The 480,465-nt window shown below is 40.6% G+C and overlaps 9 protein-coding genes and 1 pseudogene across 16 annotated transcripts; 5 read left to right on the forward strand and 5 right to left on the reverse strand.

Annotated features, from left to right (window-relative positions):
- Positions 1-70,276: 70,276 nt before the first annotated feature.
- Positions 70,277-83,702, reverse strand: enc1 (ectodermal-neural cortex 1). The gene is made up of 3 exons (XM_044012674.1): positions 83,479-83,702; positions 75,692-77,507; positions 70,277-71,085 (listed from the first exon to the last, which is right to left on the reverse strand). The coding sequence occupies exon 2, from the start codon at positions 77,499-77,501 to the stop codon at positions 75,726-75,728; it is 1,776 nt and encodes a 591-aa protein (XP_043868609.1). The 5' UTR covers positions 77,502-77,507; positions 83,479-83,702; the 3' UTR covers positions 70,277-71,085; positions 75,692-75,725.
- A 4,211-nt stretch (positions 83,703-87,913) lies between these two features.
- On the forward strand, positions 87,914-95,708 carry hexb (hexosaminidase B (beta polypeptide)). Of its 2 annotated transcripts, none has more exons than XM_044012169.1 (14): positions 87,914-88,173; positions 89,661-89,812; positions 90,559-90,624; positions 91,212-91,258; positions 91,381-91,491; positions 91,588-91,689; positions 91,781-91,913; positions 92,123-92,303; positions 92,402-92,488; positions 92,574-92,646; positions 94,496-94,676; positions 94,923-95,013; positions 95,140-95,244; positions 95,391-95,708. In XM_044012169.1, exons 1-14 carry the CDS (start codon positions 87,965-87,967, stop codon positions 95,452-95,454), a joined length of 1,602 nt encoding a protein of 533 aa, XP_043868104.1. In that variant the 5' UTR covers positions 87,914-87,964; the 3' UTR covers positions 95,455-95,708. The 2 variants fall into 2 exon arrangements, with proteins under 2 accessions (XP_043868104.1, XP_043868105.1); XM_044012170.1 differs by lacking the exon at positions 94,496-94,676 and adding an exon at positions 93,746-93,920 and having other exon boundaries at positions 87,915-88,173.
- Positions 95,709-95,716: 8 nt separating this feature from the next.
- gfm2 (GTP dependent ribosome recycling factor mitochondrial 2) lies at positions 95,717-102,477 on the reverse strand. Of its 3 annotated transcripts, none has more exons than XM_044012166.1 (20): positions 102,133-102,477; positions 101,956-102,043; positions 101,173-101,218; positions 100,991-101,088; positions 100,758-100,883; positions 100,576-100,664; positions 100,372-100,460; positions 100,218-100,278; positions 99,908-100,093; positions 99,744-99,824; positions 99,527-99,675; positions 98,343-98,483; positions 98,133-98,232; positions 97,866-98,052; positions 97,709-97,785; positions 96,915-97,053; positions 96,638-96,817; positions 96,393-96,508; positions 96,120-96,302; positions 95,717-96,042 (listed from the first exon to the last, which is right to left on the reverse strand). In XM_044012166.1, the coding sequence occupies exons 1-20, from the start codon at positions 102,172-102,174 to the stop codon at positions 95,914-95,916; spliced, it is 2,307 nt and encodes a 768-aa protein (XP_043868101.1). In that variant the 5' UTR covers positions 102,175-102,477; the 3' UTR covers positions 95,717-95,913. The 3 variants fall into 3 exon arrangements, with proteins under 3 accessions (XP_043868101.1, XP_043868102.1, XP_043868100.1); XM_044012167.1 differs by having other exon boundaries at positions 100,758-100,909; positions 102,133-102,475; XM_044012165.1 differs by lacking the exons at positions 101,956-102,043; positions 102,133-102,477 and having other exon boundaries at positions 101,173-101,928.
- Positions 102,478-102,705: 228 nt separating this feature from the next.
- nsa2 (NSA2 ribosome biogenesis homolog (S. cerevisiae)) lies at positions 102,706-105,520 on the forward strand. Its single transcript, XM_044053557.1, has 6 exons — positions 102,706-102,850; positions 103,614-103,801; positions 103,920-104,070; positions 104,195-104,374; positions 104,491-104,683; positions 105,260-105,520. The coding sequence occupies exons 1-6, from the start codon at positions 102,848-102,850 to the stop codon at positions 105,325-105,327; spliced, it is 783 nt and encodes a 260-aa protein (XP_043909492.1). The 5' UTR covers positions 102,706-102,847; the 3' UTR covers positions 105,328-105,520.
- Positions 105,521-107,350: 1,830 nt separating this feature from the next.
- On the forward strand, positions 107,351-127,146 carry LOC122758082 (rhotekin-like). 2 transcript variants are annotated; one of them, XM_044011953.1, is made up of 13 exons: positions 107,351-107,487; positions 108,639-108,838; positions 109,118-109,164; positions 109,719-109,772; positions 109,975-110,092; positions 110,169-110,405; positions 110,505-110,599; positions 110,682-110,788; positions 110,869-110,997; positions 112,052-112,208; positions 117,499-117,597; positions 120,052-120,136; positions 126,750-126,818. In XM_044011953.1, exons 1-13 carry the CDS (start codon positions 107,470-107,472, stop codon positions 126,754-126,756), a joined length of 1,353 nt encoding a protein of 450 aa, XP_043867888.1. In that variant the 5' UTR covers positions 107,351-107,469; the 3' UTR covers positions 126,757-126,818. The 2 variants fall into 2 exon arrangements, with proteins under 2 accessions (XP_043867888.1, XP_043867887.1); XM_044011952.1 differs by lacking the exon at positions 120,052-120,136 and having other exon boundaries at positions 107,352-107,487; positions 126,750-127,146.
- A 3,272-nt stretch (positions 127,147-130,418) lies between these two features.
- arid6 (AT-rich interaction domain 6) lies at positions 130,419-134,661 on the reverse strand. Its single transcript, XM_044012900.1, has 6 exons — positions 134,471-134,661; positions 133,415-133,565; positions 132,729-132,781; positions 132,369-132,466; positions 132,127-132,283; positions 130,419-132,011 (listed from the first exon to the last, which is right to left on the reverse strand). The coding sequence occupies exons 1-6, from the start codon at positions 134,495-134,497 to the stop codon at positions 130,626-130,628; spliced, it is 1,872 nt and encodes a 623-aa protein (XP_043868835.1). The 5' UTR covers positions 134,498-134,661; the 3' UTR covers positions 130,419-130,625.
- An 11,451-nt stretch (positions 134,662-146,112) lies between these two features.
- LOC122758083 (aquaporin-3-like) lies at positions 146,113-157,254 on the reverse strand. Its single transcript, XM_044011954.1, has 6 exons — positions 157,147-157,254; positions 155,388-155,514; positions 152,905-153,042; positions 151,215-151,333; positions 148,762-148,979; positions 146,113-147,276 (listed from the first exon to the last, which is right to left on the reverse strand). The coding sequence occupies exons 1-6, from the start codon at positions 157,252-157,254 to the stop codon at positions 147,099-147,101; spliced, it is 888 nt and encodes a 295-aa protein (XP_043867889.1). The 3' UTR covers positions 146,113-147,098.
- Positions 157,255-236,337: 79,083 nt separating this feature from the next.
- Positions 236,338-424,295, forward strand: unc5da (unc-5 netrin receptor Da). 4 transcript variants are annotated; one of them, XM_044012553.1, is made up of 19 exons: positions 236,343-236,677; positions 343,184-343,390; positions 364,085-364,228; positions 364,474-364,577; positions 378,428-378,602; positions 379,632-379,799; positions 385,257-385,421; positions 385,764-385,796; positions 387,998-388,183; positions 392,260-392,409; positions 394,197-394,415; positions 397,222-397,306; positions 402,843-403,014; positions 410,686-410,916; positions 416,038-416,187; positions 418,929-419,093; positions 420,569-420,747; positions 421,628-421,687; positions 423,016-424,295. In XM_044012553.1, the coding sequence occupies exons 1-19, from the start codon at positions 236,566-236,568 to the stop codon at positions 423,215-423,217; spliced, it is 2,907 nt and encodes a 968-aa protein (XP_043868488.1). In that variant the 5' UTR covers positions 236,343-236,565; the 3' UTR covers positions 423,218-424,295. The 4 variants fall into 4 exon arrangements, with proteins under 4 accessions (XP_043868492.1, XP_043868488.1, XP_043868489.1 ...); XM_044012554.1 differs by lacking the exon at positions 385,764-385,796; XM_044012555.1 differs by lacking the exon at positions 421,628-421,687 and having other exon boundaries at positions 236,345-236,677.
- Positions 424,296-437,144: 12,849 nt separating this feature from the next.
- On the reverse strand, positions 437,145-437,536 carry LOC122758691 (annotated as a pseudogene).
- Positions 437,537-441,785: 4,249 nt separating this feature from the next.
- On the forward strand, positions 441,786-470,266 carry tnfrsfa (tumor necrosis factor receptor superfamily, member a). Its single transcript, XM_044012638.1, has 10 exons — positions 441,786-442,077; positions 455,879-456,047; positions 457,291-457,422; positions 464,760-464,871; positions 465,744-465,877; positions 465,969-466,067; positions 466,151-466,197; positions 466,295-466,573; positions 467,310-467,346; positions 468,024-470,266. The coding sequence occupies exons 1-10, from the start codon at positions 442,045-442,047 to the stop codon at positions 468,323-468,325; spliced, it is 1,344 nt and encodes a 447-aa protein (XP_043868573.1). The 5' UTR covers positions 441,786-442,044; the 3' UTR covers positions 468,326-470,266.
- Positions 470,267-480,465: the final 10,199 nt, after the last annotated feature.

The following is a 480,465-nucleotide window of genomic DNA, read 5'->3' on the forward strand; positions in this document are numbered from 1 at the left end:
AGCGATTACAGCGCTCTGCCTGCATACGCAGATTGAACTGCGGGGCTCATTTAGTCTCAAATGAACAACCGTTGCAGGGAATGTCTAGTGGACATCAATTGAGGCCCTAATGGTCTCTCTGGGTTCTTCTGCAGTGACAGCTCTGACCGCTCTGACAGCAGTATTCTCTGAAGGCCTAATTAGCCTGGCCATTGAACACAATGGATGATTGAAGGAGCGGAAGAAACTACAGCGCAACAAATATTTTGTGCACAGCCAAAACGACAGCCGACTGTTTTCCCCCGCACTGCATCGCATTGTTCACATTTTATTTTTCAACTTTAATGACTCATCTCGCTGTTGTTTTGCCGCGTTTCCCGCTGTTTTTATGATGCCAAACTACAATTATTGGTACGCATGAATGTGTCATAATAACCCTTCATAATTCTTGCCATAGTTACCCTAACAAGTAAATGTGTGCGTGTCAGAAGGTTAGGAGGGAGGGGGCGGGCTCTGCTGCAGAATTCCTCTGAGGCAAACAAGGAAAGGCAAAAAGAAAAGATGTAATCCCTAAAACACGCGAGTACTTGACACAAACAAACACGCCGGGAGGATTTCAAAGGGACGACCGCTCGCTGGGAATTCATGTGCCGATAGGAGATAAAGGAGAGGTATGAACGCGGTACTGTCTGCCCACACACACTGTGCCACTGCAAGGGCCGTCTCTTTCTCTTGCGTTATCAGGCAAATACGTGGTTGTTTATTTACTAACAATTTCCTCCTGCCACCAAGCCCCACTCTCTGTAAACTATATCCATAGCTTACCACGCCAGGAATGCGGTGTGGGGAATTACTGATAAGACTGATGAATCACGCCTTGTCTTGCATTTGGAAAAAACATCTGAATTGAATTCTTTGGCCATAACGCACATTGAATAATACTTCAGTATGCATGAGCGAACACAACTCGGGTGCAAGTATGCTGTAAGCACCTGTGTACACGTGTCAGAACAGAAATACAGCAGCAGCTGATGCAATGTATTATCCAGACCATGCAACACCATAATAACATATGAGAAATTTACAAATGCACACAGTTTAAAGCAAAGTAAATCACTAGGTTCGAGACTAAAAGCCAGATTTATTATGTCACAGCACTTTTGTGGGGCCAAACTGAAGAGAAAAATGTTTTTCTTTCCGAGAATAAAATTGTAATGTTATGATGATAAAGTCATCTTTTTTTATCATTATCTAATGTATTATTATTATTAAATATCAGCGTTATTTAATGCCCCACAAAAGAGATGATTTCCTCCAAGTGTGTGGGATTCTTTCTTCCAAACAGACTCCGTTTCTTTCCCAATCAAAGTCCATGATAGTGTGGTGCTGATGGTGCTGCCACAAGCCCACACCAAAATATAACTTCACAAAATGCTCCGCGTTTCTCATCCTGTCGTAGGCTGCAGCTGATCGCCTTCGCTGGATGAATAATGACTTTGTTCTCATATTATGACTTTATTCTTGAAAGATTAAAGTACTTTTGAATATGTCAGAGAATGAAAACAAAGTGGGCTCCTCTCATCCTCGCACAGCTGTAACATTTCCTTGAGTCACAAACTGTCAAAGACCAAAACATAACCTCTCTGATTGTTTCGGCTGATGCTCTGATCCCGTCAGTAACAATAAATTCAATATCTCTTCCCCCTTAATTATATCAATAACTTCACTCAATGGACATTAACGGCACATCTAATGACAACAACAGCAACTTTCACAGACATACGCACATTCGGCTCCATAATAAATCAATTCAAACTGATGCAGCTGTTGTAGACTTGGTTATCTTTTCTCTATTGTACTTGTTATTTAAATGAATGCCAGTATCATTGTGTGTATTCTTCTCTCCTTCTTTTCTTTCTCACTCCCAGAAAATAAATACATAATTAACAATAAAAATAACAATAATTACATGAATAAATAACGGGTGAGTATAACACACTCTTCCTGTGCATAGCAAATCTGTTGCGGCAGCCACACTGCATATGCCTGAGGTACTGGACAGGACAGGTTAAAAATAAGTAAGTAAGTAAGTAAGTAAATAAATAAATAAATATATGAAAATAATTCAAAAAATACACGCTGGGCCTAATAAATGTAGTACGTAAGTCGCTTCCACTGCGTATGTTGCCTCGTCTTCCTGCAACAACCCTCAAGTCTCATCAAAATTCAGACTTTTCAGACTCTCACTGTGCAATTTGAACCATTTATCGTATATAAGTTTTACTAAAATATTAACAAAAAAGGTTTGAAGAGAATTTAGTTTGTTGCCACGCTTGGCAATCACTTTATGATACATTACGTCGCTTCAGGCTGTGATACGACGACAACCCGCCACAGCCGGTCTTGACCTTTGCAGTGCGATGAAATGTCAAACAACCTGTTTTTGCAGAAATGAGAACCATGTGAGTGTTGACCTATTGCAGTATTTATTTATTTTTTGACAGTATTTGTGATCTGAATTAAATGGCTTGTTCACTTTGAGATGGCTACAGATGCCACTTTTTCTTCCAGACAACTTTATTTATTGTTTTCTGTCAGTGAAGTGAAGATGATTTCAACAAATAAGATAATTTCTTTTGTGTTCTACTATAAACTGGGCAATTCTTAGATTAATAATCCCTGCACATCAGCTATTTGTGACATACTTATGAGAATGTTTTCTCCATTTTATAGAATATATAAAATGTAGTATTAGAATCTCAAAATCACCATATGAGTAACCTTTATTATAAAGGCAGAACTGGTATTAACAACTCAAGGCTGCTGTTGTCATAGTAACAGATATGATTCACTGGTTATAGAAGCTCAATGAAAGGATGATTATCACTGTCAGATACACAGTAAAGGTTCATCCATTCATCGTCTGCCACGTTATCCCCGATATGAGTCACGGGGGCCGATGGTGGTTATTGTAGTTATTGAAAACTAACAAATAACGAAAACTAAAATTGAAAAAAAATAAACTAAAATAAGAATTATAACGAGAGTTACTATTAATAAAACTAACTAAAACTAACCCAAATTGTAGCTTTGTAAATTTCATATTTTATGCACACTTTGCACTTCAGGTTCTTGTAGACTGTAATATTTGTTTAAGAGATGATTGTTCATCTGTCCTAATAAACTTTCAATAATTGCATCTTTTGCTGGGTTTTTATGACACAATACTTATTAGCACCTCATTTAGAATCCAGCACCTGGCAAATGCAAAAACAAACACTAAAACTAAGCATTTACAAAAGATAAAAACTAATTAAAAAAACCTACTTAAAACGAACTCATTTTAAAATCAAAAAGTCAAAAGTAAATAAAAACGAAAACTATTATAACCTTGGTGCCAATCCCATCTGTTTTGATTTACACTATTTTTGACATTATATTATTGTATGAGGGAGATGAGTTCAAGTTCATGCAGTTCTGTTACCCTCCTACATGTCACGTCTGTAACACCTGACGCTGGTGGTGAAGCACCGTCAACAACAACGATGAAAACCACTCTATTATTAGGCAAAGCTGCGGACGTATGCTGCCACAGTCACATCAGCATTTCAGATGTAGATGGATAATGTCGTGCGTACCGCACATTGGCATGTGATGAGAGCTTCGGTACATGGTGTTCTCCTCAAATAAGGAAAACTATTCACATCGGTGGAGTTGTCACTTGTTCTCTGCACCTTTATGGCTGCTGCTGTCGGTCTGACTGGAAGCAGATTAAGCAGCACACTGTGGTTAGAGTAAACAGTGAGTGAAGTCTGATTTAGTCTGCAAGCCTGAGGCCTCCCAGTGTTGGAATTCAGTCCTGACTCTTCCAGTTGTTCATTATTTACAGCATCAATGTGAGAGGTGGATGTGTAGAGTCAAGTGTACACATCAGAGACCTTAGGAACCAAACTACCAACCGTGTGGGTCAAAGGGTCAGGTTGCAAGCTCCTCTCAAACTTTTTGGTTGTGTGGTTTTGAAACAACAACAAATATAAATACTGCAGCTGGCTTCCAAGGCTGATTGGTGCACAGTGTGTGTAACTGTTCTAATAAGACTCCTGACACGAGTATAAACACATGTCTATGCTGCTATATAAGATTTGCAAACCTTGTCACTCGTGAGACTTGATTAATTTTGGCGCTTACAGTAACATGAATCGTTGTAAACAGGTTTTGATTTTGTCCACCAAGTTGATCGATTTGGAATCATTTTTGTCTTTCTTTAACTTGTCATCCTTTTCAAGGTTTTCATTAGCTTGGGTCAACATGTTTAAACAAGTTTGTGTTTTGTTTCAGGTATAATATTTCCTGTCTGTGTCCAGTTATTCACCGTGCTTTTTTAACTTCTCTACTGCAAGAGCGTCTCTGTTTTCAAATCTTTTGCTGTGTACCGTCGTATGTTTCACTCCCGCACCGAAGAGCAATCTTTTTTTCCCACACATCATCAAACAGCACCGCTCCTTTTCTCTTTTCTTTCTTTTTACATATCTATACTGTCCAGCTGGAGTCTTCAGCTGGAAAATTCATACTCAGTGTTTTTTTTCCTCTTTCACTTTCTCCCTTTTGGATCCACACTAATGGCGTTTTTCCACTATATAGAACCGCCTCTCCTCTACGTGGTTTGGTTGGAGTCATCACAGCACGGATGACACAAACTAGTGACTTGTAAAACAGTTTTTTTTCTTTTTTTTCTGTGTAACTGAATCATTAGAATCAGTTAATTAAAAAGATTTGTTCAGTTCGTCCTCCATGACCGGAGCACAGACTCCGTCTGACACAGTCACTGAACACAACGGCAGGGTTTGTGTTGCGGCTCGCTGTTGTCGCTAAATACACCGGACTGCTGTTAAATGATGAGATTTTAGACATTTCCTTGCTAAATGTTGGAGATCAACCCACGTTTTCAGTGTTGTGAAGTCTTTTTAACTGATCTACACTAGATTCTTGTGCCTTGGAACCTCACCTGAGCAGGTATTCAAAAATGTACTCGGGACCAGGTGCTACAGCTAATGGAAAAGCAAATGAAGAGTGGCGTGCCTTGCCGAGTCGAGTAGCGCTCGTGGAAACACGCCATAAGGTTTCAATGAAGACTTTGATATTCCGGTGATTTACTTGCTCCGTTTCCACATGTTCTTTCAGCGCTCGTATTAAATGTGATCCCTCTGAATTGCCCGCTGTCTTTTCTATCTGTGGTGTCACATTGATGTTCCGAAGATTAACAGATTATTTTGCAACGCCGTCTCAATTTCTAGGAGACAAGGCTGTAATTTAGAGGCACCTTCAATAGTTGCTATGTATAACAGCTATTTAGTCTGAGCCTTTAATGGTGTACCAACAATTAGTGTGAGCTGACTAGACTATGATGTGTTTTGTATATACCTAAGTATATATATATATATATATATATATATATATATATAAATAACTTCTAAAAATATATCACTTTAATTGATTGAAGGATTATGAGCATAAAAGATGGTGACTCTGTATTTACCACAAGTCAGAGGAAGACAATTGGGAGCTTTCAGATGTGGATATTCTGCCATTTGTCATTATCCTTGGACTCAAAGCTGTAGTGTGTAACTTTTGGGGATTTTTGTTGTTGATGTTATTCAGACTCTGTTTGGTCTTCATGGATATCTTCCAACAGCATCTTCCTTCTACACTTAGATCCACCTCAGCACTCTCACCCTCTGTCAGTCCAATGTTCCTATGTCGTGGATTTCTTTCCAAGACGTCTTCTGTGTACGTAGCTTATTCCTCTTTGGCAAGTCGCTTTGGATACAAGTGTCTGCTCAATGCTTACATGTAAATGGACTTCTCAAAGAAGGGTTTGTCAAGCAATACTATCAGCTCTGACTGAGGGAGTGTTTGTGAGTAAACAGCAGCAGTGCACAGGCCAGTGTGAGCAAGAAGCATTGGTGCAATCAAACTGCTTCATAATTGTAGAATTCTCGTACTCCAACGTGTTTGCAGCTGTCTTACTTCAGCAGGATGTTGCTGTTGCCGTCATAAATCACTTCACATTCTTGCATTACTTAGTGTCTTATACTGTAGTGTTCTTTACTTTACTCCCTGTTTTATTTTATATCAGTGTTGGTGTCTTTTTTCAGTTATTCTTACTTTCTGGTGTGTCTGTGTTCTGTTAGTCTCTTGTTATCACCTCAGCTCACTCCCTGTCTAATAGTCGGGTCATGCTTTATTCATCCCTCTGCTCATGGTTTTGGATACTTTTACTTGTGTCACTGACTTTTTGTTTAACTAACCCATGCTTATTTGGATTTTTAATAAGCGATGCTGGTCACCATTATATTGTCATTTCAAAATAAAAGCTTTAAAAGACGATAAATACACCTCAAAGGTTGAAATAAAGCTTAGGTCAAATATAAAAGCATTTTTTTATATAAAAACTTTATAAAAACTTTTTTATTAGTATCATTACTATTATTATTCAAGCCTGCACCTAATGTGTCTGACACTTTCCCGTCTTTAATTACGATTCGAACATGGTAGGTGGCCGGAAAAGAAACTGACACTCACATTTTGTGTGTGAGTTGAATCCGCAGCAGATCAGAAGCGAGGCCGCCTCTCTTTTTCAACTGCTCCCAATCTGATACCTTCTCACCGCCTCCTGTTAAACCCTCGTGAGATCATTTGCAGAAACCAGTCTTTCCTGCTGTTTTTCGTCTTCAGTTGTCGGACATTCCCAACTTTATTCTCTGAACTTTTCTTCTCTACAGGCTCAGATGTTGCAGTCCACTTCGTGACTCCTTCTTGGCTCTCTGGTATTTAAGATCTGAAGGAAAATTCCTTTTCTTTCATCCCAAACCCACAGTCGTCTATCTTTCTGTTCCCACCAGCTGATTTCTTCCTTCCATGGTCGCCTGACCTCTCCTTTACCTCTGTGCTGTACATTTCCTCCACAGGATATACTGTGAGCTGCATACTGCCACCTATGCCGATATCTCTCATCCTCCACCATGTTTTCTCATCAGTTATGATCTCGTCTTATTCCATCTGTGGTCCGTGCGTAAAAAAAACCTCATGCTATAACTTATTTAAACTCCCAACACACCCAAGGTATCTTCTCAGCAAATCAATGTTTACTTAAGATCAGTCTAATTTATTTTTTATCACCTTTTTAATAGTTGCCCACGGCTATCCAATCAAGTGGTATAGCTCTAATAAGATTTTCTATAGTAGAAACAACTAATAACGATAGCTGGAATAAGAATCATTACACAATCATGGCCAGGACATTAATCTTCATATCTGCAATCAGTGGGTAAACTGGTTGTACAATTGATAAAATTGTGAAACGGAGGCTAAAGAATTTCCTCGCTCTCCTGGAAATCAATAGATAAAGATGGAATTAACGTGTCACTTTAATTGAAACAGAGCAAGACAAATAGTTACTGGGGCAAAAAGTCCATCATCTTGCAAAAAGTAATTAACAAAAGAGCGATTAGAAGGTGAATGTGTGTGGGGTCGTTTAAGGGATTTGAGAAATTAAACAAAATTAATAAAAGATTAGATCGATGGATTAATAACAAATCTTATAGGCATTTACGTTTGAACCTGCCTTTTTTTTTTACAGAGGCCTTCCAAATGAGATCTGGCATTTTTTTGTCTGCACATCCTCCTGTTTGTCTCTCTGTCTGTTTCTGCTTCCTACAAACTCACCTGCACCAAACTCACCTCTAATCAGGGACTGACTGTTTCCTTTGCAGAGCACATGTCAGCTCCACCATCACATCCAGTTCCTCCTCTGACAAATATTATACTGATGACACTCGGCTCTACACTTCTTTTTTCAAAACATCACTTGGCTGTTTGCCCTCATCTCCAGCTGAATGTCTTCCCTCCATGTCTAGTTTGGTCTTGACAAGACTGAATAGCAATTCCTGTGTCCTTTGCTCCCCCCCCCCTTCCCTCTCTCTCCACATTACTATTTACTACCACAAAGCCTCCTGTCAAGATGAAGAAGTGTCAAGTCTCGACTGCTGTCAAGGACAAAGAAATTCAACTTGAGTCGTGTCTGGCAGAAAATAAAAGGCAGGTGTTGAGTTTTTTCGCTGTATACGTTTATTTCCACAGTCACTTTTTTGTTGTTGTTTCTGCCGTTTTAATGGCAGTTGGCATCCAACTCAAATAGTGCATACATACCAATGACAAGGCAACCTCAACCAATGGAAACAATGTCACTCGCTGGATGGAGGAGGAGACCCTGATATGAACTGCGCTGCATCGATGTCACAACCCAAAGAACTGCTGATCCAACAACCGCAACATCAAACGGAGAACAGACCACACACATGATCATGATGTGTGTGTGCGTCATCGTCTGCGCCGCCCGCATTCAGCAAGTGATGACAATTAATATACCCAGCAGGGAACTTATTGGGCCCTGAGCTGGGAGGAGCCCCCGAGATCTTCTGATTAAGCTTTCTTCCTTATTTAAGTGGTAAGCTTCCACTTCAAAACATGGAAACCATGCTCATACTGGTTTACTGACTTGGGCTTCTGTAGATACATGGCAGTCTTAGATTACAACCTCCATAATGCAAGGCCCTTGCCTAATATATATATATATATATATATATATATATATATATATATATATATATATATACATATATATATATATATATATATATATATATATATATACATATACATATATACATATATATACATATATATATGGCTCTTACTACAGATGCATGGACCTCCAGGGCCCCTGAAAGTTTTCTAACTGTGACTGCTCGTTACATTAATTCAGACCCGCCCACTTTATGAAAGCCACACAAGTGAGCGTCTTTCTGAAGCACTGACAACAAGCAGTGACAGAATGCAATGGAATCTAGAATAGCAATATAAACGTGTAAATGTAGCAATCTCTGGATTGTTACAATTATGTGCTTGAACCCTAATCAAGCCGCCTCATTATTTCATTTCTTTGCACGATTGCATGACATGTCCTTAAGAATATCTGATAAAATAATCTAATTATTAGGCTATAGATCTGATACATACATGGTATTTTTGTAAAAAAAGTGTAAAAAAATAGAAAAAAAAGCAACCAAACCGAAAACCGTGACCCCAAAACCGCGTTATGAACCGAACCGTGGATTTTGTGAACCGTTCCACACCTATACATATATTCAAAGTGTTTATTGTCATATGCACAGTAAAGAAACACGTTTCCCTGTACAATGAAATTCTTACTTTGCTGTCCACTCAAAAAACACCAGCATAAAGTAAAAAGAGATGCTTTTGTAAAAAAAGTATAAATATACATAAGAAAAATATAAATATTACAAAGAGACTAAAATAACATATATGCATAAAATAAGTGTAATAATAAGAACTGTATATATACATACATATACGTACATATACATGTCTATATATAAATATATATATAAATATACATATACATAAATAAGGCTGTGAAAACTGAATGATGTTAATGATATTTGAATGTTACACACTGAACCTTTAATTTTTCTGGCTATGTGGAGCAGACTGCATCGGCACTATGGTTGGACTCCATGCTGCCACTTTGCTGCCAAAGCTTTGAAATATTAATATTTTTATTCCAAACAAGAAATGTGTGACGTTAAATAAATCATTTGTAGAGGCAGGTTGTGGAGTAGAGTCTCTCTTGCCCCAGGGCCCACCAAAGCCACTTGAACCGCCTTTGAATTTGCCTCAGCAGGCAATTTCAACCGCTCTTATCTATGACAATGCCTGAAGTATGTTGAGCCACATTTGCATTTGAAGCCGAATGAAAGTCTGTGACCATGATCCAAAAAGGTATGAAATTATTGGAATACTCTCAGCTGATGAGTTATGAATATGAAGCAGGTAAATATTTGTCAGACATTCATTTTTTTGTTGTTGAATTTTGTATAAGGCACATGATAAGCTTGACAATCACAACTCATTTCCTAAAATGAACACAGAGATCACACATTGCTTGTTGTTTTTCAAGCACTCACATACATTTGTGCACAAACGTTCTTCTGTGCGCGCGTCGCTTTCATGCAATGGCGTCAGAAAAACACAACTTCCTGTATGTGCGGCGCAGGTTTCGATGTCCCATCAGTCCTTGAACACTGACCCAATGTCCTGTATGTGAATTGACCATTTCTCCAGGCTCTGACAGCTGAAGGGGCTATCGCAGTCAGCTGCTCCTTTTCCCCTCGTCCTGCCCTTAACAGTAGAGCCTTGTGCTGCATCCGCCTTCCCTGAATATCGCCACGCAGTATGTATACGTATACATACATTGCACTCACTCTCCCTCTCTCTGCCCACTCACTCGCTTTCTCCCAGTGGACCAGTCTGTTTATTTGTCACACATTTTCACCTTTTACAACCCTTGTTTATGTCTTTCATTCCGTCTTCCTGCGATAAAAAAAGACTGGCTCGTTGCAAAACTCCGCCACCGCAGTAAAGAGAATGTTGCTACAGTATATAGTAAATAAATTGCAGGGATTCCCACGTCTACAGACGTGAGTCATTATTAACCAACTTTGCACTAAATACTAAAATATAGCACCTTAAAAACAAATATAGTTCTTTTTATAAAACAAGTCCACTGAAGCTTGTATCATCGTGTATAGGTGCACACACTGCACACAGCATTTGTCTTCAAAGGAGCGCTTGTGGCATTGGGTGGGTGTGACATTCTAACCTCATATTTAGGAATGTAGCCTGCGTGTATTTTTGTTATGAAGGAAAATTATCTTGTGGGGTGAAAATAAGCACCTTGGACATGGTTGAACTTGCACTCAGAGGCATGACACCATGTCAAGTCCAGTCGCGGAATGCTGAGGAATGTTAACACAGACACACTTGAGCTAAAGTGAGGTTCCCACATCGAGACGCGAGGGATGGGCTGATCCTGTGAGCTCGTCTTCAGAGGGCGAGGCTGCACGAGGATCAGTCACACTCTGCTCACAAAAATGACTGATCTCAGAGGTCAAAGGGCAGCGCTGTAAAGACGCTGAGAGGAATAAAGAAGCATCAAAGCAGCAGCGTGCGGTGGGTGGGGGGATGTGGTTATTTATCCATCAGCACAAATACATGGAGAAAGGAATATCAATCAAGCATAATGGGAGCACATTCATCCTTTCACATTTAAGGTGTTTTTTTTAAGAATGGCAAATGATCAATTAATCTATAATAGGGTCACTGATGAATACATATAAATATAAAATATCATTTTCTTAATGGAAGAAATTAACAATTATTCAAGGGCTGCCTCTGGAATGATGCATTAGATAATTCAGAGGCAAATAAACACAAACATGTATGTATGTATGATCATCATGGCTCTAACGATGGATTGCAAATTAATTTGTGAACAGATAACTGTGCCTCGCTGTTGCTGCATCTTTAGTTGATCCCTTAATGTTCCCATGACATCAAAATCACTTAAATTTTAGTACTTTAATCACATATTTATTAATTAAGCTGTCACGTACATGCATTTTCCAGTATGCCTAATGGATTTTTAGAGGTTGCTATGCCCTTGAATCTGCTTTGAGATTATTTGATGACTTAACTTGTACTCATCATCAAACTCGTCATCAAACAGATTTTTCAAGCCCAGATTTTGGGTGTCTGGACAGCATGTGAGCGCACTAAATTGCTGCACCTCCAGTAGGTGGAGTACAAGCCGAAAAACATTTCAGAAGAAGTAGTCGCCAAGGATAGTCATCCAAGCCTCGACCCTTGAACCGGCTGACATCCCGACTCCCCTGCCCGACGGGCTTTTCAGCCGATGATCCGCTTGAACCAGACGTGTCCGAGGGAGCTGTCTCTTCTTCTTTGGTAGCAATGCGTCCTATTCTCTGCGCCCAGACTTGTACCGCCACCCGATGGTGAAGCCAGATACTACAGGACCGCAAGTATACCAGGGGCGATGCACAATGCGACGCGCATTGAGGGATGAACCTGATTTTCTCCTGTCTCTCCCTCTTCAGAGGAGGGATCAAGTTCAGCAATTACAAGCAAAACATCACATTTACAAAGAGTGGAAACATAAAATACAGAAATGCAAAGTGTAGAAAATAGCGGGAAATGTAACAGTCGCTATTAGAAGAGAGGCAGAAAGTAACAACAACTGGTAGACTAATAATATTAATCTCATAATTAGTATTAATGAAGATGAAATGAACACAAGGCTGTGGGTGTTTCACAGTTACAGGCCCTTCTTAGGATAACGGAGAACAATGCTGCAGGTTTTGCCAGATTTTGGTCACGTCTAAAAGATTTGGCATCCTAAGACGCTGCCAAACAGAATAAAGCCCTCGACCACTGAGAGAGAGAGAGAGAGAGAGGGAGGGGGAGGGGGGTAGGATCTCTCGAAAAATAGTTGGTTCAAGTCCATGTTCATTAATATACTCTAGGACAAGGCTGTCAAACTCAGTAACAGAGGCTGACATTATTGTGGCCAAGTTGAGAGCCAGAGGAGGTCAAATCATATCAAATTCAGAAGAAACCAAACTTGTACAGTAGTTTAAATAATAGATTTACAATATTAATTATACATCCTTCCTTGTGGCCGAGGGATATTTTTGTTGCAAAATCACAAAAATCAATTGGAGTGTGAACATTTTTAAAACTTGATAGCCCCCTCAGCCCATGTCACATGTTGAAATAGCTATAAAGGGCTAGTGCAAACAGTATGTATTTGGATTTCTATACCTTGTGAATGATGGGGTTATTTTTGTCTTCAGTATATTCTACTTTCATTGCAGGGAATATATGTTAAAGATTATAGCTCTCTCAGCTGATTTTACCTGTGTAAATACCTGTAAATGGCAAGTGCAAACAGTAACATTCAGTATTTTAGTTGCCAGAAAATGATTTGTGCTCCTACCTTTCAGTTAAAACCACTAAGTCTCATTGTGGTATGATATGTTTTAAACATTATAGGCCTCTCATCCACTTTTACCTGTTGGAATACCTATAAAGGGTTACTGCAAACATTAACACGCAGTATTTCTGTTGCCCAAAAGTGATGAGAGCTCCTACCTTGTGGCTGAGGGGATATTTTTGTCTTCCAAATCATCTCGTTTCATTGCGGGGAATATATTTTATACATTATAGCCCTCTCAGCTGCCCATTTTACCTGTGGGAATACCTATACAGGGCTAGTGTAAACAATAACATGCATGCATGCAGTATTCCAGTTGCCAAAATTTTTATTAGTTATTTGGGCTCCTACCTTGTAGCTGAGGGGATATTTTGTGTCAAAATCACTTGGTTTCATTATGAATTCCGTGATACAACTTGAACAGGTTGTGCGTGGACCCAAATCTGTTTACTTGGCACGAAACTGGGGCCGCAGCCCCCTTCTCTGCATAGAGGTGCACAGACACATGGGCACATGCCGCTACTGTAGTTCTGTCTCTTCCTCTCCTCATGAGTAAACTGTTATACTGCTGATTCAGCTGAGAATCTAAATACGAGCAAGCATTACCATTCATTACCATCGACCTCTGGCACCTGTTCTTATCTTCAAACCTCAAACCTTTCTTGATAAACACTGATTTTCATCTCTGACCTTTATTTTTATTTTGCATTTATTCTGCCTGTCACAGGTACACCTAGCTTTTAAAGGGAACAACGAGCTCTGGTCGCTTTGACAGATGTTACGCCCAGAACACGCGTACGGATAATTCACTAAATAAAACCCATTTACTTTGTGCGGAGATTACGCGCCCTGTGAATAGCGAAATTGCAGAAGGACACGCCCTAATGCGTCTATTATCTCGTGGATCGAATACAATTATAGTGCGGGCCTTGGGTTAGTCACAGCTGTTCTTGGATGTGAGCTCTTTGTGCTTCACTGGATGAGTGTGGACGGATGTACAACTGAACTGAGACCATTTGTTTGATCTGACTCTTTTAAGAGGTGGTTCTCTCATTTCAATCATAGTATGCCTAAAGTTTATTTGTTTAAATGATTCCACAATAGCACCAAAAATTGACACATAGTGATGCAGTGGCTAGCATTGTTGCCTCATAGCTGGAAGGTCACCAGTTCAGATTCCAGTTCATCCAAAGGCCTCTCTGGGTATGTTGTCCCTGTGTGCATGTGGGTTCTCTCACCAGTTTCCTCCCACAGTCCATAAATATGCAGATTTGTTTAAAGTGATTGTAGGTGTGAGTGTGAGAGTGGACGTTTGTTTGTCTCTGTGTGTTGTCCCTGTGATGGACTGGTATCCTGTCCAGGTTGTACCTCACCTTTGCCCTATGTCAGCTGAGATTGGCTCTGTGACCCTCATGGAGGATAAGGAGGTTGAAAAATAATTGATGATTGAACACCAAATATATGTTGCCTACCCAAGTTTTAATGCTTCTTGAAATCTCATTTGTCTTTTTGTGTGTTATCACTTTTGAAAAATGCCTTCTTGTCTTCCCTCCCTCAAGCTCTCTGCATCTTCATGAAGCCAAATAGAAACCACGTCTGCCGTACCTCACGTTGCCTCCGCCCACACAAACATCAAACTGTGAAAGACGCGATTAAGAAACGAAGGAATTCTTGCATGAGAGAGAAAATGTCAGGCCGCCTCTTTAAACCTTGATCTCCCCGAAATGTAAATCCTCGCCAGAGGTCATATGTCTTCATGCATGTGAGAGCAGGTTACCTCAGTATCGTCCGCACTGAATGCTTCATAATGGAGGTCCGTCATGTATGTGAGTGGTTGTGTGTGAGCGTGGTTATCGTGTTTGTTCTTCGTGTGTTTGTGAACGTTGTGTGATCTGTTCTGTGCCAGCGCCAAACTGGTTGATCCGGCTTTCTCATGTAGAGGAAGTGTCTTTATATGTGAATGCAATTTCCCACACGCCATTTGCTGTCATGTTGTCTTTGGTAAAGCAGCAAGTGTTCTTTCTTTTCAAATACAGGAAATACTGGCTCTGACCTTTCAATGGTGCAATAAAAACTCCTTGTATAAATCTCTAAATCGGTGTGCAAAAGCACATGTCATCGTAATTGTGCATGTGATTTATTGATGTATCAGTGTTGCCATTCTTTAAATTTTACTCTGGTTCTCTCTTTCTCTCTCTTAACCCTACATGGTCCTTCCTCCCACATCTGAATTTGGAATGTAAACGATCTGCCTGAGGGTCAAAAGGAAAAGGTCGCTCATTTTCATGCAATGCTCAACATGCAAATTTCGAGGGGATGTATCAGCATTTTGCAGCCAGCAGGCACACAATTAACTATCTGGTTTTCTTCAGTGGGAGTGTTGGTGGAGAACGATGATAAATTACTTGAATTTCTCAGAAATTAAAATGTTTATAAAGTGGGGGGAAAGAATTGCTTGTAGTCTCCACGGATCCGATTTCACGCATTTGTAAGACTGGAGGAGGAAAAAAAAAAGACTGTTTGCTCAGTGTTTGCTGTCACTCGTGCTGGTTTGAGGAATTTCTCTGTTTTCCCTCTGCTCAGTGTAATTTTCAGGTGCGAGGTATGTAGTGGTGTGTTTAAGGGGCTTCCTGCGGAGTAGATTGGGGGTAATTACACATCTAAAGCCCCCCCCCATATAACAACACACTCTTTGTCCCACCGACAGGGAGCCATTGCAGGGGGATGGGGTCATGGAGTGAGATCAGGCAAAAACAGGCCGTGGGTCGAATGTCTGTCTCTGGGATCATGGAGCACAAACAGAAACATGGATGAGCATGCAAACACACACATGCAGAATCATGAGAACACACACACGGTGGTGCCAGTAAACCCTATTCATTGTTTGTAATCAATAAAACAACATAACTAGAGTTCCTTCTTCATTTTAGTATCGATTTATTGTTCACATACTTCACTGTACTCCCATGCTTGTGAAACGTCATCAGCCTCAGTCCAAATACTCTTTCCAATTCACAAGTACGTGAGCAGTGAGTGCGAGCATACTTGGGAAAGCCATGTATCCCAGAATGCATTTCGCCGGAACACATCGGCAGAGAAAACAAATGTAAACCTGAAAGAAATCTTTTTTCTGTGTATTAAGATATTAAGACAAATTCATAGTTTGACATATATATACATACAGTATATACATACACAGTATATGCACACATATACAGCACTTGGCGCCACCTGCCATTCAAACAACAAGGAAGTACATCCTAGGTCTTGCTGGCGTTTTGAGACTTACCGGTGTTTTGGGACTTGCTGGCGTTTTGGGGCTTGCCAGTGTTCTGGGACTTGCTGGCGTTTTGGGACTTGCTGGCTTTTGGGACTTGCTGGCGTTTTGGGATTTGTTGGCGCTTTGGGGCTTGCCAGTGTTCTGGGACTTGCTGGCATTTTGGGACTTGCTGGCTTTTGGGGCTTGCCAGTGTTCTGGGACTTGCTGGCATTTTGGGACTTGCCAAGTGTTCTCGGACTTGGATTTGGGACTTGCTGGCTTTGGGGCTTGCTGGCTGGGACTTGCTGGCGTTTTGGAACTTGCCAGTGTTTTGGGACTTGCTGGTGTTTTGGGGCTTGCCAGTGTTCTGGGACTTGCTTGTGTTTTGGAACTTGCCAGTGTTTTGGGACTTGCTGGTATTTTTGGGGCTTGCCAGTGTTTTGGGACTTGCTGGTGTTTTGGGGCTTGCCAGTGTTTTGGGACTTGCTGGCGTTTTGGGGTTTGCCAGTGTTCTGGGACTTGCTGGCATTCTGGGACTTGCCAGTGTTTTGGTACTTGCTGGCATTTTGGGAGTTGCCGGGGTTTTAGGAATCTGCAGCTTTTGTGATTATGCAGCTTGTTTCTCTTCCTGCATGTGTTTCTGGTCGTTGCGTTAGCCCCTGTCGGCCACCGTACAAATCACAATTTTTGTATTTTTCACATTTTCATCTATAACACCTGATTTAATTTGGAATATGTAAACAAATCATTTACAACATATACAAATGATTATACTAATTAGATGGGCGATGAGACTGTGATTTTAACAGTTAAAGCAGTTTGAAATTCACTGGGAAAAAGAGCAATTCTTGTTTGATCAGGAATTACTCGCTGATTTGTTCCAGATTTTACCGGATAATGTGCTGATGAGACTGAGGGATGAAGAATCGATCGATCAGCTGAGACTGCAAGTACGTGGTGGCAGTGGGGAGGTGGAAGATGTGCACGACAGCAGCAAAGCAGCAAGAGAAATCTCTAAAAAAGACAGCAACGATATGATTGGCCAACGAGTTGCTGCCATAGTCTGTATGTAAAAATTGACATGGTATTCTGGTTGCATGGTGAACTCCCGCTGTAAAGCCTCGAGATTTATGATTTACCCGGTGCCATGTCAGTTTTTGAAATGGGAAGTTCACAGATGTCGCCTGCAACCAGGCACCTGAAGGACAGCAGCAGCTGTCAATCCAGCAGGCGTGAGTGTCAGCTTAATCGTCTCGTTATAGGGACGATTTACTCCTCAGAAAAATGTTTACTCTCCTCTGTCCTTCTTCTTGGGCCTCACTTTTCAAACAGGAAGACTATGTTTATTTTTGTATACAGCCTGTGGTGGGAGCGCTATTGGGACAGAGCAGACCAGCTGACGGTATGCTGTGCATGTTAAAACGGAGTTGAAAGCAGGAAGTATGAGAATGAAACCATGATCAAAGCATGCAGGAGGGTCCTCCTGACTGAACCTGAGCTGGAGCTTCATTTAATGCTCCTCAAAAAATGTTCTGCCAAGCAGTACATGAATTCTTTCCTCAGTTAACAAACTCCAGTGTCAGTATACAGTTGCCTAAGCTCACATCCTGACCTCTGCAGACTCACGCCATCAACAAGTCGAGGCACAAACCTCCAGGGAATCACGACATTGCTTCCACTCCGATGATAATTACCAGCGGAAATGCGGAGCTGTACAGAAACTTTTCCATTCAGGACAAACAGGGTGTGTCACGAACTAAACATTTAATCCATTTATATGAGTTCACTTTAACTTTGCATGATTATAATGATTTGTTTCTTGTGCTTTGTTGTGTCGTACACCGTCGTTCTTGGGTGCCTGTTTGACACCCTGACACAATATTAAAATGTACATCACCAAAGATGCAAAAAATGCAAGCAGAAATCATAAAAACATACATAAAAAACTGCATGCTATGTATCATAACATTACATACACATGCCCTGTACTATCTCTAGCCACTTATGCACTTAAGTGCATAAGTGCATTCGGAAAGGTTTCACCGGTACTATACCATTCACATATATGCACTATCACTGTAACTATTGAAAAGCAAAGGTGTTGTGTGTCCTGCGAGCACGGATGGAATATTAGAGGAAGTGAGTCACTCCTCAGTGTCATAAGTGCAGTCTTGTAAGTACTGTACATGGGTGTAAACACAACAGACTGGACTGATTACACACTGGACACTGTGTGTCACAGGACAAGAGTGGACACAGCTGTGTTCAGTGTGAGCAGTCTGAGGTAGAGCCTCTTTCATGCTGGATTTTTCAACCAAAACAGTTCATTAACACCATTATACTATTTTGAATAGTATATTTTTTTATTTCGGTCTATCATTGTATCTCAAAGGCAAGTTAATGATGTTTTAAGTCACTAAGAAAGTAAATCAAGAGTATTGAACACTGTCCAGTGTTGTTAAAAGTAAGGTTCACTTAAAACATTGATGGCGACGAGATGCACGATGAATGCACATCTTAGCGTTGCTCCAGGCACGGCGACAGAATTGGCATCGCTGTTAAAAACCAAGCATGTGGAGAGGAGATTAGCGTCTCCACTAATGCACAGCAAAAGCTTGTAAACACCTACGTGCATTGCTGAGTTTTCAACCACCATTGATTCCACACATTCACACATGGTAGCAGACTTCCTCTTTTTTTTATTGATTTTTAGTAGTAAAAGGGAAAAAAGATTGTACATTTCTTTGCAGCATATATTATCAAAAAAAGGAGTAGCTGCATCATACAAACATCGTTAAGTACTAAGACCACCCCCTGCTCCCCACCCGTCTAAATCTTTATAAGGGTGTCCAACCCAGGATTACAGAGAAGAGAGCGAGAATAAAGTTAATACAAATAATAATAGATAAATATAAATATAGGGGTGGGGGTCTCACTCCAGTACTGGTATCATAATCCTTATTTAATGGTATCTTTTTTGCAGGGACCCTTTGAGGGTGTATCTGATCTTTTCTTGTTTTTAAAAAAATGCATCCTGTCTCGTATCCATCTTGGAAAGTTGGGGTTCTTTAAACACAGGATTACAATGTTTTCTGACAGTGGGAATGATGGTGACCAGCAGTGTTACCCAGGCAGGTAAAATGTGCCGTCCAGTCGCCCAGTGACAGTGAGTGGGATGAAGCCAACGTGTACAAAGCATTTTGATATAAATAAAACTAGTGATAAAAGCTCTTCTTTTAAGAGACACAATGATTGCAATGTTTTTATGTTAGTCAAAGTTGCGCATGCTCTTCTGCAGAGAAACCTCCACCGCATGTGGTCATATGAAACCATGTGTAATCCCACTGGATAAACGGAAAAATATGCTCGTGGTCATGTTTTCAAACAAGACATGTTTTCTGATTCCTGAATATTGGAAGCTCTTCACTCAACAGTGGAAAAAAAAATGCTCTGTTCCAGATTTATGTTCCAAAAGTGACACACAGAGAAATGAAACAGAAGATATTTGTATTGTATTTATTTACATTTACAGGAAATGAATGTCAGTTAGATCCAAGTCAAATGTGTTAAAAAAAAGATTAAAAAAAAAAAGACAATACCATATATATAAAAGGGGATGTACCTATATGCTCTGGACATTTACACCTGTTTTTCTCTTCCTGTAGGTTACTCCTTGTTTTACTTTGTAGGGTCATGCTTAGTTTCACTTCCTGCCCTGTGCTTCCCACCTCCCTGATTACCCACACCTGTCCCTAATTGCTTTCACCTGTGTCTTGTCATCTCCTCTGCCTTTAGCATTGAGTCTCTTTGTTTCCCTTTGTTTGTTGCCAGTGTGTCGTGTCTGTTCCCAGTCAGTGTGCCAGCGTTTGCCTTTGTATTTATCTCCTTGTATTTATCTGGTTTATCTTTGTTCTGTGTTTTTTTGTTCGTTTTTTGGATACTGTTGTCTTGCCTCTTTGCTTACCCATGTAAATTGGGTTTCTGTCATCGGGGCCATGCTGGATATGTGACTGTGGTGACACATTGTCTTTTTTTGCAGCGTTTTGCTTGCTTGCTTAGGGTTAGGGTAACCCGAACCCTTACCTATGTGATATTTAAGGTAAGGTTTAAGCGTTTCCAATATGGATAACTAGGCTACACTGAGAAAACAATGCCATACACTGTATTTGATTAGAAGAAGCACTGTTGCTGCATCCAGACACCTCCGATTAAAAGACATGTTCTGGAGGCGTATAATGACACCTGACAGTTTGTATTCCAAATCATCAGGTAAGCTGCTTGGTTATATAGTTTGTATATAGTGTGTTGTTGTAGTGGTTAGTGCTGTTATCATATAGCCCAGTTATAAGCCGAGACTCTTTTCAAAGTGTAGCTCAAACTCTGTTTACCAAAGTTCTTTATGGCAGTGGTCGCTGTAACGGTTCATGGGTAAATGCAAACTTGTACACTGTGTACACACTGCAAACAAACTGCTCCGTGGAGTGATTGCAACGGTTGATTTTGATTGCCGTGTTCACACAAGCCCATTAGAACCGAACAGAGAAAACAGTATAAAAGCACCCTTGTATATGATGTATTAAAAGTGCACCTACTGTATGGAAAAATAAGTATAGGCACATATTCAAATAAAATAACAGGACTGTAAGGTGAATTTAACAATAAAAACCTTTAAAAATAAATTCAAGCAACTGTGCCTTTATTTTGAAATGCACAGAGCATTGGTTACAAGTAATTGATACAGGCTATCAAGATTTATTTATTTATTTCTTTATTTCTTTATTTAAACTGTTGGCCAAAGATGCAGAGAATGTTCCACAGTCTCAGTCTCTGCAGAAGTTACCAAGAGTAATTTTCAGCTATATATTATTGCAGGCTCTGTACTCAGATGCAGCAGTGCTCTCACAGCGCTAACATTTAAATCTTTTTCATTTTAGTGGAAGTTTTAAGTGACTCTCTGTGAATATAGTCCATTGACAGTAAAACTGGGATGAAATATAATTTGCACTGTCTACTTTGCAGGTTATCATTGGATAGATATAATACAATGTAATTGCATTGTCTTTGGGAATGGTTGTTTGTCTCTCTGTGGCCCTGTGATGGACTGGCGATCAGTCCAAGGTGCACGAGATTGGCACAGCACCCCCTGCCACCCTCATGATAATTGTCTTGGAACTGTGGCAATTTCTCCGTATTTAAGTGTAGTACCTCATAGGAAAAAGTTAACTTCAGCAAAAGTAGAAAGAACATCAAGAAAATTTAGGTGGGGGCATGGGGTTGTTGCGCACAGTTTGTTTAATGATTGCCAACATTCAGTTCTGCCACCCCACCAGCTGCCTGAGGCACAGGTTGTTGTGACACACAACGCTGCCGAGGTACGTCTGCTCTCCAAACTCACCACACCATCACTCTGCCTGGAAAAAGGATCAATGTCGTTATGATCTACGGCCGCCAAACCGTTCTGAAGTTTCAGGGTCAGTGGGTGAAAGTGGTCGTGACTGGTTTTACAGGAATGTAAGCGAGGACGGAAATTATAAGAAGACAAAAGAAAGATGGAAAGGAACGGTCGCTGATGTGAAAGGAGCAATCTTAGTATTCATTACCCCCCACTTCAGGACAGGTGGCTCTAACAATAAGGCCTGCTGAGTGAAGTACTTGTGAGAGATTAATAGTTGCGATAAGAATGTAATGAGAGACTGAAGGTGGGGCGGTTAAAAAAAAAAAAAAATGTGGGGATGAGAGATAAAATACAGGAGAAAAAGAAGAAATGTACTGAAAGAGAGAAAAAGAGGAGAAAAGGGGTGGACTTTGAAAAGGAAACTCACCTGGCCTCCTGCCAGTGGGATGTCAGCAGTCTCTAGATTAGTGGCTATACATTACCCCAGCCTATTAAAATATTACGCACACTGATTGATGCTGACAGACTGACCAGAGGGTAGTGACTGTGTGGGCAAATGTGTCTGTCTTCATTTAGGACTAACTGCCTCCAAATCCCAATCCACTATGTTTATGAGAAGGACACTTGAAGTCAACAAGGAAGAAAACAAATCCGCTTGTGCGCTTCCTCGGTTTCACGAAAGACAAAGTTCCTTTGTGGGAATCCGTTTGCCAGCCCCCGTCATGCTGCACTGCAGTTCCTGTGAGCCTGAAGTCACGGGGGGTGGACGCTGGCACAGCAGCACCGTGAACTCCAATGACACATGACCGTCCTCTCTTATAATGAGCTGCAGGGATGCCCCCCCCCCTCCCCCCCCAATCCACCTCTACCATCAACACCCCTCCCCCTCTCACGCACCCATTTGAACTTGAAAGCTCTGTCAGCCAGATCAGTAAATAATTGCAGGCGTCCAGGCAGGCAAGGCAGCGCGGTAATTGAATGTACAGCAAAGCTGAGATATGGTGATGGACAGATTCCCATTAACCAAATCCACTTTATTGCAGTTCTCCCGAGGGCAAGTTTTACACCATGTTCAAACAAGAGTCTAATCCACCTATAGTGTCAACCGACGCCCATGCCGACAAAGTAAACTGAAAGACTGACAGTATCATTGAGAGCAGGTTCACAGTGTGAGCTGCCTGCAGGCTGCAGGATCACACACTGTCCTTGATTTTTTATGCCTCATCCTTGACCAGGCAGATGGCACCTGCATCAGGAGCTGGAGCTTTTCTGCTTTGTGTGTGTGTGTGTGTGTGTGTGTGTGTTGCACCAGCAGTCCTCCCCATTAAGCACAGACCCCGTCTTTACTGCAGCCGTTTTCTCTGAACACTGTAAGTCGCAGCCGTTTAATGAGATGCGCTCGTTTGAGCTTTTCGACCTTGTCCTGGCTTACCCATTCCACCTGAGTGACCCTGCCCAAGGCTCGGTGGTTCAAGGGAAGGAGTGCAACACATACAGTAGATGGTCCTGTCACATCAGCTGTGAAGGGCGTCTCATTTACTAGATTAAATTCTGCAGCCTATCATGTACAATGGCCGTATTATAAGCCAGAAAGAAAGTTGATGAATGTTAGACGTGACCAACGGAGAAGAAAGACTTCATTAAAAAGCAAGGGGGGGGAGGGAGGGGGTAACTAAGATGTGTAAAAAAAAAAGATGAATCGTTAAATTAAAAGTCACAGCATCGAAGCAATTACAAGAATGCTCAACACTATGAATTGTTTGAATGATGCAGTTTGTGTGTTTTCTGCAGCACCGATCGGCATTTTGTGGGAATACATGCTAGTTTCAGTAATTAATATTATTGATGTAATCTTCCTTCATTTATTGTTTTATTGTACACAGTAGTAACCACGGTAACATTGTCTCTGAGCTCCATTGTTTTCTTCTTCTTCCTCCGCCTAATTTTCTTTCCGGTGCTTATGACATCATGATTCATGCCTGGTGATGCAGGGGTGAAAGAACCCACCACCAGTGATGTGTAATTTTCAGCGGATTCACCCAGGTTTTAAAATCTCGGGCAATTTTAAGTGTAAATAAGAGGGTTTATATGAGATATTCTTCTTTTATTTTGATCCTAATGCTGTCGTTCAGCAGTTTGATATACACTTCCAGTCTCCATCTAACCCTTATATACATGTCCCCTCAGTCAGGCCTGATAATACTGATGTAGTCCAAGTATTGTCCGATTGTTTCTGTTTACCAAGTCCAAACAGAAGCAGAATCATATCAACAGGAAGATGCTCTTCAGCTTTAAGGTCAGGGTCTAGGAAATGTACTGTTGTCCTCACAACAACAGTAAAGCATGTGTGAGCTTGCTTGTGTGTGTGTGTGTGTGTGTGTGTGAACAGATGTTGTTGCCTCGGTCTCCCGTTCGTGTCCTGTGGGATTCCTTCATGTTTATTTCACCAGCTCCGCAGAAGCATCAGCCCACCTTGTTCTGAGGACACTGCGCCGAGGTCGTACACTCACTTCACTCTGTGTTTCCTTGACTGAACAGAAAATGTACTAAATGCATTTATGCGGACGTAATCTACTCATGTATGCGAGTGCAGTCTCAGCATTACTTTGTGCTGTTTAATGGATTGGTTGAACCCAGTTTGGGCCACATTTCCTTTGCAGCAAAAAGACCCAGGTTCTCAACCTGGTTGGATGGGCCTTTCTGCATCTTCTCCCCATGTGTGCATGGATTTTCTCTGAGTTCTCGCAACTACACACTGATTGGTTAGAGTGCCGTCACTGGAAGAGGCATGAGCGCGACGTCCAACACAAGAATCAAACCAAACAATGCCGAACTGTAGGACTTGAAAATCCTGAAAACATGCGTTAATCTCCAACATTTAGCAAGAACATTTCTAAAAGAGGAGTCTGGGATACGAGGGGAAAATGGTGCAAGCTGCACCCCAACCCCTTTTCCGCCGCATTTCAGTCCAGTGACCGTGTCAGACGGAGACCGTGCTCCTGTCATGCAGGAAGTACTGAAATAATCTTTATAATTAACTGATTATAATTAACGGAGGTATTATAATAATGGAAATCCAACCAAATGGTTGTTTGTCTCTGTGTGGCCCGGTGATGGACTGGCAAACTGTCCAGGGTGTACTCTGCCTTTCACTTGAAGTCAGCTGGGATTGGTACCAGCAGCCCCATGACCCTCATGTGGAGGACGAAGCACTAGACGATGAATGAATCAATCAAATTCATATTTCCTTGATCCATTTGGCAACTTGTCTTTCCGTCTGCTTACTGCCTGTACTCACTATAACAACACAACAAAAAAGTAATCTGGCTTTCTGCAGCTGTGTGAATAAAAACATTTGTCTGAAATGATCCATTAATCAACTGTGGTGAGCAGAGGTCTCCAACTCGTGGCTTAATATCAAGTTCTAATGAGAGATGACCCATGACCTCTTCCAACTGTAGCCAGATTAATGTGATTGTTAGCTGTTATGAAATAATAACAATAATAATGATAATAGTAATAATAAGAAGAATACTTAAGTTTATATGAATCACACTTTTGAATGTATGTATGAGCATTTTTAGTTGTCCATATGTTATTATTTATTTATTTATTTATTTATCTAATTCAATTTGCATCATAGCTGTTTTTTTTTTTTTTATTGTGAACTGTGTATTTTTGCACATTCTAGCAAACACTTTTACTCTTTTTTTAATGGAATATTGTGATATGATTTTTAAACCTTTAACACTTAAGCTAATAAGCACCCTTTTGCATTTTTTAACCATAAAAGTAGCGGAAAATGTCATTTTGCCCATTTTTCTAGAATAACTTTCAATATCTGGCAGTTATTTAGAATTTACTGCATGTTAAAATAGTGTATTAATAATTTAAAATGAAGAAAAACAAAAGGGTTTATTTAGAAATACACTGTAGTTGTACATGAACATCATATTTTGCAAAAAAAAAAAATGGAAACAATGTACTGGCTTTTTCCAACGCTCTTGTCAAACGTGTCATCTGTGATGCGTTTGGTGTTAAACAGTTAAGTTCATTTCCTGCAACATTTCTTGGCACCACACTGGACACTCATTAGCCCCCAGGTCGTTTGAGTTTGAGACCCCTAGTGTGCAGGACGTGAAGTTATATTTAATCAGAAGGGGCCACTGCTGAACGTAAGATATTCTTGGCTGCAGTATATTGTCAAACGTCCTGCTGTGTGTCTGTGATGAGTGGATTTTACTGAATGGTGAGACGCTTTTCAATCTGCGTATCGGGTGGATCTGCGGAGAAAGGCCTCGAAACAAAACCGTAAAAAGAAACCAAAATACCAAGCATAGCTCGGCTATGTGAGCATGACTCACCACAAAGGGTGCGCAGACATTAAAGGCTCCAGTTTAATCCCCGCACACATTCTAATCATCTGAGCTCCTTGCACGACTTGCAGACAAAAGGGCCACGCTGCAGAAATATCAGCTTTTAAGCTGCAGTGTAACAAGTGTGTTAATGCAGAATATTGCACTGTGTGTCTCACGGAGCCTGAAGAACTGCTATGATTGACACACTCATTATGGTTGCTTGCAAACGTATATGCCCTGTATTATTCTGTGTATGACAACACTGGGAATCTGACACCAGTCGTGTAAACAGTTTATTTCAAATATGGCCTTATCATGAATTCAACTTTAAAAACAATTCAGATGTGGGATTATGTCCACGTTATTTTGGGTTTTCAGGAGCATTCTTTTCTGAACATGTTAAAACGGTCACTTTTTTATGGTCCTTGTACACAGGCCAGCTGGACAAAAGTTTGCAGGGCTGATCTTGAGATGTCAAAAGGTTACATTTCCAGACAGAGGAAAAGCAAAAGCTGTTTCTTAAGATTATGAAAGACTTGGAAATCAACTTGCTTTCGGGAATGTGCAAATATTGCAACCGCAAACGTTTTAACAAGACGGAAAACTAAGTGACACACGTGGTAAGAAACTGGTTCAGTCAGAGTCTAAGTAAATAAGAATACTATTGGAATATTCAACTACGTTCATAATGGTTTGTGCTATGTTAATGTAGTGTTTGTTTTAGCACAGTGCTCCGGTTATTCTGTTAGTGACAGTTTAACAGGAGCACAGATGTTTTTAATGCACAAAATCAAAACTCTAAAAGATGCCAAAGGATTTAAAGTTAAAATGAAATGTTCCCATTTTATTAAGGAAATAAAAAAGTGTTGAAATTCTATGTTTCCTTGTATATGTATATGTTGTTTTTATTTTATTTGTTCTTATTTATTAAGTGCCTGGAACCACACTGCTGTAACACAATCATCCCTCTGTTATCGTATAGACTTTTTCAGAGTCATCACTTTTAGACAATACAAGTACACAAAGCATGTTTGCTGAATTCTCAGCAATAATACATTTTATTCAGCGTTCACCTTTTGAGATGACTGAATAAATGTTTCATTATCTTCTCCACTCAACCATGGACTACTTCTCTGCAGTACGCTTTGCAAGTCTCAGATGTCACCATGTCCTTGAACGCACCAACAAGGAGAATTTCCTTTTCTTTATTTTTTTTAAAAAAAAAGACTACCTGCTCATAACTGCTTTAAAAATAGGACAAAGTGTTGACTATGATGGATTATATATCACTGGCAGAGTTTGAGGAAGGTCACCCTGAATTTTATGTTGAACAAAATTCAGAATTCCGTGATGTGGAAAGAGTACTTTTTAAAACATAGGACACGATGGTGACTTTCACATCCTGCCATTATATCTATAATTATCCTACATTAGAATAAGTTTATACTGTAAATAAATGACATACATTGAAACAAAAAGTCCTGTAGTTGTACCTACTGCTAGTTTCAGACGACGCATCAGCCAGGATTGACTTCAGTTAAACTTTATGTCTGAGTTGTTCCTCTGAGACCCGTGTGCATCTGCCCTGTCTGTGTTTACCCCGTTAGAGACGAGAGGTGCTGTCAACCATCTGGAGACATCTGCTCCATTTCCAGCCAACACAACCAGGTCAGGATGAGGCTGCACTCCACTTTAACTGACCCAAAAAAAGAGGGGAACATGGGTGAGAAAGACACTTAAAGAGAAGCAGAGACAGGAAATGAAGGAGGGCCTAAACGTGACAAAGATGAATGTGTGCAGCCTCTGTTTATCCTTTATCCTCTTACTTACATGTCGAGTGGACATGTCTCTGTGGAGACATAGTTTGCAAACCAGAGAAAGAGGCGAAATAACACATGATTTTAAACATTTGTTGTTGAAATAAAACGTCTTTATTTGACACGTGCGATAAATTGCTGTTGTCTGAAGTGCTGAAAGTGGCAAAGCAGAAGACTAAATGTCTGATTGATGTCTGAAATGCATACATATAACAAAGCAGATTCAGTTCAGTGTTTGCCAGCCAGGGGCGACGGTCGCTCAGTGGTAGAGCGAATCGTCTTTTGACTGGAGGGTTGTGGGTTTGGTTGCCAACTCCTCCTAGTCTACATGCCGATGCGTCCTTGGGAAGGACACTTAATCCCACGTTGCTCCTGACATTCTGTAAAGAGGTGTGAAGGATGTGTGATAGAAAAGTATGCTGCACAGTATGAACGTGTGAGTGAATGGGTGTGAGTGGGTGAATGGCAAAACTGAGCAGCTTCGAGTGGTCAAGACAACGAAAGTACTATATAATTCAGACCTTTTACCATTTCCTGTGTAAGCTTTGTTTGTACAAGTCACAACCAGAGGAGACAACACCCACAAGAATCTGAATTCCCAATTTAAATCCCTTTTCACCTGCAAACCAGACTCCTATTGGACGATGACAGCTGTCAATCACATGCTGTGCTTTATTGTTTTCTTTCCTCTAAATGGGAAAATAATTGAAAAAGAAAAGAAAACAAATTTGCCCCAAATAGACAGGGGTCCTTGAAAGTACTTGACTGTTGTGCAAGAAATAAGTTGATATTTAGGTAAATGTCTCTTTTACTATATTATGCCTGGGAAATGCAATTTTTTAGGGTTAGGGTTTTTCCATATTTAATTTTTTTTGACTCCAATTTTTCTGAATTTCAAATAGAGCCTTTTCATATTTGAATGAAATACACTTCTGTCGGTGTCCACCTGCTTCTGAGTAAATACCAGATTCTCTCGTTGTTATGTTCTCCACTGTGTTCTGCAGCTTGTCTGTTATTTACTGTAGTTGCATAACAGATAGTGCAGAGTGGGTGTTTACACTTATTTGTTAAAAACAGCTGCAGGCTTCAGCCAAAGATGAGGCTATGAGTAGTCGCAGTGAGCCACAACTAAAAATAACTAATGTTAAAAAACGGTGGCGAGCTGCAGAATTAGGGTGCAGATGACAGGAGGTTCATCAATATAGCAGTCTGTTTCACATCATAATGTGATTAATTTTTATTTCAAAAAGTGGTGAATTAGTGGTTTACACTGTCATAGTTGCTTTAAGACAAACTTGAATAAATATTATTCAATAATTGAGCAATAACTGAATTGGTATAATTATAATTAAACATAATTTCAACACACACAGCCAGGCACTGGCTAAAGGATGGATGGATGGGTGTGTACTCCAAAACTGTAGGGGGAGCTCTGTAGAGAAATATGCCAAAAAGTGATCATGCAGCATAGTTTTAATGTGAATAGGGACAGCAGAGACAATGTTTTGTGGCCCTATAAAAAAAAAATCTATACATTCGCCGCTGAAAAAAAAGTGCTTGACAAACCTAAAAGTATGACTTGAATTGGTTACATCTAAAATGAAGTTTATTCACTAAATAACTAACGATGAAGACAACTTGCTTACTTTAGTTTGGATGAATTAGGTGTTAGGTGTTACCAATTGAAAAAATAATAAAAGTGTCAACCATTTTCAATAGTTTCCAAACAAAAAGAATGTCTTAAGTTACTCACACACCCCCATTCCAAATAATAATAATCACAAAAAATATAGTCTACAGGAATCTTTCCCTCTTTTACACTCACCTTACCCCCTTTAATGATCGTGTGGCATTGAGAGAATGTGACTATGTCTCCTTTACCTCTGTGCTTTATTAGTATTCAGCCGACACTTAACTTTGGCTGGACCAAAGTAGACAGATTATGTTGAAACTTATGAGACTGAGTCAGACTTACGAGGTCATGTTTTGCCAAAGTCTTTGAGAACAAACTTCCTCAAAGACTCACTTGCACACACTTGTGTGTGAACCTAAAACTTCAGCAACCTTTCATCTTATCTCTTCCTAAAACTTTTGTGTTCCTCTCAGCACAGCTTTGTTCTCTGACCTCACTCTACATTTCACACACTTTTTTTAACACTCTTCCTACCTACGGCCTAGCACAGCCATCAATAAGACAGTATTTTTGCTCTGTGGGTGTGCGTGAATCTCGAGTGGTGATGGTTTATAGGTTCTGCTCTCCTCTATTAAACGATATGGGAGCCGCCTTTACCAGGAGAGACAGATAAGGGTTTAATGCATTAATCTGCAGAGTGGCGTCCAGAGCCGGCCTCATAAATCACATCACGGTTGCACTTGAGTGCTAACTATGTGTTTGTGTGTACTGGTGGCAGTGTTGGTGATGTATGTGTGCAGGCGGGGCGGAGGTTTCATGCAATCACAACACACGTGCGTACATGTGCTCGATGATGTATCAGAAACACGTGTGAGTTGTTTCTTCTTTTTTTTTTTTTAGGTTAAACTAAAACCATACTGAAAAAAAAACATATGATCGCACCATGTAACATTACAGATTCACACTGAGGACATTATTTATGTGGTCACCCGAGATCAGAATCAATATGAAACAGGACAGGACTGAAAGCGCGGGCTGAATAAAGATGAGCGGACTGACACTGAGGAGGAAGTCGGTCGGAAAACATCATTTCTGGCCTTGCCAAAAAGATTTGTGGAGTAAAATTTCACTCCAAGTGCTGACAACACGATCGCAATTTACACTGAGGCCAAGGTTAGACAGGCTTTAACTCTGCATGAATGACACAAGTCCGGCGTGGTCTACGGGAAAAATGTTGCTCTTGCTCCTTCTGTGCAGAAGAAAATAATTTCATCTTGGCAAATACTTTGATATTAACGTTTCTTTTTTTTCTCACTTTGATTTAATTGATTTTTCACAACAGAGAAAACACATACAGGGTGAGAAAAAATACTTAAACGATGACATTTTTCAGAAACAAATGTGAACGTAAAAGCCCCCGAAAGTTGACAAATTAATGTAAAGAAAAAAATCTGTACATACTGTAGCTTAGAGAGATGGGGAGGCAGGGAACAGAGCAGTCACAGAAACAGTTCAGGACAACACAACAGCTTATTACAAGTCTGGGATGTTATATTTATCTCTGGACTCTGGGGACGAAAGGTATATTGTGAAGACTGTTGTTGTTCCTCGTCATAAACCGGCGAGATTAACTGCAGCTCCTTCCATCGCAGTCATTTCCAAAAATAGTGAAAGCCACATTTCTTTGTTGAGCTGATCTGCATCCCTCCAGCTCCTTCTCCTGGCGTTTTTTGTTCTAGAATAATTCAAAAAGGGACATAAATGGATCACAAGACGAATATTACCAATAGTTTTACCTAAATATCCTGTAACATTTGCCAATACCATATGATATACAGTTCCCTTTCGTTCTGTAACATTTCTTAAATGAAATATTGGAGTCATTTAAGAGGCGAGTATTTCCTATTCCTCCTAGGAATGTGTTTTTATTTATTGATTAATTACTGACTTTTAAAGTGCATGGTCTGCACTTTTACTTGTGTGTACTGTACGTGGAGCTACACGAGGGCATCAGCTCACCATTAACCATGATTTATTTCGACTGTTGTTGTCTGACATTGCCAACTCCCTGTCCTCTCTGGTGTGTGTTTGTTTCAAATAGAGGTGTTTTTTGTGTCTAAACTTAACCAGATTTATATCCAGAAAAGGTTCATTGTCACCTGTGTTTCCTCAAAATGCTGACATGAACAATGGTATAGATCTTTGCCATAATAAATTGGGCTTCACTGTTGCATGCATACAGTCCTGGTAGATCACTTTATGCAAAATGTTTCTATTTTCCTGAAAGTTATTGCTTTCATGATCATTTTCCAGACGTACACTGGCCTCTGGTCTCTGATGTGCTTTCAAACATATGGCTCCATTACCTGAATTGTATTTCAAGTTTCACCTTCACCTGAGGCAACATCTCCCAACCAACCCGGCCCCTTCTCAATGACGAATTACTACACAGTGAAAGTGGGCACGTGCCCAGGGCCCCCGGAGCCAAGTGAGGCCCCTGAGAGTAATTATTGGGCGATAATAATTTCTCTACATGCACATTAATGCTGACGCCCCCTGTCATCAACGATGAAGGAGAGCGGTCTTTCGCATAAATGTGCTGGTTTAAAAATAAACTACAGACCAGGATGATGCACTGGTGACTTTCACTCATGGTCGGGAATCAGAATTTTTGCCTCAGTTGGATTTTGATCGCTTGATCAATGACGTTTTGAAGAAGCGTTCCTTTTATATGTGGCATAAAATAGCAATACGTTAACAAGTCAAAATAGAGATAATGATTTAGGTGATATTTTATGTGGTTACATTGTACCACATGTGTAGACATTCTATCCGTGTGCATGTGTGTGTACTGCCGGGCTGCGAGCCCACACGGAGGTGAACTCTGCTCGTTTGTTATCAGTGCGGCAGCATCTGTATCCGCACGCAGCCCAAAGCGTTTCACAGCGTGAGATAAAAAACGGGAAAAGTTCAAAACAAACCGGACAAAGTCAGCAAAGCGGAGCGGGATCAAATGAGCACATGAGGTATAAAACATAAATCAATGAAGGATGTGTTGGGTTGGTTTATCTGCTGTGCATGTGGTTTGTCTTTTCAGCTGGCTGTTAGCGGTGACGACTCCTCCCTTGGACTGTTGAACCGCACTCCACCTAGAAAAACACTTCAGAGCTTCCAGACAACAAACACTTGTTACCTCAAGTATTTAGACCTGCAAACCAGATACTGTAGACTGCAAGGGTCTAGGTTCATGCATTAAGCGGGTAGAGATAACTTACTTTATTCCGTTTCACTATATTTAAATGAGGATAATGTTAAAGTTACACTTTGTTCTGCAAACATATATTTTTTTTTAAGAAGATGATTCTCGTCAAACCTGAAACCTTAACTCAGTTCTGCCCTGAAGTCTTCAGGGAAGCTGTTTCACTGTCATGGGTCCTGTCTCATCAATAATGCATCACTGTTGTGGCTCTCTATGTCTCACTCTCTGTAAATGTTGTGATTCTTTCTTATGCAGCTGTCTGACAATCCAGCCCAACGCTGCCTTTTTTGACTTTTGTCACCATGACGACTTTTGGACAGAAAAGCGCTGTAGCAGCTAGTGTGTAGTTTGAAGTACGCTGGTACGAGTGCATCTCTTTGTTTTCACTCGCGCTGTTGCTATGTAGGGCACTCCTTCTCAGACGTGTCCTCCTCCACCCGAGTCCATCCCTTAAGAATCGCCGACCCCGATCCGCCGAGGCAGACATCATCGCTCATGATTGTTTTAGTTCCGTCATCTCTGTCGAACCACCCAGTGTTGGACTGGATGGTCTCACTACTTCCATCACGTTGGATTAAGTCAAGTGTCTCCACCCTGGCTGAGAGCCAGGGGAGGTCAGCCTGGGCAGAGAGCCTGAAACAACACCACACAGTCTTTCCTCCTCCCCTCACTGACTCTTACAAGGGGAAGGAGAGAGTGTTTAACTAGTGTGCTGCGTTTTCACAGATAAGTATCTCTGAGAGAGGCCCTGATCCTCTCAAGCAGGATTTGCTAACCACTTCCATGCTTGTGAGTGTGTGTGTGTGTGTGTGGGTGTGCGAGTGGGTGTGTGCGTGCGCTTGGTTTCACATGTTTGTGTATGAAATAATGACCTCCGAGACTTTGTCAGTCTGGTTTAAATCCCTATCGCTAGCTCCACCCTGTCTTGTTCGGAGTGATCTCACCTTCCAGACGACTCATTGTTCTCACCAACGCAGTCCACGGTCGACACGCACTCAGAAGTCTTTTCTCTTCTTTATAAATATTTATAAAATAGCAGTCGGTGTGTGTGTGTGTGTGTGTACTGCATATTTTTGCATCGTCGCTTACTGCATATTTTTGCATCGTCGCTTACTCATTTAGTCAGCATGTACAGTATATGCATAAGCAGGGAGGCGGTGTATTCACCGGAGAGCTGTCTGTACCAACAGAATGGAAAGTTGCACTCGCATAAACAACAGGGAGGAACTGAAAGCAGGAGTTTTGAACGATGAAACAACTTCATCTCTTATCCAAATCAAAGGTGTTATCACAGAAAGGAAAATAAATGAAGCAGGCGATATGGACAAGCACGGAGATAAATGTCAGAGTCGGTGTGCTTATCGGTCCACATTTCCATTACAGGCAAATGGACACCTTCAGTTTTGAGGACAAATTCATCCTTTGACAAATATACACAGTTATTCTTTCTTTGTCCCTGGATAATTCTCCACACTATCACGTTGTTGTATTTTATCTTTCATGAACAAAGGCAAGACCAAACAAATCAAAACACGTTGCATCTTCTTCATTGATAGGTGTCTGCCACATCTTCATTTGATGTTGTGTTATTTTGCCAAACCCTTCAATCAGTGTGAGGAAAAACATGCTTTTTTTTTATTGTTTATTGATTATTTTCATTGTGGAAGTTGTTTTTATGCCTTTGCCAGAAAGACAAGCTGAATGCGACCAGCTCTTACAATAATAAAGTGTTATTGAGAATTATTTCTATAGGGAATTCTGTTTTATATCATGTCGGTCCTACAGCAATGATTTTGTTACCATGTGACTTTGTGTGTTAAGTGTGGTCCTTTTAATAATGGTAGTAAATCATGTGGTGGGCATTTTAGTGGCTACAGTGTTGAAGTCCAGTGTGTATCATTTGGGGGGTTTATTGGCCAAAATTGAATATACAAACCATGAGTATGGTTGAGTAAGTGTATAATCACTTAGAATAGGCCTTTTATGCAAGGATCTTGTTTTATAGAGGCCCAAGTGGCAACCAGAAGTGATGTCACCCATAAAAATCTCATTCTGAAGCCTCGAGATTTACAATTTTGCCGGTGCCATGTTGAAGTTTTGCAACTGGACGTTCACAGACCGCACTTGCAACCTGGCTCCAATTGGACAATCACCCTGGTGTCCACTCAAAGCGCAATAAAGCACTGTGTCAAATTCAGGCTGACAATATGGGTCCCAAGCGTGTTTGTCCGTGGTTTTTTGTGGTGGCGCCACCAGTGTTTGCGCACTTCAAGCCCATGCTTACTTAGTAAGCTTTCCAGGCGACCTGGGTACTAAGTGAGTACTAAGTGGGCATGGGCTGGAAGTAGGCAAATTGCGTAGGTCCCATATGGTTTCAGTAACATGGGAAACCCATGTGGGCAAACACGAGTGAGACCACCAATGAAACCACAGACGAACCCGCTTGGGACCCATATTGTCAGCCCGAATATGACCATTATGGGGCCCACATGCTGGCTGGGTTACTATAAGAAGGAAGAAACATTTCTGGGATGCGAAAGCCACCGTAGTTCCCTGACACACGACCTGCAGTCTCACCATTAGTCACTAATTATTTCAAGCTGGACCTTTAATGTGCAGATTACCCATGAAAAAGCGAATCCACACTCTCCCTCACAAGCAAGAAATAAAATACTTCTTTGTTTTGTTTTTCTACGTTGAAGAATCTGCGTTCGGAGCCTAACGACTACAGTTACAGCCACATGGAAATGAGGTGTGTCGATGTGTAGGAAAATCTGCGCTAATCACACTAATCACAGCTTGACAGAAAAGTCAAGAGTAGTTGGACGCGGACACTTCCCCAAATGTCTCATTCACACACACGAAGAGCAATGTCTATTATCCGCCGCATCCATTAAGTGGCGGAAGCTTTGCACACTTGTCACGCGGTCAATTTCTAATGAATCCTCTGTGTGAGAAATGGAGGCAATAAAGTGGGAGTAGATGAGAAGAGGACATTGTGCTGTGTGGAGTCAGAGTGGTAATGAAAGCAGAGATATGTACATCCCCCTGGCCATGGCCAAAGACCCCACTGTGTGTCATTTTTATGGCATGATCTTTCTTAGATGTCACTGCCCAGCCAAAGGGGAATTCAACTTTCCACAGCCCAAGTTGAGGGATTAAACTTTTGGAAGGGATTTCGTCCTTTCTCACCTCACAGATTTCCATCTCCACTCCCTCTGTCAGCATGAACCGCTCCCCTCTTTCCACGCCATCACTCCTCTCTCACCTTGTCATCCTTCTCTCTGTCTCTACTTTGATTCAGCTCATGTTCTTACATCCATTCCCTTTTCACTCTCCCAGGGCTTAAATAGAAAAGGGCACACACAGTGTGGCAAGAATACACAAACACAGTCTTTTTTTTTTTTATCCCTTTAGCCCCTGCCACATAACCTGAAGTCTAACCGAATTCAAACAGCATTTCCATATTTGCACTTCTTCAGTTTTTTTACTCCTTTGATGAAATACCCTTTAGGCCCCGTCAAGTCAATTGAATGGATCCAATTCATGTTTTAAAATTCGTGCTTTGACTCATTCTACAAACGTATGTACAGTCCAACTGAAACGGGAGCTTTAGGAACGGCTGATTACTTGAGATAATCTTGCGAGGACCCCCTTAAATTGTAGGATCAGCTGCACAGGAGACTTCAATGACAACGTGGTCACAAGACCCAAGGCCACATACCACTATAGTGCAGACAAATCATTTTAGAATTTCAGAAAGATGGTTGTCAATTCAGTGCTTACAACATTAAGCATATTTCACCAGTGGATCAGCTTCTCTTGGAGGGTGGGTTAGTCTATGTCGAGCCCATGGGTCACTTTTGCTCGGGGCCTCCAATGTCCCTTGAAATGCCTCTGCCGTTGTTTAGACTTTTGTGTTTTTGGTTTTTGGAAATGCTTAAGACAGAGACCCACCATGCTTGTGGGGTTGCGCTTCTGTGATGCCCGTTGTTACTTAGCAACCGAAACATGGGAGCTGCAGAGACGACAGAAGTTGCTGCAGCCTGAAGTAAATAACATATCAAACAAAGAAAAATAATCAGAACAAAGAAATTACCAGCATACAGTTTAAATATAATAATGTTCATGATTCATGAATAACGTTCTTCATCGTGCAAGGTCGACCAAATGCCTTTCTGTGGAGTTTGCATGTTCTCCCACGTGGGTGTAGGTTTTCTCTGGGTGCGCCGGTTTCCTCCCTCAGTCCAAAAACATGCAGATTGGGGATTTGGGTAATTGGACACTCAGAGGTGTGACTGTGGGAGTGAATTGTTGTTCGTCTCTATATGTTTGCCCTGCGATGGGCTGGTGACATGTCCAGGGTGTATTGGCTCCCCTTGACCCTCGTGTGGAGGATGAAGTGGTAGAACATGGATGGAGTTTGTAAAATCCATGAATGGCTAAAGCAAAGACTTGGGGGTTCTGCTTGTTCCTACATCATTTTCCCCATGTCCTCTTATGGTGAAATGAACATTCCTTGTCCCTCTCCTTCATTTATCTATTCCTTTGTCAGTTTGCCTGCTCACAATGTTCTCTCTGGATGCTCTTTCATCATTACATTCATGTCACTGTGTCCTGAGCCTAGTGACAGGAGCAGTGATGTATTCCTGCTTAGTTTGTGAATTAGATGCGCTTTTCGCACAATCTTTTCTTCATTCACAGTCTGGGGACGTGTTAACCCAGAGAGATAACACCTTCCATAAGAGCTGAGAGCTATTGTCTGCAATGAACAGGTTCTTATTGATAATGTCTTTGTGAGACGTGCGCCATTGTGATTTATTGAAGCACATATTTTACAAGTTGTGCCACGTTTGCTGTTCTGTGTAGAATTGTCTTATTGATATTTCAATTGAAGGTAAAAAAGCATCATTTGAAAGGAGTTGATGATAGACATATCTGATTTTCTGTCAGGAGGTTGTGGGTGATATATTAAGTGTCACCAGTGGGCCTTGACCCTGCCAATCAATTTCTTAAAGCCCCAAACATTCTGGAGGGCTATTTGATCACTAGGCCAGCCTGGTTAGAGAGAGAGGTGTTGAGAGTGTCGTTCTGTGCATATGATCACTAAAATAAATAGTAAATAGACACAAGACTATACAACCACAACAGTTTCTGTGGACCCACCTGGGAGCTGGACACTCACTCTTTCTAGTAACATGGCTGCCTGCAGGGACAGGAGGGAAAAATAGATTTTTATCCACTTAACAAAAGGCTCACCTAATTAAAGTTATCTGTTTTTCCTTCCGTCTCTTAACGGCAGTCATTTTATCAGTCACAGCGACTGTCCCGCCTTCAGACAGGTCCACAGAAACGTCAATGTTGATATTATGCCAAGACCTCATGCAACCACACTTCAAAAATCCAAACTATCCCTTTAAGGATTGACTCCTCTTAACTTCATGAGCTTGTTGCTGCAACAGCAAGAAGAAACATCATTAGGGGAAAACCCCTCGGGTTACTGTGGGGGGGTTGCGATAGAGAGAGTGCTGCTCTCATTACGTCAAACTGTAAAGCTGCAGCGCTGCTGTTTTTAGTCACTCTGGGCCAAATGTGGAAAAAAAAGCTGATGCTCATATAGCCTTGAAGGCCGATGAATCTCACAGGTTGATCACACAAAAAAGAGAAGCATCTGCACTCATCATCCCTGCGAGCATTTTGTGAGTGGGAGGCTTTCAGACATTTAAATAAGTCCTGTAACACAAGCACAGGGTGACTCTTAACATGGTCGCTTTACAGTTTTATGAAGCACAAGAGCAAACACAGCAAACACAGCAAAATCAAGTTTTCATTCCAAACCTCTTCTAAAAATTACATTTTAATAGTAGTCATTTGTTTTGCCAAGTATACTTTGAAAGAATTGCAACTACAGAGTTGGTTTCAGTAACTGTGGCACAGAAAGCACTTAGATTAGAGTTAGACATCTAGAGTAGATTAGATTAGAATAGACTATTGAGATACAAATCCTGACTTCCATGTGTGGTAACTAAAGTAACATGGCTACAGTGAATTACAGTTGATAATGGCAGTTGATATGGTTGATTGAGGATGTAACTATTTGGTAGGTTTGTTGGTTGGTTATTGGGTTAATTGTTTTTTTGGTTGGTAAATTGATTGGTTGGTAGGTTGATTGGTTGGTTATTGGGTTAGTTCACTGGTTTGTTGGTTGGTTGGATTGTGGGTTGGATCGTTGCTTTGTTGGTTATTGGGTTATTTGGTAGGTAAATTGGTTGGTCGGTTGGTTGGTTAAACAGATTAGTTGGTTGGTAAATTGGTTGGAAGGTTGATTGGTTGGTTATTGGGTTGGTTGGTTGGTTGGATTGTGGGTTGATTGTTGCATGGTTGGTTATTGGATTATTTGGTAGGTAGGTTGGTTATCGGGTTAGTTGGTTGCTAAATTCGTTGGAAGGTTGATTGGTTGGTTATTGAGTTGATTGTTGCGTGGTTGGTTATTGGGTTATTTGATAGGTTGTCTGGTTGGTTGGTTGGTTGTTTGGACTATTTGATAGGTAGGTTGGTTAACTATGTATAGTTGAGCAAATATTACATGTAGCCATGCTTTCATGTTAGTGGAGGTCAACATATTCTTATAATTTGGATTTGTATGTCAACACTGGTTACAGTAATGACAATTTATTCAGATGTGTTTCCATACAAGTAGATGATCAATGAGACACACACTTTGAGCAGTAGTTTATTGTCCTCACTTCCTTGCAAAGATGCCTCGCTTGCACTGGGTGATATTATAACCAGAGTCACTGACATTCACAGTTAAACTTACTTTTATGTCTGAAAGTAAAACAAACATTTTTTTCCTGGATCTGTATCCAGGAATGAGGCCAAAACAAACAAAGCAAAACAAAGTGTAACTTCCATGAAATGTTATTGAAGTAATCAAAGTGTTTGTGCAAGGGAAGTTTTTGGCTTAATGGATGAATTAGCAAAGCTTTAATTAGTTATCTCAGTGGGGCTTCATGAAATGACTACACATAAGTTAAAACGCAGTGGAGAGCCAAGAAACAAGGCATCTCCCTCCCTATCTATCTCTTTCACAACACCGACATGCTTAAAAAAACACTAAACAGTAATCTTTGAAGGGTCATGGGTTTTGCTTAGTTTTGCAGTTTTCCCCTGTCTAAGACATTGTGAAACACTCTTATTAGAACGGGCCCTTTGGATGAGTGTCAGGAATCTTTAAATCTGCTGAGTGCAGCTTTGTTTTCCTGACATAATTAAATACAAGCCACTTTTGTTGTTGTTTAACGGGCGTAGAGGCTTCAGTTGCACTGATGCAAATAACCATGTACATGCACATTTTTACACACATTACTCTGATCCAACGGTAAAGGACACACACTTGTTTCTGTAGAGTTTTGTGTAGGAATGTTAAAGGTGTGTGTGTAATTTCACTTCATTCACTTATTGTAAATGACCAGTATCAGTCAGTGCTGTTTACTTCATCAATGTTGTGGTAATCAAAGCCAGGATTAACATCACTCATTTGAATCTAAAGTTTTTTGGCCTCATGACTCGACTCAGACTTGGACCAGGACACGAGCACTGACAAGATTTGGACAAGAAAGATGACGATACTGACTTTATTAAGATTATTATATGTTGTTAGATTATTGCTATATATAATATACACTTTATTAGGTACACAGGACACAATCAATGCAGTCTTTTGCTGCTGTAGCTCATCTGCTTCAAGGTCTGATGTGTTCAGAGATGCCACAGTTGTAAAAAATGGTTATTTGAGTTAAGTTATCATTTTGGACCAGTCTAGTCATTCTCAACTCTGCCATCAATAAGGCACTTCTCCCAGAATATTGCTCTTCACTGGATAGTTTCTCTTTTTCTCATCAGTCTGTAAAAACGATGGTTGAGTGTAAAAATCCCAGGAGATCAGCAGTTTCTGAAATACTCCGTCAGCAAAACACACCATGTCAAAGTCACATAAATAACTTTGTTTTCCAATTCTGACACTTCTGGCTGATTAGATATAATTAGATATATATAATAACGTGCAATTAAACATGTACTTGGAAGCTTGGGTACATGTGTTCACAGCTCCCCTATGCTTTGAATAAAGTCATGTTACATTGCACTTAAACAGTAAACTAAATCGCTAATGGTGGCAATTATGTCATGTTTATTGTCATGCTTTCTTTTGTACATCAGCTCTGAGTTGAGCGCTGAGAAGCCTCGACCTTGGTGACTCAGACTCTGACTCAAACATTAGGGACACGACTCGATTCTGACTCAAGTTTTAATGATTCAGCTGCACCGCGGACACTAGCTGTTGTTGTTCGACACATTCCACATTCCAAATATTACTATATTACTATTACTACTATATTATGCAATGTGTATACTACTATATTAAACAAATAAAAACATTTAAAAACCAAGGTATACCATGAAGTGGGAGACTCGTCATAAATGTCGTGGTCTCATTTGTATTGACAGATTGCATTTGCCAGTGAAGCACTAAGTCTCTGTGAGCAGTTGTGAAGTGTTTTTGAAAACCATATGAGACATGAGGCTTCCAGCAGTGATTCAGCGAGGATAAGACTTTTCTGAAAATTGGGTTTTTGTTTTGTGTTGACAGTTTGGTCCTGATTGTTGCTATTGTCTTGTTTTTGATAAGATTTGTGGATATGAGTGGTCTTTTCAAATAGAATTCTGTGTGTGCCCAAGGAGACCGGAAAAGAAGGTCCCTGCATCGGTTTGTTTTGTATTCGGGCAACTTTCATATCCTATCATGTGAAATGATATCACTCGGAGAAAATAGGACACAAAGACACACGTGAGACTTTGATTTCAGTATAGTTTCACACATTGCTCACATTTATCATTTCTTGGCTTTGAGTGCATCCGTTTCTGTCGCTAGACTGCACACTTTAATACATGAAATACATACAGTACATGTGTGATATTACTAGAATCCACTGATCTGCCACGTGTCGTGTGGGCGACAGCGGAGGAGTGAACAGGCACAGAGGAGAGGACGACTCTGGACACCAGCAGGAAAGATGTTTCTCCTGCAGGAAGCCCCGACAGCCACTTGCCTCAGCCCTTCAAAACGACTACAGTCTCACCTCTCTGCTTCAGATGTGGTCAGGAGGAGGGACCTTCCTCCCGTCGACCTGGCATTGCAATAAACAATATGGTTTCTGGCAGGAAATCTGAGAGGCTTTTCGCAAAATTCATGTTGTTGACCTTTTCAGTGGCTCCCGTGATTTGCCTTTTGGGCAACCTCTTAAAGTGTGACCTCAAAGTCATCAATCCATGAAACCCAGAATCCCCAGACACACACACACACACACACACACACAACCAAACCATGATTTAAAGGTTATTTCAGCTCGTTTTATTATAACTGTATATGAAAAAGCATAAATTAAAGCGTTCAAAAGAAGAAGATGCATTGCAGCCACTTCAGAGCAGGAAACCAGTGACTCTATTACTCACAATGGTGCTAGGCCATGATTGCACACCTACTTTAAGCTTTTAGAAAACAGGCTATTTTTCATGTCCCACACACTTGCAGAGGCATGCGACCTCATTCCTGTGCTGCCCTCATTAGCATCTTCAAAGGTGGGAAATGAAGGAATTCCATGAATGAGCGTACATTTGTAGAAACAGTCACCTACACGTTTGTTCACACCCGGAGGGTACAGAAAAAACATGTGTCGTTCACAACTCCAGCGGATCACGGGTTCATGTGTGAACGTTTCACCATTTTCACTGCGACAAATTGCAGTGTTTGTGCAATTTCAGCGGTGCCATGTAAATCTTCCACTACAAAGAAACTACAAAGATGTACTTTTCCTTTGCACATAGGCCATGTTTATGTATTTGTTTTGAGGTTAACGGATGATCGACTCCGCCTGGCACTCGAATAGCCGTCAGCCTAAGTTGTTTTGGTGTGTGACATTAATAAGTCAACTGGAAATGGCTAAATACCAACAAGCTAAAAGGGGGTATATTGCTACTCAGCAGAGTGGAGGTGGTTAATGTAATAAATCAGCTCCCCGCTAGTGCTTGCATAGTGAGACAGTAGTCAAATTAAATGTTGTGCATGAAAACAGTCTCTGTGTGTTTTCGACCTGGTGTTTTTTGTTGTTTTTTTTAACTGAGAATGCAGAATGTGTGGTTGTCATTTTTAGGAGACTGGGTTGCCTCATATCTGCCTACCTCTTGCCTGGAGACAATGTACTTTGGAACAAGGCTTCATCATGTAATATCATCTAAAATTAAAAGGGAAAGGCATATAGGGCTGCAGTGTGCAACACTTACCTCATAACACACATCAAATCTGACATTTGCTCTCGACATGGTCTTGCAATGTGGTCTGCTGTGGAAGTCTAGTGTCTCACTGTCACTTGTTATTTCCACCATCCACTACGGTCAAACTTTATGTTTAATAAAAAGTTACAGAAAGGTTCTTGCACCATTTCCGGCACAGAACAGAACTCAAACACACATTCATTTATTTATTCATTGATTTAGTGGACCATAGCTTTCACAAATTGATTTCATTTATTAGCATCTTAAAATCGTTCACTTGTCATTGTTTAAAAGACTCAAAATAGTAACAACATTGTCATTGTGTTGTTGATGCATGGGTAAAAAAAAAAAGTGTGCTCAAAACACTGCACTAAAAGACAATATGACACATTATGAAACTATTCACATTTCTTGCAAACATTTTATTCTGTGCAAGACATATACTATATTCCAATGGTTTGCAGAAAAGTAAAATAACAACATTTCTGTATCTGTAGTCCAGATTGTTCCTTCACAAGTTCAGGAAAGGGTATTCCTTTTGTTTCAACTAATTCTGTGTGGAAACCTAAACTGGGTTAGCAGACGCGAGCTGCCTCGGGTCAAACCAGAGCACATCAGGAGTTCATGGCTGTCAGAGTGAAATACGACCCTCATATCATCTGATACTGCAGACTGTGCAGGCCTGTAGCTGTTGATCACAGGACTTAACACCTCTGATAATGTTACATCGTCTTAATGCTGCAAAAAACATACAAAACGTGTCCCGGACCTAAACGTAAAGGTTCTGTTTTCGCCCTGTCCGTGTGCTCAGTTTCACCGCAGGAGCATTCAAATTTAATGCTGTGTATTATTTGTTGTTTTGTTCTCACTGTTTCCATTAACTCGGCCTGAGTGACAGCCAAACCTTTGCAGGTGAAGGGAAAGGTTTTTTCCATAAATAATTCATCGTTTATCTGCAGGACGGCTCCGTTAAGAATAGATTACTTTGGCAGAGCGCGAACGCACAAGAAAATGCAAGAAAAACCGTGTCTGACCCGACACGGCCTGGATGAGTCTCTGTGTCTTACTTCCTGTCTCCCACATTAGTTTGATGAACAACACTGACACACACAAACAGCAAGGGTCATCCATCAGCTCCGTACCAGCTCACAGATAGAAAGGAGGGCATCAAATATTTACGCCCACAACTCCTCCCTGCGCATAATAGAACTCTGACACGCTGATACGCTCTGGTGAATTATTGAAACTCGTCAGCAACTATACATTTAAAGCCACAGATGCACACCCACGGTGGTGGAAGGGCAGGTGAGGTAATCAGAGCTGCAGGAGCAGGAGTCAGGGACACGTGAATCGTTCCACTAAAACAAATGGTTGTTTCAATGGCACGTCTGGTTCAAAACAGTGTTTAAGGAAATACCGTAAGTAAACGTCAAGTTAATACTGACACCTATTTATTCATTTCATTTATTTATTTGTTCCTACAAAGACAAAAGTACAATAACCCTCCATTTGCACCCTCTTTGGTCAGAAAGGAGCAGGAAGAAGAAAACACAGGAACATAAGTCTTAAGACCATTCTGACCTGGTGCAAATCTGTAATCAAGACTAGAAAAATGCTATATAAATATAGACCATTTACATTCCATACCATACCATTAAAAAACCTGTCTGACCCGACATGGCCTGGATGAGTCTCCGTGTCTTACTTCCTGTTTCCCACATTAGTTTGATGAACAACACACAAACAGCAAGGGTCATCCTAAATGGTTTAGGTCCAGAATACATTAATGACATTATAGCAAAATAATATACACCTCCAGTGGAACAGACATCAGCTCCAAATATGAATATTTTTAATCCAGGTTAAAAACACTACTTTTCTCACGATTGAACTCTTTGGAAGCGTTTTCAAATACAATCTTCTGCACTTTACATTATTTTAATAAGTAAATTATTGTTTTATGCTGCACTACTTGTAAATTTTGCCATCTTATCATCTTTAATGCTCTATTTAGTTTTAAGTTTGTGTGTTATTTGTGTCCAAATTGTACATTGTAGGACAGTTTCCCAAATTTTAAACATCATTTTGGGTTTTTTATATAAAGCACATTGAGTTGTCCATGTGTGTGAACTGTTCTCTACAAATAAAGCTGCCTTGCCTTCCCTTGTGACAGAGGTCCAAACAATGGAGAATTTAACCTTTTTGTTGCATCAACGAACCGACAAGCTTTAAAATTCTGGGAAAAGTGGATTGTGTATATGTGAAAGATCCACTTCATTTCAAATGTCATCACTGTGACATCATCTTTTCCAATTCTGTTCCATCCTTCTCTCTATTTTTCATTGTCATTTTTTCTTTTTCTTTTTCTTTTCTTCTTTTGCACATCTCTACATTTGTTGTACATACAGTTGCTATTTCAGGTGGTCCCACAGGTCACATGGCTCCTCCTGGCTCAAAAGCACATTTTCTTTATCAGTAATATTAAGTAAATGTAGTCCTCTGAAATCACAACGTGATATGTTTATATGAAAACAATTATGTTTTTGCTTTTAATGAGTCCTGGGAGCTACTGCAGCAGAAAGCCAGAGGCACTCTGCCAGGGAGAGACGTGAACAAATAAGCCTGAGGTAACCTTAAAAAAAAAAAAAAAAGCTTTCAAAGTTTATTGAAAATTCTTTGGCCCAAACTTCAAACACAGTATGCAGTCCCCTTAAAGCTGCAGCACACAGCTCTGTGATATCTGTTAGTTGAAATATGATGACATAAATACATCTTAATGTGGAGAGGTGCCGTCAAAGGCTTCAATGACTCAGTGAACCATGTAGCAGCGCAGAGTTTCCCCTCTGAAGTTTTTCATCAAGGCAGCTAGACCCACCTATAAATCTCAAAAGAAGAAGCGGAGACAGCGTAAGTTATTTGATGAAGATGAATACAAAGAGCTGGATGAAGGTTACTTCTAACATTCGGCTTTAGATAATTATGAACATCGCTGATTGTTATAATCTCAGTTTCCCCACATCTGACATTCTGCTCATGTGGTGTCACACTATTTGCATATACTTAAGAAGTTATTTTAGTGAGTAACATAACAATTATGGTGATCATGTTTTAATCAAGTGAAACTGCTGACCCTGTTGACATAATATTATTCATATTAACTTCAGATGTAGTTTGTCTCCAGTGCTCATTAGAAAACACCAGCGAACATGATAAACTCAGATTATATTATCGCCTCATTGTAAAGTGTCGCTCGGGCTCTTAAATCAAAATAGCGCATCTAAAATAAACCACTGGTTCAATATGTCATCAAAGTTTTCAAAGTTTTCAGACAATCTTTTATTTTAGATCGCTGTATTAGAAGTAGACATATGAAATGATCCACTTTTTTATCATCATTCAAAATGATACACCAGTCAGATGCACAGCTGAGTGAAAATAAGTACAGACATAAATAATACATGTAACTATACAATTATATCCAGAGACAAAAGGGAATGATAAAGCTGGGTAATAAAGCCGAAAATGCTAGCACAATAAAAAAAAAATTGTATTGGTTGATATCAATAATTATTGCAATTGATTTTTTTTTTTTCCTCGAGTGAAAGTTAATTGCGGTTTTTTAGACATTTTTATGGTCAGAAAACAACAAATGCAATAACAATAACAACAGAAGCAGAGATATATTTCACAAACTTGTGGTTTGCATTCCCCCAAAGTGTGTTATCACTGCAGTCGTATATTATATTGCTCTACCTTTGTTATGTTGCTCTTAAAGAACATTATATTGCAATAATTATTGTTATTGGATTATTTCCCAGCCCGAGGTGGTAATTAACAGGGTTATGTTTACTGGCGCATGTGTGGAGCGCATCCCACCCCACTCCAGGCACAGAGATAAAAGGGAAAAAAAAATGCAAAAACACAAGAAAGAATGTGCAATTCACACCTTAAATGATACTTGTCCACCTCCTTCCTGGCTTTTCGAAATTGCATGAGCTACACTGGCACAGTGTTGTTCCCTCCTGCCTCCCAAATAGGCGCCCGGTGGCGAGCTAACAAGTAGGTGACACTCAGTCCCAGCGGGGTGACGCTCGCAGCATCAAAGCCCAAAGGGGGGGTGAAGAGGTTAGCAGGAGGGGTGTGATAGTGAGAGAGGGGTTGGGAGAAGTCACGGGTCTGAGCAGCCGGTAAGAAAAACACTCAACCTCTTCAAATTAACCGGCAGCAGACGGTGAAGCAGGTTGAATCAAAAGCTTTGTATTCACCTCTCAGTGCAGACACACAAAACCCTCCCGCGGTGAGACCGCCAACATGTTTAAGTGTCTGCATGATTACAGCGTATTTTCTCACTTTCATTTTGATGAATAAGCCGTGTGACGGCGAGCGGGGGGGGGGTGGGCCAATCAAAAGTGTCATGGCAGAGTGTGTGTGTCCTGCATCACGCAAGTGTGTCTGCCCCATGTGGGATTAATCAGGGGAGGCCTGGTGTGTTTGGGTGCCTTCACAGGACGGCCCCAGGCCCTCTCCCAGAACACATGTGAGTGATTATGACAGATGGGGCCCTCAGCTGGGACTGGAGGAGGAAGGTGATGTGGGACTGTAACGTCAGGTTTTGGAGGACTTAACTAATGTTTTGTAACTGATGTATTGGTGTGACTAATTCAGCTCCAGGAGACAGTTCTTCTGACAGTAAGTCAGAAGAACTGTCTCCGTCTACTCCCAGACGACCCTTTTCAGTCTGACTCACCGCTTCAAGCTCTTATACACTACATCTGGGCATGTATGCAAAGAGACTGGGAGTGGTGTTTTTACAATGATATCACTTCTGGGCAACTGTAATCCCTCTGAAACACTATTCTGTTATCTAATCTTTACTCACCATCTTTACTCGTCATATCTTATCTTAGTTCCATAAAGCAAATACAGAAATTGTCTCATTACTAAATGGTGCGCGCGTGATATCAGCCGTCTGCTTCTAACAGTCAGCCAGTAAATTGACAAGACATGAGATCGGAATTATTGTGTTAGTCTAATTCACGCGGATAATGCGATTGGGAGTTGAATTAATATTGCATGTATGACTCGAGCTGCTCTGGGCGCTCGGTGCATCCTACACAGCTCCCACCTCCAGCTTTGACCTGGAAATAATACAAGAAGTAAGTACACAGATGGATAAGACAACATTGAGGAAAACATAGCAAAATGTTGTTATTGTTATTGTCATGATACAACTGAAATTGTCAGATGGAGGGTTGATCAGAGCCGCTGCGACAATGGACAAACTCCACAGGTCCCATTCTGGAAATTGAACCTTCTTGACGTGAGGCAACGGCGCTCACCACTACCAGTGGTAACCACTAAGCCACCGTGCTGCAAGCTGAACCAGAAACTTATCGCCTGACAAGAACAGTACATATTAATATTCAATATAAATATATGGGCAGCCCATAGCCAAGTAGAACGGGCTTGTGATCGAAGGGTTGCCAGTTCAAATCCCCACCAAGTCAAAGACTGGATAAATGTTGCATCAGAAAGGGCATCTGGCATAAAATCTCAAATATGCACATCATCCACTCTGGCGAGTACTAGAGAAGGAGATTGTTGTTGTTTTTTTTTATTTAATTTAATTATACTAGTATACAAGTATACCATTAAACAGCATGTAACTGTGTTGCTCAGTCAGGGGCAGATACTTACACATTAGCCCCCATTTACTGTACATGTTATTCTTCAACAACAAGCATCTAACCTGGGACAGAGATTGCAATTAGCCTTGGCTAGAAGCTGGATATGCAGTTCCTTTTAACTTTGTTTTTTTTTGTATTGTCCCTGACAAATAAACTAATAAATAAGTCAAATAAAAGCAAGTGTTGTGCTCAAAACATGGGAGATGTATAAGGAGTATGTTGTCCCTCATATAGAAGGAAACATCTGTTATGCAGCGACGCTTCATGTGTAATCCAGGTAGTATGCTTGATTGCAGATGGGAATCCCGTGGAGAGAATGGCAGCAATGATCACAGACCGATGGTGACAGATTTTCCTGATGAGTGAATTTGTGCTGCTTCCTGAAGCCCCACTCAATTGTGCTTTTTAACCACACCAGCCACAGATTACAATTAGAGGGAGGCGACATGAGCTGATTGCGCTGATTAGCTGTGAGCTTAATTCATCCAAGGTAAATAGAAGAGGCTCAGCAAGAGGTGTCTGTGACCCGGCACCACTGTTGTTATGATACATAGAAAAGATCCAGTGTGTATTGGCAGAAATTGAATATACTACACATAAATAAGCCTTGTATGTACCGTAATGTATAGATAGATAGATAGATATTATGCTTTCATCCTTTGCACATTTACAATTTTGTTATCATTGACTAAAGCAGCCCGTTTCCCCTTTTTTCCCCCCAAATAAATTCTGCATTCAAACTTTTTAAAAGTGAAAACACACACTGACAAAGACAAATGTTATTTCTTACGCAGGAGAAAAACAATTTTACCTTAATCTTGGATTTGTTGTTCCAGCTGTATAACTGTCAGTGCTCGTGAAATTGTGTTTAATTACGTCTCATATTTTTGCTGCAGTATTGTTTGTGTGTCTTATCACGCCAAGCTTCAACCCCATCAACAGCTATTCATTTCACGCAGTGATGATTGATTTGTTCTATTCTTATTTAACAGCACTTTAAACTGCGAGCACAAAATTGAATGTGAAATAGTTTTCAGACCCAACAAGGCCAGTAAACAACAAATGAAAAGAAGCTGCCCTGCCCACACTGCTGCAGCATGAGTCATTTCATCCCATTATTTCTCCTCACCAGAAGACTACCGGTAATGAGTATACAAGGCATTATGTCCTTTTCTCAAAGGCATCAGATCCAGGCACAGCGCGGTGACGTAAAACCCACAGACAACCAACAATATTCGCTGTAAAGTTTTATTTCTGAGGACATGCAGCAGGTTCGCTCTATTCAAATGTGCTGAGAATGGTTTTAAAGCTTGTGGAAACGCAGTGGAAATCTCATTACAGTGTACACATGCCGGGGAAAAATGTTGGCTCCAGGGCAAATTCAACGCCCTCTCCTGAATCGCAATAGGCTTGTTAGGATTTTAGTGTGGAAATGTACTACAGAGGCAGACCGGCTGACAGCTCTGCCACTATACCTGACTGCTTTAACAAGCAGGGTTAAACTGTAACCTGTGGACTGCCGTGACCCTCGCAGCAGCAGCTGCCGCACCAGCTGATTTACATGAGATGTGATGGCTGGAATTTCCATCTATGGATGAGGCAGCAGCCTGAGGCACACGCTCAGGTCTGTGTGTGTGTGTGTGTGTGTAAATGTTCTGCTTCACAGATAACCCATTGATATTTAGGTCAATTCACATTCCAGCATTCCTGTGACTCGCCCACCGTCTTCAAACATATAAGGTGATTTTTCATGTACTTCCTTAGTGGGGAAGTAAAAACACGAGAGTCTTTACCGTGATATGGTGGTCTTATTAATACTAATAAAATATGTTTATGGGTTTTGGAAGCAAACGCGGCGACAAGCTTGTGGCATATACTGTATGTGAAGCATGTCAGTTAGACAAAGTGTATTTCTTGCACTTATTATGACGCTAACATTGATTTCATGGTGTAAATGCGATGGAAAAACAACACCGTGCATGCATACATCGATGCTTTTTGACCAGTGGGATGCAGTTTATGCAGGAAATTGATTTACAACACAAAGGAAGTGTGTTACTACCCATTCAATGACCAAAACAATAGCAAGAACACAGTGAATTCAAACAGGTGATGGAGAATGACAGAAAAAAAGGTTCCAGTTACTTGTATTTGTACCAGTGCAAGACAGAACATGCGCAGTTGTTACTATCATAAGCAGTCAAGTCGTCAAATATGGACAATAATATACTGTAGCATGCGAGCACTGTATGTCTGCGACAGAAAAACACACAGTGACTTCTAAGGTCAATTAAAATTCCAGTGTCATTTCACAGAGCGTCACCGCGGAGCCCTGAGGGCATTCTGGGATTACAGATGCTCACAGGATAGATCCATACCATATCAAACAGGTTTCACAACCTGAAGAGATAAAAAAAAAACACACACACAAGAATATCAGTCTTCGGGACATTTAATGACACTGAATAAAACTGGGTTGATTCAGTGGTCAGACACAAATGCAGCACATGACCTGCCTCTGGAAAAAACTGAAATATGAGTATTGAACGGTGACCTTGAGTGATTAATAGACCAAGTCCAGAACAGAGCCCTCGAGCTGGACTGAGGGCCAAAGTGGGCTCTCTGGACTGGACCGGTGCCCATGTGACAAGCTTTATCAGCATTACTCATAAATGGATAAATGGTAAAACTGCAGTGTAAATCAGCTTTGAGTGGTGAGTCTCGCTTTAAACCAGATCTCATGGCATTCATCTGCTGCCTCATCGTCATGGAAACTCCATCCACTGCTTGAAATATGTGATGCTGAGTCTTCTTTTTTTTCCCTCCTGTTTTGTGATTAAATACGAATAATAGTATTTCATGGTTTAAATGAAATGTTCAACCACATGTTGCACTGTGGCATCTGGTTTGTTTTTAGCTCACCTTTATCACCTTTTTTATTTATTTAATTAAGAAGTTATTTATATTGTTTGATCGACTGCCTGTCGTCTGTGTCATGCTGTGCATTGCTCTGAAAACAGGAAGTGCGTTTGATTTGATTTGATTTTCAGATACAAAAAAATGCACGCAACAGGCAAAAAACGACGGGATAAACTGTGAATAAACACAAGCACAGGTTACAGTTACGATGATGATTGAATATATAAGTAATATAGACATCATTAAAGGTGACATCGAATGCTTGTATCACACATATATGTTAGTTATGGAGGTCTACTTACATATATTAACTTGTTTTCATGGTTAAAAACCTCCTAATCGCTGCAAACGAGCCGATCAAAATATCAGCCGCGCTGTTTCAGACCAAAACCACACCCCCAGAACGTGGCCTGTGTTGTGATTGGCCAGCCAACGAGAGCTTTCCCACTGTCCTGTGATTGGCCAGGTACCTGGAAGTGACGTAACAGATAGGCCAGCTCTCAGATACACAGCTCCCCCTCTGGCACGGTGGATGCTCTGCATCTCAGCAGCTTCAACAAGAGTAGTTCTTCTTCTTCTTCTGCAGTTGAATGTACGCAACCGGATGTGCCCGGACGAGTGCCCGCACCAGGAGGCGCTACGGTGGTGAGGATTTCTGATGACGACATCAAATTAAGGAAGTGCCGATCCGCTTCGCAGAGCCCAGGAAAACAATACAACACTATTTTCTCAGCAGTGGCTGAACTGTTTGTTCTGAAACTTTAGGGTTTCATAAACGAGGTAATGACGCAGATACACACACACAAACGCAGCGTTAATTGGAGCTTCTGGTCTATGTGGCCTTTAAAGAAAACACAAGCTGTGTTGGTCCTGTGAAATGCCGGTTGAACCCTGCGTCTGTGTCCCAGTGCTCCTCCCGTGGCCCTCACAGGACAGAGCAGTGTAGATAATGTATGGACGGAAGTTTAACGCTGTTTGACCCCTGATGCCAGTTTGTGTTGGCTCGTCCCAGATGTGTGAGGTAAGGTCAACAGGTCACGGTCTGTGGGGCACAGACATTTGCAACAGTTTGGGAAGAAAAACAGTTCCAGCTGATTAGTCATGAATGAGGAGGAGTGGAGTTGCATGTGCTCTCTGCATGTGATCTGATAGATGTGAGGGTCTGCTGATGATGCTGCTGCTGCTGCTGCTGCTGATGCCGCCGCTGCTGCTCTCCCACTGAAGTCGGGGAGAGTTGAAAGTTGAACACCAGGTCAGCTTCTGTTTGGATGTAAATGCAGGAATTAAAGGGCGACAGAGGCACCGTGTCAGAGTTTTAGAAACACTGATAGTGAGAGGAAAAAGAATGTTTTTGCTTAATTCATAGTTTCCTTCCACTGCAGCCAGACCTTTAAAATATAATAAGGTTAAAAACAGCGAGAGCCAGGAAATGTGGCAAAATAAAGGGCAAAATCAAATATAAAACAAACTGTAGAGGAGATTATTTGCAAAAGTACAACTGCCTTTCTTTTCCACGAAGAGATGTTCACTTGTGCCTCCCAGGCTCCCATCACTTGATATGAGGTGCTGTATTTCCAACTGCGGAGGATTAAATGGTGTGAAGTTTTATGACGGTGGGAACTGCAGGGTAAGGTGTTACAAAGGGGAAGTCATCATTTCTAGACTGCAGCCACGGAGATGAAAAATATATTTTCAAAGACTTAGTCAGAGTCTTGACTCACTGTCCATTCTTACCAGAGGGGAGGCACGTAAGGCTGGTTACTCACTCGAGCACTTTTGCCCCACTTCTAAAAGTGTTAGCTGTGTAAGGCTGTTTGAAGTGAGGTTTGGGTGTTTTAAAGACAAAGGGCTCTCTATTTAAGCATTCTACAATATTTGGGTCCAAACCAGTTTCTCAATCCTGGTCCTGGGACCCACTGCCCTGCATGTTTTAGATGTTTCCCTGCTCCAGCACACGGGTTTCGCAGAACTTGCCGATGAACTGACCACAAACTGTGTGGTGCAAGTGTATCAGAGCGTGTCTAACTCCACTTTTTGTTGATTGCACAGCGTGTAATCTCGCCGCAGAGTGAGGCTCTGAGGTTTAATTTAGAATTCTGAATTATTCATCAGTGTGTTTTGGGCATAACATAATTTAAGCCAATCAGAGTTTTGCTTGTCAATGCCTTTAAAAGCCAAATAAATGGCAAATGCGGGAAACTGGGGGAGTGAGATGCATCTGCCTGTGCATGAGGTGAAGGCGTGTGAGCATGTACTAAAGCTGCAAATAATGACTGTTTCAATAGTCGAATACTGTATAGTCGGATTATGAACGCCACAAAGAAACATTAGCTAATTACCTTATCGATCGAGGTGCGTCTGAATCATCCAAAACAGGTCTGTCAACTTGATTGCGACTGAGTGTGGCACTTTTTATTTACATTCTTAACTGTGATAAGAAAACACTGTGTGTTTTCACACGGGTATTTATGACACATCTCACCGAGAGATGGTTACGTAAGGATAAGGATATTTGGATATTTGCACATAACCTTCAACCTGCATACTGATGAGGAGAAAGGCGTGAAATGAACAACTGTGTCCAGTGGAAACGTGTACTGCCACTCGCACTGTGCTGTGCACCACTCTGCGTGGACTGTAAGATAGATTTCAAATCAGGAATTGTAGTGGGGGGGAAAAAAACCTATAGAAGTACATGTGGAGCTCATCACAAACTCATGCCACTGCAGAATAATCTCCTGCCTACAAACAAATAACACCTCAAGATAATCCATGTGCACAGATTTACAGCAATGTAAACATTTACTGTGGATAAACTTTCCACTTTGAAGCTCTCATTTTACACATTGTTGGATGTAGCATTTGAATAGTTAATAGATGTTAATGTATCTAATGACAGGACGTGTCAGAAACTAGATTACAGATACATTAAAAACTAGATACATTTTCCAGTAGATGTATCCTTAAAAATAAAAAGTTGCTCACATTTACAATTAGAAGATACTAAGTGTGGACATCACATATAGTTGCACGGCTTGTTTATTTAGTGAACATCACAGGTAACATGGAATCATTTTAAAGCAATAGTTTTGAGACATTTCGGGTTCACAAATGTTCTCGTTGTTGCATAGAGTTATACTCCACATGAAAATGCAGCCAACCTGCTGCTGCCCACAAAGTGCAGTGTATAACTCACTCTGAAACCATAATTGGGCATTTTTTACAATTCACTGTGTCTGCAGAATCCGTATAAACAAGGTATAATGTGACATGTTCATTTTCAAGTTGATTGTCCGGAGATTATATTTACGTCTGGAAAGAGCCGTGAGAGCAGCTTTTCTATTTCCTGTCTTCATGCAAAGCTCATCATAAACAGACTCATCTCTATGTGGTTGTTCCTTATTTAGAAAAATATTGTCTTGTTGTCTTCTTTGTTGATGGTTTACAGGAGTTGGCATCTATAATGATGCATCACTGCTCTTTTCTTATTAGATTAGATTAGATTAGATTCGATCAGATTAGAAAATAATAAGATTGAATTTTTCCTGGTGTGCAACAGAGGTCATTACACCAATTCACACAATAAAATGAGTACAATAAACAGAAGCATAAACATATATATAAGTAAAATATGAAACATCACATATTCTTTTAGATAGATTTTTTTTTAATAATTTGACAATAACCTTTGTAAACTACAACATTAGATCAACATCTGTCCCTTATTTGTTCAAAGATAGGCTGATTGATCTTCTCATGTTATTCTGTATCCCCATAACAAATGTACATTTGGACAAAACATTACATAATTAAGATAAATGAAACAGAGTATGGAATAATAGAAAGAGAGAAAGTAAACAAAACGCTAAATATGATTAAAAATTGGAATGCTTTGAAAGAATCATATGAGAAAGTATTTTTTCTAACCTGGATTTGAAAAGGTCATGTGTAATTTACTTTGATCTTTTTGTTCTGGCTACAAATGAAACTGTCCATTATCTTACAATAGAAATATGTAACACTAAACTATTCCAAAAAAAAATATCTACATTACTGTTGTCAGAAACCTTACATATGATTTATTGAAATAACATCTTTAATCATGTAATAACAACATATAAGTATTGTATTACGTGGTTGGGAGGACAGTGAAATATGAAGAGAGCTCAGAAGAGAGCAGAGTTGTGGGAAAAGGAGCAAAATAAGATAGAGATAAAATGACATTTTATTTCCAAGCACATTAACCCGGTTAAGCTACAGTATATCACGCTAAACCCTCCTCTGCTCTCCTGTCCATAAACCCTCAGCACTAAGACCCGCGTGTGTTATCAGACGCCAGCACACTGTGGCCAAGGTTATGTCCCTGTACGTTTATGACAGTGCACTTTACAGCGATTTAAACACGCAAGATTAAACAAAGTCCACTTTTCAGCTTTGAACTATATGACATTGGTGACAAGTTAAGAGCTGAAGGTGTTGCCCGTGAGATAACAGAAGAAAAAAAGGGCTCATATCACCTGAGCACCTGTACCGCAGCTACTGACTCAGCCATAATATCAATAATGTTATTATCCGTCATCATCGTAGATTTATTTTTAAGGAACATTAATTATGTAATAACCTTTGTATTTGAATTATCTGTGAATGAAGATTAAGAAACTACTGTTTTAGGTTTTCAAAAATTCTATTTATTCATTTATTTATTTATTTATTTATTACACAGCCTGAACCTGAGAAACAGATTGTATACTCTCTCTCTCTCTCTCTCTCTCTGTGTTAACATGTGTTCAAAATGACAAGAATGAAACCCTTTAACCCTCTTTAGAAATAAAAGATTTAAAAAAAAAAAAAATGATAACACATTTTTACAAAAAAGATCTAGGAGATTTTTGCCTTGTGACGCCACAGAGGGAGTGACCTTGATGTGTGACTATATCAAACTTTCTTTTTAGGCTGAGCAAAGGCAAGTAACATGAACATGTAGAGATAAGTAGCATGAAGATAACTAAATAAAGTCATCTGGCAGACAGTTTTACCCCTTAGTGCTCACACACCCATGGTCATTTGCTGTGGGAATAACACGCAACTCCTTATATGGACATCCTGGGTGTTTGTGTGTTTATAGGTCACACATTCAGGCTTTAAAAATGCATTTTGTTTTTCCCTCTTTTTATGTGTTGTTGAGTTATGAAAGCTATGATTCATTTTATATAACATTTTTAGTCATGACAATATTAGACCATTTTTCTTTTATTTTTGTTCATAAAAAATGAGCCATAAAAAAGTGAACTTTGAACTGTGACGTGTCACATTTCACAAATTCAATCCAATGTTAAACATTCTGAGTCCTTTTGCTCTGGTGTCTTTATATAGTTGGTGAATTTTTTTATCAATACTACTAATGATAACTATGAATGTCGTCTCCAGGATCGGACAGTGAAGCCGACTCAGAAGTGGTTGAGACCTGTGTTCTCTTGAATGGCCATCAGGTCAAGTCCTTGTCCATGAGAACATGAGCTTACGGCACCAGTTAACATTGTCCTGAGGAGAACACGGTCTCAGTCACTCGTGTCAGGTACAGCGTGATGTCAGTTTTGTAAATTATAGTCCCATTTAGAAATGAAATGGACGATGAAGCAAGGTAGGCTTTATGGCTTTAGTTATGCTTGAGAGGAAGTGACAGTGGACAATCTGCTGGTCCTTATGCTCACAGAGCCATCGCTCACTTCTTCCCCAGCTCCACCCTCTTATTCAATATATAACGCTAAGATGGTGCTTCACGGCCCAATTCCAAAATTAGAGGCTTCAAAATGGCAGTTCTTGTTCTCTCTGTGATACCCAGGCTTAATATGAGCTTCAGTTTATATGCAGATGACACTCAGTTTTATCACCTATTAAAGTGACTCCAAATGAGGAGTTGACGTCACTGTGCTTTGCCGCTTGAAGGAACCACAGGCTGCAGCTTTATTAGCATAGCGTCTATGCATCAATATTGGGAATGGGTTTATTCTGGCAGGACAACGCTGTGGTTTTAGTTGGTGTTTTGGGGGAATTGGGGGTAGGGCCAATTCCCTTTGCAGTCTGTTTTGGGAGATGGAGACAGAAGATCCCTCTCAGCTTTCCCTAAATAGAATATCGTCATATTTATTTATTTTTTGATTTCTCTACATTGAGTATAAACAGATTTGCAGGCTTATAAATTGCACCCACTGCCGCGCACCCATCGCTGTCTGCCTCTCCGCAGTCTCTGCAGCTAAAACCCTCCCACTAATCTCCAATTAAAATGGTGATAATAGGTGTTTGCCCATCTCAGTGCCCGCCACCGCTCCCCTGCGCCATCCACCCTTCTCGCAACCTCCCATCAAAACTGTCACGTCAAACCCACACACACAAAACAGACACTCGCGCATACACAAACCCTGTCACACTCTTTCCAAAGGGGCCCAACGGATTGACCTAGATTGAGCCCACTTCACAAACTAACTTCTGCAAACACAAAGGAGGATTAGGAAAGATTAAGATGACAGGGTCTGAAGGATTGAGAAGTAGCTGGCATAGGCCAATTATAATTACTGCCCTAACAAAAAGCGGACCATGGCAAATCCATGTCACTAGAGGGTTTGTGTTTGAATGTGTTATTCAGCTCAAACTATTACCACTGGCTGTACATGCATGGTTATACATAATACAATACTGTGCAGATCAGCTGACCGGCAAAGTCATGTCGCTGCATATATAATTTTTTAGCACACTGAATGAACTGAGAGTTCTATTTTAATTATATATCCTGTGCATGTCTCCTACACATTTTGGTTAACTCAGTTTGCTTTGCTCTCTGTGTGAGACTGTATAGCATATATGCAGGTTGCTTGTGCTTAAGCAGTAATTCTCCCCTAACATATTCCATGTGTGCATCTGCTTTGTTGAAATATACATCTGCTCTGCCAGTATGATTCGTTCAATAATTCATGAGTGCATTTTAAGGATATTCCCACTAGTTGTGCTGAAAACTGAGATCAGGAAATTCTAATGAAAATGGAAAATCCTCTAAGGATCAATTGAGAGGCTTAAATTTTGACTATATGCACAGTACATCTTCAGAGAGACTTGGCAGCTTCTTATTGCCACCACTGGTGTGTTGTGAAAATAAGACTCTTTTTTTTTCATGTAGATCCTCTTTTTCCCCCGGTGATAACAGCACAAATATATAATCCTATTCTTCATCTCCGTTTATGCAACCCAGATGAAGCAAGATGCTTGAGAGGGACGCATCTGCAAAGAGAGAACACCAGAGGCGAAGCTTGACGTGGTCACTAAACCCATCAGGTGATAAAGCGCCTCTGAAAGCTTAGCCACTTTTCACCATTTCAAACTCAGAGCTTTGGGTGTTTTTGAAATGTTTTCACAGCACTTTGGGGGACGGAGTGTCTGACTGAGAGTCTGTGGGTGTTTGGAAGAGTGTGTGGTTTGCAGTGTTTATGTACGTGTGTGTGTGTGTGTGTGTGGTCCAGCACAAGAACAAAAAGCGGACACTCATCAGCAGCAGAGGTGGCGTGTGCGGCACATTCAGAGCAGGAAAGAGAGGCAGGCTTTCATCTTCACTCATGCTTGCTCAGACCCCAATGGAGGCCACATGCCTGAGTCACGCAAGGAATCCTTTTGTGTGATTAATACTGAAAGTTAAGGTGTCTCCCGCAGTCGGGGGCTGAGATATCACCTCAAAGCCCCCATCAGGGGGTCAGAGGAAGCCAATGAAATCAGTAGATAACAACCTGCCACGAGGGGGGAAGGCGGCCAAGGAATAAAACAGTCAAAATCCTAACCAGCTGTCAGTGGGTCTGCATTACTCTGCTAATTACAAACTCTGTGGGCCTCCTTATCCCCACCTCCCCACCCGGGAGAAATGAAAGACGGGGAGAAATGCAACTTCAAACCGCAGTCTGCCTTCGCACGCTTATAAAAATGCCAGAGAAATTGGCTTTTTGCACACCCGTCGCGCTCGTTCATTAGCTGCGGCTAGGCTAACCTCGCAATCGGCACACGTTTGTTTATCAGTCTCATTGTGAGCATGCGTCACTAAACACAGGCTTGTCTTTCCTTCAGTTGTTTTCAACTTCAGGTACATTCCCAGCAAAGTTGTTGTGGTTTGCAGATAACGATCTCTTAAGCCTGGGGTTGTTTGTGCAGACGTGATGTCAGAGTGAAAACAGAGCTGACCTTTATCTGACGGCCAGTTTGAGGGGATCACACGGGGTCACGATGAGTAATACAGAGTTAGGATCTTGTCTTCCATCTGAATGATTACAGCAGCCCACTCATTTGTCTCTTAGTGGGTAAAATAACACATTTGACTTAGTGGAGTGGATTCATTTGTTCAGTTATATTTCAATTGGAGATTTTTACTTTCAGTTTATGTGAAACTACTCTATATTATATATATCTGTATATGTACTATATATGTATACATATACATATATATATACATATTTGACATCTTATTATCCACAATTTTTAAAACATTACATCTTTACAATAAGACTACATTTTAAAAAGAAGCATAATTAGATTATTGCTAAGTTTTTTTAACCCTTTATAGATTATAAATAACTTGTAATAGCGTGGCAAAAAGGGGGAACAGTGATCTGTTGCTTATGCGTAGTGTGAAAATTCAAATACTTCATCTTTCCCCCCAGCCACGACTTCCTTCCTGTCTGCTTCATCAGATACTGCACTTAATTATTTACCAGCTCTTAATCACCAGCAGCATAAGTTAACAGTCAAAGTTAAATTTGCCATAACAAATGAACAAAATCCTACTTTAAGGCTTTGCAATGTGCCACCAGGAGAGTTCCTCATTATTTTTACAGGAGCTCCTGATGTGCTTTGAATGTAGAGGCTCGCTCCTCAACTGGTGAGGTGAACACCAGTATTTTTATCAATGCACACAGCTATAAATAGCAGTTACTCACACTCGAAGATGAATGTGTAGTAGGCAGTAACAGGATCTTCCCGAATAGTGAGACTGTATCAACTTGTGAAAACTATCTATAACGTGTCTATAATTGTTTATTTATTATTCAAGTATTAACAGTCTGAGTACAGACTTTTGGAGCACAGCATGTAATAGTAGCCACACAAAGCAATTTTATTTTGTTTCTTTTACATAACGATTATCTGAATAAAAACTACTAACACCACAGATTATAATCTGACACATTTCTAAAAGAACTGCATTTACATAGCTCCATTCTAGTCTTGATGGCCACTCACCCACTTTATCCTTGGCATGGGGGACGCTGGTGCCAATCCTGGCTGACATAGGAAGGCAGGGTACACCGTGGACAGGTCGCCACTACAACCATTCACTCTCACACCTACAGTCAATTTAGTGTGTCTAATTTGTCTAATCCCTAATCTGCATGGTCTGTGGGAGGAAACCAGAGAACCCACAGAAAAGCCACGCTCACACGGGGGAGAACATGTAAACTCCATGCAGAAAGACCCTTGACCCTCGAATGCGGGTCTTCTTGCTGAAAAGGCAAGATTGTTAACCACCTACACCCCCGCGTGGTCTTGATAGTCACTCAAAGCTGCTTTACACTACACTTTTTGGAGAGCACAACATTACACAATCCGTGAGTATTGTGTATTCCATGTTTTGTTTGTCTGAAAACGAGGACACGAGGAAGATAACAGTGCACACGCACAGCCGCCACCTCTCTGGTGAAATACCTTCCTTAATTAGAAGGCTGACGTTAATTGATTGTTTTGTCTTCCCGTCCACGTCGAGAAAGAGAACATTTTTACTGTTTAACATACTTCACCTGAGCTACATGCCACTTTGAAGTGAAGTGAGTTCACCCCATCAGCCGAGCGCTCCCCAACCCACCGCCACCCGACCTCAAACCACACCCGGGTGAAAATCCATATAACAGCAGAAATTGCAGGGCAAATACCTTTGAGCCACGCTCATTAAAAGACCCGGCAACCCCCATTTCAAAGAGAACGTAAACAATGTTATGAGCACGCCGCCTGCAGTGACTCACCCCAAACGGTTATTACATCTACCACGAAGCCATGCGGCGTTTCATCTTCCTGCGGTTTTCAGCAGTGAGATAAGAAGCCTCGAGATCGCTGAGGTAAGCTAAGTGATCTTAAAAGCATCCCTAAGCGGTTAATAAGTATGTACTAATGACCCCCAAACACAGCTTATCAACGTGAAGAAGACTGATAACGCCGTGGCGTATCCAAAGGGTGAAGTGGTGTTTGGATTCACAGGCTCATAAATCTGTAGCTGCCACCGAAAAATGAGAGTAGGTCACTGCACACGCAGGTATTGTTGGCCGCCTGTTAAAGCTGCAGTATGTAACCTTTGGTGTTGATGAATCAATGTAATATTATTTGTATGCTGGGTCCTTCATCTGGGTGCTTCTTTGTGTTTTCAGTAGGTAAAAGATTCAAGATTCAAGATTCAAAGTGTTTATTGTCATATGCACAGTAAAGAAACACGTTTCCCTGTACAATGAAACTCTTACTTTGCTGTCCACTCAAAAACACCAGCATAAAGTAAAAAGTAAAAAAGAGATGCTTTTGTAAAAAAAGTATAAATATACATAAGAAAAATATAAATATTACAAAGAGACTAAAATAACATATATGCATAAAATAAGTGTAAAAATAGAACTGTACATAAAGTGAACACAGATTTAAAGTGACATGTTTGATCAAAAATCACTCATTTTGCATTTTGAGTGCATTACACTCTAGATTAATCTCGATAAAAAGTTTGCTTTTCTTCTAATGACTAAATTAATGACTACTCAGGCAGTTTCAGACGTTTCCGTTCTTTAATTTTATCTTTCTATTTTTAAACACAGAACTACACATAGAACTGTGTGATTTCAAAGAGACTAACGCCGTTAACATGTGCTAACATCACAACAACAAAAAAATCCACCTGAGGATGACCATAGAAACTCAGACATTCACATTTGTCATGATAAAGAGAGAGGGAGCACAGGGTCGGTGTCCAAATGGAAGTCTCCGGGCAGCTGCCAGCATGTTCACTATCAGTGCCTGGAGTGTTTAGTTTGCCACTTACTTTCCACTCACTGGCGATGTTGAGGAATTCCTCTGCGCAGGTCTCAGCAATTAATCGTGCCTTGTTTTTTTGACAGTCAAGGCAAAGGATCGCAACTTCCAGTCATTGTCGATAAACTGTGCCGTGACACCCAGGTCGTTGTCATATTGCATGAAGCGCTATGTTTGTTTTATCCGTCGCTCATCTTCTTAAAATGAAACCTTCCGCTCCAACAATCATCTCACTTCTCTCCATCTTCAGCCACTAGTCAGAGGTCAGCGCACACCAGAAGTAAACCAACTTTTCTTTTTTCAGTCCTACTTTTTCAGTCCTTTAGTAATAACAAATACATTGGTGTCGTGAACTAAATCATTCCATGTCCACACAGATGCTTCTATTTTGAAATTCTTTCATTGGGTTGTCATGATGGAATCTCATGATATCATTTTAAACCTTTTTTTTTCCCCCATAATGTTTTTCACTTGGTTCGCCCCCTAGTGGCCAAACTAAATGCTCGGTGGTGAGTTTGTGACCCCTGAAACTGTTTGCAGACTTTATCCACTTTCCGAGCACAATATTGCTGTTCACTCCCTCTGCCTTGACATATAAGGAATCGCTTCCTGTGTGCGGCGTGTGGAGCTGAAAAGCTTCACCGGCTTCACCGGCATTGTGTGAACTCATTCGATAATGATTTGAATGTAATTGACATTTGTTTATATTTAAAAAGTTATTTATGATACAGCTTTAAACTAAACACATCCGCTTTCTTGTCTGAACCAGGGCATGAATGTATTTGTTAAATGTTAAACTGCTTTTGTTTCATTCAGGTTTGATGGCGTCGGAGAAGATTACACATTCTCCAGATGCTTCTTTCTACAGATAAGGTGTCTCATCTCTCTGTCTCTGATAAGAAGAAGAAAGGTAGAAGCAGTTCCTTCCTGTTTCCCTCCATCATGCTTCCTTCCTATTGCGCTGCATCTCGTCATTTTATCCAAACTGACTGAATAAACAAGTTACGTGGGCTCTGCAGTGCATCATTCTGACAGCGTAAAGGAATAGTTTGACATCCTGAGTAATGCGTGTGCACTTTCTCGCCGACCCTGTCTCTTGCAAATTCCATTTGTTTGGCGCATTTTTGTAATATGTCATTTTTAGTTGGATTATGGTCACAGCCAGTGTTTTTTTTTGTTTGTTTGTTTTTTTCCATTCTTTCAAGTCTGAGAAGTGTTTCGTCTGTAACTTCAACTATCACTTCCAGTTAATGATTATCCCAAAGGGAATTTGCCCCGCAAGACACGTGAAAAACATTAAAAGAAGACAACAAAGCTACTCCTATCACAAGAGACCTAGAACTAAATGAATACGTTGTTAATTCAAGTCATTGTAGTGCTTTACAGAGGTAAGTGCTAAAGCTGAAGAAATGGTAACAAGTGATGGCAACAAAAAAGAAATAAATAGAATAAACAAATTAACTGTGGATTTTCTTTATTATAGTGGACATTATAAGGGGAGGGGACACCTTTGTCTGGCTTCATCTGATCCAAATTCTATTTCCTCCAATGCTTTATAGGTTTTTTTTTTGTTTTTTTTTTTAATTGTGACAATCTGAGTGACACCTGACCTGTACTTCCTGTAACTGACCAGGCAACGCAGACAAGGTCTGCGGGTGTCCATCCCATCCACTTTCCTAAGAGTCCCAGCAATCTCTCCAGAGGTACAGATACCCCTACTTTAAAACCCAGCAGACCAATGAGCCACATGTATTTGTCACCATGGCAACAATCCAAATGAGGGTTCACACTCGCTTACTTCCACATCTCACATTATATTTTGGTAGCAGCAATTTTTCTCACCAGGAAATCACCCTGATTTGTGTGTCCTTGTATTCCTTGAGCACTCAGTTGTGCATGAGTGGGTCCAAGCGGACTTCTGACCACCAGCTGGACTGGAAGGATTCAGGTCATCACCATCAGCACGGTATCAAACTGAAGGTGTGTACAGCTTTGTCCACATGGACCCATGCATAAATGGGTGATTGACATATGTATAGAAACTTAGCCATCATGGTTTCAGAGTGGTTTTATTCCTCCCTCCTTTCTATCAGGAAAAAATTCAAACTTTACAAACAGAATTTCAAACTTTCCCCTTTAAACTTGAGTTTGTTGCTTTTGAAACTCTGTGGGTTTCTCCCAAAATTGCTCAAAAGCCGGTCGTCAAGGTCAGTCACGTACATGTTTCTCCCCAGTGCACCATTAATTGCAGCACTTCTCTGAATGTCCTCATCTGATGGAAAATCTCTTCAGGTGATGTTCAAGCAGTAAATTGGTTTGTGGCCACGGAGGAGTCTCCCCAGCATGGGATGGCTTAAAGATGGAGGTCAGTGGGATTATGCAGGGAAGAGGCCAATGTGATGACACAAGTGAGAAACAAAAGGCACAGGCCAAAATGCAAAGAGCGGGACCATTGTTGATCTGAGCAGCCCTCCTCAGACTTAATTACCTCTCATTCATTTTCATTCAGCCTTCTCGTGATAATGCAGGGGGACCTGATGTGGAGGATAAAGAGAGGGCTAATGAAGTTATGTTAGTCAGGGTAGAGGAATAAAAGAAAGCAGTTTAAAAATGTCAACAGAAATCCAAGCTGCTGGAGAAAAAGACACCTTCCAAAACGTCATTATCATAAACATCACTGTGATCAGGCGTCACGCTGCAGGGTAAAGGAGGCATTTATACGAGGAACGCTTAGAAATCTCACATCAGATGAGCAGAGTTATATGTTTTTTTTAAGTTAGTGTGTAACAATCTAATAAATGCATGGTCTGGAATACAGAAGTTGTGATGCTTTTTTTTGGCTTTTCCATTAGCGGTAGTACTTTTTTGTGCAGTGATGACTCTGCTGCCTACTTTGAGAACGAACTATTGTGATGGAAAATCAACCAAACCGTGTAGAGTTGAGCCGTGCCGCGCTGTGCCGGTACCATGTATTGGAAAATGTTACTATTCTGCCTGTGATCGGTCTTTGTGAACAGAAACAATGTTACCATCACACAGACACACACAGAGAATTAGACGTGACTTCTGAAACTTTTTGTGGGCACTTCTTTTGGGAGTTTTTTTTTCAGTTATATTCCAACCTGTTTGCAACTATCTCGCTTTACAAGCGCAACAATGCTGTTGTCGGAATGTTGCCAGGCAACACGGCACTGCTATACAGAGAAACGCAAGAGAGAGTCGTGTGGAGCTGACAGGCTTAATCAGCATTGTGTGACCTCATTTGACAATGGTTTGAATGTTACGCACATCAGTTTTAAGGTGCAAGATTTGAACTCAATGAATGTGAACTTATTCTTATTCGATGATCGTTGCTTTAAATTCCATTTCAGGGCATCTGACACAGAGCCACTGGCCCCTGACACGTCCACTTGCCTGAGGGAGATTGGTCTTCAACTGCCTCTGCTTGAATACTGATGTGGCGCAGGGGTCAGAGGGAGCACAGCCCACTGGACGGTGTGACATGCTCACAGTATTCATTGTCACCACCTTCACCCCCAATCCTTGGGAAAATGGTTTGACCTTTGCTCTTATTTTGTGCTGTATGTGATTCCAACAATATTGCATATAACAATTCAATTTTTTTCTAGATATGATAAATAACTGACATGGAATACTGGTGTATGTGGAACTAATGTGTAGTTATGTCGTTTTTTCTGGAAAACATCTGTATCGTGTTTGCGTTTGTGTGTGTGTGTGTGTGTGTAACAGTCTTAGTCGCTTGACTGCTAATGCCTGCTGTTGCCAGGCGACGATGACATGTAGGTGCACTGCTTTGCTTTTTTTTTTCTTTAATCACACTCGGCCACACATCGAGGCTGCCCACACAAAAATGTGAGACTTTTCGTCTGTTGAGCCAAGCTCTGCATAAGCTAAAAGCACCCAAAGGATTCACAGTGTTGAAGGGTTGAGCCATCAGAGACAGGGGTGCGGGGGTGGAGGATAAGACCTACTTCCTGGCGGACAGGAAATTCTACTTCCTGCCTTGATTAATGAGGGGGAGAGAACCGCAGGATCACAAAGGGGCACTGAGGGGCCTCCTCGCACACACAGCTCCCACGTTTCACCTTGAGTGTCCAATTTTTCGCCCCCTTTCTGGTTCTCGTTCATCAACGTTCAAAGATAATCGTCTTGTGACTGAATTATGTTGACATCTTGTAGATAAGATTACTTCAGCATACACGCACTGACGGCCAGATGGATTTCATGTTTGTTTCCCAGGCTCCCAGCTCCCCCAGTGTGTGGGTGTGTTTTTTTTTTGTTTTGTTTTGTTTGTGAGTGCATGAGGGTCAGGATCCAGAAAAACTGGTGTTTCTCAACCTCATGTCACCGGTCAGGAGTTGTGTCAGGGCAAGGAATGTAAACAGAGCAGAGGAGTAGAGCGAGCATCAGTGTGAACTGCAGTCGCTCACTATAGCCGCTCTCACACTAGAATGTGTGGTTATACCTGGGATTGTGTTTTTCTTACTGGGGTGAATCTCTTAAAAATGATGATTATCACTATTCACTTTGCCAGATGTTGGTCTTCCTGTGTGTTTTGTTTCACCCCTGCATCACGTGTGTGAAAGGTGATACAACAGTGCACAATGTTACTATTCTATATTCTCTTTACTCTTCTACTATCTCTATGTATCTCTTACTTTAGTGTTTTAGTGTTGCACCGGGAATTATAATGGAATTTGCACTGGTGCCAAATTGAAGCAGCGTGTTGCCGATAACGCTGACTGGAGCAAAAGCCGATAACAAGCCACGTGCACTGCAGTGTCATTTGACCCGAGAGTTAATCCCCATTAAACACATTCCCGCAGGTCTAAACCCCATTTAAACCTGGGATTTTGATTTTTTGACTGGTGGGAATGGGGCATAATCGGGTGATGTTATAATTGTTACAAACCGCTGGTGAGCCGCATACATCACTGGAGAAAGGTGTGAGATGGGGGCGTAGGAAGTGAGAGGGGAGGCAGGCCGACGAGGGAGGGAGGGAGGGAGGAGGAGAAGAGCGAGAGGTGCTTTTTAAGATTTCATGTTCTCCTCCAGCCCCCACAGTTTGCAGATAAAGGTTGCCGTTGCCAAGGTGACTTGACAGAGAAAGGGAAAGTATCTGGCTGTGTTTCTCCTGTTCTTGTGCAGGAAGCTTATAGGAGCCAGAGGCATAGATAAGATGATTTCAGTCCCTCCTCCACAGAACAAAAGCTGTACGCATGATATACTGCCTTAAATACCTCAGGACTCTCTGGCTCCTGCATTCACTCCAAAGCTGCCTAAATATGTGAAACATGCAGTAATGAGAAAGCGCCCTGTGCTGCGTTTCTCGGCCAAATCTGCACCCATAAATTACCTCCACACTGATGACACAGAGGCAGCACTTTGTACAGTCAAGAGGAAAAAACTCTTATGTTTATTAGCCATGAATTTCACATTGTGAAAAAAATCACATGTACAAAATAATGCCATTAAAAATAGAAATTAAACTCTTACATGACAAATAAAAAAAAAAAAAAAAGGAAAACGAGGAGAGATGCACACAGACAGTGGCGTTGTCTCATTTACATCATTACATGAAGTACGATACTGTGCTCCAGCGCGAGCCAGCTGGATTTCCAGATAAAAACAGAGAATAAGACGAGGGCAAGAGTAGAAATGGGAAATGCCACTCGGCAATTAGAAGGGAATTGAAGGGGCATTCATTACTCACTGTTGTCAGGGTAACTCAATGCTCAATGGGAAAGAAATGCTCTTATCCGATTGGAGGAGCCCGAGGCTCTGCGTTCAATGGTTGGAGGAGGTCAACAATATGGAGGCACAAAGGTCTCCGCAGAAGTCCACCAACTGCTATTTAACAGGATGGACTCTTGGGTGGCTTTAAAGGGGCTGAGCAGGAATTTCCAAGGATCAGATTTGATTCGACGCCACAAGGAAGGACATAAAAGAAGACACACATTGCACTGAAGCATTACCGCTTACATTGAAATTCAATGAATCCATTAATATTCAATTGCAAAATGTTCAACGTTCAGGTCACATGAAGTCACACATCGAGACAAAAACACTGATTAGAGTTACCAAGAGTTTTTTATGGATCTTCTTGATTTTTGTTCTTTAAGAACTTGCAGGTTTTTTTATTTTTTCATGTGCATCTCGAACACTATGATGAAAAGCACTGCGGTGTCTGCCCTTATCAATGCACAGTTTGCTGGGTTCGAGTCCTTCTTCGCTTAACGGCGAAAACAACTGAGGCTTAACACCCTAAGGAGTCAAATTAGCATGTGACAGTCTCCTCCAGCTGTCCCCAAAGGACAGCTGCACAGACCGCCGCTGCATTCCTAACCGTGTCAGGGTCACTCTCTGATGTTCCTGATAGTTACTGAGTCACATGCCGCACTGTTCGTGCTGCGTGATCAGTTACACAGCAACTTCCTGTTCGGACGGAACCGTTTGGGCCCCAACAGGCCAGTCAGGCTACATCCATACAACTAAGTTTTCATTTCACAGTGTTCATAAGGATACGCCTCACATCACTGGGCATGTGCATGCTGACGTCAAAAGGATAGGCAAGTCGGGGGGCAATAAGAAGCGTTCAGGAAGTGAATGTGGATAACTTTGTTGTTACCCTTGTACGCTCTATGTAAGAAATCGTCGTGAAATGAAATCTGTGATAAAATGAGCCGACTTCAAACTTGATTTAATGGTCCGAGCCACTAGATTCAGGTCTTCTTCAACATTTGCAGCTAGTATCTGTCGATGGGAGCCTGGTAGCCTGGTGTCCACATCCAGAATAAAACCTTCTTCAGAGTCGGCAGTGTTTTTCATTTTGGGGGGGCTCTGAAACACCAGATTAATGTGGACAGCAAGTGTATCCAGAGGGTAAGAGATGCATTTTCAAAAGTCAACAGAGTAGTATGGATGTAGCCATAGGTTCTGACCCGGGTCACATTAAAGAAAAGAAGAGGAAAAGGACTCATTTCTTTTAACCCAGTACTTCTTTGGGCAGTGACCATGTGGCCTCTACTGTTTTACATCATCAGAGCATTTCGTCCTCTTCCATCTATTCTCTGACAAGGTGCACTTGTTGTTGTTTCTCCTGGGAAAGACTGAACTGTGCAAAATGTAGCACAACTGAGGTCAAAAAAAATGTCCATGCATGACAAAACCCATACATATAGTACATTCACGTATGAATGCAGGCAGAGAGGAAATAAATAGGATTAAACATACACAAGAGCGTAATCTTCATATAAATTAAGACTACATTGCAGCGAGTTTAAAAAGTAAATGTTTAGTCCTCAGTTAAAGATTAAGGTGACAAGATTTCTGTGAGTTCATGCCAGAATCACAATGAGTGGACATGCTCGAAATAAAGGCTTTACCTATGACTCAGCAAGCGAGCCGCTGCTTCGATGTGAAGAACAGACGCACTCTTGTGCAGCGTTAAATATACAGCTGAATTTAACGGTGAGTGAATCCAAACACGGGAAACTGCCCCCTGTGTACAGTAGCGTCATTGGCCAAACACTCAGTAGAGGTGTAAGGTCACGACCCAACCCTTGAGGCACATTGGCCCCTCTACCACCCCCACCTTCATCTCACACCAATCCCAACCCGGGCCGTGCGACAGTTTCCCTCCGTCCTCCTCAACTTCAGCTGGTGTTGGTCGTCAACACCTCGCGGCTTGCAGTGACAGCAAACGGCCAAAGCCTTCATGAGAGGAACGCTCAAGAGCTTTTTGCTTCTGTGCATGAGCTGTAAACAAGCACGCGTTTGCAGGAAAAGAAGAAAAAAAAAGAAAAAGAAAGAAAATCAGAAAAGACAGACGGGGATATTTGCTCCTTCATTGTGCCTTTGTGGATCAGCTGTGTTCAGTAAAAACTGAGTTTTCGTCCTGTTCTTTGGCACACCAATCACTGCGTTCTCCCTCTCTCAATCAAAATGGGACATTCATCATGCTCTACATCGCAGTCACCATAAAAAAAAGCTTTTTTTTTCTATTATTATTATAGAGGATAAAGGCATTAATACAGAGCCTCACAAGCCTGCCATGACTACAATGGGGAAAATGCAAGTTGCGTACAACGTTTGCAGTCCTCATATGGCAGCACGAAAGCCCGATATGCTGGAGATGTAGACAAGGTTTGCGCCTCACATAACAAGCAGCAGTTGGTTTGGTTTGTTTGCATGAGTTTCTGTACAGTATGTCCCATCTTCCCTCTCAGTAAAAAGACATGACATCATTCGGGTGAAGTGTCCAGCTCTGCTCCCTGCGTCGTCGCGGCATCAAAAATGAACGTAGGTGTGCCTGTACATCACTGCTCAAATGTCTCCTTCAGAGGAAGAGGATGTGTGCTTCTTCACAGTTGGAGTCCAGTGGATGATGCAAAAATGGGTACATCTGGGAAAGAGAAAAGAATGACACGTTACACACACGCCTTTTTTTTAATCCTTATGGGTATAAGAGGAAGCAGGAAGTAACAGCAAACTAACGCTGAACGACTTCAAAGCCCACTTATGGATTTCGCTCTTTAAAAGTGGTGAATTTACAGATGTTTGGTTGCGTACAATCGACTCATGTACCCGCGTTTGATTAATTAAGTGCTGCCTCAATAATCACCAAGAGAAATAAAAGAACTTCTCCCCAACACTATCTCCACAAGATGAAAGAAAGAACGTGGGCATCACACATTTATTTCAGAGCTGCTATATTCACATGTTTTGTTAAAGTGCCTGCTGTGCATCTGCTGCTGGACCCAAAGACTTGTTGAATCATTTAACTCCGTTTCCCCCGCTTCAGTCTGTCACTTTTTGCCAGCATCGTACTTCCCCTTCATCTCACGAAACATTTAACACCTCAGTGCATTTTACTCTCCATCTTTTCCTTTGACTTTTTCGATTTTTTGAAGAACTTACTTCAGTCTAATTTAACGCTCCAACGCTAACATTTCCACTCAATTTTCACTCTTTCGACGATTACCAGCTAATCCAATTCAAACTTGATTCACTATAGATTGGATTTGACATTGTGGGAGGACTTACAGCACGTGTAACAAGTGAACAAACAACCATGAAGGCCTCTTTCTACCTACTCTTAGTTTTTTTTTTATTTTTCAACATAAATTATGCTCTGGATCCACCTGCTGTTCCCTGTTGTTTTAAAGGTCTGAAGAAAAATAAATGAGAAAACCCCGCTATCTGTTTTTGTTTCGCTTTCGCGTGGAGAGGCACAAGTGGAAGACATGTGGAAACAGTGACGCTATTACCCACATTCATGATTCAGGTTCTTATCAGCCACAACTCAACGAACAGCTGTGGGCAAAAAAAAACACTGGTAAACACTGCGGTTTCACCTTGTCATCGACCTCATAACATAAATCTCTGCTCTGCCGTTTCACCGTTGTTGTACTTCCTGCTTCCACTGGCACACACATGCCAAGCGGAAAGAGAACTTGGCTTGTGATCGAAGGGTTGCTGGTTCGAATCCCAGCCAGGTTAAGGGTTGGGGTACCACTGAGCGAGGGCTTATTGCTAATTGGACAATCTAAATTGACCCCCAGACACATGGAGGCCACATCCAGTGCACCCAAGCCCAGATAAATGAGAGGGCATAAAAATCTCTGCCAAAAAAAAATGTGCAGATCATCCGCTGTGGGCTGATCAAGCCGAGAAACTGAAAAATCAATAAAATAATGTATGCAAATTTGCAAAAAATGCTGGATGTAGCCGAAAAACAAGCTCCATCTGTGCCCCCCACCCTTTAAATTTGCCGGGCCACTGTCGCTGTGTCCTTGGCTTAATGCCACTCGGTCACGGTTGTGATTGTTTTTGAGGAAATGCAAACACGCCTGATTGTTTTTCCCCTCCTCCAGCAGACTGATAATTGCAGCCAGATCATTTTCCATGTCTGACACAGCACTGAGCAGAGATACGAGACTAAAGCTTGGCTAACAAGCTGCTGACTGTGGTCTCATGTTCATTGGTAAGTTGGTTTTCCACTTATGCTCTTTTGGCATCAACGTGCATAGGCACATCGCTCAAAATATTGTTGTATTCCTTTTAACACTGAGCACATCGCATACACAGTTCATTCTTTTCACTGGAAACGCTTCAAACTGCCAAACTGCCATGGGGAGTGGAAACCAGATGAAGCCGATCAGGTTACTTGAGCTCAGTGTATGAAGAGACAGAGAATTATTTGTAGCGGTGCTACATTTATTTATTTAGTTCTTGTCCTTGGATTAGCAAGCAAATGTCAGACAATACATCAGTGAGGGGTTAGGAGGCAAGCTGTTGTGTCTGAGGCAATTATCGGAGTTTTAAAGTTACATTTCAAGCATAGTTTAGTTCATACTGCTGAACAAGGGTCTACTTATTGTGTAATTATCTTTTTTTTAAAATGGCTTTTCTTACCCTGATATGGGTACATTAACATCACTCAATATATATATTTTTGGGTTCCATCTGTATCACTGTGCCCTCACTATAAGCTTTCCAAAAGAAAAAAAAACTTTAAAAGAGGGACTCTTTTACTTGAGACAAGTAAGAATTGTTCCCCCGGGAGAAAGTTCTCTTTTTCTCACACAGCTACAGTCTCTGTCTGTGAGGTCTAACATACTTCCTTTCCCTTTTATTCCTTAACAGTCAGCCTTCTTTTCCATTCCTTCGCAGTTTGTCTTTTCGGCGAGTTCAGTGAGTAGACTGTCAGTTGCCATGACAGGCAGGCACACAAAAAACAAATTCTGTATTAAATTAGTGGTAGGATTATATCCTTCACTGAGCACTGTGTTGCACTGGCTTAGATTGAGTTCTCGTCTATCTCTTTAAGAAATAGGTCTGTGACAAGAAAGGGAATAATAAGTCCTCAGACATATTTCATGCAGTAGAGAAGAGGGACATCACAGTGTTGGAGCAGGGAAGCTGCTCTGAGCTGTTGCGTGACTTTGGTGGATGAGAGAACGTGTTGTTCTGGACAACTGAGGAGCACAATTATTATAACAAATACAGTAAAATCAACAAGAATGGTTGTATTTGTTGTGGGAAGTCACCTAAGGTGCAGGATTCTGTGATGTGATTGGAACCCTGGAGTCAGCAGGCAAACCTGATCTTTCTGCATCCTGCTGACTCCAGGGTTCCAATCCTACACGTGCTCCACATACGTCTGGACTGCTTATCATCAGAGCAGAGGAGCAGGGTTTGGATGAGCTACAGGAGACCAGTGAGTTCAACAGTAACATTTAGAGGGAGACCAAGGATTAACATATTCATTATTCAAATGCAATGCATCTGATACAGTTTCACACCTAAAATGAGACTGGAAATGTTGTTGGCTCCATTTTTAAAGCTGGAGTTTGTAATTGTTGGTGTTCCGCCTCTATTTTCGCCTTTGTAATAGTCAAAATGATCTGAAAATGGGCTCTGTCAAGCAATACTATCAGACCTGGCAGGGACTACAGCCATTTATCCTTTGAGCGCAGTAGAATTCAGTTGTGAAACTTTACGTGGGCTCGTTGTGTTTTCAGTAATAATTCAACATCTGTGCAACTGTCTCTCTTAACTTGTGCAATGTTGCCGTTGCCTCCATTTATCTTGATGTAAAACAATATACTTCCTTTATGCAGCACGGAATGTAGCCAGGGGACATGAGATTTAAAATCCACTATACTGAGAAACATAGATAGATTTGGCACATCCATATCCAATGTACGTAAATAATTGCAGTTTACATTTCCATGTGTGTCATTATGGATGCAGATTATTTCTGATAAATAGTTGAAACACATGTCTGGACACAGATTGTTTCCATTTACAAGGAAAACATAGTTGTGTGGATGCAGCCCATGACTGTAAAGGATGACGTATGTCTGACTGGGTTCTGGTGCGCATAGTTGGGGGAGGGGGGTGGGTTTCATTTCACACTTTGACACAACTCTCAGTCACCTCCACTCGCAACTGATGAAGAATGGCTTCCAACACTGCCTGAGTCAGCGGCTGCCTCCCACTCACCCAGTGTTAAGAACCATAACCTCAACAAAAGGAAGGCGAATGAGAGTGGATTAGCCTCGCCAGGGTGTCATAGCCTGCTGGTGTGTGGCTTGTATAATTGGCAGACCCCCTTTTGCCTCTTAGAGAGATTTCCCCCACAGGAGCCATAAAAGTATCCCATTCTCTTTCAATTACCTTCTCTGTCCTTCAGCCCATCCCCATAGCCACATAACTCAGTTAACTAATGCACACAAACCCCTATCAGTCCCACACAGGTCCATCCTCCCTCTCCCCTCTCTCTTCTGCAGAGAAGACTCTACCTTTTCTATCAGACAATCTGAAAATTTTAATGACTGAGTGGCATACGATGTCAAAGTCAGTGATATCCAAATGTGTATTTATTTATTTATTTATTTATGTTTTTTGTTGTATATGTGTAGTAATTTGTAGTTAATATTGATAACAATTTAACTTTAAAATTGTATATATGTTGCCAAAGTTAAATGTTGATTTTAAGGAAGATTTTGTTTAGGTGAAGTGTTTGTGTGGAAAAAATATAAAGACACCTAATATCACATACTAATACGTAATGGTACCAAATTGATCGGACTAAAATGTGACAAAGCAAATGTATTTCACAGGTAGTTTTGTTAAAATGAAAAAGTGAAAGCATCAAGGTCTTTGAGGAGTAGCACTCATGTTGGACAGTTGACAAAGTAGAACCAGCAGAACTGATTCTTATATTCCAGACATTTCCCCTCTGTGTTAAATCTGGCAGTGACATTATCCACATTTCAGAGATTTAGGTGTAGCCTCAAGCTAACAAGCATCAAATGCAGTTGAAGAGTGTGTTTGATTATCTCACTGCTTTCTAGCTCTGCTTCACAGTCCCAGATTTTTTCCACTTTTTTCCACATGCTGTGGTTCTTCCCATGACATATGAGCCGACTTTGATAATGTCAAAGTTGGTGGATTAAATTCTTTTCAGACAAATAAAGATAAACATGTGATGTCAAACAAACCTTATGAAAATGGTGTAGGTTGACAGTTTGTGGCTCAAGCAGGCAGATGTTTCCAGGTGCTGACGAAAGCAGTGGGAATGAGCGAGTACGGCACAGTAGTGATGCTGTTCCAGGCATCCAACGTTGGGTCATAGCAGTCCAGAGTTTTACACCGCTGTGTGCCAAAGTATCCACCCACCACATACAGTTTGTTCCCAGACGCTACAGCCTGGCAGCTCATCCGTTTGGCTGTCACGTCGCCCACTTTAGTCCACTGATAGCTCTCGCTGCTGAATTTATAAGCCGAGCATGCTGAGAACTCTGTATCCCCACCCATGACAAAGATCTGGTTTCCCAGCACGGCGGCAGCTGTGTAGCGCCATGGTTGTGGGCAGGACGCAGGCACAGTCCATCGGTTCTCCTGCGGATCGTAGCACTGCACCTTGGGCAGCTTGTCGTGGGTGACACTGGTTCCTCCAAAGGCGAACAGCTTGAGCTTGACGCTGACCACTGCTGCGTTGCTCACGCCTTCTCTCAAAGGAGCCACCATGGTCCACTTGTTTGCTACTGGGTCAAACTGCTCCACCTGTTTGAGTGACACCGATGGTGATGCTGGGAGGCAGCCAGTCGCTGCAGTGTGACCTCCGACCACGTAGAGGCAGTGTTTTAGCTCTGCAGAGCCATGGCCAAACCTGGCGATGAGCATTGGCGCTGCTTTGGACCATTCCTCATGGACAGTGTCGTAGACCCAAACATCTTTAGACACACCGTTCTCTGAGCCTCGTCCACCGGTGATGTAGACCTTACAGCCTATGGCGCATGCACTGAACTCCTTCCTCGGGCTGGGTATGTCAGCTTTGGGGATAATCTCTTTGGCCTTCTGGTCTACCAGGTACAACTTGTCACACATGAAAGTCTGCCCTCCTAGAAGAAACAGAGCATGGCTGGTTTTTCTTGGTCGAGCACATGGGCTGTTAACAACCCCATCATTCTGCAGGATCTTCAGCTTACAGCGGATAGCTTCGTCAACAAGCTCCTTGCTCTTGGCCTGGGCATTGATCAACTCTTCTGTTGAAACGTTCTCCATCAGAAAGATGGCAGGCAGCAGAGCAAGGCGGACCGTTCTCAGAAGCTCTGGAAGGTGGTTGTGCCTCCTTTCTAGGTCATAGTTGATCCAGTTAAGGGCAGCTTCATAAACCAGTCTCTCATCCTCGGTCTCCAGCTCCTCGTGTGACAAGAGCTGCACCACCATATCTTTGGGCAATTGGAGGAAGTCCTCTGTCTTGCAAATAGCAGGGAAGTTGCTGAGGCACATGCCCCAGGAGAGCTCTGACAGCTTGGTACACTGATGGGCATCAGACAGCAACAGCATGCCGAGACAGTTAGACGGGTGAAGGTTTCTCTCTAGGAATTCAGCACACGCATCACGGATGTCCTGAAACTCCAACATGTCCCCGGCTTCCAGCAGTGACTCTGCGTTCTCCTCGTTGATGACCACACGTGATGAGTACGCATAATCCAGCAGGAGCTCTAAAACCTCCGGGTGGATGGAGTCATGGAAGTTGACCTCGCTGGCCTGGCTCTCCCTCAGTCCACCACTGAACATGGCCTCAAAGTAGCGGCTGCAGGCGGCCAGCACGGCACGGTGGCAAGGGAAGGAGCGGCTGCCGGCATGAAGCAGGACATCCGTGAAAAGCCTTTGCTGCCTCAGTGAGTTGAGGTGCATGAGGACACTGTCGGCATAGGAGGACTTGTGGAACAGGTAGATGTTCATAGAGCCAGTGCTGGCTCTAGATTTCCGGTTCTCATGGACACACACGGACATTTTCATTGAATCCTGGGAGAGAAAAGACAGGAAGAATCTCTGTTTAAAATACAAATCAAAATACAGCAACAATAGCAGTAAAATGTCACTAGAATTTATCACCATCATTCTCCTGCACCACCATCAATCTGTTCATTTTTTCAAGTATGTGACATTTTATGATTTGTAAAGTATGTAAATGAAGTGGGAAAGATTTAAATCTCTCTTCATTATTTTCATTGTCCATACCAAGTGTAATATATGTTATGTCCTTTTATCATTGAACACATTTAAATATGACATTTTTGAGATGTCAAGTCATATGTATAAAAATATTATGTTGCTACGACAATTAAATTTATCATTATTTAAACTGCCGGTCCTCAGATGAATTAGTAAACGCAGATTTCGTTGTAGTGCGCCGTATATGCTTGCGTTACACCCTGTGACCATCATTTCATGACTCACTCAAAGGTGAAATATTACAATATTCAGCCCTAATATCCATAAAATGATTAATGAGTGCATTTTGAAGGGTCCTCCAGACCTTTCTAAGAAATACGAAGACATTTAGGGGTCAGTGAACGATTAAAAGGACTAGTAACATCTGGCGGTTATGAAGGTCAAATAGATAACAAGTCGCTTCTCTTCAGAGAGCAGAGTGCTTTTCCACTTTCATCTCTGAGCAGTAATAATCCCCCTTTTGTCTCAATGCCATGATTTATAGGAGAAGAGGAGAGAAACTGAAAGTGGGACTCTTTTTAAGCTTCTGAGAATTGCGCTGAATTTACTCCACTCTAACCCTTACAGAAAGTCACAGCTCCCAACCTCACTGTCCTTGCTCTGTCCTCGCTCTGGGCTCAATTTCATTCCACCCAATTTCAAGGCATGACAAGAGCCTCCAGCACTGAATTTCCAGAGATACTGAATCCCCCGTCTGTCCTGGTAAATCCACAGCTGACAGATTCTTTGAGCAGACCGCTCCAGAGGTGTTCATAATCTGAAAGTAAAGCTAACCTTAAAACACAGATAATACTCCACTCAAGCAGATGGAGGTTGTAGCTTTTCCAATTGTGTTACCTGCAATAATACAGGTGTTTCAAGGCAAAGTTGTTCTCAAAGTACAAAACCGTCCTTAAAAGGTCGGGTGGGAGTTTGTTTTCTAGAGTATTTTTTACTGTATTGCTTAAAATCCTCTTCACAACCCGATTGTAACCAATTAATTCATGCATTGTCACAAAAATGTCAGTCACCTGTGGAACAGACTCTGTTACAGGCCCGTAAAAACACTATCCATGTAGTCCTCTTCATGCACGAATCACACCTGCTCAGAAGACAACACCAGAGCTTATGCTAGCTTGCTAAAAGTTCAACGAGACACAAATCATTTGCTGCAATTTTATTGCAGAAAAGGTTCCAACAACAGGTGTTGGTCGCGAACAAAAGGCCGTTTTTGGCCACAAAGGGCCCTGTTTCTACCGGACAGGTGGGTTAACTTCATGTCGTTATGATCTTTTGGGAGTATTTGTTGTTGTTTTTTTGCATCACGTTGTCGTTTCAACCACAAATATCCAAAAAAAAGGTTGGCGTCACCGAAAAGTACAGAAAGTTACAGACGCTTGTGAATCCGTGTTCAGTGTGCGTCCCTGTGCTCTGAGGGCATAGCTTCAGAGGGAAGTCTGAAGAAAGGGGCTTGGACTTTAAAATTCAAAAATGTAGGCTGCTCAAACAGTTTTTCCAGGCTCTCCGACCCTTCCTTTAAATCCATATCCTCACACAAACATTGTGTGTTTTTCTCTTCATATTAAAGAAAGCTTCTACACGAAAGCTTGTCAAGATCACAATCCATCGTAGCTGAGTGAGGTTGAGTTGGCCACAGTGGGCACAGTTTCACTGTCAGTGAGTAAAAGTTCTTCAAACCTCCAGGTGGTGACGTTTTGATCATTCAAAAAAAAGGATTTTCACATCAACACTTTGAGACCTCAAAAGTTCCCAGGTGTCATAAATAATTTGTCTGCAACCCAGCCACTAAGGATGGTTTCTATTTTCCTCAGGTTGCATCATCTGCTCCAAAAATCCTCAGACTGCTGTCTCATGAACAGACAACAAGGCCTGAACGCTGCAGGTGCAGATGAAAGCAAACTCCTGTGTAGTTTTCTGTCACGAGGTCTCACTCACACCTTTAGCTTCAACACAGATGTATTTTTTTTATAGTCACAATTTCCAGGAACATGACAGACACCCAGGCTGGTGGTTGTGTTGCCAATGCAAGTGTGAGAAACACAAACATGCAGCAAGCATTACCATTATGTGTTTGATGCACAATATTCTTGACAGAATCGTAGCCCCTTTTATATACTTTACCTTGTGTCCTCGCCTTCTTCAACAGGAGAGTAAAGCAGAATACATGTATACTAAAACACTGTGTGTGAATCCAGGGGGTGTATAATTATTTGGCAAAATTTCGTGCCTATGCGTGTATCTATTCCAATGTGTCTAAATCGATATGGCAGCAAATGCTGTGATGGTAGTCTTGAGACAAGTACATTACCTAAAGTGCAGAGTGGACAAAAGTCAGTGGGTGGCAGCAGTTTTGCTGTTTAAGGTAAATAAAGTAGATTTTGTAGGAAATACCAAGCCCCATAACTGCCAGGCATTGTGTGTGTATTTGGCCAGATGGTGGAATGTGCTCTTAGTTTTCTTGCAAATGGATGATTGAAGAAGACAACGATGATGAACTTCATAGCTTGTTTTGAGAAGAAAAAGTGACAAAAAAGTCCTAATTTCAAAGCCAGTTGACAAAGAACCTTATTGTACCACCACTGCCACCTATAGGGGTGGAGTGGAATGGAATGTAGAATCAGTTAAGCAAGTATGGAATGCCAGACTGCTAAAAACCCTGATTTTATTATTATAAATTAACCTTTAATCGTCTTAATGGAGTTTGAAACAAGGAAAGAAAGACAAGACCTTAAAGGCAAACTCTCTAAATTAACCTTTTTTTAAATTGGAAAAATGTTGGGAATTCCACTAATTAATTTCAACAATAGAACACACTCCTGTTACTATGTCATAAAGATTGTGTCCATTTTCCACTTTGGTGATATAAGTTTGCAAGCCCATATAATGTCCTCAGCTTGACTCTCTGCGATCTGTGTTTACTCACTTTCTTGCCCTGGGATAGATGAGATGATTGATACCACACGTGCACGTCCTAAACATAAAGCTACAGCCAGCGGCCTGATGGCTTAACTTATGACTTAGAAAGCTATATGTATACAAACAGTATATAAAGCGTTCCAAGGCACAGAGTCGTATTTCACAATAATAATAAGAGGGAGAACATTATTCATCACAACTTAATTAAATGCGAAACCAACCGCAACTTTGGTTCAGCAGGATTTATTGCATTCCAGCACTGACGAAACCAGCAGCCCGTCATCTTCTGGCCTCTGGCTCAATTTTAATGAGACTGTCCTCGCCTTTCCTCTCACCTGCACAGCACATTCCACACACACACACACACACTCACATGCACTCAGACACTGTACAGTAAACGGAGGTTTTATGTGGCATGATCTTGATCCGAATAAATGAAAGCAGTAAACCTGTGAGATTTAGGATCTACCTGTACTATCCATTAGCATATTGATATATATGTAACCTTCAGTGGTCCGGGTCTGTGGCTCAGTCACTGACAGCTTGATGTACACCTTGATTAGTCCACCAGGAACATGCTCAAGAAAAGTGATTACTTACAGAATCTAAATCTGCAGTTTTCTTTTATTTTCTTTCAAAATCATTTAATAAGAGAGTTAATATTGATCCTAAAAAACCAAAGTCTTCTTTCCTGAATCACATGTCACTGTTGCTGCCCTTTGGCCACTCTGTTTCAGTGTTCTAACGTCTCCACTGAAAGCATTCTTCTCCGGAATGACTCAAAGAGACACCGTTTCAGCTCACCTTGATGAAAACAAAGGGATGACACAGCCTTTTCTCTCAGAAATGTCAATAGGTTGCCCACGAAAGAATGTCTTCATCTATTCAACCGTGCCGTACAATTGCATACCGCCCTGCAAACTTCTCTGCTCACTCGTACATGCAGCAAGTGCAGGAGAGGTGGAGGAAGAGGGAAGAGCAGCAAACCACATTCTCATACCATTTGCATTTTAAAGGATAAGGCCTGGATTACCAAGTCAGCCTGCAGCTCCTGAAACTCCTTTGTTCATACATTTGTGATTTAAATGGGACTTTGTCCTTTGTTTCACATTGAGCTGCACCCAACATTTGTGCAGCACAGATTTTATGACTGTGTCTCAAATCTCTATCAATGACAACTATCACACATTTCACATGTATAGATATGTATATTGTATATTTTTTATATCTATTTATGTCAGTTTGTTGCACTGTAAAAATCAGGGAAAATCAGATTACTTATCAGATTATTACACAGTATTACGTCGCTGCGGCTGTTGATGGGAAACAGGTTGCAGCGACACTGTAAACATCCTGAGTGCAACATGTTGCTGCTAAATCCCAGATGACACACATTCAAAAATCCGCTGTGGAGTTTCGATCCAGCATGAGCAGTAATAAATATAAAGTAACTATCCTCAAGTGAAAGTACATATTAAAAGAATACAATATACCTGTTGCCATGATTATTATGATAAAATGGCGTGTTCTGTTTTTGGCTTCAGTGACTTCTCTCCCTTTTTCTCTGGCGAGTGTACGCAGCATGTACATTGTTTGCCTTCCACCGGTAACAGTGTCAACACAGTGGCTTTACACGCTCCTCAATGAAAATATCAAATAAACACAGGAAAAATAAGTCTCCTTCAACTAAAATTCACAGGAATGTCTGTCTACGGGGAAAAAGTAAAAAGGGTGTGACCTCTTCCCTGTCTTTTTTTCCTCTTTGCTTTTATTAAGAGGCTGATTGATCACTTGTGAAATCGCCCCAAAGCAAAGCACTGGTGTCAATAATTATCAGCAACCGGTGTCCTTGGGATTGCAGTCTGTCCACGGCCTGTGATCAATTTCACAGCATAGTTTCTGTCACAGTAACAGTGTCAGTACATTCCAGTCCTCTGCGCTCCTGGAGCAAGACGAGATGCCATCAGTGAGTATGTGGATGACGGTGCGAGCTGTCATCCCCATGAACTCTCTCACAGAGAGCACACAAGCAGGAAGTGCACTCTATATGCCACAACAATAAAGAATAAAGGAGGGGAGGGGGGAAAAGAAGGAAGAAAGGGAAGAAAATGAGTCTCTGGACTGGCTGTGGGCCCGACTGGCTGCACTGACTGTTTAAAATCATTGCCAGGTGTCCACAGTCAACCATGGACTGCAGGAAGAAGGATGGGAGGGGAGAGACTTCAAAAGTAAACAACAGGCTCATTGGCCAAGTGAATAAATCTGCCATTTGCGTGTAGGGGGGGAGAAAAATAATTAAACAAGCTGCAAAACAAGAGAGCAGAATGGGCAACTATTGATCTACAAGTCTGCATCAATCTTCATCCAAATCAAACAAATTTATGGTCTCTCACACACACACCATCTGTCCTCTCTCTCTCACACACACACACATTTGAGCAGAGGATAACTGAGTTTACAACTAAAAGCCTCTAAAATGACACCGCTGATCTCATTATAGCGCACGAGGAGAGCATGTCGCACCTGATGTGCACCCTGCAAACATGTGAAGCATCTTGACAGCGGTGGCACAAAGCAGGAGGAGGGAGAGATGTGTGCGCGTGTGTGTGTGTGGATCTTGTTTTCCCAGAGAGAAATATTAAAAAGAAGCAAACAATAATAATAATAATAATAATAATAATAATAACAATAATAATAAAATCGTAGTTTACATCATCACTTAATGTCAACAAAAAACTGTTCTCCATCAGATCAGAGAGAGGATGCAGCAGATTGCATTATTATAATAATATAATAATAACATCATAGTAATAATAATGTTATGGATGTGGTCAGATAGATTTACCTCTTTGGGTGAAAGCAGGAGTTCAATATTGTCCGCAGTCTCCCTGGAACATGCCACTTCTGAGAGAGCCACGATGCAGGTCCTGCGCTCGGGGAGTGGACGGACTCCTCGGTTTGTTTCCGAAATGTCAAAAAATGACGGAAAGCCCGTGCTTTTTTCTTCCGCGCGCTGGTGGGTTGTTGTTGTTGTTGTTGTTTTTTTTTTACCTCTTACTTCCGATTCTATACATATATGTGTATGTATATGCTGACATAATACAAATGTATATAATCAAAGCTCCGGCGGAATGGTTAACTTAGGTGTGAGGAGGTCTCCTTGTCGCGCGCGCTCTGCTGCTCCGCTCCTGAGTGACTGACTGACTGACTGCTCCTCCTGCGCTCCCACTTCTCTCTCTTTCTCTCTCGCGAACAAACCAGTGGGTGTGTTCACAGTGGTGGGGGGGGCGTCACCTCCTCGTGCAGGAAATGAAGTGCTTGATGGAGGAGAGGAGGGGGTGGGAGTTGGATATAAACAAAAATAAGTGGAGGACACACACACACATTACATCTCGTTATTGATATTTAGATTCTTTAGGGTTAAAATTTTTCTTTTCTTATTGTTGTTCCAAAACACCACAGTGTAACTGTGACCTTATGTTTCCACACCAGCAAGTAAGTTTGGCAAAGGCATACACGCACAAACTAAGCGAACTTGCTTTTATTTTGAAGGTTGCCCATTTAGTGGCCATCTGTTCTAAGTTCTAAAAGCCAAACTTAGTGCTTCACTTTGAATACAGAGTGCAAATTAGTACGAGGCCACTTTTGTGATTTTACTGCCCTCTTCAGGTTGAAAAATTAAAACAAGAGTGACACTGGTTTGTTGTAAATTAGTACAACTTTAATTAATACAATTTAAAGTGCTACTCTGAGATGGGGGGAGGGCCCCATAAAGGCTTGGGCCGGCACTGGGCCCAGGGCCAATGTTTTCTTAGCAATTGAATATGAAGCCAAAACCAAAATCATGTCTTCATATTTATTTTAAATCATTTAAAGAAAAGACACAAATGTGTGTGAGATGTGGAGAATAACAAGTCTAAGAAAATGCTGAAAATGCTCAAACTATATCTATCTATCAAAATCTATTTGCAATAAGTAAATAAGTAAAAATGGTAGAAGAGTGAACACACAAAACATTTTTCCCAAAGTTATATTCACCGTGTCCTTGAGGTTCCACAAAGTTGTACAGGACTTAAATTAAAGTGAGTGAAGATTGCACATATAAAGCAACCATTATCAACCACTCATCCTTTTTTAAATGACTGTGCACATTTAGTACTTCAAGAAGCAGCTGAAATGAGCTCCACCTCGACCAATTACAACATCTGAGTTATGCTTTCATGTTAATCCGTCGGCGATAATGACCCCACACTAATAGTTGCCTTTCTACGTGATCAGCACCTTCAACTTTGATGTTGAATATTTCTTTAAGCTTCATAGGAACTGGGAAATCCCATCGGATATTGAGTGAGACACAGCATTAACATCTTTTATTAGGTCTAGTGTCCTCCACATTGCTCTCACGTGACTCTGCATGAAAGAGAATTAGGTTTAACATCTCCCAGCCCATGCATGAAGATGTTATGTCTAGATTTCACGGTGTGAATGGCTTGATGGGAATACACAGCTGCATGTGCAGTCTCCAATCTAAAATGGTGCCGTGTGAGAGCTGATTGTTGTTGTACACTGTTCTGAAATCAGTTCAATAAAATACACAAACCTGTGTCAGGCCGTGTTTAACAGTCGGCGCGTGATCTACGACTTTTGACTCACACATTGAAGGCTGAGTGATTGCCAGAGCTCAGGAGCTGATGGCAGATCACACACTGCCACCGTTCAGGGCGTCCAACCGACAGAACAAGTCAAACAAGATCCAGCTTTGCGATCAGGGCACAGGGAAAGTAAAGGCATTGTTTGTGCTTTACTTTAGAGCAGCCACCTCGTAAAGACACTATGGTACATATTTCAAAACAATAGGAAACCATAGGTTTGACTGAGTCACTGAAAACCCACAGAGGATGTCCTATATAGGATTATAAAGACATTGTGGTTCTTTGGTCGGGGGAGCTGGAAATGAAGGAGTCCAATTTTATCCATGGATATTTTGTGTGAGTCACATCTGTGCTCCTTGTTGACAGCATGTCTGGCTGTGACTAAACTCTTTAGCAGACCCTTGAGACAACACTGTTGTTATTCTGTTTGTCTTTATGTGCTGTGCACTTGTGTTGTGGTGATTACATACTTCTCTCTTCCCACCAACTGTTTTTATGAGGACAGCAATTACTGTAGCTTCAGATTAGGGATGATGCAGCACACACAGGGAGAACACATTTACAGCAGAGTGGGATTCATACACATGACAAGAGAGACACCTAGTGGACATATACTGAACTCTAAGGGCAAATAGTGCACATCTTCCCTGATACATTTCAGTTTTATACACAATTTAATGTCAACCCACAACTCTTGGAGGCAGTCTACATTTAATTTCTGACACTGTGACTTTGTTATACATAAGGAAGTTCCTTATAAATAAGGAAGTTACAGCACAAAACATAAGCAATGAAAAAGCCACATATTTCTTCACTGGTTTATCACAGCAGAAAGGTACACACCCACAACAACTGACAATAGGGAAACAGGGAAATGAATACAACTGAAAACAGAACATGCCAAAGCAATCGCCTCCACCACCCAGTGGCCTCCACGCCAATCAGGATTGGCGTAATGAGATCATTGCTTCTGAGGGCTGCAGCGGGGGCGTGCATTTCGAACGAAATTTGAATTATGAAAGAGAACTGTTTGCACATCACTTTAAGTTAATGAGTTTTGTGTTTCTGAATTGTTCCTGCTCACTGCATTTTGAGCCACAGTGCTGTGCAATTATAATTTAAAAAACAACAAAGCTGACAGGCTTAAGATCCACCTCAATCCTGACCCTGTCTTAATTTTGCTGAGAGCTTCAGATCCCATTTCCATATTAAGGAGAGCACCAATGCAATGTCTTTCCTATACTGTAAAAAATAACGAAGACCCTCCACCTTTAGAAGCTAAGGTTCAAGAAACAACTTTCCGATGACTGTCCTTGTGCAAATACCTGTCTATTATCACTTTTTATTTATTTATATTTTACATTGCAACTCTTACTGTCACATTATGTCCAGAGCAGTAGTAATTTTTCTATTTTTCTAATGAAAATGCAGACTGCATTATGTTCTGTCCCACATGATATCACTTTTTCTCAGGAAACATACCTGACAAAAAAGAACTTGTTTATCTTTATTGCTGACAGAAATATGTGCTTGTCAACATTAAGCTGAATCGTAAGCGCTAAGGCACACTGGAAACTCATCACTGTGAAATGTATTTTTATAATTAAAGACTGATTTATTATAAAACATGGTAAGCAGTCCCCCAGCGCAGACATAGCAAAGCATCTTTTCTTCCTCTGTACTTCCTGTTTAAAGAAATCTGAACCTGTTTTTGGAGATGGACTGAGCCACCACCCACACCATAACTGATCCTTAAATATTTACTTTAACATCTCCTTTGATTAACTTCATTACAGCAAAACTTCTTTGGGTGCAACTTGAGTGCTGATGGTTTCTGTCTCTCACCCATATGCTCCACATCCCTATACCTGTGTGTTTGGTACATTTTTGAATTTCTTGTTTTGTTTTTGTTTGTCTGTGTCTTTGTTGTGTGTGTGGGTTTTTTTTGTGTGAATTTACTCCTTCCACTCTCAGCAGTCAACTTGTTTTATTGTGATCTGTTTGACCTTTGTGCCTTTACCGTCATCTTCTATACTACTGTAAAGAAATCTGTACCGTAACTTGTCCTGTTGGACTTTCAGTGTGTCAGACTTCACCTGCAATGACTGTCAATCACATGCATGCTGGGAACATACTTTGCCAAATCCAATCCAATCTACTATTTATACAGCACAAGTTTAAACAAACACTAGGTTTCCAAAGTGCTGCACAAAAGGATAAAACAGAGATAAAAGAAATAAATAAATGCACTAAAATCACTCTACATGGTGTTAAAAGCCAAAGACAAGAGGTGAGTTTTAAGAAGAGTTTTAAAATGAGAAAGAGAAGAAGCCTGTCTAATGTGCAGCGGCAGACCATTCCAAATGAACATCACACGCTCCTGAAGAAGTGCTTTGATATATTCTAACTTCCTGGTTAGCTTCACGTGACTACATCCACTTTTTATACACGGTTTAAGTATAAAATAACGCAAACATAATCTAAATCTAATCTAAAAGTTCATGTGTTCATGTTGAGTGAGCTGAAAGAAGCTCTCAACAGCAGCCTGGGCTTCCCCTTTAAATGTTTGTAGAAAAGTGACTTCCGCGTGTGAAGCCCCGCCCTCCTCCTCGCGCCTGTTGATAAAACGCAGCCGTGTGTTTGTCAGAACTCGTGACTCTCCGGCTGTAAATCGGAGCGATGGCCGAGCTGATGTTTGCTGTGCCACTGCTGCTCCTGACCCTCGGCCTTAGTTCAGGACAACAGTCCAGCTCACTGTGGCCTCTCCCGCAGAAAGTGCAGAGCTCCGAGGTTTCATTCAAGATAATCGGTTCTAGCTTCAGCATCGTTGACGCGAGAGAGTCCTCTGCTGGGCCGAGCTGCAACGTCCTGCAGAACGCCTACAGGAGGTGAGTGACCGTGACTCACCCACTGTAGTTTATAGGAGGTGTACACACCTGGTACACTGATTTGAGCCTCATCACCGAGTGTTTCTACTGTATTTCCATTTTGTTTTTCTTTCACTCAGTCGTTTGAGTGTAATGTTAAGAGACTTGACGTTCAATAAAACTCATGGCGATTTACCATCGATACCTGGTCTCCGTCTGAAATGTGTAGTTCAAGAATAGCACGCCGCACGAATGGGCAAGGTGTTTGAAACTTGGTGGGGAGTTGTATAATGTCAACCCCCACGAAACACTTTTTTTTTGTGTGTTTTATAGTTTGTGGTTACACTCAACAGGAAGTCCGCCATTTTGGATTTTGGCCATATTTTTGCACAATTCTTTGTTGAAATGTTTAATTCAATTCAATTTTATTTGTATAGCGCCAAATCATAACATACATTATCTCAAGGCACTGTACATAGATAACATCAAAGAGAGCAGAGAACCCCAACAGTTCACACAATGAGCAAGCACTAGGCATCAGTGGAGAGAAAAAACTCCCTCTTAACAGGAAGAAATCTCTGACCGAACCAGGCTCAGAGATGTGCGGTCATCTGACTCGACCGGTTGGGGTGTAAGGAAAAATGGGGGACAGTGAATGGGGGGAGAGAAAGGACAAGAGGGAGATGAGGGAGAGACAGAAGAGAGAGAGGGAGACCAGCAGCAGATACACAACAACTGTATCAGGTTACAAGTTTATACAGTTACTGATATCGACTTTTTAATTACAAAATAATGACAACAAACAAAGAAACAAAATGCTCCCAAATAGATTATGGCTCAGGCTGTGTTAAACTTGGCTTCATGAACTTTGGTATACAGATTTATCATCCCAGACCTCTTGGACTGGCTTTGAGTATGGTTAAAAAATGAATTACTAATTAGTATGATGCCACTCAAAATGAAAATATCGAATAAAGTCCTAAGACATGGCAGATGATGACCTGTGAAACTTATTGCATTTGCTGTGAGCAGTGCCAAAATGGTGGCATGCATTTGCCAAAAAAAGGAAGTTATAACTTTGTTAAACTCTGACTCTGCTCAAAATTTCACAAGTTTACCTGTTTACGAGGAAACGCATGTTTCCCTGCTCACCTGACTCGACTCATAATCAAGCTCTGGAAAAGCCTGATAACAAGCTGTTCATTTGAGTCAGGTGTGTTTAGTCTATTCTCCAGCTGTAATCATTCCTCCTCCTGCCAAAATTTCACAATGTGCCATGTGTTTTCTCAGTTTCAGAGTAACCATGGTAACAAAATTGCAAAAAACTGCTTCATTTCATCCAAAAATAAATAGCCTTGAAGGCGAAAAGCTACATTTTTCAGTCTGCACCCTTTCACAATTTAAAATTTCTGACTTCTTTTAAAGCCTCCCGATGCTTAAGGTCTAAAAATATAATCTTTATCAACTGTTTGAGATATCATTTCTCTATAATTTGTCTCTCTCCACAGGTATTATGAATACATGTTTGGTGGCAATAGAAGACGGTGGCAGAACAAAAACAGGCAAACGGGGCCTTCTGAGCTGTCACAGCTGCAGGTGTGGATCACATCACCTGACTCGGAGTGTGACGGCTACCCCAGTATCACGGCGGATGAGTCATGTGAGTCTCTGCTCTATATGCTCAAACCTTCACCTCATCCTGTTCATCAGGATTGCCAACTATTGTTATGTAGTCTTTGCAAGTCACAGATTCTCAAGAATTGCTCAGCCAAAGACGTCCTTCAAGATATTCAATATAAATGTATTTCCCTTAGAATAACGGACCATTCTTGGAATAACACTATTTCAGATTTCAAAATCAATTCATCTACTTTAACTTTTTTAGGCCTGTTTAACAGATATAGGTGCATGTTTGAAATAATTCATGTTTTCATTCTTGTGTAAGTTGTTCAGCCTTAATTGAAGTAGTATACAAAGTAACTTGTAAATGATGAACTGCATGAGTTTCATAACCCCCAAATTGTTTTTATGCTTTTAATGGTGATAACGCTGTATCTAAAATGAGGGCGACATGTAGTCCCACTGTAGCCAATATCAAACACTATTTTCTAATATTCTGATTTTGAAGCTATTTTCCTAAAGTGATAAATGAATGACTCTTGCATGAATGTGTTGGCTCTTAAGTGACTTGGGCCATACAACCAGAGATGTTGGTCTATACCATAGACTGTGATTTGCCAGTGGATTTAGAAATTACCTGGACAGCAGATCACAGGATTAGCACGGTAAATCTAGCATAAAGGTTTAAAGCCTGCTTTAATGCCCCTGACTTTAGTACCACAATGACCACCTGCCAAGCTGTGATGACACTGAAAACCTGCATCCATTGTACCTGTCTGTCCACAGATGAACTGTCAGTGGATCAGCCATTTGCTGTCCTGAAAGCACCAAATGTTTGGGGGGCCCTGCATGGTAAGAATTTATTTAAATCTTCCCTAAAAGCAGCTGGTACTTAAGTTATGAACATTAACACCTTTTCATAACAAGGATCCTGTGCAGACTCGGCTGATGTGTGCTATGTAAATAAACTGTGGCCATAGGAAGAATAAACAAGATGCATCAGCAAGGTCTCTTTAAACGTGCTGTCACTCAACGTGAAGTGTCAATTTTTTCAGGTCGTAATGGTCAAAAAATGTGTGTTTTTAACACAGCAAAAACATTTTAATTAGTAGAATAGGCAGAAGTCTTCAGGGGAAACTTTTCATGGTGTTTCCCATTTTGGTTAATGTCATGAAGCAACAATATCAAAACAGAACATGGGTACAATTACCCTGCAGTAAATGTTGCAGGGTAATTGTGATAGTAATAAACTCTGACAAGTTTAACATTTGTCGTTCAGCTTTAGCACTTTGTCTTCAGATCTTGACACAAAAGCACACATACACTTGTAAAATGTCAACATTTACTTTGGCGGCTTTTGGCTTCGTTACGGTTGGACAGGCAGCCAACAAAATCTGGCCCATTAGAGATTTGATTGAATGTCTATTTTATTTTTTTAGGTTTGGAAACGTTCAGCCAGTTGGTCTATGAAGATGATTATGGCGCAGTAAGTGACAATATGACGGTTTCTCACTTCCTCTTTATATTTTTGCTGCATTTGAAATTCAACCGCACTTTGTGTGAGCCAGAACTTGACTCAATTTTATTTATGCTTCTTTTTTTTTCTAGAAAAGCATCAATTCCACGAAAATCAGCGACTTCCCCAGATTTGCACACAGAGGCATCTTATTGGACAGTTCCCGCCATTTCCTGCCCATCAAAGTCATCTTGACCACTCTGGTGCGTCAGTAAGAGTTTCATCTGAGATTTTCTTCTAAAGCTATTCATATGTACAAACATCAGAAGTACAATTTATCCTTTTGGTCAATTATACAGGAAACTATGGCAATGAACAAATTCAACGTTTTCCACTGGCACATTGTTGACGATCAATCCTTCCCTTACCTGAGCCGAACATTCCCACAGCTGAGCCAGAAGGTTGGTGAGATCTATTACTGGTGTTAAACTCTTGGCAAAAACTTTCTATTATGACCAATATTCACCGGGAGAGCTTTGTCATTGACTTCAGGGAGCTTACCACCCATACACACATGTGTACACGCCTGCTGATGTGAAGATGGTGGTGGAGTTTGCCCGTCTCCGAGGCATTCGTGTCATCTCAGAGTTCGACACTCCCGGACACACACAATCCTGGGGCAAAGGTGAGGTATTGTTTTTTTTTTCTTCCTTACTTTAGGACTGAATGATTTAGTTAAATCATCATTCAAACTGCAAAACTTGAGGCTTTAAAACTAGAAGACAATATCTACTTTTTATTCCTGGTTTATGATATTTACTCTAAATTGAATTTTTCTTCCAAATCCCCACGAGCATGCAACAATAATGACTCTGGTCCACATCTTCCCCTCAGGTCAGCCAAATCTGCTCACCCCCTGCTATACTGGCGCTGGACCTTCCGGTACCTTTGGACCAGTGAATCCCACGCTTAATAGCACGTATGACTTTATGAAGCAGTTCTTTCAGGAGATCAGTTCTGTGTTCCCTGACGCTTATATTCACCTGGGAGGTGATGAGGTGGACTTCAGCTGCTGGTGAGAATGTGAAAAGTACCAAGTCTTGGCAGTCAAGTTAAGATTATAAAGCAGTTAATTTTGCCTGTTTTTTCTTTTGTTTTTGCCTTCCTCTGCAGGAGGTCCAACCCAGACATTAAGACGTTCATGGTTCAGCAGGGCTTTGGAGATGACTACAAAAAATTAGAATCCTTCTACATTCAAAAGTCTGTTTCTCATTAACAGAAGTATACAGTTTAGGATTTAGTCCTTATTCACAAATCCTTTTTTTCACTTTGTTTGATCTGACAGACTCTTGGACATTGTCGCTGCCACTAATAAGGGCTACATGATCTGGCAGGAGGTTTTTGACAATGGTGTTAAGGTAAGAAATTGTGTGTGTAATGCTATTATTGTAAGAATTATGGGTGGAAGTCTTATAAATGAAATCAAGAGCTGCGTTCCAATTCAGGGGCTCTGTCTTTCAGCTGACTCAGTTTTTACAAATGTGTCTTCCTAGACTAAGTAGTCTGGAGGTGGAATTAAAAATAATCTATACCTAATTTATAAAAAACATGTGCACACATGTCCCATGCATGTTTCCTCTTATAAATTGCAACTTGCAGCTTTTGTGAACTTCAGGTAATGCCCGTTATTTGCCATAAAAGGTTAGAAAAAGAACCCAGATTAATATTAATTGATCAGGAGTGAATGAATCCATGACGACATGCATGCTCCTGCATCTAAAATGCTAAGTGCATAGATTCCACTGTCATCTACATAATTCTGGTGTCTTAAAACTGAATCAGCAATGTTTTTGGAGTTGTGTTTGAAACTCTAGGGCTGAGTTCTAGTATAGATGAGCAAGACCACTGAGACCTTTGGACAGATGACCACGTACACTTCCTGATTGCTTATCATCCATGCCTCCACAATCAGCTGTGAATGATAAGTGCTGAAGTAGTTTAACCAACAAACAATGTTGTAAAGGCCGACAACTGCAGACAACCCCAGCATCCTTGTGCCCAGTTCATCTGAATGATTCATTAGTGTGGACATGTGTTACTTAAAATGCCATTTTAAAATTAAAGCAGTTGAAATGACCTGTCTAATCTGAATTGGGATGCAGCTAAGGTGGAGGTTTTTTTGTTTTGTCCAAATCATTCAATAGTTTGACATTCTGGGGAACAGTTTGCTTCTTTCCAAAAGTGAAATGCAAAGCTCTATCACTCTGAACACTAGTTTAAATCAAATTAGCATGAAGTAACTAGTGCAAAAGTGCACTTTCTTTTTTTCAACTTAACTAGCTGGTAGGTCTATACATTATGCTAAGCTAACTGCTTGTACACGGTTTTGGAAAGTGAGTGAATGGATTTCCTACAATGTGGAACTATTAATATAATGCAACGCAACTAGCCTAACTGGACTATTCCTTGATACTAACAACATAACTAAGTGCGTAGCCTGGCCTGTAACAATTGCAGCTAAAGCCAGATACAGTAGTGCATGTGTGGATCGGCAGTGGGTCTAAGGAGGAGATGGGCAAGGTGACAGCTGCAGGATACAAGACCGTCCTCTCCGCCCCGTGGTACCTAGATTTAATTAGCTATGGACAGGACTGGGGCCGCTACTACAAGGCTGAACCACTCGACTTTAACGGTAACCCCCAGTTTTCATTGAAACAATCATTTGGTGGAGGATTTTTTTTTTTGTGGGTGTGGTTTAACAGGCTTACACTGAAATTTGCATAGTGTGTGACAAGGATCCAGAGTCGGATGCATGCTTCTGACACTGGACTTTGAGACATGATGATCAACATTTGTTATTTTCACTTAAAACTGACGTTCTGCAGCCTTTGCAATTTGTTATGTACTCTTGGGGACTATTTTCTGACACCTTGTGGGTACCAGTAGAGCCTGGTTTTGGAGGAACTGGTTAAGTTTAGGGCCAAGGTTTGAATTGTGGTTGGGCATTAACTGGTTATGGCTTTGTTTAGGCTGCAAATGGAAGTCGCTGCATATATAGGCTCAGCTGCACCTGTGTCGTTAACGTACACAAACTCAAAATTATGCATCACGTTTGGCAAATGACATTAGCAGAATTTGAAGACTAAGACGCCGTATCCTAGGTGAAAGCGGTAGGGGGCCCAGTCGCTGTCCGTCCCTGCGCCTGCTTTCCTGCCAATTTTCCTTCTCACTTTTCCAATACTGATAACTGTTGTATGTGCTGTGTAGCTGAAACCAGACACACTTATCCACGTTTGGAAAGGAACCCAGGAGAAATACCAGGATGAGATGGCAAATATAACATCAGCGGGGTACCGAACCCTGTTGTCGTCTCCCTGGTACCTGAACCGTATCTCCCTAGGCCAGGACTGGCGGAACTATTACAAGGCTGACCCACAGGATTTTAAGGGTTTGTCTCGACTTATGTCAGGCCACTTGTTTACAAAACGCTGCTTTTCCAGTATTTACAATAAGGGAGATGAGTCTTGTGATCGTTACTGCTCATGTCATGATGTTGTCACTTATGTGCAAATTTGTGTAAGCCTGTTGAATGAAAACTATTTAAAAAAATACATTTTGTTTTGGTTTAATTAAGCTTGTTTAGATGCCCTGAATGTTTGAGTTCACATTTTTAAATGTGAATGATTTTAAACAGGAACTGAGGAGCAGAAGAAACTAGTCATTGGTGGAGAAGCTTGCTTGTGGGGAGAATACGTGGATGCCACCAACCTGACACCTCGACTCTGGTATGACCAGTGTGCTCATAAGTTTACTTTTCATTTAAATGGTTAATGGAATCCTGGAGTTCAGACTTTGTAATTCTTCTGTGGTTCACAAATGTTTACATGTTTGTTTTTTTTCTTTAAACCCAGGCCTCGTGCCAGTGCTGTGGGCGAGCGGCTGTGGAGCGCCATGGATGTGAAGGATCTCAATGATGCCTTTAACAGACTGTCCATGCACCGCTGTCGCATGGTGGAGTAAGTATCTTTGAACACGAATTCAGATGTTCTAAACTTTCTGCATGGCCAAGAACAATCTAAAATTGCATCATTTCTTTGAAGCTCTGTATTGATGGATATTTGCACCCTGGATCTTAATATTCTGTGCCTTTTGTCTCTCTAAGGCGTGGAATCCCAGCAGAGCCGCTGATTTACAGCTACTGCCCTCGTGAGTACAACGGCATCTGAAGAGTTGAGAAGTTGACCACGGGGACAGAAAAGGATCCAAATCCATATGTTGTAAACACCATGCTTTCATTTTTAAACTGAGAAATCAAATGCTGAACATCCTTTTGTACAGAAACTGTACACTGACGATGCCTTGAAGCACTGAAATGAAGTTATCTTTTGATCTGCAGAATCCTTGAATGTCCTGAATTTTGCAGCAGTACACTTTGTTTTGTAAAATTGTAATTAAAACATGTATAATTGTGAAAATAAAATGCTGATGTTTGTAACGCTAGTCTTTTATTTGTATTTAAACGAAATACAGGGAATGAAGCAATCTGCATATTTTGTCCAGTTGTGGATATTATAGTGGAATTACACTTGCAGTCAGGTCTGCTATCCAAGTAAAGTCTGTTTGGGTAGAAGCAATGCCCCTTTGTCTCAAATGGCCGCCGGTGCCATTCCAGCACTGTCCATGAATCACAACAGGCCAGCCATTCTTTTAAGCAGGATGTTCTGGTCATGGACATTCATGGCCTCGTACATGTCCAGCTCCAGAGAGAAAGTGGCGTTTCCAGATGTCAGTGTTCGCAGGACGGTGGAGTAGCCCTTCACAAAGAAAATTTATAAAGTAACTGATCAAGGTCACAAACGCGATGGAAAACCATTTGAAATCGGATGCTTACCATCATTTCTGCCAAGGGCACAGTTGCTAACAGCACCTTGTCGTCATGGCGACTCTGAATGTCTCTGACGGTACCTCGTCTCTGGGCCAAGTCTCCCAGCACAGAGCCGAGGTATCCCTCCCCAACCGTTACCTCCAGTGACATCACTGGCTCCAGCACCTGCCCTCCTGCTAACCTCAGAGCCTGCAGCCAAACAAATGCACAAGTTAAGGTCATGCACTGATGAGTTTGTAGCTGTCGCTTGTGACATGGCGTTGCCTTTTAATGTTTTACCTTAAGCATGCAGCGGGACACGCAGGCAGACACCATGGCTGGAGATGTTCCTGGCTCCATGTGGACACTCTGGATCAGTGTAGTTACACCCTGTAAGGGATATCCAAGCAGTGGACCTGAGGGAGTAAGCAGATGGGTTCACAATCATTAAGGTATTGCTGAATTGACACTAACAGAAATGTTTACTTAAGAATTCTGAGATATTTTTCAATTTTCAGGGGATGTCAGAGTTTAGTCTGCATTACCCTGAAGGTATGAGCTGTGCATTCCATTCTCCACCGCCTCTTTCATTTCTTGCGATAGTTGTCCCCCAGCTTCTTCTGTGAAAGCGACGTCGCACAAACCAGCCGTCATGTCCACAGGTCTGACCTCCAGCTCCACTGTCACAACATGTCTCCTCTCCCCAAATGTCCGGTCCAGAGTATCTATATTATAATCAAGGACGAAAATCAACATATCAACACAATTTCAGAGAAGTATTTTCCCTGATTGAATGCATGGATTGAGAAACATCTGCTGCACCTGTAGCTGTGGCCTTGTGGAGAACAGTCTCCCTGTAAGCCACCTGCAGTGGTCCGAGGTGAGTCTCGATGCCGTACTCTCTTCTGATTCGATCATGAATGATCTCGATGTGCAGCTCTCCCATCCCACACAAAATGGTCTGAGAATGAAAAGTGAAGGACATTAAAACCCCATTCAAACCTGATATTAACATCAGTCCCCCAGTGATCCGATCACGTCCAGACTGTTCTGTGTACAGGTCTGAATTTTCTCTGTCTGACCTGAATGCATCCTCTGATCGCAAACAAGTGAGTAGGTGGTTGAAGGACGCACATGGGCACATTTCTGAGCATCCTCGGGACAAATGAGACAACCTCCTCATTTGATGTTCTCTGACATTCTGTTTTTTTTTTACACTAACCAGCACCCGTATACTAATTTATTTCTTATGGTTATAAAATAGTGCTTCAACAGCACAAACAGAGCTTTGTTTCAGTCAAGCTCTGCTCACTTCTTCTTTTCTTCTCCCTGTCACTCGTGACATCAGACAAATCTGTACAGTCAGTCTTTTTGAAAATGTCATTGTACACTTGCAACCAGACATGACAGTGTGTATTTGAAAGCCAAATCTGACCATATGTGGTCAGAGAAGACGCATCCAGAGCACATTTTAATGGCAGGTCTCACTTTTTAGCATTCAGCACTATCCATGTGTGATCGGATCACAGAGTGAGGATGTTAATATCAGGTCATTAGCTAATTGGTGCAGGTGCACTGATTAAAGAATGCCCTGTTTACTTCAGTGATGGTAATACCTGGCCAGAGTCGGGGTCAACCCTCACTTTAAGACTGGGATCTTCTCTCTGGAGGCAGTTAAGTGCGTTCTCAAGATCTTTCGAAAGAAAAAAAAAAAACATTTGCGTGAGAGTTCCCAGGCACAGCTAAGCTCTTGTGCATGTTACCATCACTGACCAGCCTGTTTGGCCATGGTGGGAGGTTCTATAGTGCAGAAGAAGACAGGATCAGGGACCTCCACTCCTGAAAGCACCACAGTTGCATGTTCCCCATGCTTCTTCCCCACGCCACTGTCAGTGTGAGCTCGGCGAGCCGCAGCTGCAGCTGAAGCCTTGGATGAGACAATGGTGTCCCCTGTGACTGTCTTAAGAGAAAGCAGGAAAATATGAATAACCAATTTTTTAGAATTTAGCATATAAGGAAGCACTGCTCCCAGCATTCTACCTGCTTCAGTCCTACAGTCAGTGCAATGTTTCCTGCAGCCATCGATGGGATTTCTACATGCTGATCAGCAAACGGCACCAGCAGCCTGCTCATTCTCTCTCTGCAGACATCACAACACCATCATTAAAACCAGTTTTAATAATAATTTGAGTCAAAACTGTGTTAAATTTCATTTGGGGTTGTGTCATGGTGATGGACACTGCTGCGTACATGCTGTTCCTGTTGATGTTGTGGACGGCAGTCTGTGGTTTCAGAGTACCAGAGTAAATCCTGAGAAACACCAGAGGACCACGCTGCTTGTCATGGAGAACCTTGAAGGCCAGAGCACATAAGTCATCCTTGTACCACCGCCTGTGGGATGATCAGTGTTAATCAATGGTTCAGCATCTAACAACAAGGACCAAATGTATGTAGAAGATGGATTGTATATAAAAATGGACGTAGTCTTCGTGTTGTGCAAAACAAACTCCCATTTTTGAGGCAATCACCAGGCAATCACTCTGATGTTAAGGAGATCCGAAACTGGTGACTGAGACCAATGTTTACTGACGTTATAAATCAAGTGAGAAGCAGAAGCTCATTTTCCAGTAGACTTCCATTTAAATTAGTTTTTTTTGCAATTAGTGGAGTCGCCCCCTTGTGGCTAACCACCATACATCCTGGGTTTCAATTTTCAAATCAGAAAACTGTCCATTTTTATATACAGACTGTGATGTAGAAAAACATTTGAGCATGAAACATGTCATTTTACTTAGGGAAAATTCCAGCATGATTTGAATGTGTTCTCCTCAAATGCCTCTGAACCTGGGGACAACCAGTAGTAGAAGCACTGACTACATTTTATTATTATATTAAGTCAATTCCCTCACAAAGCCAAATATGAAAGGGCTATTTTGAGGGGAGTTTAAGAAGAGGCCTTTCAAATTTGGCACTAATGTTCCCTTAGACTCACAGGTCAAGGGATAGGCCATTGAACTAAGTCTGTGAGTTTTGGTGATTTTTGTTGTTGTTTTCCATGGACAGCTATGATGTAACATTATTTGTATGCTATACCTGACTGAGGGAGTGTTTGTGTGTATACAGCTGCAGTGCAGGGGTCAAACAGCTAAATGATCGAGCCATAGAATTCATTTCAGACACTTTTTTTGGTTGCTTCTTTGTGTTCTCAGTCATATATCAACGTTTGACTCGAATAGAATAGTTTATAATTCAAATTCTCTGATTTGTGTATTTTCTTTTCTCTTTAAAATTAAACCAGACAATCAATGACATCCTCAGTCGTTTGAACCGAAATCTGACAACACAAAAAAAAAACAATTCAAAGACTCAAATAGAAACTTGTAGAAACCACCAGACAAACATTCTCATCATGCGACAGTGAAGTATTTACTCACACTAGATCGTGGTGTCGTTCATTAGGTGCAGGCAGGTAAGAGATGATAGCATCTAAAAGAGGCTGAACACCTTTGTTTTTCAAAGAACTCCCACAGAACACAGGGACACCTTTACGGGCAAGAGTCACCCGACGCACAGCCTCTTGTAGCTGGAGACAAACATTACAATAGCTTATTTATGGTCCAATCAACTGTAATTATACCGTACATTACTCACTTTGACAGAAGGAACTGCATCGAAATTGTCACTAAAATCAGTCAACAACAATTCCGCAAACTCGTCGTCCAAATCAGCAACCTGTGATCGGGAACAAAAGTAAACACTGAAGAAAAAACAAATCAAGGATATGTTTTATTTGCTCAAAATAATTAGACATGTACCTGTTCAATTAAAGCTGTCCTTGCCTCACTGACTTCCTGCAGGAGATCAGGCTCATCCGACTGGTTAAGAGGTGCACTTTCAAACAGCCGCCCATCACCTCCTGCAGAGCTTAGCTTCCATATTAGCTTCTGGCTGGTTATCAGGTCAACCACACCTGTGAAGTCCCTGCCACGGCCTACGGGAATCTACGGGAACATTCAGATGAGTGGTTTATTATCCATGTTGTACACATACTGTTTTAACTGTTTGTTCCTTTCAGTTGAGTCATTACAAAATTTATAGTAAAGAAAATAAATATTGACTGTCAACCTGCAGGAGGACTGGATTGGCTTTCAGCTTCTGTCGAATGCTCTCCATAGAAAAACTCAAGCTTGGGGGAGAAAGAGAGATCATTTCCAATAAAATTTTTGAAATAAAGAAAAATTAAGTTATATATGGCAAAACTGCCTGCTGAGTCACTCACCTGGCTGCAGGTTTATCCATCTTATTCAGGAAACAAAGACAGGGAATGTGGTGCTTCTCTGCCTGTCTCCACACGGTCAGAGTCTGAGCCTGTGAGCCGGTGTTTTTAGAGTAACAGAAGAAACCATGTTAAGTATGCACCCGATTTCAGGAGCCTTTCCTTCTTAACTGGAAAAAGGAAGATGTTTAAAAACAACAAGCTAACCTCAACACCAGCAGAGGCATCAAATACTGCAACGGCCCCATCTAGAACACGAAGCGCCCGCTCCACCTCGAGAGTGAAGTCGACATGACCTGCAATTGTGGGCACAGTGAGTTACATCTGAGGGGCTGCTTTCTCTCATCCCACTGGGGGGTTTTAGACCTGTTTGCTTCTGACATTTCTACCTGGCGTGTCTATAAGGTTTATTCTGTGGCTCTTCCAATCAAACGTGACCGCTGCCGACTGTATGGTGATGCCACGTTCCCTCTCTTGAGCCATAAAATCTGTGACAGTGTCTCCATCGTCTACGTCTACATGCAAAAGGGACAGAAATAAACTGACGGACAGAAACAAACAGGCAGTCTACAGGTTATTTAAAAAAAGATCAACAATGTTTCTATGTGATTCTCTTACACACCTCCTAGAGCCCGTGTATATCCAGAGTAATAAAGCATTCTCTCTGTGGTTGTTGTCTTCCCTGCATCGATGTGGGCCATAATGCCGATGTTCCGGATCCTGCACATACATGATGCACATGTTAAAATCAAGCAGATACTCTGAAGAGGATTTTTCAAACAATTGACTGAAGGATTGACTCACTTGGACACATCAGGGTTGACAACGGCTCGCAATGATTTGACATCATCTATGACAGGGAACATGAAGTACAGTAAAGATGTAATTGAACCAGTGACACTGATTGCACTATGTTTAGACAATGTAATGTCAAAAACAGTGCATAAGCATTTATGCTGGGCCAAACACAATCCAAAAGAGTTGATTGCAAACATTTAGTAGCACTTTTGGAACTATTACTCATAGCATCTTGATTTAGCAGATGTTCTTCTACTCACCAATATTGACCTATGGCTGGAGGATATGGCCAAAAACATTATTATGATTCAAAACATTTTATGATGATCATGATGAATGGCAGATAATTAAATGTTTGGCCCCAGGAGAAAGATAAACATTGAAACATTTTACACATTTATAAAGTAAAACATTCAAAGCAGTATGTTAAATATCTATTTATATTAAACCTCTGCTACATTGCTATTAATGAATGTCATGTCTCAATATATGTTGTTGTTAGATTATTGCCAAACCCTATATTGACCTCTTGTTTGTGGAAATGGAACTTCAGGAGCTGAGATTATTTTTATCAACAAAATTAATGATATACTGAATGTGAAACTGAAAAAAAATCAACATTTGTGCCAAATGTTAACCAGCAAATGCATGTCATCTTCAGCATATATATTGGGTAATTGGGTGAATGCAAGGAGTTGTTACTGAATGTGGAATGAATTAGTTTCCTGACTGATCAAAATGAATCAGCTAATTGGTAGGAATTGGTTATTGGTTATGAAAACAACATACCTGGTAGAAAGCTGTAATGTCTCCTCGTGTGATAACTCACTCTGCATCTGTAGTTCTGGAGCCTCGCAGTTAATAATAAATACCTTCCCTATGAATAACAATGATCCCATTATGAACACAACATAACAAAAGAAAGTACTGGTATTAGCAAAGAATTTCAAAAGAGTTATATCTTACCCAAATCATCCTGTTAAATGTGTAAAATGTCCCAACATGCATTTTTAATTGCTGGTTATCTTCCAAGATTCTTCCTGTGGATGAAACAAAGTTCCAGGTGAACCATTGTGGAGGAACATTGCTTGAAAGAAGCCTAGGTGAAGATATGCCAGTTTTTTGTTATGGCTGTGACAAAACAATGAAAAAGTGAAACACCGGAAGACTTGTTATATACAGGAGAATAATACTAAACGTATTCAACACCGAATATATTTTAAAAAAGACACTAAAATGTCCTTCAAAACACAGTGCTTTTTCAATCTATCAAGAAATGTCACGCTTTCAAAAGGTACAGCTACAACAAATGTGTGATGTCTATGGTTCCGGGCAAGAAAACAACCTGTTCACAATCACAAAACATCACAATAAGCTACCTAAAAAATGTTGTTATACATTCATAAAAATAAATAATAGAGTACAGACACCGTGGCAATAATGTATAATAACAAATAATTTATTTTCCCTAAATGTGTCCCAGTGTCGCGTTGATTCGGTCCTACTTTATCTACGGAAAAACGTTGTGACGTGATGACGTACTTCCTTCAAGTTTCGGCTCCGGGGAAAACAACACCTAAAGGACCCCAGCCTCTGGAAAGAAACATCAAATATTCCGAGTCTTTGCCGGCTGTTACTACCTGCGACATCTTCACTGTAACAAGTAACCCTTAAACACACAATGGTAAGAAAAATAACATCGTGAAACTGTATTATTTGACTTCCATGGCGCGGTTGAATACGTTAGCATCTTGTGGTAGCATTAGCTTTGGTTTACATGTGGCATGGCCGCTATGTTCTGCTGTATGTCAACAGTGTGTCTGTGTATTAAACATTTAAATTAAATGAGATTGGCATCCACTTTCAGGTGAAGATGTAGTACGTTATGTTTGAACACTAAAGCTCGAATGTCAATGATACGTTGTATACAGCTGGTTAGATCCCATGTGTGTCTTGTCATTTATGATGTGTGTTAAAATTATAAGTTAATTTTATAAATTTATATTAATATAATACTTTCATTATTGCAAGCTCTTAATATATGATCTGCCAGAAGTGAGACCTGAATTTATTTATTTTGCAGAAATAAAAAACAAGTAGTTTGTCAAAATTTTAAAATCATGCCTGTTATGTGTATTTCAAATTATTTCAGTTCATACACCTGAATGCACATTTTCTAAATGCTCAATCTTTTACCTGTGTGTATGTAGATCTACATGATATACAAATAATTATAACACCGAAAGGCCATTCATTGAGCCCTGTTAGATAGATAGAAAAGGTCTGTTCAATGCTCTATCTGGTTATTGGTACATGTAAACTTGTAGAAAGTTGATGTCAGTTTCATAAATGTCCACCATTAACAGACACATGGGTCATATTGGTCAACATCAAATTGTTCAGTTAATACAGTTTCTAAGGTCACATGTTTGTTTTTTCTTTTGTAGCCTCAGAACGAGCACATTGAGTTACACCGCAAGCGGCACGGCTACCGCCTGGACCACCATGAAAAGAAAAGGAAGAAGGAGAGCCGTGAGGCCCACGAGCGTTCCCACAAAGCCAGGAAGTTGATTGGTTTGAAGGCCAAACTGTACCACAAACAGAGACATGCAGAAAAGATCCAAATGAAGAAAACGTGAGTATGGGGGGAGGAAATTGGGTTTGCTTTCAAATGAGTTGGCTGCCCAAACTGGTTTGAAAACATATATAAAAAATGGATTCTGTCTGAATTCTGAATTGTATGTTCTTGGTAGCATCAAAATGCATGAACAGAGGAAGACCAAACAGAAGAATGACGATAAGACCCCAGAGGGAGCAGTGCCAGCATACCTTTTGGACAGAGAAGGACAGTCCCGTGCTAAGGTTCTTTCCAACATGATCAAACAGAAGAGGAAAGAGAAAGCTGTAAGTGACTGTTGACCTCCATTTACCGGCACCCTTGTTTTTTAGTTTTAGATATGTATAAGTGATACAGATGTGTAATTATGATATCAGTGTTTTCTAAACATAAAGTACTTGTTCTCTGCAGGGCAAATGGGAAGTGCCTCTGCCAAAGGTGCGCGCCCAGGGAGAGACCGAAGTGTTGAAAGTTATCAAAACTGGAAAGAGGCAAAAGAAAGCCTGGAAGCGAATGGTCACAAAAGTTTGCTTTGTCGGTGATGGCTTCACTCGCAAACCTCCAAAATATGAACGTTTCATCAGACCTATGGTAAGATGTTCACACTATAGTCAGATTGTTTTTGTTTTATATGTACTGAAATTCCATTGGGCATCTAGTTTTAAATGTGAAGCCTTAATCGCCTCTTTGTCCTTGTCGTGCTTCAGGGTTTGCGTTTTAAGAAGGCCCATGTCACACATCCAGAGCTGAAGGCCACATTCTGTCTTCCCATCCTCGGAGTTAAGAAGAACCCCTCCTCCCCGCTATACACTTCATTAGGAGTCATCACAAAAGGAACAGTCGTAGAGGTCAATGTCAGCGAGCTGGGTCTGGTCACACAAGGAGGAAAGGTTATCTGGGGTGAGAGCTGACGTCTGTGTGCAGTAACCAGTTGATTCACACGTTTTATCTGCATGAACAATACATCCAGATTCCATTTTGTTTTAGTTTTGGGCACTTTAAAAAAATAAGTAATTACTGCAAGGATGCGTTGTAAAATAATTTCACAAATGGTTTGAATTTATGAATCCGCTATATTAAGAGCAATGTACAGGAAATAATCTTTTCTGCGTTACATAAAGTTTTCTGCATTACATAAACTTAAAGTTATCTACGTCTATTAAACATCATTGGGAGCTTAATAAATAGATTTTGGGGTATTAGGAAAAAAACACTTTGTCCAAGCTTCACTGCTTTGGTTTTTTTAGTTTATGCAGACCAGATGGTTTGGTCTCTGTGGAGGTTGGTGCCTGCATCTTTAGAAGATAATTTATTCATATCTCCAATTTAATTGCAGGGTCATTGCTCAAAATCAAAGCAGGATAAATTATCTTTATTTGTCTGCAGAAGTTTTAAAGATGTGACGACTCATGTGGAAATATTGTATGTTAATTTGCATTTTGACAATGTTGTAACCAAATATCTTCTTCTTCTCAGGGAAATATGCCCAGGTGACAAATAACCCAGAGAATGATGGCTGCATTAATGCAGTGCTGCTGGTATAAGACTCTCCAACTACACTGTGCCTGGTCACCTTTTGACTTACACAAAAAACATCAAGATACATTAAGGAAGAAACTTCAAATCTCTAAGGACTTTCAGGAAGATCGTGGGTGCAACAAAACACTTTTCTATGCCCGAAGGAAAAGCGAATGATGTGTTTAATATGATAAATAAACTTAATATGACACCATATGATTTTTTTTTCACATTGTCCCCTTCTTTGGTCACTGGCATTTATATAGTGTTGTAATTTAACAGTTAAACAACATTTGTTTTCACAAAAACTAACTTTTGCTCAAACCTTATGGTTTCACGGATGTTATATCATTCAGAATTCTCTGCATTTCAATAGTGGGTAATATAAATTGTTGGGTACAGTGTATGTTTACTGATCAGCCATAATATTCAAACTAGTTATCTGCTATCATGTTACAATAGGGAAAAATCGTATGTTTTTACACTGATCTGTAAAAATATAGATATTAAATGTTATGAAATGACTGAGCAATAGATACATTTATTCATGTTTAGTCTGATGAAAAATGACTCAGCTTTTAAACACCTAATTTGTATAGAAGGTCAACGTGTAGTTCAGCTGACTGAAGAGCGAATACATCATCACAGAGTGCAGTTAATTTTCCGTTCCATGCAGTTGTTTACAAATGTTAAATGGAGCAAATTGCAGGTTGAATCATGATTCATGTGTAACGTCTTAAAAACCACAGATGGGACTAAGGTCAAGCTCTAATCTGTGCATTCAAGACCAAACATGCATCATATTTGATGCATAGAGTCAGATATTCTTATTCATGTGTGAAAATTCTCACACACTGGAATCCGAGATCTTTACTTTCTGCTATAAACTACTGTCATTTATCGAAACACAGTGAGGGAGTCACAAAAGAGTATGACATTGACTCTCTTTCAATCACATTTGTGGATGAGAATCAAACAGGCCCAGTTGTAGACTGTTTTGATTTGATTGTTCTTTAAATGACTTTGGTGATTTAATCCAGTAGGAAGTGAAGCAGCTTTGAAGAACATGAAAACCAAAGTTAAACCTGAAGTTACCTTAATGACCACAGGTTATCAGGACTGTCAGTGTTTGGTTCAATGAAGCCAAATAAAGAAAACAATACACAAATCACAAATAAAATGGATATAACACAAATAAACATCACTATATGTAGAACTATACAAATGAAGGCAGTTTAATATACTTGAGTCACAACTGTCACATGGAGACAGTGAGTAAACACACCATGGATTAACAGTGAGAGCATCAGGAACACTGGCCTTAAACATGTTTTGCACTACAGGCCACAAAACATGGAACCACAGGCCAGGTTATAATATAATAATATATAATAATATTCCTAATTTTTTAATTATTTGATAATAATATGATCGACACAAGCAAGGACACACTGAATAAATAAATAAAATTGTGCTTAGGAATTCTTAACTGGAAGTTAACCTGTAGTCACCCCTCCCTCTCTCATGCGTACCATAAATATAGTCTATAATATATCAAATATCTATATAATTTATATTTATTTATTTTTAAAGAGGTTATAAACATACAAAGTCAATTTCTGCCAATAAGCTCCTCGTTGTTGCACTTTGGACCTTGAATGAACACCTGAAACCACTTTTACTGCTTACATCACCACTTATACTCTGTAATCCTCTGTTTATGTCTTTGTGCACCACAAGGATTTCCATTGTATGTACAGTGAGGTACCATGCACCATGCCTTCATGAAATCCAATTCCACCGCAGAGAGTGTAATGACCTCCCTGTCCTGGTCACTGAAAGTGCAACACTGCTGTATCCTGTAATCAATATGTGCTTGCTATCAATGAAAATAAAAACCGTGTGATTCTCTGGGAATCATGTGTAATCATTCAGTGATGTCATTAGAGCTCCTGGAATGAAACACAGTAAGGATTGAGACTCGTCTAATCCCTCATGCAGCAACCTCTTATAGTGAGGCTTAAGATTGTTTTGATCTCTCGACGTTGAGTAACTGACTGCTCTATCTGCTGGTCCACTCTCAACACTTGTCGTCTGCTGTTGGATTAGTCAGTTCAATCACTGCACGGAGACGAGAGCAGAGCTCTGAGGAACAGTGGAGACAGAACATGGATGAAAACACACAGGTCAGTTCAAGAATTATTTATTTTTTTATTTTTTTATCATGTATGCAATCGGGATTGATGTGAAAATATGTGGTTCAGTATAGAACTTTATGATGGTTTTGTTCTGATTACTTGTACTGTTGTTTGCATACAGTATATGGTATAAATATTTACATATAACACGAATGATTTCAATAATGTTTTTCTCTTATATAATCTGATTACAAAGTTGAACATATTTCATGAGAAAACCACCTTATGTAATTATCCAGGAACGGAATAATCAACACATGAACAAGGCTTAGGCTCGGAGTACGTGACTGAATTACACAACAATCACGTGGTCCCTAAACCATGCACTGTATGTGGCTTCTTAATGCACACTACAGTATATCATAATGTCTATGGTAATTAACAAAAAATAATAATAATAATAAAAAAATACATTTGCTACATTTTTCTATCATGGAATTGACCTAAGTTGCCTTTGTTTCGATGATGTATATTGAGAAATGGGTTGTGAAAGATTGTAATCTTAAAAAAAGTGAATAAATGATCTTCTAAAGATGCAGGCACCAACCTCCACAGAGACCAAACCATCTGGCCATTTAAACAAAATGTGGGGAACACGGATTGCACTGGCCTTCAGTGTACTTCACTGAACATATAATAAAACAGTGTGGCCCAGTGAATGATGGCAAAGCTCAAGGCGCAACTTGTTACTGAACAAACTATCAAGAAAACGACTGAACATGTTGAACTTGATGCAGTTTCTTCGTCGCTCCATGTCTTTCTTGTTTGTTCTACATTGTACGTGTATTTGTGGTTTAGTGTCGCTGCTCGCAGAGCTTGGACTGTGTTCAAACATTAATGAGACACACATATTTAACTCAGCGTAACCTCCGCCAGTTCTGGCTTCTTTTTATACATGTCTGTGTCGCTGTGTTCAAACATGCCAGTCCATTCAAAGTCACTGAAATATGTGACTCTGGGCCAAAGTCGTAAACCCCAACACATCAGCTGATTCAATACTAGTGGCTCCAAGGCTTTACTACAAGCAAAGTAATTGTATTTATGCTTTGACACCACAACCACATCGTTCTCAGCAACAGTTTAGCGGAAGTATCTAACATATTTTGTTCTCCCCTCACACCCCAATTATTCCTGGGCAGGACAAAGAGGTGATGAAGCGGATTGAGAGGGAGGTGAGGATGCAGGAAGGGGCCAGTAAGCTCCTGGCAGCTTGTTCCCAAAGAGAGCAGGCTCTCGAGGCCTCAAAGAGCCTGCTGACCTGCAATGCCCGCATTCTGGCCTTGCTCAGCCAACTCCAGAAGATGAGGAAGGCTCAGATCCTGCAGAGAGTGGGACGCAGGTCAGATGCCATGTGATGTCGAATATAGCAGTAAGGGGATGATAGTGATACGAGTTAACTGGAGGAGGATATAAAGGGGGGCGGTTTGTGGGCCTTGTTATGCCCGCCATCAGCCACTAGAGGTCAGATGAGCTCCTTTTTTTTTATCCTGAGGTCCTTCATTGAACACAGATATCAAAATGTAATATAACATAAACACGTGTTTGTATGCAATCAGAGTATTACAGCTGTAACTCCATGTCACTGGCACTGATAAATGATTTCTGTCTGTTTCTGCAGCTCATCTGAAGATATGGTGCCATGTACGGGGAAAGTCGCCCTTTCAGGTAGACACAACTTCTAATCGTCGTTTAATGAAGACACATAATTAGTTCAATTACAATATAGTATATCAAAGAAGTATGCATTTTTGCAAACACCTAATTGCTATTAATGTTTTTGTTTCTGATACTGAAGTATCAATTGATTTTGCCTGATTTGAAACTCTTAAATCATGATAAAGTATTCGTATGGTGTATGGTGATAGTCATACTATGTAATAACTATTAGCAGTTTATTATCACTATTATTGGGATGGGGTGAGATTGAGGCAGATTACCCGCTGTGGCGCCCCCTAAAGGGTGAAGCTGAAAGATGTTATTATTGCTAACTGCAGTATACAGTATTATATGTTAACATTGTTGTCATAGTATACTATTTTTATACTTTACTTGCCATACTGTGTGGTATGTTAGTATGCATACTATATTTTATGGTTAACAGATTGTTAATCATTCCTTTTATATTTGTTGTGCATTATAAATATTATAACCCCAATAATATTAACATTAATTAAAATGTTACTATTTCTTCTCTCCTAAATACTATTTGCACTCTGTAGACCTACGAATCCCGCTCATGTGGAAGGACTCGGAGTATTTCAAAAACAAAGGCGGTAAGTTATGACCAGTGCAACTGATGTTTCACATGTCTTTGTAAAGCAGTCTACTAAAATACAACTGTATTTTTAATCTCACTATAACGTAAAGAATATTTTGCCAGATCACACGAATGCTCATGCAAAGTCGGTCATCTGCACCCTGACTTCCATAAATGACTTTAATTATGATGAGTGACTCTGTTATTGTTGCTTGCAGAGCTGCAGCGCTGTGCCGTGTTCTGCCTGCTTCACTGTGGCACAGAGATCTATGACACAGATCTGGTGATGGTGGACAGGACTTTAACCGACGTCTGCTTTGAAGACACGTTCATATTGTACGTCAAAGACACTGCGAGCAGTTCAGAGTTTCACCTTTGTCTTTTCTAATTCTGTTTGTGTGTCTGTGAGCAGCAGTGAGGTAGAGCCAGGCTTTGAGCTTCGTGTGGAGCTGTACAGCAGTTGTGTGGTGGAGGATTTCTCCCCGGTGACCGTGGGAACCAGGAGAGCGAGTCGTCTGGGAGGCTACCAGGGATGCTCCTCTGGGAAAAAGATCCGTGCTGCCTTTGAGTCTGCGGCTGTTTGTGGATCCGTGTCCAGTGGAGAAGACGCGGGTTCTGGAAGTGTGTCCCCACCTGTTGTGTCAACACTGTGAGGATGACAATTCGATCTGAGTCACACAATAAAGGCACCGACCTTCATTCAGAGGAAGGGAAAATTGATTTTGCCTTTATGATTTTCTGTCTGAAGGGGGTCAAAATATAACCTGCTGGCTCATACAACACTGAGAATTGAGCATGTACAGGAAAGTTTCAAGACACATGATTTATCATTGGCAACAGCGGGTGAGTAACAAATCCTCTCCTCTCCTCTCCTCTCCTCCTCTCCTCTCCTCTCCCTGAATCCCTGCTCTGTTTTCTTTTCCAGAGGACAATCCATTCTGGTTGCCTTTGTATGGAAATATATGTTGTCGCTTGGTTGCCCAGCCTCTGTGCCTGACTCACCCGGTCCTAAGTGGTCAACTCACGGTCCAGGTGACTAGTATACGTTTCTCCCTTCCGTGTGACGTTTCCCCTCACCCTAATGAGTCACTTCCATCCTTGCTCCCCTTCAGCTGGAGGAGAACCTTAATTGCTGGGAGAATGTCCACGGCGTCCTCAGGGGCCAAAGTCTTCTCTGCTATAAGAGTCAAGAGGACCTGGAGTCCGAGGACGCGCCTGTACTTGTAATCCCCATCAAAAAGGTCAGTCGTGAGCACACAGTGGCCTCATAGTTAATGAGATGGATGCATTTGTTGTTGTTTTGTCCATGTTGACTGCAATAACATACCATGGCCACAAGGGTGTGCTTGTGAGCTGGTGTAAATGTGTGCAGCTGAGGATTGGAATCGTGTTTGTGCACTTTGAATCTGATTCATCTCTAGACTTTGACTCGAAGTATGAGAGAGTGACGTCACCCCCAAACTGATTTTATTGTTGTTGTTTTGACTTCTCTTTCATTCTGTATTCTTAATTGATTTTATTTAAATTGTTTTATTATTATGTGTGGTCAAAATGTTTTTTGAAAATGTTTTATTGTTGTCTTTCTGTAATTATTATTATTTTTTGTAAGGTTACCTTGAGAGTCCTGAAATGCGCCTATAAATAAAATGCATTATTAGTATTATTATTGTCACTTAACGACACTTTCTGAAATATTTATTATATTATACAGTATTAAAATCAGGTATAATAAATAATGTCTTTCTGTATGAAGGCTTTGAAGCACACAGCACATACAATCACATTGTCACGGATGAAATTGAACTTTGTTTGTGTGGCACCTTTCATACACTTTTCATGCTTCACATAAAACAAGACATAGACACACACAAACGTGTTTTTTATGGCTTAAATATGTCCCCACCATGTTAAAAATGTCGCCACAAAGACAAAACCTAATCCCTCACCGCATCAGGCCTTCATGTGTACACAATATCACGTATTTGCGTGTTCAGCTTGTCATCATGACAGGCTTATGATACAAGTTTTTTTTCAAGCCTCATTTCAGTGGAGAACACAGCATTGGCAGCGACTTCCTCGAAGCATGCTTGGAACTTGTGACGCACTTAATCACATGACCTGACATGTACGTGTGCAGATTACCGATACAAACACGGCAACTTCCCTGTCAGTCTATAGGATGACCCTCTCACCTGTATTTATTACCACGATTATTATGATGATCATGACTTTATTATACAGTACATATTATTTCCTGCAACATTGATTTACTTATACTTTGTTGTTCTCCGTCAGGATACTGTCGTCTGTGCTTTGGAGGGTGATGCTGTCCAGAGAATACTCATCGCTGCACAGTGTCTGCGAGAGGATGCGTCGTACACACTGATCCCGCACCTACCTGAGGAGGCACAGCGCTGGATTGAGGCCCTCTGGCAGCACATCTATAACATAAGTGAGGCTGGAATGACTGGCTGTTCCTGTTGTTGTTGTTGTTGATGAAACACAGAGTATTATTTTTTCCTTTTCCTGTATCAACCTGATAAGACAAGTTATTGACAGGTTAGAAGTTTCCGTGTGATTTATTCAGAGCTTATTTTCCTTCTGTCAAACCATGGATGAGCTAAGGAGGTAGTTTTTTTTATTTTGGAGCCACCACTAATTAAAATAATTAGAATATTCTTTGATAAGTACAGGGTGTACACGGCAAACAACTACCACCTTTTTAATTCTCGAGTTAATACGTCGGTTTCACGTTACTCGGAACATGTAATTGTGATTCCCATTTAACTTTCATTTTGAATTGTTGTGGCTCTGTTTTGGAATATACGCTTAAAAAGGCCCACATTGACCCACTGTGCACCCAAAGCTATCCACGTGTCGATCCCAGATTACGATCAATTACATCATTTACCACTAGATGCCGATGGAATCATCTCCTTTTTGTTCTCTCTCGTCAACTGTTTCATCCTCTTCATCCACCGTGCATCCATTACCGCACACTTGTCTTATCTAATTAAACCACAGCCGTTTCCAGGTTGTGAATGTGGTACACAGAACACACACACAAATGTTTGCCATGCATAAAAACACACAGCTTGGCACGTAAAAAACGCACATACCAGGATTCCCTGCATACTCTTACTCTTACTCATCAAGTCGACTTGTCCAATGTCTCACAATGCCACCACTGTCTCTTGTACCTCAGTGTGACAGTTTTCCCTTAGATACTGTACGTGTCTCACTACTGGTGAGGTGTAAAAAACAGAACATGGCGCTGCGGCTTAATTGTGTGGGAACGTAACTTTTAGGAGATTAGGTTTGTCAGTCAGTTTGTCTTTCTGTTTGCCCGTCATGCACACACTGACACACAGTCGTGTGGTATTAACACGATAAACACCAGCAGTTTTCTCTTTGTGTCACAGCGTGTATTGTGTTGCAGTACCGCGTTGTGGAAACCCTGAAACCCTGAGCTGTCAAACTAAAGACACGCGGCGTTCGGTGATGCAGCAGAGTTATATCAGTTCCCAACAAAGTCAACAGGAGCTGTTCTTCAAACTGTGATGATAATAACACCGTAACGACAGCATAATCTCCGCTTTGTACGGACTCGTCCTATGATGGACTGACCGTTCAGTCACTGTAGCAGTTTTTAAAAAGTTAACTGGTGACGTTTGAGTCATCCAGCAGAGGATTTTGTAGTTGTCCTTTACACCCACACACATATACAAACATACAGGTACATACATTCATACCAGTAGGTCGTGTCCATGCATCATCATGAGGCGATGTGGCAGTTGTTCTTTTTTAAAGTCTACAACACTGTATTACTTTTTTGTATCCACCGGAAAATTACGACAAATCTTCTTTTTTTTTACCCAAGGGACACCAAAGGCCAAGTTCTATAGAATAATTACATTTAAAAAAGCATGTCACTTGGTGTAGTTATGGTTAACTCTCTTGCCTTTGCTGCAAGAAGACCCGGGTTCTTTCTGCATGAAGTTTGCATGTTCCCCCCGTGTGTGGTTAAATTGGACACTCTAAATCAGAGGTGTCAAACTGGCGGCCCATGGGCCACATGTGGCCTCCCCCCAATCGATTACATGTGGCCCCGCCTTTCATCTTACGATGAAAACATGGCCCACAATCTTCCTTTAAACACAGCGTGAGGTGATAGAATATAGACAGAATAAAATACTAAAGCTCAGCATGTAATTACATATATAAGCTTTTTTGGTGTTTTGTCCACATTTTTATTTGCTTGATTTTAGATTTAGATGTCGTGACTGTGAGATATACAGCATTCCATATCAAAACAAGCACTTTTACTTTGTAATTCTGTGAAATGTCATCACGAAAATCTTTATTGTGATATCATGATGGAATATTGTGTATTGCCCACACACTACTGAACAGTTGTTTTTCCCCATAAGTTTTTTCACCTAGACCGGCCCCCTCTTGACCAGACTAGATGCTCATTGGCCCCCAGGTATTTTGAGTTTGACACCTCTGATAAATTGACCGTAGGTTTGAGAGTGGATGGTTGTTGGGCTCTGTATGTGGCCCTGTGATAGTGTACGACCCCCCCGCGAACCTCATGTGGAGGATAAAGTGGTAGAAGATGGATGGACTTTACTCATGAATTATTTGTCATAATAATAGAATAAATTGAAACAGAAAAAAATCAGCACATTATTTTAAAGCACAGTACGCACATTTAAATCACAAAGGAATGGTTAGGTTGGACCTATTTAACTTTCTTTCAGATTTGAACTAGTAAAGCTCCCCGGGGCCAAAGATTTTTATTTTATTCTCATCTTTAATACTTTAATACTAGAAATTATGCCATTTAATCAAGGTATACAAGGTAAACAAGGTTGGAAAAATCCTCTATTGGATGTAAACCAATGTTTCCCATGTATCCCCCTAATCCCACATACTTTACTACAAAACAACAATCAGACCGAATCAGCGTGTATTAAAACTTGTTTTCATATGCCTCCTCACGGAATAGCCATCAACTGTTACCCAACCAGATTAAAAGGTTCTATTTATCTATCTAGCGAGTGTCTATGCAACATGTCATCATAAGTCATGACAAACGTCGTAGCATCCACACAAGCTACATTTTTTTCTGAGGAGTGGAGTCTGAATTGACACACACACACACAAAGATGAAGAAGAAGAAGAAGAAGAAGAAGAGAGACACAACCAAGTAAAGTCTCTGTTTGTTTGTGTCGAGTTGTTCAACCACTCTAATTTTTGAAAGTTTCTTTATTTGTCTTGAACTCATTGTCCGGCCTTTAAATAATTGTGTAGTCGTGTTCGAGTCTATGTTTGATTACGTACCCTTTTATAATTGTCCCACATTCCATCGCGCTGTATCACCTGACTGGCGCGCAGAAATGAGTCAAGTGTATTAACCACCGATGACAAGTGTGACTCTTAAGAATATATAAAGGTCCATTGTTTAAAATGTAGTTTCAATTAATTATTATAATTACACTTTATTTTAAAGGTGTACAATCGCCAGTTTGTATGGGTTGTTGTTTTTCATTACCCCAGATATGAGCTTTTAATATTTACACCATGTCAGCTCGACAATGGACCGAGTAAACATCTTTTGATATGTGATGCTGACTGAACGCACTTCAGTCAGCAGGGAGGGGTGAGGTGAGGTGAGGGACGTTCAGCTGCAACATGCAAACTCACCAATCGGTGTTTAGAAAAGGGTGAGGGACGTGCTGAGATGGAAGATTTTCTGTTATTATGGCAGAATTATGTGTTCATATTTGAATGCAGTCAACAATACCACATGTTTGGTTGTGTTGTGTCGTGCAGACGGTTTGTCGTAAGATCATAGAGTCCCTACAGTCTGGGGGTTATTTTGCCTTCATGGTGATAAAGCTAATTCGGTTTGACACAATGTCAGATGTTTTTGTGCTGTTACACACGTCATGAATGAATCGAAGCCTGTTTGGTAATTAGTTGTTATCGAACACACCTAAAACCATAAATAATAACAGCTCATACCAAGCCTTTGTCTCGGATTTACGAGAGGAAATGTTGACTTTCTTTCTTTCTTCTTTCACAGAAATGATTAAGGCAACCTTAAAGTTTGTCACAAACCTTCCCGATTGAGTGAGTGAGAGAAAGAAAGAGACGCCCCTTTTTGTCCCTGCACTGGGAGTGTGTCTCTATATCTAAAAATATCTTATTAATCACATAATAGTTGAGAGCTGGGGCATACTTATATATCTATGAACTTGTTATCAATACTGAGAATCGTGTCTGGGCCTGTGTACTTTTATTTTAGAGACAAAACAATGAGTAGAAACGATGTTACTAACATTTCTCTGGCATTCACGAATACACATTGACATTTGAAAATGTGCGTCTTATGTTATTCTACATACCTCAGTCCTAGTCCTTAAGTTGCAGCAGTTTTATTTTTATTTTAATTCCTGCAGTGCATGGGACTTCAGCCCTGATAGGTTATAGATGGATTTTACAGGCAACGTCAGGCAAGGGCAGGGCAAACATCTAAAAACCAAAATACAAACCAGGTTGTGCATCAACAGGCAAATGCTGGCTGACACACACCTGAGAGAACAATACACACAAAGGTAACAAAGATAATCTGGACTCGGGGCTATATTTACACAGGGAGTGGGGAACAGGAGAGGAACCACGACCACACATAATTAAAAAAGATAGTTCTGGCACTGAAAGAACACAACACAAGTAAATAATTAAGCCAATAATGAGCATGTAAAAACATTCAGACAGGCATGTGGTGACAGGTGTGACACCATCAGTATCAGTTTAGACACAGAATTGCAGGCTTGCCAATTTTGAGATACTATTAACTTTCAAAATTCTGGCACAGAATGTGTTATGTCAGCAATGTTCAGCTGTAGTGTGTAACTTTTGGTGATGTTTGTATTATTTTGCTCATGTCTAAACTTAATGAACAAAGGGGAGGTAATATTACGCTGCATAATATTAAGAATGAATTCCTGTATAGAGTTTGCATGTTCTCCCTGTGTGTAAGAGGCTTTTCTCTGGGTAATCCAGTTTCCTCCCACAGTCCAAAAATATACAATAAGAGGGCAACTCTTGTATGACAGTAGATGGTTTGTCTCTGTGATGGACCAGCGACCTGTCCAGGTTGTACCCCACTTTCGTCCTAAATCCGCTAGAAATGAATGACAGGATTGTGTTCTATTGGAAATAACCTAAAAACTAACAATAGAAAAATGTTTACTGACATAAATCCAGTGAGAAATAATTGCCCCCTGGTGACTATTCAATACCGAAGAAGCAGAAGACAACCTACAGTCGCAACTTTAGGGAGCATTTGTGTGTATACAGCAGCAGCACAGAAGTGGGGAGTGGCAAAAAGCATTTATCCCCTCAACGTTAAATCACTGGGGTTTTTGGAGCAGTAGATATCACTTCTAAAACCTCTCCTTTGTGTTTTAGTCAATCCGATTTCACCTGTCTCACTTTCTTTACGCCCTGTTTGTTGGTAGCAGACCAGAACAATGTCTTAAAGCACAACAAATCTCTTTGTTATAACAGTGTGCAAGTGTGGGGAATGTCGCTGGGTGACATGGGATCTGATCACCATTATACTGGGAAACACTGGGCTTAGTCGGCGTTTTGTAAACTGAAACAAAGCTTTATTTTCTGTATAAAAGTTTTGAAATCTTTGAAATCACCTCTCATACTGTTTGTTGCAGGCCAGTGGAAGCAGTGTTGTCACCACCTGATGAAGATTGAAATGCCGAGCCCCAGGAAATGCACAGCAGTGAAGCAGGGATCGCTATACCATGAAATAGGTAAAAGTGTAACACCATGCAGCAGAGTTGACGCCTGAATCACATCCTCACAGGGAAACCACTTGTCCCAGTGATGGGAACATCACCGGGGGTTTTGCTGGGCTACATTTAGTAGTGTCTTCATGGTAGTTCATGGGCCGGTTCTGCTGATGGACCAACGAAGGAGGGTCCAAGGCTGAATCGAAATGTGCTGGGGATTTGCCTGTTTGCCTGCTGTCACCTAGCAACAGAGCCAAACTGAACATGGTACAGATCATTGCGATAAGATCATCATTTATCAGTCACAGTCATGGGGAAATATGCAGCAGCACAATAGTATATGTAATACATAATATTACTAAACATAATAAACAAAAAATGTAATATGAGAACTAATAGAAACACAATACTGCATCCAGTGTCAACAGTGTTTTAACCTGAAATATGTACAATATGGCGTTTATAATTAATATGTCTAGGATATTGCACTAATATACAACTTTGCTTAGCTCTGCTGGCTACCCAACTGAGGTGAAGTCTTGTATTTATACTTAAAATTTGATTTTGTTGACATGTCCTTCTTTCTTTACAAGAGAGACATGATGCAACCTTCTCAAATGATCCCATATATATGTTCAGTGGTGTGATTAAGTGTCTCGCTCAACATCAACATGTGGATTAGAGGGGACAGGGATTGAACTTCTGGTTGCCTGGTGAGGAGGCGTTGACCCACAGCTGTACACTAAATAATTAATTACATAAATAAATATGGGGCCACACGGTGTTGTAGTGGTTAGCACTCTCGCCTTGCAGCGAGAAGACCCGGGTTCGAGCCCCGGTTGGAACAAGGGCCTTTCTGCATGGAGTTTGCATGTTCTCCCCGTGTGTGCGTGGGTTCTCTCCGGGTTCTCCGGCTTCCTCCCACAGTCCAAAAACATGCAATGTGGGGATTAGGTGAATTGGACACTCTAAATTGACCGTAGGAGTGAGTGTGAGAGTGAATGGTTGTTTGTCTCTAGCTGTGTGTGGCCCTGCGATGGACTGGCGAACTGTCCAGGGTGTACCCCGCCTATCGCCCGATGTGGCTGAGATTGGCACAGCACCCCCCGCGACCCTCTGGTGGAGGATAAAGCGGTAGATGATGACTGACTGATAAATAAATATGAGATTGAGCAGATTAGTCTGCTTTTTGGGCTCTTAAATTAAAATGAATGGCTACCGTGGATACAAATTATGCAGTCCCCCATAACAACTTGTTCAAGTTGTTATGGGGGATTACAGATTTGATTGCTTTTCTGTGGATGTGCCACTATGAGTGACCCTGTTGTAATAAAATAAAACTTTATAGACAGTGAACCTTTCCCTGAAACAAACAAATATATATTTAAAGCTATTTCAAAGAGACAAATGAGAGACGAATGATGAATGTATCAAAAAAACCTGATCAACTGCCATTTTAATATCTGTCAATCTGACAATGCAATGGAGCATGAAATGTGATGCCTCATTTGTGCCGGCTTTGTCTGCATCTGCATGAAGCTGCAGTGATGCCTGGCACGCCAGTAGACAGACGGGTTTGAGCAAATCACAAGATCTAGTGGAGATAAATAAAACTTCCCAACAATGACCTACTGACGACACTATTGACGTGAACGCGTCTTTGCAATAACACGTCAATCATTCTGTGCACAGACTGATGCAGATTTATGAAGAATAAACAACTTGTGGGGGTGTTCAAAAAGCGTATTCCAAAATAAAAACAAACAAAACACAAGAAACAAAGAAACCATACCAGGAAGTAAGTAGGGATCCTTACTGGAAATCCCTAATTGTGAATGCTCAGATTAAAATAACTAAGGGATTTTTTTAAACAAATATTTGATCGGCATGAGGAAGTATTAGGACCACATTGAGAACATATAGTCCTAAATTATGAGATTATAGTCGTTAAAATAAAATCTTAATTATGAATTATTATTAATTAGAATAAAGTGGTAATATTCTAACCGGTTGTTTTAGAAGAGGAGAGCAAGAAAATGCATCTTTTCTCACAGAAAGAACCACAGGGGCTTTGTGGTTTCTCTAGTTCATCATATGAATCCATGTGCCATACAGAATTGGGTCTCTGCAGTTGTACTGCCGGCGTCGGAGACCTGGACTCCCTCTGGATCCAAAATCTCATTATATCTTATTTCTTGAGAAACCACAAAACCCCTCAGAATGGCCCGCTGATGCATCCTTCGATAACCCTGCAGTGGACCAGTTCCAGCTATTTCCCCCTCCACAAAAGCCAGTCTACCTGGTTCTTTCTGTGGAAAATGCATACTTTTTAAAGTCCTGATACTTATATCTCTTTGGTTGAGAAACCAAGGAGATCCTCCAGCGTAGATCCGTAATGTGATATTGAAAGAATTAGATTGTTGTGTTTAAAGTCTTGTTTCCATTTGTCTATTTTCTATCCCTACTTTTTTGAAGTTACTCCTTCGACCAGAGACGGTCTTGTGGTTCCTGATTTATCTGTAGAGATCCGCACTTTACTCTCTTCCTACTACAAAGAAAGGTAGGCGTTCTTCTTTTACCTTTTGTATTTTTTACCTTTGCATACATTTGGCAGAATAATGCTTATCATAACGTACATCCAGTCTATTCAAACGGAGGCCAGCGTGCCACATGCGGCCCATAGCCAACTTCATAGTGGCCCAGCCTGTGGTTCTACCAGAAACACTGAGAAATAACTCGAGAAACACTTTTCACTGTCTCTCAAAGATTCCTACATACATAGTCTGATAGGTTTGATAGCAGTGTTAGTTCTTTTGTATTCTCATAAAGACACTTTGAGATGTCCGTGGGTCGTATATGAACTTCTTTCAAAGATAAACAAAGGCTAATATTGTGCACCATTTTGATTTCATGCCCTTTACGTTTCACGTGAGATGACAAAACACATTTTTTTTGGACAGGTATGACCAAAATCATTTTATTGCTAGTTCTATTATATTTTTAATACACTTTTTGATGTACTTTTTAAATTTGTCGTCACCCACTGCTTACTGGCTGCGTAAAATGTCGAGCCCAGCTCGATTTCTTGGTTAGAAAATGTGGTCCAATTGAATAGTCCTGACATTCATGATGTCAGGGATGGCTACTTACTCTCCCTCTTTGTCTTGCATCTGTGAAAGTAAACGGCGTAAACGGAGGAGGAGATATTAGAGGGAAGAGGGAGTGACACACAATCTGTGACGTTCTAAATGAGCTGAATATTTGCTGTCACCATGTGTGTGTGTGTGTGTGTGTTCACCTGTGTCTAATCAGATGATTTGAACCAGCTGCGTAGCACCTGCACTTAGTGGTTGCTTTACCTTGTGAGACCCAGAGCCGGTCCATTAAAAGTACACCGAGGGCACCACCTGTTGAAGCTCCTCATTGTAAAGCCAAGGCTGTGGTTCTCATTGCTGAGACTGGTTTTATGAAGATAAAGTCAGAAATGGCTGAGAAATGATGATTTTTTTAAATTTAATATTCCAAAATTCTGAATGAATGACTTAAGCTGTACAATTTGAAGTTTCTATGTTTATGTATGTGGAACTAATAACAAGTGCGTGCCTTTGAAAATGTGCAAAACAAAATTCCTAATCGTCCTAATTGAGATGAACCTTTTGACGTCCAAAGTGTGAAGAATTCATTAATGCACAATTACCGCCCTAACAATTACCCCGGGAGGTTTTGTCAGCATGTTCATCTTTAGGGTCAGTCTGGTTCCATAATGAAACTGTAATTATATATTTAGTCGGAAGTTCCTGTTCTGCCAGTTTATTCATGATCATGGAAAGAGCGATAACGAACAGTGACATCAGTCACAGACTGTTCTTATACACCTATTGAGGTCATCAACGACATAATCTAAATGGATGAGGTCAAAGCTAGGTAAGGTAAATACTGCATGATTCACTCATAATAGTCCATTTATATAACGCGGGCCATGTCATCAAACACCAACGGATAATTTGACTTCTTAGAATGGCAAACACTGAAGTTATACAAGTTTAAGTCAGTGCTTTATATAACGTGTTGTCAAATGCCACAGATATTTGTCAGGATTGCGGTGGTTTGTGTACAAAGAAAGGCCAGAGGTTGGTCGAAAGATGTCCTGGAGAACAGGTTAGGTTGATAGTTGATATATGTGAAGTAACAAACTGAAGAAGTCTGTCTCCAGCTTTTACAATGGTGACTTTGTACAACTTTAGATGCTTTGTTGTGTGTGTGCATTGCTGGCAGTCACAAATGTCTTCATGCATACATCATAGTGGCAGTAGGTTGGTAGTGATTTTCCTTGTATTTATTATTAATATTAATTGATTTACTTATTGTATACCAATAAGTGTGGAATTTGCATCCCCCTATATAAATGGAAAATGTTCTTTCCATGACTCTTTTAACCACGTATCTTGGTGTGGTCCTACAATTACTTTTATATTTTCTATAGCCAGTTCAAATGCTGCTCTTTCAGGCCTGTATATGTTGCTGATTTATTAGTTTAGGTATGTTAGGTCGATTTTCTTTTTTCCTTAATTAGATAAACGAATTGTTTAATAATGACAACCAGTGATAATGATGATGCTTATTAAAAAATATTATAGAAATTAGCCTTTTAATTAGCTAACTGATTAATATTAGTATACTTTCTGTATAATAGGAGTGGTTCAGGTCCCACTTGTCAGATTGAACTTTCTGTCTCAGCCTTGGCCACCCTGTATCCTCGTCTGCTCTTCTCTCGTGTGGGGTCCCTCAGGGCTCAGTTTTAGGCCCAATTCTTTTCTCTCTCTATCTGCTCCCACTTGGCCCTATATCAGGACTCTGACCTTAATTTTCTGTCGTAAGATCAAATTTCTTTCACTTGAGGAAGCTGGCCAAAATAAAGCCACACTTTGAAACAGTAAGCCACACCTTGCAGTAGGTGACTTTTAACTGGCACGCATAAATATGTGCACATTTCCCCCATTTTACCTTCACTCCACTAGCTGCCCATTCATTTTAGGATTTGTTTTTAAATTTAAATCCCATAATGGCCTTGTCCTGCCCCATCTCTCTGAGCTGCTATACCTCCACAAACCTTCCTGCTCACTCAGGTCAGCTGAATAGCTGCTTCTGAGTTTGCCGTTGTGGCCCCTAAACAGTGGAATGATCTGTCTTTGCACATTAGACAGGCCTCTTTCCTTTTGTTTTTAAATCTCTTCCATAAAACTCATCTCTTTTTTTATTGGTTGGCTTTTGTTGTTGATTTTTTTTTTTTTTTAATTGTGCATTATTAATGCATAATAATTGGCTATTACTTTTACCCATGTTTTACGTCTTTAGTTGTTATTTTTTAGATGTATTTTATTGCCTTGTGTGAGCTTTTATGTTTTTTATATGTATATAAACATAAAATGTTGTTGTTCCTGGAATCTGGTGGAGCCACTCTCCCAGTTTAGAAGTTCAGCTCCTATTGTTCCTATCACCACTGGGACCACAGTTGCCTTTACTCCCCCACTCCCCCACATGTTCTCCTCTCTCAGCCCTTGATATTTCTCAATCTTCTCGTTTCCCTTCTTCTTAAGGTTGCTGTCACTTGGGATTGTCACATCTATCACTTTGCCCTCTTCTGCTGCTAATCAACAACCATTATGTCTTATTATTTATTATTACTTACTAGTACTGTCTGGATCTGGAAGTCCCATAGGATCTTAGCCCAAAACCCACCTTTGCAGACCTCTTTTATCTTGATCCTGGGACCTCTTATCCATACTTGGCGCATGTGTTCCTGTACACTTTTCCAGCCACTTGGTCATAGCCAGCATCTTGCACCCTGTTGTGATGTGCAGAAATGTCTCAGAGGCATATTTACACAGTCTACACTTTGGGTCCTGCCTGGTGTGACAGACAGAAGTTCTATTGATCTAGAGCTGAGCATCTGTACAGTCATATTCAGTGCCACTGTGCTGTATTTCAGTCCAGCTTTCTCCAGTCATTGGCGTGTTTTTCCTGATATCAGCCACTTCTTCAATTTGATGGTGGAACATGCAATGTAGGGGCTTGTCCTTCCATGTTTGCCTGTCTGGCTCCTCCTCTCTGCTGGGTTTCAGTTACATGAGGCATGCATTAGCATTTTGTCATTGAGGGCCATCTTCCTGATTTTTTCTTCGATGTCAGTTGTTTCATCCTGGATAGTGGCGTTGACACTCGCTAGTCTTCGGCCTCCTTCCTTCCGCTTGCACAACCTCAGTGTGCTGGACATACTGTTGGGTGAAACCCTCCATGCATGGTGAGGAGCTTCCTTGTCTTGATATCAGTGGCCTCTATCTCTTCCTTTGGCAGGCAGTTTTGCCTGCAGGGTATCTTATTACTGGCAGGGCATAGGTATTGATGGGTTGGATATTGTTCTGACCATTCAGCTGACTCTTGAGGACTTGTCTTACTCTTTGTAGGTACTCGGTTGTGGCAGCTCTCCTTGCAGCCTCTTCATGGTTCCCTGTCATGAATATCTGCTATGTTGCAGATGTTGCCTTCCAGTAGTTCCACTTCCTCAGTTCTGATCATCTTCCTTCTTTCTTTAGAGTCCGAATGACATTACAATATCTTCACTGTAGACCCTGGTAAAGTGCATCAGTGAGCCACTGACTCACTTGAAATCATCCATATAGAGAAGGTGACTGATTGTTGTCCCACTTTGGATGTATATGTGTACATATATATATGTATATGTATATGTATATGTATATATATCAATAAATAGCATTTATGAACATTATTGTGATGTGCAAACTAATGTAATGTGTTGCTTCCTCTTTTAACCACTGCATTTTGTGTAGGTGTTTCTCTGGTTACACCTCATTAATGAATGCATTTTCTGCACATCAGTAAAGTATCAGTAAACACTGGTACAAATAACCTGAACAGACAGACAGATCAGAGGTTTCATTGAGCCTGATTTGAAAATAATCCAAGTATCATCCACCTAACACTGAAACTACCACACCAGTACATCATGTGATTAAATGCGTTGTCAAAACAAACCGTGGCTAAAAATGTATCTCTCTGGCACAAAATGTTATGATCTGACAGGTACAGTGTAAGTCACACCATAAAACTGTATCATGTAAACCAAGCCTGTGTGTCAGGTCGCCATAATCCTCCATATCAAAAGCTGCACAGCATCTGCATTCATTAAGAGATTATTCTTATTCTGAGAAGAGTAGTTTGTCTGTCGTGATCTTTCTCTGCACGGAAGCTTAAAGGTAAGGTTGGAGATCCTGGAAAAACACTTCCACCAGGCTACATTTTGAATTCAAATTCCTACGCCTCCAGAGCACAGGAACGTGCAATGCTTGTTCACGAATGACAAAGTGATGTCTAAAACCAACAGATACTCTCAAAAGACATAAAGTTAACCCACCTGTCCAGTAGAAACAGGGCCGGCATGACTTTGCAGCCCTTTCTGGGCTTTCAGTTGTCTTCACTCTGGTCTTGGAATCGCTCTTCATCAGCCTTTTTCTTGGCAGTAGCTTTCCCAAAAAACGTCTTTCAATTGCGACCAACACCTGTTGTTGGCACCTTTTCTGTCGCAACGTCACTGCGACTGTCTCTTTGAATTTTTAGCAAGCTCGGCATGGGCTCTGGCGTTGTCTTCTACTAAACATGCTTGAGTGCACAGAGGGGGGTAAACTGTAGACGATGCATTCATTAATTGGTTACAGTCGTGGTGTGAAGAGGATTTTAAGCACTGTACATAATTCAAGGCCAGGATTTCAGAGAAGATGCTGCACAAACAGCGTTGGCTCTGATACAATAAACGAGCCTGACCAATGTTTTTGTTGTGATCTCAACAATCTCATTGTATGATGTCAACAGTCTCTTTATCTGCTGGTATTGTACATTGGGTTTAGTGTTTTTCCACTGATGCTCCACCCTCCTCCATTGTCCCGTGACTGAACCGAAAAGCAGATGAGTCACCGCTAATTTTCAAACTCAAGAATTCAAGAATTAGACACAACATCAGTGCTTTTTCGCGTCATGGCATGCAGAGAGATGATATATGTACTGACAGCATTTTTTTTATAATTGGGTATTTAATTGTTGATGAGAATGTTTTAAATGTTTAAGCAGCCCTGTGATGCCACATAACTACTTTTATCAATGAATAATTGAGGACCATTGATAACTCCTTGATAATATCATCGATAATAAAGTCTTATCAGGGTGGTTTATTGTCTTTGTCACCTCGCAAACTAAATGTGCAAAACTTTCCCCAGGGGTAGGTGAAAAAAAGTGTCATGTCGTACACGATCAGGGAAATGGTGTGAACATGTTCAGGTTGTTTTGGGCCCATATCCTCATACCAAGAAAGGCTTTGATAAGAAATTGGCAATGTGTCAGTGTGAGCTGTTTTTCTGACGGACACATAAAGTGTTGCTGTTGTTATGGCCTGGAATGGTGTGTGTCACACGGCTGATTACGTTGTCCCTGTCTATAGCTGTCTGTACATTAGCATCCATACATTTACATTTTCTGCCATATGCAGTCACTTTAAGAGAGAGCATTTTTGATGTCTGTAAGTTTAGCAAGGGTCTGCTTTTACAGAGGCTGAACGGACTTGTATTTTGCATTTTAAAGTGGAAGCTAGTGATGTAAACAACAGGGACATCAAATCGATGTATGAACTAAAAAAGAAGAATGAGGAAATAGCAGAGAGAGGGATAGAATGTGCAGAGAGTTATGAACGAGTTTTGTTGCACATCACCAACTCTTACATAGGTGGAAATCAAGTGGTTATGATAAAGGTTAGGGATACTGTTTTGGTTAGGCTGTGCTAATGACCAGAAATGAATGCATTGTCCTAACAAGAAAAACTGAGCACAATAAAACTCTCCAACTCTGGTCTGCTGCTTCTTCACAGAGGTCTCTCTTACTATGTCACATGCTACCATGAACCATCCAGGATTTTGACTCAAATGTCCCGCAAATGCGTCACAAGATATTGTTTACATAAGACATTTTATTTGAAACATAACTTTCAAACGTTTAGACACGCAAAAATATATGCACAGAATGTATGAATGTTAATATTTTCTGTGGTTTGCATAAATAGGATGCATTAAAACCTTGTACGGCAAATTTCTCTGGTTTTATTTCCACAGTTATTGATGACCCTTCCACGGTTGCACTGGAGTGTGAGAACCTTTTCCATGTGGTTACGATGCCTGGGTTAGGAAACGAGCACGGGCACGATAAATGGTGCCGTTTCAAAAATCTGCAGAGGAAACGTTCTGTAACATCAGTTATTTTTCACTGTTAACTGTTCATAGCCATGCATCCCCTAGTATGTGTTTAAAAGACGAATGAAATGAAGATGAATATCTAACAAAAACCCATAGCATGTACACTGTAATATCCAAATGATTCAGCTCTACTACCTTTATAGAGATGTGATTTTCACCATGATGTGATTGTGTGCCCGACACACAAGAACCCAAAGTTTCACGCGACTGATTAAATTACCAAAATAAACAACATGATTTGAAATTTGCCAACAGAGAGAAAGGTGTTTGGTGCTTTTTTTTCATTATGAAACCGGCCATTAAGCACTGGTAAAGTGGGCATCAGTCCATGTCATATCAACCGTGATAGGTCTCAGTGATGCATCAGTGTGTATGATGAAATCACGTTGGGGCGAGCCCTCCCGGAGCCCATTGAAATGAATTGTAAGGTCCAAAATTTGGAAAAAAGTATCTCAACATGTAAATCTATGAGAGTGCCTGGAGCATTTTTCAAGTCAACACTCAGGCTGATTGAACAATAATATTAAGACTTAGACCAGCTAAATAAACAATTTTTTCTCTCTTTTTTCGTGTGGCTTAAGGAGGGCCACTATGGGCCAGCCGCCCTTGATCAGTTCTGTTATGATGTCCACAGTATATTGTGTGATAGAAATGTTACCTAGCAAGTCAAGTTACCACTCGTGTTCTTGTATACATGTTTTTTATTGGCGATCACTCACTGGCTCTGGCGTGGACTTGAGGCATCAAACTATATGACAATGAAGCATCCCTCTTTGGCAGAAGCAAACAGTACATTTGCATATAAAGCATGACAGCACCCCTGATTTGCCTTTATTTCTACAGTATCAAGTTAGATAAGCCTAACGAATAGATCATCTGACACCCAGCAATTATCTTGTCTGTAGTGAAACCACAGATGCAGTTTGGCCTGCTTGCATCTCTATCTCCATCCATAGATTGTGTAAAGAGGCCAAACAGCAGTCAAACCTGCTGTAAAATATTTCAACCTGACAAAGTACATTTAATTGTATGAATTCACTCCCTCACTCGTCTTCTACCGGGCCACACGGTGTTGTAGTGGTTAGCACTCTCGCCTTGCAGCGAGAAGACCCGGGTTCGAGCCCCGGTTGGAACAAGGGCCTTTCTGCATGGAGTTTGCATGTTCTCCCCGTGTGTGCGTGGGTTCTCTCCGGGTTCTCCGGCTTCCTCCCACAGTCCAAAAACATGCAATGTGGGGAATAGGTGAATTGGACACTCTAAATTGACCGTAGGAGTGAGTGTGAGAGTGAATGGTTGTTTGTCTCTATCTGTGTGTGGCCCTGCGATGGACTGGCAAACTGTCCAGGGAGTACCCCGCCTATCGCCCGATGTAGCTGAGATTGGCACAGCACCCCCCGCGACCCTCTGGTGGAGGATAAAGCGGTTAGATGATGACTGATGACTCGTCTTCTACCGCTTTATCCTCCACATGATTGTTGCAGCGGGCGCTGGTGCCAATCTCAGCTGACATAAGGCAAAAGGCGGGGTACACACTGGACAGGTGGCCAGTCCATCACAGGGACACATAAAGACTATTCACTCGCACACTCACAGTCAATTTAAAGTGTTCAATTGACCTAATCCCCAAATCTGCATGTTTTTGGGAGGAAACCAGAGATCCCGGAGAAAACCCACGCACACACGGGGAGAACATACAAACTCCTGAGTAAATTAAAATATAAAACAAGGGAACGTATTTTTTAAAAAACAAAAGAGCACGGCATGTCAGAGTGAGAGGGAGTGGTTTGAACTAGGCCCTCTATATTCTTTGTTAAAGATCCGGTGTGTAAGAATTTGTGACGTCTGATTGCGAGATCGCAGAATGCAACAAGCGCATCGCTCCCTTTCAAAAGGGCATCAGGGGACAATAGTGACATTGACATTACCAGAAAGGATGTAAACACTTTCTATTTATCTGCTAAGATAGCCACGTACCTCTGTACCAAGCACATATAAAAGACGTATTATGAGGCTACAAACCCAAATATTTATTTATTTATTTATATTTATTTTTTATTGTTGTACTCATACTCGTGTACTTTTATTAGATTAATGAAACATGATATCAACAAAACCACTGTTTCCAGATGGGAGTGGCAGTGTTATTACATTGTTGTTGTCACACCCTAGAAATTCCACACATCACACATGGAAGCTGAGAAAACTAATTATAGCATTTACTAGAACAAAATGGCAGTCGGTGTGCGTAAGCTTCAGACACGCAGTTATGACAAACAAACAGATGCTATGCTCAATAGAGCACACGCCTCCTCCTCCTAATTGTTTTCTAATTGTTAGTACTGAGATGTTGTTTAAGATCTGGATCAAATCAGAGCGTCAGGCCACAAAATGACAGTGCTGCGATGGCAGAAGTTACCACACTTCTTACTGAATGTTACTTGGGGCCATGAGCTCAAACAAAGAGAGCAGTGGAGAGCTCAGTGAAATGTTCACAAACACATGCAAAAAAAGTGGGGTGCTCAGTATTACGTTATAACGAGAAACTATCTCGCTATTTTGAGATAAGATTGTTTTCTCGTTATAACGAGAAACTATCATGTTATAATGAGATACGATTTCATTTCCCCTCAAAGAACACGAGACATGAGTGAACAAATGAGTTCTGAAGCATTTTATTTTATGAATGCACATTTATTTTTACAGTTACATGAATTTGGATCTGAAATGTACATTTTATTATAAAGTTGACAAATAAGTAAATACGGTTTGTACAAAAATAATAAAATAATAATAAAAAATGGTATTAGTGCACATTTACAGTTAATTATTAGTTTATTGCTTGAATTATGCACCAAACAGAAAACAGTGATATATGGAAAAACAACAAACCAGTGACGTGTGGTCAGGGGAGGCAGAGTCTCATCATGACAAGTAAAATACTAACAATTATCAAAGAAAATCAATTTGTTCACTTGACTGCTCTACAAATGAGTTTTCTGTATGATTTCAACGTTTCTATGGTCAGAATCGCTGAATTTACGCATTTCCTGTTCTGTCCTGCATGCCCATTGCTGCCTCTCTTTATAACCCCAACATACATGTTTGATTATACATGTACTACACATGCTGATGTTCCACAGTCTGTCTAATATATTTAATGAATTTGTGTGACCTATTTAGTCTTTCTGATCGGACATAAATGTGCAGTGAAAATGCACAGGGTGAGGCAGAAAGTACCGTGCTGCACAATGGGTAATGGGTGCATGTCGCTGCGGGCGGTTTTTACAACAGAGATATTCTTGGAGAATGGACTATATACATATAAAGGTAAGACCTTATGCGATTTTCAATTTTAATAATATATAATATAATAATAATATAATTTAAAAAAAAGAGAGATCAGCCAAAAAAAACAACCATTTAAAAAAATTTAAAAATCGAATTTGACTTTATATTAAAAAATATTAATTTGTTTTTTCTTGCTATCATATTGTTGAACAGTATGGAATTGATTAAAGCATCATTTTAATAAACTAAATGTTTCAATTAAAATTGTCAAAAGTCAAAATTGAAATATAAGCTTCTATTTTGGGTTCATATTATTTGTACATCCGACTCCAGAGCAGTCAGTGCCTCCCCAGTCATGAACCTCACCGCACGTCACTGCACCATACTGTATGAAGAGTTAGCTTAAATGTGATATTGGAGTGTCAGAGTCATTATCCATACGGATCTTCATGATGAGCTGGAGATGATCTTCTTCAGCTTCATGACCTCTTCAGTGGTGAGATGAAAGAGTGCAGAGCTGGGATTCATCATGAACACAGATGAAGGCGCGACCTCTGACCTGCCTCTCCCTGCCTTGTGTGCGTCTTCATAGTGGGACCGTGCGGCTGGAGAGTCTTGCTGGACTCTGCGGGGACTGGTGTCAGTTTTCACTTTGACGTGGGCAACTTGGGTTTCCTTGTCATAGGCATCCCAGGAATTTGACGATTTGGAGCCGTGGGACTGGACGATGTCTCGCTGGTCAAATGGAAAGACTTCTCGGCCCGCTGGGTTTTTTAGGAGGCCAGCTGAAGGTAAAGACTTGAAGCTGGTGAAATGATTTAGGTTTGTACTGGGATGAGTTGGCACTGTCTGTGGGGTTGGTGTGGGGCTTTGCATATTCCTCTGCCTCATCCGTAGATCAGCAGCAGCTGGGCGCCAGTGTTGGGGAGCCGTGCGAAGTGACAGGTTGGTCGGTTGGATGTCTGCCTCCGAGCAAGCCCTTTCTCTGGGCTGTTCTTCCGGAGGTGGACCAGCATGAAACTGCTTCGCTGCATGCACCATGGCTGAGGACCCACACAGCCTGAGCCAGGTGTGAAGCATAGACAGTGGAATCTCAATTTCCATTTTACCGCCATTGTTTTGAGGGACATTTGGCACCATATAGTTGAGATTCATCGCTGCTGCCTCCGGGTTGCTCTTCGCCTCTTCCTTTGGCTGATTTGGAAAGTTGCCTTGTGGAGAGCTGGGATTTTGTGCTGCTGCTGCTGCTGCTGCTGCTGTGGCGCCTCCATCTGCCCTCAGCGTGGGAGTAAAGTCATGCATGGGGCTGCTCGTGGCTTTTACAGCTGTGTCGTCGACAACATATGCTCCTCCCTCTTTCACTGAGTGTGGTGCAACTTCCGCCTCAGCGTCTTGTGTTTCGCCGCCTTCATTTCTCACCACCGGTGGGTGACGGTGAGCGTACAGAGGAGATGGTTTATTTAAAAACTTCGGGCTCTTGCTCGATGAAGGTGGGGTGAAAGATGAGGTGGGGTTTGTGATGGTCTCATGGCTCGATGCTTTGATGCTGAGGTTCAGGGGTTCCATGAGTCCAGACGAGCTCTTGTACTGCTCTGCCAGGTGGCGCAGGTGCTCCAGCGGCTCCTTGACCCTGTCTGTCGGGTTGAGACGAGACGGATGTAGAGTGAACGGGGGCTCGGGGGAAGGGGGGCTAAGTTGTGTCATCACCGGAGCGGAGGAGGAGATAGGGGTGTACACGGGCAGGGCTGGGTGACTGGGGTGATGGTACTGAGGGTAGTGGAGTGTTAGAGGGAAGATGTTGCCACGTGGATCTGAATGCAGTTTAGGAGTGCTCTTTGGAAAAGACAAGCGTGAGGAAATAGTGTGAAATTTTAGGAAACACAATCACTTATTTTGTCACACTGGACCTTTTTAATTTCCCTTTCTCCCCATGTAACATAAGACCCACCTGGTGCAGTGGCACAGAAATGAGTTTGCGTTTGGCAGGTCTCTGGCCGTCATTCTCGTCTTTGCTGTAGCTGGACTCAATCAGGAGCTTCGACTGATGCTGAGGCAGCATGTTCATCAAGATGCCTTTCTTGTGGCACTCGTAAGGCAGGAGCAACCTGCACATGGATCAGATGAAACTGTGAGCAGGACGATACACCCACTCTCGTCCTGATATGCGTGAACACACATTGTTGCACTCACTTTTCATAGTGTCTGCGAGTGCACGTGGCTGCGCTGGTGCTTCTGGGATTTCCTCCAAGTCTGTTGTAAACTTGTTTCCACAGCTGCTGTGCAGTTACCTAGCATAGCACATTTTATAATTAATTATAATTGGATGTAAAGAAATGATATGTGTCCTACCCACTAAGCAAAGCTAGCAATATTTGCGTGTTTGCTGTCTGTAAATAACATTAACCATATTAATAAATACCAAATATATGTGTATATGTATATACAGTATAGAGCTTTTTTAACTTATTAATATTGGGAATTGATGTCTACCAATAAATAAAAAATAAAAATATAATTATTTGATATGGTAAAACAGAAATGGTTGATTACCTGGTGGTATCCGCCCAAGTCTCTGACAGTGTTGAACATCACAAATAGGTCAACTGAAAAATAATGAAATTATACACAAACACAATTAATTAACAAAATCTGCTGTTAATAATAATAATAATAATAATAATAATAATGATAATAATAATAATAATAATAATAATTTCCTTAATAATAAAACACCTATTACAGAGTCCATTTGACATTTTAAAGTTTTAAAGGCAAAACCCCTTAAATATTCACTTTAAATGACATAAAACAAAACATGGAAATGTGCAGAAGACGTTCACACTGAAAGACTGAAGGTGGGGAAAGTTAGGCATCTACATTTCAGAATTGCTTTTGTAGGAGACAAAGGACTTGGACGACTGTAAAAACACGGCAGACTCGCTCATGAAAACATACGCATTTTTAGTTTTAGAGATTTTTCACCTTATTGAAATTTTGCTCCTAAAAGGCCCAAAATTTCACACATTAAAATTAGTTTAATGTCATTTGTGTGTGCTTTGTTCTGCTTCATTGATCTATAAACTTGGTTTATTATTAAATTACTTTTGGTTTTTCATGTTTTGGACAATGCAGTTTCATAATACACTATTTACATGTATGAATTTGTGTGTTTAAAGCTGATGAAGCTAAAAAAAAAAAAAGAAAGAAAGAAGAAAGAAAAGTAAATTAATAAATACTTTGTTTGAAGCCCAGATGTGGGATCCTCTCTATTGGTGTGTCTCTCTTCCTCATGAAAAGGTAGAGCTCTTTCAGGAATTGTTCCTCCTTGTCCACCAGCTCCTTGCTTTTCTCCTCTTGCATCTCTTCGTGCGCCATTTCCATGTGTGCCTAAGAACACAATTAGAATTTAATGTTTAGGATATCATCAAAGATTTCCCTATCAGTGAAAACTGTGCCGTGGAGTTAGGTACACCCTGACTCAAAGATACTCTGGTAACAATGGCTCAGTGTTTTTAGGCCCCATCATGTTGACGAATGATTGTCAAACATGTCCATGTTTTGTCCATGTATCAAACTTTGCATTTGTTTGGACTTGCTTCACCGAACTCAAACCTGTCCCTTAACAACATACCACAGATATGAGTCTCAAATATGACGTCAATGCGTCATTTCTTTTGTGCCACGGTATCATGGTTTGACCCTACATGTCAATATATACGTAGTCTCCCTTACTATAGAAAACATACTTGTAATTGTTGCAGTTTTTTTTTATTACTCATTCTTTTAGACTTTTATTTCATTAATCATGTAGTTCATTATTTACTAGTGCTCAGACACTTGTATCATGCTTTGTAAACACATTAATATACTGGAGGGAATAGGATTTATCTATGAAAGTAAAGCCAACTCTTTGATTTTTACTTTTGCATGCTTTGCAGTGTAAGATGTGGTATTTGATGTGAATATACTGTATTTGTAATATTTCTCTTGACTCGATGACAACTCAACGCCACTTTACCACAATCACCCATTCACGCATACAGCACATTTATACGCAGCCCTTTTCACCCATTCACACACAATTTAAGACAAAGTGTCTTGATCAGGGACACATCAACATATAGAGGAGCCAAGGATCAAGCCCATTCCACTACTTTTGACCCGTAAATGACCACTAACAGCAGCACACGCATTGAATATCAAAACTTGACAGATATAACATGGATAATTGATAATGCAGAATCTGTTTTAATCAAATATATTCTGAATTGTGTCTGAAAATAGATCCTCACCTGTGTTTCCATTGTCGAATAGATCATATTATCTCTATTGTGCCGGTGATGAGAGTAAGAGCTACTGCATTGCACAGGTTGATATTCCCTCCAGCAAAGTTACACAAGCACAGTGGGATTCCTTTGCTGCCAGCGACCAATGTCGTGCCAGTCGCACACCTGTCCTCAGTGTCTGTGTGGCGGTATGTGAAGCGCAAAAGTAGATAAGCGTGCTCTAACCGGTGTTTATTCTAACGTCTTCCTGCTGAGATTTTGATCGTCCGACCAGTCCGACTGGCTCTTGAGCATGTGCCCAAAATAATGCACTGCAGCAGTGCACACATTTGTGTCACTTTCCATGTAATAACAGCAGTATTAAGAAACACTACATTTCATAAGAGCCTGGGATTTGTTTCCAGGCTTTTCTTAACCAATGTCAAAAGCTGTATTCTATAGAGAGACATTTCACCTAATTAAATAGCCAATGACTTGGCTATAAAATCAATCGCAGGTCTTATTTTCTCTTACATATATTGGGTAAAGACAATTAAAAATGACAATTTTGTGTTGAATTGTTGCTGAGTAATGGCTGTTTTCACGATTGCATCTTAAAAGATCACTGAACGAGTGTTTTTATAGGAGTACCGCGATGAAGTCTGAAACCTGTCAACTGGCAGACAGCATTGTTCGAGGTTCATGTCAGTGCAGTTCTCTGGGTGTGAAACATGTTCTTATCCAAACACAATATGATGTAACTGAGCAAATACAGAAACCTGACATGGCTATTGGGAGACAAATGACTGAGAGAAAGTTGCCGCTTTTCTGCTTCGGGTGACTGAAATTCAATGTTGTGAAATCGGTGACACCCTCGAGATTAGTCTCACATAATTCCAGTTTATTCTGAACAATATAACTTCCGTGGTGCTGATAAATGATATCATTATGTACAGTAGAAGTAGGGTTCGGGTGTGCATGTGGACTCTCTGAATTGACTGTAGCTGTGAGAGTGAATGGATGTTCGTTTCTGTTGCCTCTATGATCGACTGGCAACCTGTCCAGGGTGTACCCCGCCTTTGTCAGCTGGGATTGACTCCACCCCTTATATGGGGTGACTGGATGAACGGTAGTTAACTAAAGAGGCAGGGATAAGACCATTGGTTTGAGTCTCTTGGTCACTGCTGTCAAGGTCCATAGGTCAACCAGATTAACAGAGAAAGTATTCCAAAAGAGAACAAGAAGACTATATACACACTTGTGAAGATATCCGCCATACCAGAGTTTCATATTATCCTTACATGACTGCTTTACACATTTTACATATCACCTCTTCAAGGCTTGTATAGACGATAATAAGCCACTTACAGTTGGTTAAACCTGTTTCACTGCCATATACTTACTGTATGTACCTTTTCATTAGATGCAACGTTAAGTGCTCAGCCCTTTAATGGATCATTATGCTTTATCACACAATAGAAATGTTGTTTCCCGACGCACCTCTTTACATTGTGGTGAACGCCACACATCACAAAGTCAACAATAGTCTCCTCATTGTCTTATTTGGGAATAACAAGGCCTTCCACACATACATATGTAACACACTAAGAAAACACAAAAGAAAACCTCCTCTTCTTTACACATCTTACTGCGTGATAAAAATGCTGCTTCATTTCAATACCAACCAAACTTGTGAAGGAAGAACCAGAGGACAGTGATGTTGAGAAAATAGATTAGGATTAGGCGCACATCGGAATTATGAGTCACAATCTGTTTAATACTGTACAAGGAACTTGCCTTGGTGTTTTGGTGCCAAATAAACACATGACCAAGAAATTATGACTAAAGAGTAAAGAACATTCAGGATCATTTGAGATTAAAGCAGATTAAATGAAGATTAACAAGAAATCGAGAAAGCAAGAGACAATACAATATATAAGATCTGCTGCCTTGCGGCAACAATACCCGCGTTTGTGACCCGGTCAACCTGTGAACACGTTCTTCAATTTCCTACAATTATTTTACTTTTACATTGACTGGAGATATGATGAATGAAAACGCTCTATCTTTTCCACAATGTAAGCGTTTTCTCCTGCAGTTTGGCTGACTCTTCAGCTTCAGATCCATGGACAGACCACTGGGTCCAAGTGCGCATGCGCGACGTTCCGCTTTACGGTACGCAGCATGTAAACATGAATGCCGTGGCGGTGATCGGCGCAGAGCAGAGAAATGAAAAAGAGAGTCTACACTTGTGGAAGAGCTTCACCATACCGGAGTTTCATAATATCCTCAGATGAACTTCACCTTCTTCACCTTCTTCAAGGCTTGTATGTACACACCTTGTGCACCATTCCATTAGATGCAATGTTTATTTTCCATCCCTTAATGCATCATTATGTTGTATGCTGTCCTACATTGACCTTGTACGTATGTATTTACGTAGCTGCAGTTATTTCCCACATTCTATTCAAGGATTCTTTATTTTTTCACATGTGATACACACTGTGGTACACTGGCGCCTTTAGGTATAGGTGGAGGGATATTCTGATGCTAAGATTTGCTGGTATAACACTGGCTTGCTATGTCTTTAGTTGTTGCACTCACTTGAGTCTTAAATTGTATTATAGTGCAACACTGGGACTGGAGCCACTTTATTTCAATGTTATAAGATAGTTAAGTATAATTAAGTATAGTAAAATAGGTTTTATAATATATAAACTTTGGCGAATAAAGGCTGTTGATATAACACACTTATTCATATCAGTATTGCTGTAACTATGTGAATTGTAAAATGTATCCACACAATATTTCTTTATGTGTATGAAAAGTGGGGTAGTATGTTTAGTCAGCATTCACAATGTGGTTAAGTAAATGCATTTAAATTTTTGTTTCATGAACAAAGTTTAGGGTTAATCTCAGGCTGCTTGTAGCTGTTGAATGGAATGTGTGTGTGGAAAATAATTGTCAACAGCATTGCATGTGTGTATGCAGACACCCTCTGTGTCTGTTGCCCCACCCTGGAAAAAAAAAAAAAAATTGAATCAGCCATCACCAAATACCACAGCATGTGTGAAATAACAGGTGCAAGTCAATCCTGGCAGTGCTACAAATACATGTTCCCAACCTGCAACCAGGTACAGAAGCAGAGTGCAACATTCTCATTCTAATGCTGTGATATGTGTTAAATCAAATAACATAAATATCATCCAATCCAATCCAACTTTATTTGTTAAGCACTTTAAACAAACCACAATGGACCAAAGTGCTGTACAGAATAAATAAAAGGCAAAATAAATAAAAGGTTCAAAATGAGATAAAACAGCTTAAAATAAATTAGAATCATAAAATACAATAAGAATTAGCAGCCAAACAATAAATTCTATTCAAATTAAAATATGTAAAATAAATAAAAACCATGAAGTGTCAAAGGCCAAAGAGAAAAGGTGGGTTTTAAGAAGGGATTTAAAAACAGGACGAGGTCTGTCTTATGTGCAGTGGCAGAGCGAATCCAAAGTTTTGGAGCTGCGACAGCGAAGGCACGATTCCCTCTGAGCTTCCGCTTAGTTTTAGGCACACTCAGGAGCAGCTGATCAGCTGACCTGAGAGAGCGAGCGGGTGAGTATGGATGTAGAAGCTCAGAGAGGTAGGGCGGGGCAAGACCATTCAGGGATTTAAAAACAAATAAAATCATTTTAAAAATCGATCCTGAAGTGTATGGGCTGCCAGTGGAGTGCAGCTCATAAAACGGATGACTTTTTCTCTGTTCTGGGTCCTTTATTAAAGTCAGTTTATTATGTCTGAAAACAATTGTTATTTGCATATGTTATTCACAAAGGCAAGTCAGTTCAACAGTGAGTCAGTAAGAGAAAATAAAACCCATACATTTTTTTAGCAATTGCTTTTTGAGCTGGCAGGACTGTAAGTCAATGTAATCACCTCACCTCACCTCACCTCATGAGTAAACCATTGATTTCTATACAAACTCAATTATTATGCATATTTGTGTTTCATTTTTGGTACAATATCATATCAATTCAGCTTTTGCTCAATGTCACTTTTCACCAGTGTGACACGGCTTCAAAAGCTTATGGTGGATGAACTTCCTGTCTGATCTCAACAAGTCCGGGAAAATGAAAGTAGACTCCAAGGCTCTGTGCAGTCCAATCTGCTGCAGCACCTCACATCTTTTATTCTGATGTCATTTTCATCATCTCAATAAAATTCAAATTACAAAATAATATTTTGTATTAACCATGATGACCGTATCATGATGACATGTAACAGCCCTCGCGTTTGTTTCGAAATCGTATTATATCAGAGTTTTCAGACTGGCACGTTTACATGACACATTGTTATTGCGATTACTTGTTTCCATGTAAAGATATCAAGTAGTGAGTAGAAATTGTAGTATAATTAATCAAAAAATGTACATCATTTCAAGATTTGCAGTGGTTTAGTCCCAGTAAAAAGCTTTGGTAACACTAGTTTCGCATATTATCCCCATACCAGAGCATTATCTATTGATTAATGTAGTTAAGAACAAAATAGCTGCCCTTCAGATCTGTCAGTTAACCATGAACGTTGCTTTAAAACTTTAATTGAGCTATTGTGACAGCTGAAGGGAAAGGTATAACAATTGAGATTACCAGTGGCCTCCCTGGTACACCCAAGTATAATGTATCACCTAATTAAATATATTAGTCACGCCTGTCTTTATGACACATTCTTCTCATGTCAGACAAGTATCTGTAGTGACAATTACACGGTTGTTTTTCATACATGGCCTCTTGTATCTCACATATCTAATTGTCAATTAGAATGTTCTCTGTCGTTCAGGGACCACAAACCTCTACAAAACGAACACATCAAATCGAAGGCAATCGGCCATTCCACGACTCGCACCTCAAGCGCTGTTTTTTTAATTATTTATTTGTTTATTAACAAGTTATTTGTGTGTCTTAAGGATTGTCAAAAAAGCTTTGTAATTAAGCAGTATATGCACCTGTGGCCTCAAATAAACACATTCGTGTCAGTTGGACTGATGGAAAGATCATTCTAATTCAAATAACATTTCTTTTTTTGTTGTCAATGCAACTCTCTCAAAAAATGGACCTTGTCAAAAAAAGAAAACAGGTGCATAAAAGAGATCAAACACTGATTAGCCCCAAACAGATAAAATACCTGTGCACGAACCATGGGTAAATATTTGAGTCAGCCACAACAGTAAAAGATTTAACTTCAACCTGAACACGCACCTTTAAACTTTATTTTTTCATCACTGATGAGGTTTCAACTGAATTTGATCCTTTTTGTATAATAGAAATACACCATTGTTCAATTCACACATTATCATATAGAACAATAGAATACTGTGACAGATAAATTCCATACAAATCAGTGAGCATAGCACAGTCATGACGGTTTAGAGAGGGCAGGTGGTTACCGTCTCTAAGACAATATTCCAGAGGAATGTTTGTGTGCAGCTTATAAGGGACTGGATGAAACTTGTCTACTGATGAGAAGGCAATGACAGGTCATTTATCAGAAGTCACTGTTGATCCTGGCATATCACAGTCACACACTGCTATAGACACACCGTCATGTCAGTAATCAGAGAGGGTGTGGACATTCTTGCTGGGGAATTTGAACTATGGACCAATTTGGCAAAATGACGAGTCTTTGGGACACGTGTGTAGAAATGATTGATCATAAAATCAAATTAAAATATAAAAGCCTTACAATTATTATACATTTGTATCATACATTTGAACTCATGCAACATGTTGCTTTTTTCTTTTTACTTGAACTTGAAATTTTTATTTATTCATTCATTAAATTGTATTTTATTATTGTTTTTATCTATTTGTTTATTTTTATATTTAATAATAGATATACACATACCTGTGCTTATTTGTCTGTGTATGGGCAGATATGTATATTTATCTTTTTTTGTGTTTATATTACAGATTTATTTAGATTTATGTATAAATGGGGTGGCATGGTCTTCTCTCTCAGTCACATCATTCGCCTCAGCTCAACAGCCCCTCCTTTCCTCACCTGCCTTCCTAGCCACTCCCTACTCTCCCCACCTGTTGCACTCAGCTGCCTCTGATCACCAATCAACCCAGTATATAGGCTATTCTGGGGTGGCTCAGTGGTTAAGACCGGTACTTTGTGTACGAAAGACATCATGGTCGCAAGTTCGAATTGTACGCAATTACATTGTAAGTCGCTTTGGATAAAAGCGTCTGCTACCTCCCATGCTTATCTCACCACAGCTCTCGCTCAGTCCATCCCAGGGTCCTCCCCAGGGTTCCCAGACCCTAGCCGTCATAGACTCTGGTTCGAACATCATCGACGATGATCTAGCACGTCAGCTATGTGTTGGTTGAGTTAAACTCTCCTCGTCATCCTCTTCCTCTGGGCTTCCCCTGGCTCCGACGTCACAATCCTCACCTTGATGGGTATAGGGGCTATACTCATCATGCCACTGGGTCTGCCTGAAGCAAGCCTCCACTCCCGAATCGAATTGGGTGGAAAGGTGGAAAGGGCAGCCCGTGGCCAATGGAAAGGGAACTTGTAACCAGAAGGTCACCGGTTCAAGTCCCCACCAGGTCGAAAGGGCTGGGGTGCCCCTGAGCAAGGTACCCAAACCCCCATTGCTCCCTGGGCGCTACTCAGTGTGGCAGCCCACTGCTCCAAATTCTAGGATGGGTCAAATGCAGAGAAATAATCCCCCTAAGGTGATTAATAAAGTATATATTCTATGCACCTAGCATAGAATATATACTAGCCCAGCACCAGATGTCATGGGGGTCCCTCCTGAGTACCTGGACTTTCAGGCGGTCTTCACCAAGGCCAAAGCAACCTCCATTTTCCCTATGACTGCGCCATCGACCTCAAGCCCGGCGCCACTCCGCCCAGAGGTTGCCTGTACTCTCTGTCCGCCCATGAGAGAGAAGCTATGGACACTTATATAAATAACTCTCTGGCGGAGGGTCCCTCGTCCTCCGAAGACGGCGAGTTCTCTGCAGCCGAAGATGAGGGGACGGAGGTGGACGAGTATTACCCCGTTACATGGGGATCAAAAAAGATTAGCATAGTGTTGCTTTTAGGGAGTTTGAGGATTGATGTTGCAATGTTGACTTCAGAAGGACTTGTTTGGTGAGGATAGATAGATAGATAGATAGACAGACAGAGAGATGGAGATTATTATTACTATTACCGAAAGTGATGTCATAAAAATAAACAACAGGCACAGCATGTGTGGAACGCAGCATCTTGGTGAGCTAACTTAATTTGTTCTTCCTTGACCGAACTCATCCAATCAGTTCATATAAGACATACCTGTCTCAGGCGTGAGGCATGAGACATGTGACGTCCTCTCCTCCAGTTGCACATATCTTCTTCACATAGTGTCTTCATCTTTTCACCATGTGAAATAAGGACAATGCACTTGCAATTGCATGCATGTCTGCGTGGCGGCTGATAGATAAAACGTATAATGTGCTAGAATCGCACAAAAGCGCCCGGTATGCCGGTCATTGGTATGAGGGATATAAGAGAGATCACAGAACTGGAAAAACAGTGGTGTGTGAAAACAATGTGTGGACTACTGTTGTTGACAGAAAGGGCTGTGACGGTTGTGTGTTTGTAACAGGGGATTTCTGAAGACATAATCTCAACACTGGTGACATATGTATGTTCCAAGAGTTTAACTGCACTTCCTCTCTCTCTATCATACAGGTGCGTAAAAATAAATTAGAATATTGCGGGAAAGTTCATTTATTGTAGTAAATCAAATGAAAAAGTGAGACTCATGAACTGGTTACGGTTAAGGTTAGGGATGGGGCTTTGTCAATGTGAATGCAAACCTGTATGTGTGTGTGCTTGGTTTTGTCTCTGTGTTGCCATAGTGAAAACGATAAGAATATAATTATTTTGAACTATCCCACGCCTGATTATGCCTGTTAATTGAAAGTTTCTTTGTGTCTATATAAGTCACTGACATGGGAAATTAATCCGGGTGTAATGCTTTAAAATAGTTTCCTTTGTCTCGGAACAATGTGATAAATAACTCTCTTGTCACGTATGCACAAGATTGTCACTCCCTGCTTGCAACGACTGCACACATTTGCATACAGTAGCATCATAATTGTGCATATGGACGGACAGCAGGACAAACTAGATTGGGACCCTTGCTCATTAACATTGCTCCAGTGGTGGTCGAACGCGACATGAAAATAATCTGAACCAAACAATCAGAACAGCCGATTCACAGGCAAAACAAACAAAGTACCTGTTCATTCTGAGTTCATCAAAAACAATCTTTAGAAGCAAAACGCAGTTAATGAATAATTGATTTAATCTGAACAATGTGACGCAGCTACAGGACAGCAGGTGATAATCTGAGTCACCAACTGGAGTACACAGAGTTTGGTGTGTATAATGCAGTTTTATTACATCACAGGATCTTATTGTAGCAGATGAGGGTACAAAAGTGTCTGCCCTGTTGCGGAGTCAGACAGTGGAGGGTTTATCGAAAGCATTATGGAATTTAAATGAGGACACGAAGACAAAAGTCCCTTATTCATGTGTTGTTTTTTATAATACTATCATTGAACCTGTGTATCCACTTTTGCATACAGTTGCTGGAATAACCTGTCGCCCAGGATGATTGCGATATGGTCTGTTCCAAAGATAAACAGCACCTCAGAGCATTTATTCCTGTAATAACTTTAGGAGCTGCAAAACTGACTATCGGCGACAGAATTCACAAACTCGAGCCTCAACTTGCAGCCATTTATCTTCAAAACACAAGAAACATTAAAGTAAAAACCTGACAGACGTACTGTATATTTAGACTACTTCTCACACCGATGTTCACCAGGTAACATGAATGACTTTTTTTCAACTGTCAGACCTTTTTTGTTAAATCCCGTCCTGACTAAAGTCAACGATTCTATAAATGCAATGAGCAGTCTTTTATGTTTCATAATTCTTTAACGTAGTTACAATCAGAACTTTTCTGAAAAACCTCAGTTTTGATCTGATTTTTTAAAGCTGACAACAGGCCTCTCTTCTAGTTCCTTTTTTTCCCCCCGTGTTGTAAATGAGTTATTTGAGGATTTTCTCACAGGATTTTTAGCACAGGCGACGAATGCTACTACTTTGCTACTACTTTACCACAAGTCCTGCGTTTATGTACTCGCGTTGTTAGATGTTTGTGCTGACACTACACACTGCGATATCTGACAGACTTTTTGAGTGTCCCATTGGCTTTAAGTACTAGTTATTAGATCTAGTTCACTTTGCAATTTACTGTACAACACTGTACGGTCATCAGTGTTGTTTTAAATAAGCTTTATAAATGAATTCGATTCTATATATGTTCTTTGTTTCTGTCTTCCTTGTGTCTTGTGTGTTTCCTGTTTTATTTAGTAGTTCATCTTGGTCTGTGCACCTGTGTTTAGTTTCACTTCCTGTCCTGATTGTCTGCCTGATGTGTCACCTGTTAGCCCTGCCTCCCCAGTGTTTGTGTTGGTTCATGCCACTTGTTCCTGTTCCCTGTGTTTCAGCTCTTTGTGTTGTAAGGTATTCTTCTCCTCGTGTCGAATCTCCTCCTGCTTCAGATAGTTTTATTGCCTTTTTTGTGTTTTTTTGTTTTATAAAAGACTCTTTAGTTCACTTTTGCTACCTTGCATTTTTGCAGACTTGACTTGATTATAGGTAGTAGTAGTAGTATATTATCATGCATGTACAGTATATGTAAATGTTGCATTATGTATTTTCTTCTTCCTGCTCTCTCCCTCTGGTTCAGCTCCAGGACAGTAAAAACAAGTATTCCCGCTCACAGCTCATTCATTCAAGGCATTTTGGGGCTTTACTTCCTTTTGATATGATTTATTTGTTGAGTAAATAAGTGACTTGACTTGGCTGGAAAAACCAATATTAGTTTGGCCAGCAACTGATTTGAAGGCGTGTTCATAACAGTCTTCACTCATCACGTTTAAATATACTGAGCTGGTGCACTAAACTATTTGAGAGAGAGATGAAAAATGTCTTGTGTGTGTGTGTGTGTGTGTTTGTTTTGTTTTAAATCTATTGTGTGTTGCTGGGTTTACTTTCTGAAAGTGCTGGGAAGTTCAACATGTTCATGAAGTTCATCTTTCTGACCACACAGTGGAGCTGTGGCTCAAGCTTTCAAGTCGCTTTCCCCTGCAGTGAGACGCCTGCATGTGGCATGACGTTCAGATTAGGCTGGATATGACATACAGCACTCGGTGTATTGAATCTCAAATCAGTGCGTGTGCACATTTTTTATATTTCATAGCGAGCCCTGTACATGTTGGTAGTGATCTGAGGCACGAGACAAACAAATGTCAACCGTGGAGAAGGTTCTTATTACTCTCGGTGTTCACACTGCTGATTGTATTTTCTGGTCTCGGATAACATTTGCATTTCTGTCATGATTTTCTGCTCCGGCGCCTATAGAAACCTGACTCCAGTGCATAGAAAATAAAGAGCATATTTAAATGTATGCTTTTTCAAATCTACAAACCCATTTGTTATGGAACGGTCTCCGTTGAAAGGATGACGCAAGCTCGCCTTTGGTTTGCTGTGACATCTTTTAAAAGCAAACTCCTAACTCTGCTCTGCTTTCTGCAAATCAGTGTGATGGTATATTTGAATTTTGGAGGTGTTGGATTGACGCTAGGTATGTTTGAACTGCTGCAAAGGTCACGCCAAAGAGAGACTCCAAATGTCAAACAGCCGCCTCTGAAGTTTAGCCCTTTGTAAGATTTGACTGATTCATTTCCAGACTTGGGGAAAAAATGTCACTCCTGTTATTTTGATGCAGAATATACTTCTTCTTCTGCTCCGATAGTGTTAATTAAGCCTTGGTTGTCGTGGAAGACACAGTTTCTGTGATGTCAACCTCTGATGTGTGTTTGTGTCTTGTTGTGTAATGGTACTGGGAGTGTTATTTTGAGCAAATACCCCTGACCTTTCTTCCCCTTGGTGCCCTTTCAAGCCAAGATCGAATTTTCTAAAAGTGATAACCACCTGAGGCACTATAAACCAAAAGGGACGTATGAACGGCAACATTTGGAGGTTATTTGTAATGTCGCAAATGTCACTATTTGCATGCCAGTGAATCTCTAATGCAAGCTACTTTTGCACAACCAAGCTGATAAACAACGTTCTTAAAGTTTTCGTGCTCTTTAAAGTGGTTTGAACATGTCTAATTAAAAACCTGAGGGTTATTACAAGATGGCACACACTTAAGGTGGTGCTAGTCATTTTATCAAAAACCTGTTTAACAACCTGTCGTGATGATATAAGATGGTATGTAGCAGCCAGATGACTCTGTTCTGATATAAAGTCAATAGTGGAAAGAGTACTGAAATATTCTACTCAAGTAAAAGTACTACTATTTTGATAACATTGTAAAGGTACTGTTCTAAAAATGTACTCAAGTTAAAGTAAAAGAAGTAGCATGTTTAAAATGTATTATTACTTTTTTAACAAGGTTGGGGTTCTTTCATGTGTCGGGGGACAGGGACAGGACAAGGGGACACAAATCTCACATTAATTGTTTTTAATTAAAAGCAAATCTTTACAAATTAAAATGTAAACACATAATGTGTCAGTCAACATGGGTCAAAGGTCACTCACTCACTTAATTAACACCAATTGCACCTGACTGCATCAAATATTAATGATAAGCTAATCCCGCTGTCCTCCATTTCATGTTTAATGTGGACATTTGAGTCTTTGAGATAATACATTTGTGTATTTCACTTGTTCTCTCTGCACTCATACTGATGACGTATTAAAAAGACATCTAGAGCAACTGATTTTACTTAACTTTCTTTTATTTGTTAAATAATAACAATGTTATGCCATTATGTGATGAATATATAGATCGTCTCCCCACACTGCTTGAAGAAAGGCACACAATTAAATCTCATTGTAAATCACAGCAATAGACACGGTCGTACTTATTGGAAGACAAGGAGTGAGACAACACGATTTTAAAAACGTGACACAACTATGCTACCGCAATGCCGTGATTGACAGTGCTTTTATTGATTTATAGCACCTGCCTGTAAATGGGTGTGTGTGTGCAAGAAGAACATGTGCCTCCAGCCCAGGAAGTCTACGGCTCCATGCAAATGTCGTACAAGCGGAAGTAATCGGAGTAGAAAAAAAAGTCTTTGTGAATGCTTTTATGACGGTGAAAACAGAAACGAACAAGGCACGTGTCCAAAACCTCCTCAACTTAGACCGTGTTTTGTTTAGCTTTTTTCTTCCCTCTCACTTCACACATTTGTTTGTTAGACACGTAGCGTGAAGGAAAACAGTCCATGTGCTCCAAGCAGAAATAAAAGACTTGACTGCATGAGTGGAAATGAATTGAAGAACAAGCGCCACACTCAGAAACCGTCCCTGCCTTTGATTCATGATCATCGATGGGGCGATAATGACTAGACAATACATGTTATGCAAAAAGTGGTGTTAGTTAAAGTACGTAAAAAAAACAAAACAAACTTGTTTTCCTCAACATCAAAAGATATACTGTACGTGCCGGGTCAGAATATTATCATCCACTAAGTCATGCAGTATTTGGAAACAAAAAAAAAAGATGAGCTCATGCGTCTTCACTGGCTGAAACGGTGGAAAGTTTCAACCTTTCCTCCTCCTCCTTTTGCTTCTCTTGCACCTCACCTTCTAAATGGTGACCAATCATGAGCTGGTACATCAGCACACCCACCATCGCACCCAAGAATGGGACACAGGTTGGCACAAAGAACCAGTAGGTGTTTGCACTGTAACAGAAAAAAAATGAGTGCAAAAACACAACAGGCTAAGATTAGAATTGTGATTCCACATGCACATAGAGACAGACTGCAAAGCAGTTAAAGAAATCAGAATATAATGTATGTGAGCCATGTCAATTTTGATGTTTGTGTTTTATTTACGGTTATCCACATTATTAATTACTTCATTTGAGATTTATTTCTGTCTGGATTTGATATTTATAGATTTATTTTGCATCATATACAGTTTTTTATTATAAAGACAAACACTTTCACTTGTAAATTCTATAAAAATATCATCATAATTGTAGTTATTTGCAATAACATGATGTAATATTGTTCTTCCTTTCCCTTTGTCCAGACCGGCCCCTTTTTGACCAGACTAGGTGTTCATGGGCCCCCGGGTTATTTGAGTCTAACACCCCCGGCTCTACTGCTTCAATTTTGGCAGTTGTTCTTTAAAATCAGTCTCCTTTTATTTCCCAGGGAACATGCAGTGTCTATTGTGCACACAAATATGTTACAGTACTGTATATATCCAGTGGAGATGTGTTTCAGACACGTATACAAGCAAGAGCAAACACGGTCACAGTGCAACATGCCTGTTTTTATGGCCACATCCAAATTGCACCAAAAACTTTTTTTTTTGAATGGAGCAAGTGCTTTTTGCATGTCTTCTGATACTAAGGCCAAAAAAGTACATCAAAACTGGCTTTATCATTTCTGAAATGAACCTCCATCATCCACATTTAGCACCTGAATGAGTTGATATATACTTGTAATGAATGTCAAGATATTTCTGATTCAGATTTTGAGAATTGTATTATTGTTTTCTCCACACACACATATCAAACAGCAAAGGAAAAGTGAGGGAGTAAAAGTGCAGTAATCTCTTGTCTTTGCTTAGATTTTCTTCTCAGTTGAATGCAATCATTAAGTCAGTGAGGCTGCAGCAACTTCAGTCCCTTCTGCAGCTTCTAGGTTTTGTTTCTAGTCACGATTTAAAAACACCTCTGGCTTATGTTTTTAAACTACTAAACTAGAGCTGAAACAATTACAATTACTAAATTAATCGTCAACTAGTTTGATTATCGATTAATCGGTTTGAAGCTTATTAAAACAAGATTACTGATTGTCTTAGCTTCTGAACTTCTGAATATTTTCTTAATTTCTTTGCTCCATATAACAAAGAAATCATTAAAACAGAATCATTTTGAATTATGGACAAAACATGACATTCAATAACATCATCATTTCTAGGTTTGACCAACACCGATTAACGTTTTTTAACGGTTTTCAGACATTTTATAGACCAAGTGATTAATTGAGAAAATAATCCACAGATTAATCCATTATGAAAATAATCGTCAGTTTGCAGCTCTACACACAACAGACACTTATTGAATTCAGTCACTGGCAGGTGGAGAGAGTCTTAACTCACATCCTGTCCCGATTGCAAGTCTTCATTGTGAAAAAAATAGCTTCAATACTCACCAGAAAACGTCTCCACCCCAGCCTGCCAGAGCTGTGAAGAGACGTGGTCCCAGGTCCCTGGCCGGGTTAATAGCATACCCAGAGTTGAAGCCCATTGAGAGGCCGATGACTAACACCACAAAGCCTACAGTGAAGGCCTCCAGGCCTCTAGGGACTGGATTGTTGTGTGGATCAACTATGGCCAGGATGCAGACAATCAAAGCAGCTGTTCCAATGAGCTGAGATATGGAACAGGGGCAGAAATCTATTAGTTTCATCAGAGAGACAGCATTTAAAAAAAAGTCAAAAGACAATTTTATTTCCATTATTTCTCCTTAATGTATAATCTGTCAGCTGTGTTAACTTTTCTGGTCAGAAGATTCGGCGCACAGTTGAACTTCCACGGTCCACTTCGGCATTCTGACATCAATAGACAGCGCAGGCACCTCCGAGACTTTGACTGACGATAGATCGTTTCCGAGAGAGAACTTTCTCGAGTTTGCATGTTGCATCACCACAGGTATGGATTTGAGAACAAACACATTCACAGCATTTAGATTGTGAGCACAGTGGATAGGATATGGATTACTTCACATGCTGTGACATCTCGGGAGCGATCTGAGTGTACAGCAGCACCACGGTAGTCATTCTTAGCCAGAAGGGGCAGCATAGCAGAGCTGCAAAACTCAAAAGCTGAGTCAGGTGTATTGCAGTTTTTGATACTTTTGATACAGAGGAAGCGTTTTGTAGAGTAGACAGAGTGTGCGAGTGTCTCCTCTCTGCGTGGAGTTTGCTTGTTTTTCCACAGTGGGCCGACCTCAGGGCATTTATCCCGGGACGGTCCTCTGTGTGATGTTGTTGTGACCTGTGTATCTTTTCAGGTTGCCTGTCGGTACAATCGTAACCACTGCCTCAGAGCGCCTTAAAACCTGCCTTCCACATGCAGACAGGACGGTAGCTGTGTCCTAATAGTGAAGGCTGCATCCTCCAAGTGTGCACCTGGATGATGTCGAAATGCAACTGTCACACACATGCAAATCGTCGGCTCCTTCAAATGCGACCGACAAAATCTGTGCACTTTTAAAAAAAAACACTGAAGAAATTGAAACTGTACAGTAAAGTGTGTGATTTCCTGTATGCTCGTCGTCATTAACGTTCTAAACACAACCTAGTCAGTATTGTCCGGAACTTATGGAAAACTTTTTTATTGCATCTCAAATTTGAGAATGTTTTAAATGCAAATGTGGGACTTTTAATTTGACATTTTTCAGTAAAAATAGAAAACTCTCTTGATACAGTTGCTCAAAGTCCAGGTATTAGGTCTCTTAGAGGATTTTCATTATTTCTCCCATTCAAAGGTGCACTTTTATACGTGCACTGAGACGCATTATACGTTTCATTTTTAAATAAAACACATATCCTTATAAATCAGATTGATTCATTGGTTCAAAGGATTTTTACCGTAAAGGCCATAGTAAGGAGGGTGTTAAAATTCAGCGTTAGATAGTTCTGACTTCCATGGTCCATGGTTGTCTCTCAGCCTGAGATACATCACACATCACACATACCTCGCTGCCTTCTTGACACCATCATGGCAACAGTTAGACATCTGAATTGCCGTTTATTTATTTACTTTTTTTTAGTTTATTTGTTTAATACATTCTTCTAAATTACCCACAGGTGTGAGTGTGTGAATGAATCACTTTGTGTGAGAAGAATGAATGAATGAATGAACAATACATTCCGAATAAATGAGTGTGCGTAACAGCAGTTCACAGGCACACAGTGCCACGCGGTGACTCCACGGTGTCCATAGATGTGAACGTGAACATGGACAGTTGTTTGTCTTTGTGTCAGACCTGTGATAGGCTGGTGACCTGTCCGGGTTAATGAATGCCTGGAGTGTACAGTCCATACCTGTCAATGTAAATCTAGCTGCTGCTGCTGCTGCTGCTGCTGCTGCTGCACACAACCAAAGTCCTATAGATCTATCCATCCATCTATCTTACAATATCTGCTTCTTTGAACAGTTTCAATATGAAGAGGAGCCGAAGTGAAGTAAAGTATTTGGCTGTGAGGTCATTGCCAGACTTCCATATTCAGTCTTATTTGTTTCAGGGCAATAAAAATATTGGGCTCCAGCAGTGAGTCGGTCACACTGATATGGCTGAGGACGTGACTCACCCAGCCCTGTTTCTCAGAAGGGAAACATGTTTTGAGTCAGTGCTGCAGTCTTTTTAGCTGAATGTGATCACTGTGACTTTAGACTGTAAGAGCCTTCTTATTTTTAATTCATTTTTGTCTTGTTTACCAGCTAATAAGATAATTATTTGATTTGTGTGACACCTTTGTTGGACACTTGAGATGTTGCAGCTGGAGGGTCTGGCGTGTCAGAGATGCTCCTTGACACTTTCCCAGAATCAAATGAGGAACATAATCAAATACAGATGATTCAATTATAAAGTCATTGTTACCTGATCAAAGAATCCATTAACCAGGGTGAGATGTTTGGATGGATATGTGGCAAAAATTCCTGCAGTGGCATTCTCCCCAACTACAATCAGCTCCCCGTGGCCAAAGTCCCAGAATGCATCTGGTGAAACATAGCACAAATCACTATTATTTCTTTTAGAAAATGTTTTCTTTCTTTTCTTTTTTTTTTATTACATTTGTTTTTAAAGCACAGGAGAGCTGTCAGGGTAAAAGTCCCATTTACCCTGTTGCTGTTTAATTACACCTACAATGTTGTTTTTCCTCTTTCCAACAGTTATGAGAATAAAAGGTTGGATTTGTTACCACACTGCTTATCCACTTAGGTCATTTAAACTTAAGGTGGCAAAATTATGTAAGTAAATTGGGGAAAAGATGTCCCGTATGTTTCAGAAACAAGGCGAACAGCTATCGCAAACGCTGTTTGCGACAATGTTTGAGACATTATAGAGATTGAAACTGTGACACGCAGGGGATCAGTGGCGGGATTGCATATTGCAATTGTAGTTTCTATGCAAAACCATGGATATGTGTGAGCACATGTTTCTGAATCAAATGTTACTTAGTAAGAGGTCTACTTTTGTGCATATTTGCTTTCTTTTAGTGACTTTTGGATAAAACATAAGGGACTGGAGATGGAGATGATGATAACTATTGCCTAGTTATGAATGTGGTTAGTGAGGCCGGACGATAATGGGCCATACATTATAATATGCAAATTTCAAATCAATCAACAAGGTCATTTTTGAAATAACTGACGTATAGCTGAAGGTTTGGTTTTCAATTGTAGTTTTTAACCCTTAGTGCTCACATGGCACGGATCTATGCCGCAGGTGCACCCATGGTAATTTGCTGTGGGTTTAATACACAACGCCTTATATGGACATCCTGGGGTGTGTGTTTAAGGTCACATATTCAGGCTTTAAATTATTTTTATTAATTTTTTTGTCTTCTTATGTTTTGTAGAGTCAGAGTTATGATTTATTTTCATATTGCATTTTTATTAGCGCTATAAAGTAGCAATAATTGTTCAGAAGTCACAAAATTAGACCGTTTTTCTTTACTTTTTGAGCCAAGTGAACTTTCAACTGGGGCATCATTTTCACATTTCACAAATTCAATCTGATTTTTCAAACAGTTTGAATACTTTTTGCTCAGGTGTGTTGAACATGGATTTAGTTTTTCATCAGATTGCCCAGGTTGTGCTGAAAAAAAGGATACAAGACACTCTATATTGCACACTCCTACTATACCCTCTGTATACAGTACGTTTAAACATAGAAATGGAAAAAAGAGTTAAACATTTATGTGGACAGAAAACATTTCACACATCTATGTGAAGACATTCACAGCAACTACATACTGTGTCTTAAATGTATTTGCTACATTCTGAACCATTGTTATACTGATTTTAAGGGAAGAAAATCATACTGGTTACTATAAATCATACATATGTCCTTGTGAACTCACAACCATCCAAACAAATTTGTTCTGCGACAGTGTGGCTACAGCCGCACATACTCGAGAACAGTGTCACAGTGTCTTTGTCGTACCTGTCAGACAGGTGACTACACGATGTGGTCGATATTTAAATGTCATCAATTAATGTCATTAACTTGTGCAAACATTTGAATTAATTCGATTTTTTTTTTTCTCTCCTGCAGGTTCACATACCAGAATACATGCCAAATACGACGGCTGCGCCCAGGAAGGCGCCGAGAGTCTGGAAGAAGAAAAACAACAGGAACTTCCTCCATGGCTCTCTCTTGAGTAAGCACAGTGTGAAAGTCACTGCTGGGTTCAGGTGACCACCTGAAGATGAGACAAATATACAAACAACGTGGTATATAGTACATAAAAATATGTCAGGCTACGTTCAGATCACCAGGCTGAGTGTTGAGAGTTTTGTGCGTGCAAAGTAAGAGAACGCAAACACATGCATGTTTTCTATTTAGCCTCCTTTTTTTCCGTCATGCAGCTGGAGGAGAGCTCTTCTGAGCAAACCCTATATTCAGTAATTGTGGTCTTAGTAAAGTCCTGTTAGGATGGAAGGTCCCCGTGACACAAATTAAATTGGAAGGATGAAAAGATTCAAGAACGTATCCATTTTCTTCCCTCACCTTTCGGGGGAAGGAGGGGACTGCACTGATGGCACACTCATGTGGGCGCCTCGCATGTATCCGTACTTTAATCGCGTCAGGGTTGGAGATACCTAATTAAACAAGCGTCTTTTCTCTGTATTAGAGGAGGACAGCCTCATTATAAAGGCATAGAAGACGTGAGCATGAGTGAACTGCAGAACCCTTTGTAGTTTTGTTGCTTTTGACAGAAGATTCCGGGATTGAGCACGGACTCGCTCACTTTTCTTTCAATTACAGAGCGTCGTTTTCAAGTTAAGGGGTAAGTGTCCCCTCTCTTCACCTGTGTGTGTCTTTCTCTCTTAACTAAACTAAGCCTTCTTCCGTCCACTGCTTTCTTGTTCTGTTTCCCCTGCTGACTCGAGCTGTCAGTCGACCTGGAAAACACGTCAGTGTGGAAGGTACTGCACTCCACACACAACTGCAAGTTTACCTTTAGTGATATTAAGTGTCTGTCAAGCCGTCAGTAATAATGACTTCCTGTTTTGCTGATGGAAGTTGGGGAGAGCTTGTCTTGTGGACACAGTCTTTGAATGACAGGTACATTATGACAGTGATGCAAATGACTGCAGCCCAATTTAACGAGATTTTAAACTTCATATTTCCAGAAGTTTTGTTAATAATGGGCCCCACCTATTCCAAATGTATGTTATTCAACAACAATACGAATTCATATAACATTCTACACTTCATTAAAGGCGACATAGACCGGAAGCTCCAATTAACGCTGCGTTTGTGCGTGTATCTGCGTCATTACCTCGTTTATGAAACCCTAAAGTTTCAGAACAAACAGTTCAGCCACTGCTGAGAAAATAGGGTTTTATTGTTTTCCTGGGCTCTGCGAAGCGGATCGGCACTTCCGGTTGCGTACATTCAACCGCAGAAGAAGAAGAACTACTCTCGTTGTAGCTGCTGAGATGCAGAGCATCCACCGTGCCAGAGGGGGAGCTGTGTATCTGAGAGCTGGCCTATCTATTACGTCACTTCCAGGTACCTGGCCAATCACAGGACAGTGGGAAAGCTCTCGTTGGCTGGCCAATCACAACACAGTCCACGTTCTGGGGGTGTGATTTTGGTCTGAAACGGCGCGGCTGCATTCGATGTCACCTTTAATATTATTTATTAATAATATAATGTTCATAATGTTTTTATTAGTCATTAAAAAGGGGAATAGTACGGAGCCCCAGACATGATATGTCAAAATAGGTAAAAGGTACACACAAAATACTAATTTGTTCCCACAAAATACTAATTCCTTCCCACGATATATGTATAATGTGCGCGCAAAATACAAATTACTTCCTACAAAATACCTATAATGTGCTCACAAAATACTTATTTGTGGCCGGGAAATACTAATTAGTTCCCACGACATATGTACAACGTGTGCACGAAATACTAATTCATTCCCACAAAATATGTAAAATGTGCACACAAAATACTAAATTCATTCGCACAAAATATGTAAAACATGTACATGAAAATACTAATTTGTTCCCATGAAATATGAAAAACATGCACATGAAATACTAAATTAATTCCCATGTAATATGTAAAACGTGCACACAAAATACTAATTCATTCCCACGAAATATGTAAAATGTGCACACAAAATACTAAATTCATTCGCACAAAATATGTAAAACATGTACATGAAAATACTAATTTGTTCCCATGAAATATGAAAAACATGCACATGAAATACTAAATTAATTCCCATTATAAATTTTTTTTTCCGCATGTCTGGGGCTCTGTAGAATCGAATTAATGTACTTTATTAATCCCAAACAGGGCAATTAGAGTGTAGCAGCAGCAAGACACACAATATGCATAGAATAAAAAATATAAAAATAGAATTAAATTGTATGTAAATAATGTAAAGATGAGGAGTGTAATAAATACTAAACATGTCATTAAGTGTGAACTGTAAAACTCTGAGCTGTAAAGTGTATGAGAAGGTGTAAAAGAGACTATTGTCAATGACTGTGAAGTACTTACTAACATACAGTATATCCTCACCTGAGATCTGTCCACTTACAAGGATACCCAAGGTTACAGCGAATCCAAAAGCAAGGTTAACACTGAGGAATGTGCCGTGGGTTCCTTTACTCAGCACCATCTGTGCCACTGCACCACATCCAAACATCTGGATAAAGGAAAGTAACAATTCACTGACCACATATATGCGCCCTTGCCTTTGTGTGTCTGCCTATTCAACATTTCCCAAATGAGTCCATGAAGCAAGCAACCGCGAGCTGGAGTCATTTTTTTATTTTATTTATTTTTTTGTGTGGGCACACAGGGGTAGAAAAAGTTCAAAGAGAATAATAAAGAAAGCCCTGCAGGGACCAGACCTGGTGTCAGGTCCAGCTGTGCTCTGTTTTTTATTTTATCCAGGGTGTGTCTCACGTGACCTTGTAGGTCTTGTGTATGTTATGGGTGGGCTTCGTGTCGGAATATTGATCCTGAACACTTACTCCACCTGCAGAGCCATCCACCACAGAGAGCCCGCACTGACCACCAAAGGGACTGGATTACCAAGAGAGCAAAAAGTTATTGTGGAATTAACAGATCAGTCACCGCTGGGGAGCAGAATAACAAACGGCCTGGTGCTTCGCCACCGGTGCCCTGTCCTGATATTTGTGTGGTCTACAGGACACCACAGGAAATGGATGGATTCCAGATTGTTATGCACGGGCCAAAAATATTTTGTTTGGATTTAAAAGAATCTTGTGGCTTCCTAGTGTGGTGAAGAGTCAGGAAGTAAGAATAATACATATATATATATATATATATATATATATATATACATATATATATATATATATATATATATATATACATATATATATATATATGTATATATATATATATACATATTATATATATATGTATATATATATATATATATATATATATACATATATATATATATATACATATATATATATACATATAAATATACATATATATACATATTTATATTTATATATATATACATATGTATATATATATATGTATATATACATACATATAAATGAATATTCATCTAAGGGAGCAGGGATTTAATGAGAAAAGTGGTAACGTTCCATTACCTATACAGTAAAAGCAACCTCTGAACATTGAACATCTAAAAAGATTTTGTCCTCAAACTTCACCTCTGTCTCAAAGTAAACATGTCAAACACTGAAAATGCAGACTCCTTTTTCAATTTTCAAAATACCTTCCCTCGCGTTAAACTTTGTAAAGCTAGTGTGAGGCTTTGGGATGCGCTCTGAGTTAAACTTTGAATGCTTGCAACGTGTTCGCCTTTCATCTGTGCGTGCTTACCTGTGTTTTATGTGCATCCATCGGAGACAGTAATCATCAGTCGCGCATCTCTCGGTCATTCATTATTCAGCAGTGACACTTAATATTTAATTACCATGCATTTGTGGATGTTTTTGTGTTTTTGTTGTGATAGTGACTGTCGATTCAAGTTGCCGCACAGACAAATATGAAAATGACACAACATTACGCGTCGAACACAAAACACAATGTTTTCATGAAGTTTAACTGAAGCTTTTTCAAAAAGCAAATCCATATATATCTTGAATGCACAAGTACACTTTAAATTCACATGTAACTGTTGATGATGTTGATGAAAGGAAACGGACAGCAAGCCTCTACCTTATACAGAACATTGTAACACTTTCTCATATTATATCAACACAGTGATACAACACACTCAGCATGATTAATGCAAATAACAAAAAAACAAAAAAAAAACTCTACTCACCACCAGAATCAGGGTTCCCAGACACTCGGCCAAGGCCTGTCGGAGGAGCATGTGTCGGACCTGAAAGATCCCTGCCATATTCTTCAAAATGTCTTTATGTTTCCCCATGATTCAGTTCAGTATATGATTATCTTGAGGTGGGCTCTGTGGTCTGATAATGAATATCTGTCAGGGGCTGTGCATCGGCTTTTAAAGGTCTCCTGTGAATACCTCCCTTACTTAAAGAGAAAAAAAGGAAAAAGGACTGCCTGCAAATATGAAAATAAACCTCTACGCTAGAAGAATAAACAGGCCAATTATTATTGAAAATAAACAGCTGATTATTACTTATTTATTTTGTTTTCTCTCAGACATTCCACAAGTGTTCAGAACCCATATTTTGGTGAAGGTTTATTGGGCAGTTTAGTTTTTTGTGTATATTTAACATTTAGTTCATGCATTTTTTTTAATCATTTAGTGCACTGCAGTGAAGACACACGATGCAGATTGTTTTATCAATATTAAAGCAATGTCGAGCATCATTTGTTGTTGTTGAACTTATATCACATGAATCGAGGGAAACCAGGCAAACACATAAAAGTGAAGTGGCACCACACATTGGCTGCACTGATGTCTAAAGATTGACATTGGTCTCTTCTATAAACCTGGATATATTTGAACCAACAATTATTACAGTAGGGCCTTCACTGAACTGATCTCTCTTCAGCAGCACTTCACTCTCACAGCTGCGTGGAGGGCTCTCCATATTAAAGGTCCATGTATGAAAGATAAACAGGTAAACAGTGGGACGCACACAATGCTCTCCACTGGAGAAGGAAGAATCCGTCGCCATGGATACTGAACGACACTGTGCTCTTCATCTCGTTACAGCTGTCGCGTGGCATTACACTGTCAGTGCCTAATGATGGTCACACTTAGTTGTTCTGTTGTAGTCGCTCTATTGTTTCTGACATGATTTAAAAGTTCCATTTCAAAGGACAATTTCCGCATGTTGTGTGTCTTCATGTCCTTGAGGTTTTGGACCAGACAATAACAATAATAATAATAATAATAGGGTGATTTGCATAATGATTGCGTAACCGTAAATACAAAACACCCGAAAGCCAATTTTAGATAAATGAAAGCTTTGATGTTTAAAGCTGCAGTGTGTAACTTTCGGTGTTTTTTGTTGTTGTTGTTGTTGTCGTCATTATTCTGCCTCTGTTTGGTCTTTGAAAAACAGGAATGATGTAACATTTTTGTCTACAGTACATCCTATATCTGAACACAGGCTCTGTCGAGCAAATCTTCAGTAGCAGACGTGACTGAGGGAGCGTTTTTGTGTGTACAGCAGCAGCACAGTGGCAGACGGGGACAACAAAACCTTTATCCCCATCAAAACAGTGCAGTGTTATTCACTTTTAGAGCTTGCTGTTGGTGCTTCTTTGTGTTTTTAGTCTGTCCATGTGCCCTTTCACACCAGCATAATCAGGGGGAACTTTTCACACCTTCATTTTTTTTTTTGGTTTACTTTCACACTGGGGGCCACACGGTGGTGTAGTGGTTAGCACTCTCGCCTTGCAGCGAGAAGACCCGGGTTCGAGCCCCGGTTGGAACAAGGGCCTTTCTGCATGGAGTTTGCATGTTCTCCCCGTGTGTGCGTGGGTTCTCTCCGGGTACTCCGGCTTCCTCCCACAGTCCAAAAACATGCAGTGTGGGGATTAGGTAAATTGGACACTCTAAATTGACCATAGGAGTGAGTGTGAGAGTGAATGGTTGTTTGTCTCTAGTTGTGTGTGGCCCTGCGATGGACTGGCGAACTGTCCAGGGTGTACCCGCCTATCGCCCGTTGTAGCTGAGACAGCACTCCCCTCTGGTGGAGGATAAAGCGGTTAGATGATGACTGACTGACTTTCACACTGCACCTTTGTAAGCGGACCAAACCGCCTGGACAGCGCCGTGCGGTGACCACCCTGACATCAGCACAAGAACCCGCCCAGAAAAAGTTTGACATGTCCTACATCATCTCAATCACACCCTTCACTTCCTGTCTTCTGTTCGCTGGATAGAATCTTACTGGGCAATGAGAGATCTAAAAACTGCTGTACTGAGAAAAACAGAGATCGCTTAACCAGCATTATGTGAACTTAACAGATTTGTAACCAGATTTAAAAGCTATATACATATGAACTAAACAATCTGATGACTTCCTGTTTTATTATAAAATCACATGTATTTTCCCGTCCATAATGGATGGATGGATGGATGGATTTTCCCACCAACCCTGGTTCACACTCCAACCCAGTGGGTGGCAATATACTCGCCATAAAACAGGGCAGAAGTTGCACCTGTGTCTCATGAGTAATTAGCTCTCAGAATTCTTCTGTTCACTTTCTATCGTGTTGTGTTTCCTTCCATTTGCTTTAGTTCTGTTTTTTATTAATTTGCCTTTTTTTTTGCTATTTTCACCTTGGTTTGGCCTCATGGATGGAGTTCCTGCACCTTTGGTTTTCAGCTAACAGCTTTGTGGATTTGTTTGAACAGCACTCTCCTGCCTGCCTCAGCCCATTGTAAGCCTTAATGTTTTTTTTTGTTTTGTTTCTTTGATCACTGAATTCTGAACTCTGGTATGCGTTTGTGTCTTGAACTTTGTTAAATCTCCAAAACCAGCAGCTGATACGATCACATCTTCAGTGCCACAAAGTGACATATGAGTGTATGGGCACAGACTGTGTGTAGAATATGAATACAGCTTTTCTGTTTCTGCCAGATATGATTACTGGGGACCATTAGAGATAATTAGAGAAACACTAATGTAGGCGCCACAGTTTGACAAGGAGGAATGTGAGGAATAAAAATGACAATATCTCTGCTGCTGCCGCTGCCGCACTAATTTTGATGGACTTTTCCTTTAAACTGCTAATTGCAAATCTATTATGATTTATATAAGTCCATCAGTGTCTCCTTTTTAATTGTTCTAGTTTACAGATCCTACAGTACACATAATTTATTGTCACTTAAAGTATTGTTATTTTTATATTGTGTGAGAGTTGATCGCATGGATCGCGGGTATTTAAGATGGCAACTCAATATTCTGTTATGCTCGAACGCACTGGAAATGAAGTTTTACTTAAATCTCTATCCTGGGCTTGCATGTACTTTTCATATTTAGTTTAATGGTCACACGGCACTAGGGCTGCAACTAACGATTGTTTTCCATAATCGATTAATCTTTTGATTATTCAAGTAATCGTTTGGTCCATAAAATGTTGATCAGTGTTTCTCAAACCTGGAAAGGATGATGTTAAAAAAACAAAAATGATTCAGTTTGAATGATTTCTTTGTTAAATGGAGCAAAGAAACCAGAAAAAATTCACATTTAAGAAGCTGAAAAATCGGAAAAACTTGCTTTAATTCCTTAAGAATCAAAATAGTTGACGATTCATTCAGTAATCGATTTAATACTCGACTAATCCAGTAATTGTTTCAGCCCTACGCAGCACATACTCTTGAAACTGCATTCAAACAATAACAAGTACAGAAAGTAGCCAAGTACTGTAATGTGTGTCGAGGAGAATTATCGTGCATGGGCCGGACTTTGCTACCGATTTGTCTCAAAAAAACAACTTCCACACAATAAACACGTTTACCCTTCACTCCATAAAGCCCCTTGTCAGCGCTGATTGCAGAAAGCGGGATGAAAACACAGGCGTTTACACAGTTTTTCACCTTGCTGTAACATTCAAGTACTGTACGTGTGTGCGTGTGCAAGCTAACATGTGCAACTCATTTCAGGCAACGCAGAGTGTTATCACCATCCTCAGAACGCACTTTTAATTAAGACGTTCCCCCGGCTTTGTTCAGCGTATTAGAAGAGTGGGAGTAGACACAGGGAACAAGCGTTGATGGTTTATCTGAGATGTTTGTTAAAATCGACTTGCTCGACTTGCACTTTTTTTGCACAACATAACCAAAACGCACACACACGCACACACAAACACCCTCTCCTTGATAATCCTAATTAACACATAAAGTATTTATCTATTTTCCCTGACTGCTTCGCCTTATATTGTCTCTCATGAGGATGCAGCCTTTATTTTCGCTTTTTGCGTATTCTGTGTTGTCGACGCGCCTTGTTGAGGAAGCGAGACGCAAGGGTATGACATCCAAAGGAAAGTCAAATCTGCCTGTAGAATTATAACACTAACACCAAGCACCTTTTTATGTGTTAGGGCTGAGTGATAATTCAAAACATAACAAAGGCTAAATATATAGAATATAAATAAATGTGAAGATAAAGTTTTTAGTTGTTTATTTGCACATATCTTTACTGTGTGTAAACCGACAGTCAACTGGTTTCTTAAACTCTCACTGCAGCAAAAATCGATCTTTATTTATCTGACTCTTGGAATAATTATTATTGAGTGATTTGATATCATTGTAATGACCTTTTCGACCACATCACCCTGCCCTATGTGTTGTAGGCAATAAATAAATAAAACACTTCATCAATAAATGAATAAAACCATACACATGTGATAGGATTAAAAATAACAACATTACATCTAATATGAATCAAGCTGTTGGTCTTACGCACACACACTGTTCTCCCAGGAGTCAGGTCAAACATGTCCTGAACCAACAAGCTGTCACTTCTGCTAATGCGGTTTGTTTAGGCAAAGCCAGTTGTGCATCTATTCATTTTTTTTATCAGAATCACAATAATTGTGACTTTGGTCACACCCGGCGAGGCTTTTGTCACGCCAAATAAGATTGTTTGTCTCTCCGATATTGACGTAACCGCTATACCGACCACAGTGAGGGCCGGGGTTAATCTTTTGTTTGCACTTTAAAAATTAAACAAGCACTCTCGTGGTTCATAGTTTATGTCCCTGAGCTGGATTCATAATGCATTATGTTGTGTTCTGTGTGCTTAATCAAAGGTCATATTGTTCTTCATAAAACAAGGTGTAATGTGTTTCAGGGGGACTGCTGCATGTTTATATGGTTGAGTGAGGGAAGAGACAAAGATCAATTGTATAAGCTAATTATTTATACAGCTATGATTATGCTCGGTGTCTCCACGGCTTCCTCTGAATAAAATGAGTTGCCATTATCTGAGGATCTTATGAAAATTCACGTGTAGGTGCTGTGAGTGTGTCTGTGTGGACACAGTCGAGAGAGTGGCATTGCATTAGCATAACATCAATGTCAAGCTTACAACCCTGAGTCGAGCTAATCACTATTCCTCCTGTCATATTAGCATGGCACTCTGAATCTCAAACGGACAGGTATCTGGTAATGTCGCCAATCAGCCGTGTCTATATACAGTGCAGTATGCACCCGTCACACTCTAATGACATTACACAGAAATATGAAAAATGTTGCTCCCCACGTGAATTATGAGCGACTATAGCGGTTGGATTTCGCCTTTTTAGATCGTGGTAAACATTTGGTTTTGAGAGGTTAGCACTCTTGCAACAATGGCCTTTCTGCCCCAGGCAGTTTCCTCCCAAAGTCCAAAAACATGCAATATGGTAGGGTGACCATATTTTCATTTGGGATGTGGAGGATGCTGCTGCTTTAATAGTATTTTATTATTATTCAATTATACCGGTATATTATATTATATAGATAGAACAAGATATTTAGTTGGTTTATTAATAATGCTTTTCAGTAAAAGTCAATAACAATAACTCCAATAACAAATGATAATTTATTCAAAATGTATTTATTCAAAATGCTTGAGTCAACAATTCCTGTAATGAATGAACAGCACAATGAAAGAAAGCACTAAAAGACATCCCTTATTGAATAAGGGATGTCTTTTAGTGCTTCGTGCGCCACTTCTACAGAATGCGGTGCCAGTACACTATCAACAATAGCCTCGGTCTTAGTTCGGGCACAACTTAACTTTTTAGCAGTGTCTGAATCGGGGAGGGTCTTTTTGAGCAATGCACTAGTGCAGTCCATGGATCTGTAACTGTTGTGGTGTTTCACTGTGTGAAATGACCATGCAGCCTCCGCTGCATTCACTGCATCCTCGTTCCCTGGTCTGAGAAAGTACTGTGTGATCGAGCTAGCACTACCCTCGCCTCGGACAGCTGTTTTGTGCTTCTCTGTGTCCAGGTGGATTTTCAGATCTCTTGCACCTCCATTGGCCACCGAGACATATGTGCCTGCTTTGCACACTGTGCACAAGGCTTCCCATTTGTCTCGACCCGATCTGAAAGCCGGGAAACTCTTTAGCAATTCGTCGGTAAACGAGCACTTGCGCTTCGGCATGTTGCTTGCGTATGACTGACAGTCACGTTGTCTACGTTCTGATTAATAGGGCTGACAGCATAGGGGCGGGGATTAGGCTATGTCGCACGCAGCGCCGTGGGCAGTGCCCTAGTGCATGTAAATGTAATGGTCCAAAGAAGGTAATTTTAAAAACCAGGACATTGCCTCACTTTCTAAAAATAACCCGGGACACCCGGGACAGGACGTGAAATACGGACATGTCCCGGGAAATACGGACGTATGGTCACCCTACAATATGGGGATTAGGTAAATTGGACACTCTAAATTGACCATAGGTGTGAGAGTGGGTTGTTTGTCTGGCGAACTGTCCAGGGTGTGTACCCCGCCTATGTCACCTGAGATTGGCACAGCACCCCACGTGACCCTCACGTGAAGGGTAAGGCGGTAGAAGACGGATGGATTCAATAACTACGATGTGCCGCAGCGTACTGCCATTACACTCACCTCACACCTCACAGGTTTCCTTTGAATTACATGCATACGACACCACACAGTGTTATTTTTCCCTGTGAATCTATATTTTTTGTTATAGTATTTTATATAAATATATCTCGCATGTGTATCAACAATGTTTCATTTAAATGTTATTGATCACAGAAGTTCAAGTGGCCGCAATTTAGAGGGTGTTTTTCCCGATGGCATATCTGGAAAAGAAGTTTTTTATCAAATAAACTTTAGAATTTATAGTTCGCTTATAGTTAATTTATTAGTCAAGAAACTTTTTTTTTCTTGTTCATTTTGTTCATTCATTTGTCCAGAGTGAAAAATGGCTTATTGGCAGAAATAATAGGCAAGTTCTTTGTTTCTTAGCCTTTAGAATAAGCCTTTTTATATGATCTATAGTCCAGCACCACGATTTAATGTAGTCATATTTCTACAGCATCCTGAATGAACAAACTAAAGTTTTAAAGTCTACCTAAAGTATTATAAACTAAACAAGCCAATCAGAGATGGCAGAATTCACCCCATTCCTCTGTCGGCCTCTATTGGTCAGATTGTCAGAAACACAAACAGACCGGTGAAGTAATGAAGAATACTTTTAATTGTCTGTATCTATGAGAACCTCCATAGCTGATTTTTGATTTGGTTTGATTTTGGTTCTTGAGTCTTGAATACTGTCATTTTATGAGCACACAATGAGCTTTTGCTGTGCAATACCTGAAGAGGCACTTTACATGCATTCCACCAGTAGATGTCAGTAATTCCTTCATACAGGTCTTTTTAAGGACTCATGCATATGAAAAGTTGGATCTCACAAGAACAGTGATGAAGTAGAGAAACTTGCATCCTCCTGTCTTAGTTCTGTATGCAGAGACATGCATGTTCAGATATATATACTGAATACATGTATGTATGCATGCACAGGAGAGTGAAATCTGCTGGAGCTTTCAGCGTCGACTAATAAAACCACAAAGAGAGGCAAGTTTCCCTGTAAATCACTCAGCATGTCGTCCATGCACTTTCCTGGCCTCAGCTCAATGCTCATAATGAAGCTGAACCATGATATTTCACTGCACTGTTTTATGTAAAGGAAAAAGGAGAATAAGCGCCACATTCTCCAAACATCATCGCTCCTTCTCGCATATTATACATACTCTTTTATTTAAATAATAAGAGCAACGGTAGAAACATTGCGAGTTAATGATGTTTAGAATATGACGATTCGTGTTGGTGGTGTGACTCATTGTGGAGTGTATACCATAGCAATACTGTGTGTGCTGTAGAAACATATTACGTCCTACAGCTATAATACATAGAACAAAAATATGATTTTAGCATACAAATGTAAAGTTTGTTAGAATCATAGCCGAATAATGTGGGGAAAATATTTTGAGAGATATTGCCATTTAATTTGCACTCATTTTTGAAGTTGAGCTTCACTTTCTAACACATTGTCATTGTGTCAGAACTAGTTTTAATGTATTTCCAATAATGTTTGTAATAGTATACTGCAAGAGAATCAGTGTACTGGTGACAGAAAATGATTTTTAACATTTGTTTTTTCTTTGGTTTTTCAAATATTCCTCCTCAGTTGTATTAACTCTCCCTCATTTTAAATAAACACTTGATATTTTATGATACTTATCCATGTTTGTCTTTGTACATAATTAGTATTGTATTGTAATCAAGTGAATTCCAGCACAATTAGTTGCATAAATGGTGGCTTTCATTTGCTTAAAATTCATATGGCTTTTTGTTTTGGTTGTGGTGATTTGTGCTATTTGTGTTTTCCCACACCCCTACACATTTAAATGTGATGGACCGTTAGTACAAACGATACCATAAATAGAAATACTCTATTCTAATGCAAGGACGTAAATGTACGAGAATAATGTGCTCATGTGAAAGAAACAGTTTAGCAATAAACTGAGAGGGAAACAATTACCACGGTCCTGAACTCGTGGTGGGTGATGGATTTAAAGCAGACGTCTTCTACCGGGCTTAAACAACACCAGCTAATGGCCACATCATCTTCAGGCTGCAAAGCATGTTGGGGCAGGACAGTGGTCAACAAAATGACATGTCAAGCCACTTTGTTGCCTAAAGGGATCAAGAAGCACTTGTCCAACTGCCACTTGCACAGCAGCTTTGCCCCCCTGGCAGACAATGCTTATTGCTCAGCATTCTTTAAGCTGTCTAGAAGCCACTGTGTATAATAATGTTTGGCTGTTTGCAAGGCTCAGTGTCACTGTAGTGCTTAACAATGTCCTGCCGTATTGTTTTGCTCCTTGGCAGGCATCTCAAATTATCTACAGAATTTGTTTCAGTCTGCCTTGAAGCTTTTTGTTATTATATTCTCTGTGGGAGACTGTGGTTTTTGGTGCCCAGTAGGCTGCACTACTGAGGACACTGCCAACTCTTGAGTTAAAAGGCACGGTTCAAGGTTTGTGAAGAGTGTTTTTTTTTGCGAGGAACTAACACACAGTTGGCGCTGACCGTGCTGCAAGGGCCCACTGTGTTGAGAAGCAGCCTGAGGCATAGGGGCCCGTAGTCAGAGAAAACATGGCCTCCAGTGGGGACGCCAGGAAAAACTTTAGCCACTTCACAAAAGACTCGCCCAATACAATCTGTATAAGCTTAAGCATACACTGTATTCTTTCTGTATCTTGCTGTTGAACAGTCTTTTCCAACAGGAAACTAGTTTGTAAACAGCTCACAATCCCACAATAAAGTCCACAGAGAAAATAGAGCTGCTGGTCTCCTGCTGCCACATTGGATCCCTTTGTGTGATCCTTGTAAAACCAAACAAAGGATTCCAAACACCAAAGTCACAAAATAACACAACTCCTGTGTGCCGTGATGTGAAATCATTGACTTTCCCCGGTCGAGTTTTGTGTGGCTTTACAAAGTGACACAAACTGAAGTTTCCTGTTGGGAAAGGCTGCATCATATTCCATACTCTTAAGATAATGTTGACATAAGTTGATTTAGATTTTATTTCGAGAGCCTGTTGCCAAGAGCATCACATCTGTTTTTTGCTGGTGTCCCTGCTGGCAGATTTTTCACTGAGCGTTCACAACATTGTTAAAAGGGATGGTCTGGACTGCGTGGGCGCATAGAAATGAAGACAAACACACTTTTAAATGGAAGTTCCATCAAAGGACCACGGTCAAAGCAACATAAACAACATATTCAATGTGTATGAATGCGCGTGTACCTTTGTTGCGTTGAGATGAAGCCAGGACTAATTGCTTCCACTGGTTTCCAGTCCTAATAATAACTGACTGTGGCTTCATATTCAACCCGCTGAGTCCAATCAATCATTTCTTCTTTCTCGCTGCAAGAAAGCAAATAGCTATTTTCCCTTAATGTCCAACTACGTCTTTAAAACACATCCAGGGAAAGTCACTGATTATTTGGCCTTCATTTACATTGTAAAAAAAACAATGCCTGTATGAGAACAGTAAAATATCTAATGCAGACAATATACTACACAAACATCAAGGGTCACACAACAAATGTAAAGTCTAGTTTCCTTTGACAACACATGTACAATAATGTCAAGAAACACACACCTTTGACTAATAGTAAAGAAAAGAAGATACAGAGATGATTAAAGAGTCATCAAAACACAACTAATTGTCGCAATTTTCATATTAGCTTATCTGCCATTAGTAGTATCATCACCTATACTAATCATTACAACAACAGCCATGATATAACAGTCGTAACACAGATAATTCAAACAGCGGTGAGGTGAGGTTGCAAGGCTGCTACAGGAAGGTTCCACCGGGGGGTTCCCAGCCCTCTAAAAGTCCACCAACACTGCAGCTTTCCACAGAGCATTCACTGTGTTGAGATGTCACTGACTGCACCGCAATATCATGATTTTATTGTGTGTGTGTGTGTGTGTTTTTTTGCGTTACTGTAATTTAGTAGTTTTTTTTTTGTGTTACTGAGTAAAAAAATGTTGGCCTGAATAAAAAAATAAAATCCACACAGCGGAAACTTTGGCAGTGAACGATGAGGACAGGTGAATTGTCGATAATTAAGGTCATATTTAACATACTTTAATTTCTAAAGGTTTGCCTTTCATTGAAAACAATTCATGTGAGATTTGTGTCCCCTTGTCCTTTTTACACAAATAACTCCCAACCTTGTTAAAAAAGGAACTTTTACTCCGCGTACATTTTTATATAAGCTACTTTTTTTAGACCAGTACTTTTAGTTGTACTTCAATTTTTATCAAAATAGTCGTACTTTTACTTGATGTAGAATAGTTCAGTACTCTTTCCACCTCTGGTGTATATGTACAGTATACTTTTGACTTTCAGAAACTGCTCACTCAAATACTAATGTTACTTCCCTAATTTGTTCCCATCCTTCTCCAAGGCACAATTATCCTCATCCATTCAGAAATGTCAAGCTTTCGAGCCACTTTTAAGATGGTAAGGAAAATTCAGCCAGACTGCATGCCTTTGCATGCTGGATCTATACACTGTGCTATTCCTGGACATTCACTCTGTACTTTTTTTTTTTTTACATATGAAACCTTTCAGAGGTAAATTGAACACATGACTCTCTGAATGTAACCGGAGGGTGACCCCTTGATGACCCACGCCCCAATCATTTCCCTCCATGTCAGAGCTCTGTTTTGTTTTCTAATGATCAGAGTCTCAGCATGTGCGTGCGCTAAGTGAATCCAGTTAGCGGTTTGATTCTTTCTAACCTGTGGAATCGACTGAGAAAGAAAAGGTAGAGGAAAGAGACCGTCTGACAGCCATGGTTAAATATGTCCGTGTCAGTCAGTCACTGGTTGACACACAGGGCAGGTTGAGAGAAAACAGTTGGGAGCCCCAGTTCAAATATCCTGTATTTGGAGGGTAACTTTTATTGTTAATACCAGGAGCATTGGTCATTTGCTTGTATTTTTAATTTGCTTAAGACAGCTTTCCATATTGTTTCATACAATTAAATCATCATTTGTTGAATGATGACAGGGAACTTTAAAAGTCCGTGTTCATGATGACCTAAACCGAAAAAATCAAAGAGACCAAAGGCTTAGAAGACATTACCAGCATTAAATGAGGTTTGCGTTCAATTAATACTGCAAAAGGTGGTTAAACCAGTTTAGTGAACATTTAACAGTAAGATAAAACATTTACATTTTGCCTTCAAGTCTTAGATTAAGTGGAAAAAGAAAACATCAAAACCAATTTATGCCAGTTGTCTCCGTTAAAGTAGTTGAATGTTCTCAAAACTCCAAAGATTCATGTATATTTAAAATGGAGGGAACCTATGAGTCATCCTTCATAACATTAGACAGTGTTTGAAATAAAAACAGTGATCCCAATGTCGGCGCTTGTGCATTAAAAAACTATTCACAGAGGCTCCATTATGTGCCGTTTCAGAGGCTATTACTGTGACTAAACAGAGAGGGGTGCAAATGAAAAACCTCTGCCATGTGAAACTGACCTCAGCAAACAGGAGGATACATTACAAGCGTTTGCCTCATGTGAATTTACGCTGCATTACAAGGCCCAGCAGGACGTGATTGAGTCACTTTTCACCTGCAACATCTTTCCAACAAGATGAAGACGTTAATGTCTCCTGTGGTGTTTTTTTTTTAGCTCCTTTTGATTTAAAAGGATCCATCATAGTAAATAGGGTGATAAAATTCCATCCAGACCAGCGCTTGCATTAATATATCATCGGGGTAACTTTACAACTGTTGTTCATACACAAGAGCCACAACATTGTTAACAATTGTCCTACGTTGGCAAAACACAGGATTAAATGTGATTGCCTTCTTTTATTCCAAGGTGATTGCAGTTAAAGAAAACAATTTAAGAGATTCTTTGATACCGCAGAGCTCTTATAATTTTATTATTATAGTCTGGATGACTCGATCTCTGCTCAAATTTGAGTGAAGTTTTAAGCAATATGTACATGCACAGTTCTAAAAAAGCACAAGGTATTTCTTCTCTGTATTTGTAATTTGTTCTGTTATTATCGTTTGTAAATGTCTGTGCAATTTTTCTTGTGTAGAGATATTTTACCAGTGCAATCTGTTTTTCTTTTACCTGTTTGTATGTATATTTGCACTATTTATTGTTCTTAAATTTGTATACCTCATTTGCGTCGACAGCAATTTCGTTGCGACGAAAGACAACCTTATTTTATCTTATCTTAAAGGGATCTTGGGTTTTGTGAAAGGCGCTATATAAATCAAACTTGTAATTATATCAAAACTCATGCTGGTTATTGTGGCTTGTTGCATGTAAATATCTAGCTGAACTGTTTGCTTAATTTTAACATCCAAATATAGCTGCTTGACATGTTTCAGATAAGTCAAGTGGTTAAAAAGTCAGGGTCACACATTTAGAGAGTCTGCACATTAATCTCCTGGTTTTTAATTAGCTGCTTTCCTTTTTTATAAAAAAAATAACCACTTACAATTAACACTGTCCACTGCCCAAAGTTAATAATAAAATACTGTGTATTACGACACAAGACTGCAGACAATGCACCCAAGTATACAAGTCTTTCTCACTGTTGCTGTGTCGTGCTGAAATATCAGCCAGAATGATGCCATGTCATTAATTAAGGGATGTTTAGTGAAGTATTTTTCAAATTATGACAAGTTTAAGCAGCTTTAGACCTAATTGTATATGTATAGAGCTCCAAACGTCACGTTTGTTTGCACCGCAATGTTGTCAGGAAAAGCTTCTGCAGAACGGCACCAGTTCCGGGTTCAAGTCATCAGAGTTTAATGTGCACTTTAAATCCACGGAGATCGAGCAATATATTGCAGAACCTGACAGACTGAATATAACTGACCCTCAAAATGACCCCGCGGTGCTTTTCACGAGTAAGGAAACGACCAGAGGGGACGTTATTCCAGACCAGCGGCATTCCACCATCTTCAACTTCCTGCTAAACTTCACGTCAGCAACCGGAGCTCTTTAAGACAACGAAGCTTTAAAGATCCATGTGTGTAAGATCTGATGGTGAGACTTCAGACTCCTCCACTCACCCTTTCTTTCCCAGGAGCCAGGGAATGATGGCGGCCTTCACATACCAGAAAGGATGCCATTCTTCTTTGTTTGTGTCGTCAGCTTCACACACACACACACACACACACACACAGACACATGGCAACACAAGACGCTCTGTAAAGCAAGGTCCTTGCCAAAGGTACAAAGAAAAGGCTTCTTATAAAGCTATGAAACGCAAATGCATTTTTAGATCCATGTAAAAAGCGTATTCAATTTCTACCTTAAAATTAGAGCAATTTTTGAAACAGTTCTAAGTGCCACAGTAATGCACATGCACATGCGCCGCAACCTTGAATTTCTCTAGATGTCAAAAGTCGCGTGCGCGAGCACAAATCTGTTGAATCTCACAATAAACGTATTGTAGTCATTTTGCAAGAAATTTACAGCGAGTGAGCGGTAACATTTTCCCCAGAAGGCGAGAACACGTCTCACACTGACATTCCCTGGTTGTATGTGCTGCATGTGTGAAAGGGCAGCGCCAGACACAATGGAGCATTAATGTGCCACATTTCAGACACTATTTCACACTCTCTCCACTGCTTGACAACAGAAACGGAAAAAAGAAAACAAAAAACATATGGAGAAGAACAGCTTACTCTGAATTTGATAATCCCATTTTGTGTGTGTAAGAGGTGGGAGAATTGGTGGTGGTATATCCTTAAGGGCATGGCATGGCCAAGAGGATAGTGATGTGTCGTTCGTGAACGATTCGTTCAAAATGAACTAATCTTTTATATGACTCGGGAGTAATGAGTCATCTCAGTGAGTGATTCGTTCATTTGCAGACAGCTGCATAAACTCAGTCAGCAGAACAGGAAATAGAAATGATTAGTTCAGGACTGACTCAACCGAGTGGATCGTTCGTTCATTTTCATGCAGTACCTTCCTTCACCACATGATGGCAGGCAGCTGCATAAACTCAACAGGAAAGGAAACAGAAATGATTAGTTCAGGATTCACTCAACTGAGCGAGCGTCCGTCCTCAGGTCACGTGACAGCTACCGAGTCACTGTCGTGTTGTTAAACAACAATGGCAGAGACGATACAGGACACAAGTCACTTGTCACTTTATTGAGGTGTGTATTTGCTTTCCGAGGGTTTCATAGGGTTTGAATTGCATTTTGTTTATTATACTTTGTCAGCTGAAGCAAAACGATGTTGCCTACAGTGTCAAGTGCTTGAGAACCGCGGTCTTTTTTTACAACGCCCACAAGAGGGATACAGCGCCACCCGCTGTAAAAATGAACGAAATGACTCAAAAAAAGATTAGTTCAATTTACTGTCCGAGAGTAAAAGATCCGAGTCGGTAAGAAGAGTCGAACTTCCCATCACTACAAGAGGAAGGGAATTGGGCTTGTAACTGGAGGGTTGTCAGTTTGAAGGAAAGGATCTTTATTGTCGTTTCACAACAAAATGACGAGGTCAGGCGAAGGATTGATCAGAGGATGGATGAAATGGACCAAATGTATCCAACATTCATACATGTTGTACTTGATGTATGAGCAAGGTACCCAACCCCCATTGCTCCTGGGTGCTCACTGCTCTCTTGTGTATTCATTACTGGTGTGTAATAAATGCAGAAGTGTAAGAAATTCATAATGGGAAGTCGTGAGACATCTGTCAAGCAGCAAGTTCAGTATGCGGTGTTGTTGTGGTCCGTCATGAGGATATTCTGGTGTGTGTGTGTGTGAAGGGAAGCTCAGCTTCCTCTAAAAACGTCATGAAATATGTACTGTGTTGTATTTACATCTCAAAATTAACTTGCTGTTCCAGTCGCAGCCGCCGCCGCATTAAAGCAACATGAAGCTGAGGGGTTTTTTTTTTCACCGCGGTGAGCTCGAGGGTGATTGGGCAAACACGGCAAAAACGTGACTTCCACTGAAGCTCAGAGTCAATAGCGCAGTGGGCGGGCACAGGCGCTGGGCTTATGCATGATGATTGGAGGAACTGTCTGAAAGGCAGGACCAGTTTTTGATTGACAGCGTTGCAGAGACATACACGACACCGGAGCCTTTTCTGCCCCAGTCCTGTGTGGATTTTGCGTGGGATCTGTAGACAAACAGCTGGTCGTTCTGTGTTATATGCAACAATGCTATTATAGCGTTTCAGTTTTGCATATTTACCGTGTTTCCTTGTTCTCGTTGTTCGTTTGCAGACTTTATGTAAGAATTTATGCATAAATAACCGCTTCCCCTGTTTGAAAGACCAGCAACTGCCACCGGTGTTTATGTGATGCGGTGTATTTTTTAATGGAGAGAAGATTTAGCTTTTTGTGGTCATCAATCCTTGTTTCCGAAACACTAATGCACTGATATGCATTCTTTGAAAAGTAGTCTAATTTTGTTTTTGAAAATGATGTTCCTTATGAAACATAATTGAGAATGCAGGTTAATTGTGTTTGAATGTAATTTTAGGAGATAGGTGGTCCAGAATATACAGTTTGTTTTGTATTTGCTGAAAACATTAGCAGGACATGCCATGAAATGAAAATGGCACACGTTATGTGAATTTGTGTCTTTCTTCCCTTTATCATTTCTTGCCTTGAAACAGTCATGGTGTAATTGCTGCTCTGTCCCTCCTTGCTCAGCCAATGGAGTCATTACAGTCTGCTGCAAATCATACTGTTGTTTACCGTATAAATACACACATACATATATTTATATATATATATATATATATATATTTAAAAAAGTCATGGAAAACATCAGACCTGTTTAAGCTGTGGAAGACTGCCAAAAATTAGACAATAAAACTCACATATGCATTATATCACTGACATTTCTGGCATCACATTAAAATATAGCACCATGAGATTTATGGTGTAGGAATTATGAATGTTGGTTGATGGGGGGGATTAAGATGACAAATGTTTGTATACAACATCATTGAGTGGATAATTGTCAGTTGAACAAAATGCCCAAGCAGCAGCTGTTCCGTTCCCGAGATGCAAACCTCATGGCTATGATAATGAACATAAACCAAGGTGGAGAAAAAAAAGGGAAATGCACGAACAGAAAAATGTATTCTGAAGGTTCTTATTTTAGTTCCTGTGTATGCACTAGTTAGTGCTCGCTAAATTACCATGACAATAAGGCAGTGGTCCATTAGGAGAGGGTGTTTGTAGGTGTTTACAAACTGTCACTGTGAAGGTTTTTAGTGTTTAAACATCACTTTATCATCATGTGCGCCTGCTGCCTGCATATCTGTGGTTACTGAGGGGTTTTTGAAAAAGGTTATGTGATTGGGTTCTGTATCATTGTGGAAATGGCATGGAAAAGTAGTGCACTTGAGTAGTTTTTTGTACCATTGAGATGCTCTTTAATGAAAAGAAAATAACCTGAACATGTTTTTTAAAGGTTTTTGCAATGAATGTCGATTTTGTTATTATACTGTACTTTCACGGCCAGAAAAGATTATAGCACCAAATATCATTTACAGCTCACTTAAATTTTGCACTTTGTGTTACTCTGCGTCCTCGCTGTCCAGAAACCCTGAAGCTACACAGAAGAGTTGGCTGCTTCTATTCCAAACCCCTGGGGTTTCAGTTTCCTATAGTAACACCTATGCTACAGGGACACCATATGTGCAAGAACAGATTTATTGTAGATTAAAAAAAATATATACATATATAAATCTTAAGGTATCCTTTGTACCATCAGTGTAGCTGTAGAATAACAAGTTGATGAACTGCTTTTAAAATACCTTATACTAAGTTTATTTACCATTAATCTCATGTACACTAATCAAATGCTTGAATATACATTCCATGAGCATTTGTTAAATGTGAAGTGAAAAACTTCCTTTTATATCCGTTTATAATGCAGGAAAATGTGGAAAATACGCGACATGGTGGCGGCATTATCCAAAGCACAACTCAACCTCTTACTGGTCAGTCAAAAATTCATGTTTGTCAACTAATTGCAGGTAATTTCACCTCACCGGAGGCATTATTTATATCTGGCTCAGGTGCAGACTCATGTGACTCATGTGAAATATTCCCATTGACCACAGCCACTGCAGAGCTCAAACTTCGACATTTGTATGGACTATGTTTGCTGTGATTAGTGTCGACTTTTCAGCACACACTGGGAAGACTTTACATGTGTAGGATCTGTATCTGAAGTCTTGCGAGTCAAGATGAATTTGAATCGTGACGTACTATAGTTTGGGAGTGTTTGAGGCAAATATCTTTCTTTTTTTTTTGCATAAACCTAAACAAAGGTCACTAAATTGCACTTGTGATCATTTTCACTCTTCAAAAACAACAAAAACAATACACTAACACCTACTTATATCTGGCTTTTGTCTGCAATGGTAATAGAAACAATCATCTTTCACTCTCAGGTCAAAGGACGTTTTTATTTTATTCTTTTATTATTGCTATTGGCTCCTAGCTGTGAAGTCTGCACCTTGTCTAGCGTGAAGTTATCATGCACATACCAATCTACGAATTTGAATGAGGGGCCAAAGTTAATTACATGAACCACTGTGACAGTGACATGCTCCCCGTGGTGCTTTCCTTTTTAGTGTGTTGCACGTTGGGTACTAACAGTGTGTTTGTGACACTGGACATAATGGAAAAAATAAAAACAAGCCCCTCTCCTGGCAATGGGAGAAGAAGTCAGTCTTTTTTAAGCAGGATTAGCTATGTTTAAAAAACCCTAAATTCTACCCTCTAGTTTTACTGTTACTAATTTTTACTGTAGTCTGTTTTGCCGCCAAGGAATACACCACTTTTAATCGGATAAAATATACTTTCATTCATGAACAACTCCATGGTAACTATGGCACGAGTACCGCGGTCAAGCTATCTGATGCTGAATTTTAACGCCCTCACAAAGGCTTTTATGGCGACACCCCTTTTATCCATTGCATCGAGGTGTTTGTAAGGGCATCGACATCTGATTTTCAAAATAAAACACTGTGAGCACTGTATCACTAATAACTGGACTGAACAACTGAATATTCTGAATAAGATTAGATTAGACTAGTGTCCTGGATATAAGGCTTTTTTACCGTGCAGTTTTAGAGAGATTTCAAAGTAAAAGTCCCACATTCCCCAATCAGTCCTGGTCAGAATTTATGGATTTTTTTTTGTTTTTATTAAATCTCAAAATTGATAATTTTTAGAATACAAAGTGTGAATATGGTACTTTTAATTTAAACATTTCAGTCTTATTCATTATCAGTCTTATTCATAACTTTTAGATTACTCTCTTTATACAGTCGTTAGAACATAGCTGTGAGGATTTAAATTAATTTTAATTCAATTCAAAGATGTGCTTTCAAATGTGCACTCATGAGACAAGGTGCTCACATTTATTTATTTTGATAACCGGATGTTAAGACCATGGAGAGATGTGTCTGATTGCTTGACTTTTTTTTGGTCATGTCCCTTTAAGGCCTCTGTATTGTTCGCATAATTATCCAATACCAATATTTTTCTCTGGTGACCATGTTGACAAAACCAGACTCGGATTTACCTTCTTAATTTAGTTTTTATTTGTGTGTGTTATTGTTATACATGTGTAGATATTGAGCATCATTAGCACTTCAAGGTCATATCGACAAGCAACAGTTTCACTGCAACATTTGGTTCAGAAGTCGCACGTGTGAAGACACAAGCGTTAGTGAAACCTATATTCTATGCGACAGTGATGCAAACGCAGCCAGACAATTGCTCAAAGACAAAAGCTTTAGATGCCACTGTCAGAATAAAAAGGACACAAGTCTCTCTATTCTTACATAAGCACTCGTGTAATACAAAGTATTTCTCGCCATCGTCTGCTTCAATGGCTCTTTGTTTGCAGAATCTGATGGATGTGCATTGCAGACATCACATTCTTTTGAGCTATTTCATTCCTGACTTCACCTCAAAATTAAAGTTGTAATCTTCTGACTAACGGGCAAAACCATATTCAGTGTTTAATTCAAAAGGGTTGCGGTAAAACAACCCGATGAGAGGGGCTGGAGACGGTGAAGTGTGTGGGCAATGTGGAGAGAGAACGGACAAAGTGTGAAATGAGCAGTTATTAATGTTGAAAAAGTGCAGCCGCAAAAGACAAGACCAGCACGCGCTTCTCCCATCCAGCGAAGCACTAATGGTAATACGATTGCATTCTGCCTTTTTTTCCCTCTTGGTGAGGTTTCTTTGTCTAATTCAATCAATAATTCAGGCCATTCAATGCACTCTGGATTCTCTGAATGAGGGCATCAAAGCAAAGAGATTCAGACAGCAAATGCAGCCAGTTTGACCTATGGTCTAATTTAGTTAAGAGTCTGCAAATACCGAAATGTTCTCCAAAAGCATGACATGAACCATAATTAAAGCACAGCATTTCTAGAAATGATAGGTTTCCAAAAGATGAAACAAATGTAGAGAAGGTATAAAGTGTGCCCCTCATGAAGAACAGTAATACGTTGGAGATTTTTGAGGTGGAACTTGAAATATTGTGACTGAATTCGACATTTTCTTTGTATGGAAATGAATGCTATTGCTGTGGAACGTGATCCACCAACAGCAGAGGATGGCAGTCGCTGCAGGGTTTTTCAGGAACCTTCTGAACCTGGTGTGACTCCTATTAACTTGTCAAGGCATGTAACACAAAATGTAGACGGGGATGAATGAAAAGTGGCAAAAGCAGTGGTCTCAAACTCCCTATACGATCGATTTTATGTGGCAATGTTTGTTTTTGACATTTACAGATTCATTTTGCATCAAATGTGTGATATCATGATAAAATATTGTGATATAATTATAGCCTAATGTCACCCACCCTAACAGAACAGGTGTTTTTCCCACACAATATGACTTTTCCTTACTTGATCGCCACCTACTGACCAGACTTGAAGCTCACGTGCCCTTCCCCACAGGTCATTTTTGACCGTGAGAGCCCTGGCCTGAAGGTTCAAACCAAGAGACGACATCGCTGATGAATTAAAGGGCAGGGCTGTGGAGTAAGGAGGATATAATGTGTATATATATAGTGTGATATAATAATACAGCGTGCACACAGTAAACAGAATTAGTGAAAATAAGTGTTTAATTGTCGTCGGCACCATGAAGTAAACAGTTTGAGAAGTTTATTTTACAGGGATGTCACGTTCAGTGGAAATACATTAATTTACACCTTAATTGGTAAACAGATTAATCTTATTTGTAGCTGTTGTATTAAACCTTTATTTCGCAAGGAAGTCCCCTTCAGATTAGAATCCATTTTCTTTCTGCATGTAGCACCATGACTTCTTATGTCATGATGTGACAGTCTTTAAGAACCAAGGACCTAACTTTTGGAGTAGAGCCGCTTAGAGGGGTGGATACAGGTAATGTGATCCACTTCTTTTAACATTATGAGGTAGAGTGTTTTGTGAAGTTATGTCTAAATGAGGTTGGAGTGGATTTTGCACATTCTCCCAATGAATTGACCACGTATGTTTATTTCTTTATGTTGACCTGGTGACAGACCATCAACCCGTCTGGGGTCTTAGTTGTCGTCCAAGTCTTTTACAGGATATGATGGATGGATGGACATTTTTAGCAGGATTAGTGAAAAACGAATGAACAGATTGTAATTAAATCCCACGGAGGGTTGAAGCACGTCCCAAAGAAATCATTTTTGTTTATTATATACAATACTGTGCACACTTTTATTGTTTGCAAGCTGTGTTGTCGGTGTTTTTACTCCACCACCTGCTTCACCCTCCGTCCATGTGCGTGACAGAACACGTGTGTTCACACATGCGCCTAAAAGTATTCATTTTCATCACTGGTGCAGTTTTTTTACCCCCCACCCAAATGTCAACGGTCCTTAGTGAACAAAATGCCAAGTGCCTTACACGCTTTCATGTCACAGGCCTGACATACACCGAGTCAAATTGTATAATGATCGAGAGCCATTTAGCGCGATTGTGCCTCCAAAGTGGAATTGACAATCATAACACTGTGTCAGTGTGAAATGCCTGCGACTCGCACGCCTCGCTGTGAAAGGGCTGTTCGATATTATTCTCTGTGAGGTGGGACCTCAGCCTCACTCAGTGTAGACGGGCCAAACATTCTCACTCATGCACATCACTCAGCTGTTCACCAGCCCTCCTCCCGCAGTAATTGTGTTTTTCTTTGCACGACGGCAATAAAATTGCTTCTGTTGCCTCGGCCCTCCCCTTCCGCTCTCATTTGCTCCAGATGTTTTATCAATGTCAAGTGATCTCTGGCTTCAGGGTGCTTGTATTTATTTTCCAGTCCAGTTTAGATGGAACCACGCCCACTTCCATATTGTTTAGGCTTAGGTATAGGACTTTAGTTGTTTGGTCGAGGCTTTCATCATGAGGAAGTAAGCGTGGTTGGATCTGGGCTGGGTTTGAAATGAAAGAAAGAAAGAAACCTCCCGTTTTTATAAAAGCTGCTACAGGACTTTTTACAATGTCATATCCTACAGGAAGGATAACAAAAACCTTTTGTGCAGGTGTGGGCTTGTCATTATCACTTCAAGGCCATTTGCAGTTGCCGTTTAATTTAGCTGTAATAAAAGTCTAATACATTTTACTTATAACACTATAAAAGGGACTGTGATGGCACAATAGATTTATGTCGACAACTTGAGTTGTGTCAATACACAATCCTGTGCATTTTACTATACATCCAACACCCCCCAACTATAAACTACTAATAGTAAATTACACAGCCGGTGTTGCTGCTTTATTAGCCAGATTACAGAGACAATCGCTATGCTGATGTGTGCTGCAGCTCATCCTCTCCGCCTCACTGATATCCCAGCTTTTGTGTGGACACCAAAAATAGTCATATGAAATTCAATGTGTTTACTGTGCCAAAATGTAGGTGCTTAAGAGAAACTGCACACCTGACAGCTGTAGATCATTTTGAGGAATCCAGAAGAAGGCAGTAAAGCCGGATTTCGGGTGCCAACTGGCATTAAAACAACCAACAAACCAACCAGTGTAGGCAATTTTACTCTCTCTATATATACTATACATACATATAATATATCCCTAAATTGAAGAAAAAGCTTTATCAAAATGCTTAATCTCATGTTTTCACAAATTTTCTGCGTGTATGAGTCTGCTGCTTGTTTTCCTCAGAAAATGACAGTTAATTACTTTCAAAAGATTCCTTCTCTCCTTTCGTATCACAGATCATCCACAAAGAAATGTGAAAAATCTTTCTTTTAAGTCTGTGGCCGTGTCTTGGTGATGATTATTAGCCACATAAGTGACTAATTAGCAGAACAAGTCTGTGGGGAAAACTTGAATCCACACTATGTCACACCACGGCAAAAAATATAATTGTAGAAAGATTTCAGTGTGGATCAAAGAGGAAGACCAATTAAGGAATGCAACTATCAGCTATTTTCACTATAGATTCATGTATCGATGCCCCAATGACAAACACAATCGCATACATAGCCGCACACCCACAAGACAATGCCCGGCCGCACTGCTGCAGCTGGTAAAAAAGATAACCTCCAACACCTTGACAAATGTGCGCGTACGCATAGATCCACACATGCATACTGCATAAGCAGATAAAAATAGCAACATAAAGCCTGTGCGACAATCATCAGCAGGAGGCTTGACCAACTGTGTGGTACAACTGTTAAAGAATGCAGGTCACACACACATGCACAGTGACACACACACACACACACATACACAGGAAAAATCTTTGTGTGAATACGAACCTCCATTGAAATTCCGGGCCATAGTCTGAGCTCTAAATAAGCAGAAGTATGAGGGGAGAATCATCATCTCCATTTAAACGGAGCAAAAACTTCACACCTCAAAACATCATTATGCTTATCCAAGTCCTTATCACAGCTCAGGAATAACTCAGTCAGGCTGCAGTCGGATCACAGGAGGAGCCCCAGATATAACCTTCCAAGAAAGGAGTAAAATAAAAATAAGATGGAATAAAATGCCCAGTGCCGCGTTACAGTCGCACTATCGGTGCTGAGCTCCCGCGTTCAGTCAGAATGCTGAGGGTGTTTTGAGCTGATAAATTTACCTTGTGTACATCTGCGTGCTGCGGAGGGAAGGAGTTCGGTGCCAGCCTCAGAGATTTGGAGACCCCAAAGAGGATTACAAAGCACCACCACTAATGCCATTCTTGTCAGAGCCACAGGCTGTATAATGGTGATAGTCATCATTAATGCCAATGAATGAATGAAGGATACAATAATTAGAGTAGAAATAACAAGAATTTGAGGGCTGCACGTCTTCTAAATCTCCAAATTAAGCACTCAGGTCAATGTATTTTCTATATGGTGCAATTTCCTCCAGTTATTATTATAGACTATTGTCTTGCATTGTGGTAATCACAGTACCGAGTGTGTGTACAGAGGAACATAATCAGCAACACATTTTTGGCTTATAATCGTCATAATAACATTAAAAGGGATTGCATATATTAATGCAGATAGACAGAATGAGGATAGATCCTCCTGTACAACCTGGGCTAATAATAATAATTATAATTGTAATTAATATCTTATTCATATAGTGCTTTTCAAGTTACAAAGCACTTGACTTAAAAGACTTAAAACAAGCAGCAAAAATTGTTAAAATAAAACAATAAATCATCCAACACAATGAGTTTTTCAAAATGTGATTTTGGTTAACAGCCAGTGAAGATCTCAGGCCGCATTGCAGTGTTTTGTGGGTCAGGGTTAAGTTTAGGGTCAGGGTTAGGTGGTCAGCTAAATGGACAGAGAGCCACTCTTATGGCGTGTTTCCATTGGCTCGGCTCGACTCCCCTCAGCACGGCACACATACTTTTTTTAGTACCTGCTCTGGCGAGGTTCCAAGCGCCGTCACAGGAACAGGCATGAGCTAAAGTCTGATACAAGAATCAAGCCGAACAATGCCAAACTGTAGTCTTAACATTGCTAAAATTGTCCATCTACCGAGGGAAATGTCTAAAATCTCAATATTTAACAGAGGAATCTGGTGTTTGTGGCGACAGCACTGCTGTAAATTGCTGTGGGAATAATACACAACTCCTAATATGGACATCCTGGGTGTGCGTGTTCATAGGTCACATATTCAGGCTTTAAAAAATGTGGTTTTTTTCTGTGTTGTTGAGTTATGATTCATTTTATATCACATTTTTAGTCGCGATGTAAAGTAGCAATCATTGTGCAGAAGTCACAAAATTAGACCGTCTTTCTTTTCTTTTTGTTCAAGTAAAAGTATTTCACAAATTCAATCTGATTTTAAACATTTTGAGTACTCTTTGCTCAGGTGTCTTTATATAGTTGGTGAAAATTGCCTAGGTTGTGCTGAAAAATGGTTATAAGACCCTTTATTCTACCCTCTGTCTACAGTGTACATTTAAACATAGTAATGGGAAAAAAGCAGCAAATTAAGGGTTAATGATCTATGATATGTTTGCTCCTGTAGGACCTGGTACTGTAATGAGTCCGGCTGCAGCTTGTGAATGTTAGAATAGACCGAGGAGAAGAGAAGAAGAAGAATTGCAGTAAGGGCGATGGTGGTCTTAATGAGTCATTTTTTCATGGTAAGGTTGAGGGTTCAATTACCAACTCCGCCAGTCTAGGATGTGAAGGAGTATGAAAGATGTCTGGTAGAAAGTGCACTGTATGAACGTGTGAGTGTAGCAAAACTGTAGCGTAAAGTAGCTTTAAGTGGAAATCAAGAGGCACAACACGGTAATCGGAGAGAAGAGTGCCGTATAAATACAGAGCAATTACGAAACCATCTTACTGGGATGAAAGTAAAAGGACGGGGTTTCATCGAAGTATTATTAGTCAATCAACAGCACCCACAACAGCAATGGTGTTATTCCATTTCCAAAACAATGAAAAGAGCAAAGCGTTCACCTAGTATCTACCATGTGTCTCATGCAGGTGAGCCTTTATTATGACATCACACTTGTTATTGCAATTGTCCGTTTCCTCTTTAATATAAAGCGACCGCATTATACCCATCAATAATTGGAATGGTACTGACAACAAAATAGGCAGAGTAGCTAAATACAACTGAAGAGTCACAAAATTGGAGACTGATTTCATTCATGCTTTAAGACCTTGGCTGCCTCGCAGAAGCTGTGAGCTGCTGAATACTAATGTGGAAAAATGCTTTTGAGCTTCAGAGGTCACAACCTGAGACATTTTAGCCAAGGCTCCAATCAATTCTAATTTGTCACTGCGACACCCTGGTGTCACATTTGTGAGCATAAAATGGGAGCAAATGATTGTATTTGAGAAGGGACAACGAGGATGTTCCAGGTCGACCCTGTCGCATTTGCATTATGGGGCAAGGCATTCTGGGTAAACTCTGTTTTCACTATGTTAAACTACTCCAGCAGCCGTTGTTGTGGTGTAGATGCTGTGAAAGCTCTTTCATGTATAAATATTTGTCCTTAATAACTTTTTCTTTCACTGAGATGTATTATCCTTGGCTTTGACTTAGATAAATTTTAATACATGAATTAATTATTTAGCGAGAATCTGCCTTGACCTTCCATTTTTCATGCCTGCCACTTGGTTCCAGGTCGTGAAAAAGGCGAGTTGAAAAGAAAACAGATAAACATATCAAAACAGTTGAATACGTATTTATAGACAATGGATGGAGACAAAGTCATTCATATAAACACACAAAAACCATTAAGTGGACAAACACAACACATGCACTAAACACATTCTCCTGCACATACACACACACCTCTGCACCAACAAACAAACAAACGTGCCCACAGCAGCACAGTATTGTGCGGATTACGGGTCCACTGTGGTTGTTTGCCTTTTCACTGTTGTCCTAATTATCATTTAACCCTAATTAACCTGTGTGGATAGGCGCTGCGCCTGATTATACTGCACACCCTTGGTCCACTGTGGAGTGGAATCAACTTCTCCATTCAATCTTTAATCAGCTTTCTGCCCAAGCGTTGCACAAATGATGTGTCGGTTATAAGCATTTGTGCACACGCAAACATTTCAACAGCTTCTTTGTTGATTCTCCACAAGGAGAGACAGGGAGCTATAATGCGGGCACATCATTTTGTTTTTCTTCCAAAGTTTCATTATCACCGTATTTTGGTCTAATTTTGAGAAAGTCATTCTTTGTTTCCTCAAATAAATAAATAAAAACATCATTCACTTGTATGCACTTTTCAAATATGACTGCCTTTGATGTTATGCGAGCATTCATGTTGTGATATTACTTTCTCGCAGTTCCCTCCTGCACTTAACTTTCAATTTGATCCCTCTGTGTGCCGGCGCTGCAGCTCACATGTATTGCACTCTCCAGAATTGTTTTTGTATCAGTTTGGGGATGTGGGATATCGGGTGCATTACATTCCCTTCTGGTCGAGGGAAGGAAAACAAATAAACAATTCCAGAATGGGAAAACAACAAAATAGCTTCCGCACTAATGTGCTGCTGTGAAAAATGGGACTCCCTGTGGAGCTGGCTGGTGTAGTCAGACATGAGTCGGAACAAACAGAATAGTAATGCACACAAAAGTTCTAATGTAAAATAAAAGTATTTCACTTTGTTATGTTTGTTTGCAGGCCACACGGTTGGTGTAGTGGTTAGCACTCTTGCCTTTGCAGCAAAAAAACCTGGGTTCGAGACCCTAATGCCCTCATGTGGAGGATAAAGCGGTAGAAAATGGATGGCTGGATGTTTGTTTTGTTGGCACCATTTAAACATGAATACCACAACATAATCAAGAAGATCCAAATGCGACTATGCAAAACAGTAAGTACTGTATGCATGGCTGTGTCACAATCAGTAATAAGGCATTTTGTTTATTTGACAGATAAGCATGACAGTCTCTCACTTGTCACATTCCTTTAGGGTGTTACTTCTTATTGAGCACGCAAAGTGGAGTTGTAGATGTGGCACACCTAAAATAGGGTAACGACAATTTTGTTTTTATTTTATGCAAAGTATTGTTTTTAATGATTTATTATTTTGGTGGTGCAACACGAATATTGACATGGGGAGGGCGGAACCGTTGTTTCCCAAGACTTGCCCGGGGAATGGTTAGGGGTGTGCAACCGCTGCCGCTCTCAGAGACAACCTGTTATGGGAAAACGACAACCTGATCTTCATGTGTCTCTCTCCTTTACCTGCTATCACAGGTCAGTGTGTGTGTACACCACGATTTTGCTCCGTGATTTTGTTTTATGTTAACAAATATTAATAGCGTGATTGTTTATAGCATGTTATATTTATGTTTTTGTTACTAATTGACAGAGAACATATAAGAAAGTTTCCCCGCGAAGACGCCATTTTGTGCCGCGCGCGGTCGCAGTTGCCATATAAGTGATTAAATGCAGTTAAAGTTTGAGATGTGTTTACAAGTCTGTTTGTCGTGAAAATGTATTGTTATGAGTTTAATCCGACATAATTATTTTCGTTTTTATTTTGTTCATGAGCCTGTTGCCAGGTAGATTTGGTTTTGACATAAGCACTTTGTTTAATTTAGTAATTTCAGTGCCCTGCTATGGGAGCAATATATATATGTATGTATGTATATATATATATATATATATATATATATATATATATATATGTGTGTGTGTGTGTGTATATATATGTATATATATGTGTATATATATGTGTGTATATATGTATATGTATGTATATGTATGTATATGTGTGTGTGTATATATGTATATGTATATATATATGTATATATATGTATATATATATATATATATATATATATATATATATATATATATATTTATATATATATATATATATATATATATATATATATATATATATATATATATATATATACATATATATAGGTAGAGGATTTAAGCAGCGAAATTACACTACCTGGACTAGTGTTTGTATCAGTTTGGACTGTGGTGAAAAAAGGTAATATATGTATTTACAGAACTGTTTATGAATCTGAATTTCAGAGAGTATGTGTGAAGAACAAAAGATGAGACAATTTGTGGGACTAGAATGTTGATTTTGATTGTTTTGTGAAAAGGTAAATGTGAACATAACACTGAGATTTGTTATACGTTGTGCTTATGTGATGGTGATAATTGATGTTTAATAAAAGCAGAGACAACCTGTTATGGGAAAACGACAACCTGATCTCCATGTGTCTCTCTCCTTTACCTGCTATCACAGGTATACATTTGTTAATGTGGTCTCACATCTCTGCGACCCGTAACATAGACATGATGAAACTTATCTTTACTGAATCCCTCCTCCAACAACAATATCCAAGTATATCTTATACTTTATTTCCATTGTCAAAAAAAACAACAACGATATAATCCCAGGTTTAAAAGGGTTTTTGTCCAGTGGTAATGTATGTAATTGGCATTCACACTCGGGTCACATGCACACAGTTTTTGACTGACTTCTGACAAATTGGCATTAGTGGGATTGCATGACCCGGGTGAACTTGTTAATTTCTTCTTTGTTCTCACAGTTTTGTTTTAGCTAACTTAACTTTATACAATATATACTACACTATTAGATATTCACATTACTTTTACTTTGATTTGATTTTATTAGCATCCAAAAGCCGTTCACCACTGAGTTTGAAGGAGTGATGATGTAAAATGTATGTAATATATTGACTGTAACTGACATCGTGTTGTTTTCTTCTACCTCCAACTTATTTTGTCTCCGGTGCATTCATGTGCAGGATGCGAGTTAGCCTCAGTTCAAAAATCCCAGGTATACCAGCTAATTTTAGTGTGAAAGATGCTTCGGCAATTATTACGATAAGTCCTAAAGCTCGATTTGTGTTCTATTGCAATGACACTTAAATGCATCAAGTGACAGAAAGAGGGAGAAAAGTGTCAAGCAACACTTTCCTCTTATAACACCTGTAAAATTGTCTTGTCTCTGTGTGATCGGTCGTCACCATTTCAATGTAGAATTCCGTCTGCAGCTGCCAGAACAAAGCATGTCGCTCTCTTGTTTTCACCCGATGCACCGAGCACCTGTTTCCTGTGCTCTCATTGTCGTCTTAGTGAAGGTAAATTCAAAATCTGTTCCTCATCACTCACATCAACAACTTCATGAAAAACAATTGTGACAAAAAAGTAGCTCAGATATTTCAGATGTAGCAAACCAGCTGATAGTCCCAATCAGGGCGATGCAGTGTAAAGTGTGCCTGCAACATAACTTTTTAAAGGTCTGTTCTTTAACTATATCCTGTCACCTTGTGCATGTCATGTCCTTCAAAGGTGCTCTATGTCAGAATGTGACATACAGCATATGCTCATGTGAACCGTGAGCTCATGCCTGAGTGCCTTGTCTCTCGCCTACATGAGTGTGAACAAACTGATTCCCTAGACATTACTGTCATCTCTAAATTTCACTTACTTTAACATGGTTTTTGTTCATTAATTATTACATACTAGCTGTTTGTTGCCATAACAACACGCCATAACATCTTGCAGTATAGGGCGTGAACCCTGCAGGCCAGGTTATTAGACATGAGCCAAACTAAATGGTAAAAACCAATGAGGTTCCTGTCATAATCAGTAGTATTTGTTACACTGATGTATGGACATGTGTTCATTGTTTTTTATTTGTAAAATCATACTTTAAATTTAACTTGGTTTGTCAGTTCATGCGTTAATATGCATGTTTACATGGACTAAGACGATAATTCAGTTTTCTTAATGTCATGCTAGTCTGACTAAAATCGAGCTAGTCCCGGAAGCATCCCAGGATCATACGACAGTGTTGTCTTTCTTTGGACAACACAGCAACCACAAGGGCCATATGGAGAAATACAGCGCCACCTGCGGGGTCAGAGTCAGACTTGCACGGCCAATAAGTCGTTTTTCTCCTCTGCGTACTCTCGATTGCCTGACTACGGCCTTTTACAGATACAGTTGAATCTCTTTACAATGTGTAGGAACTAACAACTACAAGTGCAAGTTGTTTGCATATTTTTTGTTTTCAAATTTGACTTTCACTTAACTTTGGTACACTTAATCCTGACTGGCACCCAACACAACATTCTTAACCTATAACAACAAAAACCTCATTTTTTTTCCCATTTGCATGTAGCTTCCGATTTGCTCCCCACTGGTTTGATGATAGTGATCCAAAACTGCAGAACTGGCAACAGAATATATTAAATGGAAAATGTTTAGAGCAACTAAAACGACCGCAATACCACAGACTCGTCAAAAACATTTAGTGTCTGATGATATTTCATTATTTCAGTGAGTGTGTGTCTTCACATTAGCTTGTTATCATACAAAACAGAGGCAACAGGTAATATTTTAGGGGGCAAGTGAAATTCATTAGACAGCAATTATTATTATTATTATTATTCGAAAAAACTGGCTGATATTATCAATTCAGTGTGTCCTGTAACAGGGAAAGTAATATTCAGACAATGACACTATCCTATTTTTTTTTCTTCGTATATATATATATATATATATATATATATAAATACCTTGCCTATGCTTATCTGTCTTCCATTGGTTCAGGTGTGAGCCTTGTGTGCCCAAATGCAGGGGTTATGAGACACCGTGGTCCACTGCCTTGTGGCTGATAAGCTAACCCGGGAAGCTGGCTGACATGACTTATTTTCATTGGAAGAGATATTTTTTTCCATCCTTCTATCCATCCGTCTCCCACCAATGATCGGGGTTTGTGTCATGGTGACTGCAAGCTAAATAGGAAAGTCCAGATGTAGTAGTAGTAATAGTAATTCTGCATTTGGTCACACAAACGGCTTAGACCAAATAACAATTAGTCACAGCAGTGACACAAAGGACACAGACAGAGGCGACGTGCTTATACATGTTTTCCCTATATTATCCCCAAAAATGTGTTTTTGTCCTAAAAAAAATGAAGGAAAAGGGGAAGAGACGTATATAATGTACATAAAGGAAGAAATATGAATACATACATAGGCAGACTCCACATATGGTTCTTTGCTGCAGTCAGACTATAGAGTATTTAGTGCTGTGTGAAAAGATGACCCCCATATTTCCACTGCGTACACACATAAATACAGAAGTTTTAGTATGCCCTTCATTCCGGCCATGTCCTCCATATAAGCATAAACCAGATGGAGTACAGATTCCCTAAACTATGCTGTGACTCTGCCCTTATGTTGGGTTTTTTTCGCCGGGCATGTCCAGAATGACCTCACAAGGAGTCATCCAGGAGGCATTTTAATCACACAGTGACTCCTTTAATTACAAAAGAGCTGCTTTTATACTTCAACGGCATAATTAATTTCCTCCCTCCTCACACAACGAGTCATGTGTATAAAATCTGCTCTCTCTACAGAGATAGATAAATAATTGTATAGCCTTATTTCATTTTTTTCTTTATCTCCAGCCTTGTTGGTTTGAGTTTAAACATTTGCTGTTATATTGGTATTAATATTCCCAGTGTTCCAACATATTTTATATCATGTGTAGTTATGATAACTTTGATTATTGGTGCTCATTAAAGGTCGAACTACTTGAACAGAGCATCAGACGGTATCAATGCTTTTCTGTGTGTGTGGACGGTAGATAGACCTTTTTGCCGTTTTATAACCATACATATGTAGCTTCATTCGTTCAGATAAAATGATCCAGGCAGCAATTGCATTCTTTGCCTATAGCTGTCAATTTGAATATAAATTAAATTTTATCGGGGGCAGGCTTCGTCTGCGCCTTTATATTCTGAGCCCTGTGACAAGTAAAGTCATTATGGAACTCACAAGTTGAATGACAATTTTAGCCGTAAAATGCTTCTCTCAGTCTAACTGGCATCTTGTGCAACATATACTCTGGTGGCCATACAGTCCTGGTGGAGTCACCTGAGAGTCAACGGCCTGTTTAGCTGGTGATTGGATATCATTTCTTTTGCCTGTAATTTAACCCTTCACTTCTATTCACACTTATGCTTAGAAGCAGCGAGTCATTCATCTGCCTTGTGTCAATATAAAGTGAATACAGGTATTTAATGTGCACTATATCAAAATCTGCAATACGCCATTGAAACAAACGCAATAAAAAGTGAAGGTGAACCAATGCTCTTTTGAATGGGTGAAGTCGATGCAATGAGATCCACTAGAGCAGAGAAAGAGAGCACACTCTGGTGTAGGAAGCTATTTCAGAAAGTGGAGCTGGTAAATATGACAGAGCGGATAAGTTTAAATCAGTGTTTAGCTCAATGTTTGGCTCCAATAAAACGCAGCCTTGAAGCGCAAGGCTTTACACAGATGAATATATTGCAACTTCTGCATCCATCCATCCTCTACCGCTTTATTCCACACAGGAGGGTCGCGGGGGGTGCTGTGACATAACACAAAATACAAATGATTAATACAAACATTTCCCTGTGTTTATTTCTTTTAATTGTTTCATAATTAATCCGTGAGTTTCATTACAGAGGAACTGGACTAGACGAGCTAATCCAGTTTTAATCCAGGTGACACCTTGTAAAAGTATCTTGTATTTTTCAAATGTGCATCTTAGTTTTCCTTCACTTTACTACAGTTTCACTCAGTGACTGAGAATGAGACAGTAGGAAAAAAATAATGTATCAATCAATATTATAACATTAACATGATACTGATAAATGTAATTTTTCTGGTCCCATGTCAAGATTATCATTTTTACTCTAATATGCAGAGTTCAATCTTATATTGCTAAACAAAAAAATAATAATTATTACTATTTTAATCACAATAATCATCTTTTACATACAATTGAACAAGCACTTTTGTTGAGGTTAAGAAAAAAAAAAAAGAAGAAGAAGGTTAAAAGTGAGTTGATGGTAATGTAATCGTGACATTGAAACTGATCATTAAGTTGTGATTAATTAAAATGTCTTTTTGGTTGCCTTCTTAAGTAACTCAAACTTTGCAATGACCTCTAAATAATCCAAGTTATCCACCATGGTCAACATTAGACTCATTATTGCCGCTGTGATCTATCTTTCACCACCACCACTAACCTTTTAGTCGCCCTCTCTTCATTTTTTTCTTCCCTCCCTTGCTTTTCATTCTTGCTCTGTCTTTTCTGTCTCTCTCTACAGGCAATTTTCCCCCATTCACTTTTCCTCTCCTCCTCATGACTCAAGTCACGAGTCATTAGAAAAGCCTGACCTTCTGGGAAAGGTCTTGGGTAAGCAGTGATAAAGTAGGGTTGGCCCACTGAAGAAAGCTATGCTGTAGCACTATAATAGGTGTAGCTATAGTCCAGGGAGCCGACTAATGGTCCTTAACCTCCATGTGCCATTAGCCTGAAATAAAGACTGGAGGGAGGAATAGAGACTAGAGGAGGACAAAAAAAGTAGTCTCCATCTCCTGTACCCTGTCTGACATAGAGACGAGGATGATTTGAACATTAAATGCACTTCATGTGCCTTTGCACTGACATGTCTTTTAATGCTCACCTCCTCCAGTGAGGAAGTGAAGTATTGGTGATTCTGGGTTTGAATGGCACCTGTAATTCTGTAGTGTGAGTCTGAAACATTAGGATTGGCCATAATATGAACGTTTGTCAGTTGTTGTTACAGAAAATGAGCGAAAGAAAGGAACTTAGAGTGAAAGAATTGAATGTTTTCTGGAAATTGTGCAGTTTGTTTAGGATGTCCTGTATATATTGGAGCCAGGGTTTATATGTATGCTGTACAGTGAAGATGGTGTTTCTCCACCGGTGCCCATGGAGGACTATCCAAGGCAGGGTCATCTGTTTCCCTAAGTCAGGCCTGAGCCGGTCCGCATACCAAATAGCTGCAGGGTGATCAGCCAGGGACGACCACTCCTTGATGTTTCGCCCGTTATCCCAGTGAACAGGGACGTTTCCCTGTCACCCCTCTGGTCACATCTTCTCAGCCAGATCCAGAAACTTGCCTTCTCCATCTTCTGGTTCTACAAATTCATCATCTTTTGCCAGTCATGCTCACCAGTCACAATGACCCCTACCCCCTATTTCAATATTGGATTAAATTTCCTATCATAGTGCAATTACTATGCATATTATTTCATCATCTCTTTACATATTAGGTAACACATTCTTTGTTTGACAATTGTGCTATTCTTGATTGTTCCGTTACGCCTAATAAACAATGTAATGCATATATACCGTAGAATCAATGTCTGTTTCCTCCCTGCACATTTTAAATCTATTACATGTTGAGTATTGAACTGAAGCTTAAATCAAAGAAAATGCATCATGGTTAGGTTGTAATATGTCATGATTTGTTCTTTTCATTATACTGAGACAGTGCTGCAAAAACACGCCAATATTACAATGTGATTATGGACTTGAACGCTCTAAATGATGGTCCTGTTTGGAGTTAAATTGTCAATAAAGGATAGCATCTTGAACACTGTGATTGTATGTGGTATAATGCTATTTTAAAAACATTTGCTTTTTGTTGCATTTATTAAAAGAAAACAAGGAATACTTCACCGATTTGCATTTAGCTTTTTATTACCAGAGTAGCGGTAGTATTTTTGAAAAATTGTGCTTCACTCCGTCAGTTTCCCATGTGTCTAGGATTATCTTCATTTTCTTTTTCTTACGTGCCCACCAGTTTCTAATTAAAGTAAGTAAATGGTGTTAAGCGCAACTACTGACCAACTCATTGCTGTTGTCTTTAAATAAGTCCCTATTTGAATAGGTTCGGCCATGAGCAATTCATTTCAACACGGCTGTATACAATAGTGCCTAGATTGGAATTTAGAGATCATAGATAGGTCATGTTATCACAATGTCCATAATCCACTCAAGGTCAAACACGATGTGCAAATAATAACTACCAAATGTGCTGCTCAAGGCTATGCCTTGAGTTCATATTCTTCTTTTGTGTGTTTTGCTACAGGTGCCATGAAGTGAGTAGTAAAACATTTCACCAACCTGAGGCATCCTCACACTTTGGATTTCTTACGTTTTCATTACCTTCAAGTTGTGACAGTCTTCATTCTTTGGACATGTTTCAATTTGTGGTCAAAAGTCGAAAACTGAAAATACTATTATACTATTATACTTTTATTCTAATTTATCGCCTGGTCTTGGTAATCCTGATACCTGGTAATCAAAAACATTTTAGAATCTACGTTGTCTATGCTAATTTTTAATGGAGTTATCAATGTGTTCTGACGTAACCCCAACACCTAAGCCTCGAAATGTCTGTCCGGACTTTTTCACCATAAAAGGGCCGGAAGATGTCCTGTAAGTAAGTGATTTTTTTCAAGAATAACTCTCAATGTCTGGCAATTATTTACAATTTACTGCATGTTAAAATAGTGTATTAACAATTAAAAATAAAAAAAAAAACACTGTAGTTTTACATGAACACCAGATTTTGCGTGTTAAATTTGACTATTTACAGTATGAAACACATTTAAAAGAACATTTGTTTGAGTCTTTTTCTCAATGTCCAAAAACAAGGCAAAAAAAAAGCAATCTATGTACATTTGTTTTTCCAACTCTTTCCTCTCTGGTGACAAAGACACTGATTCACCAGTTTCTTGCAACATCACGCGTGAAATTACTGTAAAAAAGTGTTCATGAAACATTTCAGTGGATTCTATGCCTAAAAAGAAAATCCGGACGTGCAGCAGGACTTCCCAATCCTATTTTAAACACAATCATTTACTATTATGATTAGGATTTTATTATTATTTATGTACTTATAACTCTGCCTCTGCTGTCTCCTCATTTGGCATTCCCCTAGATGCTTCTGTGTGTTGTTTCATTGTTGATGAACAATTCTGGCCTTTGTATGTGTGAATTGATTAGTGTGTATGTGTGTCTTCTATTTTATGTGAATGAAAGTGCTATACAAATAAACTGATTGATCAAGGCCACCAGTTATAAGATAATTACAAGAGAATTAGTGCGGCAGTAATCACTGATGTGCTGATGGACAGATTTGTGCAATTGAATTGAGTGCATTCTTCAAATGAATCACACCCCAAATCCCTTTCTAAACAATAGCCACGGCGCGGGCAGTCTGTTTAGCATGTTACGACTAATCAATTAACTGCTGTGTTGATTAATTGAAGTCCAAGTCAAAGCTAGCAGACCAGAAGTGGATGTTAGAGGCCTGCTCCCATGACACCATCGATCGTATGAGGGTCAGCTAACATCCTGCAGCAGCATTATGTGTCACAGTGCTGTTCACAGTCGGAGAAAGAGCCTTCTGGTGTTGGCTGCATGCTCTTATTTTGAGGTGGATTATTGAATAGCTGTCCATCATATCCGTGCTAGAGTACAGCGATATCCTATGCTGAGCGGTGGCACAGGCAGGGAGCAGATGGTGCCATTTTTTATTAATGACTAACATCAACATTATGCTGTGTACACATCAAAAAAAGATGCAAATACCCACATATCACACTAGTGGGTGGACACATGCAGTGCGACCCCGAGCATAAACTATACATTCATCACCTTATGTGTGCATTACATAGAATCTGAAAATAGCTGCTGAAAGTCCCATGTTTGCTATTTGGTTCAAGCGAGACTGTAATAATCTGTATTTGGAGTGTGTGTGTTTGCCTGCATACCTGTTTTTACACTTGACCTTCCGGTTGTTGAATACTTCACATGGGCCAAAGCCAGTGTGGAGGCTAACAAGCAACCTTCAGCTATGGCATTGGCTGTGGTAAATCACGTGTCAACAACTGCTGCTAAACTGTCACGAATAAACCCACAGGAAGCTTTTGGCTGTGTTCAGATACCAGCTTCATTACACTTACCCTGTTTCACTCTGTTTTATTACAGATCAGATTTAATAGTTCACTTTCTTAATTACCGGTGACTTCAACACAACTGCCCTCTTAAACTGAACAAGCTTGTTTGCATGTGTCATCTGCAACAATAGAAAACTTCATATTAATGTTGTTAGGTCACTCGTTTTTAAAGTGGGAGATTTAGAAACGCAGCTATTTTGTTGCATGGATTGTGAAATAATTGTCACATGGCTACATATTGCATATCTAATTTTGGACCACATACAGAAGTGACACGTCTGATGGGTACAAGTCATTCCAGCTTAATTGTCTGAACGTAGCCTTTGAGACTTCGCTTTGAATTTGGGATTCATAGATTCACTTTGCTTCAACCTCAAGTCTCCGAAGCATCAAACAATTTCTTTATCTTCCTTTCATTATTTCTGTCTCAGTTTCTTCCAAAATATTTTTTTAAATATAAACTGTGTTGTATTTACAATTCAACACTAAACGTGCGCTAGAACACAGTTAGAACATGTCACTACTTCATTCAGAATCAACTGTTTATCACGGATGATGAATTGTCTCACATGATTTTCAGCCTCCACGTTAAAACCACTTCTCTTCCACGAAAGCTCAGCTTCACTCGGAGTCAATGGAACAGTGGGCGGGCGCAGACACTAGGCTTCTGCATGATGATTGGAGGAACTGTCTGAAAGGCGGAACCAATTTTTTTTAGTCCTGTGTGGATTTTGCGAGGGAAGTCTGTCGCCAAATATCTAGTCGTTGTGTGTTATTTCCTCTGCGATAACGGCCATTTCAATTTCTACATAATACCCTGCAAATGAAAACACTATTATAGCATTTCAGTTTTACATAATTGTTGTGTTTGTTTTTTGTAGAATGTATGTATTAATAACTGGGCCTGAAATGAGCTTCCTTTGTTTCAAACACCTGCAACCGCCACTGGTGTTGTCCACATGCATATCACTGTGGTTAAAATAATATATAAATATACTGGCTATGAATGTGGCAAGGTTTAAGCATCTGTATTGAAATGTTTAACTTGACTATCCGACAAAACTTTTTAACAGTTTTAGAGTTGTTGATTTTGAAAGGTACATTTTTGAAAGGTACCCACATTGATGAGTGGTCACTACTAAATCGGTTAACTTCATTGTATATGCTGAATCCATTGCATCCATTACACCCTTAAATGTTTTTGTAGATCATTATTCCCTTTGGTGATCCATGCGTATAAAAAAAAACACATTACCAGATTAAGTATCAGATCAAATGTAGAACTAAAACATTGCAACACTGGATTAGTGTTAGACTCTTCAAAGTAAGATGTTTATATGCTGACAATAATATTGTTTATCTACCACTTGAAGGTCATTGGGATGGCTGGAGCCAATCCTAGGTGATATTAGTCCAGAGGGAACCTTGATAGGTCACAAGATCACCTGTTAGTTTATTTTTTTTTGTAGATCCTAAAGTCCCAATTCAGCACTAAATAGTTCCTGCTCAGGCTATAGAGTTTTTATAGTTAGAACATAAGCAAAAGGTCTATTTGATGTTTTTTTTAACATAAGCCAAAGCCTTGAGACCGAGTTGCACACAGGAATTCCAACAATAGTTTGTATAAAGTGAGAAGAGTTTATCAATTTATTCCCCGATTGTCCATGCGCTGCTGTAAAACTGTTTGTACTCTGGTAATCCCACATTCTCTTTCAACAGTCACTTGGCAAATCCCATTAAATATTTGGTGGAGTAGGCTTCATTGGCTACAAGATTAGACAACTTTCTATTAATAAACATGGTCACTGGGGCTTGGCTTTTTGAAGGTTTGTTACTGATACGGTCACTAAATGGAAAAAGCCCCCGAGATACATACTAAGCTTTGACCGTGAAAAGTAACATACTGCTTTGCTGCTCTGTCAGATAACAGTGAGTCAAAGTCTAGTCAGAATTGTCGCAGTTAAGTTTATTGGCAACTGAGAGAGGGAGAGCTGATTTAGCTTTAAATGTAAAAATAGAATGTTATTGCAGGGAATGTCATTTCCCAAACATAGAACCCACAGGAGTTGGAGAACTCTACAAACGGTGTTTAATGGCATGGCACTTTTAAAATTGCAGTCATAATGTTTAAAATCCCACAACAAACATTTATGAACGCGTGCAATTTACTGAAAATGTCCATTCACAACAACAGCAGCTCTTTTGTCACTTAATGCCCCCAAACTAAAGCCCCTGCTCCCGATGGGAAATCTTTCCAGCGGTAGTGGGCACTAACTCATCAGTAATAATGACGTCCCATGAAGAATAGATCCAAAAGAATGTGTTTACCAGTGCACATTTTGTGACAACCATTTACAATGAACACAACGATCGTAAGAAAAACAAAATGAATTGCCAGAGGTTATGAAAATCAGCAAGGTCTTATTCTTGTGTCTTTTAAACTTTGGATTTCTTAACATTCCTGATAGCAGCTATAATGCAGAAAGTCTACTGGTAAACCTTACTGTAGCTGTGCTAATCAATATATAATATATGTAAATAAACTAATTTATTTATATAAAAAAGTCAAGGATAAAGTAGACATGCAAGTCATGTTCTTCAGAAGTATAGTAGATTCAACGCTGGGGACATCAGTATTTGATGGACCCATGCAGCAAAACCTCTCCTAACACTATAATGTTATACTATAAAAAATATCACGAAATTCACTTAAATTAATTTAAATTATAGAGATGGATTTATCTTTAGAAAAGTCAGGTTATCAACAAATAATGTCCAAACATTGGTGACCAGTAACTGCAAGTTATTCTGGAATCCATATTGATTTAGTCTTGAGGATCACCAAAAACATCTAATTAGGTTAGATTAGATTAGACTACACGTTATTGATCTCACACCAGGGGAATTCACTTGTCGCAGCAGCATAAGGCCATTTGTATTACAAATACAAAAAGAGGTATAAAATAAAATAGACCTACAAAATGCACCACCGTCAACTGCAGACACACATTCAGTGTGAATATATGTCAATAGACATTGAGACAAAAAGTCAATTTTATTTTAAATATGTACAGTGTTTTTTTTTGGTTTGTTTTTTTTTTAAATAAAACTTTTTGTTTTTCTTTATTTTAAATTGTTAATACACTATTTCAACATGCAGTAAATTGTAAATAACTGCCAGATATTGGAGATATTCCCAGAAAAATGGGCAAAAGCAAATATAAATACACTGTGAAAGCTGAAAGCAGGGAGGTGTAGCCGCCCTGTCAATAGCTGAGTGCGTGTAACATGTGAAGTGAAAATGACTGATCCAAGTGTGGAGGCAGGTTAATTAGAGAGCATGAAAAACTGAATTCTTAAGAGAGAAGTGTTAGCTCACCTTGTAGTTGGCATGTGGTTCCTGGAACATGCGGTATCGTGTAGATCAACCTTATTACAGCCGCCTTTCATTTGATGCACACGAGCATCCTGCAGAGTTAAAGATTTTCATGGAAGCACTCATGTTTTTCACAGTGGAAAGTCAGCACACCACACTGTGCTCATTCTCTCCCGTCCCAATTTGACAGAATTACAGGAATGTCAGCGGCGGGCTCAGACAAGTGAACAGTGTTTGCCCACCGACAACACAATCTAATGCTTTTACACTCAAAAATACTGTTGCTTGGTTTCTGCATCAGCGACCAATCTAATGAAAACAAGGTGCCTCTTCTTCCCACATGGTTGCCACAAGACTTTGTGTAAACTCCATTAAAACAGCAGCAAAAATGTAATTAGTGTTAGGCATCACTAAGCATCAGCTCGGCGGTGATGCACTCTTCTTTTTTTTTTTTTCTTCCTTTCACTCCCTTCTTTACGGTTCACAACAGGGGAGGTATGAAAATCCAAGAAAGGATCCAAGAAAAGCATAAAAGCTGCACAGGAAACATGTTGCCAGTAGTTTTCAATATGGTTTTCATACATCTGTCTATCACATTGGCAGATTGTCTTTTCTTTCTATACACTAAATGAATCAATTTTGTGGTCTCATGTCAGTTTAAGCACCTGCAAAGGAGAAATAGAATTAGGAAAGCTGATAAAGATGCGTTGTACAGTCCATTAGAGACGAATCAGTTCCCATGATTTAAATTCTGTGATTAATATGCGTGCAGACGAACACAGGAATATTAAATAATATGGTATTCAGTTTTAGGACCCGCGGCGTGCGCAGCATGAATATCAACCAATGACGATGAAACGTTTCGTTGGCAGGACCGAGCTGGTGGAGGTTTTTTGCCATGTGCGTACACGCATCCTTGCGCTCTTTGAAATTCATGACAGTGTTAAGGCCCCTGGATTTAATTAAACCAATTCAGGCGCGTTGGCAAACTGGATTGGTTAATGCACTGCTGTGGAACAAGGAGCGTCAAACGGGGGGGGGGTGTCATAGCAGCGGGGACACCTTTGCTGCTGAAGCTGTGATAAAAGCACAGTTGATGGAGTTGGGGCACAACGAAAAGATGAAAGCTGAGCGAGCAGAGAGAGAGAAGATGATACTGAATGTTGCCATGGAGGCTTACTTGCTTAGGAACAGTCTTTGCATATGAATAATTCTGTAATTATTTTTGTTTAACAACTCGTTGCTCGTTTAGATCCATAACAGAAAGAATCCATTTGCTTATGTATGTGTCCCTGCACGGTGTTTAAGCATAAAGAATTAGAATTGGAATTAGTTTTATTTGAACACACACACACGCAATTACCTCCGCGTTTAAGACATCCTTTTTATACACCAATAGTGAATACACACAAACTGGGCACAAGAGCAGTGGGCAGCACTTATCTGCACCCGGGGAGCAAAGGGGGTTGGGTACCTTGCTCAGCGGCACTGCAGCCCTTGACCTGTCATCGGATCAATTCCCTTCCGCTTGGCAATGGTCTGCCCAAAAACCTTGGCCCAATACTCACACAGTATTTGCACTTAACCTTCCAATCTCACCCATTTTGTCACTTTCCCAAATCCTACATTTTATCCTGATTTCCACTTTCATTAAATTAAGAGTGCTTCATTCAATTCAACCCCTGTTCGGATGGGATTAGTTTTACATGAGGAGGTGGGGTAAAGTCATTATTACCAGAGCTTCTCCGTGTTATTAGTCCCGTGCGAATGTGCCATGTCAGTGATCATTACCGGACAGTGTCAGTAAAGATTATGACGACTTGGGGAAAACTCCCCCCGGGGGAATACTAAGTGGTTTTCTTCGGATTTTCAAGCATGGATCCAGACGACGGTGCATAAATCGAGAGCAACTCGATCACCGGGTTCGCTACCCCCCTTTCCCTACCGTGTCGGGGCCCTTGTTGGTGCCCCCGGGTTACGGAACATGTGCTCCGTCTGGGCGGGCATCACCCATGTCCCATGGTATAATTAGATTACTCCACCACCCCATCTAAAGCTAATCCCTTCAGTCTCACCTCTGTTGTCCCCATCAAAAATGACCACCATAGGAAAAGAATGCATCACACTATATTATTCTCATCCAACATGTGAAACATTCCCATACACACGTTCACTCATCCACATATTCATATTAAAGGTATTAACAAAATGTAATGATGATCAGTTTTTATTTGCTTAAATATAAGAGCAGTTAAAATACCCGGGTTACGCAAAGACTGAAATAAGACACTGAATTGTCTCAAGTTTAACTGTGTGTAGAATTGCGGGGGTTCAATGCACTCATTTTAAATTAGATTTCAGTCAGTGTATTATCACCTAAGAATTGAAGAACTCTTGCGTGTTCATTGCCTGGGAATGAACCCTTTGTTGTTTTAATGGAGTCGGTCCTCTTGTGTACATTCAACGTGAGCTGTAACCTCGAATATGCTCATTTCCTGGTCACTCCCAACAAAAATCTCAGCATCTTCAGCTCTGCCACCTCCAGCTCCGCCACTTGTCTTTTAGACAGTGCTACAGGAGGATTATTGGAACATAGTGAAATGTTAGCATATATTTCAATCATTCAATCACGGCAGACACTTTGACTTGTCAAAGCAATTGAACCAAATAAATAAATAAAAACCCATGGTTTAATCAAACGCACTGCCATACCACGCAGTAACATAGCATGCAAAAAAAATCGGAAATTAGGATAATTTTAAACGTCATCTCTGAGACAGAATGTTAATCAAAAAGTTTATTTTGGTATGGCATATTGAGTTATATAGTTATATGGATGCTCACGTGATTGGACAATGACTGTGTGGTAAGAGTTTGTTGAAAATGGCCAGTTGCAATCAATTAACACCCCTAACTGCAAACATGTCAGCAGCCAATTTTGTACAAATCTACCAGAAAAGCTTTACTTAAATCAGCATTATTATAATGAGCCACATCCGACCTTGTGAAAATTCTCAGCTGCACAGCTGCAGCTGGCAGCATTTCAGTGTGAGAGTAAACCAATTTATTTCGCGGACGCACCTATGTTGCCTTACATTCGGTGGTATGGCCTCGCGCCGACCAAGCACGCTGTTTACTTCGTTGTTGCCATCACCAGCCCTGGGCATGACAACGACTGTGGCAGTGAGGCAGTTTATATTGCACCGTAGTACATTAATGCAATTTACAGTAATTACCAGGGACATAATCTGACAAAGTGTAGCTCCAAACCCTTTCAACAGATGTTTCACTGTAGCACCCTTTGGTCTTCTCCGCTCTCCTCACTCCCAACGAAACCTGCCAAGTTTGTCTGATTACAGAAGGTGATAGCAGGGAGTAAAAAGGCTAATTAGAGCAGGTACAGATGGCACACCAAGGAGTGTTTTGGGGCTACAATTAAAGTCTTTAAAACCTGTAACTCTCCCTACAGGCGTGCAGCTTTACTGTGGCGTGTCCGCAAAAATCCAATCTCTCTCATGCCCAAAAGGTTAAAACTAATCCACAGTAAAAGGAATGGACTCCAGGAGTAACACTTGCGAGATCATTTTTCTCCTATAGGAACATGCACGCTGAAACCACTGTATAAAAACAACAGCTTATTTTATCATATAAACCGAACAAACCAATGTGCAATTAAAGTCTATAAAGTGTCTTTGGCATTTGGACACAAGGGAGGCGAGATATCCAACCTGAGGACATCTGCTTCTAAACAGCATCAAGGAAACCTCCTGAGGTCCAGGCCTGAGATTGAAGGTGATCGGATGGGAAAATGGTTATTGTGATAGGGTGATAGGTTTGCACATGACGGCAGAGTGAGAGAAGGGAGACAGAAAGAAACACCATATTTAAGGGGATGGCAATACGAAGTGAGGCGTACTGCAGTGTTTTTGAAACCAGCTGATAAACAACTGATTGCTTCACTAACACCTGGGATAGTGACACATAAGAGGTGCCAGTGTGGATGCATGGGATGAGATAATAGCCAGCAGTAATGGGCCATCTTTTAGGAGAGGTTCATCCAAATAGACATAGTCATGTCACTCTGTGGTGGCAGCCATAATAAGAGCACTTCAATTTCTCTAAATGCCAAGGGAAGGAGCTTCCTTACTTCCTTGTGTATCTCCTTTAGCATAGGACACACTGGACCATCCTTTATCGCAGGAAAGAAGATAAGGCCACCCCACAATTCAACTTGACGGCTGCCCACAAAAAATGATGACTGACATGCCCGCCAAAGGACGCAGATCATGATGTAAGTTACCATAGCCTATGAATAACTGTCCGTCCACTGCTGTAACTCCAAATATGGTTTTACGTCTTCACCTTCGACAGCATGTTGTGAGCGTAATGTTACCGCTGTAAATGGTGAACGTTGGATCAGTCTCTCGTTTAAAGCGTTGCCATGCCAGACCTTAATTATTATGAAGAGATTTTATTTCAGTCACAAGGGTCTATAATGTGCTTCTTTGTAACACTGACGTCTCATCACAGCACGTCATTAACTTCTGCTGTTGCATAATTAAGTCTAAGTCTAATGTCATTTCTGTCAAATTCTCTTAACGTGGGTGTCTTTTCCTAAGTATGACCTTATGGATTCTCCTTCAAATTGCCATGACCCTGTGATGTTTTCTGTCGAGGTCAAGAAAAGCTACCACAGGCTCCTTCCTTAGTCCAAAGACATGCATGTTAATTGGGGACTTTAAATTGCTATAGATGTGAATGTGAGTGGTCGTTTGTCTTTCTGTGTGGGCTGCTGACCTGTCCAGAATGTCCAAATGTGCAAATAAAAGAATATCTTTTGCAGAGGCGCCGTTACTGCATGAAACTCTGCAGCATCAGCACCCAACACTGCTGCTGTGTATGTGTGTGTGTGTGTGTTTACTGCCTTATAACCATTACCAGTCCTGAGCATAACACATACTGTGGCAGTTTATATCAAGTACAACAGTTGTAAAGTGATGTTCGCTGAGATTGCTAAGCTAGTCAAACAGCCGTGGACGTGGTATTCTGGCATATTAAGTGCCGTATACTTGTAAAACTGGAACATATACTGACAATGTACTTGTCTAATCTTATCATATACAGTCGTGTCATGCATTACACTGTTTTTTTTTAATTTAACAATTCCATACAGTGCACTTTCCCATTAAAGATCAAGAGGCGTTGTTGAGCGAACAATGTGGGCCCTCAAAATTAAATCCTTTAAGCCCTTGTGTGTGTGTGTGGGGGGGTGGACTTTCTTTCATAAAGGTGTGCAATGTTGTGGTGGCTAACATGTTTCAGAACAATTCCATTAGTCATTGTATGCCAGATGTTGTATGGGCTTGATCTGGTTCAACCAGAGTCTTCATCTGGGGTCCAATGAAAGAGAAAGATGTAGCTGGGAACTGTATGAAAACTATCTTAAACAGTTACAGAATACTTTAATCGATCTATCTGTCTACCTGTCTGTCTGTCTGGCTGTCTATAACCCTAACTTTAACCCATACAGGTTTCATTATTGTTTTTTTGCATTCATTTTTTAAAAAAAAAATGAAACCATTGAATTATGAGCGATGTTGTAAATCTCGCTGTGCCTTGTCTGATTGCTGCACAAGTTTCCAAATATCAGTTGGGAGTGAGCAAGTCAGTTTTTCCACTGCAGCTGCTTCCCCAACAAAGACTGATAGAGGTAGATATGCAGAGGCAATAGGAGGTATGGAGGTCTCACTGCTGACTGATGCTTATCTTCACTTCTAAGCCCGACGTGTGTTTTATGTGTTATCATAAGCCTTAGATTCAACTATTTTTTTTTTTTCTAATACCCACCTGCGCTGCACACCAGTGAACAGTAAAAAGGTCACACACCTTCGTGATAGCAAACAAATCTATGAGAATAAAGAGACATTTTTTTTTGAAAGTATTGGATACAAGTTCATTTTATTACTTGCTCGCCGTTTCTTATACCCACTGGTTCCTAATCTAAATATTACATATTTCTCTTCACATTTGTTCAGATGTGGGATTGAAGTCAAAGTCTGAAGGGTAAAACACCTGATTAGCATCAACAGTGAGGCCTAACAGTTGCCATATGGCAGGGACGGTGGTTTCTTTCCTTACAGCATATCCACGTATCCTTGATGAGACAAGGTCATTGTATCCAGTTTTCTCTAACTACACTGTGGGCGGCTCATCACCATCACCAGCCAACGTGAAAATGCTGCAGCCCGAACGGTCTCGTCTGCAGTGCAGCAAAGGGGCTTGATTCATTGCCAGACTTTTGTGATTCATCTTGTCCAGCACGGCCCCTCGATAATTGGCAAAATGGCAATTCATTTTCACAATCCTGTCAAATACAAAGCTTACCTGCACAAATCTTTTACCTGAGTCGTATGATTGAGTTGGAGCTGCTGCGGTTGTCCTACTAGGATTGGAAAGAAAAAAACATGATTAAAAACAATGTCTTGTTCAATACTGATCTGGAGTTGTTGCTAAGTTTGTCAGTCTTATGAGTCGGACAGTAAATCTAGCAGAAACCTTTGGAGGGGTCACATTACATTTTACCCAATCAGAAACCAGGGAGTTAACCAAAAGACGACATTACTGACGGCAGCTTTAATGACTTGTTTTATATTCTGAGATGTTAACGGCAGTATGAAATATTACATCAATAACACTGATAATTGTGCAGGGGCAGTGTAATCTTATTTCCTCTTATCTAATGTTGGACTTTAAGTAAGTGAAACGCCAAGATATTACAAAGCACAAGATATTAAAAGACCTCAGTATGACCTCAGTTGAGCCAGTAGTCAGACACTGGCTAATAAGCAACCACTTTGATTTTGCTGTGTGTGTGTGTGTGTGTGGCTCTGCGTTGCCAGACACTGTCCAGACAATTCAATGGCCACTTCTTTAACGACACCTGTCTCAGCTGCTTGATGATGCAAATACCTCATCAGCCAGTCACATGACAGCAACTCACTGCATGAAGGCGCATGGAAACAAGCTGCACAAGTTCAAACTGAGCATCCGAACGGGAAGGAAAGGTGATTAAAGTGACTTAGAATGTGACATGGCTGGTGGAGCCAGATGGGCTGCTGGGAGTATTTTCAGAAACTGCTGATCTGCTTGGATTTCCGTGAACAACCATCACTAGAGAGAGAGAATGGTCTGTAAACTAGGAAATATCCAGTGAGCAGCAGTTCTGAAGGAACTGGTGGCAGAGGTCATAGAACAATGGCCAGTTAGACGAGAGATCATTTTCTGGAGCATTTTTCTTTTACTGTATTGTTTAAAATCACGTTCACACCCCGATTGTAACCAATTCTTTCATTAATTGTCACAAAAATCTAAAATTTCAGTCATCTGTGGAGCGGGTTTTGCTGCTGCTGCTGCTGCTGATGATGATGATGACCGGTGCGCATGCCGCTGACGCACGGCTGTGCTCTGTGCAGTACCGTTGGCGCGATGTTACGAGGACGCTGCTAATACAGTTGCACACACAGTGGATTCACGTTTATTATTATATTTAGAAAACACCACTTTTGATGCCGCCCGTATCATTTTGTGTTGTTGTATTTAAGGTTGGGGACCGCCGGTCTATCGTGGTATTAAGAAAACCTATCCAAGTAGTTTTTAACTTTATTGTAACCCCCAACACTCTCAACTGAGAACTTTTCCTCTAACTCTAAGTCTGTTCTGATGTTCACAAACAGCGAAGCACTTCCTCTGTCTGACTGAAACTTTTCTCCGACTAAGGAACAGTGCAGCTGTAAAACTTATTCCACCACTTGGCCTTTGCTATAGTAGTAATTTACTAAAGTACACCAGCATTTGAGTCAGTACAATGTTCTTGATTGGCCACTTATTCAGTAGGAGATTACACCCCCTAACAATTTGGGAGCCCATCAGCCACACTGTATGGTGATTACAGTAAGTAACCTTGGGGCCAACAGCTAATACTTTTTGGCTTCCCATCGACAGCGGATGTCCGCGCCCAGACTTCCGTTTTCCAATTGCCCTTCTGTTTCCAGGCGAGCAGCATGAGAGGTGAGAATGGAATTGCAGTTGAGAGACATCCACGAAGGTTTTTCCTTTCACATCGACAAAGTTGCTGGCGAATTAACAGCTGTCCACATTTACCTAATCAAATCATGCTCAGATGTGATTGTTTCAACAAGCAGTGGAGACGATAGGAGACCACATATTTTTATCCCACCTTCTTTTTTGTCAAACATGGATTTTAAGTATTCTAATTGTTTACACTCTGCAGCAATCCAAGGAGATCCTCATTCGGTATTTTTAAATTTCCATTAGCGCCGCAACTAAATTGTTTGGATGTTGTCTCTCATTGTTAGAATCAAAACACTGAGGATGACAGGGAGGCTATAAAAGTTTCAATTTTATTACTTTTCCTCGACCTCAAGACATGTAAAAGCCACGCCACATAAAGCGTTAACTGCCTTTCAAATACTCTTGGATGTTGACACATTATACGCCAAATGGAATTGGCCGTCAACACCTTCTATGGTCCTAAATATGTCAAAAACCTCAGTAAATATTCATGTATTTAAATGGTGTGAGTGATAATGGGACTTGCACCATGGCTAATAAAATAATATCTGGCAGTGTTCTTATCCTCACTGTCAACAAGTCAAGAGAATGTGATGAATGACGAGGCCTCTGCTTTGTTTCATTTGTTTTAAAAAAAACAACAACTTATTATTATATATATTATTATGCCGTCTTTATAATGCCAAAGTTAATCAGGTGGACATCAGTTCAAACTAAGTACACTCACTTTTTCTCTCTCCTTCCCTTCCCTTCTCACATCTCTGGCTTACTCACACACACACACACACATATACAGTATGCACTGTACACTTGAGCAAATGTAAGACACATTTCTGAGGTGGAATGCCAGTCGATGTGAGCAGATCCATCAGTGTTTGTCTCCCACTGAGATACTGGGATGATGGATGGATCTAATGGATTGATTTAAGTCTCAGCTCCCTTTACTGACTGACTGAATAACCGAGTGAATGTCAGAGCAAATAGCCTCAGCTGCCGGAGAATGCATTTATACTGCGCACTTCCTCCACAGTCGACTTCATCCATCACTCCGGCTGATTGTCATGTTAGGCTCTCATAAGGTTACTGTGTATGCTTCATTATTTCTTAATAAGGGACGGATATGACACCGGTATAATGTTCTGCCTTTGTTTGTCTCCACTTCAGTGTCTGAAGTGAAGAAATTTCTCGTTACAATGACTGATGACGACGCTGTTTCACAGGATAATGTCGTTCTTAGTCTGACTTCTGAAGGTTTTTTAGGGGAAGGACGGATGAATAGCACGGGGATCCATAATTCAATTTATTGAAACCTCACAGAGAGCGATCAGCTACTTATTGTTCATTGTTTACACAGTTCTCAAATGAAACGCTGCTTCTGAACAGGAGTGGACATTTCCTCAGTGTCTTTGTTTACGTGGGCGACAACATTCTGATTATTAACCTGATTACGACAATAATGTGACAAAACTGCCGTGTAAACTGCATTTTCTGGCAACACTAACCCGAATAAGGTCACACTTGGAATAAGCAATACTCAGATTGAGTAATTGATTGAGATGATGTCGACATGTATGTGTCCTAATCAAATTACAACATCGTAATTGAGTTTTCACAGCTGTGGACGTGACGTACATGTGAGTTATGCGATCGTATTTTGCTATTCACAAGATCATTTATTGCTTTCTGTTCCGTATGCCCATACTGAACAGGGTAAAAGGGGTTTTGTCAATTCTGCACCTTTTACATAGACATTGTTGCAGAAAGACTGGAAACTAACTGACTCCACAGTAAGTTACGTTTTTCATAATGTGCTTGTAAATTTAATCTAGTATCTAGTAATTTAGCAGTTTGCTGCTACCTATCTTGGCCAGGACTCCCTTGAAAGAGGTTCTTCATCTCAATGGGATTTCCCTGGTTAAATAAAGCGGGTTACTGATTGAAAAAATGAAATATTTTAATGCATATTGATAGTTGTATGTGGCAAAACAACACAAATATAATAATTATTATTGCAAATATCATGTTTATGTAGTGTTTATGGTGGTGGGTTTTGTAATAATGTTTTGTAATAATGGTTTGCACTTTCAGGCCACCGTAGTTACTGCATTATTGTAGTTTCAGTGAAACCCAACCTGCCTTAAGAACAAAACTTTGCCAATATCACAGGTAGCACATGTGATCCAGCTTAGTAACAACAAGTAATACCAGGATATTATTATTACATAAACAAAAAGGGTGATCATGCTTTATAATAACAGGGAAAATATTGTGATCATTTCAGGGGAAGTGATGGAAATGATAATTTCACATGTATCACAATCATGGTTATATAATGTCACAATAGTGTATATTCATAAAATCTGATATTTCCTCTTTTAACTCAATACGATAAAATGTGCAGTCCTTAATGAAGAGACTGATTTCTTGAAACATCATATACATATATATATATATATATATATATATATATATATATACATATATACATATATTATTGGTATATATATATATATTATTGATGTATATATCAAAAACTAGTCATATTCATAATCATATTAATATTACTTGTTTATTAATACTTTGACACATCTTTGACACTTCATTACTACTATGTATTTGTTTTGTTTTTTTATCAGAGGTTATTTCATTCAACCCTTTCTCTCTATTCAAGGACTGGAGCTGTGGATGTGTCCATTTAAATGTGTCTCTCAGTGGCCCCCGAACCACCTGTACCTGCACTTTATTTCTGTCTTTTTCAAAGCAAAATAGCACAGTGAGGTAAGAGACAATGTGTCACCTGCATCATTCAGCTGCTAATTTGAGGGTCTGCCGCTTTCGGCTTTGATAAAGCTTTCATACGTGGAGACTTCACAGTGGGCTTTTGTTTTGCATGTTGCCGTTCGACTGAGAAAAGTGTTCCCGCCGCTGTCACTGTATAACCAGCTGCATTCAAAAAATAAAAGACTTTGAATTAAACATGAATTAAACATACAGGTGCTCAGCTGGAGGCAGGTGGATCAAACCAAGTGGGGCTATGTGCAGAAATGTGTGATAATTACATTAGCTGGATGAAATGGGAGGATTCAGGGAAAATAAAAGAATAATCACAGCAGCTTGTGTCGGGCAAAGAAGGAGAAAAGAAAACTTCACTTTAACTTGTGTGTACTTCTTTAATTTATTTTCTTTTTGTTTGCTTGTTTTTCACAAGGACACAAGGAGTCGCCTGCTGAAGCCCCTTTCCCCCCAATAATAATAATAATAATAATAATAATAATAATAATAAAAAACAAAATGTTATTTTCAGTCAAGTGAGCAAAGCAGCTTGCACATGTTTGGCAGGAGATAATTATGAAAGCACTTGGTCCACAGTGACTGTGTTTGATTTGACAAAACACACAAGCATCATTCCCAGAGAGCAGATAGGGATTTATTTAGTCATTCATTCATTCATTCATTTATGGGGTCACCAATTTAACCCTTGATCACCGAGTGTATCGCAGACGACACGTTTGCACAAGCGCACTTTGCATTACTGTAATTACGCAATGGTTTGTGCTATCTGAAAGTTATTGATATTAATATTAATAATATTAATGTAATGTCACTCACACTGTTGCAGAATGCTGGCGAATCAGTGTCTTTGTCAATGCCTGTACATAGTTTGGCTTGTTTTAGGACATTGAGACAAAAACTCAAAAACAAATGTTATTTTAAAAGTGTTTTATATACTGTTAAAATTTCAAATTTAACACCTTGAACTTTTGGTTTATCCTCATCTAAAATTGTTACTACACGATTTTATCATGCAGTAAATTGTAAATAACTGTCAGATATTGAAAGTTGTTTCTGGAAAAATGGGGAAAAGCACTTACAGAACATATTCTGGCCCTTTTATGGTTAAAATAAGTAAAGAAATAAAAAAAAAGTCCAGACGGACATTTTTGGGGCTTCGGTGTTAAAGGGTTTTTACACATACATAGAATACAGTAGCTTGTGTAGCCCTGCTCTACCAAAACAGTTTTTATATACTATATACCAGCCATGTCTTAAGGTATGATGTGTAATCATGTCTAATAAAGTGTCCAGTGTGGTCTTCTACTTTTGAAGCCCATCAAAACTACCACTCCCTCCATATTTCCTCTGTTTCAGTCCATTTTCTGTGTGTAAATCACAGTAGATCATCGGTTTCTGAAATACTCAGACCAGCACGTCTGACGCCAACAACCACATCGCATTCAAAGTCCCTTAAATCACCTTATTTCTACCGTCTGATGCTCGGTTTGAACTTCAGCGGCTCGTCTTGACCATGGCCTGTGAGTCTGAACGTGTGAGTCTGAGTTTGCGTGACCAAGCAGTGACCAGTGAGTGTACATGAAAGGATGTTACCGTATATTTCACAGTTTAAAATAGACAGTACTCTAGGCCACGGCTCATAGATGCTGTAGTAATTTATGGTTTGATTTGAGACCTTGGAGTCACAACGTTACATCTTATTTATTCTAAAACACTGATCTGTTCGCGATGGCAAACACAAGCAGGGGGAAGCTTGAAGCTGGTGGATAATTTAGGAGCTTGCATAGATTTAAGCACCGTCAGAACTGACATCACGATCACACTGATGGACTCACCCTGTCTGAAATCATCAACCATCTACATTTCGCAGTTTCTAAATACTTCTTTCACACACTTGTCATTCACTCTCACTGACGGACAACTCGACCATTATTCCATATCTCAGCGTGTGCTCGGGGACCAGCAGTGATTGTTTAACAGATGGTGTGTCCAACAAAGACAAAGGCTTCCTGTGAAGTTTTTTTTTGGCAAGATCAAGTCCCCTTTTTGCTTTCTGTTGACACCTGTGTGTTCCCCGTGTGTTTTCACTCTCTGCTTTGTCCTTGTTTTCAGAGAGCAGGCCTGACTGATTGGGGAGGACAGGTGACTGTTCAAGTTTGGGGTAAAGCCATTCCAAAACAGTTTTCTTGCTCAAGGACGACGGTGGAAGGAGGGTAAAGGGTGTCGCTCTGTCTCCCAGAGGTACAATTCACAGTGGCAGACAAGCAAAACACCTGAACTGTGGAGCACTGATTTAAGACCTTGCAATGTTCTTGCCTTACTTTTTTTTTACATTTTTACCCAGTTTTGAATGTGCAGACTCGCTCTCATGAGAAGACATTCAGGCAACGGTTTTGGGCCCTTGGTGGCCCCTCTTAAAATTCCAGTAATAATCTTTTACAGTGCACAGTCTTTCTTAACTATGTTAGTGGGACCATAATAATGTGAGGTTTCAACATAGGCTATGGTTGGTGCTATCAGAACAATTCTAGCGGTTTCTGAAAGCTGAGAAGTTGCACGTCAAAGCCATTGTGTGGCTATTACGATAATTTAATTAACGCTGTTGCAGGAAGCCGGCGAATCAGTGTCTTTGTCGGCAGAGAGGAATGAATTGGAAAAAATGTTTGTGGACATTGAGACAAATGATATGTTCTATACTGTTCAAATTTCAAATCTAACTCAAAATCTGGTTTTCATGTAAAACTACAGTATTTTTCTTAATTTTAAACAACCGACAGATATTTTCGGGGCCCTTTTACGGTTAAAATAAGCAAAAAGGTCAGATGTTAAAGGCTTAACGCTTCAGTTTGCAACTTCTGTTACCACAACATCAGCAATGTGTGTAAGTCGTTTCAAAATGGTTGCACAATACTGCTTTAAAGAGAAACATAAAGAGTTTAAGACTTCACACTCACAACGCTAAGAGAATCCACTTGCATTTAAACTTGTGCTGACAGCACTATCACAGGTAGGGAGCACACAAGAACTTGTAAAGTATGCTCCAGTATTTTTTATAATGACAGTGATTAGAAAAGGGGAATCGAGGCAGCTCATAAAATGGCTGACATTTCAATATTCTTTAGAAACCCTCCTTAGCAGTAAAGACTATTCAACCACAGCTGTAGGCTCCCACCCCAGTGGATTAAGACCCTCCCAGGTAAATAATGATTATGGAAATCATCAGAACAGCCTCAGATTGTCTGCGGTAACTGACACTGAACACAGTAGCCTGTAACATTTGAGTTATAGCCACTTTACCCCATCCACTCTCACACCTATGGTCAACTTAGAGCAGGGGTGTCAAACTCATTTTTGTTCAGGGGCCACATACAGCACTATTTGATCTCAAGGGGGCCGGACCAGTAAAAATAGTAAAATAATATAATAATAACCTATGAACAACAAGAACTACTTTGTTTTTTCTCCTTTGTTTTACATTTAATGAAGGATAATTTTACAAAACATGAAATTTCTTGAGAAATATAAGTGCTATTTACTAAATTTATTATTTACACAGCACACTGGATCTATAAAGGCACAAACATTTAGTCACGGGTATCTGGAGCATTTGACATTACGTTTAGATTAGTGTGAAATTTTAACAAATTCATCCTGTGGGCCGGATTGGACCCTCTGGCGGGCCGTATGTTTGACACCCCTGATTTAGAGTGTCCAATTCGCCTAATCCCCAAATCTGAATGCTTGTGGGCAGTGGGAGGAAACCGGAGAACCTGGAGAAATAAGTTGGAGTTTGATTCCTGTAATCGATCGCAGACTAATTCTCAGTCGATCGCGAGGTGTAGCCTTGACAGCGGTAAATTGAACTCTTTAATAATTAGTCAACTGCTTGGTCATATTTTTCTCTTGGCTGTGCGGCGCCACACCCCCCCCCCCTCTGCCCGAGCCCGAACCATGTCTGTGTGCATAAGGTCTGGACTGACGGCCCTGAAAAGTCACCGCTGTCACCTGCACTGTCTCTCTCGACTCCTCTGTGACTCTCTGCGACTTCACTGCTCAGCTGTGACGAGTTCACTGAAGCTCGTAAAATCAGCTCGCTCGCTGGCTCTGGCTTTCTCCAAATATTGGTGGGACATCTCCCCGCCGTCCATACGCGAACCTACGCTATTGGTTATATAACGGCCCAGTTATTGAAAAAATGACGGTGCTCGGGCTCATAATTACAGTAATGAGTCGGGTCACTCCGGACAGATTGTGCACAGGCTCGGGTCGGCCTGTTTTTCTTTGGGCGCGATCTAAACTCGCCCTGCTCCTACTGCCCTGACTTCAAGAAAATAGCTTCCTCCTCCCAGTGCCAGAGCGCCAAGGTAGAAACATGTTGCAGCAAATCACAAAATACTTGCTCTATTATATGTGGATGTGTCGGTTTCTTGTTGCAGACTAGAATCTTTTAAAGAAGATCTTGAAGGTTGTGCACCCCTGTGCTAGCCTAGGCAAAACAATTACTTGGTTAATTTATGGTATGTCCACTGGATTGATGCAGGGAAAAGAGTTAGGCTGACATGTTTTCACCTTGGAACATACAGTAGAACTGAAATCATACTAGCCACTATGTGAGGAGTTCATCTGTAAATATCTGTATATTGCAGCTTCTACCATCTCTATCTCTAGAGCCACAAAATGTGGTTAATACACTGTGCTTGGTGTATACTGTTTTATACAGAGCCACTGAATATAGCCTTTTTATTTTTGTATAGCATGTATATTTTTGTGCTTTATTCCATCAAGCGCAGAAGCAGTGGAACGTAGCATGCGTGTGTTGTCCATCTTTGCATCAGTAATATAAGTTATTCTCTTTGCAGGAGAACAGCTTTTCTAACGTTTGATTGTTTGGGTCGTACCACTCCGATAGCAAGAGGCTGATATTGTCTTGTGATATCTCCCTTTTGATTGTGTGAAGATCTATCTAAAAGCACAAAAACTGTCAGCTTCTTTTTTGTGTGTCTTGATGTCTTCAACTCTGTGATATTATCAAAACAAGGACAATTCCTAACACGAAATAATAAGAATGCACTAATGTGTTTTTCTTTTTCTGTTCTAATGAGAAAGGAAATTGCGAGTTGTATGGTGAGAAAGGAAACACAGATAATTGGTCTCAGAGGATGTGATACATGATCTGAACTATGTGAGCTCTGTTGCTGTTTTCAGATGTACACAGACAGTGGTTCAGATGGAAGTGAGCCCAGCTTGATATTACTTCACACGTTTCTCCCTTTTATGACACTTCAGTTAAACTCACTAATACAAAACAACGCACGTCAACCACGAAGCGCGCCGTGAAAACGTATAAAAGGAGACGCACTGGTTCTTTTCTTTTGCTTCCTTATCATTTGGGAGCATCTTTGACAATCTCTCCTGTGAACTACAGATGAGCTTGCAGGCACTTACACTCGACATGCGCTTACTGTATGTGCATCAAGAGGAAAAGACACAACCCAGGCCAAACTGCAGAGGCATCAATGCCATTAAAAGTAGTTTGACGGAATGTTGTAGCATGTTGCTCAAGCATTTTCCTCTCTCATGTTTCACACTTCTTAGTATATTGTGTGTATCTGTGACACAATGGTTCATCCCGAGGGTCTCCTCAATGCTAACAACTAACACTAACAACAGTTTTTAGATTAGCGTTAGCGTGAAAGTTTAGCGTTAGCGTGAAAGTTTTGCTATCTCCCCAAATAGCATCTGTAGCTCCTATATCATAAAATGGCTCCGTTTGACCACTTTTTAAGGTTCAATTTTCCAGCCAGAATTCCGTTATTGTTCACATCCATCTTCAGTTGGGGTGGACGTGGAAACACTTTTTAAGAAGCAAATCAAATATCCATTGAATCATTCAAAAATATTATTGTTTGAAAATACACTTCTTCTTTGCGCTCTCAAGTTCTGCCCGTCGACATCCGACAAAATAATTGTAAGTATCTAACGTTTATAATCTGACAAACGTCAGGTACTTACAATTATATTGTCAGATGCCGATAGGGAATGAGTTCCAGACGGACAGCGACTCCAAGCCTGCGACAACTTCCGGTCCATTGGGCTGTCGCTCCGAACTTCAGTAGCCAATCAGGGAGCTCAAAGAAAAAGTGTATTTTCAAACAATAAAATACAATATTTTTGAATGATTACATCGATATTTTATTTGCCTTGTAATATGTGTTGACACAAATCTAATTCCACATCGTTTATGTTGGCGCATTCAGCATGAGACGCATGCATTTTGATAGGTTCACACACTCACACATGACATTTCTCACCACACATAAATTAGTAGTCTATGAATGGATGATGTGTAAGCATCCATTCATACAGCTGTCTTGAATTAGCAACCTGTCAGCCAATCAGGAAACAGTATTTCTTGTTCCCGGGTGAAGTCTTTCCACGAATGTGCACGAAATGTGAACGCGAGCGCAGGTTTCTGACGAAATGAAAGTGAAAGAGCGCCGTCAGGTCATCACTTCAATTATATCCCTTCATTTATTAAAATAGCTGCTGATCCATTTGCGGTTTAATTTGTTCCGAAAGGCAAAAATAAAACAATTCATATGGTTTAGTGGGATTAGTTTGCTTTAGCTCACGCTAAGTTCCACACTTGAGAGCCCTGGTTGGCAGTGAGCTAAACCCTCTCCCAAGACGAAACAAGGCTTATGGTTTTCAGTGGAGGTTTAATGTATGTAAATAAGTCAAAAATATTTCTTGATAATACTAAAACAACTAAATAATGACAACGATTAATACCTGAATCTGTAATAAACAAGCACACTTACAGATGAAGCTTTCAGAGGAACAAAATACGGGGAATGACGTAGTAGTTCAGGTGTAGAGCGAGTTGTATTTCAACTGGAAGGTTGTAAGTTTGATTCCCAGCTCCGCCGACGTGTCCTTGGGCAAGACACTTGACCCCACGTTGCTCCCGACAGCTGTGGCGGCAGCTTGTGAATGTGTATGAAAGATGATGTGTGATAGAAATGAGCTGCATATACCGTCGATGCACTGTATGAAAGTGTGAGTGACTGGGTGTGAATGGGTGAATGGCAAAAACTGTTATCAAGACTAGAAAAGTGCTCCACACGCGCACAGACCATTTACCATTTCAAAATGGCGGATTCAAAGCCTGACAACTTTCTGTCTCAGTCCATAACAAACTCGGCAAACAGATGGAACTTCACTGTACAGACGGACTAAACTAACAAATGAGATTGCATTATGCTTATGTGAAGAAGAGGCGGAGCTGCTGGCATTTGTATTCAAAGGTCAGCCGCCGTCGGAAGCAAACAAAATGCAGCTGCATTCATTCTGTTAATTATCTATAACTTATGAATCCTGGAATATGTGAAATGAATCAATCCAGTATGAACTAAGGGGTCTGACACGTATTCTGCCTGCTCGTGGATGATTTCTGGCCACTATTTTTAAAAGCCCATGCACCGAAGCCCAATTAACGCCGCGCTTGTGTGTGTGTATGTATTCGCGCCATTACCTCGCGAAACCAAAGCTTCAGAACAAACAGTTCAGCCACCGCCGAGAAAAATAGTGCGTTGTATTGTTTTCCTGGGCTTCAGCGTTTATCGGGCACTTTAATTTGATAGTCGCTATCAGAAATCCTCACCACCGTAGCCTCCTGGTGCGGCACTAGTCCGGCACATCCGCCGCGCATTAATTCACCCAGCAGAAAAAGAAGCGCCAGTCCACTCTCGCCAGCTGCTGAGATGCAGAGCATCCACCGTGCCAGAAGGGGGAGCTGTGTATCTGAGAGCTGGCCCTATCTATTACGTCACTTCCAGGTACCTGGCCAATCACAGGACAGTAGGAAAGCTCTCGTTGGCTGGCCAATCACAACACAGTCCACATTCTAGGGGTGTGGTTTTGGTCAGAAACATCGCGGCTGACGAGAGCGTCAGTGAGGAGATATTTTGATCGGCTCGTTTGCAGCGATTAGGAGGTTTTTAACCATGAAAACAAGTTCATATATGTAAGTAGACCTCCATAACTAACATATATGTGTGATACAAGCATTCTATGTCACCTTTAAGCAAACTTTAGTGACAATACATGAAAGGGACAATACTAGTATTATGCATAAGCGATGAACAAAAGCGGTGTAACAAAAAAAACTTCCAGACCTTATAACTTTCCATCTGTTTGTGTGTGTGTGTGTGGCATCTTCAGGTTCACGCTCGGTCATGCTGATTGGCATCTCTCTCCCTAATTCTGCGGCTTGTGGATCCCGTTGGTTTGGCAAAGCAGTTTGCAGGTGCATCACTGCCTACATGCTTATGTCCACTTTGTGTAGAGTCTTCCGTACGCTTGTGTGTGTGCCGATCACTGTATTGCAGGGGGTTGCATGGGCAGCTGGAGCCGGCTGACATGAGGTGAGAGGCAGGACACCAACTGGACACCAGAACTACCACAGGGTCAACACACTGAGGCAATTTACGCTCACGTGAACGTCAACGGTCCATTCTATCTCTCACTGTAGGAACAAGGAAAACATACAACTACACACTCTGACGCATGACAAGAGCTTAATTCTCCACATTGTCATTCAGAGCACTAAGACTTACTTAAACACAGGCAATGCAGGAATTCAGACTTACCTTACTTACTCGCAAGCCGATATAAGACAAATGTATAATTTCCTCCAGACATTTTTATCTGTCAGTTCGAACAATTTCCCCTTGACCTGCATCATTAATCACACATCTGTGGCCATGTACTGTGGCATTATCCATTTCCACTTGCATACAATGAATATATTACGCACATACTAAGACTTACATACTTACACTGATTTGCATTTACTATTCCTATTCTGGACTTGTGCCCCTCCCCTTCTGGTTTGTGAGAACTTAAAATACCCGACAGAGACGATCTGGATCAGAATCCTGCCTGTGCTGGAACACCACTGATTGGCAGGTGCCCTCACCCCAAGGGCAATGTTGCACCAATCACCAAAGACGGTTTGTCCTTACCTTTGCATGGATGTCGGGAGCTTCAGGGCAAGATTACTGGAGAGGCTTTAGGGAAATCCAGTTAGTCGATATTGACATTTGATTTCCACAAAACACAAGAAAGCGATATCTTTGCAGACTGGCTTCAGTCACAATGTTTGCAGTCAGATTCTATTGTGAGCGACATGTTTTCCTGGGCTAAAATGTTTACTGATTATTTTAATTTGTGCCTTAAAATGTCACATTTGCCAACATTTCCATTTTGTATTAGACCTGTGATTTTTGAAAGTTTGGCTGATTTCCTGTCTATGAATGTTTGTTAATAAAAAAAAAAAAAAGATTATTTACCAATAATAATAAATCCTAACTTCAACTGCTTTTCACTCAAATTATTATGGGATTAAACAATCTAGTTCTGTGTTAACCGTTGGAACATGGAGTTATTTACAGTATGTATTTATATGAATTTAGATTTATAACCTTTACAAAAGCTCGTTCGCATTCGGACCTCAGAAGAAGAAGAGATCGAAATCTTACAAATATTTGGCCATCTGGATTGATAATTATAACTGTCCTTCACACCCCGTTTGGAACATCTGTTCGTAATAGCTATGCTGAGCTTTTTTTTTATAGACACAAATCCTGTTTGAAGACCGACATGAGAAAAAAAACTCGTACAACTAACTACACATGAAAATACTGTACAAATAACTATTATTTGATTATTTAAACACCTTTGCCCCCCTGTCTCACAGCATTTTATTTAAAAAAAACAAAAAACATTCATTGCTCATTTACCTTTATAAAATATAAATCCTCATTCTGTTAGTAGTAATGCTGCATTTTGAGCTACTATAATGATGGACTTGCTCAGTTTTTGCTAAAATAAGCTTATGGTCTGGTGAGCTGGGGAGGAGAGAGACATTCAGACTGACTGACTATATTCCTCTGTATCCTTGGTTATCAAGAGTCTCCAGGCAGCAGCAAAAGAAATATTGCCTTAGACTCTAAGGCTTAGAGTATGTACAGTACCAAAGGTCTGGTTCCTTGGTTTAGAACACGGATATTGAAAAGAAAAACTTTCCTCAGAGTGACATTTCCTTTGATTTAAACAATTTAAATAGGTCACTGGCTTGTCAGGTTATACCTTCTTTTCCGCATTTTGCCTCATGCATGCAATCACATAATTATTATAGCTGATTGACTCGGATGGGTGAGGCAATTTGCAATACTTATTACGTGCAATAAATAAAAAAATGTCAACTTTGTATGAAATCAGTCTTCTCCTGAAGCCAAAATTGGACGATGAGCAAAGGGAGACAAAGACCTTCACACAGCCTTTGTCCTCTTTGTCCTCATGTGGGGAGAATCCGCAAGTATTAACAACAAAAACTGTTGCCTGAGAGCATATCCCTGGGGTCTGATTAGCTCCGTGGACTCCAGTCTTCTCACTGCGATGCCTCTCCAGCGCTTCAGCCATTTGCTGCGGGGCGATGGCTCTTTGTGTTGTACCAAGTGTGTCCTGGTGTCATTACAACACACACACACACACACACACACTCATATATAATGGGCGTCTCTGCCTGTTGTGCTCATGCATCATGGACCTTGAAGGTGATGTGTTGCTGGACATTTTCCAGGCTCCACTATCCCTTCAAGGTCCAAGCAGATACATTTGACAGGCAATATGCGACACAATGCAAGAATGGATATGCTGTTTAACTTAACTCATTTTTTTTATTATTTTTTATTACTCATTTTGTTATTGAAAAGACAGACAAAGCCAGTGTGCAGTGGCCAGTTTTGTCCCCGCTACCTTTTGTGCGTTCGTGAATCAGAATCCTTTCAAATTGACAGGCTCTGTAATCTGCATACGACCGCACCTATTTTTCCTCTCTATATAAGGATGTGTATAGCAGAAGCAGGAAAAAAACTGAAAAGGTGAAAAACAGGGCGGAAAAAAAAGTGCTCAAAAGCAGATGTGTTGTGAAATTGAAAACACTGTCAGCGATGAATGTTAAAAAAAAAAAAAAAAGGTCACACATTTGTGTCCTCCAGAGTGACTGCGTTTAAGGAAGTAAGGGTGCTGCATTAACTGATGTGATGCAGTGATGTGTCCCCAGAGGTTTGAACTACGGCACGAGTAGAAAAGTTTGACGTCGATGCCAAAAATGAATCTCAGACCGGAAAAATACTAGGGGGAAGCAGGAGGTGGATAACGAACAGCACGTCTGACAGCTCAGGATGAGAGGCTGCTGCAGTTCGACAATAAAATACACAATACTTGTGTATTTTGTTAATACCGATTGTAGTTAAATAGCAGCTGCATCTGTGGCTGGAAACATTATTTATTATGAATCCCAGATTTGTGAATTAAATGTTCCCATGCATGATTTTAGCAAACATGTGAACACACCCAATGCTGGCTTTGCATGCATAGGGAGAGTGTAAGTAAGGACTTTCCTGTACAGGAAATCATGTTTACTGAAACCACATAACAGCATACCTGCCAATAAATAGACAAACTGATGAGAAATATTTTTTTGAATTGTGGCAGATGTTCCCATCGTGAAGGTTTGTTTTGGGATACTTAGAATTATGATTAAGATATTGGTTATGGGCCAAACGCAAACCTTGAAATGACTTTTTCAGATGTTTTTGAAAATGATTCAGTTTTAATGGATTTTTCTTTCATATGGAGCAAAGAAACCAGAACTTATTTCCCTTTTAAAAGGTGGAAAATCAGAAAGCGTATTTAATAAATTATATAAACAAAGCACGCAAACCAATGGCTGAATTATTAAAATAGTTGCCAATTCATTTAGTAATTGATCAATAATTGATTAATCAATGAATCGTCGCAGTCCTAATATATTATATAGAGGTCAAATGAAATAATGATTACAGAGTTGGAGCACTTCTATAGCTTGGATCGGCATAAAACCGTCTGTGTTTTAGATGAACAACTACATTGGACAATGCCTTTAATTTGAAAACTTTACAAGATTACAAGACGGCGTAAACTTTGAGGTAGATGTGAACTCTGAAACATTATATAAATTGTATTTCTATAGCCCCTATTCATGAATTACAATTTGCCCGATCTTCTGTTTTTCCAGAACGGCTGTCAGTGATGATCTTTTGACGAACTTTGTCTGCCGTTTGCATCCTCCCTCCCTCCCTCCCTCCCTCCCCCCACAGCAACTGACAGCAGCTTTAATCCTCACCAAAGTGAAAAAGAAAACGACCAAAGACCTCTTTAGCTGAGGAAAGCATTCAACTATCAAGCTTAAAACTCCTTCCTGCGTGTGCATCGCAAAAATGTGAATGGCTTTAAATCACTTCAGTGTCAGTTTCTAGGGGCAATCATTAAGATAAGATAAGATAGTCCTTTATTTTTCCCCACTGTGGGGAAATTTACATTGTTAATTCTGCAACAATTTAAAAAATTCAACAAAAAAACACTCTGAATTCCTTGATGATCCGCCCCCCCCCCCACAGCACATGTGTTCAGGACTCAACACTGATGTTGTCCTGTTGTCCTGGGGACGCTAGAAAACGAGTTCCAGATGAAAAGAGAGCTTTGCCCCTCTGGGACAAACAAGTTTATTTTTTATTTATATATATATATATATATATATATATACTTATTTATTTTAAATTGCTGCTTAGCAAATAACATGCTGTAACCAGTGATTACGATGAAGCACATCATCCTATGCTGTTACTATAGTAACTATGGTTCACTGCGAGACCTGGAATGTTGCACCAGGTCCATCTGTCCCCTCAGTCACAGCTTGTTACGTGGTGGGCTGGTTTTTAAACAAAACACCACGTGGGCAGTGAACTGCATCAGCCTCCTTACGCCAAGCCTAGACCTGCAGAAAAACCACAATCTTGAATAAAAAGTTTCATTTTGATCTTCTTTCCGTGTTATCTTGTTGTGATGTATTGTGAAATGACATTGACGTTACACCTTTGTGTACGCGCGGCACACTTGGAGGAAAGGTACTTGAAAATGTCCTTTACGATTCAGGCTGTACTACCGTCACATACTTGAATACTTGAATGAATAGCATTTATTGCATTCTTAAAGACTTAAATTGTGTCTCCTTTAGTTCCACGTGTTATTAACGCATTATAACATTATAGACAAACCCAACCCTTTATTTATTGTGAATACAGAATAACACACTTCCTTTTTGTGCCATAAATCTATCCCATCCCATAAGCAAAGAGAATAACACATTCAGAGCTGTTTATGAGATCAATGGAAATGTGGATTTTTCACCATTACACAGTCCAATCAGTTTTAACATCATAATGATAAGTTGTTTTTTTTCACGTCTAATTGAAATTGACAACGTAGTTTAAAAAACAACTTTATATAATGAGAAATATAGATCTGGAACTGGTGAATCATTCTGTTTTGTAATATGAGCACAGCCAGTGGTTCCTAAACTTGTCTTTAAAGGTGACAAACTATCATGATATGTGAGCACAGAACACCATTTCTGATCTTTTTATTTGTAAAAAAAAAAAAAAGAAAGGGTGGTTTCTCTGCTGGAAAGTGAAGCTTGTTTTGTCTCTCTGTCTGTGTTTTCACGACAATAAAAACGGCACATAAGTAATGCTTTTTAGTCGTAGATGTTGTATAATCTCCATTAGTGTTACAAGACTAAGCCAGTTTGCACTCGGAGCTTATTTACAACACACAAACACACACAAAAAAAGCAAAGCTCACTTACAATAAAACCTCCCACACAATGCCTGGGTGCAATTTTCTATCTGCTATTTTGTTCAACTGCTTTTGCCTGAAGGCTGGCTGAGCACCACAGAGAGAAGCAAGGACATGGTGTTTAAATGTTTCTATCACATCTTCAACATAATAGCTTTGTGTTCATAAGGACACAACGGTCACAGATAACCCGCTGTGCTCGATGTTTGTTTGCTGCCTCGTCAAAACGGGAGCGGTCGCTCTCTCCCGCTGGCGCTCACCCTTTGGCATAAAGAGAAATGTCAGTTTTATTGGTACAGGATGTTTACACTAACTGTGACCATAGACCAGAAATGAGTCATATCTGTTATCTGTGAGTTACAGCGGTTGTTTTAAAATATAAGCTTCACTTCATATAGTTGGGCTGCATCTCCACTGTCAGGTTTGCTGAGAGATGCTGGCAGAGACGCTGGCTGTTCTTCGATATTAGACTTTGTTGAGTCAAGTCATGTGTTACTGTAATTGAGTAGGTTTGTTTGTGTACTTGTACTTTTTAAAACTCAAAAACTCAAACAAATGTTACTTGAAACATTTCTACTGCTCAAATTTGAAATTTGAGACGCAAAATCTTTACAACTGCAGTGTTTTTTAAATAAACCTCTTTGTTTTTCCATTTTAAATGGTTAATACACTATTTTAACATTTTAAATTTTTTTTTTATTTCTCCTTTATTTAAAAAGACCCATTGAGATCAAGATCTCTTTTACAAGGGTGACCTGGCCAAGCAGCACACATCATAGTTAAATAAAAAACAGGAAGGCAGCAACTACAATACAAACATGGAAATACAAAAGTACAACTAGACAAACATAAAGTGCAAGAGTCACATGCAGTAAATTGTAAATAACTGCTGTATATTGAAAGTTATTCTGGAAAAATGGGCAAAAGCACTTATTCACGGGACATTTTCTGGCCCTTATATTGTTAAAATAAGCTTAATAAGAGTTTTGATGTTAAGTTTGTTTTTTTGGAAGCTCTATACTTGTGTTCAAAGGTATAATGTGTAAACTCATCTACATCTTTTGGTGCATGTTGCAGCTGAATGTCCCTCACCTCACCCTTCAAGGGGTACCTTTTTGGCCGGGTGGGGACTTGAACCGGCAAACCTTCTGGTTACAAGTCAAGTTCCCTTTCCACTTGGCCACGGACTGCCCCATGTTGGAGAACCTATCTAGCCTTATGAGTTAAACTCAAAAGATAGTTTATTGTGGACTATTGTAAAATCCTTGTGGTCCAAAATGACGGCCCATGACCCAGCTCCTGATATAAAATGTATGAAAGGCACATTATAAGGCAATAAAAAAAAAACATGCATACAATTAGGTGATTGAAAGTATAGTTATTGTTTATTCTATTTCTCCCATAAGAAAATAATTTCACTTCATTTTACACACTGGACCTTTAATAAAGCAAGCAGCCCCTACAATGTTGACTTTTGCAGCTGTTTCACTCCGAGCAGCTCACAAACAGCTGGTGATTACATTTCTGTTACAGGCTATACCGTCCCATTTAACAACAGTGACTTCCGGTTAGCTACTGTCTTCTTATTTCAACCGTTGTGCCAGAAACTGCGTAGGCTGCCGCCGACAAAAGCTGCAGATCCCGAATTGACACACAGTTATTGTGATCCTCGGAGGCAATACACAGTTCTGCTATTGTGAATATGACATGACAGCTGTGTGTATTGTGTGGGATGCGGACAGTATGGCAACTGTACGCTGGGAATGGAAAAAGAAAAGTAAAGTTTTTCAGAATTTCCAAGCTGCAGCTTCTCCAGCCACATGTCAAGGCATCCTTGGGCAAGACCCTGTTTCCCCTGATAGCTGTGCTGCCTGTGTGTGTGAATGGGATGTTATAGAAAGGACTATATATAGACGTGCTGCATGAATGTGTGTGCGGTGGATGGATTACTCGTGGCACAATGTAAGTCATTTTTAAATGAACTGAATATAGTTTGAGTCATATTAGCAACTGGAATAGTGTGAAACTGTCATGTGGGATAGTATCTTCACCTCCAGAGTAATGGAAAAGTATGACGGTCAATCTCGTAATGATGACAAACACATTATTTCGGATAATGCTACTTTATCAGTTCTCAAATGTGATCAAGACAAGACCGAAATGACGTGCATGGCATGTAAACTATTGGCCCTTTTCGGCTCGACTGTGGTTCGCTGTTTTTAGTGATTTTAAGTCTTTTTAACTGTTCTACATTTCGGGGTTTTGTTTGTTTTTTTTTCGCTCTGACTCTTGTGTCGAACTTCGCGCTCATGTCTCATGTCTTGCTCGGAACCTTGCAAGAGCAGTGACTGAACTGTGTCGTGGAAAAGCGCCATATGTGTCTTTTGATTTAATTGAATTTTCACAGAGTTCCAATTAAAGGCCCAGTATGTGGCATTTAGGTGGATTTATTGTCAGAAATGTAATTCTCACTCATTTGTAGTTTGTTTAATTCTATTCACTAAGAAATAAAAAAGTGCTCCATTACTGTGGCATTGGAATAAGCCCTTTTATGAATATAAAACACACAAAACAGAAGATATAAGACATTAGACGAGTAGCACCAGAAATTTAACACATAAGGCACAGGCAACAAAATGAACTCCAATTCGACCAAAGCTATACTCTTTTATTACTCACCCGTTGCATCTCCGTAGTTTACTTTTTTAGTGGTAAATTCACTGAATTACGCCTAGCGTCAACCTTCAGTAAAATATAAAATAATTAACAAAATAAAAGCACCATACCATTACAACAAACTTTACATAAAACAATGTTGTGTACTGAGGTCCTTTACACCTTCTATGGATTTTAGACAAGGCCCTTGCTTTACAGAGGCCACCATTTGTGGTGTGGAAAGAAGACCAATATTATTATTTTTGGATGCACCAAAAATGGAATGGAAAATGGATGGAACACCATCGTTTTGCAAGGTCAGCACGAGACCACGCTTGTTCAGACCGATCCGTGCCTGTGTTCTCAGAGCGCATCAACAGTTTATCGTCTTCTAAGACAAACAGACAGAGGCCGGACTGCGAATTCTTCACATCAGACCACAGAACAATGTACTGACAATTTAGTACTTCTGCGAGCTATTACAAATGATGATCGGAGAGTGTAGCTCATACAGGGCATCACTTAAGTTCTTTTGTCACTCTAGTACTTAAGTCTTGAAGCGGAATAGGCCAGTGCCCTGATAATATATTTGGAGTGTTGTATATCCGCATGGAAGGCATGCCTTCACATTTATGGAGTCATATATTTTTGAATTGCGCTGCATGGCTCTGCCCCTCCCACACAAGAACATGATCTAGCTCTCAGGAGGAGCTGGTGTCAAATCTCCTTTCCATTACACCGGTGTCATTACGCCCCGGTACGAGGTGCCGCTGCTTTTCGGGAAGAGATGAAAAGGCATTATTTTATTGACCCAGCTCCCGACCACCGCATCAGCTGTTAATGTACTCTGCACCTCCTTACGGAACGTCCTCCCTGGACGTGGTCAGCTTGATGCTTTTGGTCATTCAATTACTCCCGCTTGTTCACGTCCAAATGAACTTGTACTGCAGGGTGTGCAGCCCTGAATGTGCGTGTGCTTTGACACGCGGAGGCTGGAGGCTGGAGGCTTAGCTTAGCCTTGAATTGATGAGTGCACATTTGCTGAGTCCTAACTGCAGAGTCAGAAAAGCGACACACAACTTACTGGTGACTTCTACTTAAAGGCAAATATGCTGGGTATAGGACTGCTTTTGCTTTTTTTCTTGGCACTTTCACTATTGATTCTCGTGACCGAATAGCAATCACAAGCCATGCATTATTGATTTCGATAGAAAAAACATCGATTATATTGATTTTCTTCTTGTGTTCTGCAACACAATAGCGTCTTTGGACAGTTCAAACCAGTGTAACCTCTAAACAACAAAGAACAATGGTGAATTGAAAAGAGAAGCCCATTATTTTAATCCATGCCCACACATGTTGTATACTGAATAAGTCTGCACAGCCCTCAGCATAAAGGACCTGTGGACTGTGTTGCTGGTCCAAAAATCCAGGCTTTACTGAGAGGGAGGGTAGATAAGTAACTGTCTGTCTCCTATCTACTTATTCAAGTGATGCACTCAAAGTACCTTGAGGAGCTTTTCATTATACATTTGTATTCAGCATAACTCACCAAAACACGAGGTATCCCTGAGCCCTGGAAATATGTTGAATGCATTTCCAACCGCATAAAGATTTGCAAAGCAGCAGTTTTATTCCCTGCCTTTCATATTGGCGTACTCCTTTTTTTTTTTAACTGTTACACTACAAGTTACCAATCACTTCAGTCTGCCAACAAAGTCATCCACTCACATCAAGTACGGTACAGTGTGTACACCGAGAATATAATTCCTGGCTGTGTAGAGCAAATAAAGTGCTCCTCATTTTCCTCCTGAAGGTTAGATTAGAGTATCAATACAATATCAGTGAATATCAATCAAAAGCTTGTCATTCACTCGTACTTTAAATACATGAGAACTGATAACTGGTAATATTTGACATTTAAAGGTGCACAATCTTCACGATTAAACAATGAGGTAAGACTAAGTGGGAGGTCTAGGGTGTGTGTACGGTGGCCTGGAAGAGCAAACCATTATTATATAATGTCTGAAACACTTTTTCAAAAGCTTGAGACAAATGCACATGTTTCAAAAAACTCATAAAATGTGAAAGACTTTTCCAAATCCCAAACCAAATGAACCAAAGTTAAAAAATGTTGGGAAACAAATGTACATATTGTGAAATGCTTTTACAAATCCTGAAACAAATTTACAAAAAACACAGTTCTTACGGAAAGGAATTGATTCTGACGGACAAGGACTGTACAACAAATTTACAAGACGTGAAACACACTCGTACATGCACACAATTCCCAAAACAAATTCACAAAATAGGCAGAAAACAAACCTTTTTTTTTTCACTTTGTACAGTCAATCTGCCAATCACAGCACTTCCTTTCAACTTGGCTTTCAAAGCTTTTTACTACATCTTATATCAAGCTTTTGCCATAAGGTTCACTGAATTATTTCAGTTCTATAAAATAAAATAAACCTTTTTATTTAATTCCACAAGCCTTGTCTTTGCAGTTCGTATGTTAAATAGTATATGATATATTATATATCAAAAAAACTAACACATTTGACCTCTCAGTTTATCACTTTTGGGTCACTTGCAGCATTTGGTACATTCCCTTTCTGTGGCTTTTCTAAATTTATTTTGGGAAGTGTTTTATTTTTTGTAAAGATAGTTTGCACTTTCAGGCCACTGTATATGTGCATGAGACATAGAGCTATTATTTTCATAATAGATTAATCTGTCGCTTATTTTCATGATTAATCGAGTAAAAAAAAAATGTCAGAAAATGTAAAACATGGAAATGATGATGTTCTCAAATGTCTTATTTTGTCCATAAACCAAAATGATTGACTTTTAATTATTTATTTCTTATATGGAGCAAAAAAATCCTCTTTGTTTTCCCTGCAGGTGAAGTCGAGGCGACCTTTGACATTTGGTCAAATGGAAACATCGCTCTTCAGTTCCCCTTGTGTGCAAATATTCAACACGGTGCCTCAGACCTTCACCTCCATCCTTGACTTCCTCACACTATTTGTCAAGTGTGAGTTGTGATGTTGTGGAACACAATGCAAACGCAGCGAAAACAACAAAAAAACAATACCATTTTCATACAAGAGAGGTTTTACTTCTTCATTTTTTTTGGAGGGCAGATTAAGCTGACAGAGTAAATGAGCGATGCTGCCTCTGTGGTGGTCCTGTGAGAGGACAGCAAATGTTCCAAAAAAAAAAACCTCAACACACTTGCAACACACAGGGAGCAAAATCTAATGAGTTCCGCGATACACACCAAATTGAATTTACAGAAGAGAGTAAGCTGGATTACCTGTGCCTGTCACACTGTGACTGTGAGCCAGTGCTGCTGAACTTTTTGTTCCCAAAAAATGCCTCATGTGAGAAACTGCTTGTTTTGCACATTTCTATTCGAAAAACTATCGGAATTGGACTCAGACCCTGGGTATCGCTCCATCTGATGGATAAAATAGGAAAATCTTGCTGGCAGCGGTAAAGAAATGTCTCAGTGTACTGTCCTGCTGTGTTGCACTGCTGGAACGTATCTGTAGGTAAACTTGTCACTTTCTTTTACAGGAACACATTTGCAGGATATTTGCCTGCATTCTATAAATATATTAGCGGCGGGAAACCATTATCATGTCTTCACTCAGGTCAAATGAGGATATAAAACTCTTTGTCTAATGCTTTGACAGGTTTGCTGGGGTCACATGAATAACAAGTACCGGATAATAAGGATTTCAATATCTTTTTCTAAAGGTAAATTGGCATTGTTAAAAAGTACATTATTTTATATCTAACTGCTGTTTTGTCTCATATTATTTCATATTTTCTTAGTTCATTCTGTGCCTGATATTGTGCTGCTGCAGCACAAGATTTTCCAGTTTTGGGATCAATGAACTGTGTCTATTTATCTATATCAATCTGTTGCACTGAATTACGCATGTTTTCAAGAGGACAGTTTGTGAGATTATAAAGGATGCGCAGTCAAGAAGATGTTTATCTAAAATAAGGCATTTTAGACAGAGGGGATACGAAAAGACACATGTTGATTTGGCTATTGGAAAAGCCAGCAGGATTTTATAGCACCCTCTCACTAAAAACACAAAAAAATAACAAATAAGTTTTGTATTTGGAAACTGTATTTTGTTTGTTTAACATGCAAGTAAGACATATTGTATTAAAGGCGACATAGAATGCTTGTATCACACATATATGTTAGTTATGGAGGTCTACTTACGTATATTAACTTGTTTTCATGGTTAAAAACCTCCTAGTCGCTGCAAACGAGCCGATCAAAATATCTCCTCAATGACGCTCTCGTCAGCCGCGCTGTTTCAGACCAAAACCACACCCCCAGAACGTGGACTGTGTTGTGATTGGCCAGCCAACGAGAGCTTTCCCACTGTACCTGGAAGTGACACAGCTCCCCCCTCTGGCACGGTGGATGCTCTGCATCTCAGCAGCTACAACGAGAGTAGTTCTTCTTCTTCTGCGGTTGAATGTACGCAACCGGATGTGCCCGGACAAACAATACAACGCTATTTTCTCAGCAGTGGCTGAACTGTTTGTTCTGAAACTTTAGGGTTTCATAAACAAGGTAATGACGCAGATACACACACACAAACGCAGCGTTAATTGGAGCTTCCGGTCTATGTGGCCTTTAAATCGAATTTAGGAAATTGAACATGTACACACTTAACATCAAAATTACAATAACATGATAGCAGATTGTGAAATTGTGCAAATACGCTCCAAGTTACATTATTGGTGTATTCACAGCTGTTGAGTCTCTTTAGAAAGATAGACAGACCATTACATGGAAAGAGTCAGTGCTAAAGGGCTTAGATGCTTATCTCTCCCCCGGGGGCCCAGATTACCTGTACAGAGATATGAGTTCATGTTTTGACATCACAGAAAATGTGGTTAGCACATTTACCTTTGCAGCAAGAAGACCTGGGTTCATGACCCGGTCGGAGCAAGGGCCCATGGAATTTGTATGTTCTTCCCATGTGTGTGTGTGTGGGGGGGGGTTCTTCCGGGTTATCTGGTTTCCTTTTATCCAAAAGATCTCATTTGACAGTAGAGACAACTGTAGATTGAAGACTTTATGTTGGAAATTCAACTTTCCCCCTTCAGTCAGCTGTATTCTTGTTTTGAAAGCGCTGTACAAAGCGATGCTTTTCTTTTCTTTCTAATTCTATTGTTGTTACTGCCATGTTTCTTCTGCTTCATTAAAAGCTCAGGTAGAAGTAATTCATGGTTTGCTCCTTTCATATTTATCATGCCTATGTTGCTGCGTGAGCAAACCTGAAAATGCTATCAGCAAAATCCATGTTTAGCGCTTAAATAAAAGTCAGAGTGATTTTAGCGTGTGGTGAATTTAAAAAATTGTAATACATATTCAGTTAGTAACATATTTTCAGAAGAGAAAATGGTAATTAAAACTAAGTTACTTAGTCTGCTGCATTAAGTTGTTCCCTTTTACTCATAAATGACTCATAAATGAGTCTGGATTCATAAATTACAGGACAAACCCAACCACAGTGCAGAGTTATTACGCTTGCTGATGTGTCTAATGGATGCAGCTAATGAATCTTTAAAGGCTGAAAATGCCCCGTGTCCTTGTGCTGACAGCCAAAGTTATTTATTTGAATTGATGTATCTGTTAATTGTTTTTTATTTTGCTTTGTAAAGCAGTGACATTTTTTTTGGGCTCCATTGGTTGACCTAATTTCCATACACTTACCAATATACATATACGATTCTATTGTTATTTCCCATTCTAAATCACTTGCTAATATTCCCACAAGCATTCTGAGTCGAGTGTAACATGTTACGAGTCATTATAATGACGCCAAGGGCATTTACTCACTCTCATGAATGCTTTTCCTGCCGTCACAAATCCTGTCATTTATTATCTGTGGGACTAATTACAGCAACACTTAGTGCGAGATATGGAAAAGGTTAGAGTTCACCGTTTACTAGCAAGTGAATGTGTCATTCTGCAAGTCTCAGAAAACAACAAATGCAACAAAGGGAGATGATTTGCAGAGTTTTTCCTATTCTTCATGTTCATGTCAAGAGGCTATAGCCTTAAGGCTGTCCCAAATATTTCATGCACGGTTTATGGTTCCCTTTAGAAATATTATCAAGTATTTAACCTTGCCTGACAGCCTGACCTCCGGTTACATCTCTGGGAAATGAACCACTGAATTTCTGGTCAATAGGGTAATTATGTCAGAGAAGGTCAAACTGTAGTGATTTGCATAAAAAACTAATATATTCTGACTGGTACCCTAACTTTTGGAGGAGATATTTTAGACTCTGATCATAGTGAGGGCACTTCTCGGTTTGGTGTCGTTTTCCATTACTCCGAACTACCCCCGCCTCTACGTGGATGGTGTCGTCATAGCACGGCTGCATGAAACTGTTGTGACGTCGTTTTATACACAACACAAACGCACAAACTAGTGACCAGCAAATCAATTCTTTTCGGGGGGTGTTGAATCCTTAGAATCAGTTCAGTACTTCCTGCACAGACTCTGTCTGAACGGGTTGTGATGCAGCTCACGATTGCCAGCTTTCGGGCAGGGCTGTCGCTAAATACACCGGACTCCTCTGCTAAATATTGTGATTTTCGACGTTTCCGTGCTCAATGTTTGAGATTAACGCATGTTATCAGGAGTAGGGAAGTCTTTTTAAACTGATCTACCGTTCAGCATTGTTCGGTTTGATTTATGTGTCGGACGTCACGCTCATGACTCTTCCAGCGCCGACACTCAATCAGCGGCCCGGCAGTCTGTTGATGTCACTTTTAGTGTCGGCTCAGATCGCTTGGAACCTCGCCAGAGCACGCACTGAACAAGTAGAGTCGAGCCAAACCGAGTTGTGCTGGAACTCCATTAGATGTCATTAACTACAGCTGATGATTAGGGCCATATATAACATTTTTCCGAACAACATTTCAAAAATAAAAAAGCCAGAATTCAGAGAAAAAAATTAAACATTTTAATAGTAGTAGTGATATGGGCCAGAAAATAGTGCCTAATTAATTTGCAACTCTACATTGTTTCAGGTAAAAGTATTTTTTGACCACTAGATTTGCCCTCACAGTCTATACTTATACATACACTTTATATTCAAGGCTTCGTGTGGAAATGGAGGCTTGAACAGTATGGTATTGTATCTTTTAAGTTAATGATCCAAAGCCAAGGTCAGACTACACATTATAAGTGTGATTATAGTCCGATCCAGCAGATGCAGAGTTCCAGCGCCACCAGTAGTGTGTCATCGTGAATCACAATCAAGGCCACGTACGGGACAACTCCAGTTCCACCAACAGAAAGTCTGGAGTATTTATGATTTATGTTCTATGATGTGTTCTGTGTTCATGTGCAAAAAAAAATAAGGGTGAAACTATCAAAATGGCGGAGCAAAAGAGGTGTGATGAAGTGGAACTTCAAGTCAAGGGTTTTTGTTGGCCACGACACAGCAGGTATCACACACACACACACAGCTTTTAGTTCAGGGGCCAATTTTATCTCAAGTTGGCCGGACCAGTAAAATAATAGCTTAAAGGCATATATGTTAGTTATGGAGGTCTATACATATATTAACTTGTTTTCATGGTTAAAAACCTCCTAATTGCTGCAAACGAGCCGATCAAAATATCTCCTCACTGACACTCTCGTCAGCCGTGCTGTTTCAGACCAAAACCACACCAGCCAACGAGAGCTTTCCTACTGTCCTGTGATTGGCCAGGTTCCTGGAAGTGATGTAATAGATAGGCCAGCTCTCAGATACACAGCTCCCCCCTCTGGCACGGTGGATGCTCTGCATCTCAGCAGCTACAACGAGAGTAGTTCTTCTTTTTCTGTGGTTGAATGTCCGCAACGGGAGGCGCTACGGTGGTGAGAGGAGTGGTGAGGATTTCTGATGACGACATCAAAATTAAGGAAGTGCCGATCCGCTTCGCAGAGCCCAGGAAAACAATACAACACTATTTTCTCAGCAGTGGCTGAACTGTTTGTTCTGAAACTTTAGGGTTTCATAAACGAGGTAATGACGCAGATACACGCACACAAACGCAGCGTTCATTGGAGATTCCGGTCTATGTGGCCTTTAATAACTGTTAGACAACAGGTTGTTTTACATTTTAATGAAGTTTATTTTTACAAAACATATTATGAACAACTTTACCATTTACACATGTGAGCAGGTGTCTGGACTAGGATTTCACGTTATGGTCCGATTGTGTGACGTGATGTGAAATTCATCCTGCGGACCCTCTGGTGGGCCGGTTCTGGCCCGCGGGCCGTATGTTTGACACCCCTGGTTTACCGTCTTCTTTCTGGGTGTCCTCTAAGTCGGCCTCTTCCTTACATCATCGTAACATTGATTGTGTTGTTTGGTGAAGTCGGTTGACATCATGTAGTCTGGCACACATTTATGACTCTGTGGTTGTCTAATCTGATACAGTGACCAATAACCTGAGCTCAACATAATTGCACTTGAGGCTGCTGACATTGCCGTCTTCATAATGACAGCTGAAATTGTTAGTCATGTAACACTCAGACAGGGGCTGTAGCTACTTAAAAAAATATATGATTGACAGTACTTTGCCCCGCTCTCTGCTCCTTTCATGTAAATGACTTGCCAGTTTTATTTCTTTTTTTTTTTTTTAACCGCAGCTTATACTTTTAAAGACAGAAAATGTTACGGGCTGATCACTGAGATGAATTAAATTATCTGAAAGTGGACATTTGGAAAGCAGCAGTCTCGCTGAGCTGAAATAATGCCTGCATAATTGGCAATAGGACACCAATCACAGGCCATATGCTCGTAGGCTGAGGACAGACATTAATTAGCAAAGACATCATTTTCCCAGACTTTTCCACTATTTTGCTTTGGCATGAGTTCAAAGAAAATGGTGTGGATTGACACCATTATTGTTCAGAAAGAAAATGACTTAGTGGAAATTTGAATTGGAAAACACAGAAAAGGGGCTGTCACTTTTTCTAAAAATCAAGTTCAGAACAACATTACAGAGACAAGCTCTTCCTTCAAAGATATTTGGATTTTCCCCACCCACACACACAAACATGCCATTATTCATTACCCTTCTTACCGTTAGTCACGTGACGACGATCACTTGTCGCGCCGCTGATCTGTGATGCCTTTGTTCTCTACTTTATTATCTACGGTGTAGAACCCAAAAAGCTTTGGTGTCGTGATTGATCGTGTCTCTATTTTCACAATAAAAGTTTTCATTTTAACTTTATTTGAAGCAAGTTTTCAGAGAGCAACCTGATGGTGTGATGGGCTTCTAGGCTGTATATTTTGGGTGGGCAATATGCTAAAAATTGCAAAAATTCACATGGAAGTTTCTTCTTGTGGCTGACAAAAGCATGTAATGAAATCATTACAACCAAATGTCTAATTACTATTATAAAAAATATTGCTCGCAAATGTATGTAGTATATTCTATCACTTCACACGTGCTGTGTTTAAAGGAAGAGGTCAGGGCCACGTTTTCATTCTAACATGATATTAAGTGGTGGGCCAGGATGCAGAAAAAACAATGGCACAGAAAATAATTCTGGATTTCTTTATTTCTAAAAGCTCAAAAGCAACCACAACACAGTGTACGAGGATGTTGTCAGAGCCCAGTTACAGTACAAATATGTCAATAATGTTACGAGTGTGTCGTGTTCTGCTGGAGAAGTTCAGGAGCCTGAGCACCAGCTCTCATTAGCCCAACAGGAAACATCGGCTGCTGACGCTACATTAATGTTGATCACCTTCTAAATGGTTAGTTTAACAATAAAGTGTGTCGCTGGTTACTCTGACACCGTTCATTCCCTCATTTTTAATGATGTCGCAGGGGCAATGGTAGCCCAGTGGTACCGCAAGTCGTTTTTCAACTCAAAGGTTGTGGGTTTGATTGCCGGCCCTGTCTAGTCCATTTCTTTGGCGACTGATAAAGGCGTCATATTGCTCTTGATGCGTTGAAGGAAGGAAAGCGTGTTGGCACATGGATGTGTGTGCGTCTTATAAAACACAGCAGCCCTTGTCATGCTCCTGCACACGTGGCTAAATGACAAATAAATGTAATAAATATGTAAGTACAAGATGTCTTGTACACGCATTTAAACTTGCAGTAACTAGGTTTTTTTGACCAGTTGGAATGTGGTATTATTTATCATTTATGATATCAGTGTGCATGACATGTAACTATAGAGAACAGTTTTTGGAGACTGTTGTCACTTATGCAATACCGTTTTTATGTTTTTATATCATGAGATTATAGCTAAATGCAGGGGCCAAGGAAGTTGGGTGCTGAGGGTGCTGCAGCACCCCCTACTGACTAACTACGAGTGTGTCAACTAATGTTACGAAGAATTTGTCGAGTTCTGCTGAAGTTCAGGAGCCTGAGCGCCAGCGCTCGTTAACCCAAGAGGACACTTTTTTGGCTGACGCTACGTTAATGTCACCTTTTGTTGATGGTTGATGGAAAAATCATCTGTTTCGGAGGTTTTTGTTATTTGACCTCCTCTGGCCCTTGACTTGGAGTTTGAAACCCCTGCTCTACACCGTTCATTCGCTATTTTTTTAAAGACGTTTCTTTGGGGATTGATCACGGTATCATATACAGTAGCTCTTGATGTTGTGTGGAAGCAAGGAAGGAAGGAAGGAAGGTGTGTTGGTGCATGCGTACGTCTTGCATGCTGTATAAAACACAGCAGCCCTTGGCAAAATGACGCTCCTGCACGCGTGACTAAATGACAAATGGTCTGTTAAAATGTGTTTGCACATTAACCCCCGTTTTTCTGTGCACGCCACTGCCTATAGTGTACATCCTTAGTTCTCAACAGGTTTATGATTTGGTTAAGACCCCCCACCTCTCTCCCTCTGTGTGTGTGTGTGTGTGTGTGTGTTGAAATCCTGGCTCTCCTGCGCTCCTGTCTAATTATTCCTCTCTCTCTCCCTCCCTCCCTCTCTCCCTCCCTCGTGCAGCAGTCACTCTGCTCACTCATTGCTCAGACCTCAGCTCCACTTTCTCTCCTCTTCCTTCCTCCCCGCACTGCGTTTCGGTGAGGTGACGGCTCCGTCCGCTGGCGGCAGGCGGACACCGACCAGACACCCCCACCCGCCCCGCCCCCCGCCCCCACAACTCCAGTGTGCGGAGCGTCGGTCTGCGCGCACGGAAGAGCCTGAAACAGCCCGAAGCGGACAACAAATGCTCGAGACCCGCGCCCGGTGGCCCCAGACCCGATGGGGAGGGAGAAGAGCAGCGCAGTGATGGGACAGTTTTCGGGAGGATGCTACCTGAGTTTTGCCACCCTCGTGCTCCTCGGCTCGCGCGTACCGGCCACGTTAGCGAGAGGTAAGTGGGCACGGAGAGCGGATTGTTTGTGTTGAAAACGCTTCATTTGTAGTTGTTTATTAGTTTTGGGAAGTGATGGGAGCAGTGTGTGTGTGTCACTGTGTTTTTTTATTTGTGCCAAGTTTGTTTTTTTTGGAATGCGCCACGCGCTGCTGGATCAGTTGATTGATGAGAGTTAATTCTAATCAAAATCACCTGGGGAGCCGTGTCTGCTCGAATGCACTCAACAAAAAAAATAAAAAAAATCTCTTGCTCTGCTGTACTTCACCGTGTTTAAACTGAAATATCAAGGGAGAGCAAGACTTTATGTTGTGTTGCCGCAGGCGACGATATGCAGTGCAATGTTTACACTGTAAAAATAAGTTTGATTTCAATCCCCAACACATTTGTTTCCACTGCTGAATCACCACAGTTCCACTGTGGAATTGTCCTGTAGAGGAGCAGCAGCCTGTCCACTGCTCTCATGCATCTGTCCTGTTTCACTCACTCACTCACTCACTCACTGTGGCTCCAGTCTGTGTTTCATGCATAATATACAAGCCTTTGTTTGTGTGATGGATGCAGATAATTGCTGAAAGCTGTGCTTTAATTTGTTGTTATTTGTGGTCGCACTGACTCTTGTGAATCGGTTCTTATTCGTCAGCTTATGCAAAACATGTAGTTAATGCTGGATGATGGAAGTGTAGATGGTATTAGACATGAATTTGCAACAGCGTCTGAAGCATTATCGTGCAGTGCTATTTAAGTACGTAAGTATTTTTGTCTGAATTTAAGTGTCTCTGTCTCTTTTAGAATACCAGTGTGAAGCTGTGAAAAGTTGGCCGCTAATGAGACAAACAGTAGCAACCTTTACCGTCTTTATTAGATCAGCAATGTGAAAATGTGGTGGCAACTTACCAGAAGCACTGAACAAAAGGGGAAAAAAAAAAGTTGGTTATATAATACTATATTCTTTGCTCTAGACAACTCAAAAAATGTACGGTATTTTTTTTTTTGTTAACGATTCTCAAACTTTGAGCTTCCTCCTGTGGTTCTTGGAGGAAAATACTGCTCCACTGTATTTACCGGGGCATGTGATCGGAGTGGAGCTGACGTATTTTGACCAAAGTGTGTAGAAAATGAAGCGAATAACTACAAATTAATCATAATCTGAGTCAGTTTATCTCTCGCTCCATCTGAATCTAATTTCACTATACCAGTGTGTGTGTGTGTGTGTGTGTGTGTGTAGTAGTAAGTATGTATGAGGAAGAGGAGGATGATAAGAGAATAAATCTGCTCGTGGTCTGTTTACGTGACTTTGAGAGCTTGGTATTTTCTCCGATGGTACTTGATATAAAAAGTTTGAGAACCATTGTTCTAATGTATTTATATTTGTTCAAGCCAAAATATCATTTTAGATGAATTATTGTCTTGATCTATCCATATTTTATTCTACGGACTGAAGAGAACATCGTTGTTTCTCACAGCTCTGCACAAATAGAGTAATACAGTAATCATTTTAAACGAATGAAAATGAGAATAATGATGTAAAAATGATCAGTCCCTCTGATATTACTGTCAAAATAACAATTGGATATTTATTCCAAATCGTTCAGCATATCTCAACTCTGAAGCGTCTCCACTTAACTGAGCTGTGAAACCCCCGTTGTGTCTCCTGTTGTCTGACCAGGTCACGATGGACCCTGAGAGAATATTCAAATGTATTTCATTATGTACAAAATCTTTCCGTTCGGTTAGTGATTTTCCCCCTCTCTGCCTAATCCGTCCTGACCTCTTGACATCCATTTATCTTGCATTGCAGTGTGACACGGACAAATTTACAATTAAATTAGTAAACTAGCCTCGAGGATTCGATTGTTGTTTTTCAGCGAGCGTTCAAAGTTATGAAATTAGCTTCTACTTGGAAATTAGCATACCATAAATATTAGATCATGCGACTTTGCATGGAAGGACCAGAAGGGGTTTTTGTCATTCTTTTTCAAAGTTGATCTGAAAGAGGTTGACTGCACCCTTTCACGGCTGCTTGTATGTTGGCTTCGAGACTCCCCACAGAGGCTGCATTTCCATGTCAGCGACCCATTCTTGGCAAAGGGGAACAAAAAGACCAATAACATTGTAAGTGCATGACAGTAAAATGTGCCCATGCATACAAGATGTAGTTTTCATAAGCTGCATGGATAAATGTTGTAATAGATCTGCCAGCTTTTAAAGTGGTGTCTGTGTTTGGAATGGCTTTTTGCCAGGCTGTAAAATAAATATTTATGTGGCAATAATATGGATGTCAACACTCAACTATCTGACTAAATAATGCAACAGCTGCCAGCATGACTAAGTTTCAGAGCATGGTTGTATTTAAAAAAATAAAAATACACATGTACAGTATATTCTGTCCTACAGATAATAAGAATTTATTAGCGGCTACGATACCATTCAGGACTCCGACATTATTCTGCAGGCGGAAAACACACCGTTCACCTGCGAGCATATAAAGCCTAACACACTGATGGAGTGCAGAGAGCCCACAGTGACAATAACAAAGGCAGCCCAAAGGAGAGACGTATAGACTCATCACCTTCAGGAAGGAGATGGGGCTGTTGATATGTTGAGCAGTGCCAGTGAATATAGCAGACGAGAGAAGCGGCAATGTCAGCGGTGACGGAAGTGAGCGAGAACAGGCGTGTTCCTCTTGTTAGCGCCGTGTGTCGCATGTTGTTATAGCAGTGTTCATTCCTCAAGATCATGCCAATTAATTTCAACTAAAGCAACCACCAAACTTCTGCTTTTTGAGCATCTCATACATGGCCTGCAGAGGTGATCACCAAAACTAAATCATGGTATAGTTGTAGTGTTAAAGATATTAGAGCTCCAGCACCTTTTAAAAATAAAGGAGAAGTTATTACACTTACATGTTTAGTGATCTGCTTGTTTGTTGATCAACTGACTCATCATTTCAGCATTAACTCTGTGAGTCGGTCACCCAATCATTGGCCCCCTGCTGTTGAAACACTTGATTAAAATGCGTTAATTCGTGGTTGAAAAAGAGTCCCTCGCAAAACATAGTTTCTGTACATGCTTGAGTTCTGTATTAAAATGCAGTCTCTTTAAATTGACATCCTAAGTGGCGTAATGAATTGGCTTGAACCTGATGCAAGAAAGGGACGTTGGTAATGACTGAGAGTCAGATTAACATGTTGGTTTTTGAATTATTCTTTAAAATGCACAGTGTGTCATTCCTGCCTCTCGATCCAAACAAAAACTAAAGACAGCAGTTTGATGATGTCAGAAAGCAGCAAAGTGGATCACAGGAATTGTGGTCTTCACCACAAGGAGAGATTTGGCATATATGTATGTATATATATGTGTGTATATATATATATGTGTATATATATATATATATATATATATATATATATACACACATATATAAATATATACACACACATACACATATACACACATATTTTACATATTTTACATATAGATAGATAGATAGATAGATAGAGATATATATATATATATATATATACATAGATATATATATATATATATCAGTGATCGGTTATCAGCCTAGATATATTGGCCTATCAGCAAAGAGTCCAATATTGTGCACTCAGAATTTCTATGGATTTATAGAGTGGTGGGATTATGTACACTACCCAACAAAATACAGCCTCACAACTTCAACACTAGATGTTTGAAGATGGCCTGTTTTTAAATGTCCTAATGGTCTTTCTGCTGTGAGTTTATTGTGATCAAATCAATCCACACAGCTTCCTCTGTGACACTGACATGACGGCAGTGCTGTAATGTAACTCTTCAGCCTGAAGCAAACCGCCCCGTTCTGTCCAAATGCAGAGTCGAGCAGCAGCCTGTCACACATTTCAAGACGGATACCTGACTGACACTGGATCAGCGCGCAGAAGGTTAGAAATGGGCTAACTGCCACTCCATCCTCCCTGCAACCCACAATGTCACGCAAAGGCAGCGCAACACGGAAAGACGCACAGCTTCATTTAATTTCCGTCACGTAAATTTCCTTTCGGTTTAATAAAATCTGACAAGCTCGTAGTAGCTGAGGCTCGGAGCTGTAGCCTTGTAGCCCACTGTATCTCCTGCTGCTGTCTTGTGCACTGTGTAACTGGGGGTGAAAAAAAAAAACTCCTGAGAGAAACAGAGAGAGGGAAAGGGGAGTAAAGGGCAATGGAGTCATCTCTGCCATGTTTTATTTATCCCTAAAAAATGACTGCCAGACTCCTCCTCAAGCTCCAGCTTTGATTTAACTGACAATCCACATGAGCTGAATCCACGAGCACAGTTGGGCTGGTATCCACAGTTGTTTCTGTTCTGTAGGAGATTGCACGCTGGTCATTGCCCACTTTCAATCTTGCATTATTCAGAGGGAACCCATTTCTCTATGCAGCTCACCAATCCCCTTCTCTCATCATCTCCTCTCGACATTCAAAGGGAACTAAGCTCACCAGCAGCCCAACAGAAGTAGGGAGTGCTGTCTGAAAGAAACCCTGGAAATGATGGAGAATGCCTTTCAAGGGAAAATTAAAATGCGCTTAGAAGTAAATATACACATACTCATTATACCAATTAGAGCGATAAGACGCTTGGTCGGAGTGAGCTTTTTCCTAATCAAACACCTATTGTCTTTTTTCTTGGCTATTGAGGCTTATCTTGTTAATAAATGAGCTTTTTTGTACATGATATTCCCCAGAGAGGTTGAATTGATTGGAAGAGAATCATTTTGTTTGCCAAGATGGAAAAAAAAACCCCAATCCAACGCGTTTATTGTAAATCTGCTGTGGTTATATATACATTAATGCAGGTCCTCTCGCCACTTTGAAGACCAGTTATGACTCGTATTGAATTTCTTGCATTATATTCCTCAGAATCAGAATGTATTAGAAATTTATTGGATCAAGATTTATTTATTTTTTGGCCCAGCTCCTGGTTCCTGTTCCCTTTTTTTTTTTTTCTTCAGCTGCACATTTGCTGAATCCAGAATCTCGTGCAATGCTTACAACACAGATGCCCAGTGCACACTCCAGCTAAAAACCTGATAATGAGCTAAGCTGGAACTTAATTCATTCTCAACTCCTAAAGTTGCTGGAAACACACCAAGTTCTCACCTCACTAATGCTCTTTGGCTGAGCACAAACGCAGGCGTCAGGAGAGCCACAAACCCAACAACCGCGGGGTTGGGTTTCAAATGACTGTCAGTTACTCGTTGCTGATCTGACCTTCTACGAGGGATATTTGTCATTTTAGCCAGTAAATGTGATGGCTGTGTGATGAGAGGCTGCATCATGAATGTTTGCAAACTTCTTTTTTCTGCTAATAAGCGCACCGGAGCATAGAACGTCCTTCTATTTTTGCCAATCAGAGCAGCTTAACTCCTTTACTTAAGCCCATGTGCCGAAATAATTTATTGCATTTATTACACTGGCAGTATGAACAAAAATGCTTACACTGCTCCGAAGTAGCACCGTGGTGCAACACAAGCAGGGGAGGGCGGACAAAATATTAGAAACTAAAGAAAGGATCAGCATTTTGATCAGGTTTAAATCTCAAGTCTTGTAGACCTCTGAAAAAAAACCAAATGGTTAACTTGCCTACTTGTTATTAACCAGCCTACCTAGGCTTTTATATTCTTTGTTTTTCTTTTATTTATTACTGGCTAACTGGACGTGAAATTGTTTTCAACAAATAATATAAAAAGAATGACAAATGACAGATTTGAGCTTCCATCATTCTCCTATGCCCTTTGTTGACGTCAGACATCTGTGTCATTTATACAGAGTTATCCACAACCTAACGATTGGACTTTAATTATTCAGCGTAATTCATGCATTTTGCATTAGTCGGGGATGTTTGCATGCATGCATGCACAGTAATAGGGCGCCGTATCTTCTGAACAAACGCCGAGAGAATGACAGCGTGTCAAATGGAGCGTCCTGCAGATATGCCATTCAGCCTCGTCTCCGCAGCCTTGAAGCTTTCTGTTCGATAAGAGCTAGCATTGCTGTCATGTGTTGCCTCATAACGCTGAAAGGGAAGCCTTGGAGATAACTGCCCATCCACAATGCACCATTCAATGCCTCACTGGCTATCTCAAGGGCATTGCCACAGAGGCGAGATTCACACCATTCACCTCAATGCCACCTCCTCGTTTTTCTCTCTCTCTCTAAGCTCCCAGTTTTTAACTATGGTTAACACTTTTGTTTTCTTTTAAAGTACTTTTCATTTCATAAATATCCCAGGCCTGCTCATCCCTTCTTGTTGGTCACTCCTCCCTTGGAATTCCTGTAGGTGTCATTTAGTTTCAGTGAATTGTTGCTGTGACAAATGCCCTGGTTGTGCTGTCATTGCTCAACTCACCTGGCTGAAGGAGAAAGGAGAGCCAAGCATGGAGAGGCAGAATGAGGGAGCGCTGGAGTGTTGGAGGGGACACGGAGGACTAAGGTGCAGAATACTTAAGTATCTCGTGTTATCGGGGACTGTCACAGCAGTTTGTCAGTAACAGTGAGCACCTGTCGCTGCTCTCTATGATTAATTAATTTCTAGAGTAATCAAAAAAGCAAATACATAACTAATGACTTTGGATTAAAGTCAGGGGGGGGTTCGGTGTTTTTCTGTGCGCGCGTGACAGCGGTTTAAGTTTAATTAAGAAGTTTTGGTGTCAGCTGAGAAAACATGATCAAAGTAAATCGGAGTATTTAGAATTTTCCTGACGCAAATGTCTTGCTTAGTGTCTTTAAATGGGAGGGTTCCAACTTTGTGGCAACAGTTTGAGGAAGACCCTTTTTTCTATTCCAACATGACTGTGCCCCAGTGCACAAGGAAAAGGACTATAAAGACTTGTGGAAGAAGTTGACTGGCCTGCACAGAGCCCTGACCTCAACCCCAGCGAGCACCTTTGGGATGAAGTGGAACAGAGATTGAGAGCCAGGCCTTCTCGTCCAGCATCAGTGCCTGACCTCATAAATGCTCTACAGAATGAATGGACACAAATTCCCATAGAAACACTTGAAAATCTTGTGTGGAAGCTGATAGCGACAAAACCAACCCGTATTAAAGTGCTGTATTTGTACTTGAATACATCATTTCAGTTGAGGTAATGGTCAGGCGTCTGAATACCTCATACTATGTACGTGGTAAAGACTCTTCACATTCACTTTAAAGGGAGCATCCGTTGCTTCGCTCTGCTCGCAAAAAGTGAGACATTTTCAAATTTCCTGGTGTTGTGAAATCCATCCATCCATCCATCGTTTACCACTTTATCCTCCACTGGAGGGTCGCGGGGGGGTGCTGTGCCAATCTCAGTAGGCGGGCTACACCCTGGACAGTTCACCGGTCCATCACAGGGCCATGTTGTGAAATCATATGACGCAAATCACATATTTGTGTACATAACTCAAACACTACACAACCCTCAGACAAGGGTGTTCTCCCCGGTGTTTTTTCATGAACGATGGTGGACACAGGGGACGTGACATTAGCATCACTTTAGCGACTCTTGCTGCATAGGCAGTCATGTAATATGAGAACATGTACTGTCATTGCTCGGTAACATTTCATGGTTTTTGCTTAGTCTTTGTCCTGTTTCAGTTGTGGAGAAGTTGGTTAATGGTTGGAATGCTGTGTTGGTGGCCTTTCCCTTTTTTTTTTTCTATATCTTGAAATCATTTTCTGAGGCATTCTCTCCTTCTACAGGGGAGAAAGGAAAAACAGATGACACCCCAAGCTATAGAAGAAGTATATGCCAGGCTATATTTCATGCAGTGGTGTCTGTCCTCAATAGCTATTTGGTGCTTTTGTGGGTGTCAGAGATGCAGGATAGGATTTAAGAGTCCCTGTTGGCACATGAAACCTCCCTCTCTGTAGTGATGTGTAACTGTATGTTGTAAAACCAGCAAAAGCTCTGTCATTCATAAAATGAAAATGGGTAGTGGGATCTTTGAAGATGCTTTCTGTGCTTTTTAGAAGAAATCCTCAGTCCTGCAGACAAAGGGGAAGATTCAGAAGCACTGTGTTTGCAGATGCACTGTGCTGGATTACATCAAAGTTCAACTCAAATGGGAGGGGGGAAAAATAAGCATACAGAAAGTTTTAAAACTCTTACAAATTGCATTAATCAAACATTTAAATCTAATTTAGACTGGCATAAATAACAATGAACCTATAGTAAAAAAAAATACTTCTGAGGATTTGTCATTTATGCTTGGCTTCAAAAATTATCTTATAATAGAGGAACATTTTTTACTTTGTGGCCAAGACAAAATTGGATTTTAGAGACACTACTTTATGATAATAATAACAATAATAATAATAATAAAACAACAAATCTGTACATCGTGGAATAACACTCCCTTGAAATAGCTTTTGTTCTCATTAAGTCATTTCACACAGCTCTTGGATGGGGAAGCAGTCGATGTTTGCAAGTCAGCAACACTTTCAATACCAGATGTCAGCACTGTGTCGGCTTCCCTTTGTTTTGTTCATTTTGTCTAAAAAAACAAAAATGTATAAATTAAATGAGACGGAGGTTAATTAAGCTGAAAAAAAACCCTTGCGTATGCATCATATGCCTTATATATAAACTACATGATTAACATGACAATTATGCAGTGCCAGAAAACACATTCATATTCTAGAAGAACGTATGATTGTGGCATTGGATCAGCATTTTACAAACATTATCAAGGTCCAGTGTCAGGATGGCGTCCAACACCAGTATCAAACAGGCACCAGGATTAAATTATTAAAGACTGTAGTATCAATAAGCCCAGATGTAATTGGTTCTGTTCACACTATACAAGACAAATTAAGTAAATAGATTTCCTATTTGTTACTGCTGCATTAATGTTATCTTGCATATTTTATAACACCAGCCATGTTGGCCAAAAATGTTTTATTATCAGGCATCTAGACTCTCTCTCTCTCTCTCTCTCTCTCTCTCTCTCTCTCTCTCTCTGTGTTCTTAGTGACAATGGCAGAGAGAAGAACCAAACATTCAAACGTGTGGTCACACTTGCCGAGAGCTGATGCTCGCAACCTTACGGACGCCTTCATGAATTTAATCAGAAATGGTCTCGGAGTCATCTTGTATAATGTTGGTCAGAAATTCACATTTTCACATATCTATAATGCCTGTTGCCTTTAGGCAGCAGAGATGTTTTGAATCCAAAATAGGTCATTTTAAAAGTGTGTGTGTGTGTGTGAGAGCTGCCATTGCTATCATATGAAGCCACCGCTGCGTGACGTACATTCTCTGTATAGTGCTTTTAATTTAAAACATCGCAGCTCAGGGGGAGAGAGGGAGACGGGGAGAAGATAAACAAAACATTGTTAGGTATAGGAAAGGTGGGTTTAACTCACAGGGAAACAAACAAACAATGGAATTGAATTGTAAGAACGTCAATCAGGTAAACGTGAGTTTGATGCCCTGAAATAACAGTAATGTTAGGTGTCAGGCGAACCGAGCTGGTTTTTTTTTGTTCGTCTCCAGTCTCTTCGCGTGCTGTGGTCTGTGACTTTGTGCGTGACAGAAGTGAGAGCCAAACTACTTCTTCTTTCATTTGATGAACAGAAATGGACAAAGCTGTTTTGTAAACTGTGGCTGGAAAACTACTTACTACTTATCCCATGATCCATTGACTGCCTAGAGATGAATGTTTTAATGGTGGTCAACATCAACAAAACCGGTTTTTATGTCCAAAACAAAGGTGGCATCTCATGGTAAGACTGCCAATTTTAATCCTAAGCACACGCCTCCCTTTCCGAAGCGAACTACGGTGGCCTTAACACACCAGAGAGGTTCTTTGTTTCGTTCTTTGTTCGCAGACTAAGCTTCTACATCAAGATACAATATGTACATTGGCTGGTTTGTCCATTCGAGCTGCTGCAGAAATGTTGGTGCAATTTAGGTTTGTAAAGCAAGCCCATTGTCATTTAAAAGTCTTATACTGAGGCTATGAAGAAAGCATTTTGGGCACAGTAAAGATGCACATTTCTCAGTGAGTATTGACTAACCATACTGTATGTTGAGTGAAGCTGTTGTATAAATAGAATTTTATGTTTTGAAAATGGTTTACACAGTTCACGGGTTGCATACGTAGATGGTAGCTGGACGCAAAGAGTAACCTCCATAGGGCAGCTGTGAGTGTCGAGTCTTTTTAAAAGTACACTGAGTCACTGCACCTATTCTCTGTCACTATTTACCCACAGTATTTACCTTTGGCAGTGGAAAGCGGAGAGGGCAGTGTCTTCCATAATCACAAGTTCACTCAAGAGTGCACCTAATCTCCGAGCTTGACTGTTATATTGTCCCTGTGTCTGGCCTTCCTCCATCACTTCTTCCACTCACAACAAACATGAGTTAGCTGTTCTTTCCCGGTCCTGGACCCTCGCCGTGTCTCCAGCTTTTTCTTTTGCCTCAGAGCCGCAGAGTCTTTCTTATGTTACACCTCTCCCCCATTTCACATTTCTTCCTTTAAGCTTTCATTGATTTGGAATTGCCATTGTTGTCCACATTCTACTGGGTATGTGACATCCATGTGGTGTATATGTTGAATGAGGAACACATTGGTCTATTTAAAAAAAATATTATTAAAAAAATTATATATTATTATATATTATTATAGACTTTTAACAATGTGGAAAAATTATACTGTATATAGAGCGATTCTTCCAGGCCCAGGCTGGATTCCTCCTCTCTTGTGTTTTGACAATGCTTAATGGCTCGAACTGTTAAATTTAAATGTTTATCCATATGGAAAGGTTGTGTGCTTTTCCCTCTTCGTATTGTGCCATGTTGCAAGGTTATGCATCTGTAACTTTGATGAGGTTCCCCTTCAGCCAAGGACTCCTGTTTGTCATTAAGATAGATAACATCTATTCGGTGCATCGACGTGGCTACATTCATTTTAAGGTCTACTTTTGTTTCACCTCACAGACAGCACAATCAATACCTAGCTTTGCCTATTTCTTCTTCATTTCATCTCAGACCAATTCAGTCAGAGTGGAAGACAATAGAGTGAAGTGTGAGGTTGGGGCTTCCATCTAAAACGCGTGTATCATTTCGTAGTTGAATAATTAGTGCAGGTGTAGACTTTTTTTATTTTTGTCAAATGTATGGGTCCCCCCCCCCCAACGCATATTCCTGTGAAACCTCGTCCTTAGCGTATACCTCCAAGCTTTAGAACACTGTCACACTGTCTGTCATGTTTTCGCATAGACAGTCAGCCTGGCGGCTGGCGTGATAAGTGGTCTTTCAAAAGAATTTAATTTGACCGACATGTGCAGCGCTTTCAGTAAGTGCTGGCTGCTCACTTAACAGCTGGCTACTTTATCATATTTAAAACTGAAGTGTGTAACTTTTAAATATGGAAAAAAAAAACACTGTGGTAACACTTTAGATTAGGGAACACATATTCACCATTAACTAGGTGCTTACTAACATGTATACAAGTACCATATCAGACGTTTATTAGTAATTATTAAGCATGTATTAACACCTTAATCATGTTGTAATAGAGGTAGAATAAGGTGTTAATACGTGCTTAATCATTATTAATAAAGGGCTAGTGTGCTGTTTATGCATGTTAGTGAGCACCTAGTTAATAGTCAATATGTGTTACCAAACATGTCCGTCTCATTCCAACCATTGTCACATGAGCCACCCCTTTGTGGCAAAGCAATGTGAATGCCCGCGAACAATGGTATTTTACAATCCTGCCAATTTATATTTATGTTTCTTGGTGACAATGCCGTGAGTGTAACAACACTTTTTAGGAAGCAAATAAAATATGGATTTAATCATTCAAAAATGTTGTATTTTATTGTTTGAAAATACACTTGTTCTTTGTGCTCCCTGTTTTGTTCTTTGCGCTGTGGTTTTTGGTTCGCGATGTAGGAAGCTGCCTGCTGATTGGCTACTGAGTTTGGAGGAGTGACGGCTCAATGGAGTAGCTGTCTGTCTGGAACTCGTTCCCCAAGTTTTCCCTGTCAACATCCGACTGCAATAATTGCAATTATCTAACGTTTGTCAGATTATCACCGTTAGATACTTACAATTATTTTGTTCCAGCGACTCCAAGCCTATGACTACGTCCAGTCCACTGAGCTGTCGCTCTGAAACTCAGTAGCCAATCAGCAGGCAGCTTTCTAATGAATTGCGAACAAAAAACCACGGCGCAAAGAATACAAATACGATGATTTTGAATGATTAAATCCATATTTTATTTGCACTTCCTTCAAATCTTCATGACATTTTGTCCAATTGTGCTCTGCTGCATGGTGAACATGTGTAGTCACTAACCAGCCCTAACAACACTGGTGCCTATCTGTCTGTATCACTTCATGAGAGTGTGTGTGTGTGTGTGTGTGTGTATGTGTGTCCAGGTATTACTAATGTTGTGGGGACCTAAACCTGTTTACACAGTCACATTATGGGGACTTGTCCTCCTTGTGGGGACAAAAAGCAAGTCCCCATAACGTAAATTACTACATTTTAAGGTGAAGATATGTTTTAAGGTTAGGTTAGGGTTAGGATTAGGATTAGGATTAGGCCAGTAGTAATTGTGGTTAAGGTTAGAGTAAGTCTCCAAGAAATGAATGTAAGTCAATGCAATGTCCCCGCAAGTCATGAATGTCGAACATGCGTGTGTGTGTGTGTGTGTGTGTGTTCAGCTGACAGATTGTGTCCTGCAGTAAAGAACATTAAGTTGTCCACATTTAAAATTAGCTAAATAACGGATGACACAACACAATTAAGGACTGCACTGGACAAAACAGAGGGGACTTCCACATTCAGTGAGCTAATTTAGAAAACACTGGTGGCAGCAACGTGACGATTGCACAGTCAGCATTAAACAAAAAAAAAGTCCATGAAAGCTGCATTTTTCCATACCGTATATGCTCCATAGACATTTAATCGTTTATTGAATGAATAAACAACTTACACTATGCTTTTACAGTCGAGCCAACGCTGAAATACATCGCAAATAAACATTATAACAGACAGACAGTGTTGTTAAAGGTCCAGTGTGTAACATTTAGGAGCGTTCACTGGCTGAAATTGAATATGCTACCCATAAGTATGCCTGCGTAAGTGTAATCGCTTTGCAATGACAATATTTTGGTCTTAAAACAAGCCTCTATTTGACATGGGCCTTGCTTTATGGAGGCCCTCATCTTGTGCTGCCATGGTTCTACAACAGCCTGAATGTCTTTTTTGATTTTAAGAAGAAGCTTAAAACACCTTTTCTGGAATGTGAAGGCCACCGTAGTTTTCTGACATGCTATTTAGATGTCTTTAATTCTTACATGGTGGAGTTTTACGCTTACGTTCTTCTTCTCTGAAATATAATGGTGGTTGGCAAACCAGCTTTTATGTGTGTTACCGCCACCTACTGGACTGGAGTGAATATATGTAGGTGTATAAGGGAGCAATGTCGTTGTTGTTAGGTGTTTCACTCGGAAGGGCAAAAGGTTTTTGACCGCCATGGTGTTAAGACGATTGTTTTTGTTTGTTGGAAACTGGGAATTAATTAACGTTCACCCAAACTGCGTCTGGACTTTTATTGTTTTATTATAACACGTCAACCAGGGCAAATAACTCAGTAGCTGTGTTAGACTTAGCTTCTTTTACAATACCTATGTCACTTAAAATGACATGTAATATTTATTGTAATTTTACAGTTTACTATATTTCAAAACATAAACCAACTAATTCCAGGTAATCATTTTGTAAAATTAATATATCCTTTAAAAGGAACTATAAACTCTTTTTTCTATAGCATACATAGTCCATGCTTTACAGTTTTATGATTATCTTCAGTGAGTTGTTAATGAGCTAAATGCTCATTCTGAAATCATACCTTTAAAATGAAGCAGGACAGTAGTGGGCTTCTTAAATAATAATAATACTAATAATAACAATAAAAAAACTGCCAGTCAGTACAAACGGTATCTTAATTACTGTCATTGTGGTAATTCTTGTCAGAAAATAAACAGAAAGTAATGAATAAGGTCTAATGATTCTTAATTACACAAGCTCTGAGTCAGAAATGGGTTTTAAATATTAATAGTCATTTATACAGTGCGTGGGGCAAATGAAAACAAATACACTTTGATAGTAATTCACGAAATGTTTGTATCCAGGAAGGCAAACTCATTAATGTTATAATTGAGACTTGTATGTATGATCGACGTGTACCCGCTCTCACCGGCAGGCAACTTGTAACGCATGTAAAATGTAAAGGAATTCAAAAAAACAGCAGCTGTTATTAACGTTGAACCCAGTGATGTGAATAATGTGCCCGTATATTCCATAGACCTTCATGTTGAGTGATGTGATCTTGCAGTTTAGCATAAATGACTTTTGTTGCGGCGCCACTTTCTTGTCAAAAGGTGGGTGTAGAATAAGGTTCAAAGTGCCGCGCATCACAGACGGTGAGATATCTGCAGTATTTCTGCTGGATGAGCTCTGGGTGAATTGTCAGCCTGTCGTCGCCGCCGCGTACACGTGTATTGACAGAGCCCATATTCAAAGCACTGAATTGTTGGAGCGTCTGAAATTGAAATGTCAGGTTGAAATGAACATGCCTCGAATTAGAATGCGTAAAGGGGAAAGACAAGCAATTGTGCGGCAATTTTTCTGTGCGTTATGTTTACAGACTGTGTCCAATACCTTGATTTGGTTGGAAACAGATATGCCTTATCGTAATGAGACCACAGGAACTCTCTCACTCTCCCACTTCTGATCAGTTATCTTTAGATCTGCTAAAGTGTAGGTATCCTTTTTTTTCTGGGTGTATGTATGTGTGTGTGTGCATTGTACAGCTGAATTCCAAAACAAGGCCTGATAAAATGAGAGGATAAAACCCAATTACCCAGTAGGCACCCCTGAGTCATCTCCCATTTGTTCCAGCCATTTTCCCTTTTGTCTACTCCTCTGTATCTCAACTTGTATGGTTTACTCAAAGACCACCTCAGCTGATTGTAATCTGTAGGTGAAGAGAAATTAGATTAAAAGAAAAGTGAAGTAGAAACTGAGGTGATAGAGTGAGCCAATCAATTCCCAGCAGCTTGTGAACAGCGATTCTCGTTTCTCTTCACCACAATGTCCCAGTGTGATCGTGAGGTTTGTGCAGTGCACCCGGCTTCTGAGGGGACCAATTATGGAACGGCAGAGTGGGAGACTGAACCTCTGGCTCTCCTAATAGCCTACTGGCTAAAGAAGTCCTGATCCATAAGTAGTCGATAATGCCGGCCTCCCTGGTCTTAACCAACGAAAGCCAACAATCAAACTGAAAATGTCAGAGGGAATCGGGTGTCGCTGTGTACAGATCAAACAAATCTTTATTCACATAGCTCCGTGTAATCAAAGCAAGTGCAATACAAAGTGCTTTACAGGTGATTCATGGAGCATAATAGTTATAAAAATGGGACAAGATTTATATTCAAATTTAGACACAAAGGCCTCAGTTTGATTGCAGTCAAAATTGGTCTTGTAAGCGTATCCAATCAGAATCTGATCTTCCCGACCAACTGTTCACATTATATATCGCAAGTGGTTAGATCCGCTCTGTGTGTGTCCATATTGACATTGTCTAGTTTAGTCTTCCATATGGATTGCTGTAGTTACAGGCGACACACCAGAAAAGAAGTGTAAACAAAGTAAAACAAGATGGACGACAGAAATCTGTGCCTCTTTCTGTCCCAAATGGTTACGTGGAGTCATTTTTAAACTGTCTTACACCGCGTCGATCGATTAACGCACCTCAAATTAACTTCCGTCTCTCCGGATCTACGTCAGTATTGTTGTTGTCATTCAAGTCGCGCTGCAAGTGAAGGAGAAGAAAATCTCAAACGGATATAATAATGATAATAATCTGAAGGATAATAGGTTTGTGGCACAGTTTGTGCCAGGAGCCTAAAAGAATGTTAGGCAAATTCATTTTTACATAGATGGTAAAATGTTAATTTAGTTAAATCCAATAAAAAGAGACAAAAAAATTGAAAGCGAAAATAAACGAGTATAAATTGGAATAGATAAAAAGAAAAAGGTGTTTTGTATACTATGCAATGGTTTGCCGACATGCTGAACAAACATGTTTTTTGATTACTGCATTATATTCTGTAAGATGGCTGCTGCAGAGTGAATGCAATTGTTCCTTCTTCTCACCTACTTGAACCTTTCTGTAGCCCCTTCCTTTTCCACCTGCGAGTGAAACATGACGCAAAACAAGAAGTGATGCATGAGAGAGGCTCACCACTGCCTGAGCCATCTGGAATACAGGGAAGAGTAGGAGGATGTTGTTCTTTTAATAATGAAAAACAACAACATGGACAACATTTCATTTTCAGTCTTTTGTTGGTCGGGTCTTTCGCTTCATTGTCACTTCATTTTCACTTCATTTTGGAGCATTTTGGACTAAATCCCAAACTCCAGATTACGTTGAGATTGTAATGCACTACTGTATGGCCTTGATGATTTTTTCTTTGCAAGTACAACCTGGTGTTACAGGATATTTTGGGTAAGGGAAAGAAAGAAATTCGGGATGCACAATCTTATCGGCATGATATGCACTTGACAGTATATTGATATTGGTATCAGTTATCAGCCCAATCACCCACGATATTGGATGTCGGCAAAAGGTCCAATATCGTTCATCCTCAAATAAATCAAAATGTATTTCACAGTGTCATATGTAGGAGTGAGGATCACAGGGCACCTCATGATATACGATACGCGATACATGGTCCATATCGATACAACGATATAATTAGATATAACGATTATCTTCATAATTGATTAATCTGTCGATTATTTTCTCGGTTAATCGTTTGGTGTTCAGAATATCAGAAAACCTTAAAAAATGTTGATCGGTGTTCGTCAAACTTGGAAATGACTTGTTTTGTCCACAAACCAAAGGGATTGACTTTTAATGATTTCATCGTTATCCAGAGCAAAGAAATTAAGAACATATTCACATTTAAGAATCTTAAACAAATCTTGTTTTAATCATGAAAAAAGCTTCAAACGATTATTCAATTATCAAAAAAATCTTCTAATTAGTAATCGATGAATCGTTTCAGCTCTAGATATAATGCAAGACAATCGTATAGCGATACATCACGACTTCTGTCTAACTGAAGTTATTCTTTTTATCAATCATGGAAGGGGCATCTGTTAATCCCTCTGTAAACTCCCTCTTTGGACCGATAACTTAAAACAGATAAAAGATATCAGTATTTGCCCTGGTGTATGGATTATCGTATTGTCAAGGTCGATATTTTGACCCACCCCTGGTCATATGTTGTTTTTGAATATAATATAACATAAAAGGGAGGTTTTGATCCTCTGGTTTAATCTTGTTTGTCAAATATTAAACATCCATTTCTGTCTTTTGTTTCTCTGACGACGATGAATATGGCCACGGTTCTGCATGTCCATTCTTCTTTCCACTGTGTCATTTCATTACAGCAGCCCGTTAGCTCCTTCTGGGGAATTGTGCCTGTATCGCTGTGCTGCTGTGATAACTGGCAGCTCTTTCATGAGATCCCGTGAACATCTGAAAGCAGGAATGACAAAAATGCCTGTGTTCACGTAAATGCAGTGCAGAATAAGGATTACAAAGCACTGCAGTGCACGGGCATTCTCCTTTTCATGCCCTAAATTAACTTCAATATTAAAGCACGATGAATTGCTGTGGACTTTAGTAGTTGTCCATATGCCTGAACAAAATGCAGATTGCCTATGTTCTATTTCGATTTATTGACATGTGAGTGTTTTTGGACTGTGTGTGTGTGTGTGTGTGAGTAAATGTGATTTGCTGACTGTTTTAAGTGCGCTCTATTGAGGCCACAGAATCTCATGAGATGTAATTGCGGTTGTTGGTGCTTATTGATTTGACTGCATCTGTTTGTTATTGTCTTTCTATTTTATGTCATCAGCGATTCATCTTAATTTATGCTTCTCACCGTCATTTATTAGGTGGCACGGTGGTGCAGAGATAAGCACTGTTGCTTTACAGCAAGAAGGCTCTGGACTTGAACCACATGGTGGCCAGCTTTTGGCTATTATGTGTGGATATTGCATTTTCCTCTCTGCACTGGGTTTTTCCATGCTACCACCCACAGTGCTAACGACGACATTCATGTCACTGTTTTGTTATAAAATGTGTACCTTAAGTCCATTTGAGAAGTAATCCCTGTCCATGAAACTGCATATGACATGATCCTTCATGGTGTGGTTTGCAAAGAAGTCCATGAAAGAGGGGAACAGCAGGACGCAAGTGCAAGTATCATTGTTTTCAATGTGGAAGTGGATCATAAAAGCAAATGTAATGCAACAAGCAATGAGTTCTTTATCTGTCGTCGCAAGTCTTCCTACCTCTCTTACTGTATGTAGGACAACGTTTAAGATCCACCGACAAAAGAAATCACCTCAGTTGTGTCACGTGCGGTGTTCACAGAGGATGCAAATTTCCGCACCACAGGATCACTTTAGGGCATTTTTGTGCTTGCATCACCAATGACGCAAATTCCGGCTCTGTATCCTGGAAGATTGGAAACGTCTGTACTTGCTCTTTAAAAAAAAGGAGTACTGTCTCTTTAAGAGAATGAGTGAGGTGTTCTGGGAACAGGCTGGAAAAAAAAGCCGGAAAAGTGTGCTTGTGTAAAACCGTGGACGATTTTTCTTTTATTAAAAAGTTGCTAAAAAGAAGATGGACGTGGTTTTTGGCCGTTCATTTTGAGGGTGCAACATATGCAACGTCACCTGGAGGATCTCAACGGTTGGCGATTGACCATCATGTCGGTGCAATTCTTCGCCAAAGTTGAAGAATTTCTAACTCGACCTACAGCAGCCCGACTTTACTGACTTTGTATGTAAACTTGTTGTGTGACAGCTTTGCATCCTGTGTGAACACACCATAGAAAGTATGGATAAGTTACCTGGTGATTGTTATCTGGTCTTTTGAGTGTGGACGGTTGCCCGTGTGTGTGTTTGTGTAAGAGACTACACGAGTCTCAGTGACCTGTTCAAGGTGTAGGCAGCTGAATCACGAGTCGGATGAGTCAGTACAAAGCACTCACACTTTCATCTTTAAAGAACAGAACAGTGTTGATGTTCAGGATTAGAACAGAGCGAGAAGGTCATTATTGGCTTCACCTGGTGCTTTTGTTACTATGAATGAACTTTTTAATCTAGCCTAGCTTTTAATCTGCCGAGCATTACCTTAATTATTCATAATGGGAGTTTCAGTAGCAGTAAACACGTTGTAAGAGAAACCTGCTTCTTTCTTTTTTTTGCAACACTTGACAGATGTTAAAAGGAAACGAGATGGATATCTGTATTATTCACTCAAGGCAGAATTCTACCCGAAGCACTTTGCTCTTAGGGAGACAGATGGTCGGCAGTGTGACTTCTCTGTGAATTCTCTGATCTGAGATAGCATTTTGACTTATGTACAATGACATAGTGTTGTAGTATTTGCTCTTGTTGACGTCTTACTTTCATAATTTATCCTTAATGCCTTTCAACACCATTAATGATCCCACATATTCTATATTATCACTTAAAAACATAATTAGAGGTTTTAATCCCAGCTTGACTTCAAATCTTCAGAAGAAAGGCTGTATGCATGTCACTGTAAGTTTAACGCAAACTTATGAAGAGCATCATAAAATTCAAAACTTTTTATTTGGGCCTCTTTCACCAGTAACCTCCAGAACTTTATGAAGTCATCATTTATACCAGGGCAATAACATGGTAAATAACACTTTTGCTGTTTTATTTAGCACTGACAAAATTATGTATCGCCTCATAAATTAGAGACAAAGTATTTCCACGTCTGCCTCGAGCTTTTTTTTGCAGCTAATGCAGATGTTGATGATGGCAGGTGAGAATGACACATCTGCAGACCTGTTGTCATCCTTTAGACCCGGCTGAAGGTGAGAGCTTCTAGCAAGGCAGACTGCACAACTGCTTCCAAACCGGCTGGATATTTGTTTTTTTGTCTTCTTATTTAACCTTCTCCATCAAGGACAGCAATTTGCTTATGCAGTGAGGAGGGAAGGCATTGATTACAAGCAGCAGAGAGAAGAGACAAGGCAGTCATCAAGTATTCTTTTTCATCACTGGCCACACCTCCGCTGGCATCGTTTGTGCTTCAGCAGTATTATCACAGAGGAAGGAGGTACTCTGTTAGCATAATAACAAAATGCTTTGCCAGATTCTATTGCTGTAGAGTCTGGCACCTGACTGCGTGTCCTCACGTAACTGTTACAGCGGACAGTTTTTTTTACTTTTTTATTGTATTTAAATAAGCAATATGGTCTCCAGATTCAGAAAGGGAAGCAGACGTTGAAGTGGCTGGAACCTGCATTCTCTTGAGTGAACAGCAGGGGCAACACTAGTGGTTGCAAAAATAAGGTCTATGAGAAAATTCTTATTTCCTTATTTATAATGTCAGTATTCCATGATATGAGTTAGTTGATTTTGTTAAGGTGGAGATGTCCTGGTTTCTGTTCTTCATCCCAAATATGACGTTGTTGTTGATTTGATGCAGGGGAGGCCCTTAAGGGAAATAAACCTAATTTCATTTTTTAATTCCATAGCCTAAGCAGTGTAATTATGGTAAATACCTGTTTCTAGAGCAGAGACTCTGCTTGTATACACCCATATCCTAAAGCTGTCTAAATATTTAATAAATGGCCTTTGATTAGTTATATTTCCAGGGTTAACCATGCATTGCATTTAGGACGTGTACAGCAGATGGACTTGTTTTAAACACAGCACAGAATCTTCTTGTCCTAAAAAAATGACAGTACGATGCAATATTAGACCGTATGCCTCAGTTGTTGTTCACTTTCCTTTGTGCTTATTCTGCCAGATACAGCCAGTTCCTATCAGATAGAATTTTCCAAACATGCTGTATATGAATTTTAAATTCACACAAATGCATACCTAAACACTTTGATCCCCCTGCTTTGTTTCCTTCTTCCCTCGTCTCCTCCGCAGGTAGCGCAGCATTAACCTTTAGCCAGTGCTTCTAAAATGAGGGCTGGGGCGCTGGGACTCTGCTACACTTTTAGCACGGCTTTCAGTCTCCCAACATCTCAGCTTGTTACTCCGATGACCCTCCTCATTCATGTAAATGCAAGGCTCAGTCATAGCAGCTGGCTTTGATCAAGAGCCATCTCTTCTTTACTCTGAGACAAAAAAAACACCTGGCATTCTGGTATTTTCCAAAATGCACATACAATCATTTCATATATGATGAAAATAACATTACAGGCTTTATATTTTTTTAGAGTTGGGATCAAAGAGGCTTAGGTCTTCTGCAGAAAGCCACATAAAGCTCCATCTATACTACCTTTTTATTAAAAAATGCTGTGGATTCACCTGCATTTCACACTACTGTACCTTCTTTATTTTACTGACTTTACTGTTTTCTCTCAGGCACTGTGTTTTTGTGTGGATGGGCAAAATCAGAGACCAAATGATGACGCACTGACCCACATTTACCTCAGTTTGGTTCTTATTGGCTTTGGTTGCTTTTTCTTAATGTATTATGTCAGCTGTGAATGAAAAGCTTTATTAACAATTACTTTCAACTCATCGTCTCCTAACCGAAAGCCTTGCTCGTACTTTTTTACCATTGGTGTTTCTTCTACGTTGTATTTTCTAAAAAAAACTAATGACGCTTTTGTCTGTTCATGTCACATTTAATTATTGGCTCAGTTCACTTGGACCCTCTCCAGAGCAGGTACTAAGAAAAGCACCAGGTAATATCTCTAATGGAAAAGCAAAAACAAACCAAGTGGAGTTGAGCCGAGCCGAGTCGTGCTTGTACTGTATAGTGGAAAAGCACCATAATCAAACAACTACAGAAACAATGAGCTTCCTGTATAGCACATGAATGGTCATGTGATACACCTTTTTAGGCCTTTTGGTAAGGATTCGGATACTGAAACATCCACCTGAAAGCAAACAAAAACATTTTAGTGGATACAGCCTTAGATTATGAAATACATCTATGTTCTTTTTAAAGGTCATCATGTAATTTGGAGAGTTAGTTTTGATCATCATCAAATTGAAGGTTGGGAGTTCAATTCCTGGCTCTGCCAGTCCACGTGACGATGTGTCCTGAGACACTTTTCTGATGGCTGTGCCGGCAGCGCGTCAGTGGGTATGAAAGATGTGCGATAGAAACATGTGCTGCATAGAGATGCACTGTATGAACGTGTGAGTGAAAGGGTGTGAGTGGATTGTGCAAAACTGTAATGTAAAGCAGCGTTTAGTGGTCATCCAAGACTGGAAAAGCGCTACATAAATACAGACACGTTTACAGTGTGTCTCTCTTTGCTTTGCCGTTCAGAGCTATTTTAAAAAAACATGGCATCTGGCAAACTGTCAGTGAGGATGCAAAGGTGAAAATGGTAGCGGCGGTGAGAGTAACTGTGACATCTTCTTGTTAAGAATAAGTAACAGCGGTGTAAATATCTTGCAGCGTGGGGTCTATTGAGCTACATCTGGTGGACCGAGTTAAATGCAGCCACTGCGTTATGTGTCTGCGGGTTTGTCGTGATTCAGCACACACTACATCAAGTCACTGCCTGGTATAAAATACTTGGTGTCATTCTAAAAGTGAGGGTAATGGCACTGCAGTGTGCCTGTCTACTAGTTTCATATCAGTGTTATTTACTGGCCACAGGAGACCATATGCTATTTAATGAAAAGTAGCATGGTTCAGATTTAGGTTGCCGGGTAATTGCCTCTGAAACCCTGATGAAGCGCCTCAGAATTAAATGCAGCCATAAAGTCTCATTTGGACTAGAACTGGCAAGTGGAAGGAAAGTGAGATGATAACTATGTCACGGGTGGATGGGAGCCGGCTAATATTTTATCCCGAGATAAAAAAGAGAATAATGAAATTATGAATCCAGCTCATCTGCCATCTGCCGTCTCTTATTTCATTGTGGAGCGATGCATCTCTGTGACACATTAGAGGGCTGATGGGTAGCGAGCGTGAGCGCTCAGTCTAACCTTTTGGGGAAAGGCTAAGAATAAACACTTCAATAAAGCGTTTTTGATGGCTGCTAGGTGTTGCTACCTGGACATTCAGACAGTGCACCAGCGTGGAAAGGTCACTTGTCCCAAACATATGGGTAATTGGGCCTAAAATACCACCTGGCATGTTTTCTTCCCACAAGGTGCACAGGATTCTGTCAACCTTTGCAGACATCCTATTATGTCTTGTACCTTTATAGAAAACGGCAATTATGTTCAGTTGAGCCACATAACAATAGCTCAATTAATGAGTGACATTTTCCTTTTGTGTCGCAGATATTGCGAGTGCTGATAAGTGTGACCCGTAAAGGCAAACACGTGTATCGTTTTTCATACAAGGTTGTGACTTTAAAAAGACACTATAAAGGACTGCACTTCACAGCCTTTATAAAGTGGGAAAGAACTAAATTCTTTGATTATGGCCCTTTTTTTAAAACAAAGCCATCTTTTGTTCTTTGCTTCTGTGTATATGGTAATCCTCTAAAGTTAAAGGAAGGTTGTGTGACGTACATGTATTCATGGTAAGAAGGAATATCTTACAGATACTGTATGTCCATCTCGCTGTTGGATAGACTTTTCTGGCTGTAAACTGAAGTTTGTGAACTGCATACTTTCCAGAACCAAAGTTAACAGAGAAAATCATCGTTTTTGCTTGCAGGAATAACGGGATCTGCTGGTTTGTGTCACTTAACTATCACAGGACAAAGCATTTTAAACCCTAAAGTCTACAAGATATATTTGAATTTACTGATGGTAGCAGTGGATCAACAACTCCTGTGTGCCATTATGTGAAATTGCTTAAGTTGTCCATGAACTTTGGGGCAGGAGTGAGCACTTTACAAACTTTGGTTTGCAAATAAAAGTGCTGTTTTAGGTTCTGTTTGTAGACTTTTTCTATTCATTTTCACACCTAGTAGTCCGCTAGACTCGGTACTAACTCTATTAGTTAATGCAGGTTAACTTCTGTTTCCACCACATAAGAGCAAAACCTGTAGCTGCATCAAATCGTATGACTCTTGTTTTTGATGCAAACATACAGCACATATACGCTGTAACAATGGGCTCATCCATTTCTCCCAGCTATCGTTCTACATGAGCGTATGTTTGGTTGTGTTTACCCACAATGCCCTATGTTGTAGTCCACTTCTTGTATTTGGTTCACCGAGGTCTTTCTTTTAGGCAGACAAGATTTCGCTTCTTTGGTGCGCATCAGAGTTTCCAAGCAAACAAACTAGGGTTGGATTAAGAAGGGGTGGTGTGAAAGCACCCTTAAGTAGACTTAGTAGTTTTTAGGTGAGTCTTTGTGAAGTGGCTTGATGTGAATATTGTCTTTTTTGACAACTGTTTGACCTAATTGTTGTAAGCATTGGTATTCCATATCCTCCTCCCGGTCCTCCCGACCGCCTAACCTCACAAGAAGAGAGATTCACCTCTTTGTCAAGTTTTGACTGGATAATCTGTTGTGGAATGTAAGTTTTTCCTAGATTATGTGCTATTTTTCATATATTCTCCATATTAACAAACTTTTTGCAACCGTCTGGTCAAACTTCAGACAGTGATGCATGGCGAAGCACGACATGCCGAAACATCTTCACTTAGTGAAGAAATGAATGTCTCTGCTGAGGGATCATTTAATGATTGAGTACCTTAGACAGATGGAGTCTTGTTGTGCTTGTCATTACACTGATTGTGGTCAATTCCCAGAAAACATTCAGTCATTTCTGCACATTTACCTCCGCATCAGGGCAACATCACAGGAAGCTTCATCTGTTTGCAGAGTAAATCATTTTTTGCCTTTGTGACGAGAGATGTCCATCAATAAGCATGTCAGAGTAGAAGAACACAAGCGTCCGTGGAAGTAGAGCTGAAACGATTAATCGATTACTCAATTAATCAACAACTATTTTGATAATCGATGAATCGGTTTGAAGCTTTTTTCATGATTAAAACAAGAATTTTATGAATATTTTCTTTACAAAGAAATCCTTTCCAAAGTTAATCACTTTGGTTTGTGGACAAAACAAGACATTTGAGAACATCATCATTTCCAGGTTTGACGAAACACAGATCAACATTTTTTAAGGTTTTAAATGATTAATCGATTAATGGACAAAATAATCGACAGATGAATCGATTATGAAGATAATCGTTAGTTGCAGCTCTACTTGGAAGTGTTATGGAAAAAGGGAAGCACTCTCTTCTTTTTCGAGTAAAAGGGCCAGTGAGTAAGAATTAGTAACTTGTAAAAGTATATACACAAAAGGCTTATTTTAAGCCTATAAAATACAAATTGTTAAATTTTTTAAGCAAATATGCACTTTAGTTCATTTCTGCCAGTAAATCCTCAATTATTGCAACTAAATTACTAACTGATTAATCTGTTTTGAGTGTGTTTTCTTTAATACATGTTCGTCTTCTTTAAATGTGAATATGTTGGTCGGTAGTTTTGCTTGTTTTATGGCAGTAAAATGAATATCTCTGTTTCATTTTCAGACGTCATCATTTTGCAGATTAGTTTATTAAATGTGTTGCGACTCACCTGCAATGCAATAACATACAAATGTGATGTGTTTGTATCTTGCAGTACTTCCTATGAGGCATTATATTAGTCAATTTGTCCAGATTTTGATGTGTTTGAGTTATATTTTTCACATCACTGTGTCTCACCGGCCTGATTCCCAAAGCATTTCTTCCCTTTGGTTAAATGATTGCCTTCAGATCCTTATTTACAACAAATCTTTGGAGTTCCATTACCGCTGATGTTATTCATTTGTGTGAAGGTGGGAAGATGCTGTTCACTCAGAAATGCCAACGCCAATGGGAGTTGTCAAGCTCTGATTTGTGTTAAGGGCATACATCGATCTGACCTGTGTTTCAGAGTCCCTCTGGACTAACCACATGCAACCCTCCTTCCCACTGCTCACTGATGGGTGTGGGAGACGGGGAGGTGCAGCTCTCCCTCCCTCCCTCTCTCTCTATACTGTATATTCTCCAGTTTTCCTCTTGCTGCTTATCTCACTGTTGTGGGCTCCGTCCTGGAGGCGTTTCACTCCGAGCCCTCTCCACCTCTCAGCTTGTTCTCTCTCCCTGCTTCTTTCGAGCTGTTCCCTTTTTAAAAATAAAAAAATAAAGTCAAGTGTCAAAGTTCTCGGCTCTCCTCCCTAGACTGGTTTGCACTTTGTCTTAATTTGAGCAGCGTTGCTGTTTTCGTCCCACGATTTCAGGAGCTGCAGAGAGCAAAGAGCAGCTTGTCAGATTTCTGTGCTCTACACCTACACCACAGAGCTAATTTGTGTTGTTTGAAGTCGAGTTTCTTGGTTATACATGGAGAGGAAAACACAAGATGGCGTTTGATTAGATCAAAGGTCTCCGTTCGCTGCCTTTTAAGAACTAGAAATGGCAGAAGTGAAGTCGTTTCTTGTTCGCTTTCGTTGCCAGAATAAGTGGATCTCACTTATCTTTATGTGCGTTAATATTCTGGCTCTACTCGTAGTCCTGTGGTGTTTAAAACAAGCTGAATGCTCCCAATCATAAAGTTGAATGAGAGAGGACCTGCAAAGCTCGGTTTCCGTGAGCTCGAGGAATAGCCCGAGGGAGAGAAGTCATAATGACTAACTGCACCATCAACTCTGAATACATCATACAGTTATTGTTCCCGTTAGATTCACAGGTAGCCTCCCAAAGATGGGTGTCATTTTAGTTTTATGGCCACAAAAGCAGTGACTCATTTGATTGACTGTTTCCTACTTGTATATTTTTTCAATAAAAACAAGATACAATTCAATTTGGCAGTGCTACAAATGTGAGTGTAGCATTTAATATGAAAATTACATGAAAAAACATGTTGCGTTCAAACCATGTTCAGACACACCCCTCCTCCAACTTAAAAAAAAAACAAAAAAAAAAACACAGGTGCTGAGCCAAAAAATGAACGAACAATCAAACTGCTCACACACTGCAGGGCTCCAATTCTCACTTATTTATTGCACCAAAACCCCACTGACGTTTTGAGCACCGCTGCTTTTTCACTATTAAATGCCAGGCCTTGACGTGCGGCACGGCTACCCACCATCAAAATCCCCCACTGTGTTATTGTCAGCAGTAGTAGTTGATTACAGAATCCATTTTGAGTTTAAAAGGGATAGTTCTGAAGAGCTGCTGGTCTTCTGCTGCCTCATTTGGGTAGTTTGTGCCACTTTGAATAATGCCAAGTTAGGAGTATATTAGGACTTAGTGTGTTTGTGTAGAGTGTAGACTTTTGTAAGGAGTAATGGAGTTGAGCTTCTTTTATGTAACCGCGCAGCACATATTTTATATCCTAATAATGTTTGTGTGTGCGAGACCTTTTTTTGAGTCTGGATACCAATTAAGTTAACTTGGATCTAATTAATTCTCTGTCTTCTTCCTAACAATGAGATATAATGAGGCTAGCCTGCATTTCGTGAGCTGTTTTTAGCATCATTATTCCATCTGTATGTTTTTTAATGGTGGAAGCAGTTCAAGCTAAAAGAGACGACTGCTTTTGTGATGATCGAGGCAGTGGCAGTAGATGAAGAGAGTCACAGGCTGACGGAGTGACAAAATTAACTGATTGTTCGGTTTGCCAGTGATAAACTAAAAGAATTTACTGGCCAAGTATACTTGAAGGGGCTACAGAAGTCTTTCCTGTGGATCTTTTGCCATGGGGGCAATGCTGGATACTCAGTGATGGATAGATATCTTTGGTCTCATCCTTTCCTGTTTGCCTCCTTCCCTCTTCTTTTCTCTCTCACTGTGACTCTCACTTACATATGAATTAATAATTTACTAGTTATTTTTCAGTTCTCCCAGCTCCAGTGCATCACTCATCCATGTAACAACTGCCAAACTGCATCTGTGTGTATGCGACTCTGTGTAACTTAGTAGTTTGTGAGTCTCTCTGAGAGTGTGAGTGAAGTTACCAGCATGTTGCCACAGCCACAGAAAAGTGTATATGCCATTATGTGCCATTAGTCTGAAGTATAGTAGCTCCTGAGAAGAAAAAGAGCCACGCTAAGAGCTAAGCTAACCCAGCTGTGACCTAAGAACAGTGAGGAGAGAGATGAGATGTTGACTTTATCTATTAATTATTTGCTGTGACAAAAATGCTGATAATATGTAGGCAATGTGGTGACATTATGTGTTAAACTATATTGAAAATGTCATTAGTCATCTTACCCAATATGTGTTGTTGTTATGTAAAACATAGTCCTTCAAACTAATGTATTCACCACTATCAACTATGGAGATTGTCGTCACAACAAGGGACCTTTAAAGATATAATATGTGACATTTCTACATTAACCCTCAGATCAGTTTATTATGCTACCCTTTTAAGTCATTAGAGGACATAAATGGCCACTTCCAAAAATTGCTATAAAAATCTCAATCTTTCAACCCTTTAAATGTCAGTTTGATTACTTGATGATCCTGTTGTTGTTTATAACAACACAAAACAACATTATTTTCCATAAAACTAGATAACTTATAATCACATAACTATAACAATATAGCTTTGTGTGTGTTTTTTCATAGTAAAATATCGGTGTCATGTAAATCAACTGGCATTTAAAGGGTTAAAATTCTGATTAATTATTAAACGTGTGAAGGTTTGAATCTGGACTGAAGTTGATCAAAATATTTAACCCAAAAAAGTGTACTGTATACTGTTTTTATAGCAGTTTGTGGAAGTGGACATTTTTGTCCTTCATGACTTAAGAGGGTAGTAAATTAAACTGATCTGATCTATATATTTGAGTACTATGTCTTTACTTTAGTCAAAATATTACCATTGCTCTTTAAATCCATAAAAATCTGAATATCTATTGAAGGTAATGCAATTAAAAAGGAGGACTTTTATTTTTTATATTTATTCATTTTTTAGTGGTTACCTCAGTAATCTTATTAATAAGCAGTCATTTATATAATAACCAGTGGTAGAAGCTATTACTTTTCTGGTAGATTGTGGAACAGTTAGTGCCACTAATAGGATATCTAATCTTCAGTGTTTTCTTTTCTTTTTTTTGTTTTTTAATTTCTGTTAAATGCCCATTATGTGCTCAATCGACTGAAATGTTTATCACTGTCTGAAAACGTATGATCCAGCCACTTGAACAGTCCTGGTCTGGCACACAGCAGGTTTGCCCTGTGATTCAGCAGGAGAAATGAAGCCAGGATAGCAACCATCAAATACTAAACTGTGTCTCTTCCCTCCTGTTCTTTTCTTGCCTTTCTACTAGATGAATTGCAATATGCTGTAATTACTATCAGAATAAGGGAAATGAAAATTCAATAACCCCGTTGCGCAACCATTAGTTCTGCTCCAGAAAATATCCCAGAGTTCACTTAAGTGATTAATTACAACAACAAGAAAATGTTCTGCCTTGGAAAATGCAGTAATTATTTTGCACTTGCTCAACACAAACTCAGTTGGTCAAAAACTCATTTGGTCAAATCTGCTTATCTTTACCAGTTGCACCGTGGCAGTTGCACTAAAAATGTAGACTCTGTGAGGCTTGTTAAGAAGTCCTTAATGTTCTAAGCCTGATGACATCAAAGCAGCCACATTTTAGGCTTGAGAAATAGTGCTTTCACTTCACATTCCAGTATTCTTGCCCATATTATCCTGAGGGTGTCCAATAAAACACAGAACATTGACTTTTACAAGGTGTGATCATCTCATCTGATTGGACTTTTGAATGTGATTTTACTTTAAAGGTGGTGGGGGAGAGCATTTTTTTACTGTATTGCTTAAAATCATCTTCACACCCCAATTGTAACCAATCAATTAATGCATTGAATTGTGATGCATCACCCCTCTTTGCACACTAATCGCGCTTGCTCAGAAGACCACGCCGGAGCTTGTGCTAGCTTGCTAAACAGTTGCATCAGTGTTATGGCAGAAAAGGTGCCAATAACAGGTGTTGGTCGCAAACGAAAGACGTTTTATGGGGGAAGCTGCTGCCAAGAAAAAGGCTGATGTAGAGCGATCCAAGACCAGAGTGAACATTGGTGCTGCGTTTGAACGATGGCAGCAACTGAAAGCCCAGAAAGGGCTGCAAAGAGATGCCCTGTTTCCAGGGACAGGTAGATTAACTTTGTGTCTTTGTGATCTTTTGAGAGTATTTGTTTTTTTTCGGCACCATGTTGTCATTTGAACAAGTATCCGAAAAAGTTAGCGTCACTGAAAAGTACCGAAAGTTACCGATACCGTGCAGTTCGTGTGAAACCAACGCCCTTCATGAACAAGCGCTGTGCGTTAATGTGCTGTGGAGGCGTAGCTTTCAGAGGGAAGTCTGAAGAAAAGGGGCTTGGCCTTTTGAATTCAAAATATAGCCTGCACGTACAGTTTTTCCAGGATCTCCAACCCTACCTTTTAACAGTCATAGTTTTTCTTTTTTAGTTGTTAAACTTATTATTTTTTCTTGTTTCAGTTTCTTTATAATCAAATGTTTCTATATTAGCATATCCTGACTTGTCATTGTTTTCAGAAACTTTTATTTTTTTAAAAAAAAAATTGAAACGGGTGTTTAGGCCACATCTTAAATATTAAGGTATGTTTCCTTGTAGTAGCTGTGTATCATGTTAGCCCTCATTGCTCCCCAGCCTAGAAGTTCAACCCTCTTCTTTAGATGCTGCAAATAACTCAAGCTTTTATGAACTGTTGGAGATGTAATGTTTTGGCATTATGTGCCTGCTTCCTGCCTGATGCTGTCTTGTTATTCTCACTGCCTGTAGGAGTGCCGTGGCCTTTCATCATCATGACCACCCACTCTTACATCTACCAGTCTGACTGATATGTATCAGCACTGAAGTTGCTTTTAAATAAATTCAGGCACCCACATAGTTCACACCTTTGAACCAGTGGAGATGATATCCCAATACCAGCTGCACTATTCAGCTTCTCCGTGTAGTATTCTGTGTCTTTGTTGAATTTATGTTTCCTTTGAGTGTGGCGTATTTAAATTTTTTTATTTTACGTTTGTGTTAAACCATCCACGTGCCAACATACTCACTATGATGCTGCTAAACAGCATATATTGACCAAATTAGCTCAGCTCATTATATTAGCATGTTTATATGCAAAAAGCATGCACTTATTGGATGGTCCTAGCTGTCAATTTTCAAAATGTTGTCACGCTATTGATTTTAAATGAGTTTATCATTTACAAAGGAGACATCAGGTCATATTGGATGATACCTGAATACAGTGACTATAACTGTTGACTGACATTATAAATTAAGTGATAAGTATTTTTTTTTTTTTTATTGATCCACATTTAACGGGAATTTTTGCAACCAAGTCACCACCTGATGGTCATTCAAGAAAATACATGTTTGAGGGACTTCCTTATTTGCTTCACCTTTCCTTCCCCGGGACTACATGCTTTATTAATTCAAAGGAAGTCGACCTCAAGTGTCATTTCTTAGCACACAGTATAAGACAGATGGAACAAGTTACACACTAAAATAGTGAACAGTAGTGACAAAAATGCTACATTTGCAAATCACACGAGACGTATATAGTGTGATAATAGGTGGTACAAACTGTCATAAATCAAAATGTGGGACAAGTTAAACTCATGACTGCATGATGATTGCTGAAGTCAATAGGATTCATCCTGTGGGGATCATGAATGTCTCCATAACATTTCAGTTAATCTATCCAAGTATGTCACTCTTGACCGAAGTGCTAGTCCCATTTCTCACCCCAGGAGAAATTTAACAGATGTTCCTGTCAAATCAGTAGCACATTATTGTGCCAGACTGAGCATCAGGGAACTGCACACCACCCTTACATGATGAAGAGAATGTTGGGGGGGTGAAAAAAAAAAGCAACAGTATCGCTGTAAGGGCGGTATATTTTTTTGCAGTGGTGAAAAAGCAAAGGCAGGAGGCTACAGAAGTCTGAAAGAGAAAATGGTTGAGCAGATGGGGTCAGCAGAGGTTTTTCTAATCTTCAATGAGAGCAGGGGGTGAGATTTTAATCTATTGTTAGCCCCAAGTATTGGGGTTTTTACCATTTCTTGGCAACACCATCAGCTGCTGTGGGACTGTGGTGATCTTTCAGATTATCTCCTATAAATATGAAGCATGTTTGATGTTATTGGGCCAGCGCAAATGAGTCTGTGCGGAGCTGAATGGTTTAAGACTGTGAGTAAACCAGATAATCTGAGCCAAACCCCCCATCCCACTCACACCCCTCCCCCAAACATCTCGATCAACAGGAAACGCTACACATAAAAAATGTAATATTCAGTCATTTTACGCATTGTGATTATTGTTTCCTTGTTAGTGGATATAACACGCCGCAGCGATAAATTATTCAAGCAGAACTAACAAGCTCGGCAAGCAGATCATCCAACCTGATGCTTCTACAAACAAAGCGCTTTTACACACCGCTGAGATGCGCGCCCACTCCCACCAGAACGGCGTTAAAATCTTTGCCGTAGAGGAAATAATATGGGCCTATTGAAGAAACCTGAGTTGCTATCTGATAAATAATAATTCCCAGATGTTTTTTTATGTATTTCGACAAAACTCTTTAAGGAGAAAATCCTCTACATGCTGTAAAAGCAACAAACATATGCCGCGAACACTTTACTCGGCGTAAAGCGAGAGCTTTAACTTGTGTAGCGCTGACACTTCACAGCAGTGCTACATAAACGGAAACAAAAACACGGAGGGAAGCTGACACTTTTCTGAAGCTAAAAAGGCACCAAATGTTATGGAATTAAGTGGAGGCTTCTCAGTTTTAAGAGAGATGTGAGAATATCAAAGTGTGTCGAGGCACGTTGGTGGAAAGCAAAGGCAGCTACTGTATGTAAGCGAGGAATTAAAGCTCAGGTGTTTGAGTTCTCCTTTTCATACAAAGTTTCTTGCTAATTGGGGTGTCGGCATGGAAGGAAAACACATGAAACGCACATTTCAGTCAGTTTCTTCAGTCACTTTCAGTGGAAATTGGGAGGCAGCCCATCAAAACTTAATTACATTTCAGTATCAAAGAAGAGGCAGCACTTAGTAGAGCTTTAGGCCCAAAAATACTGCCCAACCTCTCCCTCATTACTTCAGAAGACAGGGGCGGAAGCGTTCTTTTTCACTTTGAGCGCCGTGACAGTGTTGCAGGTCACGAGACTGACCTGTGTATTTGTGTTTGCGTATTGTTTGTTGATTTGTCTTTGGCAGGAGCCTTTTACGCTTCACAGAACAAAGGCAATGTTTCCAATCCCGGCTGAATTTCATTTGGTTGATGCATTGTCGTGGCTGCAGAGTCGGACAGGTGTTGTTAGTTAGAAAATGTATGCGTTGGCTCCCACATCTTCTTAGAGTCTGCGATGGCAGCGGCAGGGAGGAAGGGACGGTGTAAAGGGATTCTTAAAGGGGTTTTTTTACAGGCCAGGGGAGCAGCTGTAGCACTCTGTGCTTTTTATTCATTACACAGTAGAGAAGCCATCAGTACACGCTCCTCTTGGGAGTGTTTTGTTCAGGGCTGTTATGGCCTTCACTGTATGTCTGGCAAGCTTGTTTGAATATTAAAGCAATGAGGGAAAATTGTAGCCGCTGGAATTATGTGTCTCTGCGATTTAAAGAAACAAGGTGACAGATATCAAATGGAAAGTAGCAACCTGGGTAGGAAACAGCCTTTTTTAGTACATGCTGATAACCATGTCCTCAACTGATACTTGTGTGTATGTGCTGAGATAACAGAGGTGCACTGTACACACCATATTTAACCCTATGACACCTAAGCCTCAAAATGTCCTTCTGGACTATTATTTTTTAACCATAAAAAGGCCTGAAAATGTCCTGTGAGTAAGTGCTTTTGCCCATTTTTCCAGAATAACTCAATAACTGGCAGTTATTTACAATTTAGTGCATGTTAAAATAGTGTATTAACAATTTAAAACGAAGAAAACAACACTTAAAGTGAACATGGTCACCAGATTTTGCGTGTTAAATTTGAAATTTGAACAGTATGAAACACATTTAAAAAAACGTTTGTTTGAGTTTTTGTCTCAGTGTCCAAAAACAGGCCAATAAATGGAAACAAAGTCGCTGATTTACCTGCTTCCTGCAAATAACCACATGTTGGCTTTGGCATGCAACTTCTCACCTTTCAGAAATCATCAGACTTTTTCTGACAGCATAAACCGTCATTTAATTATTGGTGATACGAACACGTCCTCTGCAATACAGTTGGCTAAGGAATGGTCACTAAAGTAAATATTATTCCTGACTCTGACAAGTTTAGAGAGAGAAAAAGAGCTGAAAGCAGAAGAGACTTTTCTGTCATCTGTCTGTGCTGCTGTGAGGCTGCAGGAGCCACTGGTGGAAAAACAGTGAAAATATCACTTCTCTCCATATGTGACTTATTTATGTGAAGGATGTCTGGTTTGGCCACTTGTTGAAAACGGGTATCATGTCAGCAGTCGCTATATCAGCTTTAATCAGGTTCAAACCAAAGACTTTAATGAAACGGGAAGGTTTTTGATTATCATCAGCCAGTTATTCAGTTGTTATATGGAGCAAATAAACCAGAACATATTCACATTTAAGAAGCTGAAAAATCAGAAAAGCTGAACCCGAACTCAAACCGATGGATTTTCAAAATAGTTGACGTTTTTAATTTTAATAATTGATGAATCCAGTAATTGTTTCCGCTGTTTTCAGCTGTTGGCGCTCTGCGCTCGTGTCCCCCAAATAGCAGTTGATATTGTAGTGTAATTCAAACCAGGTTATTTCGCCGACTTTTATTTCGTTTTATTCATTCATTCAACGTGCACCAGCGCAGAATGATTGCAAATGTCCTCCTACGTTATATGAGGGCACTTAATCATGTCGTCCTCCCACTCTGTAATATTACATGGATGTGGAAATGACCTCCTGTTTCAATTTGTTATTGATAGTGATGAGTGTTTGCGCTCTGACATTGTCAAAAAAAGAAAAGAAAAAAGCAGACTCGCTCCATTCACAGGACTTCCGTGTTCAAAAATAAGCTCTATATGTTGAACAGGTGGTTTGACAGTGGAGTGCTGACATATATCTTCTCTTCCAACACTCATGAATATTGTTAATGTGATGACTTATAGTGACCGTGTCCCTACTTTAAGCCTATAGCATATATGAACGTGTGATAATTAGCGTGTTAATGACCCTGATACTAAAGGCTGATGGGACATCACAGGCCCATCGGAACACTAACACCCAGCCAGAGCTGTGTGTATATATATATATATATATATATAAATGAAATTAATGACAAGCCTCAGTGCTTCAGAGGTAAGACAGAGACTTCAAAACTAGATCATAATCACGTACTTCTATATTTGACCGCTCGTACACACTGACTCGGTAACCTTCATCGACAGAAGCGACGTCCAGGCATCGTCGGGGGTAATCAAGCATTCTATTTTCTGAAAGTGGGCCGCCAACTCCCCGACTGGACCGAGCCGACGCATGCACTCACACGGCAACACACCTATACAGCCATTATAAGCATTACATTACATTTCTGCCATGCAGTGCAAGTCAGTGAGCACCAAAGCATCAAAGAAAAGGGTTCGAATGAATCAGGTCTGTGTGTATGAAAAGACTTCGTTACCGCAGCGTTACTGCGTTTCATACTTTTCTATTTAAAGAAGAAAAAAAAAAGCCCATTTAATGTATTAGATTTCTGGTTTTGTATCAAATAAAGCGCATCAATTCAAATTCATTAAAGAGTTTGAAAGTCTTGGAGTTGAAAGTAACTGGGAAGGTTCAAAAATCCACACAAGAGACAAAATCAGTCTGAGGAGTAGACTAACACAATATCTCGACGTGTCATGTGAGTGGTCTGTCGCTTCTCCTTTTCTTTTCTTTACGCCCGTCTATTGTGTTCCTCTTATTGTCCTCAACAATGGCTGAAACCACTCCCTATATTCCTCAAGGCTGCATATTGCTTTCCCGTGAAAAGGCAACATGTACAATAATGAAATGAATAAAAGGTGCCTTTATGTTTTTATGAAGGTTTTACCAGCTTTGTCTTGTAGAGTGGTGTAAGTTTCTCACAGAGCGCAATGTTAACGTGCAAGTGTGAGTGCCAGTGTAGTGAAGGATAGAAGATATTTACGTCGATGGATAGTTTGTAAACAGTAATTATATTAGCTGTTTTTTTTTTACTTGACTTCCGCATGGTTTGTGCTCTGTGGTCTTTTATCGCCACAATGTTCTTCACTCGACTGTAATGATGCACCGATTGTGTATTCTTGAATCTTCAATTATGATGTATTTCTATTTAGTTTTTGTGGCAGGGACACATTATTAAAACTAAACTGGTTGAAAGTCTTTTGGCCTTAACACTACTGCATCTTAATGATGCTTATGCACACATTTTAGCCTCTTATTAAACTATGTTTTTGTTCAGTATTCAAAGCCCAGATAAACATCAGCGTCTGTTCCTATTTCTCTTCATTTACGTCGTAAGTTCTTATTTAAAATACTCCTCTCACGTATTTCCACCTCTCTTTCCACCATACTATTAACACCTTTACACTCTGTAGTATTTTCAGACGTGCTTGGCAACTCCTATCAAGTGTAAGTTGTGACCTTGGGAAGGTGCAGCGAATCACAAGTCAATCAATGCTATTAATTAATCACCCTTCCTGCAGGTGCACCGATGCCCAGATGCAGGAGCACAAACACCACTTGAACTGCCCGTGTGTACTGGAGTGTAACTGGGGGTCTTTGGCTCAAAGTTGTCAGACGAAGGCGCTGGAATGTGAAGTAGCCGGTCATTAATGTCGGACTGCCCGGCGCTGCACTCTCCCCTCACTCCTGTTGGTCTGCCACTTCTTCTTTCTGATGAGGAAATATTGAGTGGAAAGACACAAACCCCAGGGTTGTGTCTCAACTGCCTGCTGATGTGCTTGAACTGTGAAAGTGAGAGAGCAGGAGAGAGCAGGAGAGAGGAGGTGGGAGTGTGTTGTGGTAAAGGTGGGAGAGCGGGAGCATAGGGTTCTCATGCAGGTGGAATTGTTTTCTATTCGCTGAACTGGAAAACATTTTTAGAGAAACAGTGTGGGAGGTTTTTTTATCATTATTATTATTTTTGAAGAGAAATGGCAAACCATCGTGCAGTAAAGCTTCAGAAAGCACTGAAACGTTCATTACCCGTGGAAATATTTGATCAGTTTGAGTGTGTTTACTGGACACTAGTGCTAGTTCATAATCGATCCGTTATGCCTGGGAATGCTGATGTTCTCCAGTGTCAAATTTTGTCCATTATCCAGTGTTTTACTGTTTTAATGATTCTGATATGGAGCAACGAAACCACATAATATTCACATTTATGAAGCTATATAAAAAAAAAATCCCTCAAAACCAATTCATCAATTCCATAAATAGTTGGCAATTCATTGTTGCAGCTGTAGTGGATACACCAGTGGGTCTGTTTTCCTTTTGTTTTTTTATGACTTAATGAATCAGTGAATGAGGCAAATGCAGCTTCTTGGAGACATAAGGTGATGTCAACAGCCTAAAACCCAAAGGCATACAATTCACTGCAGAGTACACACAACAGCTGTTTGTAATTCAGTGTAAAACGCACAGACACATAAACACGCTGCGTACGCTGAGGCACGACGGCGCCTTTTTAAAGGAGAGAGCAAGAACAGGTGTGACATCATCACTGGCCACGGTTCAACAAGAACGTCGAAAATGACATCTTTGTAAACAGTGCAGCACGTCATCCACAAGCTGGAGGAGAATGTTTTCCATTTGAATTCATACAAAGCTCTCTCCCTCATCAGTGAAGTGTGTATAACTATGATTGGGTTTGAATTCAGCGTGTCCTCTATGATAGTAAAACCAAAAACCCTAGGTTGTTGTCTTCATAAACACCGAGCAGCATTTGGGGTACCCAACCCCCAATGCTCCCCGGGCGCTACTCAGTGTGGCAGCCCACTACTCCTAATTCTAGGACTAATTAATCAATTCATAAACACCGAGCAGCATTTTCACCATTTTATGGACCAAACAACTAATTAATCCACATTGATCAGTATATGAAAATAATAATGTGTAAGCCTATTGAAGACTTAATATTGTAAATGCTTGAATCCACTCACAACTGTATAGTGACTCGTTTCCTTGTGCGTTCCCATTTTGTTTTCTTTTTTTCACCTTGCTGTTTGTCTTCAGCCCCGTCCTCCGTTGCTTTCCTTTCTTTAATGTTCCTCTCCTTCATGTCTGAAATATCTATTCTTTTATGTTCTGCTTGTCTCTTAGCACTGTTGTGAGGAGCAGGGTATTGTAATTATAGCGTGTTCCAAAGTGCAAGGATTGAAGTGACTTAATGCAGAACAAAAGAAGAGACGAAGTCTCAAAATTGGAAAATTGGGTTGCAGAGATTGTGTTTTTTCCCCTCGGCAGAGGAAGTGTGTTGTGCGCTTTGTTTGTGATGTTTTGTTTTGACTCGAGCGGCGCACTAACTCTGCTTAAATGAGAGATTTCAGGTTGAAACGTTGACATGGTAAACCAGTTATCCTCAAAAGGCTGGGTGGTTGACATCACTGTATAATTTGAAGCAAAGTATGTGTCATGGTATATTTGTTTGGCATCTCTTTCTTTTTCACCAACTCTTTCTTGTGTACTGCATGTTCTGCTGCAAGGTAGTCAGACACGTGTATTAGAGAGGACACCACGAGGGGAACACATGAAAGTGGCTATAAAAGATGTCACCATCTATGAAGGTTCTGTAATTTAACTGGCAAAAAAAGGATTCTTAACACATTCTGTTTCTATTATCACACTTTACTCAACAAGGAAACAAAGTTAAGTCTGTCATGTTTCACGATAAACACTCCACCTCTCCATCGTTTCACTAAGTGACTGGACTGTACTGAGAGTCACATTGGAGCTGATAGGTTCATGCTGTGTTCACACCGGACATAAGTCGCTGTATTTTAAACAGAATTAACCGGCATTTCTTTTCACTATCAACCTCAACCATCAATCCTTGTTGCACTCTCTCTATTGGAAACCTCTAAAGAGAAGAAACCGCCCCAGAGGTGAAACTACCACAACCTGTGAGCTGCTGAGATGACTGAAGTTGCTGCGGCCTCACTAAATTAGAATTCATAACGCGTTCAACCCTGAAAAGAAACTGGAATAAATACAGTACATTATCAGCACTTTATTTCCTACACAGCAGTTTTTGCTGCTCAACGTCTGTGGGAGGGAAACAAAGAGGAAAGAAAACACTGTCTGGCTGCATCCTGTCCTTCACCAAGTGATTCAGGAGTGTTGTCTGGATGATTGCAGTTCAAATCTTATTTCAGACTGGACAAAGACCTGTTTGGCCTATTTCTTTGGACAGAGGACTAAAAGAAGCGCTGGAAGTGCCCAGCAAAACAGGTGCATCACCACAGATGTACAGCTGCTTTCTTGTTTTCATGCATATCCACTGAGAATAATGTATTTCTTGGTGCAAAAGACGGCCATTTAATTAGTATTGTGTGAATTAATTTGGCAGCGACTTGAATGTAAAGGTTATGCACTACTAGCTTTGATTAATTGTTTAGCTTGCAAATTAAATGTCCACTTCTAATGTTTATATGTGAACAAATAATGCATTCATTTGATTGGTCGGTGTGTACATATTGACCTCTGCTGTGAGCCAATTCTAGTATGTGGTTAACACGCTGTTAAGTGTATGCACAATAGGACACAATGAAAAGAGCCTGCACCACAACGCCGCCTCAGTTAACTGCTGCAGCTGCCCTTGGAGAGAGAGAGAGTCACCTCCAACAACGCGCCGGGTGTATTGTGCTTTCCAGCGCTATTTGTATAAACAGCTATTGATCCTACGGGAAGGACTGGCACAAGTCAGCAACTTTATCAACACCCGAAAAGAAATGAAATTACATTTTTTTGATGGATGCTCCTGTCAGATGAAAAGAAAAACAAATGCCTACAGCGTGAGGGGTTGCAGTCCTCATGCAACAGTGATTTTGCAGGTAAACCAGGCTGTACTGTAAGATAATGGAATACCTTTTAAGATCCAGCACCGACTATGTTATTTATTTATATGAATAGAGCAACTCTGACCCTCTTGGGGGATACTAATTTGTCTCTTTTGCCTGTTGCACCTTCACGGTCCTTTTAATGTTGCCTTGTTAACTCTGGCCCCGGTGATCAAAATGTAATTCCCCTGAGCAGAGAGGGCTTGAGCAGCAGCCATTAGACTGAGAGTACTAATGAGATCCCAGCAAACATCTTTGAGGCCAATTGTCCATCACTAATAATCATATGGTAATAAGCACTCCAAAATCTTGCTGAGGAATACAGTTGCACTCATTTAGTCTTTGAGGTGCGTGCTCCTCTTCAATTAGAAGAGACGGAGGACAAGGAGGTGATAAAACTTAAAATGGCAGAAGACGGGAACAAAGAATGGAGGCGGAAGTGCAAGGAAAGATGAGAAAATATGGAGGTGGAGTGTGGTATGGCCAGAGGAATGAGAGAAAATAGAGCAGTGAGACGTGATGGTCCCAAATTACGTCAATGAATAAGATTTCTCTATAAAGGTGTTTTGTATTTGCTACGGAACTGCAATTGGAATTATAACAAAGAGAGGTTAAATCGGTGTCCTCTTAAAGTCATCAAAGTCATTTAAATCTTATGTTTTTTTTGTTCCACACAGTTTTGTTATTCAACTTAGTGATTGACGTATCTCCTCATCACTGCAAACCTTTACAATTTAAAATAGTGACACTTAAACATTAAGTTCAAATCTTATATTCAGAGACATTTTCAAATCCAAATGACTCAATGTTGTTTAAAAGTATTACTTTTTAGCAAAACGTTGATATTTCTTTAAAAAAAAAAATTAAATAAAACTCAAATTAACAAATTAAACTAGTGGATCAAATTAGAATAAAAATTGACACTGTAAAAAAGATAAGTGTGTTGAACTGGTGTCGTGTGGTTTTAATTTAGTGTCGTAAACACAAACATTTACATAATAATGCATGATGAGCATGTGTATACTGTACCCACACAATGTAAAGTAAAGACGACCCATTTTCAAAACTCAACATTTCTGAACATTCAGGTCACATTTATGAGGTTTCAAATCTAAAATAAACAAACCGTGACATTATTCATAACTTTGACCATGTATTGACTGTGTTTGTACCAGCCAAGCAAAACATCATGCAAACCTACAAGAAGTGGTTTCACTATTACAAAACATGATGAACATAATGGCATCTAAATAAGAACATAATGGCATCTAAATTAGAGTTGTTCCTATTCCGATACCAGTATCGGAAAAGCCTCCGATACTGCCGAAAATGCTGGTATCGGTATCGGCGAGTACTGGAGTCCAGGCACCGATCCGATACCACGATACTGCACTATTTACCTTTTTATTTTACATAATGGCTGCACTTTAATTTGTTTTTTATAATTATTCCTATATTTATTTAAGTTGCTGTTGCACTACTCTTTTTTATACTGTTCTATTTAAAAATAAATGGCTTCCATTTGCTGTATTAATTCATGTTTTGCAAAGGGTTTAACCTGAGCAAGGCCTTACCACAATGATAATCATATCACAGTATCACACGCAGGCACAGCGTCTTTGAGTGTCTAGAAAAGCGCTATATAAATGTGATGTATTATTATTATTATTTATAGTATGATTTCTTTTTTTAACACACTGGTATCGGTATTCGGTATCGGCCGATACCGACAGCACGAGTATCGGAATCGGTATTGGGAGGGAAAAAATGGTATCGGAACATCTCGAATCTAAATTGATGCCATCTAGAAGTGCAGTGTGTGCAAGGCAGTAATTATGGATTTAAAGAAATACAGAAAGCAGTTTTGTATGTTGTTATTTCAGTTTATTCAGTTACAAATTAAGTTTTTCTGGAGGAAAAAGGGTAAAGATTAGCTGTAGTAATATTCTTAACTGCATAAACACAAAAAATGTTTTCTTTTAATCGACGTTCAAAGGAACTTGAGTCACTCTGGAAGAATAAAGAATATGCAACTGAGAAATCTAAATACCAAGGGCAAGGGACTTTCAAGGTGTTTTATAATTCTGTGTCTCCATGGTTATAAGGACAAAGCTGCATGTGATGCAAAGGTGCATCACATCGCTCTGATGTCCTCAATTGCTTTATTTTCTCTTAATATCTTCTCCGTTATTAACACAATTCAGCTGAAACTGTAGAAATGATTACCTCAGAGAAATGTGTTGGAAATTGGCACATTAGCAGTATAATTACAGCTCAGTGGAGATGCGTAATCCTCTTTCCAGAAAAGCCATTATCTGCATGGTGACAGGGAGTGAGGGCCGGTCTGCGCTGGGCTCAGTGATGGGTCAATAAGAGAAAGAAGAGATGAGCCAGGATAAACAAAAAGCCACTATTCTGTATGGTTCACATTGGCCTTGCAAGCACACACGCGCCAAATTATACATATATTCTTGTGGACAAATAAACATACAAATCCTGGACCACTGGACCGTGACAGATGCTCGGTCTGCTGCTGCATGCTGAGAATATGTAAAAGCAGCAAATAGAAATGGCTCATTGCCCAGTAAGCCCAGGCCTCTTATTGAAACTCAGAATGGTATACAGTGTAATACACATATATTTTAAAAAGTAAATGTGCCTTATTCAGTCTGTAGTGAAGTATCATGAATGGACTCTAGAGCCCAGTCACACGGTGTTCCTTATAGAAGGGAATGAATAACAATGCAGCCCCGTTAAATCTAAAATAGAGTTTGCTTGCACATAATCACTTAGTCCCAAATTCTTGCAAACACACAGTTAGGATTGACAGCTGTCACAACAAAGCAGTGAGGTTTTTTTTATTATTATCATCATCATTATTATTATTATTATAAGCTTTCAAATGCATCAATCCCACAAAACCTACAGGAGATAATTGCCTTCTTTAGTCAAAGTTTAAATGTGCGCTGAAAGTACAATATATAAGCATTTCTAATTTAATTCTTTATTTTTTTCATCTCACTTTATCGTCAGTAATTAAAGCTGCTGTTTGTAGCCCTGGTACACTAGGGCTACAAACACTGAAGCTTAGACTACTTTATAGCCAGAAGTTAGCGACGGAATAATGCAGCCAAAATTCCCAGTTCCATGTTTTCATCATGGTACAGTCCGCTTTGGACGTAGCGCGACGTTGAACCGGTGCGATAACAACAAGCAACGACATTGAACGCAACACAGTGGCGCAGCCCGGTTTTGCCTAGCTCCACCCGTACTGTGCCATTTCTCTGGTACCCCAAAGAAAGCGTACCAAGGTTGTTTTGGTAATGGAAACGCAAAAAATACGAATCGAACCAAACACACCATTACAGACCCTAGCTTTATTTCACTTATATTTGTGGGCTGTGGGGACTGGAGCTAGAGAGAGGCAGAATTCAGCCTGTCAATCACAGGACTGACATATACAAACAAACAAGCAGCTATGGTCAGTTTAGAATCTTCGAACTGGGATTCTAACTGGGAACATCTTGTAAATCAGCAGTGCTAAACACTGTTCTGGCCAGTTCTAAAACCACTAATAACTGTAGTACTCTCAGTCCAGAGCTTCCCTCCATTAACAGGCAATCAACGAAAATCGTACTTAATTAGAATCTGGGTTTATATTAATAAGCCAAACAAGAACAAACATATTGACTGACAGCAGAAAATGTGCGCCAACAGGAAGTCCACATCTCCACCACCCTGCTCTTTCATTTACTTCCATGAATACCGATCCACTCATAATGAGAACTTTCTGTTAAACGCTGCTTCCTGCCTCTGAGTGAGTTAGTTAGTTACCTTCTGGCCATATTAGCAAATACAGAAGTGAGGTTGTGCCTGTAAAAAAAAAAAAGAGAAATGAGGAATGATTGATTGAACTAATGGATTGTCTGAACATGGCTAAATTGATCTGTTATGTCTCTCTGTGCTGGTTCCTTTTGAGACTAAACGGTGTTGTTTATTTGCCAGACTGGAATGATTTCAGTGATTTCATTTCCATCCTCTTGACAAAGTTTTATTTTGAAGTGTTTCCATTTTACTGTTTCCTGTTGGACAGTTTGAGATTGTTGTGAAATTTGATAGAATGTAATGTAATGTAATAGAGTGGTTAGCACTCATGCCTGTGCAACAAAAAGACCCAGGTTCACGACCCGAACAGAACAATAGCCTTTGTGCAAGGAGTATGCATGTTCTCCCTGTGTGTGTGTGTGGGGTTCTCCGGGTTCTCCTTCCTCCCACAGTCCAAAAACATGCAGATTTGGGAATTAGGCATATTGGACACTCTAAATTGACCATAGGTGTGATTGTGAGAGTAGACGGTTGTTTGTCTCTATGATGGACCTGTGACCTGTCCGCGGTGTACCCCGCCTTTCGGTCTATGTCAGCTGGGATTGGCATCAGCTCCCCCCCTGCGTTTGTATCAGACATTAAAAAAACACATCTAAGGTTGTAATATTAGTATAATATATACTTCTTGGTTCCTGGTGTTTCCAATCCATCCAATCACTGCATGTGTGATGGTATTCTTGGTTAAGAGTTAACCCTAACCCTGCCCCTGATGGCTGTACCAACAGTGTGCAAATGAAGTGTAAAAAAGCACTATATACACACAAATAAACACATTCCCGTTTACAGTTACTATCCAAAGCCATTACTGTGTCATCTCGGTTGAATCTTAACCAGGAATAACTGGCAAACACAAGTGAGAGCAAACCAATAAATTCACAGTGCTTCTAGATCCACAAGGCACTGATCATTGATCCAGGCAAAGTGTTGCACTGCTCATTAATCAAGCTGTACACATCACTGTAACACCTGGTAACACAGATGCCTGACCTTGACCCTTGTGTGTTTTCTTTTTTTTTTACTTCTCTGTGTCTCTGGGCAAAGGCATTCACCACATCACATCATTAAGATCCAGCACTCTGACTAGATCTGATTCATTCGCCATCATCGGTGAGGAGCATGAAGCCCCCGGGGGTCATTTTTCCTCCTTATTTTGTTTTTATGTGGTAAAAAGCACTTTCTCGCGCCTCGGTTTATCGCTGCCTGACCACACAGTGCAGCCCTGAGGCACAGTGTATTTTTAAACTTGCATCATTATGTCTGAAGACAGTGTGAAATCAAATCAACTTACTCATTGGAACTGAAATCAGGAAACAAAAAAAGAATGAAAAGAATATTGATACCCACAGGGAAAAGATGCTACTACTACTATTTATTGAATTTGTGCAGAACTGTACCATTGTTTCTTTCATTGTCTGTCAAAATGTGGATGGAATACGTTCTATTGACATTATACCACTATACCATTATACCAAGTGTCTTGTTTTTTTTTATTAAGGAAATATATCGTAATCATATTGTCGCCCAAATAATAACCAAACTGTTTTCTCTGTTGAAGGATTTACGTGCATGAACAAGAGCACTTCTAGCTGTTGACGTGATGATAAACAATCTTAATATCAAACTAAATAGCTGCAATAATCACACAGAGGCACAGTGAGAGAGCGCTGACAACGTCAAACCATCGGAAGCCTTATAGCACGTTTTATCAGCATGTAGCCTATAACTGTCTCTGTGAAAATACCCACCCATCACTTCTTTATACATGCAAATAAAACCATTTCTCACTGCAGCCGCCTTTATTGCTTTACTCCTATCTGCAGCAGCCTGTAGAGCTGTGTTGTGAACATAAAAAAATGCAAATGCAGACACCAGCTGAGCAGAAACGGCACGTACCAACTTTGGCACTGTATCTTAAATGAACGTAAGCGCACGCATCCTTAGCTGACCAGTTCATTATGATGTGATAATTGGCTGGCAACCGTCACACTGTGAGATGGCAGGTTGCAACCTTGTTAATTTGAATTGCACCTCCGTTGTCGGTGTGCCTGTATGCAAGTGTTCTATAAACTGAGCTGCAAGAGTCTCCATTTACGCCCGTGCCTTTCTCCCGACGAGCCAGCAAGCTAACTAACCTCAAAAGAACATTGCAATAATGATTCAGTTTAATGACACAATATGGTAATGCTGTACAGTCCGTTACAGTGTATAGGTGTCCGATGGTGTGCTTGTTTACACTTCAAAATAAGCTTCCCTTGTGTTTGAGATACAGGAAGCTACTGCTGTGTGGTGGAAAAATCTTCCATATTCCACCTCCTGTGTCTTCCTTTTCTCTGTTTTTCGGAGTAGAACACAAATATAGCACAGCCCCACAGTTTATACTCTGCCGTGTTGACTTGACCGGGCTGAAGTACAAGGCAGACATGGTTATTTTATGGCAAAGAGCACAGACGGGGTTTGTTTTGGTCCGAGGCCTGACAGCATTCATACCAACATTCAATACACCTCCACCTCGAGACACACACACATTTTCTTGTACAGCATTCTTAATGTGGACAGCCCTGTACCCATACTTTGAACATCACAACCCTTAACCTAAACCCAGTTCTAAACATAGCCTTTAAAAACCAAGTCTTAACACCCAAATAGTCCTTTAAAGTTGTGAGGATCAGCCCAAATGTCCCTAACATAAAGATAAATTGTCTACAGACACACACACACACACTCCAGATGCCACAGCAAGACTAGCAGCTGAGGACTGACTTAGGGAAGCTCTGTCATGATGGATATGATGAACTTTATCTGATCATCACATCGATTTTCAACGGACTGCCCTTCACCCGAGTCACTCCCATACAACCGCTCATCAATCTGTTTGTATAAAAGAGACTTTTAATTATCCTCTCGGTAATACATGGTGCAGTTAATTAATCTAAAATAATGCTGCCAGCCTTCAAAGTTACTAAACTTCATGAATAATCTCTTCCTTCCTTCGCATTTAATTTTGCTCTGAAAACACTGTAGATCCGTGATACCCAAACTGTTTTGGGAAGTACTACAGGTGGGCCGCAAGAGGTCATCCAAAATGAATAATGGATGCTTTATTGTATGTGATTATAGGCAATTTAATCCTGCTTTTTTTGTAAATACAGTTCAATTTAAACACTGTTGCTGTTGTTCATGCACGTATATGCATGAACAGACGTAAAGAGAAGCTCATTAAAAGTGTGTAGAAGAAAATCATGTTTAAAACAAAGGAAAATGTGCTGTAACTATTGCAAATTATGAATCAAATGATATAACGGAAAACAAAAGTCGAAGTGAAGACAAAAAAGTTGGAGGCGGGGAGGGCGAACGAGATGCACAAGGTTAGAGATGGGAATGCAGTTTGAGAATATGAATCAGGGGTCTTGACGGCGACAGGGTCCCTAAGGCTGCGTGACACCTGACATGTTTCATCTTCAGCCGTGTCACGTTCTCTTGTCCCAGTCCTGCAGCTACACACGCACAGAAATAGAAATGACAATGTGCGGCAAAGAGGGGAATATTAGACAGAGTCCTTGACATTGGCTGTATGTGAGAAAAGACTGGAAAGCAGCCGTTTTGCTTCAGATCTGTCCATATCACTGATGCCAAGGCAAGCCCCAAATCCATTACAAGCCAATTATATGTGCTGGGCCAGGGCTGGGGCTGGGCACTCACTCATGAACTGCAGTGCTTAATCCTCAAAGAGGAACTAATAGGAAATTTGAAAATAGAATCCACACTTGAGTAACTTTGGAGGGATTTGGTTGGATTAATGAACTGTCAGGCTCACTGTCAACATGCTGGGGAGTGCAATCCTTAACCAGCCTTTGCTAGTTTCCGTCGTTCGTTCTCTACATTTCTCACTTACACACCGAGTCTTTAAACTGACGTCGTAAAATGACTGGTGTGTAGCACCTGTGCATAATCTGTCTGTGCTAATCTTTCATCGCTTTCAGCCACCGCTCCCGTCTCGTCTATCATATTATGCGTGCAGACGACACACGCAGGACAGACCACTGCTCCCTGATGAGTGAGCAACCTGTATTAGTTTCCCCTTCTGGAGCAAAGGCAGCATCTGCTTAAGTCCGAGGGTAAACGCACTGCAATCACACTCCACGGGCTTAAAGACAGTGGAAGAGGAGAGGGAAAGTGGGCTGAAAGCAGGAGGCAGAGAGGTAAAAGTGACACATTCTGTTGACAGCAACACTCACAAATAGATGGGGAAAACACTTAGAGGGAAGAAGGGCTATGCTCTGGAGCCAGTGTGAGATCATGACAAGGATGCACAGTAAAATGACTGAGACACAGATTCATACACATCCAATCTCAAGAGATGGCTGTCAGTGTTTCTGAGAGCCTTGATAGAAAAAGGCCGATGGTTGAAAGTTTTTATCAAAGAGAAGGTTTTTGAGAACTCTCCACAGATGGCCCCTGACTTATGGGACTTACACAACTTACACGGTGTTGTGTTTCTGTGGGACAAGCAGATATTAGCATTCAGAAAACCTTTAGGATCTGCATTCTCCCTCAGCTTGTCCGCATAGTTAACAGACAAAACTCTCAGCGACTGTGCATAAAGGCAGCTGTAAAAGTGATAAACTCAAACTTGAAATTGGGTGCAGACTATTTCTCATTGAACTTCGAGGGGGCAACGGAGCATTAAACAAAATAAGCTCCATTAGCACATGAGGGAATTATAATGAGGAACAAAATATGTTAATTAAAATTTTAACCAAGCAAACTGACATCTTTCTTTTCAGCAGTTTTATTGTAAATTTATTTATTTATTCTTTTAAATCGCTTTTTTTTTTCTCTCTTTTGAGCTGTATTTCCAGATCTCACAAATTCATTCCCATTTAAAAAATGATGTTATGCTCAGGTGTGTTTTATATAGTTCTTTTTGCATCAGCTTGCCTATAGGTTGTGCTTCAAAAAAAAAAAAGGACATAAGGTTGCATACTGCACATTCATATTGCCTCTGTATATACATTTTAAAATAGAACATAGACACATTTATGCAGCCTTTTTCCATTACTAAGCGTTAATCTGACTTTTTGGGGGTCAAATTTTGTATTGGGAATTGGGAGCTTTGTTGTAATTAAGTAGCAAAAAGATGTCGCATGATCAAATGTTATCGAATGTCATCTAATAACATGGCATGATGGGGGGGTGGGAGGGGGGTTCTCCAGGTTCTCTGGCTTCCTCCCACAGTCCAAAAACATGCAATATGGGGATTAGGTCAACAAGATGGATGGAACGTGACATGATGTGGCTATTGTATGTGCGCGTTATGTACACGTTACCATGACGATGCTTTAACACGATAGTTTGTAGTGCTATGCTACTGTATATCCAGAGGAAGTAATGCTCGGGGGATTAAAATTCTCCTTCGCAAAGGACAGATTTCCGTCAATGTCAATCATCTTAGATGCATTAAACTAATGCTGCTCTCAACCAATAAAGCGAGCCAGAGCCATGGTATTAGCCAATCAGAAGCATAGCAGGGCGGGTTGTTCCGGAGTTTATTGGTCATCAGGTGAGGTTGGAAGATTTTACTGAAGACAGCTCAAATCCAAGGAGAACTGAGACAGTGCCTCACATCTGAAACGTGAGGCGCCATCGCAGATTCTGGCGAGCAGTGTGCAAGGTCTGATGCGTTATAGTTAGTAAGCCTTGATTACTTTGGTATCTAGGGATCGAACCTTGAAAGGCACCAAGTTTGTGTATTGTAAGTTACACCAGGTCTGGTTATAAGAATATATGAGTAATTAAACTTAAAGATGGCTGCAGATCAGAATTTTCTCTCACACGTGTCAGTCTCGTCAACGGTGGACCTGTGCGTCTGCAAGGCTTGTGTCGCTACGTTTCTTTTAATCCCTGTGCTACTTGAACAGCTGTCGACTCGTGATTTATGTTTATTCTTTTGGCTCCGTAACACAACTGAGATGCTTGTGTTACCTCTATCATTTCCTGCTTCTGAACTGTGGTTTGGAACCTCTTACCCCGGGCTTGTAGCCAGTCACTGACCACCAATGAGTTCACATCAACCCTTGGGTGAACCGAGGCACTTTTATTTTTCGTACAGCAGAGCAAACGTGTACAACACAGCCCCAATGTTCTCGCTGTGGTTGCCAACCACACACACACAGAGTATCCACAAGGCCACACCCTCTCTGGATTATTTGTATGACTACAATACAAAGTCGAACCTTGCAAGAAGTATCAGTTTTATTGAAAAGATTGAAAACACGGGACCAAACCCAGACTTGAATGCTAGGTTAGAGGACAGAAGGCCTGTACATACAATACACAAAGGTGTGGTTAGGCGTTATAGTTGTTTTTGTGATGATTAATGCACAATACTTGGCATTTAGTTGCAATTGTTTGCCCTTTACTGGCTTAGAACAGGAAGCTGGAACAGAAAATAGTGCTGCCTGGCAGCCGGCACCACCAAAGCAACAATGCTGTCCTCGATGAATGTTGCACGACTGGTTTTGCCGGAGGAGCTGTCCAACTGAGTGCGATGAACAAACTGGAACTGGTACAAAAACACCTTGTAGACAAAAAGAAAATACCTCAGCAATTATGGTAGATGGAGTCCTAAGCCCTGTGAACAAACTGAGTAATGCTGCAAACAAAGGCCCGTTCACTTTACATCTAATATTGTGGTGTTAACACCGTTCAGTACACAAGAATGCATGTCAGACACATGCACATGCATATACACACACACATGCTCACAGGATGCTGCAGCCACAATTCAAATCTGAACTTAACCAGTTGCTCAGAGGACTACTGGTCCTCACAAGGTCAGTGTGGCCAGAAAAGGTCCTAAAGAGGTGAGAAATACAAGCACACACACACAGGACAATAAGTAACTAGCCAGTTTTTGCCAACCTCCATGCGGTTTGTAATAAATATTAAGCCAGTGAGAGCTGGACTCGCAGAAAAAAAGATTTTTCATCAACGTTACTGACTGAATTTGACGTCCACACTGGAGCAAAACTGCAGTGAAACATTATTTAAATAGTTGTGACGAATGCTACGCGTACTCTCATCCTCTCTCCTCCATTATCTCCTGCATCCGCTCCACCACACAAGTCCTCCTCTCACCCATGTGCTGCCTCTCTCATCTACATTTGCTCTCTTCGTCGTAAATCTGAGACCCCGTAATCGCTGCTCCGGCCCACTCTTTTTCTTCCCCCCCATCCCCATCATTTTCTCTTAAAACCAGTTCACGGTGAGAGTGGGTGTGTGCAGATAGCGACCCTTGCCCTCTGCTCACACTGTTTTGATTGCCTTGCATCTGGACCGAGGTTACTTGTGCTTGCAGGCAGTACAGTATGGCTTACATCCAATCAGAGTGTCAATCCTTCACTGCATTCCTAAGTGTAAAGAGGAGGCGGGACAGAAGCATTCGTTTAATTTGCGTGTTCCTCTGCGTGTGTGTGTGCAGTGTCTTATACATGCTGGATCATGGCTCTATTAAAGCAATAAGAAATGTGTGGCGATAACATGCCAGCAGAGACGAGACACAAAGCCTACTGCATCCACACAGCACTGGCCACTACATCCTAGTCTTTATTATTGATTTTTCTCCAGACATGATCCATGTTTTTCCATCTACTTGTCAGATTTTATGTTCTCAGACACAATAAAAGGCAGTGTCGGATACAATCTCACTTTTCTGCGCCAAATCTGCGAAGCAGCGCGACAGTGTAATGTACGGCACTCTGTGGTATTTAGTTTGCATTTATATGTGAGAGATGACCGCGTGCGTGCGCACGTGTCGACCTGAATCTCCTGCCATAAAGAGGAGTTTCTTGGGTTGTACATTGAAACAAATGGAAATGTGAGAGTGCAACACTTCCTTGTTAATACCGGCCTTCTTCACTTCAGTAGACAAATGAAACTGCACTTAAGTCAATAAAGTGCCTTTTAAAAGCCTGACTGAAGGCCCTGGGGAGCTCTGTGTGCCCTGAAACTCTGAGCCTGAATGTACATTTACTCTGCCAGGGATAATATTTGGTGGGAATGTGGAGACCGATATTTGCAATGAGGTGACAGCAGGGAAACAAACAAGTCAATTTGTCTGGGTATTAGTCCAGTACAGGATAAACCCTGATTGATGCAGTCATTACTGTCCCTGGACTGGAAGCAGCATGTTTGAAATGTAGAAGAAAAGATGAACACTTACAGTATATGTCAGGCTATAATGTGATGTAATATGTCAGATGTTTGCTTGTACATTATACTGAAAACAAGCATAATATGTGTGAATATATAACATGCACCAAAAACATTAACATAGATTCATTATACACAACCAATAATCCAAAAAGAATAGGCTCTCGTTTGCAGTCCATGAGGTATCCCAGATGATATGAAAGAAAAATCACCTTACCGTAGATTTAGCTTTGGTTTTACATCGGTTCTCAGTTGCTTTCGATAATAAACCCTGTTAAATTATACTTCCCTTACCTTAACTTAAGTGTATCCCATTAAAGTGCTGAAGAACAGGGTTTTTTCAGCAGCAGAATTCACTTCTGAAACCTTTCAGTCATACACCAACCTGTTTGCAGCTGTCTAGCTTTACTCGCACATGTTGTTGTTGCCTCCATCTGTCTTGACTGAGTCACTGAAAGACTCATTAAACACTCAGTGAATTAATATTTTGAAATACACACTACAGTTTTAATATGAAATTCATCCAAAACAGTACATGTAGAGTTTTTCCTGTGCTGTCGTGTAGTTATATCGTGTGTAATATCTGTCTTCCTCTAGTTATTCAACGGCGGATGCCTTGCCGCGCGCTCACTGAAGTTTCCTGATATTGCTCTAGAAAGAGATAAATATGAAATATGAGGGCTTTCATTACTGCTTATGCCTGCAAAATAAGTCAATTAGTCACGGCAGGCGGCAGTCAAATGGAGATTCTGCACGATGGTCTTAACGAGGGCCGCATAGGACAAGCGTCCGACAGCTCGTTAAATTAATCCTTTGGGTCTGCTGCAAGTGGAATGAGGCATGTGTCTGTGTGACCTGCTTATGTCCTCCACATTACATTACAGGAAAATGCACACACACACGCGCGCGGGCATGCATGCACTCCAAATGGACTGGAGAAAATATGTCTGATCAAAGTTTCACCGCGGCCCCATGGTTGCTTAAATTCCATGAAAACCCCAGCGAGCAGCAAACCAGGGAGTTCAATTTTTTTTCTGTTGGGTTTTTCTTTATCGCTGTCTCATTACGTCCCATGGAAACGCATGCACTCTCATTCTGTACGCCTTAATGAGTAGGTTACATGAAAGCTCCATTTCGAGGAGTCTTTTTCTAGCCTGGTTATTGTATGACCCTCGATTTACACCAACTAAGTTTGATTTTTTTCTTTTTTCTGTGTGTAAATGTACTGTGTAAATGTACTCATTTTTGTTCAGGGGCCACATACAGCACAATTTGATCTACAGTGGGCCGGACCAGTAAAATAATAGCATAATAACCTATGACCAACAAGAACTTAATTTTTGTGCAATTTCAACAATATCATGCCTAAATGTACTATTTACACATCACACTGGATCTATAAAGGCACAAACATTTAGTCACAGGTATCTGGAAGTGAAAAATATTGCATTCAACATTACGTTTAGATTGTAATTGTAGTGGGAAATTTTATCAAATTCATCCTGTGGGCCGGATTGGACCCTCTGGCGGGCCGGTTCTGGCCCCCGGGGCCATATGTTTGACACCCCTGCTGTAGAGTGAACACCATACTCCTACTAACAACAGAAGCAGCGTCCCTCTTCTCCGTGTTTGCGTTGTCAGCGATGTCAGAAATGCGTCCTTTCATCGCGTCCGACGTTGATCATTGGGTCCAGCGCTGGAAATGCGTCGGTCACGACCAAACCGCTTGAATATCGGGCCTGGATTCGTGTAGGCTGATCCCATGCGTGCAACTTTTGCAATTACGAAAGTTCAAAGTTGTCGCGTCGGTGCCATTTGACATCCTCGCTTCACACCTCATGTCTGTCATGTCACAGATGCAATCTGACTCACAAACCCTCTCAGACAACCTTATGAATATCAAAGTCGCCAACATGCTCTATATCTGTTAAAGGATCTGTTAAAGGATATTTAGCCTCCCTGGTCATGCATCACCTTCATCATCCTATTTTTCTCGATCTATGCAGAAACTCAGACTCTGCTGTTTACTCAAGCAAAGGAGCAAGCTTTGGGTTCATCATCTTCTACCAGCTGGCAATTTACTCTTCTGTTCTCATTTCCCAACCGTAACGGAGGCTTATAAATTGCCCGAGGGAGCTTTTCTTGACCGCTGTATGTTTTTCTGCTTTCGAGGCACCACCACCTAAATCATCGTCCCACCCTCTTTGACACCTGTGTGTCTGTGGCACAGTTTCTACATCCTTAAAGATTTGAACACGAAATAGCTCAGCTAACCTTTATATAGATGCACACACACACACACACACAAACAATTTGCACTTGCAGATACTAGCAGTTTCAACACTTTTAAAACCAGTAACTGCATTAAAGGGTTTAATTAAGGAAGGGTTTAACACACTGTAAAAGGATGCAAACGTACATTTAAAAATATAGGTCATGGTCCAGCTCTGTGAGAGTCTAAAACAATAGGGAGGAAAGGGCTCCACAGCAAATGACCAAGATGAAGCTGTGAGGCATGCAATTGGTGCTAGCTCGCGACCGTCATTTGTTTTTACCAGGGGGAAGAGATTATCTGGTTGAGTGATGGAGGTGGCCTTGATCAGCCCTCTCCCTGCATACAGCCGTATATCAGATGTCACGCTGCTGCAAAGCCATCAACCCTTCACTGGCCTGGGATGCACATATTTACCCTGGAAAATGGCTCCGCTACTCAGTAAACACTCCAGGTTTACAGGATTGGATGATGCATCGTTGGCTGCGCGTTCTCTGTAATTGCTCGCTGGCTGATATCTGGTGGAAAATTCTGGAGGTTCTGGAGGAAATGACGGGTTTGGAAAGTTGGTCCTTTCTTAACCCCACCCCCCCTTTTGATTATACCTCGTCCTCATTAAGCGGCCGCCACTTGAATTGTACAAATTTATCAAGTCAATCAGAATTAGCTGCAGGTCTTATTTCGTAAGGAGGAGTAAAGGCCTGTCTTAATGGGGTAGAATGAATCAGTTCACTGAGCAGAGAATGAATGTAGCAGGCGGATTGCGAGGATGGAGGGGAGACGGAAATATGTACAGCCATTAATTAATCTAATAGTTTTCATGGGACAAAGAGTGCATATCGCCGCTGCCTGCATAATGAGAGCCTGGAACAAAGTCATTGACTGCAACCCATTTAAAAACGATGCGAGTGTGGAGCTGAGACCGAGGGGACGAGGCAGAATATAGAGTTTTTTTACATCCCAATATCACTGGATTTTGTTTATTTAATTGAATTTTCAGTAAATGCTCTACATGTTTAGTCCATGAGAAATATGCAGTGTTAAGCTGCTGCAGCAACAAATGCACACCTTTTTACCCCCACCCCAACATGACAACACGTTACACAGCTCTACAGTAATTAATCAGTTAAGGGTATTTCACATTGAATATCAGCGGCAATATTTTTTGATCTATTTTAATTGGTTGAAGTAGCAATGAGAGTGTGAGACCAGGAGTGTAGGGTGATATCACAGCTCACTGGTGCAAAACGCTTTTGGGAAACAGCCCAGGTCTTATTGAATTTTAATTCCATGGATCTGTGATGCGTAAGATACATGAGGGATGGGAGCAGGAGGCCCCTCTGGGTATCGTAATTTACCTTACCCGCTTTTCCCTGAGATTTCAGAGGATATCAATTTTATCTTGGGTATTATACTGCACACCCACAAGCGAACACATCCAGACACAAATGGACGAGAGGCTACTCTGTCAGGGTTGTTTGCTTTCTCTGGGGAGCATTTTTGACTCTGCTGTGGCTTTGAAATGAGTTTGTTAACCACTAAAATGGAAAGGACAACATAACAAATGACTGCTTGATGACAGGCTACGGGTCTCGACTTTTGTGATCATGCATTTATATAGGTACAGTCCTCTCCAGTGGGCTCTTAGACCGAGGGAGGTAATTATTTCACCCACACAGGAGGTGGCTTGAATTGCAGCATATATGCTGACAGTTATTCACTTAATTATATTACTGAATATGTTGACTTCTGCTGTCTGGGGTTAACCTTTTGTGTTGTACGATGCTCAGTGAAGAAAGTCCACTGAGTCAGATAAAAACTTGAAGATCAAAGCAAAGGTTGTATAACTTATCTATTGAAATTGCTCAAATAATGGGGAATTTCAATGTTGTTGTTTTTATAGCCGGTGCTCGTGTCAGTCCACTCCCACGCCATCTGATAAAAGAGTTAAACAAAAATAAATGGTACACAAAAATGCACAACTAATTAATTTAGTTGTGGTCCCTTCTCTTCAATCACCATTTTCTGTCTGCACTGTATTTATATATTTCAGTATGATCTTTATAATGATGATCTTATGTATGTATGTATTCTGAGAATAAAAATGTGTAAAATGAAATCGATAAGTAAATTGATAAGAAATCATTGGCACATGCTGGTCATTCAACAGGCATACACTCCATGATTTAATAAATATATTTTATTTAAGAAGAAAGCATGCACGTATATTAACTTGATCACCTAATTCTATTATGCAGATGTGTCCAATTTAGCTATGCAAGAGATTTTAAATCAAGAAATGAAAGAACCTGCCAATTGCATCTGTTGATGTTGAGTTAACCACAGCTACTTCATGCTTGGAGCCAAAAAATGAAGTAAGAGCACTTCAATGGAATGAAGACGAACAGAAAATGAGTTTTCGCTGGTGTTGATTACTTTGGTACTTTGTCCTTACCGGCATCTTAATAATGTCATTAGGACGGAGAGTGTCTCACTCACTCAACAACAATCACGCTGTCTCCACTCTCACAACACTGCCGTGAACCCGCACTCACCTTCTTCATCTTGGAGGTGATGCACGGTGACATCATCAGGGGACAAAAGGCTCCAAAAACAACATCAGGACCAGAAATATTTACCTCACATTTGTCAGCATTTAACTGTAAAATGACAGTTGAAATAGCTTTTGATGCACTTTTTCAAGTCATTTTCTTTCTTTTTTGTTTTGTTGTAATGTGATTCATTTGGCTTTCTGTCGTTTCTGTCAATGGACGGAAATAGCTGTGTGTCATTTGCATGACAATGACATGGGATGCCATGACTATGAATGATGTGCCGCAGGCGCAGCATGTAAATTGAAAAGAAAGTGGGGCTGTGAAGAGAACCTCTCAGGACAAACTCACCGGGGAGAAACTAAAATAACAAGTGGAGAAATGACCATAAATTACCACACACAAATTAAACCGCAGAACCTTGTAACCCACCGTTTAAGACCTTCGACCAGAGTGCACTGTACACTTGCATGAAATACCTGTCTTTCAATTCTTAGCCACGTAATCATCTAAAAGGCCACTAATTAATATGACACTGTAGAGATATAGCTGGATATTTGGATCCAAATGATGGAAACAAGCCGATTTTATTCTAAGAATAACAATTTGATAGAGTGTATAGAGAAGGGTTTCATGGAACAATAGTTTGGGAGCAAATCTGCAATCATATTTAAAAATACACAATAAATACCTCACAATTAGAGCATTTACAAAGGCAGTTTAAACAAGAAGACATTTGTTCACCTGACCTACTGTTTTCATTCTGTGAGTTTAGAGCTGCTCTAACAGTCAAGTACAGTGTTCTGCAACGTGGGACACGTGTGAGAAGTATAAACAAAGGTTTTGGTTCAGAAATGAAAATGTGGCAGGTCAAATTAGACTCTAAAAGATTTTCTTTTAGAGAGACGTGTGGAGTTTTTGACCTTAGACCAGCTCCAAAATGAACTAATTTGGACAAACCTTCCTGAGTAATTATTATCACAAAATCAATTAAGGATGAATGTAAAAGCCCAAAGCACCAGGAAGGGTTTCCTCAATTTCATTGATACCTTGGACATCGACTTCATCAAAATATAATTGCTTTTTAACATGCTCAGTTTTTAAGTGATTTGGCCAGTGTTCGTTTTGGCTAAGTCAGTCTTGTATATTAAAAAAAAACACATCAGATTTGCAGGGTTTGGTGTTAATGAGCTTGGCCTCTTATGTGTAGTGAGATAATCACAACGTACCCTAGCGTTTGTTTCTTGAAATGTAGAAGAGGAAGGAACATGACAAGCAAAAAAAAAAAACACAAGTGTCAGTGGAAATCTGACCTTTGCTGTGATGATTGCATTTGAGTCGAAGGAATAATCCTTGAATATCTTCAAATATTACACGAAAAGCGAAACAGCACGACACATGGCGGGTCATTTCATAAACTGTGTCCATGAAGACATTTCCATTAAGCTCCAAAACAGATTTCATCAAAGTTGTGCCCTTTCCACGAGCTGAATATTTTTCTTTTGCCCAAACAAAGATGCTAATCAGAGATTAAAACCTTTCTCCTCACCTCTCTACCGTCCCTATTTCAATGAAACCCTACATTTAATGCACATTTTTGCCAATTATGTTGGAAGTCATTTTTGTTTTTAGTGTCTTTTATAACCAGCTTGTTATGATGGACGAGGGGACGTAAACTGTGGTCATGTCTAGTTCCTCGTGGCTGCAACCTAAAAGCTGAAGTCACCCCCGCTGAGAAATCGTAACAGACCCTGCATTCCTGTTCAAAGTGGGAAAAATTGAGACATTTATCTTGACTGACTACACCTCTATCCATCTGGAGGAAGGTTCATGTGGACACATGGTACAGAAGCTCTCAGTGCTCTGGACAGCGCTCAAAGGGACTTGGGCCTTAAGGCTTTCTGGAAGAGGGATGACAAACCTAAAGTGGCATGCTGAAAGTCAATCCATCAGTCTGAATGAATCTCCAGCAGCACTCATGTGGACAGGGGAGATAAAATAGAAAAAAAACCCACACATTTTTGTAACATTGAATTGAGGGCAGTTCCATGGAGAACTGTACATCTAAGCATTAAGCCTCAACACTGCAGTATTTCTGGGCAAGAGGGATTTGTCACAAACTCCCATTTAGGAGCAAAAATTAGCTGTGTTTCATGAATATATTGTACTTTTGTGCAGGCTGGTTACCCCCAAAAATGGTGACATATGTATAACTGTATAAAACCACTTCAATCTAATGGGATTCTGGAAATTTGCAGATTATTTCAGGCAGAAAATATTTGATGCCAAGTCTAAGATCACGCCTCAGTCAGGGGTTAGTAAATGTACTGGAAAAGCAGAAAGAAGAAGTGTGTCCTGGTTTAACTCCCTTGCTACAGCATATGTACAATTAGTCCTGCAAATAGTCACTACTTCACTGAATATTATAAGACTGGGACAACAAATGGTCCCTGACATTTTTGGCCCAGATGGCCCAACGAAATCAGTCCGACATTATGCCAGGGAATGAAGTGGGTTTTTGTAAGCAGGTAAAAAAACAAACTGATAGTAGATTATAAATCATGGCAGACTTTTCATTTTTCATTCAAAAAAATGTTTATGCAGCAAGTTATAAAGCAGCTTTAACAAAACCACTGATCACAGTCCAAACTCTGAATAATTTCTGCTGCATTTGTGATGCATTATACAAAGCACAAAACATAGTATAGACCTGCACGTGTAGATCGTATTATGTTGTGTGCATGGGTGAGAGAGGGACTCTATCCATATGGCTTTTTTTTAATCAGTCTCCAGTTTAATCATGTGCTGAGCATTGTCATCACTGCGCAGCAAAGCCAAACATCAGTGGAGCAAAGTTGGCGCATGCCTGCCATTCCAGAGGACAGTCACGTTCACATGAAAGTCAGATGCACTTGTAGATCGAAATGTGAACTGTCAAATCGGATCTGTGTTGAGTGAGAAATGAATCTCAATGCGTCTGGTCATGTGAAGGCAGTATTTAAACAAATGCACCCTGCTTTCATGATCACAGCCACTTAGGAATCACAAACCGATGTCCTAATGAAGGTCTATCATCAGAAAGTTGCAACTAAAGTTGTTGAAAGTTTGACAGTGTGTGGGATTTTTTTGGGAGTATTAAAAAACACCAAGTGCAACAAACTGGTGCACCACAGTTTCTCAGTCTTGGTGATTTCAAATGTTGTATATCGTTTAGAATCCGTTGGTCTAGAATAGAATAGAATAGCCTTTATTGTCGTTATTTTGTGGACAACGAAATTTGGGTGCCACTCCCTTGGTGCAAAATACAAATATATAAATAACAATTTTAAAAGAGAAAATAGAAATATTAACAATAAAATAAGAATAAGAAATGTTGTTTACTGCATTACTTTGGCTGACCAAACGCCAAAGTGCACCGAGACGGTCTTCGTTACTTAAAACCACATCATAGATCTTCACTGAACAACTTAAGAATTAAATATGGGACATTCTTCATACCCGAATAATCTTAGTTGTACTTGTAGGACTGTGTTGTGCTCGTCTTTCCATCGATATTCTATTAGCGTTTGTCTTTTTTATGCTTTGGTGGGTGTGCGGTTGGAGCAGCCCTGCAGAGTGCATGCCCTTTTGCTGGAAATACTACATCCTTTCCTTCAAGTATCAGTTGGATCAATGCTCTCTAAACCTAGTCTTTCTTATCTTGCAGAGAAAATTTCCTGAAATGTCTCTAAAGCCGCAGCCATTTGAGGTCATTTCAGTCAAACAAAGCAGCATGGAAGCACCATTTGTCCTCCTTCTCTACGTCCTCTGTCTCATTTATTTATTTGTCCTGGTGCATTATTTCCTTGTCACATTCAGACCCGTCTGAGGAGTTGAATATTACAGACACAGGCTTTGTTTGGTAATCTGGGCAGGTGTGCGCTGATCCTTTGGTAAACCAGGAGGTAATTACACTATTTGCAGTATCGACAGACTAACCAACAGTGATTTCACACATGCACGGGGGGTTGGTGGGGGGGCGGGTGACTGGGAGGGAATAGAGGATAAAGGAAGCTAAAGAAAAGACCAAAAAAAGGAAGTTTGAGCGTGGCACAGTGAGCCAGTGGAAAACGGAAGAGTGTGGGAGAAAAGGGAGTGAGTGAGAGGTAATGAATAGCAAATCAGCTCCTTTATAAAACTCCTGCTTTCAGTGTTCAATCAGAGTAGCCCGGATTGGCAATTTTCCTCTGGCACAACACAGAGAGGGCCCAAGAGTATCCTGGCCTCAGTTCAGAGAAGCAGAGAGAGAGAAAAGATGGAGAGAGAGCGAAAGAGAGAAAGAGAAAGACAGAAAGAGAGACCTTGCCAGTACACAACCCCATCAACCCAGTGCTCATTCATGTTTGGAGAGAACAGTACAGACAACAGGAGCTACTCAGCAGTGACTTGCTCTTTGACCGTGTGTTTTTCATACTTTTTACTGATGTATGAGATAATGAGCCTGTGGAGGAGCAGCAGTGGCTGTCCACACCGCAGTCCTTTGCATAGAGCACGTCCCTGTTTCCTCCTGTGATAGGAAATAGCTTCAGGGATGTAGACAAGAGGGAGGAAGAGGCAGGAAGAGAAAAAAAAAAAATGACTGACAGTGTGTTCACCGCTGGGTCAGTGGCGCACCTTCAATTTGCATTTTTAACGGACTGGATGACCTACTTGTGCAGGTGCGCGCACACATTTCCTGTCTCTATTGCTTCCTGCTTGAAATAGATGCATGGCTTCTGAGAGGGTTGATCACTAGGGCTGCAGCTAACAATTCTTTTCATCATTGATTAATCTGTCCATAATTTTCCCAATTCATTGAGTACTTGTTTGGTCTGTAAAATATCACAAAATGTATAAATGTGTTTACCAAACCTGGAAATGATTATGTTCTCAAAAAGAATTGTTTTTGTCGCCAAACTTTCACATTTAAGAAGCTGAAAAATCAGAAAGCTTGTTTTAATTATTAAAAAAAAAAAACACTCCTAATAAGAAGATTGGTCCACAAAATGTCACAATTAATCACAATCATAATACAACCGAGTACAATATCCAAATCAAAAGACATTGCAATTATGTTGTTTTATTAACCGATACAAAATATAAAAAAAAAAGTTTTAATTCAAACCCATTAATTGATTATCAAAACAGTTGTTATCCATCTGTTCATAATGGATAACAACACTTTCCCCTGACCTAATGATTATAGTGATCCATTTAGTGGAATAGCAGCTTGTGAATTTTCTCTGTGCAAAAAAAAAAATAAATGTGCTCAGGTCACTGTACAGTCTGTAGTTCCAGATTAAGCAGCTCACTGAGGGAAGCTGCTGTCTGTTTTAGATAATTGTTATTGTATGACATGCCAGCCAAAATTGGAATAGAAATGCTCATTAAAAGTGAACCAAGCATGAAAGAAAAAGTCAAACATAACTAATTTAGTCAAGCCTAATAAGACCACTTGAGCATTTATGCTATTAATTTTGCCAGACACAATTTAGACTCCATTTAAACTGCGGTGGTTACATAAAAGAGAGGAAACAAAAACATTGTAATTGCCACTATAAATTGAGATGAAGTGTGGTGCAGAAAGGGGCCAAACAGCTGAATGGCTTTGTTCACTCAGAGCAACCTGGAATCAAAAATAAACACACGTGCTCGCATGCGCGCCCACACACACACACACACACACACGCGGAGAGAGAGAGAGAGAGCTGACTACCAAATCCATTTTTTTCATCCACACAAAGCTGTTTTCACAGACAAGCGGCATGTTGCACGTTCTGCATGGAAAACAGTGTGGCAAAGCGTTAGAGGCGACTCTCGGGAGAAATAATTACTCTGGACAGTGGTGGGGCTGAATCCAGATGGACCTGGCAGAGCCAACGCGGAAACCAGCTGCCATGGAACACTCCTCGTACCTGCGTCACAGCATTTATAGCTACAGGCCACCCAGTGCCTTAAAACCAATCATTTTACCCTGCATCAAAGATTCCGTAGTTGTACAAAGTGCAATTCTCCTGTCTTGGCATGGGTGCTTAATGCAACTGAATTATAAAATGCTTTATTGAGAAATGATGCCTTTAAATGCAGTGTTTCTATTTCATCTATTACACACCGACCTCTCTAACAATGTCATAATCTTTAACAAAACAATCACTGCATTTCCTTTTTAGCTGTTCAAGCTTTTCCCGGTCTATCATTTGTGTTGTTTTGGGGAGTAAGACCACATTAAAAGCCAGCTGTTGTTATAGCTGTGTGTGGACTACCCTCACTTAAAATTAATAGATGAAATCCTACACCTGAAGCTAGAGCAACAAAACAAGGATAAGCTGCTTGATGGCTTTGTCTCAGTAGCGGCTGCCAAGGCGAAGCGTGTTTCGTAAATGCACTCAGCTGCCTCATCATTCACCGTCCCCAATGTTCTCCATTATCTCAGATCCTGTGTTAACACACACATCTTTGGCTGACCCCGACATGCACCAGGACAGGTTTTCCCACAGGGTCCAGCAGCTGGGGATTGTAAGGTGCAAGCCATAGATTGTAAATAAAAAAAATTGAGTATTAGCAGTAAGTAACCATTTATTGACTAGCCACCAGGGAGCAATAATACCAGAACCCCATTTGAATGGGAGTGTATGAGGAAAACTGACTCTTATTCTCACCTGACTTACACCCGACCAGTTCAGCACAAGTATCATTACTAGTTTCAAACCAACACAGTTGTCATTTACATGCCCAGCTCTCCCATCACTGCACCTGTGGGTGTGTTTTAAAATGCTATCTTGGAGCAACAGAGAGCCGCTGCACCCTTGGCCAACAAAAACCTGGTCTAAAGTTAATGGCGCAGTATATTCATGCATATCTAAATGATGCATTAGATGCACACGACGTAGGCGTGTTCACAATGCACGTACGCTCTGCTTGTTACACGCGCAGGAATGAGCTTCATCGCTCATCCTCCTCCCTTTCCTCAGCATATAAATGCAGATTGGTGCAATTCCATATCCCGTGCAGTCAAATGCTGATTGGACAGTGGATCGGTAGACGGCAGAGGGTCCACAGGCCAAGGACCACGTGTCTATCTCTCAGTGCAGGCCTCTTACTGCAACTCGTGTGCCTTTACCTCACACACACACACACACACAGATCTGTGTGATCCTCAGCAGAGAATTGTTCACTTCTGCATTTGCCATTTAAGTACCTGGCTTTGAAAGGGATTGACAATGAAACTCTGATTGGCTTGTTGTTATGTAAAACAGACCCTACAAATAATTCAGACTCTAAATACAACCCCTTTGCACCCTGCGCCTCTCTTTGTGCCTAGATTAGACGCTGTGCGGCGGGGAAAACGTGGAGTTGGAAACATCCTGAGATACTTGTGCCACACACTTAAGATCATGCGAGACGGATTGTTTAAATAGGGCCCATGATGTCTGTAGGTTCCAATCCCGAGTTGGAGATCTTCCTCAACACATTTGGGGGGGACACGGTGTGATTAACAGCTGGTGCTGGTTGCAGGTGACGGCCGTGAACCTCTGGTGTCTAAAATGTAGCTTCCATGGCACCAGTTAAATGGCAAATCCTTTTATGTAAGGTTTATGGTGCAGGTAATCACAGTGGACTTCACCATTCCTGGATTAGACCTGAAGGTTGTAGCAATAATCCCAGGTTTAGCACCAGAACCAGGTCCATGTCTGTGGTTTTTAAGATCACATCAAGTGCATCATTCTACCCTGAACCTCACCATCTCCTTTTTTCAGAGCTAGGGGAGTTGGTTACACTTTTACAGTCTTTGGGGACTTAAAATGACGGTATACATCTTCATACAGTTATCAAATCTTCAACTATAATGGAAATATGGGACATTTAAATGTGATGTTTCCATTAGTGTTAAAAAGGAAAACAGGGACACAACAGACAGCTCTTCTAAAGCTGTACAGTGTGTCTGTTTTTATGAATTCTGTGCGCTGCATGTTTTGGTTCTGGCATAACCTTTGAAGTGTGTATTTACCTTTTTTTTTGGGTATGCTTCAGTGTGAGATTAAAGATGACCTCTGCTTTTACCTTCGGTCTCTATCAAGATTTTCTGTTAAAAACCAATAGAGATGCCTGGCTGCTAGTCTTATTTGATGTTGTGCACTGCATAAGATGAGGCTCTCAGTCAATTACTGAGCACTCAAGGACAGACGGAGCACATCTGACTTGTTGGTTCTCTGTTGATGTCTCTTTTCGGGTGTATTTTTAGTTTCCTTGTAATGTTTGTTGGCCACAATCATATCCAAACAGAATATCGCAAAAGTAAGAGTAAGAGTGTGTCCAAATGTTTGCGCCCCAGCGCTGCTCGTCGTGTTTCTGTCTTTCCCCTATATCACAGCTCCTGCATTTTCTTGTACAAAAAAAAAAAACAAAATCAAAAAGGCAGGCATGGTGGCAGGAGGCAGGTTGGCCTGCTGGATAATCTCAGGAAAACACTGAGCACACAAAGAAACACAAGGACCGGTGGCAGTAAGAGGCAGCAGGGAAAATAAGTAAAAAAAACAGTAATTACTACAAAAAGCCATGAGCACAAAATTTCCACAAAACATACTAAGGGAAACACTTTTGAGTCACTTGGAGGCAAAATGGAGTGGAGTGGTTGATTCAAGTGTGTGTCCCTGTCACACACACACACATGCCCTGCAAGAGTTGGGGAGGATAAGGCTCTATCCATACTAAATAATACATTTGGTCTATGTCCTGACGAGCAAGTAATCTGCATCCATACTACAACACTCCTAAACGGAATATCACTTAGGGCCCGTTCACACGGAAACAGGTTTAGGTGAATACTAGGGATGCACGATATATCGGCATTAATATTGTTAACGGCCCCGATGTTCGTCATTTTTTAACATATCGGCATCGGTTCAATGAGTAAAACTGCGCCGATTTTAACAACCGATGTTTATACCCGTCTAATTGCTGTTTGTGTATGTGTGTCGGGAAGGGGAGGCCATGCGGCATTTGTTTGGGCATATGACAAGGTAATGCGCAGAGGGCTCCGCGTCAAGTCGTTCAATACCACAAATTTGATTATGTCATTTGAAAAACCGTCACCCTGAAGTACACAAACAACGGCAGGAAGCTAACGCTAGTAACATTAGGCGGCGGACAAAAAAGAAAGCAGCGCAGCTGGGACTCGACCAAAGGAAGACATTGGCCAGGGCAATAACGATCAAGGTAATGGAAATGGTTGCTCTTGACGACCAGCCAAGGGTTCCGACGGTTGATAGTGCATATTGAACCCCGCAACAACCTGCCAAGTCGGCGCTACTTTTCCGATGTTTTGCAATTGAATAAATATCTGGTTGCCATGAATACTGGCAAGTTTGTTAAAGTATTTTAACTTGTTTTTTTTTATTATGGCAGCTCTTAGTAGAGCTTGTCAGGTATTGTTTCTCATATTTGTTGTGTAGTTTTATTGTGAAGGGAAGTGGCGCGGTTGTTGTTGCCGGAAGGAAGGGTTGTTGACTTTATTTACGTACCCAGTATAGACGCCCTTATCTCGGTTACAGTAACTTTGGCAGGGTATTATTTTTATTTATGTTCATGTTTGTAATTTATGATCCAAACTTTCTCACAGGAGTTTAGTGAGTTGAGGGAGTTAAACTGTACTTTCATTTAGTTACACACTTGCTACAAGTGGTAAAGGTTTCTAAAAACCTTTACTTGTAGTTGGTTACTTGTGTCTAATGTGACCTTGTTATTTGGAGGTAAAACATGTTTTGAAAATAAAGGAAGACATTCAAAAATTCAGCTTGCGTGATTTTCATTCTGTACAAACTTTTATCATCTCAGAAACTTTTTTTAAAACATATATCGATATCGGTAGATATCGGTAGATATCGGTTATCGGCCATAGCAGCAATATTAATATTGGATATCGGTATTTGCGGAAATAGTCATATCGGTGCATCCCTAGTGAATATGCATACTTTTGTCTGAGAGGCGTTCCGTCCACACGGCGACGGCGTTTTAGGTCCTGAAACTTTTTTTGAAAACTCCTCCCACAGTGGGAACATTTGTAAACACCGGCCTTGCGTTTCCGTTTAAACGCTGAATACGACACTACAGGAAAACGATGCCGTCATATTCCCAGCTCTCTTGCGCTGTCATTCACTGTCTTGTGTTTGGAGATTGTTTGACAGTTTTACCGACTACTGTCAATGAAAAGAGAACTAAGTCAGCCCGAGAAAGACACTCGATATCACTGCGACACCTCCTGTCTTCAGAGATTTCACACAAATCCTATTTTTACTTGAATAAACAAAACAGATCAGTGATTGTTCCACACACAGTCTGCTTACATCCACATCTCGTCTGTTGCTCTGTTTCTGTTTATGTTTATTTTCTCTGTGTCGGATTCTCTGTCAGCAGTAAATGGATCTCACTCACTGCGACAGAAATGTGCATTTGCTTCTCGTAAAGTATTTAGGTTAAAGACAGTTGTCGCTAGTCGCTTTTTTAAAAAAAAAATGGCCGTGGGTGTGTAAAGTCGCTAAATATTCACACGGAAATGGCACGATATATAAACAAGCAGACGTTATTTTCCTTTCTTTCCTCTGGTTCGGTTAATTCTCTCTTGAGTCGTGTGGACGGGGATATTTCCTGCCGTCTTTACGGCAAAGAAAAAAACGATCGCTTCGGTCCGGACGCGGCCTCAATCTGCTCTCAGATCGTCTGATAGTGAGAAACAACAACGGCGAGATGAAGAACAAGGGTTTTGTTTTCAGACTGACAAAGCAGTGAAACAGAAACTGAAAGTAAGCGATGTGTCGGAGCTTTTTCTTCACAGCTGATCTCAGCCATGGGCGACTCCATCATCATATCTCCATTTTTTTGCTTATCCACACAAACATGCGCCGGCAGAGTTTGCAAACAAAAGTGGAGCCGGCAGCATTTTTAAACGTGTCTGTTTTTGAGCTCTAAAACATTAATGTAGTCGTGCATGACACCAAAGAGAATCCTAGATGGAACATGCTCTGGAAACTACATCATCCAACCCATTTGGATCTGTTTTTGTATCACTCATGAATATCTGTAAATATTGCTTAGAGTTATGTTTCACTATTGTTTATTTTGGCTGTGTTGTTTTTTTTTTCATTCCTAAAGAATATATTTATTAGGTTTCTTCAAACTTAATTTAGACAAAAATAAAGGTACCTAGCCTCCCAGCAGCCTCGGAGTTGTATTGACTGGGAGTCTGTTGTACCGGCTGCTTTCACTGCTCTCGCTGAGGCTGATAATCAGACTGCAGTTTGTGGATGACATTTATATTTTTTGGATGGAAACCACAAGATTTTATGTTCAGTATGAATACATTTGCTACTTGTAAAGACATAAAAATAACAACACACACTTGTTCTATTTGACTGTATTATGGTTTACACAGAAGGTCTTTATTTGTGTATATAAACATTGCTTTGTCTGAAGGCCTTTAGGGGACGTTTGAATGCAACACAATCCAAGTGGATGTACAAGGTCGATAAATGGAGATGGGGATAAAAAATAAAAATAAAAAAAAATCCATCACCAAAGTCAATTTACTGATATGGACAACTATCAACTGAGTGATTAGAAATAATTTAAGGAAGTGGAGCATATGATGAGAATTATGCTGCCAAGTGGCGAACACTGGGATTAATGGTGACACTGCAATATTCATTCAGCTGTGTGGGAAAAAAAACAATCAGCGTTCTCTTTGGAAAGAAAGGGAGACATTTCTGTGAGCCTCGACTCTGAACAGTGTGATCCATTTCTCTACACTCGGAAGAGAAGCACAGCCAAGGGGAGGGTGGGGGAATGTGAGGTTAGTGATACCTCTCTGAACTGTCCTCCCTACACACCCCTCGCTATGAATGTCCTATATAAAAAGGGGAAGGAAGTGATTGAGGAGCAAGCAGAAAAAGGCAGCACAGCAGGGTTGTTGTTCTTTTTTAGGTGTGTTTGAGATGAGAGTTTTGAAGGATGCAATTGATTTTGTCAGGTATCCTGTGCAATTCAGTATACGCCATAATAAACCACTGTATTAGGTAAACAGAACACTGTGGCAGGAGTGGCATCAGTGTGGCATTCTGCTGCTGTTCGACTTGTTGCACAATCAGAAATTATAGTTTTTTTTATGACTATTCCAGTTCTAGGCATTTTCTGTCACTTACTGGATGCTAACTCTTTTTTTTTTTGGGACCATTCTCTGTAAACCTTAGAAATGATTTTGCATGGAAATCAGTAAATCAGCAGTTTCTCAAATATTCAAACTGGCTCCAACAAACTTACCATGTTGAAAGTCACTGAAATCACTTTTCTTTCCCATTCTGATGCTCGGTTTGAACTGAAGAGGCGTACCTATTAAAGTGGCTGCTGAGTGGATCACGTATTTGGGGGTGTATTTATAGGTGACCTATATATTTAATGACTTTTCATGACTGAGTTCATGTCAGGTGTCCGTTAATGATGCAACTAAAGGCTATTCTATCAATTTTCTTTGTTTCCTTTTTCTATTTAATTAGTGAGGTTGCATGGAGAAAAAAAAATGAAAATACATAAGGTCATACTGTGTCTTCACGTGATCAGCTGGAGATGAACTATTTGTCTATGTTCTCATTTCTCTGAACCTCAACTCTCTTCTTAACTCGCGACGCTCCCCCTCTTGTGTGCCACATCCTCGCTTATGTATTGACCGCATGTTTTAGCCACATGCAGTTGTCCTCTTTCTGCTATCAGTGGGCCCCATGTGGATCCCTGCAGGACGGACACACAGATGGACACCGTGGGGATCCACAGCCAGCCTCCAATCTCACCAAGTCCCCTCACAGGATGGCAGCACATCACAGACTCACATCAGGAGGATTTCTGATTTATCCATTAGCAATGAAATGATTTAAATGCTAATTTGCCTCAGCCACATATTTGCTCTGGTTGTGCGCTTGTCAGACTAATTAACATTCCGAGTTGGTTGACCAAGTTACCGTTCACCCGTCGAAGAGGACACAAGTGACGTTTTTAGTGTCACACAGCGATGATTTAAAAAGCTACACAATAAGGGCCAATGTCATTACTTGCGCGTACATCCAGAGGCAGACACTCAATTTATTTGTTGGTTAAGCTTGCATTATTTAAGATTTGTTCATTTTACAGTCCACAACAAGGATGTTTTGCCCTGCAGTGAGGTTTTCACGCTGAATTATTGAGCCCTCCTGGTTTCGCGGAACGCTGTGGCACTGAAAAATTAAAAAGACGAAAGATTAGGGAAGTCGGAAAAAATATATTAAACTTCCACCACTTGTGCTGCGATAATAACTAAGCAATCCAATTTCATCTTAAACAGACTGTTTGAAGATCAAAGCTGTGACTTTATCACCAGAATGAGTCGAAAGGATTCCGAAAGAGGGTGAGGAGGGGGGGAGTCCCAGACTTTCTCTACATGCTGTCTTCACTGCAATGAGCTGGACTTGGATTCAGAGAAGGTCAGATGAAAACGCTAACATCAGCTGTAAGCTACTGTAACAGTTAATTAAGAACGGCTAGGAATTTATTAGTTAATGTCGATAATGTCAGTATATTTCCGTCCGTGTGTCACTTCTCTGGATCTCCCGTGAGGCGTAGTTACGACTTATGCCACCAGATGGGGCACATCAGCCGAAACACTCATGTAATTAGCAGGAGAAGAGTAGATAAAGGTTGGGCTACAGCCACGATGCTACGATTTGTGAACCACTGCTCTTTGAAACAGGGGAAGCTCTTATTGCTCTTATAAATTAACAACTACAGCAAGGAAACGGGATAATAATGTAAAACGGAAATGCTATAATAGTGTTTTTATTTAGAAAATGTAAATGAACAAATGTAAATGGTCTATATCGCCGAGCAAATAACACACAACAACCAGATATTTGACGAGAGACAGGACTGGGCCAGAAAAGGCTCCACTGTCTTGTATACTTCCACGATGCTGTCACTCAATGGTCTGGACTTTCACACAGTTCCTTCAATCATCATGTAGAAGCCCACTCCCCTCCCATTCACTATCGTGGAAGCCCAGCTTCCCTGGAATTAACGATTTGCCGCAGTGGAAAAAAAAAAACTAGTTGAAGCTGAGCCTCAAGTGGTTTTAATGCGGAGGTTGCTACTGGAATACGAAAAATGACGTAAGACGATCCGTCATTCGTGATAATACGCAACTAGTGACACATACGCAACGGAATCTAGCGCACGTTTAGTCGTGAAATGTAAATACAACACGGTACCTACTTGACATTTTAGAGAAAGCTGAGCTTCCCTAACCCTAACCCTAACCCCTTGCTGTCTTATGGCGCGTTACCACTAGCTCGACTCGCCTCGCCTCACCTCGGCACGGTTATTTTGCGTTTCCACTAGCGTTAATACCCGGTACCTGCTCTGGTTCCAAGTGAGCTGTGACAATACTATGCGAGACGTCGCCAGACTGCCATCCACTGACAGGAAGAGGCACGAGCAAGATGTCCGACACAAGAATCAAGAACTGTAGATAAGTTAAAAAGACTTAAAAATCCTAAAAACGTGGGTTCATCGCCAACAATTACCAGGGAAGTGTCTAAATTCTCAATATTTAAACAGAGGAGTCTGGTGTATTTAGCAAGTCACTCGTTGGTGTGTCGCGTGTAAAAAAAAAAGTCACGGCAATTTCATGCAGGTGTGCAGTGATGACTCCGCCCACATCGAGTAGGTACTCTTTTTGTAGTGGCAAACCAACCGAAACCGTGCCGTGCCGAGGCGAGTCGAGGTGAGCTGGGACCATGCGTGGAAACGGGGCTTTAGAGCAATCGCCACTGATCTTAACAACACTCACACACAAGTGAAAAAACCAAACCGTAGACCCTGTTGATGAGTGGAATGGAAACTTATCTCATTTCCCCAGGTTATGTGTGCGTGTTAATCACACCAACGCGTGTGTGTCATCAGTGTTTCTGACAGGGTGACACAAGCGTTTTCAAGCAAGAGCCTCTTTTTAACAAGTTCTTTTTTTTTTATTCAACACTTTACAAGTGTCTTTTAACTGTTATTTATTATTAAAAATGAGCGGAGTATTGTATATTAACTAATTAAACTAACTGTTAAGTAAAATGCACATCATTTCTTCCAGTTAACGACCTACTGTGAAAGACGAGACCGCGGAGTAAATGTTCTCCGTGGCTTCTTTTTTTTTGCTCTGAATGTGCTAAGCTGCCGTGATATCAGCATTTGAGTTGGACATTTATCAAGTGATGCCTCAAAGGACATCACAAATTACGGTTTTTAGAAAACCAAAGAGAAAGCAAAAACCTAAATTGTACAGGTGGAGCAGAGCAGAGAGGAAATGACACCGTAATTGCCTTCTTTATGCTGTATAAATGATGGAGCAGAATATGAGCATAACACAAGCACAAAGCCCTGAGTGAAGCATTAAAACAGGGACATGTTAATTAATGTGATCACACCGGCAGCAGTTTGAGACCTGGCAAGTGACTCACCTCCACAAGCTGACAATGAATAATTGAAGGAATTGTCCTGTCCAAACATGATCCATTGATGTTTCACACACAAAAAAAGAAGTTGTGCTTTAGAAAATAAATGATGTGTATTATTGGGACTCCAACATTCGGAACTGTCTTAAATCTGAAACGGAAACCCACTTCGATGTCCACTGACGTCAGCGACAGAAGGAAACACAATTTAATGAAAGGCTCACTGAATTAGCTCTACGCCTGATTATGTCTACGATATCTTAAGAATATGTCCGTCGCTTGGACTGCGTTTCCTCGCCAGCAAACTGCCCACTAATCCACACCAAAATCCAGTGACAAAATCTGTGTTTTTAGCCTGTGGGGACACAGGAGAGCTGCTCTACTTCTGCCTTTTTTTAGTAAGTTTGTGCCATTTAGGGAAAGCTGAACAAAGGATTTCAAAAAGCAAAGTCACTCTCTTGAAGTTACCGATTGAGGCAGCAGTGGATTAACAATCTCTGTGTGCCAAGATGTAAAATGAAACATTTTCTCGATAGTCTTTGGTGTAGGAGAGTGAGCGGTTTAAAAAAACATTGCTTTTACGGTGAGAAAACCCCGTGAACATTTTCTTAAGATACCGTAGACGTAAGCAGATCTAGATTGTTACAAGAAAAGCTTTTTAAGGGTTTAAAAATCCTCTTTTTTCTGTTAGTATCAAGCTTCTGGAGGTCCTGTTATAATAGCAGCACATACAGTGGCAAATTCAGTGTTATATAATGTGTCAATACTTCACAGTTCAACTATAACTTAGAAGCTGCCACAATGATATATGCACTGATTGCACAGTTTATATCAGATTTTATTGGTATTGCTTTCAATATGTTAGTTTCTTGGCAAGATCATTTTATTGGTTGCTGTTTTTTCTCTCGTGTTGCTTCACTCTGAAGATAGTGTTGGGATAATAAAGCTGGTCTTGTGCCAAAAAAACAAAAACACCACTAGCCCCTGTTGTGATAAACAACTCCTTTCTGCCTTTTTGTCAATCACGTCAGGGGCGTTTTTCAACCAGGGGTGCTTATTATGGCGCAACACATGCTCCCGGGGAAAAGTACAGCGTCTCGCTACTGTACTGCTGCGTCTCTACGACACTCGTGACACAGAATATTGTGTCTTTAAACTTTCTGTAAAAACAGAAACACCTCATCGTGTCATTTCTGAGAGTTTGAAATAATTTTTCTTGAACAGAAAAAGTGATTATCACACACTAATGTCAGACTTCATAGCTGGGTAGTTCTTGAATAAATTCCAGCTGGTGAACAGAGCTGTTTGAGTGTCTGTTGGAAAAGACAGTAGTTAAACATCAATCATCATTTTCAGGTCATCACCTTAAGGGCTCTGAATGTGGAGCTGCAGGGTTTGGAGCCACGTGGCTGCTCGTCCTGTCAGTCACAGGAGCGGGAGCGTCAGTGTTGGCTCAGGCAGCGGAATCGCAGAGCTGTCAAACGCATCATTATCTGCCATCACTCATACATCTGATGTTGTTGGAAGTGACTCATCAGCACTTTATTGTCCCCATACCATTAATGACAAGTCTGAAGCTGCTAAGTGACACTTTGACACTTTTGAATGTCTCATCGTCAAGTATATGCATCTAATGAAATAGCAATGCAGTCAATGTCAGTTAAACAGCCATTTTTAAAAAAAACTCTGTTTGATCATTCCTTGTTTTAAGTGATTTAGTTAAGTGGTTTTAAGTTCCTTGTTAAAATAAAAAACAATGTCACCAAACAAGGCACAGATTAAGTAGCCTTATTTATATTTTTATTTATATATTTATTTTTTTTTTATTTATTCTTATTTACAACTGCGACAAAGCCTTAAACTTAAGGCTGTGCTTTAAACCTGTTTTTAACCCTTAGAACACAGAGCATTTCGGCTGCTTTTTTCCATTACTCTGTTTAAACATACAATACAGAGATCCTTTTTTCCAGCAATCTGATGGGAAAAAAAAATAAAATTCACCAACTATATAAACACACCTGAGCAGAAAGTACTCAAATTTGGAAATACGTCACAGTTCAAAGTTCACTTGGCTCGTTTTTATGAACAAAAAAGAAAAAGAAAACAGTGTAATTTTGTGACTTCTGCACAATTATTGCTACTTTCTATCACGACTAAAAATGTGATATAAAATGAATCATAACTTTGACTCAACAACACAGAAAAAACACATTTTTTAAAGCCTGAATATGTGACCTATGAACACGCACACCCAGGATGTCCATATAAGGAGTTGTGTATTATTTCCATGGCAAATTGCCATGGTGCACCTGTGGCACTAAGGCTTAAGTGGCCAGAATCGTTTTTTCCTTGCGCTCCTGATCCTGGCCGTCATGCAACAACACTTGTGTACGTAAACAGTGTAGTTTTCCCTTTATTCCCGTCTGTTTTGGGTTCATATTTTACTAATTCATTGAATGAGACTGTTGCAAAGCAGACATTTTGAAGGTATAGTGTAACTATTTGTGGCAGTAAATGGGTTTGTTTTAGTGCACATGCCCCCCCTCCCTTCTCCCGGTGTTATATTTTGATTAAACATTAGTTCTTGTATGCCGTTACACTTCCTCTGTGTCCACTTTATTGCATGTTTTAGGTGGAAATTGCACACTTGAGATTAATCCTGTGAAATGTTGTGAAGCCTTAATCATTTATTTATTTTTCACAGCCCAAGGCTCGGAATATTCATCACTGTTTTGATGTATAGGTGTATTAATTTACTTCAGTTTTAATTGCTGGGAGGCCAGACGTTTATGAATATTTTGTGTGCAATTAGTACTCCATGCAGTGTTGATGAAACATTGCACTAAATTACCGAGGATGGATCATGTTTTAATTATCTCTCAATTTATTCGTACAATGTGTTTTGAGTTATGGCCTTATGAGCCTCATTATTCGGAAATGCTGTCCACAAGTGGTGACAGAAGACACTTTTGTTGTCCGTCAACTCCTCAGTTCTGTCCAAGAGGTTGACCATCGCGCTCACTGTCCGTGTCAACAGCGCGCCTGATCTTTGCACTTATCACTTCTCATATTGCAGCTCTTTATTATAAAAGTAATGATCTCTATTTGAGAGTCCACTGTCCCTGGTGAAGTCTTATAACAAGGCCAGCATTTGGCTCTGGAACTGTGCTTTTCCCCTGTGTGAAGGACAGAGTGACCAGACCTGTGACTGCCAGGATAATTGGCCAAGGCACCTGGATCACACAGCAGGAATGCTAGACTGACATTCATTACCTTTAATAGCATTTCCTCCATCACTCTGTCACTCTCTCTCCCTTGCTCCCTCACCTCGCACCTTTTTTTTTTTTTTTTTTTCTATTTTGTTTGTGCCTTTGCCCTCATCAGCAGTCGCGCCGTCGCACCGCGGGTCACTGTCCGATGTCTCCCCGGTGTTGTAATCCTTGGCACCTGAGAGATAAAGACGCGCAGGTGACTGATGAGCACCGGTCCATGCAGAGACGAGCGGCGCTTTGCGGCGATACAGATATGCCGTGTGCCTTTTATGCGGCCCTCAAGGCTGTGTCTGTACAGCCGTGTCAGGTCACAGGCCAGATCAGCAGTAGCATTGTGAAGCACATCATAAAAAGTCCTTGTAAATAAAGCGAGCGTTCTTTCAAGCAGCACACACAGCGTGGACCTTGAAATAGCCGAGTCCTTAAGATGAATAAATGGGAGTTTCATCAACCCTCCTCTTGGACACAGCCGAGGACTACCTGATTGAGCTTTGAGGGCCTCTGTTAAGAGCTGTTTATGATTCTGCACTGACTGGAGCAGATAATGACCAGCTGTGGGCATCACTCACCAAGCTTTTCGGGGACTCCATTGGCACACTAAAAGATCTCATTATGACACTTTACAGATGTCACCTCTGCTACTTATGAGCTTTGCCTGTTGGCCTCTCGTGATATGTCGGTGCTGACAATCTGGCCGCGGTCAGACTCTTGTTGTGGACCTGTGGGCCGCTGGGCTGGAGAGAAAATGGGGCGACAGCCAAGCTTATACTGTGTGAACAGAAAGTGAGCTGCGGCTCATATTTTACTTTCTAACTAAATAATTTGGTTGCCTCTGGGCTTTTGGAAAGCACCAGTCGTGAAGTGTAAAACTCTGTTATAAACAGATTTGTCGATAACACTTGGCAATATGTTTGTTTAAAGGTGTAAGTCATTCTTTCACAGTTATATTTTTTGTTTCTTCTTGCTTTGGTTTTGTGAGATGAAGGCGCTGTGTTCTTCACGTATAATGACAGCCTGACAGTTACTGCAAAAACACACACACACACAAGTGTTTAATGTTGTCATTTTCAATCGCAGTATTTATATACAGTGTGTATATATAGTTCACCCATCCATCGTCTATGGCTTTATCCTCCACATGAGGGTCTCACGGGGAGCTATGCCAATCTCAGCTGAGGATGGGGTCGCCATCCATCACAGGGACACAGAGACAAACAACCATTCACTCTCACACCTGCGGTCAATTTAGAACGTCCAATTTACCCAATCCCCATATTGCATGTTTTTGTGGGAGGAAACCATAGAACCCCCCACACACACACACACACACACACAGGGAGATATATAGTTCATATTAATAACACTGTTGTTTACTCTTGATACACTCAGTCTGATCTCCCAGGAAAAAAAGGTTTCTGTGACAAAACATGAAATATTTGAATCATGTCAACTTTTGAAAAGTGATTATGAAGGTTCAAAAAGTGACGCGGTTAGCGGCGTCAGCAGAGCGGCAGCGCGCGGTTCAAGACGAGGCTGACACCAATCATTGCAGCATCCTTGAGTGTTTTAATGCTGTGACACAATGTGTTTTAACCCCGTTGTGGGGACCAAATGGCGAGTTTTGACCCTATATGGACAGGATGATGTCGCTCTGAGCGAAAGCTGTAATCTCTTCATGGCTCAACCCAGGTCTCAGGAGAATTCCCCTCTGAAACATTTGAAATGCACCCACGAGAATTTCATATATCATTATTGGTTTTTGTCGTAGCGGCGCGCAGCACATGCTTCAGCTGCGGATATGAAATATTAAGCGGTGAAGGACCTTGCGTGATATCCACATAGATCATCGTCGTTTCTGTGGATGGTTGGTGGGGCAGGGGTGGTGGAGAGGTCGCTGGGTAGATGGGTGATTCAGGGCTTTGCGACAGTGACGCGTTAAGTGTTATCCATGATATCAGATTGTTTTCGGGAACCTCGGGAGAGAAAGTCCTCGTTCATTTGAGGTCAAAGATGAAGTGATCAGAATCTGAGCACAGAAATCAAAATCCGTATTTTCTTCTTCTTTTCCATTTGCTGCTCAGCGTCCCGCGTGGTTATCGGCGCAACGCTGGAAAGCGTCCCCCACAATATTACCCTTGTTAAATGTTTATCTGCAGCCTCATTAGTCACACAAGGCAGACACATTAATACTGGCAGTTAATGAAGTGCCTCAAGCATTTTAATTTGATTTGACTGCATGAACAAATGTGTTACTTTTGATCACCACAGTGGCAGCATGGATCAATATGATTACATGTTGGACTGCAGCCCGCGATATGAATAATCTGCGCTGTTATTCATCATTGTCTGTAGAATTAGTTCAGTGTTTAATTTAGTATGCACTCTTCAATAACAGTGCCTTTTCTTTTTCTTTATAACTAATGCGTCGGAGTCTTCTCAACATGACTTTTCTCCCCCCGCGAGCGCCAGTGCTTTATTACATTAAAGCGTTTGTGTAATATCACACTGAAAGAAGAAGAATGCCGAGGTGATAACCTCGTGATCTTGCTGTGGTATTTATAGGTGATGCGAAATACCGTTCACATTACAAGCAATTATCTTGACATTTCCAAGAAATCAAACTTCTCCTCTTTCCAACAAACCGTATTGACACACACAGCGCGCATCCGGAATTCACTTTGTGGCTAAATTGGAAATTACGCATACATTTGCATAAATGTTTCCTTAAAACCCTTTTGTTTTGTACTTCCCCCTCCAGTGAATGATGGCCTATATATTCCTCCTCTGATTGCAATCTGAACCAACTGCTACAGTGGAAATGCTAATGGATAGCTTTTTTTTTTTTTAATCCACTCTCTTAATTCAGTCAGGTTTGATTTGCAGGAGCTTGGTGCGTTTAGTCGAACACTAATAAGCACATTTACTGACAATGGTATTGACTGTATTATTAAAATGTCAATATGCTATGAATATCAATATAGCCTTTAACCACATTTCGGAGCAGCCTCTTCGCTCCGCTGTGAGGAGGAGCTTCTTAATTTATTTCACACGCTAATGAACTGTTGCCCACTTTAGTTCAATATTTAACCAAAGCTTATCATTCACTCCCTCTCTCAAACACTCTCAAAAGACTCATAAATGTATTTCTTTTGCTCTCGTATCGATTTGGACCTAACATAATTGATCATCAGGGAGACACTTAAGACTCCGCTGTCTTTCTGCTTCTACAGGCAAGCCAAGTGCATCTCTGCGATTTTTATTCATTACAAACAAGACTCGCCCTTCAGGGGTTTCTCCATGAGCAGCAAACAGAAAACTAAAAGCTGAAATAATGGGCTACACATAACCAGTGGCAACAGCAACGCAAAGAAAATCAACAGATGAAAGACTCAGTCGGTATGACACAAGAAAACAGCCTCAGAATGATCCATCCATCCCTCTTGACTTTCATGTGTGCATGACACTTTTATATAATTAGTGTTTTTGCTCCAGTTCAGTAAGCCGTGAAATAATTGTGATGCTCTACAACGCTGTGTTTTGCTCTTCACGTGTGATCAGTGTATGTATGGACGGATTTTTACTGTGCACGGCATTATTCCGTTGCAGGTTAGATGAAGTATAGTCTGCGCGTGCACTTGTAAATTATTTGCGATTGTATCTGTACATAATAAGGGCGGAACGGCACATGTTTCTGTGTAGTTCTGTTTGGTACAGGACGTTCGTTTAAGGTCCTAGATTAATAAAAATAAACGCTGTACGCCATTGCTGAGTCAATTTACATGTTCGTTACACGTCCCGAACGTAATGAACTGAAAGGAACGGCATTAATATTATGCAAAGCATGACACCCACAAGCTGTATGTGGACAACTGCCTTCAAACGGAGTACAGTTACATGTCAATTTCAGTATATGTCCATCGACGCACAGTGGTTTAGCGGCTGGCATTGTTGCCCTACAGCAAGAAGGTCACCAGTTCAGATTCCCAGTTTGACCGAGAGCCTTTCTGTGTGGGTTTTCTGCGTGGGTTGTACTGCACCTTTCACTCTGTTTCAACTGCCTCTGCATGACCTTCATGTGGAGAATTAAGTTGCACATGGTAATAAAGCTTTGTTTATCGCCTCCTGGTGGCCAAACGTGATACTCAATAATAATAATTCTATTTTCAAATACAAAACAAACGATACATTCAGCCCATTGTCAAATGAGTTCACACAATGCAGCTCCGCAACACTCCCTGGGATTGTCAAGTGTTTACATCTCAAGTCGTGTGTTTTGTGTGACATTCCCAACCTGCACAAAGGAAGTCGCCTAATACGTTGTATTACAAGACAGATGGTGACAACAGGAAGCTGCTAACAAGTTGGAGTATGACTGAAAACACAAAGAAGCACCCACAAAAAGTTTCACAAGTTCCTGACAGAATAAACACTTAGTAGTTTGATAGTGTCTCATGTGGTAATGCTTCACATTTATAACACAAAAGAATAAAGCTTGATTCAAAAAGTTCAAATCAAATTAAAAAGACAATATAAGTCAGACAAATTACGAATAGATATTTTACCCATTTTGCTGTGGGGCTTTATTCTTGTCTTGCTCTTTGCTCAGTTCTTGCAAACATGTAGTACATTAACACATCTCTGCAAATGTGACTTTATATCTTGAATATTAGGTTCCTGTGAAGAGAGTGTGGAGATGTTTCGACTGTAAGTCCAAACTGGAGTCATCAAATTGAAGGACTGTTTTCTATTCGCCGCTGGAATCCCATACATTACCTGACCTGTGAGGTTAAGCACCGCTCCCTGAACACACTTCCTGTTAGTTAAAAGGCAGGACTGGGAGATGGGGGCGAACTTCCACAGGCTTGCTCTCTTAATTAAAGCATCCAGCCAGCTAAAGCACACTGTATATGTATGTGTGTATATACATATATATATATATATATATATATTCTATAGCTATATTCTATAGCTATATGAATAGCCCTTAATGGATGGAGCTCTAAAATTGTCAATAGAACAACTGTGGTGACCACTTTGACCTGGAGGAAGTACAAGCAGCAGTTCTCCCAGCAGAGAACATAAGAGGGACACAGTGTTGGATTTCAACCTCCATTTAATGACTCTAAGGTTGTTTTAATGGTACATCAACTTGGGTGAATGGCACCCAAGTTGAAGGGACAGTAGAAGGGACAGGATGAAACCGGAACATGACTATGAGAAGCAACCAAGAGTGAGGCATTTATGAGTTTCTCTAGGTTTATTTAGTCTAATTTGACTCGTTGACTTTTCTCTCGGCGTGTCTTCTCACCGATCCGTCTGTCTTCCTCCCCCCTCCTTCCCCCACCTGACACTGTCCGCGGCTACTCGGGGCAATTACAATTTAAAATGACAAAATGGAGATCATCACCATGTCACAAGATCAAGTGAAACGAAATGGCCCGTGAAAACAGCGTACATCTGCTAGTGTGCAGCTGTCCGTGTGTGTGTGTGTGTGTGTGTGTGTGTGTGTGTGTCTGCGCTCTTTGTCTAACAGTGTGTATGGCATCTGCCCACCACGGCACGTTCGGTATCAGAGTTTCTGTGTGAATCAACCTCAGATGCGGGGGGTAATGTAGTGTAACAGAAGGAGCATCGTCCTCGTCTCACCATTCTCCCTTTGCCGCTACACTCGATGTGCACTTGCACTGGAGACAGCAGCTGCATCCCTCTTTTAGTCGTGTCAGCATTTTTGGAAGCCAAGGAAAACATACCTGCATGCACTGCTCTTTGCTCCTTGATAGTCATGATCCCTAAACGGGACTTTATTCTGCAACCTACTGCACTTTGTCTCCCCTTACAGTATTAAGGAGGAGGAAGGAGAATTGGAGCTTGTCATAAAACAAAAACATACTCTGGTGGCTTCAGAATTAGCTTCCCTCTCTGGGTTTCCTGGAACAGATGGTCTTATAAACTTAAACATGGAAGCAAAATAGACACTCAAACGGCATCAAATCTAACTTCATTATTATTTAAATGTCATGTTTTACAGTGCGGTTAAATGATTTTGAATTAAAGTTAGTTTTTTTATTAATCCCCTTAGGGAAAGTATTCCTCTGCATTTTGACCCATCCTAGAATTAGGAGCAGTGGGCTGCCACACTGAGTAGCGCCCGGGGAGCATTGGGGGTTGGGTACCTTGCTCAGGGGTACCCCAGTCCTTTTTGGCCGGTTTTGGGATTTGAACCGGCGACCCTCCGGTTACAAGTCAAGTTCCCTTTCCCCTTGGCCACAGGCTAACCGCAATTATATATAACCTCACCCCACATGACCCCGAAATGTGGCGTTTAAACCTGAAGTGTTTACATTCCTAATCACGCACCCAAAGCTCACCCGCGTGATCGTGCTGTGCTGTAATATTTCCTCAAATAACTTTCTCTGGGCAAGGCATGGCCAGGCATTATCAATCCCTCTGCATCCTTTGCCTCGGCTTTAATTACACTATAGTCAGGCAAGCCATACAGGCAGCCGCTCCCAACAGTCGCCAAGCCAATCAATAAGTGGACCAACTCCAAAACCATTACTGTGTGTAAGGAATACGACCAGGAAGAGAAAAGACTTGGAGGTAGACAAATTGTGTATAGAAATCGTCCCCCATTCATTACTTAATTTGGTCTATCACCTTGTTCCAGGGTGTGCATTGTAAAACATTTAATCAAAGGGAAATTATTATTATTATTGTATTATTTTAGCTGCAGCAAAATTGCAATTAAAAAGAGTCTTGTCTTTGTTTTCCTTTTGAGGAACGGTGGCGGCAGCACAAAGGGATTTGTAGATGTATGAGGTTTTGTTGAACGGCTTAACACAGACAGACACAGTGAACAAAGCCCCGTTGCTCATCAAAAATGCATTTTTAAAAGCAAAAAAAAAATGTGTATTTCCAGTATTTGTGAATAAACAGAGCCACTCGGGGGGATGATGCCGAAATGAACGCGTAGACAGAGTGCGTCTGTAAAGAGAGAGAGGTTTTGTGGGGGGTAAATGGGGAGAGAGGGATATGGAGTGAGGAGTTGGCAGACAGAAAAGGTGCTCAGATGGGGAGAGTGAAAGATTTGTGGGGATAGAGAGCAATATGGAAGAAGATGATTGAGAAAGATGGATGTGAATAGATGAGAGAGAGAGAGAGGGGAAAAAAAGGGGGACGTGATTTAGGGACGGAGAGAAAGAAATAGAGCTGAAAAGCAGTGAAAGAGGGGAAGAGAGCTAAGGAGCCGGGGGACAGGAATAGTACAGAGGAGGTGTCACTGTCAAGGGTGTCTCAATGAGATGCCATAAAACACTCTCTTATTCTGCCTACTGTCACAGCGCAGAGTCAGCCGCCCACAAATAGAGGTGTGAGACACACACACACACACACACCGACCGATACATAAACATCTCACTTGTGCTTATTTTGCCAACATTTCTACCCAGAGTTTGTAGCATATTGCAGTGACAGTGGTTTTCCCCGCATATCGTTTACTTGACGTATTGCACAGAAACACGATAACCGCTGAGCAAATGTGTGCCCTGGGCAGATCTCTGTCTTTCTGCTCGGGGTATTTCCTCAAGACACTGGAGAGGGATTGTATGAAAATGATTAGAGGGAATGCAGGGGTCAGGACGGAGGGAGGAAGGTAGTGTGACTTTATTCAGAAGAGCAGTTGATGGAGGGTTTTCCCTCCACAGATTTTACATAGATTTCCTGTTATTAGTCTTATTTGTAATCTGTGTGTGGGCACTAAAAATTGCTTACTTGCCCAATCTCTACTAAAAAAAAAAAGTGTGTTAGTGTTCTATGTAGTATTATTAATTACAAACATCATAAACATTCTCTTTGGGCACACTATCTCATCATTTTTGTGACAATTTAAGTTTATTCCTTAGATGTAAAGCAAAAATACTCATGGTTCATTCTACATATTCCACCTTATAAATCATGCAGACAAAATGTGTTATGTAATCAGTGTCTGCTGCTCTCAAACCTTTGCATAACTCTTCTGAATAAAGTCTAACAAGATTATAAGGAAATCTCCAGTGACTGTAAGGTACAGATTGTTTGTCTCCAGTCGTCTGCAGTCATGTAATCCGACCACACACGCTGCATCCGAACTGCTGGCAACGTCTTTCACATCATTTTCTCATAACTGAGCTGAGTAAAAGCCTAATTGGATTCACTGAGTAAATATTGTTTTGCAGCCTCGAATGCTGATTAGTAAGAAAATGCGGAGAGGCAACAAACTCTGGCATGTCAGCCCCTTTTGTTTATTTCATGTTGGCTGGAGTGAAGGGTGTTGATCAACGTGTGGTTTCAGACTGTATAGGACCAGACCGAGAGCTTGGGCTCATTTCCAAGCCAAGAAATAAACCAACCGCACAATTTTAGACAAAGATGTGTGCGTTTGTAAAATAATAAGTTACTCTGCCCTAATGACTTCACTTATATGTGCTGTATAAAGCAGTTGTATTTATTTTATCCTTCAGATACAGCATACAACAGAGTGACGATGTCAGTCGGCCTAATTCCACAATGGCCAACCAACATGAGTCAATGAGAGCGACAGTCGTATCTTAGCACTTCAGACGTTTTGTAATGGATGATGGCATCGTGGGGGAGTTGGTGTCCCGATGTACTTTATCTGTGCGACACTTGGTTCATTCCTCGTGCAGAGTGACAGACGCCTTACAAACTTTAGGAGTGGTGTGATAGTTGTGACGCGATGTGAAAACAGCTCTTGTTTTTGTGCCCTAAAGAAGGTCAAGTTTAATCAGAGTCTTCCTTTGATTTTTGGACAAAGGATGGGAATGAATAGAGCTGCTTTGTTGCGTCACCTGACCTGAATACCGAGTGTTGATTTGCTGGACAGATTTCCTTGTGTTTCAGCTCATGTGGTACTTTTTCAATGACCAATGATGAGACCAACCCTTATACACTCAAGACATGTTTAACATGATTTCAATCTCTTAAAAGGTCAGCAGTTGCTATGCTGATGAACGGGTTTCATGAACATGCCATTAAGCGGCTTTTCTGCAGATTCCAATTAAAAAGAGAGGGCCAGCACCTCTTAAATGAGTGTATTTACACAAATATCAGTTTGGGCGGATACGAGCTGCTGACAAAAAGTGTCCTTGAGGTCCACAGAGTACAATTAATTTGTTTTCGTTACACAGTGAAGACATTTAGGTTAAAAATCAAAAATAGATTTCAGAATTTCTATGTCTTAGTTGTTGCGCAGCTGTTGGGCGTGAACATTAAGTATCTCTGAATGTCTCTTTTTGCTTTAAGCCTTGGATTTCACCTGTGACGACTGCATCTATTGTTTAAAAGGATAAATGAGGTCCTGGGAGCTGTCTGTAGGGAGGAAAAGCAGAGCATTTGTGATGCTGAGATAAGGGGGGGGGGAGAAAATCGATCGAAGCCGTCTCACAAACACGGGGCATAAAGCCAATACGACTATATGGAATGTCCTGAAAAAGAAACATACTATTGGTGCGCTCGGCATCAGACACTGAACACGTTGACCAAGGTTAAAGGGAACAGTTGATGACGTAAACATTGTTAGAGGCCACAAGATACTTGATACTTGAAAAATAAATAAAATTGGCTTAAGGTGAGCCAATGTTAGTAGATTCTAACCCCTGCCTTCTCCACTAAGCTCAACCTTAACCCCAGCAGCCTCTACATAACATAGGGTGCTTGAGTGTATTTTCCCAGAACTTATTGTTCTGTACATTGTACAAGTACATATACTGCTCAGAGGAGCACAATCACCGTCTGATTTAAAACTGGCTGTGAGAGTGTTTGCTAAATTTAAACGTGGATTAACCTATCATTTGCATCAACAATGAGGTGCATTCCTGATTTCTAGGTAAAGGTTTCTAGTGTGACGGCAACAAACAGACATGCTGTGTGTGTTCGAAATGTCAATCACTGATGCCGAAACGGTTCGCGCGCCACCTGTTACTCGGCTCAGGTAACAAGTTTAGAGAGGACGGCGACGATGGGCTGATGAGTTCCCACAGGAGGTCAGTGGCTTTAAATGTATAGCCTGGCTCCAATCACGGCACACCGCTCTTCAGAAGTGGCTTTAAACAACTGGAACGCAAAGCTGCTCTGTAAAATTCACAATAGCTCCTCCTTTGTTCGCCTGCACTCCCGAGTATACAGCAAAAGAGCACTTAAACAATGTGAAAACGTTGGATGGAGACAGAATAATTGACATGTTTAACACCATTTCAGTACTTTTTACAATGTCAGCACTCTCCATTTGAGGATGTCAGGATTTTAAGAAAGCTGATGTCTACAAGATTCCTTTTAGAAATAAATGGCCAACACATTAACCATTATGATATCCTCCAGCATTTACATCAGCTGTGACCATTAGTCTGCCATTACATCCTATATAGGAGATTAGTGGATATACCCAGGATTTTTGAACCCACTAGAAATAAAAAGGCAATTAAAACCATTCCCATTGCCAGAGGTTGGTCGGACCGGTGATGTTTTTCCATCCATATCTTTTACCTCAGTCCCTCATTCAAACTCAGTGGCGAGTAAAGGATTTTAAAGCACTAATAAAATTAATTAAGATGACATAAGATGAGTGCTGTTTGCTCAAAATATTCATGCTTAATGACCATGCTGACAGAAGATGAATGGGCATCTAACCCTGGATTTCCACTGGACGCGGAACGGTAGCCGTTGCAAATCGCTTCCATTCTAATCAATGTGAGCATTCCCACCGGCCGCGCTGCAGCGCGGATCAGCAGCGGCCCAGAAGCGGCTCGCCGCGCCGCAGCGCTATCGATAGGAATCAGTTCTATTTTTTACGTTGCCACTGCTGAACCTCGTAAATTTCAATGAAGCAGATCGCACAAGACAGGAAGTCCGACACAGTATCAAAGTAAAACACCTCCGCCCCCCTTTCAAAATAAAACACAATACGTTTATTAACTAATTTATTTATTAGTTATTTATTTATTTATTTATCAAGGCTCCGCGCCGCTGCCGTAACGCGCCCGGTGGGGATTGACGTTTGGGAGAGGACGAAGCAGAACCGCGCCGCGGCCGTTCCGCGGCCGTTCCGCGTCCAGTGGAAATCCAGGGTTAGCGTTGAGCTGGAAATTGCATTGCTGACCAGTTGAAATGGGGTATTATTCTTTCCTCTCATAGTCATGGTTTAGTTTTCCAACACGCTTGCGCCATGTAACTCTCATGCCACCATTTTTAATACATCACCATCTTGACCCTCAAGAGAACTTGTGTCCTGTGTCCTTTAAGTGTCGCACAATCTAGTCGCCTAACCAGCAACGAAAGAGGCAGAAGCTAGAGTTGATAAGTTGATTGGAGGCGCCCTAAAGCCAATTTATCTGATAGATGTTTGGACCTGGGCTGCCAGGCTGACCTCTGGGGCAAACTGTAAATTAGATTTTTTCCCCCTGCACAGATTGTGTTTCTATGTCACCTCTGTTTGTCATATCTCCACCACTGTCAGCAAAGGGACCACTCAGTATACAGATATCATGAACTCCATGACTGTAAGTGTCTCCCATCTCTGGAGACCGGGTATTGCCGTGTATGGTGTGATCACATCAAGGCGAAGAGGAGCGCAAAGACAAAGGAGGAGGAGGGTTTGGGTCCGGTGATAGATAGTGTGGCTGGGAAAATGGTCTGGAAGAAAATGCTTCGTCAAGCAGTCAACTGGCCAGCCATCGATTTAATCTTGTGCGCTGTCCTGATTTGACAGTGTCACAGTGAGATTGAAAAGCCTAAGTGGACGTGGGGCCCGTGTTCACTCACCTGAGCAAACTATGCTGATAATCCAACAATGAAGCCAAAAGTGGGCTAAAACACTGGCAGAAATGGAACATCACAAAACACAGGAGGAGACAGCTGTTTCGGGGTCTGCTAACAAGCAGCTAAATCCACTGGAGGGGTTTGGTCTATTGATTTATATGCGGGTTGGAGGACTCACAAAGCCCCTGCAATTGGAGCCTTTGCGTCCAATGGATTCTGACTGGAATGTCGACTGTGATCCCTTGTTGCTCAAATGTCATCGATTGAGCCGAAGAGATTTTTATCTAATGAATATTCGAATTAATATCACGTGAAACTGAGCTCAGTAGCTGTGTGAAGAGTGTGCGTGTTGAATAGATTTGATAGATTATAATAAAGCAGGAGGATTAAGCCGTGGTCTGATGGTTTATGTAGAGCAGTGAGAAACTGATATTGATCCCGAGGCCATCCTGGTTGCTGTGTTGCACAGCCTTCCCCTTTCCCCTTCCCTCCTTCATCTCCACTGCCCCCATGCTGTCTGCTGCATTGGCGCACTAATGTCACCAAAAAATATTTTTTAATTAAAGACGAATTTGTCCGTGCGCCGTGTTTCATTTAAATGATCTCTGTTTGACATTTAGCCCGCTCATATTGCATTGTGGAATCAGTCGATGTTCGGGATTAGTCACAATCCATGGGTTTTGGGTGAATACATTAATGAATGGAGAGCCGTGCGCGGACAAGTGTGCACCCTTTTTGCTGACTTACGTTCCGTGTGGCTGACTCGTGCACATATGCGAAAACACGTACACATTGTGCCTCATTCACTCTACTCAATAAACCAGGTCACACTGATTCTTCACCTTCTCCTGTTTGCTTGTGCATCATGCACATGCACGCTGGACTACACTGTATGTACTCACTTGACAAGCTGCATAAACAGGAACCACACGGGTCGACACTCCGCTGACCTCGCTCCCGTGTTTTGTTTTTTTTTAAGATTAAGTGGCAGCCTCACCTTGACCCCGTCTGACTTCCCTGTTAGTCAGCATGCCTCCATTGCAGCCTTGGTTCCCATTAGAGAGATTGTCAAAGCAATGTTAATTTACTCGCTGTGTTGTGATCATAACCGGCTTCAATTTTCCTGGAGATAGCCACTGCCACATTTGATCACCAACTGCTCAGTTTCAATACATCATTTCTTATCAAATCCATTATCTTAGGAAGGTGGTTGGAATTCTGACAACTTAATAGTCAGCTGACAAAGTGCCAAACAGCGACAATGACAATTGTATGACCTAAGCTTGCATTTGCAACTGCATTACTTATACAAATTAGTTGAAACATTCAGAAGCCTGCATGTCATTACTGACAATGCTTAAACATTGATTTATTCAAGGGGAGAGTTCGCTGTCGCTGCTTTACATTCAGATACACAGCGGGCCTCGCTCAGACCTGCTATTAACAGCCATCCTCAGTGATCTCATGGCTTGTGGGCAGCTTTAAATATGACTGTTCACACTTACTGCTACTTGGGTTACCTGCTGTAACATGAAATAATAATATTTTGATTTCACAAAGTTACGGGTTAACATTGTGTTACAAATGGAAAGCGATCAATAAAATACAATCAATGCATGGGTGATAATTAGTGTGGAGAACGGCGGGGTCAGACAACCTCAGCCAAACCGCTCCGTTGACAGGTTGAATGATGTGGGGTTTTTTTTCGTCTGAGGACACGTTCAGGATGGATTGCGAGTGTTCAGACCTCACTTGGCGTGATCTGGATGTGACTGGCTCACTCGGGACAAATGTTAATACCTGGTTTTAATGGGGTCTTGGTCTTTCGCTGCCGTCCACTGAACAGGAAATCTGTCCATCTGGGGCTTTTTTTTTTCCAATTTTGTTTTTGCCCAAAAGTAACAGAGCAGATGCATGGATGAGGTCTCTCTCTGTGTGTGTGTGTGTGTAACAAAGAGAGTAAGTGGCAGTGGCTTTGACTGAGGGGTTCAGGCTGCAGGCTGTCGTGGTCTTCTAATTGAGCCGTTATTGCCCCTGATGGTGGGCTCCAGCAGCAGGTTTATAGTTGTCTTAACCTGTTAATTAATGTCCAATAGTATTCCTAATGAGCAGAGAGATGGCCTTCTGTCTGAGGCTCCGTGGTGGACGTTCCCCCAATCTGCCACAACATTAAAACCAGATAGATGTTTAATATTTAATGTTGCGGCTGATCGCTGTAATCCTCATGATATCCATATGGACAGCTGATGGCACAACTGTCCGAGTTTGGCTGCTGTAGTGTTTTTTTTTTGTTTGTTTTTTTTCAACCAGCTTTATTCAGCACTGCCTTTCTTGAATTTGTACACGTCACCGTGCTGAGACAGCAAAACCTCACAATGCATAGGTGCGAGTGGCCCACTGTACCCGAGACACTGAGCAATGACTGTCTCTGCTTTCTTGTGAGGGTATTTGTATGGTGTGCACAAATAATCAGGTTATGTAAGGTGGAATCTGGGACACTGTGTACAGAGAATGTGCCTCGCTCACTGGTTCATTTGCTTGGTGACTTGGAAATGAAGACAACAGCAGAGCGACTGTGTTGACATACTTTGATCATGTCCATCTTAACAAATGAGCCTTAAAAGATCTTATTGTTCTGTTTCTTTAAAGAGGCCACTGGTTTTCTTAGTGAAGTCAATCAGGAAGTACCAGTATATTGAGTAGCCACCAGGGGGCGACTCCGCTGAGTTCTCACTTGATTTATAGCGTCAGTTCATGGTCTCAATGGCTAGTTTTGGGTTTCTTTTCATAATTTTATCAATTGTGTTCCCATTTAAAGGGAATAGATGATAGAGTGTGAATGGACACCCGTGAGACACCAGCTTGTATTGTCCAAAGTATACAGTTTATAGCAGAGTATCTCATGGCATTCCCAGTACCAGACTCCAGTATATACCGATTTAAATACAACCTTTGCTTCAACTTTGTTCCATTGTTTATTATTCATGCCATCGTGATCACATGCCATTTACTGTGGAGGCTCTGAGCTGGATCATGTATTCACCATCCAATCAGATTATGTTACCTGGGCAGTTAAAGGTAATGTTTGAAGACCTCCACTGGGACATAAAATGCAGGCAATGCAGGCTGGTCTCTGATGCCGTGCTTTGAATCATCAGCCCCTGCTTTCTGGAAAAAGAAAAATTAAAAATGATGAGGTGAGGTGAGAGACGAGTGCTTGGCTGGGAGGGAGGTTGCTGGATAAAGTCACTCACTTTCTTGCATTTTTCAGGCACCATTAGAGACATTTTTCCTTTTGATGCATGCAAGGATACTGGGTGACATGGAAAAGCACTGCACTGGTGTTTGATTGTCATCAATTTTAAATGTTGAGAGACCAGTTACTGCCTTCCTGATGGACTCTTGGCCAGAATCCATTTGGCCCTGGAGTCAAATCGCAGTGTCTCTGTGGATTCTTTTGTCTCTTATTTTTCAATTTTGCCATTTATTCAGGAATAATATCATGAATAAGTCATCATTGGATAGTGGAGGGTTATGTGGACCATCCTTTTCGGCGGCGACTTGTTAATACTCCAGAGGGAAGTGGAAAGTGAAACTCTTATAGCTGAATGAGTCAGATATTAGCACACCTTCATGTAACAGACAAAGAGTTCTCAAATACAAGATAAGCCTTTGAAAATGTTCAGGGCTTTCATGAAGCCTTAAAGCTGATCCTCAAACCTTGTATAGCTCTTAATCTATACTGGAAAGCTGGAAGTAAGAGGGTGCTGCATAATGTGCTGCAATCAGGCTGCCATAGGCTGAACAGGGATAGAATATTACACTGCACCTTTCACTTTGCCTTTTGTTTCGACTTATATCCTCTAGTTTGATGGGTGCCTCGGCACATTGCGTTTACTCATCAGTGACACAATATCCAGTGAGCTGGCAAAAAGGTCATAAACTACACGCGGCACGTCTCTGTGCCACAGGTGCACCCTTGGTAAACTGCCATAGGGATCATACACATCTCCTTATATGGACGTCCTGGGCGTGTGTGTTTATAGGACTTATAGCCTCTGTTTTGACAGGATTTGGCATGCATACTTCTCGTTACCGCAACCCGTAGACCGTTTGTGAAATCTTGAAAATTCAAAAGCTATGGACTGGCGAGTTATCTGAGACACAGCTCCTCGCGCAATCCTGATGTGGACGATAAAGCAATAGCAGATGGATGGATGAATAACTGAAAGCAGAGGAATAGAGCTTTGCACTTTTATACTTGTCATTACGGTAGCCCTCAGGACTTCCACGGAACGAAGATTCACCAGCGTGTCACACGTTTGTGACGTCATGGAAAAAAGCAGTCTAAATACTCTGTGTTCCTAGGGTTAAGATATAAAATACCATTATTTATATTTAAAAAAAAAAAACCTATGTTAGGTAGGCAACTATACTGTTTATACATATTAAATGTTATTTTGATAAAGAAGTGACATATACTTGGTGATGACAAATCCATCCATCCATCCATTTTCTACTCGTTCACCATCTAAGGGTTAATTTACAGCAAATGCAAAGTGAATTTTTCCACACCGTGAGATTGTATTTACAAAGTCACTGCAAAGATGTGATGAGACACAACTCACACTGGGTGACCTGGGAAAATGTGCCTTATGTTTGGTCTTGCTTACCAGCTTTTACATTAGCACGTTAAAATAGCTCATTTGCACCATGCTCAAAGTACAGCTGAGGCTCTCAAAGAGTGCTATTATTTTTTTCAGGTATTTAGTCATAAACCAAATTATAGCTTTGAATGATGCCAGTGAAACACTCACTGGGGATCATGAATATCCGGCGATTGTTTTGACTTGTTAAAACCCCATATATGCATTGTGTAGGAAGTGGGAAACAATACTTTCTGCTCAACGCTTTGTGGCAGTTTATATGGATCTATTTGGACTTTTCACTGGAGTAGAAAAAACCTGAAAATAATGGATAGGAACAAAAACAACAACAATCTGAGAGGGAGTCATGAACTGCAATCCGTCTAATAGCTGTAAAGACAATTCTCGACGACCAAAACGATCAACCACATGGTTGCTCTGAAGAGAAATTCAAGTGATTACAAAAGTCAGCAACCTTCATCTTCTGGAGACCATTAACACATGAAAAAAAAAATTCACGGCAATCAATCCAGCAGATGTTGTGATATTTCACACTGCCCCAAAGTGTTGACATCTTTATCCATACAGCCACACACTGCTTCTGTTTCCTGAAAGTCAAAGCAGAAACGAGTGAGATATTAGGACTTTCAGAGCCCTGGGTGGGTCCAGCTCTAAAATACTGGATCCTACACCTCTGATACCATGAACCCATTTTGTAAAGCAGATTTGTGATAAATAATTGAAGCCTTTATTGCCTGATGTACAGTTTTTGAGATTTTTTTTCTCCAGAGCCATGGAGGAGTGGTGCTGCAACATACTGCCTACAGATCTCCACGAGTAAATTGTGTTAAGGACCTTAAACATTATGCTTTGGAACATGTTGACTGGAAAAGCAGGGTATGAATTTGAGTTATAGTTGCAAAGTTTCATCTTTACACGCCGTATTTATAATGCAACCCATAGGCAGTGAGCGACGATGGATTAATGCAAGTTCAAGCCTGCAATGAAAAGTTGCTATTTTACTTTTCTGCAAACTATGACATTTGTGCATTATTTACAGAAAAAGAAATGTTTACTTTTGCCGTAATGTGTAATTTTTTTGCTTATTTTCACCATAAAAGGACCAGAAAATGTCCTATGAGTAAGTGCTTTAGTGCAGTTATTTACAATTTACTGCATGTTGAAGTAGTATATTCATTTAAAATGAAGAAAAACAAAAAGTATTATTTAGAAAAAACACTGTAGTTGTACAGGAAAACCATATTTTGAGTGTTAAATTTGAAATATGAGCAGTATAACACATGCCAGCATCCTGCAACAGTGCAAGTGAAATTACCGTATTAACCTGTAATAATAAATGTTGGCTTTGACGTGCAACTCCCCCTGTGACCCTCATGTGGAGGATAAAGTGGTAGAAGATGGATGGAATTCATGCCCACTGGTATCTGAAGCGACGTTTCCTTTAAAATGTTTCGGAATTTTCAACCAAATTTTCCAAGATTGGGTCAAATAAAATGCTAATTTATCAGTATTTACATCAACTACTGTAAAGCAAATAATTGGAGTTAACTTCAGGGAATGAATAAAACTGGTAAATAAAGAGTGCCAATAGATGTTGACGTATTATAGCTTTTGTTGCTGCTTCAGTTTATTATTGTAGTAAAAATTCTTATTCTACTCGGTGGTTTCATCATCAGTCACGTCGCACACATTGTGGCAAAGACGTTTCACTCCCTCTAAACGTCCTCTATGATTCACCAAATCTATTTCCATTGTGCTGTTTCGCATCTACCTTTTATCGATACGCCAACCTTTCCAACTCCCACAATAAAAACTTGAATGCAATATTTTAAGACTTCAAAATTCACCGTTTTTCAATAATGGAAACCCACCACCGGCATGGGTCATGAGCGCTTTGATGTGGAACATCTTCTGCCGCCTTCATCACATCATCGTGAGAGCGTTAACATTTGAGCACAGCGAAATCTATTTCCATTCGCTGATTATTTATTTATGAGCTGATATTGAACACCGGGCTGGATGCATTGCACTCGACGAGGTTTTGATGTGTAAGCGTACGTGTAATTTCAGGAGGCGTCCGTGTCTCGGTGGTGAAGTGACATTTTAGTGAAATCTGAAATAACATACATCAGTGCGAGTCACACATTCACTGTCAGACTCTATTGTCTTCCGCTTTGTCCGCTATGATTTCTGCATATCCCTGTAAAAACCTAATTGTGAATTAAACTCAATTTTTATCTTTAATTATTAAAGTTCAAGAAGTTAAACTGGTGACATGTAGTCAGAGAGAGAGAGAGAGAGAGAAAATCCCAAGACAATCACCCTCCATAATCAACCTCGTACATAATGACAGATGATTCACGATATTAATGCAGAAGCTCTGCGCCTAGTCATTTGCAGGATATTAACTTTTTTATTGAATTTCATTTCTCCTGCCAAACATTTAATAAAATGACAAAACAGCACTGTTAAAAATATAGCTGGTTGCTCTGAACCATTCCTCCCATATGGCCGCACACCAGTAATTTATTCATACATTCACTCAATAATAAAATCCCACTTTCATATGTGGTGTTAAAGTTCTCAGGAAGAAGTGGAGAGAAAATGTGAGAAAAGAGTTGAGATTCTTTTTTTTTTTTTTGTTGGGTTTTACTTATTTATTGAGCCTTTTTTTTTTTTACAAAGTACACTCACATTAGAGGGAGCTGTCAGGGTGCCAGTGTGATTACAGCCAAGACTGTATACGCCACACAATGCCTTTAATTATGTAACTGTCAGAAAAGACAAAATGGATCAAAGGCTACGTGGGAAAGAGTAAGCAAGTAATTATCATCTTTTGTCTGTTATCACTGTCAGTCAGCCAAGGCTTGCTTTCTAAATGAAGCCAGAGCAAAAGCAGAGAATGAATGCGGCTAGATGAGGTAATAACGGCGCCGCATAAAACACGTTAATGAAGGCACTCGGTATCTGCATCGTTTCTCCACAGTCACTCAATTGGTCACTCGATAAAGACAAAGCAAGGGAAGAAATTCAAATAGCCTATAGGTATCGTGTTATTACCCAAAATCCACTGAGGGGGAGCTGATTAAACAGATTCCTATGTAGAGGAACAGATGAGACTTTAAAATAGGAATTTAAACAATGTTACGATGAATGAATTTTTAATTTCACACATCCTTAATATCATTGCCTGCCAAAGGCTACACAATTACTACACAATATGATGTCATTTTCTCACTCCATGAGGTAATTCCTTTATAGGCTTCAGGTTATATAGTCAAATAGGATGTGAGGTGACTTTATTAAATACATTTCTGAACTACACTGTGGATTCATTTGTGACTTTTTTCTCTTTTATTTGTGGAGATATCTTAAAATACATATTTTAAAGGCGACAACGAATGCTTGTATCACACATATGTGTTAGTTACGGTGGTCTACTTACATATATTAACTTGTTTTCATGATTAAAAACCTCCTAATTGCTGCAAACGAGCCGATCAAAATATCTCCTCACTGACGCTCTTTCAGACCAAAACCACACCCCCAGAACGTCCTACTGTCCTGTGATTGGCCAGGTACCTGGAAGTGACATAATAGATAGGCCAGCTCTCAGATACACAGCTCCCCCTCTGGCACGGTGGATGCTCTGCATCTCAGCAGCCTGAAGTCCCACCTTATATCTCAACTGCAAGGACCGTCCATCTGTCTGTCTGTCTGTCTGTCTATTTATAGTGGATCACTTGACAGGCTTCAAACTCGGCAGGTGACTTACTAAGGGCACCAGTGTGTGCAGTGCCGACTTAACCGAAAGGTTGAATGTTTGAATGAGAAATGCAAGCGATACCGGTAGAAATGTGACACACACACACAGTGGAGCACCAACCACCGGATATTCCATTCATCCGTCTGTTAATCAAATATCTGCCGAGCGGTTCGCTTGACAGGCTTCAAACATTGAACTATTGAAATATAAAACGGGCGCTGCACTAGTTGAAAATGAATGAGCAGCAACACTCTAAATGATTTCTGCCCTGAGCACATAATCACATGGAGTGAAATCCATGGCTGCTGGTTATGACAGGAAATAAGCTTTATTAGCACTTACAGTTTTCTTCATTCTGAGGGTAGAACTAAACAAGAGATTCTCCCTTAATTAGCCTCTTTTTTTTTACCTCATTAGTGACCACAAGTAAAAGAGCGGCTTTTTTCACTGAGAAGTAAATGGTGTGCAGTTTGTTGCTTGCAGCTTTTCATCCATGAGTTCACGTTAAGCTGCTGCTGCCGGTTCTTTTCTTTCTTTTTCTTTTCTCTTTCTCTCTTTTTTTTTTTTGCTTCATTTTGCTTCACTCCCCACAGTATTTAAAAATGATCCGCTGTCGAAAAAAACAACAACTAGAGAACGTCTTGTTGTGCAGATGCATTTTTGATGAACATCCACCGTCAGCGTTGACCTCAGCTGTGACAGAAACTTTGCACGTTCTGTGATTCCTTCACTATTTCACCAGCTCAGTGCTTTTAATGAGAACTAGCAGCTGCAAGATTAATATGGCTCTGGTGTGACTGTTAAAAAAAAAAAGAAAGAAAGAAAGAAAATAAGTGGTGGAGATGATGATAATAATAATAAGTGGTGGAGATGATGATAATAATAAGGTGAAATTACAAGCAGTAATGCTGTTACTGTGGTAACAGTAAGTTCCTGCACTGGAATACTGTTTGGGAATGGGTGGATTCAGTGGCTAACAATGAGAGCGACAGGTAACGGCGTAAACACGCTGAATAATTAATATCACTGCACAAACTGGGTCCAAATGAGGTTTGATTTCATAAAGTGGACAAGGATTGTAAGATGAATGACTTGTCAGCATGTTTTGGTCAGCTGAGACGGTCACAGTGTTGGGGGATAATGTCGATTAGCAGACATGAGTAACTGTATTTGCTCAGGTACAGTTAAAAAGTAAGTAAAATCCTACATTATCATTGTGTTTATCACTGCAATTAGAACCACCAAGGAATGATGCGGTGAGAAGGACGTTATGAAGGAAAATAATAAATAATGACTAAATAAAGAGGCAGGAGAGGCAGAGCTACCATTCAGTTATTTACAATTTATTGCGTGTTAAAATAGTGTATTAACAATTTAAAATGTAGACAAACAAAGTTTTATTTAGAAGAAACACTGTAGTTGTACACGAACACCAGATTTTGCGTGTTAAATTTGAAATTTGAACAGTAGAAAAGTTGAGTCTTTGTTTCAATGTCCAAAAACAGGCCATAAAATGGAAACTAAAGGAGAGGCTTTTTTCCAACTCACTACTCTCTGGTGACAAATTAAGGCACCGGCTTTCTGTGGTGAATTTACCGTAATAACCACATGTTGGCGTTTCTTCATTTTACTCGACTGTTATTTGTTTTTTTTTAACTTCACCTATTTCTTGTGTCATATTTTGTTGTGTTGACCCGAGGAACAGTGACCACAACCATATATTGAAAAGGAAACGAGACAATTTACATCAATTTGTGGGTGGGTCAAGGTCTGGCGTGCCCGTGAGCAATGGTCACCCAATTCTCCATTGCTTCCCGGGCACGTAATGTGTAGTAAGAATGGGTTAAATGCAGAGGTCAAATTCACTACCACTAATTGGTGTGCGTGTGTGCTTTGTACTGTATTTTCACATTTCTTTAGCCATCGGTTGCTAAGTGAAGTTGTATTAACTTTTATTTCGATCTTGTTTTCTGTACTCGACACAATGCTGTGAAAAATAAAAGGTCAAAAGTGTGACTCCACGGTAATGTGCGTTAAAGGACGTAACCCCTCTGACAGTGAATACAGATCAAAACGATAATTTGCCTTTTTTTACTGCTCAGCAAATAGAAGAACAGTATTTTTTAGGACCAACCAAATACAACAGCAAGATTGTCCCACTTTTCTCAAACTGATACTGTCCATCACTGAAAAGTAGAGTTGGAGTGGATTTGCTGGGATTATCCCTGCTCTCCCTGTGCTGATACAAGTCTAAGGCTTATTTGTCATATTTTAAGTTTACACTCCTCATCTCTTTGGCGAAAAATGGAAAAAAAAGACTTGTAGTGAAATCTTCCGCTGACTGAATATGAAAGAGGAAACGTGGCGTTTATTTAGACGACTTTTGTTCGCGCCCTAATATTATTGTGTATCGTGGTTGATGGGATAGAGATGGTAGACTTTATTTTGTCAGTTTGACATCCAGGTAACCCACTTTTGCTTCAGCATGTTTACTCTTTGATTATTGGGAGAGCTGAGGGAAGCACTATCTCCTACCTGCCAAAACCAGGCTGGCAAGCTGTCACAACACTGATGAAGACACATATACCACCAGGGTGTTTGTAGATGACACACCCTGCACACAATATACACACACTGGTTTGTGCAAATTTAAACACACTAACTTACTAAAAAAAAATGTATTTGTGTTTTTAGAAATAAAAGAAATTCATCTGAGGGAATTAAGACGACAAGAAAACATGTCCACACTCGTGTTAACACAGAATTCTTTTTTCAAGAAGTGCTTGAAACTACTATGAAAAGCTTTGCATCAAAAATGATTTATACCTGGGCAAAGTTGGTATGTATTATTTATATTATTATACAAAACATCTTCACTGAACCTTTTTAACCTGACATACTGGAGCTGGAAACACTGCAGTCTTTCTCTCAGCAGCATCTGCATATTTATGCTACACTATGACTATTGTTGTTTTCGGTCCATTAAGAATTAAAAAAAAATAATAATAATTGGTCTTTTCAACTTTTACTTTTTAATAATCCAATAATTGATCAAGATAATAGCTGATATCGACTGTTTTAGAACGTTATTGTGATGGTGTCTCATTCAGACGCTGCGGAATATTTTAGTGGCATTTCTCGTGCTTTGTTTGAGCAGAAATAAATGAAATGAAATCGGAAAAATGAATGGCTCTGTTTTAACAATTTCAGCTCATGGTCTGAAGCACACGGCGCACACATGCAAGTTCAAATAAAGATCCGCTGGTTTAGCAGCAGAAAAATTTCACTGCACCAGATGCAGAAGTAGAAGTAGTAGTACTGGTTGTAGTTACCGTATTAAGTAATCATACTCAATGTATACAGTACAGGTCATACTCTGGGTTCTGCGTCCGCCACAGAGCGAAGCTACTGGATTATGATACATCCAAGGTACCAGATTGCTGTCATTTATACTAGGGGCACTGGTTTTCCTGCATACAACCTATGAAAGTGTTGTGCGTGCGTATGGTCTGCATCAACTCAAACAGGAGGATGCGCGGGTTCATCCGTGTAGGGTCTGCACAGACACAGAAATTGGCGAATGATGAAATTTACGCCACGCTTACCTCAGAAAATATGTCTCCACTCTAAGTGTGTTTTGCACATTATAGGAAATTATCCAATCACGGTGCCGACTCCCTTTCCTTTGAAATGACAGGTGTGCTACTGCCTCGCTACTGTAATGGTGGATTTGCTACGTTAATAAGAGAAGCGTCTCTGCAAGAGGATAATCTCTGGCTAGTTTCCATGGTTACTAGAGTGGCCATACGTCCAGCTTCAGTCCGAATTTTCCGAATTTTTCGATACCCTGTCCGGCGTCCATCACAGCCTTGAGCTGGATGCTCATTTGTCCTCCTTTTTGGAGTTGCACTGAACGCAGCGTAACTTCCAACGCACTGAGATCTTTAGTCTAACAGATAATTGCCTGAAAGCAGTGTCAGTCAAATATGTGTGATATAGGCTTCTATGTGCTGGCTACACATGGAATGGGTGATGCTGCTGATGCAAGAGCATGGCTTTTACTAAACACTAGTAAGGACGACGCCGTGACGATGTTGCCATTCAACGACATGTTTCCACAGATAAACATAAAAACAACAGACGCACCACCGATACCTCTTCTTTAATGTTTTTTTTCTTTTTTACGAGAAGGTCGTACATGTACCAGATGTTCCCTGGCAACAAGAAAACTCCTGGATGCTGCCAGGAAAGAGCAGAAATATGCTTTAACTTGATATGATGCAGCTTTGTTTATTTGTTTAATTTATGCAGTAAGTGCACTTTGCAAGGCATTGTTTCTCGGCTGCCAGTTTTTGAAACGGATGTTTTGTTGTGAATAAATACAAATCAGACATCAGGATATTAGGGCTGCAACTCGCTGTTATTTTCACAGCTGAATAATCTGTTGATTATTGGCATTTAAGAAGATGAAAAATCCGACAAACCTCAAAAACACTGAAACCAATGCATTGTTTATCAGAATAGTTGACAAGTAATTTAGTAACTGTTTACTCAACAGTTGCGTGTGTGTGTGTGTTTGTGTGTGTCCTGCGATGACAGATGAGAGGTTGGCATCAATATATTGTTTTCTGTTGTGGCCCCGCTGTTTTCAGAAGATGGAGAGGTGTGACACCCAATGCAAAAAAAAATTACCAGTCATTGTAATTTCTCCCAGCGCTCCAGTCCCCTTCTGCGGGAAGACTTGCCTCAGGACAGGGTGAAGAAACAGGGCAGCAAATTTACATAATGGCACAATATCGCCCGGTTCCCACTCTGAATATATTCCAGCTTCAATTCAACAGAATGTAAGACAACTTTTATTCTCTGGAACTAAAGGCAGGGAAGTCAAATATCCCAAGCAGTGCCCCGTGTGGTTCCGACCGCTGTGTATAACACATGGCTCATTTGTGGTCATCGTTTCGGAGGGACACCTCAGGCTGATGTGTTCTGATGTGGTTCAGTCGTGAGTAATGTCCTTAAAACACCAAACACAATTAAGAGTTCACATTACTGCCGGGGCTGGGAGATCAAGAAACCCAACTCTTGTTTGTCAACCGTTCCCCTCTGGCATTCCTGTCGTTCAGAAATGGCTGCAGCTACAGAGGAAGTCGGAGGTGGAGCCCGAGGTCGCGCTCCGCCGTGAAAAAAAAACCTTTCCTTTTGCATTCATATGTTTACAAGCATTTCTGAAAAGGAAAGAATCCTGAACATTTCCTCCTCAACAGATGCTCACCCAGCGCTTCTCACTATCTTCAACACCCACCTATCGTCTGCTTCTCCAATCTCTCTCCACCCCCATCTCCTCTGCTCGTTTCACCTCTGATCCTCAGTCTCGAACGTCCATCTGCTGCACGGATCTGCGTCAAAACCTCACACCGGACCTATATAATCAATCCAGCTTTGACACATCTAATCCTGCCAAATATGTATTCCTGTATTTACATACACACACATTAGCCTGAAAGTCTGTGTTTACAATACAGAAAGATGGCCGCAAATAAAATCCCCAAATGTCGCCCATTAGGACCTAAAGCTAAAGTATAAACATGAAGGTAATAATACATTATTATGTTACTCTTAGTTAACATGCAAATAATGAATTAGAAGCTGTGTTTATTCATTATTGACCAAGCAGCTGCTTCCTTTATTAAAACAAAAATACTGAATTTGTGGTGTAGTAAGTAAAAAGAAGAAAACAAAGTTACTTGTGCTTCCTTAGTGGAGATGTATGATCTTGAAGTTGGTCATAATTTAAATAAATTTAAATAATTTCTGGATATGCAGTCCCTTTTATGTAAGAATAATCCTGAAAATGAGACGTACTGTAAAATGTTTTAGGCTTCAAGCCACGTATTATTGGATGACAAATTAAGGCGATGCTGGGTTTTATTAAAGCCATACATTCTCCTCCCTTCCTTCTTTTCGCACAAACACAAACGGACACACATGCACCACACGGCCTCCTTTTTGTTCTCTGTGCATGCTGCTCATTTGCATGTGCTGTTGGTGGGATATTAGTCTTTGGTTGCCTCACACCTGTTGGGGTTTGAAATCGGAGATCTCTCGCGCCACTGTGACAATGGGCATTTAAATTCAGCGTGCTGCAATGAAAGCCATTCATGAAAAGCGATGGAAACGGCAGGTGCACAATGGACACAAATGAGTAGTTTTGTATTAAAAACCACCAAAGCATAGATAGTGGTTTCATTGTGGGTGCAGCGCTTGCTCAGTCTTTTTTATCCATTCTGACCTCGTGTTTCTATAAAATGTATCAATGCAAATCAGATTTGTTTACTCCAACCCTTTGCAGGTCAGAATCGGCTGTGGCTGCCACAGTGTAGAACTAAAGATATATAAACAACCAATGGAATTGATGTGGAAAACTCAAACGCAAAAGTTCTCAAGGTCCTGCTAGATGTTACTAATGCAGATATTGTGGAATAAAAAACTGTGTGAGGTTAGTTGGAGGTACTCTTTGGATTTAGATGCATATAAAACTCAAAAAAGTCAGCGAAAACTCCAAGCCACTTTCTTTTAAAGGGTCAATAAGTAAGAATCGGTGACATCCAGAGATCGGACTGCAGATTACAATGAACAGAGGATTACTCCCTTTTCCAAGTGCAACGGTGGAAAAAATAATGTCACATACCAGAGAGGAGGTAAACACTCTTCCTGCACTCTCTTCCATTTTCTTCTTAATCTCAATTGATTCATGCGTCGGGGTTTATGTGAATGAATCGGTTCTTTTTTTGTGCAGTAAAAGCAAGAAAAGCACTTATGTTGAGTTGCCGTAGGAACTTGACGGCACAAGGTGGGAGCCTCAGTAAATCGAGGCCCTTGCCTAAAGTACACGACAGGTTTATTCCAAGGCCACCAAAAACCAAAAGATGTTTTATTTTTATTTTAAAGAGATTATATTCTTATACCAACACATTTATGCTGTGCATGTTCAATTTCTGCCCAAAAAAAAAACCCCAACTTTTAATCATTTAATGTAATGCCATGGTTACGTCTAACCCTTTTAAAACCTTTATCAGGAATCACAACAATGTTTGCATTGATTTCTAGTTCTTCCGATGTAAAATAGGAACATTAACATGTCATTTAGCAGCAGACGCTTTTATCCAAAGCTATTAACAACAAAAATAAAGGAAACAAGTAATAAAACCTTTGTAAAACTACAGCATCCAATTATTATCCTCTTGAAACCTAACTAAAAGATGGCGTGTTTGTTCTTGAGCAGACAATCGCTTTATTGCACGCCATGTCCAATTTCTTAACTTTATCTCGCATGCAAATGATCTGGTTGAGAGTATAGTCTTTGTGACACAGGGTTGGACATTGAGACCATGTTGTAAATTCTATTCAGTTTTTGACTCACAACAATTGCACTTTCCACCCAAACAGTGAACGTGTGTATGTGTGTGTGACACATGCAGCCTATTTTCTTTGTTTTTGTAATAATTTGATCCGAGCCTGAGTTGTGGCGTCACCGGATGAACTCCACATTTGCAGGAAAGAAGCAAGTTCCATGTCGCCTGCAAATTTAATGACACGGGGTTGCTGTACAAAAAGTTCACCGGTGCAGCAAAAAAGAGACCACCGGCCTTGTTAAAAAAAGTTAGGTGTCTATTAAATCTACTGGTGATTAAGATGGAAACACGAGGGCAGTTTGTCTGCCAGGATGTTAGACTGCAGTGTGCCAAATGTGGAGGAGGATTTGGCAAAGATCAGCTTTCGTGGCTCCTACCTTCAGTCTATCCAAATCACCTCAAGTGTGCTGGCGCAGCAGTCATCTTTCCTCTGTGTGAAATAGTCTGTGCTTTCATCCAAAGGCTTTACTAAATTTGTCCAGTCAGCTAAGGGCTCTTTCCCCCTCATTTCTTTTAGATTCTCCCTAAAAGCTATGAATACATCGAACTGACATAAGAGACCGCACTCGCCCATTCCCTTTAAATTTGCATGTGAATAGATGGAGCGTTTGCTGTACTTGAGGAAACTGTGGACTGCCTGTGCTTGCAGGACAAAAGTTTGCTTATGCGCCACAGAGAGGGGGGAGAGCGTGAGAGGCAGAAAGGAGAGTGAGTCTGATAGAGCCATCATTCAGCCCTTTGGCAGCGATATCTTGTTTTCCTCTCAGACCGGGCTAGATGTGTCTGTGTCCCTCATGTGTTATTGCCAGGCTGGAGCACTGGTTGTAGATCACAGTGAAAACGGAGAAGCACAGGCCACTTCAGTCTCCTGAATTACTGAGCCGAAGCTTCTTTTTTTTTGGGAATAATAGACGTCTATATCAGACGGACATGGAGATGAACCTGTAACATCCCTGCCGTGGCCACAGCAGGTGTATGAGTGAAGAATGTTGTCGTAACAAACAGGAAAGCCCCTCCTACAGTGCCACAGCAACACGAGAACATCCTCTTACATGATAACATTAGTTATCTCCTATTGCCATAGGGGCACCTGCGATGAGGTGCAGTCCTATAGTATATATATGCTCAGTGTTGCACTTTGTGATCTATACTCAGCAATTTCAAGAGCAAAGACGATGCAGCGCTTCTCCCAGAGATAGTTAAGTGCTCGCCGCTTCCCCTTAGGGTTGCTTGTGCCACCACCAGCCTGAGGTTAAATCACACCAGAGTTCCGTCTACTTTCTCTCCTCTAATCTGTCCGCTGCAACACTATCCCACCTGCTAAATAAAAAATGAAAAGAGGAAAGACGACCGAGTCTGAAATGAAGCCTTTATTGAACCTCAATGCTGCCACCGCTGGCTGCTCATGTTGATATTTTAAGGTGTCCGTTGCAGTGGCGTCAACCTCGCATATTGTGCGCAAGTCGTGCTCTATTAGCAAATGAGCCATTACATGGACGACTGAGGCTTTTGTTTGACAGCTGTGCGTCTGCGTTTTGCATCTACCCATCTATCATTGTCTGCGTGTGCACTCGCCGCCTGTGTTTTGCATCTGCCCCGACCACAAACACGCAGCGTCGTGCGCAAAACAAATTGGAGCACACTGTACAAGAAAAGCTTGCCCCAGGGCGAGCCGGTTTAATATTAAAAGCATGTCTCTTTGTTCAGCCTCAGCTCCAGGAACAAGGAAGAGAATGCAGATGTGTCATGCGGAGGAGAGATGAACAGTGAGCAAACGCTGTGATTTTCACAGCCAGAGAATCACACACACAGTCTTTTATCTGTTCCCTGCAATCAGGAGACTTCCAGCAGGAGTGGTAGGAGGATTAGATTAGCGAGAGAGGTAGAGGGGGGGGGAAAAAAAGAGAGAGTGGCTTCTCTAATCCTGGTGGGGTTTTCAGAGGTGTTTCCATCACTGAGGAGAAACATACAGTGGGGAGCCAGGACTGGGGGAGTCGAGGCGCAGGACACTTTGCTTCACTAAACCCTTCACACTTGCATGAAAGAGGCTCCAGCAAACGAGTGGATTAGCCAGAGTGTAATAATACTTGCGGTACCTCAGAAGTAACAAAGCGTGCTCTGGTTAGAATACACCTGAGACGGGGAAGAGGAAGAGAACTGTGCCGGGTAATGTTTCACCTGAGAGTTGCTATGCTGAATCACCTGTCATTAGGAAACACAAACGAGGATGAGCTTTATGGGACCACTGTAGATCACTGGGGCCCCATCGCTGCAGCCGTGGTTCTCTTGTCCAGTTTTAATTACACGTGCTTGTGTTACATTTGCAAAAGAAACCTTGCTTATCATCTTAACTTAAAAAGATAGACAAAGAAAATGTGTTCAAAAACAAAACAAAAAACTTTGTTTCATGTTTTATTTTGAAAGATACTTTCTGCTTTTGGCCAGTTTTTCTGTTCCCTCGTTAGCTTGGGCTTCTTTTTAGTTTCCAGTGTGTTTGTTTGTTTGTGTTCCAGTGTGTTTTCCTATGGTTTTTGATGCATATGTTCCAATCGCCCATGTAAGGATTACCTGTGTTTAGTTATCTGCTTTGCTGCCTGAGCCTCTATTTATCCAACTGCTTACCTGTAAGCCATGTTATTTGTTTGTTTGTTAAATGATCTCTTCTACGTCTCCCTCCATGCATTTGGCTCATGTTCCATTTATTTATTAATAGCTAGAAAACAATGTTTTATTTTATCGTGAATAGTTCTGCTACTTTGCAAAAGAAAAATGTGGTACACTGCAAAAAACACCCTGTAGCATTGTGTCGTCAAAATATTAAACACCATCATTCTCAGGGAGCATCCTGCAACCTATTGTGTGTAATAATTCTGTGGCTGAGATTACTGTGGCAAAGAGGGTTCTGGCAAACCGGGGCAAGATAGATCTGTGATGTGTCTGGTCAATAAAATCGTATTGTTGTAGAATTGATTCTTGTTTCATACAGTGTGTCTCTGTGGTTGTTTCACGCAGGTGCCCGAGGTGAAGCCCTGCAGCATGGCCAGTCCGGGACCCTTCCCCGCTTCCTGGAGGAGCCTGTCGACGCCTACATCGTCAAGAGTAACCCCATCAAGCTCCAGTGTCAAGCTCGGCCCGCTCTCCAAATCTTCTTCAAGTGTAATGGTGAATGGGTCCACCAGAGCCAGCACTTGTCCCAGGAGCACACCGACCTGGGGACAGGTACGAAAGACACTCTTATATCCCATTCCTAAAAAAAAAAAACCATCAAATCATGATTTTGTATATGTTTTTGACCAGCGGGAATGTTCATTCATTCATCGTCTAAAGCTTGTGTTAATCTAAATTCACTGCTGTGCCCGGAAAGGGGAACTAAGTAAGTGTGTATCCTCCAGTCAGCATTAGTGGTAAAGGAAGACCCAGATGAAAATGTTCATTTCTTTGTTGTCTTCATTTTTGACAGAAATGAAATGTCCTGTGTAAGACACACATTGGCATAGCTGTTAATTATGGACAGTATTTTTTATAACTTGAGAACTTGAGCAAGCACTACATATATATGTATGTGTATATATATATATATTTATTATTATTATTTTTTTATTCATTAATTTCATTTCATGAGCAACTTAAGATTTTTCACTCCCCGTTTTGTGTCCGATGCATGGGTGAAAAGAACACAACAGGGCAAACCAAAACCACTGGCAATGGGAATAGTGTTAATCACTCTTTTTTTCATGGGTTCACCCAGCTTAAAAATAAATCGCATTAATGGGTATACCCGTGTGTTTCCATCATGGTACCGGTGCACTTTGGTACGGTTTGGGATGGTAAAGCCCTTGGTAGGCCACCTGGCAGAGGCTCTTTTTCTTCCTGCTCAGTTTGTGGCTGTTTGTCTCAACAAGACATCAAGCTTTGCATGAGAATTGACTTCCATGTGATATTTACACGAGTGATGTTTTTCTGTAGCCCTATAAACTCACTGTCTCAGGTGGAGCCACCCGGACCGTACCATTTTACCCTGGTACCCCAAAGAGAAGGGTACCAAAGAATGGGACGGCTGGTTATATTGGTACTATTCCTGATGGAAGTGCAATAAAGTGCAATTTTTTTTTAATTCTTATTCTTATTTTTATTCTATTCTCTTTTTTCACAACTGAGCTGTGGTGAATGTGTGTTTCCCCCCTGGGGGAGGAATAAAGTCAATTCAATTCAATTCAATAAAACACGTACCGTACTGTACCAAACTGAACCATTTCACTCGGTGCAAACACAGGTTAATTTTAGAGGGAAATGGAGACTGTACTCATAATACTCAAGTCGTCCGCCATCACTTTACGTGATAAGGATAGTAGTCACACAGTATCTCCTTTAGAAAGAGCTGAAGTCTTAAGAATGCACTTTCTAAATGGGGTTTTAATGACGATGCCGACAGCCATGTCCAACCCCGCAAATAGTAATTGCCTCTCTTCTTGAGCGCATACTGTGTCACATTTGATCTAAACTGAAATGACAACTGTTAGACCATGAAAGGCATCAACTTGTTCAGTTTTAGGATTTTGACTTTGAACTCCAAATAGTGTACTGTATGTTACTGATGCAACTTGCAGAAACCAGTTGTTGTTTTAACTTTAAAAAAGAAAAAAAGAAAAAAGGAAAGAATCCTTTCAAACCACAGATGTTTTTCCCCCCCTTTTTATGTCTGAAGCCGCCTGTTTTTATTGCATCATGTCCACAATGGAGTATGACTATTTTTCATTTCTGGTTAATAATAAATCACTAAGTAATATGGCATTAAATCAATTGAATTATTAATTTTGTTAATTCATTGTTTCTCTCTCAACTTAATGACTATATTGTCTACTCAAACTATGATTCCCCTGTATATACTATGAAAACAGAGCAATATAATCTCCCATCCAAGATGTTTGGAACTGAGGGCGACTGGACGTGATAGAGACTTAGTCGTGTCATCTTCATGGAGGCACTGACATTACAACGGCAAAGTGTGTCAGAATCAGAATAGCCTTTATTGTTGTTATTTTGTGGACAACGAAATTTGGGTGCCACTCCCTTGGTGCAAAATACAAATATATAAATAACAATTTTAAAAGAGAAAATAGAAATATTAACAATAAAATAAGAATAAGAAATGTTGTTTACATTAAGAAATGTTGTCAGCGAACCGAGCCCAGCAGCCGGTCTCAACAGAAGAAGCCTCTCGGATGAGATACGTCCTAAAGCTGCCCTCGGTGTATTTCCTACTTGAATATTTAGGCCTGGGTTTGCGCTGAACATCACATGACCGTCATTTGAAGGCAAATTATTTATTATTCTGCCTTGGCTGCTATTAGTGCAACAGTGTTTATGCCTCACTTAACACAAAGCACTAGTCAATATCTCCCTCCAGAGTTAACAGTGGACATCAGTGAATTTTTACTGCCTCTAGTCTAGATTCATAGCTCCACTCCCATCTGGCTCCTTATCACCATTCATATCTGTTTCTACCGGGACAGATGAGAGGAGGGACGGGCACAGAGGGGAAAGACGTGAGGGGGAGAGAGTAAAAGCTGAGAAGGAGAGCATCTTAAAAATCCTTATGCACTTGTGTCTCATAAAGTAGAAAGCTCTGTCTGGGCCTGTACGGTGTCGGGATGTGTCCTATAACTACAGGCTATTGGAAGATGTGAAGAGATAACATTTTTATTAGTCTTTATTGTAACCTTGACCTTCGCTAAAAGTCTCGGAGCCTCACAGAAATAGAACGAGATCTTGCACCAAGAAACTATTTTAATTGGCCGTGTTTTGTCAAGTAAAGGAAACACAAGGACACATGAGCCAAGTTAGTTTGACAACACATGCACATGAATGTACAATATTTGCGAAAGCACCAGTCGTCAAACGTTTAAATGAAGAATTCCTCTTCTTACAGATACACAATTACAGTTGAATGAAGGTAGAGAAATACTTGTGCTGCTTGAGAAGTGGCATGATTCGATCTACTTGCCAATAATGAAACCTTCATGAAGTTGTAATAGTTTTGTAATGATGGGTCATGTGACTATATGGGATAAAGGGGCTGCTCATTGTGACAAAACCCACAGAGAATGTGTTTCCTCAGCTGTTTGGAGATTTACAGCATCTCTCAGCTTGTTTTAAATCTGCAGTCCTCAGCTTTACTGTTCTGGTTCACTGTCACTGGCCTCAGTGTTATTTTACTGTAGCAAACAGCTGTTTGAGTTTTGCTGCCTATAGCACCAACTGGCAGACTGACAATAATGCCTTCTCCGTTTCTTCATGTTTAGATAGAATATTTATCATTGTAATGTATTAGTAGTTACTTTGTCTGTAGTTTACATGCTAACTTTGACACTTCGAGTCCCTCATTGCCAGTATTTAAAGCAATATTATTATTAAAATATAAATAATGTAATTTAGTAAGTATCTAGTATCAATTGCAGGTCGTTAAACAGTTAGGTTAAAGAAAAAAGCAGATAGTGTTGACCTACAGATGTCACACACACCTACGCGTGTCAGAAATCGCACTGCATTCCACCCACTATAATAAAACGTGCTTCTAGCATCAAATGTTCAGTTAAAGGTAGAGTTGGAGATCCTGTCCAATACAAATAATACAACTGATGATCAAACTACACAAAAACACAGAATCTTTTTGTTCAAACTTTGTAATTGGTCTTATTTTACACATTGTGTCTTGTTTTCACATACCTCATACATCCAATAAGCTACATTCAAGCGGTGATAGGCGTGTGATAGATGTGGGAAGTCTCACACTCTCACACAGTCTGTTTACATGTGACTTATTCCCTGCTTTCTTAATAATGCCATGATGACTTCTCGACATGACTCCACAACCATGTGATCATCTCCGGGGTCTGAAAAGCTGCTCGTAAACAAATCTATATCAAGTTTTCCCTGTCGTTGTTGAACGTTTAGAGATGTGCAACGTAGCACCCCGACAACTCCATCACCATCATCATCAAATTCCACTGAATCGGGTAAAAGAAACTAACTCCAACTATTTTGAGCTCCCCAAACTAAGTTTGTACTTTTGAATATTACGTCCCACTAACGGTTTTTATATTAATGATTTTATCTTACAACATAATCACAGTGTTGGCTTTCTTCACATGCCTTTACCAAATTATGACAGTCTTCCCCCCTCCTTCGGAATTGTAATATCCTGTACTCACAGAGACATGATAAGAGAGAAAGGCCATTATAATGTGACTGATCCAGGAGTGATTTAATATTAAATATTAGATGTGAAGCCTGTGACCAAGATGAATGGGGTTGAGCTTATAATTGGCTGGTTGTCGGTTCAAATCCTGGGAAATGTTGAGCAAGGCACCTGGTCCTGTGCTGCCCACTGTTCCTACACCCAGTTTGTGTCTTCACAAATGATCCAATCCAATCCAATCCAATCCAACTTAATTAATGAAGCACTTTAAAAAAACAACAACACCTGAAATAAAGAGAGATAAATAAGACAAATAAAATATAAAAAAATGACATCATAGCATAGCATAACAACAAACAGTAAAACAATAAAATGCTGTAGAAAGTATTAATAAAAACACAAATGAAAAAGTCATACAGTTAAAAAAAAGTAAAAAAATGGGTTTTAATGTATAATTATGTGCAGAAGTTAAACTCACTATCACAATTGTGTGTGGAAATATATGAAATTCTACAAAGATTGTGTGTGCCAGTTTTTCCTCCACTTTATGACAAACTCTAGTGTTGTAATTGATCCGACACCAAGTTATCACAACTATGCCAAGCGTGTTCATCTGCAGCCTCAATCAGAGACCTAGTGTCAGTTGAGAGAGCCTATAACCGAGGCCTCATTACCTGAAACAGCTGAGACCACTGGCAGAACTCCAGTTGCCAGGCAACCGAGGACGCTTCTGGCAGGTTCCATCTACGTGGGACTCAAGGTACTGACCTGGCCCCCAACTACTCTCCGAGTTCCACTTGAAGAGTCTGCAGCACAGTGGCACACCTACAGGATAAGACCAAACTCTCAGTTCTGCTCATAAATCTACCTTCAAAAATGTATTAATTCATGTTTCCATCACAGCACTCATCACCCATACTGTTTGACACATCTATTTCTGTTCCTCTGCATGTTCCTCACCATGGGATTTAGTTGTTGCAATACACAAACAATACATATTCAGCCTGAGATGCCACTAAATTCTAAGCACTGGTCCTTAATCATTAGAATAGTGTCTTGTGGTATTGCTACATTAGAAATTGACCTGACTAAAGCTTAAAAGAAAATGTGTAATGCCAAACTAATAATCTAATGGAAATGGTAATAACAGAAAATTTACAATTAGATTATTTGCAAATTCAGTATGATGTGGAGTGTGTTTTTTTTTTCTCTCCATCACTAACTATGCTCATGGCGCCATGAGGTCCAAATGACCTGAACCTAAATTGTACCAGGTATCTAGTGTGAGATGTGATTAAGATCTGATAACGCTCATGTACACCGTCCCCTCTGTCCTCCTCTTGTGTCTTCTAACAATGAATCGGGAGCAGAATAGAGGGTGTTAGCCACATATGACACTGCTTTATTGTTTGCTTCAGTTGGCCTCATCTTTAATCAATAGTATAACGTCAGAATAACAGTCGTGCGTGATTATATATCCGCGTCGTTTGTATGTGGATCGATTTAAGGTACGACTACAATACAACAGACAACAAAACAATGGAGGTCATCCTGCAGCTTGCATGAGAATAGACTGCTGGTGTTGAAGAAACACTGCTTGCAAGGGCGTGACGCTTTCCTGTCGCCCAGTCAGCTGACCGTCATGGGTGGAGCTGGTCTAGCTCCACCTGGACTGTACCGTACCATTACTCTGGTACACCATGGGAAGGGTACCAAAAAAATGGAACGATTGGGGCTGGTTATTTTGGTACTATTCCTAATGGAAAAGCAAAAAAAAAAATATGTACCATCCCACCGAATAGTTCCACTGGTGGTTTAGCCAAATCCGAATGCACATTTTATTGGACTAAATTGAGTTTCTGTTAACGTGCAAGCAACAGTGTGCTGAAATACTACATGTTGAGAAAAGGAACATGATGCCTCAGCAGAGACACTTCAGGCTGTCCATCTAGGCCTTGTCTGTAGGAAGCGGCTGAACAGCTGTATCTCACTACGAGCTATTATAGTCTGACTCAGGTGGCAGAATGGCCCCTGGGCTCTGCAGCAAGCAAGAGGCTGTAGCCGTTAAAGCAGTGCACTGTGAATTAAATGCAGACAGACTCAACAACATTGTTTGACTAAGGGTTTTTGGGGCAGAGGACAGGGACCATCTGTCACGAGGCGGCAAACTTAGCGTGAGAGCTTCATCTTTGTGTCTTCAGTCAGTGTGTTTCCATTGAGTCAAACTACAGTTGTCGCTTGGCTTGATGTTTGATTGTACGACTGTCCTTGTCTCAGTATACAAGCATGCATGGGGAATCGATTTATTGAATGAAGTGTGTCCACAAATGTCCTTTTTCAGCTAGTTGGTATTGGATGCTTTACTGTTCTGCAGCTAGTTGTTAGCATATGAAGCGACATTCCAAATATAAAAGTATTTTAGCTGACAGAGCATAAAATCGGCCTCCTCATCAGTCCAAAGCATTTTCTCTGTGTGTTAGTCTGACTTTTTCAGTCAGACAAAAGTCTGATTTTAGTCAGACTAACACAGAGATGTCAAACTCAAATGACCTGGGGGCCAGTGAGCATCTATTTCGGTCAAGAGGGGGCCAGTCTAGAGAAAAAAAGCGGGGATAAAAACAACTGTTCAGTAGCGTGTGGTCTATAAAAGATATCCATGATGATATTAGATGGAATTTTTAAAGTAAAAGTGCATGTTTTGATATAAAATGATGTAAACTTCACAGTAAAAGTATATTTATGATGCACAAACATAGAGAAATAAATAGAAAGTGTAGCAAATAATGACGAGGATAGCTGTAATTAAAACAGCATGTGTAATTTAATGTTGAGTGTACATTTAGTAAAGCAATAATTACATCCGTATGTTATATTATTACCATTATAAAAAATATTGCCAGCACATATTTAGTCTTATATTCTGTCTATATCCAATCACCTCGCTGGCAGCTGTGTGGGCGGGCCGCATGTAATCGATTGGAGGGCCTCATGTGGCCCGTGGGCCACCAGTTTGACACCCCTGGACTAACACAATCATTTGACATTTTTCGAATCGTGTCATGTAAACATAGTGATTGTGCCCTACAGGTGACGAAGTGTGAGGTGAGGGAAAATAAACTGAAACAATAAAATCTCCATTACAACTTTTTCTGCTGCTAAATATACCGTCTTTGCCAAGTGGATGAATCTCGTTGAATTAGAGTGTTAGATGTGTAACAGAGTAAAAAGAGATTTTTAACTCCATGTAATGGCTATATATTTTATACCTACGTCTCTCTCTAATCCCGACAGCTCAACTTTCCATGAAAATGAGCGAGCGTGAGCTGCATTTGTCATCTGACTTCTCAAATTTGACACTGAATTAAATAGAACTTCTCTCCAAAAAAATATTAAATAATCACGGTGTTGGGCAGAACATGTTTATTCAGAGCAGGAAGCCGGAGTGTATGTACCGTAAATTGTGTCACTTTGCCGAAACAGATACAGAAGTGTCAGATAGTTAAAGAATGGTTTCGAGTTGCGGTTTATTTGCTTCTTATATAAATTTAAAATGCTTTATTCTCTGGTTGATGGTGGGACGTTTTTCTCCCCAGAGATAAGATTATCAGGATGTTTTTTTTTTTTCCTGCATAAAATTCATATACTTGTGTCTGACTATCGTATTTTCAGTTTTCGTATACAGGGAAAGTAAATGCAGATGGTAAACATTACAGTTCATTTCCTGACGATTTGAAGCAGACATTCTTGTCATGTATCGCTGCAGGATATAGTGAGTGTTACACAATCTCTAATGAACGCCCATTTCCTCTCATTATGCCGTTACCATGAATATTTACACTGTTGTGCTATTCAACCCATTAGCTGAACAATGGAGTGCTGTCAACCTGAAATGCTTTGCATGGTCTATCAATAAAGAATTTTTTTTCCAGGAGATGAAAGAGAACACCAAGTGTTAGAACTCACAGCAGTTTCCTCTCTGTCTGAAATCACTGCTGCTTTGATTTGTTTATTCGAGTACTTGTTTTCTGTAGTAAACATAACAAATTGTGATGACTGATCATTGCATCGTTGAGAAACTGTATAACCTCCACGTATGACACAAGTTTGCGTGTAACGGTGAAATGCACGAATCATCATGCAGGTACTTTTTTTAGTACATGTTCTGGCGAGAATCAAGCCGATCAATGCCGAACTATAGATCAGTTAAAAAGACTTAACAATCCTAAAAACGTGGGTTAATCTCCAACAATGACCAGGGAAATTTCTAAATCTCAATATTTAACAGAGGAGTCTGTTTAGTGACAGCACTGCGGATGGCATCCCAAACCCTGCCGCTGTATTTCAGTGCAGTGACTGTGTCAGACGGAGTACTGAACAAGTAGTTTTAATGAACTGATTCTAATGATTCAGTTACACTGAAAACAACTGTTTTGAACTATTTTGTAGTGAAAACTAACCTGTGCCGTGCCGTGCCGAGGCGAGCTGGGATCATAGGTGGAAAAGGGGCTCAAGAATCAGTCAACCGATCAATCTTTCCTTTCTTTAGCACTTTTAATAACGCATGAAATGCAGAATTTCTAAAGTAAAAAAATATTAAGGCCAGAATCAAGTTGTAAGAATGAAAAACACCCGAAAAAAAAGGAGCTGAGGAAGCAAAATTTCACCACGTTACAAATGAGGGAGACACCAGAGTTATACGTACATAAATGAATAAAAGTTAAATAATGATAAAATCCTGATAATAAATACACTGAATAATAATAGGCATCATTGTGTATGTAATAAGCCAAATAAAATAAGTACACATAATACACATATATACATAAATAAGAATACAACTCAACAAAATATCAATAAAGGGAATTCATTCGTCAATTATTTCCTCAATTATTAATCGAAAAATGATGCTCTAAATGTCTTATTATTCAGTTTTAACAATTTCTTTGTGATATGGAGCAAAGAAACTGGAACATATTCACATTCAAGAAGCTAAAATATCTGAAATTCAGAAAATCTTGTTTGGATTCGTCATAAAAAAAGATTAATTGAATATAAAAATGAGTAGAAGATGAATGTAGTAATTGATTAATACTCTATGGAGTAACAGTAGTCTGCTTTTAAAAAATACTGACACTCTGCAGGAAAGCTGTTCCAATGTTTTCCAAAAGATGCAGTAAATATAGTTAAATCCTTATGCCATTTCACCTTTGACCTTGCCTTCTGCATTCTGAGTTGATCTTTTGTCAATACACACAGGGACATAGTGAACGAGTGTCTTTCACTGAACCTCCAGCCTCAAATAAGCAAAGACTCAGAAGCCTAAATGAATGTTGTGGGTTGATAGGAAGAGGCTTTTGATGGGATAATCACACAGAGAGCTGTGATTAACTTTTCTTTTAATTTCTCTGCAAGTGTTATCACTGATCTCGCTGCAATGATCAGATTGGCATTTTGAAAAGCGCTCCCGAAAAAGGAAGCGAGGGAGTCGGTAAATGTAGTGTTTAAATGATGCAGTGTTTGTTGACGTGAACGTAACAAGGCACAACAAATTTGCAGCCAAAGGCAGAAGCAGCATTTGGAGATGAATTGTGTTGCTCCTAAAATGTGCAGCGCGAGAGTTATATGTTTATGAGGCAGTCATATTTTTGGGTGATTTGCTGTATTTAACTGTGCCCACCACTCTGTCGTGGGGTTTGAATACAATTTCAGCACTAACAACAGAAACAATAATAGTTTTTTTTCTAAGATTGGATCAATAAAAATGGCATATAGGAGTTAAATCAAACAAATCAGAACAAGAACTTAAAGCAACACACTGTGTTGTGACTTACAGGAATATGAGTCCTGTATTTATGGAGAAGGGAGGCGATGAATAGCAATAAAAGCTGAATTCCGTTTTTAATTGTGGCTGTGTTTCTGCCGTTTGCGTGTGCTGCATTCTCACTGTGTCACACAAATTGGCCGAGGGTCAAAAATCTAACTGACCGGTCTGCTGTGTGCAAAAGTCTGTTTGTTATTCTGCAGCAAACAGCTTGTGTTTGCATGTGATTTAATCAATGTAAACACAGTGATTCACGGTGTGCACCGGCTGTGACCAGGATTTGGAGGCCACAGATTTATCATTCATCTGCCTCTATGCCTTTAAATGATTGTCGGGGTTTGATTAGGGAAACTGGAGATGAAAGCTCTCATATTTTCAGAATAAAGGACATGACAGATGTGACAGATGCTTGTTGATTTTCTGGAGTCCCTGCACATTTCAAGAATTTAGTATGCACTGATGCACAAAATCCCGAATATGTAAATTGAGTGAAGCTGCACCAAAAAACAAACCCCCGTTTTCCTTTTTCTATTTTCAGCATGTCTACAGTATGAATCAGTCAACACCAGAAATACCATCCGTTTTGCCTTGTGCTGTGTTTTGAGTGAAATGGCCAACTGTTTGTTTCTCTTGTTGCACCTTGTGCCAAACACACTGCACTGTGTTATGAAAACAGCAACAGAAAAACACACGTCAAAGTGATCCTCGTGCTGCCTTGAAATCCGGGCGGTTGGTGGTCGAAACAAGAATGCTTTACCACATCACATCAAAAGTGTCTCCGCGTGTGAGACGAAACAGAAACTGGTGCTTTCTTACTGCAGACTTTGGCGTGACATTGACGACCGCTGCAGAGAAATAATATTGAAATGTAATAAAACTGTGGTGTCAGAGTCAGAGGAAAGCACAACATTGGAGAAAGTATCACGGAACTTTTTCTTGTTTCTTAATAATTAATAATCTCTCTCATCCTGATGGAAATCAGTCGTTTGGGGTAAAGGAAGAACGGGCTTATTGCGCTTTTGCGGCTCAGCATGGCTCAACTCTATTGTTTTTCAAGCGAGCGGAACCGTGACACAAAATGTGACGTCAACGCACTGCTGGCCACTGATTGGTCAGAGTGTCGGCACTGGAGGAGTCGTGAGCACGACGTCCGACACGAGAACCAAACCGAACAATGCCAATCTAGACTTTAACAGTGGAGTCTACTGCCACCGTATTCTCGAAAGCTGGCGATCGCGAGCGGCGAGTCGCATCACGACCCCTTCCGCCGTATTTCCGTAGTCTGTGCTCCGGTCAAGCAGGAAGTACTGATTGAATGATTCAGTTACACCAAAAACAACTGCTTTACAAATCACTAGTTTCTGTGTGTCGCGCATTAAATGATGTAATGGCAGTTTCATGACTCCCCTCCACGTTGACGGTGTACTGGAAAACAACACCAAACCGAGTCGTGCCATTAGTCTAAAACTGTTAAATAATCTAACTGTAAAATGTGTCACTCTTGATGTGAGAAATGGGAGGGTCTCCATTGTTCCCACACTATTTTTCTCTCTCTCTCGCTGCTGTGTGTAACTATCACCTACAGCTCAGACAGAAACAACAGCCCTGTTTCTTTACCTGTCAGAACATTGGAGTTGTTTTCTTCCATTAGTAAGATCAATTGTGTTATTTTGTGACTTTTACCATTTGAGGCAGCAGCAGACAGTGAGCAAGTGTGTCCTGTGAGCTAAAAGAGCCATTTCTGTTAATGGACACTGGTGCTCGGGAGTGAGTAGTTCACAGAGTGACACAAAGTGTACTATGCCGGCGACAAACATTACACTGTACACTTGAGCTGGCATGATTCCTATTAGGTGAGTTGTAGTTGAAGGCGTAGTATGTCATTTTTGTTGCTAGGGGGGGGGAGGGGGGGCTCTGAGTCATAATAATAAAACAGATCGAGTTTGACATCGGGAAGCATGCATAGTATCGGGGGAATTGTCTTCATCAACGCTTTTTTCAAAACTGTCAAACAATCTCCAAACACAAGACAAGCTGGTGATATTGTTTTCCTGAAGTGTCGTATTCGCTGTCTACACGGAAGCGTGAGGCCAGCGTTCTGAGATTTTCTGAGAATTAAAAATTTCAAGTCACCTAAAATGTCGTTTGCGTGTGGATTGAACGCCTCACCGGCTACAGTTTTTTTTATCTTATCCGTAGAAGGCAACCAAAATTAAAACGAAAGAGTGTTGGAACTGTTTTAGTCATGTAAGATTATTACTCATGCTACAAACTTTATTTTTTGAGTGGGGAAAATCCACACTTGGCACCTGGATGTAACACACTTACCCACTTCTGTGTCGGTGGTATCGCTGTATATTCCATCAAAACCAGTCATTGAAAACTCAATGCCTGACTACTTTTTTATTTAGATGCATCATCAAGTAATTATTAAATAATTCTCCCACTCAGGCATTTTTGTTCTGTTTTTCATTGTTGGGAAACTGTAGCATTTGATTGTCTACCTAATACAAAAGACTCATTTATTGTATGCAGTCTTTTTATTCTACAGCTCTGTTCTGTGCCACACGTGTATCAGTGTCTATCTGCCTTAATGCTGGTGTTTGGAGATAGTTGTAGTGTCAGATCTTCCTCGGTATAAATGATAGAGCAGGACAGATGCCAGGGCCGTGTTCTTCGTCTCGCTTCTGATTCTGAAACGTGCCAAATCCCTCACAGAGGCTGGAATATACCAACTTGTTTGGTTCGGGGTAGAGGAGGCAGCCTCAGGCAAACGTGGGGTCTGTGGCACACTGTGCAAGGAGATCTGTGAAGAGTCTCCAGATGCATCCATTAAAAATGATTATGATTTATTGGGCGTATGTCTTCTATTATTTATTTTATACAAGAAGAAGTTTTAGTACAAGAAATAACAAATTAATTTGTTCATTTTCTACCATCTATCCTTCGAGGGTGATGGGAGGCGGGGTACACTGGACATGCCGGCAGCCTACAAAGTAGACAGTGAAAGTACCGTTTCTCACATTTTGATAATCTGAAGAAGGCCTGAGCAATTTATTATCAAATTATTATAAGGAAAAATACATTTGTTATCTTGTGTTGGGTCCTGACTGAGAAATAAAAAATGACATCCTCTGTCCCGAGGAGAATCGCTGTGACAGCGAGTGCAGAAAGTCAAGGCTCACTTTTTTGAGTCAGTGAGAAGCTGAGTGAGAGCCTGGAATTTAAATTATGGTATAGTATATAGATCATATTTTAATATAGAGTATATATCCCCCCCCCAAAGCTTAGAAGCAATGGGGGAACACTTTACAGTATTTCTGTAGCAATTACAGAGTAATAGCTTGGTAATAAGACATTTGAATGAATTAATTTTGTCTTAATGATATGGCTATTATCAAAATATTTTTATATAAATGCATTACACTATTGTAAGCTGATAGTAATTGTCAATACTAAGATATTACCTTAGTAATAACACGATATTACGGGAACATTATGAATAGAAATAAGATGCTATAACCATAATATTACCATATATATATATATAACTGGATATCGTGATGTTGAGCAAACACTGGCTCTCGGATTTAAAAGCACCGGAAAGTAAGTGACCTAACCTGTGCCACGGAACCAGAGACTGACAGTGGAGAGAACTGTCGTTGTAACATATTCAAGTCCATACTTAAATGCTGTCGTGCAAGACGATGCCTGAAACTGTATCCTGACACTGAATGTGAAATGCACCATGGGAGAGAGAGAGAGATTGAGACATACCAACTTATAGCACAGAAAACCAATCCTTAATCCATTTCTCTACATCATGTTGCCCGTCTGAAATCATAATTGTGAATATTTCTCCTGAAAGTCAGTGTGAAGATAATCTTTCAAACCAAAGTCTGTATTTTGCTTCCTTGCTTTCCGGGCAACATTTTGGCTGCTGTGTACAGTGTAGTGCAGCGGCACTTATTTCCTTATCCCTTTGCAATTTCTAAGCCATTTGATAAACCGCAGGCAGACAAAGCTCAGCGGGATATTCCATGTAATCATTGCTACCAAGATTTTAACCTCCCTTCAGGAGAACGCCCCACAATGATAAACTTCTTAGAATGATTTCAGGGAGCTGTATCGAGTCTTTGCATGCTCTGAATCAGAGGTTTGGGTTTGCCTTTGAGATCCAAAGACAAAGTGAAGCAGTTGCGGTTAAATGCAGATTCTATCTTTGCGTTCGTTGACCTATCACAGAAGACAACTTTATTTTTGCCCCAGTTGAAATGCTGTAAGAGATGGAAATGAGTGATAGAACTCGGGAGATCGCTGAAGGACAGAGTGAAAGAAGAGGAGAGGAAGGTTGGGTGGAGGTGGGATATCTGTGCCTGTGACTTCAGCTGAAAGCATGATACCCTGATGGAGAGATAAGGGAACGAGGGGGATCAGAGAGAAAGAGGACACTGGGAGTGGAGAGAATGATGGGAGAAAACGGATACGGCGGCACTTGTCCAGCGGAGGAGAGGATAGCAGCTCGGGCAGATTTAGAGATAAAAAAAATAAAGATTGAGGGAAAGTGTATGAATGCAGGGTGGGTAGAGGAAGTATGCATATCTATTCCTGTTGACACTCTGTCAAAGACTATCTCCAGTGTTGTGTATTTTGATCCTGCATGATACAATCAGCCAGGCATGAATTCAGGACAAAGAAAGAAAGGTGGGGACCGCGGAGGGGAAAGGCGAGATGCCTCAGCGTCTCTGACACAAACTGTTAGTTAAAGGTGATATATTTTAACTATGTAAGCGGTGACCTTTAGCATTTCAATTCAAAACACTGGCGAGAGTGGGCTGCCACCCACAGAAAGATCATGTGTGTTCATACTGTGTTTTATTTTTATAAACTTTGGACCTGGTTTGGTTCATTTTCATATCTCAGCAACAGGCGATCGAAAGTGAAAGTTTACAGCAGGGGTGTCAAACTCATTTTTGTTCAGGGGCCACATACAGCACAATTTGATCTCAAGGGGGCCGGACCAGTAAAAATAGCAAAATAATTGAATAATAACCTATGAACAACAAGAACTCCTTTGTTTTTTCTACTTTGTTTTACATTTAATGAAGGATAATTTTACAAAACATGAAATTTCTTAAGAAATATAAGTGCAATTTCAACAATATCATGCCTAAATTTACTATTTACACAGCACACTGGATCTATAAATGCACAAACATTTAGTCACAGGTATCTGGAGCATTTGACATTACGTTTAGATTAGTGTGAAATTTTAACAAATTCATCCTGTGGGCCGGATTGGACCCTCTGGCGGGCCGGTTCTGGCCCCCGGGCCGTATGTTTGACACCCCTGGTTTACAGCATCTGTCTTCAACTTCCTGTCCGTTAACGTCCGTATTTCAAGGCAGACCCTTGTTTTTCTTCCCCTGGCCGAGATGTTTTTGAGAGGGGTCGTAGGGCTTTTTTCGCTTGTTGTAACAGTCAGCGTTCTGACACACAGCAGTAACATGTTTCCTTAATCTCTGATGACAAATCAAGGTCATTTTATGACTTTGCAATTGTATATAAAGCACCTAAAAAGGGCCACACGGTTGGTGTAGTGGTTAGCACTCTTGCCTTTGCAGCAAGACGACCCGGGTCTGAGCCCCGGTTGGAACAAGGGTCTTTCTGCATGGAGTTTGCATGTTCCCCGGGTTCTCCGCCTTCTTCCCACAGTACAAAGACATGTAGATTTGGAAATTAGATAAATTAGACATGTGAGTGAGAGAGTGGATGGTTGTTTGTCTCCATGTGACCCTGCGATGGACTGGCGAACTGTCCAGGGTTTACCCCGCCTATCGCCCTATGTCAGCTGAGATTGGCAAAGCACCCCCCTGCAACCCTCATGTGGAGGATAAAGCGGTAGAAAATGGATGGATAGCACCTTAAAAGAAAAAGAAAAGAGAACATTAAATGAAGTGGCTCACATAATGAAAACTACTATGCAAACACATTCTCTTAATAAGCAAGCAGTTTTTGGATAAACATAAACAAGGTGGCTGGGGGAATGACACAAATAAGGATTCACAGCATTTAGTGGCTGAATTATCATGTTTTTCCTCTTTTTTTATGCATGGAGTGATGTGTCCCTTTGGTTCCAGGATTAAGTATGACACACACAGCTGGGACCAGACTGAAGATGTTGCTGGGAGCGTGTTCCGCTTGTCTTGCAGGGTACGTCTCGGTCTGGCCCTCAGCCAGTCCTCACAGCCCCCACATGCTGAGCTGCATGCCGCAGTGTCACTTCGCACAACCGTTTCCCAAAAGCTGGATGCACATCAGACAGACAATCTCTTAAAGCAGCGTCCGTCCACCTCAAACCACAAGCCCACTCCATGTCACGTACGTTTTTTTTTTTTTAGCGGCCTCACAAGAATCTCCCGTCGCTGCTGTGACGTGGAGAACAGCAGGGGCATCCGGGGGCCCGCTTGAGCTGAGCTGGACAAGTGGAGTTCTGCCAAGCTGCTTCGATCAGGGGCTTTACTTGTAGCTGCCACTGCCTGGCTCTCTCGGGGGCCTTTTCATAGACTCAGTCAAGGTGAAACAATGGCCCAAAGCTGGGAGAAATCACACCACAGGCCCTGTGCCAGACAGACCAAAAACAAGAAAGAGAAGAGAAGAAAAAAAAGAGAAAGATGTGGAATGATAAGTGAGCATCGGCATTGATAAATCTCTCCCCGGCTCTTTTACAGAGGCTACATCGGAGACATTAAAGGACATCATTGAAATGGCAAGTGGAAATGGCTCCACCTTGAGGTGCTGTTGCTGGGCATTTTGTCAGGAATCACTGGCACAAAACTAAAGAGGAAGCAGAAAGGGAAAGACACAAAGAAAATAAACCAGTTGCTGGAGACATGCACATGCTGAGTGTGTATATGAATTCAGGGAGGTGGCCACGTGTCATAAGTTCTCCAACACAGAATCACAGAGTCTCATTTCAAGCTTCTTGGAAAAGGGAATACGCTCCTTAATCTCAGCTTGATGTTGGAGAAACTGGGAGTCTCTCAGTAGAAAACTCCCTATTTGAAACTGATTTGAACCTATAAGGTGTCTTTGGGAGTGTGCTACAAGTAAAATGTATTATTATTATTATCGTTATTTACAGTATAGCCAACCTTTAGTGTGGGAGAGTATTTATTACCATCTACTGTATTATGCTTTTGAGTTTAGATACATGTGTATATGCTCCTGTTATTATACACTGATATAGGATAGCATCATTTTTTAGTTTTCTTGTCTTGTTGTTAAGGTCATAAACATTCTTACCGTGTGCTATAAAAACACTTTTGCAGTTTGAAGTGAATTTACATACCGTAGAGCTGCAGCTCACAGCATCCCGTGAGTTTGTCTGCTTTGAGCAGAGACTGTTGTTTATTCATTAGTTTGTTTGTTTCTCCCTTTCCATTCTTTTTCCCCCGCTGTCTCCATTCTTAATAATAATGATACAGAGGTCAGGCTGTGAAGGGTCAACGTGCCTAAACTCATCCCTCGGGGCTCTGTAGTGCGGTGAGCTGGTGTTATATTTCAGTGCCACCTTTGGCAAAGAAAATCCAATAAAACTCAGCACTGTGTCTATACAGTTTATTAACATGTATTTTTTTTTCTTAAACCATTGCAAAGATCAGTACATCATTGTCAACCCAGGCTTCAGTGGCAGATCATGAATTCATTCATTTTAAATGAATTATGAGAAATTGCGTGTCATTTGCATGACGGGGACAAATGTCTGCAGCAAAATTCGAATTCCATTTGTATCTGAATAATGTAGTCGTATTAATTTGTTTCCTGTACTGAGTTGAGCTCCAGTGACTCATTGACAGAGTCACGCGACGTACGATCCCTCATGAGATGAAGGCAGATTTGCCCCGTCACTAGAGTTCCCTCTTGTTTTCCTTTCCCTGTTGTATAACCTGTGTCACTCTCTCTTAATCAGGAAGGGTGAGGGTGAGTTTTTAGTTTGTCGCGATGGCACACATTTGTGTGTGTGTGTGTGTGTATGGCATAGTATCAGTCAGTTATTGCTGAGGATTACTGTGTCTCCAGAAAGCACTTCTGTTTTACATTCCTCCTTTGATAACCTTCCATTTTACATTATTAGTCTTCATTTAATCCTAGCCCATGTCTAAGCTGCTGTCTGCGGCGTATGGCATGATGGCAAAAGCCTGTGGAGAGACAACTCCTCTACAAGTGTGGCGCTGCGTAATTAAGCAATAAGCCACAAGAGGCTAAGCTTTACAGTGATTTCTGAACAGCTGCTGTGAGATGCGTAGTTAGGCACAACTTGTTAGCGGTTCTAAGAATCTGTGCAAAGGGCACAGTGTTGATTGACTCGCTTGCTTTGGGGAAATTGTGTACAAATATACGTATAAAGGTCTGTTCTGTCCTTTAAAATGAAAATGCTCATGGTGTCCCTGCATTCAAACTCTGCAAGAGCCATTAGAGCTATTTCTATTCTGTAATTTACCTTAATATAGTTAAGGAGGCAGCATACAGGCTAATGTCATTACTATTTCATTTCATCTCTCCGAAATTGAGCCTCGCGGTTTGCCGAACATTCTCCTGCACTTGTATCAGAGCCGTGTTCAATGATAAACACTATTACAACGTTCACGACCATCACTGCTGCGCATTAAAAGCTTTTAAATGCCAAAACATGGGATGGCTTGGAACACACTGTCACTGAGGTTACTGACTGCGATTGTATATAAAAAATGCATGAAGGCTAAATACAGTGGGAAGAAGCCAAGTATTGACCGACCTATTTATTACAAAGAATCAGACAGACTTAACTAACTAACTAACCTAAACTAACTTAACAAGAAAATGAAGTTTATTTGAAATGCGGTTGCATGATGCATCTGTAAGCCGGACACTGTGGAAATAACAGATTTTAACCACTTGACGAAAGAGTGGTTTATTATTAATCGATTACTAAATTAATCGATAACTATTTTGATAATCGAATAATCAGTTTTAAGCCTTTTTTCGTGATTAAAACGATATTTCCGATTGTTTAAGCTTCATAAATGTGAGTATTTTCTTCATTTCTTTGCTCATTTTTTTAAGGTTTTCTGATTAATCGAGCAAATATTCGACAGATTAATCGATTATGAAAATAATCGCTAGTTGCAGCTCTCCGACTACTCACTCCTCACACCAAAGTCCATAGAGAAAATGAGCGATTTTACTTCACAGTACATAGGAGCTGTTGATCCACTGCTGCCTTCATCAGTACGTTCATATCTTGTGACTTCTGTGTTTCAAATGCTTTGTTTTGATTGGCTGAAGTGACTCACACTAAAAATGCTCATTTTATCAACGGACTTCGATGTCGGAGAGTAAGTGGGTTTTGTGGTGTGGAAAAAAAATAGTGAACATATTCTTAGGATATCTTAACCAGATATGACTTAACCAGGCGCAGTTTTTATCAGGTTACCCTATTGTTATAATCTATTTTTAACCGGCTGGCATCAATGTTAAAAATTGAGAGCACATGTCTGCTTTCCAGATCCAGGCCCACAGAAATAGCAGCACACAGCAAATGCAGTGCTAATAATGTGTCAGCATACCTCACAAAACCCTACTCAAAAAATCCCGATCCAAACCCTTTGACTTTGGATGTTTTTGGCATTGTTCTTTGTTAAAAATGTATTTAAAATTCACCATTAAACATTCACTTTAATTCAGAGTTACTGGATGTACTTAGCTCTCAATTTCTGTTCAATAATTTTAAACTAAACAGTATTTCCAATGGTGTCTCCATTTTGCCAGCTAGAAACTTTTAGAAAAGTGTGAACACCGAGTGAACACAGAGCAAAGGATATGAATTTTTTAAATTCAAGTGTATAAATATGGATGTAACCAGAGGTCAAACACTAGGACTGCCCATCAGTCAGTCAGAAATAATAAAGCCTGGACGCAGGGAGCACGATGCTGGAGACGGATCATAACTCTGTATTCACATAACAAATCTGTCCAAGTTTGATGTCTGAAATTCAGGTTCCTTCCTTGTGAGATGTGCGATGTCACATACTTTGATGAAAGCTGCAATTTCCTAGAAACCCAATAAAGCCACTCCATTATATATTAATGGTTGGGGGCTGTCATCTTTTGTGCATAGTGTGGCATAATTGAAATACTGGGCTTTTAAATTCTCATCAGTTGTCTCTGAAAACGCTGGTCTCACGCCTGGCTCATTACGGGCTGCATCATTGACAGTGTACAGATACGAACAAATGACCTGCCTGACGTTAAACTCCCGAGTTCCGCTGCAGAAATGGACAATTTGATTGTCGTTGGTTTCCGATGCAGCGTTTAATTGCACTGTTTTGCAACCTGAAATTACAGTCCCTTCAAATGTTTTCAAGGGTGAAAAAGTAGCGCTCACGCTTTTTTTCCCCCTTAAAACAATTAGAGGCTGATGTGTCCCTCTTCTTAGTTAATGCTTCCACTGGAAAGCATTTAGTGTCACTTCTCTATTAATGGATTATGGTTGGATTCTGAAAAGAGGACGTAAAGGCTCACTAACCATTCCAATAGAGTGCAACCTCCATGTTATATTGCTGCCAGCCAGACTGGAGCATTAATGAGGCTTTGCTGCAAGACCACTAATGGTATGGATTATGTGAATATAGTGAGATCAGTGCTACAGTATGTATAACAGAACTATGTAGTTAAATAAGGTGGGTTTTTTTTTTGCTGCAGCATCTGCCTGCATCTCCTCCTGGCAAGTGGTCGATCTGTTTACTGCAGATCATTTGATCAGATTCAGATTTCGCTCATCATCATCGTCCCGATTGATCACGCCTGCATCTAATGAACGCTAATCTAAGCAATCAATCCCTCTTGTCTGCAGGGCTGAAGATCCGCGAAGTGATGATCAACGTGTCCCGTCAGCAAGTGGAGGACTTTCACGGCCCAGAGGATTACTGGTGCCTGTGTGTCGCCTGGAGTCACCTGGGAACCTCTAAAAGCCGCAAGGCGTCTGTCCGGATCGCTTGTAAGCCACTCTGTGTCCTTTTAATACCAGACTGACCTTACTATCCCTGCAAAGGTTACTCGTCTACCAACTGGTGATGTGATTTGTGGAAGAAGGCTGCTTTCTTTTTATGTTCATGTATGTTTGCATGAGAAGGAAAAGGTCACACTGGAAACACATCAGACTTTTAATGTGCAAGGTTTAGTTACTCATGCTCATGCTGTTGTGGTTGTTCTCTAATGCAGGCTGTTTATGCTCTTCCATAGACCTGAGGAAGAATTTCGAGCAGGACCCCCAAGGCACTGAGGTGCCTCTGAATGGCATGATTGTGTTGCACTGTCGTCCCCCAGAGGGAGTGCCTGTGGCTGAGGTGAGGGCTTCTTACACTTCAAACAAGTAACATTTTCTCCCGCGTTGCCTGGAGAGCCACAGTCGCCTGTCTGCTTCACTGACGGAATAAATCTGTTTTCATGACACACTGTTTTGCTCGCTCTCCAGCCGCTGTAAATCAAAGGCACACATGCACTTTCCTCCTCAGACTTGTATGTGCGACAAACACCATTTCACTCATTTATGCCCAACGTTAGATACAAGAACGAACAGAGACTTTTGTTGCGTCTATTCTATGTTTTATTTCATCCAAATGTGATGCAGATGGAACACAGAAAGTTGAGCAGTGTCGATCTACTTCAGTACTTTCCACGGCATTTTTGGCAGAAACATGCACGTAAATGTCCTCCATTATTTATGTGAGAGAATTCCAGTTTGGTGTTTCTGGTCAGTAGTTGTGTAGCTTGAAGCAGCAGCAGGACAACAACTTTGACAGATAATATCATGGTAATATCAAGCCACGCTGTGGCTAAAAGCTTTAAATTTAAAGATTTGAAGTGTTCCGAGTTGGTTATAGTTGTGCCTTTAAAACCAATTATTTTGGCAAATGTATTAATTCACTATTTCATTTTCTTCTTTTAACATCCTCATTGGTTATATGAGGCCACATCCGCATGTCGTCCTCCCGCCGCGTGATATTACACGACTGTGATCTATAATCACGAGTGTTTGCTCTGTTCCCAGAAACGCATTTGCATGGTTCAAACATCTAAACTCAAGCCACGTGACATGAAATCCATGTCTCTTTGCGTCGGTTGCGTTGTCAAAACATGTGCGTCACCTTTGTGTGCGCGGACCGATGGAGCGATCATTACACTGGCATCACTCCGCTCTTGGGTAAAATGATGCACAGCTATGATTTATTAAGATGTCATGAATTAATTTCACTCGGAGTATCAACCCTCCCTCCTCCTCTGTGTGTCTGAAAGACATACATTTTAATTTTTTACTATGAATATATAATGAGGCTCTCGTGGACAGTCTTTGATGTCGTGTGCCTTCATGTGGAGACGCGGAAGGAAAACACTATACAGTACAAAGCACGGGCATTTGAGGGCGTCGCATTTATTTAAAGGCACAGTCCGTAGTCTGCACTAAAACACAGTTCCGGACGTACTTCCGTTGATTGACAGGTCCTTAAATTCACTAGCTCATAAGTTATTAATGTATCGATGTAAAGTTTTCCAGACTTTGTCTTCTGATCAATCAGAATTATTGAAACGTGACTTTTTCCTTTTTTCTTTTTTGAAACACCCGGGATGTTCAAATCTCGTGGTAGTTAGCATTCACAGCTATTTTGGAAATGGTTATCACAATATTTTTACAATATTAGTCAGAACTTAAGAGTTCATTTAATCATGCATCATGACAGCTTTTATTTGTATTTACTTTACTTTTCTCGTGGTGTCTCGTGGAATTCTCTTGTTTTTACTTCTTTATGATAAGCACCTCCTGAGTTGAGTGTACTGTAAAATGAGTTTTGATATAATGCGTCACAACATCAGCTATTTGTTGCGTCATAAATGAAATTCACACACGGAGTGGACACACAGAGGTTTGAGTTTCTTTCTCTTTCTTTGTGTGAAAGAGTTGTGTTGTCCTGCAGAATCTAAAACAAAAGAAAATATACAGTAGACTGAATAAACAGACTAAAGAATGATAGTTTGCAGGAAAAGCATCCAAAGGTTAAAGGAGTTTCTCGGGCTGAGCGGTTGGATTTTATTTACTTGCCGTCTTTGTCACCTTCGACCACTCAAAATATGCTCCCCTTCACTAAGAAACACACTTAAACCTGAATAAACCCAATGCAAGCAAGAAGTGAACAAGAGCCCAGAGTCTGGCACAGCATCACTGGGGATGATACGCAAAGTCCACACGCTTACTACATAAATACAGGCTTCATTTGTTTTTTGGCAGGTATTACATGTCGTATAATCTCTTATGTTAATCCCTTAAAACTGAAAAGTGCATGAGAGGAGCTACTGTTCAACATCATCTTAAATTCAAGCCCAAAGTTTATTGGAAATATATTTATACCCCCCAAAAACTTAAGCTTTCTCAGAATTTGTGTTTTAATGAAATAATTGATGCCTTTAAGACTCTTTGCTCGATAGATGCTTCTATCTGTGTGTGTGTGTGTGTGTGTGTGTGAGAGAGAGAGAGATGAATGATTCAGCTCACACAAATGGAGCATCAGTGTACCACCAGGTTCCCTCATGCATTGTGGTCATCAAATAGGCAACTTCTCATGCATTCATTAATGTGACTCTGGCTAACAAACAGAATGGTAATAGTAAATAATGCAGAGACAAATCCAGTTCCCTCCAGTATGACTCTCACCGAGGGGAGAGAAAAAAAAAAGGACACAGTTGGAGATGGGAGTTGTACTTTTCTCTTTTCGTGACTTTAGGCACTGGTGGGAGGTTACATTTTTATTTTATTCTTTATTTATTTTTTTTATTTTTTTGGAACCAGCGCCGTGGAATTTGCCTCAGAGAGGAGGCTCAGCTACAGTTCTAGGGGAATTTAAGGAATTGAGGTCACGATGCGGCGCGATCTGTTGAACTCCATTCCGAGGCACATTTATTTTTGGTCGTGCCGTTTATTTGAGTCTTGCGTAGTGTTTTGCGATTTGCAACGCACCCCGGCTGGAAAATAAATAGTCGCGGTGTGGTGTTGACTAAATGCAAATGGTTAATTTGGGGCTACGGGTGTGACACCATGCAAATGAAATCACGTCCAACTTTACATGCTGTTAAAAGGCGTATTAACACAGTGCACCCGACTTCACGGCTTCAATTCCACTTGTGTTGCAGCTGTTGTGTTCTCGGAGAGGCAGCAGTTACAGTGAGGAGAGGAAAGAGCCTTATCCGTATCTCGCTGTAACTAAGCCACCCGGGAGTTTACTGGACTGCTGTGTAGGATGTTAATGAAAATCAGAGAGTGCCATATTATCTATCCCCAGAGTGATAGAAGCAATAATCTGTGCACATTGTAAGCCAGACTGCAGAGTAACACAGCTTAAGACTGCTCCACTTTATTGGGTTGGCACGTTGAGATGGCCAAATCCTCTCACACTCCACTTTTTCTTTTTCTTTTTCTTTTTCTTTTTCTTTTTTATCAAATGAGATTGCAGTTTAGAATATGCATTCTAATGTTAATGTTATAAGATGATCGGCTTTGACAAAAGGAGCAAAACTTTCTATTGAATAAGTCATTTTCATGTCTAAAAAAAAAGTGGGCATGCTGAAAATCCAAAACCACGAAGGGAGAAGGATCATGGCCATAATCATGAATTTATAATGAAAGCAGCTCGAAGGAAACAACTACACAGCCTTCAAAAATTAAAGCTCTTTTCAGACGTGACGTTTGAATTGGACGTGGGGGTTTGTATCTCTCACTTTGAGGATGATTTCATACGATATCTAGATAGACATAGCGTATGATATGATTCAGGGAAGATACTTTTTTATAGCTGAACTGAAAAAAGTCATTAGGATTTAGAATTAAAGTAATACAGGGCTACATTTTTTACCATAAAAAGAATGAATCATAATAATTGTACTTTTTTATGGACTGGAGATGTGATGAACGATCGCTCGATCGCTTCAACGGCGTCAGCATTTTTTCTTCTTTGGCTGTTTCTTCAGCCTCTTTTTGCCAACGAACCTGAAGCGGATACTTTCAGAAGAAGCCAAGAAACGAAAAAGAGAGTCTGTTTGAGCGGGAGACAACACGAGAGTTAACTTTGTGAAGCTTTTCAGTGGATGTGTGCTTCAAGACGCTCGCCGAGTTTGGATTCTTCCTTCTGGATCCTGTCGGGAATAACTACCTTGGCACGACAGAGGCGCTTTTACGATAGTGCATTTACACTCGTCCACTGTGGGGGGCGCTTGTGAGTCGAAAATCTAAAATAATGCCCTGTATTACTTCAGTGTATTTGTATCTTTTTGCAGGAAGAGTCATGCAGGAAGAAATGCTCACTCACCTTCTGTGAGCTTTTCCTACTGTATTCTCACACAGGCTTATTCAAACATTTTGACTATGGAGCTACATGAAAGGAAGGGTGGTTTTTTGCTCACTTAAACCCCCTGTGGACTGTCTCAGGACAATGTCCAGACTTGAGTGAATCTATAAAAACATCTTAACGGGTCGTTCTGATGTCTGAAAACACAACAAAAACACAGATGTGTTTGGAACTAAGGACGCTGTGGGGCCAAACAAGCAAAAACCTGGGAGCTCCTGAGATAGTCGTCTAAAGTTGCTGCAGCCTCACTGAATTAAGTCACAATTAAGTAAAAGAAGTCATCTAAACAAAGACTGTGGATAACAAGCGCCACTTTTCCCTCGCCCCAGCTTTGTTGTTCGATGCGTTTGTGGAGAGAAAAAGAAAACTGCTGTGTCTTTGATTATCCTGTTCTTCACCAAATGATTCAGTGGCTTTGTCGGGATGATGGAGGTTCAAAGCTTATTTCAGTGGACAAAGACCAGTTTGGCCTACTTCTCTGACAGGCTCGCCACAGTCGGAAAAGTTGAGGCGTTTTCATCTCGGTGCAATGAGAAAAACAGAACACGACGCCATGGCTGCGTGTCACAACATACGTGCATCGCATCAGATGCGCGTCTCCTTTGAAAAGAATGTATCTGTGCGTGTAAAAGACGCTGCTTTTGAATTCCCCCCAAGAGCCATAGCTGCCTCTAATTTCCACAGGATCTCGAGGGACGGAAAGAATCACAGGCAGGTCACAGTCGCGGTTTAAGCGTGAGCCTGACCACACATGGCTTTTAAATAAAACCATTACAATCTTTAAATCAATGCAATATCTGACCTTTGAGGTGACGAGCATGAAGGATTGTTCCGGCGGGGTCAGGTTTCTCATGCGTCTCTTGTGTCTGCTGCACTTTTAGGACGTGTGTTCCGTGTGCTTGAGTCACCGGAGCATTGAAAGACAGCTGTGAGTGAACAAGTGCAGCCTGATTAGATCCAGCTCCCAGAGAGACTTTTAAAAATGCATGTGCTCTGACCAGAGGGTTATTTTAATGACCTCCAGTTTGGGAGTCAATTGTAGGCGTTTTTTTGGGCCAGCCAGTTTACTTCAGTTAGCCACAACAACACTTTCCTGCACTCTTTCCGATCTACCTCAATGTAAATCATTTTATATTAATTTGATTAATTAATGATACTGTATATAAGTTAAAGTTAGTTTTTATTAATCCCCTTAGGGAAAGTATTCATCTGCATTTTGACCCATCCTAGAATTAGGAGCAGTGGGCTGCCACTCGGAGCATTGGGGGTTGGGTACCTTGCTCAGGGGTACCCCAGCCCTTTTTGGCCGGGTGGCGACCCTCTGGTTACAAGTCAAGTTCCCTTTCCACTTGGCCACAGGCTGTCCCGTATATGTATATATATATATATATATATATATATATATACATATGTATGTATGTATATATATATAGATATATAGATATATCTATATATACACACATACATACATACATACATATATGTATGTAGATATATAGATATATCTATAAATACACACATACATACATACATACATATACACATATACACATACAGTATATATATGAATGTTTATGTGTGCAACTGCTCTACGTGCCTTAAATTGCCCCTCAAGGACAAATAAAGTGTCCTTTGAACCGAATTAAATATGCGATGCAGAACATGCTTTACATCAGGGGAACTTTAATTTTCTAAATTCCTTGTGAAAATGACCACTTTTAAAGTTTGTCAAATAGGAAAAAGTTTTTTTCAAACAAAGTGTTGTCGATGTGCAGCAACAAGTGTATGATGAATCAATCTTTCAGGTAGTGACAGCATCAACCAGCTGTCATCTAGAGGAGGTTAAACCTCCAGCCATTAGTGTCCAGTTGACGTAAAAAGTCATCCAGCCATCAAGAGTTGACTATACCTGGCTGGGATAAGTTTATTGGTGTAAAGAATATAACAAAAAAAACACACAATACAATCATTAGTTCCACATTAGCTGCACATGTATTCTTTACCAAGTGTAATTAATCATTAATCGGGCCTCTCATTGAAAGTCATTTGAAGTGCTTAAAATGTAATTATTCAGTGATAAACATAACATTTCCAGAGACGGTGTGGAGATAAACCAAGGACATGACAAGGGTTTAGCCTCCCCCACCTCTAGAATATGCTGCTGTCAGGTTTGGAGGGCTCATTTGTTTAATGTGATTTCATGAAAGTCGTTGTTGCATTGCGAAAAAACCACACATGGCTGAGGGAAGGCAGAGAGGCACACAGGAAGTGAAAGGAGGAGGGAGCTCCAAACTCAACTTTAATTGAATCGGATGGAACAAAACCTTCTGCAATGCTTTGTCATCGTCCTCATGTCGCTTTCACTTCCTATTTAAATTATTGTAAATGTAGGTCATTACATATCCTTTCAGAAAAATAGAGTGTTTGGAGGTTGGAATTGAAATGACTTGAAAAGAATGTTTTTGTGTGTGTGTGTGTGTGTGTGTATGTGTGTTATATTTAAGTTACCTTTCTGCAAATAAACACTATGCCTGTCAGCTCGACATCTTCAAACAGCTTGAAGCTCTCAGAGAGACGGATCTGCTGCATGTACACGGCTCCCCTGCTGCACATTTGATGCTGCTTTCAGTATATCATGACTTCATGTTATTTGCTCTGTCCTCTGGCTGGAAATTACAAAACAAGACCAAAGTTAGAAGGAAAAATGTTCGCAGGGATATATACTGAAATACTTCCCTGCAAATACAGTATATTTGCAATTTAATGTTTAATTTGCAGGCTGTTAACTATGTTTACATGTTGATTTGGTCTGTTGTGCCACCCACCCAATAACACAGCGTATACTGTAGCACTTCAACACCCACTTTTCACACACTGAGCTGCAGCTGTGCTCCTGTGGATCATTTTGTACGGAGCCCCCAGACACGAAATACTAATTTGTTCCCACGAAATAGGTAAAACATGGGCACACATCATATTAATAACATTGCCATGAATTACCTGGAGAGCTGCACAAGTAAAGTGAGCGAGGAGAGAGGTTGAAGCTTCGGGATGGACTGAGATGGTGTGATTGAGTTTTTATTTTCTCAGAAGCCTGACATTGCAAGTGTCGCGCCAAGGTAGGATTTGTATCCCCTGCTGCGGGAGTGCGCATGAACAAATTAGCGTTGCGTGCCTTGGAAATGAACATTTTTCCCATGTCACTTCGTAATTTTCTCCCAGACAGGGAAGCAAAACAGGGAGCTCAGTGGTAGAGTGAGTCGTCTTTCAACTTCAAGGATGTAGGTTTGATTCCCAGCTCCGCTAGTTGTGAGCTCGTGAATGGGTATGAAAGATGAGTGATAGTAAATGCGCTGTATGAAAGTGTGAGTGAATGGGTAAATGGCAAAAGTGCAGTGTAAAGCAGCTTTGAGTGATTATCAATGAATACAGACCATTTACCATTCAGCCAAGATCAGCGATCATCCTTTTGCTGGTGGATATTTACTGTATATCAAGATTTTACACAACCTGTTAGTGGCATTGTTGTTTCCTCTCGTCAGGAGATAATTATCAGCTCTCCTTCAGTTTCAGTCTACGCTCGAAATGTAATCACAAAAGTTCAGTGTCGGAACACAGTGTGCAAAGTGGAACAGCAGATATAACTAAAACTTCTTATTTCTGTGTTTGGCAACCACTTAGGGCTGCAACGAATGATTATTTTCATTATCAATCAATCTGTTTATCAATCAATTTATTTGAGACTAATTAGGTCCGTAAAATGTCATAAAATGTTGATGTCAAATGTCTGGTTTTGTCCACAAACCAAAATGATTCAGTTTTATATATATGTATGTGTGTGGAGCAAAGAAACCAGATGAATTAAAACCTGTTTATCAATTATCATAGGGCTGGCGTACCCCTGAGCAAGGTATCCAGCCCCCATTGCTCCCCTGGTGCCTGGACGCTGCTCAGTGGCTGCCCACTGCTCCTAATTCTAGGAAGGTTCCTAGTAGAGGATGGGTTAAATGCAGAGATAGACAATTAATTTAGTTATCGATTAGTAATGGATGAATCGAGTAATCATTGCTGCGGACTAGAGTAAACATTGTTAAAGTTCAATGTTGCTGTTGTACATATTTTCCACACACATCCTCTTAAACTGCTGTTTAATGGTGAACGCTGTGACCTTGACAGCAGGTAACCCCAGCACCAGCAGCAGACTGCCTGTAACGCCTGGTTGGCTGCTTAGGTGTGGTCTAGTTTACCATTGGTTGTTGCAGTCTAAGTGGAACAAATTTGCCAATTAAGCAAATCCGTCTCCTGTCTTTCCCCCCGGCGCTGGCTTATCAACCTCATTTGAGTCTGTCCTGTCCCTGCATTCTCATCAACATGTGCATCCCTCTATCGCTTCTCCCCAAAGGGGTGACTCTAGAACCGACGCAGTATGCAAATCACGCTCAGGGTTTATGCGCTTTCCTGCAGTGAACAGTGGAAAGGAGTAAAAGAGGGGCGGAGTAAGAGAGAGATTAATCAAAGCAAAAACACGAGTCTGAAAAAGCGACCACAGTGCAAGACGATTATTTTAATTTGCTTTAGTGTAAGAACTCCTTCAGATAAGCGCCCATGAAAACCCACCGAAGACAGTTCAAATATATTCCACTCCTGCAAAGACTAAAGAGGCAATTATATGGTCAGTTACATTAAAGAAGACGAGGGTTTAATGAAGTTCCAACGCTCTTCCGTCTTGTGTCTTCTTTTCCCTTTTGTAACTGACCTTAAATACCCTTAAATACAGTCATGTGCTCGGAAATAAGGAACCGGCCTCTGTGATGAGTCATATTAAAGCAGCAGTCAGCAAGATGGTGAGGAAAAACTGTTGATTTAGTTTCACCTGCAGGTTTTCAAAACATGCTTTGGGATTATGGTTCTCTGAGCACACACGGATGCTCTTCTTTGACACACAGCAAATGACCTTGGGCAATCTCTCTGTTTCTGACTATCTCAGCTGATATTAAGACATAAGTTTAATTTCCCAACGTTCTTTGATATTCTGTCCTTCTAAAGTTTCCTTGCAGCTTCCTCTGGTGGTACTTGGAGGAAAATCAGAAATACTGTTCTACTGTATACCAGGGGTGTCAAACTAATTCTTTTTCAGTGGCCACATACAGCACAATTTGATCTCAAGTGGGCCGGACCAGTAAATATAGTAAAATAATAGCATGATAACCTATGAACAACGAGAACTCCTTTGTTTTTCCTCCTTTGTTTTACATTTAATGAAGGATATTTTTACAAAACATGAAATTTCTTGAGAAATATAAGTGCAATTTCAACAATATCGTGCCTAAATGTGCTATTTACACATCACACATCAAACATGTATCTGTTATCTAATCAGGTATCTGGAAGTGAAAAATATTGTATTTGACATTACGTTTAGATTATAATCGTAGTGTGAAATTTTGGGCCGGATTGGACCCTCTGGCGGGCCGTTTCTGGCCCCCGGGCCATATGTTTGACACCCCTGGTGTATACCCTCATATTTTGAAGAATATTTATAGTAAAAGTGCACTGTGCAGACTTAAAGGTATCAATCATTCCCGTCTTTTCCATATTGCATCAATACAATGTGTACTTTACTATTACATATTTATTTTACAAATCCACACCACCCACTCGTCCTCTTAGTGTTTGCTATTGGAGCTTCATGCAAAATAAAAAAGGTCTTTCTCTCATATGTTGTGACTCAGAGTTGAATCTGAATCTGAGGTCACACCAACAGTTGTAGTGCTGGGGAGTTTTTCTGTTTTTTTTTTTTTGCCATATAGCACACAGTCCATTGCAAATGGGGGAGCGTGAGTAATGCTCGGTGAAGGGCAGATCGATGCCACAGTAACTGATACTCCAACACCCAAATGCAACTCCCTTATTTTCAATACCACCTAAAAAGGATTGATTAGAAAATTTGCCGTCTTTTGAAGTGTGACTGCGCGGTTCTGGCAAACACACAATGCTCTTAACAGCGCGTTTGTGCCGCTGAAAGGACCCAGCTGTGCTCCTTCGCGCTGTCCTTTGTATCTCGTCTCTCGATTTACTGATATGTGTTGAAGATTTTTCTCTTTTCACGTGTTCCATTTGATCTGAATGATGTCTGAAACCCATATGCATCATATTGTATTGTATAATGTATTTCCCATCAATAAGAAACACATTTAGAGCAAGAACTCAGCGTTGGTACATTATAAATAAGGAAAACAACCTCATTGTTTGTGCTGTTTTAATGATTAATGTAATCATTGCAGGGGAGTAGGCAGTAGTTACAACTACTTATTTTTACTTGCTACATTGTGATGGAAATTAGATTTCTCATTAGTTTTTGCTTCAGGCAAGGCGTGCAGTTTGCACACCTTTTTTTTTTTCCTCAAGTGACATATTATCCACTTAATGTTGAAACATTTAATTTTAACAACCTTCGGGTCAAACCATCAAGCTCATTTCCTGCACCTCTCTGTGAATGTGCCTCATGTTTTAAAAGAAAACAAAGGGTGGGGGGCTCACTGCTGCTGTATTTGTTTTCCTCAACAACAACAACAACAACAACAGGCGCTGTACTTTCAAGTCATTTAAAATCCCATCCCTTGATGCACTGAAGTAGAGTTTGTGCCAAACAAGGAGGGAAGCCAGTTGCCATAAAACACCAAAAAAAAGAAGAGATTTCTTCTGAATATATGTTGAAGTTATAAAAGTTACTATATAAGACAAATTAAATGACTAACTTTTATTAACCAGGTGACCTTTTCTTGCTGGTAGGAAACTAAATATAGCCTCACTCTCAGTTAACATGACAATAGCAGTAAAGAAAGCAGACTGGAGCTGCAGTATGATTCTTCTTGATGTCATTTATAGCTCGTATTTGACTACAACCTGTCAGCGGGTTCAAAAGGTCAGCCCTTCATTATCTAAAGGCTGTGTCTCTCTGTGTGACTTTAGAGAGCCCACTAAGGTGGAATCTTGATAAATAATACACAGACGAGCTACGACCCAGTTAGAACAACAGAGCTTGCCTCTGTCGTCTTCTCCCAAAAGAGAGTGCAGAATTTGCAGAGAGGGTGATAAAACACAAACCTCCGACTTCTCAAGGTTAATTCCCCACTTCACAGAAAGTGGAAGGGGCTGGAAGTCGGCTAGAGTGGGTAAACAGTCACTGTAATGCCAGAGCTTGCTCTATATTTCAATGAACAGAGTGTATATCCGCGATAGATGAAGACAAAATTAAGATATATAAGATTTGTCGCGATTAAAAATGAAAATAATACATTTAAGGACGGCAGCACAAGGATTCATTTGACATTGAAGGTGTGAAATACTAAAGAGGGAAATAAAAGGCTGAGCGATTCATTGATTAAAGGGAATAATTCCAATGAACGGTTTCGGACGAGTTGTTTCTCTTTAGCTTCAACCACCGCTTCCCTTTGGCTTCTCTACCATCTGACCTGAATAACCACAATGCCAGGGGTAGCACTCTTGTCTTTGCAGCAATCACACCCAGGTTCATGACCCGGTCGGAACAAGGGCCTTTCTGCTTGGAGTTTGCATGTTTTCCCCACGTGCCCCAACCCCCCCACGACTCCCATGTTGAGGATAAAGCGGTAGAAAATTGATGGATGGATAGTCTATGTTTACATTTGGTTGCACTTAAACCTCAAGATGAGAGTCATGTTAAAAATAAATGCAAACTTCTTTTAAATAATTTCTATAATCCGTCTGTTCCCAAACCTTAGGGAAATATAATGAAATGGATTGATAGAGTGACCGATGCAGTCCACTAGTGTAGTGTAGTCCACTCAGTCGTGGAGCCAGTGACGACAATTGTCCAATTAAAGGCTCATGATGAAGCACTTCTTTAGCCATTAAAAGAAAACTTGTGACTCCTGATTTATCGATTCCCCAGATCTATTTTTCCAACCAGGATGCTTCCGTCCAGGGAGTACAGCAATCTTGGCTGTTGGCAAAAGGACCCTGTCCTCCATGAATACACACACACACACACACACTCACTCACCGGAGTGCAAACATATGGAGCTCCCAGTGGGGTGGAGTTTTTAATCCTCAAATACACTGCCATAAATCAAACCCCACTCCCTCGTGTCCTGGCTCGTCTCTCTCAATGAAAAGCTCAAGCCAGTGGCACATTAAGAGCAATTTACAGGGCCGGCCATGCGAGGAGAGAAGCGTCAACAGAGCGTCCTTTATTTTGTAATTCCTTATTACTTTCACTCACTACACGGTCACTGAATTGGTAACGGTCGAGAAAGTGACCTAATGTATCACTTAGTGCATGTCACTCATGTTGTACCTTTTTCCTACAATCCCATAATCTGGGTATAACCTGACAGGTGCTATTCTGTCCACCCCACTAATATCAAACGAGTTGACGTACAGTTGGGTGATTGGACAAATTGATGGACCTTTTTTTTTTTTTGCCTCTTTGGCATTTTGTTTTGTTAATAGTCGTCTGCCTCATTGAGAATTCAACTCTATAAATAGCATATGAGAATAGGAACCGGCTCTTATTATGTTATGTTATGTTATTCAGTCAATCAGTCCGTTTTGGCTGCTCACTCACTCACTCACATACACACACAGGTTTGTGCTGCTATTCTTCCCAGAACATTTTACCTCTAACATTAACCTCAGAAATAAGCTTCTGCCAGGTTTAGCTCCGAGCTCTGAGGAATACTGGTCCCGACAAGGGCAATGTTTTATGCCAGAAAAGGTCATAAAGAGGTAACAAATACAAGTGTTTATACACACACACACACACACACATGGTGAACAAATACAGTATGAATGGACACATCTGTTAAATCAGACTGGGTAAAAACAATATTGTTGTTATTTGGTCTCTGGAATCAGTATACTTTCATTTCAGTGCTGTGTCTTGAACCTGAAAATTGACTCTTATCCTTTGGTGGTGTGAGTTTTAGTATCTGCTCACTGAACACACACACACACACACACACACACAAATACATTTGTAATCTCAGACAGAGTAAATACAACGTAATTTGGTCTTCAGGAATATATGTGATGTCGGTTATATTCGGAGACTTTGTCCATCTGACAACGTCCTTCTTCGTTTCTGTGCACAGTGCACGCGCACCTGCATGTACCGTCTATATCATCAGTTACTGGTTGTTTCTCCTTTCATTTTATGTGCTGAACCACCACAAGAACAAACAACAATCACCATGTCTGTATTGGCATGTGACACATTGACTCATACACAACAATTTGAAGTCTTTGACATCGTAACTTTTCATTTTCCAATAGAAACGACCCAGCAGGCAGCAGATTGTTTGAGGTAATAGGTCATTCTGATCTCTAAACCCACCAGGCGGTTTTCTTGAACATGCAGGTCATGAAGTTTCCGTCAAATGTTGACTTCCTCATTAGCGCTCTCATTTCTGGCACACTTTGTACCCTCAGCCTGTGCAACAAATGTCACCAGTGACGTACTGTATGTGAGCAAAATTGTGGACAATTTTGCTCACATTATTTCTCGGTCGGGGTTTATTATACATAATGTTCAAACACCACATGGTTCAAAAATGATTAAAAAAACAGGTTTTTATAAATAGCTATGCTTTCAGCAATCGCTCACTGAATTAAGTGTTTTCCTGGAGCCACATACTTAAGTGCTTAATGGCAGAATATCATAATGTGTAACTTTGATGAAAGTATTTTCTGTTATTTTCTATGTTATGACTATAGGAAATGACTTTTTACTTACTTTAACGCATGAACTCTGCTGTTTTCAGGTGGAATGGCTGAAAAACGATGAGCCTCTGAACTCCGACGGCGCCATCGATACGAGAGGCGACCACAATCTCATCATCTCTGACGCACGCTTATCTGATTCGGGAAACTATACCTGTGTGGCCAGCAACATTGTGGCCAAAAGACGCAGCGCCACAGCCACCGTTGTTGTCTTTGGTAAGACTTCCGAATTCCATAACCCATGAGCATGACGTACGATTTGTGTCTCAGCCAGAAAGACACAAGAGACGGTCGCTTCGGGTTTGCAGCCGGGATCAAAACAATGTCAAACGGCTGTCTACTGTGCATCAAAATATCAGCTTTCACCGCAGAAGTGCGCTGTCAAACTCAGGCAAATTCCCTAAAGTCATTAATATAAAAGCAGTGCTCAAACACAGTGTGTGGCCTTTTTCCCCTCTCAAGAGTCTAATGAGCAGGTAATGGGCCAGCGATCCCTCATGTGTAAAAACAAGGAGACACCGGCGCAATATTTACAAGAACTCAATTATTAATGATGGAAAGGCCCTGACATTGGCTGTCACAATGCCCCGGCTTTAATCTGCCCGTTAAACACCTTGTGTGGAAGGCGTTAGCTGCAAGACGGCATTTTTTTTATATCCCTGTAGCGCTCGCCTGAGACAAAGGAGAATAAGTGAAATTATTATATGTCATTCTAGCACGAGCACACTGTGTTAATTGGAGCGTTATAATGTTCATTTCATTGACCTCACTGCCTCTTATTCTTGGCCAAGAAGGCATTTTGCGTCTATGTTAATGGATCTGATTCCCTCTGACAGTTGCTGAGGCCCGTCTGTCATTCAGTTCCAAAACAGTCGTGGAATCTCAGACAGGCATGTTGTGCCCACAGTTTCAGACAGATGTATAATGGCGGAGTACAAGGCGTTTTTTTTTTGTCCTTTGTGACAGCAAATGAGCTAATTATTCAGTCATCCCGCAACAGTCAGGCAATACATCAGAGGTATGTGAAGGGACGACATCACTGATCATCACTGGGTTGTTGTTTTTTTTTTCTCTCTTGACAAGACGTTCACTGTCACCTCAGGGACACCTGCGATGCACACACACACACACACACACACACACACCCAAGTGCTGCTTTTCTTGATAAGGAAATCCATTGTTATCCACAAAAGGCAGTCCACATTTACTATTAATTTAATTTCTCTTTTTCTTTTGCACATACAGTGAACGGTGGGTGGTCGTCATGGACTGACTGGTCCCCCTGTAACGTCCGCTGTGGTCGCGGTGTGCAGAAACGCTCCCGCACTTGCACAAACCCAGCTCCTCTCAACGGGGGAGCCTTTTGTGAAGGCATGTCGGTGCAGAAAAGCACCTGCAACGCAGTGTGCCCAGGTAAGCACAGAGACACAGTGCTTGTTGGTGTTTGGGCATGTTTTTTGTTTTTTTTTTTAAAGCTTGCTGAAGCATTTTTCATTATCACAACCCACTTAGGGCCACACGGTGGAGTAGTGGTTAGCACTCTCGCCTTGCAGCGAGAAGACCCGGGTTCGAGCCCCGGTTGGAACAAGGGCCTTTCTGCATGGAGTTTGCATGTTCTCCCCGTGTGTGCGTGGGTTCTCTCCGGGTTCTCCGGCTTCCTCCCACAGTCCAAAAACATGCAATGTGGGGATTAGGTAAATTGGACACTCTAAATTGACCATAGGATTGAGTGTGAGAGTGAATGGTTGTTTGTCTCTAGTCTGGCCCTGCGACGGACTGGCGAACTGTCCAGGGTGTACCCCGCCTATCGCCCGATATAGCTGAGATTGGCACAGCACCCCCCGCGACCCTCTGGTGGAGGATAAAGCGGTTAGATGATGACTGACTGACTGACAACCCACTTAACCACCACCAGTTCTGTACGGGCACTTTTCCAATATACAGTTCTAGTACGACTCGGCTCGACGTCGGCATGACACTGCTATAGTACCTCATCGATGTGGGCGGGGTCGTCATAGCACGGCCGCGCGAAAGCGCTGCGATGCTGCTGACATCAACACAGCAAGCAAAACAAATGCTTTCGTGTACTGAATCATTAGAATCAGTTAATTAAAAAGATGTGTTCAGTACTTCAAAGCACAGACTGCATCTGACACAGTCACAGCTGAATGGGTTGTGATTCGGCTCACAGTGCTGTACACTAGACACTTCTGTTGAATATAGAGATTTTAGAAACTTCCTTGCTTAATTTTGGGGATTAACACGTGTTTCCAAGTCTTTTTATCTGATCTACAGCTCGGCATTGTTTGGTTTGATTCTTGTGTCGGACCTCGCGCTCATGACTCGTGATTCCATTGATGACACTCTCTGACAGTCTGTTGACATCACATTTACTTAAAAAAAGTAATCCGTTATAGTTAGTAGTTACTTCTCCCAAAACGTAACAGAGTTACTGCATTGTAACAGTAACTAGTTACCAGTAATACCAAGTAATTATTGCGCTCCTTTTTTTAATGTTCAAATATGTCAAAGAATTTGGTTCCTCCCTAATGGAACTTTAAATTCAACTGTATGTTCAATTCATCACTTCACCCCATGAAGTATTGCTCTGTTTGTCTGTTTGTTTGTGTTTCCGCACTATCCAATATGACCAACAGAGGCCGCCAGAGGCTTGTTGCGTGAATGGGGTGAAGTCTGCCATCTCTGATTACCTTGACAAACACTTTGTTCCTGGGCATAATGTACATTTTACGTATACATTCTTGCCTTTTATCTCAATGAGGGAAAAGTATTGTCTGTACTTCCCGTTTGAAAATGTTACCTTACATTTTAACAGTAACAGGAATAACGCTGATGTTATTCCCATTATTGCATTTCAGTATCGGCTCAGCTCACTTGGAACCTCACCAGAAAAGGTACTAAAAAAGCACTAGGTATACCAGGTACCAGGTGCTATCCCTAATGGAATAATGGAGTCGAACCAAGTAGTTTCTAGAACTGTATAATGGAAAAGCACCATTAGTCATATAAAGAGGGGACAACAGAAGTTATGCACTGGAGCTAAGTGGTTTATCCTTTGAAGCTTCAAAATAGCAAATCAACAAAAAGAACTCAATTAGCCTCAATTGCCCGTACTCAAATGTTAACATTTATTATAGCGTAGGTTTGTATACAGAGCAGATTTTCTGGCACAGCTCGCATGCTGACATTTTTTAACATGAAGAAAAACTAACTACCCCAAACATCACGTCATGTGATTTAAGTCTCCATCCTGCTGTTTATATTACTAACCCGTAACCAAAATGATCAAATGCTGCAGTAAAACACATGTAAAAGTGTCATCCACACCTTTACAGATGAATTTCTGGGGAGAATATGACACAAGAAAGGTCTTCAAATGTGGTCGTGTGTGTCGACTTGAATCCCTTCACGTCTGTTGACACGCCGCACAGCTGCCTCACCACCAGGAAATGGTCAGGGATTAAATGAAACATCTGTGACAGGTGGCTCCCAGCTGACGATCCTGTAGCTGGACCTTTGGCACCGACGCAGGTGCAACAGGCAGAAATGGCTTCGGCATCATTTTTAGCAGCTTCATCTTCTGCAGGACCTGCCGCTGTTCAGTTCTGGATCTGAAATATACCCTTTTGGCGGTCTATATATCAGCCATGGATCTATTTTTGGTTTGGCCACTGTCTTCTCTGCCTCCTTCGCTTTAGCGGAGTCCTTCAAGTGTTTGTGATAAGGACAGTCACCTAAACGGCAAATAAATTCTTTACATTGGAAATTTTTGTAAGTCTGTTTCTTTTTCGGGACTTCTTTGACGGGGGCTTTGTGCGGGGCAGCCAGCTGTGCCAGCCTCGCTGCTGTTGTGCGGACCGCCTGAAACCGGCGTGTCTCCACGCTGTCGTCGCGCGACGGAGCTGGAGGCGGCGGGGGGAACAAAGGGGATGACGCCGATGATGGTGGGAGTGGTGGCGAAGGCGGAGGTGAAAGGGAGGTTAGCGACGACAGCGGCGGTGACGGCGGAGGTGAAAGGGATGCTAGTGATTGTGGTAGAACGGGTAAAACGTCGGCATTCATTCTCTCCCATAGATGTGGCAGACAGGTTTTCTCCCATTGCTCCTGAAAGTGAAAAACAGCCTCATCGGTGTCTCTTTTGTCATCATTCTTGGAAAGGTACATTTGTTGCACATGTGTGGCGAGAAATTCCAAAGGGTCGTCCGGCTCTGCCAGGACTGCTGCTCTGGACAAACACGTCAAGATGCTTTTGAGTCCACATGGTGCTAAATGACTCGCAGCCGAACTATGTGGACTTTGCATATTCAGTTCAATTCAGTTTTCCTTTTCTTCTTTGCTGTTTTATGGCAGTTGGCATCTGTAATGTTCTTCTTCTAATTTATTCTAAGATTTCCGGGCAGGGTACGCGGCATGAGATCTATAATGTCACATTGCTGCCTCCTTCATATTTCCTTTTCACACCTTAATGTGTGTGTTTTTGGTTTGGTTTTCATGTTTAGCTCATATGATATTACTTTGATGTGCATTAACATACATCAAAGGGGTCATGTGACATCATGAAGGGAGAAATTCCATCTATAAACTCCATAAAAAACTGAATACACCTCAGAGGGTATACGGCTTGTAAAAAAAGACTACTTGGTTCAAAGACTGGTTGTATGTGTGCACTGAAATATACAAATTTCCTTAAATGGATCACCAGCAGGTGTTTGATTTGGCTGCATTTGTTTCTGAGGAAGTTTAAAATGACTGAGGTTCATTGAATGCACCTCTGCATTAGCGCTCATGTTTGGATCCAGGAGTGACCTGCACCATTTAATCTATGTTTATACAGTTGATTCATATAATGTGTAAGTTTTTTTGCATTAAAATAGCTTAAATAACAATATTACTAACATATATATATATATATAATATATCTTTGAGTAGCCAAAATGTTTTCAGCAGTTTGAAATCCATTCAAATCTGAATGTATATTGACTGTTGTGACCTCTGCCTCACACAGGGAGGGTGGAGCTGCAGCTGTGTTTTACATATGGTTTGTTTTTGAAAATTGCCATAAATAACACACTTTTAAATGCTCTACATCCGCCTCTGTATTCAATAAAAAAGCCAGGACTCTTCAGTGGGAGTTTGCGCCAATGCTGGTCCTGCAAATATTTCAGGCACAGGCATCTTGCAGACGACAGAAAATGACACTGATGCTGCTCAGTAGAGCATTTTAAAAAACCAACCAGTTTAATAAAAGAGTGTGTGTAATCTGTAGAATGCACTACGGTAACAGCACATGTACAACTTCATTTTGTAATTATTGTTCACTGTTTACTTTGAGGAGACAGAGTCAGTCGGTTTATCTCGTACTTAAAAAAGAGATGTTCCTGGAGTACAAGGCAAGTTGAGGGAAAAGTCGCGAGTGGATCATTCACTGTATCAGGAAGTGAACTAAAGCATGCTGCCCCTCGACGTCACCAAACTTATGTGATTGTTTTGAATGAGCGAATGAGTGGAGTTTTCGCTCTCTGAAAGCCAGGTGAATAATATGAGTTACTGCTTGATCACTTACTATTTACCCACAATTTGGTGACAGGAATTGTCTTCAATTTCACAGTGAAATTGTCCTTTGAATAGAATTGGCAGCATAATGACTCTTCTTTTGCCACAAAGACGTAATAAGCTGATGTAAATGTTTTTATAATGAGTGCTTAGATTGCTCCACTTCAGTACCACAGACTGTTTTTCTGTATTTAACCAGGGACTTCAGATCTATTAATTTCATTTTTCTTTCTTAAGTATTCCTTTTCATTCATTTATTTAAAAGTCTGCCTGCTGTGTTTTTGTCCATGAAGTTTCCTGTCTTATTTTATATGTAATATTTTATCAGGCAACATAGTGGCCTGTACGATCTTTCTGTTTCTAAAACACCTGACATTTGGAGTGGAGGAAACAGATCTAAAAGCTTGGAGTACACTTGGCAGTCTCCATGGTTATTTTGACAGTGGTTTGTATCTGAAATCTGATGCAGTAGACCCTAAAAACTGCAAATGAAGAGGAAGAATATGTGAAACGTGGAGAAAACAGAAACAAACAGTTGGATCTTCGGTTGTGAAGAGAGAAAGAAGAGAGAGCAGCATTTCCACTTATCAGAACTGCCGTGTAATCGGCTCTGGCCAAGTGGTTTTCGTCTTCTTTCAGACAAGACCAAATTTATGATTTCAGCCACAGCACCTCTATAAAGAGAAATACTCATCAGGTTTAAGAGAAAAAGTTATCAGGGAAGGGCAATGCACTCTTCCAAACATTATCTCCCACTTGCCAGCAGCCTTCTTCTGAAGGATTCCTTTTCTGCATCTGGGTTTGAACACAAACGCGGTGCATTTGCGTTTAGATTAGCGAGCAGGAGAGGACTTTGAGAGCATTCGGAGATGGAAAGGAGACTTGACAGGGTATGGCGTAAACAGAGCGTCTTCATGGTCCATGTCGGCTCCCCGAGGAAGGATGTTTTTGCAAATTTAACTGCAGCGCTTACCTTGAAAATGTTCTCCGCAGCTTCACAGAACTATGACTCAGCGGAGGACTTTTTGTCGTATCAGCCGCTGGAAAATCGACTGGATTTTCTCCATTCGCTCACTTGTTTGGTGTGGATTTGTTCATGCATGTGCACATGTTGGAGTTCTGCCCTTGACCCAGAAACTGTCAACGTGTCAAAATTGAGTTTGTGTGTGGAGGTATGAATGGGTTAATGCGGCATACAGCTCTTTCACTCAAAGAATAATGTAATGTAAGGTAAGAAAATGATTAACTATTTCCTTTCCTTTCTCAAAAATCTGTTTGTGTGTTCCTGTCTTTCAGTTGACGGCGGCTGGGGAGAGTGGACCGAATGGTCATTGTGTAGTTCGAGCTGCGAGAGGCAGCGCAGCAGAGAGTGCACGGCTCCGGAGCCTAAACACGGAGGCCGGCTGTGCGATGGCGTGGCACTGGCGACAGACAACTGCACCGGCGGCCTCTGCACAGAGGGTGGGTAACGTCGTCGTCACAACCGCTCGCTCCCGCGTTTATAAATAAGACAAAAGGATTGTTTAGCATCATCACTGTCAATTCCCCTTTGTCTGGAGACTCCTTTTATCATCCAGTCACTGTTCTTGCTTCTCCAAGTGTGGGCTTGTCATTCTTATTTAGCTCATCACCAGCTCTTTCATTCGTCTTCATTATTCACACCCCCGACCCCACCCACCGACCCCTCCACCTACGTCACACTTAATGCACACAGGCGTGGATGCATACATAAGTAGTATTTGAATAAGCGGTCTCTTCAAAAAGGTCATGAAGGAGCTGTCACGTTCTAATTTCTCTCTGCAGATCGAAAGTTGCTGCACGATGTTAAGCCACAGGGTGAGTTTCCATTTCTTACTCTTGTGTCATTTTATTGCTACGACGGTCTGCGACCAGGACCCCGAAGGATTCATGAGTCCCCCTTAGAACCTGGTTTTTAACATCCGTCCTGAGTGATCTGATCATGGACAGGAGGTGGTGTGAGGACACACGTGGCCACATCTCTGTGCTGCGTGAACACAATCCGTCTTCAGGGCAAATTACAAACCACTTCCTCAGCCGACATCATCTGATCAGCGCAAGTGTCACCAATCACTTGTTAGTTTATTTGCAGCCAACACCACAATATTAACACTGAAGGTCATATGATTTTTTTTCCCCCCTCCTCCCTTTCTCTTTTCTAATGGTTTCATGTCACAGCTTTGTGAGTAAAGCTTTGATTCACTTAAGCTCCTCTCATCTCTCTATCTCTCTCTATTTCTGTCTGTTTGTGAGTGTGTGTGTGTGTGTGTGTGTGTGTGTGTGTGAGAAAGACAGAGAGATACACACACACACACACACACACATGTTGACAAAAACAACATTTTATCCTCATGAACAGACATGACAGCATCCGTGCACACATGTGAATGTCAGGTGTGTACTTAAAACTGTCCAAAATACGATCCGATCACTGAGCACTGACGTTAAAACCACATCTGAACGGGGCTTTAATACACTGACGTTGACCAAAAAAAAAAACATACTTGACACTGCTTGGCTGGAGGCTAACCCTTATTGAGTCATGGCCATATTATACGTCGGCCATCAGCTCAAGCCTTTGCGGTGTGCTCCATCTAAATTTTAGTCTGAAGTGATGTGAATGCGCAGCCATTCATTCTCCGTGTGTCCCGGCTTCACTAGAGAAGTCAAGTAAAATACTATTTATTCTGGTAATGTGGAAGTTAAACTGTAATCAGCTGCTTAGAATGGGCTGCTGCTTTACCATAAATAAACCGAGTTTTACTTCTGCTGTCAGAACACTTTCTGAACACTTTATTTCTACTAATAATATTATTTTTCAGACACTCAGTGTAGCATTTCAAGCCAAGCATTCCGAGGTTTATCACTGTGTATTCATCCCCTTTTTTTGCATAATTGCTGTGCAGGGTAATGGGCCGTTTATGTTTTGATTATGGCTGCATGTAGTTTGTGCATTGGAAAATCAATTTTCTACCTACTAAGCCACAGGCGAGTTCTCCTGATTTGTCCTTTTACACACTTATGTATTTTTGTTTGTCAGAAACTGGGCGGGGGGAATCCAGCCAGGCTGCAGAAAACTACCCAAGCCCTCAATTAACCCTGTACTGTAGCCGTTAATGCCGCTTTGCATATTTTGTCAATTTCTCCTAATTTGATCTTCAGGTTATTCCGAGGATTTCCCAGTATGTCCTGTTTCAGCACAGATCTCATTATCTTTCAAGCACAAGCTCAGAGTCTCTTTATTTCTCGCTTATTCTTTGTCTGGGTGGAGTTGGATGCGGCAGCGCTGGTGGGACCAGATAGAGCATAATCATCGCCAATGAGCTAATTTAATGAATTGGTTTTGTCACATTATCCCCGCGGAACACAGAGCGCCAACAACACCACAGCCAAGCAGTGTTTGAAATGACAGTCAGGTGTGGGCTTGATTTTATCGCCTTCCTTCCTTCCGAGCTTCCTCCTCATTAGTGGCTTTAACACTCTAGGATGAAACAATGAAGCTGTGTGTAAGGAGGCAGTGCTTATGTGGAACAGAAAATAGAGAAAATGCGACGCCAAAGCTCGGAACAAAGGTAGACTTGCTTGTTGTTGAAGATAGGAAGATGCGACTTGAGTTTATAATAAATCACATTGACATGCGTCGAGATTTTGAGCTTTTGAAAACAGAAATTAACTGATGAATTAATCAGGCACCTATTGGACGACACCAGTTGTCAATCACACTGGGGTCCACTCATATGTGCCATGTTTTATCATCTATTTTCCTGTAAATGGGAACATGGTTTACAAAATTGACTCAAATGTACTAATAATTTTCTATTGAAGAAGAGCTGAAACTACTTATTGAGACCTTTAAATTCTATAGATAGAGTTACCAACTGCTACCAACTGTTCATTTTTATATAGAATCAAGGCAGCGACACAGGTTTAATCTTTCTGAGACTCAGTCTCAGAAAGTGGCAGCAAAAGCGTCTAAAAATCTCAAACTGTGCTCCTCTCTCTGACCCTTTCTCTCCCAGGTGTGGACAACAGCAGCGATGTGGCCTTGTATTCGGGCCTTGCTGCAGGCGTGGTGACCGTGGTGCTGCTGATCGTCGCTGTCACTCTTTATCGGAGAAGCCAGAGTGAGTACGGTGTTGACGTCATCGACTCCTCCGCCCTCACTGGCGGCTTTCAGTCCTTCAGCTTTAAGACGTCTCGCCAAGGTGAGCCCGCGACTGGAAGTCCGACAAAAACCGCATACGCTGAAAATTGTGTGGTTAAAAATAAATAAATGCGACATCCCTCGCACCGTTTTCTACATCCAGTAGAGGGCATAGGAAAAGGGACAGAAGAAGCCAAATTTGTCAGTTATTTGCTCCTCCCATTTCCAATTTACCGCGCTTATTCACAGAAACCACTCTCAGGTCCTCAAAAATGCTATTTTCCTCCACTCAAGTTGGAGAGTCCTTCTCTCAACAGTCTTCACTTTTATTCCTTAACCCCCTCAGAAATGATCCAGCCATGGAATAATAATAATAACGTAAAAGTGTTCAGGGTCGGTCATTTGTGTCATGTTTGTTTTGAGTCGATTGGTCAATGTATGGTAAAGTTATAAGAAACGTCCTTTTTCGTGGTGAGTAGCCGACTTTCGGCAAACTTTTGATAGTTGCCGTGGCCACGCCCCTTTTGAATTCCGCAAAAGCCTTATGATCCGTTTGTGCCTTTTATGTGTCGAGTACAAATTGACACATATTTTTTGTCGGTATACGAGTTTCTTCATTTGCGAAGCGTGCAAATGGCCAAGATGGACGCCAAATTCAAAATGGCCGACTTCCTGTTGCGTTGAGGCCACCGTCCCGATGGACTTTTTTGTTCGTCTTGGGCTATTACAAGTTCCCACCAAGTTTCGTGAAATTCGGTGCAACTTAGTTTTGGCTCCCTCCATCCACGTTTCCCAATGCACCCAATGCGATATCGCGTTTTCACCACACTTGATCTCCATGACAAGTTTTTATGCACGTTAACCCGCTCAACAATGACCACAAAACCACAGAACACTAAGGAAAACAATAGATTCCTCGCATAAACACCTCCTTCACTGCACTTTGTGCGCTCTGACCCTAATTATGTGGTGATAGATTTGTAAACTCTCTTTAATAATGAGATTATAATAACATAACAATGAGAAGTTTAGGAACCGTCCCAAGGGGAGTCGTCTTCCATATTCCACTGTTTACATTCAGAACATGCAGAATAGCTAATCAGTGTGTTGCGTGCGAAAGGCAAGTTGTGTGGTTAATTTGCAAGAGTCTGCTGTCATTTTTGGATGATTTAATTATTAGATCATGAAATGCATGCTGTTTAACTCCTACATAATTAAACTCGGCACACCCCATAAATTAAAAGTGGAGTTGAAAATGGAATCATCATTTCTGCTAGCTGTGAAAGCTATAGGTGTTTTGGTATTATCTCCCACAGTTGAGCCGTCACTCCCGTTTGGAATTTTGTGTTTGAACTTGTGTGCAACGCGAGGTATTTTTAAGTTTACATTCATTTTGGGTGTGGACTTAAACATATAACAGATAAAATTCAACAACACAGTCAAGACTTTGTGTGATTTTTTTTTTTTTGTTCATAAAAGGTCTGTTTTTTTGCCTCTTCACCATCAAAAGATACAGAAAAATGTTCTCGGTTGCACTCAACTGTGCAACAAGAGGTTGTTCAAGAGAGGTTTAAAAGGAGTGCAACAATCGCAATTTTCATAAATATAGCCTGAGCTGAACTGCAAAAAGTGGGTGCAGTTTCCTTCGTTTTATGAAAACTACCAAAAGCCCAAAAAGAATCTATTAAAGGAGTGAATACTAATAAATGAAACTTTTATGAGAATACAAATTACATCTCAGTCTTTGCTGGAATATGTATTTAGTTGTTAATTTATACACATTTGGTAGCTTATAGGGTTCTAATGTTTAAAGAAAAAGATGTTTATTTGTGTTTTTGATGGTCAAAACATTCATGTGTGTGTTTCAAAATACTAAAGACATCAGGAAAAGAAGTGAAAACATAGTGAGATGGTATTATTATATACATTAAGTATAATAAATGCTATTAGTATAGTAGTATTTTTACTAATACTACTAATAATTACTTATTCTAATTTCAATGCTATGATTACAGTTATGCCGTCAGATTATAATGTGTTCGTTTATTTCCGTGGTCCAGTAAAAATGCAGCTGAATAAACTGAAAGGCTGTTGTGCTTCGGAATAATTTATGACTCAAAATGAGTGTAATGTTTGTGTTTGACAGGTTTTTAACTCACTGAATAAAAAATGTTGTGTTTCCAACCTTTTGGCAAGTAAAAATATGCATTTTTACTGGTTGTATTTACTCTTTATTTATTAGGTATGAAAGACTGTATGTGTTACAACGTAGGGCTTGCGCTGCACGGACGTAATCTGTTCTCAGGACAGATTAGAGACCGCCTCCTCAGCTTGTGTCATTTTACCATTGGCAGATTATATTTATTTTTTTCACTCTAATCAGAACGAATACATTCATTTGTGTCTGAGACGCTAAACAATAAAAAAAATACTGTATACATACTTAATTAATGCCAGTGTATGTTATTTAAATGACAGAACATGCGGAAAAACATGACAGTGCAGGTTTATTTTGTTCTTGTGTATATTTATGAATAATAAATATATATCCCCCTGTATTGTGATATAGCTGCATTAATTATTAAAATGCCCCAGAAATGACTGGTTTTAATTTTTCCGTTTGTTTGCCTTCCGGAGATTTCTGCAGCCCGTGTTGTTGTGCACTAAATGTCCAATAACGTACAATATGAAGCTTAATTTACAAAGCACACTGGGTATTTATGGCTTTATTGCAAACATCAGTTTGCCCGAAGCTATACACTCGCACTGCAAACATATGGCAACAACCTATGTTTGTGTTCTCCACAAATTCACAATTTATCTGTCGTTGGTTATTACTTTTTTTTTTTTTTATGAGTGTTGGAAAGCGAAAACCATCCAGGCCGTGTGTCAGTTTGTGCCATTATGGGATGTCTTGGGTATGATCACATCCATTGAATCTTCATTTAATTATTCATGATGCCGCAATTATTTGTGTTTTCATGTTTTTGTTTTCTCGCCCGGGCGCCGAATGGAGCGTTTATGGCCCTGAGTCTCTGAACGGCAAAACATCAGAGCTTAAAAGCATGCCGCGTTTTGCCCCACAGATTGAAGCATATTTTTACAAGGCTGGCATAATGGGTCGCCACAGCAACAGCTCTCAGCGGGGCATAATAAAGTTCATTTTGATAACACAGCAGGAGGAAGAGAGAGCTTTAATCTTGGTCCCTGTTCCCCTTGATATAGGGGCTAGAATAAGCAGACCTCCTACTGCTACAGTAACAACCAAACCCCTGCCCGCGACTCCTGCCACATATTAAAATGTAAAGAAAAATGTAAATATTCATTTGGTTAAAAAGTCATACCATCATTCAATGACAGTATTGCTGCTTATTTACCAACAATATTTTAATGCACAAGCCGTGTTTAGCACTATTATTAGCACTCATCAAGTCGTTTTCATCGTATTCGACATCCCACAATATCTAAAGCCTGTTAACACGTTTCTTTTAAGTGCTTGGAAGGTTGCTATTCAAAATGTAATAAATATTAAATGTTAATTCGGTACCACTTATTAGTCTAATTGATTTTAATACATCGCTTATTAATGTTTGACAGGTATATACATTCCCTTGAGCCCATTAGTGTCTTAAAAGCAATTATTAACACCAAAAGCCAATGTGTTGTTATTACTGTAATTTCACTTGCAGGAAGCCATTGTTTTTTTTTTGTTTTTCTTCATTTGTTTACACCATTTTAACATGCAGTACTAGTAGGAAAAATGGGAAAAAGCTGTTTTCTGGCCCTTTTATGGTTAAAATAAGCAAAAAAATTCCAGAGGTCTCAATTTCATGCAGCCCATCACTTAATATCAAGTTATAGTGAGTTATTTTGCATCGTAAACTTGTTAAAACCCCTAACCCCTAACTATTCATCGCTCCACATCAAAACAAATCCTTTTGGTTAGACATTCTGTGAAATAGCATCAGAAATATGACTATTTCAATATATTTTTCTATATAAATTGGACTTTTTTCACATCCGCGTCCACGTTATTTGAGTTTGAGCCCCCCGGTGTTAAAGGGTTCAATTATTTATTATAGTTTATTGCAAGAAATATAATCATGACAGTATTTTTTTTCTTTCCCTGTTTTTCAGCGAATCCCCTGCTCATTAATTCATCCATGCAACCTGATCTGACGGTGTCGCGTACCTACACCAGCCCCATGTGTTTTCAGGACTCCATTGACAAGGAGCTGATGGCCGAGCGCTCACTCCTCGACCCGTTACCGGATCTCAAGATCAAAGGTCAGGATATAAAAGCCGTCATGTTAGCCCGCCTCTGTGCTCATCAGCTACTTATAGAATTATAGAGCAGTGCTCTGTAACAGCACAGCAGCCGCAGTCAGAGGGATAAACCTTTTGGGGGCTGAACCTGTTTTTCTCCCGAGGCGATCTCTAAGGAGACGCTGACACAGAGAAGAAAGAAACAGCCATGACCTTGGGAGGGCGTCAGAAATTGACCGCTCACCCAACCACCCTCTACGTACTCGCTTTTGCTGCACATGCTCTTCAATATGAATTAATAGACATTTCAGAATGTTTTTGTTTTTTGTTGTTGTTTTTTATTATGAAATACAGAGAGATGCACAAAAATAAGGCATCACTGTCAAGCAGTGGCTGTTGCAGAGCTTTGATGAAGGGGTGGGGGTGGTGGGGGTATTATCAGTTGCATCTGTTGCGCTGTAGCCTGGAGTTTGTTTCCCCTCCTCCAGGCAAGTTCATTTATCGAGGATGATCCAGATGTGAAGAGGAGTTAAATACAGTATTTGAATTAGGATATAAATAATAGTTATGTTAGATTAAACTTTACTTTCCACAGTGTTATTGCGCCACACTAAAAAAATACAACTATTTAAACAGAAAGACAGGTGACACTTGGAGTTCAGTAACAGACAATTAAGTCCAGTTTAACACTGGCATAAATGAACTGTACGCCACACGCTGGTGCATGTGCACTAGCACTATTGCCTCACAGAAAGAGTAGTAGGTAACTTTATTATCCCTGTGGAGCAGTTGGGTCTGAGGCACAATCGCAAACACAGGACACCAAATGTATGACACAGACTGCAGACATAGTCCATCAGACAACAGACAACAGACAACACAAAGCCCAGCGCACCATGGGTATGACCATTTAGTGCATTTATGACTTGTGAAATCCAAAAATTTTGATCTGTTTTTGGTCAAGAGAGGGTAACAGAAACGATATCTAGATGGAAGCAGAAAGAGGAGGTTCACACATCCCGGTTCCAGCCTTTCTGTTTGTCCCCATGTGTGCGCGGTGTCCTCCTAGAGCCCAAAAACTGGCGATCTGTCCAGGATGTACCCAATTTTTCCCTATGTCGGCTCCAGTGTCCCGCAACAAACATGTAGAGGATAAAATGGCAGACAATAGAGGAGTGAATGAACAATTACTTGCCACTGTTTGCGGCCATCTGAAGCACCTGCGTGCAGTGGATGAGACCGATTGCTTCGTTATCAGGTCATGAGCTTTCTGCCATAAGTGACCTCAAGCGCAATCTCAATGATAAAAGAAGTCACTGTTAGCTTCATGAGTTGGTTGAAAAATCCATCCATCATCTGTAACACTTATCCTCGAAGGGTTCAGGGGAGCTGGAGTTAATCCCAGTTGACTTGAGGCAGAGCACGTACTGGACAGGTCACCAGTCTGTCACAGGGCCAACATGGAGAGATAAACGACCGTTCACTCTCAGAGTCACGCGAAACTCACAGTAACCTAACAACAATCTGCGTGTCTTTGAACTGCAGCGGTTATCGTTTCATGTTTCCTGTGAACTCAGTTCTGTGAAAGGAGCCGTGACATCCTGCTAAAATACTGAGGCAGGTGTATGAAGCGAATAATTAGCATCTTCATCAGGTGATGATCCACGGAGAGAAAGATGTTTGTGTTTTTTAGTTTTCTCAGTTTAGTAAGAAAAATGGTTTCTTTTTTTGACGCTGGAAGAGAGAGTGAACCGTTTTTTTTTCCCATGATGTCACACAAAGTCACAGCAGTGTCTCTGGATCTGCAGGTGTGGCAGAAAGGGCAGAGTACCACGTCATGTCGCACCCTCAGACGTTTCCACGCGGCCTGGCTCCGGACTACAGAGGAGTTGCTGTGGGGACGACACTGGGCAGACGAGGCAAAAACCTCCTCACGCCGCAAGTCTCTCTGACTCCCAGCAGGCCTCTCCACAAAGCTACTGCGGTGTTTGGTCATGCTGGAGGAAGGCTGGTGGTCCCTAACACAGGTGATCTTTCCTTTAGCACAGAGACTCTTGTGCTGAACACTAAAATTCTTTCCATAAAACACGACACTTGGCAGAGATGAAACAGAGTGTCTTTGTCTACAGTCAGATTACCAGCTGCATTGTTCAAATCTGATTCATTATAGATCAGTTTTGACACATTCATAACTATCTGTCAAGCAGCGTGTCATGTGTCCAAAGCAGCAGAAAACAATGCATTAGTCAGACCACTCAGTACCGAAGCTGTATAGAAATATAGAAATCTGAGTCACTTCAGCCTTGTAATCTGAAGGTAGCCTTTTATTGCATTTTGAAGTTGTTCGACCTTGTCAACATTGGTCTGCAGTGAAAATGTGAGAAGTGACAGGATTATTTACTGATGTGACGCAGCTTTGGCATTTCTGAACTGACTGATGGCTCCTGACAAACCCATCTGCATTTCTTATGGGAAGTGTTTCTGACCACACAATATGTATAATCACATGTTTTCCACAATATCTTAATGGCAAGTATCACAGGCTTGAAACGTGTAGTGCGTAACGTATAGTGATTTTTGTTGACGTCATTATTCCGCCTCTTTTTGGACTTTGTGAAGTGACTTCAATGGAAAATGGTCAATCAGACCTGACTGAGGGAGCGTTTGTGTGTATACAGCAGCAGTGCGTGGACAGGAAGCATTTATGCTATATTATTTATCCCAGTAACTGCTTCAAATTTTAGAGCGGTTACTTGTTGCTGTTGTCTCCATCTGACTTGAAGAACGGTGGCGATCGCTCAGAGACAGCAAGTGAAGCTCAGCGTCCTCTAAAATGTTCTCAAGTACATACTGCGATGTATTTACATTTCGGTACTAAACGTGTACTAGAACGTGGTTAGAGCGCGTCACTAGTTCGCTCAGAATCAGCTGGTAGTCACGCATGACGGATCGTCTCGCCACTCGAAGCTCAGCTTCAGCTTCAGCTGTTCTCTATGAGACGGCACAGAATAAACTTCAGCGACATGGCCAGGCCTCTCAAGTTTGGAACCTCGTGTGGATTGAGATTAGGGGGGGCTTATGAATGGTGTTGTGTGTTGTGAGTGTTTGTGGCAGATTGTGATGCCTTGATGCCAGAGACAGGAAGCTCCCATTTAAACCACTGTGGCTCAATGTCAGTCATTTTCTAACCTATCTCTCTCTCTCTCTCTGACCCAGTGATGTAATCGAAGTGTTTACCTGACCGTGCTCTTTCACTTCCATCTCGTCTGAAACCTGTCCACGCATTCACAGCAGAAACCTATTTTCAGACTTTACCCGGCAACAAGAAATACTATTTTCTGATTGGCTGATTGGTTGCTAATTCGAGACTTCCTCATCCATTCTTAGATGACTTATTTATGCGCTGGGTTTTTTATCACTCCTCATCGTGAGAAATGTCACGTGTGAACTTATTGAAATGTGCGTGTCTCGCGCTGAATGCGAGCGACTTGACGCGAGAGCTCTGCAATTGTCTGAAAACCAGAACCAGCTTTGATTGACAGCGCTGCAGAGACATACACGACAGCAGAGCCTTGTCTGCCTCAGTCCTGTGTGGATTTTGCGAGGGAAGTCTGTCGACAAATATCTGGTCGTTGCGTGTTATTTGCTCGGCGAAATAGCCCGTTTACGTTTGTACATATACACTGTATATAAAAACACTATTATAGCATTTCAGTTTTACATAATTATCGTATTTTCTTGTTCTAGTTGTTCACTTGCACAATTTACGTAAGAATTTATCTATCAATAACTGGGCCTGAAGTGAGCTTCCCCTGTTTCAAAGACCAGCAACCGCCACCGAAGAGGAATCACTTCCTGTGTGCAGTGCGGGCATGTGGCCGGGCGACACGAGACTGAAACACCGTGCGAGTCATGTGTCGCTGATAGATTTAATCAGCATTGTTTGAACTCATTTGAAAATGGTTTGAATTTAATTGACACTTCAAGGAATACTTTATATTAGCGATTAGCATTTAGCTTTGGATTACCAGAATAGGGGTAGTATTTTTGAAAAATTGCACGCCATCTGTGCTAACGCTAACAGGACCAAGTGTCGCTGGTGGGTACGTAACAAAGAAAAGATTTTTTTGTTATGTGCTCACCAGTGACACTTGGTCCGAGGCTTGAAACCGCTCTTTTTATACCCACTCGTAGGGGGGCGTGACCTCATTCTCAGAATGTAAACAGTGACTGCCATCTTTGCTAACAGTTACGCTAACAGGACCAAGTGCTTCCCAAACTGAGGTTGGGAAGCACAATTTATCAAAAATACAACCCCTATTCTAGTTATACAAAGCTAAATGCTAATCGGTGAAGTATTCCTTTAAAAGTTACGCAGTACAGTTCACTGCATTTTTAAATGTTTATTGTTTACTATTCAGAAAACGTCCACACGTTTACTGTATGTAAAGTAAATCTGTGATGTTCAGTCTGCTACATTATTCTGTCACCATTTTCCCGTGGCCTACATTCATCATCCTGTCCCCTGAGGGATCTTTATCTACTGTGGTGTAGATTGGCAGTAATTGTTCATCATACAGTGGAATATTTGCGTGTGTATATGTGTGTGTGTGTGTGTGTGTGTTGTGACAAAAGAGACTGCTGGCAGCATTGATTTACAAGGCCTTTGGGACTTGCTTCCATCACCTTTTTTCTGGGGCCATCACCTCTCTGGCTGTCGCCTTCAGAAAGAAGACGTGACAGCCATGCTACTCTGTGTCTGTGCATTTGTGTGTGTGTGTGTGTGTGTGTCCTGACTGTGTGCTGATTGGTTTTTGCATACCTCCTCTGCAGGTATCAGTCTGCTGGTGCCTCATGGGGGAATCGCGGAAGACACTACCTGGGAAATGTACATGATCATCAACCAGGAGGACAGCAGGTGAGGGACTCTCGCTGACACAGTGAAGTCGGCTTCTTGGGCTGCTCTCTTTTACTCTTTCAACCCGGTGCACTCTCATCCATCTACCTGCCACGTCTCCTGCTCCTCTGCGCTGAGCGTGCACACAGATCCTCTCACATGGAGAACACGCCGCCACATATACATAAACAACACAAATACAGATACAGATGCAGACATATTCCCGCTCCACATGGGCCCGTGCTCATGTGTCACAAATATATCGGCAGCTGCAGAGAGTTGCATTATTGCCTGAGGCAACCGTGTCAGCAGAGGAGGGTGCACAGACTCTGGTGGTCTAGTTTTGTGTTTCCTTGACATATCTGACATTATCTCTCTCCATCATGTCTGGTTAGAGCAGTGGAAGCTGTGAACTTAAAGTCATGATGATGACTGAGTCTGATTTGGTTTTTGACTTGATGGGACTGTGGCGCGGAATGCCGGGCGACTGCTGTCTGCCAGCAGGAGTCTGTTTCTGCAACTTTGCCAGTGAGCTATTACTCAAGAAGAAAATGGAATTGATAAGAACCCGTTTGAAAAGGACCCCCCTCCACCACCACCACCACCACCACCACACACCACCCCACCACCTTACCTTTGATTTGGTAGGAACAGCGCCTCAAAAGCTATCGCACAAGCAGAAATCAATTTCTGGACGTGTTCTTGGTTTACTGCAGTGTCTGTGTGTGTAACCTTTGTAGCAAGATATCACCCTAACAACACCATCCAGTTATTCCCCAGGTCTCCATAACAACGAGTGGAGGTGCCTTTATGCTCCAAATCACCTGAACAATACAATTACACTGTATTATACGTTATGGTCGCTCTTTTTTTTTTTGTCTTTTGTTTCAAATCTTGTGTCTTATTTTTTTACTGGTCATAGTTAATATTTCTCATAATTTGTCATCATTTCTTTCTCTTTTTTTCTCTTTCCTTGTGTCTAATACTTAATCTTTTCACTGTCTGCATACATTCTTTCATGGCTAATGTTTTTTGCAGAACTTTGTCCTTGCTGTATACACACTGTGTAACATTAGCTCAACATCCTGTGTCTCTCAGGCTAAGTCCACACTAAAGCATAAAAAGAAAAAGGAAAAAAGAAAAAGAAGCATAAATTCTCCTGTGCATCTGCCTGTGACTGCACTACCCTGGAATTTCCGAGCCTCAAAAAAGATGCAGAAGTTTAAAAAGGCTGCTGTCTCTGTTATATATTGAAAATGGCCAGGACTGTGTTATAGTTTGAAGGAGCAGACACAGAATTTGCTCAGTTTGTTGTTTTTATAACAGAAGTCCTTGCTTCTATTTTTCACCATTGTTGTTTCTCAGTACAACAACTGCAGTGGAGAGAATCAGCTTCCTGGTTCCACTGACACACACACACACCAGTGTACCTCTTTACTTGTGATACAAAGCTGAAATGCTCACCAGCTCATTTTTATCTGTAAACGTGATTTTACAATGAAAACAATAGACCATTTTGGACCATTTTGATGTATCTTATTCATTTGAAAGAAACTTAAAGGCCACATAGACCGGAAGCTCCAATTAACGCTGCGTTTGTGTGTGTGTATCTGCGTCATTACCTCGTTTATGAAACCCTAAAGTTTCAGAACAAACAGTTCAGCCACTGCTGAGAAAATAGTGTTGTATTGTATTCCTGGGCTCTGCGAAGCGGATCGGCACTTCCTTAATTCAGAAATCCTCACCACTCCTCTCACCACCGTAGCGCCTCCTGGTGCGGGCACTAGTCCGGGCACATCCGATTGCGTACATTCAACCGCAGAAGAAGAAGAACTACTCTCGTTGTAGCTGCTGAGATGCAGCGCATCCACCGTGCCAGAGGGGGAGCTGTGTATCTGAGAGCTGGCCTATCTATTACGTCACTTCCAGGTACCTGGCCAATCACAGGACAATAGGAAAGCTCACGTTGGCCAATCACAACACAGTCCACATTCTGGGGGTGTGGTTTTGGTCTGAAACAGCACGGCTGACGAGAGCGTCAGTGAGAAGATATTTTGATCGGCTCGTTTGCAGCAATTAGGAGGTTTTTAATCATGAAAACAAGTTAATATATGTAAGTAGACCTCCATAACTAACATATATGTGTGATACAAGCATTCTATGTCTATTCTATGTAATATCTCGTCCATTTCTTTTTTGGGGGGTGTCATTTATCGTCCAGAATCGAGTAACCAAGCAAAAGAGTAATGGAGTCCTCGTCTGCTTCTTTGGTAAAAACAAAAAAATTCCAATATAATAAATAAAAACTACATTAAACAAAAACACGCCTAAAGAAAATACTAATGAATACTGAGAATTAAAATTTGGATTATAATGAAAACAAAGTCATCTACAAAAGTCTAATCAATAATTACTAACAAACCCACAGCTAAATAATGGGCTCAGTAAAACTTTATGTGAACATTCAAGAGAGAGCCAAAAGTGGCATGAAGTGCCAGCTGAAATCCATCTGTCATCTCACCTCAATGACACGATCATCTGGATGAAGATACCGATCAAAGGTCGCATAAAGGTTGCGGCTCAGAGCTCAGTTAGCGGGCGATTTGTTCGCTCTCCTGCCCAGAGTTCCCCCGTTTAGCCAAGCTGCTGCCCTCCAGACTCCTGCTTTGCTCTGATAAGCCTGATGCTGTTTACTTCTCTGGCTGTAGTTTAAGAAGCTGCAGGAGCCGTGCACCACTGAGCTGTCAGTCAAAGCCTATCTTCTGACAGCCGCCGAGTCCGGGGGAGAAATTGGATCCTTTCTTCCCATTCAAACCTCGACCATCTACATAAGACCGCGCTCTCCGTGGCAAAGAATGGGAATCGATCAGCTCTGGATCGGTTTCAGATGTTCACAAGAGCTTCCGTCCGTCCTCTGGGCTTTACAAGGTTGTTTTATGTGTGATCAGGAGACTGTGGGTAGTCCAAGGACAGAGATTTGGCGTGTGACAAATACGCCAAATATAATGCGACTCACACAAGTTTTCAGCAAAGGTGCTCCGTGTCTTTGAGCAAACTTTGCAAGGAGACAACTTCTGTACATGCCCACCTGAGACTATTTGGTTATTTGTTGTTTCTGATGTCATTTTATTCTGCTGAGTTACCAAACTTCACTTTGGAATAACATTTTTCGAGGAAGTTTGAAACCCAACGTTCCCCTTAAATTTAAATCTACCTTAATTCTTGGCCACGAAGGGACAACATGCAGCAAGCTGTAAATACACCATTGACATTGTAAAGCTCTAGTGTCATTAAGGAGGATTTATGGGCAGAAATTAATTATGCAACCCATAAATATGAGTACATAAGTTAAAATTAAAAAGGAATAATTAGTGTTTTGTGGCGTTAGAATAAGCCACTTTACTTTAAGTCTACTTTAGGCAACATTATTTCTACAGCAACCCCAGTGGACAAATTACTCAAGTGTCAGTTTTGCATTTTGAAGCAAAGACTTACAGCAGAGAACATTTGTATATCTTTTTTATATAATTATGAATACTCACATCAGCTAGACTTCTTTATAATCCAATGAATAATCTCATATTCATGCCCTTCCTTAGTACCAAATGAAGGGGCATATGAGTGTACGTTGTTTGCACTACACATATGAGACGAGACTTAATTAATATCCGCAGTCTACTGGAGATATGTTTTCTTGTTCACACAACCACTATCAGAGACACTAAATAACCATCTTAAGGCTTTGCTCGCGGGCAATCTGGCTAATTACCATCGTCTCAGCAGCAGGTAACCTTGGTTTCCTCTGAGCCTTGGGCTGATTAGCACAAATGTGCCGCTGCAGGACCGCAGTGCTCTCAAAATGTGTGATTTCAATTTTAGACTGCAGTGCAGAACCTCCTTTAATTTTCTTTTTGAGTCGAGTATTAACAGTGTAATAGAGACAAGTAAAGAAGAAGAATGTCTCGCACAACACTTTGGCACCAGAAACAGCAAGAGCTGAAATACCTCGGCCACACACGGTCTCTCATGTTGACACAAATACACATTCACACAGCATTGACTTCCATTCATTTGGACAGCCTACACAAAAGTATCTCAACCCTACCCCGTTAATGCCTATCCCCAACCTTAAAGGGAAAATTACAGTATTTTTACTATATGTTTATAAATGTACGTGAATAGTACTTTTTTCTTGTAACCAAACCTACGCCCTTGCTTACAATAACAATCTGAGCCATTTATTGGCGAATACAAGCACTTTTATGGAATGGTGCTATTGCCCCGTACGATTACTGGAGCAATTCTGAAAATGTGTGTAAGTACTATTCACGTACACGCCCACGTTTATAAACATAGGGCACAGGTTTGAAAAATACTGGAATTCCCCTTTAACCTAACCACAATTTCAAATCTTTGAAATGAGGTTTTGCCTCATTAGGACCAGCAAGGTCAGTGTTGTGGGAACAAATAACACACACACATTTCAAAGCTCACACCTTCCATCTCTGTCATACTCATAAAACAACTCATATGTTTTATTGGCTACCGTTTTAAGGATGGAAGCTAAAGCGGTGCTATTTTTTATTTTTTATTTTATTGAAACAAAACACCCAGTTCCCCCCTCGCTTTGATTAGCAGTCCCAACTGAATAGTGGTTTTCTCTGAGGCATACCTCCTTTTATTTAAATATCTCTGTGTTTTTGTACTGTGGTTGAACAACACAAGATTGGCTTTAATGGGAAATATTCACTATATGACAAAAGGCACTATTAGGCTCTTGCAGCTGGCGTGAAACATTAGTCTTCTCATATATCTATATTGAACTGGGACACAGTTATTGACTTGGTCTCATGTAGACATTGACATAATGTGTCAAGTCTGAACGGTAGGAAAAATGACTTTTGATGTGTAACTCATTTGCTATCTGTTGTGCTGCGTGTGTGTGTGTGTGTGTGTGTGTGTGTGTGTGTTCGGCTGCATGCACATCTGTGTTTCTCCGTGTCAGGGTTCGTGCCCACTGGAGTTGAATTAATGATGCTGTGAAGTGTCCATGCTGCTCCAGTGACAACAGCACCAATATCACCTCCTGTGTGTGTGTGTGAGGTGTCCAGCCTGGCCAGCTTCATGACTGATGGTGGTCCCATCGATTGCTCTCAGTCTTCAGGGCTTCCCGCCAAAATTGGGCCCCTGGCCAAGAGCAGCTTGGCCTGGCTAATCTGTCACCAGGCTGGCCAGAGCAGGCTTCATAAGCTCCATCGACTCACAAAGCTTACATGCTCTGTGCTAAAGCCTGTCCTCCCCAGCCCCTGCTGTCCATTAGTCTTGGTGCTTTAATCTTCCTCGATCTGTATGTGTGTCTGACGACTGATTCATCATGAGTGTCCAAGGATTTTAGTTTACTTTGCTGGGAGACGAGGGTCACACTCTCCTATCTTAATGTTTGATTAAGCAGCGGTTAATTAGAAGATCCTTATCCTCATATTTATATGCCGCTTGAACACAACGTTGCTTTGATAATTATGATTTGACGTGTGTGTGTTTACCTCTGTGTGTGCAGCACGTTGTTCGAGGAAGGGCCAGAGATCTTTCTGAGTCCTGCAGTCACGTATGGACCACCGGGCCTTGACCTGTCCTGTCCCATAGCCATGACCGTAGCCCACTGTGGAGAGGTTGCTGCTGGTAACTGGACCATTCGGCTAAAGAGACAAATGCAGGACAACAAGTGGGAGGTGAGGGTTTGTGTTTTTTTTTTTTCTTTCTTTCGCGTCAGCTGTTGTACAGTTTTTGTGTTTAAAAGTGTGGTGTGTAACTAAATAAAACAACGACCATTGCATTAAAATCACTGTCAAATGAGTTCACACAAACCAATCAGCTCTTTACTCTTAACCTGAAAAAAAGCAACCTACAAGTATACATGCAAAATATAGCAATAAGGATAATAAACAATGTGGGATAGCTAGTAAATGTTTTGTAGTTCTAAGGTCTGGTATAATTCTGCAATACAAAGAAGGAAACAACTCTATTACACAACTATTTATGGAGATATTTAACTTTAAAAGACAATGTGTTTGTAGCACACAGCACACTTTTGTCAAGTGCATGTTAACGATGGGCTGTGATAAGGATTGGTTATTCTTCCCCCTTTTGTGCCTTCACTGTTCTTTACTGATCTTTATTTTAACACTGGATGGTTTGTGACTTAATTTGGGACTGTTGTTTAAGTACTCCATTTGGGTTGTGCATTAGTTATCAATCAGTCATTGACATGTTTATTTTGGGTGAACATACATTTGGAAAAGCAAGAAAACAGGAATTGAATTGTTTTTGGACACAGTTTTCTTACTTAATCTATCCATTATCTACTGTTTTATCCTGCTGCTGCCAAACTGAAAACTCAAAGAACCGCCCAGATAAATTAGAATTCTACTGCTAAAAAAAACCCAGTTGTTTAGCAGTTTGAGCAGATAAATGCTTCTACTCCCCGTCTGCCCCTGTGCTGTTGCTATATCCACCTAAACATTTTACTGAGTCAGGTCTGATAGTTTTGCTTGACTGAGCTCATTTTCCGATGAAGGACCGTTACAAACAGTCGTTTCTGTCCGTGAGGACGAAACAGAGGCAGTGCAGCTTTAACATCAGCACAGAATGCCAATGAGTAGAAACGCACAGCTGTCACCAGCACCGAGATTATCAATATGACCTGATAAACAGCGAAAATTCTCATCCTGCGGTGTAGTCATGCGAACACAGAGCCGATTTCAGGGTTGCCACTTCAGATTCATCATCCCGCATGAAATTCAGCCTTTCAAGCTTTACCCTCATGCTGTCATACATTAAAAGTCATGTCAGACGAAAAATGCAAATGATGGCTATTAGTCACTGAAACACTCATTTCTTTGCCACTTTAATTATAATGGTATTTTACAACATTCGATTTTTCACAAAATCTGTCAACTCTGAATGTGGGGGAATTAACATGAGAAGGAGAGATGTACACACACATCTATGTGCAAATTATGAGTGATTACTAAATATAGCAAACAATATATTAAATATTAATAGTGAGGTGTCAAACTGGTGGCCCGCGGGTCACATGCGGCCCCTCGATTGATTACATGTGGCCCACCACTTAATATCATGTTGTAATGGCACAGCTGCCAGCGAGATGATGGAATATAGACAGAATATTATACTAAATATGTTTGCTCGCAATGTTTTTATATATAATAATATATATATATATAATATATATATATATATATATATATATATATATATATATATATATATATATATATATATATAAGACATTTAGTTGTAACTATTGCATTATTAAATGTATTACATTCAACTATATTCAAGTACATATATTTAAGCGTGTTTGGTGTTTTAATTATTGTCCACGTTATTATTTACTTCATTTTAGATGTACGTCTGTGTTTTTGATATGAATAGTTTTATTTTGCATCTTATATGTTTTTATTGTGAAGTACACATCACGCACAACTTTTACTTTGAAATTCTGTGAAATATCATCATGAATATATACCGTGATGGAATATTGTCTTGCAATTTTTAGCTCATATTGCTCACCCAGAGATTGGCATAGCGTCCCTGCGACCCTCATATGGAGGATAAAGTGGTCAAAGATGAATGGATGAATGGATTAATTGCTCACCCACTACTGAACAGTGTTTTTTTTCCCCACTTTTTTTTTCTAGAATGGCCCCCCCCTTAATCAGATTAGATGCTTATTGGCCCCGCAGGTCACACCTGTGTATATAGTTAGTTTCGCAATTGTTATTTGTCATTTGTAATATTTTTTCTTTCATTCATTTAAATCAGTGTTATTTCTATAGCACCACATGATTCAGGGCCATGTCAAGCATTTGTGTGAATGCAAATCAATCCCATAGACGTATAAAATACCATCTTTTCACCAAAAGACAAGCTGCTCAGAACCCACGTGTTTATGAACACACTGATCAAATGATATAATTTCCTCCAGTAATTAAAATCTCAGCGTCGAGTGCGCGGTGAATTGATTGAGAGAGTTCCACAGCATTGCTCTTTTTAAACCTCAGATAAAATCATGGCTTAAATCATCCCACAACACACAGACGCTCACATTTGTCGCCGTAATGTTGTGGAGCTTGTGCTGTCGTTGCTGTGTGTCAATGTTGTTATCCTCGCTGATTATGTTTTGCCTTTGCTGAGAATAATATGTGGTGTGATAAAGTGTCATTATTGCTCATGATATTTGATATTATGTGTTTTTGTTGGGCCTAACTCTTTTGCCACAAGGGTAACTTGAAATAAACTTTTACTGAACCTGAAATCGCAGGCAAAATCGTAGTCAGTAGTACGAAAGCAGGTCGGAATATGCTCACAGACGATAGAAATGACGGAACGCTTGACTCTAAGGACAAAGACGAACTGGCAAAGATCACTAGAGAAGGGCAGGTACACAGACGAGGGGAGGGGAGACAATGAGACACAGGTGGAACACTTTGGGGCAGATGCAGGTAATCAAAGGAGGAGAAACTGGAGGGCAAGAACTTCTTTTCCATGTACTATCGATCCTGGCTTTAATATCTTACTTGTATACATTGAGGTGCGTGAATGTGTCTGTGTGGGTGTTTTTTATGTGAAGCACTTTACTTTATCTGTGTGAAAAGTGCTATATAAATAAAGATTGAGTGATGGACAGGCAGAGGGGAACTGAGGGAGGGAGGGAGGGAGGAGACACATTCAGAACTCTCCACTTCTTTTCAGCCGTCTGAATGGTTGTCAATTCCAGGTCTGAGCGAGTAAAGGTTGTGCTATGATATTCTGGCGTCCCGGGAGTAAGTGGTTTGTGCAGTGTTGCCTTTGTCGTCTGGTAACTTCAGAATGACCACCTGGTTTTGTGTCGATGAAGTTAAAAGATAAAACTCATGAAAGCAACGTCCACCAAGGCTACTTAGTATCCCACAGTATCATCACACTCGTCACACTTCTCACAAGGCTAGCATTTATTAAACATAAAAATATAAATCTGGACACCTAAATTAATTTTTATTTTTTTTTATCTTGTACACACAACTTATTTATGTAAACAAGTTGAACTTGTCTATATTAATATTCATGCCTGCAGTTTATTGACGATAGGGTTAGGTTGCATTTATAAAATGTTGATTTCTTGAGTAAGTTTGAAACATTTGCTATGATACAATACACATTTCAATCAATAGGTTGTGTGTTTGTTTACAATACAGGGAACAGATGAATAAACTGGCTACATGACTATAGCATGTGCCGTTATATCAACTCCGGACTCACCAGGGGCCTCATTTATAGAACTGTGCGTTTGTACGCCTGAAAACTTAACACAGAAAGTGTTTACGTATATATGCTGATTTATGAAACCGCACGCCCGCACGCCCCACGCCAGTCACCCTTTATAAATCACAATCCAGTCCATCTTTTGCGAGCTCCAGGTAACGCTCCAGATAAATATTCATTCAAACGCAGGGAGAAGGGGGATGAAGAGGAATTTCACACAATGAGAAATCGAGCAGTTTCTCCTTCTCTCCTGTTAATGTGCGTACGTGTGGGTCAGAGTTCGTTTCTGCTCATGTTCAAGCATGGAAAGTGGCATGCGTCTTCTTCTGTGTGTACACAACCTTTCCAAATGAGGCCCCAGGTGAGGTTCAGGACTCAATATTAACGTTTACAAGAGAAACCCCTCCCCCCCCACTTCACCTTGGTCTCTGTGTCCTTATATTTAACTCTGTTCTAATAAAGAAGCTAAAATTTCTGTGGTAGGAGGCTACACTACGCTGCAAGGGGAGAGATTTATTTACTGGGAGAAATATGTGCCTTCCCTGAAGCTTTAACATTGCATTGCATTTATTTTTTGCTCAAGTCCAACACTTCAAAACTACACACCAGCGATGGATGCAGCATTTTATTCTTTTTTTTTATAAACTGTGTAATATTTCAGCAGCCCTTGAAATTATTGTCAAGAGAATTCCACACTCAATACACTGAGTATGTTCACATGCACAGTTTTAGTCTGACTAAGACGGGCGATCGGACAACTTGCGGAGTCCGAGTTTACACGCGGAGGAGGAAATCGATTTATTGGCCGCGTACTGACTCAGCCTCTCTTATTGAATCAGTTTCCTGTTGACCTTTACGTCACGGAAAAACAACAAACGGCGAGATGGACGGTGAGATGGATCGTGCCGTTTCGCACCCGTCGTACGTGTTCATCGCGATACAAATTAGCTGCTGTGTTGTCCCAAGAACGACGCCACCAGTTCATACGTCATCTCCTTCTACTTCCGGGTCAAAAACCGGGGGAGGAATTTTTGGTGCATGCGGAGAACGCCAAGTCCGACTCAGCGTATACATGCAGGAGTAATCGGACTATGAATCACATTATCCAGCATTAACTAGGTATGTTAGTCCGACTAATGCTAGCTTAACTTTGGTAACGTTTACATGCCACACGGTTGGTGTAGTGGTTAGCACTCTTGCCTTTGCAGCAAAAAGACCCGGGTTTGAGCCCCAGATGGAACAAGGGCCTTTCTGCATGGAGTTTGCATGTTCTCCCTGTGTGTGGGGGTTTTCTCCAGGTTCTCCGGCTTCTTCCCACAGTCCAAAAACAGGCAATATGGGCTATTAGGTAAAATGGTCACTCTCAATTGACCATAGGTGCGAGAGTGAATGGTTGTTTGTCTCTATGTGTGGCCCTGTGATGGACTGGTGAACTGTCAAGGGTGTACCCCGCCTACGTCAGCTGAGATCGGCACAGCACCCCCTGCGACCCTCCGGTGGAGGATAAAGGATGGATGAGTGAAATAAACGGACTTCTATCTTTCTCATTTGACCTCAACATAAACCCCTTCTGCACTTTTAAACATAGTCAAAAAAGAAAAGCACAGATGTCTATGGAGGGTACACGTTTGTTTAATTAGAAGGTTATGAAAAGATAAAAATAAATAAATAAAGGTTGAACAGTGGGTCTGTGTGGGATGTGTGTGTCTGATGACGTCACACAATCACACTAAGTTCTCACAGCTTATTTTAAGGCACCATTTCTGTGTGTGTGTGTGCGCGGTGTGCATTTCTCAGTAGGCTGGGAAATGATATTTTCACAGGTTTTATACGGCACCCAGCCCTGCTAAAAAAACATGGAAATGTCCCTCTCTACAATATGGGACCTTTAATAATTGAACACTTTATTTCTTCTAAATGCATTATAGATCTATCGTTGTGTTTACTGCTGTGAGATTTTCTTTTTCTCACACCGGGCTCTCTGAGTAAAAATAACACCTCTGAAAAGGCCTTCAACTCTGCACTACAGAGCTTCCTCTCGGAGGACTTGCTCAGACACCTGACTTCAATCCAAACATCCACTATCCATTTTCATGCACCATCTTAGCTCAGTGGACATCTCTGAGATGCTCCTTTAATATTGAAGTAACCTCATCACAAAGCTTTGGGGAAACTTCTTCAAGACAGTGACAATGGTGTCACGGTGTGTGTGTGTGTGTGTGTGTGTGTGTGTGTGACCTTGGAAGGCCAGTGGCTCTCTCCTCGCCCTGTCCTTTCTGTCCATGTGACATTTGCACAGATGTAATTTGCCAGCAGACACATTGCACAAAAGGGAGCTATCAAAAAGTCCCATCACTGAGAGGAGCAGCGGAGGCAGTCGCAGGATACAGACAGGTTCAGGGAAGAGATGTTCTCCAAGAAAATGTGACGACATGACCTGTCTCTGTCACTGTGAAATAATGAGCCCTTTATCTCAGGAAGGATGCTCACTCAAACCCTAATCTGTGGAATTAGTGATATAATGGGAGTTGGAGGTCTCTCTTCCCCTCCGCCTTCCCTCCCCACCTCTCTCTCCCATTCCGTCTGCCTCTCAGTGCCATTCCCATTAAAGCCTGTGCGTTTGTACCGCTGGAGTTTGACTCCATCATTTCTCCGCAGCTGCCTGGCGGGGATGAGCTATGTTATGGAGATCCCTCATGTCTGCTGCAGTGCTAATGGGGCAGGTTTACGAAGCTGTGGGCCCATTATATGACTCGGTACTGCTTCATATTCAGTCAAACGTGCCATATGCAGAACGGACCTGTGGGTCAGAGTTTTGCTTCAAAGGTGATTTAGGGAGGATTGAGCACTTGGCTAACAGATACGAGTGCACCCCGCTAATCCATTTAGTCACTGTTACTATATCACCATCTGTGTAGTGAGATGTGTCATTATTTGTTTGGCTCTTATTCAACACTTCTCAGTTCCTCATCCTGTCTGTCTGTCTGAGAGAAAATCTCTACTTTACTGTTTGTAAAGTGTCTTAATAGCATCCCTAATGACTACATGGCCATTGATTGATTTTTTTTTCCAGAACAGTAAGTATCCCCTGATCATTAAAATGTGCAAAGTAGTAGCATGAATCATATGGCTGTATTTGAAATCTTCACCTAACTTAGACTACAGCCATACTAGAGACCTAAAATGTACTTACCTTCTTTACTATCTCATAATTATGAGATATATTCTCATAATTACTGAGATACTAAATACCTCCTAATTATATGATTATTATTACGACATAGCATCTCATCATTATGGGATGCTATCTCAAAATTATGACTTGGGTATGCGGCGGTAGCTCAGTGGTAGAGGGAGTCGTTTTTCAACTCGAAGGTTGTGGGTTTGATTCCCGGCTCTGCTATTCTACATGCCGAGGTGTCCTTGGGCACGGATATGCCGCAGGTGCACCCATGGAAATAATACACAACTCCTTATATGGACATCCTGGGGGGAGGGTGGGGTTAAATTCATGATTAATTTTATATCACATTTTTAGTAGAGATATAAAGTATCAATAATTGTGCAGAATTCACAGAAATAATTTTATTTCTTTGAAATTTCACAAAGTGAATCCAATTTTAAACATATAGAGTACTTTTTGCTCAGGTGTGTTTATATAGCTAGTGAAAGTAAAAAAAAACAATTCCATTAAAATGCCTATGTGCTGGGAAAAAAAGCATGTAAGACATTCTGTATTGCATTCTTATAGCCTCTGTATATACTGTAGGTTTAAACATAGAAATGAAAAAAAGCAGCAAAAATCCTCTGCGTTCTCAGGGTTAAAAGCTCATCATTTTTATCTGAAAATGCTGTTTTTAAATCAAAATGCCATTATATGGATGCAGCTGGAGCTCCACTGTGCTGTATAGCCGAGTGCTGAATCCTCAAAATCAAAAATTACTCACAAGACAGGCTTAGATTACTGAACTGATCTCACAATTAACCCCCAAATTGAACCACTAATGACTCGGCATGTGTTCAGTGCTGCAGAAACGAACTGTCTCTCCTGATATGCCGCATACGTTCCTCCACAGGAAGTGATGTCTGTGGACGAGGAGAGCACATCCTGCTACTGTCTGCTGGAGGCCCAGAGATGTCACGTGTTGCTGGAGCACCCGGGCCGCTACGCCCTGGTGGGGGAGCCGCTGAACCAGGAGGCGACCAAGCGGCTGAGGCTGGCTGTATTTGGGAGTCCAGATATGAGCAACTCTCTGGGCTTCACCCTCAGGGTCTACTGTGTGGATGACACACCCCAAGCTTTTCAGGTATGACGGTAGAGGGAGGATGCAATAGAAAATATTACTTATTTGGTTCCAAGGAGGAGAATGTCAGTTTTATAAACATGAATTAACAAAAGTGCAAAAAAAATATTTTCATATTACAAAGAAACAGTCAAAAGTGCTCCAAGAGCAATTATCCCCGCCAACACTTAAAACTATTACCTCTATCCACCCACTTCATCAAATCCACTCCAAAATTTAACAGAATCTTTCTTGGGTCAAACTCCAACCTTCTAAAATATTGGATGGAAATTTTTACATTTACAAACATACTGTCGTGAAGTGGCTAAAAGTTTTATTATTGTTATTAGTTTTAATGGCGTGGCTTTCACAGCAGACACTTTGACATGTTCTCGCAGGGAAAGAAAGCAGTGGTGTCCCTGATAACAGTTCAGGACAGTGTGACAGAGACCCAGCATGCGCCCTGAAATCATGCAAACTGAAATTAATGGAACTTGGCCATCATTAATTTGATCATTTACATGCGTGTGCCTCTCCTGCTGTGACCTGTCAAAGTGTCCGCCGTGAAATGGGCTTATTAAAATTTCCAAAATCCGTTTTTAAAACGAAATAACAGATGGTTGAGAGTGAACTCCTCAAAATAGGACGCGCCCATGCAGTGACACTGCTCTGCCACCACATCAAAACCTCTTCCCTCTCGTCGCGTCGTGTTGGATCAGCTTTATAAAGTGTCACATGAAACAAGTCGCACCTTTTAGTCATGGGTGTTCGGGGGTTGGCATGGCTGGTGGTTTTGCTTAGATCAAGTGCCGTCTGGGGACTTTTTTCTGTGCTCCACTGAAGATCGCAGTAACAGCGCCACTGGGAGATGGGATTTTTACTTACAAAGACAACAGATGCTCAAAGGTTGCTTCGCTGCCCTCTCTTTGTGTCATTTCATTTGCTCTCTGTTAATTAAATGTGATTGAAGATTGTTCTCCATGTGACAAGCATGTGAACGCGTTAAAGTGATGGAAAAACACGTCCACTTTGTCATGTTGCAGAGTGGATTTCTTGACGTGTGGGCTCATTCACAAATACACACATCGTTTTTTTTTTTGCTCAAACGTTCTGCAGCCAAAGAAAAGGAAAACTGTGTTTTGCTGGAGTCATTTGTTTCCTTTCTTAATTAAACACAGACGTTTTTAGTGGTCGTAGAGGTGATGGTTGTTCCACCATGCCAAAGTCCTGCTTCACTCGCAGCTTCATTCAAGATGTAGAATTGCTTGCGAACAAAGAGAAATTGGATGTCGGTGCCAAGAGCCAATTCACTTTTCCTCTCCATCAGTCAGACTTGGTTATTTGTTCATTTGTTCTTCTTTTGTTGGCTGTTGTTTGTGCTTCATACGACAATTAATTTCCCCTGTGAGCTTGAAGCAGGAATCGATCAGGTTCAGGCCAGACTGTATTCTTTGCATTTCCCTGCTCTCTGTGCTGTGTGGCTGATAAGCACGGTGCATGTCGGACTCACAGCCACCGGGATCTAAAAATCTGAAGACAAACACACACGAGCATGGAAACACATTCACACGTGTTACTTTACTCTAAAGATTTTGGGGACATTTACAGTGGCTGGAAGCCAAAAACTACACCACTGACCAAAGATTGATTTTTCTCTGTTTATGTGTCCAACAAAAACATGGTGCTGCTCTCTTTGTCTTATTTGGAGGCTGTGTGGGTTTGTCACTCGTACGGACTGTGCTGTGATCGTTTTGTGGATGGTGGATGTGGTATCGTTTTCTATTACTGTCGTACCTCCTCAACGTGGGCGGAGTCAACATAGCGCGGCTGCATGAAATTGCCGTGGCGCCGCTTTATACGCGACGCACACACAAACGAGTGACTTGTAAAGCAGTTGTTTTGGGTGTAACTGAATCATTAGAATCAGTTAATTGAAAAGATTTGGTCACAGAATCGTTCAGTACTTCCCGTCTGACACTGAAATACGGCGGAAGGGGCTGTGATGTGGCTTGCCGCTCATTGTCACTGGCTTTCGGCAGTGCTTTCGCTAAATACTTGCTATATTTTGGAGATAAACACCCGTTTTCAGCAAGTATTTTTAACTGATCTACAGTTCAGCACTTTTCATTTTGATTCCTGTGTCGGACGTCGCACTCATGACACAGGGGCACCCTGTGGCCAAGTGGAAAGGGAACTTGGCTTGTAACCGAAAGGACGCCGGTTCAAGTCCCCACCAGGTCGAAAGGGCTGGGGTACCTGAGCAAGGTACCCAAACCCCATTGCTTCCCTGCTTCCCTGGAACTACTCAGTGTGGCAGCCCACTGCTCCTTATTCTAGGATGGGTCAAAATGCATAGAATAAATTAATAAAATGAATTTAATAAAGTAACTAAAAAAATTAAAATTAAAAACTCATGGATGTCACAGTTAGCTACCTCGCTTGGAAGCTACATAGAGCAGGAACTAAAAAAGTACTAGGTGCCAGATACTATAAAAAACAAGTAGAGTCGAGCTGCACCAAGCCAAGTTGTGCTGGAACTATGCATTGGAAAAGCACCTTTTAACCACCTCAAACTTTTTAAATACATATAAACATGTCTGACTAAAATACTCAGATGAACGCAGCCAGATAATGTGGATGGCAGATAAATTTTAAAAAAATTACCGTTGCATGTTTACATTAAATAGGAGCCAAAGTGGCCTTGGCACTCCGCTTGTTCTCCACACTTCCCACCCCAGAGCTTTGACCCGGAAATTGGACTGAAAAAGACAAGAATTTATGACAGAATTAAATATTTAGAAGTCTCAGAATGGCACTCAACATGCTACCAATTAACCGCCAGCTAAAGTTGTTTTATTCTGTGGGGTGATAGGTCAACCAGAACCCACCTACAGTAATACGCACAAGCTGCAACAAGGGCATATCACCACCCAGCGGAGTGGAGGCAGACGCTCTCCGACAAATCGATTCCCCACCACTGTGGGTCAAGGGCAGTCGTCCAATTAAACTGCATAGTCAAGCTACAGCTGCAGTTCAACTTAACTGTGCATGGAAAAGTAATGGCTGACTCAACTTCTCACTGTGGGTGTGTTCTGACAGCTTGAAGATCCACACAGCACAGCTCATTTTTTTTTTGTTTTAGCATTGTTTTTATTTTCATTATGCCCACAGCATAGGAGGAAAATTGGTTCACAAGGTGCATAAGCAGCACACCGAAGAAAAAGCTATTCATAAAAGCATATTGTGTGTAGTAGAATTAATATGTTATCTCTCTTTGGACAATAATTTGTTTTCATGCAGGTTTGTTCCCCACGTCTCTCGTTCTCTATCTGTTTTTCCGGTAATGTCGGCACTTTTTCTGAAATTGGTTTTGAGAAAATGTTTCACTGCAAAAGTTCCAGGAACTAAAACTGTTTTGTTTTTTTGTTTTTTTGATAATTATTTTTTCCAGTCACTAATTTGGTTTATAAAAATGTCAGCGAATCACATGTCACAGTTTCCAGGATGATGACGACCAGGCCACAGAGGTCCTGCGTTAAATCGCAGTCCAGAGGCTGAAACAGCGTTGCTGCAGAATTCAATTCGTTTATATTGTCCTTTACCTTTACCTCCTTTAATCCTGTTGGCCACTGGGCTGCAGTTCTTACTGAAAAATGTCGAGTCAATTTACATCCTGCTGGCTTTTCCTCCTGCTACTTCATTCTAAATGCCACATCCCACTATTTTTGGTCACTTGTGTGAGGCAATATTGTTACTCAGGCTGTAATTACTATGCTGCGGACATACTTCTTCCTCCTCGTCCTCCGTTATCTCCAATAGTGGTGTTGATAACTTCTTCAGGAGCTAGTGTTCTGCCCTTATCAGTGTCTACTGCTGTGAGTTTGTAACAATGACTGGATATTGTTAACATCTGGAAAGCTAGAAAGACTAAAGTTGTCGGTTTCCTCTCTAAATTGGTATGAAAAGACTTGATGATCATTCTCTTTAGTCAATTACTTTTTGCTCTTGAAAATATTAGTTAAAGTCCAGAGTGTAGAATTTAAATTATTGAATTGAATGAGTTTTTCAAAACTATGTTAATGTTTTTCTTGCCTTTCCTGCCGTTTATTTATTACATGTGGAACAGGTCTTTTTGACGGATGCACAGTTAATCATTTCCAAATCAAAAGGGCTCTTTGAAGCAAAGCACAGTAAAGTACCTTTTGAAGGATTTCATTGTTCTTTTTTGATTGTTCCCTGCCAATTAAAAGGTTTTCATTTTTGCAGTATAAAAGTGAATCTTTTGATGTTACCTGACGTGTTGATGCTCCATCATATTTTTAAATCTAATACACAGTAAATACTATATCATGAAGCTTCACTACAACAACTTTGACATATGATATCGCTTCTAGAAAACAGGTATCACGTGTGCAGTCGGCGGTTGCTATAGCAGAAGTTGGTGTAAGCCAATGTTTTGATCATTAGCTGCAAATAAAACGGAAATGTGGATGCAATGCGCCGTAAAAACATTTTTCCTCCTCTGAGGAATAAGTAAACACAATGTGGTGTGTCTGTTCATTTCGCTCTATTAAAAATAAACCTTCAAAAGACCGTCCAGTACCAGAAACTCCGGTAAAACATCCAAGGCGACATCAGCATCCGCTGATAAAACCACAGCCAATTATGAGTTAAGCTCACAATTAAGCTGATATAGTTGCTTTAATTGATTCGTTATTTCATTTCATTAAGGCCCACAATTAAAAATATCCTCATACGTTACATGAGGCCACTTCCTCATGTCGTCCTCCCACGGTGTGTTGTTACATGGATGTGGAAATGAAGCTGCCATTTCAGTTTGTTATCAGTAGTCACGAGTGTTTGCACGACATTGTTAAGGAAGCAGACAGGAAGTGCCACACATAGACAGGAAGTCAGACCTTTAGTTACCTCCACGTTTATAACGATGACGGAATTTACGCCAGACCTCTGTGGACACGTGGACGTGGAAAGTATGACCCGCAACTTACAAACTAACAAACTTACCTAAGATAAGGGTCTGTTTGTACTATTTAACTACTTTGTTGTTCATGTATTTTTGCTGTAAAACTCAGAATCTACCCCTTTCTCTCCACTTCTCTGACCCACGTGACCTTTCCCGATCAGGAAGTGGTCGTGGGCGAGCGCAACAGGGGTGGGCGACTGCTGGAGGAGCCGAAAATGATGCTGTTCAGGGGGAACACGTTCAGCCTCCAGGTGTCCATCCAGGACGTCCCTCAGCTACTCTGGAGCATCAAACCTTTCACCACCTGCCAGGTAGGCAGCCTCCAACCGTGAGTCTGTGTCATTTCCAATAAAGGGATGCAAAGCAGTGAGCAGGTTTTACTGTATCTCAGATCTAAATTAAACCCAGCACAGCTTCTGCGGGAGCACACCTGTGCATCTTCATCTTTTTTCTTTATAGAACTTTCTTCTGCACTATTTTCCCTGCTTCGTACTTGGTCTGAAAGGACAGCAACAAGGGCACAGCATGACTTCGCTGAGACTATCTATCTCATCCAAACACACACGCCTATACAAATTTAATTATGACTGCCAGGCAGTCATACAGATCCACATCCCATACTTATCTTCTTAGGGGTCTACATGCTGCATGTGCTGATCTGCCCTGTGATGTTTATCCCACCAGTGACATCCCATTTGCGAAATTAGCCCACCGTAGTGCCTCCAGAGTTCCAACAAGGCTTTTCTTGTGGAGGGAAGGGCCAACTGTGTGAGATCCTACAGGGAAGATGACTATATGCTTTCATTCGGATGCTCCTCTTTTCTCGAAGGAGGCTTTCACTTGCAGCCGTCCTCCTGTTCGATGGATCTAAAGAGAGGATGCTTCATGTGTAAAACAGTGTTCTTGACCTGCTCTCGCTGCGCCGTGGTCTGGGTCACGCAGTGGTCGGTAACGGAAGAAATTGGCCTTTTGGATTTCATTCGCTCTGTTACTTCGGGTTTTTTTATCAGTTGTCACATTTGAAATGGAATGCAGCCGAAGCTGGATAATTCAGCCGCTCATTCGTTTCGTTCACTGTCTGCCACTTTATCCTCCACGCGGGGGTCGCGGGTCACTGGAGCCAAACCCAGCTGACACAGGGTTTAAAGGTGGGGAACACCCTGGACAGGTCGCAAGTCCATCGCAGGTCAAACACGCAGAGACAAAACAACCATTCACTCTCACATTCACACCCACAGTCAATTTAGAGTGGACTGTGGGAGAACCCAAGGCTCCATGTTACCAGAAAGTGGGAAGAAGGCATGAGAATAAGACAATATCAGTGGGGGAAATGAGTGATTTGCTTTATTTTTTTCTAAAGAAAACCTTTAGAGGAGGGTTGTCCTATCTGTCAATGATTTATCCCATATATCACTGATAATTGCCATGATACATGACGGAGATACATACATTACGGAGAGTGAGTTTTTCATGTCGTCATTAGCTTGGTTTCCATTCATATGTATCACATGTTTTAATATAATTTTGGAAAAAGGAAAAGGAGCATTTAAAGCCAATATTCAGAGTTGGTTCACTTAGATAATCACTGGGTGGCGCTAAAATCCATAGTTCTTCAAATTGACATTGTAAAATTAGCTTTGTGAGGGCCTTTCTGCATGGAGTTTGCGTGGTGGACGTGTGTGTGTGTGGGTTTTCTCTGGGTTCTCTGGTTTCCTCTGGTTAGACCGCAGGTGTGAGTCTGAGAGTGGATGGTTGTTTGTCTCTGTGTGTCCCTGTCAAGGACTGGCAATCTGTCCACAGTGTACCCAGCCTTTCACCCTATGTCAAGCAGTAGAAGATGAATGGATGAAATTGCCAAGACACATGGAAATGCAGAAGTGTTGGGGGGGGAGCTTCAGTTACGTGATTTCTAATAATCGTCCTCTCTTATTTGCCGCAAGCCTTTCCATTGCACTCGTTCGCGTCCACCTTTCATCGATCCACCTTCTCTTCCACGTCCCTCAAGAATAAAAACATAACATTTACAAATACGAGTGAGTGAGACACACACACACTACAGGGCCAAGGAAGAATAACTAAGACTCAGAGTAGAGTGAGTTCAAGCAGTGTGATCTGAAAAGAAACATGGCACAGGAACAAAAAGAAGAACATGGCTCATTGTAATAATTCACAAAATTTCCCATTTATATTCTATTCTCTTAAATGAAACACATCCCTGTGCACCTTAAGTGATTTAATTTAAAATCTTTTTTGTTATGTAAGAGTGCATTAGTTTTCACCTGATGATAGAAAAGATCTTCAGTTCAATGTGAAAATGGGTCTATATATATATATATATAAATATGTATATATGTATGTTTGTATATATGTATATATATATAGAGATATATATATATTTTACAAACATATATATATATATATATGTGTAGACCAATTATTATATATATACTGAATGTAGTGTTTACAGACACACAGGCACTGATACAGGTATTTAAATACATTTGCACTTCACCATAACACTCATTAGACATTTTGATGTAGCAGACCTTTGCATGAGAAAAATTATCTTTATTTGTACCTCTGGGAATACTAATCCACTTCTCATGGTATAGGTAATTGCTGCATAAAACATGGCCTTTGCTCTGTAATATATATGGGCCGACTATACTGACTGCATGTAAAATTAGCCACACAGTATGCGTGATGCCCTATAACTTAATTTTCATGAGCAGCATGTGATTTATTATATTTCTGCACAGATGACTCCCGCTCTGTCATTAGTGGAGGATGCATTTTCGTCCCCAGGGCTCGACCGGCTGCTGCTGTTGTTTTTTTTGTGTGACGGGTAAACTGCTTGATTAGGCAACATCATTGATTGGCTAAAGAGGCTACTCGTTCGGCCTTAATTAATCATGTAAACAGCAAAGTGGGTGGCGAAGCCGGGTTCAAATAACGAATGTCTTTAGCAGGGGTTTAATGAGTTTGTTGTCTCCTCTGTCTAATGCTTTCATCGTTCTCACTGTCCGCCCACCCTCGCCTCCCCACGCTGCAGGAGTTCTCCTTTTCTCAGGTGTGGGCCAGTAACCAGCGTCCCCTGCAGTGTGCCTTCTCTTTGGAGCGATACAGCCACTCCTCGCCGCAGCTCTCCTGCAAGATCAACGTGCGGCAGGTCAAAGGCGAGGAGCACATACTCCAGGTCTATACGTCTGTGGTGGAGGTGAGTAAAAGTGCTCAGGGTGGAGACAGTAGTTAGATGTCAATTAACATTCATCGCGAAACGCAGCTTTAGAGGATTCGCTTAACCTTTAGTGCTAATTTGCCTTGGGCATAATACACAACTCCTTATATGGACATCCTGTGAGTGTGTGTTTATAGGTCACATATTGTGGCTTTAAAAATGTGGGGAGGTTTTTGTCTTCTAATGTGTTGTTTAGTCAGAGTTATGATTCATTTTATATCACATTTTTAGTTGTGATATAAAGTGGCAATAATTGTGCAGAAGTCACAAAATTAGATTGTTTTTCTTTTCTTGTTGTTCATGAAAACGAGCCAAGTCAACGTTGAACTGTGATGTATTTGCAAATTTCACAAATTCAATCCGATTTTAAACATTTTGAGCACTTTTTGCTGTTAAAATAAAAAAAAATTAAAAATCTTATTGCCTACGTTGTGCTAAAAAGAAGGATATAAGACACTCTATATTGCACATTCTTATAGCCTCTGTAAATACTGTACTGTAAGTTCACTTCGTTCCACCACAGATGGCCAACAAGACAAAACTTGATGATATAAATAAATACATAGCACCAATATCTGTTGATATATTGTTCATTACTTTTAGCATTTTGTGTTACTGTGTTGAGTTGCAGGGGAAACAAAAGCAATATTCAACCAATATATATAATGCAGAAAAGGGTGATTAGATTAATAAATAACGCACGATATAGAGACCACACGCATTTAAAAAAGTATAAATAAAAAATATGTAATAAAAAGACGGAAAGATGGAAACGAAATAAGAAATGATCAGGTATTGCCAGGACGACTTAAACAATGATGTGTGTAAATATCTATTTATCTATCTATCTATCTATCTATCTATCTATCTATCTATTTATCTATCTATCTATTCATCCATCCGTGGCATTATGTTCTCATGTTATGTTCTTCAGTTCCATATTGCTGCAACATTTGCTTCTTGCTTTCTCATCAGTCCACTCACACCTCCTCTCACCTCCACTTACTGTTTCTCGAGCCGAGTGAAATGCGGAAGCTGGAGTGTCCGTCGAGTGAATTCATCCCGTCCTCTTTCCTTTGCTCAGACCATTCCCATTGCACTCGTTCACGTCTACCTTGTACTGACGTGCCAACTTTCCCACCTCCTTCAAGGGTCAAATCTACAAGTGTGAGATTTGAAGACTTTTGTTTGTGTTCAAGTATTTTGTTTTGTAATGCACAAACTGAAAATGCACACTAAAACGGGCAGCCATGCAGCTTGTTCATGGCTTCCTTTATAAAACTGAATAACTCTTGATTGTATTTAAGAGCTCGCTTAATGAGCCTCTTCATGTAAAGACTGAAAGTTGTCTCGATAAGTCCTTGTCCTTGTCTTCATATTTCAGTGCCGGGAATGTAAGCGTGGCACTTTCCGTCTCACCCTGACACCTCGCTCTTTTTCTTCCTTGTGAGCAGAATGAAAAGGGAGTGGTTCCCTTTTTCACTCAGTCAGACTGCACCATCACCTCTCAGACAGGGTCAAGGGCCTTTAAAATCCCCCCGTCTATCCGTCAGCGCATCAGCGCCACCTTTGACACCGCTAATGCCAAGGGGAAGGACTGGCAGCTCTTGGCTCAAAAGCTCCACATAGACAGGTATGAATTATAGCACTCTGAAACCTACAGACGTACCACTCACTTCCTCAGTCTTCAGCTGCCTACCGCTGAGTCATGCATGCGATGCTCGAGCTCAGACACATGAATCAGCTCGTATGATTGTTTGTTTTTTGTTTTTTTTTTGTTTTTTTTCGCATATTCCGGTCACCCCAGACACTTTGAATACTATTTTTAATCTAGAATTTAGGCACCGTGTCAGCCCTAATCTTCCATCAGCCACCAGCCTTCAGTGGCACGCCACATTGCTGATTTCATTATAGATGTAGAAACACATGCAGCGGGGGCGCAGGGCACGCACGGGGGGGTGGGGGGCATCTTAACAGAGTCAGAATAAATGGAGAGAAAGATGCCGTGTTTTTGCAGAAAGGTCTCAGAGCGCTGACTGACCAGCCTCTGGCGAGAAGATGTGTTCATGCGTTCACTCCTCATTAGCAGCAGATCTGCATGTGCTTCATCCTCCAACCCCTTGCGTAAGTCTCCAGAGGTTGTGCCAGGTCAGTATTTGCGTAGGAGTGTGGAGGTTGTTTTTTTGGAGTCAGTAATCAAGTGCTTATAACCATGAAGACTTCTGGAAAAAAAAAAAAAACCTGAGAGGGGAAAAATTGACTAAGAAGCTGTGACAGACACTGTGACCAGGGAATTTAACTTAAACCAAAAGTTGGTGACTGAAGAAGGGAAAGAATTTCAGATTCTTTTTTTCCCCCCTTTTCATCTTATTAAAAAAACACAGTCAGAATCATGTAACAGGAATGTCTGAGCTGGCTTTTTTTGTAATTATTTCTCTGAATTTGGGAGAACGTGGGGAGAGGACAGTCAAGGAAATCCTCATTGTAATGAAACACTGCACTCTGTTGGATAGGTGGTATAACAGCAGCAGACACCGCTCCATAACCCCCGTCAGCCTTGAAACTAACCCTGCGTAAGTGTTCCATTCTGATTATCACGCGCTGATTAATCAAGTGACATGAATTGATGTTATTTATTTTGAATAAAGGCATTTTCTGGTTATTGTACAATATGAATTGAAAACATTTCATTAAAAAGATAGTGTTTTATCGACGGTGAGTCACCTTGGATGTTTCACCTTGAATGTTTGAAAACTCCAGTGCAGGTTTCTGTGAAGAAGGCAGCAACATTTTTTAGCAGGTAAAACTTTGTGTGGAAAAATATTTGCCTTCTTCACTAAGAGAGCACGAGTCAGTTGTTAGTTTGTCAGTCTGTCATGTGCAAATTGAAATATTAGATGAAAACGCTGGTTTAAAGAAAAACAAACATTATTATTTCAGGTGTAATACTTTATTGGATTTATTTGTTAACGTATTTATTTAGACTGTAAAGCCGGGGATTTACTTATTCAACATATTTCCAAAAAGCAGAACTGGGCACATGTCGTAGTATATAGACTGTACAGTATATAAACAAGCTCTCTGTGTCCACTCAACATCACCTATGTTCTTCTAAATGGGAATGTTATATACAAAATTGACATCATGTGCTAATAAAAAATTGTTTCTCTAGATGTTTGGGGTTTATTTTACTGTTAAACAAGAACAATATCTCGCCCTGGGATGGACTGGCGATCTGTCCAGGCTGTACCCCTCATTTCACCCTATGTCAGCTGGGATTGGCACCTGTGCCCCCTGCGACCCTCATGTGGAGGATAAAGCGGTAGAAGATAAATGGATGGATGGAAGAAGAATATCTATTGGAAGAGTTTAATATGTTACACAATTGTTTTAGTGATGTTCACTGACTTGTTGCCACATTTGTGTCCTGGAGGAACAGCATAACAACAGGACACTGAATACAATCTGTGCTTGAAGTTTAAATTGTTGGAAAGGTTAAGGATAATGTAAATATGCATGTTTATTTTTAAATACTGTAAATAGAAACATCACTTGCATGTTTTGGTATCTTATTTACTCAAAGATTTCATAATTTAGTGTTTACGGATTTACTAATACAGTCTCATGTGGATAAGTGGAGTACCGGCACTTATTTTTTTCCCCACAAGTTCAAACGTTTCAAACTATTCATATCTTTATCATCTTATCCTTCTTTTAATTTAAAACATTAATATTTTTGATGTTATCTCATACGGTAATGCTCCATATCATTTTGAATCGTATTGCTCCTCCCCAGTGTTGCCCCCTGGTGGCTAAATCCTTCATCACTGAAGTACTGAGCATTAAAAATCACGTGTTATCTCCTTATCTCGTCTAATGCCTCTCGTTTTCTGGCCGGCAGGAACCTGTGCTACTTTGCGTGTCAGGAGAGCCCGTCATCGGTGATTCTGAGTCTTTGGGAGGCCCAGCACCAGGACTCGGGTGACCTGGACTCTCTGGCCAGTGCCCTAGAGGAAATAGGCAAGGTCCAGTCTCCCGCCACGTCCACGACACTCGCCTGCAGCAGAGAAGAGCAGGACTCGGCGTTCGCCAAACTTGGGTAGGGCAAGGTTTTACAGCAGATGAAGTCATGATGAACCTTTACTGCATGAACGCTGATGATCAGGAAGAGGAGGAGGAGGAGGAGACGCGAAGAGGACAGCAGGGTTTTTGACTGTTACTAAAGGGACCTCTCTGCTAGACTGCTAAACCAAATGGCACAGACACACGGGGGGAACATGGAGCAACTGTGAGGGATCATGTTATCGAGAGGCACCAACAAAATCTTTTTTGGAAAGTGTGTGGGAGTTATTCCACTCCCATCTTTGACTGGGAAATGTCAGCATCTCGATTCTTCAGAGGACACGTCCCACCACTTGTGTCGCGGGATTATGGGTGTGTGGAGGATAGAGTATGTTATAGACAGACTGTCAGTCACACTGGTGTTATGACCTTCCCTGGATCTGATGTGTTGGCGCCTGCCGTCAAACACTCTCCTGGGCTGTCAAAATGTTGAGTGTAATGTCATTATGTTGTCATTCATTTTCTAGATCTCCTATTGCTTCCTTTTCTTGCCGTGCCCCACGTCTCTACTGTTACCGCGGACGTTAGATGATGAAAAAAAAGAAGAGAAAAAAGAATCTGTCAAAACCCGGGATCCATATGATTGTGTCAGAGATAATTATAGTGACGGTCCACACTGATTTGAAACAATCTAATGATGTCCATGTGCTTGTTAAAGAAGCATAAGGATGTGGCTCACATAGATAACAAGTCAATTTAACAAACACCCTCGTGCACACCGGAAAAAAACAACATTCTTAAACCCATCAGTGTCCTTGACACCTTTACACAAGGATCCTCACTGCATCAATTCCATTCTTCTTCTTTTTTCTTTACTTTTGACTTGAGATTTTGGTATTTTACTGGACCTACCTACTCTTTTTTTAATCAACTCCTCAGACATTATTACCTGGAGCCACTTTGTTCAAGCAGAGGCTGCCTCTCTGCCTGTTAGAGGACAAAAGAGAGGCAGCGAGAGCTGAAGAAATCTTCATCAGGAAGATATCAACCACCGCCACCACCCCCCACATTCAGTCGCTCCACCTGCCCCTAAACTTAATAAAGTGACTTTGTGTTGAACTCTGTGTTGGCTCTCTCCTTTCATTTAAGTAATGAATTCAGTTCTTTAAAGGCCTGACATCCCCCCTGCAGTGGAGCAGCGACAGTCAAAAACTGTATTCAGCAGAGAGATGAAACAGAGGACCATACAAAGTCCAATTTCACAGGAAGATATTACAAATCTATGGAACTCCACTTGTTCGATGGCATTTGCAATAACCTGAGTTGATGTTGCATTGTGTGGCTGATTAAACCTGCCAACATGCCTGAATCTGTGTGTTATAACCTTAAATTTAATTAAAACAGACGTCCAGGCCAAGGGTAACATTGCTGCTATTATTCCGTTGTAAAAGAGCAGCAAACTTAAAATCTGGAACTGTCTCCTCCTCCTCTGCTTTGTCTAAGCACTTAAATTAAACTTGTGTTTGCACAAGTGATTCATAAATTAAATTACTGCAACAGGGTCAACAACTAACATGGGACGATCAAAATCTGCCTCAACGATACAACAATGATAATAATTATACGTGTATTGATGTAACAGTTGTTTCCAACAGAATTATAAGCAAATCTCCTTTGTTTATTATTCTTAATTGGACATTCTAAACTGACCCCGGCCACAGAGGGACCACATACTCCGAAATGCTGGTCCCAAGCCTGGATAAATGGGAGGGTTGCGTCAGGAAGAGCATCCGGCATAGAAATCTCTTCTAAACAACCGCGGGGGAGAAGCTGGAAGACGGATAAAGACCATTTTAAGAAAGATGACGCTGACTCTGGAATAGTGGCAAAACATCTGCTCAACATCAACCAGATCAAGATTCAAAAACAAATCAAGAGCCGGTGTAAAACACTAAAACGGGTAAATTAATAAGGATTTTTAGTTAAGGTTAAGGTGAGGACATAAAAACATGAACAATACTTATGACAATAAGCATTACATTTGGATTGGGGCTTCACAAACACCCTAAAACATCGTTATTAACCATATTTCCAGTTTCTTTATGCCATTTATTTAGTGGAAAGGATTTAAAAGATGCATTTATCTTCTAAACTGACTCCCGGCAGTGAAGCAAAGAAATAAAATATCATTCATTTTCCCCAAAATGACCAACTGTTCACTGACGAGGACTGCCAGTATCATCTCGAAGCTGCCAAAGGACGGCTGTAGATTCAAGTGTTCTCATGCTGGTTCTGCAGTGGGACACCAAAATCCTCTTGACAGTTCAGTTAGTGAAAATCCATTTCCTTTGAACCGTGTTTGCCAAGTAACCAAACTGGGAATGATTCCAACTTGTACTCTTATCTATACGAGCTGCAAAAGTCACAGTAAAAAAAAAAAGACTAAGACTTGTAAAACATGTAACACTTACGACTGTGACTCATCCTGATTTTTAACTAGCAACATCTGGCTGCTGTGAAACAGAAGGATTTAAACCGCGAGCAAATGAATTACAGCTGAGAGTATGTCACAACATTTTCTCTGTATATTTCATTCAAATCTTGAGGGTGCAACTAATCATTTATTTCATTAGGAAGTTTCACAATTAGTTACTGAGTTGCTTAGTCACAAAAATTCTGATGTAAGGCTTCATTTTATGTTTCCTGACGTCACCTATGTTTTGCAAATCTAGCGGGAACTAGCTTTTCTCACCCGCAAGAAATTTGGTGGGTTTTTCTCCGTCACACAATCGATCGCAATATTATTGATCTTGTCTAAAGTCTTATGTCGTGTTTCCACCGGCTTGACTCGCCTCAACTTGGCATGGTTAAGTTACGTTTCCACTAGCATAGTACCTGGTACCACGTACTCCTGCTCTGAGACGCCCCGACACAAGAATCAAGCCGAACGATGCCAAACTGTAGATCAGTTAAAAAGACTTAACCATCCTAAAAACGTGGATTAATCTCCAATAATTACCTGGGAAATGTCTAAAATCTCAATATTTAACAGAGGAGTCTGGTGTATTAAGTGACAGCACTAAACAAATAGTTTTAATGAACTGATTCTAATGATTCAGTTGCACTGAAAACAATTGCTTTACAAGTCACTAGTCACTCGTTTGTGTGTAAAACGGAGTCACGGCAGTTTCACGCAGCAGTGCAGTCATGACTCCGCCTACGTTGAGTAGCTTTTATTTTTGTTGTGGAAAACCAGCCCGTGCCGTGGCGATGCAAGACGAGCTGGGACCATAGTAAAATAGGGCCATTAAAGTAATCCTCTAGAAGCCCTAATAGTGCTCTCATTAGCACTGCTGCAACATTAACTTGTGGCTGTACTTACTTTGATCACCTGAGGGAGAAATAAAAAAAAAAAACAGCCTAAGTCAAATCATTATGGACGACTTTAGTTGTTTAACTCAGAGGAAAACATCGTGAAATCGTCTGATCCTCTGTGATTTACACGAGCCTCCCTAACTTTTCATGAAAAAAATACAAAAAATACCTGAGATCAGAAGCCGCAAGGATTTTCAGCAACCTTTTCTCTCATGCTGAGTGTGCGACACCACCTGGAGGAGCAGTCTTACCGGATCTGAGTGTGCTACAAGAGTGCCAAGCATGGGAGAAAAGCAGCTGAATTACTGGAGCTGCACATCATCCAAGTTTAAAAGCCCCTTCTTCAGTTTTTAGAGCGATTACCCACAACACATCCCACTGATATACCATCACTCCTGCTAAGATCCTGACTTTACGGCGAGGCTGAAGCACATAATGTGCCCTGCGCCGTCCACAAGGCCCTGCAGTAAATCATTTCGGGGAACCTCGACATTTTTTCCAGCCCAAACGTTTCAGTGTATTTGCAGACAGCATTGGATGGGATCAGTCAGGTCCCCTCAGAAATGGGACCCAGCTTTAAATTCCAGCTGTGTAAAAAGACCCGATCGTGGGCAAACAGCTGGGTAACAGAACAGAAGAATACATACAGGGAGGATAAGTGAGCATTCTTCTGAAATCAGTGGAATTAATGAAATAGATGAGACTGCTCTTGAAGAGAACACTCTCACATATGTTCAAACACACATTCAGAACCCCCTCAACAAAGAAGAGACGCTATTCTCGCTGACGAAAAGCAAGAAAAATCAGCTCTGTCCTGACAGCCACCATGTTAACTGTCTAAACTAGGATCAGAATGAATAACGAAGATGGATGAAAGCTGATGGTCCACTGAGAAACTAAATTACCATTCGCACAGACAGACGTGGACTCTGAGTCTTGATGGAAATGCCATCCAGAGCTCTGTGGCAGCGCACCACATTAGATCACCGTAATACCAACAGACAGCGACACATTTTTCCACACGAGAGCATAAGACGTACAGTATGTGTCTCCGTCTGTGTTCGGCATTACACCACACTCTCTAATTGACAGTCAGGGACGGAACCACACATTGCTATGCCGATCCAAAACAAACAGCGGTGATGTTTTGATTTATGCCACCTCGTAAAATGTTTATGCACTCTATCGAAGTTGGAGATTACATGTGGATTTTATTTTGGATTTTTTTTCTTTTCTTTTCTTTTCTTTTCTTTTCCGAAGGCCCTGAAACTTGACAGGAACTGACTTTTTGGCTCAAGGCTTAGACAGCAACGAGTTCTTCTGCCAACTCTTATTCCAAAAAGCCAGTTTTCTATTTTTGGTAGGTCCGTGTCAAAATATACCAACCTTAACCCTGGTGTTTACACTTCATTTTGAAGGTGGTTTTTCTGCTCTTGCGGAGACACGGTGTATACAAAAACAGTGTTTTTTTTTGTGTATGTGCATCACAGAATTCAGTTTTCTCACTGATTGTGCCTCTGCGGGTTTGTATTTGTCACAAATGAACTGGTATGTTAAATGCAAGCTGCATTGTCCATCGACTCCATACGCACTGCGGAGGTGTTTCCCTAAGACAAGTGAAGCATTTAAACTTGTTGTTATCGCTGACGCCAGGAACACACAGCGACAGTGAGCTGAGTGAAAATGATGTGACCATCTGTCACCTGAGGACACTCAGCGTGTCTGTCAGTGTCCTTTGCATAAACTCAGTGACTCAGTGAGTGTGTGTGTGAGCGAGTGAAGGCGTGAAGGAAAGCTGTGTGTAACTTTCAAAACGCTGTATCACATGTCCCTCGAAAATGCAGCCGACAGCAGACAGCTACTCTCTCAGCTTCTTCACACGTGTGATGTGATGTGTTTCTCTCACGTTAATGCTCTTAAGCTCTGCGTTGCTTCAGAGAAAGTAGAAAACAATGCTCGCTTGAGTAAAAACGCTGTCATTTCATACAAAGTGGTTGCTGTCCCTCTTCCTAACTAAAAACTACTGCCTTTTTAATCTTACTCCCAAACAGCAGAAAACGCTGAGTCGTTATTATTATTTTATGACAAGAAAAACTATGTATCCTGTGTATTTTTTTGTTTTCCAAACACATCAACATTTGATTGAAGTGCGACATATATGTATATATATATATATATATATATATATATATACACACATATATGTATGTATATATATATATACATACATATATATGTATGTATATATGTATATATATATATATATATATATACATATATATGTATGTATATATATATATATATATATACATATATGTATATATATATATATATATATATATATATATATATATATATATATATATACTGTATTGTGTTGAAATAAATATGCAGTAAAAACATATGACTCACATTACATGTGGTCTTTTTCGAGGAGCGCTCTACATGAAAGGCATAGGCAGGCTTTTTCTGTTATTATTATTAATTCCAGCCAACTGCTGAACAAAATGGCATAAATCTACACTTCATCCAGCTTGTCATGTGGGCTTATGGTTTCAAAAAGATTTCCATTTTGAAGATTTCTCTGGATCTGTCAGCCTCTGCTTTGACACAACCACACTTTTCTTTTGAGGTTACAATATGACTATTTCAAGAATTAAACAGTGAAGACAAGTTAGTTCTGTGCTCATGGTGATGATATTTCTGCCGGATCACTCAGACTGAGGGCTCGTGTTAATGAAGACGTTGTACTTGACTGAGTTGAGCATGTACCTAATGTTTACACAGTGAATGTGTTTGCACGGATACCAATATGCAAATATTGACCCCATTCTAAATACAAAATTGTTTGCCTGACCAGTTTCACAAATGTAGCTAAAGGAATATTACATTCATATTCCTGTTTATGGGATATCATGTGAAAACTCCTATAGGATGTTAGATGAATTACCACTATTTTATAAAACGTTACTTAAGTACAAGTAGAAGTATACTGGTCTAAAAATTAAAAGTTAAAAGTAAAAAAGCAGCTTGTTTAAAAGTTACTTATATACCTACTTTTTTAACAAGGTTTTTTCTTGTGTCGTGCAAAAAGGACAAGGGGACGCAAATCTCACATGAATTGTTTTTAATTAAAGGCAAAATAAAATATGGAAACACATAATGTATGAGTCAAAATGGGTCAAAGGCCACAAATGTTTAAACTTCCCTCAACATTCCTCATCATTCACCACAATGTTTGCAATGCGTGATTTATTTTAATTTATTCTTTTAAATTCAGGCCAACTTTTTCTTTACCCCGTAATGGATGCGATTTTGAAGATAGTGAAGTACGGAACTCCCAAAAACAACCTACTCAATTACTCCATTACTTTCCACCTCTGGATGTTACAAACTAATTCAAATATATTATAACTACTACAACAACTCACACCATATTTATTTATACTGGTTATGATGTTGTTTTATTGAATTTTGCTGCTGTTTATTCATTCATTTATTTATTTACAACGTCTCAGGTCATCCAGAACCTTGGCTGTCGCTTTCATAAACTGTGGCCAGGCCCACAGTCCACAGGTGCATCCTATTTGCTTTAATAATCCTTGACCTATGACCCCTGTGGCAAGCTGCACCGATGATCGGTGAAAAAGGTGCGGTTCAACCATTCACACATGAATTTCAGAAGCCATTAGCCTTTTTCACAGCAACCGTTTTGACGTTGTTGCAATGGGGGGGAAATAAAAAACACAGGAGCAAATAATCACATGACTGACGACACAGTTCCATTTATTTTCCTCAGTTTGAGGCTGCGTGCTGGCTCACTGACGGCTTGAACTGAACGTAACCACTGTTAAGGATATGAGTAACACCTGTGACTTTCCACTGGTGTGATGTCAAAATGGCTTCCGTGAAAATGGTTAATGAAATCCAAGGAACGCTCTTGAGACCTTAGGTCTATAATTGTGGTGAAGTACAGATGACATGTTCCGACACCACAGTGGCTTAAGCGGCTGTGAACTCTTCATGAAGGACCTTGTTCGGGGAGAACTCAGCTGGACCAGATCTTTCAAGGTTCTCTGCAGAAACAGAAGAACCTACACAACTGGTGACCATCTCAGTATAGGACACCTTCACTTGAGCTTTTAAGGCACAGTACGGGGGAGAGAGGAGCCACCTTGACTCGTGTAGGACCTGACAGCCATGTAGGATGATATTTTAAGGACTCATTTCGAGGACGTCAAGTCTAAACATGACGCCTGGCAAACAATAGGCCCTGTTTATCACCAGACATCCACAATCCCTTCTGTCTGGTAATCCGTAAATAAAACCTGTGTGCACACAAGCTGAAACTGTAGCTACTGTTTGCTTTTCAGCATAACAAATAGTTGTGGCAAACAGCCACGACCACAGCGGGGTGACTTCAGGACGAGCCTAACCTTGAGCCCAGCCTTAAACCTCAAGATTTGCACGGACACCTCCTACCCAACCTGAAATGTAATTGCTGTGCACACATAGAGCAGCGAGGTGGGGTGTTCTCCACTCAAGCAGCCGCTCTACTGCTGGTCTAGATATGACAGTATATGCTGAAGACTATCAGTATCAACATGAGATGCACTGAAGAGTTTCTAAATAATTGTTTGGAGAACTATAAGTGTGTAGCTGTCCTTGACATGTAAGAGATTAACTGTTGTTTGTTGATGATGTGCTTTGTCGATTGCCATAAACTGGAAATTAATTGTCATCCTGGGATTTACAAAGTCGTGTGAATCAGAATCTGAATGTACGTATGCATACGAAAGGACAATAATCCAAGTGTTTGGCGTTTTCCCTGATATTATCAACATGAATGACGGTGGCAATTAACTCCCAAACAGCAGATGGCACTGTTCTTCTTGATAAAGGTGACCTTTTGTAGGCATGTCTAGACATTCTGTGTGTGTTTCCATGGTATGAGGTAGTCACACAGACTTGTGCCCCCTTCACAGTTTGGGTTGGGTCCAGTCAGGCCTGGCACTCAGCAGCCAGCTACACCCCGTCTGACAACGCCAAGCGCAGCTCGGCATTCAGCATTCTCAGTCCAACTCTGCTGCACACCAGGCAGACGGTGCAAACTGCATAGCACAAATATAATGTGGTGTCTTTGTACTCGGGTCGTTTTTTTTTTTTACTTTCCCCCACACTGGAGCATGAATACTTCTGTTAATGTTTATCTATTCTACCTGCTCTAGTTTAGATTTGTCGCCCAGCCAAGCAAACCACAGCCTCACCGGATGTCATCTGTCCCAGAAAGGCAAACAGGTCTTTTCAGTGAGGCACTCTCTTCCCCTCCAGACACCACACACACACACACACATCCATGGCACAAGCAGAGCCCTCTAACCCTTTTCAACACGCCCCACCCCACTCGCCGCTGGACAACTGCTCTGACTCAAATGGATTAAAGATGACTCTCTTCTCTCACTCTCTGTTTTTTTCACCCTCACTCTTGACTTCTCTTTTCTTTCCATGCCGGATGAAAGGCCTCCCAGACACCCACTCCATGCCGCATACCATTCAGGCCGGGACACACAGGAAGTCTATGTGCTGCACGGAGAGGAGGAGGAGGAGGAGGCCAGAGCGTGGTGGGAAGTGGCTGAGGAAAGGGGCTCAGCACAGAGGGAGAAAGGGGAATGGGGTTGAACGAGGGGCGAAATGCAAGTCATGTGAAGCTCATGAGCGCTAACCTACAAAAAGCTGGAATCTTGTTTTCGTTTCACTAACTCATTACTGTTATTCCTCCCCCCCCATCCTCTCAATCTCTGTGCTCGTTTCTGGATATGTTTCTCTTCCTGTTTCCATGGCAACTTCATCTTTATTTTAAAGGCAAAAAAATCTTGCTGGAGGGCGAGAACAACACACTCCTCTGTGTCGAATATTCTATAACAGAAGCTTAGTTATGTGTCTGCCAAACTCTAATTGATTGAGGCAATAAATCCCATTTGCACACCACTGACTGTGAGTGTATTACGATAATTGCATACTAACTTTGTTGACCTCTTTTTCTTATTAACTTTGGATGCAGCGAAGCCGAGCTACTGACACGAGTAAGCTGAACTGTTTTCAGTTGTTTGGAAGATTTGGTTCTCGCAAGAGGCGCCAGGCCATTTAGCTACGAGATTAGCTTCAGCTCAAATTTGTAATGGAACTGTGAATAATTGCATCACGTGGAAGGGAGTACAATTTTTACTTTCACAGGGAATATCGCTCCAGCGTGTGTGTGTGTGTGTGTGTGTGTGTGTGCTGAGGGGGCTTCGACTGCAGCCCCAGCTCACAGGGAACGGCGTCACGTCGCATGCTTTGAATTACTGTACATTTGTGGCTGGTTGACAGTCTGCTGCCAACTGTCTCTCAGTGGATCAGACAGCTAACATCAGCAGTGTGGGTTCTGCCACGAGCCCTCCTTTAATTCCCACTCGTTCGCTGCCTTTTTCCAAACACACTTTGTGTCTGTTGAATTTCCTTCACCACCGTCTCTCACTTTTTATCCCCTCGAGCGCACACACACACACACAAATTCTTCTCCCTGTCTCTACTTTAAGTCCTTTCAACACACTGATGGGTTATTTATTTATTCTTGACATATTCTTTCCTAAATCATGCGCTGTATACAGCACCGCACAGACACTGACACCCACACACATTCCTGTATGGAGCTCGCACGTTGGTCTACACACACACACAGAGTTGTCAAGTGTTTACACAGGTCACCGGGCAGCTAATCTTCACAGCACTGCTGACTGAAGCCTGTCTTTTGTGGAAAAAATTCTTTTAAAAAAAAAGGAAGAAAAAACGCAGTCAGGTGACTAATCAGGCCACAGTACAACATTGATCCTGGTTTTAAAACTGGCTGGCCCCTCCTACAAATCCTGCCCAGGTGGTGCCAGGGAAAGTACTGATGACATCACCGTGTCTCAACAAAGACGAACATTCCTCACCCAGTCGCAATCGACTGTGTTAATGTGCAGCCTGCCTTCAACCAGACTAAACCAGTCAAGAAGCTTTTCTCTCATGCCCCCTCTCTCTCCCTCTCTCTTTCTCTCTTTTCCTCTGTGTCATTGTCCTCACCTTTTTTTCCTCTCAAGCAAACACCTTCAGGTCCTGAATACTTCTCCTCCAGCTGTGTTTTAACAATAGGATGTTTGACAATACATTTTCCAGTATGTTTTGGCAGGAACTTCAAAACCCATTTGACTTCTGCTTTTGTAAAATGACTTGAGGAACTTTGTCCAAGCAACTTTTTGTTTCCATTGGTACTAATAAGGTCTTTTTTATAATGGCTATAAAGCCAGTGGCCTATAGATAAACTCCTGGAGATATAATGGCCTAGATAACGAGGAACCTGCACAGTCTTCCACAGATTTCCATTTTTAAATGCTCAGGCCCAAGGCTGCATTTTCAAGGAAAATCAAAACATTTTCAGGATTTCCTGTTATTGTTATCTGTTTTACATTACCACAGAATTAACTCTTGCTTTGGCAGAATAAGAGAACATCATTAGTCATGTCATTTTTTGTCACATTAGAATTTTCAGTGTGAACCTGTAAGCTCTTGACAAAAAAAAATGTTTTTATACTTTTGTATATCTGATATCAAACCCACAATATCTGACTTTTCGGGTCATTTCGGGCATTAGACACAACCTGCAGGTTGCATAATGTATGTATTAAGTCTTTGCTTGGCATTAATTGGCATTCACATTCAGCAGATATGAAATAGCCCTAGCTTTCCTTTGAAGTTAAGTTTCCTGCCTTTTTAATTCCTATCATTTCCAAAGGGAAACCTGCTATTTAGCCACTTGGAACAGGCAAGTAACATATGCAGTGCTAACTATAGATGGGAATAGGTATCGGTCAGTATCAGTATTGGTCCGATACTGGTCAAAATTCCTGGATCAGGTATCAGACGGATAAAAATGTAAAATCCGATACGATCCAAAAATCCTACATATCACATGCTTCACTACTAATCAGCAAAAGCGTTTTAGTTGAGTCATGTTTAGCCACACAGTTGGTGCAGTGGTTAGCACTCTTGCCTTTGCAGCAAGAAGGAAGAAGGAACAAGAAGGAATCTTGCATGTTCTCCCCGTGTGTGCATGGGCTTCCTCTGGGTTCTCCGGCTTCCTCCCACAGTCCAAATACATGCAATATGGGGATTAGGTAAATTGGACATTCTAAACTGACCATAGGAGTGAATGTGAGAGGGTGTTTGTTTGTCTATGTACAGTATGTGGCCCTGTGATGGACTGGCGAACTGTCCAGGGTGTACGCCGCTTATTGTCCTACGTCAGCCGAGATTGACACAGCACCCACCGTGACCCTCATGTGGAGGATAAAGGGGTAGAAGACGGATGGATGGATGTTTGGGCTGTTTATTTCTTCTTTTTGGGAAAACAATATTTGTTACACAGTTGGAGAATTATGTCTTTGAAGTGACTCAGCACTAATGTGTTGTTGACAGCTTCATAGTTCATAAATGGTCTAAAACTAGCACTAGTTTGTGTGTGTGTCGCGTATAAAACAAAGTCACGTCAGTTTCATGCAGCCGTGCTGTGATGACTCCGCCCACGTTGTCATGGAAAACCAACCAAACCGTGTAGAGCCAAGGCGAGGCGAGCTGGGACAATGTAGTGGGAACACGGCATAAGAGACCGGCACGACACCACGGTCAAAAAAACGAGATAGAGTTGGATGTAGGGTCACACCAAGTCCCCTTTTCCAGGGGCCCACAAATCATCTTGAACCGCCCCTGTGCCAGTGTGTCATTGTGAGCGTGTTAAGATGCTGCTGATGAAACATTATGCAGCCTAACAGAGTTGCTTGCACGACGGTATAGACATTCACTCCTTATCACCACAATTGATGAGACTGGTGAGAATGAAGTATAATCTTCCGACTGGAAACGTTAATCGCTAAATGGTAACAGAAAGTAACAGTTGAGATAAGATGATCATTTTCTGCAATCTTGTGATCCATTGTTGATATAATGCTATAAAGCCCTCATGTTGATGTTTTCACTCGACTTGTTGAGGAGGAAGAGGAGGAGGAGGATCGCACTGGATGAATGTCAGTCGTCCACAGAGACGCAAGCAACATAAACAACATGATCAACTTCTGTGTCAGACTAAGGCCCCTCGTCTCAGCACTCCCTTCCTCTTTTGTCTATAAACAGACAGTAATGTTGTTGTGGTCGTTGTTGTTGTTGTTGTTGTTTTCATTGTGCACACATAGATACCGTGACCAGAGGACTGCGGTCACATTAGCCCCATTTACAAACACTAACAAATGGAGGTCAGAGCTTGAAACTAAGTCTGATGTCCCATCATATTAAGTAAAGATTTGCAGATGACACAAGGTCAATGCCCTTGACATGTCCCAGCTGCTGCATGTGAATTTGTTTGTTCAAACAACATGTTGTCCTGTTTTCTATGATGAATGCAAACAAATAATAAAATCAATGACATGTGGTTTTATTTGAACTTTCTAAGAAAATTAAATCAAAACCAGTTACAGGAAATACCTAACATGCAGTCAGAGCATGAGATCCGGGAACTGTGGTGGTGGTCAATGTTAAGAACAAGAAATGAAATAATAAGCTAATAATTTGCATTTAGTTTTTTTGGGGGGTTTAGCTACTTTTTTGTCCTCTTCTTATACAGCAAGGTTTGCAGCAGGCATCACAAGATAAATTACTGACACTCAGGAAGGTTTCCCTTCCCTTTATTTATTTTTTTTCTCCTGTTTCCTCCACAGGTCAAACTGTGTTTCACCACCATCTGTCACACACACACACACCTTCATATACAAATATACTAACACACTCACAGGCCATCACACTGCTCCCACACACGCTATGCAAATTCCTCCCAAACATCATCCTCACAATATTTCGCAACTGACTTCCATCAAAAGTCAGACACTGTCCCCGAGGTCACAGATGATGGAGTGAAATCTTCGCTGTGATCTTTGTTGTTGTAGAAGTGTCCGACGTGAACTAATCAACCCCCGGGGCCATAAATACAGTCTTGCTCAGGACGGGCCTGCAAATAACTCTATCACACACTTCCTGTTTTTGAGCACGTAGTCAGTCAGTGACCTCAGAAGGAGGAGCACAGGATGTGTCTCAAGTGGAACATACAGATAGAAATTTCCTCGATGGTTAGATAGATTTAATTGAAACGCGGTTTAACTCTTGACAGGAGGGTGGACGGACGGGGCGCATCTGGTGTTTGACTGGATGAGCGTTGTCTGTTCCACATGATGTGATGGTTGTTAAGTCTCTTTACAAGGATATGGCACTGCTTTGTTGTGTTGTAACTGTTGATGTTGACTTTAAGATGACTTTCTCATAGCTTTGTCAGCCATGTTTGTCCAGCAGATTGCTCTGGTTGAGAGTCAAAGGTCCAGCTTTCCAAATGATGCTTTGATTCCTATCCTCTTTCAGTATCCTGGGTTTTCTTTCCCCTCAATTTTCCAGTTTCGTGTGAGATTTCCTGATTCCTGAAACAATGTGATTTTCTAGTAGTTGTTATGTTTTACTGTTGTGTCCTTGGATGAAGCAGGTTGAAATCCCACCAGTGCAGCAGAAACACTTGCACACACTGAGTGTAAGCTCCTTCTCATTAGCACGGGCAGGATTTCGTTAGACTGATGAGCAGGCAGACAGACAGACAGGCTGTCACACACTTTTTTAATTGGTGAGGCTTCTCACCAGCGCCACATCTTCCACCAGTATGCACAGCTGATTGATGCTGATGAGCTTTGTGGTTTTGTCGGGGCCGCCACTCTCTCCGATGGTTCCCGGTTTTGGGTCCCATTCAATATGACGTCAGGTTCTGTCAAAATAAAGTAGAGTGCGACAGAGGTGGCTCCTGTTGCCGCTGTGGCAATGACCCCTATCAGAGGGATCAGCTCCTTCCTCTTTTTTAGTATTTCCAAAAGGCAAACCATTTTTCTAAATCTTCAAATACTGGTGTTGCACAGAATCATACATGACACCCAGCACAGTTTCCTGTGATGGAGGCTGATGTAGGCAGGGTGACAAGGAGACAAGTTACTTTTGCCTTTTACTGAACACTTACTGTGTGCAAGTTCCCACTTGAAAGGCTTGACCAATCCATCACATGATGACCTAACTGTCTTTTGATCATGTCTTTCTAATATCGAAAGTGCTGTAGTTGGTCAGTTTGTAGGAAGTAGCTATAAAGTAGTTAGTCACTTCTTAAATACAGTTGGACACAGCTCTTCTTCTTCTAATGATTATTTCCCTCCTTAAAACATGCCACATAATAAGACTTTTATTTGGATCATTTCACATCAAAGGACCAAAGGCAGTAGTTCCTGTTCTTGGTGTGTTCTGGCAATCCACGACGTTGAGGGACGTGACAGAGCGGCGGTGTATCGCGATGAGAAAGGGTTGGTTCTGCAGTCTGTTCTATATATAAAACGAGAATATAAAATCTTTACATCTGTTACACATAATTTCAACAAGAAAAAGATTGATTTCACAGTCAGTACATACACAGTTATCTGAGTGCACTGTGCACATCCCCTGCACTTAGAACTCAGACATACTCTCAGTTAAAAGAAACCAGCAAAAACAGATTTTGGGCTCTGAGGCAGCTTAATTTTACTTCATCTTTTGCATTTTATTTAGCTGTTTGCAACCAAACACTGATGTTTGTGTCACCTTACGCGCCACTTGTTCTCTGACACAAAAGTGCATGAGAAAATCAGCTATTTTTAGCTCACAGGACAAAGAAGTGCCTGGTCTATATCTGCCACCTTTGTCTTACTTGGGTAAAGCTGAAACCCTTTAGTGTAGCGGAGTGAGTGATTTACACAGAGACGGCCCAAGGCATAAGAGAACTAAGCGGCTGTTCCTAGTGGAGAAAGGAAACATTTTAACATATTAAAGATATCTTTAGAGATATTTAGATATCTAAATAATGTTGAGCTTAAGTTATTTGGTTTTATTTTGGATTAACGATTACTCGTTTAGTGCACATTTGCACATCTGTTCTTAAAAACCGAAGGCATTACATTGGGTTACTTGTTTAATTCAAGTTCAGTATCATCACACTTAGTGCTTCACTTTGGAAACAAAAGTGCAAATGAATACTAGGCCACCTTTGTGATTGTACTGTCCTCTAAATAGTGACACTGGATTGGTGCAATAACACAACCATAACTGATCCGTCTCCGTAAGTTTTCGTGGGAAGAAAGTGCAGGCAAGCTTGAAACTTTTAACAATGTTTACAAAAAATGACAGAACGCCTGATAACTATAGGAGTTTTTTGGCTTCTTTGGTGGCAATAACTGTCTGTGAACTGAGGGAAAAACAACAACAAAAACGTCAGCAAGATGCGACCGGCGAGAACTGTTGTGGGGGGTTTGCATGACAAATCTGAAGAAAATGGCAAAATTTGTATGGTTCCTAGGAAGCCTTGACTCTTAAAAGGTCAATAAACGGATGTTGTGTGCTTAATTCCCACTATTGACCGTCATTTGTTTGACTTTGTTCGCTCCTATGTTCAGAACCTCCTCCCGCATGCATTCTGCCACTGACACTTTCTTAGCCGCCGTCTGGATCCGATCTCAGCCTTCACCTCCGGTTCCTGCATCGGTACATCTCATCTGTGAACACATTCTTTACTTTTAATAAACTGTTAAACTGCTGACTGCATTCACCTGCCTGCTCTTGGTCCAGCACCACATTGCCCTAACATTTGGTCCCCATAAAGTCTTCAGTCTTCAACACATGGCAAACACATTCTTAAGAAAGCATGCACTTAAGCTGCAGAGATTATAGAGGTGAGCCCTTTGTTATGCGGCTAAAATCAGTTGTTTCTGATGTTCCCTGTGGCAGCCATGTTATCAATGATTGTGTTCCTATAGGTGCAGGGGTCAACACTGACGACATTTGTCATGTTGCCTGCTTCTTCTTTCTGCTTCTCCCTTTGATGTGTACAATCACACTCGATTCATTTTATTCACTACCTCTTTTTGACTCCAAACTAATGTCTGCCTGTCTGTACTGTATTTCTGCATGTATGTACGTTATGCAGTATGTTAAGCTGAGAGATAGAAGTTGTCACCTATGATTCACAGTTTTCATCGACACTGTAAGTGACACCACAATTATCACTCACTGTGTAACACCAAGCCCAGCACACACGCAAATTCCCTTCCTGTCAGTAATGTCACTATCACACTTTTGGTCACAAGACATTGAACTAATGATTGTAAAGTTTCATAATACAGTGTCTTCTGCATGGTGAATGAGAAGTGAGACATGCGAGAAACTGCAAATGTGTTGCTCAATCAGTCTGCTTTCACACCACTGACTAAGGAGTTTGCCTGAGATTTATTTTTTTTCGTAACATATTTGTTTTATTTAAATTTTTTTTATTCGGGGAGGAGGGGGTTGTTTATTCGTTTGTTTTGTAAATTGCTCTGGCGTGGTCAAGAGCAGTTTTGCCTAAATATCCTCCACTTTTTCCTCCCCGGAGAGACAGACCAAAGGCCCCACTTTAGATTAGATTTTGTCAGCAGGAACCACATTTGAGAGGATGTTTGTCGTTTGATGTTGCGTAGTCCAAATAGTTGGATAATGTTATGTCGTTAAAGGACAGTTGTTTACCTTTATACTGCAGAGTTCTCACAGTGAACACAAGTCAAAGGAAAATGGAAGAATATGCAAAAGATTCCCTATTGTTTAAAAGAACAAACACAAAATGTCTCCACCTGGTGATCCACTGACATGGAGTGTGTATTTGGGTCAAAGGGATCATTTGCTGCAGCTCTAACTGGTGGCACATTACTCTCGTTCGTCCTAGTTAGTTACACATTACATAGAGTAGTTAATGTGAATGGAACGAGTTACCCATGAACGAATGGAGTAAGCATTAGATGATCCATTTGCTGAATCATAAAGCATTTGTGAGGGGGAAAGCTCAGTAAAAGTATAAATAATCAATGTAAAACCAAAGGAACCATGCAGATGTATTGTCTTGTTACAATGAAATCAAACGTTTCTGTTTCTGCACTAAGTCTGTTTCATATGTACATGATTACCTGTGACATTGTTAGGTTTTTATGCCTGATGAGCACATGGGCCAACATAATTTTATTGGTTGAGCAAGTTTGGAGTCATTCATATACAATGTATAACATTTAAAGGGGGAATGCATCAAGAATATTAGTTTAAGACATAAGAATAAAATAAAAACGATCCTTTATTTCAACCAAATCTCGTAAGGAAGCGACTGAAAAGTGTAAAGTGAAAGTGTACAGTCTTAGAATGTGTGATGTAACCCTTCTTATCCTTAACTATTACATTTTGTATCAACGTGGCCACATTATGTCAAAATATGTAGTTTGACATATGTAGTTTGTAGTCCTCGGTCATAATAGTGAAGGCTGCACTGTGTTTATGCACCAACAGTACAAATTCTAATAATGCTGAGGTACAGTTTCACTCTTTCATATGATCTTCACAAAAGAGTAAAGAAAGGCAAATACTTCAGTATTGAATTTAATGGTTATTTCTATATATCTTGAAATGTATAAATAAAAAAAATCTCCTTAAGACTCTATGCTCTTGCATAAAAGTCCACATGGAACATTGGTTTAACTTAACAACACAATTTGTACTTTATTATCTTTGATTTGTATCCTAAATCTTTTTGTATTATTCAGTCGATTGACATTGTCAGATTAATGTACTATTTATCTATTGAGTAGAAGTAGTAGAAATGTTATTAAGATTGTTGTTTATGTTACAAAAAAACATTCTTCCTCTCATGTGGTTAAACTTAAGTTTACACATTTGAACTTTCTTCTCCACAGGTCCACTTCTTGTATTACCACAATGCAAGACGACACAAATAAATGTCCCTCCTCTCATTGTATTCCTTCTTCCACTGAAATAAGACACTGCTCTGATAACAAAGTCCACAAACTTATACAATTTGTATTTTATTGCCATTTTATATTTGTGTTTATTGAATTAGTATTAAATCTACAACTGTCAGATTGTTGCACTGTTTACCTCTGACGTAGAAGTTTTCTGTAAAGTAGCAGAAAATGGGTAAAATTACAATACAAGCTGCTCAATTGTTATTCTAAACAGAGCGTCGCGATTGGCTCTCGGGCTGCGTGACGTCACGACGCCGAGCTCGGGGAGCCAGAGTGCGAGAGAGAGACAGAAAAAGTTCACTTGTGCTCCGCTCTGTGTTCGTGTTGTGTCCATGTCTTCTGCCCGTAAACGCGCCGCGAAAGTTGTGTCACTGAGGAGAGGAAGCTCATGCAAGAGACCGAATGAAGGATAGCTTTAAAGTCGGGTTCGTGCGGCTGCTCACTTTTTCGCTCGGACTGTGATATTAAGACACTTTTTTCACGCTGGTGGCTTTCAACGCGACGTCGGCGGGACTGCGTCTCATCCCGAAGTTCCCAAGATGAACTTCGATCCGGTGGTCGGAAAACTCTCTGTAAGTAAACGAGAATATTCCTTTTTAAAAAGTCACTTTATTGAACATGTATCACTGCATTACTCGTTCGGGTCGTAACAGCGCGTCCCCTCTTGTCGCGTGCGCGCTTCCGAACAGGACAGTGGAGTTATTACGGGATGTTAGAGTAACACCAGGGTGAATTTGTGACGTAACCCTGGTGCCATGGTGGTTGAGACTGTCAGTGAGGCTGCGGGAGAGTTTTTTTAATCCAGAAACACAGAGAGGAGCTCTGTTTTATGACGCTGGAGCCCGCAGAGCTCATTAAGTGTGACTGTGTTGGGAAGCTGCGCTGTGACATGAGAGCTGAAATCACAGCCAGGCCTGTGAACTTGTGCGAGGAGATGAATCAAGCCATTGTCCCACTGGAACACACACACACACACACACACACGCACATGCACTCATTAAAAACGTTTGCCCCACTATCTTTGTTAGGACCCTGCATTGACTTCCATTCATTTGGACAACCTAAGCCGCATAAAATGAGGTTCTGCCTCAGTAGCACCAGACTCTAATCTCCAAGAGGACTAATGGTCCTGACAAGATCAGTAATTATAACAGAAAAGGTCATAAAATGTAATAAAAACAAGTATTTATACACAGGTTTGAACAACGATTGCCTAACCAAAACCTGTTAATGCTGAACCTTAACTTAAAATCTATTGAACTTCTGCCTCAATATGACCAGGCTTTGGTTCCCATGAGAACTCCTGGTTGTGAAAAAGTCCAGAAAAGCTCGTTCATGCCTAACACTAACCATAACCTAACCACAATTAAGTGATTAACCCCTAACCACAATTAAGTGTTTACCGCTAACTTTAATCAGATCCTCACTCATGAGGTTCTTTGTCATCAGGTCCCCAGGAGGCTTTTACTGGTCATGACAAGGTCAGTGTTTTTACCAGGAAAAAGTCATAAAAAAAAAAAAAAGACAAATGTGAATACAAGCACATACTCACTGGAAAACAACCCTGTGTTTGTTGTTGTTATTGTTGACTCAAGTTGTTGTATCTGTGTTTCTGCACAGAAGTTATACTTACCTGAAGCTTATTGGCTCCCGCTTCTGTTTTTTTCCCCCTTCCCCTGCTGTACAGTGCATGTGTTGTATCATTCACTCAGCACCCCTCCCCACCAACACACACACACACACACTAACGCCACCATCTGTGTTGGACATCATGTGGTCATATTGTGCAGACATGGAAGCGTATGATGGCGGATCATGGTCTGTCACAGCGGATGTAACGAGCCCTATAGGGCACTATTAATAGTGCGGTGCAGCTATGGCCTGCTGTGGAGTGCGCCACTACTCCTAAAAAGTTTTAAATTGCATTGTGAGCAGACTGTGAGAACCATTGCTTCAGGAATACGTCTGAAGCTGTAATCAGTCTGACCCCTCAGAAGCCAAGAAATCTACTTGCCAGTTCGTCAATTAGACCCACAGTTTCTTAAAAAGGTTTTCCATGCAAGATTATTCCACACTCAGGCTTTCACAGAGATGTCTTTTCATTCCTCTGGTGTTGTTTTTTCCAGCCATGGAGCACCAGAGCCTGGCGTGATGAATACTGTGAGCTTGCTGTAAGGCCTCGACGTGTTAACTGCTTATTAAAAAGACCTTTGGATTAATAAAAATTATATATATGTTTGAACTGTGAGCAGGACTCAATGAGGACTCTATCCATTCAGACCTTTTTTTGGATCGCACATTTCTGTCCTGTTCTCCTCAATTAAGAATGTCCTTTTGGCTGGTCAGAAAAGTATGAAGTAAGAATTTTATTTTGTTCTTCAGAATGTTTTGCTGTAAAAATGGACCTCAAGGATAACAAACCATCTACCTAAGCGCACAGTCATGTCTCCAATGCACTTGAAAAGCGGCGTGTAGAAGTATTTCTGGTTCTACACCCAAGTATCATGCTGACTCACCTGTTTGTGTAGCTGTTCAACCAAACATGACTAATTTTCATTGTTATAATAATTAATGTTGCGTTTGTGTGCACGGGTGGCATGTGGGGAATTCTGGTATGTCTTTTGAAGAGTAAAAGTCATTTCGGCCAAAATTCATACAGCCCTATTCATGTGAGACAGTCGACCCCGAGGCAATCCATCACTAATCACTAGACACATATTTTACTGTGTTAATTGTTGTCTCACTTTTAGACTCTTTCCTTTTTTTTCACGTTGCTTTGCACGGTGGGCAGTCATTGCCAGTGCTGGAGTAGAGATGTTTCCACAGATATACACATAAGTCATAATGGAGCAGTCGACGGGAGCACCCGCTCTCTCAGAATCAAGAATTTTTCATTGTCATTATGAGGGCATAACAAGATTTTGCAGGGACTCCCGGCTTTAAGGCACACAATAAAATAACAAAGAATAACAAAAGACTTACATAAACAAAACAAAACACAACAAACTATAGAAAACAAAAATATAATATGTATAAATATATAGAAAAGGAGAAGAAGTCTCTCCAATCACTCGATTTACACTATGCTGAAAGTTTGTTATTGATCAATAACACCACAGAAAACAAGCATCTGTACTTTAAGGTGGAAATCAGTGATAGTAATGTCAGAGTGAATCAAGGCTCTCATCTTTTGCAGTTGATAAGAGCAAGCAGCGTTTGTCATCAAACCACAATATGCAGTTTCATCCCACATGCTTACTGAAGCTGTGCTCAGTGTGAACTTGTGGTTAAGTTAAGTTGTATAACATGTGCTTGTGCTTCTCAGCCTTCCATGTTTGTTTTCTATATTGTCTGACCTGTGCTTTCAGTCATGCAGAGTTCCATTAGTGAAATCAGATTTTCTTTCTCCGAGTGGCAAAGTCAATGTTTATCTCTTCTGTAAACCACAGGACATTCTGGAGGCCGCTCCAGCAGGCCCATTTGCTAAGGGACTAGAAGGAAACTTCACCCCCCAACCCTCACCCCTTCTACCCCCCTCCTCTTACCCCTCAAATTGCCTTGAGACTATGTGCCTGCCCGTCCAGTAAACTTCCTGTCTAGAGTATACAGATAGGCTGATATTAGTGGCATCAGTTTACTTCTTAGAATTGACATGCCCATGCAAATGTACACTAGATTGCTATCTGTGATTGCTTACTGTGGATCTGGGTGTTGGTTCACACAGGAAATGCCCCCCCCCCCACTCTGTGGACAGCACAGACAAGGGCAGGGCCGACATCTGGGACAAGTGGAGGCCAAGCTGTGTCACTGGGGACACAGCGACAGCAGTGGTCAACAAAAACAGCCACTCCGTAGAGTTCCTTATGCTGTGACCGCTGCTGGCTGCTCTGCATGAAGACCATGTGAACTAGTCATAACAGAGGCCTGTGGCTCGGAGAAGCTACAGTACAAGGACAGTGAATGATGCAATGCAGTGCAACACACTGACAGTCAGATACCAGGTGGTTTTAATGCGTCTGGTTGGGTATTTACAGGTTATTAAAGAGCAGACATGTTGATAGCTAATGGCAGATGGATTATTTGTGAAGTAACCTGTTGCCGCCGCCGCTGCTGCTGTTGTTGTTGTCGTTGTTAAGGAGAAAGATTTCTGCTGCTATGAAAGGCCGACTGACTCACTTAAGGAGTGCCACCTGTTCAGGTGGAGTCGTCTCATGTAATGCATACCAATCGTGGGATGTCAGTGTTCACACTTGAATGGTCCAACTTGTGATAAGTAGGGATAATTTATTATGTGTCAGGCTGTAGACATCCCCATATAAACACATTAATAAGCTGGCTACCGACGGATTCAACCTTCCCCAGCTGAGGAAGAAAAACTCCTACCAACTATAAAATGTGTGAGGTCTAACTCTCACATTCACATGTTTTTATATCTGGCTGTTTTTGTGCCAAAGGGCTCAAATAAATTAGAACTCCCTTAATTTCACCTCACACACTTAGGAATCTGCTTTGAAATGCACTCTCACATGCAGCCGCACCATGTGTACAGAAGTCATGTGATGGGTCAGATCACATGAGTCACAGCCAGGTATACTGTTCTCTTTGATGAGACGGATGATGTTTGCCTAAGGGTGCAAAACTACTCTCTGCCTTCTTTCTTTTCTCTTTTTTTAAGCACATTTCTATTTTGACTCGACCAGTCTTACAAAACTGCTAAAGGTGAACTGTCGCAGACCTGAGAAAACCGGAGGCAGCTATATCACAATAGTGCTCTGGGCTTAAATTAGTTTTGATTAAAAGACTTAATCACTTTATCGTTTCAGTAATTTTTCAAATTAAATCCTGTTATGTTTGAGTAGCTGTGGAACTTTGAACCCTTCGGGGGTTTTTTTTCTCCTTTTATTTATTTGAAAATGAATGTCTTTGAGCAATTAATTAGATGCATTCAAAAATCCTCACTTCTCCTTGGATTTAGACTTTAATTATTAACTGACATAGAAAAGATTAATTATTGATAAATTAATGAGGATATCTAAAAATATTAGAGGTCTAGTGTTTAAGAGTTACATCTAATGGTTAGACTGCAGATTATAAAAACCCCTCCCCTCCCCAAGTGCGTCAGTGAACTACAATGGCCTTCACATACGAGAAAGGATGTTGTATAAAGTATACAAAAGACACCAAATTAATACAATATACAAGTCTTATTGGCTATGAAAACAAATGATTTTTATTGTACAGTGATTATACACTTACTGTACAAACAAACTTATGGCTAATATATTCACTTTCTGCGAAATAAACTCACCTTCTCTTCCAATAAAATGTTACACAATGGACTTTTAGGTGATAGAGGAATGATTTATTGGTTGAAGCTGTAGTACTATGATTGGAAGGATTGTCTGTTCTGTGTGTAATCTAGAGTTGTCAAAAATCAGTGGATGTGCACTGTGGCCACGGGGTGTGTATTCTCAGACATCCCCAATCTGCTTCCTGTCTGTTACTGATTTCAAATTCCTCTTTTCTAGCAAAACGACCTCTGAGCTGCACCTTCACCCTGAAAATGGCAACGACTTTTGCTCTTTTTTGTTTGATGCTTTACCCAAGATGGTTGTGATTGGCTAAAGAATCATAAACAGGCCAAAGTGATTTTCCCTCCTAGTACAGCGGGTGCAGCCACACTTAATGCCACAGCACCCTGGAGATAGGACTAAATCAGGAGGAAACTATTAAGTAGAAAAAAAAAAGTCACATTTAGAGTGTTGTCATGCTCGGTTTCACAACAACAAATATGGACATGTCAGCAATCGATTCATCAGCCAACAAAATCGTCCATTACTTAAATAATTGAATCATGGGTTCAGTTTTCTAGCAAAACCAAACAAGTCTTATGTGATCACAGTCTTATGTGTTGTAAAACTAAATATATTTGCAAATGTGGCTTTTGGTCAAACTAAAAAGAGCTATTTGATGATGTCTCCACACATTTAAGCTTATTTATAAGATATTCAGCAGATTATCTCAGCTATTTGATTATTAAAATCATTAGTTGTCATCTTGTTTTTGTTTTTTTTCGAATTTGCTAAACCCTGTAGGCAGTGCAGACATTTTGTGGCACTTCAGAAACATGACGGACCAGAGTGGCATAAGGTTTGCATCAGCACTCTATCCTCTGACTTCCTGCTCTCCTGGATAAATGGACATAACAGCAGTGATTTGTCTCGGAAACAAACTCAACCCTCGTCCAGAGAATGGACTTTTGTTTAGAAAGATATAAATCCAACATAAATTCCAGCTGTTGATGGTCCTTGTTGACCTGCTACACCAGTCACATATTCTACATTTTTTTCTTGTGATGTGTTTATATAGAAGACTATAAACTGTCGGTGCTTAACATCCCGCCCCCCCCTTCCCCCTTTTATGCAAAGACAAGCTTTAATGGAGCGAATGTGATTGTCTCTCGAGTGAGTGAATGGATTCCTGCACATATTCAATCTATTAGTCACCCCTTTCTTGCTCTTTTCATTCTCTCCCTCCTGGAGTTGTCTTGTGAGTCACCACTCTGCTTCACTTTGAAGACCCTAATCAGAATTAGAAAAGCCCTCAGTCAAAAGCAAATCTCCAAATTCCATATGTGAATGTTGTTGAAGTTCAAATTCAATGGCCTAGCTCATCCCCTTTATAATTTATCGGCTGAGTCACCATGAAGTTGTGGCCAACCCTTTTAAATAAAGGCGACCACTTTGGCCCCACAAATTGGAAAATGTGCATCACCTTCTTACAACTCTTTGAATCTACCAAACCTCCAGCAGCCTGTGTGTTAGTCATCAAAACAACAAGTGTATGTGGTCCGTGTCAACGTCAGAGTCAACAGTCATTTCACTGATTTGTGGTTGCCTGAATGACGACAGTGAAATTCAACGAAAATGTCATCATCACAGATTTGTTTTTGTTGGTTCTCGCTTTTTTTCCCTCGGCATGAAGGTAAATGTTACCTAACCAGCTCAGGACACAGTGTCGCACTCATCCGATCGGTGAAGCGCACCTCCTGAGGAAACTCAAGAATTTGTGTCGTGGAGCTGCTGCTTCCTCAAGTTAAAAATATCCACACTGGCGGATATGTTGTGGGTCTAATCGGGTGCTGGGCCTGCTACAAGGCAAGCTGCTGTGGAGAGAACAGTTTGGAGCTGAACCCTGCATGAAGCCTCTGTATTGTCTCAAGCTTCCTGTTCTCCCTGAGAGGAGGGGGCAGCCGCTTTTCACACGCTCTCCACACATACACTGTATGTGTGATTGTATACTCTACAATCTGTGCGTGCACATGTTTTGCCGCTCACTGACACGGCTTGCACACAGCTCTCTTGTGTGACTGCTTCAAGCTGACGTGTGTGTCAGTCAGCTTTATAATGATGAAAAATGTGGATTTATTTACAGTTGGTAGCAGAGCGTCCGACTTATTTTCACACGACTCGAGCTGCGTTATACTTGTCTTCATCATCTAACTCAAAATGTCAGCATAATTTATCACTTAAGGAGAGTCATGCATGGTCACCCCCACTGCTTTGAGCGAATGCCAGGAATTATCTGTAAAGCAGAGCTCGAGGTGCGTTCCCTGTCCTCTCAAGGTCGGCTCAGAGGACTCTAAATCATGCCTTTTGCTTATTGAGTTAAAGTGTGATTTGAGACAACTTGTTTGCTCAGAAGTGGTGAAACGTGTGAAATAGTCCAACAGGAATGTTCAGGAGATGTATCAATAATGAAAATTATTGTTAGTAGCAGGCAGCCCGACATCTGACTACAGCACAACACAGGAAATGAGAAAATTTGACAATTATTCACAGTAAGAGAACAAAGCAGAAGAAAGCAATAAAATGACTAATGGTGTGAGTGAGGATTTGATTTGTGCAATGTTTGCCTAAACTCTGCCTTGGAATAAGCGTGTAAACAGTGGCAGCTGCAGCGCAGATACTGTACTGTCTCCCTGCTTGAGCCCCGAGATGGAGGAGGGTTTCTGTCTCTTGAGGCGGTGGGCGGTATTTTTCTGCAGTATGGTCAGAAGAAGGCACATGTCACTGACATTTGAACTGAAGTCAGTGTTTCACGTTAAAGTCATTTATGATGTGTTACGAATCAGCAGCTGCAGTGAAACATGTTCATTCCATGCTCTCAACTGCAGTCCTTCAGTTAGTACGTTTCCATGCACACTTAATGTAGTCGAGTGGAGACTACACTGCTCAATATGTGTCCACATCCCTTTGCTACTCTTGGTACAACATCAGTCCGACTAACATGTTTATACAGATTATAAAAGTCTGTGTTTTGTCATACTAACCTTTTTTTCTAATGTCCTATAACTGTACTGGCTGTCATCAGGGTAAAATTCCTCCATGTACCTCAGACATGAGGCAATAATCAGAGATGGTTAAGGTGTGCAGCAGCTGACCATCTATAATCTGATGAACCGATTAAGTTGTTGTGAGATCACTGAACGGTTGAGGTTACGCTCAAGAACTGGATTGAGTTGATTGCAATTTTGAACTTGTTTTCTCGTAGGCTTGAGTAAATAAATGCTGTCCAGATGACAAATGTTCCAAATGAGAAGCTATTCAGATATTTGCAATCTAAGCTTCCTTAATCAGGAGCCCCTCTCTCTCTGTCATGCATTCTGGCCATACTACTTCACTATACTGTTGTTAATATTTGAAGAAAGAAGCGAGCCAGCTAATAAGAAAAGCATGATACGGAGGCTAAGGTCCAACTCCGGATGAAGGAGTGTAATGGGGTACATCATGTCTGTCCTTATCAGTTGGCTATGATTGAAATCATCTGTCCAATATGAAATGAAGAATCTGCCTTGGTTCATTTATCTGTGTTGTGTTATTGTGTGCATTTTTTTTTCTCTCTTTTTGCCTTTTAATTTCTATATAATGGAGGTCACTGTAATTTCCTCTGGCATATGGAGTGGTTGCAGCCCCCTAAATGGCCCACTGATAACCTGGGTCAACTCAGAGGATGTCCTGTCATTTAGTCACAAACACATTCTCAGTGTACACAGCATTAGAGCCAAGGCCATTTAGAAGAACCCGGGGTGTGTGGAGGAAGTGGAGGGAGCTTACTGTTGTCAGATAAACAGGAGGTCTCTCATTATTTTATTGTGACTTTTATTAGTTTAACTTGAATCCACACAAGTGCAGCACTAACCCATCATACATACAAGCTGGATGCTTGACAATAGGACAGTGTTTCACCCAATAATCTGCAGCGCAGCCCACTCATTGTACAGAGGACGGAGAATACTGGAGTGGAACCACTTCAGCCGGAGTTTGGAAGGTTTCCAGGGATTGTGGGTTTGGAGGGCTTTCTGTGCTGAGGTTACGGTCACTCCAGTCTTCCTCCTCAGTTGGTTATCGAGGTAAAAACTAAGCCACATTGTGGCTGCCCATAGCGTTTATGTGTACAGCACATTTAGTTTAGCAGCCTTAGGACATTAGTGTGAACACATGTTGATGGTCTTGTTCGTTTTTCCTGCAAATGAGCGGGCTGTGTTTGATAAATGACCCACTCTGGGATTCCCACTGACATAGCTGAATCACTGTATTACAAAATAAAAGCTGTGTTACACATGGAGGATGGTATGATGCTGCTATTATATATAAATATCTCCCAAAGTTTCACTAGCAACTTTTTTCTCTAAAACTGAAGGAGATCAGTTATTGTAAAAATAATTCTGTTATGTCCAATGAGTAAGAATTAGTCACATCTAGTGTTGAAACTGCATATTATCAGCGCTCCTCTGCTCACCACTCCATTTCCTATGTGGATCAAGGAACCTTTGCAAATCAGAAAGGATGTTCTTTGTTTGCATAGTAAGCTTCTGCGGCACCTCTTTACACCTGGCATTAGAATGTCTTCCCTGTGATCAGATAGCACTTTGCCACATGCATTTCCACATGGTACTAACATGTGTCTCTGGTATCAAGAGCCGATGGCTATCCGATCATGGTCATTTCCCCTTTACAAAGATTTCCAGCAGCAGACCAGGACGTCACATCCTGTGTGCTGGCATATCAACAAGTTGAAGTTGTGGGGAAGAAGTCGTCTTTGATGAGCGGAAAACCGCTGAAAGCAGAGGTTAACTGTGCTCAGAGCATAAGAACTTCTGTTCAATGTGGTCACAATGTGTCTCCGACCACCTCTCAAAGTGGTTTGGCAGTTTGGATAATAATCCGTCCTTGTAGAAAGGTCAGGCGCTGCAATCCGGTCACAGAAAACTAGGGATGCACCGATATGACGATTTCCACCGATACCGATATCCGATATTAATATTGCTGCTATGGCCGATAACCGATATCTGCCGATATCGATATATGTTTTAAAAAAAAGTTTCTGAGATGATAAAAGTTTGTACAGAATGAAAATCACGCAAGCTGAATTTTTGAATGTCTTCCTTTATTTTCAAAACATGTTTTACCTCCAAATAACAAGGTCACATAAGACACAAGTAACCAACTACAAGTAAAGGTTTTTAGAAACCTTTACCACTTGTAGCAAGTGTGTAACTAAATGAAAGTACAGTTTAACTCCCTCAACTCACTAAACTCCTGTGAGAAAGTTTGGATCATAAATTACAAACATGAACATAAATAAAAATAATACCCTGCCAAAGTTACTGTAACCGAGATAAGGGCGTCTATACTGGGTACGTAAATAAAGTCAACAACCCTTCCTTCCGGCAACAACAACCGCGCCACTTCCCTTCACAATAAAACTACACAACAAATATGAGAAACAATACCTGACAAGCTCTACTAAGAGCTGCCATAATAAAAAAAACATGTTAAAATACTTTATCAAACTTGCCAGTATTCATGGCAACCAGATATTTATTCAATTGCAAAACATCGGAAAAGTAGCGCCGACTTTCCTGCCGTTGTTTGTGTACTTCAGGGTGACGGTTTTTCAAATGATATAATCAAATTTGTGGTATTGAATGACTTGACTCGGAACCCTCCGCGCATTACCTCGACTTTGCAAGTGTTGCATAATGCTTTTCGCGTATCTTCTATTGACACCCTGAAAAATCGCCCACACCGCTGACATTATCTCTCCTCAACACACACGCACACACACATCTTGTGCTGCGCTTGCGCCACTGACGCTGTCATATGCCCAAACAAATGCCGCATGGCCTCCCCTTCCCGACACACATACACAAACAGCAATTAGACGGGTATAAACATCGGTTGGTAAAATCAGCGCAGTTTTACTCATTGAACCGATGCCGATATGTTAAAAAATGACGAACATCGGCCGATAACAATATTAATGCCGATATATCGTGCATCCCTACAGAAAATACAATACTTATATACTGTGCACTACTTATATTGTATATACAGATTTTTATCCTGCTTAAATTACATTCCAACTGTGCAATATCTGTATTTTTAAATGGTACCCTGCTAAAATCACTTTCATACTGTGTAAATGTTTATATTTCTATTTTTATATACTGCAAAATTACATTTCACTCTGTGATATTTATATTCTATTTGCTGCTAAAATCATATCTCACACTGTGATATTTATATTTCTATATTTCATATACTGTTAAAAAAAAAAAAATACACTTCATACTGTGGAAATAGTCTTATTTATTATTTTTTATACCCTGCTATGGGTCACGTCTCATAGAAATGCACTTTTTATATTTAAACCCTGATACAGACCTGCTATTTCATATTGTGCAATAAGAATGATGGCTGTATATCCTTTTAATGTAGTACGCTGCAACTGAAAACCCACCTCAAGTTAACTAGGGTCACTTTTTCTTTTTAATGTCCTTGACCCATACACTGGTTGTTGTTGTTGTTGTTATTGTTCTTCGTTGTTAGCTGTATGCACTTTCAAGGTGAAGTCAAGTAAATCTCGTTGTACAACTTGTATAATGACAATAAAGGCATTCTATTCTATTCTAAAACACATTTTAATACCAGGTGTAAAGGGGGCCAATGTGAAATGTGGCTGCTTTGTCCTTTTGGGCTGCTAGAAACATGGCAGCGTAAATGCAAAGCCCTCGACACTTTTTCTAAGGCAACAAGTGTTGTTTTGAAGTGATTATACATTTGCAAAAACTAGTTTATGCCAGTGAACCCCACTACATGTTACACACTTGACCTTTTAAGCTCCTGTCACTGATGTCTAATTTTTTCAAACTTTTTTGGCTAACTTCCTCCCTCTGCCGCCTCATGAACACATTTGTTGAGTAGGGTAATTATTCACTGAAAAACAGACTAACTTCATGAACAGAGTGGACCACTACTAGAGTTCTGGTTCCTGTTTAGATTAAGCTGTGGCCGTAGTTCCTCCAGTGCTGCTTTTCTCTGTTTTATATCACTGTAAACTGGATATCTTTTGGACAGTTGCTCAGAAAAAGCCCAAGACATTATGCAAAATTGTCTTACGGTTCATAAACGAATTGCTCGATTGTGGGCAGTATTCTTAATACTAACAATTCTGCCTAGGAGCAGCTGTGCTGATGTGATAAAATACAGTTGGATCTTCTGTGCAACAGCCTCCATAGCAGAGGTTTGCTACCGAGATTGAACACACCTGGGAATGTTTTGAATAACTGGCCTTGAAATGAGGAAAGATGTGAAATTGTGTAATCCCAAAGCTGTCAGAGCGTCTTCAATGTCAAAGAGATGTATACGTTTTGACATTTGATTGGCCATGTTTGCTTCATCAGCTACTTACTGCCAGATAAAAAAGTCTCTCTGGGCATTGATTGAAACTGAACACTCTCTCTGTGCAATGCAGAGGTTTAGGATTACTCTTAGCACAGCTCATTCTTTCCCAGTTGCCTTTTTCCCTCAACATTTTTTTTCTTTCCACTGTTTTGTCACACATACGCTCAGTATATGCAGATTTCTCTCCCTTTTCACACAGCCGTCTTACATTCCCCACTTCCATGTCCTTCTACTTCACCCACCCTGTAGTCATACACACAGTGTATTCAAGTCTTAAGACTCACCCTGTGTCATGCAAGCTGTTTGTCTCCCCCCCACCTCCTTTCCTTGCTCTCATTTTATCTACCTCCCTTTTCCTTCTCTCTTCTGCCTCCCCACACTAGAATGTTTGGATAGATCTAAATGGTGTGATTGTGACTGCTTTGCCGGTTGTCTGCCTCTCCACGTCTGCCTCTTAGCGTCTTTGGAAAGTCTGACGTGAGCAGAGGAAAGGAAGAGGGAGAGAGGGAGAGGGGAAAGTTCTTTTGAGCAACAAGGCATGGCGGCCCTCCAGAGAGCCAAGTCAAGCGTCAGGAGCTGCTCTCAGCTCCAGCCTGTCCCTCTTTTCTCTACCTCTGACTGCTCTGAAGTCTTTCTTCCTCTCATTCTCCCACACTGTCTTCTTTTTGTGCTACTTATTCCCACTAGAACATCCAATCTTTAGTTTGCTGTCTACAATTTCTTACTTTTAATTGACACGGCTCTGTCTCTTTCTCCTTGTCAACCTGGCTCACTCCACCCTAACCTGTTCCATTCTCTCCTGGCCTAGTAGAGGAGGGGTGTGGGGGTGCTTGTGCACATGAGAGACAAAACCTCCAAATCTAGGCCTCTCATTTACCCAAGAGGTGTCCCATTGCGTTTGAGGCGCTTCATGGCGGTGTCGCATGTCATGGCATTCAAAGAGCCGGGGTTTAAGAATGTGGGTCATTTGAAGTAGACGCACTAAAGTGTGTTGTTTGCCAATGAATGGGGCCTTCTCACATTGACATGGTGAAAAGCGTGTGAATAAACACCAGTGCCTCGGGGCCACACTAAAGTGTTCGGCTATATTCTTCTCAGCACCCCACCTATACAAGCCTGTTATTATCTTGTACATGAATGGATTTCTGGGATCACATTTGATATGGGCAGTGTGCTAGTGTGAACTGAGATGCCTTATCAAAAACCCTTTCTGCTACACCCACAACAGAGGAAACAGAGTCTCTGCTTTTTCAAAATCCTGCTTGTAAAAAAAAAGCCAGATCATAGAGTAATTAAGTTTGGTCGCTTGTTGCTCCGCATGTAAGTTAGTGAGTAGCTCTGTATCCTGCACACAGAGGATTGTTTTGCCTCTAGTTGTGACCAGCTGCATGGCTCCCTTAATTGCTTTCCCACGGCAGATGTTCAGATCAGATGGTTCAAATTAAGTGGTAGATTGCTCACACAAGGTCTCTTATGAAGACAGATTCTCCTTTTTACTGTCCTTCATGTGATGAGGTTGGGTGAGCCTGTAAACTGCAAATGCAGAATAATACAACGTCTTTGTCTTCCCTTGTCCGCCTCCTCCTCCTCCTCCTCCTCCCTCTCCCTGACTTTGATCATTCAGGTGTTGGTGGCAGGACTCCTCGTCGGGCTGGTGTGTCACGCAGCAGAACCTCCATCGCCTCAGTGGTCCGGCGATGAAAACCAAAACCTCACCCTTCGGCGGCACAGAGCCTGTGTCGAGAACGAGCAGTACCTCCACCAGGGATTCTGCTGCCTCAACTGCCAGGCTGGTAAGGAAAATCGCATAAAGAAGGATCTACAGTCGGCTTAAACATGTCAGCAACCAGATACCATCCTGTGATGGGATCATACCAACTGACCCACGGGCACTGGGATGTCATCACTGTATTATTGCATGAGCACTCATTCCCCATAAGTTGAACCACACCCATCCTCAATTCAACCTCGACTGCATGCCTGTCACGTTTCCTGACTGCACAAATAGGAGGTTATCTTGGTGATAAAATATGTCTACAGACAGACAAAGAGACATACACCTCGTCAAGTACTCAAAAAAGATTATCTTAAGTTCCTGCTGCAGGGACCATATTGTGCTATGATGACGCACACAGACAAGATTAAAACCACTACTGCCTTCAATGCTTTGGCTGATTATAATTATATCATTTTATATTATTATTATTATTACCTTCACCAAGAATGTTATGTTTTTTGGCTACCTTTGCGTGTTTCTTTGCAAAAAGAAGAAATTATGAGATCCAGATTCCGTATTTTTTAAACAATTGCTGATCTTGCAAGATACTGATAAACTGAGTGGCCTTGACAGAGGTTTGCTCTCTCCAGTTGCAGCCTGTACTTTATACAGGTGATGACATGGTCAAATGTGAAAACACACATTTTAATTATTCTCCACCTGTCTGGAGAGAATGCATATAAATTAAATTCACATCCAGCATGAGAAAATCCCCAGAGTTATTTGTTATCTCCAAAAAACCCACTGATCATGTGTGCATTGTCACAGTGTCATGTGTTATCACACACCTCATGGTTAAAAACCTCTGGTACAACTTCATGGAAAGAAATATTATTGTTTTGCTTCCTTTTGCCAGTAAAATGTTTTGTTAAATGAGGCATGTTTTTTGGTTTGTTATTAACCCTCAGTCATTGAAGGAGGTTAAACAACTGTGTTGTGCAGTGAACTGGCTCATTTCCTTCTCCAAGTAGCTAAGGTTGATCTTGATTTCCTTAATTTTAAGGAGAAAAATAGAAAATAGAATCCCCACCTTTGTCCTCGTAATCTGCCTTTCTCTCCTCTGCTAATATCCCACTGGTTCACAGTGCAGAGGCTCCTCACATGTTGTGATCCCTCGCTGTGCCGTGTCCCGACCTGACATCCTGTCTCATCAGGAAACGCATCGCATTAGTGACGTCAAGCTGGAGCCGCGCAAATGATGTGTTTGTTTATTAATCATTGTATTTGTTGTCTGATTGTTCTGTTGTTTTGTTTTGCAGGAAGCTTTGTGCAGAAGGCCTGCGAGCGAGACCAAGAACACGGGACGTGTCTTCCCTGTGAACACGGACAGACTTACACCGAGCATTCCAATGGGATGAACCGCTGCCTGCCGTGTACACACTGCCGCTCAGGTAACGTCGCGATTTCTCTGCAGCTTCGCTCATGTCTTTGTGTGTAGATTAGAGAATAGAATGTGGATAAAACTTTAAGGATGTTTGGATTTTTCCTTTTTACACTATATTTTCCCCACGTTTTTCTGTGCACACAAACACAACGGTTTCAAATATGTGTTACACTGTAGCAGACCAGCTGTATGCAGATCAGTATGGGTTGCACTTTCAAGTGGCCGCAGTGACAGCATGGTAAACCACTAAATATATTCAAATTACAGTGAACATTTTAGAATGTTATTTATCATCTGTTGTGGGTCTACAATACACGCTCTCTGCTGTCCCAGCTCACAGCAAAACAAATGGGATTGAACTATTTTATTTATTTACTTATTTTTTTGTTTTTGTGGGTTTTTGTGTTTGTGATTTGAAGTTTTTATTATTTTCCTATTGGACCAGACAGCGCAGTTACACATTTCTAATATCCCTTAGGGCCATATAAAATGCACAAAGTATTAAAACATCAAATTAAGGAAAAACAAACAAAGGGACATATGAAAAGTGCAGCCACATCTTGATCCATATCAATATTATGCAGACAAAAGACATCCTATATTACTTCTGTTATCGTAGTTTTTATCCATTGTTTTAAAATCTTTTGAAGATTTTTCTTTCCATTCTTCAAGGATCATTCTGGCAGCTGGCAACTTTTATTACCACAAAATCCTATTTTAATGCGGTGGGGGAATAAATTGGTCCTCCAATAAAAACCTAGTATTTGTGATAAAGACTATGTTTATCCATTATCTTGACCTTGGTGATATAGTTTTGGTAATAAATCCAATCTTAAAGTTCAATGTAGTCCAGTCTTTGTTAAGGCCAGGACACACCAAACCAATGGTCAGCTGCCATTTACAAGGGTTGAGTGTAATGCATGCCTGTGTACCATCAGTGGCTTTTTGACAGCATGTTGACACAGCAGCAGCAGAAACAGTCTATGAAAGAGAAATTGTTATAATTGGCTGTCAGCACATGAAATTACCACATGAGAGGAAAAACCAAACAAACAACTACAGCTGTAGTCGTAAATGTCCAGTGCAATGCACACATTCTGATAAATATAGCTGTATTAGCAAGAGTTTGGTGGGTGAAAGCATCGCTTAGAAACTCTGCTTTGCTTGTTTGCGTGATGACTGCTGCCACCTGCACATTTTGAGTCATTACATCTTTTGCATGCACATGACGTACATGCTAAAGGACCACCAACACATGTTCTAGTGGTTTGTGTTCCATGAGCCAATGTATGCTTTAATCACAGTTCATGCTTTAAAGGTCAGCTTTAATGATGCATGCAAAGAAGCACCCACACACAGTTTCAGAAGTGATTTTTTTTCCCTTTTTTTAATGCTCAAAATATCCCTTCCTTTTTTTAGCAGTTTCACTGGATCAGAAGACTTCCTAGAAGGCTCTCTAAGTTAGGTCTGATAGTATTGCTTGACAGAGCCCATATTTAGATGAAGGACACAGCAAACAAATAATATTGCATTGTTTCTGTTCACAAACGGAAGCAGAACATCTACTACAAATATCTAGAGCTGGAAAAATGTATCGATTATTCAATTATTAATCGATTACTAAATTAATCGACAACTATTTTGATAATCGATTAGTCAGTTTGAAGCTTCATGATTAAAACAACATTTTCAATTGTTTAAGCTTCTTAAATGTGACTATTTTCTTAATTGCTTTGCTCTGGATAACAAAGAAATCATTAAAAGTTAATCATTTTGGTTAGTGGACAAAACAAGACATTTGAGAACATCATCATTTCCAGGTGTGATGAACACCGATCAACATTTTAAGGCTTTTCGATATTTTATGGACCAAACGATTCATCGATTAATCGAAAATATATTATGAAAATAATCATTAGTTACAGCTCTACAAATATCACCAATAGTGGCCTGCAGATTTAAGTAATCATGTTTGTCTCATAAACGGAATCTGGAACCAGTTAATGTTTGCCATTGTTTTTTGTTTTTGTTTTTTTGACCAGGAAGTAGCTATGTTCTATCTGAAAGTCCCATGTGGCTAAAAAAAAGAGACAATATTTTAAATAACTTTAAACGGGTTGTTTTTAAACTCGCATAAAACAGTCTTCTATGAAAACAGCTTGTCAAAGATAGATTGTTTGGGAAAGTTAACACCATTTTGTCTGTGCCCCCTTCTTTTCAGATACACTTATGAAAATGTGATCTTATGATGTTACACGGAGTCGCAGGGCGTGTCTTTGTTGTTTTGTTCCGCACAATGAACGCGAGCATGTTACCTGTCTCGGGAGATTTGCGTGTGTGTGTCTGTCCTACCTGGGTGAACTGGGTGTGGCTGTGTCTCATTGTCTCCCACACTGGGCGTCTTTGTGTCCAATGAAAGGCTGGAGCCACAGAAAAGAGTCTAGTGTTACATAGGATGTGTTTTGTGCTCTTTCTACTGTGGGTTTTTAAAACAGAGCTTTATGTGTTGTGCTCTAGTTTAAACTAATTTACAATGTCAAAATGTGTTCCGAAAAATTGAAGGGAACGTCCGAAAGGAAATGTGAATGGAAATTGTACGTCTTTCACTTGTTTGTTGAGAAATTTCTCAAATTGACGAGGCTGCTGTTGATTGAAACATTTATATAATTTAACATAATAGAAAAGAAAAGAATAGAATAGAATAAAGAAAGCCTTTATTGTCCTTGTACAATAGAACACAATGAAATTAGGAGTGCCACATCTGATCAGTGCAAAAAAAGAAGAAAAAAACTCCCATGTGTGCCGACATGTGGCACCATGGTGTCAGATTGTTTTACTACATGCCAATATGTTTGAAATGACCCTAATTTCAAACATATTGGCCTATAAAATATAAGCATTTGACTGTAAACACTTCAACACAAACAATGAATCCTTCACAAATAAGAATGAGTTTACTAGATTAAAAAAAAAACTATCAGCGGAGTGATTCAGAGATCGTCTTTTGTGCATTCTTATCTGATGAGAGGAGCTCAGGACAGAGAGTCACAGTTCCAAAATGATAGTGTTTGAAGAACCCGAGTATAAAACCACTACTACGGTGGCCTTTGTGTATCAGAAAGGAAGTAACATGTGACATGAACATGCTGCACTCTCTTCCTTCTCCTTCTATAAATGACCTGGATGAATGAGAGTCTACCACAGACTTATTTGTTGGACTGTTGTGGGGGCACAGCTGTTTTTATTTGTTTGCATAGCAAGCTGCCGCTCAAGAACACTACAGTAAGTCACTGCAAAGTGACTGTTTCCATAAAGCACAGCCCTTGGATAACGTACATATTAAAGGAATATTCTAAGGCCACATAATCAATATCTTTTATTATTTTGAAGCAGTTCTACGCATCTTCAAACATTCTTATAAGGTACTGAAGCCTGTTTCTGCCAATAAACCCTCTCAAATGTGGACTTTTTAATGTTTAAATGTTTAACGTTTCAGGTGAAAGGAGCTGCATAAACTACTCGAATTGAACAGGAAGTACACAGAAAATGCTGTTGCTAATCTGTTTGGACTGAGCGGGCGCTTCACCGCCCCTCCTTTTCCACCCCCGACATTCAAACTTTATTCAAAGCACCTGCTAATTTAACTGAAATCAATAAATTATAGCGTTTTCCTCAGACACCAGCTGCCTCCCTGTTTTGCGGAATATTGACTTGTTGCCAGCTATGAATATATTTTTTTTAATCTCTCTGAGTTTACTGACTCACATCCTATGCATGGAGGCATTGTTGCTCTCTGATGCATGTGTTCCACTGCCGTCCACACGGAGTATAAATATGTAAAGCAGCCAAAAAGGACAAACATCTCACTGCGCTGACCTACAATACAGTTTTCCTCAGGCACTAGTCACAGGCTGTGTCCAACCCGGCATCTCTTCAGTGGAAAAATTAGCTTCCTTAGCACAGCGTGGAGGCAGTGAAGAGAACTGTGGTGTTGACAGTGTGCAAAATGGCTCCGTTGGTGACAAAACAAACAACACGACAACAAGTCCTCAAGTCTATTTGATTTAATTAAAATGATTTGCAATGTCATCAGCATTTTACAATCTAACGGTGTTAGCTTTGTGTTGTGACTTTTATTTGGTTTATTTGTACCATTTCTACTCTACTCTGACCTTTCTTTTTTTCGGCGGGAACATTTCTTGAAGGCAAATGTCCCATTGTAAGAATACTCGAAACATTCAGTGTGTAAATAATTTAATTTCTTTTTTGTTCATCAATAATTTAATAATTGGGACACTTAACACTGACCGTAGGTGTGAATGTGAGTCAACAGTTGTACTTTCACTGCCTTTGTGGTGGATGAAATTATTCAGTCCAGTTTGACTTATGTAAATGATTACTCATATCAATTTTCTAAATTGAGTAATTTAGTGTAGTGTAGTGCAGTGGGGACGGACTGTAGCCGTGAGATAAGCAAATGATCTGTTGACTTTCCGTTAGCCTTTGACATTTTCAACTGTGAAACATGCAGTAGCAGGAGTAGTCCATCTAGTTTTGATGGGCGCCGTCATCGTGCTTAAACGGCATCCAAATTTGATTACTGTAAGCTTCTCCACATTTCACCACACTATATGGTCTGACCAAGGGAGAGCCAAAATAAATACATCTAAATTTAGAAAATGGCAATAAGCATGCAACAGTTGGTTTATTTTTAGAAACTATCATAAAATGCTGCATAATTACCCTTTGAACCTTTATCTTTATATTTTTACAACCCGCCATTAAGTCACTCTCTGCCCTGGCATGCTGCCTTTCAGAACCTACCACTGCATAACAAAAAACAGACGTCCTCATCAGGTGCAGCCAACGCACTAAGTTGGACTAATTTGCTTAATCCCGCAGCTCGCCATTTTGGTTCTTTTTCTCTCTTCAGGGGAGAAGTGGTCAGTTGTGGTCTCGTGTTGTGATCAACCCCTCCGTCTGACCTCGTCATTTCATTGTGTAATTTCAGTTGTATAATGACAATACAGTTCCTTTCCTTCCTGGTGACATCACATCCATAAAGTTTGCTGAATAGCATTGACAGAATCAACACTAAAGAAAAACAATGTACTCAACTTACCCGCTGACAGATGTGTTGAATCAACACCCTTTCATTGGGAATGATAATATAAGTCAAGTTTAATATGGCAATAACTATATATCGAAACATAATTTGACTTCATATCAGTCTGCTGAATGAATACACCCCAGATTTGTGAAATCTTTGTGTTTTTTGTTTATTAAGAAGTTTAAAACCACAATTAACTGCTCTCTTCGACACTCGCGTAGGAGTAAAACTTAACATAGTGCATTAAAATAATGAAGGTTTAAGCCGCTTTTCAATGTATTTCAGTTCAGTGACTGTGTCAGACAGAGTCTGTGCTCCGGTCCTGGAGGAGGTACTGAACAAATCTTTTTAATTAACTGATTCTAAACGTGTAGAGTCGAGCCGTGCCGAGGTGAGGCAAGGCGAGCTAGGACCATGTAGTGGAAACACGGCATATGAATAACAATAAGACAAAGTATAGTTGACTCTATTAAAATGGCAACAGTAAGACTGTGTGTGAAATGTAAGGTGCAGTCCAATATTGTGTAGCAGTGTTTTTTTTTATGATGACAATGAAACTGACACTGTAGCTATTTTTAGATCCTGCACTACACGGTATCAAGTTGTTGCCATCAAGTTGTTGCCATCAAGTTCCTTAATATACACTATAGACCGTAACACTGCTTGACACAGACATGTTGTTGCTACAATGTACAATGCATATGGGCCACTGTGATCTATATACTACATTGATAGTCACCAATAATTAAAGCCACGGGACATTAGGTGTGTCGGTGTTTTCTTCAATCTTTAACTACACCGTCTGACGTCGGTTATTATGTGACGCAGATCAATTTCCGTCATATAACATCCAACGTCAGATGTTACTACAGATAAAGGCATATTTTGCCCCCATAAAACATGAAAATCTTTCCACTCCATCAGCAGAACGTCTCTGACACATATTGGCAACGTTTTCCAGATGATCCGTAATAAAGTTGTTGCCCACAGATTAGTCAACGTGAACTTTGTATCGTTACCTGAACGATGACGTGCAGGTGAGGTAGGAACATGTGACATGTTATGTTACTTGACTTGACTTTTTAAAAACCTGGGAATAAAAAGTGTTAACGCCAAGTGAATAGTGTCAATAAAATTGTAAAAAAAAAAGTAATTTGAACTGATAAGACGATGAAAAAGGAGTGCTCACATTTGCTCCCAAATCAGCAGAAATGCTGGAATTTCTCCCTTAATTGGCCAGCGCGGACTTCACATTTTCTGTGAAAGGTCGTCCTGTGGGAGTGGAGGCTGCTGGCTTGTTATTCATTTTGATTGCATCTTCAAGGTCCAGACTGCAGTCTTTTAGATCTCAATTTAATAAATGGACTGTGCCAGATTCTCCAGCCCTCATTATGCAGTTAAAATGAGGCAAAAGTCTTACAAAAACACCAAAGTGGAAACTTTTTTTCACATAATTGCAAACGTCTTACAAATTATCAGAGACATCCAGCCATGTTCTCTCTCATTTAGCACATGCTATTGATCACAGGTTTAATGACCGTACTTATTAAACACTGTAGACTCCTCACAAACTTAGATGAAGCTGCAAACTCCTTCCTCATTATACACTCTGGGTTATTTGTACTTTTCCTGAATTGTGTGTCAGGTACATGAAGCAGGATGTCGACGCTGCTTGGTTTTGAATGACGTTGTTCATTCTGTCACTGTGTCTGTTTTGTCTGGTCTTAAAATACATAATGTCATTTGTGCATCTACGTATCGGTTGATTAAACATAATGTTATTATGTCACATGATTTCGTATCTGTTGCACGTGTTCTTTCTTGCCAAAAAGAGTTAAACTCTTTGAGTTAAAGGAGTTAAACTCTTTGAGTTAGTTAGTTAAACAAGTTAAACTCTTTGAGTTTAACGAAGTTTAAGTAAGTTGTTACTTAAACGACATTGAGTAAAACATTCCAATCCAAATGCCAATGATCACAGAATTTGACACATGTAAAAACTACAAAGCTGATGTTGCTCTAAGACTTTTGCACATGACTTTATATATTTTATAATTCTTAGAATAGAATGTCCACTAAGTTAAGTCTATAAAATGTCAAGCCTCAAAGACATTTAAATACATTTCATCACTGGAATTTCAACGTCTTCGGAATCTGTAAAATGCATTTATGATTCAGTGCGTCTGCTGTTCCAACTTTCTCACAGTTTTCTGCACTTTTTTTTTTATCTTTTCCAGATGAGATTGAAACTGCGTCGTGCACCACCACGACAGACACCAAGTGCCAGTGCAAACAGGGAACCTTCTGTGTCCCGGATCAGGCCTGTGAAGTCTGCAAACGTTGTGCCAAGTAAGCGTGATTTGACTTCTCCAGATTGAACGGTTTTCTTAGTAATGTTGTTTTTGTTTGTCGCTGTGCAGCTAAGACGACTTATCAGGGGATCTGCGGCAATTTTACCCATCAAAGTGCATTTGCAGGTCCTCGGAAGTGCTGCTGCATGTGGGATGAATAAAGCCTTTTGTGGCTGCAGAGAGGAAGTGGCTGGACGTCTCTGATGAATCGATAAATACTGGTTGCGCCTGAAAGTTCAAGTTAGGGGAAAAAACAGTGTGTTAGAAAGAAGGGAGCGTCTGAGACTTTCAGTAAAATATCAAATTGCAATTTCACTCGCATATACTGAAAATGTAATTGGATTTGTGATATATTTTTTAGTGAAGCTTTAAAACAATATTAAATATTGTTATTAATATCATATTTTAAAATAGGAGCTTTACCACAAGAGATGCCCAACAAATATAGAATACTATTAGATTTAACTCAGTTTGAGTTGTTGGCTTTTACTGTTTTTTGTTGTTGTTAACAGCACTTTGGCCAACTTTGTTGTCTTTAAAGTGCTTTATAAATAAAGTTGGATTGGATTGGAGTAGTATGTAATGCAAGGATGAGAACTGAAATGTATGAACTGTTTCAAACATTTATGTATTTCATTTCAATGAATGAAAAATGGAAGAATTACATCGCAGCCTTTGTGATTCCTGAACTCGATTGTGCATCCCACTGAACTGCCAGTAATCAGGTTGCCTTGTGGGTAATGTAGGCACCAGGTTTCAACAGGGATGACAAATGAGTGTAATGAAACGGAACAATACCTCAGGCTCTGTGAAGGACATTCTGTGTTCATATGTGTTTATACTTGATTTATTCTATCCATCAAATCACAGGTGTAAACCAGGAGAGGAGGAGTTGAGGAAGTGCACCCCATTTTCTAACACGGTGTGTCGGAAACGGGATCCGTCCCCGACCGAAACCTCCCCAGCTCTCTCTACACCGACCCCTTCCTCCCCAGGAGACATCGGTAACATCTCTACATCATACGTGGCCTACAGTTTACAATTTGGCATCGATGTAGCTCAACTTACACTTCTGTGTTGTGTTTTCTTTCCTAGTAATTCCAATATGTATTCCCCTGGTCATCTTCCTCATTGTTGTCATTGTCCTGGCGGTGTGGTGGTTCGGGATCAAGCAGCAGTCATGTGACATACCATGTAAGTCGACGTCATGCTCTGTACTTAAAATGCCCTCAGTAAGAGTGCACAGTGTGTTCATCATCGATTCTATTTTCAAACAGGTTCAAAGAGCCATTGTGATTCCAGCGAAATCGTAAAGATTCCTATTGTAAGTTATTTGACTCTATTTATAGTTCTTCATCGTCAGCTATGACAGTTATCCAAGATGATCTGATGTATTCATCTTTTGTAATTCCGCGGGTCAGGATGAGAGTGGAGCCACAGCGGAAGAGAGGCAGAACAACCAGAACGCTGGTCTGGAGGGCGAGGAGTCTCGGCCAGAGTCTCGTCCCCTCCTGCAGGAGACCCAGGTCGGCATAACCAAGTCGCCGCCACTCGAGGATGAGGACCGAGGACTGGGCGACAGTCTGCCCAACACGACGAGCTCGTCTCAAACCAGCCTGTCGGCTCTGCCCACTGCAGCTTCCTCTGGTAACACTCCGCACCAGAGCCCCACTGCCTTCAGACTGCTGCCTGCAGACATGGTGAGCATCAGGAAAACATTGATTATAAAAAAAATTAAAAATGTCAAGGGTTAAGGTTGAAGAATATTATTAAACTGAAGTACAGCAACAGCTTTGGCAAACTCCATTTCCCAGAATTCCTCTCCTCTCTACCCTGTCTCCTCAAACTAAACCATGATACATAACCTTGTGATAATTAATGCAGCTTTTTTTTGTTATTCCATTTATGGTGGTAGTAGTTTTAGTTGGCAACCAAAAGAATCATTAGTTGCATTAATAGTCCTAGTTATATTAATTGATAACGAGGAAGTAATTACTAATCAGTCATTGTCATTGGATTAATCAAAAAAATGGTTAGTCACAAAAGAACGAAACGTACAAAGCTGAAACAAAGAAAGGGACAAGTTCAACAAGCATTTTGAATTATAATGACACAGAAACCAATATTGTAATCATAATTCTCCTGCTAATCACCCCCCGAACAAACCCTCAAGACGGGAAAACAAAAGACGCCGTAACTCTTCAGAAAATATATCCTCAACCTTATTTCTCACGCGCTGCGTTCTACTCTGTCCAAAAACATCTCGACGATTCCCCAAGGAGAATTATACATTTCGTAGCCAAACGTGCAATTAAAAACAATTGAAGGTCTGAACTGTTTTGTTATTGAGTTGAAAAAATAGATGATAATTTGTGTTCATGTCTGATATTTTCTCTGCCACAGTCTCTCACATATGTACTTTCTCTCATGTCACAGGATGATCCCCTGAGACATCGACTACTGCCACTACAAGGTAAGATTCCCGCAGAGGGAGGAGGGGAGAGAGAGAGAGAGAGAACTGTTTCTCACTCATTTCATGAAGCTATTCTTCATTTGCCCTAAAAGGCAGCTCGCTGTACACAGAAAACCCACACAGTTTATTGCAGTTCAAGTCAGTCCACTGGGAAGTCAAATAAACAGTATCTCCTCAAGATCTCACATTTGCTGCTTGATAGATTAATAATCTCATGACGGTCAGGCCATAGCCTTCAGGGGTTTGGAGCATGCCGTGTCTTTCCTTTCTTTCTTTTCCTTTTTTTATGCTGTTGTTATTTTCTCATGCTAAATTTAAAAAGACATGCTTTAACAGATTTGTTTGATCCTTTGAATTTTTTTTTTGAATGCACCCCCTCAAGGGAAATGTACTGAAATGTACTTATTGTTTCCAAACTAGTATAGAAACAATGTATACACTGTTGCAGTACTTGCAGGGGGGGTTGTAAGTATTTGACTTGGTTGTAAGATAGTGCTCACAAACCGCTGTAGGTCCATTTGATCATTGCATATGACCTCATACTGCACTTATGTTGATATTGATATGTATTCTTGTACTTTGCGTGGACTTCTGTCGACGCTGCACAACTGTGCTTGATTTTACATGTGCTTTAAAATCATTTCTGACGAAACCAAACCATTGTTTCTCACAAATAGGGTCAGAGAAGTCCCTGAGGAAGAGCTTTGATTTGTTCGACGAGTACCTGGACGTGCGGATCCACAACAAGTTCTTCAGAATGATCGGCGTCAGCGACAACCACATCCGAATTGCAGAGAACGGCGCCACTAGTGACAAAGTGTATGAACTGCTGAAGAACTGGATGCAGAGGCAGGGACTGAAAGCGGACATCAACGACCTGTTGGATGCTCTGCTGAGCATGGACCAGCGGCGCTCGGCCGAGAGCATCGCCTCCACGGCGCTGCAGAGAGGCTACTACAAGCACGCGGACGCGCCCTGAAAGCTGCGAGTGAAGAGAACAAGCTTAATACTCGACAAAACTAAAAAAAAAAAAAAAAGCACATAAGACGCTGTCGGTGGACGCTGTGTCTCACGAACAGGCTGACCTCTCTGTGGCTGATGTGCCACCCATTCAAAAGCCAGTAGTTTTTTGTTTTAAAAAAAAAAAAAGAAAGAATAAAAACACAAAAAAGGGGAAGGTCAACTCTCGCCGATCAGTGCCCCGAGGATGTTGACTCTCTGCCGATACACCGAGGTGTAATAATGAACAAGAAGGACAAGGGTTTGTGGTCAAAATTCACCAGCACAGTTGCCACAAACTCAAAAATCATGAAGGCGTCGACGTCCACAGGCGCAAGCGGCCGTATGCTCTCGACGTGCGGCCCCAGACTGAAAGCTGAAGACGTCTCTGGGTGCGCGTCTCTCACCTGGTCCTCCACCCAGAACACAGGACGCTGCCTGGAGACGAGGATATACACTGGTTTGTAGGAGTGGCATTAGCTGTGTCACCAATACTGTGCCTCTTTGATGCACTGACCTCTGGCACATGTAGGATGTAAAATTACAATAATGCCATGTGTGTTTGTCTGTCTGTGTGTGTTTGTTTTTGTCCTTACTGACGGAAGAATATTGCCAACAGTTATCACGCAGCCTTACTAATCATGAACTTTACCTCCTCAATGCTGTTTGATAATCACATTTTCTCTCTCTTCATGATTTCATCCATACAATGCAGCGATTCAGACAACTTCTGCAGAGCTCGGTGTTGCGACACGCAAGGAATTTCACACAAGCTCGTTTCTCTTCTGTTGGAACAGCTGTCGATGGTTCAGTAAAAGCGCTTCCATGAAGTTTTCAAGCGAGTCAGAAAACTACAAAGGTCATTTTGTTTTTATTTATTGATATATTTATTGTAATGAATAATAATTATTATTTATACCTTTGCCAAAAGTGACCCTGGGAACCAAACACACTGACTGTTTAGCTTCAGGGCAAAATGACTGACATCAAAAACAAACAAAAACACTTTCAAACTCGCCGCGTTCGGCTCATTTCTTCACAAATGAGCGGCTCTCGTTCATCACAGAAGACTGTGTCGCGTTAGAGTTGTGTCATCGGTCAAAATAAGGACCGAGTCCAGCTGTTTTTAGTTAACTGACTGTAACCGTGTGCCAGCGGCGACTCGAGGCACAGGTACCGATTGTTTTTTGTCTTAGTTCGACTCAGAGAAGATGAAGGAAACCTTTTCTGGATTCAAAAATAGAAGCTCCGATACATTTCCCCCCCCCCACCCCTACTTCTCTCCTGTAGTGTACATAGAGAGCAGCATGTATGAATGTACTGTGTATATGCAGAGCTCTGTTAATAAAACACTGATGTATGAAGTAATTGAATTATGTGCAAACCATAGTGGCTGAAGTACATGAATTTGCCCATTAAATGTTTCTGCAGCCTCTCTCTTGTGTATAAAAAGTTATAGAGATATATTATGTTGCTACAGTGCTGGCACTGCCATCTATTGACAGACGATGAAAATACAGCCTGCATCAATTTCAAGGGACACATTGCTTCCACTCACTAATTCTTCTTTTTTAATTCCAGCATTTCTCCACTCGTAGCCTTTTTTAAACGTAGAAAAGAATAATCTACTCAGCTTTTCCTGAAGTAGCGTAGCAGTGAATAAGCTTCAGTGCATGTTCAAGTGAATGTATGTGTCTCTTTTCTTCTTTTTTTGTACATTTTCTGTGTTTTTTCGCGCTTACATAATTTGATTGCAAGTCCAAAAACTGTTCAGTCGGCTCTTCTGTCTCTGCTCAGCCTAACACAAAGTTAGGTCATTTCCTCCTTAGATATTGTTTGCTTGTCATGGATTTCAGATTTAAATTATGCAAATACAACAAAGCTGTTTTCATGTCAATTTCAAATAAATGTTTTGTACAGATGGGTTTGTTTGGGAGTGGTTTGTTTTGCAAGACTGTCGAGCGACAGTGCAGTGTTTCTACAGCGATTATATTCAAATGTTATTTGAATATAATCGGCGAGGTCCTTGGCTGAACGTTAGCTGTACGTTAGTGTCCAAGGCCCATGTACAGATGTAGTTACCAATAAATAATCCTAATCCTAAATGAAATCATTCAAATGTGATAAAATTGAAACATATTTTAATAACTTGATTTAAATTATGGTTTCACACAGAACAAAAACAACAACAAAAACTGAACATATCGTTCCGTTAATTTCAATTCGAGCAGATTGACCGTGAACCAGCATGCAGCTCCTAATCTACAGAAGCTAAATGGAACTCATGTGATTATGTACACCTGTGACTTATCTACTTTTAACAGTCAAAATTGGTGCCGAGCAACAGGCCCACTATCTGAGGTGAGAAGGGTTTTTACTTTTGTAAATTGCATATGTAGAAAAATTACATTATCCTATAGTTAATGTGACATGTGTCTAATTATGAGAAATAGCTGTTGTTTTTATGATATGGTAAGAGTTCTTGGCAGTACATCCACTGTGTAAGTTCAGTCCTACACAGTAGTTCGCATTGATTTAATTAATACAGCTCTAACGTTCCCTTTACACTGCAGACTTTTCCATTGAGACTTCTCATAAACGTTATTGCGCTCATCAAAAGTCTAGTGTAGTTTTAAAGCAGTGTATGTAAAGATCCTCGGTTAATCCTCTGTTCACCCAGTTAGTGAAATCATTTGCACCGATGACTCGATGGGTTAGTCCTTAAGTTTTGGTTCAGGTCCACTCATATTTTTTATATCCCTTATTAGACTGGAAATGTTTCAACTCAGGTGTTGAGAAGTACTTATGTACGGCCCTGGTGGAAATAGAGCATAGGTTCTATGTATTTCCCTGAGCATCAACCCTCAGTCTCCAACAGTATTGTTAATAATTAAAGCAACTCTATGCAACTTTTATTAACATTAAATTGCCAGCTTCACACTCATGTTGATGGATCGCTGACTTGTAATAAAGCCTCTGTGATTTCCACTCGGATTTAAAGCTAAACTTTGCATGTTTGGTATCTATTCTGGTCCTTTCCTATACGGAGCTCCCCCTACAGTTTCGGAGTGTATATTTTTACAACACCACCATCCAAGCATTTATCTTCGCTGTTGTAATAAACAAACCGCTGACGCTCCCTGGCCATGTGTGTTTGTTTTCAACACAAGCCATGCAGCCATGTTCTTGCCACTCAGCATCCGCTTTGCATGCTTCTGTGTTTTTCAGTTGTCGCCATTCAATAAAAGCGCGTTCGCTCATGTGTGGCCCCTCGCTCGTTCAGACAGTCGTTTCCTCTTCCTCGTTTGCTCTGAAAATAACTCTATTGTTGCCTTGATCTTATAGCCGGTACCTGGCCTGCCTTGAAGTATTTTGTATTTCTCAAGAGACCTGGGACTTCGCAAGACCTCCTGATTCTGAGGACTCTGGGTCAGCGGTCCTGATCTTGCAAGGCTGGTTTTCCAAGCCAATAATCTTCAAGACATTTAAGCATCACAATGACTCCAAAGCTCTTTAATCAGAGTAAAAAAATACTGCAAACTTTGGCAAACAAGTAGAAACTTTGTAAAAAAAAGTAAAAAAAAAAAAGTGTCACTTAATTAAAGTGACAAAAGACAAAGACCTCATCTAGCAGTTAAATTAAATTAAAATATTTAGTCCGCGTCAGATCGTTTGAAGAGCCTGGCCCTATTTTTCAAAGAAAGACGATGGACATAACTGAGGAGATTTTCACCAGTGTCTTCTTTCTTTGTCACTGAGGAAACGCTCCTGCCTTCACTTTGTCGATTCTCGTTCATCGTATTTTGAACTCTTTTCAATACGCCATCGAAATAATAGAAATGATCATATTCCTGGGTGTCGCCATGGTTTCTGACAGGTGTTGTCACTTCGTGCTCCGGCTCTCCTGTTCCCTCAGGTGCATCCACAGATTCCCCCACAGTCTTTGATCTCTCCATGCAGTGTTTCCAGCCGGCTTCAGTGCGATGTATTAAGCCTCTGCAGAGTGGCACGGTGTCACCTGTCGACTGTGGAGGGAAACTTTCATCAGCACACTCACAGCTGACAAGTGAAGCACAAGTGGAACATGGTTTATTTCACGTCACATCATCATCATGTACATGTACATTTGATTTAAAGTCTTAATTTAAATTAGCAGATGAAGTTTTCCTCATATAATATATAGTATATTGGGCAGTTTGTGGACAATTTAATTCAATTCCCTGTTTTCACTCTCACTTTTTCAATTTTCTACCCAGGGGTGCCTCAAGAAACTTCAAGTTAGTGTTTTTGAGAGTTCAGGCCTCTCTGACAATGTTGTCACTGCAGTCTCCTTCCTGTTCATAGCAGTGTGTGTTTTCCCTGTGTGTTGGCTCTAGTTTCTTCTTTTTTGGATTATAGTTCACACATTATCTAAGTTTATTACCCTCTACTTTTTTTATGCAACACTCAAACACTCGTGTGGCCCATCACTCAACATTGAGTAATAATTGATACATCTCGGTATTCCCTTTAAAGTCATGTTTTTTGTTTCTTTCTTTCAATCTTTCCTGTTTCCTGTTTTATTTTGAAACTTACCTCTCCTCACATCACTTCCTGCCCCTGTGTGTTTTCCCTCCAGTCTTGATTGTCTGCCCCGCCCTCATTAGATTCACCTGTGTCTCGTTGTCTGTTCCAGCTTTCTTGTAAATTATAGTGATCTGTTTTACAGGGTTATTGGGACCGTCGCCTGGTTACTGACTTCTGCCCTTTTTGGATTTGTTTGTACTGAACCTGCCTTTTAGAGTTTGAGAACCCTGGCTTGGATGGAAACAGCTATCTTATTTTTATCCTAAATTGACCTGGATGTTCAGGGAATTCTGGTATCACCTCTTAGGAGTGAGAGACATCAGTACAGTGAAATATATAGATATTTTGCGGTGATGATATTCTCCGTATATCGCAGTATCGTGACTTAAATATTGTGATACTTCACTTACTGTAGCAGAGTTGTGTGCCGTGTGTTTGTTGAGAGTTGGTGAAACTTCTAGAAATGGAAATGAAGAGACTCCTGGTTCATGTCGACCTCCTTCTCTTCCACTTCCTGGCCTGTTTGTTGTATCTCTTCCGTTGCCTTCATGAACTGTGGCTCTCTGCTCCGGGACGTCTTCTCTCATCCTGAGGCCTGAGAGTGACTCTCCTCTCGCAGATTCGACACTTGCTTTACTTTTCAGAGCGTGAAGCACGGCGTCTGGACTCGGTGTGGTCGCGGGGGTCTCCTCTGTAGACGACAGACTGGAGACTTCAAAACGCGCCGTTGTCTGAGTCGTCGTCTGCTCCGTGTGCTGTGTTTTTGTCTTCTCTGTTTTCATCATTTTATGAGAGGGAGGTGAGCGGAGGACGGGCTCCTCCGTTGCTGCCTCTATAATTTGATTTATGCTCATATTTTCTTCTTCAGCTGTGTTACCAGGCTGTGTTTCCTCTGGTCTGTGCTTGACCTTCTCGTCAGTATTCGCGGCTTCACTTTCTGCTGGTTTCATATCTGTTCTCTTTCTCCCTTGCATTGCACCAATGCCTAATTTAAATAAGGCACATTTCAAGTGTTCATACTTTGATTTAGCCACTTCATTAATAAAGTTTTCCTTCATAACTTGAGTCATGGGTTGGGGGTCATTTGGCTTTTTTATGGGTTTGTTTACAGTTTTCCATCCAGTGTCTGTTTTCAGAGTGACCTTTCTTTTAGATTGAGCATCTGTTTGTGTCTCCGTCTCTGTGTCTGGAAGGAACAACATGATTAAGTCGTCTTCTCCCGCCACAGTGTGATCATTATTTCTTTCATATGTAGAGTCTCTTGATAGGACGTATGCTAATCCTTTCTGGTTTCCTTTTTCAACACAATATATATGTGAAGGTTCTACTTCATAGATCCAAAGCGCGGCTATTTTTGTGGAATCTCCTTTATTATCACCCTTCGTGGCCTTTAACTGGTACTGTGGTCTATTTATGGATTCTGTAGCCTCACCGGATAACGGCGGGAGCCTCTTAGTGAGACGTCCATCAACGTCATTGTCTGCACTCAATGCAGTTTTTAAGGAAAGTCTTTTTTGAAGGCGTTTCTGCAGACGTGAGCTTCCATCTGAGGTCAGACGTTCATCTCTCTTCACAATCCTGATTCTCTGTATCTCTGAGTGTGATGCATCTGAGGATTTCAGCGAGGAGCTGCCAGGGTGCACAGATGCAGTGTGTGTCCAAGTGTCATCTTGACTGACTGAAGCTTTTGAAGACTTTAGCCTGAGAGCTTTAAAGTCCGTCACGTGCTGTGCGGCGCTCTCTTGTTGGCTTGTTCGTGATGGTGTGATCTGTTCCTGTGACGTTTGTTTAATGTTCATCGCCCAGATTTTGGGTTTCTCCGGAGAGAAAACCTGAAGATTGTGGCCTGAGAAAACTGTGCAGGGATGCTGGAGCCGTGCTGACCCCGCATTAGAAATATGACCAACAGGTTTATTTGCTGTGCCTCTGCAAATAACATGCATCGCCGCTAGAAGATCCCGTTTGAGAAATACTGCAAGACTTTTCCCCTCTTTAAGAAGAGAAACAACCTACAATGACAAGAAAGGAAGATAAAAATAGATATGAAACCATTATGAGACATACATGAGCCATATAACATAAAAACAACACTTTCAAGGACACTAGTCATCACTCATGGTATAGAAGTTTATAGTCTTTCTTGTGGCTTGTCTTTGAGTGAGTCACTTTCGCTCTGAAAGTGTTGGATATATTGCCATGACATAGTGTACAGACATTCTTGGTCCCCTGAGGATGAAACATGACCCTGATGACCTCCTGACGTTTCTTGTTATGCCTCGAGGAGGGCGATATCGCCATCTTCCAAGAAATTCATGTTCCCTGTGATTGCAAAACTGACGATATTCCCATCGTCATATGTTTCCTGCATGCTTATAAGTGAATGTTAGCGTGTGTACACAAAATAAGGCACTGATGATGAATGTTATTAAGCTAAAACATCTGCAGCATCCGCCGATGTAAACAATGTGAGCATTCAGCTGTGTGCAGCCCTGAGGTGGTTCTGCCAGGGGTGCAACAGGGAGCCCCCTCTGAACATGTACAAATGTGATGGTATCGTGCTGATACAAAAGACAGAAGCCTTAGGCCCTGGTCATACTTTCCACATGCTGGAGTTATGATTTTCATCATGCACTCATGTCCATGGTGGACAACAAAGAAGATAATACCCACACATGTACAACTCAGCACAGTAAACGCAATGCAGATCCACATTTTTGTATGATCACAACTATGGGCATGCACAAAATGGTATTTTGTCATTTGTGTTTTGTATTTTAAAAATACTGTTTAAATACTTTCTTTGGAACAATGTGATGATGACATAAGAACACAAGACTCGAGGTGCTGCTGCAGAGTGGACAGCATGGTGCTTTGTGCCTGCTTTAAAGTTGCTCAGACTAATTATTTTTTATTTTGGTTTCATTAAGTCATTGGAGTTATGATAATAAATATTTTCTATACTTTAAACTTGAGTATGTTCTCAAACCTTCGGCAGTGTGCTATGGGCTTCTTGAGTATTTGAAATTATAACTTATTTGTCATGTGATAATTATTGCGGTATTTTTTTTTTTGAAAATACAAGAATAGAGTGTTTTTATTTTTGATACATGGTGTCACTGCTGTATTTTGTAGTTTACTTTGATACATTATTAGTTGGGTATTTGGTATTTTATTCCAAAATACAATTGTGTGCATACGATGGTGGACTCACCTATTTGCCTTTGTAACATACTGTAGCTATATCCAGGCCCTGTGTCACAAGGGGGGCGAAAGGGGAGAGTCACCCCCTCTTGACGACGTCCCTGTCCCCTTTACTAAAGATTAATGATCATTTTAACCCAAAACAAAGAATTCAGCTGTATTAAGGTAGGGATTTTTTTGTGTGCGCGCTTATGTGTTTGTGAAATGTAGCCTATAGGCCCGAGTTTTTCATTATTAATGTGACTAATGCAAAACCGACTCCTATTCGCGTTATTATGCTAGATCTAATCAACAACAGTGGACTTGTCAGAACTTAGCAGGTACTTAAAAGTCTGGCCCACCCTCTCCTTCACTCAAAGTCAATGATTTCATTTTGAGCAACTGAAACGAACAATCTCAATTTTGTATCTTCTGCTTCAGTGCTCCAAGGGCGACTGATGCAAAATGTGCGGCTAGAATCTTTGCATTGACTTTGAATGTAATCTCATTGTGCAAAGAATTTGCTTAATGTTCAATGTGAAAGCACAGATAAGTGTTCTTCTCTTTGTATTGAACTAAAATGTCCAAAACTTACGCCGGGTTTGTAGAAGGTAACTCGTCCACTTAACCATTATGTTTCTCAAAGAACATGAATACACAACACACACTGTTGAGTGTGATCAGAGCTGGAGCAAACAAAGAGGATGGATTAGCGTCCCTCAAAAAAACATTTCTCTATTTTTTTTACTCTTCTACTTGACAGCTTTCAGGTGTTCTTGTCCTAAATCTCAAATAATGTTTCTCTTGTAGATTTAAAAGCACTAGTGTACTTGGAAACTGCCTGAAAATTTGTCTGCAGTGATCCCGTGTGGTGTGCGGATAATGCATGCAAACACAAGAGAGCAAAACTGAGAAAACCTCATGAAATAATTAAATGTATATTAAATGTTCATATATTCATAGACAACAGGCTGTAAAAGACATGGATTACAGTGACACTCGTTGTTAGTTTAAGCCAGTGTGTGATGATTAAGTTATAATAGTTTTTTTATAACTTAATTATATTTTTGGAGATTCACATCATTATGAACTGAAAGATACACACCAGTGCTGCACTCCTTTCCATGATGTCTTTCAGATCCCGATGAGACCAACTGTGTCCGTGGTCATGACGTACGACATAAGACAAGTAAAAGGGGGAGGTCCTTTGTTTGTGCTGCACGACAACAACAACATACACACAGTTTCTCTGCAGCAAACACCTGCAGCGATGTTTAGTTTGGGTCAGAAGAGTCCCCGGTCCTCTCAGAATCAGCTGTCCACCGTGGAGCTGTTCTCTGCTCCAGCTGTGGTAATCCGTGACAGTGTCCCCATCTCCATGGGGAGACAAGTCAGAGACAAGCAGGGACATGAGCAGCAGCAGCAGCAGCCACATGTTCATTGTGCTGATGATACGTGACAGCAGGCATCAGAAACCTGCCTTCAGGGTTCTTATCTTTATGGCATATTCCACTTTGTATGTGTAAACCATGCAGCCAGTTGAGGATCTGCTCTGTAACAAGCTGCTTCTTCTAAGGCTGTTTTTATATTTGAATTATTTTATTGTTTTAGAGTTTGATATATAGTTAATATGATATGTAGCATTTTAAATGTCAACCCTATGTCGGCTGGGATTGGCACTGCATCCCTCATGTGGAGGACAAAGCGGTAGACAGTGGATGGATCTTTATGATTTTTCAATACATCACTATACTGTCAATATACTTTCACAGTATAGCAGTGTTTAGATCTCGTGTCCCCCAACGGAGATAAAACGTCTCTTGTCCCCGCCCGCCCCTACACTGCTGCTGTATACACACAAAGGCTCCCTCAGTCAGGTCTGATAGTATTGCTTGACAGAGCCCGTTTTCAGACGAAGGAAGCAGCGTATAAATAATGTTATACATCATTTCTGTTCAGAAAGACATTGACAATAACACAAATAACCTAATTGTAGGCATTGCAGCTTGTGAAAACATACAATGAACTGGATGTGGTTTGTTCTTAGAAAAGTAGGTTCATGGCCTCTGGTCTGTCATTGGTGGTTGCTCACATTTTGCATTTTATCAGATGAAGTTATCATGAAACGCTGAGCGACAGGGTCGTTTACGTTGTAGCTCCCTTACTCTGTCGCGAAGGTAAGACCTGATTCTATCCTTGTTCAAAAATACAGGAAATAAGATTTAAATTGTTTACTTAGTGTTTAATTTTACATTTTCTGGTGCATGGAGAAGAAAGAGATATTATTTTTCACAAATTAACAGAAGTAAATGTGACAATATTGTAGATATTTTTATTTATATGTTGATAAATTATAATAATCAACATGTAAAATGCTGGTTTGGATGTTATGTATGTATTAAATTTTTCATGGATCATTTCTACTTGACAGAATGGAGAAAAAAGTATTTTGAACTCATAGGAGGAGAATAAATCATAGACTCAAAAACTTTGTGAGCTGGGTTTTAATATATAAAAAAAATAACATGTCCAAATAAAATGTTCTAATGTAGGCCATGTGGAATACCACTGTTTATTTTTAAATTACAGCCTCCAGCGAGCCCTGCAGTCCTGACCGATCACAGCCGTCACGTCAGACGTAACAAAATGGGAAACCTCAGCATGGCATGCCAGATGAGCAACCACAGCAGCAGGACTGTCCGAGTATTCGTGACAGCAAAAGCTCAGGAGATTGACAGCTTCTTAACCTCGGAGTCTGGAGGTGGTGATGATAACATCTCGTCTGCACTTCCCGGGGACAAGAAGTTCAGCTTCAGGAAGGACATCAAGTGCATCCGTGTGCTGGCGTCCCAGACTCAGGAAGTGCCGTGGGAACCTCTGCACTTTGTGTCTGTCTTTGTGGAGGATGAAGATGATGAAAGCGTTTGTTCCAGGCAGATCCTGCACAACATGGCTCTGACTGCTCCGGTGACTGTGCTTCTCTATGATGTGTAGAACAGCTCTTCGTGCAGGCCAATCAGGGAGTGGAATGTCTGTGTCAGAGAGTCTAATTTAAGTTGTTGAACACAAACAATGTTATTCCTACTGTTAACAATCTCTGCAATGATGTCTGCAATAAAACTGCCACTCAGCTTTCTGCACCTCCTGTCTTTGCATGCTGTTATAACACAAAGTAAAAATGAGATGAGACGTTCAGCCGGCGTCACTGTCCCTGCATGACTGCCCTCCAGTGATCATCTGCTTCAGTCCACATCTCAGGACTGTCACTAAACTGCGCCGCCTTTATTCTCACAGGAGGCTTACACTAAATTAGATAACATGGCAAAGGGTCTCTGTTGTCCACAGAGTCGCTTTGAAAAACAAACAAAAAATGACACCTTTCTGTGTAAACGAGTAAATATAAAAACTGCATGTAATCTGGCATGTGATAGGTCAACTGGACAAGACTATACATGTTGTCTGGCACAAACACTGACCTTGTCGGGACCAGTAGTCCTCATGGAGACCAGAACCTGGACCTTTATTTGGCAGAAACCTCATTTCTGAGGAACTGCTTACATTTATGGCTCAGATTTTAATGTGGTTAGATTAAGATTAGGGTTAGGTATTTCTTTCTCTGGTCTGTCCAAAGGAATTGATGTCCTTAAAAGGACAGCTGCACGAACCATTGTGTGTGTGTTCTTTGTATTTGTGGCTCTGTGATGACCAAAAGAATCATATAAACCATACGGAGTGAGGACATTTTGGGAAAGTGAAGACATTTTGGCTTGTCGTCACAATCTTTGAAGGGCTTTTGGGGGGGGTTAAGACCTGGCTTTAGGGTTAGATATAGTAAAATAAGTAACAGTAAATGTTTGAAAAGGAGCAGTAATAAGTTTTCACTCTTTATTTCCTGCCCCTTCAGTGCACAACCAGATGCAATATAAACATAAACAATAATACTTTTACATACAAATCAACAATTCAGTGGCATATAAATATAACTGTGCCAATTCTATAAACTTTCAACTCCACCCCTTGCAGGTTGCACAAAGTTAGCAATGCAAGCTCACAGTTCAATACTCAGTTCCCTTGTAAGTCGCTTCAGATAAAAATGCTAAATGCTTAAATGTAGATGTAATAATGCAGGGGAAAATGGTTTCCTTTTTCCGTCCGTCTTGACCAGCTCCCTTTAACCAGCAGGTTTATTTAACGTCACAAACATTTCATGCTAACAGATGTTACATAGAAGAGCAGCACAACACAGTCACTGTTTAGGCCAAAGAGAGTAAAGAGTGAGTATTCATTCGTCTGGTTAGTATGACAGAGGATGTTTGTTTGTTTTTGACATGTTTTTGACATTCAAAATGTGTGAGTTTTCAAAGCATGGATGCT

Source organism: Solea senegalensis, linkage group LG21 (genome assembly GCF_019176455.1).
Source record: "Solea senegalensis isolate Sse05_10M linkage group LG21, IFAPA_SoseM_1, whole genome shotgun sequence".
In the NCBI taxonomy this organism is placed as follows: Eukaryota; Metazoa; Chordata; class Actinopteri; order Pleuronectiformes; family Soleidae; genus Solea; species Solea senegalensis.

Excerpts from the sequence above, each read along its gene's own strand:
- enc1 (XM_044012674.1), bottom strand. The coding sequence starts at position 77,501 with ATGAAAATGTCCGTGTGTGTCCATGAGAACCGGAAATCTAGAGCCAGC.
- hexb (XM_044012169.1), top strand. The coding sequence starts at position 87,965 with ATGGCCGAGCTGATGTTTGCTGTGCCACTGCTGCTCCTGACCCTCGGC. Across the intron at positions 91,259-91,380 it reads ATGAAGATGATTATGGCGCA|AAAAGCATCAATTCCACGAA; the intron begins GTAAGTGACAAT and ends TTTTTTTTCTAG. Across the intron at positions 95,245-95,390 it reads CACCGCTGTCGCATGGTGGA|GCGTGGAATCCCAGCAGAGC; the intron begins GTAAGTATCTTT and ends TGTCTCTCTAAG.
- gfm2 (XM_044012165.1), bottom strand. The coding sequence starts at position 101,363 with ATGTTTGCAATCAACTCTTTTGGATTGTGTTTGGCCCAGCATAAATGC. Across the intron at positions 96,818-96,914 it reads CCACAAGGCCACAGCTACAG|ATACTCTGGACCGGACATTT; the intron begins GTGCAGCAGATG and ends ATTATAATATAG. Across the intron at positions 96,509-96,637 it reads GCACAGCTCATACCTTCAGG|GTCCACTGCTTGGATATCCC; the intron begins GTAATGCAGACT and ends TTACTCCCTCAG.
- nsa2 (XM_044053557.1), top strand. Across the intron at positions 104,071-104,194 it reads AGAAGAGGAAAGAGAAAGCT|GGCAAATGGGAAGTGCCTCT; the intron begins GTAAGTGACTGT and ends TGTTCTCTGCAG. Across the intron at positions 104,684-105,259 it reads AGGAGGAAAGGTTATCTGGG|GGAAATATGCCCAGGTGACA; the intron begins GTGAGAGCTGAC and ends TCTTCTTCTCAG.
- LOC122758082 (XM_044011952.1), top strand. Across the intron at positions 110,789-110,868 it reads GTGGTCAACTCACGGTCCAG|CTGGAGGAGAACCTTAATTG; the intron begins GTGACTAGTATA and ends GCTCCCCTTCAG. Across the intron at positions 117,598-126,749 it reads ATCGCTATACCATGAAATAG|TTATTGATGACCCTTCCACG; the intron begins GTAAAAGTGTAA and ends TTATTTCCACAG.
- arid6 (XM_044012900.1), bottom strand. The coding sequence starts at position 134,497 with ATGATCTATTCGACAATGGAAACACAG. Across the intron at positions 133,566-134,470 it reads ATTCGACAATGGAAACACAG|GCACACATGGAAATGGCGCA; the intron begins GTGAGGATCTAT and ends TTGTGTTCTTAG. Across the intron at positions 132,284-132,368 it reads ACTCGCAGACACTATGAAAA|GTTGCTCCTGCCTTACGAGT; the intron begins GTGAGTGCAACA and ends ATCCATGTGCAG.
- LOC122758083 (XM_044011954.1), bottom strand. The coding sequence starts at position 157,254 with ATGGGGAAACATAAAGACATTTTGAAGAATATGGCAGGGATCTTTCAG. Across the intron at positions 155,515-157,146 it reads TGGGAACCCTGATTCTGGTG|ATGTTTGGATGTGGTGCAGT; the intron begins GTGAGTAGAGTT and ends TCCTTTATCCAG. Across the intron at positions 153,043-155,387 it reads TGTAAGTGGACAGATCTCAG|GTGGTCACCTGAACCCAGCA; the intron begins GTGAGGATATAC and ends TCTCATCTTCAG.
- unc5da (XM_044012553.1), top strand. The coding sequence starts at position 236,566 with ATGGGGAGGGAGAAGAGCAGCGCAGTGATGGGACAGTTTTCGGGAGGA. Across the intron at positions 394,416-397,221 it reads GCTGGTGGTCCCTAACACAG|GTATCAGTCTGCTGGTGCCT; the intron begins GTGATCTTTCCT and ends CCTCCTCTGCAG. Across the intron at positions 420,748-421,627 it reads CAAAAGCTCCACATAGACAG|GTGGTATAACAGCAGCAGAC; the intron begins GTATGAATTATA and ends TCTGTTGGATAG.
- tnfrsfa (XM_044012638.1), top strand. The coding sequence starts at position 442,045 with ATGAACTTCGATCCGGTGGTCGGAAAACTCTCT. Across the intron at positions 466,198-466,294 it reads AAATCGTAAAGATTCCTATT|GATGAGAGTGGAGCCACAGC; the intron begins GTAAGTTATTTG and ends TCCGCGGGTCAG. Across the intron at positions 466,574-467,309 it reads GACTGCTGCCTGCAGACATG|GATGATCCCCTGAGACATCG; the intron begins GTGAGCATCAGG and ends CTCATGTCACAG.